Source organism: Rhineura floridana, chromosome 8, assembly GCF_030035675.1.
Source record: "Rhineura floridana isolate rRhiFlo1 chromosome 8, rRhiFlo1.hap2, whole genome shotgun sequence".
In the NCBI taxonomy this organism is placed as follows: domain Eukaryota; kingdom Metazoa; phylum Chordata; class Lepidosauria; order Squamata; family Rhineuridae; genus Rhineura; species Rhineura floridana.
The window spans coordinates 111,977,721-112,554,436 of record NC_084487.1 but is presented as its reverse complement, the minus strand read 5'-3'; the positions used below and the strand labels follow the sequence as shown (position 1 = coordinate 112,554,436).

General features: G+C 41.2%; 7 protein-coding genes and 1 non-coding gene across 18 annotated transcripts; 4 read left to right on the top strand and 4 right to left on the bottom strand.

Annotated features, from left to right (window-relative positions):
• Positions 1 to 6,739: 6,739 nt before the first annotated feature.
• PTPN12 (protein tyrosine phosphatase non-receptor type 12) lies at positions 6,740 to 120,425 on the bottom strand. Of its 3 annotated transcripts, none has more exons than XM_061582104.1 (19): positions 120,234 to 120,425; positions 119,972 to 120,086; positions 68,377 to 68,485; positions 60,671 to 60,747; positions 56,434 to 56,529; positions 54,473 to 54,511; positions 53,917 to 53,988; positions 50,880 to 50,939; positions 48,128 to 48,270; positions 37,074 to 37,140; positions 36,694 to 36,771; positions 36,473 to 36,571; positions 32,264 to 32,349; positions 26,807 to 27,786; positions 16,355 to 16,435; positions 15,705 to 15,796; positions 13,546 to 13,576; positions 8,657 to 8,773; positions 6,740 to 7,959 (listed from the first exon to the last, which is right to left on the bottom strand). In XM_061582104.1, exons 2-19 carry the CDS (start codon positions 120,068 to 120,070, stop codon positions 7,898 to 7,900), a joined length of 2,388 nt encoding a protein of 795 aa, XP_061438088.1. In that variant the 5' UTR covers positions 120,071 to 120,086; positions 120,234 to 120,425; the 3' UTR covers positions 6,740 to 7,897. The 3 variants fall into 3 exon arrangements, with proteins under 3 accessions (XP_061438088.1, XP_061438089.1, XP_061438090.1); XM_061582105.1 differs by lacking the exon at positions 120,234 to 120,425 and adding an exon at positions 107,215 to 107,321 and having other exon boundaries at positions 119,972 to 120,048; XM_061582106.1 differs by lacking the exons at positions 119,972 to 120,086; positions 120,234 to 120,425 and adding an exon at positions 80,259 to 80,381.
• A 31,898-nt stretch (positions 120,426 to 152,323) lies between these two features.
• On the top strand, positions 152,324 to 222,812 carry GSAP (gamma-secretase activating protein). 3 transcript variants are annotated; one of them, XM_061582103.1, is made up of 31 exons: positions 152,324 to 152,622; positions 159,739 to 159,815; positions 163,033 to 163,089; positions 165,620 to 165,689; positions 166,939 to 166,992; positions 167,084 to 167,172; positions 167,724 to 167,793; positions 169,094 to 169,140; positions 171,017 to 171,121; positions 173,699 to 173,758; positions 174,759 to 174,802; positions 177,198 to 177,283; positions 187,826 to 187,903; positions 189,086 to 189,163; positions 189,906 to 189,998; positions 191,594 to 191,811; positions 192,461 to 192,530; positions 193,780 to 193,862; positions 194,366 to 194,419; positions 196,197 to 196,322; positions 198,660 to 198,712; positions 202,345 to 202,376; positions 203,636 to 203,697; positions 204,859 to 204,954; positions 205,696 to 205,766; positions 207,800 to 207,894; positions 210,745 to 210,864; positions 213,962 to 214,023; positions 220,937 to 221,041; positions 221,358 to 221,446; positions 222,199 to 222,287. In XM_061582103.1, exons 1-30 carry the CDS (start codon positions 152,523 to 152,525, stop codon positions 221,406 to 221,408), a joined length of 2,406 nt encoding a protein of 801 aa, XP_061438087.1. In that variant the 5' UTR covers positions 152,324 to 152,522; the 3' UTR covers positions 221,409 to 221,446; positions 222,199 to 222,287. The 3 variants fall into 3 exon arrangements, with proteins under 3 accessions (XP_061438087.1, XP_061438086.1, XP_061438085.1); XM_061582102.1 differs by having other exon boundaries at positions 152,325 to 152,622; positions 189,116 to 189,163; positions 221,353 to 221,446; positions 222,199 to 222,812; XM_061582101.1 differs by having other exon boundaries at positions 152,325 to 152,622; positions 221,353 to 221,446; positions 222,199 to 222,812.
• On the bottom strand, positions 220,788 to 333,047 carry CCDC146 (coiled-coil domain containing 146). Its single transcript, XM_061582099.1, has 19 exons — positions 332,905 to 333,047; positions 322,784 to 322,977; positions 272,101 to 272,183; positions 270,688 to 270,897; positions 268,187 to 268,244; positions 262,957 to 263,133; positions 262,612 to 262,685; positions 259,968 to 260,195; positions 257,550 to 257,736; positions 248,136 to 248,231; positions 246,721 to 246,891; positions 242,642 to 242,730; positions 242,371 to 242,535; positions 241,485 to 241,709; positions 239,544 to 239,772; positions 234,387 to 234,515; positions 229,673 to 229,810; positions 226,971 to 227,219; positions 220,788 to 225,490 (listed from the first exon to the last, which is right to left on the bottom strand). Exons 2-19 carry the CDS (start codon positions 322,958 to 322,960, stop codon positions 225,287 to 225,289), a joined length of 2,889 nt encoding a protein of 962 aa, XP_061438083.1. The 5' UTR covers positions 322,961 to 322,977; positions 332,905 to 333,047; the 3' UTR covers positions 220,788 to 225,286.
• On the bottom strand, positions 282,295 to 282,413 carry LOC133363441 (5S ribosomal RNA). Its single transcript, XR_009757675.1, has one exon. It is a non-coding gene; the product is annotated as a 5S ribosomal RNA (ribosomal RNA).
• FGL2 (fibrinogen like 2) lies at positions 284,866 to 292,936 on the top strand. The gene is made up of 2 exons (XM_061582098.1): positions 284,866 to 285,530; positions 288,993 to 292,936. Exons 1-2 carry the CDS (start codon positions 284,924 to 284,926, stop codon positions 289,691 to 289,693), a joined length of 1,308 nt encoding a protein of 435 aa, XP_061438082.1. The 5' UTR covers positions 284,866 to 284,923; the 3' UTR covers positions 289,694 to 292,936.
• Positions 333,048 to 333,246: 199 nt separating the features above from the next.
• FAM185A (family with sequence similarity 185 member A) lies at positions 333,247 to 437,909 on the top strand. 6 transcript variants are annotated; one of them, XM_061582089.1, is made up of 9 exons: positions 333,247 to 334,045; positions 334,996 to 335,105; positions 336,466 to 336,558; positions 343,923 to 344,061; positions 353,130 to 353,171; positions 368,247 to 368,345; positions 370,166 to 370,300; positions 436,466 to 436,522; positions 437,153 to 437,909. In XM_061582089.1, the coding sequence occupies exons 1-9, from the start codon at positions 333,571 to 333,573 to the stop codon at positions 437,329 to 437,331; spliced, it is 1,329 nt and encodes a 442-aa protein (XP_061438073.1). In that variant the 5' UTR covers positions 333,247 to 333,570; the 3' UTR covers positions 437,332 to 437,909. The 6 variants fall into 6 exon arrangements, with proteins under 6 accessions (XP_061438073.1, XP_061438076.1, XP_061438078.1 ...); XM_061582092.1 differs by lacking the exons at positions 436,466 to 436,522; positions 437,153 to 437,909 and adding exons at positions 395,815 to 395,934; positions 397,448 to 399,458; XM_061582094.1 differs by lacking the exons at positions 436,466 to 436,522; positions 437,153 to 437,909 and adding an exon at positions 434,910 to 435,013.
• FBXL13 (F-box and leucine rich repeat protein 13) lies at positions 398,290 to 576,160 on the bottom strand. Of its 2 annotated transcripts, XM_061582083.1 has the most exons (21): positions 575,966 to 576,160; positions 564,956 to 565,059; positions 559,398 to 559,491; positions 553,120 to 553,187; positions 550,916 to 551,070; positions 542,502 to 542,611; positions 517,491 to 517,682; positions 513,075 to 513,170; positions 504,279 to 504,414; positions 458,693 to 458,745; positions 450,909 to 451,009; positions 437,550 to 437,679; positions 429,282 to 429,380; positions 427,998 to 428,115; positions 427,660 to 427,822; positions 420,005 to 420,124; positions 418,872 to 418,998; positions 410,855 to 410,938; positions 402,348 to 402,482; positions 400,022 to 400,185; positions 398,290 to 398,756 (listed from the first exon to the last, which is right to left on the bottom strand). In XM_061582083.1, exons 1-21 carry the CDS (start codon positions 576,038 to 576,040, stop codon positions 398,501 to 398,503), a joined length of 2,580 nt encoding a protein of 859 aa, XP_061438067.1. In that variant the 5' UTR covers positions 576,041 to 576,160; the 3' UTR covers positions 398,290 to 398,500. The 2 variants fall into 2 exon arrangements, with proteins under 2 accessions (XP_061438067.1, XP_061438068.1); XM_061582084.1 differs by lacking the exons at positions 559,398 to 559,491; positions 575,966 to 576,160 and having other exon boundaries at positions 564,956 to 564,985.
• On the top strand, positions 464,677 to 475,819 carry LRRC17 (leucine rich repeat containing 17). The gene is made up of 3 exons (XM_061582096.1): positions 464,677 to 465,442; positions 472,577 to 472,732; positions 475,299 to 475,819. The coding sequence occupies exons 1-3, from the start codon at positions 464,677 to 464,679 to the stop codon at positions 475,700 to 475,702; spliced, it is 1,326 nt and encodes a 441-aa protein (XP_061438080.1). The 3' UTR covers positions 475,703 to 475,819.
• Positions 576,161 to 576,716: the final 556 nt, after the last annotated feature.

Below are 576,716 nucleotides of genomic sequence, written 5' to 3'. Positions count from 1 at the left end.
CTTTGTTTATACTGTGATGTCACCAAGTTTGGAGTATTAACCCAATTGTTGCTGAAATAAGAAGTGGTTTTCCTATATTTTTCTTTTAAAATGGCAATTAAGAAAGTGGCTGAGAAGCTGGAAATAACTATGTTTCAGAAAATAATGGATGAGATTGAGATAACGAAACAAAACCTGCGACAGGGTTGTAAGGAGCTGAAAGTTGAATTGAGTAAAATGAAGCAGGAGATTAAAGATATAGGGGTCCCTGTGAGAGAGGTGACCCTGGAAGGGGTCCCTGTGAGAGAGGAGACCCCGGAGATTGGAACAAACGTGGAACAGGAAAAAGATTTGGAGTCTATGGACTTTAGAAACAAAATCTATTGTTTGGAGACACAGGAGATTAAAGACATAGGGGTCCTTGTGAGAGAGGAGACCCTGGAGACTGGAACAGGGGTCCCTGTGAGAGAGGAGACCCTGGAGACTGGAACAGGGGTCCCTGTGAGAGAGGAGATCCCGGAGATTGGAACAAACGTGGAACAGGAACAAGATTTGGAGTCTATGGACTTTAGAAATAAAATTTATTGTTTGGAACTCAATGTTATCTCTGAAGAAATTAATGAAGATTCTAGAGATAAAGTTATTAATGGCATGGATAATCTCCTGGACTGGAATGATGTGATGGAGCCCAATATAGAGAAAATCTATGGAATTAACTGCAGCCATGTGACAATGGAAAAACTTTCAAGAGATGACCCAGTGTATTTTGAAAAAAAGAACAGAGATATGATTTTACAGCTGTATTTCAGCAACCTATTCAGAATGGATGGCAAGAAAATATTTGGGATAGAGGTAATTCCCATTAGACTCTTACTATATGACTATGGCTTTGACAGCAAGATTATTATGGAATACTGATAATGGAAGATTGGATACTGAAATTACTGGACTTAACAAGACTACTGAAGATGGAAGATGGAAAATGGAACTAATAGGGATAATAGAACAATGGCTACTGAAATTACTGAACCTAACAGATTCTGATGTGATGGATTAATTGAAATGTTTATTTTGACTATGGTTATGACAATAAGATTATCATAATTAGTAATGAGATGGATTAATCGATATGCTTATCTGGAAAAAAAAATTGATAGATATATTTCTTAAAGAATTGAAACCTCTCTTTGACTTTTTGTGGAAAGAATAAAGTAATGTTTATGAGATTTGATGATTAAGTAAGATAACTACTGGAGGAAAGTGATTTTATAATATGACTTAAGAGACAGGATTGTTATATATTATAGACTTATAACTGATTTGATCTTTGACAAATGGGAAGTCAATATTTTACTCTTTATTTTTTATTTTTGTTTTTTTTTTCTTTTTTTCTTTTTGTTTAACTATTTTTGATTTTGTTTTTTGTCTTTGAATGTTTCATGATTTTGTCTTGTATGTTTTATGAAAATTTGAATAAAAATTATTGAAAAAAAAAAAAAAAGTATTACAAAAACTAGGCACTAAAGAACCTTCTTACATAAACAGAGTTTTGAAATAAGTTGTTTTCATAAGAATGCCTGGATATTTTGTTGAATTATTTTGACAGATTACTATAGAACTTTTTGACTTTTTTAATCCATGCTGATTTAGAGGGATCTTTGTAGGTGGTATTGAGATGATATATTGTCTTAACTCCAATACTTTAAGGAAATGTTTTTGTAATACTATTTTGTTTTTTCTTTGGTTAACTTCGTACTTTACTACATTTCCTTGCATGAATGACTGAATTGTTACTCCATATTAACCTGCCAGTAGAACTATAATTAAACTGAGATAAGGAGACATTCCCAAAATGAAAGTTAGTGCCAATTCAAAGGATGAGCAGCGACATGTAGTACAGTCCTTCTTGCACTGTATCTTTTCAGATTGCAGGTGGGAGAGCATACAGATGAATATTTGACATATATAGTAAGACTGCTGTTCCTGAATGGTAGAATCAAACATTGCACTGAAACCTTTTAGATTAATCAATTCAATTCGTTAGATACTCTTGATTTTAGGGAATATTAAGTTTCCCTAAACTCAGCATTTAATACAGAAAAAAGGCAGATAGAACAGATAACTTAGCACCTGGTTACTTCAGGACTACCTCCTGTATGTGAATCTGCCAGTGTGTAAAGATCCTCTGCAGATCTTTCTGTAGACGCTCATCTTACATTGATCACGCAGTCATGCACCAATGTTACAGGCTGTAAACCTGTATTTACTGAAGCCTTTACTGGCTGATGCCAGCCAATTGTCATATAACATTTTTAGTTACATTTTGTACATGTTAATGTTGCTGGATTGATGTTATTGTTGAATTTTAATTATTTTATTGTAAACTGTCATAATAGGCAGTATATAAATATTTTTAACAAATCTTGGAAGCCATTTTCTGGGTCCCATTGTTAGAGGTGAGCAGGCCCCCCAGCTTTGGAACTCTCTACCCAGCAACAACTGTCTGGAAAAAGTGTTACCCAAGCCTTTAACTTGCATTTTATCAAGGCAACCTGTTAATGTTTTGTGAATTATTAATTTTTCCAAAACATTTTTATATTTTGTATTGGAAGCAGTTCTGGACACTTTTATTGAAGATACGATATGTGCCCCAATTAAAAACAAAAAACTTGACTCCTACTGCAATTTGACCATTTGTATTCATAGCAAATCTGTCCTTTGTGCCTAGCACAGAAACCCACACTACTACAGTACTGTACACTACTAAGTAACTATTGTGACTAGCTTGTGTGAAAGCAAACTATACTATATGCATAAGGAATGAAGTTTGCAGTCATGAGAGCAACTCGTTCAGTCCATTTGAAAATATCTCCCCTCTGAAATGAACAAACTGCCCTTTTAAGTGGGCACTTGGATAAAATGGTGAGAAGCAACTATTTAGATTGAGTTTTAAAATCAGGTGTATTTACTCTATTTTAAAGTCTATACAATCAATCACATCTTCAGATTTGTTGCTGTTTATATATTGTGGCAGCAGCATGTATGCAATGAATGAATGGATAGCTACAGTAATTCTGTATTTCAAATTTGGAGTTCTATGAAGATTCGGAGTGTTTACTGCACAAGGTGGAACTGGAGAATTTGAATAAATTTAATAGAAGCAAGGGAGATTACTTACTTCATTATGCTCATATAAATAACCCTTTCCTTATCCTTTATGGAATTCAGGATAAAGGAAGTACCACAACTGGATCAGCAAGAACCAGGGTTGATAAAAATCAATGATTTTTTAAAAAATCAATGGATTTTTAAAATTTAAATTGGATTTCAAAATTTTCTTAACAATTAGTTTTAAAAAAGAGCCCACGTCAAAGATATTATCATGAATACTAATTATACATCTTCTAATTATATTCTATGAATATGTTAACAGCAGTTTATGGGTATAGGAGATAACTTGATCAAGCCTATTCTGCAGGTGATGTACGTTAAGTGCATTCTCTCTCTCTCTCTCGGCCTTGCCTCTCTTAAGTGCAAAGACAGAGACAGTCAGTGAATAGGGAATTTGGGGTGATGGAATAGATCTAAAAGAGGAGACCGCTGAAGTGGTAATCCAGCTCTTAAGAGCAGTAGCATCTTCTGCAAGTGTAAAGAGATTTTTTCTTCTTTTAGACTAATTCATTCTAAATTGAAAAATACTGAAAAAGCAGGAAAGTGTGTATTTCTTTTCAAGACTATGAAAAAGGAAGACAAAAGGTGAAGAAAACTGAGTTAACTGTACCACCCAATATTTTACGTTTCTCATGTTGACTTGGATGAAATTGCCCAAATTTTATTTTTTAAAGAACTTTACATTTATCTAAAAACTGAGTTAACCATTCAAAAATCCATGTGCATGTTTTGTTAATGTTGTTTGTTGAAGAAGAAAATTAACCAGAAGAATAAACAACCTTAATAGGACAATTTAAAAGCCCATTTGGTGGTGGCAATTCTTGTACCATGACAAAAATATGATTAATTGAATGGTTGGAGCTGGTTTATCTACTGAACTACTTCACAAGTTCATTCTCCTTTAATACTAGAATGACCAAATTATCCCATTTTTGATGAAAATCTGAAAAAAATTCAGAATTGTTTAATGTGTATCTATTTTCTAAGGAAACCTACATCTCTGAATGTTTTAAGGTTATATTAAACAATAATGTACTTCTAGAAAATGGTGATTGAATAGAATCTTTGTCACTAGTGATTTAAATCATTAAAATTGAGTCCTTTGGAGACGTGATTTAAATCACAATTTAAATCAAATCAACCCTGGGCAAGAACAGTTCTTAAAAGCCTCTTTTTTCCACTACCCTGACATCAGATAATGGATGTGGCATTGCCCATGATTCCAAACCTTTAGCATTAGAAATCTATAACAAAGTGAAATATTAATTTTGTCCAGGCAAGTTTTGCCAAAGAGCACCATTCTGCTTCCATTTTGAGTCCCCACACTCACCTTACCTCAAAATACTATTTTGGCTAGAAAGGTTAACAGGCAAAGTGTTAACTAAAATGAGTTAGGACACAATGCATATGCATTTCCAGATTAGATATTGCAATCTCCCCCACCCTGGTGCCCTCCAGATGTTTTGGACTACAACTTGCATCATCCCTGACCATTGGTTATGCTGGCTAAAGCCGATGGTTTTGTAGTCCAAAGTATCTAAAGAACATCAGTTTGAAAAAGGTTGCTCGATGGAAAAGGGAAGACCCAGCCCTCTAGCAAACCTGCCTTGAGAACTTTGGCTTACTAAAACCTAGCCTCCACTTCCCAATTCAGTCAAGACACTTATTACCGGTTGGCTATTAAGGCCCAAGTTCTTGTCTGACCCTCCAATTGGTACTGCAGCATACCCACCTTAGTCAAGCCTTTTGTCAAGGATAGTCAATCATACTTCTAGTTGTTCACTGGTCTTTTATTTGCCCGTCATGATTGCCTTAGACTCCCTGAACAGGGAAGAACTCCACCCAACTGGTTCCTGAAGTGCTCAGCTGTGGGAGCCCGAGGCTATGCCTGTGATGTTCCATAATGCTTTATAAATGGTTGATACTGTGTTATAACAATATTTATGGTAAGTTATGTTTAACAGGTTGTCATGGTAAGTGGAGAGTGTTGAGGACGGAATGAGCGAGTGCAATGTTGGTGTATTTTGCTTGTGATTGGCTGGGTGAATGTGGGATGACTGGTTTATATTTGAAGCTTTGTCAATTCACAGACAGGGATTTGACTTGGTAGAGAGAGGGCTGGGATTTGCAGGGAGAGTGTGGGTGTGCGTTGGGTTGTAGTGGGATTGGGTAGGCAGCCTGATATTGGTAACTGAGTAAGATATAATATGAACTATAAGTAAAGAACATACAACTGAAACCACATGCTTAAATACCTAAAAAAAGTATTTTTGCTGAAGTAAAATAATTCATTTTTAAAAAAACAAACCTGGTTCTTGGCCAGCTACTAAGGGGCCTAAACAAGAGTGTGGTATAAGGTATCAAATGGTGGCAGCAAAAAGTACCCCTGAGTAACAGCCACTGAAGGAAGCAAACCCATAGCTGTGACCTTAGGGAAAATACAAAAGATTGCACGGGTGGGGTGGTGAGGCTTGCCTGGAAGCCTGGTGGTTATAGTAATGGCTGGGGCAACAGAGCAGCTTTGCTATCCATACAGGCATACTTAGGAAGTACAAATAATGCACTCCCCCTCATCTGCTATTACTGGAGAAGTGGTGGTGGGTGGTGCAACAGTACCCACTCAAGTGATCCTTGCCCAGTAAAGTCTTGTTGTGATAAAGAAAAGCTTTCTTTTGAAAGAATCCTTATTCTCACTCCATTTGACATAGTTCTCGGACAAACCATAAAGAAAGAAAAGTATAACTGGCATCCCCCTCACCAGCTTTCCGGTTTGCAATTAATCTCCTTCCCAATGATGAAGTATCTCAATTTAGCTTCCTTTGACTCATCCGTCTCACAACTCATCCCCCTCTATTCTGCACTTTTATGGAACAACCTTCAATAGTTAAATTGTGAACATTTTGTTTCACATTCTCAATAAAACTCCTTCCCTTCTTTTTATTTCCTCTAAGAGCCACTCTGCTTCTCAAGTTATACATCGTGTATTTTAGTGAATGTAATGTTTGGTCAGCCTTTCTGACAACAGTTTGTTTCCCCCACTTGCGTGGGGAGGAGGAGTATATTGATACCACACTGCATTGTGTAGGTGCTCCAAGCATCACCAAAGCACTATTGAAAGTCAGGGACAATTCCCCCTCCAACCTCATGAGGACAAGAGTGCATGCTGTAGCAGGCACATTTACAGACTGATTCATTATTCATATCCTTTGACATTTGTTAGCAAACACTGTCCAAAGAGTAAACTCCGGGCTAGATGGATCATTGGTCTAGCCACAAGTAGTGCATCTACGGCTCAAGATGAAGTTCTTACTATCTTAGAGTTTGACTGTAGCTTATTACCAACCCAAGAACTGATGGAAAAGACCAATAACACTTTTAATCCTAAAGCTCTTATATGGTATCAAGTGCCTTAATGAAGCTTGGTCTCTTTGTTCATTTATATAAGGTGTTATACAGTTGGGCAGAGTTTTAAACTGAAAATACGAAAGCATATACTCTTTTTACACCATATCCATCATCAGAGCTATAGAAGAGAATCATTAAGTCCCCCTCAACTGTTACCTTCTGTATTATACATGGGAAACACCACTAAAGAAACAGAGTTCTCTCTTTAATTTAAAGATTCTCTATTACAAAAACTAAAGCATATTATGTAATGAGAATTATCTTTACTCTGGATATTGCAAAGATACAAAATTGCTGTAAGGGCTTTGAGAACCTTCAGGACTTACATACACATTACCTGAACTGGGGATGGGGGGGGAAGGACTATCACTAGCACAATGAATTTGTCTGTGTTCCCTTTACCAGAGTGGCCCTGAAAGGCTTGCACAAATACACACAATCTGTATACTGTAACATTCGGCCTGATGTCGTTTAAATGCTTTCTTTTTAGACGATTCTTCTAAAAAAAATTAAATACATTACAAAGGATAATTAGAGTGAGTTAAAGTGTTCTTTTTTTACTGGCAGTTCAACATGTTGATATGCTAATCTCAATCAGTGAACATATTCATGCTAAAAATCTGATATTTCAAGGCACTTATGGACTCTTCAAGACTAGATGAAAACCAGGACAAATTGAACTGACAGTTAAACAGTATATAATATAAAAATAACTTTTTGCTTACAATTTACAAAATGTATTACAATCTTCATCTCTACTATTCTATAATTGTGAATGTGCGCCCAACCTTTTTTTAAAAAACCAAAAACAATTTACTAAAACAATAGGGCAAATAATTTACAAGGTACACAAAAAGAATTAAGTCATGCAGAGATTTCTTACACCTTCTGTTAATACTTTGATTGCAGCTTTATCAAATTATATACCTGCTTGCCCTGTACATATACAAAATAAAGTGTACATGGTAATCAAACATTAGCAAAAAAGTTGTCCATAAACTTAATTTCACCATATTAACATGTCTATAAACAGTGTGTAACAGGGTTAAAAGACATTAAGGCAATAATACTTGAAGTAACAAAATAAACCATATGTAATACTTTCTACTAAGTGTAATAAGGCAGATTGATGGCCCCAGCAAAGTTAGATTACAATACTAAAATCCACTCTTGTGAATGCTTAAAGTTTGTGTGGATGTATAGAAGAGTGTACCATTGTGTAGTAGTATGTACACTGTGTTAGTCTCCACTCCCCTCCAAAAATTGGAATACTATTTATTGATCTAGTTCAGTGGCACTTGAATATTCCAGTATAATTTTAAAATGTCCATTTGTTATTGCATCATGTCCATTCTGAAGGTGGTTCTCTTGGTCCTCTTGGTTTTCCACAGCGATTACCAAAACCTAAAAGGGTAAAAGTCCATTGATGTGTGTTATGATTTGAAAAAGCAAATGCAGAGAACATTCAGAAATATTGTTGATTAAAAGGCTACACAGCAACCCATCTAACATATAGGACTTGGAGAAAGGAGTACCATTTTCAAACAGCAAAAGTGCTATTGTTTAGTGTCCACTATGCCTCAAGTACCTCACCCAAAAAAGCAAAAGAAATGGAAGGCGAGGCCCCAAAGAAGCCTACATGTTCATAAAGCTGCCATCACCGTTCATGTGAGAAGCCTCTCGCACAACCTACTGTCTACATTTAATGTTACATTTCTTGCTGAACTTCATTCAGATGAATGTTGCTAAACTATGCCCATGCATCTTAGAGCTTGTGTAGCATTTATGTCACTAACTTAACAAAGTTTTATCCTAATGTAGTTATCAGGCATCCCAACTCTCTCCTGCAATTTCCACAAGGATCTTACAATGAACTAATCTCTAGCTGTGGCAAGAGATATTTTGTTGCTATCAAGAAATACATTGTTTCCTCCTGGTATCTTAATCATCTGGTAAAATAATGTACATTGTATATTTTTATAAGCCACCTTACAAGAATTACATACAATTAATATCCACATATTGACACCAATACACAAGCTGAGTACTTTGCAAGAATCAAATGCTAGAAAACAGGTAGTGTAACAAAAGCATTGTTTACCAATATCTGTAGTCTCAACTGGAAATTCTGATGTTGGACTTCTTTTAACAGTGGGACAAGAAAGAAGAAGCTGAGGTATAGTATCAACCTGTGATTTGTCTCCTATCTCAGGATGATCTGAGGAGGAAAAAGACTCACTGAAGCAGAACTGAATTTTTGCAAATCTTAAGTTCTCCACTTAACAAAACAAAATGTAATTAATGCCCAGATTTGTCCTAAGCAGTTTGTTTTAGAGTGTTTCCTAAGACCTCACATTATAAACACAACTTTGTTTTCAGTACTAAGCTGAGATAACACAACCTTGTGTTGCCAAATCATGCCATGCATCCTGTTTCTTAATTAATAGCTTCTATTTTAAAAAAGGACATTTGTGGCCTCATGACTAGCAATACCTTTGTCAGAGCATGTCATTCTCACATTGGAAGGCAAATAAAAGAATACCCTGAGCTGTGAGCAAGTTAAGACATCCCAGGATACTACAGCTAGTGCAGAATTTAGTGGCCAGATTTACTGAGTCCAAAAACTCTGGTCATATCACACCAGGGGTCACCAACCCAGCACCCACAGGGACCATGGTGCACACAGTGGCCTTCAGTGGAGTCCTCAGCAGGTGGTCCAGTCTGAGCTTTCATTTTTTAAAAAGCCTCTAGCTCTTGTATAAAAAGTTACGGAGCAAGATGTACAGATACCCTTCTAAGCTCCTGCTTTCAGTGTATTTGAGTGAAGCCAGAGCTGTGATTGAGAAGTGAGTTTTGTACACCAGGCAATAGGAATCCCTGGGGTTCTAAAGAGCTGCTGTTTTCTAGTCCCTTTTAGTGCACTTTTCCTGCTTCTATCTTCCCCCCATGCCCTAGTCCTTGGAATCTCCATAGTTTGCCTTTCCTTTTTACCTTCCAACAAGGATGTGTCTTTCCTGTGGTGGGTTTGCCTGATATCAGGTAATGCCTAGAAGTTGTCTTCTGCAAATACTGCTACACAACAAACGGTGAATGTTAAAAAAAATCCTCCCCCTCCCCCCAAAAAAGGTAAATGTGAAAACTTTACGAAGAGACTTTAGCATGTCTCCTGATTTGCAGGCGCTAAAGACCAGGGACTCATTAACTGTATACTTAACTTACAGTACAGTGGTTTACACATCAACTTACAAGTAAATCTCTTTAATGGGGCTTACTTCTAAGTACAAGATAGCAGTCTAGGCTGTGGGTTAGGGTTGGCATTTGGGAAAAACAGGGTTCTTGTGCCTTTAACAGCAATTTCTCCGTATTCTGTCCTTGCAGTAGCCTCTTGTCCAGAGTATAGGTTGTGATCACAACAATCAGATGCTGTGGCACCTCATTACTTTTAAAGCATTCCATAGTTTTTCATGATCTACATAATCAAAGGCTTTGCTGTAAATCTATAAAACACAGGATGATTTTCTTCTGAAATTCCTTGGTCCATTCCATTATCCAACATATGTTTGCAATATGATCTCTGGTGCCTCTTCCTTTTCTAAGTCTAGCTTGGACCTCTGGCATTTCTTGCTCCATATGTGGTAAGAGCCTTTGTTGTAGAATATTGAGCATTACTTTACTTGCATGGGATATTAAGGCTATAGTTTGATAATTACTGCATTCCCTGAGATTCCCTTTCTTTGGAACTGGGATATATATTGAATGCTTCAAGTCTGTGGGCCATTGTTTAGTTTTCCATATTTGTTGACAAAAGTTTGTCAAAATTTGGACAGATTCAGTCTCAGTAACTTGTAGCAACTCTATTGGTATGCTATCTGTTCCTGGTGATTTGTTTCTTCCAAGTATTTTAAGAGCAGCTTTCACCTCATTCTAAAAGTTCTGGTTCTTCATCATATGGTTCCTTCAGGAATGAATCTGTCATCCTTGCATCTCTTATATACAGGCATACCCCGCTTAAAAGTAGCTTCAGTTAAAGTAGCCTCACTATAAAGTACATGCTCCATACTCCTCCATACCCCGCTTAAAGTATGCGCGCTTCACAATAACAGACACTTTATTGGCATGACGCCGCTGCCATCTAGTGGTGATTGCATGCTTGTAGCAACTCTATTGGTATGCTGTCTATTCCTGGTGATTTGTTTCTTCCAAGAATTTTAAGAGCAGCTTTCACCTCGCATTCCAAAATTTCTGGTTCTTCATACGGCTCTTCATCATACGGTTCCTCCGTAAATGAATCTGTCATCCTGGCATCTCTTTTATAGAGTTCTTCAATGTGTTGCTTCCATCATCCTTTTATTTCATCTCGGTAAGTCAGTGTGCTCCCCAGTTGATTATTCAACATCCCTACTCTTGGTTTGAATTTCCCTTTAATTTCTCTAATCTTTTGGAATTGGGCTCTTGTTCCACCTTTTTTGCTGTCCTCTTCTATTTCTATATAACTATTGTAATAGTTCTTTGTGTCTACATACTAGTTGCTGTGTTGCATTTAGGGTTCTGACTGTTTCTACTTTTGCTTTTGCTTTCCTTCTTTCTTTAATCATTTTAAGACCTTCATCAGTCATCTGCTGAGGTGTTTCTCTCTGTTTAACTAGAGGTATTGTCTTTTTGCATTCTTCTGATAATGTCGCTGACTTCACTCCATAGTTCTCTATCAGCTAAGTTTAAAGCCTCAAATCTGTTCCTTATTTGATCTTTATATTCTTCTGGGATGTTATTTAAATTGTATTTTGGCATTATGATTGCTTTGTTCTTCTTTAGCTTTACTCTGATTTTCTGTATTACCAGTTCATTATCAGTACCACAGTCTGCTCCTGGTCTTGTTTTCACAGAAAGTATGGAACTTCTCCATCTTCTGCTACCAATTATATAATCTATTTGATTCCTATATTGACCATTTGGTGATGTCCACGTGTACAGTCATCTTTTTGGTTGCTCAAAAACTGTGTTTACGAGAAACAAATTACTAGGCTTCACAGAATTCAATAAGTCTTTCTCCTGCTTTATTTCTATCTCCTAAGCCTCATTTCCCCACAATTTCTAGTTCTTCTCTGTTCCCTACTTTTGCATTCCAGTCCCCCATGATTATCAGAACATCTTGCTTTGGTGTGTGATCAATTTCTTCCTGTACTTCTGCGTAAAATCTCTCCAATTCCTCTTCTTCTGCATTTGCTGTTGCAGCATAGACTTGGTTGATGGTTATATTAATAGGTTCCCTGTTTAATCTCATTAATATCACTCACTCAAGCCTTGCAGTATAGCTCCTAATTGCTTTTGCTACATCATTTCTCACTATTAAAGCAACCCCATTTCTTCTTAATTTCTCATTTCCTGCATAAAATATTTTGTAGTTGCCTGATTGAAAATGTCCCATTCCCATCCATTTTAATTCACTCACAACAAGTATTGTAATGTTGATGTGTTCTACTTCTTGTTTGACAATGTCTAACTTTCCCTGGTTCATGCTTTTCACATTCCATGTTCCTATTGTGTACGTCGTACAACTCCAGACTCTCCTTTCACATCTGTGCGCATCAGTCTCTGGGCTTCCTTTTACCTTTAACCCAGCTGTGTCATTAGTCACAGCGCTACTCGTACTTGTCCTTTGTTCTTCCCCAGTAGCTTAGTGAGTGCCTTCTGACCTGGGGGGGGGGTTTGTCTCATCTTCCAGCACTATCTCATGTTGCATTTTGGATACTCTGTTCATAGGGTTTTCGTGGTAAGATATATTCAGAGGTGTTTTACCAGTGCCTTCCTCTGACTTTGGATGCATCTTAGTCTGGTGTCTCAGCTTTGACCATTCTGCCTTGGGTGACCCTGCTAGGACTGTAGCCCTTTGGTCTAGACTCCCGATGGCATTGCTCTCAGCTTCTTTGACACTCTCAAACCCCTTCACCATGTTAAGGTGTGCATCCTTGATGAGGCCTCAAGGAGTGCCTCTCCCCATATGAACAGCCTGAACCCTGCAATCTTCATCAGAGACTCTTTTCCCTGTGCTCCACCCAAGTGAGATGTGGAGAGTAGCCACACAAGAATGGGCCTTTTCAGTGGTGCCCCCACCCATCTGTACAATGCTGTCCCTACGGAAATGTTCCTCGCAACATCCTTGTCACTATTTAGACACCAGGCAAGGTCTTTACGTTTATGCATGCCTGTTGTTGCCTCCTATGATGGTGCTTTTCACGGTGTGGGTAAGACCTACATATGTTGCTAGATAAGCATTTTATGTATTTTGTTTTGTTGTTTAATCTTTTTCTGTGTTGATTTTGTCATGTTGCTTTGAGGTTTTTTAATGTATAAAGCAACTGTAAATTATCTATTTCCTGCAACTTCAAAATCATTATGCATAGATGGAGTTACCAATATTGTAGTTGCTTGCACAAGAAGCCTCTGGATCAAGGCATCCATCTGTAGAAGCCTCACCTCTTGAACAGCAAAATTTAGTTTGAATTTCAGAATACTGGTATCCTAGTTCTGCAACTTTAATGTTTGGTGAGAAACCATTCTTCCATATTCTGACCCCTAGAAGATCCATCTCTCCTCTGCCACATTACTCACAGCATTCCAAGCTGGGCTAGACACCTTTCACACAGTCATCTGCTATCTATGAACAATAATATTGGCCAAGAAGTAAACATACATAGGTAGCTGCTCACAGAAAATTGTTTTAACACCCCCCCTTCAAGTAGCAGTCACCGCCCACATTTCCCCCTTCAGGCAGTCTCACAGCAGTACCTCATAAGAACTACGGGACTGCTATTAGAATACTATTTTGTCCTCCTCATTCAGAAGCGCTTTCCACATGCACCTGGGATGGGAGGCTTTCACCTACTGTAGCTAAGGCCATTTTAACTCCCAGCATATTTAAAGTAAGCTTGGCATCTCATTTGACTAACAAAATCTTTAGGCTCTTTTAAAATAAAAAAATGAGTTGCTTACCAAGCTGTGCGGTCCCAGCCGTTTTCAATCCCTGTGAACATAAAATATTTTTTAAAGTTGATTCAAAGTATTTTTTATTGAATGAAGTAAGAATTGTCACCTGACCTAAGTAACAGTACTACATTTTCCTGCTGATTTTCTGTCAAGTGACAGACTAGTCCATATACAAAATCAAAAGCTGTGAAAGGACACAGATCAATAGCTGCTTTAGAAATATGGAAAGCACAAGGGCTTACAGATAATGTATTCGGTTTGTATCTCTTCCATTAATTGATAACTGTTTTCTTTATTTCCTGTAAATAATGTCTTTGGAACTCCTGCAAGGGGGATGTTTGTTTGCTTTTTTGGTTGCTATTAAACAATAAATTATTATTTTTCAAAGCCATGAAAATGATTCTTTAATATTTCCACTCCTACATAGGGTGACTAGATGAAAAAAGAGAACAGGGCTCTTGCAACTTTACTAGTCACATAAAAGACAGAATTCCTTCTTTTATGCCAATATTAGAGGTTCAGGTTTCCCATCCTTTTTTTCACCTGGCCATGCTATTAACACACTGGATGCTGCATCCATTGGGAAACAGCAGCTTTTCAGAAATGTTTATGCACTCTAAAATCATGTAAAAATAAGTTTTGATTCTTCCTTTAGCATTTCTGCCACTGTATTTCACAATTCTTTGTAACCATAACATCTAGGCACTTTTAACACAATGTGAGATTCTTCAGATGCCAATCAACCCATATATCACACAAAGTAACTTGAGCTACAATAGAAGTTGTTGGGAGTACAACTATCATCAGCCCCAGCCAACATGTCCAATAGTCAGGGATGACAGGACCTGGAGTTCAACAACATCGGAGGGGCACAGGATCCTCACCCTTGGGCTATAAATTAATCAGATATAAGGGATATGTGTTTGTGTGTGTATACATGTACACACTCTTACACTGACACTGAATTAATACCTCATTATTCATAAGTATTTGTCCAGATTTTAAAGTAAAAAACAAAACAGCAAATAATTATGCCATAATTCACCCACCCATATTCATCATGTCTTGCCTTTTCATTCAACAAACTGAAAGCACCTAAATTCATATTTCAATATAGTGTAACTTCATGGAAAACAATGTACTCATAATTTAATGTACTGCAGGATGTCTTCTGCTAAAAATAAAACAGGGCAACCATTGTCTGTCTGCTAAAGTGTGTACACACACAGATTCAAATGCTGTCCAACAAGGGGTTGAAGTGCTTATAGAAAATATGCCATGTTGGGCTTAAGTGAGGCTCCCTCATTAGCAGATTCGCAATACAAAAGACAACAAACAAGAATGCTATACCCATCCCTCCCACTTCCCATGTTAATCTTCCTTCATGAATAATAACCCCCGCCAAAGCTCTAGAGCTGATTTACTGGGACACATTAGACCCACATGGGGAACAGCTACTCCTTCAGTGTGCAAAGCTTAAGCAAGCACAAGCAATTTGGATTCAGTTCAGAAGTCAAGTGATACTCGGAGAACCCTGCCCATACATACACAGAAAAGAATGACAAGCAAGTAATTATTTTGCACTCAAAGGGTGTATATCAAGGATGGGGAACTGCTTTTGGCTGGAGGGCCAGATCCAACGGGATAGCCAACCCTCTATGGGGCACATTGATGTCAGATGTGGGAAAGGAAAAACTGGGAACGTACAGCCTAGAGTGTGCTCAAATGTTACTTTGTAGCTGCACCCTGCGTTCAGTGTTGTTTAAATTTGCTGCCAAATGCAAGCTGTGCTGCTTTCAGATGGGATCAGATCACTCTGGAGCTCCTAACTGTTCTTTCAAAGCTGCAGTTTATCTGTCCCATGCTTGATGACAGGTGGGTGTGGTCTGCCCAAGACAATCTCATGGGCCTAATCAGGCCTGCAGACCAGTGGTTCCCCACTGCTGGTGTACATTTGTAAGGCATATTCGTAAGAATGTAAGCCTGCAAGCAGGAACTGTCTTGTTTTTTTCAGCCACTTTTTTTGTAAGCCACTGTAAGCTTTTTCAGCTGAAAAGTGGAGTCAAGATGCTTAAATAAAATAAAATATTCCCAGAGGACATTAAAATATATTTTATTAATATGCCATGAATGTTACTCCCACCTTTGAACTCTCCCATACTTACTGCACATTTTGGTTGTTCAGAAGTTTTCTGGTCTTGTGACAAACTCCACTCAGCAGACCGTGGAAGGATAATAGCTTTGGGCTCAGTTTGGTCTATGACCGTAAATAAAAATAAGTCAATCAATAGCTTTGTGCAATGTTGTGACTAGGAAAACCAGTTTTAAAATTAAATATTAGACATAGTGCTGTACCAAGCTCAACAAAACAATCAAAAAATTTTCAAAGTGTCATTTAGAGAACACTGGTAGTTACAATATTTTAAAAATACAATATAGAGTTTAAATTTACAATTCAGAAACTATATTTTGGGGCTCTGTTTTCCGGTCTAGCCTGATTATAGTCTCTCTATTATTAAAAGGAAGAACAACACAACTGTATTTAGGAGCACAGTGCAACATGGTGGGTGTATGCATGATTCTATCCAACGCAGCAACTAGAAGCGTTTTGCCATAGGTAACAAGGATAATTAGAAGCTTGATATATAAAAGCAACACAATAATGCAGTAGGCTAAATAAACAAACTTCTAAATGTATGCCACTACATGCATTATCCAGCTCTGATTATCTCATCTATCCCTATTTGGCCAAAATACCCCTTTAATACACAAGTCTGATTCATGATTTTTGTGAAACCAGAACAATGAAACTCACTCTGCTCGCTTGCAAGCACAAGAGATTCTGGAGTTCTTTCTGGTAGAGGAGGAGAAGAAAAGTCTTCAGTAACAGCAGCATCTAAAGTCATGAAAAATTATAAATGATGTTTATCATTAAACAGGGAGGAAAGGCGGGATATAAATTTAACAAATAAATAAATAACCACTCTGAATACTAAATAGTAATATTAAATAAATAATAAAAATATTTCAGTATACTTCATACTTAAACAGCAAAGCATTGTATAGAAGAATGCCTAGAACAAAATAACAGTTAAACAATTTGTAGTACAGGTTTAACTGAATATTCTTTTCAGTCAGGCATAAACATGCTGGCATTGTACAAGGGTGTTTTGCACGATAATCACAAAATGGCTGGCCACCCGCAATGTATTTAGATCCCTTGTTTGATGTATTAATTCACTTGACAAGATGCCTACAGCTGGCGGGAGCTGTGGAACTACAGCAACAGATTTAAGATGACAGTATGCAGACCTTTAACCAAGCTAACCATTAGATTAAAATGGATCCAACATTTTTTAAGGAAGACTGCTTTTCCAGGAAAGCCATGTAAGTAATAGCAACTAAAATTCTTTTAGGCTACAATGCGATACACACTTCTACCTAGGAGTATATCCCATTGAACTCACTACCTGGGCATGCTCCGCTGAACTCAGTGTGACTTACTTCAAAGGAGTGGTATGTATAGAACTGTGCTGTCAAAGTATTAAAACAAGCAGTTTCCGGAGCTTTACTGTCAATGTCTAATTCCGATGTTAGTCCAGGACCATAGTACCAGGTAGGATAAATATATTCTGCTTCTGGCTTCAAGCTACAAGTTGCAGGTGCAAATTGTATGAACAGTTACAAAAAAACACAAGGTAGAATAGGTAAGACCCACTCAAGTTAACAGGACTACTAAAGAGTAAATTTGCATAGCAGTGACTTTATGATGAAAGACAAACTTAGGATGTTCAACCATCTTTCCAAAACATTTTTGCTGAGCAAACTAGACATCCCATTGCCATAGTGGTATTTCACAGGCATATGTCATTATAGACATTTCTTTCAAATATGACACAGCCTCTCAGCTTTAATCATCAGTGTCTTAGGATGAGCACGAGAAGTTATTTCAGATGTGGTATTGTCTTCGAATCTAAGCATTTTGAGCCAATCATGAACAAGTTTGACAAGGTGTGATAATCTGAAAGTAGAAGCTGTGGGACTGTGCATCTACATCACCTGCAGGAGATAACCAACTCACTGAGAACTGATGCATAAGCAGTTGAAGAAGAGCTGTTTTCCATAACTGATGTTCATTCACACTTCTCACCTGTTAAGAATTCCACCTGTTAAGATCTATAGAATATAGCTTAGTATGAAGTTTGTCAACTTCAAATGTTATGTTTAGACCAATACCTTGCAGCACCGATACACAAACTTGCAAACTTTTTCCTTGTTGTATCCCAACAGAAAACAGATTTGGAGAGAAAATCAGCCACACAATTTGTCTCAGGCCTCCACAAAGATAAAAACAGAGGCGTCTACAATGCCTATGAAAGTAATTGCAAAAGTGATGAGAACTGTCTAGCAGCCCATGCATTCCTCTTTGGAAAGAGTTGTTTTGAATATTCTAAGTACTATGGGCCTTACCATAAAGAGGTAAAGCTGCAAGTTTATTCATGGATAGTACCCACTGACCTTAGTGGGACTCAAAACTTTCAGCTGGGCTGCTAGAGGGTTTGTGTCCGCTGGGTGATTTGCAGCCTTCCCCCTGAAATGTACAGCTATATATCAGAAGTGGTTTTCATTTTTTTCCACTAAGCTCCTCCACTACATACAAAACTAGTTCTCTCATTAAAGCTTGATTGTCTGTTAAAGCTACCAGTTCAATCTAGGTAAGAAACTTATTTGCTTTAAGTGGAAATTAGGGCTGTGCTCCATATTGGGAAAAAGCCCAAAGAATGGACCAAATCAGGCTTCTTCTGCATTGATTTTTGACTAAACAGATTGGGCTAAGTCAGTCTTTGCCTCATACGGGCCAGAGAACGTATTTCCAGTTATTCTTTAATAAAGTTTATTCTGAGTTTTAAAAAGCAAGTGTTCCATGTGGCTGGGTGCAGTACATCCAATCCACATACACAACACTGAGGCAACAGTAGCAGGAGGGGGAAACGCTGCATTTTATTGACAGCTCTTTCTGCCGTTAATGTCTGCCAGACCCACTTGCCATGGCACCGAGTCTCCTCGTTCCCTTACTCAGTGTTTACATCCAGAGCTGGAGAAGGAGCTGGAGACTTGGCGCCTGGGAAAGGCGATGCCAGCTGTGCCCCCACTGCTCCACCGCTTGGGGAAGCCACCTGTCCTCGAGCTGCAGGGAGTGTGATGAAGACCTGGTTTTGCCTAATAAAATTGTACTGTGGCAATGTATTGTTAAGAAAACACCTTGCCTGGATTAGGGACTCTAGTAGGTGCGAGACATTAGTTTTCACTGGATGATTGCTGGATGATTGGCTGAGCGTTTGAATGGCTGGGAGTATAAATGGAAGAATGACAGTTGAATCTGGGTGGATGTTGGGAGTGTGGAGAAAGAGGTGTTTGAGGGTGGAGGTCAGGAGTGTGGAGAAAGAGGCAGTTGGAATTCTGATTAATAATAAGTCAAGTACAAAACAGGAATAGATGAAACCATACGCTTGTGAAACATTCTAAAACTAATCTTGTTATTTCTGATATTTAATAAATACTTATTTGGTTTACCAAAGGCCTGATCCTTGGCTGGGGTTTTCACAGACCAGAAGGGAGGGCAAGGTAATTACCAAGGCTGAACAGAAACAGTATCTAATGGTGGCAGCGGTGAAGGGAGGAATAATAACAATTCAAGTATCCAGAGCAACCCAGAGTTGTATGCGTTATCTATAAAGATACAAGGTGGTTGGGAACAGCATAAGCATGCAGTCACAAAAGTAACCAGCTAGAGAGAGACTCAGGCAAAGTCTCTGGGAGTATTGGTTATAGGACGTGACTGGTGGTGCTGCCTAGCAGGGGGATCTAGTGAGATCTGTGCTAGAGCGGAGTGAGAAACCATATAAAGGATGGTCCGGACTGGTGGTATCCCTGGTGGTGCCTAGTGAAAGGCAGCAGCCACAAGCAGGTGGGAACCTGACAGGGAGAACCAGGGAAGGACGTCACAATGACCCATCTTCGTAATGCTATTCAGGTCATACATCTCTGGGGAGATGTGGAACTATGGCGTTATTCTGTTTTTCTACACTGTGTGAGTATTAGAATAGGTTAGACAGACTTTGTTATTTTAGGCTGTGATCTGATCTCTCTGTATTTTGTATTCTTCCTAACCCCTTGGGTGTTTTGTTTAAGGGATTATTATGTTGCTATGTTTTTGGCTCTTACATTTTTATTTTAAATACCATTGTGTGTTCATTGCAGGGAAAGTTTGGCTCTGAATCCAGCACCTTGGCCACTCAGCAAAAGCAACCATATTGGGTCTTTTTTGCCTTAGGCTCCAAGGACAGGGAATGCAGTTTGGCTCTTGTCCCTTGGAACCTCTGGCAGGTGTAATTTTCCTGGCACCAGGTGCAGAGCCAGCACCTACTGCTTCAGAGAACATGACATAGTCCATAATAGAACACAAAGACCACATTAACCTGTCACAAGACGCTATGGTTGCTGGCTTTTTGTGGTTCATCACAGGGATGGGGAGCCTTTAGCCTGCAAGTCTAATTAGGCCCACCAGGCCTTGAAAGTTGGCCTGCCACACCACTTGGGGCAAACCAAACCCACCTTTATATGATACCAGGAAACCTCAAGCTGCACCTAAAAAGAACTGGGAGTGCACTTCCTCTGAATCAAAAAGTCAGTGCTTTCTGAATTTGGCACCTCTTTCTGTCATCCTGCATGAGAACAGAAAAAGGTGCAAAATTCAAAAAGTGCTGACTTTTTTATGAGAAGAAAGAATTAGGAACATACTTAAGAACATGCTAACTGATTATTCCTTTGAATTATCAGTTGAATTCAACCTTGCAATGCAAAGGTCTTCCTCTCCAGCCATGCCTGTAAAGGAAAAATGTTTCTTTGGGTCGTCCAACATCATTGTGATGTCAAAATTGTCTGCAGGGTGGAGGGAACTCTTGTGTATCAGGAGCAAGCAGCATACTGGTGCACTTTGCTGGACTGCTCCTGGTTTGCTATTTCCTTGGCACAAGTGAGAGAAAACAAGTCAGGAAGTCCCATGACATATGAACCTGAGATCCTAGCTCCCTAACAAAGAGGATCACAAGTCAATGACCAACAATGGTTGGTTGTTGGCTTAGATATCCTGTCATGTTAGTAATCAACAAACCAGGATACCAAGTTTTGATGTCATGTAAAGTCAAGTTTAATTGTGGCTTTCTGATTTGCTTCTTCTCGTCATGCAATGCCATCAATGGAGGCTTTATCACCTCCTTGGGACAGATCCTGAGTATGATGGGCAGTGTGAGCCATGACAGAATCACACACCACCAGAGATACCAATGTAAAAAAAAACCTGCCTGCAATTAGGGAAACAAGCAGAGCAGGAGATCACAACAGTAAAGATGCCGCCGCTCCCTAGCCTGGCACCTGCCCACACATGGCAAGGAGTGGCACCAACAGGTGAACCAGAAACAAGAGAAGGTACAGTGGCTAGCGACACAGCAGGGCACAGAAGACCAGCTAGTGTCAAGGCCAGACAGATCATATAGACCAATGTCCCCTCATCCCAGCAGCACAAGCAGCAGCAGTAGCAGAGGGCTTTACCCTATGCCTTACTGCCTGCCCAGCAGCTACACCAGTTCACAGAGGAGAATGTTGTCATATATGGGTTGTTCTGAGGTAAAACTATGATATACCTCTGCCAGTTCAGCTTTTATTAAACCTGTATAATGCACAAAGTCACATCTGAATACATTCTAACCTTGAGCTGCTTTTCAAAAATTGACAGAAATATTTCTGAGTCATTGCCTGGTACATAAGCTACAAAATCTCGGTGAGATATTTGAGGGGTTTCAAGACTCTCTGCCTTAACCCTCTCCAGTTGTTTTTCTTGCCAAAACTTCTCAACTTTCAATTTTTCCATTTTGTCTCAATTTTTGTCTCAACATCACATTGCCTTCCTCTTTCCTCCATTGCCTTCCTCCACCTATCAGCCCGTCTCTCTTTCTCCTCAGCATCCCTTCTCATTCCTTCCGTTTCTAGATCATGCTTTAATCTTAATTTTTCAGCCTCTATTTTCAATCTCTCAGCATCTCTCTGACAGAAAAAATCTATCTGTTTTTCCTCCTCGGCCTCCCTTTTTAATTTTTTCAGCCTCCATTTGGCACTCTTTCCCCTTCTCCTCAGCCTCCGTTTGACGCTGTCTTTTCCCTCCAATTCCAAAGCTCTAATCCTGTTCTGTTCTCTTAGAATTTCTAAACATGCAGGGTCTGTGGTTTTTAATTCAGAGTTTTTTTCTGTCCCTACCTCACTAGGGACTACAGCTTGATGCTGAAACAACATCAACACTTTCCCCCTCATGCTTAAGGTTCAGCATTTTATACTTCTCAACAAGCACCTCTTTCTTCAAGGACAAAATCTCTGCCATTTTTCCTCACACCTTATTTATGCCCTTCACACACTTTTGCTTCATATCCCATCACATGCCGCACCCCTGCTCCTTCACCAACGCACTTCAGTTAGCAGAAAAGGTCACTGATTTTGATTTACTCTTCACACTGCCCAATATAGCAATGCTATTCAGGGATTTCCTTCCATATTCCCTTAGCATTTTTGCTATATGGCTCAGGTATAAAGGCAAGCCTCCGCTCCTCTGTGTTTAAGATTCATAGCTATGAGTTTGGCCTCTGTAACTTGATACAAAACTCTCCAAGGATTTCCTGCCACCACAGATACTAAGTATCTGACTCAACCTCTAGCATAGCCAATGAAGAGATGCGTGTGTGGAAATAAACTGTTTATTTTAAAACAGATGTATCTGAAAAGAAGCAGGTTCACTTGTTTCATAACTATGTGGTTTCATAAATTGTCTCAAGGTCTTAAACTGAAGTTACTGTATGCTCTTTAAACACTTTACAGCCCAACCTGGTCTACCCCTCTAATTTTCCTACACAAGCTCCATCCTCTCACCAACTAATCCAAAAATAATAAATAATGCTGACCCTGCACTCTTACACTAAACAGTCCATCCAACCCTTCTCACAATCCCTAACTGTGAAAAGTCACACACTCAAATATAAACCTCTCACTCTCAGTCAGCCAATCACTATCCAGCACATTTCAACATTCTACTCACTCATTTCCCCCTCCCAACACTCACCATTTACCTTAAATATTCTAATATAAACCACTTACCCTGAATAATATAATACACAAGCATGAAACATTAACACAGAAGTACGGAACATCACAAACATCAGTAAAACTCCTTGGAGGAAAGCCAGTAAATGAAAACCAATATAGGGTGGGGTAAGTTGAATTTCTAGAGTGTAGGAAGAAAGCGTGTTTTTCTTTCCTACTCCTCTGAAGTGTCAGTACAGTGCTGGCAGAGAAATTCTTAACTTCATGGTTCACTCCCCCAACCCTTCATGATTCCATAAGGTATTAGGGGTTCAAGCTAGCCAATTCAATTCCCCTACCACAATCCCGCCCCCACTGCTGCCACCCTCCAGTGACATTCTCAGCATTCTGTGGTCAGCTGTTGTCAACATCCATAAGCCTTGAAAGGTACCTAAGAATAGGACCTATGGTGCAGCATTTTTAACCTTAAAAAAAAGTTTACAAACCAGTTTACTTCTGCATACGTCCAGATCCAAATCAGAGCATTTTCGTGTAAGTGAAATTTTCCAATCAGGGAGGAGAGTGCTTTGTCCCCTTTCCCTCTTCCTGAACACCCACTCCCCAGCACTTAGTACCACAAGGCTCCTAATCCAGACTGGCTAGATTCTTGAAAAGGAGCACCTTTTAGAGGCTGGGGAGACATTGCAACAATTCCCTCTACTACTAAACCTGGGCAATTCCACACCTGTCCATGTGGAACTAAAAACAGTCCAAAAATGACTTGCCAGCTTTCAGGATCTTCAAAACGTTAAAGGAAAGGGGCAGGGAAGTGGCTTGTTTAAAGCCCTAGCATTTATAGTAAGCACATATCCCAGAGGTGGGCATAAAGGTTGGAGTGTGTGTGCGCACACAAAAAAAGAGAGGTAAAGTACATTGCTTGCCAAACCCACCTCCCCTGTACCCCTCACCAATCCCCCACACTACTCCCCCTACACCAACCTCTTAGACCAGGGTTTCCACCCCACAGACCAACTTGGCAGGTGAATGGGGCAACTACCTGCCAAAATCTCAGTTTTGAAAAGGGGGGTGCAGGAAGGTTTGCAAAGTCTAACCTGTGCTGATCTTTTCAACTTTTTGTGATCCTCCACCCACTTCTCTTTGCACTCCCTCCATGCCAGAGGTGCAAAGGATAAGGGCAGGGAAGATCATAAAGCCCGTGGCAATCCTCCCCCCATTTCTCTTTCCCCCATGTTGACCTCAGTGGCAGAAGTTGAAGAAGGAAGCAGCTGATGGTAGCGGCAAAGCAGACTGTTGCTGGGAAGCTGCCTCCCCCCATTTTCCTCCTCCATGCCCCCCGATGCTGCTGACATTGATATGGCCTCATCAATGTGAAGTGGGCAGTGATGGTGGCAGCACACTGTCCTTCTCCTGACTGTTCCTCAGCAGCTCACCTGAGCTGCCTGCTTCCATCTTTGTCTCCCTCCTCCACTTCCCTCCAACACAGTTGCAATGACCCAGCAGCATTCAGAACTCTGTTGTCACACTGTAGTTCACAGTGCCATCTGTTGGTGGCCAACCAAACTGCAGCATGTCAACAGTTACACTAATATAGCTATAGGAAGACTGATGTTGTTACAGGCGGGCTTATATGGCAGGTTCCGTTCCAGACCCCCGCTGTAAAGCAGAAATCGCCGTAAAGCAGAACCCCATTGAGTATAATGGGGTGTGTCGCGCAAAAATGACGCAAAAGTGCAAAATCAGCTTTAAAACGGGGATGAAAGCTGCCGCATTAGCAGAACCCCTGGAAGTGAAGCGCCAGGAAGCAGGGCCCTACTGTATATGCCTTCAAGTCAATTCTGACTTATGGCAACCCTATGAATCCTTTTTTTGGTTGTATTCATAGGGTTTTCCTGGTAAGAGGTATTTAGGGAAGATTTACCACTGCCTTCCTCTGAGGCTAGTCCTCTCCAGCCGGCTAGGGCCTGCTCAGCTTGCCACAGCTGCACAAGCCAGCCCCTTCATTGTCCGCAACTGAAAGCTGGGGGGGCAACTAGGAGGACAACTGAGGAAACTCTATCCAAGTATCTAGAAAGCTACTGGAGAATACAACTGAACCCTAAATGAAAATATGACAAAAATGTATTAGGTTTGATGTTGTACTGTGTGCTTCTAACACACAAACTACTGACTTTGGGTGCACATAAATAGGAAAGACCCACACTGTTGCCTCATTTACATGCAGCCCCCAGCCACATAGCATCAGGTCACTGATAAGCAGCTCCCACATGGCAGTGGCAGCATCTGAAAGACACCTACCTGTGTGGAGACACTAAGGGCAACAGTAGATGGCTTGTTACTTCCCAGGCAAACGGAACAAAAAGCCTGTTTCATTTTCCACAAAGAGCATGCACTACTGAAACTAAAGAGCACATTCCGTCAGAAACACAAGGGAGAAAGACTTCTATTCTAATCTAAATCAGCAGCGTTACTGCTTTTCTGGATTCTGAGCTTTCACACACAAAAGGTTTGAAACAGTTCGATTTTGTAAGTGCCTCATAACTAGAGGAGTGACAGAGATGCACACCATGAGGTCCTCTCCCTGCTGCATGTGGGAAAGTAAGGTTTCAGGAGAAGGACAGCTTTTTCCTTTCCCACTCTCCAGAACACAATACAGAGAAATCATGGAAAGGGAATTATGTTGGGGTGGTTACAAACTCTTCTCCCCCATGCTATCTGGAGAGGTTTCAGGAACATGAAGAAGAAAGGAATCCTTGAAGGCTCCACCCTCCCAAACAGTAAAGCAAGGCTCCAAGAAGGCAGACAAGGTATCCTTTCCCCCATTCTCCCCCTCAAGACTCTCCCTGCTTTGCAGGCCTTAAACAATTCTATAAAACATGTTCTATGCTAGCTTACAACTGGAAAAGGAACACTATTAGATGCTGTGGAAATGTTGCAACATTTTATTACAGTTGCCTGTCTGCCTCTTCTAATGAGTATTTTGAGCGGATAGATGTCTTTCAGCATGGCAAACACAGCTACCAAAAATTAGTTAGTGGTTTCTACTTGGGGGAATTTACAATGTACTCACAAGTCGATTAAACTGTATTTTTTTTAAAAAAAAATCAGCGCAACAAGGACTGAGGATGCATCAAGATCCACAGCTTGTTACCCACGCAGGAGAGATTATTGTTAAAGTTGTCAGAATTTTCTTCATCCTTGGAAGTTGTGACTAGTACTCACTACCCCTCCCCCACTAAAGAGTCTCTGAACTATAGTAGCTGACCCCTTGCTCCAAGGTTGGGGTATGAAGGCCAACCTGAACAAATGAATGACCAGTCCTATTCCACTTTATCCACCTAGGCATATTGGCTCTTGTTTATTATTTATTAAATGTATTTCCATATCACCTTTCATGTACACATTACAAGGCAATGTACAAAAATACATCGGGTGACATTCAGTGATGTCAACCTGCTTGCACAATGGGGCCAGCTTTTTTTATCCCCCTCTAGCCCCCCATGCCACCCCACAATCTGCATCAGAGCAGATTTTGGGGACCAAAGGGGAGAGGAGAGGAAAGAAAAGCCCTGTTGCACAAGCAGATGCTTCCTTGCACTACATTGGCTTTCACCCACTAAAGTTACATTAAAACCTACTACCAGAATAAATTAAATAGCAACCAATGTTGGGGCACAACAGACATATTAAGTTATTACAGTCAACCTGTATCAAAGTACTGCAAAGGCCTGAGAGAATAAATACATTTTTAGCAGATACCAAAACACCATCAGTGCTGGTGCCTGCCTTAGTTCATTTATTATGTTTACAATATACACAATCCCTGAATTCTCTAAATTAGATCCAAATTAGATATCTCTCTCTCTCTCACTCACACACTCACTCACTCACACACACACACAAAAAAACCCAGTAAGCTACTCTGGACGGTTGGGAGAAAAATCAAGTTGTGCAAGTCAAAATGTTCTTGCGCAAGGCACCTCCGTCCAATTCTGCCTCCTATACCACAGTCCATATTGCTCAGAGATGGGAAATACATAAGCAACTTTTCACTTGCACAACCTTTGAATTCAACCCTATGCATTTAGTTTTTCTAACGTAGGTAAAATCTAGTACAGCTTACCTTTATCAGCTCTAGAATGCATTATGATTGGAGCATCCTGTCTTGCAATGGACATTGGCAATACTTTTCTAGCAGAAACATTTTCTATACTGGTAGCCACAGAGAAAGTGGCACTTGCAGTTGAAACATTAGACATGTTTGGTATCATGGACCCATCAGAGTCTCTTTCATCTGTATCAGAATCATCAGAATGCAGAGGATTTGTAAAACAAAGGGGTGCTCTAACTGGAAGCATGCCACTGTGATAATTATCTACTGAATCATCAGAAGAGGCATCCATTTGAGATGGTGAGTTTGATACTACAGACAGATTTTTGACCCCATGACATAAAACAGCTGAAGACGTATCCTCTGGTGCTGATGTTGGCTGTACATTTTTTGTCCCTTGTAATGACCACATGGCATGTCCCTTCTCTTTGAGAGGCAAACAGTCTGGTCTTTGCAGAGGATCAGAACCTACTGGACACTGATGTTCCTCTGGTGAAGATATGATAGGTTTATTAAGTGGCTGCATATTGCATTCTATACAAGAGTTTTGGAAGGTATCTGTAGGAGCATCTCCTGAGCCTTGCTCCTGTGGTTTAGATGTTTTATCCACTGCACAAGATGAGCCAGGCTTAATTTTAATTGCATGTCCCCTATTCAAGAGGGTGTTCCCATCAAAGCTCCTTGGCCCCTCCTGAAGAGGTACTTTTTTAATTTCAAAACTCAAGTTGCGCTCAAGCTTTTTCTCTACACGTTCAGAAGCTTCATTCTTCCCTGGATGCTCCCTTGACTTATTGTAATTTTCATTGAGGTCTGTTGGATGTTCTGAAGAAACCATGTGCAAAACAGGCTTTGGATGGTATCTATCGTTGTCCTGCCAAACAGTTGTAACAGTTGGATAGGCTGAAGGAGGTGACGGTGTTAAAATGGGTGGTACTGGATGAGGCTCTGGAGGCTGCAGAATTTCTTCTTTAACATCTCCTTCTACAAGGCAGCTAAAGAGAATCACTGTGTAAGCATTCCATAATTAAAGATTATATATGTTTATCATACAAGTAACTTATTTAGAATAGGAACGGAAAAAGAATTCCTATAAATTACTTTAACAATTAAAAACAGGCACATTTTATCCATAACAATTGCAACTTCAAGATCCACAGTAATGTAATAAATATTAACCAAATATTTAAAATATTAGTAAACAAGGAATTGTATTCAACTAAGTCCTACTGAAGTAGATCCACTGAAATTAATGCATTTAAGTCATCCCAGGAACTGTAACATCCTTCAAACATTCTCAACTTTTACACCAAATATTTGAACAAATCACAAACACATTAAGTACCAGTAAAGCATTTAACATATGAAGATACTGTTATTGCCTCTGGGCAACCACCAGAACCCATTACTTCCTGCTTAAAATCTACAGTGAAACCTATTATTACAAGCAGTCAACAGGAAAGCCATGCCCCCTTGTGGCAAAATTTGAAAAAAAATATTGCAGGACGAGGGGGTGTGTCAAGTTGACAGCAGCAAACAAAGACTGCACCAGCTTCTACTAAGTTTTAGGAAACATTTGAATGCCATCCTGATACAAGTTCTTTTGAGAGGGACAGGCAGCATTTACATTCTTGGAAGTCTGAATATCTGAAGATTTGACAAGTGACTTTAACAACATCTCAGCATATTACTTTTCAGTAATACCTCAGTTAATAAATCCTCCAGTAACAAATCTCCTTTTAATGAAGGTGAAACTAATTAGCTTTGCTGTGCTATGGATAAGCTTTCAGACCTGTGCCTTTGCTTTAAAGTGAAACTGTCCATCCTACGTCTGCTTTGCTATCAATGGTAAGCCTGTGCCTTTGCCTTGCTAGGGTGAAACTGACAAGCCTGTGTGTTTGCTTTGCATTAAAGAGATCTCTTGTTTTCTTCAGGAACTGGGGAGGGAAGGACTTTTTATTATTATTATTTAATTTATATCCCACTTCTTCTCCAAAGAGCTCAAAGTGGCGTACATGGTTCTTTCCCTCCTAATTTAATCCCCACAACAACCTTGTGAGGTAGGTTAGGCTGAGAGGCAGTGACTGGCCCAAGGCCACCCAGTGTGCTACATAGCTGAATGGGGATTTGAACCCTGGTCTCCCAGGTCCTAGTCCAATGCTCTAACCATTACACCACACTGATCCAATACAATTCAGAAGAGGGGGGGTTCCATGTAGGCACCTTTTAAAGCCTCTATTGCAGATGCCCCCACCATCTAGGAGGGGTATAGGAACCTATCCCTATTCTTTCCATGTTATTCCTACATCTGGTACCAAAGTTTCTGTTATAGAAGTAGTGCCCAGGAACACATCAACTCTGTTAACTGAGGTATTACTGTATAAGCATTCTGCAGTGTTTTTTCATTGGGTCATAACAGACATAAACTTTTAATGAAAACAAGAAAACTAAATATAGCAGAACTGCAAACTAGAAATTGTATTCAGCTAAGTCCTACTCAGGGTACACCCACTAAAATTAATTAATTAATGTTTATTCAGTCAGTCTATGCGGAGTAGGACTAACACTGAATACTACCTATGATCTACAAACAAAATGGTTTATTTAAAACACCTGTGAAGATTATATAAAGCCTGTACTTTCAAAGTTTCACTGTAAATAAACAAGATGTTAAGCTGTGGTTTATATGCTGCACAACACCTAATCATGATAAAGTTATATGGAAAGTAAATATACAGTGGCATATCCAACAGTTGTTATAATCAGCGTAGAGCCACTGAAATCAATAAAGTAGCTTGTCTATTTATTTCAATGAGTTGATTCTGAATAGGACTACCACTAGATCACCCCATGTACGAACTGGTACCTGAAATTACTTATCTTCTTTTTTTCCCCTCCCATTTTCATTTCACACATATTTATTTGATTATATGGCATTCTTTTAAACTTTCTTGAGTGCATTAGCAGAAATGCAGTATATGTAAGTGCAATAATAAAAAATGAAGTAGCCTAGGTTCCATATTAGTCCTCTCTAAATAAAACAAAAATCCCTGCAAGATGAGATGAATATACACAGAGGCCAAGAGACTTGCACACAGCGGTCATAGGCAAGGTCTCCCCCAATTAAAGTTTCACATAATCCACAAGAAACCACATAATTAATGCAAGGTGGCAAAAATAGTTACCACTACCTAATATTTTTAATTGCTTGTAGCAAAACATGAAATTATTTACATTTCAAGTTTTTTGCACTTGTGGAATTTGATAACGAACAAGAAATATATAGCATAGCTTGAAGAGAGGATTGCCAATGTTCAGTTTAAAACCCACCACAATCCATGACTATTGTTACAAGGTGTAATAGTTAGGCTCAAGGTTTGGCTATACAACCAAGGGAATCAAAGCAAGATCTGTATTCTCCCAAATCGTTAATACAGTAGTACAGTTATCTAATAGATTGAAGTTTAATGCCACATTATTCTATTCTGTATCAAAACTTTTTCAACTATGTATGAGAGAAGGCTATTATTTTATGAGCTCATTAGAAGCAGTATCTATAAACAAGCGGAAGATTATCATAAATTAGTACTGCTCTTCTAAGCACTTTTATACTGAATCTAGCAGAACTTCTAAGTCAACATGCTTATGAACCAGCTTTAAGTATTTTAAAATTGTGTCTTTTTTCTAGTCAAATGAATTCACAACTGCTGCCAGTATGCATATTTAAGCATCATTTTGAGTAGGAGCTGATCCAATATTTAACTGGAAACAGAAAAATCATGGGAACATTTTTGTTTCATCTGACCCATTAATCTTCCTGCATCCTCAAAATCAACACATTACTTCTTCTCAATAAAAATGTATGGTGAAATATAGGGAGACTTCAACTAAGTTTCAAATTGTACCTTGATGGCAGTCCTGGGTATGATGGAGGATGGTATGCACACATCCCACCCTCTACTATACATATAATATGGGACCCAGGCAGTCTGTGGGGAAGCCTATACTTGGAATAAGTGCCTGATTCACATGGCTGTTCCTTTCAGGGGGGGTGTCTTTCTAATCATGCAAATCAGGCTTTTGCACACACAGTAAGTCTGTTTTGATGAGAACAGGGCATGCATCCTCCCCCACACAAGGACTGCAGCAGTCTGAATTAGGCTATAATTTAATTTTCCAGTTTATTGCATATAGACATACAAGGCATTGTTTATTAAAGGTTCATTAGCAAGGACAGTCATAATCCTGACATTCACCTAGTTGTTTAAATTGAGGAGTGCATCACTAGCCTGGCTGCGTAGAATCAAGCAAACCCATCTGTAATATCTCTCCTCATTCTCTCTCTTGTTGTCAAAGGTTACAAGCCTACATATAGGAAAGGAGTGATGATTTCAGAATAGATACCCATGTGGATCAAAACTGCCATTATAAGGAAATTACAATCGGGGACCTGCACCACTGTTGATTCAGTCTAGACCACCCAAGAGAAAGCATGATTTGTTATTATTTACTGACTTATCTGCTTTAAGATTAAGATAGTACTTACCAAGGTAGATTTTATTTAACTTTTTTTTAAAAAAAAATGCAGTGTTTCCAACAAGTATCAAGTGTCCTGCAGTTACATTTAGAATGAATATAAGGACAGTAATGTCAAATATGAAATGGGATGAAAATAGAACAGATGGCACAGAGATAGTAACCAAATTTTATAGAAGGGCACTCCTAGGAAAACATGAAGCAACAGCACATGGCTGACATGACAAAACTGTACATCTAGCCAGATGTGATGAACAGTAGTCTTTGCAGCTAAAATAATGGCTGCTTCAGGTAACCTGTTAGGAACCAACTGGCAGAGCAAGTCTCAGCAGTGATGTTTTCCCAACACTGACATAGGAAATTAAGACTATAATGCAACATGCAATGTTTTTTTTTTATTTATTTATATACCGCCCCATAGCCGAAGCTCTCTGGGCGGTTTACAGTTATTTTGTTATACTGTAACTGAGTAAATGAATTCATTGGAATGACATGGCTTGGAATTTTTTCCCTAACCTAAAAGCAATTGCCAAAAAAAAAAGCATTCTTAAACATCTGACATCCAATCAAACCAGAGTCTGATCAGAGTCTCATCAAAGTAATATTACCTACAGCATCCTATGAAATGTTACCAGCATGAAAGTGAAATAATATACATTCCTTAGTATCACATTAGGGGGGCAGGAAACGTGTGCTTCTCCTGATGTTGTCAGACTACAACTCCCCTTAGCCCCAGCCAGCAATGGTAAAAAATGATGAGAGTAGTAGTGCAGTAACATCTGGAGGGAAACAGGTTCTCCATTCCTGCCTTACACCAATACACTACATTTGTTCTTAGAGATACGTTCAGCTGACTAGATGCTGGTGGAAATCAAGTGGATCCATAATAAATAGTTTCCTATGAGTAATTAAGATAGTTCCATAGTTCAGGAATACCTGCGAGTTCGTGGTGGTTTTGGTGGAGGAGAATCCTGTTTCTCAAGGTCTCCAGAACTGACAATATTCTCTGTACCAACTTCATTCTGTCAAGGAAATTAAATCCCATATGGTTTTATTCAAAGAATAAAAGACCCATCCACAGAAGAGTTGTAGAAACAGAATGAGGATGCAAAACATATATTGCAAAATAAATATTTTTATATAACATAACCACTAACTTGAGCTTACGCTGCATATTATGTTAAACATGAGTGCAAAGAAATGTTTTTAACATGGACAGTATAATTTCAAATAACTCAATTTTAGTAGGAACTTTTTTCTAGCACGATTATAGGCAGGAATCAAAATTAAAACTTACAACACATTTGTGCTTCATATTCTTATTTGAATATGGATGGGATCCAGAGACATGCCAGCAGCTGAAATTCTAGCAGTGGCACTGTTCTGCAAATTGTTCCACAGGAGCTAGTAGAAGGCTTTGCACAACATGGACTTTGTACTAGTATACATTGTGCAGCAATAATTTCCTTGTTTTTATTAAAGGAGGAAGATGTTTGAAGGCAGAAAACTGAGAGTTTGGGAGAAAGATACAAGGGAACTGAAAGCAAATCAGCTTGTGTAGAACAAGGAGGGTTAAGGGACAAACAGAGCTGAAGGCAGACTGCTAGAGATCTATGAATATTAAAGCCAGGCACTTAAATCATTAAATAAGATTAAAAGCAGTATCTATCAAACTAGTCAAATGCACCATATACACCCATCCAATACAACTTATTGCCTTAGTGTACAAACACTTTGTTGCCATTACAAAACATTAACAGAATTGCACTTAAGAAGGCTGGTGATTTTGTTTAACTGCTCGAGGATGAAGATTTACTCATGCTCCCTGCACCATCAGCTATATTCTCCTTTCCATTATAACATCATTGAGCAGCCCAATCAATTTCATGTCATGTACCAAATGTTATGGCTACTGAACACATGGATTAAGACATTAGCTTATGGCAATAAATAACCCCAAGAATTTATAATACATGTTGTGAAGATGAGCTCATCTACTACAGGAAAGAACAGATGGTGGGTTTACAAGGGAAAACATTTGCCTCTTTAAATCACATTTTTAGCTTATTGCCTATTTAGTCTAGGCCAATTTTATTCTACTATATTTCAGTAGATACATTTAAGAAATAATTTGCTTTTATGCAAAAGATTATGTAGCCCACCAGAGCTTGGTCTAGTAATTTTTAAAAACAGATTATGTGTTTATGAACCAGAGTATGGCTTATAAAAAAAGAACTGGGCCATTGGCACTGTTGTGTGAAGCCTAGCTCTACACTTTGATGTCTAGGCTTTAAACAGGGGGGGGGAACACAACACAGAGTCAAGGTTTTGTCCATACATATTCTGTGATGGAGCAGCCACTCTGGAACTTGGAAAGGAATTAGAATTATTTTCTGCCAACAAAGATAGATTTGGCACAGCAGCAACACTTACTTGATCTCCTATGTCATAACATACATTTAGATTTACTGGTAGCCATGTTTTAAGGTTGTCTATAAACATCCAAAAATTGGCTATCATGTTAAAGAATTCCTGTTGGGATATAAAAATGTAAATGTACTGCCTTCAAGTCAATTCTGACTTATGGCGACCCTATGAATAGGGTTTTCATGAGGCTGAGAGGCAATGACTGGCCCAAGGTCACCCAGTGAGCTTCATGGCTATGTGGGGATTCAAACCCTGGTCTTCCAGGTCACAGTCCAACACCTTAACCACTACACCACACCGGCTATAATCTATGAAATAAATGATCCCAGGAGGGGGGACACAGATGGTGATCTAAGCTGTCAAAAATTCCCTTCAGAAAATGTACAACTTACACTTGCACAAAATATTTAGCCAACAAAAAATGTGAGGGTTTCATTTGTATACTAAAAGGGGTAACCCATGCTTATTTTGGTTAATGAAAGAGAGGCTCCTCCAGACTGTTACTACAATTTCATCTTACCTTCCCTGCATGGGTGCGGATGAGGTTTTTGCTTACTACCCTGGACTGTCAGTTAAGGTAATTATGTAAGAAATCCCAAACCAAGGGCATGTCTGAATAATTTCATCAGATAATAAGGATATGGTTGAGAAGTAGACTCAACCCTGTTCTTCAGTTTTTAAGTAAAAAGTAATTAACAGAAAATGCTACTGTTATCACCGTAAGCCCCTTCCTCCCCACGAACTACAAAGAATGAGAAGGAGGGAAGTGGGGGTCTGTTCCCATCCTTGCTGGCTTTGCAGAAGACAAATGGAGCACAAAAGTCTCCTATTGCTGCCACTACTTTGTCAAGAAGAGACCCCCTGTTCCATAGTCCTAAAGCACATGCAGAGGATTTGAGGAAGAGTCTTCTTTCACCTGTAGGGTTGTGGAGAAAGCAGCAGCAGCAAGTCCCTTTAGCCACATTTCCCTTTCCCAGTGCCTTTCTCCAGAACTCCACAGGTGAAATCCCTGTTGTTCCGTCACATACTCTACACGCACTGAGAGACTATTGTTGCAAGTGCAACTTGTTTCTGTTCTAGTAGGCAAAGGCAGAACATAAGAATATAGGAAGAGCCCTGCTGGATCAGACCAAATACCCATCTAGCATACTATTCTTACAGTGGCCAACCATATGGCTATAGAAAGCCCACAAGCATGACATGTGTGCAAAAGCACTCTTCCCAATATGAGTCTCTTGCACTGCTTCTGTAAGCTCCACATAGTAAGACCACATTCTCTGCAATTCCTAGAGGTCTTGGATGAAGGCCTTCAGCCACTGGCAAGTTAGTGAGGGTGACTTTTAAGGTTCTAGAATTAAATTGCATCTACTGGCTTCAACCTGGCCTCAACATGCCCAATGATGACTAATGCAGAAGAATATTCTTTGTCCCAAGCTTTTAATGTTTCCCTCACTGATTGAGAGTCAGAGAAGGCTGTAGGAGACTTTTAATGTGGGTAACTATAAGCCAAATAGTTTCAAAAGGAAGATTAATGCTTTGTCTGTGCACGGTTACTTCGCCTAGATTAGTCAGTCATTTAAAAAGTGTATTGTGCAACATCCTTTTAAGTTGTTGCTGTCTAGAAATAAAATATACTCAGGAAATTTGAGGAAACACTGGTAGAACAGGGTGCACAAGAACGTTTCAATCTTCCATGGACTGCTACAACTTGTTTTTTTTTAAAAAAGAGTTTCCAGTTGAAAATTAGAATCCAGTTATAAAAATCTAGTATTCTGCTTTAATCAACTCAACACTAGGATGCAAACTGAAGACACAGTCCTAAAGAGTAATTTCTGTTTAAACTATACACAATATCAAGGCTTGTTTCTACTGATACACCATATAACTGACAGGTTTGCTCTAGAACAAACCTACTAAAAATCACTAAGTTGTATGGTTCAAATGCTTCAAATTTTATCTATTGTAAGTCATGCTAATACCAAAACTTTAATTTGTCGGAGGAGTCCCTTGTGCTATATTACACTAATTGTCATGGGCCAAGATCCAAAGGGCCATGCTCTCAACACTGAACACACACCAGGCCTTTCTCCCTCCACTTCCTATTCAGCTCCCCACAGTAAATCTGACCTCTGTTTTTACTGTATTTAATAGTTTTCACTGTATGGGTTTTTTTTAACTGTTGTAAAAAGCTTTGATGTTTTAAAATGAAATAGTGGCATACAAATATATTGATGAACAAACATCTGGAACCTGCCAAAGTGGAATTCATCAAGGGATGAGGGAATACAGCCAGTCAAGGGATGAGAGAATACAGCCAGAAGTGAAAAATCTCCATCACTAGCCCTTAACTTTCGGTGCATCCTGGCCATGGAACCAATGCTGAAATCATAACAAAAGCAATAATCGTTTCCAAAGAAACCGAGGCTCTAGATCAGCCCTTCCCAACCAGTGTGCCTCCAGATGTTGTTGGACCACAACTCCCATTATTCCTGACCACTGGCAATGCTGGCTGAGGCTGATGGGAGTTGTGGTCCAACAACATCTGGAGGCACACTGGTTGGGAAGGGCTGATCTAGATTCTACTGAAAAAGAGTTCAACTGGCAACAAACACATACAAACAAGCATAAATTTTAATATCTTATCACTGCAAACAAAAAGCTAAGATGAACAAAGGAAATGTTACTTTTTAAAAATATCTTAGAGATGGCAACACCTACCACTCCATCTGCAATTTTCCAGTTTGTGCAACTTTCATATTTTTCTAGTTGCTTTTCAAACAACTGTGCTATGGCTCGATGAACAAGTTCATACTGTTCCTGTGTGTGATTGATAAAAAACAAGATTAGCATACAGACATAAACATTTCTTAAAGAGGCAATTTCACAAACCAATCATGCCGTATCCATATACGGAAGTCCAATACTGAAAGCAATATTACCTTAGTCTGTACTGCAGAATGTCTTTGTGTCCTCATTTCTTGTATTAAATTAAACACACTGAACTCCTCTGGTATTTTCTGCAGTGGAAAGAATCGAAAAGTTGTCCATGGAAGTATTTTGTTTCAAATATTACCTTAAAAGCCACAAAATGTTTCACTTCTTAATATTTCTATTTTAACTGTATACTTCAACAATTAGAAATATCCTAAAACTCAGTGTTGCCATAGGAAAATGTACTGGATGACTTAAAGCTTATTTTCAAATTATTTGCAATTTTGCACATGGAGAACAACTTCACTACTCCCCTATAAAACTGCTTTAATCACCTGCATAAGATGGCCTAGTTTTACAGCATTAGATTGCTATAAATCCTCCTTACCCCAGCTTTCAACAAATTCCATGTATAATCTATGGCACAGATGGCTCCTGTTCTTCCACACCCAGCACTATAGTGAAAAAAGATGAACACCATCACTGAAAACTAGATTTAAAACTTCACATTTCTGTTCCTATATATCAAACACTTAACAGGAAGCATTATCCTTGAAAATATATTTTACAGTAGACATTTAAACTATTCTGAATTACTATCAATAGAATATGTGTAAATAAATTCATGTTTAATAAGTAGAGGTTTATGTTTTCATATCGAAAGCATAAATCTGTAACATTGTTTACTGACATAGCCAAGGTTAATTCTATCATACATATAAATCTGTGCACAAAAAAGGTCCCCTTTCAACAAACACAACACCTCAATACATACCATATTGTACTCACAAACGTAACGTGGTACATGCAATTGTAACAGAGAGGCATACTGGCATTTTCTACATACAGTACATCAAAATGAATCCCAATTCATCCATTTACTTAGCAACTGGTGACTGTTTGCCCAACATGAAGAGTAGTTGAAAAAATCATTTGTGAGAAGCAGTTTCAAGATACAGGCCCAGTTTACACATCATATTAAACCACTGTTAAAAACCAACAATGGTTGAATATGACCACACACTATGCTAGTGCACGTTCTTGAAATTGTTTTCTTCACTCCTCCTTGGAAACCAACCCAGAGTCTGGCTTATCATGACATCCAAATACAGGCTTATGGTTTCTCTCTTTACACAAACCATGAATGATAACCAAGGTTTGTTCTTGGTGTAGTTATTTGTAAGGGAAAACAATGTATATGGGTTTAGATATCACAACAAGTCAGACTCTGGCTTGTTTACCAGTGGCACAGCAGAAGTGGAGTGAAAATGGACCATTGGTCTCACTTGAAGGGTGATTTTCATAGGAGGACTGCCATCAAGCGGGTTATAGCTCCACCTATCGTCCGAAGGCAAGAATGTTTTTGAAGTCAAGACTAGGGGCGTCAGGCCCCTCCCACTCTCCAGTTCATTCGCAGCGAGTCCAAAGAGATATCTAAAGATGCAGGAGAAAAGGCCAACGGGCCTACCAGCAAGAACATAACATAATAGCAACATTGATAATAATATGACTCTAACATAGCGAAATAACATTAATAGCAGTCTTGACTTCACTAGGAAATCAACATATAATAGCGTAACAGGAATATATAAAAACCCCAGAAAAATATCTAAATATCCTCCAACTGGGAGGGTCGTGATAGCAGTCCTCCTATGAAAATCACCCTTCAGGTGAGACCAATGGTCCATTTTCCATAGGAGGACTGCCATCAAGCGGGATGTACCAAAGCAGCCCATAACAGGGAGGGACCACCCACATCCTAATCATCATTAAGAACCTGTTGCAATACGCGTCTGCCAAAAGAGGCATCAGCAGAGGCATAATCATCTATTTTGTAATGCCTTATAAACGAATGTGGGGTAGACCAAACAGCAGCTCTACAAATATCAGCAACAGGAGCGTTAGTAGCAAAAGCAGCCGTAGTGGCCGCTGACCTAGTGGAATGAGCTGTTATACTAGCTGGAACTGGAAGCTTAAGGGACTCATAAGCTAAGGTAATACATGCCTGCAACCAGCGAGATAAGGTAGAATTAGCAACTTTATGCCCCATAGAACGTGGATGAAAGGATACAAACAAAGACTCAGTCCATCGTATATCCTGGGTCCTGCTCAGGTAAGTCTTGAGAGCCCTCCGAACACCCAATGAATGCCAAGCCTTCTCTAGAGGATGGGTAGGATTCGGGCAAAATGAAGGAAGCACAATGTCCTGATTGCAATGGAAAACTGAATTGACCTTGGGACGGAAGGCAGGATAAGTTTTCAGCACAACACAGTCCTTGTGAAAAACACAGAGATGGCGGGCAGAAGACAGTGCGCCCAGTTCCGAAACTCGTCTCGCGGAGGTGATCGTGATCAGGAACAGAACCTTAAATGACAACAGACGTAAAGGCACAGTCCGAAGGGGCTCAAACAGAGGGCATTGTAAAGCCTGTAGGACCTTCGACAGACTCCATGAGGGAAAACGGTGGACTACAGCCGGTGAGCGTAACGTGGTTCCCTTCAGAAAACATTTGATGAACGGGTGCGAGGCAATAGGAGCACCAGGGGAGGACACTGAAAGGATGGACGACAGAGTGGACACATGTCTACGTAAGGTGTTGGGTCTAAGTCCCATCAGGAGGCCCCTATGAAGGAATTGTAGTATCTGTTGTATTGTGGCCTGAGAAGGATCAAGGTGTTCGGACTGACACCACCTGGAGAATGCCACCCAAGTATGTTGATATATACGAGCAGTGGATGGACATCTCGAGGCCAAGATAATGTCAGTAACAGCATCAGAGAGGCCAGCAGCCCTTAAATGTCCCCGTTCAAAAGCCACGCTATTAGCTTGAGCCAATTGGGATCCTGATGCAAGATTGGGCCCTGGGATAAAAGGTCTGGCCTGACCGGGAGCGGCCAAGGGTCCGTCACTGACATGGCAAGGAGCTCCGAGAACCACGGGCGACGGGGCCAATATGGAGCTATCAGAACCAACAGTGCCCTCTCGCGTCGCTCCTTCCTCAAGGTTCTGGCTAACAGTGGTATTGGAGGGAAGGCGTACAATAGGCCATCCGGCCACGGTAGCGACAGGGCATCCACCGCTTCCGCTGTCATGTCCAGGTATTGAGCGAAGTACCTGGGTAGTTGGCAATTGCGACTGGAGGCAAATAGGCCGACTGAGAAGGCGCCGAACCGACACTGGAGAAGATGGAAAACGGTCAGATGAAGTTTCCATTCTCCCGGAAAGACCTGTTGTCTGCTGAGCCAGTCTGCTGTCACATTCCAAATTCCTCTGAGATGTTCTGCTTTCAAGGATTGCAGATGTTGCTCTGCCCAGTCGAATATGAGGGAAGACAGGTTCTGCAGAGGACGGGACCTGGTCCCCCCTTGTCTGTTTAAATGAGATTTGGCACACGTGTTGTCCGTTCGAATGAGAACATGGTCCAAGTGGAACAGAGATTGAAAATGGAGCAGAGCTAAGTGGACAGCCTTTAATTCCAGCCAATTGATGCTCTGAGTCTGCTCTGCTGTGGTCCAAACCCCCTGAACGAACTGGGAGTTGTAGTGGGCTCCCCAGCCGAGGAGACTGGCATCTGTGGTGATGACAGTCCTGCGGGGTTCTCTGAATGGAGTGCCCTGGGTGAGGTGTTGAACTCTCGTCCACCAGCGGAATGACAGATGCAGTGATGAGCTCAGAGGGATCACTCGATGGTTTGAGTTGGCGATGTCCTGCTGAAATGGTAACAAAGCCCACTGGAGTGGACGCGTGTGAGCTCGAGCCCATGGCACAATATGGATGGTGGACACCAACATTCCGAGGGCCCTGGCTAAAAGCATGACGTCTGCGGTTGTGTGGCGCATCAGAGACCGAGCAATGTCTGTGATGGCAATTATGTGGTCTGGAGACAGGGACACCATCACCTGCAGTGTGTCCAACATCGCCCCTAGATGTTGTAGACGTTGGGTTGGTTGGAGATGGCTTTTGTCGAAATCGACTAGCCAGCCGTAGACCTGCAAAACATGGAGCGTGAGCGTTAGATGGCGATGAGCCAGCTCCCTGGAACTCGCCCGTATTAAAAGATCATCCAAATAGGGGTAGATATGGACCCCTTGAAGCCGGAGGTAAGCCACTAGTATGAGTAGCACCTTGGTAAATACTCTCGGGGCAGAAGAGAGGCTGAATGGCATAGCTCGATATTGAAAATGCTGGGAGCCGAAGGCAAATCGAAGGAATTTTCTGTGGGCTATGCAGATAGGTACATGGAGATACGCTTCCTTTAGGTCGATAGAAGCCAGGAAGTCTCCTTCTTGAAGGCTTTCTATAATGGAGTGGAGGGATTCCATTTTGAACCTTCGATACTTTACGAAACAGTTAATGAACTTGAGGTCCAATATCGCCCTCCATGACAGATCTCGTTTGGGCACAGCAAAAAGGACGGAGTACACCCCTTCCGACCTCTCTGTTGTAGGGACTGGCTCTATCGCCGCTATGTCCAAGAAGTGATGTATGACTGTCTGCATGATGCAATGCCTGGCTGATGCCTAGGACAAGGAGAAGGATGAAATCTGTCTGGAGGAGTCATCCAAAACTCCAGTGCATAGCCATAACAAAAAAGATCTCTGATCCAAAGGATCTGAGTCAGACACAGCCAATGGTCTCCAAACAGAAGCAGTCTGCCCCCAACCAGTATCGTGCCAGTACTGTCTGTGCTGGCGAGAGCCTCCCCCATATGAGGACGTTGAGGTACCTCTGCGCCCTTGGTACTGACCTCTGCCTGGGAAACGTCTGTTCCAGGTGCCCCTGGAGGGACGAAAATCATAGTTTCAGAAATCGCGGCCTCATCCCCCGGGCCGCGTTCCTCAAAAGGGCTGTGTCGGGTGGTATGAGGGGAAACGCCTGAAAGGCCTGTGATCAACGTTCTTAACAGTAGCCAGAACAGGCTTTCGAGCATCCTTGGGGTCAACAAGCACTGCCTTTAGGGCTTCCTCGCCGAACAGTAAAGATTCGGAATAAGGTGCCCTTGATAAATTAACTCTGGCTGTAGAGTCAGCTTGCCAATGATGGAGCCATAGGGTCCATCGAGCGACTACCTGAGCTCCCATAGCTCGTGCTCCCAGTTGATTTGCATCCAAGGTGGCATCAGCTACAAACGCCGCTGTCTTGCGCAATTTTATCAGCGACCTCCTCAGAGATACAGGATCGGGATTAGCATCCTCTAAAAGGTCATCCAACCACATCATCGCTGCCCTGGCGAAGATGGAAGCTGATGCAGAGGCTCGCATGGAGAAGGCGGTGGCTTCATGATTCTTGCGTAAGGCAAAGTCCAGCCTCCGCTCAGTGGCGTCCTTTAGATGGGAATCTCCTTCCCTCGGCAAAAGGGATCTAGAGACTAGACTGGAGATCGGCTCATCTATGCCAGGAACGGCCAGTCTGCTGGTAAAGTCCAGAGCCAGAGAATAAAGTCTGTCCGCAAGGGTGTTGAAGTGGCGAGTTTGTAATGGATGAGACCATTAGTTGTTGGCCAGTTTAGCAATGGGATCTGGCACCGGAAGGTAGTGCTCTGCTGGTGCGAGCGATTTCTTTTTTTTTTTTTTTTTTTTTTTTTTCAATAATTTTTATTCAGATTTTCATAAAACATACAAGACGAAATCATAAAACATTCAAAGACAAAAAACAAAATCAAAAATAGTTAAACAAAAGAAAAAAGAAAAAAAAAACAAAAATAAAAAATAAAGAATAAAATATTGACTTCCCATTTGTCAAAGATCAAATCAGTTATAAGTCTATAATATATAACAATCCTGTCTCTTAAGTCATATTATAAAATCACTTTCCTCCAGTAGTTATCTTACTTAATCATCAAATCTCATAAACATTACTTTATTCTTTCCACAAAAAGTCAAAGAGAGGTTTCAATTCTTTAAGAAATATATCTATCAATTTTTTTTTCCAGATAAGCATATCGATTAATCCATCTCATTACTAATTATGATAATCTTATTGTCATAACCATAGTCAAAATAAACATTTCAATTAATCCATCACATCAGAATCTGTTAGGTTCAGTAATTTCAGTAGCCATTGTTCTATTATCCCTATTAGTTCCATTTTCCATCTTCCATCTTCAGTAGTCTTGTTAAGTCCAGTAATTTCAATATCCAATCTTCCATTATCAGTATTCCATAATAATCTTGCTGTCAAAGCCATAGTCATATAGTAAGAGTCTGATGGGAATTACCTCTATCCCAAATATTTTCTTGCCATCCATTCTGAATAGGTTGCTGAAATACTGCTGTAAAATCATATCTCTGTTCTTTTTTTCAAAATACACTGGGTCATCTCTTAAAAGTTTTTCCATTGTCACATGGCTGCAGTTAATTCCATAAATTTTCTCTATATTGGGCTCCATCACATCATTCCAGTCCAGAAGATTATCCATGCCATTGATAACTTTATCTCTAGAATCTTCATTAATTTCTTCAGAGATAACATTGAGTTCCAAACAATAGATTTTATTTCTAAAGTCCATAGACTCCAAATCTTGTTCCTGTTCCACGTTTGTTCCAATCTCCGGGATCTCCTCTCTCACAGGGACCCCTGTTCCAGTCTCCAGGGTCTCCTCTCTCACAGGGACCCCTGTTCCAGTCTCCAGGGTCTCCTCTCTCACAAGGACCCCTATGTCTTTAATCTCCTGTGTCTCCAAACAATAGATTTTGTTTCTAAAGTCCATAGACTCCAAATCTTTTTCCTGTTCCACGTTTGTTCCAATCTCCGGGGTCTCCTCTCTCACAGGGACCCCTTCCAGGGTCACCTCTCTCACAGGGACCCCTATATCTTTAATCTCCTGCTTCATTTTACTCAATTCAATTTTCAGCTCCTTACAACCCTGTCGCAGGTTTTGTTTCGTTATCTCAATCTCATCCATTATTTTCTGAAACATAGTTATTTCCAGATTCTCAGCCACTTTCTTAATTGCCATTTTAAAAGAAAAATATAGGAAAACCACTTCTTATTTCAGCAACAATTGGGTTAATACTCCAAACTTGGTGACATCACAGTATAAACAGAGCAGACAGCCTTATCTCTCCATGCTTAAGTAAACAAAATGCAGTTCCCAGGATCGAAACAATTAATGGCGGTCGTCAGGAAACAGATTCGTCAAAATAAAATAGACCAAAAAGAGAGTAGTCTCAGACAATATAATATTCTTCAAAATAAAAATCTGGAATAGAAATCCCTCTTCTGTGTATATCTTTAGAATGCAAATCCAGGACAGCTTTTTGCAACAAAAACAGAGATAAGCTATTAATTAGTGAGTAGCAGAGAGAAGTTATGGCTCCCCAGTGAGATGTCAAAAACCGATCAATCTGGCAAATCTCTTTTAAACAGCAACAATTTAAGTCAAGTAAAAGAAAAATATAGAAAGAAGGGTGCTTGCCTGTTAGTGCGTTCTCTCTTAGAAGATAAGATGAACGTTCGCTTTATCAGATAGAGCTTGTTGTTGAAAATCCGTCCCACCTTCGTCGGCTGGACCTCGTCCCATAAATTAATGAGATCTGGTCGTCCCAACAAAAATAGGCTTTGAGGTTAATCTCTTCGTTTCTCCCTACCCGGGAGAAGTTTAATCAGTCAAAAAAAAAAAAAACCTGACTGATATATCTGAATAAGCTTCTTTTGAGGCAGGAGCCCGTCTCAAAAGCAGGCACAGGCTAAGTCACCCTTCCCGGAAGTCGGTGCGAGCGATTTCAAGACCCTGGCCCCTTTAATAGTGGGAGCGGGAGCTGCCGGTTGTGTAGCTTGGAGACCAAGGGTGTGCAATACTCTGCGAGCAAGAGACTGATAATCTGAGGCATCAAACAGGTGATAAGATGTATCCTCCTCATGTTCTGAATGATCACTCCATTCGTCTCCTTCGGCTTGTACAGCAAAGGGTGACTCTTCTCCACAAGAAACGTCATCAATAAATCTGCCTCTGGCGATGTCAAAAGGATTCGGGGAGCACGATGGATCTGCCTCATTACATACATAGTGGTCCATACTGTGCTGAGGTATGGCAGAGACTTGTGGCGGTGACTGTGTTTGAGTAAAAAATGACAGCATGCCTTGTAGTTGTGATAGGAACTCATGAGACAGCTGCAGCCCCGGTGAAGTGGATGGTTGCGCTTGTAGAGGCGGCCCAGCAGGCTGTGACGATGGATAAGCCCTGGGCGGTAATATGGGAGGTGGCTGGCTGGTAGTTGGCTGTTCAGGAAACCCAGCGAAGTCCTCCTCGGAGGAGGAAGCAGTGGGAGAGTGAAATAGATTCGTTAACTGTTCCTGGGCTGCTCCATCAGAAGCCGGAACAGACACATAGCGTGGGCACTTGGTTTTGCTGTGGCTGGAAAGATGTTTTGTTTTGGCAACCGCTTTGGTGTGCTTATGCTTGGCCGCCTTAGATGGTTTCGGCTTGGCTATCTGAGTAGTCGCTGGCTGTTCCGCCATCTTATATTTTCTATGGGTTTCAGTACACGGCCACTGATGGGGCAGAATGCACAGACCCCAACAGGCACAGTACACGACCACGGATGGGGTAGAATGCACTGGCAGATGGCTAAGTACACGGCCACGGATGGGGCAGAATGTACAATGTTAATAGCGTTGGTACACGGCCTCGGATGGGGCAGAATGCACAGTATCAACAGCCTTGGTACACGGCCTCGGATGGGGCAGAATGCACAGTATCAACAGCCTTGGTACACGGTCACGGATGGGGCAGAATGTACAGTTTAGACAGTCCTGGTACATGGCCACGGATGGGGCAGAATGTACAGTTCAAACAGCTTGTGCACAATATCAACAGTCTTGGTACACGGCCACGAATGGGGCAGAATGTACAGTTCAAACAGCCTGGTGCACAGCCACAGCCTTGCTGATACAGTCACAAAAGTACAGGTTCAAATAGTTGCAGTGATCAGATAGTTGCAAGAAGAAGCAGCAGTAGTCGTGTGGAAGAGGAGTCCGTGTAGAACTATAGGATCCTATCTGCAGCACACATACAAGGAGCCCTTGCCAGCTAAACCCCCCTTTGTTTAGTACTGAATAAACTGAACAGAAAGGGCGGGAAAAAAGGGACAAACAAAATGGCGCCCGTAAAATGAGCAGGAAAATTTTTAATCGAAAATGGCGGAATATGAAGAAGGAGCAATGGCAGATACTGAGGAGCACCAGCGAACTGAAAACAGGGTGCCGAGCACAGCCTCAAATAAGTGCTGCGGCTGCGGGGCTGATAAACGAAATCGCGGCTCTAAAAGCCAGGCAGGAGAGACTCTGTCAGGGAAACAGGACGGCCGGTGAAAAGCCGAAGCAGCTGAGGCAGTAGCAGAGGCACGAGCCGCAGCCGCCAGCTGCAGAGACCATCACGGCAAGATTGTTAAAGCCGCAGAATGAGTCCGGGAAGTCAGGGCAGCCCAAGGATAAGAGCCGCTAAGAGGTAAGGTAGGAGAGCCGCAGCCGCAGGCTCCTGGAGGGAGAGTTTTAAAGGGACCGCCGCGAAGAAAAAAGCCGCGGTCGTACCAGGAAGGCAGCAACCCAAACGGCCAGGGACTAAAAACGAAGGGAGCCGCCAGAGCAGGCTCCTGTGGGAGTCGTGAATCAGTAAGGGCACGAAACAAGCGGCGGATAAAGCAGGGAGCTGCAGCCGCAAGCTCCCGCCTGAGAAAAGAGAGAACTTCAGCCGCAGTCTCTCTCTAAGAGCCGTTAGGCTAAAACCTGGGGGGGAAAAACGGTCCGGGCAAGGGAGAACCCCCCCCCAAGGAATTCCCCAGGAATAATGAAACAAAATGATGTTAAATACAAGACAGAGGGAAGGAAAGAACGTGGAATACACAGACAACAAAACCTCCACACCCTGTCAGACAAATACATAGACTTAGCTATAAGCTAAACTATCAGCAATATCAAACTTGTTCGGTACGAAGGCAAGAATGAACTGGAGAGTGGGAGGGGCCTGACGCCCCTAGTCTTCACTTCAAAAACATTCTTGCCTTCGGACGATAGGTGGAGCTATAACCCGCTTGATGGCAGTCCTCCTATGGAAAACTTTTGAGCACATGCACCAGCTCATACACATTAAACTGTAGTTCATTTTTAACTATGGTATTTAATATGATGTGACTGAGCTGTATTTCAAATGCTTTCAAAGACATTACAGAGGTCTGTAGTTAACAAATATAAAGCTGGTTCAAGCCTGACTTCACTAATGTGGTCCCCCTTCCCCTGCCAAGAACTCTAGGTAATATATTTTTGAGAGCGCTGCTAAATGTTAAGAAATCCCTATCATATTCATAGAATAATTATCAATACGGGTGAGGGTGAAAAGGTATGCTTTCTACTAACACTCTAAAGTACAATTAGAAGCAGCAAGGCATTTCCAGAGACAATGAGATTGATATCACACACAATGGCAACTTTATTTGAATTTCAATCTCACCACATCCCAAGACCTCTGGAAGGGATAGCAACAGTTTTGAATGACTGTGTTACACTCTCACTTCTATGAGTTTTAGAAGCAGAAATATCTTTACAATGAAGATGCACTTTCAATATTTCATTTGTCTCTCACAGCTAACAGTTACATGTGTTACATGCTTCCTCCGTGTGTGTGTGTGCGCACGCACACACGCACGCACACTTTCCTTCTTCCAAATTAGCAAGCTGGATTTGGTTCTCTCTTTTTCCACTCAGTATTTACAGTTTTTATACACTGCACAATAATGTAGGTTCCCAGTAAAATGCTGCTTGGTACGATAGCATCCATCCATACCTCCAAAATTTGATGCAATGTGCCAAAAGACAGAAAAGCAGACAGGTACCCAAAAGAAGATGATAAAGTACTTATTCTAGAAGCCACTAGCCAATTCTAATTCACAGATTCACAACAAATTTGTGTCATTGTAAAACAGAATCTCCAATAGTGGAGTGGGGATGGTACAATTGATAGAAAAATGGGATACCAGGAGACATAAACCCAAACTAGTTGCAGGAAGTTTTGTGTCTCTAATTAAGTTTCAGTTTTTGCACTAGATACCTCTCATGGGACACTTCATAGTGACAAATTACATGAGCATTTGTTCCTTGGGTACTTCCTGTTGCAACAATGTTCACATAATTTAGCAATACAATGTATTCAAGTATGTGCATATTACTGTACAGCAATAGTGGTACAGCAATGAAAATGTCAAACAGATCCATTGGCCATAAATTTTATGAATGTTTATGTATTCATGTTAATACAATATGCTGCTGCTTTACCTTCAAGATTGAGGTTTAGGACTTCTGAAGCTCACCTGCACTGCATGTTGCAATGTTATTTAAGCAAAGACAGCACACAGAAGCCATCAACTTCCAAGTTGGGGGGCGGGTAGCCAAGTAAATACTTTCTAGGGTCCCACATTTAAAACCCTGGATGAAATTTTAATTTGTACCTGCAGTGTATACAAAGAGGAACATCTTCATGCTCCTGGTATTCTCTCATTAAGCTGATCATGTCCAGAATAGAATCAAACGATGAAGGAACATCGTGGTCAGGCCAATTCACATAATGAAACTGATATACCCTACGTGTTTCCTAGAAGAAGAAGAGGTAAGGTTACATATTTGAAAATTAGCATCTTAAAAATTGTCCATTTAGTGAACCAATCAGTTACACATAGAAAGGAAGAATACAAGTGCTGTAAAATACCTCCATTAAGGAATATATAGAAAAAAATGAAATAACTAAAACATTGTAGGAGCTGCTTCATACAAATGGCTCACCATAAGACCTATCCTCGTGATTACAATTCAAGTGGTAACCACAGGACAGTACCTCCTAGTCTGTAATTCTTTTCCTACACAACTAACAATAATATACTTTTAATAAATTAAAACAAGGCCAAAGATAACATGCAGTGTCACTGAAATAGCACAAGTTCAAAATTTATTTCACTTAAAACTTGACATGCAGATTGGGTCAAAGGCCATGTCCTACAAATATTAATCTAATTGGAGACACACGGACACAGAGAGACACACACACATCCCTCTTTGAGCCTTTACAGGCATACCCCAGTTCATGCATTCCACCCTAGACTTTTACACAAGATAAGCAAGAACAAAATAATCATAACAAATTGTAGATTAATATTTGTAAGACCAGATTCTGTCAAGTTAGAAGTTACAATCTGGTGCAAAATTCAGCTTCCCAAGAATCACAGTTTCAATTTTAAAACGGCTAGAAACATTTTTGCAAAGCTACACAAGATGAAGCAACAAAACCAGCATAAATTCAGCACAGATACCAAGGTATATCACACTCAATTTATTAAAAGCTGAAGAAAACTGAAGCCACTTGGAAAATAGCATTAGAGCGCCCCAAAGTATACCAAGCACCATTTAAGTCTCACAGATTTTGTAATTAAATGAATGTCATCTCAAGGACAAGATTAATCAGTAGCAGCAGCAGTCAGATGGCTGAGAAAGGCCATTTGTGCCTTTTGGATGCCAAATATTTCATGAAGGTTGACCGTTGTAGACATCATCCTAGTATTGTAAACGACTATATAATGAATGCCTACCGAATGGCTTCCTCACTATTGCCTCATTGTCTTTCTGCCTCAATGCTGTAACAGCTACCCACATTTTTGCTTCCACTTTTAACATGACAGACAGACACCATAGTTCTTCTATTCCTTTTACTGAGTAAGAATAGTTATATAGGACTATCCTAGCTACCAATCCTTGGGTTAACTATACAGGCAGGTGCAACCACCCACCTACTGCTGCTATTTCCAGTCACAGGAAATAAAAGGCACAGAGCACTGATGCAGTGACTACATTCAAGTGGCACAATAAGCAATGGTTTATCACAATGGGAGCAATTTAAAATAATTTTTTCCAAAAAAAATCCTGGGGGGAGGTGAAGCACCACTCTGGGAAGGGGTGTGCCCATTCTCCCCCACTGTGCTACAGGGCTGATGTGAGCTCAAGGCTTGCTGCGGCTTGCTCCCATCACAGTAAGCCAGCAATGGGGAACCTCCAGTCCACAGGCCTAATTAGGCCCAGCAAGGGTCCTTCTTTGGCCCACAAGGCCATTTTTCGCAAGCCACACCGTTCTGCCCTGCAGCTGATGTCAACTGATTGGCAGTGCCAGCAAACCCCTATAATTTTGCCTACATGGTTTGATTTCAAATTGTGTAGGCAAAGGAAGTGGGATTTGCAGTTGTGTGCTTTTGACTTCATCGTTTAATTTCATTTATCATTATGTCCAAACATATCCATCTCCTTGGCAGTCAAGAGTAGCACAAGATTATCCTTTACCTGAAAAGGGAAACGCATAGGGCAAAAAACAAAGAGAATGTGGGTTGTTCTACAAATTCAGATCGCTGGAGGTCATGTGGTCATATTGGAATTTATTTACATATGTGGTGGTTTTGCACTTTAATACAAAATTTTGGGTGGCTGTATTTGCTGAAATCATTCTCATTATGGGTCAACCCATTACTATGTCACTGGTGCCACTACTGTTAAACATGTTCTAATCAAGATGCGTTGCATAAAGAATTAATCTTAATACTACTGGTGGTGGCACGCCTCAAAATCACTCATAAATGGCGTGCATTGGAGGGACTCTCCTTAGACTTGTGGTATGGCCAAATATGGACAATTGCATTGGCTGAGACATTTACTGCACAGATCAGAAAAACACAAGGTAAGCCAAGAAAGGCTATTTTGATCTTATAGTTTCCCTTCATTCAGTTTATTAATGCTCATGATCTACAGTGTGGCTGGCCATTTACAGAGGTCCACTTTGGAATGATGATTTACGTTTGTTTATTACTAGATTTGCTTCTTTCATATTTCCCATCTGTTGTTTTTATTTCTTTAAGTTATATAAAATGTTAATAAAAATATTTCAAAAACTAAAAAAAGAGAATCTGGTTAGTTGAGTAGATGGAAGGATAAGGTACAATATACTAATTGGCTACTTGCCAGGGGACAATTGCTATATTTTTCTTGTTATCGCAAGCTAAATAGCTTCATGAATTTAAAAACAGACATCTGCCAGTTATCACATGTTGGAAGCCATTTCTGTGCCCCATTAACGTCCCAAAAGGGCAAGGTGATTTAGTACACAGAAATCAAGAGTAACAATACTATGTTTAGCTTATCCAGAAGATAGAGCTTTTATCTACTTACGTTCTGAAATGTAAATAGCAGAGTCCTAATATAGTAGTCTGTTCTGACTTGCTCAGCTTCCTAAATAAAAAGGAAGTATTTGTGAATAGATGAAAACTTCACAAAATTCTAGGTTAGTACTGACAGTGGTACTATATTCATTCAATTCTAATTTAGTCTTAATAGCAATAGTATATTCACTCAGGTTAATGTTTTTTTTAAAAACCTGCAGAATTCAGAATCACACCATTCATAGGAATATGGGGGATGAATTTAGATTTCATAGAATCATAGAGTTGGAAGGGGCCATTGAGTCCAACCCCCTGCTCAATGCAGGAATCCAAATTACAGTAGGGCCCCACTTACTGGCGCTCCGCTTCCTGGCGTTCTGCTAATGCGGCAGCTTTCCTCCCCTCTTTGCCGCTTTTGCAGCATTTTCACGTCATTTTCACACGACGTGCCCCAATAAAGTCAATGGGGTTCCACCTTACAGCGATTTCCACTTTATGACGGGGGTCCAGAACAGAACCCGCCATATAAGCGGGGCCCTACTGTAAAGCATACCAGACAGGTGACTGTCCAGCTGCCTCTTGAAAGCCTGCAGTGTTAGACAGCCCACCACCTCCCTAGGTAATTGATTTCATTACCATACTGTCCTAACAGTTAGGAAGTTTTTCCTGATGTTCAGTCGAAATCCGGTTTCCTCCAACTTGAGCCCATTATTCCGTGTGTCCTGTACTCTAGGATGATCAAGAAAAGATCCTGGCCTTTCTCTGTGTGGCAACCTTTCAAGTACTTGAAGAGTTCTATCATATCTCCCTTCAATCTTCTCTTCTCAAGGCTAAATATGCCCGGTTCTCTCAGTCTCTCCTCATAGGGCTTTGTTTCTAGTCCCCTGACCAGCCTTGTCGCCCTCCCCTAAACCTGTTCCAGTTTGTCTGCATTCTTCTTAAAGTGCAGTGTCCAGAACTGGACGCAGTACTCAAGATAAGGCCTAACCAGTGCCAAATAGAGGGGAACCAATATTTCATACAATTGGGAAACTATACTTCTGTTAATGCAGCCTAAAATAGCATTTGTCTTTTTTGCTGCCACACCACACTGTTGGCTCATATTCAGCTTGTGATCAACAATTCCTTCTAGCATGGAGTATTGCTGAGCCAACTATCCCCCATCTTGTAACTATGCATTTGGTTTCTTTTTCCTAGCTGTAGAACTATGTACTTATTCTAGTTAAATTTCATTTTGTTGTTTTCAGTATAATGCTTCAACCATTAAAAATCCCTTTGAATTTTGTTTCTGTCTTCCAGGGCATAAGCTATCCCTCCCAATTTTGTATCATCTGCAAATCTGATAAACATTCCCTGCACCTCCTCACTCAAGTCATTAATAAAAAGGTTGAAGAGCACTGGTCCCAGGACCGAGCCCTGTGGTACCCCACTTGTTACCTCCCCATAGTTTGAGAAGGAACCATACATAAGCACTCTTTGAGGATGATTCTGTAGCCAACTGTGGATCCACCTGATAGCCATGCCATCCAGCCCACACTTAGCTAGCTTGCTAATCAGAATATCATGGGGCATTTTGTCAAAAGCTTTGCTGATTTGCTTCACTTGTTTTAAGAAAAACAAATGGAATTGAGGCTCTGTGCTAATGTAACATTAACCATGGCTTAGACTGTGCTGAACTAAGATAGAATGGTCCTCCCTTGTGGGCTATAGTCTCTTTAACGGGCTAGCTCCAAGCAACCATGAGTGGCAGAAAGTAACTGCTAATGTTGTTAGCAGATGTTGGAAGCAGTGTAAAAAGTGCCATAATAGGTAGATTCTTTATGTATTTCCGATTGTTAAAGTAGTGCAAGCTCTTGTGCAAGCAGTATGACTATTAGACAGCATTGCATGAGAAGTGAAACTAAATCTAAAAAAAGCACAAGAAATCCTTCCTGTAAGTGAAAAACATCATCTGCATCCAACCAAGAATTTCCTGTTGCAACACTGAGTCTTTCAGGTATTTTCTTCCTGCACACTTATGCTCAACTTCCCCAACTTTTCCCCCTAATTAGTTTCTTCATTCCTCTGCCACTATTCCTATTTCAGCAGTTTCTTATAATAAACTAAACAAAATCAAGTCCACAGAATAAAAGACCAGCTTTGTTGTACGGCAATAGGCTAATTTATTCATGTTTTGCTACTTATGTCCGACCATGACTTTCTTAAAATTCTTCCTTATCTATAGGCTTCTGTACAGCATATGCCCTCACTTTCCAAAATCTGCCATTAAGGACCCAAAGAAAGTAGCTATGAGTCTTAGTTCATAGATTTCACAATATTGAGAGCATATTGCTACCAATATGGCTGCTCTTCTCCCTTTTGTCCAATGAATTACTATCATTTTTCAGTAACTTTTCTGTAAATATTCGATATTGATACTTTAATTATACACTGGCATTGTTTGGACATTAGCACCAAACTATGTTTTAGTATTACATGAGTGGGTCTGGCAAACACTGGGCTTATTCCCGCCCTCTCAAGCATGGCTGAAAGGAGTTCGGAAGCTTTGGTCTGAAGCTGCCAATCTGAAATTTCAGTAAATGACAGTAAGGACTAGACACTGTCTGGGTTCTGACATAATGCTAAACTGCAGTTATTTAAAATGAAAGCAAAAGCTTCTGATCTCCTCCTTGTAGCCATGACAAAGAGGTGAGGAGGAGTACAAGTAGCCAAGATAAGTCCAGGCTCATTCACATAATGGTAAGCCACAGTTCAGCATTATTCCCAAACAAGGCCAATGTATGTTTTGCTTTGCTTTGCTTTAAAATGATTAGCTTCTCAAATAAGAACTGCTACTGTAATCAATTATTTAAAATTATTTCATATAGAAAAATATCAATGTAGCATCATTGTGCCTTACTAGCCAACATTTCCTCAAAACTTCAGCAATTCAACTTACTGCAGTGAGTTAATATGTACACTTGTTTAAGATGAAATTTAAAAGATTGTTCTGTTGCTGTATTTAAAAGCACCAATTACAACTGTGCTGCCATTTGTAAAATACTTACACAAGAAATATGGAATGGTCCAAAAGAAATGCCTTCTTCACCATACAGAGGCCAGTAACGTTCACACTTTTTCTGTTACCAAAGAAATACTCAGTTTTAAAATCTATACACACATACCCAGAGGATTGGATTTTAAAAGGGCAAGGATCATCCTTGCTAATACTCTTAAATTTTTAGTTACCAGTTTACTACCTCTGAAGCTCATCATTCTCCTCTTGGGGTTTTATTTGCTTTCTTTTTAGGACCATGTAGCCCCATAGCAAATATTTCTATTTGCCCTTACTGTGCAATTCTGTTCCAAAACCATTCCCTTCTTCAAAACACCTCCTTGCATAATGCTTTATGAAAGTGGTGGAAGAAAGCATGCAATTTTTCATTAAGGAACAAGTACAATTTTATTTAACATAATAAGGAGACTTGAGATTTCCATAGGAATTCCTTCAGCAAACTTACAAAGATTTGCTTAACTAAAAAATCTAAAGTCTACATTTAACTGCACTGTCACCATAACATATTTGGCAAAGATCATAAACAAGCTAGTACTATTAATACATACCCTTCCCATTTCAAACTCTCGACAAGCCATTACAATAATCTGGAAAAAAGAAATGTAACTGTACAAAATTTCCAAATCCTTGAGCTATAAAATCTTTGCACATGCACATTCATATACTGACTGGCCACTACTATGCAATACACTGTCCCAAGGACACATTTTCTATCTGCCTGCCTGCGTTTGACCTTTTTTGGCCTAATGACAACATTCACCCTTGTCCAGTCTCCTGGGACCATATCAACATCCCAACTACATACAATATAACAGGTATAGGGAACCTCCAGCCCACAGACCAATCTTGGCCTGCCAGAGGTCATTTTCCACAAACCATGCCCACTTCTCAATGAGCTGACTTCACTCATGATGGGTAGGAGGGAGAAGCTCTATTCTGCCTTAGCTACACACCCCTGTTCCCTTGTGGGAACAGGCTTTTGTAGCCAAAACAGGATTGAACATCCCATTCTTCAGCTGATGAGTCGGGGTTAAATGCTGCTCAGTTTGAGTGTGTGCACCTGTTCCCTCCTGGGACCAGGATCTGCAGCCAAGGCAAACAGCCCCAATTTTTGCAGGCCTCAGCTGCAAGAGGGACATCCCCCATGCAGAGCCAATGCTTGCAAAATACAGTCAGGTGATGGGTAAGAGTGAATGAAGCATTTTGCAAGCCCTGTGCCTGCAGCTTCTCAAGGCCTCCTGCTGCACTGTGGTTCCCTAGTGGGAGACAGCCAGCTGGCTGTCGGACACTGGAGACCCCATGCAAGCGATTCTGAGAAGCGGATGGGACAACTGCCAAAGTGGATAAAGCAGATAAAGCTCTGGCCCCCAGAGCCAAAAAGGTTCCCCTACCCTGCTCTGTACTATGTTTAACATCCTATATCAAAAAATTAAAGCCTATATGGACTCAAAATTATATGGACTCAAAAAAATTAAAGCCTATATGGCTTGGACTCAAAGATGACATTGTGTGAGTGGAAAACCCTTCCACTTATGCAATGGGAGTTTCCTAATTTTTGCCAACTGCATCCTTCCTGCTATATGCCTTAGCACCCCATCCCATGCCATCCAGGAGGGTCCCCTGTAATGAGGGGGGCACAGAGGGCTGCAGCAGGAAGGCAGAAGCGGGAAATTTCCATTCCATGAATGGATCTCTGCTTATGGAAGTTGCAATCCAAGACATGGAAATGATTATTGTTCAATATGCTTTGTAAAATCAGTAAGTAAAAACCAAGCATTAAACAACAAAGTTACATGAACCAATTACGAGTTAAGCAAACATGTATTGTGAGAATCATATGGTTTCAAATGTGACAAACTGCTGTCAGCGTAATCATTGAGGTTGGATTGTTTATATGGATAACAGTACAAGAGGCTTGCAGAAGTGAGGCATGGATGCATCACCACGCACTGAAGTCAGCTTGTTTCTTAATCCCTCCTTCCACTGTGAATTTAACAGCCAGATAATCTTACAGTTCTAGCTGCTCCTCTTTCTCCCAGACACTAGCTCAGGGATGGAGAATGTGTGCCCCTCCAGATGTTGTTAGACTATAACTCCCATAATCCCTAACCATCAGCCATGCTGCCTGGGGCTGATGGGAGCTGGAGCCGAACAGTATCTGGAGAGCCAAAGGTTCCCCATCCCTCAGCTAGACAAATGTATACTTGCACAAGAGACAGAGTTTGCTGTGCTCATCCAACACCTGGAATTTCAGGATAGGCCATACTAGCCAAACAAAACTTGACACTAAGGCCACTCTCACCCAAGGAGCAGGGTACTGTCCCTGACCTCATTCCACATCTCAAACGTAGCACAAGATCAAGGGGAAAGCTTCTCTTTCCAGCTCTAAATATGTATTTTAGAGTGGGACAGAAAACAAAGTGTGGTTCCAAACTACAGAGAGGCAGAGGTAGGGGCAGAGGTTTCCTCACACTACAGAATGAAATATATACTGAGGTAAGATACTTACTGCAACATTGTACTCCCATATCATCCTCCAGAAATCTATTACTGTGTTTGCTAGTGGTCCTTGGGTAGCAACATATGCTTTTGGCCCATATACTCCCTAAAATTGCAACATACAGACTGAATGTAAAAGCATGTTATGTACAGGCATGTTATGAGAGTATCCTTAGACATGAATCTCCAAGGCTGGTTCTTCTGTTTATGTGTTTGTACACGCCTGCACTTTCAAAATACATATTCAAAATGACAACATGCTAATCTTTTCAAAACAAGGACAAATTAATGGAAGAATACTGCTCAATTTGCAAACTGGTAACACTCAAGATAAACCCTACAGGATGTATGCCAATTTTACTCCATATTAGATAAGTAAACAGTAAATCCCAATATAAAAGTTCACTGCTAAGGCCTAGTAACTGAATAACCAATAAGCATTCTGAATCCTCCTATGCATTTGGAATACAAAATGTGTGAAGTTTCCCCTTAACTGTGTTATCCCATACTCCTTATATCTTCCTACAGTAACTGTGTCAACAGTTTCATTTTTTCAAATGCTCCACCACATTTCTCCTGTTTAATTTGAGAATTTTGCTCAAAGGTAGACTTCAGTTAAGGTGACTGGTGGGGAAAAGGGGAAAGAGACACTGGACTTGCAAGGTTTAGGGAGCTTAAATAACTGAAAACCCAATAGCTGTTTTATAAAGATACAGCAAAGAGAGGATAAATTCTTCGTATAGAGAAAGAGTAAAGGAGTGTTACAAACATAGTACTGGTTTTTATTCACACTACCATGATTTTTTTTAAGTCAAAGAAGATTACAAGTATGTAAGACCCAGAATATAAACTAACATCAGGTAATTATAGACCTCAGGTATCATATATGAATAATGGCATATTCTTTTGTTGTATCTTTAACATTAAACTGGCAACAAAATCAAATACATATATTCTTTTAAATTTATTTGGAGTCTGACCCCAGATGCAGAAAGTGCTTTTCCCAAGCGCCAGAGGGTTAGAAGTAGCATCATCTAGGGCTTTTCAAGATGAAGACTTTCACAAATAAAGGGACCACCACACAGTATATAAAAAATCCCTGTGGGCTACTACACCCCTAATTACAGTCATACAGAAAGCATAATGAAAGAAAGGGCTCTATCCAATGAAGTGTGAGCCAAGTGAATTCACTGGCCAGCACTGCTCCATGAACTGCTGAGCAAATACCAGTAAAAAGACCTTGCACAACATCGTATCCAAAGCTTCATCACAGTATATCAATGGACTGTGCAACTCCCTGTCTGAACATAGAATCATATAGTTCCCCATTGCAAAGCAAGAAAGAGGAAAGAGGAACACAACTGCTACAATTGCTCTGCAATGGGGAACTGCAAACACCCAGGACATGTTCATGCATAAGGAATTTAACTATATACAGTTAAAACTATGCAATTCAGAAAAAGAATAATGAATTATTTTGTCCAAGTGGTTGCACAAGCATTTGTTCAAACTGAAGAACATCTCTTCTGCCGAATCAGAAACGCTGCTTCCATATGCGAATCTTTTGATCCAAGACACTGTATCAGGATCATGCAGATAGATAGAATCCAGAAACTTTGAAGATAGAATCCAGAAACTTTGAAGATAGAATCCAGAAACTTTGAAGATAGAATCCAGAAACTTTGAACATAGAATCCAGAAACTTTTAATTGTGATCCTTGCACTGTCAAGCACTGCACAAGACTCCCAATTATTTTAATGGCTTGAACAAAAGCATCTCTGATCTCTGTGGTAACGTCTCTCCTCCTCTCGCTGGGTAACTAATTCAACAGCCCATATCAGCAAATCATCAATAATATCATGAAGCCAAGTGGACATGTATGCATTACTGGACGTATAAAGGACATAGTCCAGGCCTGGTGTCAGCAAATGGCATGGGGCCCCAGGGGTCAAACCACAGCTGATGCAAGCATTTCCCTATATATTTAGGGTACCAATTCAAGAAGAGCCAGGTCAGGCGGCTACAGCTTCAATACCCCCAATGCCTCTAGGTCACCAATGTAACATCCCTCTATGATGCTATGTTATGGCCCAAAGGCATTTTGGGGGAAATGAAGATGGCAGCACCTGCAGCTACCTAGTCCAGTTCTTCTCTTATTGGTGCTTTGGCCTGGAGTACCAAGGACCTGGAGTTGTTGCTCCTTTCAGAGCCACCAATCCCCATGTCACTGTCCACCACCTCCCATTCCTGTCACTGCCCACTGCCACCTCAGCTACTGGAGGGTGCTTTGGAGGCTGTACAGAACACCTTGCTCACAATCCCTCAAACTTGATGCCAACCCTGATACAGACTCACCGGGTATATCAGAGACCTGTGGAAATTACTATTTCTGTCAATGAGTCTTTGACATATACATTGATGAACTATATTTGGCTGTATCAGATTAAGACTATTACAAATGATTGGCTTCAGTTATCCATGCTCTGATAACCTCCAAATTAGACTATTGTAATGTATTGTAAGAGGGGCTGCTTTTGAAGATGTTTTGGAAGCCACAATTAGTTCAAAATACAACTGCGAGGCTGCTAATTGGGACCAAGTGCTGGAAACTAAAAATCACAGCTGCCTAGACAGCTGCATTGGCTCCACATGTCTGGGCCTAATTCTATTTAGAAAAACAGAGCAAAGAGGCTTGGATTCTTCTGCTTTAGGGCTGAAATTTTTGGCAACATTTTTAAGTCATAATTTTGGTGAACGTGTTCAAGCAGGGGAGAAAAGAATTAAAAAGCAATTTTGGATAATGATTTTTGAATGGGGTGGGAAGGAAAAGAATAGGCAGTTAAATGGTGGGAGGAGGGGGGTTATCAATTAGGGTTCATACAAGCTCTAAAGTACAATGGTCCTGATACTTCACAGATGTGTATGTGTGCCCAATGCCAGCTAACCACATGCTGGGCTCAGGTGGCAGTGTGCTGGCAGTGTAATTTACTTTGCTTGGGAGTCAAGCTCAGCTCCCATCCATGGTACAACCAGCCTCCACCCCCTTGCCTCCCCTGGGCTGAGAAAGGGCCATAGGTGACCTTCTTAGAACCAGGCATTCTGGGAGAGGTGGTGTGAAAAATGTGGTTTCCTGCAACAGCTAGAAAAGCGGGGAGGGGGGAAGGGAAGGCAGCACTGCCACTGCAAAGAGGTTTGGTGGGGAGCATCAGCTAGATCATGTTGCTGGCCCCCTGACACCTGTGTATTATATGGATATTCAAACATGTAGAACATTTTGCAGATTGGTTGCAGAGCTGAAACTATTAGGAATATTAAAAGACATTTGTACAGAGAAATTTTAGAAGTTAATTATTCTAAACCACAGTTGGGGGAAAATGTAAATAAGAAAAGTTTGCCAAGGAGGCAATTAAAAGAACTGAGCTAGCCAATATAGTATTTTAAACATAATAAAATTACATATAACTGAATGTAGATTGTGGGGTGTCTGATGGAGATTTTATCATCAGGTTTATAATCTTCAAGGAGAGAAACTTTGGTTACCAGAGGCAAGGCAAACTTGAGTAAGGCTGAAGTGCCCAAAACTTGCAGAACTGGAATCACACTAAAACAATCAACCAAATATTTTGTACAGAACTGTCCAGAAGCAGAAGAAATTTGGGCACATGTGACAAGAGCTTTGGAGTGGGCAGCTTTGTGCACATAGAACTGGGAAACCTATAAAACGGTCAAGAAAGAAAAAGAAACACAACCACAATACAATGAACTGTAACACAGTATTGGAATAACCCATAGTCTACAGCTAGGCTAGCCAATTTATTTATAGAGTAGTTGTGTGTGTACAGTCAATTCAGTAAAAACCTTAAGCGACTTCTCTACAGTGTGGTTAACTATGTATCCTTATTTACTGTGAGCTCCCCTCCCTTATTTCCATTCATAGGATACATTATGTCAATCAAAACATTGTTATTTATTTTATATTACAGTAATTAGAAGTTATTATCTTCTATACTCCTGTGTCTCCAATGTATTCATCTGGTGATTATTGGTTATTCATGCACTAGTCGCTAATGATTAGTGGTTTAAGGAATCACTCTTCCTTCTCCCGCCACTTTTCTTTGGGGGGACACATTCAGGTTAAACATAGCCACAACACAATCACATATAATACTGTGGCATCAGTTTGGTTTTCTAACAATAAAAATGTGATAAAAGGTTTATTATGGAATACATTTTTGTGAATACATACCTTAATAAAATTTGCGTTGATGTAGTCTGAGTCTTGCGGGGGAGTTTTTAAAGTCAGTTTAACTCTGCTGTGGTCAACTAAAAGATAGCAATTTTAGGAAGAATTATTTTGCATGTTAACAGGTATTCTACATAAAGTTTATTTATTAATTTATTATTGCATTTATATCCCACCTTTCCTTCAAGGACCTCAAGGTGAGGTACATGATAAAGTTGCATAATTCTCTAAACCAATTACTGATTAATTGTTGTTCAAGGTGCTTCTGTCTGATTTTCAACAACTGCACCTCTCACTGCAAATTCACCTTCATCCCCCTCATGCCATTCCAAAGGGTCCCTGACCCTCAAGAGTAGCTTTTCAGGGACACAAAGGAAGGAAGAATTGTAGCAGTAACTATCCACTGTGCACCTTGATCAATGGGATTGCTCTAGTGGGACTTTTAGTAGCTTGAAAGTGTTGTTTTTGAGGTTGTTTCGAAATACATCATATATTGTTTTAAATTATGTGTTTTAAATTTAGATGTTCTATAGCTGCCCTTGGCTCCTTTGGAAGGAAGGGCAGGAAAAAAATTTAATAAATAATTGTTAATAATTAATGTAACAATAGGTATGTTTAAGGCTGCAGCTTTTGCAGGGTAAAATCTATTGATACAATGAGAAATTTGGAAGATAAAGCCAAAAGGAAAGAATTTTAAATGATAAAGAATCATATGAAAAGGTGGTATAAATAAGGACATAAGTTATCTTAGGATCCAAGCCTAAGAAACGTTTCCTGTCCTCTCCTCTCTTCTGCAGCTCTAAAGCACCTTTCTGGAGGATTGGAGATTCCTCCTGAATAATATTGGAAGGGGCTTGGGGGGCTGGGTTAAAATAAGCCATAAAACCAGGAAGATGCCTTTAAAGATGTAAAACTTCAAGAATTTTTGAAGTAATGGAAGGAAAGATTTTTTTCCATGGTGTAATGGACATTTAGGGGAAACTGAAATATAAGCAATACTTACCATCTTTTCAAACCTAAACTTATTGTACAGCTTTAAAAACATACAATGCATATTGGAGCATATAGAATTGCACTAATGGCATATCTATGACATTTTCACAGCAATCCTATGCATGTTTACTCAGAAGTAAAACTAAATAAACTACAAGGATTGCAGCCTCAACCAAACAAGTGCCTTAGTTTACTCAGAAGTAAAACTGAGCAAAACTGCAAGTGTACATAGGATTGTAGCCTTAACCATACAAGTGCCTTAACTTTGACAAAGGAAAAATTATGAATATGCCCAATACTAGGAAAAGCTGAAAACTGCAGCACCCTATGCTATCATGCATCTTAGTACTTGCCATCTGAGAAGTAGGGAAAAAAACAGAAGTTGAAGATACCACATTAGTGGTTCCCAAACATTTCCCCCCATAAACCAGTTGAAAATTGCTGAAGGCCTTTGTGGACCACTTTATGATTTTTCTGCCTGTTGTAGCAATTGTAATGCGCTATGCTAGATGCTGTATGATTTTAATTGTATTTTATTGCTTCTTTTGTTTATGTTTATTACAATTTGAATTCTAAAATCCCTTAAAGCCTGTCACCTTCTCCTCCTTCACCCTTTTCCTCCCAAACATAATCAGTCTTGTCTCTTTTTCTCCCCAAACGTCATCATGCCGCTGACCCCATGCATATTTACTCAGAGGTAATCCTCACCAAGCTCAGTGGTAGACTACAACCTTAGATGCCTGATCCCATGCACCTTTAATCAAAACGAAGTCTGTGTTCATACGGCCCTTACTTCCAAGCCTGAACATCCTTACTGGTTTTACTCCTCCTTACCTCATGTCTCTCAACAACGCCACTCATATGTCCAGGCTGTTGAGGAGGAAAGGAAACTTGTGTTTGGGCATTAAAGGGGGCTACAAAATGGGGGGAGGGGGAAAGGAAACATGGAGGGTGTAAGAGGGGAAGGACAGCACTTGCTAAAAGAAGCTAAAAGCACTGTTTGTCAAGCTCTCACTTGTCTGACTTACTCCATTCCCAGAGAGACCCTTTGCGCACACACACAAACAGTAAAAGAAAAAAAGCAGGAAGGGGCACCAGACCTGACATCAGTCCTGACAAAACCTTCAACTACTGCACCTAGGGCAGAGCAAACAGGAAAAGAGGCAAGGGGGATTCTAATTGCTTTGCTAGCTGCAGGGAAATCAACATACAGTTCAAAGCAGAGGCTGCTGCTGTTCTTCAAAGACACACTGTGAACCACTGGAATGAAGCTCAGTTTGGGAACCTCTGTATTAGATTAAAGGTCACCAGAAGAAGGCTAGCAGCAATCCACAAGCAATGAAGGCCCTATATGCTCCTCTTGTGAAAATAAAAGCATTTTAGATACAGAAATGAATCTTGGATGTATTATATATGGCTACAGTATATACAGAAATTCTTTCCTTAATCCTGATTTCCATGTAAAACAGTAATTATAATACACATTTTGAGTAAAACTTGTGTTAAAATGTATTCCACTCATTACAAAAGAAAATACTTGATAGGAGAGTGTTTTTTCCAGTGTTTCTCCAAATTTCCAATTTTGCCATTGGAAAAATTGAAAAAAAAGTTATGGGGCGGGGGAGAATGCACAGTATTGGAAAAATACTGGGCCTTTACTTCTCTAGACACCATAAGATGTTATGCCATTTTCAAATGCCTACAATAGAGTAGACATGACCTTTGTATGTCTAGCTAGCAGATTTAACTTTCAGACATACATCCATAGAACACCAAGAACAGATTCCTACCTAATAATCTCTTCTAGGGCAGGGGTCACCGCCATAGCTCCAACGAAGGCCTCCAGTGACACACCCAGAAGGTAGCCCAGAATCTGAGCCTTCATTTCTTTTCTTTTTTTAAAAAAAATAAGGCTCTAGCCCTCCTTGAAAGACCGTCATGGAACAAAATCTGCAGGTACCCTTCTAAGCAATTTCTGTGAAATGAGCCAGCCTGGTTGCTCCTGCCTATCAGTGTTATTAGCCTACATGTGGTCAGAATGATTCATAAGTGAGTTGTCTGAACACCAGGCAACAGCTATTCCTGGGTTCTAAAGAGCTACTATCTTCCCTTCCCTTTTAGTGAAATTTTCCTGCTTCTTTTTTTTTATTTTAGTCCTTGGAATTTCCAAAGGTTGCCCTTCCTTTTTTCATAGCAACCAGGATTTTCTGCAAATACTGGGGAAAAATGAAATGGACTGCCTTCAAGTTGATTCCAACTTATGATGACCCTATGAATAGGGTTTTCATAGTAAGCAGTATTCAAAGGTGGTTTTCCATTGCCTTCCTCTGAGGCTGAGAGGCAGTGACTAGCCCAAGATCACCCAGTGAGCTTCATGGCTGTATGGGGATTCAAACCCTGGTTCCCCAGGTCGTAGTCCAACATACACAGTAAATGTAGGTAAATATTAAAGAACCCCACTTCTTCCAAAAGGCAAATGCGAAAGCTGTGCAAAAAGGCTAAGGCATGTTTTCTGGTTTGCAGGAGCCAAAGACCAGGGCCTCATTAATAATTCACTCTAATTGACTTACAGTCCAATGGTATACATGTCTACTCAGACATAAGCCTCTTTATATTTAATGGGGCTTCCTTCCAGATAACTGGGTAAAAAATGGCAGCCTAGGCTTTTGTCTAGGGTTAGTATTGGCGAAAAACAGGATTTCTGTGCCTTTAACAGCTGTGCGTAGACAGAAATTCAACAGGTGAAGCCTTTTCTCATATGGAAATAAAATTATGAGGAAAGCTTAACCATAACTGCTCTCTAATTTTGTGTTATGCCAAGCCCCATGGCACCCATGCTGTGTCATGCTATTACTCCCATGGCAGCCACTTTGTGACTGGTGACCCCAGCACTCTCTCAAAATTTGAAATGCGCCCTCTAGTCCAAAAAGGTGGGCGACCCCTGATGCTGGCACTACTGTAGTCCACCCTAAGAGAATTATTCACTCATTTTTATGACTGCTCACTATTCTTCATATTTCTATTTATTTCACAGCAATCCTCTTATGCATCATCTCCTTTATTAAAGTATTTATGAACCTCTGGATAGAGAGCCAGTGTGGTGTAGTGGTTAGGTGTTGGACTAGGACCTGGGAGACCAGTGTTTGAATCCCCACACAGCCATGAAGCTCACTGGGTGACCTTGGGCCAGTCACTCACTCTCAGCCTCAGAGGAAGGCAATGATAAACCACCTCTGAATACCACTTACCATGAAAACCCTATTCGTAGGGTCACAATAAGTAGGGATAGACTTGAAGGCAGTCCATCCATGAACCTCTGGATAGAATCTGTGTAGGTTGATAGAGTTGTATGATGCAGTAACAACTATTTTGCCACTATGGGGCCATTTTAAAGCAGCTTTCTTCCATTTCTAGCTATCTAGGAATTAAATTAAACCAGTTTCTAGGCTAGTCAATTCCCTGAAAGCCCAAATCAAAATCTTCCAAAACAGATTAACATTAGAAACAAAGTAAGTTCACATAAATGAGAATGAGAAACATTAACCCAAGACATCTTCCCTATCCAGGGGCTCACGAGTAACTTCAAATATACAAACACAATTATTTTGGGCTGACAAAAGAAGGCACCCACAGCAGAGTATGTACATTGATCATTCAAAAGTGTAAAAAAAATATTTTTAAAAAGCAATGACAATGATTATTAACTGCTAATGTGTTCCTCTGCACAATCTCTTAATCATAAATGTTAGCACATTTAGTTTTTCTAGAAGCACTTTATAAATAATCGATTACTTGGTGTTCAATGTTTAAATTTAAAGCTACGTGTTGAAGGCAATCCAAAACTCCATTGCCAATTATTATATTATGTAAGGCTGATAAATCATCTGCCAAACTCTGTTTACTGTTTCTTAGAAACAATTCCAATTTCATGAACAAGGCTAACAATCTATATTTTGAAGATTCAAGATTGCCTTGTAGAAAGTCTTTGGCAATACTTCTTTCAAGATACTGTAATATTGGCCTAATATCCCTATTCTTCCTGTATAGAAATATGCTGGTTGCAGAAGACGCTTTCTGCAATACACAGTATCAAAGTGATAGATATTCCAATTAAGCCCAGATGACAGCCAAGACCTTGACAAAGATATTTGTCAAAAAACCTCTCTATGCCCAACACAACAAAAACATGCAGCCCCACTGACACAGAGACCTCATTTGCAAGTAATACTAAGCTAAACCATGGCTAAGCATGAATGAACAAGCATGCAGATGCACAATTAGAAAAACATGGCTGCTTCGCTCCTTCCCTGTTGCTGCTGCGCTACCATGACCTAAGCTATGGTTTGGCTTAGTGTTATGTGCAGACCTCAGCTTGCAATTTGTTCTCGAAACAAACCATGAAGGTATGTTCTTGACTTACTGGTTATGGCTCTTTTGGGGAAGGGAAATGTGAGCTTGGATTCACATGAAATGATAACTCAAACCATGGCTTAGCTCTCAGTACCGCAGCAGCAGCAGGAACAAAGCAAAGCAGCCATGACTTTCTTGCTCGTTCATGGTAAGCCACAGACTGGAACAAACCAGACCAGACCATTTAGAAGATCTGGCAATAAAGGCTACATTTGGCAAGAAAGGTTATACCACTCTACTGCTTAACTAGTAATTATATTTGGGGCATTTTTCTGACACCTGTTAACTTTGGTGCTGTTGTTCATAGTTCTATGACCAGTTTCCACTTATGGGCAAGCTGAACCTGGGATGTAGATGCTCATCCAAAGCTAAAGGGGAATCAGAAGTTCAGACTTCCTTAGCCAAAAAAATTCAGTCTATGGACAGAATTTAAAAAGGAATAAATTGTTCAGTATTTTAATAATGGCCAACTTTTCCCCACAAAAAATATCAATTAAAAACACACCATATATTCAGGATTTATATCTGAGCTGCTACTGGGAGGAAGAGCGGGATACAAGTCAAATGGGGGAGGAGGTTTCAGACCCTTGGCCTCTCAATTGTGGTGTGCCACAGGGCTCTATCCTCTCTCCCATGCTATTTAATATCTATATGAAGCCGCTGGGGACAATCATTAGGAGATTTGGGCTGCAGTGTCACCAATATGCGGATGACACTCAGCTCTATCTCTCGTTTAAATCTTCGCCAGAGTTGGCTGTGGAGACCATGTCCAAGTACCTGGAATCCGTGAGTGGATGGATGGGAAGGAACAGGTTGAAGTTGAATTCCAATAAGACTGAGGTGCTGCTTGTGGGAGACAAGGGAAGGTTGGGAGATGTTGACCTCATGTTCAATGGGGTAAGATTGCCCCTAAAGGACCAGGTCCGCAGCCTTGGGGTTGTTCTTGATTCCAGGCTGTCCATGGAGGCTCAGATTTCGGCAGTGAGCCGGGCAGCCTGGTATCAATTACACCTCATTCGTAGGCTGCAACCCTACCTCCCTGCTCATTTATTTATTTATTTTTATTTATTTGTTTCATTTTTAGACCACCCATAGCTAGTAGCTCCCACTGGCAGTAATCCCTGGTCACCTCTCGTTTAGACTACTGCAATGCGCTCTACGTTGGGTTACCCTTGAAAACGGTCCGGAAATTACAACTTATACAAAATGCTGCGGCTCGACTACTTACAAATTGTCGCCGCCGGGAACACATCACTCCAGTGTTATTCGATCTACACTGGCTTCCAGTTATTTTCCGGGCTCAATTCAAGGTGTTGGTACTAACCTTTAAATCCCTACACGGTTTCAGACCAGTTTACCTGATGGAGCGCCTCCAGCGTCACCAATTATGCCGCCCGACAAGATCAGCCACTCAGGGCCTTCTCTCAGTCCCACCAACTAAAACAGCTAGGTTGGTGGGGACTAGAGAGAGGGCATTTTCAGTGGCGGCCCCCACTCTCTGGAACTCCCTCCCGTACGATCTTCGGCATGCCCCTTCCCTGAATGTATTCCACAAAGCCTTGAAGACCTGGCTTTTCAGACAGGCCTTCGGGACTTCCGGGGAGGGTTAATTTTCAGGACTAATTGCCTATTACTCTGAACTGTTATCATTCCTATTTATAGTTTCCTTATTATATTGTATTTTATGTGTATTTTATTGTGCTGCATTTACTGCAACTGATTTGTACGTCGCCTAGAGTGGCCATTGGCCAGATAGGCGACACATAAATTAAATTATTATTATTATTATTATTATTATTAAATAATTAATAAATAAATAATATGTGAATTTATTGTTTTATAATATTGGAGTAAAACTACTAGGGAGTCTCCAAATTCTCTATGTATTATAAGGGTTTTAGTTTCACACAAGAAGATGTTCTCAGCACTTCATATAAAGACAAAATCAGTCTGTCTTCATTCTAGGTGTTTTTCCACTAAGATTCAGACTAACAGATTTTTTAAGAAAAATTGCATTCTAAATAATTGTGTATATTTGGTGAGTTAGAGAAGCTTTTTCTACATTGGTTGGAAGGTTAAAGTCATTAACAGATTTTTAGCCTTAGCAATAGTTCTTAAATAGAAACTGGGAGGTTGACGCACATACAAAGAAACATTCACTTAGGCAAATGAAGCATCTTAAAAATACCCCTTTCGGCAAATAATTACCATCTAATTTACCTATTCAAGAGACCTTAAATGTTAACAGGCAAGATATCTTAATAAATGTTATTAAAGTGTCCGTTGAAATGAAGAATCGGGCTTACATGGCAATATGTCCTTGTATCTGTTCTTTTTCACATTTTCTTCTTTTTCTCCAGTGACTGTTGGGTAGATCTTTTCTGTTCTATACTTCGTTGATAGCCTCCTCAGTCTCTGTAATTAAAATGTTCTGTTTTCAGTTACTTTTTTTAGCTGTTCTGTATACTTTTCAGCAAAGTTCTTTATAGATAAAAAGTTTAACTAGTCCTCCTACTACCATTATTCTGCACAACTATCCTTACCTGAATTCCATGCCAAACAATGGAACTGGTCACATTATGGAAATATCATCCACAACATGGAAAATATAGCACACTTGAGGGCATCATGCACCATGCATTTCCTACATTGATGACAAGTTACTGCAGCAAAGAAACATTTGAAATGGGGAGAAATGCCCTGCACTGTCTACTTGACAACACAGGGTATTACAGTACAAACAGTTCTGCTAGAATTACTGTAACAGCTATAGGAGGGCTGCTAGTATGACAAGAAAATGAAGGTACAGCATTTTGTTTTAGCCAAATTAGAGTTTAAGACTAAAAATTCCCTTCTTGCCTTGTTTGCTGTTTAATTCCAAAGAAGAACAAAATGTAGCACCTTACAGAGCAATCATAACTTTCTGCTGTCACCACCAGGGCTATGTGGAACGGCAAATGTGGCAGAAGTAGAAATGTGAAGGCCCAGAAAAAAACTGGAAAAATTGAAGGGGAAAAACTGCATTTTTTCCAAAAAATTGGAAAAATTGGAAAAAATGAAGAAAAAATGGATTATGGAATGTTTTATTTTAGCATGATGAATAAAATGTTTCACTGAATCTTGGTCCCCCCCTTTTCTCAGTTCTTTTTATGGGAAAGGATGCTTCATGTCTGCTTGACACTGGAAGACTAGCAGAGACATAAATATTTTTCTTTGATATTAATGTTGATGGTTTCCTCTGGTTTTTTTGCCTGCTCCTCATAAACTGGCAAAATGAGGTTTCTTACTGTTCAGGTGTTCCTTACAGTTTGTTACCAAAAAAAGTAAAAATTTAAATAAGTAAATTCAATGTGTAATAATTGTCTGAATAAAATGTACTTTTAATATACCAAATGTGATAATTTTATGCCTAACCAACTTCTACATAATTACATTTGATGTTTCTGAAGTAACAAAGTGACTTTCAATCTGTAAAAAGTGCTAACATTGCATTTTTTTTCAATTTTTCCAAAAATGTCAATTTTTTTGGAAAAATTGGGAAATTTTGGTTTTTTTCCATGGCTTCAAAATTTCCGGAAATTTTACATCTCTAGGCAGAAGGTGAGGGGGCAGGCAGAATGGGTCTAATGCCAGCCAATGTTAGCTGTGAGACCAGTCAGGATCCACTGGATCCTGAGCTGGTTCAGCCCCACTCCCCTCCCCACCCCACCCCCATTTTAGAGCTTTCCACTGGGCTCTGCTAGCATGGATGCCAAGAGTGGATCTGCCAGCTGAGCCAACAGAAGTGAGTGAAGGGACGCCTCCGCTCAATTCAACCCACACACAGTGCAGCATGAAAAGAGTTTGGATTGAAGCCTTAATCAACCGGATAATGGAATATACACATTTCATCAGATGAGATCCACAAAAGCATACACATTATTTGTTATTTTAACATGTCACAGGACTCTTATTCTTAAATTTAGGGCACTAGTTGTCATTATCCTACCAGAAAGATAAAAATAGAACTACAAAAAAATAAAGAACAAAACCAGAAACTATTACATATTGTGAAATCGTTTTTATGGAATAGACTATATCAGAATAAATGAAGGTAATTTGACCTACAAATGTTCAAGAAATAGGAAGTGTACCTTCGCAGAAGTGAAGAAGGTTTTCTCACCCTAGATTGCATTCCCTCATAGCTAGCTAACATGCTGGGGGCTGCATACAGGCAGTGGGCAATGCAACTGCATTTTTGCCAATGCAAAAAGTGAGCGACACCACCCAACACATACACCTTCTCTTTCACATACACAGATATACATGAATATAATACCCACCCATATCTACTTTCACGCGTAACACACCCACTCTCATTCTCTCTCACACACAGAGGGGGGGGGAGAGAGAGAGCATTTTTCAAGCCAAATAGCCATGCAGGGGTAGGGCAAGGTGGAGAGGTCCCATGGATCACATGTGGCCCATAGGCAGACACTTCCCACCCCTGGTGTAGTGAGATACTGATTCCATTTCCCAATGCAAAACTTTTAGGCAAACGATAAAAATTAGATTATCACCTTAAAAACTTGCATGCTGGTAATCAGGAGATCCAGTGAGGATTCATGCATACCATTCCAAATTCTGGCCTATGCATCAAATCGTACTGGACCCTTCAATCCTGGCATAGAATGCATGATCCCTAATTGGATCTCCTGATTAACACATACCACGTCTTTTTCAGATTTGAGAGCTAGGCTATCCATGTAGCTTCTATTTATTTATGGTTATGGTTAGTTTTTTTAAAAAATTAATAACTCAGCATCTCATATCTGCTTATTTCTATTACTACAAGTTGTTTGAAAGAGAGAAACTGTTGCCACATATGGCAACAAAGATATTTTTAAACAGGAACAATATACTTCCTGGTCTCAGAGTTGTCAGACAGCAATGTTATCAGTCACTGGAATTCCACTACTCTGCATAATGCAAGCAGCATCAAAATGTATGAGCCTACAGACAAGCTGGAGAGGAGAAAGTATACCTTTAGGAGTTTCCTAATACAGTTCTGCACTACACAACAGCAGATGAAATTAAAACCATTGGCTATCACAAATTCGACACCTTATAAAACAGAGTGCATACACTAGGGCCCCACTCATACAGCAGGTTATGTTCCGGACCCCCGCTGTAAAGCGAAAACCGCTGTAAAGTGGAATGCATTGAAGATAATGGTGCACATCCTGCGAAAATGGCGCACAACAAGCAAAAAGCACCGTAAATGCGGAACAAGCACCGTAGGAGCAGGGCCTTTCTGCAATTGACAACCGCTGTATTAGCGGAACGCTGTAAAGCAGGGCCCTACTGTAATACATTTTCACATCCACAGCTGACACCCTCCCTTACAAAATACAAGATCAGACTGTAGAAACTTATAATTTTGTTGGCCGCAACTGCATACAATGGTGTTCCAAATATAACAAATCTTTCCAAAGTCATTTCCAGCCAAAATTACACTTAATTCTGGACAGGAACATAGATGCTCATCTATTGGGATATTTAAATTGTTTCATCTGAGATGTCACCTGCCCTCAACCTAAGTACGAGAAGGGAAGAATGGCCAGAGTTCACAGGGGCCAAATAGTGGATTTCCTGATTAACAGATTTTTGGACTAGATTACCTTTAGGATCACTTTCAGCTCTAGGGTCGTATCAGAGGAGGACATTTAGGCTAAACTGTAGATCAAGTGTAAGGATCACCACACTTGAGTGTGTTTATGCAAACATACTTCCCTGCATTTTCATGGACTGTCCAGATCTTGTAAAATTTCCTGGAACCAATCAGAAACAGAGTTAGAATGGTCTCAGACAAAGCCCTCTTTTGGAACAGATAAAGAGAGTGGTTGTACAGGAAATCCAAGTACTTGTATTCCGATACATATTGGCTTCATTCAGATGTAATGTTCAACCAAGGTGCTAAACCATGGTTTAGCAGTACAAGAATGATCCTAGCCTGCCTCCCACCCCAGATCAAAACACTTTCCTCCTCCATAAAAAGCTCAGTAGCTTCTGCTTTAGTTTTGGATTAACCACAGCTTCTGTGTTGTCCAAACCCTAAATACTGTTTAATCTTAACTATGATTAGTTAAAACAAGCCAGCTTCATAAATTTTGGTTTTAAGTTGGCTTGTTTCGACTAACCATAGTCAAGATTAACCACATCGCAAGCTGTGGTTAATGTAACATGAACTCAGATTATGAAAGCTTCTGAACTTCTCTTTGTTAGCCATGCTGGAGCAGTAATGTGAGAGTCTTTGAAAAGGCTAGGTTTGTCTTCAAACTGCATCCAAAACAACCTAGTGAGAAATATGCCATCTTATGAAATATACTCTCCCAGAAACTTAGAATGCTAGAGTTCCTGCTGGCATTCTCTGTGTACAGTCAGATAGTAACAACAGGGTGTGGCAGCAGGAGAATAAGTACCTAAATAGATACACTGAGATACCAGGGACAGTGACAGTCATTGCTGCTAATAGGCATACAAACCCTCCACTTGCCAGAATACATGGAAGAACTGAGACTAGACCCCAGGAAAATAGTCCAGTGTCTAAATAGCATTTGTCAATAAATCCATGTATAAATATACTTACATGCCATACTGCACCTATAAGTGTGTATTAGCCAGAAATGTAAAGAGCTAAAATAAAGGAAACTAAAAGAAGTGAAAGGACTCCAATCAATCCTCTAACTTTTGAAACAGAAAAGGGGAAAGAGAGGCATGGGAGGACAAAGGAGAACAAGGACCATGTTACAAGTCTGCACCAGGTCCAGAGATGTTATGCTTGGACACTAGCTGAGGACATGGTTTAGAAGCAAAGGGCAGTGAAGCCTTTATTCAGGGAAAAGAATGTTAGACCTTACATGCAGGTAAGGCTGCAAAGCATGGCCAACTTAAGAAAACAGTGCCATTAACAGAACTGCATGTCATGAAAGTACTCCACATCTAATGATCCATCAGCTTCTATTATTTTTTCACTGCACCAGCACGCAAATCAGCTCAACAGGCAATCCATAGTGCTTACTAACTTTTCTATCTAAATATTCCTCTGAGTACCTCTTATTCCAGATAACACTTCTTTGGTAATCCAACTTTCCCCATCTGTCGCATGTTGACACAAGCAATTATTGCTGTGTGTGTATTTATTTCAAAGTTTTACAAAGAAATTCCTTCTTTCACTATGAACACTGCTGGTTTACTAGTAGTAAAGCTAATTGTAATCCCAAAAGTTTATCATTAGCATACATTCAGGTAATTAGGACCACAAATTTCAGCACCACATAGATCTTCCTTTAAAATGTTTTTTAAAATCAAGGCTACTAGATTACCTCTGCTGGCCCTCTCATACATGAAATTCAGATTGCTCCAGTGGTTTGTAAAGTCATTTCTATAAAGGGTTTGTTCCAGGGCTTATTTGTTAACTTTTATCCCCCCAATTGAGGGGGCAATAAAAATCCCTGTCCCACTCCTTTTTCTAATTTCCATGCTTGCACCCAAAAGTCAATGAGTCAATAGTTGTCTTCATGTTCTTCAACCTAAGCAAGCAAAGGGAAACCTCTGTCCAAGAAGAGGTCCTAATTCAGCTCACAAAGCCATCTTTCCCAAGCTTTGCCCACCACCTGGCATTATCTACATGTGCCTTTGCCCGCAGTTTGATTTCAAACTGCATGGTCAAAAGAAGTGGAGCTTGCAGGCTCCGCCAACAGGCTGATAATCAATGCCTGCATATCTGAGCTTTTACCTGTACAGTTTGACTTCAGACCACACAGGCAAAGAAAAATGCTAAGCCTGGTGGCATGGCAGCGGACAGGTGGGCAGCCTCAGATGGTCCATGGGGATTGGAGGAGGTCAGGATCCAGTTCCCCACCTCTTGCCTAGCCCCTCAATCTAGTTAGAAAATGGTTATAAATATAGTTTAGAAAAATGTTAAATAAATTAATTATCTGACAGCTGTTGATGGCTGGGGGTGGGGTTAGGGTGGCATGTAAGTTTTTACCCATCAATCTCAATCAGCGGAAATGAATATTAATAGTGGAGGAATTCCACCTAATCAGAGGCTCAAAGCTTTGCCCAGCGAGCAGGTAGGCTGCCACCACGAGCAGATCATAGAAACCTTGAAAAATGAAACTTTCTGATGTGGGAAAATTATGGCTTTGGATCTCTCATGTCTCTCATGCAGACATGAGAGGGGTGCCCTTGGTAAAAACATGCCAAATTAGAGACAAGCATGTCCAGGGGGTTTTGCGCTAGGCATCTATTAAAGTTGGGGGGGGGGAGAATCGGTCAGCTGCAAGTTGGCACATTGATTTTAAAAAACTACTCCCCACACATTCTACCCTGGTCAGAATAAGCCAGTGGACACTCCGCCCAGGCCCCGGGTTTGGATTGCTCTATGAATTGAAACTACAACAGTGAATTCTAAGTCCATCAGAAATTTGCTTTGCTTTTAGTCAGAAATCTCTAGATGCTATCAGTTCATGGTTAAAAATGCATCACTCAAATACAGGCATTTATTCAGAATGAGCATTTTTCTTTACCCATTGTTTTGTCTTTTTCCTGACCCTCCCTCAGTAGAGGAAGCTCACAGTACATGCCAGCACAAACGCCACAAGCCATTACTTCCAAGAGCCTAATCCACAATACAAACCTACAGGAAGTTTCCCTGATGTTTCCCCAAAAGGTATATATATTCTTATACTGTAACAGTGTTGAAACAGACAATGCAGCAGAGATCCTTTCCTTGATCCCCCACCCAACTTGTGACTCTTTGTCCCTCTCAACATCAATTTCCTCAATGTGGTGCATTCCAGATGATCTGTACAACAACTCCCATCAGCTCCAGCCAGATTTGGTTCTGAACCCAAACTGGCAATTTAAAAAAATGGACAGCCTTGGCCCAAGGCACTTTGTAGGCTGCCTGATTTGTTTCAGAGCTAATCCAAGTCATTTCCCTACTCCATTCACTATTGGGAAATTAAAAAATGGCTACAACTTTTACCCCTTTTGGCAGAAACAGATGTAATTTGCAGGCATAGCAGCCCCTCCCTCCAGAGTGGATAAAGCTTCCAGAATAGATTCAGGGGCTTTTCTGCTCGGCAACTTCACATTTTGATTTTTTTTTTTGTCTCATAAAAAGAGAAACATCTATAACTTTTTTTATTTTGGGAAGAATTAGATGAAATTTGTAGGCAAGGCTGCCCCTTCTGAGGGAATAAATTTTACCTGCCACATATCAGAAGGATACTGCACTGGTTTTCCTGCAAGGACAGCTGTTACAGTTTAAGTAAGTTTACCTACAGTTTTGGAGCAGGTAAAAAAGAAATAACTTAATCTGCCCTGGTGTTTGTGGGAAACTGATCTGAAAGTTGCAGGAGTGAGAGAGGTGCCCTGGGTAAGCACATGCCAAATTGCAGACAACTAGGTCCAGGGGCTTTTGAATTAGACACCTTTTAATGTTCTGGGGGGTGGGGAAAACTAAAAGGGAATCACTTTTCAAATAAATTCACAATGGAACTTTCTTCCACCTTCTCTTCATTCTTGTGTTTGCTCTCCCTTTCCTCATCATCTCACTCTGGCATTATTCCCTGAGGCTTATATGGTAAATTTGGAGACATTATTTCTGCTTTTAGCAGACACTTGTCTGCAGGATTTTATTTTTTTTATAATCTGGATTGCCCAGTTGCCAAAAAGTGCTCCATAGGTCTTCCATTCATTCCATTTCATATAGTTCTCACTCTGACTCTGACAAGCCCACTTTAGCTTGGAATGTGTCCAAATCTGATGCACATCCCTAGTTAATAACTCTCACCCTCTTAACTTCAACTACTCCCTTGTCTCTTGCCATTCATGAAGCCACAGGGAGGAAATATCTGGAAAAAATGGGATGAAACTTTCTTCTCTCGACCCCCCCAATGGAAAAACTGGAAATCTGAGGGGAAATTGGGGAGGGGAACTTTCAGAATGATAAGTAAAATTATTTTTAAGACAAAGTTTTAAATACTGTTTTAGTTGCTCTTTACTCCTTCAAAATGATTCCTAATAACTATGCAACATGGACATAACAGACATGGACAACTCTCAACTCATCTTGCCTGCTTCAAACTCTTCCATCTTATGCACCATGGGAAATAAACTGATCTATGTTTGGAAATATACTAAATCAAATAAGTGAAAGGAGTAGGAAACCTCATTTTAATCCATGCAAATCTTCAAATCTCTAAAGCTCCTGAAAATATAAATAAAAAGTCAGAATCTGAAGCTACAGGTCTTTCAGAGAAAGAAATCTTTTCAAGAATGTATTTTGTATAAATGATATTAGTTTCATATAGTTGATATTGGTTTTCAGTTACTATGACACCTACTGGGCTACTTTGGACTCAAATCAACCATGATATATTAAGTCAGGAACAAGTGTTGTGTCCATGTGCCCCCCACTTTCATTTATGAAATCTAGAGGGGTAACTATTATGGCCTGTTGTATGAAACAAAGTCCTGTGGCACCATGAAAACAAATTTATTGTGGCAATACTGTGGATCACCAATTACTATTACATAAATATGAGTAACCTATGAAAGCTTATGCCACGATACATTTGTCTTTAAGGTACTACAGACTCCTTTTCAATTATGAAAGTTGCCCTAGTATGAAAGTGTTCTGCAAAAGAAATGTAAAGCTATTTGATGAAGTTACCACTTTTATAGCTTGCCCTTCCTCCAAAAAACTCCAGGAGGAAATGCATAGGATAAAATGGTGGAAATGTGAGGAAGAACCTAACTGTCCACAGAATAAGTTAGGCTCAGAGTGCAACTAACCCAAATCACCCAGTGAGTTTCATAGCTGAGTAAGAGTTCAACACTATCCAATATACAAGCAATCAAATATGATTACAATTCAATTAACTTCCTGAGCATGGTCTATGATTTCTCCACAACACATCAACTGAAATTACTCTGCAAGGCACTCTACTTAAGTGTGGGTTGGGGTCAGAGCTTGGAAGATTACTTTTAAAAAGTAATAAATTACAGTTACTGTTACATGGCCCCAAAAAGTAATAAATTACCATTGCAATTACCCTGAAAGAAACTGTACTTTACTGTTACTCAAAAGTAATCACTACAATTACACTTAGGTTATTTTTTTTTAAAAAAATGGGGGTGCCTACAAGATTCTGGCCTTGACTGCTGCACATCTAAGTAGACTAAAACAACATTAAAAATAAACACACACACACACACACACACACACACACACACACAGAGTATAATAATTTTTTTATCCAAAAGATTAACAGAATGGCATAACAGAATCTCACATCCACCCCCACCCCAGCAATGGTGATACCTCAACACATGTATAGTTTTTCACTCAAAAACAAATGTTAGACTTGAAATGCTGCTTTTACAATACATTTCTGTTATGTCTCATCTTTGCTCAAAGAGCACGTCAGACAAGGAATGTCTTTTTACAGTCATTAAGCTGCCATCAGTACTGAATAGGCATTCTATTGTGGCGCTTGAGGGCATGCCCATGTTGTGCTGCGAAAAACACTGCAGCACCCCTTTCAACTAAAACACATTTTGATCAATATGGCAATCACTTATCAAAGAAAAATGGAAACTTTAGTACTTTACTAGTTGCCTTTGTAATTGTTTTTGTCAACAGTATAACTTAGAGGTAACTTAATCCTGTACATACTTTCCAGGAAGTAAGTCCCACTGAACTCCTTGGGTAGACATGTATGCACAACTGAATTGTCAGAAGCGGAACTTAAGAGACATAATGTAGGTAAACAGAAAATGCACATATCAAAAGTAATCCACCAGCATAAATGTTATCCCTTCTCCAGCAATTAAAAATGTAGTCTAGCACAGCATATAATGAAACTATGGAATTTGCTACCACAAGAAGCATTGATGGGCACCAGCTTGGATGGCTTTAAAAGAGGATTAGACAAATTCATGGAGGATAAAGCTATCAGCGGCACCTAGCAATGCCAGAGACAGTATGCTTCTGAATATCAGTTGCTGAGAATACAAGTGAAGAAAGTGCTGCTTGTGCAGTCAGGTCCTGCTTGTGGGCTTCCCTTTAGGGCATCTGATTGGCCGCTGTGCGAACAGGATGCTGGACTAGATGGGCCAGTGGTTGGATCCAGCAGGCTGTTCTTATGTTCTTGCATGTAGTGCAACAAATAATGAAAGTTACTTGTGGGGCCTCTAGACCAGGAATAGCCAACCATGGTGCCCTCCAGATGTTGTAGGACTACAATTTCCACCATCCATGATAATTGGTTTTGTTGTCTGAGACTGATAGGAGTTGTAGTCCAACAACATCTGGAGTGCAGTATGTTGATAATCGAATTAGATTAACACAACTCCCTCCCCACCTACCCACTTGTTTCAAACACTTCCAGAAAAGTACGTCTCTTAAGTTCTGTCTGACAGCGTGTGCCTTTCAGAGGTAAAAATTAATCTGCAATCCTATATACTTGTCCATTTTACTCAATGAGGTTTAATTCAGAGTAGACATATATAGGACCAGACTCCACCAAAATACATTTCAGCATTTCAACAGTATTAATGCTGTACCAGCTACAACTACCAACTGTTGCTTACGGACATATATTGTCTCAGCCTAAGCTACCTCACAGGTTTGTTGCAAAGAAACAGGGGGAAGGAATGGTAATGGTCATGGCATTCACAAATCAAAAGCAACTCTGGAGGGGGGGCACACACAAGTAATAAGATGTCTGACAGACAGAATGTTAACAGGTGAATCTTTCCCCATAATTGCATTCCCATAGTAGAAAAGGCTTACCCCATTTAATTTCTACCTGCCCCACAGCTGTTAAATGCACAAGAGCCTGACCCCCTACAATGCCAACCCTAAACCATGGAAAGAACTCAAGTTAAAACAAAACACCACAGAATTTGGGCTATTTTTTTAAAACAAAGAACATCTGTAACTATGAAATACAACATTCTCAGGCAAAAAGAAGTTATGAGACAGTAGACTTAAAAAAAAACACAAAGCCTTGACAAACAGCAACAAAAATACTCTGAGCATGAGCATTTTCACATTTTAAATTTTTACTCATCATTGGTTTTGCTTATTTACTGCCTTGGGCCAGTCCCTAACTCTCTGCCTAACCTATCTCACATGGCTGTTGTGAAGATACAGAAGGCATAATTAAAATGGCTGCAAAAGGAAACTAAGGCTGCAATCCAATACATGTCTACTCAGAAGTAAACTCTACTGGGTTCCATGGGACTTACTCTCAAGTAAGGGTGTACTCCAATATACACTTGCCTGGGAGTAAGTCCCATTAAACCCAATGGAACTTACGTCTGAGTAGACATGTACTGAATTGCAGGTTAGTCCTTGTGTTTTAGGCATCAAATTTTACTTGCCTTAACCAGATTGATGCATCTTTGTACTATTAATATTTTTTTCTCCTCTCCCCCCCCCCCAATTAGTACAGCTTCAAGGCTTCAACCAGTCCTTATTAATGCAATCCTATAACCAATTTGATTTACCTGGAGAGACTTACTTCTGAGTAGACCTGTATAGATTGTACTGTAAGTTAACTATATAATGATTTTTAACAAGTGCCTCTTTGGAACTCTTTGCATTTGCCACGGGGAGAGGGATTTTTTTAATTTGCACAAAAGAACTTCCAGGGAACACCTTCCTCAGAAGACAAAGATGCATCCTGGTTGTTAGGAAGAAAGGATGGCCAGGAAAGAAAACTGGAACAGCAGCTCTTTAGGATCCTGGCTCCTTGCTGCTGAAACTTCTACCTGGCCCTTCCTCACCCCAAAGCCGCAGCTGTGAGGAGGCTTTTGGCTCTGTTCCTTGCTCTCTCAGCAGCCTTGCTACTTCTAGACAGCTAGCTAGCAGCAGTGGTCACTCGTTTCTCTGCTGGTAAGAGAGGGGAGGTAGGGAGGGAGGCAGAGGCCATCACTCAGAGCTTTGCACTCCAAACTACGTGCAACCCACCCACCCACTCTCAGCCAGCAAGCATAGTCTCTCTCACTCAACCACCTCCCGGACCCTGCCCTGCCACAAAGCAAGCATTTTCCCTTGGGGTGCAAAAAAGTTAAAACACTGCAAATGGAGCAAAGTAGCTACTCCCTCGCACACACGTTCTCTCACCTCCATGCTTCTTCATGTCCATTCTGCTGCTGCCTCCTTGCCCTCCAGCTCCTTTCTCACTCCATTCCATTCTTCACCACCGTCCATTTTTTTAACAATTTTTCTCCACTCCACCTCCTCCCTTGTCGCCTCCTAAACACCCACAGAGCACGAGGGAAGAGCAATGCTACGCAGAAGCATGTGATTTTTATCAACGAATCAGGAGCAGGATGTTTTCCCTGCTCCCCCTCAAGTAACACCCAAAAGTAACACTGGAAACATTACAATTACAGGTCAAAAGTAATGAAATTACTCCTCATTCTATTACAATCAAAATGTAAAGAAATTACCCACTCGTTCCTCAAAAAGTAATGAACTATAAGTAATTTGTTTTTCCTAACGAATTACTTCCAAGCTCTGGTTGGAGCAGTAGTTAAGGCCTCACTCAGCAATTTAAACAGATGCCATCTAATGACCTTAAAGCTGACAAACATTTCAGAGCAGTGTCATATGCCAACATATAGGCTCTTCAAGAAGCCAGCTGTTAAAACTAGAAATTACTATCATCTGCAACAATCATAGTAATAAATATGCAACTATACTGATAGTTCTTTACAATTTAAAGTTTATTTGAAAGTAAATAAATTGCCACACGCTCCAGAAACACCTAATCACAAAACTTCTTACAAAACCACCTAATTTCTTTTAGCATCTGTGTGCATGTTCATTCTTTTGCTTTTCTAGAACACAGAAATGTGAAAGGCTTTCTTTAACCAACTTAAAATGACTGGAAACAAGAAGCTTGAATTAATTTACTTACTTTGTTAATTGTTACATTATAAAAAGTTTTCCTTTGGATTACATTTGAGAAAACTGTTACTAACTGCAAACCCTAGCTGACAAAAAACACAATCATGACTGAATATTACATGTAATCTACTGCAATTTGTTTGAGTGGACAGTGTCTAAAAAAAAGCATTAGGCCTGTAACATTCTGCCAGCAGAGTGGAGATTGTTCTAAAAGAAGCAGATGTCTCAAGGGAAAAAGATATATATATATATATGGAAAGCACTCTGGTTCATTTTTTCCGCATTCTTCTTTTTTCCTAGTATGGGAGTTTGCATGTTAGATAAAAAAACCCAGTTCAAAGATTAAATATTTTTAAATGGTACAGGGTTGAAAAGTTAAAACAAAATAGAAAATACAGCGAAGGATCTCTGTTTATGTCTCAGGAGTTTTACCAGTACTCAAATTGAACTACTTGGAGATGCAGAAGAATAAAGTTTACAATCAAGCTAGCTTCAAAAACTCTGTTCTTAGCACTTCTGTATAGAACATATTATACTAATAAAATAATCTGCCTATCAAGACAATGGGGCATCCAAAAGAGAAGGCTTATACCTTCTAACACTAGGGAATAAATTGCATCTGCAGAAGTGCAGTGTGAATCCCCCATGGGATCTCTGCCATTTGATGATGAACCACTCACTGGCTGGATGCAGCCCATAAGGCCTCCTTATCCAGCCCACAGCATCCCCCCCCTGAAAAAAAAGTGCAATCAGATTTGGAAAAAAATCATACTGGCTTCAACAGAAGGCTTTTTTCAAGCCAAATTGTGATTTTGAAGGGTTGTAAATGGGACAGGAAGGGTTACCCCTCCTGTGTGTTGTGACTACTGCCAAAAATATCTCTCCTGCATGGTAAATAGGCTTGAAAATAGCCTTCTACTGTTGCCAATAGAAGACTTTTTTTCAAGTCTAATTGCTGTACAGTGGGTGGGTGGGTGAGTGGCTTTGTGGAGAGTGTTACTAGGGAAAGACTTAACTCTACCTTCCCTAGCTACAATCCCCAAGCAGATACCCCATCCCACAAACAATTAGGCATGAAAAAAATCTAGAATGATTTTTTCCCCAAGCCTAATTGCTGGGCGGCGGAGGGGAGGGAGGACAGAAAAAATGACAGAAAGTGAGTAAAAATACTTTGAGATGCATGTAAAAGGGAGTGAAAACAAAATAAAAAGCCCTTCCTATGGACTAGCAGATTCTTTCTAAAACTGGGAGGCTGAATCATGATACTTCCAGAGCCAATTTCTGTACTAAGCTTGAAGAAAGCTGAACTATGAAACTCCCTGCCACAAGGAAATTGCTGGGGCATTAAGCAGTTTACAAAGAGGGATTCTTCTTTCCTCTCCTCTGTACCTTTAAAGGAAAAAAACACCGTGCCTGCAAGTCTTAGTAAGTAAGGACTTCTCTGCTAAGGTCATTGACATTTTTAGGAAGGAGGCTGTTACCACCAGTCCATTGGATGGCACTTGGGGAAAGAAGATATACCTGTCCCAGCTTCAGCAAAACTCTACAACCATCAAATCCAGTAGATATTGGAAAAGATGGAGGCCATTTCCAGACATTTTCCTATTCAGGGAAATCATCATATTCCCAAACTACCTTGATAGGGCACTTCTCTCAAATGTTGGGTTTGGCTTTCTTTATTTTACAGTAGCAATAATTACGGTAATGCCCATTATGGAAAGTCCATCTATTTCTTTTAGAGCTGAAAGCTTCTGTTTTGATCTCCAAACAGAATTGGCATCCAGTTGAAACTTATATACAGTTGGTTTGAGTAGAGAAGCCTAGAATTAGATATTCCAAATGTGAACCATTACAGTATGACATTCTAGCTGTGAGGGTTATTAAAGTTGAAGTCTCAGAACAAGTTTTTTTATTTGACTACTTGTTCAATAACTATTGAGCTGTATCACAAACAGCCCTTTTGTAGAAAGTACATTCCTTAGCTGGTAGCAATAGGCTAAACAGGAAGGGTGAACATTTCTACCCTGTTTTATCCAGTTAAGAGAGATGTTGGTTTTTGAAATGGTTTTTAGCAGCTCATGCACTGAAATCAAGTTATTATCTCAAGAACAGCTTATTGCACTGATGTATTTAGTCTTACAGTACAAACAAAATTTATTATGTTGCTAGATAAAATGATGTTAGATTACAATCCCACCATTGACTATGCGAGCTGTAGCAGACAGAAGCTGTAATCCAACAACATTTGCCACCCTAGGTTCCTACTGGGAGAAAGGGTGGGATATAAATCTAATAAATAAACAAACAAACAAAGATTTGGAGGGCCCCAGGTTGGGAAAAGCCTCCATAGGGGATGACTGAACAAGACAGTAAGAGGACCATTAATATAAGCAATTATATTTGTTTCATAATGACTTGTACATATTTTTAATTTGTTGTATTGGAACACTGCATTATTCTGACTAGTCTTGGTGTTTTGACCTGGCATGCACCCTATACTAAAGGAGTGGGAAACCTTTGGCCCTCCAGATGTTGCTGGCCTACAGCTTCCATTATCTCTGACCATTGACCATGCTGGCTGTGGCTGATGGGAGATGGAATCCAACAACGTAAGGAGAGCCACTAGTTTAAAGCACGTTATTGCAAATTGTATAGATTCTTAGTCTACAAGATCCCCTCTTCAAATTAGGCTAAAAATCTTGGGCAACAGGCAACTAAAGCCAGGAATATAGCATCCAGAAAAGCCTGTTCTGTTGCGCCCACTTTCATTTCTTTGTTGCTAAATAAATCATCCTGCTTTCATTTCAGCTTCTTTTAGTTTTTAGGGGTTATACCCTGTTCTCTCCCCACCCCCATGGCCAGACATAAAAAACAGTATGGAGGGTCAGATGTCCTTTCCTGCTGGTCCTTAAGATGCAAGATGTGGTAGGGGAAGGACTAGTTGAAAGAGCCTGAACATCCTTGGTTTTCAACCAAGACTGCAGGCTTTTTTAAAAAATGCTGAAGACTTAGATAAAGGCATTACACGGGAAATGCTGGGGGTTTTAGATATGTAACTTTTAGATATTAAGTTTAGATATTAAACTTTTAATGTGTTTTTATATTGCTACACATTTATTGTATTTTTGATGTTTCTTGTCTTGTGAACCGCCCAGAGAGCTTCGGCTATGGGGCGGTCTATAAGTTTAATGAAATAAATAAATAAATAAAAACAACATTGCACTAATTAATAATTAAATTTATAAACTGCCCTTCCTCCCAGAAGAAGCCCAGAGTGGCACCAGAAGGTACCAGCATCGCTCAAAATACTGCTTTGCTCTGGTTCCCCTTTTGATAGGTCTCCTGGCTGCTCTATAGCTTTCCTACAGTATGTCCTCAGACTGTGCAACTTTCTACAGCTTAAACAGCTGATCAGTCACCTAGGAGCTGTTAACACTTAAATGTCCGTTGTTTCTCCTAAATGGCAATTATTCAAACCATGTTGCCTCACGGTTGATCCAGAATGAATTCTGCTCAAGCATGTTACCATAACTTATTGTGCTTGACAGGTCATGCTAGAACAGAGATTCTCAAAATTTCCATTTCCAGAGCCCACTTGAGATTGCTGAGAATTACTGAGGCCCATTAGTTGCAAAATGGTGGTACAGAGGCAGAGCCAGTCAAAACTGGGCAGCAAAAGACGACAGAATTTGGCATAATCAACTTTCAGTTAGGAAATGTATCAGATCCTCTACCTTCAGGCATCCAACTGGGCAACATCTAGCCACACCATGATGTGCCCCAAAGCATCCCTTCACCTCCATCAGTTGCAAGGAGTTTGATCTGCATTAGCCAGAAGCCACCTCAACTCTTGAGTGTGACTAAGAGATAAATATGGAGGCACCTTTATAGGAATGGGAGTAAAACCTTTGAATATTGTATTCACTTAGCCACAAGTGCCATTGTGGTCTAGAGACCTCCTCTTAGGCTCTGTCACAGCCTTCCATAATCAAATAGGCTAGCGAAAAGCCCAGCATAGAGATAAGTGAACACATCATAGCTCCCTACTATCCCTCCCCATGTAGTCATAAGCCAAAAGAACCAGAGGTGAGACCAGCTGGAAGACCATCTTAAGCTAAAAAAAAAAATGGCCATTCTCTGGGTCAGCATTCCCACTGAGTGACAAGCTGTCTCTGATTGAACCTTAGAGGTAGATCTAGGCACCCCCAACACAACGGATAGGAACTTATGCTGTATTGATTCCAATCCTGCAATATCCGAATGAACTCACATGGATGCTTCTTATGGCATCTGAGGAAGTAGTTTACTGTCGCGTCCCAGGTCCCAGACCTACAATCCTTCCTGCTCCTTCACACTCCAAAGACGCTTGCCTCAGCTTTGGCCAGTTAGCTACTGCACCACAAACCTCAGCAATCCCACCTCCTCCCTGGAAGTGGCTAATGGGATGAATGTGGCTTATACTGTGGTTTTATATGTAGTTATTAGTGCTTAGAACCCTGTTTGGTAGCGAAGTAAAGACCAAGCATGCATGTGTATTTTAAATAAACAAACAAGCGTTTATTATAATTACAGCATAAATTATAGATGTTATATTTGATACAGTCCTAAACCTAACCTGCCTACCTACCCACACTAAACCCAACCGCCACACTGACTAACACATATACTTAGCCCTAACTCCAACAACCACTCTCCCCCAACTGTAACTTCTTTCCCTTTTCAAACCTTTCACTCACTCATTCCTCCCTCTCTTGCAAATACTCCAGCCAATCATACTCAATGTCCTATTAACCTTAACCTACCTGAACATTGTGCTTTTGTCACATTTATCCTTAAAGTTCTATCAAAGATGCCACCATCTTCCAACCAAAAAACAAAGAGTGACATTAGCAGTTGTATCAGCTATCACAGATCTATCTTTCAAGTTTGTGGCCAAGACCCTGAGCTTTTAAATGTCACAACCAAGTATTTATACATATCAACTTGTTCAAGCAGCTGATTATCCATTTGCCATCAATATTTCTTCTTCCTCTTCCCAAAACCTATGATTTTTGTTTTGGCACAATTAGCCTGTAGAGATTATCAGGGCTGTGGAGTCAGAGTCGGAGTCTTGGAGTCGGAAGCAATTTTGGGTGGAGTCGGAGTCGGTAGAAATGTACCAACTCCGACTCCTTCATAAATGGCAAATGTATAGTAACTAGTAATAACAAATTTACTGTAGTAAAATGGTAGCACAAGGCATTTCATCACCACCACGTGAATCCAGAGCTTGGAAAAGTTACTTTTTTAAACTACAACTCCCATGAGCCCAATCCCTGGGGCTGATGGGAGTTGTAGTTTAAAAAAGTAACTTTTCCAAGCTCTGGATTCACATGGTGGTGATGAAATGCCTTGTGCTACCATTTTACTACAGTAAATTTGTTATTACTAGTTAATATACATTTGCCATTTATGAAGGAGTTGGAGTCGGAGAGTAGAAAAATAGAGGAGTCGGAGTCGAAGGTCTGGCATACCAACTCCACAGCCCTGGAGATTATCTGGCACAGTAAGAAGCTAAAGCCCTTACAAGCCTTCACATCTCCACCCGAGTATGTGAGAGAAGAATGGCATTATCTGCATACAGCACCACAGAGATACTCCTTAAATGCATGGGGAGAAACTCCATACGGGAGAGGGATGAAACTATGTCATTGAGAAACCAGTTAAATAAAAAAGGAGTTAACACCCCTGGTATACTCCTTATTTTCATTAATAGAATTTGAGATAGCTCAACATCCGAGGTAGCTCTCATATGTAAAGTTCTCTCATACAGTCCCCAGATTCTCCTTAGCAGCTTAAACCTATGCTCAGAAGAGTCAGTTTATGCCAAAGGTGAGGCCAGGATACAGAATTGAGAGCTGATCAAAGGTCTACAAAAACCACAAAAAGTGACAGGGGGGATGTATATTTCCCCAACAGGCAATAGAAAGCAGCGGTTAACTGTAGATCTACCACATCTGAATCCTGCTTGTTCCTCAGCCAAGAGCTTATCCAAAAGTTGTCTTGCATACAATTCACTAACATCATCCAAAAGGCTTATACGATGATTTCGAGGACCTTTCTTGTATACAGGCACTGCAATGGCCACTGCCCAGTCAGATGGGAATTTCCCAGTTCCATCAACAGATGTAAATAAAACAGCTACTATCATGATCACCAATGAGGGTGATCAATAAAAAAAAATCAGGTGGAATGCCATTCCTTCCAGGGGCCTTTCGGCTCTTTAACTTCCTTATTAGCATTGCCTCTCCTCACAGTGATATATGCAATGCACTGTGAAACGGGTTTTTTTTTAAGAAAAACAAAGATCCTAAAAGAAGATCTCAAACTATTTCTAGAGAAAAAATAAGATAATAGTAGCATGTTTCCACACTGAAAATCCAGGTCCCAAACCTAGAATCTCTGTTCTGGAGAAAGTCCTGGGCCAGCAACAACTGTGTTTAGAATAATGCATATTCGATATGCTGTAACACAATTTCTATTTGACTCCAGTAAACCTCAAAGTTCTGGAGACCAGGCAGAAACAGGTTTACAAGAATATCCTTATGCACGATCTTCTACCTTTTAGTTTCAGTTTTTCTCCTCATAGTAATGGTTTACAGCAGTCCAATTGCTAGTTCTCCTAGGCCAGGGGAGGGGAACTGTATCCAGGCTGCGAGCCAGATCCTTACCTGCCCCACTCCCCATGGGCCAACTATGGGAGATGAAGACCACCTACAGATTAATCGCCTACCATCATAATGACATCAGGCAACCCACTTTCCTTTGCCCATGTAGTTTGAAATCAAATCATGCAGGCAAAGGCACAGGGCTTTACAGGCACCAATGATAAGCTGATAGGCAATGCCTACAAACCCCACTTTTAGCAGTGAACCATGTTTTTACCTGCCATGATATCAGGCACAGAGCAGCAGAGCATAGTTTTGGCAAAATGGCCTGGCAAGCTTAATTAGGCCCACAGGCCAGACATTCCTCACCAGTGTGTTAGGCCCTGGTCAAGTGTACAGATTACTCCTCTCCCCTTGGCTTTTGCTCTGCCAAACAGTCCCAAGCCTTCCTTCTTATCCAAGCAGAGCCAAGAGTAAGATCTGCACAGCAGTTTGCCATCTATCCTTTTTATTTCCACTTTAAAGCCAACCATAGGCAGGGGAACCCAACAGCCCATTTGTCATCATCAATATGCCGAGTAGATTGGAAGCATATTTCCACGCTCATGTGTGAGAGGGGGCATACAACTATGATCTGAACACATGCCCATGGCACCCTCTATCTCCAAGGCTCTCTCTCATATGCTAGAATTGGAGCTTAACTGGAATATTAAAACAGACAGGAGTGATAAAGGCCACACTTCTCCTCGAACACAGAATCAAGTATGATAGCATGCAAGCCTACTAACCCAAGTCAAGACTATTCTTAAGTTCAATGAGACGTTAAGCGTAAAGCAGGCCTGGGGGGACCTGTGGCTCTCTATACATTGTTGATCTCCAATTCCAGTGAGCTCCGGATGGCACAGCCAAGTTACGGATGAAGGGAGTTGTGGTCCTCCAGATACTACTGGGCTACATGTACCCCACCTTTGGTGTAAAGAAAGTATACTGCAATATTTAAGTGTTCTTAGTATCACTGTAAAGGAGAAGGGTGAGGCCAAACCAGAATTAGGTGTATCCCCCTACCATTGGCCAGTATGCCCTCCACCCTAGCAGGTCCAATGAGCATAGCTATCACCAATGGAACACACTTTTTTTAAAAATAGACTCAGCCATTCTTTCTGCAGCTGTTCAAAGAAATCAAGGGAGGGGAGAATGCAAAGGACTATTTCTCTCTAAACTGACTACTTTAATTTAAGATCTATTTGCCATGCTGCCAGGAGAAGCTGCTTCCAAAATACCCATCTACTCTGAACTACGTCAGTGCCTTTCTGCTTCCAGGCATTGCAGGGCTCCTCCCCCTCCCCCTCCCCCTCTGAAATTAGCCCCAAAAGCAGCATTCTATTGCAGCCAACAAAATAGGATGTAGTGTGTACTTGGTTGCTGTGTGTGGTGCCCAAACAGTTTCTCCAGTTTGCAAGTATACTCCCAGGGCCAAAAAGGTTGGCAACCCTTGGATTAGATTCTCCTTTGAGAGGTCCTGTCCTTCTGTTTGTTTTTATTGTACCTTGCAAGAGAGACAAAGATTGCATTATGTGTTTTGTATTTTGAATTTTGTACAGAAACCACCTGGGGAAGAGAGTTAACCTAAAATGGTGTTTATAAATCTTTTAAATAATTTCTGCATTACAAGCAATCAAGCAGCAGCCAAAACCATTAAATATACTACAAGAGTACCTATTTTAACCACTTAAGTGTAACACTGCATACTAACTGCCACTTTCTTCCTGTATTCCTCTTTCAACAGCTGGAACACCTTACTCACCCTGAAATGGCTTTTTGAAATGCAGCGCAGTTGGAACTTTGGTGGGAGTTAGGGGAAGCTGCTAAAAAGGGAAAACCGAAAATCTATTTTTCCCACAATCAATATTCACTCCAGCAGGTTGCAATCAATGGCTGGTATAAGGAACACTACCAGTTGCACCACTTTGCTGTGCAGATGCTCTTTGGTGCTCCATTCCTGCCTTTGGTGTTTAGTCACACTTTGTTTTTAAAGTTAGGAAACAAAACCACACACAGTCTAGCAAAGTTTTCCAGAAATAAATATAGCAGCAGGGTTCTAATCCTCTGCCACTTCCATTTCTACTTGTCAGGCCCAGGATGAGACTCAGGAACCAGACCAGAGGTTGTAAGTAATTTGTGTTTTATTAGGGTAATGTCCAAACAAAGACTGCGTCTTCTCATGAATCAATACAGGGCTACAGGTCCTGCGGCACTGGGAGAAAGTTGACAGAGCAAGGGACTGCTTCCCGCCTGTTCTTTAAGAAGGGGCCAAACGGGCACGTAACCTTTCGCTCCTCCTTAACTGCCCCTCAGGTACTGCCCGTCTTCCCCCCCTTCTCTCCTGTCTTTTCAGCTGTCTGCGTGTGCGCGGTGAGGGGGGAAGCATCACCCCCTCCTCTTCTGAAGTTTCCGATTCCATTATGGGGGATAGGGGAGGAGCTGATGGTAAACTGTCTCTCCGCTTTTCTGCTGTGATCAGCCCTCCCTCTTGCTCTGAGCTGCTGAGAAGGGGAGGCGTGGGAATGTCCAGGGAGGACTCTGAAACTCCAGAGCTCTCAGGCTCCCCATTGCTAGGCGACCCTATCACTGGCATTTCCTCTGTTTCGTCTTCACTCCAAAGGGGGGAAGTTCCTCCCCCTTCCCTCTGCCATCCATCTGAATCCCCTTCTGTCAACTCCCCGAGCCCCTCGGGACCCCAGCTCTGCCTCTCGACACCATCCCCCCTCCCAAGCTGTGCCTCCCTCCCCCTGTCTGGCTTGGGACAGTGGGGAAAACGTTGATGGAAAAGTTTCACCAAATCTGGAGCATGCACATCAGCTGCATCTTCCCATGATCTGTCAGCCACTCCATAGCCTTTCCAGTGAATTAAGTACTGCAGCTTGTGGCGTCTGATCCTGGAATCTAAGATCTCCCCAACTTCAAACTCAAGCTGCTCATTTACCAGGAGTGGAGCTCCGGGAGGCTCCTCCGGCCGCAACTCACTGGGAGGGGCAGCTTTCGTTAAGAGGGATTGATGAAACACAGGATGTATTTTAAACGTGTCGGGTAGCTTCAGTCGGTACGCCACGGGATTAATTTGAGTTTCTATTTTGAAAGGACCCACCCTCTTGTCTTGTAATTTTCTACATTTGCCCGGCATCTGGAGGAAGCGGGTGGACAGCCATACCTGGTCTCCCAGTTGAAAGGGGGGGGCTCCTTCCTGTGCAGGTCAGCAACTCGCTTGTACTCCGTTTTGGCTTCATTTAACTGCTGTTTCAGTGTCTGTTGCGCCGCTTGCAATTCTTTAAGGAAGTCCTCAGCTGCCGGTACCAGCATTCCTTCTGAGCTACTTGGGAAGACTTTAGGATGGAATCCATAATTAGCGAAGAACGGGGTTTGTTGAGTGCTGGAGTGCAGAGAATTGTTGTAGGCGAACTCTGCAAAATGCAAATATGATACCCAGTCAGTCTGTTGATAGGACACATAACTTCGTAAATATCTTTCCAAAACGGCGTTCAAGCGTTCCGTCTGCCCATCTGTCTGGGGGTGATGGGCGGAGGAGAGTTTTAATTCCGTCTGCAACTGTTTCCACATTGCTCTCCAAAATTTGGCTGTGAACTGAGTTCCTTGGTCTGAGACTACGCTGTTTGGCAATCCATGCAGCCGGTAGACTTCTTTGATGAATAACTTGGCCGTTTCCTTAGCCTCTAAGGCCCCTGCACAAGGAAGAAAATGAGCCATTTTGGTAAGTAGATCTACCACTACTAAGATGGCTGTCATTCCTTGGGATTTGGGTAGATCAGTTATAAAATCCATGGAGAGATCCTTCCAGGGTTCGTGTGGGACAGGTAACGGTTGTAACAGTCCTGCTGGTTTTCCTGTTTGTGTTTTTGTCCGCAGACAGACAGGGCAGGACTTTACATAGCTTTCAATATCCTGACGCATTTTAGGCCACCAGAAGTCCTTGGCCACGTTCTGAATGGTCTTGTAAATCCCAAAGTGTCCCGCTGTGATGGAATCATGGCACTGGCGTAGGATTCTGAGCCTTAATTCCCCTTCTGGCACATATCTGGCTGTTTTGAACCATAATAGTCCATTTCTCCAGTGAAAGGTTACTTCTGAGTCTTGACCTTGTCCCGTCTCCTGACGATATTTTAGCATGTCTGTATCTTCTTGTTGTGCCTTTTTGAGTTCCTCTTCCCATGAAGGCTGGCAGGATCCCAACATTAATTTCTCTGGCGGGATCACGTACTGAGGTTGGTCCTCGGATTCACTTTCTTTGTATTGTGACTGTCTGGATAAGGCATCCGCTCTCTGGTTTTTGGCTTGGGCATGGTAAGTAATCTTGAAGTTAAACCTAGTGAAGAACTGGGACCATCTTATCTGTCTCTGGTTCAGTTTTCTGGCTGTTTGGAGGCTTTCAAGATTCTTGTGGTCGGAGCGCACTTCGATCTGATGAGAGGCCCCCTCTAGGTATTGTCTCCAGTTTTCAAAAGAATCCTTGATGGCCAGCAGCTCCTTCTCCCATATTGTGTAGTTCTTCTCTGCAGGCTTTAACTTCCAAGAGAAGTACGCGCAGGGGTGCAGCTCCTTCCCTTCTTGGTCTAATTGCAGAAGGACCCCCCCCCGATGGCAAAATCAGAAGCATCTGCTTCCACGACGAAAGGGCGGGTCGGGTCAGCAAAGCACAGAATGGGCTCGGAAGCGAACCTTCTCTTCAGCTCCTCAAAGGCCTTGGTGGCATTCTCTGTCCATTGGAACTTCTTCTTTCCCCTTAAGCAGTCAGTCAGAGGAGCTGTTAATTTGAAAAACCCTGGAATGAACTTTCTGTAATAGTTGGCAAACCCTAGAAACCGTTGTACATCCTTCTTGGTATTAGGCAGGCCCCAGTCCAATATACAACTTACTTTCCCTGGGTCCATCTCCACTCCTTCCGCTGAGATTCGGTACCCCAGGAAGTCCAAAGACTGGAGGTCAAATCCACATTTCTCTAACTTGGCATACAAGTGATTCTCTCTCAGTCTCTTCAGCACTGTTTTCACATGCTGATCATGGTCTTCCTGGTTGTTTGAGAACACCAGGATATCATCTAAGTAACAGATTACATACGTGTCCAACAGGTCTCTAAACACGTCGTTCATGAACTTTTGAAAAACTCCTGGGCTTCCACAAAGTCCGAACTGCATGACTAGGTACTCAAACTGCCCATAAGCGGTCAAGAATCCCGTTTTCCATTCGTCTCCCTCCTTCATTCTGATCAGATTGTACGCCCCCCTCAAATCCAGCTTTGTGAAGATTCTTGCGGAGCGCAGTCGATCCAGCAACTCTGAGATCAGGGGCAGCGGGTAGCTGTTAGGGATGGTGATCTGGTTCAATGCGCGATAGTCATTACAGGGTCTGAGTTCCCCCCCCTTTTTCTTCACAAACAACAGTGGTGCTCCAGCAGGGGACTGTGAGGGGCGTATGAATCCTCGCCTCAGGTTTTTATCCAGGAATTCCTTCAGGGCCTCTCTCTCAATCTCTGTGAGAGAGTAGATTCTCCCCGATGGGATGCTGGCTCCTGGCACGAGATCAATCGCACAGTCGTAAGGGCGGTGGGGGGGTAAAGTCTCTGCCTCTTTTTCATCAAATACATCTTTGAATTCTTCATACTTCGGCGGCAGGGTCACTTGCTCGATCTCTTGCACTGCCCCCGCTAAGGTGTTCTTGATTCCTTCAGGTTGACAGTTCTCCTGGCAATACTGTGAGGTGAACCACACCACCGCCTCCTTCCAACTTATTTTGGGTTCATGCTTTGCTAGCCAGGGCATTCCCAGAATCACCTCAAAGTTCGAAAGATCTGACATGTATAGCGAAATGAACTCATCATGCCCAGGGATTTGAAGTTTCACTTCCTCTGTGGCTTGTGTCACTGTGATGTTCCTATATATTAGTGTATATATGGTAAGTGCTGGTTGTTTAGAGTATACATGGTAAGTAGTGAAAGAGGAGGGGGAGTGAATGGGTAATAGAATGCTTGATGATTGGCTGAATGTTTAAAATGGCTGACAGTATAAATGAAAGGATGACAGGTAAATCTGGGTGAATGTGAGGTGGTGAATTGTGGAATCTGGGGGGAGAGGAGAAAGCGTGGATTGCTTGGTGGGGTTTAGAGAGTTGTTTACCAGGAGGGAGGTGGAGTTCGGATTAGTATTGAGTAAAACCATATGCTTATGTGCCTTAAGAAGAAATCTTGTTAATCTTGTTAGCTTTGTTATCTTTAATAAATACTTAATTTGGTTTACCAAAGGCCTGATCCTTGGCTGGAGTTTCACAGACCAGAAGGGAGGGTAAGGTAATGACCAAGGCTGAAGGGGAACTGTAACAAATGGTGGCAGCGGTGAAGAGAATAACAATACCAGTATTCAGAGTCTCTGGGAATACTAGTATTGGGACGTTACTGGTGGTTGCCTAGCAGGGGGATCTGTTGAGATCTGTGCTAGAGCGGATAGGTAAACCATAAGAGAGTGCGGTCCGGACTGGTGGAGTCCCTGGTGGTGCCTAGAGACAGGCAGTAACCACAAGCAGGTAGGAACCTGACAGGGAGAGCCAGGGAAGGACGCATCACAGTCACCCCTCCTGACTTCAGGGGTCTTCCATCGATAGTCTCCACGGCTAGGGGAGCGTCCAGTTTCCACCGGGAAATTCCATGACGCTTGGCTAGTTTTGCATCAATAAAATTTGTGGAGGCTCCACTGTCAATTAAGGCCGTGGAATTGACACCACTCCTCTGGAAGTTGTAATCCGAATAGGCAAGACCAACACACCTTTTGAGGGAGGTTGGATCGTTGGGGGGCCTTTATACAACGCTGCCCCCAGTCCACCGGCCTGCACGTGGACTGGGTATTCTAGTTTCCCGACGGCTCAACTTTCCCCCCTTTCAGTCCACAGTCTCTGGCCACATGGCCCGGCTTTGAACAATAAAAGCATAAACGTTCCCGGCGGCATCTTTCCTTTTCCTCTTCCGACAGTCTTGGCCTAGCCCCTCCCTGTCCCTCAGTTGCATTACCTGCCATCCCTGCAGTGGGAAGGGTCTTGCTGCGGGATGCCGAGGCTAAGTATCTCGGGACCTCCTGCTTCCTTTCCAGGCGCCTTCCTTCCATCCGGTGATCTATCTGTAGGCATAGCCGGATGAGCCCTGGTAGGTCAGCGGGGGGGGAGGTCCTGGCCAGCTCATCCAGGATTTCAGCATTTAATCCACTCCGGTACATAAACATCAGGGCGGCTTCATTGTAACCAGTTTCTTTTTTTTTTTTTTTTTTTTCAATAATTTTTATTCAGATTTTCATAAAACATACAAGACAAAATCATAAAACATTCAAAGACAAAAAACAAAATCAAAAATAGTTAAACAAAAAGAAAAAAAGAAAAAAAAACAAAAATAAAAAATAAAGAGTAAAATATTGACTTCCCATTTGTCAAAGATCAAATCAGTTATAAGTCTATAATATATAACAATCCTGTCTCTTAAGTCATATTATAAAATCACTTTCCTCCAGTAGTTATCTTACTTAATCATCAAATCTCATAAACATTACTTTATTCTTTCCACAAAAAGTCAAAGAGAGGTTTCAATTCTTTAAGAAATATATCTATCAATTTTTTTTTCCAGATAAGCATATCGATTAATCCATCTCATTACTAATTATGATAATCTTATTGTCATAACCATAGTCAAAATAAACATTTCAATTAATCCATCACATCAGAATCTGTTAGGTTCAGTAATTTCAGTAGCCATTGTTCTATTATCCCTATTAGTTCCATTTTCCATCTTCCATCTTCAGTAGTCTTGTTAAGTCCAGTAATTTCAGTATCCAATCTTCCATTATCAGTATTCCATAATAATCTTGCTGTCAAAGCCATAGTCATATAGTAAGAGTCTGATGGGAATTACCTCTATCCCAAATATTTTCTTGCCATCCATTCTGAATAGGTTGCTGAAATACAGCTGTAAAATCATATCTCTGTTCTTTTTTTCAAAATACACTGGGTCATCTCTTGAAAGTTTTTCCATTGTCACATGGCTGCAGTTAATTCCATAGATTTTCTCTATATTGGGCTCCATCACATCATTCCAGTCCAGAAGATTATCCATGCCATTGATAACTTTATCTCTAGAATCTTCATTAATTTCTTCAGAGATAACATTGAGTTCCAAACAATAGATTTTATTTCTAAAGTCCATAGACTCCAAATCTTGTTCCTGTTCCACGTTTGTTCCAATCTCCGGGATCTCCTCTCTCACAGGGACCCCTGTTCCAGTCTCCAGGGTCTCCTCTCTCACAGGGACCCCTGTTCCAGTCTCCAGGGTCTCCTCTCTCACAAGGACCCCTATGTCTTTAATCTCCTGTGTCTCCAAACAATAGATTTTGTTTCTAAAGTCCATAGACTCCAAATCTTTTTCCTGTTCCACGTTTGTTCCAATCTCCGGGGTCTCCTCTCTCACAGGGACCCCTTCCAGCGTCACATCTCTCACAGGGACCCCTATATCTTTAATCTCCTGCTTCATTTTACTCAATTCAACTTTCAGCTCCTTACAACCCTGTCGCAGGTTTTGTTTCGTTATCTCAATCTCATCCATTATTTTCTGAAACATAGTTATTTCCAGATTCTCAGCCACTTTCTTAATTGCCATTTTAAAAGAAAAATATAGGAAAACCACTTCTTATTTCAGCAACAATTGGGTTAATACTCCAAACTTGGTGACATCACAGTATAAACAGAGCAGACAGCCTTATCTCTCCATGCTTAAGTAAACAAAATGCAGTTCCCAGGATCGAAACAATTAATGGCGGTCGTCAGGAAACAGATTCGTCAAAATAAAATAGACCAAAAAGAGAGTAGTCTCAGACAATATAATATTCTTCAAAATAAAAATCTGGAATAGAAATCCCTCTTCTGTGTATATCTTTAGAATGCAAATCCAGGACAGCTTTTTGCAACAAAAACAGAGATAAGCTATTAATTAGTGAGTAGCAGAGAGAAGTTATGGCTCCCCAGTGAGATGTCAAAAACCGATCAATCTGGCAAATCTCTTTTAAACAGCAACAATTTAAGTCAAGTAAAAGAAAAATATAGAAAGAAGGGTGCTTGCCTGTTAGTGCGTTCTCTCTTAGAAGATAAGATGAACGTTCGCTTTATCAGATAGAGCTTGTTGTTGAAAATCCGTCCCACCTTCGTCGGCTGGACCTCGTCCCATAAATTAATGAGATCTGGTCGTCCCAACAAAAATAGGCTTTGAGGTTAATCTCTTCGTTTCTCCCTACCCGGGAGAAGTTTAATCAGTCAAAAAAAAAAAAATCTGACTGATATATCTGAATAAGCTTCTTTTGAGGCAGGAGCCCGTCTCAAAAGCAGGCACAGGCTAAGTCACCCTTCCCGGAAGTCCCATTGTAACCAGTTTCCTGGGACAGGATTTTAAAAGCGTTAGTGTACTCGGAAACAGTCCCTTTAGCTTGCTTCAGAGCGCCTAGCTGCCGCGCTACTGTTTCAGCTCTTTGCGGGTCTTGGAACATCTCGGTCATCTCCTGTATAAATCCTCTGTACCTTCTCAAGACAGTATCCTTTCTCACGAGATACGGAGTCACCCATTTTGCAGCTTCCCCCTCCAGGAGGCTAATCACGAAGGCTACTTTAGCCCCATCGTCTGGAAATTCCGTGTGCCTGACATCCAGATATAACTCACATTGAGCCACGAAAGTTGCCAACTGATCACTTTGTCCCGCGTATTTTGGGGGCAGTCCAATGGGGACCTTTACTGCGGCAGCTGGAGGGGCTGTTCGCATCTGGTCTATCGTGGCCTTCAAGGTTTGATTATCCGTCTTCAGTGCCTGGACTGCTGCTAGCAGGGCTTGAACATCCGTCTGCAAATCAGCTACCTTAGTCCTCAAGAGTTTCACTTCTTCCGTCTCAGAAGTGGGGTTCGTTCCCCCCGCTGCTCCCTTTGACATATTGTCCCAGTCAAGTGAAGAGAGTGTTGAGGGTGATTTAGGTGGCTCTGTCAAGCTGTCAGGCCCAGGATGAGACTCAGGAACCAGACCAGAGGTTGTAAGTAATTCGTGTTTTATTAGGGTAATGTCCAAACAAAGACTGCGTCTTCTCATGAATCAATACAGGGCTACAGGTCCTGCGGCATTGGGAGAAAGTTGACAGAGCAAGGGACTGCTTCCCGCCTGTTCTTTAAGAAGGGGCCAAACGGGAACGCAACCTTTCGCTCCTCCTTAACTGCCCCTCAGGTACTGCCCGTCTTCCCCCCCTTCTCTCCTGTCTTTTCAGCTGTCTGCGTGTGCGCGGTGAGGGGGGAAGCATCACCCCCTCCTCTTCTGAAGTTTCCGATTCCATTATGGGGGATGGGGAGGGGCTGATGGTAAACTGTCTCTCCGCTTTTCTGCTGTGATCAGCCCTCCCTCTTGCTCTGAGCTGCTGAGAAGGGGGGGCGTGGGAATGTCCAGGGAGGATTCTGAAACTCCAGAGCTCTCAGGCTCCCCATTGCTAGGCGACCCTATCACTGGCATTTCCTCTGTTTCGTCTTCACTCCAAAGGGGGGAAGTTCCTCCCCCTTCCCTCTGCCATCCATCTGAATCCCCTTCTGTCAACTCCCCGAGCCCCTCGGGACCCCAGCTCTGCCTCTCGACACTACTACATAGATATCTAGCCATTTTAGCGTACCCAGACTATTTGCAACTATGCCACGCACATTTCGCCACTCAACATAAGAAGTATCTGACTAATGTACATCAGCTCTCAGCCACAGACAGTGAGAACATCAGGGCTTTTGAAGACTCATGGTATCCTAAGCTTTTTAGAATCCTATTTTTGCATGAATGCACAGGTACACTCCCTTACAGTCTATTGCAATGCACTCTAAATGGGGCTATCAGATACTCCACAAGCTGTAGGCAGGACAAAATGTGTCAGTTTTATTTGTTAAGAGGAGCTTGCCACTGGAAGCATATTAGTCCCAATATGTGCTAGAGCCAATGTTATGACCTTTAGAGTCCTAAATGGCCTGTGCCCACCACTATCTCATGGTACATCTCCTTCTAAAGAGCCTCTCCATCCTTCAGTCTTCCAGAGACCAGGGTTCCTTTTCTGCATGAGTAAAATCTAGTGGGGCTTAAGGGCACCCTCCATAGTGGCCCCACCACTTTGTAATCAGCCTCTTAAACAGACTACTGCGTTGCTTGTCTTTTGGTGAAAAGTTAATAGCTTCAGTTTCTACAGTTACCATTTTTATTGATAGTTTCATTGCCCAATGACAGTTTTGCTGTCATATTTGACATATTTATCGGCTTTCCAAAAAGGTCAAAGCAGCTCAGAAAAATACTATATGTAGATAAATGTCAAGATAAAACATTTAAACACAGTTACTTAAAATAGTAACAGCAAACACAAAAGATAAACACAAAAGAACAGCAGTAAAATCCCATCAGCCAAAGTTTACTAAAATCACTAACAACTGAAGGCTCTCTTAAAAAAGAAGGTCTTAATATTGCAGCAGAAGACCAACTGGGAAGAGGCAAGGTGGATCTCTCCAAGAAGGAATTTGTGTCTGAATGCAACCACTGAGCAGGCTCTCTCTGGTCCCTATCAACTATGATTTTAGAATACATACGAGGTTCAGTTGTTGATCTTTACAGGTAGGGTCATTTTGGAGAAAGTGGTCCTTCAAGTACCCAGGCCCAAACTGCATAGTTGTCTTGACTGTTACTCGGCTAAAAAAAATTGTACCCAAAAGGAATCCAAATTTCACACAGTGGAATGAGTCAGTAACATGGAATTCTGTTTAGTACACTGGTTCTAGAAAAAAACTGGCTGCTTTCTCTTCCTAGAGTTTAACATTGGTGTGAAAATAAATCAAGTAGAATAGTCATATAGTAGACAGCTGGTATAGCACAGTGGGGAGGAGAGCCTGGCTGGGAGTCCAGAGTCTGAGTTCAAATCCCCGCTCGTGTCTCCTGGGTGTCAAGGGCCAGCTAAAGATCACCCCCACAGTGAGTGGCTTAGGGGTTACGTGCCCTGCCACCTGTGCAGCCATGGGCAAGCTGCATAGTCCCAAGGAGCCCAGTTGCCCCCCAGCTGGCAGTTGCAGACAAGGAAGGGGCTGGCTTGTGCAGCTGTGGCAAGCTGAGCAGGCCCTAGCCAGCTGGGGAGGATTAGCCTCAGAGGGAGGCAATAGTAAACCCCCTCTGAATACCACTTACCATGAAAACCCTATTCATAGGGTAGCCATAAGTTGGTATCAACTTGAAGGCAGGCCATTTCCATTTCAGCAGAAGATACATAAAACAGCAACAGTACACTGGAATTCCTTTAACTTCTTTAATAAACTATTAATCCATAGTGCTGTTTTATTTTTAAAAAAGGCTTTCAAAATTATGTCACTATTTTAACACTAATTAACTAACTTACATCTTGCAAGAAAAAGTTGTTTATGAAAATGTTCTAAAGAATGTACAACTCCGACACACGTAGGGCTGTCCACAGTGTCTGTGCAGACAATACCAAACAAACTGAGGATTGAAATCCTATGAGGGAAAAAGTATTATACATTTGCAACACAGTAAGCTATGCTAGTATAAATACACTTACATAAATTTGAGAACTATATGATGCCTTTAACATACAAAATGGAAAAAAAATCCCTCTTCAGTATACTGTGGCTAACAAAAATAAGACCCCATTCTTTTAATGGGATGACTGATTTGCAATCATAGTGCTTTCTCCATAATCACTAAGTTTTCACTACTAAAGAATGATACAGACACAGAAATGCCTCTAGTTAAGCCAAAAGGGGGGGAAAGCATTATATACATTCATTTTATTTAGCCCACCTATCATCATATGATCCCAGGGCAGGATACACTACACAAAAACAAAACAGTAAAATAATACCAATTCAACTCAACTTACAAAAGGAGAAAAATATATAGTGTCAATAAGAACACCCATGGGGCCATAACTTGAGTTGCTCACTTTTCACAGTGCTGAAGACGTCACTAATATTCCCTTCTTCAAAAAGGTGCTTGAGAGAGTGGTGCTAGCTCAGCTGCAGGCATACTAAGAAGCAGGTTATCTGAGCCCTTTTCAATCCAGAATAGCCTTGGTCATCCAGCCTGATTACCTTTGTTGTGAGAGGTCAGAAGGAATGAAAATTACAATTCTCCTTGACTTCTCAGCAGTCTGATACTGTTGACCACAGTATCCTCCCTGAGTAACTCTGCAGGTTGGGAGCAGGGGGAATATGCTCCTTCCTTCACAGCTATTTCCAGAGGGTTGCAATGGCAGACTATAACTGAACACCATGGGAATCAACTTATGGTATCCCGCATGCTACTTAACATCTATATGAAGTTATTGGGGGATGTTGATCCAACCTTTTTGCTTGAAACTCAGGTGGCTAGGAGTGCCTGTTTCCAGCTGGTTCACCTGCTACAGCCCTTCCTGGACAAAGATAGCTTGGATGCAGTGTCCCATTCTCTGGTGCTCTCCAGACTGGACTACTGTAACACACTATGTGGGGCTTCCACTTAAGACTATTCAGAAGCTGCAACTGATGCAGAATGCAGCAGCCAGTGTGCTGGTGGGTACATATTACATCAGTTCTTAAAGGTCTGTACTGGTTGTCTATATGAATATGAATCAAATTCAAAGTGTTTACATTGATCTATAAAACCCCAATTAACTTGGGCCCCAAATATCCACAGCAGAGTCCCTTCTGGAAGCTCCATCTCCCTATGAAGTATAGGAGATAGCACTGGGTGAGAGGACCTTCTATGGCAATCCCCCAGGTTATTAAATGCCCCTGCCCTCTGAGGTGTGCCTGGCCCTGTCATTCCATACGTTTTGTCAAAGGGCCAAGACACAGATTTCTGCACAGGTCTGGGGGGTGGAGAATGAGTGCAGAGTATTACTCCTTTGCAGGGATGCTGCTGTTTTTGCTGTTTTATGTGGTCTAATTGATGGTTACACACTACATGGCTTCTGTGTTTTATGCCGTATGCAACCTACCTTGAAAATACATGGTGAAGGATGGACTATACAAATATATGATAAAATTCTTTTAATAACCCCAAATAGCCCAGGCAAACAGATGAGTTGTCACTGGCACCAAAGTTAAAAAAGTGTCAGAGCCAGTCATGACTAGGAGGAAGGCATTCCATAGAGTTACAGTGCTTACAAGTTTACTCATGTGCCACAAAGCATGGATATTACAAATTATGGCACCCAGTCCTTATGTCAGCACCATCTACACAGGAAGCACGTTCAACAGTCTTGTATATGTGCACTTACCTCCTCCCTGTAATGATACAAACAGCCCCAAATGTTTATCTGCTGTGTGTCTTGTGTCCTTTCCATACCTTCCATCTTTCAACCTCCCCAACCCCATACAGGTGTCAGTACTAACATATACCATTCAAACGTAATTTCTTAATTTCACATATACACTCATGGGGTCTGAACTGCCAATGAATGACCAGCAACGAGACCTTGGGGTTGTAGTGGATAGCTCAATGAAGATGATAACTCAGTGTGTGGCAGCTGCGAAAAAAGCAAATTCCATGCTAGAGATCATTAGGAAACAAATGGTATCATAATGCCATTATACAAATCTATGGTGCAGCTGCCTTTGGAATACTTTGTACAGTTCTAGTCACCTCACCTCAAAATGCAAATTATAGAACTTGAAGAGGTTCAGATAAAGGCAACCAAAATGATCAAGAGGATGGAGCAACTCCCCTATAATGAAATTTTGCAGCATTTAGGGCTTTTTAGTTTAGATAAAAGGTGAATAAAAGGTGACATGATAGAAGTGTATACAATTATGCATGGCATGGAGAAAGTGGACAGAGAAATGTTCTTCTCCCTCTCTCATAACACTAGAACTCATGGATGTCCAATGGACATCCAGACAACAGAAAGTACTTTATGCATCCAACTTGGATGGCTTTAAAAGAGGATTACACAAATTCATGAAGGCTTAGGCTATCAATGGCTACTAGCCATGATGGCCATGCTCTGCTTCCATCGTCAGAGGCAGTATGCTCCCAAATACCAGTTATTAGAAACCGCAGGAGGGGAAAGTGCTCTTGCACTCAGGTCCTGCTTGCAGACTTCCCACACAACTAGTTGGCCACTTGTGAGAACAGGATGCTGGACTAGATGGCCTAGCCCAGCAGGCTCTTCTTATGATATGATTTACTAAATGAAAGTGTGTAGTGAAAGCAGGATCAGTGAGCAGCTGGGCAGCAACTAACTTCAGCCTCCTGATCTTCAGTGTTGTTTCAGAGAAAGAGGACTAAGGTTGAAAGTCTAGGGGAAAGTGGACCTCATGGAGGCCAAGTAATAAATAAGCACATTCAGACTACAGAATGTGCTTATTGTTTACACGACGCAGAATTTAAGTTTGGGTGCCTTAAGTTGAAATTTGCAGACTTTTGGTGGATGACTAGATCTGTAGGACCTTAACTCTCCTCTTAAAACGTAACAATTTTTAATCCCCATTTCTCTTTGTCCAGCACTGAGGAAAACCAAAATTACAAGTAGGGGCCCACAATAAAATGTTGCCATATATTCCCAACCTGCAATAGGAATGTTCCTATTCTGAGCTCTAGTCAGTCTACAAGAGTTTTGTAGCATGTTTTGGGGCTTATGGAGAAGACTACTTTTCTTTCTCACTCTCCTTAAACTTTCCTTGGCTATACTACTTAGTGCTCCCTTTATGTACACAGCTCACAATTTCCAACCCCTTTCAGGAACGACATGTCTGTTTTCTAAGAGTTGTCACCCAGCTTACAATGTTGTAGTCTTTAGTTTTGCTTTCACTTGTAAAACACCTCTTCCTTTAACTGTCCTTCAAGCTTCATCTGTTTTTCATCTTAAACCCTAGACGTTAATCACAGCTTAAGCAGTGTAAGCACTCCAAACAGCTGATTCCCGCCCCAGCTTGCCTGACCAAGCTCTAGGAAACTCCATCCCAAACGATCCCATTGTGTTGCATTTTAAGCATTGGGAAAAGGGTACCTGAGGGCTGAGCATTTGACTAGTCAAACAGTGAAGACTAATTAGAACAAAAAACCCTTAGTAGTTAAAAGGCCTTATAATTACAAAAAATTGTTAGCGTTTATTAGGGAATAGACTGGTTCACACATACTGTTAAACTTTAAAAATAAACAATGACTTAGTATGAATAAGCAGCATATTGTTGCAGGCTATTAAACATCATATCCACCCCATTCCTCCCTGGAAGCCAAGGTTCATTCTTTACTTCTGCTTGCAGTTCAAACAGAACCAAATCACAAGCACTGGTGTGCATGCATTGCTAAGCCAGCCTCTGGTTTGTTTCTTCTAGGTTTTGGAAAGGGAAGAGCACACTGCTTGCGTGCATGAAACCATCGTTTATTTCTAACTATGGTTTAATGTTAATGTGTGAACCAGATCAATGAAGTTAACTTTAAAAAACTGTAATGAATTATAACTTAAAGGTAAGAGTTTCTACAAAATGCGAACAATTCTTCTCCAGTTTTTATCCTGGAAATGCAGGTCTAGCTTATAGAAGCATCTTGGGAGTTTTACTTCAACAAGTACCTTCAGTTCTTTCAACTACTGCTTCTAGGATCATGACTAATCTTACAGATAAAGTGGACAATGAGATCAGACACGGGATGTTCCATGGCTCCTTTATCAAGCAAGATAAGACATGGGGAGACTTGGGCATTCACCTTTACCACTGATTATGACTTCTTTTTCTCTGACAACTAACAAAAGACATCATAATGAAATAAAGGTAAGCTGCCACTTACCCAGTGGCATTCTTGGCCTCACAGAATATTTGACAATAGCCAATTTGTGGCAATCCAAACTACATAAAACTGACAGAATAAATAAAAAAGCATAGTTACTGTAAGTAAAACCCAAAGTAAGAACAGTAGAAGGGATATATGCAAGCAGCTCATGAGTTAGTTAATGGTCATGCAGAACACAAGCACTGTAAAGGATTAAACGAAGTGCACAGCATTACACAACTTCAAGCAAGCTAAATTTATGTCCTATACCTATACATTATGCCATGAAATAATACAGACCTGAACACTGCTAAACTCAGTCACCCATTCTACAGTCATCAGTTTAAGAAAATCTTTTGATGAAGTGTTCATAAGTGCCATTAGTTCAAGCTCTTGGAAAAATTACCAATATGGAAGCAATAGGTTATTTTTTCCTCTCTACAGAGGACCTCAGGTTTTTCTGTTCCCACTTAGAAGAATAATGCTTGAACTATTAAAATACAGGATGCTTTATTTAATGTAAGCTGTATATTGTATATCAGCACACCACACTGATTCCCTACATAGGTCATAGTGAAACTCACACATGGTTCATCTGTAATGTCATAAGGACTCAATATGAGCAATATACTATAAATCAATTGTGAGGGAATATATGAGCTAAAGGAAATAAATTAACTCAGTAAAATACAACATCTTCCAGCTGGGCATTTCTGTTCAATATATCCATTTCAATTATATTCTGCCTTTCTTCCAAGGAGCTCAAGGCTGTACACAAGATTCCCCAACCCCTTCCATTTTATCCTCACAAAAACCCTATGAGGTAGGTTAAGACTGGTAAGACAGAGTGCTTGCTCAAGGTTATTCAGCGAGTTTGCCAAGGTTACAATGTGGCAGCACCTGCCTTGTGGAATTCCCTCCCTTTGAATATTAGGCAGGCACCATCTCTATGCTATCTTCTCGGTGCCTTTTGAAGACTTTCCTCTTTCAACAAGCCTTTTAGGTTGAGACCTATCCCAGTCTGCGTCTGTGTTAGAATTGTTTAATATGTTTTTTAATAATGTTTTTAACCCTTTTTTAGTTTTTTTTAATGTTTTTAACGCTGTTTCGTTTTAATGTATTTTAAGATCTGTTTTTATGATGTTTTAAAGTGTTTTTAGCGCTTTGTTTGCCACCCTGGACTCCTGCTAGGAGGAAGGGCAGGATACAAATTAAATAATAATAATAATAATAATAATAATAATAATAATAATAATAATAATAATAATAATAATAATAATTTGAACCCAGGTCCTAATCCGGCTAGGTCCATAGTACCTCCAATGGGAAAGATAATATTACTTTCCATACTGTCTGGTATCCACTATCCCAATGCACTTTTTTCCAGAAGTACCACCATTATTTTAATAGTATTAATAGGAATTACTGCCATTAAACAGCCTGAATACAGTTCTCATTCCCATTTCAGATACTATACAGTGCTGCACCCTTTCACGTTTACCATTCTACAAGCAATTCCATTTAGACTGTTCCACTCTGTCTAGTTTGGATGCTAGGATTCTCTATGTGTAATCAGATTTCTTCACTTCTTGTACTGCTGTTTATTACTATAAATACCCAACTATTTTTTTTAAATGCTGTAACTAGTTCTAGCACTAAACACAGAGCTATTTAGCAGATGTAAAACATATGTTTTGTATCTACAGACATACACTTCAGCAGATTTTCATCTGAAGCTTGGAGGACACAGAAGGGAAGGGATGTCTGACAAAAGCTAGTCTACATTATAGTAGCCCCAATGTAGCATCAGCTACTTCGAAGCAAGAAGCTCCAAACACACTATGTAAGGTTTCATACTTGCTGCAGGATGTCCTCAGTCAATCTTCATACAGGTTGACAATCGCTACAGTTCTTGCTGGCAGCACGAACTGCATCAACAATGCTACAGTCTCCCACTCAAGTATGCAGCAAGGAACTTTTGCTAGGCATATTTCTCATCTAAATGTGTCTAGCTGTAATACCCAATTACATTAAACAGTAAGCCTCTCAGTTTTAAAATTGGTCTTGATTACACCCTTGGGCTGCAATCCTTCTCAAAATTAAGACCATTCACATCCAAATGAAGTCAGCGATACTTGCATGAATATAGCAACGCATCTTAGCAGTCACATTTTGTCAAATCCTTAACACATCTTCATATACCATGACCAGGTACATGCCAAGAGAACCAGCAGTAACCGTTAAATTATGCTAAATTATGCGTATAATTTTATTTTGATTGATTTATTCTGCTTACACTAAAGATTAGTATTTATACCATGCCTGTTAAAGTAATCAATGTATTTCTCAGGTACTCTCAATACTTACACAGTTGTTGGAAGCTATGCTTACTGATCTCCACATTGCAAATAGACTGGGGGGGATGTAGCTGACAATAGTAGTTTTTCCCCGAATGCTCAGTGAGTCAAGACTTTAGGCAAAATTTAAATATGCTTTAGTCTTAATTCACTTATGGAAGCAGAGAGGTGGTGAGAGAGAAAGCAGTGCAAGTGAGGCCCTCTGTCAAACTACCACAAATTAGGGCTACAGATTCCAATCGATGTAAAATCTTGATTAATTTAAGTGCCCCCAAGTTACATCGGGCAGACTTTTTAGAAGGTGTTAAGTACTTACAAAAATCACAGGGGCAGGTGCCATCTTAGAAGACGCATTCCCCCTTCCTCTCACCCAGGAGAGAATGCATCTGAGATTATGCCTGCTGTGGCACATGGGTGTATCATCTAAAAAACAAAGCAAGAATGCTGTTTTCTTCAGAGCCACTGTTTTATCTGTATGCAAATTCAGTCTGTCAGTAATACACTGTTTGATCTATTGTGATACCTTTTCAACCGTCCTTTACTAGAAATCCTGGTTTAGCTTTGGAAATTCCACCCCGCAAAAAAAAAAAAAAAACAACCTCAAGACACACTCATTTTCAATGTCTCTTTATGGCTAGAAGTGCTAGCAACTTAAATTAATGTTGAATTATGTCTCCAAATGCTAGGCCCTAAGTTTTCTGTGGTTATATTGAACAATCTATCTTGACCATCGATTCACCTCTTTGTGTCACTTAACACAGTTTTTTTAGAGAATTTCTAACCCACTCTTCATGTAACCACTTCCCAACCAGAGTACTTGTGGTAACATGACACAATTCAACATTGACCAGTGTATCCAGCTTTCCTAGACAGAATTTTTTTCATGATGAAAAAGTGTTCTATGGTCTTGTAATGGAGGCACTAGAACCAAGGCAACTATTAATTTTTGCTTCTTATATGAAAAACTTTGTGCAATCTAGGTCACCAGCTGAAGTTCTCTTTCCAATAGATAACCATTATACAACAACACTCTGCATTTTATTACAGGCTTGCAAATAACCACTTGCTTGGCTACTTGATACAAATATAAATTACTTCATGACAACCAGGTCCACTACCAAGTCCTTTTGTGAAGCTTCACTCCAGCATGCAACTTGCCAAGGCAAAGGGTCTTTTATATACTGTCAATCCATGAGCTTTTCTGTGCCTGTGCAGGAATAGCTCTCTGGTACTTCTTACACCACAAACATTCCAGGGCACAATCTGGGATGCTGTAGATGCCTTTTTGTCCCCTTACCACCTAAATGAGACTTCCGTTATTGCTCCATTATCTGTACATGTTTAGTAGGTGTGAATTTGTCTTCCCTTTACCTTTCTCCTGAATGACATCAAGCAGAGTAATTTGGAATTCATTGGAACTGTGAATTCCTCTCCTGTATATTAAACTGTTTTCAAGATTAACAATCAAGCAGGGATCAGTATATTCAATAGGAGGGGCTCCTATTCAGGGCTCCAGCCTGAACCAGGAGCCTTGCAGCACAGTTAAGATTTGAAATGGGAAGGAAGAGCCCCCTTCTTCTCTTTCCCTTCCCATATTATAAAGCACTGGAGGGTTAAGTTTTAGTGCAGACTGCAAGCCTTTATCTTCAGTGTTTTATCTCAATACATGGGGCGGTTTTGGAGTTCTGAGGAAAGGAAAAGCTGTTTTTCCATTCTCCCCCTCCTGAAACATTCCCAATAGTGTAGGGAGGGACATTTAATCTCATGGTGTGCATTTCACTCCTTCCATTCTGAGGTAGTACCAAGTTCTGGAACATTTAGTTCAGAATTCATGGGTCTGCCGAAGAGCAATACCACCCAGCTTCAAATCTCAAGAACATATTTTCTGTACATACTTTCCTGATGGAACATGCCATTTAGCTTCAATAGCACATGCCCTTGATGGAAAATGGACACTGAAATTCACAACAAAAGATATGTGGAAATAGGTAAACCCATTTTCATTTGTCAGTCTAGAATTCTGAGTGGTGTCAAACTTACAGATCTATTTCAGCTACCCTCACATGCCATTTGCTCCTACCACACAAGCCTGTGTTTTTGTGCACTCTATTAAAACCAATTTGTTATCAGTAAAAATACAGCTGTGGCCACTATCACTACAGTCACAAGAAGCCCATACAAGGAGTGCAAACAGTCTTAAAGTGGCAGTTTATTCCATTCTTCTCCAGGTCTACCATTAGTCAGCATATAATCATGTTGGACATTAATTTCTATTCTTCCTAGTGACAAGAACTCTCTAGCCTTCCAGTTAAGGATGAGTGTGTGAATTCTACAGTTCACTGTTCTGCAACAACACTATGAAATATTTTGAATGTGAATGTATTTTAGAACCACATATCCAAAACGACACCAAGGACAATCCATCGTGACTCCTACACACAACTGCATCCCAAGTTGCCAGAGGCAGCCACGCTGCAATACATCTCAGCTATCTCCAATAAGAAGTCTATTCAGATCTTCCAGAGATCCAATTAATCTACTCTTCTCCAGGGCCCAATCACATAGGTTGCGAGGATCACACATATTACCTCCATAAGAATTGTTTATCAGTAAGCTAAAAAGCATGCATTTTGGTGAAGTTTTGACCTGAATATTAATTAGTTCTAGTGTAAGCATTTTCAGTTTCTAGCCTGAAGACTCCAGTATAAGGCTAGCCAAACAATTTGCTTTCTAATGTTAAGAAACCATTAAAAATTCAGATTAATAATAATTTGGGAATCTAAAGACCAGCCTTTTATCTTAAACTGTGCTATATCACAATAAAAAAAATAAAGTTTAACAATACAATAGAAGCATAATACAACAAACTGCAGAAAAAAGCTGTGCCAATGTCTACCATTGTGACAGTAAATGAACACTGTGCAAAGAGATCAAAATGCAAATCCAGAGAGTAAATTATCTAAACCATTTGCTCTTTAGCTGGTGAGTAAGGATCCACTACTGGATCGCAGTCTAACACTAGCACTACAACCATGCAAATATATGAGGGAGATTAAAAGTGGGTCCCCAAATGTGTGTTTGGACTAAAGTGCCTTCTAGGTCTCAAACGGTTGAAGATTATTGATGTACTGTGATAACAATCAGGTATATATTTTGCCCATACAATAAAAGTAGAACTGGCTCTGTAATATAACATTTTTTGAACTTCATCCAGGGTTATGGGTTTTGAAAGGCTCTAAAATCTAAGTAGTTAAACCTGATTGCAGGAACCCAAACACAGCTCTTGTTACAGTAATTTACTATTAGGACAAGCAAAGTTTTTGCTATAGCATAAGAGACAGCAGGCCAATTTAGATGTAAAATGAAATCATGGTTCCCTCCTATGTGAACAAACTGCAGTGAACCTTTTCATATACGCACTCTCCTCTTTCATGTACCAGATAGAGTCAGCGGGATCTGATTTCTCCTTTAAAACTAAGTGCAATTCATCATGACATCTGAACTTGGAACTGTGGTTTGTTTCAACTGTGGTTTCAGAGCAAGGATGGATAAGAAGCCATGACCTGATCCTAGCTTGTTTTCACTAACCACAGTTTAAACAAATCACAGTTCAAAGCCTGGATATCATGGGGAAGCATAATTTGTTTAAAACTGAAAGCTTTGACCATAGGCATGAAACAGAAAGAAAGAGGGGGGGGGAGAGCTTAAGGCTTTGTTCATGTAGCATTAAACCTAGCAGGATTTTTGGCTTTTTAAAACAAGCAGAAATGTCACTGCAAGCTGCTTTTTGAAAATCAAGCAGGATACTTCTACTGTTGTCAAACAAAACACAAGAACAATGGGGGAAATATCTGTGGTTCTCTGCCTGAAGTATTGAATCCTTCCTGTTATTTGGCTCTACTTTTACTTTGACCTAGAAAAGAGAGATTTTTTCCACTAACTTGTCTTAGAAAAAATACTCAGTCTATTTACATATTCCATGTGCCTTTTGTGACCATCTGGACACAACTGCTCCATCTGGTGGCTACACCTCATGACACCAACCATCCTTTGCTCTCATTTCCCAATCCTTCTCTCTCATTTCCATTCTACTTGCCTTCATACCTTTTGGCAATGTTTCCAAAATTATTAAACCTACCCTAATGCACTTTCTCTCAACCACACATTTGCTGCCTTGCTCTCTCATAGAAAGCAGTCCTACTCCACAATCTACCTCTTCCCTCCAACTCCTAATCCTCACAAACTCCCCAGCACTGTTGCCCTCTCACCCTTATGACTACCTTCGCATTTTTCTGGAAAAAACATACCAGTCCCAACCCAATTGCTCCTCCATCATAACTTCAACCTTCCAAGTTTCTGTTGTACATTTTTATTCCCATCTACAGCTCAGTGTTCTTATGGTATATCATCCCCAGACACCATCACCCCATTGTAGCTTTCTTCTCTAACACGCTTGGAAGAAGTAGATTATCTGCATCCATTTCAATCAGACTCCAGGCCTAGTTTCAGCACAGATGGCCTTAGTTCCCCTAGCTGATTTGTCAAGACAATGACTAAAGGAGCACTGTCCTATTCATTTTCCTTGATCTCTTGGTAGCTTCACACCATCCTGGATCAGCTTTACAATTTGGGAGTGGAAGACACAATGAACTGGTGGTCCCACTACTACCTGCAGGTCCATTTTCAGAGAGTGGTATTGGGGACTTCTGCTCAACTCTGTGGCAGTTGTGCTGCAAGGTCCTGAATAGTTCCATCTTGTTCCCCATGCTTGTTGGCATCTATATGAATCCACTGGAAGGAGTCAGGCTATTTGCAGCATGGCATTAAAATATGTGGGCAAAAACACAGTTCTAATTCTTCATGTCATCTGAATCGTGTGTGTGAAGCTGTGCAGGTGCTGGAATGAAGCCTAAAGCAGTAATGAGCCAGATGAGGACCAATAAACTGAGGGTGAATCCCGACAAGACAGAGGGGTTATGGGCTGGTGGTTCTCAGGTCTGCAAATAGGGTACACAGTCTGTTCTTCTTCCAACATGTGTGTAACATGGGGGTACTACTGGTCACTGGAGGCCCAAAGTGGCATCAGTGGCATGGAATGTCTACTTCCAGCTCTGGTTGGTTTGCCAATTACAGCTGTTCCTTAATAAAGAAAGCCTTGCCATGGTAATTCATGCCTGGATAACTTCCTGCTTGGGCTCCTTCTGGAAAGAAGGGCAGAATATAAATTTAATAAATAAGTACTGTAATGTACTCTATGTGGGGATGCCCCTAAAGGCTGTTTGGATGCTGCAGCTAGTGCACAATGCAGCTACCTGTCCTGCCCAAAATCAAGGAACGGAGGCTCACTCAGTTCTGTGAGTTTTTTTCTTTTTATTAAAGTAACAGTTATATGAAAAGCTTTACGATTTATCCTCCTAACTATGCTTTCTAGGAACTTTGCCCTGACTAACTCTGACTAAGCATGATTCTGCAGCACTCCAATGGTGACGCAGCAAAGAAACACACACTCTGTGCCTCCCTAAGAAGCCTGGGTTTTCATGTGAAATCGTTGGCTCCTCCTTAACGACACTTGAATTTCCCTCTTCTGCCATTGGCATGAACGGGACAAAGGGGGCTGACTCTCAACTTCTCCCTCTGAGAGAATCTCACTTCTGTGATCTACAGTGGTTCTCTGAAACCTTGCCCCTCTAACCCACTTTCCTTATTCTGCCTCAGATTCTAGAGTTTCTACTTTTAACGCTGTTGCATCCTCAACTCTTGTTTGCTTCATTGTTTCACCAAACCATTCCCTCCATTTATTCTGAGCCCTGGGTTATTCCCTCCATTTGTTCTCTGCTCATAGTCTGTGGCTACTGAACCATTTTAGAAGACATCAAAAGACCTGGCTAATTTTTGCTCACTTAATTTAATGATCTCTTTTACTGCTATTTATCAGGCCAAATATTACTATACCATCCTGATATGCATGCATTACCAACAATCCTCAAGAGCCTTAATGCTTAATTAAGGCCAGCCCTTCTCCCCACATTTATTTATTTATATCCTGCCCTTCCTCCCAGTAGGAGCCCAGGGTGGGGGCTCATTCCACCAAGAACCTTGCTTTTTCCTATTGTAAGTCTGAAGCTCTCTCCCTCTTCTGGCGGTTCTCTTAGATCCATTTCTGGCACTAGCATCTCAGGTAGCCTCAGTGGCTAGGAGTGCTTTTCACCAACTATGGCTATTCTTGGACAGGGATAGACTGGCCATAGTGATTCATGCATTGGTAACGTCAAGACTTGATAACTGAAGTATGCTCTATGTGGGGCTATCCTTGCACATGGCCTGGAAGCTCCAGCTGGTGCAAAATACTGTGGCTAGACTGTTAATGGGGGCAAACTACTGCCAGCTTCTATCTCTGGTACTTATAAGCTTGGACTGGCTGACCATACTGTTACCGGGCCAGATTCAAGATTCTTATATTACTTTACAAGGCTCCTAACAATTTGGGTCTAGGATACTTTAAGCATCACCTAATCCCTTTTTGACTGACTGAGATGAAATAAAAGGAAGATGGAAGCAATACACTAAAGAACACTATAAAAGAGATGCGAGAATGACAGATTCATTCATGGAGGAACCGTATGATGAATAACCAGAAATTTTAGAATGTGAGGTGAAAGCTGCTCTTAAAATACTTGGAAGAAACAAATCACCAGGAATAGATGGCATACCAATAGAGTTGCTACAAGCTACTGAGACTGAATCTGTCCAAATTGAAAAAAAGTTGTCAACAAATATGGAAAATTAAACAATGGCCCACAGACTGGAAGCATTCAATATACATACCAATTCCAAAGAAACGGAATCCCAGGGATTGCAGTAATTACTGAACTATTGCCTTAATATCCCATGCAAGTAAAATAATGCTCAAAATTCTACAACAAAGGCTCTTACCATATATGGAGCAAGAAATGTCAGACGTCCAAGCTGGATTTAGAAAAGGAAGAGGCACCAGAGATCACGTCACAAACATATATTGGATAATGGAACGGACCAAGGAATTTCAGAAGAATATCACCCTGTGCTTTATAGAGTACAGCAAATCCTTTGACTGTGTAGATCATGAAAAACTATGGAATGCTTTAAAAGAAATGGGGGTGCCACCGCATCTGGTTCCCCATCAGAAAGGGTGTGAGACGGGTGTATTTTATCACCCTACAACATATACAGAAAGTGGGACTGGACCAAGATGAAAGAGGTGTGAAAATTGGAGGGAGAAATATCAATAATTTAAGATATGCAGACAATATCATACTACTAGCAGAAACCAGTAATGATTTGAAACTAATGTTGATGGAAGTTAAAGAGAAAAGCACAAAAGCAGGACTACAGCTGAATGTCAAAAAGACTAAAGTAATGACAACAGAAGATTTATGTAACTTTAAAGTTGACGAGGACACTGAATTTATCAAGGATTATATCAATACCTTGGCACAGTCATAAACCAAAATGGAGACAACAGTCGAGAAATCAGAAGAAGACTAGGACTAGGGAGGGCAACCTCCTCAAATGCAAAGATGTATCACTGAACATTAAGTCAGGATCACTCAGACCATGGTATTCCCGATCTCTACATATGGATGTGAGAGTTGGACGGTGAAAAAAGCGGATAAGACAAAAATCAACTCCTTTGATATGTGGTGTTGGAGGAGAGCTTTGCGCATACCATGGACTGTGAAAAAGACAAATAATTGGGTGTTAGAACAAATTAAACCAGAACTATCACTAGAAGCTAAAATGATGTAACTGAGGTTATCGTACTTTGGACACATAATGAGACAATATGGTTCACTAGAAAAGACAATAATGCTGGGAAAAACAGAAGGGAGTAGAAAAAGAGGAAGGCCAAACAAGAGATGGATTGATTGCACAAAGGAAACCACAGACCTGAAATTACAAGATCTGAACAGGGTGGTTCACAACAGATGCTATTGGAGGTCGCCGATTCAAAGGGTCGCCATAAGTCGTAATTGATTTGAAGGCACATAACAACAATCCCTTTTATCCCTGCCCAATCACCAAGATCTTTGGAGGAGTCTGTTAGTGGTCTGAATCATGGTTCAGAGGCATGTCTAGTAACTAGCAAAAGCTGTACATTCAAGATTGTGGGGCCAATTCTGTGGAACTCCCTTCTGATTGAGATTAGACAGGCCTCCTCCCTACTGAACTTCAGGCACTTGACAAACACTTTCCTATTTCAGCAGGGATTTTAAGGTAGTTTCCTGTTTGTATGATGAATTTTAATTGTTCTTATTCTTTGTATAGTTTTTTAAAACATTTTAACACTGCTTAGAAATTCTGATTACATGGTATATAAATACCTAAATTAAAATAATTGTCTCAACACAATGAAATGACCACTGCCATCCACACATACTCCCTTCCAATCACTGTATTTTCCACTATTACCCCCACGCGTTTGCTCAACTTCCATCCTTTCACTAACATATTCCTCTCTTCAGGCTTCATCCACACCAAGTTCAAACATGCTGCCATATGCGCCATTTTCAAGAACTACCCCTTGACCCCTCATCTTCTAATCTTGGCTAATCTCATCTGTTCCTTTTACCGTCTAACTCCTGAATTCTACATCCCAGCTGAGATAATCATTCCAGTTGTTGTCGCTAGAGTACAGCAAAAGCTGAAACTGCTCTGTGAACTGATGGTGAGGACGCTCTTGGTCTGCTCATCCTAGCTTTCTGAACCTGGAGTTGGTAACCATAGAAGAATTAAGAGAAATGTATAGACTTTTTGGCATTTATGTTGGCAAGTTTGAAGTGGCTTGTAAGAACAAAGGGCTGTATCCAACGTTTTCTATCTGCGAATGCAACAGCAAGCTTTAATGCTGCACAATAGAGGAATCCAACCAGCAGTTGTGCTATGAGAAACTTGTTGCACAACGGACTGCGCAATCTATTGTGCAACCAATTTACCAGTAAAATGCTTGTGTATTCTCATACACAGCAGCGTACCACTGGCACAAATCATTTCTCTAGTACAGTGGTTCTTAACCTTTTCCACTGCCAGCACCCCTTGGATTTCCAAAATATGCTCTCGCACCCCCTGAAAAAATACCAATCATTTTATTTTATTGTAATGTGTGTTTTAGCCTAACTTAGGTAAGATAAATGAGAGTTTTTAAAATCTCTTGAACAATGCCTCACACCCCTAGAAAAAGTATTGCGCACCCCAGGTTAAGAACCACTGCTCTAGTGGAACAAGCATATTGCTAAGTGACTTTAACTTAGTGCTATGTTGGCTATGACCCAAAGTTGTACTGCTACTTTTTAATAATGTTATTACCTTATTGTTTTTTGTAAATTGTACTGTTTTTATTAATATGTATTTCTATATTTGTGTTTATTTTTTGTAAACCGCCTTGAGGGCCTTTTGGCCAAAAGGCAGCATAGAAATGAACCATAATAATAATAAAAATAAAAAGTGTGCTGTTCACTTCTACCATCTTAACTCTCTCCTTCAACCACAAAGTCTGGCTTCTGGCATTTTCACTCCACTGTTTGTAGTTTGTATTCCAGTGAAACCAACCTTTTGCTTATACCGTTCTCACTCCTAAAAGCAAAGATCTTTCCCACCGTAACTTTTTCTAAAATCTTTTACAACCTTTTCCTCGCTGGCTTTCTTCTGGTACCTCAGTCCTTCAACCTCTTTAAAAAAAATTACATACAGATGAAAATACCCATTAAGATGAAGGAAAGGCAGCACACAGTAGGTTAACTTGCACCAAGCAGAAAAAGCATGGTGTGTAAAGGAAGCCAATGAAGAAATCATGATTATAAGCTTCAGTTTGATGTCATATTAAGCAAGGAGCCAATGATAGCCCAAGCAGAAATAACTAAGCAACTGCCTTGGTACAAAAAATCCTGGGTCACCTGCCTCAGCTATGTATATATCTTGGAAAGAGCCATTACCTGCATTCATCATGGAGGAGGTGCACAGAAGCAAATTAACAGCTTGTTGCCTGAATGATACCCCCTGGATTCCAGAGGCAATATCGGGAACCTTTTGATATATACTTGCTGCCCAGGAGACAGAGTTGTACAGGGGAAGCAGTAAAGTGAGACATTAAAAATTAAGTTGAGAAAAGTATCTCACTCAGCCCTTGACTATGTAATGCACTATTGTTAGGCTGCTCAGTGCAAGATATGCAGCAAGGTTTTAATTCATCCATGGCATAAAAGTCATGAGCCAGCCCTGTAGGAAACAGGAGTGGGATGATACCAACAGCAGAAAGAGACAACTTTACCAAAGGTATTCTGAACTGACCACAGTGAGGAGCTATAGTAAGGGTACAGTAATCTAAAACAAAAACATGAACAAAACTTGAAATTGCTCTTGGAGATGTTGAAAAAGACAAAACCAAGGTTTATTAACTACATGACAGTATAGAATACTAGTAAGTCAGCGCCAATATTTCATGCCTCAGATGAGACATAAACAGCCAAAATAGTTTCAGGAGAGTTGGGGAGATGACTTGGGTCAAAGCTTTTGTGGATTAAGGATTCTACCTTTCCCATTTTCAGTTTCAAATGACGATGTTACATTCAGGGAGAGATGTTAGCAAACCAATCTGAGGTATAGGTTTGGACATCAGAAGCTGGGATAGAAAAGAAGCTGTAAAAATTAACAAGCTTCTCTTTATTTACAAGGTCAGAGAAATGAGGGACCAGGGAACTTTCCTTCTGGAGCCTCCGCAGCAAAGCTGGCTAACCTCTGGTCCTCCAGATGTTGCTGAATCACGATTGCCATATTCCCTGACAACTGGCTATGCTGGCTGGGGCTGATGGGAGATTCAATGCAACAACATCTGGAGGGCCACAGTTAGCCATCCCTACCCAAAAGGAAGTAGGAAAGATGAAAGAATCGTCTTAAGGGAAGAGTAAAATAGAAGTCAGAAAGCACAGCGTTTTGTAAACCTTTAGAGAAAAACGATTAAATGAGGAATGTTTGGACAAGAGTGTCACAGGCAGCACATGGGGAAGGAGAATTAGAATTGAAGAGATTAGATTTGGTCGAAGGAAACCTATACTAGCTTGGAAAATGCAATCCTATGTACAGCCCATATACTATTACCAAAGCTATTTTGTTGTGAACAACATCCTGGAAATAAACTGACTGAAAGGTAGTATACAAATAATTTGCCCTCCATCTCCACATCTCAATCCAGAAGTTGTTTTGGTGTAATTTGAAAGTAGTGTTATTTTATTCCAGTGGCAGATCACTTAAAAGGAAGAGTCTTGTTTTGGAAAAATCCATAATATTAACTACTTTAAAGCATTTTTTTACTACAGTACATTTCTAGTACTAAAGCAAGCATCAGATCTGTAACCAAATTCTCCTCCCTCCCCTTTTTTAGCACTTTCATTTCTTGTTGCTGTATAAATTCAGGAAAGAGACAGTAGCAGCAGTCCAAGTCCTCTTTTTCAATATCATGCACTTAACTAGTAAGCACAAAGTTAAGATCTAGACCAATGTCTATGTATTCCAGTAACAGATTTGATAAGTTCTTTATAAGACCACTACTGCTCTGTTAACTGGATGCAATCTCTAATCTCATTTATTTGGCATTTCAGAGCAAATTTTAATATTTACACATTTTGTGTTCAATACAAAAAATACAAGAACTGTGACTGAACACGTATTTACACTCAGCTTTAAGCAACAGATATCCCCAAATAGTGAAGTTTAACACCTTGCAGAATGTACTTCAAGTTGAGTAAAACACACAGGGTTTCACCTCTTTTCAAATCCTTTTCTATTTACCTCAGGAACAATAGAACCCTTTCAGCCAGAAGAGCCATTCCTCTTTCCTTTGCCTCCCCATCCGGGAAGAGGAAACAGCTTCCTAAAGTCCACTTCCTCTTCCATGCCTCAGACCTGAAACAACTTTCAACAGCCCCTTGGTCTTTCGCAATATCCTGTAGCCACCTCCCTGTATTTCAGGCAACCCCTTATTTGTCACTTGCATCAGAATTTTTTTTTTCTCTTAAGCCATCAACTCAGCCAGAGCTGAAACAGAAGCTTTTACCCTAAGCCAACAGAACAATATGAACTGAAGGAGCACACTGATATTTCTAGTTAGAATTACAAGGAAGGAAGAGCATTTGGGTCAACTATGTAAAATGGTTATATTAATCTTTATAAGAAGCTGCATTTCTTTAAAAATTGTTAACCAGCAGCAGCCAGCCAGATAAGTGACATAAAATGAAGAGAGATATGTAATGAGACATTTGGATAAATATGGTTATAGGCCATATCTATGCACAGAGATAAACCTACAATACATGGCTGTAAGTGTTGTGGAAGGATAAAAGAATGAGGATACTACTAAATGTTATGATGGGGGGGAGACAGCAGAACTGATGTTGGCAAGAGGACTGAGTCCAAGAAAAGCACCCAAAGGTTTTGCAGTTCAGGAACTGAAAACCCAATGCTTAAGTAGACATTACAATCCAACTACAGATAGAAAGAAAATTATTCGGTACTGTATTTTACACACATGCTGTTCTATCTGGAGTAGAACTGTAAAAGAACTGACGAGAGAAGGGGGAAAGGATTAAGAAATACCCCTTTAGGGTTAGCCGCTACTATCCTGAAGAGATAGGAATCCTCGGGCTACTTACATTTTTATTTTCGGAAGAGAAAAGGGGAAATCCTAAACACAAGAGCAGTCACACTTTACACGCAACGAACATCACTGAATCTTCACTACCACATGCACACACCCATAGAAAAGCAGAGGGAGACATTCATGCTAGGAAGTATGCTTGAGAGGAAAAGAGAAAGGATGCAGCCCTTCCTTTCACACACACACACCGCTTCCTCCACTCAGACCTGATGGCGAAGGAGGGGGCGCATCTAGATTCCAGGAGACACCGACTGTGGGGGTTCAACAGCATCGCCTGACAAGGGACCTTTCTAACTACCGCTCAGCCCCGCCTTATCCTCCTCCCTCCAAAAAATCCAAAGGACAGAATTCAACAGACTTTACAAACAACCCCCAAGCCAAAGCATACCATGAAGTCGGTGGCGAAGTTATCCTCCCCATTGTGGTCGGTGTCCTTCATGGCCTGGACTCGCTGGATGAATTTCTTCAGGATCTCCTCTTGCTCCATCCTCCTCCCCGCTTCCCTGTGTAAAGCCGGAGAGACCCAGCCTGAGGAGCCGCCCCGCAAGCCGGCTTTCTTGCCGCCGCCGCTGCTGCCGCCGCCGCCCCGGCCCTCCTTCTTCAACCGCCTCCTCAGACAGCCCCCCGAACACAACACTTCCCCACAGCACCTCAGCGCCGCCCGGCCGTCCGCTCCATTCTTCTCCTCTTTCCTCCCTCACAGCCGCCTGCCCCTCCCTCTCTAACGCAGCAGCAGCAGCAGCCGCCGCTGCCGCCAACACCGAACACTGGACGACAACGACGACGACGACTCGACTTTCCCACTCCACACCCCGCCCTTCTTCAGCGCAGGCGTACACACAGTGACATCCACTCCCTCCCCCTCCTTTCAACGTGTTGATCTGCCGCTCCCGAGCATACTACCCCGCTATTGGCTTCTCACATCAAAACCCCGCCATGATTGGTCTTGCTCCTTGTCAATCCGTCGTCTCTCTCCTACCTCTGGAGAAACTTCCTTTTCCCACCTCTAATATTAGTGGATAAGATCTTCCCTATGCTTGACAAATTGGGATATACCAATGTCTTAGGGAGGAAAGGGGAGGAAAGATCTACTGAGCTTGCCTGCTGAGACAAAAACGATCCGGGCTTCAGCTTCCAGAATGTAGTGTTTCGTCTTGTGCCCGGGACGCAGCAGGACTCCCGCGTAGAGACTACCTGCCCCCCCCCAAATGGGACATTTAGTAATCTTATTTAGAGCACCTAAACACCTTTAATCAGAAGCAAGTCTTTTTGATGTTAATAAGCTTTCTCCCAAATAGGTTTGCTTTGGGTGCTCCAAGAATCTTAACTCTAGGTTTACAGTGTACAAAAACATGCGCTCATCTCTCTCCTTTTTTTTAACAAAAAGGAAAGTTCATATGTTTGCCATGATGTGTAGCTCATGGTTTTAATTTAAACACTATCTGAACAGGCAATTGAATACGGTATAATGTGAGTTTTATTCCTCAGTTTTCACTCATTAAACTTCCATACACAAAAATACACTACTACATGAAGTATCTTAAGTTGCTTTTTATAATGTATTTCAGTTATGCTTTTATAAAGTAGTCAGGACTGGAATCTGGCATCTTGAAACAACTCTAGAGCCCCAGTTCTTAAGAAGTTGTTTCACAAGTTATAATGGGTATATGCTACAGATTTGTAACCTTCTGCCTTGTACCATAAAGTTACAAGCTGAAAACAAAGTTTATTATTTCACTCTGGCTGTGCAGGGAGCAAACAGCAGAAGCCAATCATAATAAAATGAACATGTGTTTACACATTATAGAGTACAAGGGGCTATACTCTGAATCTGTACCATATATTCACTAATAACTGTTAACATATGACAGTTCTCTCTATGGCTGCAAACCTACCCAACTTTACTTGTAAGGCTTGGTTTACACACCTGTTTATCAAGAGACAATGACCTGCATTTTATCATTACACCTATAATACAATGGATAGTATTTCATATTTCCTCACATCACCCAAGTAAAAGGCTTTTCAACTGAGTCAGTTCACAGTCATCAGGCATTTGATATCCATGGTATCAAAAGCGTGAATAGGCCAGTGGAAACCCCAGAGTTGCTGTCATCATAGAAAAAACCCTGCACACACAAGAATAGCCACCTTCAGACGGATGACAATCATACTGACCGAAGGAAGTGGTTAGCATTAAGAGGGTGAGGCTACTGCTGGCCATTTCAAGCCTTCAGTATTATACTGTTTTAACATTTTGCTGTTTGCCACCCTTGGCTCCTTTGGGAGGGAGGGCAGGATACAAATTTAATAGTCACCTGAGTGCTCAAACGTACACTAATCAAGTGTCAAGAAATCAGTTGTTTAATCCATGTGTCTTGGCCTTGCCTTGACCCCATTGAAATCTGCAACACTTGCTTTCAAGCAAATATACATAAGATCAGCCTGCATATTTTGGATTTTCCAATAGTTAACAGGTATAACAACTGCTTGTAGTTAATTACCTCTCACTGACTCTCTTGAACTTTGTTTATCTGTTTGTTTTTAGCCTCTCTTCCTCCTTCTCAGACTACATTTCTCCTTTGTTATCCATCCATGTGAATCCTGAGCTCCCACTCAGAGAGATGACTTTGCAAACTAGAAGTAAATGAACCCTTAACTTTCTTTCTCACCTTTACCAGTGGTCTTAACAGACTGGTTTGATGCAACTGCTGTGTAACTCAACTGACTTCCAGTAGTATGAACTAGCACATCAACTTCATTCTAACTTTTAATAGCAATTGCACAGACTTAAATACTCTGAGGAAAATGATGGCAGTCTTACCAATAAATGGTTGTGCTGCAAAGGTCTTAAACCAGTTGTAACATTTGACCTACCCCACCCACCATTTCAGTGGGCGTTTATTAGAAAAAGGTTGCTTACTCTCATGATTGGAAAGCAAGTTTTAAAAATATGCCTGTTACTACCTAGTTCCCTGACCTGCAGGCCCTAACACCCAATTTGTAAAAAAAAACTATCATAGCTCCTCCATCATGGGCTCCACCTACTCTGAGAACAAAGAAAATACAATGAAAAAGTGCTGTATCAGTCAACCAATCATTTGATTTTTCTCATCTGTGTCCTCTCAGAGTGGAGGAAAGAGGGTACAGAAAGAACCATACAACCAATGATGCCATCTGCGTTAAGACTTTGGAGCAGAACTCCAGATCCCAATAAGCAGGAGACCTCACAAATGCAGCAGGGCTGATACCCCATATTTTTAAGTGAAGGAATGCATGTTACCATCTAAGGAGGGAGGCTGTAAGACTCCATTAAGTCCAGTCTTAAACCGTCTAAATGCACACAAGATTTCTTCCTCTGCCATGAGCAAACTTGTCAGCTGCCCTAACTCAGGCAGGTTTGTCACTCTAAGGGCTCATCCAGACGACTGCAAAATGTGTGACACACCCACTATGTGTGTTCATTATTTTTCGGTCGTCCAAATGACGTCTCGCACTGTTACGCATTTTCGTGGGTTAAATCCGCTCCTTGCAATATCGGCAAAAATGCGATTTGCTGTTTAAAATCGGGAATCATCCGCTGTGCCTTCAGGAGTTAGGATGCAATACCACGGACTTTACAGCTGATGGGCGGTTCTTGGGCGTTTCCCCTTGTCCCTTCTCCTCATTCCAGCCAATCACGTATCTGCACTTTTGCGCATGTGCGAGAATAAGCCCGGGAAAATTAAACCAATCATCGCAATGGTGGGGTGTTGGGGGGTCTGCAACTACTGCGCAGATGCATTTTATTTTTTGCCAGCCTGCAAACTGGGCAACCACTCTGGGTGAGATCTGCAATGCACAGCAAGTGAGAAAGGGGGATGGTTGGTTTCAGCCTGTCTCCCCAAAAGCTATGTCAATTTCATTGTATTTGCTGGGGGTTTTGCTTCAAATCAGAAAAGCATACATTCCTTTAAGTGTAATATGGCAAATACAAACAAGAGAAGGGCTTCTGGTAGGTTTCAAGCCTGCTCTGGAAAGCTTCGTCAATTTCATTCTGGTGGGAAGGAAAGGGAGAAGGAGGGGGATGACACATTTCTTGCTTTTTTGGAGAAATAAGTGCAATTGCCAGCGTGTGTATCTCCTTAAATATCAATAAAGGCAGAAAAGCATACATTTTCCTGCCGAGGCAAGAACTCCTTTACAGCCATATTGTGCTTGTTGCAAAGGGGGAGAGGAGCATACCTAATTTTTTTGCTGACCAATTGGTTGATAGGGGGAGGTTTTGGAGGCGGAGCTTGGAAAAAGCAAAAAGAATGTAGGGGTCTTACTGCTGCGGGTGCGGGTGCAAAAAAGCATTTTTTTTTAATTGGGAAAGAGTGAACTAAAAGGCAAAGTGAGGACTATCAGATGACAAACCGAATATGGAAACCATGGATTATCCCGCTCCGTTTGGATAAGCCCTAAGAGAGCCATTAAGAACATAAGAAGAGCCTGTTGAATCAGACCAGTGGCCCATCTAGTCCAGCATCCTGTTCTCACAGTGGTCAACCAGGTAACTACGGAAAGACCACAAGCAGGAGCTGAGCGCAAGAGCACTCTCTTCCGTCCTGCAGTTTCCAGCAATTGGTATTCAGAAGCATACTACTCTGACTGTGAAGGCAGAGCATAGCCATCATGGCTAGTAGTCACTAATAATCTTACCTTCCATGAATTTGTCTAATCCATTTTTAAAGCCATCTAAGTTGGTAGCCATCACTGCCTCTTGTGTGAGTGAATTCCATAGTTTAACTACAGGCTGCATAAAGAAGTACTTCATTTTCTGTCCTCAATCTTCCAGCATTCAGCTTCATTGGATGTCCACAGGTTCTAGTGTTAAGAGAAAGGAATAAAAACTTAACTATCCACATTCTCCATGCCATGCATAATTTTATAACCTTTTATCATGTCACCTCTTACTCACCTTTGTCTCAAATGCTGCAACCTTTCCTCACAGGGGAGTTACTCCATCCCCTTAATAATTTTGGTTGCCCTTTTCTGAACCTTTTCCAAGTCTACAATATCGTTTTTGAGTTGAGGTGACCAGAATTGTACACAGTACTCCAAATGCAGTCACACCATAGATTTCTATACTTGCTGGTCTATGACCAAAATAAATAATTCATTCATTCATAGATTTGTATAATGGCATTATGATATCAGCAATTTTATTCTCAGTTCCTTTCCTAATCATCCCTAGCATGGAGTTTGCCTTTTTCACTGCTGCCACACAATGGGTCAACATATTTATTGAGTTAGTCACAATGAACCCAAGTCCTCATTCTTGGTCAGTCACCACCAGTTCAGACCCCATGAGTGGATATGTGAAATTAAGATTTTTTGCCACAACATGAATCACTTTGCATTTGTTTACACTGAAAGGCATTTCACTCAGTTCACCCATTCACTCAATTTGGATCCTTTTTGAATTTTTTGTAATCCCTTTTTCTTTTAATGACCCTGAACAATTTAATATCAGGAAACTTGGCCAGCTCACTGCTCACTTCTAAGTCTACATCATTTATGAACAAGTTAGAAAGTACAGGTCCCACAACCAGTCCTTCGGGGACTCCACTTTCCACATCCCTCCACTGGGAGAACTGTCCATTGATTCCTGTCCTCTGCTTTCTGTTTCCTAGCCAGTTCCTGATCCATAAGAAAACCTCTCCTCTCCTAATCTTACTCAGGAGTCATTGATGAAGTTCCTTGTCGAAAGCTTTTTGAAACTCCAAGTACACTATGTCAACTCCTATAGCAGTGAAGCAGCTTGGACTGAGAGTTTATATAGGAGCTTGAGGCTCCACCCCTTCCTGGCTCTCAGCAAGCCTCCAATCTGGGCAGTTGCTTACACGTGCTTTCCCCACCTCCCAAGAAGCCCTATGTACAGCTAGCCAGGCACTTTGCTGGCAGCCCTGAAGTTGCTGCCTGGCTCAGTATCTCCTTGCTCCTACAGCAGTGGGGGTGATGGGCATCTGAGAACCAACCAGAAATCTAGGCAACTGGTATGTAGGCCTCTGGTCCTGGGGTGGGGATGTCTGGATTCAACAGCTCCCCATGATTACTGGTGCTACTGGAGGGTTCCTGCTCCCACTCTGAGGAGACCCCACATTTCAGGTCTAGACAGGGCGGAACCCAGACACAACTTCATTGCACACTGCACAGGGTTATATTTTTTTTTCTCAGCCCATCTCACTCTTAGGTGCCAGACTGCAACACCTTTTAAATCTTAATGTAGGGGGAAGATTTTGCTGTTGTTTTCCATTAGTGGAATATACCAAACACAAAAATACTAGCCAAAATTCCTAGCAGGCTCACAGCTCAAACTCTTAACTGCCACACTACACAACTCACCTATACATTCCAGCCAGGTTGGCAAGATTTGAAACAATCTCTAGGTAGATCAGGAGATAGGAAGAGATAAAAACAGGTGTTTTTTTAAACTGAAGCCACATGAACATTAAAGTTCACCAACTACTACTATACATATATTTCTGTACAAATGCAATCACATTATGTATAAAGTATATTATGTGTGTCATTTCATATTGCTTGTATCTCAAACCCAGAAGTTTTAATTCCTAGATATAGATATTCTTTTCAAGGTTTGGGGCATGTACTGCCCCACTGCTTCTTGATCCTGGCCATGTTGACTTATTTGGAAGAATTCAGTTGAATTCAGTGTGTAATTTCCAGATATGCATATAGGATTGCAAACATAGTGTCTTATCGAACATAAATGTACAGTACACAGCTCTATTAAGGTTTGTCCTTACGATCTGTTTCTAAGACCTTGCTCATAGACCTGCCAGCTCCCAGTGAGGTCAAAAGATGAAGGGCCTATTTGTTAGAGACCCCACACTTAATGGAGCTCCTCCCAAGTGCAGTGCATATTTCCATCAATACAGCTTTAAACATTCTGTAGACCCTTTTATTTTTAGTTGCTTTCGTGAAAAGGTTCTATGGGCCTGCTGATTTTTAATTTCTTTATGTGTTTTGCCAATTCACAATGTATGATGCTAGCCTTACTGGATTGTACTGCTGTTTTAAATTGTTATTTTATGTTAATTATGACACTGTATTTTATGACTATGTATAATTGTATTTTTATGTTTTATGTAAGCTGCCTTGTCAGCTTTGCCCTAAAAATACTAAAATAAATGAAATAATTTATTGATTAGTATTTAACTGGAAAATAAATGGATGTGAGCCCCTAGTAGTTTCTACTGTCTACAACCTTTTGCTACACTTCAGATTAAATAACACTACAACAAGCAAATGGGTATCTAGATTTCTTTCTCTGCAATACAATAGCTCAGCTGTGTCACAATGACTATTTGAGGAGAGGAAGGAAATACACCCTGACTTCCAAAGAAGCCAGGTGACATGATGGGGATGATGCAAAACTGTTTGATGTAAACAGGAAATGGAACCAGGATATAAACTGAACAACTTTCCTATCCAGAATTTTCATTTAAAAATAAACATATTGCCTAAAAAGTTGGGAGAGATGATGACTGCACAAGAATAAGGTAATGTATTACAGTATTATTGTGCACAAATGCAAGACATAAAAACAATTAAAAGGAGTATGACTGTAGTCCAAAGGCTACATACAGCAAGATTAGAACTTTATATTTTAGAGTGAAATCCTATACAGGCTTTGCCAACCTAGTGCCCTCATATATTTTGAACTACACTTCCCAGCAATCTGGCTGCTCTAGTTAGGGCTGATGAGAATTGTAGTCCAAAATGTCTGGAGGGCACCAGGTTGGCAAAGGCTGCTTCAGGATTTGGAGGGAACCCATCTTTGCTGGCAGAAAGCCAGATACTCTGCCACCATGACAAATATACCGTCATAACAGCCAAAATGGAGGGTGGCACACTGATGCTCTATCTTGTACTCCTTCAATCCACAGCAACTGTGCACTAGCCCTAGACCTAGTACAAGGAATTTCTCTTTAACTGACTTCAGTAGAGAACAATTGTTTTTTTAAAATGTCCTGTATCAGCCAGGCTGCTATACACATGATAGAGCAAAGAATATGAAGCATCTTGGCACACCATCACAGCAAGCTACAACCAATATGTAACCCCCAAACAGGGAGACCACAACTCATATAAGGCAAGTGCCACAGAGTATGGAACTATATTTCCCTAGCCTCATACCAAACAAAAGCTCACAAGAGGAAACTATGGAAAAGGTACTTGGTACAAAAATAGCATCTCTCCAGAACACTAGCTAGGGCAGCCTTTCCCAACCAGTGTGCCTCCAGATGTTGTTGGACCACAACTCCCATCATCCTCAGCCAGCATTGTCAATGGTCAGGAAAGATGGGAGCTGTGGTCCAACAACATCTGGAGGCACACTGGTTGGGAAAGGCTGAGCTAGAGACTTAAGCATGTTACTATCATGCTCTGCCTAGAACCCTAAGGGGCAACCTGTCTTAGGACTTCAGACACAAACTTCCAATACCCAACCCAACTCCAACAACTGGGGCTGCCAGGACAGAGCACCACATATGCTGTGATATAGAACTGTTGTGTCTGTCTTCCATCTCTTCCCTCATCCTGTCATATGTGAATTCCGTGTCTCATCTAAACTGTAATCCAATAACCCTTCTCCTACAGACATAGGCACATACCAGAAGCAGGGAGCAGTATCCCTCACACACAGGGGAACCACTATTCTTCACACACAGGTAATCACCCCTCCATTCCAACAACTGGAGATGCCAGGACAGAGCCCCCCACTCAGGTAAGCATGGAACAGGGAAAATGGTTTCTGCAAAGTGTAAGTGCGATGACTATATTTCATGCCTCTCACCTCTTTGCCATTCTTGAATATTGTATGTTGCCCAACACTCTTTCCTCAGCATGAAATGGGAACCATAAGGGACACCACACCAGTTGTCAAGCAACTTCCAAGGCACAGGAGCCCTGTGGCAGCAAATGTTTGAAAACCCAGACATCTGTCTTTGCCTTTCCAGATCCCCCCCCAATCCTGGATGCTGTGCTGTAAACACAATCACCATACTACATGTGGTGTTACTTTGCCTTTCCCACAACCATGGGCAAGCAAGCTCTAGTCAGGCAGTGCGTAAACAGCAGGTACATGTCTGGCCCAGTAGGTACAGGACTGCTCTGCCCATCACATAAAAGGGATGCTCTTCAATTAAGTGCATCACAAAAGCAGAGCAAAATTAAGAAATAAGTTACACTTGTGAGTCTGTCCTGGGGGTGTAGCATTTTGAATGCCCAGTGATCCAGGGGGGATATGCTTAAATAAGAGCCCCAGCTGAAGAGAAAACAGTGCAGTAACTCCAGTTTTATTGGGCTTTGGCCCCCAGTCTCACACTCCCTTCCCTAGGCAATGCAGTCCCAACTCCCACATGCTCTCAAAGCAACAGCAACTCCTTCTTAGTGAGTTCTACCTTGCCTTTTTCTGTGCCGAGTGCATGGGCCCTCTCCAGTGACAACAGCTGTAGACATCAGAAGTTCAGCCTGGCCCCACTAAGCTTGGTCCATCTATGATAGGAATGATCTCCTGAGTTTATACAGCCCAATAGCTGCTTTTTTACTGGCCTTGGTAGTAGCATCTACACCTTGCCCCACCCTTTTCTTGGCTGGGCTGACTGAGTTGTAGCAGCCCTGGTTCCTTTAGAGGCAGATTGGGGCCTTCTTAAAAGAGCAGCCGGAGGTTCTCCCCTGCAGATCTTCACAACACTGCATGAATATAACGCTCATGAGATTAATACCTTCTCCAGGTAGGTCCAAATGTAGAAGTATTTCTGACCAGTTCTTAACTATGATAAAGAACTCAAGATTCTCTCTCTCTCTCAAACACACACACACAAACAGTGGTATTATCACTGGTGTTATAAACCCCAGTTGCAGTGGCTTTTTGACCGTGTACCTCTGACCACACTTGTTTATCAGTACTCAGAAATGTAGCTCACTGTACAGATGTGAGTGAGGTACTCTCCTTATTCATTGCAAATGAAATGCCGCCCTGGGCTCCTACTGGGTGGAACGGCAGTACATAAACCTAATAATAAATAAAATAAATAGATAAAAATTAAAGCCCTGCCATCAGAGTAACTAGGAGCACAGTAGAGCAACATCTTAGAGTGGGAGGGAGTCTTGTGAGCCATCTAGTCCATGTGTCCTACTCAATGCATAAAATACAGAACTCAAATATCTCCCAGTAGATGTCTGTCCAGCCTCTGCTTTAAATACTTCCGGTAAAGAAGAGCCCACCACTCCTCCAGGTAATTTGTTCCATTGTCTTACCATTCAGTTTCTCCCAACTTTCAACCCAAATCTACCCTCCTGTAACTTAAGCCCATTAGATCTATCACATCCACACCATATATTTAAAGCACGTGGCTTCCCCTAAAGAATCCTGGCAACTTCAGTTTACCCCTCACAGAGCTACCATTCCCAACACTCTTAAACTACATTACCCAGGATTCTTTGGGGGAAGCCATAGCGCTAAATGTGCTTTAACCTCTCTGGAGCAGAAAGTTTTTTCCCTTTTCCATGTGATGGTTCTCCAGGAATCTGAAGAGAGTGCTATCATGTTTCTCTCAGTCTTCTCTTCTCTTGTCTAAGGCTATAGATACAGAGTTCTTTTAACCTTATAGGACTTGTTTTCTATAACACTGCCCATCTTTGTCAAGTTCCTCTAAACCTGTTCTAATGTGTCTCCAACCTTCATAAAGTGCAGCACCCAGAACTGGACACAGCACTCCAGAGGAGGTATGAATAGTGCAAAATAAAGTGGAGCTGTCGCTTTGTGAATAAAGTTAGGAATACCTCTCCAACGTGCTTGTTATAGGCTGGGTGTGTATTGCATTCCCAGTGCAACTTATCAGTTGCTCAGTATGTTAGGGTGCTAAAATCACTCGCTAGTTGATTAATGCCTGGGGCATTCCTAATCTCTTCTATCAAATGGTCAAAATCTGCCCATTTAGTGTATAGAAAATTATCTCAGTACATTACAAAATGCATCAAAGGAAGAAAATGTCATGGTTCACGTGAAAATGTCTCCATATACAGATGGGAAGGAGGAACAGAGAGCACATTACACCCCTGTAGTGAACATTGCACAGACATGAGTTTTATGCCAGGCAACTGTAAGAGTAGCAGGGAGGCAAGGAACCCATGTTTCCATATTAAGCTTCATGCACAAGAACAAGTTAACTGGACAGATGACATCTATTGGTATAAATAACAGCTATTTGGCTCATCATAGCTCTTAACAATGTTATACCATCATTGAACATTACGGCATTTATGTACAAAACAGCAGTGGGCGTTATTAAAAATATTGGTCAGAAGTGTTCTTTCTGATAAGACCATGTGGTAAAACATCACTTTACAATACAGTTGTTAATCAGTATTCAGACCTTCTGTGAATCTTCTGCTTAGGAAGTGATTGCTGAATAGTTACTATAAGAATGCATTTCTCAGACTAATCAATACTTCTCACTTACTTCTCAGGCCCATACTTCTCACTTAACAGACCTGTGCACATTTACTCAAAAATAAATCCCATGGGATTCCAGTGTGTGCTGAGGACTGAACCCCACAAGTGACAAAAGTTCCAGATGTTCCTGCTTTTAGGGAACTTTGCAGCATTCATCATGCCAACAGTCAAAACTGGCACTTATCACTATGATCCTAAGTTCTGATAATTTTTCCTCTTGTAATTTGATATTGAGTTACTGTTATGAAAGGGTTGTGAGGCGGAACGTTGCAGGATTGGGGCTAGGATATTCCTTACTGTTTAGCTTAGCAGGAGATATAATTAGAAGGCTTTGAATCATGTCACTACTGAAGACACGAGAAGACAAATGTAGTCTTGAACAGGTTGGAGATTACATGGTCATGGAAGAACTGTTATGATGGAACAGCTTGTTTCAAGGTCAGTTTTTACATAGCCCATTGTTGTGTGAAAAACAGGAGTACAAGCAGAATGCCAGATATCTCCTTTAAATGTATATGTATATTCAAATGTGTTATATACTATCGCTAATCAAGTGGTTTTATTTATTATTATTAATTGCATTTTTAGCCTTATTTTTCTCCAAGGAGCTTCCACCACCACCATTTTATCCTAACAACCCTGTGATGTAGGCAAGGCTAGGTGACTGGCCCAAAGTCACACAGGTTAAACCAAGGTCTCCACAGTCATAGTCCAACATTCTAACTGCTGCTCTACACTGGCACTCTGCTAAATATAAGCTCTGAATTTCCAGGTTTCTTGACCATTCTGAAATATTCTACAGCTGAAGTGGCCACATGGAGTACTCATGACATTGAAGCTGCATGGGCATATTTCTGATTAATCTTGCTCTGAATCTGTGAAGATTTGTACATTTGGGCACAGGAATGTGTACATTGGAGCACAAATAATCAAGTTAAAGTCACATTTATTTTGCTATGTCACAACTAGGTTTCTGATATTTGACAAAGCTCATCAGAGTGACAGAAACTAAATCATACACTGTAAATTCACCAGGACTCATTTTTAACTTTGGAACTAAGCCATAGGTCATATGAAATGGCAATAAAGGGGAAAAAGTTCCTTTGCATACATGCAGAGTACAATTCCCTCACCAGTGAGTAGCCACAGCCAGCCCCAAACCACCAAGACTGTAAGCAGGATAGGGCAGATAAGGAGACTGAGGCTTCCAGGAAAAATCACATCCCACTAGTGGCCATTTTATAACTATTTACAGCCAGGGCCAGCCCAAGACATATTGCTGCCTGAGGGAGGCAAAGTTTAAGGCAGAACTTCTCAGCCCCCATTCCATGTACAGAAGCTGACTGGACTGGCAGTTGAATCTTGCTTCAACACTGGCAATAGGATGTAATCCTTCCCCACATTTGAGGGCAGTGGACTAACTAAGGGGGCACAGGGCAGGTCATGTAGCGCTCGTATTGCAAATGGCTCCCCACATATGATGTTGAACCTCAGTTTGAATAGTAATTGTAAACAAATTTAAATCAATAAATAAGATACTGAAAACAAAACAAATTGTTCCCTGTCCCCACTCCTTAGCATGCTGCCTCACTGTGCTTAATGGTAGCGCCGGCCCTCCTCTGAGCCCATCAAGTCACCCACAATTATATTCCAACCCCACATAAGATACAAGAACCAGAGACCACAAGGAAACCAAAGGAAACATTGTGACAATGAAAGAGCAAGATATGAAGTTAAGCTGGGGGGGGGAATTCCAAGAGGAAACCAGCATGTGGAGGGAAAGACCCACTGTCTCTTCCATGGCAATCAACTCCTCCCAATGCCATGTCCAAAAAGCAATGGGCAACCAGGGATTGGAAATGCAGCTCAGCTTGATATCATGCAGATCTCCCAAAGTATATTTTCACTCAGCTAAACATACCAAGTCATCTGAATCTCTCAGTGGCTTTCACTAACATTGACCATGGTATCCTTTTGAAGAGACTCTCCAAATTGGGAGTGGGTGGTACCGCCCTCCAGTTGTTCTCAGTCATTTTCAGAAGGTGGTGCTGGGGGATTTCTGCTCAACCCCATGGGAATTGTTCCACAGGGTTTCATCTTAACCCCACCACCACTACCACTGCTATTCAGCATCTATAGTAAATCAGAGTTAAGGTCATCTGGAGTTTTGGAGTATGCTAACGGCACAATTCTATTTCTCTTTTCCCTCGATGACAGGATGCAGTAATGGTCTGGATTAGGGTCAATAAACTGAAGTTCATTCCAGATAATATCCTGTTCAGTGAGTGCTCAAAGTTCATGTGGTCAGCAGTATCCCACTGAGAAGCCAAGGCAGCCATTCAAGGCATCCAGAGCACCTGAATTACCTTGGAGAGCAGCTATGGCCCCACTGAGGTAGCTTTAGAACAGGGGTGGGAATGTTTGGGCCTCAATATGTTGTAGAACCTCAACTCCCATCAGCCCCAGCCAGCATGGTCAATAGTCAAGGCTGATGGGAGTTGTAGTCCAACATCATCTGGGGGGGCCAAAGATTTCTCAACCCTGCTATAGAAGTACCTAGATCCAACTGAAACCTTACATATGTTGACTGGACCTGTATTGTAATAAGCTCCCCACCTTCCCAGAGGAGCTGGCTGGTTGCTAGAGGGCCTCTCCTTATTTTGCAGCCTATGCCTCCTGTGGGACTGGGGAGACAGAAGGACTGTGGGAGACTGTTGCACTGAATCAAAGGAGAGCTGTAGTCTTCCTGCTAGGATGGTCCAGAAGGTGTCCTGGCAGTTCTTCCCCCAAGGACTGATCCAGAGCTTCATCCTCCCCAAGTCCCCCATCACATAGTGCATGGTCTCTGGGTCATGGCAGGTAAAACAGTCTTTCCAGGTAAATTATGTTCAACGTGTTCTGAAGGGGGTTGCACTCTCTCTAAAGGATTATCTTCATCATTTGGAGGTGATTGTTGTCATTAAAAGCTAAGGCTTAAAGTGCCTTAACAACATAGGAAGAGTTCTGCTGGATCCAATCAAAGGTCCATCCATTCTAGTATCTCGCTCTCACAATGGCCAACCAGAATTTGCCTTATTCACATATACTGTGTGCTGGGTTGACATTTGCATTTAACTACCCCATTGAGCTATCTGCCATTTAATGCCCCTTCACCCAGTTTGGAGAGATCTTTTTGGAGCTCCTCACAATTCCTTTTTGTTTTTACCATCCCAACACTTTGATGTCATCAGCAAACTTGGCCACCTCATTGCTCATCCCTAACTCTAGATAATTCATGAACAAGTTTAAAAGCACAGGTCCCAAAATGATCTTTGTGGGACTATTCTTCTTACATTCTTGTGAGGCCTATAAATTTCTTCCTACTCTCTGCTATCTATTCTTTAAGCAGCTACTGATCAACAATAGGACCTTTCCTCTTATCCCATGACTGTTAAGCTTACTCAGGAGTCTTTGGCAAGTAACATTGTCAAAAGCTTTTTGAAGCCCAAGTCCAAGTACAACAAGTATATAGATAGAGGTAGTCCAACTGATCATCTCTACACTTGTTGACACTCTCAAATAACTCTAATAGCTTAGCAAGACAGGAGATTTATTTATGTATTTGTTGAATTTATTAGTTGCCCATCTGGCTGGCTGTCCAGCCACTCTGGGCGACATACAACATAGGCATACAATACATAGGCATTAAAAATCTAAAAACAATGAAGATAAAATCTAACCCACGCCAAAAGCCTGCCTGAACAGTCAGGTCTTCAAGGCCCGGCGGAAGCTCATCATAGAAGGGGCATGGCGGAGATCATTTGGGAGGGAGTTCCACAGGGTGGGGGCCACAATTGAAAAAGCCCTCTCTCTAGTCCTCACCACTTTGGCTGTTTTGACTGATGGAATGGAGAGGTCTTTTGAGGCTGATCTTGTTGGGCGGCATAGCTGATGATGCTGGAGGCACTCCTTTAAATAGACTGGGCTAAAATCATATAGGGATTTAAAGGTCAAAACCAACACCTTGAATTGGGCCCGGTAAGCAACTGGTAACCAGTGCAACTCTTTTAGCGCTGGAGTAATATGATCTCGCCAGCGGCTGCCTTTAATCAGGCGTGCTGCCGCGTTCTGTACCAGTTGCAGCTTCCGGACCATTTTCAAGGGTAGCCCCGTGTAGAGCGCATTACAGTAGTCTAGGCGAGAGGAGACCAGGGCATGTACCACCGATAGGAGCAGATGATTGGGAAGGTAGGGGTGTAGCCTCTGTATCAGATAGAGTTGATACGGCGCTGCCTGGCTCACAGCCGAAACCTGAGCTTCCATGGACAGTTGGGAGTCAAGAATGACCCCAAGGCTACGGCAATTGTACCCCATTGAGCACCAGGTCTAAATCCCCTAACCTTTCCTTGTCTCCCATGAACAGTACCTCGGTTTTGTCAGGGTTCAGCTTCAGCTTGTTCCTTTGTGGAAGCCATACTGGTTCGCCTTCAACAAAACTTGTTCTTCTGTATGCTTGGTAATGCCATCTTTAATCATGCTTTCTACCAGTTTTTCTAGAAGATATGTCACCATCCTGTCATTTTATATATCTCTTTTTTAAAAAAATTATTAGTCACTTTCTAGTTCTCAGGCATGGAAGCTGATCTTAGGGATATTTTTGCTAGAAAAGCAATTTCACATGTGAGTTCTTCTGGGTGGGTGGCATCTTCACCCAGTGAATTGTTCATTTTTAATTTGTCAATAAGGCCTAGAACTTTGTCTTTTGTGACCATTATTTACCTCAGTTCCTCAGACTCCCTTCCTTAGAAAATTAGTTCAGGCACAGAAATCTCTCCTACATCTTCTGCAGGGAAGACAGATACAAAGAGTTAATTCAGCTTCTCTGTAAACGCCTTTAGCCTTTAGCACATCTTTCATGTCCTTGTTATCTGAAGGCCCAACTACCTCCCTAGGTGTTTTTTTCCTTCGAATATATTTACATTTTTATTGTTTGTCCTTATTTTTTGCATCTTATTGACAGCTATTATTTTTTGCATCTCTTATTGACAGCTTGCATTTCTTTTGCCAAAATTCATGTGTCTTTTTGTTCCCTTCATTTGGACAAGACTTCTGTTTTCGGGGGGGGGGGGAAGCCTTCTTGCCTCTAACAGCTTCTTTGACTCGGCTTGTTAACCACCCAGAAATCCTCTTGGTTCTGATGGTACCTTTCTTGATCTGTGATATACATTCCAGCTGAGCTTTGATTATTGTAGTTGTGAATAAATGCCAACCATTCTAGAGCAATGTTATCCTCTTCACACTTCTTTTCAATTTCCTTTTTAACCAATCTCCTCATTTTTTAGACATTTCCTCTTTTGAAGTAAAGTATGACTATTTTGGACTTTCTTGGCAATTGTCCACTTACACAGATATATATCCTACATGCTATGGACAGCAGTACCACAATGGAGCTCCAAAAAAGACAAATCTGTGTTGCTTATCAGTGGGCTTTCAGGTCATGCATTATCTATAATTCTGCTACAACTGTGGAATAGGATATGCCATCAAAACAAACATAAAGCAACCCTTCACAGCATCTCATTAGCTTACATTTCACTGAAATGGTATGGACAACATGAGTTTTAGGCTGCCATCCTCCATAAAATAAATAATTTTATCTATTATTGGTCACAAATGATTGTATATGGAATTATATTTAATTAATGCATCATATTTTCATGTGTTTTGCAGGAATAAATTTGCATGATGCACTATCAGATGCATGATCAATAAGGATCTCTCTTTTTATACATCTGTCATCCAGTTAAAGAACCAAAATGGCAACTCCATCAGTCAATGCCATCTGGATACTTGATATTCTCCAGAGAGGTTTTTGCTTATAGATCAATGAACCATTTTTTTTCATCCATAAACATAGCTCATTATCCATGGCTGAGTATACAGACAGTATTTCATCTCATCCATAAGCACAGCACAAGTCAACAGAGAAAGCACAGTGGCATATTCATTTTATTTTACTATTTCAGTAGACTGCTGTTGAGATGACCTAAATGAAAAGGGAATTATTCATGCAAAAGGAGACAGAGATAGGCTGCAGCACATTGGTACAAGTTATGTCTCTCAAGGGGGCTGGAAACTATGTAGCATGCTGTTCAGGGTGCTTTTTTTAAAAAGCAAGTAATGTGACCCCAGATGAATTATGTGTTTTGCTACACTTGACATCACATGAAACAAAATGTTGTTTTCTTAATTGGAAAAAATATTGAAATATGTATTAGCAAATTATACAGCCAGAATGACCTTTGTATATGTTCAAGATCAGTTATTAAATTGGTATCCAAAGTAGGGGACTGGAGGGGAGAACTGAGTAAAATTCAGAACCAAAAGATACAGTCAGGCAATCACTTCTGTTACAGCAAAAAAATCCTCTCTTTAAAGATTTGGATTACTTTTAAATTTGTTTTTTAAAAATAACCTCAATAAGCGGTCATTAAACCACAACTAGAAAACTATTAACTGCCCTGGATATAATGGCTTGGACCCAAAAGAGTGAGAATGAAAAGTACTTCCGCTCATACCAGCCGCAGTGGTGGTGGTGGCGGCTTTCTGCTGCAGTCTCCAATGCTGTGTGCCATTCTTTCACAGATGATCCCCCAAAACTCATGAGTAAAATTTCAAGTAGTGCAGGGGGCTGCAGAGGGAAAGGGGAGAAGGAACACTCTATTCAGTTTACGGAACACAAATTAGGACCCAAGACTACGTGTTCATGTTACATATTGACACCTGATATTCAGAAATGCAGGACCCATTTTATAACATTAATGCACCAGTCATTAGTGCTTTAAGATTTCTCAAACATCCAACAGAGGATCCCCTTTTCTGTGCTCCTTCCTAGTATTCCCTATTGTTTGCTTGGGCAGTAACTGATGTGGGCCAGTTTTTTCCACTGCCCACTTGCTAGTCCTACAAATCTCAATTTCTTTCCCTTCATCATCCCCAAGTTTATTGTTACCACTCTCCTCCAACACTGACATCACAACTGACACCACAAAACAAAAAGTATTCCTCGCTCTGGCACATCATCAAGAGCCTAGCCTAGTTCTTGTAGTCTGACTTCAAACTAAACTCATTGTTAAATAACTATGCAGTATATTTGTTGTTGTTATGTGCCTTCAAGTCGATCACGACTTATGGTGACCCTATGAAACAGCGACCTCCAATAGCATCTGTCATGAACAACCCTGTTCAGATCTTGTAAGTTCAGGTCTGTGGCTTCCTTTATGGAATCAATCCATCTCTTGTTTGATCTTCCTCTTTTTCTACTCCCTGCTGTTTTCCCCAGCATTATTGTCTTTTCTAGTGAATCATGTCTTCTCATTACGTGTCCAAAGTATGATAACCTCAGTTTCATCATTTTAGCTTCTAGTGATAGTTCTGGTTTAATTTGTTCTAACACCCAATTATTTGTCTTTTTCACAGTCCATGGTATGCGCAAAGCTGTCCTCCAACACCACATTTCAAATGAGTGGATTTTTCTCTCATCGCTTTTTTCACTGTCCAACTTTCATATCCATACCTAGAGATCTGGAATACCATGGTCTGAATGATCCTGACTTTAGTGCTCAGTGATGCATCTTTGCATTTGAGGACCTTTTCTAGTTCTCTCATAGCTGCCCTCCCCAATCCCAGTCTTCTTCTGATTTCTTGACTATTGTCTCCATTTTCGTTAATGACTGTGCCAAGGTATTGATAATCCTTGACAAATTCAATGTCCTCGTTATATATAGTTATTTAATAATGTAGTACCACAGGCACAAACTGTTGCATTAATGCACACTTTATTTTTTATTTCTGTCTGGCTATATGCAAAGGCAGTCTGGAAAATAATCACACTCAGATACTCTGCAAACCTATCCTACATACTGACCTACTAGTGACCTCAGCTGCTGCTCTCAGGGACCACCCTTTGGATGTTCAGAAGTAATTCATTGTCTCTGTTAGCCTTTTCTAAGCATCTCCTGAGTATAAACCATAAATCATGACAAATTATGCTAGCCCTTGATTGCTTCCTAAGTTGCTGGATGTCCATTTCTGCCCATTAGAAGGCAATCTATTCTACTCTCTTCTGAATTCTCTGAATTAGCACTGAATAAGAAATAAACCTGATACCAGCTTTCAAAGGTCAGAGTGTCTGTAGAAACATATTTGACATGTATTTCATCAATCTATTTCAGAATAAAAAACACTAGAAATCTATTTCTATTATCCAAAGAGCAACTGGTAATCAAGTCATACGTGATCACCAGAAGCATGGTTTGAAATTTGAAAACTGAACACACTTTACTTATTGGTACATGCAAACAGTAACAGCTTGTGTGCCATAATGCAGAACATTACATCACTAATATTTATGATTGATAAATATATATATACTTTTATAAATATATACAATATAATAAGAAATATTCAGCACATTATAAAAAATAATCTTCGAATGAATGATTCTGCTGAATTTAAATTTATTTGAACAGCACATGCAGCCTGATCATCCATGTTCATGGAGAAGGGCTTTAGCTCAGCAGTATAGCATCTGCTTTGCATGCTGAAGGCCCCAGGTTCAATCCCCTGCATTGCCAGATAAGGCTGGGAATGTCCTTTGTCTGTAGCCCTGGAGAGCCATAGCCAGTCAGTGGAGACAATACTGAGCTAGATAGACCAATGGTTGGACTTTTCATAAGGCAACTTCGTATGTTTACTTAGATGTCAGTCTCAATGGTTTCAACAGGACTTTCCAAGATAGGGTAGAATAGGAGGGATATATTTGTTTTGTTTGAATTGTTATATTTTATTGAAGTTTTTTTTAATGTTATACAAAAAACTATTCCCTAGTCCCCCCTTCCTCCAAATTTCTTCCCTCCTATTGGGACTGGAGGCTAACAGTAGGTGAAGCCAGAGCCAGTGATAGGCAGAGTCAGTTAATACTAGTTTTGCCCCCATCCTTCTCCTGGGTCATGTAAATTCTTCCAATGGCAATACTGACACTAAAGAGGAGGAAGCTGAGACCCAGTGCCGCTCCCTGGGCTGGAAATAAGAAAAAAGACAAGCAGGCAAGGGCTAGCTGAAATTGGCGGGGAGTGCCCCATTCACCCTAGTGGGCCAACTTCTATGGATAGGAACATAGGAAGCTGCCTTAATCCAAGTCTGACCATTGGTCCATCTAGCTCAGTACTGTCTGCACTGACTGGTAGCGGCTCTCCAGGACTTCAGACAGGATTCTGTCCAGGCCTACATTAAACCTGTAATCTTGGGCACATAAAGCATGTGCTCTACCACTGAGCTACAGTCTTTTGACTCTTAACAATTAAATACAAACTATGCGACACATACATTGTGGTAATTGACTATCATAATGGGGGGGAATTCAGTTGCAGCAAACGTTGTGGTGCTCTCATGAACTATCTCCCTCCATCCCCACATTCAACCAGCACCGTATTAAGGGGGGAGGGAAGGAAAGGAGGAACATAAAAGGAAATGGGGGGGGAAGAGAATAAAAAAAGCGGATTGCTAAGAATTACCTTGGCCACCTAAATCCTGCATAATCAAGGGTCTACTTGTATGATCAGTGTTTCTCTAAGTACAGCCTGGAAGGCAAGTAAATTGTGTCTATCTCCTGAAATTCACCACATATATCCTTATATTTAACTAGTTCCCCCATCCCACAAAGTTCAAATATTCCATCGCTAGCTGCTCTAACATCTCCCAACACTTATGTCTCATGGTGTGCTGAAAGTTTGCTTTTCCAGTGGTGCAGAATTATGCATCTGGCAAGCATGAATGGATGCAAATGTTAGGTCTTTCAGTTGTTTGGGAGGTTTAAAATCATTGGATTTCTCATGTGGCACATTATTTGGGTTTACAAGAAGAAGAAATTTGTTCTATTTCAATTCTGTTAGCTACTATACAGGCAACAGGATTATTATTTTTTTAGGTGATCCTTGATGGAAAGATTGTCTTGCGGCACCTTAAAGGGTAAAAAAAAACCCCAGTATTATGCTTTAAATTGTCATGGATTGCAGTCTACTTCAATAGATGTATTAAGAGTGCAATCCTACGCATAGCTATTTAGAAATAAGTCCTACTGTACTCAATGGGGCATACCCTCAGGAGTATGTGCACAGGATTTTGCATCCTAAAATTTAGGGGGTGAAAGTAAATTATTTTCTGGCCCTAATAAAGCCCAGACAAAGCAATTAACATAAGATAACATATTAAAAAAAAAACCTTAAACACTTTATTCTGTTGAAATCTGTTTAAATTTTCTGTTGCATTCCAATTTTGAAAAGCTCATCTTCCTAGCTTTTATTGCCCTTCTCATTTGCTAACTTTAACATGCGTCCTTCCTCAGTTCTTCTGCTGTGGTTTAAGCGTGGGCGTGGAATGCAAAAAGCTATCTTTAAGACCTGATTACAGTGTTCAAAATGAGCACCACAGAATATAACTCACAGCAACTTGGACCATGTCCTTATGGCACAGCAGGATTTTAAATATATCCCCTGCATCTGGTACAATATAAAAGCTCTAAACTAACAGCGTTACTTGAATGTTGGCATTATCCTAAACAGATGATCTGGCATCATGGAGTGACATCCTGGGCCTTGTGCATGGTGATATCTTTTTTGTTTCCAAATCATGCTTCAAAGAGAATCTATTTCAAGGGGGAGAAATAACACAAACACACCTCAGCCTATATTTATTCATGTACACTAATTTAGCTTCTATTCCATGAAGCATCCTTAGCCTTACTAACTGATGTCCCCCCCCCTGCTCTTTTGGTCAGTTTGCTTTTTAAGAAAGAGGGTAGGCTAGTCCAACTTGTCAAAGTTCTCTGGCAGCAGTCACAGGAAATAGGAAGCTACCTTACCCCAAGTCAGATCACTGGCCCATCTAACTCCGATTGATTGAAGGGCCTTCTGTGAGCATAGGATACACATTGGCATCTGTTTAAGCACTTCAGCTTTCCTTTTTAAGCACTGGATGCAGATTTATCTGAAACTGAGAGTGAAAAATTTGAGACACTTGAGCTAGAAGGGGAGAGAATCTGCAACCACTTTTTTCAGATGCCCCCAGAGAATAGATCTCTACACTGACTGGCAGCAAATCTCCAGATGTTCAAGCAGTTCTTCTCTGACCCATCAGGGAGTGAATCAGGGACCTCTTGCTTGCAAAGCACATGCTACAACACTGAACTATGGTCCTTCTATCTGGTTAAATTCTGAGTGACATTTTAACAGCCTACTTCGTTCTCTTCATGTCCGGAAGCCATGTTTAATCTATCTAGCCCAGCATAGTTTACTCCAACTGGTAGCATCCCTCCAATGCCTCAAGCATCAAGGGGAAAAAAAGATATATACTGAAGGAACACAAGACGAGCAAAATCCCATCTCTCAGATTAAATCCTGCAAGGTAACCACTGGCCTAGCAGTTCTAGCCTCTAGTGTTCTCCGGAAGCATCTGAGAAAAGTTTTTGCAGATCCTCTTTCCCTCTGGCTTAATAGCCTGAAATTAGTTGCTCCAAGTTTCAAATAAATCCGTATCTAATGCTTAAGAAGGAAAGCTGGAGGTCCCACTTGTTTGACTCATTTTTAATCTCTATATTAGATAATTAAAATTATGTGCCTAAATTGATGCCAGTACTAATCCTGTCCTCACAGTAGGCCCTTCAATCATTCCCCCACAAATTAAATATGAGATAAGAAACTAAACGTTCAGTTAAGTCCCATATTTATTCACCAGTTATTAGAAATCTCTAAAATAACATTGTGCCATTTTGTGAGTATCAGAAGCATTTTCCTCAATTAAATTGATAAAAATTTGCAGGCAAAGCCAAGGAAAGAACCATTGAATTCCTCAAGTTCTGAAGCATGCTGACTAGGCTTAATAAGGCTGCTTCTAAGGAAAAGTAAACCTTAAGCATCTCCTTAAGCGGCTATTTAGTCAGTAGCTATTCAAAAAGCTTTGATCAAGCCCAGCAGGAGCTAGCCTGTGAAAAGAACAAAGAGTTCTAAGAGATGGGAAAAATAAAAATAAAATCCTCTCTCTAAGGGTTTTTACTTCTGCTTCCATCTTATTTAAGAATCTAGGAGTCACTTTCTTATAAGCATATCCCACTCAATAGAAAACACTCCAAAATAAATAATTTTGTGGTCTTTGACAAGCCCAACCTAGAAAAGACAATTATACCTCATCCTTCAATCAAATTATATGTTTTTCCAAATTAAAAGTTAGGATACTAAGATTTCAATGTGGTGACATATTTATTCACATTATTTGCTATCTTAAAAAAAAGTTTTCTGAGTACCAAAAGCATTTGCCTCAGTGTGAGCAACTTTAAAGGGACCAGAGAACTATCCATACATGTTCCTCATCTTTTCTACTTTGCCCCTCAAACCCAAACTACCCATTACCCACAAATGCACAAAGTAGTAGCCCAACTACTCTTTGAAATGATGAAAACTGAGTTCTGATGGGAGAGCTAGTCGGAAGCGGTACACTTAGCCCTTTGTATAAAACCCTAAATAGCTTAGGGCCAGGATATCTGAAAGACCACCCATGGGAACCTGTTTGTAGATTGATATCATATTGGAGACCCTCTTCTACATCCAATCAAAAGAAAGTGTAGTTGATGGGAACATGAGATGGGGCCTTTTAGTTGCACCACCCTGGTGGTGGAATTTACTCCCAAAGGAGGCCCTGGTGGCATTTAGATGAGCAACAAAAACAATCTTGTTCTGCATGGCTTTTAATCTATGATTAAGGCTTTAACTCTGTTGCTTTTAAGGTTTCAGTTTTAAATGTGATGTATGGTGCTCTTAAATGTATACATGCACATACACTGCTTAAGGAGTTCTTATTAGGACTGAAAAAGCAGTAAAAATTTATATATAAATAAAAATAACTGGCTTAGTTATGATAACCTATATGGCTGCTTAGGGAGAGCAGTGTCCGCACAAACACACAAATATAGAGAATAAAATGGTGGGAAAAGGTAGTACCATCCTCTGCACACCTCTTATAAGCAACAATCACCATTGCATGGTAGAATAGCCAGCATGTATCCTCTTCTCCTGGGAAAGTGGTAGCAATTATCAGAGTCTGCTCAGCTTACTTACTGTGCATGCACGTGACATGCACATATACAAGTGGAGGCCCTGGTAGCTGTGGAGCTTTCAGGATGGATATGGGTTCTACTTTACCAAGGACAACCTCTGTTTGAAAGGCTGTGTAATTAGAAAAACCTTTAAAGTATATACAAAAAAGGGATACACTAGAGGTTTTCTATCAATAGTGAGCACCTGAGCAGCATCCTGAGCAGGCAGGCAAACAGATCACCTTGTCACGGTCCTCCCCATTATGGCAAGAGGTGTCACACTCCAGCAGGCACCTTTGGGGGCTAGGACCCTAATTAGCCTCCTATCCAAATCACTCACCAAGGAGACCTGAGATGACAGTACAATAGCACCCGCAAAAAAACAAGATCAAGCACAGAGAATAGGGCCAGGTCCAAAATGTAATCAAAACACAAAGTCAGGCAACAGTCCAAGGTCAATACCAAAGGGAATCCGGGCAAGATATAGTAGAGGAAGGGAGAGTAGTTTTGGGTTTAAGGTGCTAGAGACTGTGTTGGTTTTAGCAACTAGATGGCTCAACAGGTAGGCCTGATATTCTCTAGGCTCCTAGACTACATCCCAACCACATCTGCTGGTGATGGAATTTCAGGGACTGGTTGCTCTCAATTAGACCCCTGAATTTTGAGACCCCTGTTTTTGAGTCATATGCGGACTCTGGGTCTGTAGATGCATACAATGTCATTCCTCTGTGGCCTAGACTCAGACCTTGTGGTGCTGGCATTCCTGAGGGCTCGGGATGTGTGGCTCCACTTCCTCCTCTGACTGTTGAGCAAATCTAGAGTCTTGTTATGTTTCTGAGAGACTCTACAAGCATGTTGAGCATGAGTCATTTTTTGAAATCTACAGGGCAACAAGGGTTAACATGCTGATGGAGGTCACAGGTGAATGAAGAAGGAAGCAGTGATCGAAATCTTGGTATATACCCACACACAACCTCATTGGGCAGGTGTGGATACACACACCATTATCTACATCTGTTTTCAAATGAAAATACTGTGGGTTAATATAGAATAAATCTGCAATAAGCTTTTATTTTCAGAATGAAACCAGCTTCTCAAGAAGGGGCAAAAATATGCAATAGATCTAGATTGTGCAGACTATGTAGAAAAACAAGTATAGTCTCCACTGATTGTAGAATAAAATGTCACATGTATGCAACTTTATTTGGTAATGCATATGTGACACACACCCCTTTGCAGGCTTTTTAATATCCTCCTGTTCTGGGACAATTAAATCCTGACTAGTTGAGAATCCTATCCATCACACCAATTCCTTTCTCATAATGCTCTTCCACAAAACTATTTTCTGCAACCTTTTTGTTTTGCTACTTTTTTGTCTACCTGCTGTGCTATCCATGCTCTTTTTTGTGCTTCCCTGAGAACCTATGGAAGAAGGCTGGCATCTAAATTTCTTAATAAATAAAATGTCTTCTTGCTAAAGGCATGCTTTGGTATATTTGAAAAATATTAAATACTAGGTACTTCTTATGGTGAACTAGTTTACAGTACAATTCTAGCTATGTCTACTTGGAAACAAGTCCTATTGAATGAGGCTTACTCCCAGGTTAGTGGGGTTAAGACTGCAGCCTAAGACTACAGCCCCTATACTCATGTAGCCAGGAGTAAGCTCTATTGAACTCAGTGGGGCTCACTTCTGAGTAGACATTAGTAGGATTGCTCTGTAAACCTCTACCTTGGACCACAGTGACTTATCTTCTTCTCTGTTGTGATCAGCCACTATCTTACCAATTAATTGTGTTCAATTTTAGAGGAGCTCAATTTGACCACCAGACCCCCTTAGTAGTAGCTTTTTTATAATAGCACATTCAGCCTGGATCCTCTGTTGAAACAATATTGCAGTTATACACAATTATTTTGGAACATACCTTTCCCATTATGAATTCAATACTGAAGGTTTTCTGAAAACAGTAATTTCATCTGCTACTGATAAGAACTTTATCTGAACAAGGGTCACAGGTGAGGACACTATATTCACATTATGAAAAAAATACTCTAATTGTTACACTGCCTTGGCTTCCTGGAAATTATATCGTTTACCACTTCTTTTTAACATGATAGCCTATTAGGCTCAGCGATAACACAACACACAGAGACATGTCTGCTGGTTTTTCAGAGTTTAAAATAGAATAGAAGTATTTAAATCAGGGGGAATATTTTCTGAAGAGTGAAATTCAGAACGTTATCTCCATAGTTTATGTATTAGAAAGCAGCTCATTCATCATTCATGTTCTTTCCCTTAAAGTTGCTTGTTACCATCGCTGCAAATGATTCAGAACCAAATATAGGCATAAACATGTTTCTTCCTCTTATTCAGGACCTTCAGTCCAGACAGTCATGACTAGTCATTATGAGTTAATACTTGACACGTGCATCTCATTTAAATTTAGTAAGGGGCTTGAGAAAATGTGATTGTTGTTACCCAGGCTGCTTGAAAATTAGTTTTCCAGTTGCTGATTCTGAACCATAAGTATTTCTCTAAGGGCTTTGCTGAACATATGGAGCTGCTTTGTGATTGATCTGTCTAGTCCATTATTGTCTATTCTGTGTAACAATGCTTTTCTCAGATCTCAGGCATTTCCTAACTAGCTAGAGGTCCCAGGGATTGCACATAAGATTTTACACATGCAAAACATGTGGTCTGCTATGGAACTCTGCCAGCAGTTTCTTGGTATCACCAGAACTACTTGAGAGTAAGTAATTTTGATAGTGCAGCCTGTGTAATGGTTAGAATTCTCTGAGCACAGAGGGCATTGTTGAAGTATAACTGGTTACTTATATAGCACAGAAATAACAGAGACACAGGAGAATAATATGGACTTGCTCGTAAAGGAATCAAAGAAAACATTGCTTTCTTTTCCACATGATGATCATGTACTCAGGCACCTATCCATATAATTAACACTGATGCATATACTCCAGTGATGCAAAGATAGGTGCAGCCATTTCCAGTTGTGGAGTCTAGTGCATTTGTGCAACCGTGGCTCGCTCACCAGCGCTTTTCCATGCAGTTGTGTGACTGATGAATAAATAACTATGGGGAGAAAATAAGCACTGCATGTTTGTGAACCTCCCAAGGACACAGCTTTCCACAACCTATATTCTCAGGTTACAAGAGCCATATATATGTGTTGAAGTTGTATTCAAAGAGTAACTGTAGAAATCTGATGATATAGTTCAAATAGTCCCTTTAAATATGTTTGATTTACTTTGCAATTTTAGTTAAGCCTGCCCTTCCTCCCCCATCCCCCCCCCCCCCCGATCAGTTTCACCTATCCTAAGCCATGACTGTCTAAAGTGAAATAAAGATCTGGTGTAGGCTTGGCCACCTGAAACAGGTGTGAGTCTGGCTTTTAGAACACTGATGGTTCTTACTGAGCATGCTCAGCGGTATAATACTTCAATATTAAATTTCTTAAATTAATTAAAAATCAGCCAGGCATTTTTTGACTTTTAAACTGTAGAAGATGAAGGTCAGAATATGGGGCAAGGTCAGTAATAGGATTACAGGTACTCTGTGAACATGGCTGATCTTTCAACAAATTATGAGACCACTGACAGAAAAAGTCCAACAAGGGTCTGGATTTTTTTCTCTTGTTTTACACTTTGTACTCTCAATTCTTTCTGACTGTTTTGTGTATCGCCATGAAAATTTAAAGGGTTGTTAAGCAAGTGTTTCTGAGTTCAGGACTATAAGTTTTGTAAGGTTTTGTTCTGAAATGAGCTTATGGGAAGCAGCAGAATGGCATGGGGGGTATTTTCAATTTAACATTGCAGAATGTTAAAAATCCATGCTGGCTATAGTATACAGCCACTCTTGTGGCTATATTATAAAACCCCAAACAGCACAGTAGGGATTGAGCATGCTCAGTAGCCCCCAAAAGGTGAACGTCAGGGGTGGGTGGGGGGAATAGAATGGAGAATTCTGAAAGAAGTAGCTGGAATGCTAAACAGGAGAATTCCACATTTTGTTGCAGGTCCCACTTGTTGGTAGCACCTGTATATAAAAAATGTCTTTATGTAGGGTTCCATGTACAGTAGTTAATTTCTTTATATTAGTTGAGTTGAAGGAACACTCAGCAGAAGGTGATTCCGCACAGTCTGAGTAATTGGTTTGCTTTTATTGCAGTCAATTATGGGAGTCCTAATTTGCATAATATATGATATTGCAAGCAGGATTTAAAATTTCACAACTCTACTTACAGTTTTGGACGCCTCTCAGCTGCCCAAAACCTATGCACAAGGCCCTATACCTTCTTACCAGTCTGTAAGTCCTATTAACTCAATGGGACTTATTTCTGAGTAGATAAACTATATATGGGATTGTACTGTAGTAGACTAAGATACCAAACCAGCAACAATAACCCATTACACATTTTCCTCACCTATTTCTTTTTTTATCCTATCAAAAAATATTTTTAGCCCCACTAGGACTCAAGAGGAAGGCTTGTGTTGTAGCTGCCACTCAAAATGAACCATTGCCTCATTGCTCTCAAAGCTGACAGCTCCCCTTTTTCTGGAAAATCAGAAAGTTCTGAGAGCAGGGGTTTTGCCCAGCTGCTGGTCAGAAATTCTTAGCCTATGCCCAGTTAAGTTGGGGGATCAGCCATAACTATTTCTTTGTCCCAGCTGGTATTGGTACAACCTGAAGTCAAGTCTGTACAGCTCCTCTCCTGCATGCTATCTTAAGACTTCTACGTTGCTTTTGTGGTGTGTAACTTTTAAGCTATGTTGTAAGCTTCTTCTGTTGGATTGTTATGTAAAATAAAAATTAATGATAAAGTAAAATAAAAAAGATTTCTACATACTGCAGACTTTGAGGTTTTAACGCTGTGCCCTTGATTTTTCCCCTCCCCCATTTTGGTTTAACATCCAATCTGAAAAAGAATTCTAAGGAACTCAATAACTTGCTCATGACTTTCTGACATTTTTGTTTGGTTCCAATATATGCACTGTGGCTTGGCTTTTAGACTCAGCAGGAAGGATGCTTTTCAGTATGAACTTTTGTGAGAAGTCTAGTTTACTTCTCAGGAAAAATAAATGTCCTGGCACACGCACACATTTTTTCCTTGTGATTCCCATCCTTCCCCACCCCTAAAATATATATATCTTCCATGAGACTCTCTTGGAAGGTCACTCAAAACGGATTGGTTGAGAATCGCTATTTTTATGTACGGGGGGAACCCGTGGCTCTTCAAATGTGGTTGGACTCTAAGCTTTCATCAGCCCCAGCCTGCCTGGCCAATTGTTCGGATTTATTTATTTTTTTATTAAATTGATACCCAGCCCTTTCTTCCCAAGGGGGAGCCCAGGGCAGCAAACAACGAGTAATGAAACATCTTTTAAAACATCTTACAAACATTATGAGAGTCCAGCAACATCTGGAGCACCACAAGTCTCTTCTATAGGCAGAAACCTTACATAGAACACCCTTGCCTGATGTTACTTCCCTGATCTGCAAATCCTCTCCGAGTACAGTATTTTGCACTGGAAATACTTCTTAGTCCTGCACATATCTATTTCTAGAACATTAGACCTGTGTAGAAAGTAAAGAGCTGTCATTAGGGCCACCTTCACACCATACAGTTAATTCTACTGCAGTTCTCAGAGTTCTCTGGGAAGAGACTGTTAAAACCACTGGGGGAATTGCAGCTCTGAGGGTGGTATAGAGATCCCCTAACAATTCTCAGCACCCTTCACAAACTACACTTCCCAGGATTTTGGGGGGGAAGCCATGACTCTTTAAAGTGGAATAATAGTGGTATATATGTATGGTATGAATGTAGCCTAGGTATTAACTAACGTTCCCCTTGAAATGTTTTTGCATGTAATCAGTGACAGTTCTGAAGCCCCAGTCCGTTCTGTCACTTAGGCGGAACACGGTAAACTACAACTAGAGCACTACCTTGCCTTCACATAACAGCTGATTGCTTTTTGGGAAATATAAAACTGCGCTTCTCTGCATTCAGAGTGGTTAGAAGAGGGAAATTGTGCAGAACTTTACTTGGAAGCTCAATTGAGTTCAATGGGGTATACTCCAGTCCAGAATAAGCATGCACAGGATCACAGAGACACACCAAAATTCATATGTAAAGAGAAGGATTACCAGCTACAGGGTTAGAACTGAAATACACTGAACACTGCTTAGTAGAGCACTAAGCAAACGCCCACCAAGATACTCAGGGAAACACTTTCAATGTATTTAAATGCTAATGGGGCACCCATGCACCACAATCACTGCATGAAGGAGTACAGTACATGGAAAATTTGATTTTACATCGCTACACCAACCTTGAACAGCAACCTTCATGTTGCGGGTCAAGCTACAGAGGGCAAGGAAGTGGAAACAGACTGTCATTGCTACCCCACATTCTGACCAGATGCATAAAAGCAGTCCCTGGGGTGGATCCGATCCATTTACTTTCAATTTAGCCTTTTATAATGACAATTTAAGATCTTCTGGCCCATCATCAGAACTCTGCCTTTTGTATAACCCTGTACCAATCCATGTGACCGTTCTTGCCTGAATCCGAACAAAGCCAACATCATTTTCCCACTGTGCAAGGGTGTTTGAAAACACGGAGTTATGTGACGACGCTGAAGTTGGTTCTTAGTTCCCAGTTCCTTATTTGCTTGAAAGTTCAAAACACTAAAAAAGAATAAAAGTCGACAGCTACAGCAACTTTCAGGCGGGACACAGTGGCATCTCATAGAGGACGCCCTCCCCTTTCCTGGGGTATATGATTTGTCCTGGCCCAGAGCAGAGTTTGAGGTGGGCACCCCCAGTTACTTATTTTTTCCTGTATGTTTTTGTCTGCTTTGGTTTTGCATAGATGCCCTCCTCCATGCCCTGCGCCCAACAGAAGCTCTGGGCCAGGCGGGACACAGTGGCATCTCATAGAGGACACCCTCCCCTTTCATGGGGTATATGATTTGTCCTGGCCCAGAGCAGATTTTGGGGTGGGCACCCCCAGTTACTTATTTTTTTTCTGCACGTTTTTGTCTGCTTTGATTTTGCATAGATGCTTTCCTCCATGCCCTGCGCCCAGCAGAAGCTCTGGGCCAGGCAGGATGCAGTGGCATCTCATAGAGGACACCCTCCCCTTTCGTGGGGTATATGATTTGTCTTGGCCCAGAGCAGAGTTTGAGGTGGGCACCCCCAGTTACTTATTTTTTCCTGTATGTTTTTGTCTGCTTTGGGTTTGCATAGATGCCCTCCTCCATGCCCTGCGCCCAACAGAAGCTCTGGGCCAGGTGGGACGCAGTGGCATATCATAGAGGACACCCTCCCCTTTCCTGGGGTATATGATTTGTCTTGGCCCAGAGCAGAGTTTGAGGTGGGCACCCCCAGTTACTTATTTTTTCCTGTATGTTTTTGTCTGCTTTGGTTTTACATAGATGCCCTCCTCCATGCCCTGCGCCCAACAGAAGCTCTGGGCCAGGTGGGACACAGTGGCATCTCATAGAGGACACCCTCCCTTTTCATGGGGTGTATGATTTGTCCTGGCCCAGAGCAGAGTTTGGGGTGGGCACCTCCAGTTACTTATTTTTTATGATTGTATGACATCATTATGTGTTTATGAAAATATCAGAAGCCTGATGATTTTGATTGCATAAATGTGTTGTTATTCTTGACGGGGAGAGTCCCCCAATCACAGTGATATATCATACAGGGTACCCCAACATATATTTTGGGGTTCAGAGACATGTTAAGTTTGGCTTGAAGTTCCTGTAGCTGTCAACTTTTCTTCTTTTTTAGTGTTTTGAACTTTCAAGCAAATAAGGAACTGGGAACTGGGAACCAGGAACCAACTTCAGCGTCGTGAGTATTTGAGCCTCGGGTGTGTACGCTGGTTGTGCAACGTGAGGCTTTCCCAAGTTCATACATATACACAGACTTTGCGTAAAACGCAAGCCCCCTCCAAAGTTTGTCTGGCAGGGTACCTGGCCACTCCATGTGGCGCAAACATGAGTGACACTCAGCGCGTCCAATAGGCAACAGTTTCTCCGCCTACTTTGGGTGATTCCAATCATAATAGACGAGCCTGGCTCAAAAGTGAAAGCGGCTTTTGGGGCGTGTACTACCTGTGGGGCCCCAGTCCCTATAAGGCAGACGAGTGCCTTAGTCAGCGTTGCACGGGCGTGGAATTGCTTCGAGGAGGCTTCCTCAACGGTCTGCAGGGCTTCTGTTTCCTAGCTCCTTCTCGGCAGACGGCGGGGGCTGGTGGCAGACCAAAAGCAGAAGGGGAGATGCTGCTCCAGCTGAATGCCCAATTTGATCTTCAGAGAGATGTGGTGCCCTGGCTTTCGAAGCAAAGTGTGAGAGCTCCGCTGGAAGACTCCAGTGCTGGTGAGCATTGTTGTTATTATTTGGTAGAGTTGCGTATGGCTAAAAAAACCCAACTCTGGTCACCTGCCAAAGTGCTCTTGCCCCAGAGACAAAAAGGTAAAGGCAAATAGTTACTCAGACAGGTGAGTGAGTTCAGTACCTGTGAGCGAGAAAGGCCCACCTAATTAGGGATGGAAAGATCTAATTTCAGTTCTCTCTGTTTCTCAGTTTTTCAATCTTAAATTCAGCTCTCTGTATTTTTGCAGCAATTTGTGATTTGTTAAAAAAAATCCTCATGAAGATTCTCCAGCATTTTAGTGCAAATTTCTCCTAATAAGCACATTTTTGTAGACAGTTTTGACTAACGTACACATTTTTGCAACCAATTTCTTGTCATATAATGTAGTTTTGTGTGCTATTTTCACTCATATATTCATTTTTATGTACACTTTCCCCTAACATATGCATTTTTTTTTGTTTGGTTGGCAATTGGAAAATTCCAGTAAGTGTGAATTTCGAAGGATGGCTGCGTTTTGATTCTCATATTGTTTTGGAAAGTGCAAATTTGATAGATTCAGCCTGAAATGCCAACTGAATCTAATTTATCACCCATCCTTACACCTATTCGAATTGGCTGCAGCAGAAGATGGGGGAAGTAGGTAGCGGTATAAAAATAAAGGCAGTATTACGAGGCAGCCCACAAGGGGAGCCTCCACTGGCAAAGCTCCAGAGAGAGAAAATGTAGGGGGCTCCTAGCGGGGCAAGGGATTTGATGATTGGAAACACAGAGAGACTGTGACAAGTATGTAGATTGATGACTTGCCTGCCTGGCAGGAAAGTACCAGGGTGTCATGCTGGTGCACCTAATGGCCATGGTGCATGGCAACACCAGAAATGTTGGAAATGTAGCTGTGCAGTCTTGGAAGCAAAATTTCAGAAGCCCAGCATCCACAAAAGGGGCAGGCTCCCCTTGCACCGAAACGGAACCAGATTGCTGCCACTTAACAGCACAAAGGCTGAAGAGTATCTTTTAAGCTGAGGCATGGGGGGAAGTTTATAGGAGCTGGGGAGCATCCAGTTCAGAATGAATCATCCCTAGGAGATGATGGTGAAAATGTTTCTGATACCCAAATGTGGATGGGTTAGAAAAAGGCAACTATGTGCACAACAGGGCATGATATCCAGTCACAGAGGCCAAAGGGCATTATTATTACTATTATTGTTATTAAATTTATATCCTGCACTTCCTCCCAAAACAAGCCCAGGGTGGCAAACAAGAAGTCATAAAAGCATCTGAAAAATAAAACATACTGAAGACAGATTCAATACAGATCAGATGCAGACTGGGATAAAAGGCTTGTTGGAAGAGGAAGGTCTTCAGTAGGCACCAAAAGACAATAGAGGGCAGGGAATTTCAAAAGGTTGGTGCCACAACACTAAAGGCTTGATTTTTATATTGTGTTGAACAGACCTCCTGATAAGATGGTAGCTGCAGGTGGCCCTCACCTGCAGAGAGCAGTGATCAACTGGGTATGCAAGGAGTGAGACAATCTTTCAGGTATCCTAGACCCAAGCTACATAGGGCTTTATATACCAAAATCAGTACCTTGAAATTAGCCTGGTAGTTTTTTATTCAGTGCCACCTTGTTGGGGGAAGGGGGATTGTTTGGAGTGTGGACGGCTACTTTAAAATTGATAATTAAATAATGAATGACTTACCTGTGATTCAGAAATTTGAGATATATGTATAAATCAGAAAGATTGATACTTTTGTTGTTTGATCATTGCTTTATGTATTTTTATTCAGAAAAATCAAGAAAATATATTTACAAAGAAAAGAAATTAGCTTGGTAGCTAATTTGCAGCCACTGCAATTATTTCAGCAGGGGGGTAGCATGTTGGTGATATCCTGTCCCAGTGAGCAGTCAAGCTGTAGCATTATGCACCAGCTGCAGCTTCCGGACCAATCTCAAGGGCAGCTCTGCATAGAGTGCATTGCAGTAGTCCAGCCTGGAGGTTACCAGTTCATGAACATCAGGGGTCAGGCTGTCCTGGTCTAGAAACAGCCACATCTGTCTTACCAGTCAAAGCTGGTAAAAGGCACTCCTAGCCACTGAGGTCATCTCGCAACAAAGATGGATCCAGGAGTACCCCTAGGCTACAAACCTGCTCTTTCAGAAGGAATACTACCCCATCTAAAGTAAGCAACTGACCAGTTATCTGAACTCAGGAACCACCCACCCACAGCATCTCTGGGCTCATCCAGACGACTGCAAAATGTGTGACACGCCTGCTATGTGTGTTCATTATTTTTCGGTCGTCCAAATGACGTTTTGCGCTGTTACGCATTTTTGCGGGTTAAATCCGCTCCTTGCAATAACGGCAAAAATGCGATTTGCTGTTTAAAATCGGGAATCATCCGCTGTGCCTTCAGGAGTTAGGATGCAATACTGCGGACTTTACAGCTGATGGGTGGTTCTTGGGCGTTTCCCCTTGCCCCTTCTCCTCATTCCAGCCAATCATGTATCTGCACTTTTGCGCATGTGCGAGAATAAGCCCAGGAAAATTGAACCAATCATTGCAATGGTGGGGTGTTGGGGGGGGGTCTGCAACTACTGCGCAGATGCATTTTATTTTTTGCCAGCCTGCAAACTGGGCAGCCGCTCTGGGTGAGATCTGCAATGCACAGCAAGCGAGACAGGGGCTGCTGTCTGTTTCAGCCTGCCTCAGAAAGCTTTGTCCATTTCATTGTACTTGCTGGGTTTTTTGCTTCAAATCAGAAAAGCATACATTAGTTTAAGTGTAATATCTCAAATACAAGTAGAAAAGGGCTTCTGGTTAGTTTCAAGCCTGCTCCCCAAAGCTTTGTCAATGTCATTCTCCATGGGAAGGAAAGGGAGAAGAAGGGTATGTGTGACACGGTTCTTGCTTTTTTGGAGAAATAAGCGCAATTGCCAGCATGTGTATCTCCTTAAATATCAATAAAGGCAGAAAAGCATACATTCATTTAAGCATAATATCGCAAATACAAACAAGGTAGGCGTGAAACTGACCAGCAGCCTTTCTTTCGGAGGCGAGAACTCGTTTACAACCATATTGTGCTTCGTTGCAAAGGGGGAGAGGAGCATACGTAATTTTTTTGCTGACCAATTGGTTGATAGGGGGAAGTTTTGGAGGCGGAGCTTGGAAAAAGCAAAAAGAATGTAGGGGTCTTACCGCTGCATGTGCGGGTGCAAAAAAGCATTTTTTTTTAATTGGGAAAGAGTGAACTAAAAGGCAAAATGAGGACTATCAGATGACAAACCGAATATGGAAACGGTGGATTTCCCCACTCCGTCTTGCCATGATTCAGAGTCAATTTGTTTCGCCCTCATCCAGCCTACCAGTGAGTCTAAGCACCAGTTTACAGCTTGCAAGCTGATTCAGATGTTAGAGAGAAATGGAGCAGGTATCATCAGCATACTGCTGATACCTCACCCCAAATCAACCAATTATCACTCCCAATAGCTTCATATAGTGTCCTGCCTGAACTAGAAGAACTCAGACTTGGAGATCGCTATGTTTTTTTCTTTTTTTTGTAGTAAGAGACAGCTTCAATTCAGTGTACTTCATTAACCTACCTACGGCTTACTCAGAACTCAGCATCTCTCTAGGACTAACTAGGCACAACTCCACAGTGCTAAGATGTTAACCCAGCAAGTACTTCCCCCCGCCCTCACTTGGCTTCAGTTAAGGCTGGGCAGGCACCCTGCTTGCATGTGCTAACTGTCACTGTTGGGAGTGCACGCACAGACAAAGACTCCACCTCAACTGTGTCTGTTGGATCTCCTGCCGAATTCATCTCCTGGTTTGAGGTGAAGGGGGAGTCTCCATCTTCCCCCTCCAATGGAGGGGGGCTGCCTACTGGTGATGCAGGCGCAGGGAGAGGGGAAGCGTCAGGCTGGGAAACAACTGGGTGGTCAGGCTGACTCTCTACAGGGGTATCTGGAGCTACTGGGGTTGAACTGTCCAAGTCCAAAGCTGGAGTGTCTTCTGGGTCCCACTCCCCGCTTGGCCTTTCACCGGCTCGAACATCCCACTCTAAGTCCTCTTCCTCAGCTTTGTTCTCATCTGTCCACCCCCTCCCAGGAGGACTCATGACATATAGCTGTTAAACAGCATTGGGGACAAGATGGTACCCTGCGGAACCCACAGCATGACTGCCAGGGGGCCAATGACAGTCACCCAATGCTCTTATCTCAAACCGACCCAGAAGATAGGACTGGAACTAATGTTAAAAAGTGTCTCTGATACCCATCTTGCTAAGTCAGCTCAAAAGGATACCATGGTCAGTAGTATCAAAAGCTGCTGAAAGATCAAGTAAGAACAACAAGGTAATACTCCCCCGTCCTTCTCCCAATCAATGTCATCCATCAGGGCAGCCAAGGTTGATTCAGTCCCATAACCAGGTCTGAACCAGACTGAAATGGGTCAAGATAATCTCTGTTTCACCCAAGAGTGCTTGCAATTATTCTGGCACAACCTTCTCAATCATCTTACCTAAAAAGAGGGTATCTGCAACTGAGTGGTAGTTGTCACAAACCAACGGGTCCAGAGGAGGCTTTTTCAGGAGTGGTCAGATCACCATCTCTTTCAGGGCAGCCAGGACCATCCCCTTCTACAAAGATGCATTGACTGCACCCTGGATCCACTTGGCCATACCCCCTTAACAATAATAATAATAATAATATTTAATTTGTGTGTCGCCTATCTGGCAAGTAGCCACTCTAGGCGACGTACATTACAAGCTTTACTAAGCCACAAGGGGCAAGGAGATGCATTGCTGGCCACATCATTGCAAGCACCTTTTCTACGTCATCTAGCAATATCAAATAAAATTGATCCTAGAAAACTTCAGTGGATGTTGCACTAGACATCTCACTGGAGACTGCAGTGAATGTGGATATGGCATCAAGACTGCTACAGAGGCGAACAACTTTGCTCTTGAAGTGCCATGTAAGCAATTCACAGTGGGCTTCTGAAGGATCTAAAACTCCATTTCCTGGAGTGTTAACAGACCTTGGACAATACAAAAAAGTTCCACTGGATGATGATACAATGGAGGCAAAGAAGTAGCAAGGCACACATGCCAGAGACACTTGGAGAGGGGCATTATCTTGTATAGGTGTTTTTATGCTAATTCGATAAATATCTGAGCCAAGATGTGAAAACCATAATACTTGATTTTAAAGGAGAACATAGATATTGTCAGGGTGATCAAGTGGAATGGAGAGGACCAGTTGGATATGATTGTCTCCATATGCAAACTCTTTAGGAAGGGCAGGAAAGGGCATGGGGGACATTGTATGTCAGAGGGTATAGTCAAACAAACTAAACATCTCAAATGAGGCAGAATCCTGCACAGAATTCCTTATCCTTCAGCCAAAATGTTCAGGGTGATCTTGAGATGGAGAATGAAATTGGGGAGGCATCTTAAGGAGCAAGCTGTGTCATGTTATGGTTTATATACCATGTTGTGGTATATATACCAAAGGCCTTCAAAGCAGTGAACAGCGTATTAATATAAAGAAAGATACAATAAAAGTACATAAATTCAGTAAATCAATAATTAAAACAATATAAAATAGCAAAAACAAAATACCAGATAGTGGCCTACCTACACAGTGATGAGTAAGGGCCAAAATATAATGATGATTGATGAATGTAATGACTAATGGTAATTGACTAGTGTTGTTGTAATGGATAACTTCAGTTAGCTTTACACAGACATGGTGAATGTGTCTTTGAGTCATGACGAAGAGGTAGACTGTCTAGATACCTTCAACAACTGAATACTTGGACTTTCAGTACTTAACTTTTGGCTGGATCTTCCCCAAAATTACTGTAAAGAGTTGCATAATCAGTATGAATGACAGGTTCTTTGTGTATACCTGCATATCTAATTGAAGTACAATATCAAATGCGGCCTTGAAAGCTCTGAACACAACAGTGTACATAAAGTGTAGAGTATTTTTTAATTATTATTAAACTTCCTTGAAATGTGACCTAGGTTTACCTTTAGCATAATAATGTCAGTGTTTCACTGGCTCAAGAATGGCTAGAAGTGAAACATGAGAGAGCAGGAAATCCTAGGGTAGATTCAGCTTCCTACCAACAGTCTATCATGTGTACCAGTTTTCCTTTTGTGTGTCACCATTTATCTTGCTTCCATTTTTCTCATGTCAAAAATGTGGCTAGAACATTTATAGCACACCACTTGCTTGTCTTTAAACTCTAAATGTGTTACAAAGAAATACTAATTAAACATAAAATGATTTATCGGATCACAGGTTAGGGCACTTTGCCTGGATAAGGCAAAACAATAAATAAGGGCTGTGACCCAGTTTAAGAAACTATGCAATGCTGTATACACTTATGTGGGAGTAAGTCACGTTGATCTTGGTGGGACTTACTTTTGAGTAGATGTGTATAGGATTGCACTGTGAATTGATTAATCCTCAATTAATTTTAGCAAATTAATCTAGCAACTAAATTTGCTTATGGATAAAAATAGTTCTGAAACATGCTAGCCTTGTTTGTAGCTCATTCGTACATGTCATAGTAGACATCATAGAAGAGATTCCTGGACAAGAGAGGAGGAAGGGATGCCTCCTTTAAAATAGTGGCCTCCATTAGCAAGTTTTAGAAGTATTAAGCCATTTCTTTTTCTTTTCTTTTTTAAAAAGTACTCAGTTTATGGGGGGCACCTTTTTAGCTCGCTAATGTTAACAGATTAAATGTTGCAGGCCTACAAAAAATAGTGCCATTGGGGGCTGCTTGAGATAAGTTAGTGTGATTGAGAAGTTCCTTCTTGTAGATGAAAATGAATCTCGTGTTTTGTTTTCCCAGGAGCTAACAATATCCATGTGATATTGTATCATATTATAATAGTGGAATTCAAAACAATTTCCCCATTTAGGCTGAGAGAGATGCACTCCTAATAAAGCCACAGAACAATAGTTTAAAAATACCAATGATTGTTATCACATTACTAGTTATTTCATGATGATGTATGTTTCTTTGGCAATCCTTTGAAAATATATTCTTGGGTTTAAATTGGCCTGAGGCAGTTTATGATATATTGATTTATTATTTCAGATATTTTGGGGAATAATTTGGAGACACTGCAAACAGTAAATGTTGAAAGAAATGGAAATATTATTTATACCTGGAAGGTAAGCCCAATTTTTCTTTTATTTATGTATTTGATTTATATGCTGCCCTTCCTCCCAATAGGAGCCCTAATCTCTTTTGCTTGAGATATGGTCTGCATGATGTTATGTGTGCTTTACTAGAATTAACTCCCATTGCAGTGGGTCTTACTCTCAAGTAAGATCCCATGTGTTACATAACAAACAGTAAGTATGCTCACCCCTTAACCTAAATTTGGACTAAAAACGGGAGATCTTATTTATTACAAATTTGGGGATTTATAATTTTGTACTTAAGCTTAATTTTCAAAGCTGATTTCATTTCCTCCATTCACAATCAGTGAAATACTTCTATTAACATATTTTGGACTGTAGTCCTATGTGTTTTTCCTGGGAGTAGGCCCCTTTGAACACAGTGGGATTTAATTATAATAAACGTGCAGAGGATAAACTTGCACAATGTGTATCAGATGCTTTCACAGAGATACTGGATCGTCTCTAACCCTTCCTAAAACTCAGTCCTTTGTATTTAACAATTTTTTTTGCTTTAGCATTGGAATTAGTTTCGATTTCACCATACAACAATCTAAAACTATAAAAAACCACAAAAATTAAACAAACTGCTTAAATGAAAAGAAAAAAACCAGCAGCAGCATGTAATAGAATGTCAACCTATGAAAATGCCTTTCAGAATAGTTTTTGACATGACACAAGGCTTAAAAAAAAAAAAGCCAAATGTGCTTTAGTAGTACAAAGCATCCTGGATTGTGGCCGCAGCTGGCCTTGCACCCTCACAGTCCTTGCCTAAGGAAAAGATGGGACATGATGGTGCAATGCCTCACCTCTGGATCTTGGGGAATGGGGAAGAACATATGGTTATGTAGGCCCCAGGCTGTTTAGACTGCTAATGGTCATTGCCACCACTTTGAACTGGACTTAGAAGCTAACAGGCAACCAGCATAGCTGAGCTGGAATAGTAACAATATGCTGCCTAGTGTTTATTCCTGACCCAAGGCAAACTGCAGCAGTCTGCACTAGCTGCAGCTTCAGAACAGCCCCATGTGGTGTACTATGCAATAGTCCACACAAGAGATTACCAAAATGTGGATAACTGAGGCCAAATCTCTGAGAAAAGCAGCCAGTTTGTTAACCTAAGCTGGTGAAAAGTGCCACTGCAGCCACTGGAGAATCAAGCAGCAAGGTGAGATCCAGAACTACCCATAAGATGTGAACCTTTTCCTTCAGGGGAGTGTCTCCTCATCTAGGATAAGTAACACACAATCCCTCCACTCCTGGGTGTGATCTATCATCAACTCCAGCTTGTGTTGCCAAACTTGTTATTCTTACTGGTTCTGTAACCATATTCACGAATTTGTTTTAGGAACTAAGTCACTGGTCCTGGACTAGATGGAAAGGAAAAATAGAGCTGGTTGTCACTGGGCCAAACGTGCAACACCCTTAGGCAGCTGCTGGTATTCCAGAGCTCACCTCTGACACCTAGTCTGAGCTCCGCCTTTAAAACCAGCACTCTGTTCAATGTCGGGCAGCTGCCATTTTAATTTCCCACAACTCCCTGATGTAACTGCACTCCCAAGCATTGTGGAAAATTAATAAGATAGCAGCCACCTAGAGGGCTGCCACTTCTACCCACTGTCGGGTAAGCTTGCCAGGACTCACTTGCATAGGAGTGGGTCCACCAGACAGCACTTTACTAAGGACCTCCTTCAAATCGGGGAAGGGCTGTTAAAGAAGCAGCAGCAACATCTTTCAATAATACAATAACAATAAGCACTTTCCTAATGTTTTGCCGATGTCTGCTAGTTCTTGCATCAATGCGTTGGCAACCAAGCGTGGTGCCACTGGGGTGTCCTGCTGGCACTGCACCTGCCAGTCCTGGTGCAGGAAAGGGAACAGGAGCAACCCCGGCATTTTGCCAGCATAGATGGTGTCCACGGCAAAAGAGTGCTTCAGCTTGGTCACGGGGATGAAGCAATTGATGTTCCGGCCCACAATCTCCTTGCCCTGGCTGGCCAGGCTGCCCCCATGGACCACCGCAAAGGTGGAGACGACGAGCTGGGAGAATAAATGCATGTATATAGAATAAATACATGTGATTGTTGTCTTTAACTAGGGCTCTGATGTGCTGATAGCGATTGAATGTGTCTATTAGATGCATGGTGATAGTGGACAGGCTATGGTGGGTCCCCCAACAGTCTGTGCAATAGGGTTACCAACTTTTTATTGGCCCTGTTCCTGTGCTTTAACAGTGGCCTGATACAGAACAATCGAGCATCTGTTTATCCCCATACCAATAAAAACATTGCCTGCTCAATTTCTCTTTGTTGGGTTGCTCTTACAGACGTAGAAACAGGGTCAGTAAAATAAAGTTGGCAGCCTTAAATGGCAGAGCTGCAACCAGGAGGATGGTCTCGCTACACTGCAGAATGAAGAGAAGGTAAAATTACAAGGTGCAAGACAAGTTTGTTTAGATGGGTTTCCAGTTTACCAACATGTTTTGATCACTAGTTTTTTTCCCCTTGGGAGAAACTGATAACTAAAGAATTAATAAAATCATACAAAATGTATTCACAAGGTGCTAGAATACAGATCATACCCCTCATACTTGTATCCTTTCTCTCTTTACCATGACATTTAGTTTAGGAAAGAGGGTGACTGAGAAAAGGTATGACAGAAGTTGGGTTGTCGTCTCTTTTTATTGGCCTGCTTCCTGAGTCTCTTAACATCAGCCCAGCATCTAGAAATTAAGCAGATGAGGCGTTCTTATCACTTTATCTCAGGGTGGGCAACCTGTGGCCCTAGGACAACAAGCAGCCCTTAGCCTAACATCAGATGCCCTCTGCAGGTGATCAGCTCAGGCTTTTGACAAGAGTGACCTCTCTCTCTCCCCCCTCCCCCCAGCACTCTGCTGGGTGGAGAGAGTGTGAGAGAACTTCTGGCTCCAGCCCTGCTCATGACTGGCTCCTGCCCCACCCATCACTGATACGCAGCCCTCAACATTACCCCCAAGGAAATGTGGCCCTTGAAAGGAAAAAGGGGTTTGTTCCAGCTTTACTTCCATGGGGGGGGAATAATCTGCTAAATTTCTCTGTTAAAGATGAAGAAACAGGGCCAGTAAAATGTTGGCAATTGTAGATAGATGGTTATATTATGAGAGGTGGTGCTGAGGGAATAAATGTCTTTAAAATGTTACATTCTCATGGCTAAATCGTTTCCCTCGCAGGGGACTCAGGGGCACACCTATATTGGATTGTATGATCCCAATAGTCAAAAGAACCAGGTAAGTGTAACTCACCATATACATATTGAACAGGGTGTGAGAAGAGCGTGGCTATCAAGCTTTTTTAAAAAAAGAAAAAAGCTTTGACAGTTTTTACAGAGTAAATTCACTGTTAACTCACTTTGCCTCATGTACTCAAGTTTGGTGGAAAAGTGAAAACTACACAATAAAATCAACAAGCATAAAATCCACAACTGAAATCATCCTTCATAAACCTGAATGTACATTCATAAAATTATCAGTATTGATATATCAATATAAAGCAGCAGTGTTAACCTCTCCAGATGCCTCATGGAACACAAAGGTCTTAGTCCAGGTCATGACACTTAAAAGGGAAGTTGTCTAGCAGCTCTGCTAGGTGGGGTAAGATTTTAAATTTGCAATGCCACCATGGATAAAATTCTCCTGTATCTAGCACCCGCAGAATGAACCTCCTTGGGGGCTGACCTGGCTGGATGATCTTAATTGACACAGTGATATTCATATGGGAGAAGGCATTCCCCCAATGAATGGGGGTTCCGGTTTGGTTCAGGTTTGGCAGTGAGTTATGTTATACATGTCTCTGGGAACTCGTGTGTATGCACACTTCACACATGACCCTTGACCATGCTTGCAAAAAGGGGGAATCTTTTACATGGGTTGACCATGTGCCACCCTAGGCATGTGTCTAAGGGAGTTCGGGATACAGGAATTCTCACCACACCAAGATCTCCAGCTGAATGCCGAATCACCAGCTTATTAAAGTGGGGTAGGGAAGGGAAACTCCCATGACACATTAAACGATGTGGTACAGTATACAGAACACAAATCCACTTGTGCCTCTTACCTAGTACCCTACTGCATTCACAACACTAAAGGGGAGAATAAATTCTTGGGTGGGGGAGAAGACCTCTGCTAAAAACAGTAGAGGAAAAGAAAGGAGAGCATGCCATTTTGTCATAGGACTGTGGAAGACAGGGAAGGGGTTAATAATTTACCTATCCAGTGCACAGTTGTAAGTAGGTAGTGACGGTGGGTGTGGATGTCAGCACTAGGTTCCTGGGTCAGGTATTCTTTGCCTCTAGTTCTCCTGTGATTTCAGCTGCTGGGACTCACGAGCCCTGATGTTCAGTTGCTCTGAGTAAGACTATGGTGAGAGGGAGAGTCAGGGAATAGGATACTGCTACCTTGGAGCTTCCTAGTCCGGTGTCAAGATGCTCCTTATAGAGAAGATGGCATGTGGTGTGTGTGTGAAGAATATGGAACCTTGTACCAAAGTCTGCCCCTTTTTCTAGGAGTTCAGTCTCATATGAATTCATGAAAGAGAGGATTAGGGTGGACTTTCTCCACCCTGATCTGTTAAAATTCCTTTGACGTTTTGGACATGGAATTACTATCATGCCTCAGGTGGGGTGTTTGTTTGCTGGTGCCTGGTTTTCCAGGAGGGTGGTTTTTTTTGGGGGGGGGGATTATCTTATTTGCCTAGGTATGTTGTATCTTGAGAGCTGGTGTCCATCTTGATCATATTATAAGTTCCTGTATTTGGCAAGAGGAAATTCCACTTCCTGTGGTTGATTGGATTTACCTTCTGAGTCAACCTTTCGTTTACCAATTCTGTCAACATACCAAAGTGGAGACCCAGGCTGCCTGGCCCTGAACTCATGTCAATCTTTAGGCGGGGGCAGTGATTCCCAGCATACACACTTGGTCTCCCCACTTTCCCAATCCAGTGTCTGGTGATTTAGAGTGGCATGCTCTGGCTTCCATCAACGTAAAGGGCTTCATATTCTGTAGAACCTACAATGTTGTATCATTTTCAGGGGTAGGTCCATGTAGATTATATTGCAGAAGACAGTGTCAGAGATTCCAAGTCACTTGGTCTCCAGGAGAGACTCATTTGGCAACTTAGATGTAATGGAGAAAGATATTCCCGAGCACCATTGTCCCCTTGGCATGCAGGAGCAACAAACACTGAATCCAGGAGAACTACCACATCACAAACCAGTCCCATGGGGAAGGATATGTGGTTCTCTAATGTAGCTAAACTCATCTCCCTTAGTTTAAGTAGATGGCCATAATTACTTGTGCCATCATGTCAGTCTTGAATGGTTTTTAGCCATCCTGTTACTATAGACATAGTGATTCATAGTCCAGATATGATCTGGTGCAAATGAGGGAGAAAGCTGGGTAAAACTGGCATCAATTATAACTTTGAGAGCTTCAGAATAAATAACCCAAAGTGCAACCAGTAGATAATATGTGCAGCTGTAGATTGGTCTACCATAGTAAGATAGCTCTCTACTCTATACTACTATAGCATAAAAATATTTGGTTTTGAGGCTATGAACTTCAAGGAAGCTAGTTTGAAAGGAGACGGGTTAGTTCTCATTACTTTAATCAATTGTCTGGAAGCTAAAGTTTGTGAATATAAAGAACAAGGAGGAAGAACTAAATGTAGTTAAGATTCCTTTTTACTTGCTCATAAAATGTCCACAATATTTTTAAGTGCTGAAAACAATATGTGTTAACCATTTCCCCCCCCCCCCAATAGCACTTGTATACTTTTGAAAAAGATCTGCACGTGATCAGCTGCTCAGTCAACAAGGAAAAGACACTGCTGGGTAAACTCTCTCTTGTTACTTTCTCATTAAAGTTCTCTTCTGTATGAAGACTCATTGGATCTTGATAAATTGCACCATTCATCCTAGAGGTGTTGCAGTATTTCCAAATTGTGTCATTTTGAGTGCAGACATTGGCCATGTTTGTATGTTGTGTTTAAAGCCAGATTGAACAACTTTTTAAGTGCCCAAGGGCTGTATGTTCTGGTGGTTTGGGCCCACATACTGGCAATGGGCACTCCTCCCCACTCTTTTTTTATTTTATTTTTATATGTTCATATATATCATCCAGCAACAAAAATAAAGTAGTTCTTAAATATTTTATGTTTATTTTACACATACATCACACACATACACAACCTTCTCACCCATCTTAATGTACTGGATGGGAAGGTTTAAACTTCACTTCCTGGCGCATTGAGACCCAATTGCACCTCCCCCACTTTCCAACTGATTGGTGCTGGAAACAGCTGAGGCATGCTTATTGGTGAACTCCTCCGCTGTTTTCAGTGCCAATCAGCTGGGGAGTGGGTCAGAAATCTGTCATTAATCAAAGCAAAAATGAAAGCTTCTGAATTTCTTCTAGCTCTGCAGCAGAAGAGGGGGAGGGGGGAAACACTCGAGCCCAAGGTTTGTTGCATCTTGTTTCTGCATATCTTGCTAAATTATGTTTTCAGCATAATGTGCAAATGTGGCTGTGCATTGTTAAAACTTGAACTGACGACTGTCATACATTTTTATAATAGTATTACTTTAAAGTAATACAATGTTTGAATAATATAGCAGTACAGGGGTGGGGAATCTTGTTCAGGCTGAGGGCAGCATTCCCTTATGGGCAACCTTCTGGGGAATGCTTGCCTGTGGTGGCGGAGCCAGAAGCAAAAGTGGTAAACCAATGGCTGTGGCTCATGCCTTTCTACAGTAAGGTACATTCCAGCCACATGAAAGTCAGAGGTTTACACTCGCAATCACAATCTAGGCAAGCAAGAAGCATTATCATGGTTCAAGGACATGTTCCAGCCAGGCAAGAGCACTTGACCAAGCAAAACAGGGTGTGACCTTGGGAGAGGGCATGATCTTGGGAGAGTTTTGAGGGCCAAATAAAGAATCTTGATGGGTTGCATTCAGCCACTTGACCTGAGGTTCCCCAGTCTTGTAATAGTGTTACTTAAGTCTTGTTAATTTTCTCCAAGCAAGACTTCTGGAATTCAATAGGTAACCCTTACCATTTCAATATGCTTTTTATTATTAGCAGTCAGTTTTCTTCAGTCAACAACAGAAGAAAGATTAAACCTGTTTCACCCAGGTACTTAAAACATTGATACACTTTTATATGGATGTTGGATATAATTTACCAACAGCAGACCAATATTGTCTTAATTATGCTTTTTTCCTAGTGTCTAAATGTCTGACTTTGCTAACTGAAATTCACCCAGTAAATAACGTGAAAGTTTTAAAGGCCGTGGATAGCTGTATCAGAGTGCAGGTAAGTGATCCCAGTGAACTTTTTCATAATTTTGTATGTAGTAATAGCTGTTAGGTTTATTTTTTTGTGACAAAGGGACATAAAGCCTGCTTTCTATCTTAAGTATAATTTGGCTTAACAATAACAAAACCATTCTGTTGATTAAACTATAGAGTACTCGATATTAGTCAGCTATCTAGCTTCAGTATAACAAGCTTTAAGGTAAAGGTGTCCCCGCACTTATAGTGCAAGTCGTTTCCGACTCTTAGGGTGACGTCTTGTGACGTTTACTAGGCAGACCATATATATGGGGTGGGATTGCCAGTTCCTTCCCCGGCCTTTCTTTACCCCCCAGCATATGCCGGGTACTCATTTTACCGACCATGGATGGATGGAAGGCTGAGTGGACCTCGACCTCTTTTACCAGAGATTCAACTTCCTCCTTCCGTTGGAATTGAACTCCGGCCGTGAGCAGAGCTTCGGCTGCGTTACCGCCGCTTACCACTCTGCGCCACGGAGGATCTTAACAAGCTTTAGTTCGCCTATTATCTCTTAACAATTTCCTTTTACAGTTTCTATATCCAGTTGCAGAAACAAATGCTGTCCCAGAAAGCTATCTCTTACTCATTTCAGAAGATAAATGTAAGTATTTTTAAAGCATTTCGATTAAATGTACATTCTGATTGTAAGCTGATTGGACGTTCTGTAGTGACTTTTGTTTTGAATGTAATTATGGAGACAATTTGTGAAATGCCTATTTTTCTTTTCTAAATCCTGCCTTAGGAAGGATTGAAAGAAGAAAAAAGTTGAAGTGGTAGTGTTTATGGGTGGTATTCTAGTGGTGTATTTATAAACAACCATTTCTGGTGTAGCGGTGGGGATCCTACAATTACCCTGTGGTTATGAGAACTCATTGTTCTGTTCTTCCCAGAATTTCAATTGAAGGAGCATTGAGTTTTATAGATGAAATGTAGAAATGGTTTCACGCAGACTTATAGCCACAAGAAAGGACAGTGTGGCTAGAAGCATTGTTTTTTGTCAATGCATAATGATTTTCAGATCTCTTTCTTTACAAAGAACAACCCTCAGTTTGCCCTGATTCCCCCCAGTTGTTGTTCTGCCCTAAATACTATTTGTAAAAAGCTAGAACTAAAGGGTTACTTGCTAATGAAATAAACATCTTATGCAGTCACTTCTGTGTGTGGTGATTAAGGTATGATAGTTCTGTGCCCATGAGCATGTGTACACAGAATTCAATTAAATCAAATAGCTGTAAGATAGTTGCAAGTTCCCATCAAAATGCCAAAATTATGCAAGTGGCAAGTTGTCTTCTTAAACTGCTTTTTTTTAAAGCTCCTGAGTTTGTGATGTGGTGGTTGTAGAGGCTGCCAGCAAAGGGGGGGAATTAAGGCTGTTTGGCATGGGCAAACCCTTCTATAATAATATTTATGAAATGTCTACAACATATTCAGGTTTTTAAGGAACATAAATGGAAAAAGGCCAGGCTGTGGGCTTGTAAATTAAAGGCCAGATCTAATGTGTTTTGTCTAAAAACAATTTTATTACTGAAAGTTTTTATTTCCATAAACTGTTTCCAAAATATCACTTATATTAATATGTTGAACATTTTGCAGCAGCACGCAGAAGCTTAGAATGTTGCATTAAGACTGCAATGGTATGCTTGCTTTCCTGGGAGTAAGTAATATCGAACTTACTTCAGAGTAAACATGCAAAGGATTGCTCTAAATCCATACCAGTACACTTTCAAAATCTCAATATTACACCAGCATTGTATCACTTCATAACTGTCTCATGTGCAAACATGCTAGTACAAATGTGTGGAACTGAAGTGGTAATCACTTAGAAGCAAAATAAACTGTTGGATGGCTTGTGTGTGTGTGCTGGGTAAGTCACAAAATGACATTGTTTTTTTAATTTTAAGATATTGAAAAAATTGACATCAGAGTTGTCAAAGAAGGAGACAATGTGGTAAGAAGTTTAAATTTTCTTTTCATTAATGTTTTTGTCCAGTTGGGGTTGGTTAGGGTCAGGGATCAAGGCCATTCTTGATAATGTTCTATCCTCTCTCCCATGCTATTTAACATCTATGTAAAACTGCTGGGAGCTATCATCAGGAGTTTTGGGCTGCGATGTCACCAATATGCTGATGACACGCAGCTCTATCTCTCCTTTAAATCTTCACCGGAGTTGGCTGCAGAGACCTTGTCCAAGTGCCTGGAATCCGTGAGTGGGTGGATGGGAAGAAACAGGCTGAAGCTCAATCCTGATAAGACCGAGGTGCTACTTGTGGGTGACAGGGGAAAGTTGGGTGTTGCTGACCTGAATCTTAATGGGGTAAGATTACCCCTGGGGGATCAGGTCCGCAGCCTCTGGGTTGTTCTTGATTCCAAGCTGTCCATGGAGGCTCAGATTTCGGCAGTGAACCGGGCAGCTTGGTATCAACTACACGTCATACGGAGGTTGCAACCCTACCTCCCTATTCATCAGCTCCCACTGGTGGTACATGCCCTGGTCACCTCTCGATTAGACTACTGCAATGCGCTCTACGTGGGGTTACCCTTGAAAACGGTCCGGAAACTACAACTGGTGCAGAATGCGGCGGCACGCCTGCTTACAAACAGCCGCCGCCGTGATCACATCACGCCGGTGTTAATTCATCTACATTGGCTTCCAGTTGTTTTCCGGGCCCAATTCAAGGTGTTGGTCTTAACCTTTAGATCCCTATACGGTCTCGGCCCAGTTTACCTGAAGGAGCACCTCCAGTACCACCAACTAAGCCGCCCGACCAGATCAGCCACACAGGGCCTTCTCTCCGTCCCACCAACAAAAACAGCTAGGTTGGTGGGGAATAGAGAGAGGGCATTCTCAGTGGTGGCCCCCACTCTCTGGAACTCCCTCCCGTTCGATCTTCGCCATGCCCCTTCCCTAGATACATTTCGCCGAGCCTTGAAAACATGGCTCTTTGGACAGGCCTTTGGGATCCCCGGGGTGGGCTAATTTCTTTATATTGTTTTAAAACTGTCTATTGATGGCCCTAAACTGTTCTGTACTGCTGCTTTTAAAATGATTATTGTTGACTGCACTGTATTTTATTATGCATTTATATTGTATTTGAACTTTAATGTTGTACGTCGCTAGAGTGGTTTCAGCCAGATAGGCGACACAAAAATTAAATTTATTATTATTATTATTATGTTATAAAATGATAAGCCCTAAGAACATGTGTGAGAATAAAGTGTGGAGGGATGAGGGGCTATATGTGCCAATTCCATCCTCAGCGTCCCTATCAGCTCTATTCCCAACCATGCATTGACTGGAAAGGACTGAAGGGGGATTCTTCACATGTTCAGCTAAACATACTTAAGTAGGAGCCCTGCACAATCAAGGTTTCATCATGGGGAGGATTCTTAAGTGCATTCAGTTGAATTTGCATAGAATCTCCTTTCAGACTTTCCCACTCAGTGTGAGAAGGCTGGTGCTGGCGTGTGTTCAACCCTTTAATCCCACACTTGTTATTTGAACACTTGAATAGGGCTATGATACTTTTATGGATGGTTACAATGTAATGTACATTAGATTGCTAGCAATCTGGTTTGAGAGGTTAGGAGGCTTGGGTATCCTCTTAAACCAGCTACAGGATTATCTAGATCAGGTATTTTCTCTGTGTTCTGGGAGTGGTTGGAAAAGAAGCATATGAACCCAAGACTGCACCTAATCTAACTGCATGCATAGAGGTTTTGGGAGTGAGTTATCTGAACAGGTCTCTAGTTACTGGAGTGCATTTGATTTGACGTGCATTGTCCCACTTTTTTTCTAATTACTGGTCATTTTCTGTCCCTTCTAGATGATTGAAAATGCAAGCCAGCTTTCAAGGCAGAGGATTGCTGATGATCTCATTTGGACCCAGTGGGATATGATGGAACAAACATTATTTTACATTGTTTCAAAGGTTGAAAATACTATTTTGTTCCTTAGATTATATTAACATGCTATTTATTCATTGAAAATGTTAAAATAATGCAGTGTTCCTAATAATAAAGGACAGAGGAAATATGCATTTTAAAAAACATCAAAATTAGATTTTTCATGCCATCTGACCTTTATACCTTGGTACTCATTCCTAGTTGGTGAGATGATTAAAGGTGTGATTACTTACTGGTGATGAAACAGGATTCTGTATTACTGAGTTGCATGTTGCTGTGTTACTGGTATTGAGAATAGATTCTTGAGTGAGCCCTGGGAAAAATTAAGTGTTGATTTTGCAAAATTCAACTGAAGTGTCTACATCTCCATGTGTCAGGATAACTGTGTACAGGATGAACACATGTTGAGTCTCTAGATCAGGAAGAAGGTGTGCTCTGGGACAAACTACATTTAATACCAGAAGGAATAAGCAATCAACAGGCCAAAGCTTGGCATAATTGATTACAAAAGAGAGATGGATTAATATGCAGTCTGTGATGAAAATAAAATATTGTTTACAGAGTCGGTGTTCAAATTGGACTGGCAGCTATGGGGTGAAATCTAAGAGGTGGTAGAGGTAGGGCAGATTCAATGCCAAGAATAGGAAGGGCAGCAGGCTTGATCAGGTTGGAGAGGAACATTGGAATATCTACGTAGGAGCAGCATGACTTGGTGGACGAACAAGAGAGGCAGAGAGACAGAAATAAGGTAGGAAAGAGAGAACCACAATGCAAATAGTACCCTTTCCTAGAGTAAAGGGGAAAGAGAAGAGAAGCTTCCTTTCTTTAGGGGAAGAGGTTTATAATTCCTTCTAGGTGTCAAGCCAGTGGGGCTGCTTGGAAGGTCTGAGATGGGGAACTGGGGGCCAGTGGAATCCTGCAGATCTCTGTAACCTGATGTGATACAAGGTTTCCATGAATAGAGAGAGGGGTTTGTAATGGGAGACATCAGGTTGTGCATTCTGTTCAGTCCTTAATTAAATGGAATACAAAATGACAAAAGATGGAAGGGTGGGAGTACTGGGAGAGGAGCCATCCCATGAAGACTGAACACTGATGTTCTTGGGAGATAACTCTTTACGGGATGAAGAGTGAAAAGAATCTAGAGATTAGTGAAAACATTAAAATTTCCCAACACAGGTGATGAGTGCAAAAGTATGTGATCTACGAATAGAGTACTGTGTGCCTATATGCTTAAGGGTTCTTCATTAAGTCATGCTAATGAATGCTAATGTGCCTACCCTGTGGTAGCCAGATCTCGGGCATGATGGCTCCTGCATCGGCGCTCTAAGTATGTTGGATTATGATGTGCCAGTGAGGACTTAATAAGGTTATAGATCAAGTAGAAAGAGAGGTATTTGTATGTTCAGGAGGTCTGTGTGTGTATGTGTGTAAAATATACACGTATATATAAAACTAGTCAGCAAGAGTACCCCATAAACTGAGGATAGCAAATACAAACTCCAGTATCTCCTTGGGAGTCTACTGCATCTTCATATTAGCAGTTAGAAACATCATGGAGATTTCTGGTTAAGGTGCTTGATAAGAAGCTGATGAAAAGGTTATTTTCCAAAAAGAAAAGAAACCAGAAGTATACCCACTGCTACCATCCTTTCAGTACTTGAAGACTGACAGGATTAGGGTGCTCAGATATCACAACCTGGCATCTGTTTTAAAATAATGTGGAGCCACTGATCTAGTGCTGATGCCGTGTTTAAGAAGGATGTCTGGAGAAATATACTTTTGCTCTGATCTTTGCTCTTATTGTTAATAGACTTGCTAGTCCCAATTGTTAAAAACTGCAGGACAAAACTACTTAACCCTATTGAAATATTGTTGCAAAATGAAGAACTTACTAGAAGACTGTAACTTAAAGCAAAAAACACAAACAGCTATAAGTTTTCGAGAGTCCCTCTGAACTAAGAATAATGTTCACAGTTTATCTAAGATGTCTGTTCCAAGAGGCAACGGGAAACAGCTTTGACACCCACAAAAGGTTTCCTTTTATGAAACCGCAAACAATGTTTTATGGTAAGCAAAACCATAAGCATTTACAGACAGAAGGCAGACAGTCTGGAGGAGGCAGGAAGGAAATATCAAAGCTGTGTTGTGGTGAGTTTTTGTACTTGCTTTTGTCTGAATTACTTCAGGGCACATATGTTCAAAGAAGGGTCAAACCTTTTAATGATGGAAAGCTTCTAAGGACAGAATTAGATGCTACAAGGGCAAACACAGCCCTGATGCTAATTCAAGGGAAGTAGGTGGCATTTGCAGGGGAGAATTGGTGCATGAGAGGGAGTGCTTCCCACTGATTCTTCCCTGTAAATGCTTCCCATTGAGCTCTAAAAACAGCAACAGCTTGGCTGTAAGGAAAACTGGTGTTGGGAAGTGCATTTGCAGAGGAGAACTGTGGATGCAAGAGCAGTGGACACAATTATCCTCCCTATCTGTGCATTCCTACTGACTTAGTCAACATGGGGTTCGGACTTTCATGTTGCCAAGATAATGTGTAGTCCTACCCCAATGATTTAAATGTATGCTAATAAATTCTCTTTTTGTTGTAGGAATCAAGGGACACATTATATTGCATCCAGTTTTATCCTGATACAAATTTTAAACTAATAGTAAGTTCTTTTATTTGTTCCATTCAAAATATAAACATTTTGAAGATTTAGGCTGCAGTCCTAGCTTCACTTACCTGGAAGTAAGCCCCTTAAAACCAATTGGACTTACTTCTGAGTGGACATGGTTAGGATTACACTGTTAGGCCTGAAATGAGCACAGAGCTACATAAACCTTTAGACCCAAAACAACATTCAGTTCACACATGCATTTCTGCCACTTGATTACTTTGACTTGCAGTTGAATTGGCTACATTGAAAAATACTGCATTTGAAAGAAGCAAGAGTGTGTATGGATTTCTCTGAAATCTGAAACGGACAGGATCAAAGGATGAAACTGAACCAGCAAAGATACTAATAGCTTAGAAATGGAAATGGAAAGATCTGACCAGTTCAGCAATGGTTAAATAAGTTCTGGTTGATAATAGTTTTACTAAACTTTGTAAAGTAGAGAGATCTAATTGTGTATTTTATGTTCAAAAACAGTTGTGGAAAGAATCAGTTTAGTTAGTCATTCATTCATCCCTTCCATTAATTAATTAGACATTTATTCACATCTGTCTTCTTTCTAGTTATAATTATGTTGAGGAATGCTATAAAAAAATTTAAGCGGTGTGATTGCGATAGGGTGTAAATGGCCCTTAATGGATCAATTGCTGCACCAAATTGTAAAACGGGCTTAGTGCTGTCAAGTCATGTAAATCCCTCATTATGCATGTGGTGGACAGGAGTGGTCCTAGGCAGGTAGGAGAGTTCACCAAGGGGAAGGGATTCATTGAAGAAGGATAAAAAATAAAAAAGGAAGAAAAAACACCACAAACCTTCTGTTGTTTATATAGAAATAATTTACTGGTGGTTAAAATTTTACAAGGATTATCCTGTTTTAATTTCTGTGTCAATAACTAGTTACAGGTGCTGGAAGCAGAATGACCATCTGATTCTGTCTGCCAGGCCTTGGCAGTAACACACAGCTGTATTGTGCCTTTTTTTTTTTTTTTGACAGCTTGAAGCACCTTTGGACATCTCCTTGGGTAACATAGGATTAAAGTGAGTTTTGGCAGCTTTCTAGCTATTTTTGCCCACAGATGTTTAAAATCAGATTAAGCAATATGTTGACTTAATGTGCTACTAAATAAATGTATATCTTTAAGTTCCAACACAACCGTAAAATGTCCGTGCTCGATGATTGATTAAGCTCTATAAGTTGTGTAAAAAGCTGGGCGTGACCCATCATGTAATTTTTGAGGGGATTGAGTGTGTGGAGGCACGCTTCTGCTACTCAGATAAAGAACTCCCCTTCCTTTGAGTTTATATTTTTTTCTATAGCTTGCCTCTAACCATGGCAAATCCCTTCATGTGTTATTTGTTTTCCAGTTTTTTCCAAAAGTCTTTCCTGTGTTACTTTTTGCTTCTGCACTCTTGTAGTCACGAGAGAAGAAAACTCAAGCCCCCTTCATGATGCCTGGAGGCATGCCATTGGCTCCATCCCCTACAGGGGGGAAGTCTAAGCCTGAGTTATGGTTCACAGATAGACTTCCTTCTTGTAGACCTCCATGCCAATGATTGCTGACTCTGCGACTGGGCTGCTGCTGGCCCATGACATTTTGCTATCTGAGGAAAAAGCCAAGATGGTGTGCTCCCCCACACCCCTGTTCTGTTCCATTCCACATAACAGAAACCGGCTGGAAAGGTTGAATCTGATTTCAACATTGGCAATGGGGCTGCATATTACACCCGAGGGCAACAGGCTGGCTTAAGTGGCACAGCACAGTGGCACAGCAGGCCGTATTGTATGCTGTTATTGTATCTTTTCTTCAACACCTTATCGCTGCTTCCTGCCCCTCAGTATTTGCTGCCTGAGGCAACTGCCAAATGGTGAGGCCAGCTCTGGGCAAGGCCATCAGCATGGCCCTGGTTATTGCATTTGTTTATTACATTCATCACGTTCCTTTACTCCAGGGAACTAAAGGCAGCATAGATGGTTATCTGCCACTCCCTCATCTTTATCCTTTAGCAATTATGTGAGGTAAGCTAGGTGTAGAGGCAGAGACTGGCTTCCCAGTGAGCTTTATGGCTGAGTGGTATTTGAACCTGGTTCTCCCTGCTCCTAGTCCAATATTACATCACAGTGTCTCCTTTCATACCGTTATGAGATGTGGAGGTTGCTGATTCATAGGGTCGCCATAAGTCGTAATCAACTTGAAGACACATAACAACAATTAAGAGTTTTCTCATGATATTCTTGAACTTAATCCTGGATTCTTACAGATGTATTATCCCTGTGTCATTTCAGTGCTTTTCCACATGGAAATCCCTCTCTCTGAGGTGCATTGGTGTTCCATGCTGGCCACACTCTGTTATTGATTTCAGATCCAGTTTTAGGATTTTTTTAAATAGACCACAGGTTTGCCTTCCAGTTGGAATTGTCCTTCTTTCTTATCCTCCCATTTTATTGGCAATAGCCTTCTTAGGATGAGTGAGTTGAAGCCAAAATGGCTGCCTGTTGAACAATGGCAGGAACTGAAACATCAAAGTTCTGATGTGTTCTACTCCAAATAAAGAAGTGGTAAATGTGGGAGACAGAAGTTGTGAAATCTGCTGTTTTTCATCTCCATTTCCTGCCAGGAGGACCCACAGGTGGAAAGTTTAATTCTACAGGAGAGTTTGTGGAATGCTCTTTTTGTGCTTTGGTGGCACACTACAAAGTATTATTCATGCTTGTGTTCTTTATCTGCTGCTGCTACTATTTGATCACCCTTAATTGCCCCTTTCATAGCATCATTCTTTGCCAAGCAGACAGTGATCGCAGATTAATTCTGTGTATCAGTATCCCATTTCTTTTGTGATTTGGTTTTCTAATCAACAATACCACAAGCAGTCATTGATTGTTCCATGCTTTCCCAGATACAGGAACAACATGGTTTTGTTTGAATTTTCCTGGATATATACAAAGATGCATGAATTGATGAAGACTCAGTACAGACATAATAATGCCATTATGAGGGGGAGCCACAGTGAGCATTACGTTCATGTGATTAATAATTTCCACTTCTGATTTGTGCCAAATCGTAGGTTGCCATTTTGTCCAAACACAGCAAGCTATAGCTTGTGCAAACTGTGGTTTGTCATCACACCATGGTTCTAAACAATCCTCAAATTGTATTTAGAATCCTAATTTGATGGTAAACCATGATTTGCACAAGCCATAGTTTGTCACATTCAGACAAAACAAGAAAACGTTTGCAGTTTTTGCTGCAAAACTAGATGTAGAACCTTCCAGTCTGTGTACCAACTGGAGGAGGGCTCCCTGCAGCTCAGTCTCGTAATGACAAATGTGTCTGAGTGCTGCCAATGTCTATCTTAGCTTGTGCACTAGTCCTGATGTGACTTCAAAGATGTCCCTGTTTTGACTAGAGAAGTAACTTAACTTTTCTGTTCCTAGATTTGTGAATTTGGATTATAACTATTCTCAAGATCAAGAGATGATATCTAAACCTTTGAATGTACAGGTTTTTACCAGTGAAACAGGTAATGCATACGTGAGAAACTGCCTTATGAACCTAGTTTACTGAAACCTTTGTTTGCAGCTTAACTACTTCTGTCCTTGCACCATCTCATAGCTGACTGATCCTCTTTAGGCTTGTCGTATCTGAACACAAATACCAGAAAACAGCATACTTGCAGCTTGTGTTAGTTGTGAATAGCATACATGTTTAAATTGCTGTTCTGTACTGAAGTGGAGGGAAGCATGTTCCTTATTGCTTCTTCCATTTAAGTATTTGAGAAGAGCAGTTGTTTAAATGCATGTCATGTGAGGCAAAAATATGTTCATGTTATCAGCTGCTGAATTCAAAAGAACAACTCTTGTATTTAAAAAGTAATATAGTATGTGTCTGTTGTTGATTTGCCTCTTGATTTGATACATAAAAGTTGTTTGATTACTGTGTTCTAACTTGATACAGGCTCTACAGCTGTAATCATTCTGTCTCTCGGTTGAATGTAATCCACCTCTACTACTGACAGCAGATTTTACTAGGACTCCCAAAATACTATACTGATGCTCCAGCTTTTAGGATGAAATTATTTGATGGCATTCCAGTGTCACTACTGTGCTAAATAGTACAGTGTGGATTAGCCCTAATCTGTATCAGCAATGGTGGAAAACCAAGACACAGTAGGGCCCCGCTTACCAGCGCTTCGCATTCCGGCATTCCGCTAATGCGGCGGCAGGAAATTCCCCTTTTTAAAGCCAATTTTGTGATTTTGTGACATTTTCGCTTCATTTTCGCGCGACAGCCCCATTATAGTCTATGGGTTCCGCTTTACGGCGATTTCCGCTTTACGGCGGGGGCCTGGTCCCTAACCCGGGGCCCTACTGTACCTTACTTGTTTTGTTTTAATTCATTTTTTCCTTTATAAACTGTGCTGATGTCTTTAAAAAAAGTTTTGGTTTGCATTCTATAAAATTACAATTGCTTATTACATAAGATATGACAGGGGAGGGCATACATCCTCTTATATTTCCATCAGTATACTCGCGCAATGTAAGTCAGTTTTCTTTTTCAGCTAGAACACTTAAGAAATTGTAAAAATTCACTGAAGGTAAAGTCTTGCTTGCTGGGGACCTTAATGCTATTTATAGTAAGACACTGGATAGACATTTGGCTTCCTCTTCCAAACATTATTCAGGTAATAAAAATATGTTCCCACTCTTGGAAAAATACCATCAGGTGGATACATATGAACCAGGAAGTCAGAGATTATGTGTATTTTTTGTTCAGATACCAATCCTACTTGCAGATCAACTATGCCCTAATCTCTGACTCACTGCTTCCAGGGCTCAGGGATAATTTAGTAGACCCAGTATCAGATCACACATCCGAGCTGATTCTATCAGATCATTACATCTGAGGTTCTATTAGATTACACATCCAAGATCACACATCCATTAGTGAAAAGCATGACTGCCACTAATCCCATATGGCAATTGGATCCCTCATTGCTAACTTGCCAGACATTGATGGAAGCTTTAAAAACTGCAATTGCTGCATATTTTGAATTTAGTATAACCCCTGAAGTTCAGCCAGGAATAATCTGGGATGCCATGAAAGCCATTGTTCATGGTCAATGTGTAGCTGAACAGGTGAAGCATAAGAAACTTACAGCTATGGAAACCCAGGAATTATTGCAGGACATTGAAATTTTGGGGGCTAAATCAAACCTTCTGGCTCCCAAAAGGTTTATATGAAATTATTAGCAAAACTAACTAAACTTAGACTCTCAAAAAATAGCTGAGCTGCTGTTATATGTCAGGCAAAGATATTATAAATTGGAAAACAGGAATTCGAGATTCCTTGCCAATGCTCGGAAGAAAAAAATGGGATAAAAATAGAAGTAATTTACTTAAATTGTTTTGTTTTAATATGTTTTAAAGTATTTTATTTTTAAGATGCTTTATAGTGTAGGAGGAAGGGCGGGATATAAATTTAATAAATAAAAATAGTAAACAAATAAATAAATTGGACAATGGCAATCTGACCCAAAACTCTAAATTTATCATGGAATTATTGTTCTAAATTGTATGTATCCTCCAGGTCCTGTAAAATATCCTACAATATCTAGCAAAATTAGGTTTTTGACCTATTAGAAAAGCTAACAAAACTACACAATAAACCAATATCTGAAGAGGAGGTTATGGAAGCTATTCAAAGACATGAAAACAACAGAGCCCCAGAGCCAGACGGTTTGGAGTTCTTTTTACAAAAAGAGCCAGTGTGGCATAGTGGTTAGAATGTTGGACTGCGACCAGGGAGACCAGAGTTCGAATCTCCACACAGCCGTGAAGCTCACTGGGTGACCTTGGGCCAGTCACTGCCTCTCAGCCTCAGAGGAAGGCAATGGTAAACCACCTCTGAATACCACTTACAGGAAACCCTATGAAATACAGCCACGAGATATGACAGCCAGCGTGGATTTTTCACATTCTGCCATACTGAATTGAAAATACCCCCCATGCCATTCTGGTGCTTCCCATAAGCTCATTTCAAAACAAAACCTTACAAAACTTACAGTCCTGAACTCAGAAACGCTTGCTTAACAACCCTTTAAATTTTCATGGCGATACACAAAACAGTCAGAGAGAACAGAGAGTTCAAAGTCTAAAAAGAGAGTGGAAAAACCCAGAGCCCTTTTTTGACTTTTTTCTGTCAGAGTTCTCATAATCTGTTGAAATTCATTAAAATCAGCCATGTTCACAGAGTACCTGTAATCCTATTACTGACCTTGCCCCATACTCTGACCTTCATCTGCTGCAGTTTAAAAGTTTTAAAAAATGCCTGGCTGATTTTTAATATATTTAATATATTTTGCCTTGAACTCAAGATTCATGTCAGGCATGCTCAGTAAGAACCAACTGTCAGTGTTCTAAAAGCCAGACTCACAGTTGCTGGGCTTGGCTAATCAGGGGGCCCCACCCACACCAGACTTTGATTTCACATGAGACAGTCATGACGTCCCCCAAAGAATCCTGGGAAGTGTGGTTTGTGAAGGGTGCTGAGAGGAGACTCCTATTCCACTGATGGAGCTCCAGTGACCAGACTCATTTAACAGTCAGTCACTCTGATTGAAGGTCTGTGAGGGTAACAGGGCATCTCCTAGCAACTCTGACCACCCTTCACTATCTACACTTCCCAGGATTCTTTGAGAGAAGCCATGACTGTCCAAAGTGAAATAAAGGCCTGCTGTAGATGTGGCCAGGGACAGCTTTGGGTTAAATTTGGGTGGGAGGCTACATGTGCCTGCTGTAGAATAAAAAGATAGGGGAAACGCTGAAAAGCAATGATACTGTTCACAATGTTTTCCTTTTGGAAAGGAAAAGGGCTACCCCTCTGCCCAGTGCCCACCCACCCAATCTCCTCCCCTCCCTGCCCCTCCTCCAGGTCAGTGTTGGACTACGACGTGGGAGACATGGGTTCGAATCTTCACACAGCCATGAAGCTCACTGGGTGACCTTGGGCCAGTCACTGCCTCTCAGCCTCAGAGGTAGGCAATGGTAAACCACCTCTGAATACTGCTTACCATGAAAACCCTATTCATAGGGTTGCCATAAATTGGAATCAACTTGAAGGCAGTCCATTTCCATTTCCCAACATGATTGCACAGAAATGAATCCCATTCAACTAAAAAAGTATGCAACTGATCAAACCCACCCTCCCTCCTCCTCCTATCCCCTCTCTCTTGCCCCTTCCCTCCCCCTTCCTTTGCCCCCCTTCCCCATCCCCTTCCTTTGCCCCCCTTCCCCATCCCCTTCCAATCCCCTCCTTCCTCTTGCTCAGAGGCACATGTTATCAAATTCTTCCAAGCTACACAGGAAGTGGATTAGACTGTGAAAGACCAACCCAAATTGTCTTTGCATTTTTACAAATGTGTAGGGCAGTCCAATATCTCAGAGAGGAGGTCAGGTCTCCTGCTTCCCTGGTGCATTCACTATAGCTGCCCAATTTTCCTGCTTTTTAAAGTTCAATAGAAATATCTGGACTATATGTACATTCTTAAACTGCAAGGTTTTTTTGCCTGTTAGTGAATATTCATAGGGTCACCATAAGTCAGAATTGACTTGAAGGCAGTACATTTACATTTTTACAAAAAAATCAAAGACCTTTTGGTTCCCTATCTACCATATAACATTAAGAAGATGGGCTAATTGGGTACCCCACTGCATACATGGTTAGGGTTGCCATATTCCAGTTCCACAAATCCGGGCAGGTTATTTTGCATATTATGCAAATTATTTGCATATTAATATTTGGATTGTCCAGTTGTTTTGTTTTTGTGCCTAGGAATTACCACCCAAAACTGGGAAAAGATGTGAGAAATCTTTTTTTTAAAAGCAACATTTTCAGCCTTAAATGCCTAGACTCTAGTTTCCAACACTATGGAGTATTGATTGATTGATTAAGAGAATTTATATCCTGCCCTTTTGCTGTTAAAAACAGAGCTCAGCACAGCTTACAAATATAATAAAAACAATAAAAATACACAATCAATATAAAAACATAATAAAAACACAAAATAGCAACAAACATAAAGTAAGTCAGGGCAGCAGCACGGTTAACCATTACATATACAATATATTTCAGAGATGTGGTGGGTGGAGAAAAACAAGCCAAAATGTTAGGAAAAGGAGTCTTTCACACCACATGCTCAGTTCTAAATACTGTTGCAGCAAGTTTTACAAGTTCCTCCAGTATTCCACTGGTGCAGGCACTCAGACATTCAAAGTATCTGTATGTTTCTTAGGTTTTATAAAAGCAGAGCTTTGCTTAACTCAAAATTTCTCAACCACATCTACACAGGTTCCACCTCCATACTCAAAATGAAACTGGGCCTGGAAGTGTGCAACAACCCCACACATACCTTGCTAATTAGATTACCAATGCCAGGATGTCTGTCTTATCGACTACTCTCCTGCTCTCTCTCCCCCCCCCCCACCGGGCATCATGAAAGACCCAGTCCTGGGCTCAGAAAGAAAATAAATATCTGGTCCTCTTCAAAGTACGCATAAGCCTCTTGTTTCAATTAAAATAATAATTATAAATTCTTGCTCTTATCACTAATGGGAGTTAATTATCTTGCATATGCTGCTGTTGCTTCTATGGCTGTAACGGAGTGAGGTTAAAGATAAGTGAAATGCAAATAGGAAAAAACAACACAAAAGGCAGTAACACTTTCCTAAATGTAATACCATACCAACCACAACAAGATTCCTATGAGTAAGGCAAAAAACTTAGCATCTCACAACCAGTCAGGATTCCTAACCAAAAACCAAAAATATGATAAATGAAGAAATATGTATATAAGCATGACTATCAAATATATTTATTATTTACACAAACTGTAAAAATATTTATAGTGCAATCCTAAGTTTATTTATTCAGAAGCAAGTCCCAGTGTATTCAGTGGGGCTTACTCAAACAGGGACAGAACTGCAACCTCAAGTGATAAGCAACTTCATTCACACAACCCAAAATTCCGAATCATGCCACTTTACGCTGTTTTGCAACTGTTTATACTTGTTTTATGGTTATTGGATTTTAAATGGCTTTATTTCTTGTTGTGAGCTGCCTTGGTTTCCAACCCTCCCTCACAGGGTTATTGGAAAGACTCCATACACGCACACGCACACACTGCAGATGTATAAATACATACAACCCATATAATAGTTTATTGTCAAACCAGTTGGTCATTGCAGAAAAATCAGTATTAGTTTTTAAAAAATCAGTATTACTTTCCTACAGAATAAAAACTGTAATACCTAAGTAAGCCCTGCCTACTTGCTTTAAAATAGGACTGGAGACAGAAAGAGTTAGAACACAAACATAATTCTTTTTTACATTCACTCCAAAGTCCCATTGATTTTCGGCACATTCATAACCATGTCTACTCAAAAGTAAGTCCTATTGAATTAAATGGGATTTACTTTGGGCATATGGGATTAGCATTGCTTTTACAAAAAGCAAGTATTGGGAAGGTTTTCAAAACACTGCCCAAGCTCTGACTCCTGCACACAAGAGGAAAAAAAACTGAAATGTATATACTTACCCAATTTATGAGATTTTCATAAATGGTGAAACCACCATTTTGTTTTTAGACACTGCCTCAGGTGAATGAAACTGAAACACAATCCCTGATTAGCTGCAATGCTGAACAGGCGGGGTTAAAGCTACAAAGTGCTATAGTACAGTACTGTTTAAAGAAAGATTTAAAAGTCGAGGGGGGTAGCTGATGTTTTTATGTATATCTCGAGAACCGGCCCACCTAGAAACTTTTTTTTTTAATTAAAGCTGAGAATCCGGGCCACGTAAGGGGCTAGCCGGGCGCCGGGTGGCATGCATAGAATCCGGGTAAAACACGGCTATCCGGGCAATATGGCAACCCTATACATGGTATGCCTCTACTGCTGCTGTTATTCCCAAACTGGGCAGGGATAGCAGGATTGTAGGCTCTTATAGGCCCATCACCCTGCTAAACCAAGACGAAAACCTATTCACATCTATCCTTGCAGCCCATCTAAATTTAATTTCTCTCTCAGTAGTGAAACTGGATCAAACAGGCTTCATTCCCAGTAGGAGTATTGGGGACCCAATCTGTCTGCTACTCAATGTCATATATTCAGTCAAGTCTCTTAAATCTCCACTAGCTATTTTATTGTTGGATGCATATAAAACCATTGACTGTTTAGAATGGAATTACTTGATGGAAGCGTGGAGGCCTATGATCTATGTGAAAAACTTATAGGTGCAGTATCTAAACTGTATGCCTAAATTTTTGCAGTAATCTGCACCAATAATCTGGATGCCACACCAATCTCTCTACACCAAGATACCAAACAGGAGTGTCCTTTATCCCTGCTGCTCTTTGCCCTCTCCCTGGAACCTTTAGCAGAAGCTTTGCAGAAACATCCATTTATCAAGGGTTACCGGGGAACGGATGAAGAGTACTTGAGAAATCTATACTGACAACATTGTCCTAATATTATCTGATCCTGTTTTGGTCATTCTGTCCTTGCAAACTAAATTGTGTTGCGTTGAAGAGGTCGTAGGAGTTCATATCAATTTAGATAAATCACATATAACATTTTTAAACATTAAGCCCGTGGACCAGTTTGATATTTATTTATTTATTTATTTGATTTATATCCTGCCATTCCTCCCGGTAGAAGCCCAGGGTGGCAAACAAAAGCACTAAAAACACTTCAAAACATCATAAAAACAGACTTGAAAATACATTTTAAAAAATATCTTTAAAAACATTAAAAAAACTTTAAAAACATCTTTAATTTTTTTAAAAAAAACTCATTTTTTTAAAAAAGGTCTAAAACATATTAAAAAGCAATTCCAACACAGACATAGACTGGGATAGGGTCTCAACTTAAAAGGCTTGTGGAAAGAAAGAGGTCTTCAGTAGGCGCCAACAAATTAACAGATGGCGCCTGTCTAATATTTAAGGGGAGGGAATTCCAAAGGGTAGGTGCCACTACACTAAAGGTCAGTTTCCTATGTTGTGCAGAATGGACCTCCTGATAAGATGGTCTCTGCAGGAGATCCTTGCCTGCAGAGGGCAGTGATCGACTGGGTATATAAGAGATAAGATAGTCTTTCAGGTATCCTGGTGCCAAGCTGTATAGGCCTTTGTACACCAAAACTAGAACCTTGAACTTTGCCCAGTAGCAAATGGGCAGCCAGTGCAGTTCTTTCAGCAGCAGAGTGACATGTTGGCAATACCCTGCCCCAGTGAGCAGTCTCGCTGCTGCATTTTGCACCAGCTACAGCTTCCAGACCAACCTCAAGGGTAATCCCACGTAGAGCGCATTACAGTAATCCAGCCTTACGTGATCTGAGGCTATCTTCTTGAATATGGGCTCCTCCAGTAAGGTATGGTAGTGGAGCTATAGAAAGAATTAATTCACATTACTATGTGGCCCATGACTAACCTATGGGTCTTTTGGAACAGGATATTGCTATAAAACTAGACGATGCAAATGGTTGAATTTGTGGCTAAAGAAGCCTGTGCAAGTTGTCTCAGCACATACCAGAGAAACCACTCTTTAGGATATGCCAAGGTGTAGAACCCTAATACAGATCTCATGGATGGTAGCTGGTACTGCTCCAGACTGCTGGTGAGAATGTGGCAACTGGGGTACTTATTTCCACTTATGATGGGATTGTCCCCCACTGAAACCTTTTTGGGTTGAGATGTTTGATGCAATTTCCCATATTATTAATACCCCAATTCAGGCAGTGTCACAATTGGCTCTACCCTCAATCTTTCATAATAATAACCAGAACATTTTGCTTAAGGATTTGGTAATTTCTTTGTTAGTTGCTGCATGTTTGTCAATTGCTCAGAAATGGAAACTCTTGCAAGGTTTAATCTCTCATTGTTGTACAAAAACATTTGGGATACTGTTATTCTTGAGAAACTTACACTTCACCTTCACACACTTCAAGGATGGACTAAACCAGATGCTTTTTATGCTATCTGGTGGAACTTTATTGTTTATATTACTCAACTTCACTTGCATGAACGGCTTTCCCTAGCTTCCCAAGACATCTGGAACTCCCAATGTATGGCTTTCTGATATTATGGAACTCTGCACCATCCTCTTCCCTTTATAGTGTGTCCTTTATTTTCTGAAAATTCAATAAAAATAATAAAAACAACAAATGTGACAGGGGAAGGTGGGTGTTTTTAAACAACAAAACATGTATGTTTGGGGGCTCTGATTGGGCCACAGTTCCACAGCATGTAGACGTGGGTGTTTTAGGAGACACATCTGATGGCCACGCCTTGAGTGTGCAGTATCACATGTATCTGCAGCAAATCTGATTACTATAAAAAGTGTGGATTCACTTTCTATCATGACAGCTCTTCAAAATCTAGACAAGAATTGAGGCCAAATTAGCTCCCATGAAGTGTTAGATTTGAAAGATGTCTGCAACAAATTTTGGAAGTACAGGAAGATCTCGTGTATGTGTGTTCTGTGTCTGAGCTGTTCTTTCATAGTGGGTGGCTCAAAAAGTGAAATGTAATATCCTCTGCAGCTTCCTGTGCAATAAAGCTGTAAGTGACTTAAGTGTTTAATGAAGTTGCTTCTTTCAGAGCAGCTTAGAAAAGGGACAGCTGTTCCTCCTAGGAATTTTGGATATTACTAGAGCATACAACAAAATGCAGAGTTCAGGGAGGAGTAGTTAAGAGAGGAAAGATTACATGTACCATATTTTTGAGCAGAAGGAGTAAATCTGTTCAGGGTATGTTTCAGATTTTCCTCCTTTCTTCAAAAGGCAGAGACTAGTTTCCATACCGGAAAAAGGGCTTTTCTAATTGCTGTATAGTTTTCTACCTCCCATGAAAGTTGCAGATCCCATTTTAAAAAATCTCTTGATTTCAGGTAAAAGTATAGAAAAGGTTGTTGTCTGACACTAAAGCAACTTCAATACATACAGTATTTATCCTACTTCTATCTCACCTTTTGGCCCCAGTGAAGGCCCTCACAGTGGCACACAATTAATACTCATACAACGAATACAATAGAGTTAAATTTAAATTGATCTTGTCCCTCAACATCTTCTAAAATTAGGATTAGAAAGACAAATGAATTGGAAAGAGAAATGGACTACACAAACTCATGATAAGCACTTAAGGATGGAAAAAGAGAAAAGGAAGGGCTCTCTTAAGGTCAGTTAAGGAATGGTGTTCTATGGTAACAGCATGCTCTTTACCAAACTAGTTTTTTATTAAGTGACAAATTTAAGAGAGAGAGAGAAAAATTAAGAGGGAGTAAAACTATGAATACATATTGTCAGCTCAAATTGAAAATACAACAGCATCAGTACTTTTGTCTGTTAATTAAACTTATAAATCAATATAAGCCATCCAGGTTTCCAAACAGGTATCCACACAAAATGGATGCTCATAAAAAAAAATAGATACAAATGCAGCAAGGGCAGTGAGGTCCTCAGACCATTGCATAACAGGTGGTGGGTGTTTATCCTTCCAGATCTGAAGTATAAGTCTCTTGGCAGCTCCAAGGGCTCACATTGTCTGCTTTTGTTGTTCTGCCATTAATCCTTATACTATAGGATTATGATTTAAAAGTACATGAACATCTGCAAATGTCAAAGATTTTGCTAGTACAAAGTTGATATAGAGAACTTCAGACCAAAAAATATATTACTCGACATTACCACAAACTAGTTGTTTTTTAAAGAGTGATCAAATGCCAACTTGTAGAATTGAAATAATTCAAGGAACTAAAGAAATGAATCCAGCTCCAGGCCCAAATTTTGATTGATGTGTGTGCCCATGCAGCACTATTCTGTTTACTTGCCTCTGCAGATTTACAAGAAGTTCATATTAACTAAACCACTACAGAGAGATTACTTGACCCTACATATGTGCATGTTGAAGGGGAAGTAGCATTCCTCACTAGGCTTTAATCACTTTTCTAATATTAAACTGAAGATTTTATAGTTGCAATTTCTTGTATAACACATTTTTTTCTTCTTCTAGGAAGTCTGTGCGTATGTTATAACCTTGTTCCTGTTAGTCCTGAAGAAGTGACATACTCTGTATCCTTCCTACATAAAGGTATATCCATAGTGCACTCCTGTGTGTGTCTACACTATAGTAAGTCCCACTGAGTTCAGAGGGGCTTATTCCCAGGTAAGTATGGAAAGGAATACAGACTAACATGACTTGCCCAAATGTTGCTATATGTATTCCAGAAAGCGTCATTCCATTATAGGATTTGTATGTATTTTAATCTCAAGCCTCCTTATCTTTTGACACTTGCTTCAGTTTTGAAATTCTAACTTTCAAAAAGCAAATATCTGTAATTTCAGTTTAATTTTGTAAAGGGTAAAGCACTAAAGGGAAGACTTGTTTCATAAAACATGGTTGAAAAATTCCTGAATTTGTTAGTTCGTGTTGACTTAATTTTTAGGAATTCAGATCCAGAACTGTTGGGCTATTTGTCCATCCATGTATGTAATTTGCCCATCTTATTTTACATTGCCAAAATAATTTAAGTTGTATTTTTAGTGTGATGCTAATATTATGTACTTTGGAAACTGCCTGCTTGAGGCTTATTGTACTTAATTATTCAAATGTTTTTGCTTAGTAAACTTTATTCAGGGCCGCTGTTGAATTCCTTACTTCATTAATAATAGGGAATAATACAAGTACTGTATTATTCTGTTTTGCTACTTCTCTGCAGAACAATGTCTGTGCGTTACAGTCCAATAATAAATGGAAACCACATTCCCACTGGACACAATTACATAAAAATCTACACTTTGAAGGAATGAATCAGAGGGTTGTATCCAACGCTGCACATACAGAGTTCCGCTTGCACAATGGGACTTCCCATTCCTCTCTTTGGGCACCCTGAAAATCTGCTCATGAGATCCCCCAACACTCTAGAGCAGATTTTGAGGGTGCGCAGGGAGCTGGGGAGGATGGGAAAATTCCATTGTGCAAGCGGAAATCTGTTGTGTGAGCAGAATGGCAACATTCAATACAACCCAAGGGGATTCAGTTATGGTGTCCACTTACTAAGGTTATTGAATTATATCATTTTTCTTCCCCAGCACACACACACAAACACCAGTCATATGTGCAACATTGGGAAGCAAGTTTCAGACTTAAGGTGAAAGCTCAGACGGAGCTCTCTGATTTCCACTTTTTGTATTGCATTTTCAGAAATAGTTCTTTAAAGCTGGTTTTGTGTTTGTTTTATACCAAAACATATCTCTCTCACAACCCTTGCAGGTTATAGTAAAACATATACTATTACTTTAGACAGAGTGGAGTCCTCAGAAGTGAAGGATCTGGCTTTTTTTAATCTTGGTAAGCTGATAACGGAAGCTTCTCCTTCTCCTTTACTACTTTCTTGATAACATACACTTATAATCCACCACTCCTGAATGGTACTTCTATTGTGAAACGTGGAAATGTACATATTTTCCTTTCTTTGCCTCATGTTAGTTTGCCATGTTTTTCCAGGATGATTGCTAAATAAGCAAATATTTCTAAGCTGACTTGCATTCTGTTTATTTATTTATTATTGAATGAATGAATGAATGTTTATTTATTATTTGATTTATATCCCGCCCTTCCTCCCAGCAGGAGCCCAGGGCGGCAAACAGAAATGCTAAAAACACTTTAAAACATCATAAAAAGACCTTAAAATACATTAAAACAAAACAACGTTAAAAACATTTTAGTGTAACAAGTAGCTGTACTCATGAGACCACTGCATGCTTCTTGGGAAAACTGGAATAGCCAGGCTGCTTATTTCCTGTGGCATTGCCTGCAATAATGTTGTTGTCTTGTGTTTTGTGCCTCTGAGGTACAGAGGTGTGTTTTCTGGCAAAGGGAACTGGGTTGGGGGTCATGAAGTTGGCACTTATATGGGCTACAGATATTCTCAATTTAACAAGATTATTCATGCATGGAATATTTCAAATAGTACAGCTACAAATAACTCATCTCTCAGTTTCAAATAAGCCTGGCTCTAAGGATAAGCAAGTACTCAAAATTGACAAGTCTCTCCTGCTTTTCAAAAAAATTATTGTGAAAACAACAACAGATTATTATGTGGCTGTCTACGTACCTGGACACTTCCTGCATCTTCTCAATACTCGGCATCCTGACCTGATGTGCTATAACTTCTTTCTAACAGGTATAGTAGACTCTTAACAGTCAGTTCTGTAGCAGCTGCGCTTAATAGAAATTCATTCAGTGCCCTTCAGATGTCTCTTTCAAAATAAATTTCAAAATACTGATGTTTATTGCTTGGGTAATCCCAAAAGTGTGCAATAGGTTGATGTGAGTGCTAACATGTATTTGCATTGGTAAGTACCGGGCACCAAATTGTATATTCTTAGCAGAATTTTTCCTATCTGTACAGTGAGTTTTTGTCTGAAGTTTGCACAATGCTTTTAAATGTTAAACAGCATCTTCACATTTGAATTAATTAGAACAGGGGTGGGGAACTGGATCTGGCTAGTGAGCCAGATCACGACCTCTCAAACCCCACAGGCCATTTTTGACAGATGGAGCTGCTCATCTATCAAATCACCTGATGTCACCATGATGCCAGGTGAAGAATTTTCCTTTGTCCACATGGTTTGAAATCTAACTGTGCGGGCAAAGGGACAGGGCTTTGCAGGTACCGCTGATCGGCAGTGCCTACAGACCCCACTTCTGGCACAGAGCTACATCTTTATCTGCCCCACACCCGATGCTCTATGATATTTGGGGTACAGCAGGTGGCCGTGGCTAGGGGAAAATTGGCTCACAGGCCAAATTAGGACCCCTGCTGGTCTAATTGGTTTGTGGACCAGAGGTTTCCTGTTGCTGACTTGCAACATACTGTTAGATAATCGGCACTGTAGAATTCTCTATGCATACCTGCAGCAGTGCCACTTCACCTTTGCAGCAAGTGGACTACTGGAGAGAAGGGGATGATCACCTCCCTTCTGCCCTTGGCCTAGAGCTATGCTTCAAGCTCAGTTTGAATGGTCTTTCAGACTTGAGGTGGTGCACTGCTGAGGAAGAAGCTATGAGGAAGACAGTGCTGGGACTTAGGAGTGGGAGAGCCTTCCACTGGGAAGTTAACTTAAGAAAAACCCTGCTGGACCAGACCAGAAATCTATCTAGGGCAGTATCCTGTTTCCCACAGTGACCAATCAGAAGCCTCTGGGAAGCTCAAAAGCAGAACATGAGGGCAAAAGCCCTGCTGTTGTTCCCTAGCAACTGTTGTTCAGATGCATGCTGCTTTTGATCCTGGAGGTAGTGTATACTACTAAGCCTTGTAGTTTGTATGTTGGAGGGAGTGAACGTTCCACTCAGCATTCTCCATTACCCACCTTTCCGATCTGGTGACCACTTCATTAACTGAATGGAATTATTGTCCACATATGTCTAATGAGTGTCATCTTGCTGTGATCAAGTAACATAGATGACACCCTTCAAAAGCATTTTAAATAAAGAAAAAAAATGAGATATGGTTGCTTTTGCTGCCTGATGCATGTTTTTCAGTCATTTATAGGCAGAAGTGTTGCAGCCCTTCTAATAAATACATTGACTTTACTCTCCTAAAAAAATACAATAGATAGCAGGTTTTAGTAACGCCTTGAAGCATTTAGAAGGAAGGACAAAAGGAATTGGTGTTCATCCTTGAAATGTCCTTGGGGCACAAGGGCTGTTATATTTTTTGATGCATAATAAATGGCTCGTATGTAAACTACTTCTCTGCAACCCTGTGCTATTCAGGTGGGAATGCAAAAATTAACAGATTGCACACTAGTGCCATCCTTTCCCCTCTCAACTCAATGGTCTTGGATCGCAGCACAGGAAGCATATTTACTGTTGTGATGAACAAGCAGGCCTTGTTGCAATTTCTGTGGAACAGCAAAATGGATAGTGACAGACTGGCAGCACTTCACTGTTTACTTCTTCATATGGGAAGTACTAAGGAATTAGAAACCCAGGTAGGAAAAGAATTCCTTTCTTTATGCAGCACAAAGTGGGTGCCAAATGATCTTGCATGTAAAATAGAGAAGCATAGTTCCTTTTATTAAAGAAATAGTTGATAAAGCAATGTATCCCAACTTATTCTGGGCATCAAAAATTATGCTGAAATCTGAAAGTGGTAGCCCATTCCAAATGTATGTAGGAATTTCACCCCAGGTCATATAAAAGTTTAGCTTCAGAAAGAGCTTTATTGAGTTCTGTTATTTTTTTTGTTTGTGTCCCACTAGAATAAATTAAAACAAAGTCACAATTCTGGTTGGGGTGGGTACATAGTTAGAAAACTGGGAAAAATAGAACCTATTCCAGAGATAATCTGTACTCCTTGTACAAGTGGTATCAAGGAATTAACTCAGATTAACTGAGAATTCACTCAGATGATACAGGGAGCCTTAATGCTCTCTGAAATCTAGTCACATCCACCACTAGCCAGTCAGAACTATGGAAGGAAAATGTTTTGTTTGCAAGTTCTGTGGTAGATACCAGCATACGTTTAGTCTTAACCTGAGAAAGCAAATTACAGAAATTTAAAGTCTTTCTGCTTATATTTTTATAGTAAATCTTCAGACCTCAAGCTATACTGACCATTTTATTTTCTTACTTTAATAGATTATCCAGTGGATTACTGAGAACACATCAACTTGTTTTACATTTGACCCTATACAGGAATTTATCACTGGTATGTATGTCTAGGACTAGTGTCAGACTGGAAATAAGGAGAGCATAGTGATTTGGACTTGAGTTTGTTTGCCTAAAAATTCAGAGGCATGTCAACACGATGCTATGTCTGTATTCACATCATGCATCTTGAAATGGGAAGCCCATTGAGAGGTGAACTGAAATGAATCTGTTAGCTTCCTCTGTATGTGAATAGCTGTTACCAATAAACAGAGTGGTGCTGTCTCACTTTCCTATGCCACATTATCCCTGTTTCTCAACCAGCATACATTTTAATTTAAGCTGCAATCTTTTACCAAGTTTACTGGGAATAAGCCCTATTAAACTTAAGTAGGTTAGACTTACTTTTGAGTAATGTTAAAATGTGTGCCTTTGATATGAACCTTTATGCAAGTGTTAACAGAGCTTGGAAAAGTTACTTTTTTGAACTACAATTCCCATCAGCCCAATCCAGTGGCCATGCTGGCTGGGGCTGATGGGAGTTGTAGTTTAAAAAAGTAACTTTTCCAAGCTCTGAGTGTAGAGTCCTGGTGTGCCACTGCTTTGCACACCAGTTACATGTGTGTGGGGGGGGGCTAGCAAGATAACAATGACTCCAATTGCAGGTGCAAAACCTGGTTTGAAATTTCTTACAAAAATAGAGAGACATTTAGTAGATACAATATCTGTTGGTATAAAGACTTCACAAACCTCCACCTGGACCAACAGGTTAACTTGGTAGTTCTGTGGAGAGGAGGCGAGAGAAACGGAGGAAGCCAGGGAACATTACTGTTGATTTATAAAGAGACTGGAGGTGGGGTGCTAGGGGTCTGGCAGGATGCAATGGAGGCCTATGTACAATGGGGCAACTTCAAATGTAAATGACACAGGTATGGGCCATTTGAGGGTAGAAAGGACAGTAAATTCCAGGAAATAGACTTCTAGATGATGAGATGCATTCATGCTTCTCCCCCTCTCCTTTTTATCCATGCAACAACTCTGTGAGGTAGTTTAGGCTGAGAGATGTTGACTGGCCCAAGGTTGCCCAGAGAACTTAATGGCTGAATGGGAATTTGAACCCTGGTCTCCCGGGACCTAGTTCAATCGCTGCACCACTCCTTCTGAGGAACATAAGGGAAGTCATGCTGATACTTCATATTTGATATATTTTTCTGGTATTTTCTGGAATAATAACAGAAAAGATGTTTGTACTGTTTAACTTGACGTAATCAAAAGCCTTCATAGAGTGTTCTGTCTTTCTATGCTCTCAGCTTCTTTGTACTGGAGAATGTGTCTGAAAGCCATCAAACTGGATAAAGTTTTACCATATACATCACTCTTGTACTGGAATGAGGTAAGATGCATTCAGACTTGAAGTTAGTTCCCTTCAATAAGCCTCAAAGCTAGGATTTCATTTATGAGCCCACAAGCCCCCCCCCTTTTTGATGTGGCCTCTTAACTGGAACCAATGTCACTAGTTCTGGTTGGGAGTCAATCACATATCAGCATATTTACTTTGTGCAGTTAAAGTGATCTGTTGGGCACTCTTGCACAACAACTCCACTTCCTCCTCCAAAAGGGACCTTTTGCAATAAAGAAAGTTAATGGGAAAATGCACTGGAAAATGCAGGATAACAATTGGTTGTCACAAAGTTGTCTAACCTCCATTCAAACTTTGTACAAACAAATCAGGATGAATGCTCAATAAACAAGTCTGGAAGTAACCTTGAGTGTAGAAGAGAAGATTATTCCTCCTGTTGTGTGTAGCCTGCTATCCAAGTTATAGTTTCCAGGGAAAAGTGGTGCCACACCCCTATTCTAGGTTAAGATCTAAAGTTCATACTCTCCTATTTTTAGGATATCCCTGGAATCATATGCAGAACCCACATTATCTTATTACCTTTGTTAAAGGTAAGTCTGTATAAGAGGCGCCTGCTAGCAGAACGGTGAATTGCATGTTTGTAATTTATTTTTTTCTTTACAAAAATGGTTTTAATACAGTTGCATACACCCCAATCTCCAAATGGTGCTAGACTTCTAGGGGTTCCTGCGCTTACCCAGGGTTGGATTTGCTTGGAATGAAGGTCAGTGGAGATTGCAGTGTCTTTAGGATATGTGGTTTTATTTGCACATATATTCAACCTGAACATAAGACGGAGAGGCTCACAGCATTAATGCTGCAACAGATCTTTCTTCCCCATTAGGTTTCTTGGGGAGTTCCCAGAGCCAAAGCTTTGGATTCAGCACAGAGAGTGAGGCAAGCCTCTCTGTGTCTTTCTAGCTTTCCAGACTAACACAAAATGTACCTCCTGGCACAACCAGGTGAGGGGGGAGGGCTACCCTCATTCTTGTGGCTACAAGACTGCTCTGGAGGACATATTTGGGCATGTAGGTCAGCCACTCAACAGTTCCATTAACTCTCAAAGAAACTGGCTTGGCCAGAACTGTTAATTTGTTAAAGAGATTGGTTTGACCACTTGAGCAGGTCTCTCTAATACAAACCGGATCCCTACAGATAACAAAATCACAGGCTGAAAGGAACAACAGACATCATCCAGACCAACCCCCAGTTCCTGTAACACTGCTTATGTTTATATGTAGAAAAGTTTAAAGAAAGAGGGCCAATTTATCAATTAGTTTCAATAGTTACTCTGCTGCTTGTACAATTCTGTTGATTAAATACTAATTCTGTGATCTCTGCCTATTTGCCTTTTGCAAACTGTTTTGGGAGTCAGGACTGCCTCATTCTTTGGCCTAGATTCCCACCTTCTGTGGTTTCCACAAGTCATAGTTTAATCCTAAACCAAAAGTGAAAGTTCAGTTCAGATTCTGAATGTGGCCCCATCACTCCTCGCTCCTTCCACCTCCTAATCTAGTTTGATCCTTAGTAAAATGACAACTTTAACTAGCCACCTGCTAGATTTTTTTAGTCTCAATAGTCTACAAAGTTGCCACTAGAGGTCGCTACTATTCTACATTGGTACTCAACAATTATACCAAGTAGTATACTTGTTGCAAGAGACAAGATGTACAATTTCTGAAACTGAATGGTGCATGAAATGACTTGAGCATTTAGATTTAGGAACAATTCCAGCATTTAGTGTTTTCCACAGAGTAATACCAGAATGCCACACCCTCATGGATTTTATATGGAAAATTTCTAAAGCATGAGCAGGCAGGAATTTAGGACGGTTGCTTGACTTGCTCTTTCAAAATCTATGTGGATGTTTCATTCAACACAATGGTTTTAAAGCTACCTGGTCAAAGGTGATCTTCAATAGAGTTGGGGTAAATGTGTACTTATGTAAAACCTTCAACATGTGTTACGGTGACAAACTAGGTCACTGTCAAAAAGTTCTACATACAGCAGAATTGTTGAAGTTAATTTCTGAAGATACTTGATGTAGTTTAACCAAGCCTACTCCCAGGGTTCCCTGTCCCCAGGAGAAAAATGACAATTGCATATATTTTATTTGTGTTTATAGACATTTAAACTTGTCAGTTTTGAGGCTGCACTGAAGGCTAATGTTTGGGTGATGCAAAATCTCACCCTCCCATTTTTTAAACAAAACTATCATACCACTCCTAGACTTGCATGTGTCATTATCTTGTTCAGTATAACTTTCATATATAGGAAATAACTTGCATGAGAGTATACAAAACATCTCTTCTCTCCCCCCTTCTCAAGATACAGAATTGCAAAGGCTTCTGGGAAAAGCTAAGTTCAAGTCTGGAACGCTCTAAGTGTGCTGAGCCACATGTGCGTTTTAACAGCAGGGTGCTTAGGAAAGAATGGAATAAACTTTCAGATCAGGTAAATGAATCTCAGTAATGAATGTTGTGATACAGCTCCTCTTTTTTTGTCATAGCCAAATTATTTTTATACAGCATTTCCCACAAATATGATGTGTGCAAAACAGTTCATAGGATATAGACAATTTAAATACAACAACCATAATTATAATACATTGAAATATAACATTATCAATTCAACAATTGCAGTTGATTTTAAAATATACCAACGTTTTGAATATAAGACATACTGTTAAGCTAGTTCAAGGTGCTGTTTTTGGTTTATAAATCCCTCTATAGCTTGGGACCAAATATCTGAAAGATCATCTTATCTGTTGTATACCAAATCGATCACTGCGTTCTGCAGGCAAGGGAATCCTGCAGATACCATCTTATCCAGAGGTCCATTCCATACAATATAGGCATCAGGCCTTTAGTATTGTGGCATATACCCTCCCATTAAATATTAGGCGCCATCTCTGTTGTCTTTTGGGCACCTACTGAAGACCTTCCTCTTCCAAAAAATCTTTTAAGTAGATATCTTTCCCAGTTTGTATTTCTATTGAAATTGTTTTTAAGGTGTTCTTACCATTTTATCACTTGTTGTTTGCCTTCCTGGGCTTTTTGGGGAGAAAAGGGGGGGATATAACTTTAATAAGTAAATGAAACTATCGAATACCAAGGTAATATACACACTAAGCAGTTCATTCAATAGTTCATAATGAAGATACCCCAACCACATCAGAAAAAGAGGAAAAGAGACCACGTGTGTAGACACATTTGCAGATTGATTAAACTACACAGTTATGTTTACATGACTCTATTGCTGGAGGTCCCAGCAATATTTTTTTTTAAAAAAGAGGAGCTAAACCATATATTGCAGAAGTAGTCTTGCATTATATGATTCCCATATTAAAGAAACAATAATTTATCAACTAAAAGAAAGATTTTGAAAGCATGACTATGGGCATCATTTTAATTGGTAGGCTGGTTCTGTATAAGAGAAGAAAGGCTTGCCCACCTTACTAGGGCCATAGCCAACTAGTGGCATAAGAAAATCTGGCAATTGGCCATTGAGGAAAAAATTACCTACAAATTAAGAGTATTATGGGGTCAAGCAAAAAATGACTGTTTTATAGGGAATTGTATGATTTTATCTGTTTTGTAAATGATGAAACTAATAATATGGTGCAGTATGTACAGATACGGAACATCTGACATGTACTGTAAAAATTTTGAACTAATCCCTAAGAGGATCACATATATTCAAGGCATAAGACAGCTCTCCATTATATAATATACTATATGCTACAACGGTGTTACCACCACCACTTACCTGAATATTTATGAGAAAAACCTACTATTGTTTTTATGGTTTTTTATTCGTCATTATATGAGGATACCAGGGAGGGATTTGGATTTTGAAATCTGAACAAGAAATATAATTTTCTTTGAATCCTTACCTGTATGTGATATATTAAATAGGAGTGTTCAGAGTCTGTTCAGTGCTCCTTTGGTGTTATTTTATATTTTCTTTCTGAAAAAAATGTTATTTTTTAAAAAAAGAAAGGCTTGCCCTGCGGTAGCATTACCTTGCTCTGGATTCATATGTACATTGATAACTTTAAATGTTAATTTAGACATTGCTTATTTTGGGGCTAGGAATTCCAGTTCAGTATTCCTTTTATCTTTAATCCAGACACGTGGTGTGATTCAGCCTAGGGAGACCAGTGCAGGCTGTGTATTTTGCACATGTACCTTCTCATAGTCAGTGCAAGGGTTAATGAGAAACCATGGTTTCCCACTCTATGAATGAGCACACATGAGCATCAGGATCATGCACTTGTCACATTCCTCCTGTTGTGCAGCCACAAAGAGGAGATCAGAACATCCTCTTCTAAATAAACAATAGTTCTCCATTGTGTCCAAACCTGGGGAACTGTGGGTAGTTAAACTGTGGGTTGTTGAAACAAGACAGAATCAAACCATGGTTTCAGATCCTAGCTTGTTCTGAAACAACAGTTTGAAGAAGAGGAGAGGTGGGAAGTGGAGAGGCCTATGCAGGCTCATTTGCATCCCAGGAAACCATGGCTTCCTGTAACATCTGAACCAGCCCAAGTGTATTATGGGAAGCAGAGAATGCACTTTTTCTGGGTCATTTCCCTATATCCTAGTTATTTGACATTGAACTAGGAACTTCTGAAGCTGTTGCTTGGACAATGAGGTTATATAGTTGAACAATGTAGGGTTTGTGCGGGTTTTTTCTTGTATTTTGACTTAAAATTCCTATTAGACATTGATATAATATTGACAGAGTCTCATTATGTTCTCAATTCAAATAATTTACATTTTGATTTAGAGAACTGAAGAGAGAACAGTGTATACAAAAAGTGCACTTGAAAATGCAAAAAGGTAAGTTGATGTTCTTTCCAGTTTTGATTGAATGAAAAACTGCATTTTAAAAGATCTGTCTGTTTTTACTGCATTGTGAAATTTAGGTGTCCTTAAATGCCTAGATAGTTTACTTTATTTATTTTATTTATTTATAGTTCCCAGCTCTTAGGAATCCATTCTTGGATTATATCCCCACTGTGGCTGCAGTATTTTTCAGAAATAATTTATAAGTCTCTTCTGCTGAATATCTCCTCCCCAAGTCAATAAACTATTTGCATCTAAGGCTGGAGAACACGTGTCGGATGCCTCTAAAATTGTCTTGCTTCTTCAAGGCAAATGATCCTTTACTCATCAGTAACTTATAAAACTTCTCATGTTGAGCACCCACACCTCTTCTTCACCATTGCCAGCAACTAACAGTGGTGCCAAGGTTCGCAATGTGATGGTAGAGGTCCACATGACAACCAGTTCTGTACATTCTGACTGAGGCAGGCATGTAAAGGTCACAATAACATTCCCCTGGTCGCTGAAACATGTGCTCTGGTCCCACAACACAATGGCATGTCTTGCAGTACCGGCACATTGGTGGAAGAATGTTTTTAAGGTTCTTTAAAGGCATAATTTCATGGTGGCAAAGTAAGGGTGTGGCTCTGTTGTTAAAAAAAAAGTAAATCATGATAGCAGTGTATTTCTAATTAAAATGCACAGTGATAGAATGAGGGGTGGTTATAATTTGGGTGTGCAATAAACCGACATAATAGCCAGCTGGTGGTGACTTTTTTCCATTCTGAGGTCTAAATTCTATTTTAGGAACTTGCAGAACCAATCTTAAATTCTGTGGTTCAGTTTCCTGTGCCTAAAAGTTCCACATACTGTGTCTGTTATATGCAGGTTGTGTAGATTTTGTATGCTAGACATTGTGTCATAGAAATGCTCCAGTTTTGTGTTACTAGTAATCAGTTTGTTATCTAGATCTGGTGTATGATATCACTCAGACTTTTTCCTGCTTTGCTTTGCCATTTTGCAAGCCTCTGCTTATTGTTTTGCAAGTGAAACCGGCAAGGCCTTCCCTCTTGTGAATGCACAGAACTGAGGGTTCTTGCTTTCTCCCCCTACCTGTATCTACTGAGAGTGCTTATAGTTGGAGACCCCACCCAAGGTTTCTTGGGTCTTGGGAGGTATCAGGAAATTAAATGGGGAGTCAGGGAGCAGAATATTCTTATAATATGCTATTTATTCATATACTGCACACTACAGCTATTAAATGCACTCTAGCCATCTCATCAGAAACAGAAAATTAAAAATACAAAATCATCGTGAAGTAGGTTGCTGTATATACTCATTTAACAATGAAGTATAAAACCTCAAAGATACAAAAGCTCTTAGGTTACAATGTATGAATGGACAAAGTCCAGACTCAAAATCTTGCTACAGAGCCAAAGTTACAACGTAGCTGGCAATAAATACAATAATACTTCTCACCATCAGATGTCATGGATGGAATACATCACAACTGCAGTTCTTTGGCCACATCTCCAGAAAGACACTGGTCCAGTATCTCAAATGGCATGGCTTTTTTATGTTTTCTTATCAGAGGGTATGCATTCTCGTGAACTTGGTTCCTCCATCTAGTTTTTCAATTTAGTGTCTCAACCTGATTGCTCCATTCAGTTTTCTCAGATATCTAAAGGGATCCTTAATCCACTATCCTGCATCCCAAAAACAACAATCCATTGCCTTATAAGAAATTCCATCCACTGCCTGGACTATATGTTGTCTTATGTTTACAGAACAATGTGTGAGCGCTGGCTGCTTGCCCAGACATGTTATCTCTATGTATTCAGTCAACTGAATCTAAGGAAAGAGTCACTACTTACATGGGAGGGGAAGAGACTGCTCTCTGAAGCAAGTGAATATAACAAAAATGACAGGCTCTTATGTGAGCGATAATAGCAATATAAAGTAGATAAAAGACAAGATAGGGCCTGGTCCATAACCTAAGTCTCTGCCTTTTGAAATCTGTTCCCAATAGTATCTAGGACACCATTTTGCTCTGAAATTTTAGCTTAAGGGTAGGATCTAATTTGGAACTTCTCTTTCATGTTTGCAGTGATGGGGTTATTACTTGGTTTTCTGGGTAAAATGTGCTTGGTGGAAATTGGTTGCCTTCCATGCCATGAGACACAACTAAATTCTTTTTGTTTTTGTTTTGTTTTTAAATAACTTTATCTAATAATCATAACAGAATAATTGTTGCAAAGTTTCAATATGTCCATGTCATAATTACAATGATAAACATAAAGGAGAGGAAAAAGAAAGCTCATGCTTCAGTAAAATGAAGAAAATCTGGGTATCCACACCAGTCACAATATGACAGAATATATTGCTTTTTCAGACACACATAAGTGATGACTCGTAATTCTAAGAATCCTATACCAGTATGTATGTGCACCATCATTTCCACCGCCACAAATGCCCCTGAGAATGAGGCTACATCATGACATAGGCCCAGTTCACTACCGTTTACCATGAACAAGCAAATATGTGAGTTCCAGGAGTAAAGATTACAGCCGCAGTGCTCCTCCCCCTGTCCTGTTGTGGCTGAGCTACCTAGGGGAAAGCCATGGTTTCACTTAGCATTATGTCTGAACCCAGACTCATGGGGTTGTATTCAACTAAGTCCTAATCACAGTAGGTCCATTAAAATTAGTGAGCCTGTTAATCATGTCCATTAACTTCAATGGCTCTAGTTTGAGTAGGGCTAGCAATGAATAGCAGCCTTAGTTTTTCTTTCCCAGTTAAATTGTAAGCAACACATCACGAACAGACCTTGGTTTGTCTGGAGCGAGATAAACCTGGGTTTGGATGTAATGGAAAGCCAAATCATAATTTAGCTCTGGGTATGCGGCAGCAGCAGGACCAGGGGAGGAGCGCTGTGGCCATACTCTTCACTCCAGGAACTCAAACGTTTGCTTGTTCTCAATAAGCCATAGTTTGGCTTAGCGTTACTTGTGGAGCAGATCAATGTCATTCCAGAAGGCATTGTGTCACAAATTAGAGACGGAACTCCACTGGCCGCTGAGGGCATCCAAGCAGCTGCTTGAAGGAGCAGCAAAGTTTTTTTCCAATTTCAAACAAAAAATGGGGGGGGGGAGTACTCTATCATCTTGTTTTTAAAGGTAAGCCCATCCTACCTGAACGTTCATAGATTTTGCTCCCTCCCCTCCGCCCCAGGATTAATCCAGTACTGAGAGATTTTTTTCTCCTGAAATGCAAATAAATAAATAAATAAAAAGTTTGGGCTGAATACTTAGGCCCAGCATTACTTACACATTTAAGGCATATGCTCTACTGCTGAGCTATGACCGTTCCCTGTGGATCCGGGAAAAGCCACCACCTCTCCCAGGAACACACTGTGTCTCTAAGAGGCCTGCCTCTCAAATGTTTGCTCTGATGACGATGAATGCAAGTTGAATAAAATGAAACACATTCCATTTCCCCCTAATTCCTGCTAGTCAATGTTTTCTGTTTCTATTGTGCTTTCGTTTTGGAAATTAATGATAGCAGTGTAGGTTGTTGCTATGTGTGGTATAAGTTTGAGTAATTCTCCTTTTGAAGCACTTTAGTAATGTTTTGTTCTTTTAACCTAGGGTGTTCTCCATCTTGAATGCATGGAACACAGGTAAGATGAGCATTCACTGATGCTGAATGGCTACAAGTAGTGGTCTTTACATTCTTTTCCAGTGTTCGCGATAGACTGAAATTTTTTGTCATAGTGTGACTCATGCAGGATTGCTGAAGCGTAAGACTGAAGGTGTGTGAGGGGGAGAGATAAACTTTCATTTAAAATGCAGGAATGCCACTCTGGACTTCTTGTGAGTGGCAATTGGATGAAAAGATTGCTGTGGAGAATAAGTTGTAGGCAAACATATTTGCTTTGTTCCTGCTTAAAATGGCTTTAGATCAGTGGCAATGAGACTGCACCTTCTCTTTATTTTCCTTGGTACTGGAGACGTAAGTATCTGAGCATTGGCAGGGTTTTGAGCTGGTGGGGACTCAGATTCTAAATGTGTTTTATCATGGAACTTTCAATGAAGTGTGTCGAGGTTCAGGGTGCCAGCAGTCACAGCAGAACTAACGGGGTACCATTTGGAAGCACCAAAGTCCTATCTCAATACAGTCTGTAGGTTAATTCAAGTTAAACTCAATGGCTTGAAACATGGGCTGGACTGCTCATTGTGTTTAAGTACAAGTTTAAGTGGCAAGTTAGAAGTTTTGATTCTAGGATGCCATCCTACACAGCATAATAGTTTGTTCTTTTCAAGGGGTTTGTACATGCTGTGAATTATAAATGTCAAGTTCAGAACAAAGAGTGTTTGGTATTGCGTCCATGAGTTCTGTGGACCTGCTGGCTCTAAAGGGCTTGTGGTAGTGAGAGGGGTGTCGTGGATACTATCCATCTGTTCCTATGTTAGGTTTGTCAGAACTTATGCTTGGCTGTTTCAGGCTTGGTGGGAAGGCAACCCTCACCTGAGCTTGTCTTGCACAGCCATGCATGATTTGTGTTTTTTGGTTTAATTAAAAAAAAGAGGCTATATGAAATTTCTGAGCCTTGTTACAGTGTTTATGGGAAAGGGCCATAGCTCAGTGGTAGAGAACATACTTCGCATGCTAAGGGACCCAACTTCAATCTCTAGCATTTCCTGGTAGGGCTGGAGAAGATTCCTCTCCTGAAATCTGTCACCATGCACAAGCTACAGATGGACCAATGATCTGACTCCACATAAGGCAGCTTCTATATCCCCTGGTCATCAAAATGCAGGCGACATGTTGAAATGTTATACTATGCCAGAAGCTATTCAAAGTTGGGTCTTGTTTCCCAGAAGGATCTTATAGCACAGTCCCATAATAATAAATGGCCTCTCTCTTGTTTAATTTCAGAAGAACATATAGTTCCTCTCTTCCAAGAAGAAGATTACCAGCAGCAGTTGCTAACAGGACTGGTACGTGTTAGTAGGGTTGCTTTCTGCAGGAGGTGGAAATAAGACCCTTAAGAAGGGATATAATGCAACTGTTGTAGTCTAATTTCTTCATGAAGATCAGTTTCCTTTGATCAGCAAAACTACTATGCAGAAGTGGTAATAATTTGCCACAGGTGGAAAATTCCTGCTCTTGCACATGTCAATGGCTGTCAGATAATCCCCTGATACTGAACATCTACTTCTGGATTGCTAAGAAAATATAATGGAATCTTCCCTCACTAGCAACTTCCTGCTAAGATCCTCTCTTTATGGAGAGTTCTAGACCCCAATTTCTGTTTCTGTGGAATTGATATTTTCATTTATATAATCGGTGAGAACCGGGGCAGCCCCTTATCCTTTGCCTGCTGTGCAGAAAATATCTTGATTCACTTATTGTTTCCAGGTCACAGGAATCCGTGGTGGTCACAGGAATACATGGGAATCAGAAACCACACAAACCTATGTTTTCCTATACTTTCAGGCATAAGATCATGCATGCTATGCGGGAGGTGGGAAACACATGAATGGAACGAATGAAAATTCATACACCATGCTATTATAAGTGCTACATCTGAATTCACCACAGATATCCTCATCTTAGTGTGGTCCTACTGGCCTTAAATTTGTGGGGGGGGGTTTGTCCCAAATTTCTTCTAGTACTGCATCTGAAAATGAATACCAATAAATTTAGTAATTATCTTATTCCATATATACTGTTGTTGTATTTAAATGTATTGGCTTTGTTTGTTTTTCATGTTATTCTGCAAAAGCTACACTTACTGTAGTCATTGCAATCGAAGCATAATGTTAATCTGCTAAACAAATTAGATTCTTAGATTTACATTTTCTGAATGCCAGGCCTAAGATGCAATCCTGTGCACACTAACCTGAGAGGAAGACCAATTGAACAAACACAGTTGGGCTTACCACTGAGTAAGTATACATAGGATTGCACTGTTCTTGTGTTTGGCAATTATTTCTAAAGCTAGGCTAGCCAGCGGGATTGAACTCCCCTGCCCATCAGTTGATGGGCGGGGGGTTCAATCCTGCTTAATGTTAACTATCTTCTGCTGATAAAGGCACTAATGATTATTTGTTATTTTCTTTAATATTAGAATTTTAGTTATTGGTTTATTTTTACAGATCGTTGCACAGTTGAAAGATCATCTCACAAGACATCTACAGTATGCTGGCAAAAAAAAGATTGACCAAATAGCTGTGGATTATGTTTCAAAATTGGTTAGTGCTTTATATATCTGTTTCTATAAATAAAAGTGAAACATTGCTGGTGTCTTTATGGCAGATCTCTTTAGAGAAGTGTGTGTGTTGCTGCCAGGCCTTCCTCTTTGTTCCGTGAGGCTGTTTTCCCTAAACCACATCCACCTGCCCCACACCTGACATCATATATATGATGTCAGGTGTGGGGCAGGTACAGATGTAGTTAGATTTGCTGCTTGTACAGCCAGTCCCTACAGAAAGCAGGATCGAGCTTCTGATGAATCAACTAATGGGCAGGGGAGTTCAATCCTGCTTGGTTCAGGTGTGCCAGCAAGCTCTTTGACCAAGTTAAGTGACGTGGCTGCTAAGGCTATGATACCACTCTACTCAAAAAGCTATTTCACATAAGGCTGATGTTAGTGAAATTACAATGTAGTCCTATGAATGTTTATTTGGGAATTCAAAAGTAAGCTCCATTTGAGTTCAGTAGAACTCACTTACTCCAAAGCAAGTGTTTATAGGACTAGTCCCCTGCAGAGTAAACGTAAGCAAGTTTACTCAGTTCTGAGTACACTGTTAATGATCATGGCTTTTAATTCCCAGTAAATGTGTTTAGTATTGCAGCCTTGAAATCTGCTTAATTATACTGATAGGGTGATTGGTGAGTTGAGCATTGTTGCATACATGACACACTTCTGAGAATGAATTGGAAAATCTGAAGGTTTTCCACATAAGAATGCAAATATACTTTTTTCCTTCTAGCTGGATCTGATATGCCAGATAATGGAGAATGTTTGGAAGAAGCATAGTCTTGATACTTGGGTCTTCTCATGGTAAGCAGTTATTTTCCATCAAGCCACAATGAGTTTAATTTTGGGGGGGAAAACACACCGCAGAACAGGATAAAAGAAAAGAGTGCTTTGTTTTTTCTTTGTGGTGGTGAAAGTCTGTCATAATTACTTGGCTCCACACGTGATGAACTTGTTAAGAAGTGAATGTTTATCAGAGTTTTACATGTTTCTAAGGTATATTTAATATTCTGTTATATGTGAATTAGACAAATTCACTCATTCAATACTCACCAATAATACAGTGTTCTGCTAATGAAACTCAGTAAAATGTGCTATAGTGGTGGCTTGTAGTCATCATTGGCTTGCATTATATTGTTCCATGTGTACATTCCAGTTTAAGAAGCATCATCCGCCTGAAAACTTAATGGCCAGTACCTGAAGAACTGCTCAAGCAGTTCTGTAAACCAAAGGAAGCTCTGAGTTTTAGTTTCTTGAATGCCAGCCCCAGCCCCCTGCCATATAGGGAATCATGTTTGAAACTGAGTGGACATCTCAAAGCAGTTAATGATATGACATGGGGAGGCCAAAGAAAAATGTTAAAAATTCTACCAGGTGTGTTCAAGCTGTTGGATCTGCCTCTTTGGATCCTGACCAAAGAGAACTTGGCCTTCAACTATGTGTCTCATGCAGGCATATGTACCAGGCAGCTGAGATTGTATGTTTGATGGCCAATGTGTGGCCTCTGCCTAATGTATCCCTCTTATTCTGTTGCTGGTTGTCCAGTGGTGTCATATTTCCAGGCTGTACTTCCAAGTCCTTAAATACATGTTTCTTATTTCCAGTAAGATCTCCAGCTTTAATAAGGCACCCAAATAATGGAACTTTATCTTTTTCTTTTCCTTGGGACCCATCTTCCTATACTATTCCTGACTTGGATGTGATCTCTCTCTCCACCCCACCCTGAATTCTTTGGGTAGCGCTGCCTCCATATGAGTGGGATGCCATGACTGCACTGCTGTAGCTAGTCTCTGTAGTTTGGATTTACTGATATAAGTTGTTGATTTTGAGGAATTCCTAGGCAATTAATTGTCCAGTCAGTTTCTGCTTGCTGTTTTGAACCTTAAGCATTCAAACATTATATTTACCTCAGTGTGGACTTCCACTAACTGGCTACACGTGAGGCCATCATGTAGAGGGAGCTTTGTGTAGATGCCTAGCACACAATTGCCTTTAAATAAATGTGAGGGTAGCACTGTGTTAATAGCAGCGGATTGGTGCAAAAATTGGTGAGACAGGACTTTCCCTTGCAGAAGCCATGCTGGCTCTGCTTCAGCAAGGCTTGTCCTTCTTTGTGCTTAGTTAATCTAGCTTTAATAATACTTTCTACCAGTTTTCCAGGGACAGAAGTTAAGCTAACTGGCCTGTAATTTCCGGGATCCCCTCTGGATCCCTTTTTGAATATTGGCGTTACATTTGCCACTTTCCAGTCCTCAGGCACAGAGGAGGACCCGAGGGACAAGTTACATACTTTAGTTAGCAGATCAGCAATTTCACATTTGAGTTCTTTGAGAACTCTCAGGTGGATGCCATCCATTTCTGGCTAGATGTCAGAAACAAGTATCAAGCTTTGTCTTGTATTGCAGGATATGGAGGCTCTTTATATTGTTTTGTTATACTCCACCCTGAGATTGCTTGTTAATGAAGAGCAGGCTAAAAATACTTTAAATGTATAAACAAGTCTGCATATTTCCTCAACCTTTTTTTCTTTCTCTTGCATACTGGCTTTGGCATGAAGATTCAGGCTTAATGCCCTGCTTTGTAAACTGCTACTAAATTAAACCAGAGTTCCCTATTTTTGGACAAAACAGGGAACTCTGATTAAACAAAACAGGACCTCCACATTAAAGCCAGCTCATGAAAGGAGGAGTGAGTAAAGAGTGTGCAGACCTGACACTTGCTCCTGGCTATATAAAACATGCTTTATGAAGCTGGGCTGTCAATAACGAAGTATGCTGAATTGCTTAGCAATATATTGTTCTTGTATTCCATGCTGTTCTTGTTTGTCTTTTCTGCAGTAGACAGCAAGGAAGATCAGATGTGAATGTCGTGTTCCATGTCATGTGTTGGATTCTACAGGCCACCAATGGAATGTGTGTGCCCTTGCCTCCTGGTAAGCCTTCCAGGAGAAAAGCTGTAGGTTTCGTTAATTTAGGCAAGGAGGCCTTGTGTGCTCTAGCAATTAGGTTGTTGGCCTGGAGACATGAGTTTAGGTGAACTTTGGGCCAGTCTTTATCCCTGAGCCTAACCTACCTCATAGGGTAGTTGTGAGAATATAATTTTGTGAGGGCCAATCTCAGTTCCTTGGAGGAAAGTGTGGAATATAAATGTAATAAATGGTACCTTTTTGCAGAGGCTAGCTTTCTTCTAAGTAAGTAGTAATAAAACAAAGCTAAATAAGCTTTGGTTCAGTCCCCAAGGGGGGTTGTATATAAGGGAACCTGAAAGCTTGTATTTTATTATTTATTACAGTTATTGATTTCCTGCCTTTCAGATCCTACCCAAGGCAGTTACAAGTGGCATGAGAATACAAAATAGCAATACCAACACATTGGTGGCAGGTGACCTTGTGTGGCAGGGGGCAGTCCAACTGGAGCTAGAGGAGAAGCTTGGTGGTATCTTTGCTTGTGTCTGTGCCACCTCCTCTCTCTCTTCATGTTGTCAAAATAATACTTTCTTATCTAGCAGTATTAAAAATCAGACTAACAGATGAACCTCAGTTTGAACTCATTATATGCCATCATCCACACACCATTATAACGAATATTCTTGGTGTTCAAATATGTTGGCAAATTACTGGTCCTGGCTGAGACAGCTAGAACAGAATGCTGTTTCCATAACCAATTAACCTTCATGAGCCGCTAGACTAATCTTACACTGAATGAGTGGTACTTGGCCCAAAGGAGGATTCAGAAGGGCCATCCATGAAAAGGGTAATTGTCCTTACGATGTTGACCACGCTATTAACAGCAGGCAGCTTTCTAAGGAGCAGCTTTGGAGACATTTCTTAACACCAACCCTGTATCTCCACGTTGCTGCACAATTTGCCAACGCGGCAAAGGATTTCTCATTGGACCCAATAGACTTGGCCTGGTTTTTAATCCAATTAAGAATGTTCTTGCCAGAGAACTTGGCTAATCATCTTCTCACTTGTGAGACCATGATGAGTGGTTGCACAACGACATGCTGGGGGAATAAGCTCACTTTGGTCTGACTAGCAGTATTAAATTCTCGACTTCTTCATTGCTGTTTTTGGGGATGCTTGATGGCAGATGAATGTGCCAGTGCAGGATGTGTTTTGTGAAGTTATTTTTTCTTTTAAAAATAAGAGGGTTTTAATAGCAAAGAATCTTATTTTATGTCTCAGTGAGATGCCAGAGAATTGTCTGCTGCTACTTCTTAACTGATTTAAAATATTTGTTGTTTCACACTTATTGGTATGCTAGAGTAAAACATACAAGGATTTAAAGCTGGCTTTGAATCCCGGTTCAAAAGAGAATCTTAGCCAGCCTTAATATGGGAAACATTTGTGCTGACCTAACTTAAAGGGCAGGAGAGGGGAACCCCCCCTTGGTTCCATAGCCATTCATGATCTCTTAATCATGGTTAATAGCACAGCTGCCCCTACCCAACTGCTTCAAGCATGCTGTCTTATTCCCAACTGGGGGAGGTTGTGGTGGAAGATGTATATATTATTTATTTATCTATTTATTATTTTATGTATATCCTGCTCGTCCTCCTGAAGGGGGCTAGGGCAGCAAGCATGCCATTAACAGAGTACAAGAAAAACTTCTAAAAACAGTTAAGACGGTTCTGCTTGATTATGGTATTGAAATGATCGTACTATCTTGTCCTCTCCCATCTTGCCACCTCTGCCACCCTGCACAGTGGCAGAATTAACCAGACTTAAGCCATCCAAGGCAGATGCTTTTACAGTTTTTCCTCAGAAATATCCATTGACGAAGATTTTGCCAGCTTCCTGGATATTCTTTCAGTTAGGGAACTTTCCTCAGTATCTGGTTAAAGTTTGTACTGATGAACTGAAACCCATTTGCTGTTGGACTTGTCTTCTGTGGCCAGCAGGGAGCATCTTGTTTTCCCTCTGCCTTTAAGTCTTCCAGCACAGATTATCCCTCCTGCCCCCCTCCAGACACACACACTTCAAATATGTGAAAATGGAAATGGACTGCCTTCAAGTCGATCCCGTCTTATGGTGACCCTATGAATAGGGTTTTCATGGTAAGCAGTAGTCACGGGGTTTACCATTGCCTCCCTCTGAGGCTAGTCCTCCCCAGCTGGCTAGGGCCTGCTCTGCTTGCCACAGCTGCACAAGCCAGCCCCTTCCTTGTCCGCAACAACCAGCTGGGAGGCAACTGGGCTCCTTGGGACTATGCAGCTTGCCCACGGCTGCACAGGTGGCAGGGCACGTAACTCCTGAGCCACTCACTGTGGGGGTGATCTTTAGCTGGCCCTTGACACCCAGGAGACAAGAGCGGGGATTTGAACTCTCAGACTCCAAACTCCCAGCCAGGCTCTCCTCCCCACTGTGCTATACCAGCTATATGTGAAATATATAGTAGCAACATATACAGCCGGTATACATTTTTACTACTACGCTGGTCTGAACAGCTTTTAATATTTAAGATCACTGGCTCCAAATCTATCCCCCAAAATGGGACCTATCGCATTGTTAAAAAATATAATTACTTAGATTCTCAAATGCGTATGTGTTTGATGAGAAGGTAATGTTATGTTTTGACATGCTTTCCAGAAATGTGTATCGTACCAACAGAATTATTTCATATTCAGAACTGTTAAACATCATAATGATATTTAGAGGCAATTTTCACAACAAATCATTTACTGCTCTCATTGGTGTCTGATGAGGTGTTCCCCAACCACTGGAATATTCATACAGCTTCTGATAAGATTTCCCCCCTGAACAATCTCTCTCAAAATGTAGGATTTCATACTCTGCATATGGACCTGGGCGTGCGATGTCTCCCTTTGCATACGCTCTTGCATTACATTGACCATGGTGTGCTACATCTGACAGAGAAGTGGGTAATGAAGCTTTTGAAAGGTAAGGTGAATTTTGTAGCAATGCTGAATAGAAGATGACCCAAGTAACAACTTTAATATGGAAATCGAATGTCCCTGTCCTATGTGAAGGTGACTTGGGCTTGTTTCACACTATGCCCTTGGTATATAGGTTATATATGTGATAGGATGCAGGAGAACGCCTTGGGTCTCCATTGTCACACATATAGCAGGAAGTTCAATATAAATGAAGCCTGCATGTATATGATTATTATGATTATTTAAATTTATATCCTGCCCTTCATCCCAGAAGGAGCCCTGTGTGTGTGTGTGTAATATATGCTCATGTGATTGAACTGCTAAGAAAAAAAGTTTGTTACAAAAGATTTTGTAGGTTTTGGTTCAGAGTAAACATTCTATGACATGACATAAGGCTAAGATTCACACCAGCATCTCACTGTTCTTCAAACCCTTGGAGCTTGGAAAAGTTACCTTTTCAAACTACAACTCCCATCAGCCCCAGCCAGCATGGCCACTGGATTGGGCTGATGGGAGATGTAGTTCAAAAAAGTAACTTTTCTAAACTCTGCTTATAGTATTGGTCAAGAGAGGGAGTTGACCATTAGTTTTAGAAATTTTGTGAAGGGTAGCTGTGTTAGTCTGCTATAGCAAAAGCATCAAGTCTTGTGGCACCTTTCATAGACACTGCTCCACAAAAGCTTATACCATAATTCATTACACTTTAAGATGCCACAAGACTCTTTTCCATATACATATTATATTATCTATTTAATATTACTTTCAACTCGAACATTATAAGTGCAGCAAAGAACATGGTAAAGTGTAGAAAATTGCAAAAATATCTGATTTAATGGAATTTATGTAAATACAGAAGGTCAGGGGGGAAAGGAAAAAATGTTGTATTAAGGTGCTTTTATTTCTGTAAACAGTGGCGTAATCTAGATCTAAAATTAATATACATTGCAGTAATTTGATGTAAACCTTTTGCATGTATGTTCTGATCATACAGTGTTTGGGCTGTTTGTCACTGACTATGTTCAAGTAATGCTTGTGCTGATGAAGTTGTAATGTGTTTATCTTGGACATGGAAGTACTGGGAAAGGGCTTCATTTCCACCAGAGCACTGTATGGCTTTATGATAACATGACCACAGTATTTCCTTAGAAGCTCATTTTGTATTGCAGATCTCCTCTATGGTGCTTTTGCTTTATGTAGCTCAGTTCAGCTTGATTAGGGGAATAGGCGGCCTCCGGCAACTATAAAACATCTAACTTGACTGAACTAATCATCTGATCAGTCTCGGTTTCCAAACTGTGAAACAGGCTGCAGAGACTGGTGTTTTGGTTCTTCATTGGGATTTTGTTGTTTTGTATAACAAGATTAATTCTCCTCGGTTAATGTTTGTGTTTTGTGGTGATAAGAGATGTTATGATTCAGAGAATATTCTTAATCTCTACTTAAAAGGCTTGTTGAAAGAGGAAGGTCTTCAGTAGGCACCAAAAAAAATAAAAATAACACAGATGGTGCTTGTCTAATATTTAAGGGGAGGGAATTCCAAAGTGTTGGTGCTACAACACTAAAGGTCTGCTTCCTATGTTGATAAGATGGTATCTACAGGAGGCCCTCTCCTGCAGAACACAGTGATCCCCTGGGTATATAAGGAATAAGATGATTTTTCAGATATCCTAGTCCCAAGCTGCATAGGGTTTTATACACCAATATTAGGCCCAGAATGCTGTCTTCAGTTAGGCCTGCCCAAGAGTGAACTTATCCGGGATCGCATGGGGTTATAGACCCCTTACTTTGTGGGGAACAGGGTCCCAGCCAGGTCCCTATGTATGAGCCAATCATCATGAAAGGGGAGCATGATAGCCACTGAGGAGAGCTCTTGTCCTTTCTCCTGACTGGAGCCAGTCAGAGTGAAAGAAGGTGAGTCAGCCACTGAGAAGACTAACACAGCCTACCCTTTCATGATGATTGGTTCTTAGGAATGTCTCTTGTAGTGGAGTATGGACTTGGAGACAGTAAGGAGAGCAAGGGACTTGAGGGAAAGTGTTGCTGTGACGGGGCGTGGCTGTGACAGTTATGAAAGGACCCTGCACTTCTGAATTTGCCACTGCACTACTGGGCCTGCCTGATGCCATTACTGTTTTTGGCACCATATTAAAACTTTCCTCTCCTCTCAGGCATTTGATGTGAGAGCAGCATGTGATGAGCTGTTTTTACTGGTCATTAGTTTTGTTTTGTGGCTACTTGTATATTCAGTGAGTTTTGATTTTGTTAATTTTATGTGGTATGTTTTTGTTATTATATGGATTCATTATTTTTTTGATTTAGTTTTAAACTTTGTATTTTATGTTTGGTTTTGTGTATTTTTATACTTCTGCAAGTTGCCTTGGGTCATTTCTGAGCAAAACGAAGAAATTTAATAAATAACAATTACTGCAATCAGTGGGATTTACTTCTATTGATAGGATTGGGTGCAGTTAAAATTATAACCATCGTTACTGGGAAGTAAATGACACTCAAATTTACAGGAGTTATTTTCAAGCAGATACGTTGGGTTACAGAGCTAGAAGTTGCCTTCTATTTTTATTGCATAGCCTGTGATACCTATTATAAATAGCCAAATGTTGAGAGAGTCTAAAATCTAATTGTTGAATGTGTTTCTTCTACCTAGATAATATTGGTTGGTTAATTTTCTTTGATTTTTTTTCAAGATAAATGGATCCTATGTCGTATTCTTGTTCGTATGTGCAATATTTAATCCTCTTTTCATTCCCAAAGTCCCATTCAGTGATAAATGTTTTTGTGTGGATGCATGGGCAGATCCACGCCACACGTTTAAAACACATGGCTTCTTCCCCCAAATAATCATGGGAATTGCAGTTTGTTAAGGGTGCTGGAAATTGTAGTTCTGTGAAGAAAAAATTACAGTTCCCAGGATTATTTGAGGGAAGTAATGTAATAAAATGTGCCTTGAAAGTATGGCATGGATCTGTCCTATGTGCATAATACTGTATAAGACATATTCTTTCTACTTGTTTACAATTGCTGTAATTACTATAGGTTTGAGCTGATAGAATTAATATTTTTCTTTTTGTCATATTTTGTTTTAGAGCTGGACAACACTGAAAAGAATGAAAAGCTCAAACTAAGTATCCTCACAAGGCTCCCTGAGGTAACTGTGATTTATTTGTTTTGTCTTGGATCTGTTTGCAGTGCACATACAGTATGTGCTATTGATAAAGTCAGCCATAGCTTTTAATTCCATTAAAAGACCCACGCAAATTCTAGAAATTTGGCTTATGGGGGCGTATAGCTGTTTTGGGTAACTGTAAATGGCCATTCATAACGTCTAAGCCTTATGTTGCTTTGAGTTTGCCTTTCTGGGGGGAAAAGCAAATAATAAATAGTAATAGTAATGATGATGATGTATGTTGAAAACACATCATAGTTTGGGTTGGAGTCTTATTGCTATAAGTTAGTGGGAAAACTACCTAGACGCCTGGTTTGTAATTAGCTATTGACAAGGGACAGCACAGGCTGAAAAGCCAACACGATTGGCTCTTGCCACTGATTCACTCCTGCAGAGGTAGTGAGACAGAATCCTCATTTGCACATAACACTAATTCAAGCAACGGTTTAGTGTGAACTCCTGGGATTGTGGCCACTTTGCTTCTCCCCAGTTTTGCTGTTCTCAGCTTAGCCATGATTTGGCTTACTATGTTATTTGAACCTGGGCTTGTGGTTTATGAGAACGTTGCTGATGTGGTTGCCGCTCTGGTGGAGTGAGCCACTATCCTGGCTGGCTGCGTGAGCCACAGTGAAGCATATACCAAGGTGATGCATGCTTTGATCCACCTAGCTAGTGTAGAGGTGGAAAACGTGTTCCCTAATGAAGCTGGGTGAAATGACACAAATAAACTATCTATCTTGTGAATAGGTTTAGTTTTGGAAATGTATACTTTTAAGGCCCTTCTTACTCCAAGGGAGTGCCACCCCTTTTTTGTGGGGTGAATAGGATTTGGACAGAAGGAAGGTAGCACTAGCTCTTGTTGACAGTGAAAGGCAGATAATATTTTAGGATGAAAGGAAGGGTCAGTACGGAGTACTACCCTATCCTTATGAAAAACAGAAATTCTTATCCACAGAAAGAGCATTCAACTCAGACACTCTACAGGCCAAAGTAATGTCCACAAGGAACAGGACCTTAAAGGATAGCAGGCGAAGAGAGACTTGACTTAAGGGTTCAAAAGGAGGCTTTCGTAGAGCCGTTAACACTTTGTGCAGGTCCCAAATCTGGTAACAATGGACTGTAGGTGGCACAGATATAGTTGCCCCTCGAAGGAAACGCTTCAGGAATGGGTGAGAGCCCAGCGGTTTTTCTGGAGAATTAGATAGAATTGATGACAATGTCGAAGCCTGGCGTCTCAGGGTGTTTGGTCGAAGACCCAATGCTAAGCCCACTTGTAGGAATGAATCTCTTTAATACCTGCTTTGCTTGGAGTTATACCTTTTTTCTGTGCCCAAGACAAGAAGGCCTTCCATGTAGCGTCATATATTCTAACAGTAGAAGGTCATCTGGAGGCCATCATTGTCTCCACCACTTGGATCAGAATGCCTCTCTTCAAGAGACGTTGCCACTCAATCTCCAGACATGAAGTGCCAACCAACCGGGATCTGGATGGAGAACCTGTCCCTGTGACAATAGATCTTCCCTGAGGGGGATTTGCCATGACAGGTAGAGGAGTTCCGGAAACCAAGGTCTCCTTGGCCACCAAGGAGCTACCAGCAGAATTGTTGCCCTTTCGGCTCGGATTTTCTAAATTACTTTGGGGAGGATCGGCAGTGGCGGAAAGGCATACAACTGACCTGGAAGCCATTGAGACGTCAGAGCATCTGTTCCCTCTGCTTCTGGTGTCGTGTACCTGGCGAAGAACCTTTGTACTTGGCAGTTGAGACGGGTGGCAAAGAGGTCTACTTTGACTCTGCCGAATCATGTCACTATCTCCTGAAAGGCCTTTGGGTGTAGTTTCCATTCCCCCTGATGTACTTTCTCGTGACTCAACCAGTCTGCCTGTTGTCCTCCCCTCTGAGGTATTCTGCCTGGACTGAATCCAGATTTTCTTCTGCCCAGTGAAAGATGAGGAAAGCTTCCTGCTGGAGGAGGGGAGAGTGCGTGTCCCCCTGATGGTTCAAATGAGATTTGGCAGACACGTGTTTTCTGACAAGTACTGCCCCCAACCGTCTGGACCATGTGGAATGCCTCAGGGCCAGGTGAATTGCCTGAAGTTCCAGGAGATTGATTGGAAGCATGGATTCCTGCAGTGTCCATGTTCCTTGCACCATCTGGCTGTCGCAAATGGCTCCCCAGCCCACTAGGCTGGCATCTGAAGTGATCAATGTACATGGGGGATCCTGGAATGGCACCCCCTTTAACAAATTGGGCTTGTGTGTCCACCACATCAAGGACTGACAGACCGCTGGTGACAGTACTACTCTCTAGTGTTGCCGGGTTGCTATCTCACTCTGGAAAGGCTGCAATGCCCACTGTACGGGGTGAGAGTGATGACGCGACCATGGAGTCATGACCATCAACCCCAGAACAGAAGCCAGCTCCATCAGGTCTGCTGATGGTGAAGCAGCTGATGGTGAAGATATGACACTGTAGCACGTATCTTGTTGCCCGTGTCCTGTGTCCTGTGTCCTGCTATGAGCCTGTAGTGGCCCCAGATGCACAATGCGAAGGGAGGAGAATAACTGGCTGTTGGTTTGGTTAATTAGGAAGCCATGATCCTTCAGGCAGGCCAAGGTGACGTGCAGATCTTCCCAGGCCTTGGTTAGGAATGGGGAAGGAATCAGGAAGTCATCTAGGTAGGGAAATACATTGACTTCCTGCTTCCTGAGGTGTGCCACCAAAGCAACCATGATCTTCGTGAATACCCTGGGGGTAGATGACAGGCCGGAGGGCATGGTCCTGTACTGGAAATAGTCGTTCCATACTGCAAACCTGAGGTAGCATCTGTGATGAGGAAAAATAAGGACGTGGAGGTAGGCCTCCTTTGATTGAGGTGAGGAAGTCTCCCTTTCTCAGCACCTCCTTGATTGAAAGTAAGGTGTCCATGCGAAACTTGCAGTATTTTATGTATTAGTTCAGGTTCTTCAGCTCGAGTACCACCCTGAATAAACCATCTTTTTTCGCAACAGTAAAGAATATTGAGTAATTTCCCCCAAAACTCTCCCGTCGGGACAGGTTCTATTGCTGTGATTTGAAGAAGATGGGAAATCGCTTGAAGGGTCCTTGAGATGCCAAGAGGAGAGATGGGACAAGATGGGGGGATGTGAATTCCAACCTCAAGCCGTACTGGAGGGGGTGTAACACCCATTGGTCTGATGATATGTCCCTCCACCACTAAGCAAAGCGTTGGAGGTGTCCTCCCACTGGAGGGATGTTGGCATCAGAATTGATGCTTATTCCCTCGCACCTGGGGTCCAAATCCCAGTCTGTTGGGGAAGTGTGGTTGGCCTTTTGTCTGGGTATGTTTTCTATTCCAGAAAGGGCGACTAGTTCAGGTGTCCCTTGTCTTTCCTGATGCCCTAGAGCCCCGAAAGGACTGTGATGGTGGATATAGGTGAAAGGCTCTTCGAAAGGGCCTTCTATCATCTCTCTTCCTAGTGGAAGGCATAGACTTTTTCTTTCCTTAGATTCCAAGACGCCTGCTATGACTTCATCGCCAAACAACTTACCTCCCACGTAGGGTTCTGAAGCGAGATTAGAGCAGGCTGTGGTATCTGCTTCCTAGTGGCGCAATCACAGGGTCCTACAAGTGAAGACGCCTGCTGCTAATGACCTTGAAGAAAATTGCATGGCATCCATGGAGGCATCTGCCATAAAGGTTACCACCCAAGAAATTTTTAATAGGGACTTGTGGGTTTTGGCAAGGTCCTGTTGCGGACCATCTAGAAGGTCTTCCAACTATAGAAGATAAGCTCTTGTGAAGATCAAAGAGGCTGCTGCTGCCCGGATGGAAAGCGCACTAGCCTCATGGACCCTTCTGAGGCCCTTGTCAAATTTATGTTCTGTTGCATCCTTGAGGTGAGCATCCGAGTCTTTAAGGTTCAAGGATGGATTTAGTAAATTGACTAAGGTAGCGTCTACCAGCAGGACTTTCAGCTGGTCCATGATATGTTGTTCCAGTTTATAGTATTTGTTAGTGGTCGGCACCGACTTCTTGAACTGCAATGGCAAACTCAGATTTGATCACTTTAGGCAGAAGTGAAGGAAGTTTGAACACCCTAGTCTTGGGTTTTGGGCCTGGGAACACCTCTGAAACCCTAGACACTGAAGGAGCCAGAGGGTCTTCTGGGGAGTTTAAACTGAGGGTCTCCATTGCCTTGCATAGGAGGCAGAGGAAATGAGCCTCTTGAAAAATCCTGTTGGTTGAAACCTCTTCCGAGTCTGATTCCCCACCCCACTCTTCTTCGTGTACGACAATCAGCTAATTGTCTGGGTCAACAGGTGTCTCCTTTGTAGGTTGAGGATGTCTACCTTGGGTGGCAGTGTAAGGATTAATTGAAGTGTGGGTCGGAGGAGGCCACAGGTTTGACAATGAGCGGGCTGTGGATGAGCCTTGTGCCACTTGCATCCCAGATGTGTCCTGTGGGGAGTGCTGTATTGAAGTTGAAGGGGCAGAGGAATCCCTGGCTTAAGAGAGAATCCCTGAGTTGCTCCTTTAATTGTTGCAGCATGTGAGCAGACAGTTGCAACTGAGGAGGCTGGGCATGCAAACAACAGGGTTGGTGCACCCCCCTTGCAATTGATGTGCGTGGGGAGGAGGGGGGGAGTTGGGATCTTTCTCCCCCCAGTACCCTGGAGGACTCTGTGGGATGTAGATGCCTCAAAAAACCCCATGAATTCCTCAGGAGAGGATCTGGCAGAGAAAATAGAATCCAAATCAGCATGAGGTTGAATGCCTTCTTCCTCAGATAATTATTCTTGGTTCCTTTGACTCCTGTAAGCGGCGCTGTTGGTCTTAAGTGCCACACCCTCTGAAGCCACCCTGCCTGCCAAACTACGTGCCTCAGCCACCTCCTGCCTGCTGGTAGAGAGGCAGGCCATGGCTGCCTCAGCCTGAACTTCCATCATGAATGAAGGCCTTAAGGCCTGCCTGGGTAATGGTGGTGGTGCTATGCTTAATTTGGGCAAAGGCGGGAGCAGTTTGGGCCTCTTCGCTGGTTTTTACGACTTGTGGGTTGCCTTCCCCATGGGGGCAACTGCTCTGCGGGACTTATGGGGGCTGGAAGCTGCGACAGTGGCTATGCCTCCATGCGAGTGTTGCTGGTGGGAGGGAGGGTAAGAAGTGACCTCAATGAGGCTGGTGTGCCTTGTAGCAGCCCTCCGCGGGCCAGAAAGCGAACTCTGATGGTGGCAGAAGGAAGATCGATCCTCCTGAGTGTTGCGCTGTTGCTGCTGCTGTGGAGATGGGGCGTTGAGGTAGATAGAATGCTGCCGCTAGTTCCCAGTAGCCGAAGGTAGTGAGGCTGGCGGGGGGGCATTAACTCACAAGTAGCGTTAGTGAGCTGATTCTGATGGAAGCGAGGGTGGCGTGCCCCTGTCCTGAATGGCTTCGTGCCGTGGTGGGGTTCTGGTGGAAGGGGGAGTGGTGCACCCCTGCCTTGGATGGCTTTGTGCCGCTGCGAGGTACTCCAGCAGTGGGGAAAGACCCCCCCTTTTTTTAAAGAAGAGAGACAGTAAAAAACAAGAATAGATGTAGAAGGTGAAAAACAGAACAACTGGGGAAGAAAACGAACACAAACACAAACTATACAGGCCTGAATCACAGAGCAGAGAGAGCGATCAACTGTTCGTGGTGAAGGCAGAAGAGAACTGACCTGGGAATCATGAAGAGCAGGAAGTCTCTGCAAAATTCAACAGTGCTCTTATTTATTTATTTTATTTATTTATTTGATTTTTATACCGCCCGACTAGCATAGCTCTCTGGGCGGTGTACAACAAAGTGCAAAAATATACAAAAATTCCATAGTAAAATAATACAACAATGTAAAAGAATAAGAAAACTAAAAGCAATTACAACACATATTAAAACTAAATTAAGTTAGATTAAAATGCCTTAGAAAAGAGGAAAAGAAGGTTTTGACTTGGCACCGGAAAGACAGTAACGTTGGCGCCAAGCGCACCTCTTCTGCCTTCAACGGCAAGGTTGAGCTAGCTACCCACCTGATATCTTTTCCATGCACAGGAGAAACAAAGCTGATTCTACCTTTGCTACATTTTGTTTTAGGGAGTGGAAGTAGTCAACCAAATGGCATTTCTTCAAGGGTTGCAGTATTGCATCTTAAGTCATTTTAAGCCTTAGGGTCAGGATTCTTCAATTACATTTTAATTTAGGTTTAGAGCCAGAACTAATATTATTTTTACTCCTTTCATTGTATGTAGTTTATTAAGAACGTTAACCTCGTATTCCTTTTTACCCATTGTCTCTTGCTGCAATGGGGAAGATATTGTCCTGATGCTTTCATTGTTGAGTTGGGAGGAAAGAAGTCATACAAAAGTAACAAGAACAGGATGCAAGTACCTGGCACTCAGTAGGGTAGAGCTTTGTATGTTGGATGAAGAGAGCCTAGTGAGCAGTGCTATAGTCTATTGCAGACCTCTGCTAGGCTACATTTGACCTTTTGGGTACTAACTGAAGAATGCTGGAGTCTAAAGACTGCTGTTGGGTAAGGTGGCCACATTGCTTAAGCAGAATTTTTGCTATGGCAGGGGAAAGCCCTCCATTTACTATTAGAGCTCCATCCTCCATTGTTGGCATGTCCACATAAAGCCTATATCTGAAATTGTAGTTTATGCTATTATAGTTTGTTATTTAATTATTATTTGGGCAGACTAAGGCTGCAATCCTAACCCTAGTTACTTGAATGTAAACACAATTGAGCTCAGTGGGAGTTTCTTCTGAGAAGACATGGTTAGGATTGCAATGTAAGCTGATTGTCGTCTGGAAAGGAACAGATCCAATATCAGTGTTGCATTGCACTTTGAATGTCTAACCTTATTTTATTTTGTCATATAGGCAATTGGTCATAAGGTTAGTCAATTGTGGGATGATCCTGTAAGCACCAACACTATTGCAAGGAACTATGTTAAACTCTTGCTTGAGAAACTGAGGAATAAACGGGTAAGAGCCTGAGTATGATCACATCTTGAGATTAAACCCCAACCTGTAGTCATGATGATTTCTGACCATATGGGTACCTGCAAACATCCGTTTACTTGAATGACACTGGAACACCAGATCAAAATTCTGGAGAACAGGAATGCAGTTTTCAGAGTTAAAATGGTGTAGCAAAAAAGGGGGAAGTATACATAGTGAAAAGGGGCAGGAGGATCTGAACAAATCGGGCCTTAGATGTAAAATGGCTCTACTATCACTCATAGCAGAATATTTTTAATCCAATACATTAGCCTAAAATACATTTTCCTTCACAGTACAGTATGCTAGTTGTGGACCGTTTGTCACCCCGAACAGAGTTTCTTCCACTTAACTACCTGGTCAATATGCTGGCAGAGATGGAACGTCAAGGTAACTATACACCTGCCCTTTTCTACTTAATTCCTTGTTGGTTTAAAAACACCTCTCATCTTGCTAATATCCTGTCCTTTTTGGGGTTCACATGGCCCGAATTGGAATATAGAATTAGTAAAGTAGCAGAGTAAAGCCTAAGTACCATTTTCCTTAATATTTCTTAGTGACAAAACACTTGTGGAATGCTGGTTAAACATGTGTTACTAAATACATCAGTGCCTGATCCACTTCACGTATTTTAGCTGAAGCATGGTAGCTGCTGAGAAGTTGCTTCCACATCACACTGGTTACATATGGAAGGTCCCCTACCTCCTTTGCATCTGCTGCTGCTGTGAGAGGTAATTACTGTGATCAGTTTGTTGCATGTGATGGGAGGTTCCCATATGCCACCAATATGATGTGGGTGGTTTTTCAGCAATGCTGATGCGTTCATCTGCTCCCTAACTAGGCTAAGCCTGTGGACTGTTGTAGCTACACTGATGAATGCATCATCCACTTTGTAAATGGGAAGGGCGGAGGGAAACTAAGAAAAACCAGGAAGCTAACATTAAAGGTTTCTACACTGTTTTGTTTTAGTGCACAAGCTTACTGCTGTTAGGACATGTTTGTATAGATTTTTTTTTACATCTACAGACTATTATGTGAATAATAAATGAATTCAAACAATACAAGCGAAGATTGGCAACTTTAGCATCCAACAATATTAACATTGAGTCTGTCATATTAATGCTCTCTATGATCCTTCCTAGGATGGATGACTTCTGTGGAACAAGATAACATGAATGCAAGATCTGTTGAAGAGTTGGCACTGAAACATACTACAATGCTGTTAGGCCTTTAGTATAGTTTGCTGTGATTAAAAGTATTACCTCAGCAGCACCCCAGCTTTGCTATGCCTATTAATATCTAAATGTCAGAGATAAGATAATTGTTTGGTTTAGAAAACTGGTGTGATTATTATAATAATATTCAGGAGAAATACTGGAACTTCTTGCTGCTTAGAGAGAGGTCAGTGTAATGATTCTCTCACTGTTAGCACTTTTTATTATTAATGGGATACACACTGAAGTTGCTGTGCCGAAAACATTCACTTTCGGGTAACTACAAACAATTACCAAATTATGATCAGCTTGTCTGCTACTCAAGTTCAAATTCTTACATATAAAATGAGAGAAGAAAGGAGCACAGTTAATAATAAGAAACTGACAGTTGTTGTATAATGATGTATAAGGGCATCCATTTATCCTCAATGGCAAATAAAATAGCTGTCTGTAAATAATGGGAATAAATGTATAGTTTTGAAGCTTGATACTTAACATTTCACAAAGTCCTTGTTTCAATAAAGATACCTGTCTTCTGTGTATTTTGCTGTAATCCCATGTAACTTCTGCAAGGGAGCTAAACTTCAACTGGGGCATATTTATTTCAGTATTCTGCCTTGATAACAACCAATAGGTATAAATTTAGTTTTTTGTTAAGCATTATTAAATCTCGTTGATATTGATTGAGAGGTAGGCATTTAACAATTTAAACAATCAGTTTATACTGTTGTGCCTGTTAGATGCAGATATATAGATGAAATGCCAATGTGAAAAAGTAGTAACTGTTATTTAAAAAGCAACCATGTTTCTTGCCTTGTTTCTTGCCTATGTTTATAGGCTTCCCTGTTTGTTTTCTTAGCTGTGTTGTGTAACAACAACAGAAAAACTGGATTCCATTCAGGAACATTTTTAGATTCCTACAAGATAGCATACCATTAAACTGATGTACTTTTACTTGCAGCTACAAAAAATTATTCAAGTGCTTGACATATAGTAAGCAAAGGCTTTCCCCCCATTTTTAAGTCAGATACTGGATATTTGAGTGTCCTATTCCAACAGAACTGAACTATAATTAATTGTGCAGGACTGCAGCTAAAATCTATTCTTTCAGGATGGTGTGTAGTAGGACCTTTTTAATCCGAGCATTATTTCAAACAGAGGACTGTTTTGACATATAAACATAATGGGTGGCATCCAATGAAGTCATGGGTAGAGTAGACCCACTGAAATAAATGGGCTTAAGGTTGTCATGATTACCTTAAGTCTGTTGATTTCAGTAGGACTTTTGGGAGTATATTAGTCCAATACCAGTCAATAGTATCAATAGAATTAATCAGATACCACTCAATAGAACTGAAATTTGTTTGAATTCAAATCAGTAGAGGTATGCAAAAATTTGTATGAATAACAAAGCCAAGGCAGGGTACTGCAGAGTAATTTTGAGCCTCTATAAGGTGTGCCAGGCTGTCTACAAGGTGGGCACAGGTCAAAGCCAATACTCGCAAAGTGTTGCATCTGCCTCAGAAATCCAGACATTAAAAAAAGTGCAGACAGTTGTATGTAAAAGTGAAACAACCTTTCTAAGCGTAATCATGATGGGGGAAGAGGAGCAACTTTGCAAAATTGAAACTTGGTTTGGGGAAGGAGGTTTGCAAGACCAAAAGAAAACGTGTCTCTTCTAAGCTTAAGGAAGATATCAGGATGGTGAGAAGGCAGGAGAGCTGTATTGTGACTGACAGTTGATGCTTCTAAGTGCTTTGACTTACAATTTAGCAGGTTTCTTATATGGAGGCACCACTCTCCTGTCTGCAATTTTCAGACTAATAGCCCACAAACTAAGAGAGATTAAACGACCAGTTTTAACCACCTCAAAAATGAAAAGACTGCCCTTACCGTTATTCTTCTGAAATTTGGCAGAACTCAAGCCATCAGAAAGAATGACCTTGCCCCTCCAATTCTGCCCGCAGTTAAATGTTTGAAAAGATCCCATTTTCATTTTAGAGGAGTCTAGTACAAAAGCCCCTGGACCTCTTTGCCTAAAATATGGCAGGCTTTATCCACTCTGGAGGGGCTAGTATGCCTGCAGATTTCATCTATTCTGTCAAAAGGGGAAAATATTATAGCTGTGCCACCAGCCCTAATAGTGAAGGGGGAGGACTCAGGTGGACCAATCAAACTGGGAAACAGATAAAGCACCTCTAAGACAATCTGTTCTACAAAGTGCTGAATCTCAGTCCAAACCAAATATTGTGATTGGTGCACATTACTACAAGAAAAGGTGCCAAGTTATGTTTATCTATATCTAGGTGCAGGAATTTTATTATTTGCTCTTTTTTTATGGTAATGCTTTCTCATCTCTCTAATATAGATCTCAAGTGTTCCCAGACTGTCTTCTCTGCTTTTTAAGAGGGAGGAACACAATCACTATTTTAAATACGTATGACCACCTCATTTTACTTCACAGTTCCTTTTATTTGTGCATTGAAAGACAGCTTCATACATCTGTACGTAACAAGAAGCCACAGGTGTCTAATGTTAATAAATGACTATGAAGTGTCGGACATATAATGATTAAACTACCTGGATAATTGTGTAATACTCTGCAAATGTTTCAAAATATTGCCTTAAATGTTTGGACACTAAATGCATAAAAGGAAAAAGGATGGTATTGATGACTACCTAGGTGTACTTTACTACTTACGATTCTTTACGATATCGGGGGATTTTTGGCAATACAAACATCTGGGAAAAACTGCTTTATAGATTTTTTTTAACCTCTATCGTTTAAGGGCTACAATTCATCATCTCCTACTGTACAACACTGTTCATTTCATTAGCAGTTGTGTGAAATTAGGGAGTATTGGGAAACAACAACATTGGTATATTATGCCAAAGCTGTAATATAGCCCCATTAATAAAATCTGGGGGAGTTCTGATACTAACACTGAAAGCAGAGTTGGCCCTGAATTATCAGTGTGGTATATTCTTAAGTCAACCACTGCAAGGTTCAACTGTCTTAGATTTCAATTGGTTTTACAATTGGTTTCCTTATGTGCCTCATATTTGCACTAGGCTCGCCTGGTTTGAAAGGAGCCAGTGCTCCATAGGGACGGGGCAGAGGGAGAACATTTTCATCATCTGGGATGTAGGCATTGGGGCGTTGCTCAGCTGTGGTGAATACAGTAGTTGGCAAGGAATATTGTTCCTCTTCTGTGGCACGCTGTAAAAACAGAATTTTGCATCAGGTTAAATGCAGGTCATTAAAATGGTTGTTGAGTGCTTTCACATACACACACTCATTGCAATAGGAGTCAGAATAGTTGATACATGGAATTATCATCACCACGAGCATACATAGATATCATGTAGGCTATTGAGCAGGTTGTCCTATGGTGTGTGTTATGTTTTGCCCATTGTGTGAGGCTCCTCATTTGAATGGGGAAGGAATGTTTAACCCTTTTCCCCAACCTGATGTGCTCCCTTCCCCAAAGCTGCTGTTAGTGCTGCAGAGAAAAAAAAGATGATCAGTGCAGTACCTGTCCTGATCAAAGATCTCTCACGCCATGTCTAGCTTGGCCCCAAGTTTCAATAAGGAGGTTTAGTGCCATGGCTCCGATATCTGATTTTAGTAATGATGATGAGTATCAAGACTAATAGGTTAAGTTCTATTATCAGTCTTCACCAATCTGATGCCCTTCATGGCCGTGCTAGCTGGGGCTTATGGTAGTAATAGTCCAAAACATCTGGCGGGTGCCAGGTAGGTGAAGGCTGCTCTACCGCCTTGACCAAGTGCCAAGACATTCAGTTGTAGTCTCACTCCACAACTCATGATTCAGCTCCTTTGAGCTGCCACTTTTGACAGCACTTGGGAACTTTATTTCTCTGTCATTACTGAGATAAGAATTTTAGCTGCTACAACCATTCCTCTAAAAGACAAAACTGAGCTACAGCAACATCAACTGGTCACTTAGGTGTCTTGACTGAAGGGAGCAGCACGCCTGGGCATCATCAGGATTGATTCACATATATAGGTCCATCACTTGATGCCTTGTAGTGGAATGTCTGAATTGCCTCAACTCAAAAGTGTGTCTGTTTTAGAGGCAATATGAATTCTGTGGTGTTTAGTCCCTGGCTATTGGTTTTGTACATCAAGTGATGACTTGCATGTGTGTATGAAGATATTCATGTGTAAATCAGCAGTTGCAGTGCAAGTTCTTGTAAACATACAAGCATATCAGTGAAACTTGCCTCAAGGATCTTGCAAGTTCCTGCAGCTGCTAACTTCCAGTTTACATGTTATGTTTTACTTTATCTATTGTTAAGTCTGTACTTATAATGCATGTCATAACTAATAAGCTTTAGTTAACTGACATTCTGTGAGACTGCTCTTCTTTTAAGCTACTATGAATTTCAAGGAAGATGCAGGTATAGGCCTTCCTCACAGATAAGCATAATTCTTGGGCGTTTCCTTTGATGAGTACTACAAGGCAATTAACTATGTCTATGGGCTGAAGAGCTGCCTGTCACCAAGGCTCTGAAGGGCTACCAGATATAGCTAAGTAGTGATGCTGTCAAAATGATGCTACTGACATTCAAGGGCCATTGACTACCACCTAGAATTCCATGTCAACTTGAGAGTCGCCCCACTGGATAAAATGCAAAGTGATCTTGCTAACAGTGGTGTCCCAGTAGAAACTCACTTTTGCTTTGGCTTCAGTTGCTGCTTTATATGCTTCTTCGTCACGCAACACCTTTAACCACTCTGTCTCTACATCCTTAGGTGGTGGAAGACCTTTCTCTAGCCTGGAGGAGATGCACATTAAAAACTGTTCCTTGTCCCTCATTTCTTGTTGCAATTTAATGGCATAGGCTTGTTTCATAGACAACTCTGCAATAAGAGCCATCATCTTTTGGGTTGTACTTTTTATTTTTTCTTGTAGTCCATTCATCTGAAATTAACAAGAATAGCACAGTGATACCAAGTTCTCCATTCTGCCCTACCATATATGAACAAAAATCCTGTCACGTGGCACCTCACTATTTCAGCACTGTACAACTAATGATACAACTAACTTCATCTGGAGGTGGAGTATACCACAGAGAGGTATACCAAAGTGTTTTCCACATTCTATATTTGTAAAAGTTTGTGTAAAAAGTACTTGTTCATGTAAATCCTTTAGAACTGAGAGTTTTTCATTAGTCAAAACAATAAATAGAAAATGTTTCATACACTGAAAGAGAAATCCTAAACTCTCAGGTGTGGCAACTTGCCTCTCCATGGGTGTAGGTCTCCTCACTCACATGCCAGAAAGCTCTGCTGCTGTCCCATCTGCAGAGCACCTGAAAATGGGGTATGCTGGGGGCATGTCAGAGGCATCCTTGGAGGTGCAGGAACCAACACCCTCTCATTACCCCAACCTGCCCCCAGGAAGGGCAAAAAGGTACACCTGCCCTGGGATTGCATACTTTCCTCTCCCATTAATAATGCCAATTGAAGGAAGCGGGGGGAAAACAACACTGGCTGATCAGTGGAGGGACCTGGAAAATATGTCACCCCCAACTAGTGATGGACTCCCGTTTCAGCAGTAATCAGATTTACCACCAGATTACCAATTTCTAATATATCTTTGCGGAGAGGATTTAGAAGTCGCAACTCTCCACGGCTGTTTTCTGATTTAAAAAAACAAAACCGCTTTGAAATCATCAATAGTGTGAGCGTTAATGTTTATCGGTCTTAACTTTCTATGTCAGCTCTTGAAATGTGCATTCCCTTTTACTTATGTCAATGAGTGTATTGGGCAGGCAGAGAGGGCTGTTGTAATCTGTTAAATGACATTTGTCGAGTCTGCAGTGGGACAGATGGGGAATGGGGGGGGGAGAGATTCCCAAAGATCTCAGCATTGTTCCAGAGTGATAGGGCTAGAAGGGATTCCAGCTACTAACTGAAACTAACATGCTATTTGCTTTCTCTGGGTGGGGGGTGGATCAAATATGATTCTGAGAGGAGGCAGGGGATGCTGGTTTGAGAAAAGGAAAATAGTTTTTCAGCCTGACCTCACAGGTTGCAACTCTTGGAACCCTCTCTCTCTCTCTGCTGAGTGGGGGAAAGGGGCATAGATCAATCATTTTATTTTGGACTGGAGTGTGCAGTGCATTTAATTGCTTTATGTCCAGAGATAGGTGGGAGAAAGGAAGGGGAAGAAGGGGGAGGAAGGAAGGAATACAGGAAATACTGTTTGGGTATAAAGGAGGGAGAGAGGGACAAAGAGGATTTCCACTTAGAGATTAACTTGAGGGTCTCCTTATCTCTGTCTCCCGCTCTCTCTGCATGTGTATTTGTGTGCATGCATAAAAGCTCCATCAAACTGATCATGGCAGCTGTTTTTCTTCCAGCAGAGCATTTGCTTTTACATCCCTTCTCCAAAATACACTGTAGTGTGCTGGGGGAGGTGCAGAAAGGGCATAGGAGGAGGAGAAATTGATGAGCCTTGTTTCTGCTTTGCTATGGTGAAACTGACCAGGCAGATAGGCATACAATTTCTTGTTTTCCATGGCTGGGGGTGGGTGGGGAGAGATGTTTCAGGTAAGGAAGAGAAGGAAGTGGTGAAGGGGCAGGAATGGGAGGGTGGCACTGGCCACCATAGAGAAAGCCTCCCCGCTCCCTTTGTCAGAAATAACAATCTAAATATTGATATTTCTCAGGAGGGGGAAAAAGGGGATGGTAAAAGTAAACTAGTGTGGAAAGCAAACTGAAGTGGAAAGAAATCACCTTTCAGTCTGACAGAAATGCAGTGGGATCGACTGCAACATGATCCCATCCCTACCCACCAAACTTCTGCTCTGGCTGGAGAAAGCCCGCAGAGATATGGATGAAGCAGATGCTCCACCCCAGATTTCACCCTCCTGAGTATGTTAACAAAAAGCTTTGTAAACCTTTCTGCATAATTTATAACAGAATGTACCCCTGTAATGGGGGGGGGAGGAATAACGGGCCATAATTCTCCCAACTGCATGCTAGAACTCATTTACAACTGTAGGTATTTATGCAAAGCTAGCTGTATAAATCAAAATGTGACTAAGGATGCAGATTTGAATTGTGCTCAAATGGGTGGCATTACAATTGGATGCACATTATTGCTACAATTTCTGTTTCAGAAACAAATACCCATTGGTCCATCAATATATGTAGGTCACAATTCTATCTTCACAGAATTCCTTAGGAACAAGATGGAAGTCACTGGAAGTTAATTGATCATTTGATACCTTGGAACTTTTTAACAAGAAAACCATTTCCATTTCAGCAAGTGACGTATGCACGTGAAAACCTGCTTACATGTGTGGTTATCGTTATCTGGACTGGATTGTAGATGGCTTATGTGATGGAATCAAAACACAGCTTTACCTTTTTTGCCAATATTAACGTATCCTGCTTGCCGTTTTCAGCTTTAGCATGTATTTTGCCTGTCAGACGAGAAACTTGCTCGTAGACAAAGTCCTTCTCAAGCAGTTTCTCTTCTTTCTGGGTCAACTGTATTTCCAACTATAGTGAAAACAAATTCACAAATATACACAACTGATGATCAGGAACAAAGGCTACAAAATATCCATGTTTTAAAAAACTTTTTGTTTTTCAGAATACGCAATTCACAGTTTTGTCTAGGTTTGTTGGTGCTGGTTCAGGACAACTTCACAGGTTTGAAATATCTGAATTAAACGTTAAATTAGCTCTTCTGTCCCAAATACATGCTTTGAAAACTGTCATGTCTTGAAGTCCCAGCCAGGATGACAGCTACCTTGTGAAATAATGGATCCAATACTAGCATTATACAATATAGGTTAAATCTCATGTGACGTTTTCCTCCCAAGAAGGTGCACACTGGACACTAATCCCATAGAGGATTATATATGTTGTCAAGAATTTCAGCTAAAAGTGTTCTCTCATTGACTTTTCAAGGAAATAACAAGATTACATACTGGGGGCATTCCCAGACTGTTGCTGTTTTGGGTGGGATTCAAGCACGTACTGACAAATTAAACTTGTGCCATTAAAGTTGAGTTGGTGCTCCTGTGCAACAAACCTACTCTTCCCCCTACTCCCAGCAGACTTTTTGTGATGAGGAAGGTGATGGGAAAATGCATTGGAAAACGTGGGATAAAAATTGCTTGGCCCACTGTTGTATCTCAGTGACTGAGGGGAGGTTAGGCATGGTAGAGAGAGATGTTGGAGGGATGATGAAAGGTGCTTGTAGTGGTGCATCCACTTCTTGAAAAGCCCACTTTAGACCCAATGGAGTGTAATAACTTTAGACCCTTCGCCAACACCCCTTTCTTGGCGAGGGTGGTTATGGCATAACTGCAGGCATTCCTGGATGATACTGATTAGCTAGATCCGGGTTCTACAATCCGGGTTCAGACCTGGTTTTGGTACTGAATCAGCCTTGGTCACCCTGATGGATGACCTTTATCATGACAGAGATGGGCCGTGCAACCCGGTTACTTCTGCTGAATCAGCAGTTTTTGATACCATTGACCATGGTATCCTCCTGAACTGACTCAGTGGGATGGATATCAGAGGCACCATATTACGATGGTTCTGTTCTTACCTTCAGGGCCGTGTTCAGACAGTTGCACAGGATGAGGACCCCTCAGCCTGGAGGCACTTGTGCTACGGGGTTTCACAGAGGACTACCCTTTCCCCAGTGCTATTTAACATTTTATGAAGCCGTCAGGAACAGTCATTAGGAATTTTGGAGCAAGGTATTATCAGTGTGTTGCTGACACATGGCTCTATTTCTCCATGACATCTGAATCAGGAGAGACTGTAACAGCTCTGGATCAGTGTCTGAATGCACTGGTGGACTGAATGAGGGACAAACTGTGCTTGAATCCTGGAAAGATGGAGGTTCTTTGGGTGGGGTGGTTCCCACGTACAGGAGATAGGCAAGTTACCCATTCTGGATAGGGTAGCATTTCCTCTCGAGCAAATGTGTAGTTTGGGGATGCCAGTGTCCTCTGTGGCTAGGAGTACCTTTTACCAGCTCTGTTTCACCAGCTACAGCTGTTCTTTGACAGGGATAGCCTGATCGCTGTAGTCCATACATTGGTAATCTTGAGTTTTGATTACTGCAACACGCTCTATGTGGGGCTGCCCCTGGGGCCTGGTTCAGAAGCTCCAGCTAGTGCAAAATGCAGCAGCCAGACTGCTAATGGGGGCACTTGGCCAACAACATAAGACACTATTGTTAAAACATCTGTACAGGATGTCCATCTACTACCAAGCCAGGTTCAAACTCCTTGTATTAATTTACAAAGCGCTGAACACCTTAAGGTACTTCAGGGACTGCCTGAACCGTTATATCCCAGCTTGATCACTGAGATTTGCAGGAGCATCGTTTGTTGTTCCCCAAGTTGGTGAAGCTCATTTGAAAGCAACAAGAAATCAAGCTTTTAGTATCATTGGTCCAGTCCTATGGAATGCTATGCCAGTATAGATTCACCAGGCACTTTCTGTTTTAACCTTTAAACATCTGCTAAAACCTTTTCTATGCTGCCAAGCTTATTGCAGGCAAATAAAATATTGTTATGAGCATGGGGTTTGGGATGGATGATTCCTGTGGGTCACCTTTCCAGCCTCTGATTTGGAATCCTGTGCCTTGGAATGAGGAACTCTCTGCTGGTCAAATGAGTCTTTTGTTAACCAAATAGATTGGCCAGGTGAGATAATGGGCCGATCAGTTGCCTAGCAATGGTGAATGGGCCAGGGAGATCCTTTTGTTGTTGAGGCTCTTCGGGAGAGCCTCCTCCCCCCCCCTCCTGGAGCCCAGGATAGTTTTGTGTTTTTAGTGTGTCTAGAGAATTGCTGGGAACTGGAAGGCAGGGCAGAGAGAGACTAGCTCTCTGCACCATGGCCTTTGGGGTGCCTTCTGCAACCCAGATGGAAAAGCTGGATATTGGACTGCTGATGCATTGAACCCCCTCCATCCTTGAGCTCAGGTTGGAATGTGTGTAAATAAATGAACCATATTTCATAAAGACACTGCAGTCTCCGCTGACCTTCTTCCCCAAAGGAAAGCAAACCCTGGAGAAGCGCAGGTACCCCTGAAATCTCACTGCTCGGAGACTGGGGGAGGCGTGCAACAATATCTTTTTGTTCGCCACCCTGGGCTCCTTCTGGGAGGAAGGGCGAGATAGACATTTAATAACTAACTAATTAAATAATAAATCTTTCTGTAATAGTTAGTCAATGGCCCCTGATTTTAAATTTTAACATGGTTTTTATCGTATATATGTATTATTGTTGCAAACCGCTTTGATATTTTTTATGAATAGCAGTACACATATATTTGTAAATAAATAAATAACCTCCCCCCAAACAAATTGGAATGAATGCTCAATAAACAGATGACATCATCTAATCTCCCCAGAAACTTTGTGCAAACAAATCAGGCTGAATGCTCAATAAACAGATCATCTGGAAATGATCTGGGTTAGATCCAAAGGTTTCCTTCCTCCAACAGAAGTAGCCTTCCTCCAATAGAAAAACTACTTCCATTAGAGGAAGCACAGCATTGGATGTACCCACTGAAATTGCAATACTCACTTCAAATGGTGTGAAACTTGATTCACTGGTTTACATAAAAGCAAACCAGTTAATAAGTGGTTGATAGCCTAATTCAAGATCCCCTCCATTTCTCTTTTTGTTCCTTACTTTGATTTTCAGTGGGCTCAAGGATGTCTAACTCTGCCAATGGTAATTATGTTTTTATATATTGATGGTGCAATCATACGCATGTCTACTCAGAAGTAAGTCCCACTGAGTTAAACAGAGCTTACACCCAGATGTGTGTATAAGATTGCAGTCTGGCAGAGCAGTCCAACTTGGGAAGCTGGAGTAAGTTGTGCTGCAGCAAGAGAAGCTGGCATAAAGTTCTGCCCCGTGCAATTGCCATTCAGGAGCCTCTGGGTTGATTGAACGTTGGCTCAGCCGGAAGCTGCATGCATGGACCAGAAAGTAAAGGCCTGCTCTCCCAAATATCCCTACCAGGGAGTAAGCCCTCTCTATCGATTTCTATTGCAGTTATTTTCTTAGACCAACCTTTTTTCTGACGTATCTTTTGCCTAGATTGGGACCTGCAGGAGCACTTTGAACACAAGTTGGATATGGCTTATGTCCCCTCACCTTGGCCAATCCCCTAACACGCCTCTTTTTCAGGCCTTATGCAGCTCCACTTGCACCAGTCTGAGCTCAGTTGGACTGGCTGGGCTGAGGGACTTATGCCAGCGTAACTGGGAGCCAACTGCCTCAGCTGGAGATCTGCCGCATCCAACTCCCCTCAGTCCAGCATAAACCCAAGTTGGATTGCACTCTTACATCAGTGTAATCTTGTCATGTGTGAGGCTTTAGATGAGCAAAAACATGCAGGAAAAATCTCCATCTAAGAAAACAGCAAAAAACCCTACAGTTAAAGGTCAGCAGTATCGAAGGCCCATGATCAGTGTTTATAGGACATAGAAAACGGCAATGATAAAGTGCAATCTTAAGAGAAGAACTAGTTGCTATGAAAGACATAGTACCACCACTTAAAACAGCAGCCTCATATGAATTCTTCTCCACAATATGTAGTACAGTAGGGCCCCGCTTACCGGTGCTTTGCATTCCGGCGATCTGCTAATGCGGTGGCAGGAAATTCCCCATTTTAAAGCCGTTTTTGCGGCATTTTGGCAGCATTTTTGTGCAACGCACCCCATTATAATAAATGGGGTTCTGCTTTACGGCAATTTCTGTTTTACGGCGGGGGCCTGGTCCCTAACCCGCCGTATAAGCGGGGCCCTACTGTACAACTTATTCCATGTCTTGATATTGTACCATCTGCACTCAACATCACTGGGTACTGAGGTGGGGTAATACACATGTGATGATGTCAGGGTGCAGGATGAGTATTTTATTACACAACAGGCAGGAGGAAAAATGCAACCTTGGGATGCAGTTTTCAACAGAAGTCTCCTGTTTTTCATATTGTCTAGCTCTGCCTAAAGATACTGTTTCTCAATCAACTTGAAGTTACACATGGCCACTTATCATGACAATTTCCTGGAGATATGAAGTATGTTATTACCTCCTCTATCTTTTTGTACAGCTCTGCTTGAGAGAGGTCCTTTCCTGGCAGTGCTCTTGTTCTGTTTTGTCCATTAGGGTCTGTAAACACTTTCTCCAGGCTTTTAATCTTGTCCTTGCATTGTGAGAACTATCCAAAAAAAGTGACAAATAGGTCATAAATATTTGGCTTGGTAACTTAATGAGCATTTCCCCCTCTATAATTGTAAGGGGTGGGGGAAAGGAATTCCAGGGAAATAATTCAGACTTCGGGAACAAACTCAGGGCTTGTTCACACAGCAACTTACTGTGAGATTGGTGCTACTTACATCCCCGTTTAATTCGCATGGTTCATGTGACATTGCAGGCAAGCCAAAGCTATGATGCAGTTTTCCCCTTTAAATCTGTATTAACCCAATCTGCTGATAATGCGAAAAGTGAAGGAAAAAACATCTCCACTTCGCTGCATTTCTCCATGTAGGTGCTTTGCTCCGATGTTTTTTGCTGCTCGGGTGAATTGTCACTTTCAGATACTCCCCTTTCTCCACCCACTAAATGCTCCATGAATTCTATTTTGTTTCCAGTGGCTTAACCAGCCACTTCTGACTTGCTCTGTCCTCTCCCATTTGCTATAGCCTTCCTTTGCCCCCTTCCCCCCATTAAGTTCCTTCCCTCGCTCCTTGAAATCAGTGATGTGCTCTGTTTCTACGTAATTTAACGATGCAGTCCGTTTCCACAGTATTTAGAATTCCTCTCAACATTCTTTCTGACATACCATTCTCTTTGCTGAGAGAACACTTCAGTCCCTCTCCGCACCTGTATCCCATTTTATCACACACACACACAGTCTACCACTCAGATATAAATATTGCATTTCATACTGTCTTTAAAAAAAAGGTTATACTATAAATAAGTCAGGAGGAAATGAAACTTACAGAAAAAAGGAGAGTTGAATGCCTACTTTGCCTTTCACTCACTTCATATATAGCTTCGTGTCAGTTGCACCCCCACACTCTCCTGGCTTCAGTATTCAATTTGCCAAGAAACAATGAAACTGATAAAAAAAACACTCCTCCCCTTCTCTATTAGCAATATCAATACTCTGGTGGGAGTAAACATGTAAAATTGGGGGTGGGGCCAAAAGGAAACAGCAATACTAAACCTTTCCAGAGGAATGCTGACTAGTGTGAATGGAAAACAGCGGATTGGAAGGTAGGAAGTGTGAACCTTGCAAATCTATCACGATGGCAAAGCTGCTTCTTTAATACAAAGTTTAGCTCCCATGTGAATGAGCCCTGAGTGCCTTTACACTTGCATTTCTGGGAATTACAATCAGCAAGTGATTCACTCTGGCGTTTTTTTCTTGGAAAGTTGAACCTTCCAGTCCTTCTTGTTCTCAGAAGTCAAATCACAGCAAAAAGGAAGTTAAAAAAAATCCACACCAAAAGTACTTTTGAAAGGGGAGATTTTGATGTAAGAAGAATATCATAAAACTGCTGCTCCTTCCAATTACACATTGGCTTAAAACTTGAGTTAAATTGTGAAGGTTCAGGAAATGGAGAAATTGCTTCTGATAACCCAGACTAGCACAACAGCACAGCATGTGTTCCGAAATGGAAAGATAATAAGCCACATACCTCACAAATAACAGGACGTGGGTACAGGTGCAGTGAACACTTGTAGGTAGTTCAGTCTCCTACAGAATATACCCTTTTGTGCAATCCCCCATTAGTCACTACAATGGAAGTGTCATTCAAATGAATGGAAAGACACATCAAGAAAGCACTCATAGATCTACTCACTCTTAAAAAAACAGAAGAAGAATGCTCCTCCCACTCCTATCCATCATCTGGTGTTTCCTTACCACTAACTAATTTACCACTGGTCTTGGCCTATGTGTGAACAAGCTATTGGGTTTTTATTTATGACATTACTCTGGGGATGCAGTGTGGAGCCCACAACATGCACACCCCAACACAGATGTCAAAGCCTGGGCTTGTGGGAGGCCTTTGGCAGAAAACTTATACAAGACAAGAATAAAAAGGGGGGGAACCCCAAGATGCTGGAAAATGTGTTTATTTTCAAAAAAAGCCCGAAGCATCTCGGCCACTGTCTGCAATATTCTTTTCTAGCAAGAGTGCTTGAAATGATAGACGACCACCATGCTAAAAAAGAATATGGCAGACCAGTCCATCCCCTGACGAAGGCCAAACAATATAGTTATTGAAATGCATTGGGCTTTTTTTGAAAATCTGCACTGGAGATTGGTACTATATACAAAATAGTAGGCTTTAGTATAAAGACACAAAAAGACTCCCTCCACCCCTTTGTGCTTAATGAAGAGTGAAACTCATCAGTTTCCCAACAAACCATATTGCACTCCAGGAAAACCACAATATATCATGCAATGACTTTATCAAAATGCCATCTAACCCTGAAGTTGTTTTTCACTATCAGTAACAACCATATTTTTGTACTGAGTTTGAAAATACATTTTGCATATTTTCAATGTGTTCAATGTGGCCTACTTTCTAGTAAGTGTATTTACTCTGTCATTATAAATATAGCTAGAAACTGCAGCCAAATACTCAGATTGAATCAACATGTGGAATCCAGCCATTCACCCTTCTCACCAACACCACACAACCTCTCCTAACCCTAGGCCATGTGAGAGATTTGTCCCCATCTGTCTTCTGCCTCTCTGCTAATATTTTTATTTACTTATTAAATTAATTTATTTAATTATTAAATATCCAGCCCTTCCTCCTAAAGCTCAGGATGTGAAACAATAAAAGAGAAAAACAAGACTAACGTGGCCCTTCAGCTACCTGCCTCCCAAAACACTATGTAGCTGACCCTGATCCTGCAAGTTCCACTGCCTTTACAGCAGCTCCCTCAATTCCATGACTAAGGCTACGTGGGCAAACTTGCATTTACAGTGGTTTCACTGCATCTTCACCTCTGTGTTGTGAATCTGGGGACACACTATGTCAGTCAAACTCCACCCATTTTTACTCAAAACCTGCCATTTTTGAGATTGGATGTGTTTTCCCTGTTTTGTTGATTAACTCATTGCAACTTGGAGGTGTGTCCAATGGAAACACTTTGCTGTGGGCAGTCCTAAAAGGTCTGACATCAGCAGTGGGGCTGGGTGTATTCCAATCAAACAATAAAGAAGTGTACAGCTTGGTGCAGATTTGTTTCAAACCACAAGCAGACAAAATGGTCTCGCTGCTTTTTAAGGAACTGGCACACGCAGACAGACCTTCCCCAGTAAAGCAAATGTTCTGTCAGTTACCCTACCTAGCTTGTATGTATATGTACATCTAGTTATCCAAATTGGAGAATAAAATTCTTTCCTCTCCCACTGGCCTTCCCATTTAGTAACATGCTACAGAACCCACATTTAAAATATTTTTTTTTTGGTTCAGATTTCTGGCAATCCATATTGTTTACACATTCCTCAGGGGATCTGGAGAAACTCTGGTTCATACATAATTTCTCAAAATGTGTAGAGGTATAACCCAGAGCTCCAACTCAGCAATCCAGGGTTACTGTATTATGGAAATAACAGGAGTCCTGATATGTCAAAAGTCAGAATTTATATACAGGAATGAACAGAAACTGTCAAGAGAAAAAATGTGTTTTGATGATAACATCAAAAGCAAATAAACCTTTTCAAAAAGGAAAGGAAAGCATTTCCTGAACAGTATTAAACTCCATCATTTTTCCTGTCTAGAGATGTGAAGGCCTGGGAGGAAAAAAATGGAAACATTCGGGGGAGGGGGTGTTCCACATTTTTCCAGGGTTTTTTTCCTGAGCCTTCATATCTTTATTCCTGTCACTTTGTGAGAAGAACTGTACATCTCCCATTTGTTAGCTCAGGCTTATAATCACATGTGAGTGTCTTTGGGCAGGAGTGATGGGTAAGCAGCATGTATAAATGTGCTCATGGCATACCCAGGCAGAGGCTTCCCTGTTCGTTTCAATATACTCACATGCTACTATTTCCAACACTGAACTTAATAAACTAGCAAGCCTCTGACTGTGCATACTGAGGCCCCAGAGAAATGTTAATTCAGAAACCTATTTTTAAGTGAGATTAAACAGTCTAAAACGTAACAGTGCCAATAATGCAAAAGAGTTTTGCAACTCTCTCCTTTGTATGTGTGTGTGTGTGTGTTTCAAATAACTATAGTGAGCTATAACAGAGCTAAGGGAGGACGAGAGCCAACCTTGCCTGTGAAGGCTTTAGCGATGCCAAAAGAGGGAGCACGCCCTTCCCTCGCTCTCTCGGGTGCTCTTTGGCTTGTCCTCCTTCATCTCCAGGTGGCAGGAAAGCAGGTGGGGAAGTTGGGAGGGTTGCTGAGCAAACAAAAGCGAGCCTGACATCAAGAGACACATTGTGATGCACAAAACAAGAAAGGGTGACATGTCTTCCAGCAGTGAGTTAATTTTTCTTGCCTAGGCACTTTGCCTGGTTGCTTGCTTCCCGTGCTGGAGAGGAGACTGGATGGTTCAAAGAGCTCCTGATTGAGTATAAGTTAACTGAAGGGGAAACAATTTGAGGTGATCTGTGGGTGGGTTTCAAACTAATTGAAGAAGTTTTGGGAGGTGATTATTTGGATGGGTAATTAATTGTGACATTTAAATTCTAGTAATTAAATTTGCACCTATACTAGCATGTACACATTTTATGCAATTTTGTGTCCTCTTATGTTATCTTTTTTAGTTATGCATGTCCTCTCTTTTGGCAATGCTTAAGTGGCCACCATATTTACTAGTAGAAATGTTGAATTTTCAACTGATAATAACTTATCCATGCCTGTGGTATAGCACTAAATAATCCAATTCTGCACATTGGCCTGGGCATAGCTGTCATCATACACCATCCTTCCAGGTGTGTCAAATCTTATCGCCAACTGCCTGATTCTGCCTCTCAGCATACTACTATCGTATCCTAAGACATTCTTTAGTAGGCCCAGGAGCCACAGCAGCTGGTACAGCCCTGCATGGGATTTAATAGTAACAAGGAGTATTGCACAATGGATAGCTTTCCATTATTTGTCAACTAGAATGCCTGCAGCAACCTCACACTTCCATAGTCCTGGTTTTCTTTTGTTTGTCTCCTTAAAATAAAAATCCAATTAGAGAAAGATAATGTTTTAATTGCACCTACCTGAATTTGAAGGACTACCAAATCAGCATCTAGACCTCTTTTCAAGGGCAACGTTCTCAGTGATAACTCAATCTGCCTTTTTTTCTCAGTCAGCTTCAGTTGCAGAAAGCGGATCTTTTCATCCATCACGTTAATCTCAGTATCACCGTTTCGACTCATCATCTCCTGAATATTTATTTTTTCATAAAAAATGCATACTTCTTCTTCACGCTCTATGAGTTGAACTCCGCTACAATGAACCCATGAAGACTTAATAGGCAGGTTGTAAAATATATAAATTATTCACCTATTCCATGCAGGCAGTGTATTTTTCCTGCTACCATTCGAGAAAGACACATTTCATGGATTTGTTGGGCCTTCCTTGTTAGCATTCCTTTGACGAGGAAACAAACTCTAGGCAGGGCTGGCCTTGCCATTAGGGAGAGTGAGGCAGTTGCTTCAGGTGGCAGTCCCCTCACCATCTTCCTGCTCTGCACCTCCTAAGTAAAGTTAGCCTGCTGCCCTTAGATATGGTGGACAATATTACACCCTTGCCAGTGTTGAAATAAGAATCAAGTGCTAGGCAAGTTGGATTCGGCATGTTGAATGGGGTAGTGGTGCCTGCCCCTAGATCCACTAGGATTTCAAATCACACTTAAGCGTTTCTGTTGATCATTTTACTTGAGGGCTCTAATTTTTTAATGACTAAGCAAGTTGCAAAATTTTGAAACAATGAGCTGATTTGCATGTAACAATGAGACAAACCATGGCTTAGTGTGAATGCGTGGGCTCCCAGAGAGATCATGGCTGCTTTGTTCCTTCTTTGGTCCTGCTGCTGCTGTTCTGCTGTGAGCTAAGCCATGATTTGGCTTTACATGTCCTCTGAATCCAGGCTTGTGGTTGGTCTCACTTCAGACAGACCATGAATAGTTAACCAAAGAATAATCTTGGTTACAGCTGGTGGTCTGTTTGGAGAAAGACAAACCATGAGCCTTTGGATGACATGCTAAGCCAAGCCCAATGAAGCATAGCAGCAGGAGGACCAGGGGAAGAGTGCAGTGGCTACAATCTCCTCTTTGGGAACTCTCACATTTGGTTTAACCATCGTTTATCTTAGCATTATGTGCAAATCAGTTCTATCTGGTATTGCTTTTTAATTTATTTCTTTTTTAAAGATATTTTTTTCACCTAAGGCTAACTCTCTGGAGGCCACATGCCAGTGGTGGGTGTGGCCACCCTACACACTTACTTGTATGTGCGCACGCGCGCACGCGCGCACACACACGCACACACACACACACACACAGCACTTCCTCAACTGATCTACGCAGATTAGAAGGGTTTGCAATTTGCATTCCCTTCAGGATGCTAGGCTGGGCAGAGAAGTTTAAATTCTCTGCCCGCCCAAGTGCTATGTCTACTTAATTTATATTTGCCTCTGCTGACAAAATTGGTGAGTTTCTGGAGGCCAGATTAGGCCCCAGACTGGAGGTTAGCCACCCTTTAAGGTACCTCAAGAACTATTACAATAAATTAACCTTAATTACATCATACTGAGGACAAACTATCCATATGAAGTAGTGACTCTAACAGCGCAATTCTATGTGTGTTTACTTGGAAGTAATTCCTGTTGTGTTCAGTGGAGCTTAAGTTCAGGACTGCAGTCTAAACATGATAGTAGGACGTGTAAGGAGGAAACTCATTTCAGATTATTTTTTCCTGAGTATCGCTTGTGGCTTATGAACTCCATAATGCCTATCTAAGTAGTTTTAGCAATATGCTTATAGGACACTATAGCATTTTATCCCTACCAGCAAAATATATCAACAGTATAAGAAGGTAACCTACATGAAGATAGAAGATTAAGATATGAAAAAATTACTTGCACCAACATGGAGGTTACCATTCAAATGAAATACTAAAGAACAAAGAAAGTGCTTTGTAGATCACCCTTCTTCCTACCTCTCATTTCGGAGCTGAACAGCCCTTTCATATTTTTTACGCAACTGAACCATTTCGTCCTCAATACGTGTAAGCAAGTTGGTGAGTCTTTCAACATCCATCAGCTGCTGCTCTCGCTTTTCTTTCATTTCCTGGAGCATTTGATGAACCTTGCAGACATCACACTGGATGCTGTCTTTGATTGCAATGTTATTCGCATGCTTCAGCTGGTATTTTTGCAATTTTCTAAATAAAATGAAAATAAATGAAGATAAAACAAAGAATAAAACAAAGTTACTTTTTTTCGATGGCTTTAGACAAGGCACTGTCACTGCAGATGGACTGCATCCTTACACAAATGCACATTAGGATGTCCATTCAAATGTGTGTTGGTTCATGCCAGCAGCTTTTAATCTAGCAAGTGACACATGTACATGAAAATGGAAATGGACTGCCTTCAAGTCGATCCCGACTTATGGCGACCCTATGAATAGGGTTGTCATGGTAAGTGGTATTCAGAGGGGGTTTACCATTGCCTTCCTCTGAGGCTGAGAGGGAGTGACTGGCCCAAGGTCACCCAGTGAGCTTCATGGCTGTGTGGGGATTCGAACCCTAGTCTCCCAGGTCGTAGTCCAGCACCTTAACCACACTGGCTCTCATTTGCTACCTTATTTCATTTTTATACACATTTAAAAGAATCTGCTTATATAAACACATGCACACAAGCCTCTTTATATAAGCAGATTCTTTTAATTGCATTAAGGTGAATGTGCATAAAAATGAAATAAGGTAGCAAATGTAAAAAGAGAAGGGATAAGATTTGCTACACAATGAGAAAATAAAACCTAGTTTAAGAATACAACAAGGAAGATTGTTGTTCAGAGGAATTATTTATTTGGATGCTCACCTCTCTTTAATCACAGCATTGGTCCTTAAGATTTCCTTTTCATTATCTAGCATTTTGACCCTCTCTTTAATTTCATTTGTTTTTTGGCGAGCACAATGCACAAGGTTTACAAGTTTGTTTCTTTCATGTCTCACAATGTCATACATTTTAGCATATTCATTCATTCTGCAAACCAAAAATATTAAAGGGAAAGAAGTTAATCATTTTATTGCATCAACATTCTCCTGCTATTGAAGGTAATTTATCAAAGCCATTGTCAAAGTTTCCTTACTGTCTCTGAATTTCTCTTTGCTTCTTCTTATGTTCTCTTATTTCGAAGTCTTTTGTTTTTATTTCTGCAATAATATTATTCAGCCGTACCTGCAATAGAAATAGGAATGAACATATTAGTAATTGGAAGAGCTGCAAAGAGATTTCTAAAAAACAGGTCGACAAAGTCTACTTGTAAACAAGTCATTTTTTTCAAAATGGAGACACAATGGTGTAGATAAAGGAATGTTGTGCTAATTGTCCTAGGAACAAAAGTGGAACAGTTTGCTTGTCTTTATCTGTAGGACTATCCATCTGCTGAAACATCTGCTGCTTCTGCTTTTTGTACCACTAGCACAGGAAAGTGATTAAGAGCAACAGAAGAGGCAAAAATATTGTTTTGAAATGATGGATACAAGGATAAAGCAGTGAGCTGTCTGTGCCTATCTGTGTATACCCAGCCTCTTCTGTCAGATAAGCTAATTGTGTCAGATTGATCAGAAACCAATCCCTTGTTCAAAGAACAGGGCTTTGAATTCAGCCTCTCTACTGCCAGCTCAAAACAGGTGATAAGCCAACAGTGCTGACCATCTGTTTGACAATGCCTATACAGCCCCATGCAGCTGTAGGGCCAAAAAAGTAGCCCCAATAATGAGATGTGGAGAATCAGCTGCAAACACTGAACAATGTGTAGCATGAGTTTGTGGTCACAGTTCTAAATCTACTCTCACAAAAGGATTTGCTTTGTTTATCAATATCGGATGAAGAACAGTTGAAAAAAGAGAAACAATGGAAAATGTTCATTGCAAGATAATAATAATAATAATAATAATAATTTATTTGTATGCCACCTTTCCACAGCTGAGCCGTGCTCAAGGCGGCTTACAACGTCAAAAAATTACATGATTCATTCTAACAGTTACAAAAATAAAACAAAATATAGTCAAACCACAGTCATAAGCAATAAACTAATGAAAACATCTCTATAAATATACAATAAAATTAAGCAATATCCACATACTTCATAATAATGTCTAACAATAAAAATACAAAGCTATACTCCCTAAAACATTCATCTCATTCATACAGTATATTTGGCCCAATGCTTGTCTAGAAGACAAGATGAGAGAGAACTTAAGAAATAATAATGTTAAAGAAGTGGAGAAAGTCACATTTCCCATAGAAATTATTATTATTTATTAATTTAAATATCACTTATATACTGTATCAAAATGGCTTCTAAGCAGTTTATGATTATAAAAGCAATTATAAAATCCATACATAATGGAATCACACTGTAACAGTTCCATCACAGCATCAAACATCCTTAACTAAAATATACAATAAAAGCCAGTTAAAAAGCATGACAAATAATCCAGTTTTTATTTTAAAAAAACAGTTAAAATGATCAGAAGTACAGGGAAATACTTTCTTCAACAAGTGTGTCTTCAGGAGCCATCTGAATCCCAATTCTGATGGGACCTCTCATATTTCAGCAGAGAGGGCAGTCCACAGCACTAGTGCCACCATTGAAAAAACCACAAGCTGATAATCGTCAAGCTGAGGCAAAACTAACCAGGTTTCATTTGCTAATTGTACTGCTCTTACTGGGCAATGAGTGGAAGATGGTCTGTCATGTAACCTTGTCCAGAGTTATGTAAGGCTTTGTATATAAGTAGCAGGGCCTTAAAACTGGCTTGGTGGCTAATAGGCAGCCAATGCCTGCCCCTCAACATTGGCATGATATGTGCCTAATAAGGAGCACTAGCCACCACCCATGCTGCGACATCCTGCACCAGATGCAAGGGAAACCCTACATACAGCACATTACAATACTCTAGACATGAGGTTAGCAATGGATGTGTCACAATGGCCAAATTATCCCTGTCCAAGAAAGGGTATAGTTGACGCATCTGCTGAAGTTGGTGATAGGTGCTCTTTGCCACAAAAGCCACCTCAGCCTCCATGGACAAAAGCATTTCCAAGAGCACTCCTACACTGTGCACCTCTTCCTTCAGAGGAAGTGCAACCCCATCTAGAATAGGCAGACTCTGCAATTCTTGGGCCTGGGAACCACTTATCCACAGTGTCTCTGTTTTAGCGGGATTCAGCTTTGGTTTATTGACCCTCATCCGCTGCATCCAGGCACTGGTTCAGTTTATGCATGACCTCTCTGGACTCACATGTAATAGAAAAGAGAGAGAGCAAGAGACAGCCCTTGGTTAGCTCAGGACAGCAGCAACGAAAGAGGGGTGGGGCAAGGCGGGTAGCGTGGGTCAGTCTCATCATCATAATGTTTTCCGCACAAGAGATTCAGAATGCTCTGAGGTATCTTGTTTGAAAAACATGACATTGCAGGATGATTTGACAATTAACACTGAAGACATATATAGCCATTTTTTGCATTATATTGCGATAATAATGACTTTTTTTGTAATATACAATGGACAAATGGAAATCTTGTGGTTGGCACAACTTTTTAATCATGAAAAAATTACATAGAGTAGGGGGAGGATTTCAGGGGAAAAAATCTTGCTGATTGTAGTCACAGCCGCAAAATCCGTGCCGGTTACAGCTGCAGCCTGCCGCAAAAGATCAGTGCTGCTCCAAAGGGATAGCAAACTAGCGAATTCAGTCCAGATCTGGTACCAGGTTTTATTTTGTCGTATATTCTCCCCCATCCCTACTTGCGGCACACTGCAACTAAGCTGCCAAGATGCAGACATGTAGTCCCCCATTACTATCTTCTGATATCGGTCATGCAGGTAGGAGGGGAACGATCGTAAAACAATGCCTTCAACTCCCAACCCATAGAGACAATCCAGGAGGATACATGGTCAGTGGTATAAAAAGTCACTGAGAGATCCAAGAGCAACTGTAGGTTTGCACTCCCCCTATCTCTCCCTCCAAGGAGATAATCTGTCAGGGTGACCAGGGTGTACAGAGAATCACAGTTGCAGATCATTTGCTCCAGTGTCAGTTCTTACATTTGGTTTTTCACATCATAACATAAAATATCATGCTTAGGCCCTCCATTATACTGTTTGGTCTTTGTATCATTATGGTTAAAGCAACAAATATATATCTATATGTTATTTGCACTTAATATTTAATGCAATAGTATTTTCTGCTCTTTTCATTCTAATATTTACAGCTGTTTAGATCAACACAAAATTGAGAACACTGTAAACTTCAAGAGGTCTTGCAATGCACAAAGTGTAAAGTTTTTCCTCTGGTCTTGTTGCATTGTTTTTGTTGCATTGTATTTTTACTGTATATTTTTTACTGGTTATTTCTTATGTAATTTTTTTGGTAATATGTTTTATGTTTTGTTCACCACTTTAGGGGCCTTTTGGGCAAAAAGTGGAATATAAATAAACTATAATAATAATAAAAATAATAATTAATAAGCAACACCCATTAAACTAACATCTTGGTTGTAACAGGCACCGAAAGAAAAATAAACTTACCCAGCTTCACAAAATGGAAATGAACTGCCTTCAAGTCAATCCCGACTTATGGCTACCCTACGAATAGGGTTTTCATGGTAAGTGGTATTCAGAGGGGGTTTACCATTGCCTCCCTCTGAGGCTAGTCTTCCCCAACTGGCTAGGGCCTGCTCAGCTTGCCACAGCTGCACAAGCCAGCCCCTTCCTTGTCCACAACTGCCAGCTGGGGGGCAACTGGCTCCTTGGGACTATGCAGCTTGCCCATGGCTGCACAGGTGGCAGGGCACGTAACCCCTGAGCCACTCACTGTGGGGGTGATCTTTAGCTGGCCCTTGATACCTAGGAGACATGAGCGGTGATTTAAACTCCCAGACTCTGGACTCCTAGCCAGGCTCTCCTCCACACTGTGCTGCAGTCCTAATTCTTGCGACTTCCCATGGGATGTGGGTGCAGGACGGGAAGAAGAACAATTGTATCACAGGTAAATAAAGACTTGCCTGTGGTTTGAAACTAGATTCTGTGCCATTTTCCAAATATCAAAGTATTAAGGACAGAAGCTACAGATAAGGTTGACATTTACAAGCACCTCGCAAGTCCAGGTAAGTAATAATATCTAATGTATCAAACTAGTCATCTGATGGATTCTTCTTACCTGGGCTTTTAAAAAATCCTTTGATTTTTGTTCCCTCTCATCAGCCTTGACCTGAATCATATGTATCAAGTTAGCTACTTCATCTCTGTAATGTTCGTGAGCCTTAAAAAGTTGGTCTTCTTCAGCAATACATTGTTCAAGCATTCGTGCTTCAACATCTGTTGATGTTTTCTAGATCAAAAACATCAGAGGCCACTTTAATATTTTGGGGTGGGGGGTGGGACACCACAGAATGCAGTCCTACTTTAGACATCTCTTTTTCTTAAACCTCCATACCTAATGAGGTTATTATTCTAAAATGGAATGTTCCTCTTCAGACCAATAAGATCATAATTCTAAAATAGAACGGTCCTAATTTTGCCACTATTTAACATCCAGTTGGTGTTCAAAGTGCTGTACAGAGCACAGATATGGCACTGTCCTTGCCCAGAAGACTTCCAGTCCATAGGAGGCAGGGGAGGAGAGAGAGGTCAGAGACTGACAAATTATAGGAATAAACTCAAGAAGAATCAGATGCAAACCAAAAATTTGAACAGCACATTATCGGCCTATAATAAATAAAATTAATAGTGGGTTAAAGTGGTGATTAAAATTAAATATATTATTCATTATAGGCCAAACAGCTGTGATTAAAATGACCATGTTGCCGAAGTTGACCTTTATATCTCAGTTCTACCAATCAGGATTTCTTATGAGCAATTGAACCACTGGCAGAAAAAATCACAATCCCCTTTTTATTTGATGCCGAGCCATTAATTGCATCATTAATACATCATACATCATCGCATTGAGAGCACTGTAGGTTTGAAGATAAAATGAGCTGGAAAAATAAGTGGATTCTGCTCTCATCCAAACTCGATAGTGCACAGATTTTATGTTCCAGTTCAACCCACAACAGCCCACAGGTTGGAAGCAGAGCGGATGTGGGGCAAACACAGTAGAATTAGTAAAGGTTGCTTGACAAGATTCCCAATGCCTGCAAGGAGATTTAACGAAATAAAAAGTATTTGTTCATTTCAACAGGCTCTTCCTCTATATCTAGTTCACTCAAGAGATGCCAAAAAGAGATTGTTGGATGCTTTCATGTAGCTGAAAGAAGAAAAAGTCTGATATGCTGCCAGATCTACAACTATGTGTAATGGTATGGCACACACAAAGACTGCCCACACAACATTTCCTTGATGATCACACATTGGGTGTAATATGACCTCAGCAAACTCTGCGCTAAAACTCTCCTATCTGTTTCAAGGATGAACTACTAACAGTATTTTAAGAGGGGGGATTTTAAAAAAAGTTATGCCAACTTTCCAAGGATTATTTAAAAAAAAAATCTGCTCTGTGCTTCAGTATCTTGAATCTTCTAGACTGAGAATTAACTAGAAAAACATCAAATATAAAAAATGTTAATTACTTACCTCCTGGTTCAGATTCCTCTTAATCATTTCAACTTCCCTCTGGAGCTCCCTTCGCCTTTCTAACAGTGTCCCATCATCTTTAGGAACAGCATCTATCTAGAAAAGGGAAACCCGGCACAGGTGACATATGCAAAATAAGGAAATTATCGTATTTTAATATAGGCAGTACTTAGTGTCTTCCTTAAATGTTTAGTGAATTAAATACTAAGATTTAGGAATTTAGATACACATTCTAACTGCAGAAAAGTTTTCTAAGTTTGTTCAATGGCTTGTTAAATAATCATACTAGAAAAACAACTGTTGCAGTAGTGGATTTAGGTATTACAGCTGCAACCTGAAACCATGTAGTTCTGTTAAGCTCAATGGGATTCTATGGGCCATTAATATCGATACACACACAAACCAAGAACAACCTGATCCATAATAGCCAGAGCTCACATATGATCTATAATGATGTTTGGCTGCAATTGCCAGCAAGTCTAGTTATGCAGATGTGTGTTCTCACAGGTGGTACTCTGGTGGCTGAAATGCCTTTTGATATGGGTTGCATATCCACCAATCTCTGTATTGTACATCAGTTTTGTGTGCTGCTGCCAGACTAGCATTTGCTGAGGGCAACTATCCCATAATTAAGCCAACTTGTCCACTTCCATCAGAATGGCTTCCTGGATGTGCCTTGAATACCACAGAGAGTGATGCTATGCCACCAGGGTGGTCATTGCATTCCATCACTTAAGATACATTTTTTTTATTGTAAGGCACTACCCTAATATGGATTTTGGAACTTTTTAACCTGTGAATGCCCATCAGTTTGCATACCATAGAAAACTTTTGGATGGCTTTAAAAGAGGATTAGACAAATTCATGGAAGATACTAGCCATGATTGGCTATGCTCTGCCTGCATAGTCTGAGGCAGTATGCTTCCAAATACCAGTTGCTGCAAACCGCAGAAGAGGAGAGTGCTCTTTGCACTCTGGTCATCCTTGCGGGCTTCCCATGGGCAACCGGTTGGCCACTGTGAGAACAGGATGCTGGACTGGATGGGCCACTGGCCTGATACAGCAGGGTCTTCTTATGTTATTTTCAAATGGACAATTTTCTTAATAAATTATTTCAGAGACACTTAAGCAAAGATTTTAGGACATAATTTTAAAATGTGTGGCAGCTCCTGAGCTACTTTACACAGCTGAGGAGAAGGCAAGGGAAGAGAAAATATGGAGGTCTTTGAAAGAGCTACTTTCAAAGCTACTATATCAACAGGTAGGAAAGCACCAGTCTTTCCGCACTCCTCCATTCTTACACATTTACTGATAATGCTGCAGTTGGTTCTTTTGGCTTAATTGCAGGAAGATCAAATAGTCTAAATGGAATTGACCCCCAGAATAGACTTTAGCACGGTTGCCCTATCTGTGTTGCACTGACAATTAGCTGGAAAAAGGCACAACTGCACTGTAAGCAGTTTCATAAGAGAATTTGGCATCCGGAGGAAATGCATCGGCCATGAGCTGTTTCCTGATTCTGTGAATGCTTATTTGTAGAGTATTTCCTACGTAATTTCATGTAATTTTGCTGCAGGGTGAGAGTGTGCTGGGACCATTAAGGGGCAAGCTTGTCCATGACACTGCTTTGCCCCCTCACTCCTGCTCTTAGTAACATTTTTCTGGGGACTGTCCTTTATCAGGAAGATGAGTGCTTTTGGTTTTCAGCTGTTGTTGCTTTTTAGAAAGGCTAGGATTTTGTTGGCTTGATTTTTTGTAGGCTTGATTTTTTGTAAATTGTATTGTTTGTATTTGTGTTTTTCTATTTGTGTGTAAGCTGCCTTGGGCGCCTTTTTGCCCAAAAGGCAGCCTAGAAATAACACAACATAACATAACATAATTCAGTAGAACTGTGAAATGACATTACCACAACATCATTTCCAGAATAAGCATTTTTGTATGCTTGGTTAGAATATTACATTAAACAAACATAATGACATTATTGTGACATTATTGGTTTCTGTGTTAAAATTACATTTTGGGAAGTAGCCAGTAAAGCTGTTAGCCCTGTACATATTTTCCTGTTGGTTACTCACGCAATAAGGCCTGGCTCTTCCCCATCTGCATCCTGCCCAGTTAATGGCTACTCAGTCCTTCCAGGCCTAACAAGTGCAGCCTAAAATAGCATTTGCCTTTTTTGCAGCCACATTGCATTGTTGGCTCATATTCAGCTTGTGATCCACAACAACCCCAAGATCATTCTCACATGTAGTATTGCTGAGCCAAGTATCCCCCATCTTATAACTGTGAATTTGGTTTCTTTTTCCTAGGTGTAGTTGCACTTATCCCTGTTAAATCTCATTTTCTTGTTTTCAGCCCAATGCTCCAGCCATTCATGATCCCTTTGAATTTTGTTTCTGTCTTCCAGAGTATTAGCTATCCTTTCCAATTTTGTATCATCTGCAGATTTGATAAGCATTCCGTGTACCTCCTCATCCAAGTCATTAATAAAAATGTTGAAGAGCACTGGGCCCAGGACTGAGCCCTATGATACCCCGCTCATTACCTCCCCACAGTTTGAGAAGGAACCACTGATAATCACTCTTTGAGTATGATTCTGGAGCCAATTGTGGATCCACCTGATAGTTGTTCAATCCAGCCCACATTTAGCTAGCTTGTTAATCAAAATATCATGGGGCACTTTGACAAAAGCTTTGCAGAAGTCAAGATATATTATGTCCACAGCATTCCCACAGTCTACTAGGAAGGTTACCCAATCAAAAAGTGAGATTAGTCGAAGGATTTATTCTTGATAAATCCATGTTGGCTTTTAGTAATCATTGCATGCTTATGCAAGGTGCTTATAGACTGACAGCTTTATAATCTGCTCCAGAATTTTCCCAGGGATTGATGTCAGGCTGACTGATCTGTAGTTCCCAGGTTCCTGCCTTTTGCCCTTTTTGAAGATAGGAACAAGATTAGCCCTCCTCCAGTCGTCCGGCACTTCACTCATCCTCCATGATTTTGCAAAGATAATAGACAGTGGTTCAGAGAGTTCTTCAGCCAGTTCCTTCTACGATGATACCTCTAGGATCCCTCTAGTATGCAGTTCATCAGGCCCTGGAGATTTGAACTTGTTCAAAGTGATTAGGTATTCCTTGACCATTTGTCTATCAATTTCAAGCTGCAATCCTCCCCTTCAACTTCATGTTTCTTAGGAGGGTCATAGACTCTCTTTTGGAAGAAGACTGAGCCAAAGTAGGAATTGAGCATTTCTGCCTTTTCTTTGTCATCTGTTATCATTTTGCCATCCTCATTGAATAACTGTGCCACCATTTGTTTTCTCTTTTACTATGGCTGTACCTGAAGAAAGCTTTTTTGTTGCTTTTGGCATCTCTCACTAACAGCTCATTCTCAGCTTTAGCCTTCCTGATGCCATCCCTGCAATTCCATGCTATCTGTTTGTACTCTTCCTTTTGTGGCCTGGCCTTCCTTCCACTTCCTGTATGTGTCCTTTTTTGTTTTCAGGTCATCTCTAAGCTTTTTGTGAAGCCACATTGGCTTCTTCTGAAGTCTTCCCCTTTTTTTCTTAATGAAATTGTTTGCCATTGTGCCTTTAGAATTTCCTTTTTTATAAACTCCCACCCATCTTGGATTCCTTTTCTCATTAGGGTTGCTTGCCATGGAACCTTACTTACCATTGCTCTGAGTTTATTAAAATTGGCTTTCCTAAAGTCCAAAGTACATGTATGGCTATTCTCAACATTTGCTTCCTTTAAAATCAAGAACTCAAGTATAGCATGGTCACTTTGCCCCAGAGTTCCTGTAACTGCCACTTCATCCACCATGTCTTCTCTATCGGTTAGAATCAAGTGTAGGATAGCTGATCCTCTAGTTGTTTCCTCCATTTTCTATAGGTGAAAGTTATCTTCAACACAAATCAGGAATTTCTTGGAGGGGCTGTTTGACAGAATTTGTTTCCCTACAAATATTGGGGTAATTAAAGTCCCCCATTACTACTACATCATGCCTCCTCAAAACATTGGCAATTTGCTTTTTAAAAGTTTCATCCCCATCTTCTTCTTGATTGGGTGGTCGGTAGTAGATTCCAACCACCATGTTCCTTTTATTCCTTGCCCCATTTATTTTAATCCAGATACTCTCAGTGGAGCTACCAAGGTTGTCCTCCTGTATTTCTGTGCAGGGATATATATTTTTAACATATAGCATGAATCTGCCTCCCTTTATATTCCTTCTATTCTTTTTGAACAAGTTATATTCTTCAGTTACTGTATTCCTGTCATGGGAAGCAACCCACCAAGTTTCAGTTATACCTATCAAGTCATATTTATTCTCCTGCATTAAGAGTTCAAGTTAGTCCTGTTTGTTTCCCATACTCTGGACATTGGTATACAGACATCGAAGACCATGTGATTTATGGCCTCGCTTCCTTCCTACATTTTTATGAAGACTATTACTGAGCCCCATTAGAGCCATTCTCTCAGTTCCTCTTACTGTGCACAAGCCTTTGTTAGTCGTTACCATGAAGTTTACATCTCCCTCCCCCTTAGGATTCAGTTTAAAGCTCTCCTGATTAATTTCGCCATGCTGTGGCCAAGCACATTCTTCCCAGTCCCCGTGAGGTGCAATCCATTACTTGTCAGCAGTCTATCTTCCAGGAAGCCATGGTCCCAGAATTCAAATTTTTCATGTCGGCACCACGTTCATAGCCAGTTATTCACCCAAAGTATTTTTCTTTTCCTTTCTACTCCTTCTCTAAATACCAGAAAGATGGATGAGAAAACTATCTGGGTCCAAAGTCCTTGAGTTTCCTTCCCAGAGCATCAAAGTCTGATGTATTTCTTTATAGTTCCAATTGGCAGTATCATTCGTTCCCAAATGAATGAGAAGGGATATCTATCAGTAGGATTTATGAGTGATGGCAACCCTTTTGTCACATCTCTAATCCATCCTACAAGGAGACATCATACCTCACGAGTCTATGGATCTTGTCGGCATACTTGGTTTTCAATCCCATGCAGTAGGAAGTCTCCCACTACTATTACTCTTCTCTTCTTCTTGTCATGGGGCATGATTTCATTGCCTCTGCTTGACTGAGCTTCAGCTTCTCACTTGCTGTAGCATGGGGTCTCCTGTAATTCTTCCCCTGCAGGCTATCCTCCAATCTCATCCTCAAGTACCTGAAAGCGGTTCCATAGTTCTACCGGTGAAGTCTGTCTTCTAGCTTTTCTGCTCCTGGCACCCTTTTCCATGGAGTTTCTTCCACTTCATTGTTGCTCTCCACAACAATCTCCTCTTTTGATTCAAAAGCTGTTGTTCTTCCACCTCCTATGTTTCTCTTTGCTGTTGCTGTTCCAACATTCTATCTAAGAGCTCTTTATCTTCTCTTATACTCTTCTATGTGGCCACTGAAGCAACCAGCTTGCACTTGTTGCACGTGTACGCCATGTTGTTCTCAGGGAACATTGCACACACCTTGCAGATCACAACCACTGGAGTGTCCTTCCTGTTCATAGTCTCTACTGCCTTTTGCTTCTTTCTTTCTACTTGTATTGGAATGACCTGTGCTTTGTCTTGTCCTCCTTTAGGGTAAACAGGAGAGTCTCACTGGTATGTGGTGCGCTGTATAAGAAAAAAAAAATTAGGGACCTTCCCTTTGACCTCCCCCACCAAATTCCTCGGCCAAACTCCTGTTAGCTTTCCTTGTTCACTTGCTCTTTGAGAGTTAGCTTGTTGGTATATCCTCTGGACTAGCCAAAACAGCTCTGGTCAGTTAGGAGTCAGGAAACAGAATGAAACTCCCAGCACACATAGCTGCTCCTAGTTGCACTTAGCAGCTGTCAGGGCATGCCCCTTCCAATCAAGCTGCTATGGAGCCCTTCAGAGCACACAGTCAGAACACACGGCTTCAGATAATACACTGTGTGTGTGGACTTCCGGGAAGGGTGACTTCGCTTGTGCCTGCTTTTGGGACGGGCTCCCGCCTCAAAAGAAGCTTATTCAGATATAAATCAGTCAGAACGTTTTTTTTTTTGACTGATGAAATTTCTCCCGGGCAGGGAGAAACGTAGAGATCAACCTCAAAAGCCTGTTTTTGTTGGGAGGACTGGATTTCATTAATTTATGAGATAAGGTCCAGCCAACAATGCCGGACAGACTTTCGAACAAGCTCTATCTGCTTAAGCGATACGTTTATCTTTTCTTTAAAGAGAGAACGGACTAACAGGCAAGCACCCTTCTTTCTATTATTTTTTTTACTTGGTTTAAATTGTTGCAGCAAAAGGAGATTTGTCAGATTGATCGGCTTTGGACAGCTTCTGGGTGAGCTATAACTCTTCTCTGTTATCCACGAAATTAACAGCTTATCTCTGTTTCTGTCGCAAAAAGCTGTCCTGGAAGTGCATTCTAAAGATATACACAGAAGAGGGATTTCTATTCCTGATTTCTATTCCAAGGAATATTATATTGTCTGGGACTATTCTCTTTTTGGTCTATTTTATTTTGACGAATCTGCTTCTTCACGACGCCACTAACTGTTTTGATGCTGGGAACTAAATTTGTTTTGCATTCTTGAACATAGAGAGATAAGGCAGGTTGCTCTGTTTATACTGTGATGTCATCAAGCCTGGAATATTAACCCAATTGTTGCTGAAATAAGAAGTGGTTTTTCTTTATTTTTGTTTTGCTTTGTTTTCGTGGTTTTAAAAATGGCAATCAAGAAAGTGGCTGAGAATCTGGAAGTAACTATGTTTCAGAAAATAATGGATGAGATTGAGATAACGAAACAAACCCTGCGACAGGGTAGTAAGGAGCTGAAAATTGAACTGAGCAAAATGACGCAGGAGTTTAAAGAAATAGGGGATCCTGTGAGAGAGGAGAATGAGATCAGAGATGAGAAAAGAAAAAATAAAGGGAAGATACAAGCCCTGGAGATTGGAACAAATGTGGAATTGGAAAAAGATCTGGAGTTTATGGATTTTAGAAATAAAATCTACTGTTTGGAATTTAACGTTATCTCTGAAGAAATTAATGAAGATATTAGAGATAAAGTTATCAATGGCTTGGATAATCTTCTGGACTGGAATGATGTGATGGAGCTTGATATAGAGAAAATCTATGGAATTAACTGCAGCCATGTGACAATGGAAAAACTCTTAAGAGATGAGCCAGTGCATTTTGTAAAAAAGAAGAACACAGATATGACTTTACAACAGTATTTCAGCAACTTATTCAGAATGGATGGCAAGAAAATATTTGGGATAGAGGAAATTCCCATCAGACTCTTATTATATGACTATGGCTACAACAGCAAGATTATTATGGACTACTGATAATGGAAGATTGGACACTGAAATTACTGGACTTAACAGGACTATTGAAGATGGAAGATGGAACTAATAGGGATAATGGAATAATGGCTATTGAAATTATTGGACCTAACAGATTCTGATGAGATGGATTAATCGAAATGTTTATTTGGACTATGGTTATGACAATAAGATTATTATAATTATTAACGAGATGGATTAATTGACATGTTTATTTGGAGAAAAATTGATAGATATATTTCTTAAAGAATTGAAACCTCTCTTTGACTTTTTGTGGAAAGAATAAAGTAATGTTTATGAGATTTGATGATTAATTAAGATAACTACTGGAGGAAAGTGATTTTATAATATGATTTAAGAGACAGGATTGTTATATATTGTAGACCTATAACTGATTTGATATGTGACAAATGGGAAGTCAACATTTTATTTTTTTTGTTTAATCATTTTTGTTTTGTTTTGTTTTTTGTCTTTGAATGTTTTATGATTTTGTTTTCTATGTTTTATGAAAATTTGAATAAAAATTATTGTAAAAAAAAAAGATAATACACTGTGTGTGTGCGTGCACATAGGTGCATGTGCATCTGCGTGAAGTGAAATTTTACTACTACATTGGCAAAATGGTTGCTATATCAATAGGAGGGAAGTTTCTTCTCCCAGGTCCAGGACTGGTGTAACGTTCTGCTATTGACAGTGGCACCGTTGTTGTCTGGAGGTGTACAGAACATGGTGTGTGTGCTCCTCCTTTATATTATCTCCCATCCCACAAACACAACTCCACCCTGTTTTAGCCTTTCTGCCAGCATCTCTTTGCTGACACACCAATGGAGCATTCCACTGGCAGATCTGGGATGTTCTGCTGGTACATCTTTTGTGCTAGCAGTGTATCTTGTTTTTGGCCGGCAGACCAAGTCTTCTGCTGTATCCTATGGCCCCTCAGCCAGCTTAACTCAAGTACAGGACTGATCTTTAATTCTGTATTTTAAAAACTATTTGGGCTAATTTGCCTCTGGATTTGAATCTGCACTCACTTTTGTTGTACTATACACGACAGAATTGTTTGTTTTCTGGGAGAAACCAGGGCACCTCCAAGTGCTTAGATCAATTTTAAATATTGCTAAGAATTCATTTTGAGTAGCGGCAGCTGAATATTACCTCTTTGTAAGTTTTTGACTATGAATCAGAGAAATTCTGTAGGCACAAGGTCAATGGGCAAGGCATATTTTATGGTGCCTATGGTGGAAAAAAAGATGTGCTCTGATTTTTGGTTCCCTTTACTATCTGCTTTTCTTTGATACACATATATATCAGTTCCACCTCCCTCAAGAATTTTAACTCCTTGTCTGCAGTACCCATGGTCTTACACGCATCAGACTTTAGGAATTTACACTGCTGCACATCCAGAGTGAAGCATCAAACCAAAGTACAGTGTAGGTTTGGTGTAATGTTGGCAGTCTGATGCAGTGAAAAGCAGAATCTACATAGAATTATCATGTGATGTCTTATTTCCCTTGAAAAGAAACATGTTCTTTTGCAAAAAACAGAGTTCAGTAACCTTCAATATAAACATAGCTAGATTCTCAGTTACCCTGGTTTTAGTTATCCCTGCCATAGCTTGCCGATATAAATCTTTTCCCTTTTTTTGGTCTCCTGTTGTTGGCTGTTACTCTTACGAATGCAAGCCATTTATTTATTTATTTATCATGGTGGTACCCCATTCTTCAGCCAAAAAGGCTCCCAGAGTAGCTTTCACGTGATCAATTAATTCAGGTGTCCCTGTCCACAGGCTTACAATCTAAAAAACACCACACACAAGGTGAAAGGGGCAGGAAGGAAAGAGGAAAAAAGCAAACTCAGGCACCCATTCTTAAACAGCAGTTGTTACAAACACCGACTGTCATGGGAAACAGTTCAGGTGGTCTTTGTTGTTGGGGCTGTCTTCATTCTGGAGACCACAACACTTGAAAAGCATTTTTGTATGGGCATGCATGAACACACACACGATCCTGTGTGTAGAAACATTTTCAAGCTAATTTTAGCTTGATCACCAGAAACAAGATATCTAACCAAACTTATTCATACAAACCTCTAATTGGATTCTCTCATGATGTGATCTAATTTGTTCCAAGCTCTCCTGGGCTATTTTCAATTGCATCTCTATCTTTTTAAAATTTCTGAAATCTCTCTCTCTCTCTCTTTGCATTCGACTCAAAGTATCTTGCAGTTTTTGCTTTGCCACAATACAGTTGCGGAAACCGATTTCTAAAATACCCCTACAGAAGTGTACAGAAAGGAAAAAAGGGTAAAAAAGAAAAGAAAAGAAAACTTGGATGAGGGATAAGTATAAACAAAGATCACCTGTCCTGTTGTTTTTAATGTTGTGATTTGTTTTGTAATTTTATTGTAAAGTATTTGAAATTATTGTGAGCTGCCTTAAGTACATCGTGACATAAAATATATAGGAATAAAGAAAAACACAAGAATAGAGAGGGTAAAAACTATGGCTGAGCAGCAATCAAAATAGGAAACTTGCAGTGAAAGTTTGGCCATTGCTTTCAAGGACAATGATTCAACTCTGCCAGCATTACAGTGTTTTCTGTACCACAAAGATACAATAGCTGTATCAATCTGTTGCAACAAAACCTAAAGTCCTATGGCACCAAGACTAATGTTTGTGGCTACAGCAACAGTTTTCTAACTATGTCACATAAACCTTTGGGGTTCCTAAGGGGCTTACCACTGGTTCCTCAATTAGAAGTTCAGTAATGGCAGACTACCTGAAAGGCAGCATCCCCACCACTGCCAAACCTTCTCTGCAATGTACAGCTGCACAGACAGATTGGATGCATTCTAGAGCATATTCCCAGTTCTCTTAAAATAAGAGTTAGGCTCTCCCAGGCCTGGTCACTGCTCTGTATGAACTGTGAGCTCATACTCCCAGAAGCAGTCTTGAAATTCTCTGCAATACAGAAGGATTCTACAAAAGATCTTCAGGGGAAAAGTGTTTCCTGAAGGGAAGATGTTTGAAAATCACCGAGCTAGAGCCCACTTCACCAGATCTACAGAGTGATCTAGAAAATTGGCAGATTTGTCTCATCCATGTTCATATATTTACCAACTCGCTAGACCACTTTATCATCTGACAAGGTAGCTTCTGCTGATCTTCTAACTGAAGAGCCCTTGGGAGGCTTCTGAAGAACCACAAGGTTCCCTATACAGTTTGAAAATCATTGCAGCAATAAGCTGGGCCAACTGCACTGGCTTCCTAATTGTTTTCATGTCTAGTGCAAGGACATGATCTTTAAAACTCTATACAATTTAGGACCATGATATCTGAACAACAGTCTTCTCCCATATGAGTGTGCATTCAGAACATCCACAGAGGCCTTCCTGTTGGTTCCAAACTCATGTCATTTATAGTAAGACAAGAATAAGGGCTTTTTCCACTGTCTCATGTAGAATACAAAATTCCCTATATAGGGAGTGCCATCTTGCCCCCTCCTTGTTGGTCTTCCACTGCAGTATCAAGATCTTCCTATTCCTATGTCTGCACTGCTTGGCATTATTAGATTTTATATATAACTCTTCTGGTAGAGTGAATCACTCACAGGGACTTCTTTTATGCTGCTGTTTTAAATTGCTTTTACCTGTCAGGTCATTATTCTTGTTTATTTTCTAATTGTTTCTTTTTTAAAAATTATATTTCATTATTATTTTAGCCAACTTGGGTCATACAAGGTAGGATGGGACTGAAATATTTTAAAACAAACAAAATAATAATAACAAATTAATCTCAGAAGAAATAACATCTGGGCTATATGGATTATTGCAACGTACTCTATGTGGGCTGCCTTTGAAAATCATCTGGAAGCTTCAATTGATTCAATACACAGCTGCCCATCTGTTGTTCAGTGTGAAACATTTTAGTCACATCATCCCACTGCTACAACTATTTGCTTCCGGACTAAATTTAAAAGTGCTGGTCTTAACCTTTAAAGCCCTAAATAGCCCACATCCCTTATATTTTAAGGGCTGCCTCCTTCTGCATGCACCTGCTTTAGTGCTCAGTTCAACCAATGAGATTTTCACTGCGTCTATCACATCTAAAATTTAGCAGGTGGGGCCCAGGATGTAGGGCTGTATCCAACCAAGTCATACTCTGGGCAGAACCAGTGAAATCAGTGGACTTAAGTTAGTCAAGTCCATTGAGTTCCATGGGTCTACTCTGAGTATGACTTAGTCAGATACAACCCAGAGTTTTTTCTAGACTGTGGAATGCCCCACATTTAAAACAGCTATAAAAATGAATTTAATCTGCTGCACCTGAAATTTTTCCTTAAGCTGTCTTAAATGCTCTCTTGTGACTGATTTATATTGTTAATATCATCAATTATTTTAAAATGTTATATTGTAAGCCACTTTAAGGAGCTTTCTAATAGAAAAGCAGGATATTCATGTTTTATAATATAGATGAATAAATATGGGCTATAAATGCAAAACTTACCTTTCTGCTATGGCACTTCCTTCATTCTCTTTGTTGATTTCATGCATCTTGGTAAAAGTGATAAATTCTCGCTCTTTGCTTTCCAGCAAAGCTTTTTTTCCATCCACCTCTTTCATCACATCTTCCTTCTCTTCCCATGCCTCTTCATTTTTAGCCTCTATTTTTTGAAAGGATTCAAGTACTTCTTGCACTTCTTCCTGCATTCCTTTTTTCTTTTTCTCTGTCTCTCTGAAAACAATTGCAGATTTTTATACAAGTAAAATTGGGTCTCTGCTCACATCCTGTTTCTTATTTGTACCTTTAGTACTCTGGCAAAAACCCAATGAAAATTTAAGACTTAGACCCAAATTTCTATTTTGAAATCATGACATGAAAGACCCGCAGTACATTTTTCACTTTCATGGCCATTCACAGGACTTTTTCCTATGTGGCAGGAGCGGGGAGTAAATATTCCAAATAAATACACATACAGACTAGGAAAACTGGTCTGGTGGCTCTGGTGACAGAGCAGTGATGATATTTAGACAATCCTGGTCTGTGAGAATCCAGACTTCTAAGTCTATCCCTCTGTAGATCTGCTGTTCATCTGCAGATAGACCTGACATCCAGACACATCTTTGGTTGAAAACCTCAATTTTTTTCCTGGCCTCTTGTAAGCTTTATTAATTGCACTGCTACTACAATCAGCTTAACAGCTACCACTATCACTACCACCACACACTGCATTCCCCTGGGAACACAGGAAGTTGCCTTATACTGAGTCAGATCACTGGTTCCAGAGCTAGGAAAAGTTACTTTTTTTGAACTACAACTCCCATCAGCCCCAGCCAGCATGGCCACTGGATTGGGCTGATGGGAGTTGTTGTTCAAAAAGGTAACTTTTCCAAGCTCTGGTTCATCCAGCCCTGTACTGTCTACTCTGATTAGCAGCAGCTTTCCAGAGTTTCAGGCAGGAGCTTTTCCTACCTGGACACTTCAGGGATTGAACCTGGGACCTTCTGCATGCACCTTAGCTATGGTCCTCCCCCCCATCCACCAGGATAGACAACACTGGACTATACTTCAGGGTTGGCATAGATTACTCTAACTCCTCCCTTCCCGCAGCAAAATGGATATAACACTGGGTTACTTTGCAGAGCTGGCATAACCACATCTCTCAGCAACAGCCAAAGCCCCTGGAATACAAGTATAATAATTGTGGACTTTTTCTGGATTGGCATTGGCAGGGTAACTATTTTTTACAAAAGGGTGTCACTTTTTGTATATGTATTAAAAGTTAGAAAGATCATGGAGAGTGGCCATAATTCCCACAGTTAAAGATTGATATGATAAAATATGGGAGTAAGCATTGATGGTAAAATTAAGTTATTATATTAAGATTTAGAGAATACAATTATATGGAAAATGTGTTTTTGGTTAGGTGGCAGACACTTCTTGATTATTGTATCTATGAGATACTTCCAAATACTATGATTTTTCTGTGTTTTGATTTGTTGTATTTAGTGTCTTCATAACTGTACAATAAGCTTGAACTGGAACTGAGTGAATGGGCAGAAAAATGGCAAATGCAATTCAATATAAATAAGTGTAAAATTATGCATATTGGAGCAAAAAATCTTAATTTCACATATACGCTCATGGGGTCTGAACTGGCAGTGACCGACCAGGAGAGAGACCTCAGGGTTGTAGTGGACAGCACGATGAAAATGTTGACCCAGTGTGCGGCAGCTGTGAAAAAGGCAAATTCCATGCTAGCAACAATTAGGAAAGGTATTGAAAATAAAACAGCCGATATCATAATGCCGTTGTATAAATCTATGGTGCGGCCGCATTTGGAATACTGTGCACAGTTCTGGTCGCCTCATCTCAAAAAGAATATTATAGAGTTGGAAAAGGTTCAGAAGAGGGCAACCAGAATGATCAAGGGGATGGAGCGACTCCCTTACGAGGAAAGGTTGCAGCATTTGGGGCTTTTTAGTTTAGAGAAAAGACGGGTCAGAGGAGACATGATAGAAGTGTATAAAATTATGCATGGCATTGAGAAAGTGGATAGAGAAAAGTTCTTCTCCCTCTCTCATAATACTAGAACTCGTGGACATTCAAAGAAGCTGAATGTTGAAAGATTCAGGACAGACAAAAGGAAGTACTTCTTTACTCAGCGCATAGTGAAACTATGGAATTTGCTCCCACAAGATGCAGTAATGGCCACCAGCTTGGATGGCTTTAAAAGAAGCTTAGACAAATTCATGGAGGACAGGGCTATCAATGGCTACTAGCCATGATGGCTGTGCTCTGCCACCCTAGTCCGAGGCAGCATGCTTCTGAAAACCAGTTGCCGGAAGCCTCAGGAGGGGAGAGTGTTCTTGCACTCGGGTCCTGCTTGCGGGCTTCCCCAGGCACCTGGTTGGCCACTGTGAGAACAGGATGCTGGACTAGATGGGCCACTGGCCTGATCCAGCAGGCTCTTCTTATGTTCTTATGAACATAAACAGACATTTAAAAAAGAAGTCCCACCTTTGCTGCTACCTTTTGTATGTTTTTGATAACTTTTGCCTAGTAACAGCTACACTAAACTCGGATACCTTTTAAAGTACAATTAAAAGTGGTTCACCATCTTGGGAAAACAAAAACAAAAGCAACATACTGCATTCTGCGGTTCACTCTCTCCATATCCTTTCCGAGCTGAATAGGAATGGCTTGGAGACGAACTAGCTCATCCTAGTGATAAAAATATAAACATTAGTCTACACGGATTTAAGTTTTATGGAAGGCTACAGAATTAAAGATCAAGTGATATCACTGTAACAACTGGGGGTGGCTGGGTGGGGAAATGTAAGAGTTTGTTTTCTCTAAACAGAAAACGGCTGTTTTTGTTGTCTTTCTGGCTTATTTTCTACACACATATTTAAAAATGTGAGCAGCAATACATAATATTGGAGTACATAGAGATGCAGAGTTACATGCAATATTGCATTAATTCTTGCATTACTTTTAATTCTTCTTGTGTCCGAAGTAGTTCTTCAAGTTCTTTCTGATCCTTAGCAAGATGCCTTTGCCTTGAGGACAGATCTTCTTTCAGGGCTCTGATTTCTTGCCGCCTATGCGTCGTTTCTTTACGAAGCTCTTCACAGCTTTCCCTCAAGGCCTTAATTCTCTTCTCTGCGTCCTTTAAAAAATGTAGTTCAGTTACCTCTTGCTTGGATCAATTGAAAGGTGGAATGCATTGACTAGGAAAACATTAAAATATGGTCACTTTTGCATGTATGTTAAAACAATATTTTATGGACATGAATTTTATTGGATCTTCAATATTACTGCCCATTTAGCTTGCTAGTATGCAGGCTGGGCTCCAGCAGTGGCCCAGGTGGGGCACTGGCTGATGGCCCAGGAATGCAAAGGGGCCCCTCAGTGGCCTCAGCGGGATGCGACCTGCTGCTTGTTGCTGATCCTATCCTATTCCAATGGACAGGAAGTGTTCCCCCCCCCGCTAGCTTCTCTTTTTATCTGATTCACAAGAGTGGAGGGGAAATTGACAGGTTAATACCATGGAGTTGAAAAGCTGAGCCCAGAGGGTCTCTTCAACTTGGCAACCTTCTCATTCAGTGCTGATGTTGGGATGGTCTAGGCTAGTTGCCTCCTAATTTATGTAGTATTAACCCCTTAAAAGCCCTCCAGCAGAAGGGCAGATCAGTGGCAGCAGTTCCAAGCCAGGCTGGATCATGAAGGAGCAAAGGAGGAAGAGGAGGCTTCCTGGCATGGTGTGCTCTGCTGCAGGGCAAGCAGCAGGGACTCTGGAGCCATGGCAGGAATGCCCCCAATGAACTTACAGAGGTTTGGCATTCCTTCTCTCTCTCTCCTGTCGGATTCCTCTGTCACCCCAGTCTTTCTGTTCAGGTTTTGTTTTACTTTAAAAGAGTGAGGCCAAGAGGGAGGAGGAGTGTGGTTTGAGGAGGAAAGCAAGAGGGCATGGGCCCCCCTGATAGCCTTTGCCCATGGGCCCCCAGAAACCTGGAGCCAGCCCTGCTAGTACGTTACCAAATCTCACAACAGCGTATATTTCTTTTGTGGCAGTCTCTCCTTAAGCCCACAAATAAAAGGGGAGGAACAAAATGGATGGGAATGGTAGATCTCCATCCATGCGTTTCTAGGGATATGATATAGGTTGAGCGACACATGAAGTAGGTCTCTTGAGGGTCAAAGTTTAAGCAACAATGAAGAAGCCAGAGACTGCTGCTATTGTAGGTATTGTTTTTTTTTTTTTTTTACAATATATGATCTGGAACTCTTCACAAATGATAACTTTAGTAGTGTTTGGCTTGATTATTCGAAGATCAGAAATACTTTTACTCTTGCAGCTTACCTTTGCAATTTGCTTTCAAAAGAGTTCATAATGCCATGCCTTATTTTACACTGAAAAAGCCAGATGCAAATGAAGACAAGCAATGTAGACTACCATAGGGCTGCTCCACTTGATATTTTTCCCAACAAGGAGGTTTAATTTACATTTGGTCTGGTTGGCTTAATTTAGTGGGGCATGGCAGCAGAAAGGACCAGGGAGGAGCAAAGCAGCTAAGAGCTCTCTCCAGTAGCCTGCAGGTTTATGCGGCCTGCAGGTTTATGCAGTAGCCTGCAGGTTTAGCATGTCATGTGAACCAGCTCTGTGCAATCTACAAAGTTCAGTGAAAATATGCAAACACTGTGTTCAAATCCTGATTAATTTTAAATGCCGGTTAACACTGGTGCACATTTAAAGCTAAACATGGTTAAGAATTTTATATCTTGAAATAGTAAGAAATCAATATCTGGGAAAGTGGGAAGTAGAGCTATTAAAATATTCCAGACAACCATAAATGAACATGTACCAATCTTTCCTTATGTATGAACTTAACATATTTTCTCAAAATTACTAGCAAGATGGTAAAAAAGGTAAAGGTGTCCCCGCACTCATAGTGTGAGTCGTTTCCGACTCTAAGGGTGATGTCTTGCGACGTTTACTAGGCAGACCATTTTATAAGGGGTGGGATTGCCAGTTCCTTCCCTGGCCTTTCTTTACCCCCCAGCACATGCCGGGTACTCATTTTACTGACCACGGATGGATGGAAGGCTGAGTGGACCTCGACCCCTTTTACCAGAGATTCGACTTCCTCCTTCCGTTGGAATCGAACTCCGGCCATGAGCAGAGCTTCAGCTGCGTTACCACTGCTTACCTCTCTGCGCCACGGAGGGCCTTAGCAAGATGGTGTCTAACGGTGTCTAATGCCAAAAAGCAAAATAAACGCTAATTTAAACAGTAAGTGTTGGAGGTGTAAATCATGGAGGACCGGTGAAGTGCCGGATGATTGGAGGAGAGCTTATGTTGTCCCTATCTTCAAAAAGGGCAAGAAGGAGGAACCGGGGAACTACAGACCAGTCAGCCTAACATCAATCCCTGGGAAAATTCTGGAGCAGATTATAAAGCAGTCAATCTGTAAGCACCTTGAAAGCAATGCAGTGATTACTAGGAGCCAACATGGATTTATGAAGAACTGCCAAACTAATCTCATCTCATTTTTTGATCGGGTAACCTCCCTTGTAGACTGTGGGAACGCTGTGGACATAATATATCTCGACTTCAGCAAAGCTTTTGACAAAGTGCCCCATGATATTCTGATTAGCAAGCTAGCTAAATGTGGATGGAACAACTATTAGATGGATCCACAGTTGGCTCCAAAATCGTACTCAAAGAGTGCTTATCAATGGTTCCTTCTCAAACTGGGCAGAAGTAACCACAGGGCTTGGTCCTGGGCCCAGTGCTCTTTAACATTTTTATTAACGACTTGGATGAGGACATACAAAACATGCTTATAAAATTTGCAGATGATACAAAATTGGGTGGCATAGCTAATACCGTGGCAGTCAGAAACAAAATTCAAAGGGACCTTGATAGGCTGGAACACTGGGCTGAAAACAACAGAATGAAATTCAACAGGGATAAATGCAAAGTTCTACACTTAGGAAAAAGAAACCAAATGCACCATTATAAGATAGGAGATACTTGGCTCAGCAGTACGACATGTGAGAAGGATCTTGGAATTGTCGTTGATCACAAGCTGAATATGAGCCAACAGTGTGATGTGGCTGCAAAAAAGGCAAATGCTATATTAGGCTGCATTAACAGAAGTATAGTTTCCAAATCATGTGAAGTACTAGTTCCCTTCTATTCATCACTGGTTAGGCCTCATCTTGAATACTGCATCCAGTTCTGGTCTCCGCACTCCAAGAAGGATGCAGACAAACTGGAACGGGTTCAGAGGAGGGCAACAAAGATGATCAGGGGACTGGAAACAAAGCCCTATGAGGATAGACTGAAAGAACTGGGCATGTTTAGCCTGGAGAAGAGAAGACTGAGGGGAGATATGATAGCACTCTTCAAGTACAAGAAAGATTGTCACATAGAGGAGGGCCGGGATCTCTTCTCGACCGCCCCAGAGTGCAGGACACGGAATAATGGGCTCAAGTTGCAGGAAGCCAGATTTCGACTGGACACCAGAAAAAACTTCCTAACTGTTAGAGCCATACGGCAATGGAACCAATTACCTAGAGAGGTAGTGGGCTTTCCAACACTGGAGGCGTTCAAGAGGCAGCTGGACAGCCATCTGTCAGGAATGCTTTGATTTGGATTCCTGCATTGAGCAGGGGGTTGGACTCGATGGCCTCGTAGGCCCCTTCCAACTCTACTATTCTATGATTCTTCAGGAGCTGATATTTTTAATCTCTTTTGGACATGTGCCCAAATCAAAATATTCTAGGATGAAGTATTAATGGAAATAAGGAAAATAAAAGGATATGAATTGCCAAGATACTCTTTAATAATACCATTTAATATTAATAATAATATTAAACATTTAATAATACCATCAAGGAAATGATATCTCAAGAAGTTCAAGAAATTATTGTCCATCTTTTAACAGCAGCTCACATGAAATTATGTGAAGCATAGAAAAAATCAGAACCACTTGAACTGGAAACCTGGCTGATTAAAGTTTGGAATATACAGATGAAAAAACTTACTAATATTATTAGGGTCAGAGAAGGTAGGAAGCGAGATAACTGTTTCATTGAACATTTATCAGAATGACAGAATGCAAGTTGCCTTGAATCCTTATGTGTTATTGGGGGAGAAAGAAAACAAAACAGTTTTACAGAAGCTTTCTTATGTCAGAAAAATCATTATTTTGTTGGGAACTTTTTAACTGTAAATTTAATTAACAAAACATTTATGTTTAAATGAGTAGAATGAATTTTAAGAAACAGTTTGTATTTATATACACATCCTGATATTTTCTAAACAATGATATGATATATGATAAATTTGATTATGTTCTATGTATACTTACTTTTAATTCAGTTTCATTTATTTGTGTATTTATAAGCTCATGGACTAGAGTCTACCTTATCAGATGCATGAAGTGTAATCCTCTGTTCATACATACTGCTTTTTTGGTAAAACAATTAGGTGCTGCTATTCATATCTTGATAAATGTGCTGTAAGTGACAAAATGGTTGCCATGGGCAGCAAAAAAAAGAGGTACTACTACTTTCTACTGTTGAATACCATCACACACACAACAGAACTGTATATGAGGGATGGAAGGACCTGTCAACTTCAGTTCTCGTTTTCCATTTTTCCAATCTTAAATTCAGTTCACATTTCCGAAGCAATTTGCAGGGCTTTTTTAATCATGAACATTCTTCAGCATTTTAGAGCGAATTTCTTGTAATAAATACATTAGTATATGCAGTTTGGACTAATGTATACATTTTTGCAAGCAATTTCTCCTAATATTTGTGTATGTTATTTTCACTAATATATAGTAATTTTTATGCACACTATCCCCAAATATATGCATTTCTGTAAACATTCTTTGGTTGGAGAACTGCAAAATTCGGATGTTAGAATTTTGAAATATGGCTGTGTTTTGGTTCACATATTGTTTTGGAAAGTACAGATTTGATAGATTTGGCTTTAAATGCGAATTGAAAAGAATTTCTCTCCCATTCCTACTGTACATTTTTTTTTCAACTGATTATACTTCATGCCTCTGATGAAGTGGACTCTACTCCATGAAAGCTTATGCCATAATAAATTTGTAATCTTTTAGATGACAACTCTTTGTTGTTTTTATCCAGTCAAATGGCACCAAACGAAACCTCTCAGGTAACATGAACATCTTACTTACAGAAGCTTTGGGGATTCTCTGATATTCCCTTTCAATGAGATTCTTATCTTCTAGTAAACTAAAGAAAAATAATGTAAACAAAATCAATTCATAATGTCAGTCAGGCGATTATCAAGTATTTCCAGGCACACACCCTTTAAACGATTAAATATGCAGCTAAGTGGGCCCAAACAAAAGGCTAAGGATTTATTTTATTAAAATAAAATAATATAATAATTCTGAAGTGTCATAATTTGGTGTCTACTCACCCACAATATCCATATCTATAACTAGTTTACAATATTTTGTCATACTCCAGTGCAGGGATGGAAAACATGTGGCCCTCCAGATGTTGTTGTTGATGTTGCCAGCCACCAATGACCAATGATGGTGTGTGTTGTAGTCCAGCAAGATCTGCAAGGCCACAGGTTACCCAACCCTGCACTAGGATGACCAACAAACACAATCCAGAGTTTGGCTATGTGGATAAAGGAGTGGGGCTATGCAAACAGAAACAAGCTTAATTTTCAATGCCTGGAGTTTCCAGGGTCAGAAAATATATTTAGCCTCCCTCTCAACAGTATCCCTGACTGCAACCCCTTAGTTTCTGCTATATATTGTCAGGGATACCAATGATTTCTAAAGGGAAAAGTGTAGCACTGTACATATCCATCCCTCACCAATAGGAACAAAGCTGCATTATATTTTCCAGGGATTCTTTTAATCAGCAAGTCCTCCTTCCACAAACATTTCACCCATCATACAGAAGTGCATTTTGCTGGTATATTTATGAAGATAGTAGCAGGAATGTTAATTCCTGTCATTTCAGTCTTAGTTTTTTTTCAATGTTAGGGTTGTTGATTCTTAACATTTTAAAAAAATTGTTTTATAATTGTGTGTTTGTGACATACATCCCCTCACACAAAAAATGAATGACCCACAAAGAAGACGTAACACACTTCAGCTTTATGTTACCATGAACAACAAAAACTGCAGATTGCTGATGTCACCCACGCATGTAATCATCACCATCCATTGGTGATTGTCAATGTTCAGCAGAAAATTTATAAAAACAATGTGATCAATCTTCATTTTCTGACATTCACAGTAATATCCACATAATTCATCAAGAATAGCATGTATATGTGCATGCATGTGTGTGTATATCAGCAACCGGAGGCCAGGAAACAAAATCTGGTCTCCTAAATGATGCCATTATGTTGCACAGTCACTTCCCCATAAAAAATCACTCTCTGCATGGCTGCAAGGCTTACAAAAAGCTCCCATTGATGTGGGGGGGGGCAATATGGAAGAGAGGGGCTGGGGAGGGGAAGGATAAACTTCTCCTCCCTAGCATACTATGTAACAATTGCCTCATCTCTGTAATTAATTAATTAAGGAAAAACACGGGTGAGGAGCATCGGTGGGACGGCTTGGGACCCCAGTACCTGACGGAATGCCTCTCCCGATATGAACCTACCTGTACGCGACGCTCAACATCGAAGGCCCCCCTCCGGGTGCCCACTCCGAGGGAAGCTGGGAGGCTGGCAACAAGGGAGAGGGCCTTCTCAGTGGTGGCCCCCAAATTATGGAATGATCTTTTTGACGAGGTGCACCTGGCACCAACACTGTTATCTTTTCGGCACCAGGTCAAGACTTTCCTCTTCTCCCAGGCGTTTTAGCATGTGTCTTTAAATGGCCTTTTCAAAATATGTTTTTTAAAAATTTGTATATTTGTTTTTAATTGTTGTAAACCACCCAGAGAGCTTCGGCTATGGGGCGGTATACAAATGCAATGAATAAATAAAAATAAATAAAAAATAGATGCTACACATTAAGTGTAACACGCAGTTTGGTCCTAAATCTGGCTCACTGCATTGTCTGACACAGCCATTCTTTGGGCTCCCAGTAGACAGCTAAAGGTTCAGAAGCTACAGCAGCCCCACTTACCTGCCTTCAGAGCTTGGAAAAGTTACTTTTTTGAACTACAACTCCCATCAGCCCCAGCCAGCGCCATGCTGGCTGGGGCTGATGGGAGTTGTAGTTTAAAAAAGTAACTTTTCCAAGCTGGCCTGCACAGCCCAGGGTTCCCCATCCATGAATCAGCTAGACAAGTGAAAGCCATTACTCACTGGTAAATAGGGTTGCCAGGTCCATGGCCTGAGACTGATCCTGTATCTTTAGGAGAAGAGAAGGTCAGCCAAGTGCAGGTGTTCTTGCAACTCTGTAATGGGAAAAACCACAAGGTGGAATTCTCCCTCCTTCCTCCACAACTTTTAAAGATACAGAAGACCTTTTGGAGGCCGGGCCTGGCAACCAAGAGGTCTTCTGTATCTTTAAAAGTTGTGCAGGGGAAGGGAGAATTCCACCTTGTGGTTTTTCCCTTTACACTGTTGCAAGAACACCTGCACTTGGCTGACTTTCTCTTCTCCTAAAGATACAGGATCAGTCTCAGGCCAAGAACCTGGCAACCCTACTGGTAAATAGTTTGTGATACAGATATTGATTGAAGCATTGTCTACCTGTTCAACTTGTACTGTATTTCATACTCTCTTTCTTGGATAGCATTGTATTCGTTAAAGTATCTCAGGTACTGCTGTCTCAGTTTGGACAACTCTGAAGCAGATCCCTCTGGAAACTGTTCAGTTTTTTCTAGTATCTGCTGCTGCTGTTCTATTTCAACAGTGAAACGTTTGGCATCTTGTAACAGCTGAATCTCTGATTCCTGTAGGCTGAAGTAAAACAATAATATTGGGAACCACATATGTATGAAGAAACAGAAAAAATAACAAATATTATTAAACAGTGTCTTCATAACACCATATAGCTAATAGGGATGGGAGAGAATTTTGATTCAGTTTGCATTTCAAGCAGAATTTATCAAATTATCAATTTCCGAAACAATATGAGAACCAAAACACAACCATCCTTCGAAATTCATATTTATTCAAATTTTGGGATGTAGTTCGCCAACTCAACAACATTTATAAAAATGCATATATTAGGGGAAAGTGTCCATAAAAATGAATACATGAGTGAAAATAACATGCAAAAAGGCATGAAATAATGAGAAATGGCTTGCAAAAATGTGTTTATTTGGAGAAATTCGCACTAAAATGGTGGAGAATTTTCATGAGGGTTAGGTTTTTTTTAAAAATAAATCGCAGATCGCTGAAGAAATGTAGAGAACTGGATTTAACGTTGGAAAAATGAGAAACGGAGAGAACCGAAACAGACAGATCTTTCCATCCCTAATAGCTAAGTAACAAAAGCAAAGAAGGCAGGGACCTGCCCTGGTCAGCTGAGAATGGCAATTTTGACAATGAGGAGAGACAACCAATAGGGAGAGAAAGAAAGCATAGATGTTTGTATTATTTACTCCATGACAAAAAAGGGGAATAAAATGTTCAGATAAATGTTTGCTCTTTATTCTGTGTGTACATTCAGTTATTTCCATGCTTACAATATTAATAATTTAATTATATGTCTAGAAGCAGGAGAATGTTGTCTGTCTTTCTTTAAGAATCTTGGAACACTTAACCTTGGAGTCAATAATACAATGACATTAATGCTCAGGTGAAAAAGATAATTTTTCCATGTTGCTAAAATAGTTATGTAAACATGTATATGTAGCATTTCTGTAAGAATTTGACACTCACTCAGAAGAGTTTAATAACTGGGCACAACCACTACACACAAAGCATCTGTCCCCTTTTCCAGAAGCCCTAAATGTTAAATGATATAGAACATATAAACACACTCTTTGTATGTTATACAAATCAAAGATGCATCCCCTGTTCAATTTAATTTTCCACATTATTCTCCCATCTTTTAATTTGAAAAATCAGCTGAAATAATGTATCTAGCACAAATGTTTAATCACTGGAAATAAGCATTGACATTACCTACAGAAAGGCCTACAAAACAAACCCTACCTTACTAGTGTATCATGCAGAATAGTATACTTTGCCTTCAGTTCAGCCATCCTAGTTCCAGGGATATTTCCAGCATAAAACAACTATAAAATGGCAAGAGAGACAATTATGGATGTACAAGTTTATCCATTATGAAAACGTTTGGCAACCTTTTATTCAATGTGAAAATAAATGGAAACCTTTTGCTATATTTGGCATTACTCAGATAAAATTACATCCCTGAAGCAATTTATTTCGCAACTATAAAACTAAATAAAAAATTAAGTTCTCATTACTGAGACCTCAATACTGAGCTAATTTGAAATGAGAATATGTAAAATTGTGGACAGATCAATGATTTTTATAAATACCAAGTAACATTTGCAATGCTCTAGTACTATTAGGTGTAACCCATCAAGACCTGCTGATTTGTCAGTTTTCATTTTGTCAATAAGGCCTAGAACTTCATCTTGTGTCACCGCTATTAGCTTCAGTTCCTCAGACTCCCTTCCTATAAACAACTCCCAAGCTTTTTGGAGAGATTTGACCCTCTTAACTCTTCCTTTCAACTTCCTTTTTATCAATTTCCTAATTTTGGGGATCTTTTCTCTTTTGAAGTCAAATGCGGTTGTGTTGGATTTTTTTGGCAATTGTCCATTTACATATATATTGAATTTGATAGCACTGTGGTTACTGTTCCATCTGGGCACCACTTAAGACTGAATTCAGGGTCACTGCCCCTCTGGTCAGTTCCATAACAAACTGTTCTAGGGCATAGTCAGAGTCTCTAGAAATGTTACTTTGTTTTGACTGGGATATGCATGTACCCAGTCTATATGAGGGTAATTCACATCACCTGTTACTACAGCATTTCCTCTTTTGGATATGCCTCCTTTGATTTAATTCTCAAAATCATCCTGAGCATTTGGTCAGGGGGTGGAATAGGATATCCCCAGTACTAAATTACTCTAAGGGCCTGGTACCACCACTCACTATTATTCTGTGGTGGAGTCTGCCCTTTTGGGGATTTCTAGCTTGTTGGACTCTGTCCTCTTTTGCTTACTGAGCAACACCACCTCCAGTACACATTTCCCCAGAGCTTGGAAGATTACTTTTAAAAAGTAATAAATTACAGTTACAATTACTTGGCCCAAAAAAGTAGTAATTACTGTTACAATTACAATTGCTCTGAAAGTAACTGATTACTTTACTTTTCCTCAAAAGTAATCACTACAATTACATTTCAGTTACTTTTTTTTAAAAACTCCTACAAGGTGCTGGCCTTGGCTGCTGCACATCTAAGAAGCCTAAAACAATATTAAAAATAAACACACACACACAGGGGGTAGTAGAATAAAAAAATTTATCCATAAGATTAACATAATGGCATAACAGAATCTCACATCCCCCCAAGCAATGAAGATACCCCAACTCTTGAAATCAAATTTTACACTTGAAATGCTTTTATAATATGTTTCTGTTATGTCTCAAAAGAACAAGATGCTCAAAGAGCATGTCAGACAAGGAATGTCTTTTTACAGTCATTACGTTGCCACCAGTACTGAACAGGCGTTCTACTGCGGCGCTTGAAGGCATGCCTGTGTTGTGCTGCAAAAAACACCGCAGCGCACGTGGAAAGCCATGGAGTGATGACACTTCCCTGCTGGGAGACCTCAGGTACCTCACCAGTTCCTCCTCAGCAGTGTCCACTGCTGACTTCTTGCCCTGGGGCAGAAAGTTAAAGAAGTCATCTTCTAAGTCATCTCCTTCCTGCTCTTTATCTGAAGACTGATCACTGTCCTCATTAAGTACACCCATCTTTATTTCAGCTTTCAACAAGGCTTCCATTGTGTATCTAAGAAAGAGAGAGGATATGTTAATACATATATGTTAGGAAACCATCATCTGCTCTTCATTTCCTGATGCTTGTCATGTCCCCTGGTTCAGGGTCCAGCCTGAGCCTGTGGATGATGACATGGAAGGTAGGAAGGTGACCAAGTCACCACACTCATGGGGCAGCACAGCAGACCCTTAAGGATTACCTGCAGCAACCCAAGGTTGTGATGAGGAGCCCCAGGAAGAAAAGGCCCAGCCCCTGCCTACCACCTTAAGCCCTCTGATGTCTCCCTTGAGACAGCATTTCCCTTGGAGTAATCCACCCAAAGGGCTTCCCTAATGTTCTTACTTGTTGGTATGGGTGGTGGCCTGACACGATTCCAGCCAATCTAGTTTGAAGCAAGGGTGTAGGCAGGCTGCCAGAAGAAGCCTCTTGTCCTCCCAGATAGCTGCAAACCGCTTTCTTAGGGCTTCGCGCACACCTCTCAGCAGCTGAAAACAGTATACCTCTCAGGTTTGTTTTCCAGTCCTTCTAACTTGCGGTCCAGATTGCAGAGCGTTGGTAGCAAATACCCCATGAACATGCTGTTCTCCCACTGCAGGATATCTAGGGACTGGGCTAGTGGCTCCATAATCTCTGTGTATTCCTGTACCACTTCAATCTCAGCAGCTGTGATCCTGGAGCAGCGGTCCATTATGGCATGCATTTTTAGTGGCACAGTTGACAGGAGCTCATGTAGTTGCTTCAATGCATCAAAGGTGGAATTCCACCTGGTCTTATTCGGTACCTTCAGATACACACCACATTGCGCATGGATATACTCAGCAATCTGGGCTGACTGGTTCTGCTTGGACCACAACTTGCTGCACTTTCCCATCAAGGAACGAAACTGTTTCTTGAAAGGACCAAGAAGACTATTTTTGGAGGAGTCAGAAAGCATGGCCTCTATGTCTTGTGTTGCCACAAGGTTGAGGGTGTGGCTAGCACATCTCTGGTGTGGTGGTAAAACAAAATCCTCTCCTGAGTCTGCAGCTTCTTCCTCTGCCTCAGGTCCTGTGTCCAGGATCTCACAGATAGGCACAAACTCCACCTCAGCCTCCTCCTCCTCCTGGTTATCACCATCATCGTCACTGGTGCCTGCAGCTTCCACTGGTTCTTTGGCCATGAAAACTCTGAACGCTTTCACAAAGTTGGAGCCATTGTCTGTAGTAGTGCACATAACTTTGTTGTGGATCCTGTACTGCACATGTACATCATGCAGTGCTTTTGAAAGGACATCGTATGTATGGCGCCCCTTCAGACGCTTACAAGCCAAGGCCCCGACCTCACGTTTCAGGGTAGTTGGGTTGATCCAGTGGGGTGTTACCCCAAAGTAACTCTTCTTGCCATTGGTCCAACAATCTGCAGTGGTTGCTATATATGCCACAGCACCCATTCGGTTTGCAAGAGTTTCTCTCATGTGGCATGCTCTCTTCTCAATTCTGTCTCTCAGAGTCTTGGCACATATGATGGTGAGATCTTTGGGGAGTCCAATGCGAACCAGATTAATGAATGATGGTTTGTCCACAGTCTGAAGTGGTAATGTCTCCTCTACAATGAAATCAATGATTCTCCTGTTGAGATTGCTCTGGGTGACAGGCTCCCTGCCAGATCCCCACCTCTCAAGGGTTGTCTGCTGCTGCTTCAGCATTTTGGGAGGAGGGGTGTCATGCATTGGTTCAGGAAGGCCACGTCTCCTTGCCTTTATTGCTTCTTCAATTGCTCTCAGCTTCTCAGGGTGTGCCCTCTGAGGAAGAAGAACAAAGCATGAATCCAAGAAAAAATGGAAGAGGAACTTCACAATTTAAACATAAATAGACAATGGACACTCTTTGAGGACCAGCATGACAAAGGCTTACCTCAAAATGTTTCTTCACATTGGATGAGGAGGAAACAGCTGATCTCAGATTTTTGATCCTTGGAAGGCAGTAATTGCATCGTACAACAACATTTTTCCCACTCTGGCTCACAAATGTACAAGCTTTCTCAAAGCCAAACCATGGTACTTGCTGTTCTGCAGATGTGGCTGTGGGCAACTGGCACTGCTTCATGCCCTCCTCCTCCTCGTGCACAGGGCCTCCTTTCTGAACCTCACTTTCTAGTTTTGCCTCCTCAGGATCAACAAGCTGTGACTCAAGTGGCCGCACTAACTGACTGCTGCTCTCAGCAGCAAAACCTGCAACAGGCGTCTCTGTAATAAACAAGAGATAATGCTCCTATATGGGTGAACTTCAGCTGTGATGTGCCCCCATCTCCTCCCCATGCTGCAAGATCCCCCAGTCAGAGTGGAAGTAAGCAGGTCGATAGCACAATTAAAAGAGATCCTATTTGCATCATTTTTGCTCACTGAATAACCCTGCCTGGGCCAGCCTAACCTACTATCTCACAGGGTTGTTGTGAGAACAAAATGAGACTAGGGTTCAAATCCCCACATAGCCATGAAGCTCACTGGGTGACCTTGGGCCAGTCACTGCCTCTCAGCCTCATGAAAACCCTATTCATAGGGTCACCATAAGTTGGAATCAACTTGAAGGCGGTACATATATATTTTATTTTGAATATGATGATTATGATAATAAATATGCAGCATTTCAAATTAATTCTGTATGAGAAGCATTCCATGCCAAACTTGGAAAACCAAGGATGAGGTATAAAATGTAGACAAAAATACTTTTGACAAAATGCCATTTATCTTTTATATCTATATCTATAATTAGCAATACAGCTGAATGATGTATGTAAAGTATTTTTTCTTTCCCTTTTCTTTTTTATTAATATTTTAGTACTACTGCTAAAGTTCTGATGAAAGAATAAAGCATTCATTAGCCAAATTCAAATGATTAGAACACATCACATAAATTCCACTGAAGTTGGAGTTTTTGCCATAGAAAATGAAAAAAACATATAACCTATGATAGCCCAATAGACAATCAGAACTAATATAAAACCCTATTGCTTCTCATTTGCAAATCTTGCAAGATCTAAGGTAACTCTAGATCATGTGAGTTCAGGTGATGCATGTTATGTACATTTGTATAGATATTAGCAGAGATTGTCAACAGTCTATCTCTCTCTGGGACTGGGAATCTCTCTTTCTCACAGAACATGAGTTTGAGAGCTGGGGGACTGAGAGGAGGAGCTGCAAGGACCCTACTTCTCACCTCATCTCTGCCAAGAACAAAAAAATCAGCCTTAAGACATTTATTATACGCCTAATGATTATTATTATTATTATTATTATTATTATCATTATTATTATTATTACTGAGACAGTTTTTGTCCCACATACAATTCAGTCTTGTGATTAAACAGGACAAAAATACAAATAAAAAGAAAGATGGAGTTCAAATAAATATACAATAAAAAGCTAGCTGGCATTTTAAAAGGCAGGAGTGCTCTGTCTGGATAAATACAGCACACAGGTATGCATGGGAAGGGAACAAGGGGGAGAGTTCAAAAAGGGGGGGAAGGAAGAGAAGTAGGCCAGAGCTTGGAAAAGTTACTTTTTTGAACTACAGCTCCCATCAGCCTAATCCAGTGGCCATGTTGCCTAGGGCTGATGGGAGTTGTAGTTCAAAAAAGTAACTTTTCCAAGCTCTGAGTAGGCCGAAGAATTGGAAGTGCCTTGTGATTGATGGAGGGGGCGGCAGAGGCAAGGAGAGGCAGTGGGGGTCAGAACGGTGCCGCAGGGGGGTGGGGTGGGCAGAATGGTGCCGCAGGGGGGGCACACACACACACACACAAATCATCGTCACTCACCTCCACAGCTCTTTGCCATTCTGCTGCTGCCTTCTCCTCCGTTGTCCTTGCCCTGGCTTTTTCCTCCGGCGTCCATTTTGTCCTCTCAGACGCTAGCAGGCCCTGTCTATTCACCTCTTCCCTCGTGCATCCTAACACAGATCACGAGGGAAGAGAGAGAGTGCGCAGAGGTCCAATCAGTGTGAGGCACATGTCTTGTGTTAACCAATCACAGCCAGGAGCTGTCTTCCCCTTGTTCCCGCCCCCAAGTAACGTGCAACCTAACGTGGAAACGTTAAAGTTGCAGCTGAAAAGTAGGGAAATTACTAGTCGTTCCATTACTTGCCAAATGTAATGGAATTACCCACTTGTTATTTAAAATTGTAACGAATTACAAGTAACTCGTTAAAAATAACGAGTTACTTCCAAGCTCTGCATTTCCCTATCCTTACTATAGAGCACTGTTCTTCAACCTTGGGTCTCCAGATGCTGTTGGAGTACAACTCTCATCAACCCCAGCCAGCTTAGCCAATGGCCAAAGGTAATGGGAGCTGCAGTCCCACAACATCTGGGGACCCAAGGTTGAAGAACAGTGCAGAGTCTGTATTCAGCGATAACCATATCCCACTGAAATGCTTCCTTCTTATAAATAAAAATCATTTGAATTAGTGATGGTCATTTGTTCTGTATTTTATGATTTTATAATTTTATGATGTTTTAATGATTTTGTCCACCATCATGATCTTTTTTTTTTAATGTGTTGGCAGTTCACACTTTTATAAATAAAATAAATACATTCTGTCAGGTTTCTGTTATGCGCATTACATCTATGCTCTCTTCTAAGACCAAGCCCTCCAGCTCACCCATTTTGCCTTGGAGGCTTCCAGTGTTAGCATATAAACTTCAAGTACTAGCATATGGCTTCAAGTGTTAGCATATAAATTAAATATGGTGCCCCTCTCTCCAAATGTTTCAGCCCATGATGCTTTGGCCTGTCTGAATTGCTATCCCTGCACTCTCAGAGCTTGGTTCTACCCATCCTCCATTTGAATGCTCTTAATAATTTCCCCCCTCATCCCTGATTCGTTGGAACCAGATGCTCCTTAGCTCCTGTTGGCTTATGCCCTGTCAGAGAGAGCTGGGAAGTTTAGGATTAAATTGTAGAAAATGTATAAAACAGCCTTTCCCAACCTTTGGGTTCCCAGATGTTGCTGGACTACAGTTCCCATAATTCCTGACCATTGGCCATGCTAGCTGGGGCTGATGGAAGCTGTAGTCCAACACCATTGGGGACCTAAAGGATGGGAAAGGCTGGTTTAAAATGTTTGACCTTTTATTGCACCCTGACCTCAATATTCCTTCCTGCCTTCTGTCCTCTTCCTTCCTTCTAAAGGGAGTCTTAACAACATATACTATTTCACTTCATGTCCTTGCCTTCAGCCTCTTAGCCAAGTTACAGCAGAGTCCTGCTCAGTAGGTGTTGCCAGCTAACAATCCATTGGACGATTATATTGTGGGTTTAATCCCAATGATAAAGGTGGTACACTTAGATGCCCAGGTAAATTGGTCTTTCTAGTGATCCCCAGGGGGTGTTAGGATAGAAAAAGTCATAGGAACTCTCTTAAGGATCCCTGGGTACATCACACCCCTGCAATCAGTTTAAAAACTGTTCTGCCACTTTTTAAAATTTTAAGCATCAACAGTCTGGTTCCATCCTGGTTCAGGTAGAGCCCATCCCTTCTGAACAGGCCTGCCTTGCCCCAAAACGTGCCTAACAAACCCCAAACCTTCCTCCTGATATACCTTCTCATTTACACATTGAGACTACATAGCTGTACCTGTCTAGCTGGCCCTGAGTGTGGAACTGATAACATTTCAATGCAAACTACCTTGAAGGTCTCACCTTTCACCCTCCTAACTTGACCCGAGGTCCAGGGAAGCAAAACCGCATCACTGAACTCAGTCAGCACATACCCATGACTTCTGTCCAGCAGGCAAATAGTCTTACATGTGACATTCTGTGCAATACACTTGAAAGTGAACCCCATCCCTGCTGGTTTTCCACTTACATCTCTATTTTATTCCCCCACCAACATAGCGACTGATTAAACATAGTCATAGGAAATTTGAAAGTGGCACCAGACCTTAGCCAGGAGTTTTAATACAGATTAATGGTTCTGCAATTCTTGTGCATTCCCATCCAAACTAAGGACAAATAGATCCTGTATTACTGTGATATATGTACACATTTTGTACACATTTGGAGTCATTATTGTACAAATATAAATTACTACATAAGGGTACATGGCAACAGGAACCATTACAATGATGATCAATTCTTGCTTATGTAAGAAATGCAGAATGTGGCCTTTAGTCAGGAATGTATAGTTATGCAATACAAAAGTGTTAAAACATGCATTGCAACACTACACACCAGGGACATAAGTCACTGGCACACGATATCCAAAGCTTGTAATGTGCCACTTTCCAAAATGTGCACCATCTGACCAGCAGCATTGGGACATCTCCCCCAATCTGAATCTGACTCACCGTGTTTTCATTTTAAGAAAACTGGACCAAAGTGCTATTTCCCACATAGGGTTAGTTCGGTAGTTACTCAAACTAAATGCAGTGGAAATAGGGTTTTACAACATTCTGCGGTAGTACCTATTCAGAAATTGGACTGCACTGCGTCAAATGGATTCTGGAACTGTCATTACGCAGAACTGATGTGAGGTGAAAATTAATCTTAGGAGAATGTCATGTAGTTGCAAAAAGATAACAAACATTATTAGTTTTGACTCTATTCTCTTCACAAATGCACTAAATCTCTGAGTCATATTTAGCCATTTTGATAAAATGGTGTTACATAGAGGGAACTGCAGTTCAGACATTTTATTTAAAAGTACTTCACAACATGATGCATATTTTCCCACATCCTCTGGATGAAATCTTGGTATTTATACATTATTTGGATACAGCCAGAGTCCTCTTTGCACCTAACCAGCCTTCTGCACGTGAGAAATGCTGATGAGAAATGATATACACACCCATTTTGCAATGCTCATCTGAGCTTTGTTGAAGTGGTTATGTTTTGTTTTACAAACATCTTTATCCACATTTTCAGAAATACACGAAAGTGAGATAAGAAACAGAAATACGTATTGAGACAAAAATGATACACTCGCAACTGATAATTCACATACAGCCATTACCAGAGAGTGAAACGAGGAAATTTTACATACTGAAAATTACAAAATAGCTTATCAATAAGTACTGATTATCACATTCTCAAGAATGATCAACTGTGGCATAGATCTGAGGCCCCTGCACTTTTAGGATTGTATTCAACTAAGTCCTACTGAGAGCAGAGTAATAGACTTATGTCATGTCTATTAACTTCAATGGATCTACTCTGAGTAGGACTTAGCACTGAATTCCACCACATTGATGGGGATGAATATTCATATCCAGAACCACAATTTCTTACCTGTGCATAGCTGCCCACAATTACAGGTGTATCAGGGCCATTTGAAGATACAAATAAAGCCATATTAGACTTCTTTATTTTAAAATATTTATAAAGCTTTATTCCCAACCTCTTTTAATCAATTTATTTTTATATACTTTAAGATAAGGTAGGAAACCACTCAAATTCCTGCCAGTGTTCACCACCACTCAATTTTCATAACTTCCAAAGTTTAACAAATGAAAAACAGGAATAATTCTCTTGCACTCCATGCCTAGTCCTGTAAATTTTGGCTAAACCTCCTGGCTTTCCTTTAACAGTCTGCCAGATTTTTTCTCATTCTCTGTCCCCGGCTTTCTTGTTGTCTCCAGGGGCAGTCCTCCATGCAGCACCGAGGGTGGGGAGGGGGTAATGGATTAAGATATCTGAACAGTGCAGCAAGATTTGTAAGAATAAATGACTCTGGTGATGGGGCACTATTTGAACTCCACTTCTGGCAGAAAATTGTCTTGGGCTGACACTTTACATAGTTCTTTCCCTCCTCATTTTATGCTCACAACAACACTGTGAGGTAGGTTAGGCTGGGAGATATCTGGCCCCACCTTTTATGAAAAGCATACATTTTACAGTATACAGTATACATATACTCTGACTTGCAGTAGCTCTCACATGGTCTCAGGTAGAGTTTCTTTCATGGCCCCAACTATGGGCGACCTTGGGGTCAACCATCATTCCTCAGATGGTTATTACTCAAATAAAAAAAAATGGTAGGAAATGATAGCTACATTTATAAAATCTCAGTAGTAGTCTAGGAGAATGAAAGAAAACTAACCAATAGAAAAACATCTACTTTTTATTTAGCACTGGGGCCTTGGAGGTGAAACTTTGGGGGATGGTGGTGAAAAAGAAACAACTGTTGAACTTAAAACACATTTTATTCCAGTTCTTTGCTTTCCTCAGTGAAAAATATAATTATGTAAGCAACAATAATAGCTTTTGTCATCATCATGTTGTTGTTGTCATATGCCTTCAAGTCGATTACGACTTATGGCGACCCTATGAATCTTATTTATTTATATATTCATAGGGTTTTCATGGTAAGAGGTATTCAGAGATGGTTTACCATCCTCTAAGCCTACAGCACCCAGTATTCCCAGGTGGTCTCCCATCCAAGTACTAACTAGGCCTGATCCTCCTTAGCTTCCGAGATCAGATGAGATCCGGCACGTTCAGGATAGTATGGCCATAGGCATCATCACCACAAGGTAAGGTAAAGAATATTAAGAATACAGAGGTTTATATAAAACTTTCACAGTCATTATAATGCCTAGTCCCAGGGCTTCAGTTTAGGCTGCAATTCTGTGCACATTTAACTGTAAGTAAGCCCCAACAAACACAATATGACTTATTTCTGAGGAAATATGCATGGGATTACACTGTCAATTAACGTGTATGTTAGTTAATACTGGAAGTTAAAAATAAACCAAACATGGCACACTATTTTTATGATTCCGCAATAGTATTATGGCAAAACTCCTTATCAACAATAAAAATACAAGAAGCAGGTATCGGGGTAAGGCTATGGTGAAGTTCTATTGATCACACCTTTCTGCCTTACATTGTTCATTGTTTCTAACCTTGTATATAACTCTTAATAAATCTTGATTGATTCAGCACAGGTTTTTTTAAAAGCATTGGAAAGAGTTAGCAAACTAACATTGAACTAAGGGGGAGGAAACAGAATTTTTTTTTAAAAGAGAATAAATTAAGAATCCTAATCTCCCAAATCATGGGGAAACAATTGAGTGTAGTCCCTTCTGTACTTTTCAGGTCTGAATTTAATTGTTACATTTTCTTTTTATGATTGAATGAGCAATAGATCCAGAGATCCATGATGGAATTCTATTTTTGCCCTTCCGTAAGGAAAGTGTATCTAGGGAAACCTGAAGGAGGAAGATCCTTAACCAAAGATTACAGGAAGAACTTAGTAAATAGTCAACTCCCATTCTAGATCGTCATTCAGAGGCCAATAACGTTTTCACCGGGAGACTGTTTCCTCTTTGTGAACAGCACATGCTATAGGAACATTCTAGAATAATTGCCATTTTTGAAGAAACAGTCTTAAGGTAGGAAGATTCATAAAATAAAAGTAATTGCATTGGATGAATGTTCTCCAAGAGAACTGGTGAAATAAAAATTCCGGTTACCCTTGTCTAGGAATAGGCATGGAGGGTGTGTGGAGACAGCCACAGTGTAACATTTTCACATGGGAAAGTGAATAATGTTCACAACGATGGGGTAGTAGCACCGTGGTGGTGGCTTCAACAAATTCTCAGAGGATAAAGCGATTCATGGCTACTCCCCTTCAAGAGCAGAGGCAGTATGCCTCTGAATACCAGTGGCTGGAACAACAGTGGGAGAGGGGCAAGGCCCTTGTCGATTTCCCATAGGCATCTGTTGGGCACTGTGGGAAACAGGATGCTGAAGCAGAGAAGCCTTTTGTCTGATCCAACAGAACTCCAGCTCCCAGCAGTCTCAGCCAGCATGGCCAATGGTCAGGGATTATATGTTTCTATGAGGCTCATGAGTCTTGGAAGTGGTGGTGCATTTTGCATAGGACAAGCTTACTCTTGTCCTATACCAGCCTTTCCCAACTAGTGGGCCACCAGATGTTGTTGGACCACAATTTCCATCTTTCCTGACAATTGGCAATGCTGCCTGAGGCTGATGGGAGTTGTGGTCCAAAAACATCTGGTGGCCCACTAGTTGGGAAAGGCTGTCCTATACACTCTTTAAGAAACATGGTACCAGTGGTAGAATACCAACCGCTATAGCAATGATGTTGGGTTCCATGATCCTAAAGCTCCTTCAGAATAGCACTGATCATGTTAAATATATATAACAAAAAGGGTGCTCAAATAATCTGCATACCTTCTTTTCGACAGCCTAATGTGACAGTTTTCAAAATGTTCTATGCTCAAGGAAGCTTTTCTACATCACGTTATCTACTAGGAATCCTTTGCACATTTCTCCCAGAATTCCTGCAGAGGAGTACATAGAGTGTTCCAGAATGCACAGTTGGTTCATGTGGAGTGTTTGGCAAGGCTTCATGAGCTCACATGAACTGGAATGCCTCAAAGAACACACCAACACATACATAGCTGCATGCGGCAGGAAAAGCTGCAAGCTGCAATCCAGGAAAGTTCATATGCCATTCCAATTTTTTTTACTGAGGAACCTCTGATGAGCTTCCAAGAAAGCCTAAGGTTCACACAACACAGTTTGAAACTGCTGACTCAATAGGTTATCCTATTGCTGCTTATATATTAACAACAAACAGATATTTTCAGCGCTGATTTTAAATGAAAAGCATAATTAAGCAAAGACAAGCATGCTTTAAAATTGTACACTCATTTTTTAAATCTGTATTTGTTATGTTGTGTATATATTTGTTATTATTTTTCTGAAATCCATAAACAACTTTTAAAAAAATCACATGTATGTATCTCTATAAAGTTTGCTTAATCAGACAGGTGCTGAAGATAACATTTAATAATGTGTAAGACTGGGTAAGTTCCCTCAAGCTACCTACTTCACTCTGCTATTAATATCATTGCAACTTATGATGCAACAAACTCCCTCCCTTTTCCGAGAACAGTGCAGGCAGCCCGTCTGATAAGTCACAAGCAGCAGCTGGCTGCCCTTTATAAAAGTTGCTGAAGCTTTGCATACTTCCTCAGTGGGCTAGCTTCTCAGAAAAGATGAAGCTCATTTACATGATTTTGCTTAAGACAGCTGTGTTGCTTTTTACAAATGCCTCTACAGTGATGGATGATAGTACAGAGAGCATCAGAGAAGAAAAACTGATTGATTCTTGTCCTATAAAGCTCAAAACCAATCGGCAATGTGATGGAGAGGAATGCCCATATCAGATAAGCTTGCCTCCAATGACTATCCAGCTACCCAAGCAGTTCCAACTGATTGAGAAAACTCTCAGAGAAGTGCAGAACCTCAAGGAAGTTGTAAACAAGATGAAGACCTGCCAAGACTGCAAGCTACAGGCAGATGACAATCTAGAAAAAGACAGCAATGAATTCCTGCCACCTGGCACAAATGGTCCAACCGATGATAGCAAAATACAAGATAACAAAGTTAAAGAATTGCAGAACAAAGTATCCAGGCTGTCAGCCAGTCTAAAGAATGCAGAGAACCATATAAATTCTTTACAAGGTCAACTGGAGCAGATAAAGCTCATAAACATGGGCAATGTGGAAAGCTACGTTGACAGAAAAATAGCCAACCTGACAATTGCTGTGAACAGTCTCGATCACAAATGCGTTTCAAGCCCTGCCTTACAACCAAATTCAGGTAGGTCAGCTTTTACTATTTTACTGAAAGTATCGGAAAAGCACTGTATTAGGTACAGTTAACCATATTACAGGCAAGTTTTGCTACCTTCAGAAAATAAAAATATACCAGGAGTTAACTGATCCACATGACTTTAGAACTAAGGATCTTTGGATACTGGGGGGAAATCAGTAGATAACTAGGATTCCATGCATTTATAGAGAAATGGGAACAACACAAATATCAGCATCTCTCTTTTGGCCAAGAAGCCATTAGCTCAGCTGAGAGGGAAGCTATTGAAATGGATGAGAAACTAGCATCACTGAACTTAGTTTGGGGCTTTCTTCTGAAGCTAACAAGACTTTGAACACTCCCACCACAACTCTCTCCCAATTTTTGTAGGCATTTGAAGCAACAGTTAGCGACAGACAGATTCATAAGTTTCTTTTCTGAGTACAAGAAGAAAGCTTATGGGAAGCAGACGGTATATCTGAGTATTTCATATATGTAACTGGTGGGGATGCACATGACTGTCCACACTGCAATGTTCATCTACACCTCACTGGATTGGTTGGCGGCATCATTTGATCCACATGGGTATCTGGCAGTACCAGTTGTTTGCTAGTGCATAGACCTGAACTGAAGCCAGAATGCTTAAGGACTTGGCCTGTCAAAGTACCAAAAAAGTAGAATGTAAAAAGGCATGCTCCATTTTTACACTTAGGTAGCTGTCCAAACTCAGTAAAGCTTGCCCTGATGAAATAATGACACCCTTATACATCTATCATTTCAGTTCAGAAAGAAGGGATTAAAGATGTACAGGAGTAAAAGAGTAATGGTTATATCTACTTTTTTATGAATTCCAACCATTTACATGGGAGTATGGACATCCAAACAATGTTTTGTCTACATTTTGTCACTGCTGTGTGTTTAGTTTTCTTCAAACCACTTCATAATGGAAATATTAACTGCCTCTGTTTTATATTGGTGTGATTAAAGCTCAGAGCCACCTAAACTTTAATAACAAAAACTAAGAAAGAAACTAAAAAATCCTTCTTGGAACATTATTTTAATTAAAACTAGAAAATGTTCTAATTTGAACTAGATGGAATTTGAACTAGAAAATGCTAATAAATAACTTGTCATGTTATATACATTTGGGAATACAGAGAAAGGTGTAGACTTATAGATGGATGACACAAAGGATTATATTTTACAGCTCCACATGTGTGAATCTCTAAGCATCATTAATACATCCCAAATGGATGGCATGTAATATACCAAGAGTGCAATCTTGGCAAAATTTCATATATAAACAACGTTACATGAAATATCATTTTGGCTATTATCTCCCTCAAATCATCTACTTTTAGTGGTTGCACTTAAAAGATCATTATTCTGTCACAATAACAAAAAATAATTTTGTAAGCGATGGCTCTTGCCAGAAAAAGATTATCAGTCGTTTTCACGGATCTTTTTAAAGGATGTTTAATAGCTACAATATTATGTGTTCTAAATAGATTAGAATAAAGCAGCAACTCTGATATACATGGAAATTTCTGAAAATTACCTAACAGGAGAATACTCCTCAGAACAGATTTGGGGCATGGGGGGCACACAGGGAGAGCAGAGGGAAAGGAAGTCGGGGTGCGTAGACAGATGTTCTTACACTAACAGGAAAACATTTTTGGATGCAGTCCAGTGTTCCCAGTGGGTCACCCATATTCACTACTGAATCTGCTATTATCCTTCCTTGCACCCACAATAGGTGGGCCTGGATTATGAGTTCATGTGAAAGTAATCAGTGATATAATTCACTGCATTATAATATTCAGCATAATTAAAACCTTTAACTACCTGACATACAAGCTTCCCATTTCTAGTCTAATTGCCTTGGGAAAGCAATTAAACAGCATATGTATTAGACAGTACAATGAATTACATGATGCTGTATCTATTAGATGTAACAGAATTGTATATTAGACACTTTCATAAAATAAAAGAGCTGTTGAGAGGATCTGTGCATCTCTCAAACCTGAGCCCACCCCTTCCCAACTATGAAATGCTGCATCAGTGCCAAAAAATCAGTGCTTGTGCCTGTTTATCAGAACTTCAAACCCTCCCAATAGCATCCTTTTTCTCCCTGCTTCCCTCCAAATATAAAGTTTTTAATTTACCATGAGAATCATAAAAACTCAAAAACAATCTATTTCCTTGTTCCCAATGATATTAGTTGAATGTTGCTATGATAATCCTGATGTAGAAAAAATAATCTAAGAATATTTGCAAAGCTTCTAATGCTGCTATTTCAACTAGCCAAGGAAATAAAATGGGTTTCTAATCTTCAGGAAACACCTGGAAGACTTTTTTGTATACAATAAACTGTCATATTCCTGCTTAGTATACTGTCCAAATTAATTCCACTCTAAAATCCAGAGGTTATATAATATTACTTTTACAGGAAACCACTGTCAAACAATGTATTTCAGAGTGGCAGAGTGTCAATTGTACATGATAACTTGTGAAAATTAGGTAAAAACAATAGGCAAGTATAGCTCTTTTGGCCAATCTTTCAGAAAATAAAATTGTCCTGCTTTCTTGGAAGCGTAAGCGTAAAAGGACAGCAGTTAATGCAAAAGTTAACAAATGTCAAGTGGAGACTTGACATTTGAACCTGGTCAAATTGACAGCTGACTTACGCTAACTGTGATTCAAAAATCTCATGGATACTACTATGGCAGTTCTACACAAAGGAATCAATATAAATGTTTGGTGGAAAAATCAAAAGTTGTTACACAAAGAAATACTATAAAAATGCCTCTGAGGGTCTTTTATGCATATTTTAATGGCTCTAAGATATTTTATTAAATAGAATAAGTAATGGCGTTTTTTCTGGTTGGAGTCCGCCTATTGGTGCCACCTTTTCACCTGGACAGGCTGGGTGCCACCACCCTAGTGAATCCATAAGGATCAAAGGTGTATTTGATATGTGACAGTAGGTCTTTGTGGGAACAAACAACAACAACAACCAAGCACATTTTGGGGAACAGTAGAAGACACAACATACCTTTGCCAAGAAGAAGTTACTATCCCCAGTCGTCCCTCCCCCAAAAAGAGAAGGTGCAGGCAGCAATTTACCTCTATAGAAAGCAGCCATGAAGTTGCAAAAGTTTTCAAGAGCCATCAAATTCAGCTTTCTGCTGTTACAGCCCCAACAGGTGCTTACCCAATTTTCTTCCAGGGCCATTTCGCACATTACTGATTTCTTTTACTGCAGTGCCTTCCAGAAACACAGAAAACAGCAGTTCTGCAACTTGTTTCATTTGTTCTGCACCCTAACCCATAATACAAATCACAAAGCTGACTAAAAAATGTACATTGTATTATGGATTCAGATTGCTTTCTTTTATATTGTTATATGTTAAAAATTGGTTGTGAATTGTGATTAATACTGCCATCTTTCCCAACCCCCTCTCTGTCCAGTTATACAGCTTCCACAGGGAGACTGTTCCAATTACTTTGCAGCTGGCGCACGGCATGATGGAATCTACAAAATTACCCCTGACCCCCAAAATGAGAGCTTCGATGTTTACTGTGACATGGAATCTATGGGAGGTGGCTGGACAGTGTTCCAAACACGCCAGGATGGCAGCACTAACTTCAACAGAACATGGAATGAATACAAGAATGGCTTTGGAAACCTCAGTAGGGAGTTCTGGCTAGGGAATGACAAAATTAACCTTCTGACCAAAAGCAAGGTGATGGAGTTGAGGATTGAACTTGAGGATTTCAACGGAGTCAGAAAATTTGCAAAATATGGGCAATTTTACGTGGCCAATGAACGTCTCAAATACCGCTTAAGTATTGGCAGCTACAGCGGTACAGCTGGGGATGCTCTGAACAAAAAACGTCACAACCATGACCAAAGGTTCTTTACTACCCCCGATATAGACAACGACAGGTATATATTAGGGAATTGTGGAGCGTACTACAGCTCTGGATGGTGGTTTGATGCATGTTTTGCTGCTAACCTAAATGGCAAATATTATCACAAAAAATACCAAGGTATTCACAATGGGATTTACTGGGACTCTTGGCCTGGAGTTTCTGATAATTTAATTGGTTACAGACAATCTTTTAAAAAGGTTAAAATGATGATGAGACCCAAAGGCTTTGTGCAATGAATTAGTAATTCCCCAGTACTGACACCTTCCCCCAGTACTTGAGTCCAATTTAAAATACTCTACTAAATCTCATGTCTATCTTTTCCTTGAAAAAACTTCTCTTCCAAAAGTACACTGATGTCTCTTTCTGGATAAATTCTAAATATGCAGGGAACAATTCAAATTTTTGTAGTAAACAATGTGTTAGCCTGATCCATTAACTTCTGTCAGGTCAGAACTTGGGTTTAGGCTTATTTTGCTAAGTTGACTTCAAAGACATTCTACTTTTGCAGGATCATAAACAGTTTCTGTGCCTCCTACAGGCCAAAAACAGGTTTGTAGAGTTGAAGAGCAACAGACAATTTCAGTCCCTTATATGTACTGTTCCCTCATCAGATTCCAGAAATATATCCACAGGATTGTCAACCTGCTTCAAAACCAATGAGCCAAAACTGCCTTGAATTCAATTACTGCAGACGACTGATTGGGCTTAATCTGGTTATTACACATTTTTTCTATATGTATAAAAGAGGTGATATTTTGTAGATAGTTAATTATTCATTGCCACTGACAACTATCTGTTTTCTTTATCACAAACAGTGTCAGAACAAAAATACAATATTCTAATCTAAAGGGTACTAAATGTGTTAAGAAACATTTCTAACGTACTTGCTATTTTTATATGTGAAATTGAACTTTTTTATACTTAATCTCTAAAAAATGTTAATGAACATAATATGCTGGATCATTTATGCGCAACTAATTTTGTTTGGATTCAGCCCATTATTTTCAGCCCCCGTAGAAAATGCTGCCTGTACTCAATAGATTAATAACTGAAACAAAAACATGAAAATACTTCAAGGGTACAGAGGGAACACTGAGTCTTATAATACAATCTTGTGGTCCACTTATGCTATCAGCCACTACATCAGAGCAACATCTGGTGTAGCATGGCCATAGTCCTATGCACTCCTATCAGCAAGGCTGACAGCATATGAATAGCTATAGAAACAAGAGACAACATAGCAACATCAACAGACACACCTACAACATCTCTAGCAACTATGCTAGCACACACGTATTACAACACACTGTGTACACCACTGTTATTCCCACATTAGCAATGCATGGAAGGCTTTTATCAATATGTGGTGATGACACCAATGTCACCCATCCGAGTCCATATCTTCTTCCACACATAAGACACAAGCAAAATTGTCAGGAAGAGTCCACAGTGTTTCCTTGTTAGTTACCTCCATTGCCCAGTGGGTAGGTAGGGCCCTTCTAGGATTTGAACCCCCTGACAATCTAAAATTGTAAAGGGCAGCAGCCACCTGCAAACAACCCTCGTGCCTGGTAAAACAGATGATAGCTTCTGCTGGTAGCACAAAGGGGCTACACCAGCATCTCCTTGGGTCTGCCAAGGACACAGAGGAGTGATCCTATCTGAGCCCAGAAGATGCAACTTGGGGATAGGATAGGATTGCATTATTTGTCAGAGATCAGGCGACCACTAGAGCTACGAAGGTGCCCAACCAATTCAAGGGTTGCTATAAACTGCAGATTAGAACCTAAAAGATGGGTCTTCCCGTTTGATATTTTTGTACTTCTAAGCATTTCTTCCACCCTCTCATATGGGTGAAGATTAAGATTGGCAGGAATAAGTCACATGATGTGGACAGATATCCAATTGAATTTTATTATTTTTACCTTTTTGTCCATGGACACAAAGCAACTAACAAGATTAAAAACAAACAATAAGATATGAGAACATCACTGATGTGATGGGGAAGCCTTAAGTCATAGAACCTGTGCAGTTTCTGACTACTGCCTCATGGATCAAGATTGCAAATTTTCACACTGTAGTTTGAGAGTCCTCCTTCTTTTGATGTTGAGACCCCACTGCTCTCCTGCTCTGGAGAACACTTCATCCACTATGCCACAACTACTCATTTTGAAATGTTGTGGGGAAAGGTGACGTTTGCCATATGTTTTATTCCTGGTATTTTGTTGTTGTTGTTAAAGAAATTAGGCAATTTTGATCTAAGTGATCTGGCTTCTTCAGTAGGGATTTCCAAAGATGAAGGCCAATATATGTGTATGTGTATATATCTGTTTATGCACTTTTATTTTCTTCATAGAAAATCACTAGAATGAATTTATAGCACAGGTCTACCTACAGTGCCATATAAGTGCGAACAGTAAAGAGAGAAATTATACACTGAGAATGTAAGATTAATATTAAAAGCACCAACATGTTCTTCAAATACCCAAATATATTTAGAATTTTCATTGCATATTGTTGCCAGTGACCAAAAGTATAATGATGTACAGGTATATATGTATTTTAAATGGCATTTGCTAGATGCAATTATGCTTTATTGTGCCATGCAATTTGAGGATTTTCCCCACTGTTAATGTTTTTTAACTGGGGAGGGAAACAAATTCTAATATTGAGAAATTGTATAAACTGTGCTTCAGAATTTTTTCTGATGTCACACATCATTATTGGAGATCACTTCTAGTTAGTATTCTAAATAAGAAAATCCTTAAGTTATACAGTTGAATCCAGCATGTCCATTCTGTAAATGGAAGGGCTCCTTCTGTTCACTAAAGGGAGGAGAGTCAATTTTACCAATTCCTGCTTCCCCTAGCAGCTCCTCAGGCCCACCTCTCACACTATTACAGAGGGTCCCCCATCTGACTGAAGTAGTTTTACTGAGAGCTGGAGAGGGAAGGGGAGAAATTGTCAAAACCTAATTCCCTTTACCTCCAAGGGAGCATCCTGTGAGTGGTGTTCCAACTCTGGATTCAACCCAAAATGTAGAATTGAACGTAATCATTTGCTATAATGTGCACTAAAAGACTTCCTCCAAATCATGCTGAAGTTGATGGAAGATAAGTATCTACTGTAACTTGGATTGTTTTCTGCTACTGCACTTGCATATATACAGTGCTTAAACATCTACTGGCTACCTATTTGTTTCTGGGCCCAGTACTAATTGCTGTTTTTTTACCACTCAAATGGTCTGGGATGAAGGTATGTGAAGAACAGCTTGTTGGAGAATAGCTTGTGTGTGTGTAAAGTTCCTTGGTTGAGGCCCTGCTCCCAATGTTCCCTTTGAGATGTGGTGGGTGGCTTCTGGGGACCCTTCTTTTTATGTGGTGGCACCTAGACTTACTACACCCTTCCCAAGCACATTCATTGGATGCCTACATTGCTATCTTTTAGGCAACAATTAAAACGTTTGTTATTCACCCAAATGTCTGGCAGTGACTGATTTGTGATCATTATATCCACAATTCATTTGCTCATTTATTAGTTACTTCTGTTTTATTGTTACATGCTGGGGTGGGGAACATTTTAAGCCACATTCCTCATGGGGGACTGTGTTGATCCTCCATTAGTGTATATATGGTAAGTGCTGTTTGTCTAGGAGATACAGGGTAAGTGGAATGAAAGAGGAAGGGGGAGTGAATGTGCAGTAGAATGCTGTATGATTGGCTGAATGTTTAAAATGGCTGAGAGTATAAATGGAAGGTGGACAGTTGAATCTGGGGAGTTGAATCTGAGTGGACGGTGGATGTGAGGTGGACGTGTGGGGTTTTTCTGAGAGTTGTTTGAGAAGTGTTTGGTGGTGTTTGTCAGGAGAGGGAAAGAGAAGGAGGGAGGTGGAGTTCGGAATAGTAATAGATGAAACCATAAGCTTATGCGCCTTTATAAAGTAATCTTGTTATCTTGTTATCCTTGTTATCTGTGTTATTTAATAAATACTTAATTTGGTTTACCAAAGGCCTGATCCTTGGCTGGGGTTTCACAGACCAGAAGGGAGGGTGAGGTAAATAACCAAGGCTGAAGGGAAACAGTAGCAAATGGTGGCAGCGGGTGAAGGGAAGAATTAATACCACAAGTATTCAGAGCAAACCAGAATTATAAGCAGTCTAACCTAATTGAGGGAGACTCAGGCAGAGTCTCTGGGGATACTGGTTATAGGACGTGGCTGGTGGTGCTGCCTAGCAGGGGGATCTGTTGAGATCTGTGCTAGAGCGGGGAGAGAAACTATAAAAAAGGACAGTCCGGACTGGTGGAGTCCCTGGTGGTGCCTAGTGACAGGCAGTAGCCACGAGCAGGTAGGAACCTGACAGGGAGAGCCAGGGAAGGGCGTCACACGTGGTGGCTGTAGCGGTGGGATACGAACCAAAGAGAGTCCCAAACACAGGTGTTGGCTGTAGCAGTAAGATATGAATACTGGAGAATCCCTAACAGTGGTGTGGCAAACAGAAATAACAAAACAAGATTACTTGTGAGAGTGACTGGCAAAGAGTGTGTGGCAAAGAGTGAGTGAACTCAAACACCATGGCTGAATATATAAAAATGAAAAGAGAGGAGCTGGTGGAGAAGTGCATAACATTCAATTTACCTCACGAGGGTAAAGGGGTAGATGAATTGAGGGTAGCACTAATAGGATTTGCAACTGCCCAGCAAAAACAACCTGTCAGAGAAGAGACCCCAGAAGGATACTCAACCAATCCCGCTTATATAGAGTATTTGAGAGAGAAGTTAAGATGGGAGGTCGAGAAAAAAGACAAGCAGAGGGAGTTGGAAACTGAGAAGTTGAGGATGGAAACTGAGAGATTGAGGATGGAAGCTGATGGGAAAGACAAGCAGAGGGAGTTGGAAATTGAGAGATTGAGGATGGAAACTGAGAGAATGAGAGTGGATGCGGAGATACAAGGGGAAAGATTAAAATTGGATAGAGAGAAATTTCACTCTGAGGAGACAAGGAAAGACAGAGATGGAGCAAAAATAAAAATTACTCCAAAGGACTTTGCTGTCTATGAGCCTGGACAAGATCCTCAAATTTATCTCACAACCTTTGAAAAGGCAGCTCAGTTGTGGGGGCTACCTGAAGATAAATACATGCAGTATTTATCAAATCTGATCAAAGGGGAATTGGCAGAGGTATACCAATATTTCCCCTCAGACAGGCCCGTCACCTATGCTGAGTTTAAAGAGGCAGTCTACAAAAGATTCAGACTGGGGCCTGATTATTTTAGAAAGCTTTTCAGAAACTGCCAGATACAGACAGGGAGGTCTTTCGTGGGCAAAACTGATGGACATATTTGGGAAATGGCTGACAAGTGCAAAAGCTCAGTCTGTGGAGGAGGTGAAAAACCTCATGATACTGGATCAATTATACCATCAGTTGCCACCAGAAATAAGGCTCCTTGTCAAAGACCGTTCCCCTACATCGGTGCAGGAGGCCGCAGAGATGGCGGATCACTTTGCCTCCAATAGAACTGGCTGGGTGGGGAAAACATCAAGAGAGTTTAAACCCAGACCATATAATGCTGGCAGAAGGGATGTGGTACCACAGCGAGTGAGTCCTCTAGTAAAATCTGAAGGGCACAGGACATCCCAGAGTGGATCTGTGTACCCTAAAAGTGAGGAGAAATTATGCTACAAATGTGGTAGACCGGGGCACCTACGTTTTCAATGTGAGGTTGCCAACCCCATTAGTAATCCTGCTCAGACAAGGGCAGTGAAAACAGAGCCCAAGGCTTTAGAAACAGCGAAAAAGGTTCAGTTCTGTCAGATAAACTGGACAGAAGTAACAGACTTGGATTCGAGTCTAAGAGAGGAAGTGTGTGTTCAAGGGGCAAATTATTGGGCATTGCTTGATACTGGTGCCGCTCAGACATTACTGAGGCCAGATTTAATAAAATCTGAGGAAATATTACCTCAGGAAACTGTGACTATCCAAGGAGCGAGGGGACAACCAGAAAGCTTGCCTATGGCCCTAGTGAAAATGGAGTGGAGATGAAAAGGGGGAGAATATAAAGTCGGTATTAATGCCCGACAACAAGAACCAGTGATACTGGGAAGAGATGTTATGGGGGCACAAGGAAAAATATATGTGGTGACCAGACAGCAGCTGGGCAAAGAACCAGAAGCCATGTTAACACAGGCTGAAAAGAACAGGGTGGAATCTGTTAGCCAGCCTCAGGTCACCATAGCAACCCCTAGCAGGCCTGCTGAAGGAGACAAACTGTATCAAGTGGTCTCTGATAATAAAGAAGCAGAGCAATTCAGGGAAGAGCTGCATAAAGATATAAGTTTGAACCAAATAAAGGAACAAGCCCTGACCCAACAGATTCCTTTCACTGACAAACTGAGGAATCAAGTTGTGTGTGAGAATGGGATTTTATATAGATTGTGGATGCCTGCTGAGAGAAAGGATGAATGTGAACCAGTGAAGCAATTGATAGTACCTAGCAAATACAGAACCAGATTGCTAGAGGTAGCCCACGATGTCCCATGTGCAGGACAACTGGGAATAAAAAAAACCAAGAGGAGATTGGCTGCACACTATTATTGGCCAAACATCTCCAAAAATGTAAAACAACATTGTCTATCTTGTGGTATATGCCAAAAGGTGGGAAAAAGTGGAGTAAAGACTAAGGCACCCTTAAAGCCCCTTCCTATAATTGGACAACCCTTTTATAGAGTGGGAATAGATTTGGTGGGCCCTTTTTCCAAACCCACAAAGCATGGCAAGAAATATCTATTGGTGGTGGTGGATTTTGCCACCAGGTACCCAGACGCGGAAGCATTAAGATCCGTAGAAGCCCCTGTAGTGGCAGAGGCTTTGTTAAAAATCTTTATGAGGCTGGGTTACCCTCATGAAGTGCTGACAGATCAAGGCAGTGTATTCATGGGAGACGTGATGCAATGTATGTGGAAGTGTTGTGGTTTAAAACATTCCATTGATACTGGAGATCATGCCCCAATCAGATCTGTTCCGTACCGTGTGAATGGGAAAGTTTTGAGTGAGATTAAAAAGGAGGTCGAAGATATGCTGGAACTAGGAGTGATCAGGGAATCCATCAGTCCCTGGGCCTCAAGTATTGTCCTGGTTCCGAAAAAAGATGGAACGACAAGATTTTGCATTGATTATCGGCTAATCAATAAAATTACTGTCCCAGATGCGTATCCTATGCCTAGGGTGGACGCAATGTTAGAGTTGTTGGGGGCAGCAACCATTATCTCTACGTTAGACCTCTGTAAAGGATTTTGGCAAATGGAACTAGACGAGCAATCCAGAGCCAAAACTGCCTTCAGTACACCAGATGGGTTATATGAGTTTGTGACCTTACCCATGGGACTAAGGAACTCACCAAGTTCGTTTCAGAGGCTAATTAATACTGTGTTGCGAGGCATGTCAGATTTTGCAGTGGCCTATATCGATGACGTGGCCATTTTTAGCAAGTCGGTGCCTGAGCATGTCCAACACCTGACCACAGTATTAGAGGCATTAAAGAAGGCAGGCCTCACAATAAAAGCGAAGAAATGCCAGTTTGGGTTGAAGGAGGTGGTCTATTTAGGACATAAGGTGGGGAGTGGGAAAATCACCCCCTTATGGAGCAAGGTGGAGGCAATACAAGCGTGGCCGATCCCCTTAACCAAAAAGCAAGTTAGGGCATTTCTAGGTATGGCTGGTTTTTATAGGAAGTTTGTGAAAAATTTTGGGGAAATCGCAACCCCCTTGCATGAGTTGACAAAGAAAAAGTGTTCTGAGCGTGTGGTATGGACGGATGAATGTCAGAAGGCTTTTGATCTGCTGAAGCAAGCCTTGTGCCAAGGACCCATATTAATAGCACCAGACTATGAGCAACCATTCATCGTGGCCACAGATGCGTCGGACCTCGCGCTAGGAGTCGTCTTGCTGCAGGAGAGAGAAGGCACCAGACATCCAGTGGCGTATCTGAGTCGCAAGCTGACGCCGAGGGAGAAAAACTATTCGTCGGTCCAAAAGGAGTGCCTAGCGGTCGTGTGGGGACTGAACAAGTTGCGCCCATACGTGTGAGGACAAAGATTTACGGTGACGACGGATCATCGGGCCTTGTTATGGTTGCAGACTATGAAAAACCATAACACTATGCTGCAGAGGTGGTCCTGGGCTCTACAGGACTATCAAGTGGACTTCCAGTTCATAAAAGGCAAGGACAATGTATTGGCCGATGGACTGTCAAGGCAGGTGGCTGGGACTGCAGTGACGTGACCAGACGGAGGAACAAAGAAAGACACTTTCCCCAGAGAGACTTGTTTTAATTGTTAACGCGGCGTATGAATCCTAGAGCAGGAATAATACTCTGCCGTTATTTTTAAGGGGGGGGGAAATGTGATGATCCTCTATTAGTGTATATATGGTAAGTGCTGTTTGTCTAGGAGATACAGGGTAAGTGGAATGAAAGAGGAGGGGGGAGTGAATGGGCAGTAGAATGCTGTATGATTGGCTGAATGTTTAAAATGGCTGAGAGTATAAATGGAAGGTGGACAGTTGAATCTGGGGAGTTGAATCTGAGTGGACGGTGGATGTGAGGTGGATGGTGGATGTGAGGTGGACGTGTGGGGGTTTTCTGAGAGTTGTTTGAGAAGTGTTTGGTGGTGTTTGTCAGGAGAGGGAAAGAGAAGGAGGGAGGTGGAGTTCGGAATAGTAATAGATGAAACCATAAGCTTATGTGCCTTTATAAAGTTATCTTGTTATCTTGTTATCCTTGTTATCTGTGTTATTTAATAAATACTTAATTTGGTTTACCAAAGGCCTGATCCTTGGCTGGGGTTTCACAGACCAGAAGGGAGGGTGAGGTAAATAACCAAGGCTGAAGGGAAACAGTAGCAAATGGTGGCAGCGGGTGAAGGGAAGAATTAATACCACAAGTATTCAGAGCAAACCAGAATTATAAGCAGTCTGAGTAAATCAAAGGGATTGGGACAGCTTGAGCGCACAGTCACAGAGGTAACCTAATTGAGGGAGACTCAGGCAGAGTCTCTGGGGATACTGGTTATAGGACGTGGCTGGTGGTGCTGCCTAGCAGGGGGATCTGTTGAGATCTGTGCTAGAGCGGGGAGAGAAACTATAAAAAAGGACAGTCCGGACTGGTGGAGTCCCTGGTGGTGCCTAGTGACAGGCAGTAGCCACGAGCAGGTAGGAACCTGACAGGGAGAGCCAGGGAAGGGCGTCACAGGGACCTTCCAAGTGCCACATGTCAGAGTTGGGTGGGGCAAAGGCAAGTGAATTGAGCAAGAGATATGATTTTTACCTTTGTACACAAAAGTCAGAAGTCTCTACAAAAAACCATATATATAACTCTCCATGCAGGCAAGCAAGAGGCATCATCATCATTCAGAGACACATCCCAGCCAAACAAAAGCACTCACAGAGGATGTGGAGCAGGGCTGGTGAGGGGTGTGGCCTGGGAAGGGGCGAACAGCCTTTCCCAACTAGTGGGCCACCAGATGTTGTTGGACCACAACTCCCATCAGCCTCAGCCAGCATTGCCAATGGTCAGGAAAGATGGGAATTGTGGTCCAACAACATCTGGTGGCCCACTAGTTGGGAAAGGCTGGCCTAGGATGAGTCCTAAGGGCGTGAAAGAGTCCCATTCAGCTGCTAGGCCTGAGGTGTCCCCCCCATTAAACTGTCTTTTTAACTGTTTGTGCCCTCCTCCGTGGTGGAAAGGCAGATGTAAATGTTAAAATGCATAAAATAAAATAGAATAAAAATAGACTAGATAGAATGGTTTTTGGTCCTAAAGTTCAATATTCTTCAAGAATATACAGAAAAATATAAATATATCAAAATTAAAAACCAAAACGATTATTTTGGGCAAATCCAGGTGTGTTTTGGCAAGGGAATGCCTCAGGATGCAGTCTGTTACTTTTTTTGCAGACGGCCCCCTCCTGGCGTCGCTCTGTCTCTACAGCCAACCAAGTTGCGCAATTACCAAGTGCCAAACACACATTTCCTGGTTGTCTTGGGAAAGAAGAAAGAGTCTCAAGAACCTGAGAGATGGAAGTTTACATACACAGGAGGGTAGACAGCCAATCTCAGGTACTTACTTTCTTATGATCATTGCAAATTCAGGCTGCCTGTCAGCAGCTTGGGGAGAGTGATTGGGACTTGCTTTTTAAAAATGTTGTGATGGGAAGTATAGAGCAGTATATGGATCCCTGCATGGTAAAGATGCTGTTGTCTGCCAGCAAGTGCTTCCTTTCCTTTGCCCCTGGGAGGATTTTTCTGAAGGGGGGGTGGTTCAAGGAGAGAGAGAGATTTTGTTCAAGGCGGACTTACTCCTAGTAAACATGCCTTGGATGGCAGCCTTACAGCCCATTTCTATGAATGCTTACTCAGAAGTAAGTCCCACTGCATTCAGTGCAGCTTACTACCAGGTAAGTGTGTATCTCAGTAATACTGTAGGAAGATCATCAGAAAACTCTGACAATGCAAATGAAATCCCATGCAACTGATTTTGTGTGTGCGTCTGTGTCTGTGAACTCCACTCTAAAGCAGTAACTAAAAACCTTCTCGGATTGGTACCTTACTATTTTGGAGCAGAGAGAAAGTGTACTGCTAACTCTCTCTAATTTTTTTTAAAGCCACAAAAGATGCGGGATGTGTGATTTGTTCCAGCCCAAAGCCAAGAGTTAGGGAGGGAAAGAGAAAAAAATAAGTTGGGAGAGGGGCATGTGTGTGCAGATCCATATAACTGGGTATGAGTCTGTTGGGGAGATGGAATTACATTACTGTAGGTCTTTCACCTGCTGATCATAGGTTGGTAATGCTACATACAGTGCACAATCAGATGCTGTATTTCAGATGGAAGGGGTTTTAAAATGATTTAAGATTTACAGCAATTCTGTTCAGATGCTCATGCTGGGATAAACTCAAGATTTAAATAGTTAAAAGTCAAGCATTGATTCATTTGTTGTGGTTATTTTTTAATACTTCACAATAACTAGAGATTTTTTCTTCTTCATTTTTGAGCAAAAAGGATTTGTAATCCCCACTCATCCATGAAGCTCATTTAATGCTCTTGGGCCCAACCTATCTCGCAGTCTTGTAAATATATATTAGGAGATGTAAGTTAAAATGATGAAACTGAGGTTATCATACTTCGGACACATAATGAGAAGACATGATTCACTAGAAAAGACAACAATGCTAGGAAAAACATAAGGGAGTAGAAAAAGAGGAAGGCCAAACAAGAGGTGGATTGATTCCATAAAGAAAGCCAGAGACCTGAACTTACAAGATCTGAACAGGGTGGTTCAGGACAGATGCTCTTGGAGGTCACTGATTCATAGGGTCGCCATAAGTCATAATTGACTTGAAGGCACATAATAACAACAAAAAATAGCTGCAAAGGGGCACTTAGGCTGCAATCCAATACATCCTTACCTGGAAGCAAGCCCAACTGAACCCCATGGAGCTTAGTTCTGAGTAGACATATACTGGATTACAGCCTTAATGCTTGTATCATATGCATCAAACTTTGTTTCCCTTGAGCAAAATGTTTTTGTCTCTAGCCCCTACCCCCCTTAATACACCTCCAGGTTTCAACCAATCTGGCGTGTTGTGTGTTTGTTGTTGTTATGTGCCTTCGAGTTGATTATGACTTATGGCGACCCTATGAATCAGTGACCTCCAAGAGCATCTGTCAGGAAGGGGGAGGGAAGGGACAAAATGGAGGCAATGGGAGGGAGGACGACAGGAGGGCAGATTTGATCATTTGCATCCTTATTGAGTTCAATGGGATTTACTCCTGTGTAATCATGCTTAAAAATGAAATGGACTGTGTTCAAGTCGATTCCAACTTATGGCGACCCTATGAATAGGGTTTTCATGGTAAGCGGTATTCAGAGGGGGTTTACCATTGCCTTCTTCTGAGGCTGAGAGGCAGTGACTGGCCCAAGGTCACCCAGTGAGCTTCATGGCTGTGTGGGGATTCGAACCCTGGTCTCCCAGGTCATAGTCCTAGAATAGGTAAAACTGACCATGGGGGAGGAGGAGGGGGAGGGGGGAGGGGATGGAGGAGGGGGGAGGAGGGGATTGGAAGGGGATGGAGGAGGGGAAGGGAGGGGTGAAGGAAGGGAGAGGGAAGGGGAAAGAGGGAGGGGATAGGAGGGATGTGCAATTATGCTTAGGATAGGTGAAACTGACCTAGGAGAGGGGAGGGAGGCAGAGGAGGGCAGGGGGAGGGCAGGAAGGGGGAGAAGAGGGGCAGTGGATGAGATTGGATGGGTGGGCACTGGGCAGAGGGGAAGGCCCTTTCCAAAAGGAAAACATTATGAACAGTATCATTGCTTTTCAGCATTTCTCCCACCTTTTTATTCTACAGCAGGCACATGTAGCCTCCCACCCAAATGTAAACCAAAGCTGTCCCTGGCCACATCCACATGAGACCTTTATTTCACTGTAGACAGTCATGGCTTCTCTCAAAGAATCCTGGGAAGTGTAGTTAGTGAAGGGTGCTGAGAGTTGCTAGGAGATGCCCTGTTCCCCTCACAGACCTTCAATCAGAGTGGCTGACAGTTAGATCAGTCTGGTCACTGGAGCTCTGTCAGTCTCCTCTCAGCACTCTTCACAAACTACACTTCCCAGGATTCTCTGGGACAAGCCATGACTATCCCATGTGAAATCAAAGTCTGGTGTGGGTGTGGCCCCTGATTAGGCAAGCCCAGCAGCTGTGAGTCTGGCTTTTAGAACACTGACAGTTGGTTCTTACTGAGCAGGCCAGACATTATCACTGAGTTCAAGCCAAAAATTCTTAAATTAATTAAATATCAGCTAGGCATTTTTTAAACTTTTAAACTGCAGAAGATGAAGGTCAGAGTATGGGGCCAGGTCTGTAATAGGATGACAGATACTCTGTGAACATGGCTGATTTTTAATGAATTTCAACAGATTATGAAAACTTTGACAGAAAAAAGTCCAGAAGGGGTCTGGGTTTCCCCCCTCTTTTTACACTTTGAACTCTCAATTCTCTCTGTTTTGTGTATTGCCATGAACATTTAGAGGGTTGTTAAGCAAGCGTTTCTGAGTTCAGGACTATAAGTTTTGTAAGGTTTAGTTTTGAAATGAGTTTATGGGAAGCATCAGAATGGCATGGGGAGTATTTTCAATTTAACATTGCGGAATGCAAAAAATCCATGCTGACTATAGTATACAGCCACTCTTGTGCCTGTATAATACCTCTGAAACATCACAGTTTTTGCGATGAAAGGCTTTTTTTTTCCTGGCTGAGGCTATTTATACCTTGCAATATAAGACTGGATCATAGATCTGCATTTGTTGCGGTTCCCACTTTTAGACCAAAAACAATTCTGGCTGTGAAACTACCAGCTTTATTTTATTACTTGAAATCCCTTGCTATAAATAAATAAATATTGCCCTAGCCTAGATGGCAGACATCAGGCTTTGAAGCAATTATTAATACTGCTCTGCTGTTATTCGCTAAATACTTATACAAATGTGGAAACATCATATATTCTTTCCACAAAGGCAGGTTAAATGTATCTTTCAAGTAACAAATACATTTCTCTCCTGGTTTGCAGAAAGTTTATAAAGTAAGAATGACTTCATCACATTCCTGCAAAATTCAAAGTGCTCATCCAAGCACACTTTGATCTCTTGGCATGAGTTGAACACACCCACCCTTGAAAACTGCTACAAAGCAAACCTCGGAGCCCTAGTGGCCCACTGCTTGACCTGCAGGGCTCCTGCCTGACAGCTGTCAGTCAGGATTAGCTAGCACTGGATTAGATGGACCAATAATCTGTCTCTGTCTCCAGTTCAGAATGTCTCAAAAGGGCTGTAATGAACATGGGGGTAGGGAGGAGAGAGACTCAATAGCAGGCTCCACCTCCTCCTGTGCATGTTAATTAGAATAAAAAGAGAGCTTCTGCACATATATTGGTACATGCAGAGGGATCTCTCCACACTATTAGGAGCCCCACCTTTCTAGGATTGTTGATTACATGTAGAGAGTCCTCTTTACATGGAGAGGCTCTCTCCAGACACTCTATTCATTGCATGTAGATAACAGAAAGAGTCTGTCACATTCCATGTATATTAATTGTCCCTAGTTTTGGACTTTTTGATAAGGGATTGAATAAGGCAGCTTCAGGTGGTCATATCATGTTCAAAACATTGTATTCTGGCAGGGAGAGTTTTGTTCAATATGGATGCTATAATCAAAGAAGCTGGGGCCTCTTATAATTCCATAAGAACTTCCCTTAAGATGCAAAGGATTTCCTTCTATTAGAAGGCAGCTACTTCTGATATATAAAGAATCACTACATTCATCTGCCACAGTGCAAAGGAAGTTAAGATGAGATAAAATTATTTGCAGTACAGCCACACCTAAAACAACATGTTTTGGATTAATGGCTACAAATCCTTCTTTTCATAAAATTATTAGGGTGTGTCTGATAAATATTATAGTAGTGAAATATCTAGGTCTATAAGAGAAACATGTAAAAAAACCCAGCAAATAGTAAGCTTAAAATTTTAAAATCACAGATATTCAAAAATAGGTTAAAAAGGAGAAACTATAGGTCATAGATATGAAGAAACAGAACAGATCAAAGTGGGATATTCTACCCCTAAAAGGCTGAGAGAACATGGAATACGGGATGGTGATTTGGAGGATATTGTAGCTGTGAATTGCTCCTGCTGCTCGAGAAATCTTCCTGAAAGTTTATGGATGAGAAATATTTTTTTTTAAAGCATGGGCTGCAAAACAGGGGATCTAGGCGAATATCAGAGATAGAGGTGGTGTCTGGAGTCAAGCAAGAAGAGTTCTAGGTGGCCCAATATCTCTGTAAAGTTCTTAGCAAAAGGACATTTCAGAACATTTGCAACAGAGAGCTTTGCATAAACAGTTAGTACAGTGTGATGTCCAGAATATGGAAAGAATTCCACTGCATCAACAATGTTTTGTATTTAACTGGTGATTTTACAAGCCTGCCAAATTTTGAAATCCTAGAGGATTAACTATATACCTTCCCCTGACCCTGAAACCTCATACCTTATTCTCTCTATTGGACCCATGATTTAAAGGAAAGAAAGAAAATAAGGATAGTTATTGTAACATCTAAAATCATTCCAATCATATTCTTAAATGCAGAAACATTGATATGCTTTCTATTGCCACAGTTTAATACTGAAGGTTTGTCTGTTATAGAGTTGATAAAACTTCACAAAACTAAGTGTCACATTTAGTATTCCCCTATGCCAAAATGTATAGGGCCATACCAAATGCAACACTTAGTTGCGTTAAGTTTTTTTGTGAGGGGTGTTGGGGGAGAGGTTTTTGCAAAAATGCTTCTGTGGAGGCTGCAATCTGCTTTGAAAGACTATGGAGATTGGGGGGGGAGAGATGGTTTTTAACCCTTTCCCCTCTGGAGGTATTTCTGCTGACAGTTGCCACTGCCAGTGCCCCCCCTGCAGATTTTCTGGGGCAGACTGCAGGCTCCACAACTGCAGTTTTTCTAAAAAAGAAAAAGCTACCACAGGGAAAAATAAAAAAGAATGGTTTGGCCCTTAAACAACTTCCAAAATGTCTGCTTGCAAAACCTTAGATCTGAACTATATAACATGTCAAATACAGCAAAAGGTTATCTTCCAACAACGTGTCACATATTTATAATGAAACATTCTGTACATTGAGCATTCTGAGATACAGAGAAAATGGTGGCTTCTAAGCATGTGAAGAGCATCAGAGTGAGATGCCCTAAGTAATCTCTGCTTTATGTTCAAATCTGTACTTTGCATATTCGTACCGTAACCAAAATACAAAGTCCTCTTTCCAAATGGCCTTGAGGGTATCTAGAATATTTAAGATCAGTAGATGGGGTGTTGCATTTTGGCCTAGGAGACTCAGGTTCACATTCACAACTCTCAAACATAGCACCTTGCTGGACTGTTGCAAAGATAAATGAGATAAGAATGCTAAGTGGTGTGACTCCAGGTTTCAGGAGGCCATTTTGCAAGGCACCCCCAACGGACCCCTGCCTTAGAAAGTTGACCTCCTCAATGCCATTGCTGGCAGCAGCTGCCTGTCTGCTTCACTATCGCTACCACCTACAAGCTTGCCAGGCAGAGTCAATCAGTAAGAGGGTAGTGGAAGCTACTATTACTCCTTCTCACAATCGTTGCTGTTTGTTTGCTCATCCCCTTTGGGCCAAAGCAAGAGGCAGATGAACAAGCAGGTTGTAATGGTGCGCTCTCAGCTGGGATGTAGTGGCTCTTGGCAAGTACCCAGCCATGACAACACTTGACATCAGCTCTGGCCTAAGCATACTGAAATAACTAAGAGCAACAATGGTAATGTAAATAGATTTGCTAGTTACAAAGAACTCTTGATATGAAATAGCGTGTACAACAGTCACATTGTTTTAAATTTGGATAGCTTAACTTTCAAGAGTTATTTTTTTTGGTATTCCTTCTTGACCTTTATACATCATCTTAATTGTGAAGATGTGAGGGCTGCAAACCATTTGCCATCTTTTTCATGATGGTGTTCCTCGCATATATATATCAAAGGTACATGACTTCTGCACTTCCAACCATAGCTATAAAAAAGTTCACCCAACAACAGTTTTGAAAACACTTACAAGCATTGGCTTATCCACATACAATACATTCTAAATCTTACATGCTAGAAAGGCTTTTGGAAGAACATTAAAGCCCTATAATTACATTGGCATAAAAGGAAAGACAGATGTTGCCTTCACCTCTCCCCAAAAGTATCTTAACAGCAATTAGGCAGGCACTTTCTATCCTGTCACGTGATCACTGGGGAAATCAATACAGTGGTGATAATGTGACTATCATTGTGGATGCCAATGTTTATTACAGAGCCTGCTAATAGCATGTGAAATCAGCAATAAAATGAAGGTATGTCTGCCAAGATGAACATGAACATAATCTAATCCAGGAAAAAAATATAGTACATATCCAAAACGTTCTGAATCTGTTAAAATACATGCTGACAGCTTCTAATGATGCCAACAACAGAGCAAAAACTTTATTTTTGTGCATGATAAGACACACAGATCTAATGTGCATGATGGAGACTTCAACAAAAACAAACCTCCCAAAGCTACATTAAACATACTGCTTATCAAGACAACATGTCTTGAGTAGATGACATCTTCAGATATTATTTAGTCTTGAATACAGGCATACCCCGCTTTAATGTTCACAATGGGACCGAAGAGTATACTTTAAGTGAAAATCTACTTTAAGTGAAGCAATTGTCTTCACTTGTACTGCACGCAATCACCACTAGATGGCAGCGGCGTCATGCCAATAAAATGTACATTATTGCGAAGCGCGCGAATGTTAAGCAGGGTATGGGGACGTATGGAGCATGTACGTTATAGCAAGGCAACGTTAAGTGAAGCAACGTTAAGCGGGGTATGCCTGTATAAATGTAGTATTTTGAACTCTAGCAAAAATATGTCCAATAAAGGGTAGTCCACCTGCATATTATTTGAGACAGTACTAATGGAAGAGGCACCAACTGAAGACTTTACTCCTAACATGCTGGCTTAGGAATTGCCATCTCAGCCGACATCTTCCTGAAAGCCTTTGCTCTGTTCTATTGCTCAGAAGATATTGAGTGTTTCAACTCTGAAAGTCAAAACCTTTTATGGCATTCCTACAGTGAAGTAACAGTCAACATGAGACGAAGGCCCTCCAAATGTCCAGAATTTATTTTTTAATTATCAGAATTCCATAACCAAAGAGCTTGAATTTTGAAAAAAAACTTTGGATATTTTTTAATACAGCTTCTAGAATAGGACAGTCAATAGGACAGTCTTCATACCAAGGAACATAAGGTCTATTATTAAATTTATATAATCAGATTCATAAATATTTGCAATACTTACAGAAACCAATATTAAGCAACAAAATGGTTATATCAGTTTCACAATATTGTCCTCTCAAGCCTGGGAAGCTGGGCGATTTATATTAATCTTACGTTTCACATCTTATTTCTCTGCACCATAATTTTGTATTTAATATGCAAATTGATTCAGGGAACTCTAAATCAATTAGCGCAGTTAACATTTCCCAAGCATTAACATGAGCTTTTTTGGGACAGGGGTGATCATGGTGCAAAGTACTCAATATATGTATACAAGTGCTTTGCAGGTTTACTAGGTCTCACCCAGCTTTCTCTTTTGACTTCTTGCTAGGGATCTGTCTGTTTCGATTTCTCTCAGTTTCTCAGTTTCCCAGTCTTAAATTCCATTTTCCACATTTCCACATCAGTTTGCAATTTTTTAAAAACAAAAGTCCCGATATAAATTCATCAGCATTTTTGTGCAAATTTCTCCTAATATAATATTTTTGTATGCAATTTTGCCAAATAGACAACATTTTTTGCAAAGCAAGTTTCCCCAGTATAATGCATTTTTATAGGTTATTTTCACTAATACACACTTTAGGCTAGTATATGCATTTTTGTACACATTATTTGGCTGAAGAACTGCACTGCAAAATTCAAAGTAATTCAAATTCCAAAGGATGGTTATGTTTCAGTGTATTGTTTTGGAAAGTGTGAATTAAGTAAGTTTGCCTTCAAATGTGAAGTGGATCAAATTTCTCCTCCATCCCTACTTCTTACACCATAGTTCAAGCCACTCTGCAGAGTCCTTTCTGGTTTTGGGGGGGAACAAGGACTTTGAGAGCCTGGTAGATACAGAGAAACTCTCTATGTGACTCTTTGGATCCCTTACCCAATGTCTATGAACATAATCCAAAGAAAACAAATGACCTATGAATGGAGGTTGTGTTTGACATACAAGAAATGGACTCAGAGAAAAATGTTCAGAGCAAAGCCAATCACACACAATTTCTCTTGAGTATCATACTAACTCTACTTCAAATGAACTGACAAACTTTTCCCTGTGCTGTCTTTATGCCATAAAGGTTACAAGCCAAAATGAAGGCAGAATAAATTGCTCCTCTGGTGGAAGAAAAGTCTATCTTCACAGACCTCAAAAAATAACCCTCCACTTTGTGGATTAATGATAATTATTGATTTATTTTGTATTTGTAATCATTATTTGTTACAAATAAATTTGTAATTTATTTTGTATTTCAACAAGCTTTTCCCCCTCTAATTGCCTTTTGGATAACTGATGTACAGAGAGAGTATACAAGAGTCATACATTGCACTTTCACTATCTTAGTAATCAATACAAACGTGTTATATTGTAGTTTCATCTCACACCTTGAGTCTCCCAACACAAACTTTGTTACACTTTCCTCCTAATATTTATTTGCTTATATCATGGAATCTGTACTTAGTCACATGCAAAACAAAATGTGGAAGAACTGGAACAGAACTACATGTTTTGCATTAATGATTACACTGTTGACAGCTTTACAGCAGTTAGGAAAGCGACATCTTGCAAAATTACCTTTGTCAGAATTCCAGCATGTCTGTGACATCAAAACAAAAGAAAACATACAAAGAAGGATTAGCTTCTGAAAAACAAGTTAACCATCCAATATTGTGCTGAAGTTGCATCCGCTGAGGAGGTATACGATTGCTTGCACAGATGGAGCCGACTACAGACAGAACCTTTATGACAAAGAAATCCCAGGCAATCTTGCAGTATCTGAGCCAGCAGGGAACATGGCGTAATAAAAGAGGTGCAGCAATACAGCTGCCATAAGGCGAAAGATGAATCTTTTACTCTTCTGTCTGATAGTCAGCTCTTTCAAGCTCAAGGGCCCTTTGAGAATAAAAAGGCAGCAACCCTATTCCACTGTGATGCTGTTGGAATTCAGTCCACCACAGAGAGTGTACAAAAAATTTGGGATCAGCATTCCATTTCTTATGATAACTTAGCAGCATGGGCATCCACAGGATCTTTTTCTGGGGTGGGGGAAGAATAACACTTCAAACAAACAATAACCAAATAGACATAAATAGCATCAGATAACAGGTCTACCATATGTGGTGAGTAGACCCGCTAACTATCTACAGATAGTCTTGGCTAGGGATAGGCAAGAAATTCAATTCAGTTCATATTTCAAGATGAATCTATCAAATTTGCACTTCCCAAAACAAGAGAACCAAAACAGCCATCTTTTGACATGTGCACTTATTCAAATTTTGCAATGCAGTTTGCTAATCAGTGTTTAAAAAAATGCATATGTTGGAGAAAGTGTGCATAAAAATGAATATATGAGTGAAAATAACATAGAAAAATGCACTATATGACAAGAAATTGCTTGCAAAAATGTGTACATTAGTAAAAACTGCCTAGAAAAATGTGCTTATTAGGAGAACGTTCCACTAAAATGCCGGAGAATTTTCATGAGGATTTTTAAAATAAAAAATACAAATTGCTGCAGAAATATGGAGAACTGAATTTAAGATTGGAAAAATGAAACTGAGAGATCTGAAACTGACAGAACTTTCCATCCCTACCCTTAGCATCCAGACATCTTTCCACTTATCACTTTCTACTCTCAGTTCTTTTCCTAGCTCCCTTATAGAATCATAGAATACTAGAGTTGGAAGGGGCCTATAAGGCCATCAAGTCCAACCCCCTGCTCAATGCAGGAATCTAAATCAAAGCATTCCCAACAGGTGGCTGTCCCGCTGCCTCTTGAATGCCTCCAGTGTTGGAGAGCCTACCACCTCCCAAGGTCATTGGTTCCATTGTCATATCTCTCTAGTTAGGACGTTTTTCCTGATGTTCAGTTGAAATCTGGCTTCCTGCAACTTGAGCCCATTATTTTGTGTCCTGCACTCTGCGACGATCGAGAAGAGATCCCGACCCTCCTCTATGTGGCAATCTTTCATGTACCTGAAGAGTGTTATCATATCTCCCCTCAGTCTTCTCTTCTCAAGGCTAAACATGCCCAGTTCTTTCAGTCTCTCCTCACAGGGCTTTGTTTACAGTCCCCTGATCATCCTTGTTGCCCTCCTCTGAACCTGTTCCAGTTTGTCTGCATCCTTCTTGAAGTGCGGAGAACAGAACTGGACGCAGTATTCAAGATGAGGCCTAACCAGTGCTGAATAGAGGGGAACAACTTCACGCAATTTGGAAACTATACTTCTGTTAATGCAGCCTAATACAGCATTTGCCTTTTTTTAAGCCACATCACACTGTTGGCTCATACTCTGCTTGTGATCAACGACAATTCCAAGATCCTTCTCACATGTCGTATTGCTGAGCCACGTATCCCCCTCATAACACAGAATGGGAAGGGGATCAGTGTATTCACTGCCACAACAACTAATTAGAGCTGAGGGTCTGCATCTTGTCCATGGCCTTGCCGTTGAAACACTAGAACTGGTAAAAGGGAGGAGGCATCAGAAACTCAATGTCATTGTGAACCAAACTGTTAGGCTGCATGAACTGAATTGTGGAAATGTACAGATAGCAAAGTGCGCTAGGAACCTAATGCAGCAGACACTAGCAATCAACATCATGAGCATGAGGAAGACACTAGCCACATTCACACTATACATTTATTCCACTATTATTCCATTTTAAACAGCAATGGCTTCCCCCAAAGCAGGCTGGAAAAGCACAAATGGATTAAGACACTGATATGAACGAGACATATGCGAGTCACTTTGATTACTTTGATTAGCTATCATACTTTGCTCTCAGCTGGATATATATGACACTGTACAGCCCCTTCTCATGGTAGTCTGTGGCCAGGGGCCAAACTTCAGAGCTCTTCAATGTGCTGTTCCACTGAGCTAGAGTTTCACAGTGGCCCCCTTCAATACAGAACTCCAAGGAGCCCTTCCTTGGATGAGGCTGGGATAGGAAAGGAAGAGGTTAGGTCCCTGAGAGGCTACAAGGACTTAGTTATGAGGCTTTCTTCTGTCTATTCTCTTGATTGTATGGTTAAGATGCTACTATCTTCTGTGAGAGTCCTAGGCTTTCTCCCTTTTCCAATACAACTTTATTTCTGCAGAGACCCAGAAAGGTAGGCTTTGCCACAAGCAAACCGCATTTATATCTCCCTAGTGCTAGGACTCAAAAGTTCCTGTCTCCTAACAAACTGATCTCTCTCATCAGAAAGGTCACAGGTTGTATACTGTAAGCTTGTTATAGTGAGCATTCTTGGCCTATGTGGTTGTACCCCTTTCCCCTGCAAAATATTTGTCCCCTTCCCAATACAAAACATGCTGCATGCAACGTTCACATGTGGAGGCTTTGGTCCTACAGCAGCTATCAAGCCATTCTAATGGAAAACAAGTGACCTATAGATTCTACTGGCTTGTCTCCTACCCGAACTAGGGGAGCAGCTGCCTATTCTAAGTGGAGCAGTAGCCCTTCCTTTCTAATCTGGCCCTGGAGGTTTCCTTGGCCAGCGGGTTAGTGTGTTTGAACTGCCAGAGGATTCAGGCCTCTGCCTGAAGGAAGTCCTAGAGCTTGTGACAGTAGGGCAGCCATCCATTGTTGCCCTCCACACCACAAGGCCATAGGAGATACTATAGGTGTCTCAGCCCACTTGTGAATTGTGTGGGAATCTAGACTAGGTAGGTCATATCATCTTGGCAATCCCACTGTCACTACATGTTGATTATCAGTGTCCAAAATCATGATTCTTCCTAGGCTGCAAAGTTGCCAGGAATGCTATGGGAGTGGTTAAGAGTGCTGTTACGTCAGCACTTGGTTCTATACCTGTTCTTGTGCCATCACCCTCACTGCTGAGACTGCACAAGATCATAGGTTTTGTAATGTTGGTTGCTAACCCTGAGCAACATAGCTATAGAGAGACCATAGGACCAGTCTGTCGAGCACTTAAGCAATGCTGTTTAAGCAATATTTATGAATTAATGACAAACTATCTGTTTTAGCCATCTGTGGAAATCCAATGGACAATAGATTATGCCTTGGGTTCCCAACCCCTCACTCACGGACACTATAGTACCTGCAATGGCCTTCAGTGGTGCCTTCTGCAGGTACTCCAGAATCTGAGCTTCTATTTTTTTTTTAAGTAAGGCTCTAGCCCTCCTAGAAAGAAAGTTAAGGAGCAAAATGTGTAGGTACCCTTCTAAGTGATTTATGTGAAATGAATGCATCTAGCTGCTCCTGCCTGTCAGTGTTATTAGCCAATAAGTGAAGTCAGAGCTGTGACTGATAAGGGAGTTGGTTGGACACCAGGCAATAGGAACCCTGGGTCCCAAAGAGCTGCTGTTTTGCTCTCCCTTTAAGTACACTTTTCCTGCTTCTGTCTTTTCCCCCCTGTACTAGGTTTGCTTGACATCAGGTAATCCCTAGAAATATTTTCTACAAATATGATACACAATAAGTGAGGGTGAATGTTGTAGAACTCCTCTCCCTCCCCAAATGGCAAATGTGAAAACTTTGCAAAGAGGCTAAGGCATGTCTCCTGCTTTGTAGGAACTAAAGACCAAGGTCTTATTAAGAATTCATTACAGTACAATGGTATACACGTCTACTCAAAAGTATGTCTCTATGTTTAATGGGGCTTACTTCGAGGTAAGTGGGTACTGGATGGCAGCCTAGGTTTTGGTTTAGCGTTGGCTTTGAGGAAAAATAGGATTTGTGTGCCTTTAACTGCTATATGACAGGCAGAAATTCAACAGGTCAAGTCTCCTCTAGTATGGAAATACAATTATGGAAAAAGCTTCACCATGACTACTCTCTAATTTTGTACTAGGCCACATCCCCACGGCAACCATTTTATTTCATGCCACGCTCCCATGGCAGCATTTTGTGACTGGTGCCCCCAGTACTCTCTCAAAATTGGAAATGTACCCTATGATCCATAAAGGTTGGTGACCCCTGGATTATGCCAATACATGCTGACCCATAGTGTTATTGACAAATCAACATACCATAGAATTACACTGTTTCTGGTACTGCAGCAACTGCCAGGATGGTGAGGCTTAGCACACTGACTCATGGTCCATGAGTCTGCAGAGGACAAGGGAGGACTTTGCACCTTCCCTGACAATTATCAGTGCATCCTCCAAGGATTTCCCACTTTTAGAATTAGATCTTTACATGGAGATAAACTGTGGCATGGCATGAAATGGTTTAATTGCGAAATAACTTGGTGAAATTATACACTTTCTCTAAACAATATTTTTCATGAAGAACTCACAGAATACTGTTGTAAGCCTGAAGTTCATTGTCTGTAATCACTTTATAGCTGTATCACAACAAATAATGAGCTGTTATTCATGTGTTGTATGGAATCCAGATATCTTCTCACCATAGTACTCCTGTTGTAACTATGACAGATTTCCAGCAGCATTCAAACCACAATATTTTGCAGCATGGAAAATATCTTCCCTCCCTCAATTAGTACTTGCATTGCTGTTCTGAGCGGTGCAAGAAATATGGTTGACAATGGGTATGATATCTCAATAGATCAGTAAGAACTGTCTCTGTCCTTCACTCTCTATGTAATTTGGGGAATATTTGTTTTTCTTATTTGAACCTTAACTTGTAAAAAATTGTCAGTGGTTGTCTAGCACCCAAATATCCTACAGCAGTGCAGTAGCACTCATCTAATCCTAGTTTGTGTGTGTGTGTGTGTTTAAAGGTCAAAGTGGTACAAGGTTATGCTCTCCAACCAGAATTATCTCATGTCCTTGGTCCACTAGCCAGAGACAATGCTGAAGCATTCATGTAGCTCAGATGGAAAGATACAAACTGCAGCATGTCTCTACCCCATCTATAACAGTACTCTCTCTCATCAATAACATAGGCTAAGATAGTGGAATGCTAGACCTGGATTAGTTCTAACATAATGCTATCAGTAAAATATTGTCTGGAATAGTTCTAAGAAGTCATACTGACCACACTGGAGACAATCAGGAGGCTAGTTACAAAAATATAGTTGCCTATTTCAAATCTGATTAATAAAAACCATGATAATTAAACAGCTTACTGAAGAAGACCATTTTACTCCAATTAAGCAATGAAATTCATGAAACGGCCTGTTATACATTGTTAAAATGACATGGAAATGTTTAGCCAAATTGAGGTCATAATGGAAATAATGACATACTGAAAAGGGACAGGACTAAGTGATCCTTATTCATTCTTTCTACCAGTTTTTAAAATTCCTAGCTGTTCCCAATAATGCTACATTGTGTTAGAAAAATAAGACACTTTGTGTAAGAGATTAGCTGTGTCTATTATTTTCTTGCAAAAAGTCAGAAGGAGCTGAACGATGACTTATCAAACGAACATATTCCACGTAAAAATGTTAACTACTACTATACATTCTTAACAATATGGAATTAACTACTGGTACAACACAACATGTAATGAAATAGGTTTCTAACTGAAAACGTTAATACTCTTAGAAACAGAAATGTATAATTGGATAATTTTAATTTAATGTAATGACTCCTTATTGTACATCTTATGTTCTATTTTGTGTACAATATTGGGCAGTGATTTGAAAAGGTGGCATATAAACAGAATAAATACATCAAGACAATACTGTTCACCCATTGTGACAACTGTGTAGAATGAGCACATGGTGGGAAAGTAGGAATGGCAGCAGCTCACGGCCATTAACTGGAAAGAGAATATGATGTTGCTTACGTGCAAAGGGTCAGATGTGCGGAGTTCTGATCACCTATGATTGTAAACTAGCAAAATTGAGGAAAGGGCAAAAAACACAGGTTCTTAGGCTATAAACAGTTACATAGTGCATTTGAGAAAGGGTTGAATCTAGCTTCCCCTCCCCCCCCCGGTGCCCTAAAAAGATCTCCTGAGGGTCATGGAAACCTGCTGAATGTGGCACAGCAGAAACAAGGGGGAATCCCTGAAAATCAAGCAGAGGCACTTTGACAAGCAGAATTCTCACTCATGAAAAGTGCCTCCACCTGTACAAGAATGTAAGAAGAAATTAAAAGAGTTCTTTGAATATAATTTATATAAAGGAACAAGTGAAAATATTGTTTGGGATACAAGTAAGGCATTTATGAGGGGATACTTTATTAAATGTAACTCTGAATTAAAAAAAAAGAAACAACAGAAAATGCAATTAATTTTGGAAGAAATAAAACAAAAAGAGGAAGAATTGAAAAAGAATCCAGCTAAAGTTTCTATTGTAAATCAAATTAAAATGTTACAGAAGCAAGTATCAATGTTGACAGTCAGAGAAATTGAAAGGAAATTAAATTTTGCTAAACAAAGGACTTTTGAATTTGCAAATAAACCTGGGAAATGGTTAGCATACAAGTTAAGAAAAGAACGTCAAAAAAACATTATTTTAAAGATACAAGAAGGAGACGAGATGCTCACAGATAATGTAAAAATTAAAAAGATTTTCCATCAATATTACTCAACATTATACAAGTGTCAAGAAATTCCATCTGAAAAAATAGAAGAGTACTTATCCAAACAGAATTTGCCTAAAATTACAGATTTTCAGAGACAAGTTATTAATGGCCCTATTACGTCAAGAGAGATATCTGAAGCTATAAATAAAATTAAATTAGGAAAGGCACCAGGACCAGATGGGTTATCTGCAATGTATTATAAATGTTTGGAGGAAGAACTCTTGTTACCCCTACAGTCTACAATGAATTCTATTTTGCAAGAGGGAAAGATACCCGATAGTTGGAAAAATGCTAATATAACATTAATACCTAAAGAGGACCAAGATTTAACTAAAACAAAAAATTATCGGCCAATATCTCTATTGAACAATGACTATAAAATTTTTACAATGATCTTGGCTGAAAGATTGAAAATAATATTGCAACAATTTATTCAGGAAGATCAATCAGGGTTTCTACCTAAAAGACAATTACGTGACAACGTCAGGAATGTTTTGAATGTGTTGGAATATTTAGAACAACGAAATGATAAACAAGCAGCTTTGATTTTTTTAGATGCTGAAAAAGCGTTTGATAATTTGAATTGGAAATTTATGTTCCAGGTTTTGGAGCAAATGGATTTTGGAGACAACTTTATAAAATGGATTAGATCGATTTATACATCACAGAAGGCCCAGATAATTGTTAATGGAGACTTAACGGATTCATGTGAAATACAAAAGGGTACAAGACAGGGATGTCCATTATCTCCCCTTTTATTTATTTTGGTTTTAGAAGTGCTGCTTAGAGATATAAGGCAAGATAAAAGGATTTCGGGTTTGAAAATAAAAAAAGAAGAATATAAATTGAGAGCATTTGCTGATGATTTGATAATTGTATTAGAAAACCCTTTGGAAGGAATTCATATATTGATGGATAAATTAAAAGAATTTGGACCGTTAGCAGGATTTAAGATCAACAATCAAAAAACAAAGATGTTGGTGAAAAATTTAACTTTAAGTGAACAGAAAGAGTTAATGGACAAGACAGATTTTACAATAGAAAAAAAGTTGAAGTATCTAGGTATTATTATGACAAATAAAAACTCAAAGTTGTTCCATAACAACTATGAAAAATTATGGACAGAGATTAAGAAAGACTTGCTAAGATGGGATAAATTACAACTGTCATTAATGGGTAGAATATCTGTGATAAAAATGAATGTATTACCGAGAATGATGTTTTTGTTCCAAACAATACCTGTAATATCCTCTGATTTACCTTTTAAACAATGGCAAAAAGATATTTCTAAATTTGTATGGCAAGGAAAAAAACCAAGAGTTAAATTTAAATTACTTCAAGATGCTAAAGAAAGAGGAGGACTGGGATTACCAAATTTGAGACTTTATTTTGCTGCCTGCTGTTTAGTCTGGATAAAGGAATGGATTTTATTGAGGAATAAAAGACTATTGGATTTGGAAGGCCATAACTTGAAGTGGGGATGGCACGGATATCTATGGTATGACAAAGTAAAAGTAAACGTAGACTTTAACAATCATTTTATAAGACGTCCTCTGTTGAAAATATGGAATAGATATAAACCAAGGTTTTTTTCGAAAATACCATTATGTGTCTCAAGTCAAGAAGCGTTTTATAGAAGAGAAATGACTGGAAAAGAGAAATGGTTAACTTATCAAGATCTATTAGAAAATGTACATGGAGAATACACAATGAAAGAGAGAGAACAACTGATAAAGGAAGGATATAGTTTTCATTGGTTTGCTTATTTACAATTGTTAGAAAGATATAAAATGGATAAGAAAATGTATGGGTTTGAAATAAGTAAATCTGATTTTGAAATAGGTTTGTGTACAAATGATGAAAACATAATTGCGAAAATGTATAAACTTTTACTGAAAATGGATATGGAGGAAGAACAAGTAAAAGAGTGCATGGTAAAGTGGGCAAAAAATTTTGGTTATAACATACAAATGGATCAATGGGAAAATATGTGGAAAAAAGGCTTGAAATTTACATTATGTTATAATCTTAAAGAAAATTTTTATAAAATGATGTACCGTTGGTACATGACTCCAGAAAAGCTGTCAAAAATGTATAGTAATGTCTCTAATGTTTGTTGGAAATGTAATCAACAAGAAGGATCTTTTTATCATATGTGGTGGTCATGTAAAAAGGCAAAATTATTCTGGGCACAGATAGGCAGGAAGATGCAAAAAATTTTAAAAATAAATATTCAGTCAAAACCAGAATTTTTTTTATTGGGCTTTATGGATAAACAAATAGAAAAGAAATATGGAAGAATAATATTATATATGATTACGGCAGCAAGATTATTATATGCACAAAAGTGGAAAATGGAATCAATACCAACAATGGAAGAATGGCTATTGAAATTAATGGACTTAGTAGAAATGGATAAATTGACGTGTTTACTTAGAGAAAAATCGACAGATACATTCCTTAAGGATTGGAAGCCTCTCTTAGACTTTTTGTCAAAAGATCAAAATAAAATGATGATACTGGGATTTGATGATTAATTAAGACAGCTTATGGAGAAAAGGGACTATGTATGTATATATATTAAGGGACAGGTTTGATGTATATTATATACTTATAGCTGATTTGTGACAAATCGGAAGTCAACCATTTTATTTTCATTTTTTGTTGTAATATTGTTATGTTTTTTCTTACTTTGTTTTGTTTGTTTTTGGAAAAATTTGAATAAAAATTATATAAAAAAAAAATGAAAAGTGCCTCCACCTGATTTTTAGGGACCCCCCCTTTCCCCTCAGTCCTCACACCACCACACCCCATTCAGCAGGGCTCCTTGACCCTCAGGAGAAGCTTCTTGCTATGCTCAGGAGGCTGCTGACAGGAAGAGGGGACCATGCAAAGGGTGAATACAGTCCTGATGCCCCATCAGGCTTTCATTCTGTACAGTTTGGCCAATGTGTATGCAATGTACAGGAAGAAAGAACTTACACATATTTCCAGGAACTCCTGGTATGTGGGGCAACAACACATGCCACTTCAGGATGGCCTATCTAATCAACATAATCTAGGGCTACTTTACTCTTAAGACACACAAAAATAAAGGGGATACAAGCTTGCCTAGGTTTGTGCCGATTTGTGATCACAGGCTATTGCCATGCCAGGGGCTCTGTATAGCATGAATGGGTCTCACAATCTCCCTCCCTTTCTTTTTCCCCAGCTGCATGGGGATTAGTTGGAGCTGTGCATTTATTCAATCAGCAACAGCTGTAAAAAGGATAAGGAATGCCCTAACCACTCTGGAGGGCCAGCTCCAGAGGTAACAAGGGCGCAACTGGCATCATCTATTTCCAAGGCGTTGCTGAAAAGAGAGATCTCAGCTGCTGGGAGCCAGTAAGTGTGTTGTGTTGCTGTTTCTAAGAGGACCCAGGACAGGCAACAGTGGTGGTGAACCTTGTCATGGCACTGGGGCCTTGGCAGCTGCCCAAGGATGTCAGGTGCTGATGTTAGGCATGCTGCCTTAGTAATATCTACAGTAGAGGAAGTCAGTTATACAGTGTTTGGGGCTGGTTTACATCAATCTTGTTATCCACATTCTAGATACTGATTGCCATCATTGCCAAAAAGTTCATATGGTTGTTCTACTGAATTTATAAAAGTTTTGCATTAACTAATTCCAGTAACAGAGACAAGAATGTAGAACATTTACTATGCATTTCAGCATGCAAGACATCTTCCCATGGAAGTGTACATGGCAAGCCTCACCATAGATTTCTGTTAGACATTTTATTCCACCCTCATGCTTATTCTTTAGTCACTGTGTGTTTTAAAAACCACATGTGATATCCAGTGCTCTTAGTACAAGAGCACAGCACACTATTTTGTGTGTGTGTAGGTAGTGGTTTGTTGAGATTTGTTGTAAATGTATCAACAAACAAGTAAAACAATAATCAAAGTACAATAAAATGTCGCTCTATATAAAACAGAAAAAGAGTACAGTCAGCAACAGAAGCTTTATATATAAAATAGAAAGAATACCAGAAAGCAGAACAATAGAATTAAAAAGCAGGTTACACATCCCACCAAAAAGAAGTTAATGATGAGAGTGGTCTCACTTCTGCCCCATCTTTGATAGCATAATATAAAAAGGGGTATTATATTGGAGTAAATTTATCAGAGGATGTCTCCCCCCAAGCTATTTTTCACTCTTGAGTTAATTTTTCATCTAGTGAAAGTTGCCAAAGCCTGGTAAACCATTTTTTTTATTGATAAATGTTCATCCCTTCCAATATTTGGCTATTTCAAGCCTCGCTGTAAGTAGGAATCTGGATAGGAGAAACATCTGAGTTTTAGGAACAATGGAACCCCCTTTAAGGAAAAGAAGTGCAAAGGCCGGGTCCAGGATAATTCCAGCTTTAAGAACTTTACTAACAATTTGAAAAACATCACTCCAGAATTGTCTCGCTTTATTACAGTCCCACCATAATTGTAGGAAACAGCCATGGATCGGGCATCCTCTCCAGCACAGAGGGGAGAGGGAGGAGCTGATGTAGTTCAGTTTGACCAGAGTGAGGTGCCACCAATGTAATTTTCAAAGCATTTTCTTTGATGAGGGCTGAGGCAGCTCTTGAGTGTGGGCCTATCCATATATCACTCCATTCCTCTTCTGAGTACAGCACACTGTCACATCTTTTCTTTTTTTACAAAATGTTAATAGTTAATTTAAGGCACTGTGCCTGTTTTATAGAATGGGTTTATTGCTAAAACCAAAAGGCATGCCCCTGGTTCATGAAACTGAATGAAATGAGAATTTGATAGAAGTGCCTGAGAATGCTGGCATGGCTGAAATTTCCCACTGTGTTTTGGGAGTACAACCAGTCATGAGCACAGGCCTCCAGACTCTCATTCCAACACTGTAGTTTAGTTTGTAATACACAGTGCTTTACTTTCGTGTCTGTAGCCTGCTAGTTTTGATATGAAGCCGATAGGATTTTATATTATAGTGTCTTGTGTTTTAATTTCATGCCAGTCTCAATCACAGCAATCCATTGAAAGGTAACTATGTTTCATTGTCAGTTCAGTTTCAACCTTTTCTAGCTAGTGGTCAATATCTTTATTTGGCTACACTTTCCAGTATTTGAACAGAAAAATGGCTCATAAATTTTATAAAAAGAAAGAATTTAAGAACTTACTAATTTTGCTTCCTGTTAGACAAAGTTAAAGACCCAGAAACAAAAAACCCTGCACAAACCGAAAGAAGAAACAGAAGAATATCCAAAAGGTTGCTGAAAAAACAAGGGCTTAGAAAAAAAAAGGCTAAAGCATTTGACCTTGCCACTCTCTCTCAAGGCTGTTCTCTTTTCCCCCCCTTCAGGACAAACAAGTTCACTTTATAAATTAAAGTCACTAAGCAAACCTTTTAATGAGTCCTTCAAAACAATGAATATCTGCCAGAGTACTTTGACAATGATCCTTGAGACTGGCATGTTTTGTGTATATTACTGGCCAATCCTCAAAGGGATTTAACACATAACTTGAGGAAAGCAGCAGCCAATACAATGGCCAGGGAATAACACTGGTTAGTTTTTCAGGAATGGCACTGGTTGTATGGCATTGGTTGTCCTTGTGTGGTAGGAGCATGTTGCGCCCCCTTTAGCAACGGGAATATCACAGCCAGACACAGGTTTATGGGTGACATAGGGCCACAAATTTATTGAGTAGAGCAAGTAAAGAGGGGTTGGCATGGCAGTAGGGCAAGGATCCGCTTCATTCCAGCAGCCCATGCTGGAGGAATGCTGAATCAACCAACTACCCTTGGGAGTTGGCCCACTTTAGACCCAAGTGGGGTGTGAACCCAAGGCACCTGTGGTCCCACTGACCAACCAGTAGGAGGGGTTGTGAGCTGGATGAGGTGGCGCCCCTCCGAAGCTAGGGGCATGGCAATCGTGTACCCCACTGGACTCCTTAGGAGAGTCCCTCTTATGATTGATCCTGCCCAATGCCATTTCCACCTAAAGTTGTGACAGAGGTGGATGAATGCCTAACAACCACTGAGGGATAGGCGAACCACTGAGGGATAGGCAAAAAAACCCTGCTCAACCATGGGGCCAGATTCGTTGAGAGGAAAAATTCCTATCCAACCCTGTCAACCAGCAACCCAGTTAAACACAGTGATGCCCTAAGACCGAGGGAGGGTGGGTAAGCTGGCACATGAAGAAAAAGGCCAGCTCCCAGGAGATTGGGGCCTTTAAAGGCCCGGGTCTGGCTCCACCCCTTGGCTGCTCTTGTGAGACTGGCCAGGATTGTGTGTGATCTCATGAGAGCTGGGCCATGGATGAGAGGATTCTAACTCCTCCCTCCCGTCGCTGCCTGGGGCGTGCTCCACCCCACAATTAGCACCCTGTGTGGAGGCTCAAGGCTTGGCTTCCAGTGAGCAAAACGTTCATTTGATTCCTTCTCACTTCCCCATTCCCAAAATTACATCCACAGCTTCTCCTTTGAATAGACTAATAAAAATGCCAATTACGTCAGATCTGGGAAAGTGACACATTTTTACACTGAGACGTGCTCTGTGACATTGTTTGGATTCTAGCTGTTTATTATGTAAAAACCTTGAAAGGGAGTCTTAGGAATTCTGTTTAAAATATTTGTGAGAACAAGATAATGGAAAAAATCTAAAATTCCATGAACATCAAGAATATAACACCAATAATATACAGTAATGTGCTTAGATAACTATGCAAGAGTTTTCTCATTAGCTTTATTTCAGTTTGCATGCTCTTTGACAAAATGATTTCCTACATCTTATGTTAGGTTGCAGTTGTGATAGATCAATGCAATTTTCACAATAGGTACTTAAAGTTGTTTTGTTTTCAATTTCCTATAACTGTGAATCAACTGAAAATGATATCCACCATGCTGACAGAAAGGAAAGTAAGAGTACATTACCTCATCCAGGCACTGAAATGCAGGACATGTATGCACTTCAATGGAACCTTCATCCTGAATATTAATTGTTGGTGCAATGGCATAAATAGGATCCTCAGGACTCTCTGGTTCCAATTCAGGTTCAGATTTTGGTTCTGACTCAGTGGAAATTAAACTCTCTTCTTCAGAATCACTCATTTTACCTTTCCAAAATTCTGCAAAAGAGCAAAAATCCACACGTAAATTGTGATTGTTTGATAATTTATGCAAAATAAATTAGAAATTGAGAATTAGGATAAATCATGCAATAAGATTATATATAACAATAATAGGAAGCATCTGGAAAAAGGTGAGAGGAACGTGCAAGGGATAATTATATATATTCAATATTTGTGCATGGCTGGAAAAAAATTTTGTTAATGAATGAACAATTGAAATACTTTAACCATGCACTACTAAAACTAGAAAAACAAGGGATTACTGTACCAAGTGCCTGTCTCTAAATGCAGGGGGGAAAGTTGCGAGCAATATCAATGACTGCCATAGTTAAGTCACAAATCAATCTCAAAACTAACCTACTTCCCTATCCCAGCAGTGCAGCTGGAAACTATCCTTAGAAATATCATATGGAATGCCAGTGCTGACCCTATTCCAGAAATCAATGCAGATTTTAAACTTGCAGGACCTTCCAGTTGTCAGGAATCAGGACAAAGTTAAGTTTTGTTGAATAATTCCTCAGATACTGAAGAATTTGTGTTGACCAATAACCAGGGCTTAGTAATTACTATGTTTCAGGGTTAATTTTTTCTGCTTGTCCCTCACTGGGATTGTGGAGTTCCAAACTGATCTGAAATTAAATCAATGAATTTACCATTAAACTTTTCCAAGTATACTTAAATAGGAATGCAGATCAATCACAGCAGCATAAATTAGTTTATTTACAGAGCATACCACACCAATTTAAGATAAGGATGTAATATAGGTACATCTGTGTGTATTTTTCTTTTTAAAAGAATGCCATGGTCTATGGGTCAGCAAAATCTTTGAAGGCTACAAGTGTAAGCTGGCCTCTAGTACTATTTGGAGTTTCTTCAAGGACATTCTGCTTTATAGAGAGCTTTCAGCAGCTGCAATTGCTTATGAATTCAAAAAAGCAAAACAAAAACTAACCCTGATGATGCCTCCTACAGAAATCAAAACATTATGTACAGTAATCAGCTGCAAGCAGCGTAAAGGTTATACATTACATAAACATGTGCATATGGTAATAAAAAGAACATTTAAATCCATATAGTATTATTTAAAGTTACTATATATTTATTTCAATAGCACCTGTATTGACATTTTGATAATTTCAGAGGCTCGGGAAAAGGTTTGTATCCAAAACACACCTCTCTCATCACAAATGCTGTTCTATGTACATGCAAAGCAAGTACAATCTTTGGATTGCCTACTAAGTATTTGGGGTGGTATCCAATTAAGTAGTTCTATTAGTGCAAGGATTTCTGTTTGTGCAATGGCACTTCCCCTCTCTCTTCTCTTCCCACATGCCCTCCTCAAATCTGCTCAGTAGGGTTGCAGGAACTTCCAGAACAGATTTAGGGGATCCACACGGCAAGGACAGGAAGAAGTTCCACTGAGCAGCCAGAAGTCCTTGAACTAACAGAGCTACTTCAGTAGATACCCCCCCTTTGATGTCCAATCTGTGGCTTGGATACTATGCATGACAGAGGCAGCAGAGGACTGGGGCATGACTGGAGAAGAGGAGATGGTCCATGGCCTTGTTCATCTCTCTTGCCTCACATTGCTACCTTTTCCATGGCCAGTTGACTAAGGAAGAAAACTACAAGCTATTGGTTGTGATAACTGCTCAAGACCAGAAGATGATAGGCTATATGCAACACGTCATTTTATATGCTAATTGCCAAGTAAGGGCATATCCATAGCCAAGTGTTTTTATAGTCATCCCATCTCCCTGGAAATTCTCAGAACTGTAGTTCTGTGATGGGAGCATGGGCTTTGTAACAGAAATATAGACTCTTTACCTAACTACAAATCTACAATTCCTTTTTATGTCTGTTCAGAAGTCCCACTGTATGTCCCACTGAACTCACTAGGATTTGCTCCTGTCCCAACTAAAGTTGTAGTTGCATACATACTTACCTGGAAGCAAGTTTCATTGAACTCATGGGACTTGCTTCTGAGTAGACATGCATAGGATTGAGCTATTAAAGTAGCAAATAAAAGCTTGACAAGTATTATTGTATATATTTCAATTTTTCTGAAAAAAATCTGGGGGCTGTTAAATCTCTGTATTTGAACGTTAACTGTTAATAAATAGTTGACTTTATTAGTATATCGTTTCCCCTGATCAGCAATAGTAATTTGTGAATAAAAAAGGATTTTGCTAGGGTTGCCAGGTTCAGGGCCTGAGACTGATTCTGTATCTTTAGGAGAAGAGAAAGTCAGCCAAGTGCAGGTGTTCTTGCAACCCCGTAATGAGGAAAAACCACAAGGTGGAATTCTCCCTTCCCCCTCCACAACTTTTAAAGATACAGAAGACCTCTTGGTGGTCTTCTGTATCTTTAAAAGTTGTGCAGGGGGAAGGGAGAATTCCACCTTGTGGTTTTTCCCATTACAGTGTTCCAAGAACACCTGCACTTGGCTGACTTTCTCTTCTCCTAAAGATACAGGATCAGGATCAGGCCCTGAGCCTGGCAACCCTAGATTTTGCACATGCTACGTGGAGGAAAAGCTCTGAGTTTAGTACCTGGAATTAGATTTTTTATAAAACCCAAACCATCCTACATGCAAATAGTGCATGCAATGATTTGACAGTGTTGCTCACTTAAAGGAGTCAAATTATTCCCCATTCCCCTGTATACACACCCATATACCCACCCTTACACACGTTACCAAGAAATCTAGAAATGGACAGTGGAGGTGACTGTTGAACTTTATAGACCCTGTGTTAAATCTTTAAGCTTTATGTTTAGAAACTCAAATACAGAAAAATGCAAGTGGAGTATATAACACTTTTCCATACTAATAGAAAGCACTTATGCCATTTTTTAAAAAACAAATCGAGACTTGTAGGTCGTCATGTTTGGCATGACTTTGTTTTAAAAGCCTCATAAAACTCTTTAAGGTTGGTCTTTTTTGAAATGGTTGTCAAAGAGAGTAAAAAACACCTCAAGTTCCTCTAAATATTTAATGCAACATCACTCTCATACTGAAAGGAAAAGAATGTTAGATTCCAAACAATGTAGTATATTAAATAAAGATGTTCTTTTCTTTTTCAGGAACTTAAGCCTGAATTAGAAACACGTCTCCACATTATTTAGACATGAAAAGAAAGGGCAGGTTGGAGGACCCTAAATCATACTTCACTCTTAAGGTTTCTAATTTGATTTTAATTTGAAAACAAAACTTTAAGTAATCATGCAATAACTATTCAGGACCATGAACGTGAAAATCACAAAAACCTAAGAGGAACTTAGGTTGAACAAAAGTGTAGACTGCCAAGTTCACCATTCCGTTGCCAACAATACCTCCCCCCTGTTAATTGGCCCCAATATTTTCCAATCTTCATAGGTATACTACCCATGACCATGGAGGTTCCATTTAGCTATAATGACTAATACAGACGCATCACTTCCCTGCTCCTGTTCCAAGATTCTGGAACATACAAGAACTTATTATGCCTGCGGGATTGAAGAACGCACAGCACATCTGCCTGGCTGGTGTGCTGGCGGACAATAAAGGAAAATTAGGAAGAAACAGCAACATTTCTTGGTAGCAATTAAAGTATGTTTACATTTCCTGGTAGCAACCAAAGTGTGCTTCCTAAGAAAATGGAAACTGGACACAAATACTTCAGTGAAACAATAGTTCAAACAAATAAGGAAGTGTGCAGTATAATCCTCTGCATGATTACTCAGAAGTAAGCCCCACTGTACTCACTGGGACTTACTCCATGGTGCATGTGCACAGAATTGCAGCCTACATATGACAATGCAAAAGCTCAACTACCAGTATTGGAAAGCAAGGAGAATAAGATTAACACTGTATTTGCAACCTGAGATACCATTATTTCTGACTTGGACAACACTACATATAAATAGAGTGTGCTAATTAGGATGACCAGATGAAAAAGCAGTTTTAGATAGATTAGACAGATTAGACAGATTAGAAAGAAAGAAAGAAAGAAAGAAAGAAAGAAAGAAAGAAAGAAAGAAAGAAAGAAAGAAAGAAAGAAAGAAAGAGGACAAGGTTCCTGCACCTTTAATAATTGTGTAGAAGAAGGCATTTAAGTGGGTATCTTGTCTTTTTTTCCATCTGGCCACCCAAGTGCCAATGGAGCTTTTGAGAAACAAATTATTAAGCTATTCAGGCAAAGAGACAAAAATAATGCTGTCCTCTTGGCTCCAAGATATAGTTCAAAATATCAGACTGTATGTTATGTTTTGTAGCAGTCCTGAACAGATATAATTAACAGAATGATCCCTTTAAATTTTCTTCTTCTCTCAAAGCAATAACAAAGATAGGTGGGTTGGCTTAAGAGGAAAGAAAGGAGACTGGGCTATGTCTGGCAAAGCAAGAGTCACTGGCCGGACAGTCCTGAGATGTCTACTCAGAAGTAGAAATCTACTGAATTCAGTAGGACTTACTCCCAGGTAATTGGAGTTAGGATTGTGGCCTTAGCCTTGCAAAAGTAGTTCTGCTTATCTAACCGCTCTTGCCACTCTAGGAAGCTTTATGAGCACCTGGGGTGGGGTGCTGAAACAAACCAAGGTTAAGCAAGGATGCTGGGTTTGGACATAATGCAAATCCCATTTAAAAATAAGATTTGTAAGCCAACAGCAAATCACATAGTCAAACTGTGTTTCCTCACCCCCAAAATAAACCATGGTTAGTTGCCCAGAGCACTTTCAGACATTCAAACAAGCTACGCTTGGGTTAAACAAACCATGGTCTAGTGTTACATGGCTAACATGTCTGGAAAAGAGGGAGAATTTGTATGAAAGTAACTTTGTAAAATATGAAAGATTTTCAAATTATGTATCACTCACTACCTGTCTATGGAGTAAATTTGCATTGTGGAATTTGAAATATTAGTGAGGTATTTGTTTACATCTGTCAGTCCACAGAAGACAAGAAGAAGCTTATACAAGTCTGTTACCCATATTTCTACAGTTTTATATAGGTTTTGGTACAGAAATTAATGTTTGCAATGATAGCTGGATGTTGGACTAGACAAAGAGTCTGACCATCAACCTATCATTTTAGCCATTTCTTGTCTGAAGGTCATCTGCCTCCCTGTCTCTTTTGAGCTACGTGCACATTAATAACTCAGTTACATCACCATCCTAGTCAGAGATAAGCACTTGATTTTCCACATAAGACCTCAAATGCATGTGCAATAATGTGTAACTACCTTACAAGGGAGACCATAATCTACCCTAGCCTGCTTTATTTTCCATTTTGCTTCCATATATACACATGCATACACATATATAAACACACACACGTATACTTGTATACCACAATTTGATAAAAAAATCAGTGCGGTTTACAACAATCATATCTATACAATAAAAAACTCGTAAATATTTTTAAATCACAGATAATCTTTTGCAAAATATGTTTTCTTAATTGTCAGCATAGCAGCATAGATGTTACAAGGGAAGTGGGTGGTTGAAGGAAATAATAAAAGAGCCAATCCATACAATAATCTTGCAACTACTTTCGCATGCTAAAGCCAGTCAGCTTCACTATGTGTTAAATACAGTTATATTCAAAAGCAAGCACATACAACTAGACATGCCTGTCTTAGATTCCAAGGCTTATTCTGACACATGGAGGAATCGCTTTTAACCAACACAAGTACTGTCAAGGAATATGCTCCCACCAAGGGAAATCATGTTCTACATTAGTAGAAGGACTGGCTAGCTTTTTATTATTTTATAATTAGCTTTTGGTGTCACACCGACAGTCTGATGATGCATCATATCTCTACCCAGAACAAACCTGTCCAGTGTGTGTTTCTAGGCGGAGAAACCAGGTCTTCTTTGGTTTTCTATCCAATGCTTGACTAGTGATGTCTTTATTTTATTTATTTATCTTTTATATATACTGCCTTTCTTCTGCCATGGATCCCAGGCAGTCACCTATCCAGCCCCAGACATGCTTAGCTTCAGCAAGGTGGTGACCTCGTGTCTTCAGACCAAAACCTAGGAATAAATACCCCTTTACTGTGTATTTGTTCACTGTATTACTTATGAACTATTCTATTTTTAAATGTTTAAATGGACCCATGGGATATGTCAGGCTGGTGGCTTGGGAAATCTTGGAACCAGGCATTATGGACTGCTTGGATAAATTACGTACTGCCCAGAACAGGACAACAAAAAGGAGATTATTTTGAGGGTTTGTACAGCATTAATTATTTTTTTGCCATCTACTTCTAGAAGCCATTTTGTATTGTTTTTTGGGGGGGAGAGGGGTATGTAGTGGAACCTGGCACTCTAGGCTGTTTGTGCTGTTAAAATAGGGTCTGGGAAAAGGATAATAAAAAGCTATAAGCCCCATTGTTCCACTTCTTACTCCTACTTTATTGATCATCTCCTACAAACCACACTGTGTTTGTGCAGTCAGTTACATTATACGTTTTCTTTTGCTTCCCAGTTCTTTAAGATTCACATTCTCCACAGGAGATATGAGCTGATCCACAAAAAAACCCTTAGTACCTTGTGAAGCGTAATTGTCCTCAAGAGTCTAATGAGTCAGGCCAAGGTTTATTCCACAAGTAGGCTATTCCCTACAGGATAGCGGTGGCCAACCTTCAGGTGGTTACAGGACTACAACTGTAATCATCCCTGACCATTAGCCATAACGGCTGGAAGGGGAATTGGAGACCAACAATATTTGGATGACCACTGGTTGGCCACCCCTGCAGTAGGGGAATAATGTCTGGTCTGACAGTCTTTACTGGACTATCAACTGCCATTTTTTAAAACCAGCTGAGTACCTGCTCATGTGGTCAACTGTCACTTGATGCAATACTAAGTATTAAGGCTGCAGTTCAGCACAATTACTTTTATTCCAGTGTGTTGGTTCCAAGCAGAGCCAGTGTGATGTAGGAGTTACTTAGGGTGTCAAACTATAACTGGGGAGCTTCAGGATCAAATCCCCACCATCAAACCTCACCAGATGACTTGGACTTCCGGGAAGGGTGACTTAGCCTGTGCCTGCTTTTGAGACGGGCTCCTGCCTCAAAAGAAGCTTATTCAGATATATCAGTCAGATTTTTTTTTTTTTTTGACTGATTAAACTTCTCCCGGGTAGGGAGAAACGAAGAGATTAACCTCAAAGCCTATTTTTGTTGGGACGACCAGATCTCATTAATTTATGGGACGAGGTCCAGCCGACGAAGGTGGGACGGATTTTCAACAACAAGCTCTATCTGATAAAGCGAACGTTCATCTTATCTTCTAAGAGAGAACGCACTAACAGGCAAGCACCCTTCTTTCTATATTTTTCTTTTACTTGACTTAAATTGTTGCTGTTTAAAAGAGATTTGCCAGATTGATCGGTTTTTGACATCTCACTGGGGAGCCATAACTTCTCTCTGCTACTCACTAATTAATAGCTTATCTCTGTTTTTGTTGCAAAAAGCTGTCCTGGATTTGCATTCTAAAGATATACACAGAAGAGGGATTTCTATTCCAGATTTTTATTTTGAAGAATATTATATTGTCTGAGACTACTCTCTTTTTGGTCTATTTTATTTTGACGAATCTGTTTCCTGACGACCGCCATTAATTGTTTCGATCCTGGGAACTGCATTTTGTTTACTTAAGCATGGAGAGATAAGGCTGTCTGCTCTGTTTATACTGTGATGTCACCAAGTTTGGAGTATTAACCCAATTGTTGCTGAAATAAGAAGTGGTTTTCCTATATTTTTCTTTTAAAATGGCAATTAAGAAAGTGGCTGAGAATCTGGAAATAACTATGTTTCAGAAAATAATGGATGAGATTGAGATAACGAAACAAAACCTGCGACAGGGTTGTAAGGAGCTGAAAATTGAATTGAGTAAAATGAAGCAGGAGATTAAAGATATAGGGGTCCCTGTGAGAGAGGTGACCCTGGAAGGGGTCCCTGTGAGAGAGGAGACCCCGGAGATTGGAACAAACGTGGAACAGGAAAAAGATTTGGAGTCTATGGACTTTAGAAACAAAATCTATTGTTTGGAGACACAGGAGATTAAAGACATAGGGGTCCTTGTGAGAGAGGAGACCCTGGAGACTGGAACAGGGGTCCCTGTGAGAGAGGAGACCCTGGAGACTGGAACAGGGGTCCCTGTGAGAGAGGAGATCCCGGAGATTGGAACAAACGTGGAACAGGAACAAGATTTGGAGTCTATGGACTTTAGAAATAAAATCTATTGTTTGGAACTCAATGTTATCTCTGAAGAAATTAATGAAGATTCTAGAGATAAAGTTATCAATGGCATGGATAATCTTCTGGACTGGAATGATGTGATGGAGCCCAATATAGAGAAAATCTATGGAATTAACTGCAGCCATGTGACAATGGAAAAACTTTCAAGAGATGACCCAGTGTATTTTGAAAAAAAGAACAGAGATATGATTTTACAGCAGTATTTCAGCAACCTATTCAGAATGGATGGCAAGAAAATATTTGGGATAGAGGTAATTCCCATCAGACTCTTACTATATGACTATGGCTTTGACAGCAAGATTATTATGGAATACTGATAATGGAAGATTGGATACTGAAATTACTGGACTTAACAAGACTACTGAAGATGGAAGATGGAAAATGGAACTAATAGGGATAATAGAACAATGGCTACTGAAATTACTGAACCTAACAGATTCTGATGTGATGGATTAATTGAAATGTTTATTTTGACTATGGTTATGACAATAAGATTATCATAATTAGTAATGAAATGGATTAATCGATATGCTTATCTGGAAAAAAAAATTGATAGATATATTTCTTAAAGAATTGAAACCTCTCTTTGACTTTTTGTGGAAAGAATAAAGTAATGTTTATGAGATTTGATGATTAAGTAAGATAACTACTGGAGGAAAGTGATTTTATAATATGACTTAAGAGACAGGATTGTTATATATTATAGACTTATAACTGATTTGATCTTTGACAAATGGGAAGTCAATATTTTACTCTTTATTTTTTATTTTTGTTTTTTTTTTCTTTTTTTTTTTTGTTTAACTATTTTTGATTTTGTTTTTTGTCTTTGAATGTTTTATGATTTCGTTTTGTATGTTTTATGAAAATCTGAATAAAAATTATTGAAAAAAAAAAAAAAAAAAAAAAAAAAAAAAAACCTCACCAGATGACTTCAGACCAGTCACTTTCTCTCAGCCTAATCTACCCCACTGGGCTGTTGTGAAGATAAAGGGGGAAGGAAAATAACATATACATCTCCCCAAGACTCTTGGAAGAAAGGCCAGATTAAAAGTTAACGGAAACAGTATGCTGCTGTAGTGCTGGTGTCAGGGATGTCGCTTAATGAGAAGAAAAATATTTAGCATTTAAACCATAATTTACAAATCCTTTGGGTGGCAATGAACGCTAGCCCTCCTCAGAGTAGACCATTTGAAATTAATGGGCATGGTTAACTTGGGTTCATTAATTTCAATAGGTTTACTCTAAGGAGGACTTCGATGAATACAGTCTATAGTGTGTACTCAAAAGGAAGTCCAACTGGACTTACTCCCAGGTAAGTGGGGATAGGACAGCAGTCCAAAGCATTCAGCGTGTTTCACATGTAATTTTTACAACCCTCTGTACAGTATTTAGGTTAGCATTGTTAGACCCTCTATTATAAATAAGGAGGCTGAGAAAGCATGCCTTGTTGGAAACCGCCTAGCCAGTTAGCATCCAAGACCGAATTTGAACTTCCACAGTGGCTTCCTGGGTGAGGGTTTTCTTTTTTGGATTCTGAAAGTTTTCCTCCTAATCTCTAATGCCCAGAGAAGACTTTCCTCCATTTATGTTGGCACTTTTTTTAACCAGTGCATTTTTCGGTTGCAAAATCTACCTTTGCAATGGTTGCGCTATTCCAGCCTGACCCACTTCATCTTACCCGCGTTACTATGTTGCTCTCCAGCGACACTTCTTACTCCCTCCCGGGACCTCTCGACGCTGCCTAGCTGCCTCGAGTTGCATATTAACCAAACCTCCCGTCAGCGTCTTGCGTTCCCATAGAGACCAACTCTCCTTTTTAGGGTCCCACCCTCCTCTCTTTCGATTGGACAACACAAAGTTCCATCCCATCCTGTACTTCAAGAAAACATCCTCCTTCCCCAGCCGCTCATTGGCCAAGTCTCATATGACGCTCAGTTTCCTGGGACTTGCAGTTTGAACTTCAGACTTGTTCTGTGTGTCGACGTTTATAGAAAACCTCAGTTCCCAGCAGCCCTCTCGGCGAGACTGCCATGCTCAGGCGGTGCTACTGAAACTACCAATCGTTGTTAGTACAGCTCACTGGGTCCATGTTTGTGTAGTTTTCCTCGTTTTTTTGAAACGTGCAGGATAGGTTTGTAAAGCGGGGGTTCCCGGGTCTCTAATACAGCGAACTCTGCCCCAGAGAATCTTAGGGAGGATGGTCCCATGACCAGTCTTGACCCTGACGCGTGACGTCTCTCCTTGTTGCCCATTTTTGCGGGTGTCTCCTGGCAGAGTACCCCCGATCAGTGTCCATAGAAGGACGCAGAAGTAGCCTCAGGTGGTGTAGCCAAAGCTGAGCAAGATGTTATGTCTGTTATCAAGAAGGTGGTGCATGGCAGCAAAGATAGCGGCAGGGAATTGGCATAGGTTGTTGAAGGGTGGTGGCATCGCTGGGCAAAAGTCATATGGGAGCTGCCAGCAGGTTCGCTTGTTTGTGACCAGCTCTTGTAGTTGCAGCAGGCATCCAACGGAGCCTGAAGCAAGCATGCAGAAGAGCAAGAAATCTCTCAAAGAGTGGACCCTGATTGTCAGCCCCTTTGGCCTACTGAAGGTGCGGCTCCCTTGCCACGTCTCTGTGTGTCCCCTGGACCCGCACAAGTACCCTGATGCTGACAGGGTATTTGTTGCAGTGCGTGGGATGAACACCAAGCCTGCTCAGGGGGCAGATTTGGATAATTTGCATGTGAAATATGACGAGGTGCTAAAGAAGATTACGATAATCTCAGATGACATCAGCAGTGCAGCCTCTGTGGATGTGAGGACCCCTGTGAAATTTGGTATGTCCAGTAACTGGTCAGAGAGATGTAACATGTTACTGAGGCAGTGTTGTCATATCTAGCTAAAGTGTTCCCATGCTCTGTGGTGAGCAGTTAGGATGGCTCTTTTCAGCCTTGAGCTTTTCTTTTAATTTGGCACACAGTAGATAATGAGGCTAGACAAGGTGCTGCTTTTGAATTTTTGCAGCCTTTTGTTGATAGTTAGATACTAAGAGAGCCAATCTATTGAACTGCTGATATTGACAGCAGGCGTGAAGTGCACCACTGCAGCTCAAAAGCATTAGCTGTGATGCCTAAGTGTCTGCAGCTCCCATTTTCAGCTGAGATTCAGGAAGATAGCTTGGCAAAATTAGAATCCTAGCACTTTAGCCAGCTCAGCTTCTCTCTCACTTGTTACAGCCACCAGGCCAAACCCAGGAAGCAGCTTCTCCTTTCTTTGACAACATGTAGTTTTTATGGTGTAGTCACTGTAGTGGATAGAATGTAGGATTGTGGAGACCTGGATTCCAGTCCTGCTCAGTCACAAAACTCAACACATAACTTTGGGCCAGTCATAGTCTTATCAGTATAGCCTTGCTTACAGGGTTGTAATAAAGAAAATAATTGGATAATCCCCTCTATGTGTTGTCGTCATCTCCTTGGAGGAAGGGTGCCATACAGATGTCATAACAATAATAATAATTGGTAATAATTTGGCTCACTAACCTGAGCCATCTGTGTATGTTTTAAATATATTTCTTATCTTACACACATCTGTGATATGTCTTTTTTTAACACTTCTGATATTGACATGTGATATTTCCAGTTTGTTTAGAGAAATCAGGCCAAGTTTTGAAAGTGAGATGTTTCTTTTTTCATCCTTAGTTTTGTTGAGTGAATGAAATCAAACTTTAGATTGTCTTGGATTGCATTTATTTCTGTTAATCTCCACTGTTTAAAATTGATTTTAGACTTGGATATCAAGACATCAGGGAATGGCTGTGTGAAGATTGAGAAAATCGAATGTGATAGCTGCAGAATAGAAACTGAGAAGGGAACTAGCATCTTGCAGTCAGTCAAGGTACCAATATGGAGAAATTTCCCACTCACTACATCTAAAAAAAGAAGTACACATCATTAACTCCAATTTCATAGGTGGCCTTTATGACTCTGAATATGTTTTTGCACATGCAGTAGCTGATGCTTTAAAATCAAACATATTGATTACAGCATGTATGTTGATAAATCAATTTGGCTAGAGTTGCTTAGAAATCCATTCTATTTACAGTGGTGGCTGAAAAACTATATTTTGTCAGGGGAATGGACAACTACTTTTTGATGTGATTAGAAAATAATTATTCTTAAATGCTTGGATATGCACACAAAACATTATCCTTCAAAGCATATTTATAGAAGCCACAAATCCTAGTTTCTGCAGGATGCTCTGATGTCTTGTAGAGGGTTTTTGTATCTGTTGCCATTGACTGGAATTATGCCAATGAAGTATTGCTTTGCTAGATCTTCATTTCTTGCAAGTCCTCTTCAGGCCTACCTTATTTCCTATTTTTCTGTTGTGTTGAAGATATAGAAAGCTGTCTTAAGCCATGTCAGAGCATTGGACCATCTAGCCCAGCATTGTCTGCACCAGGAATGTGGGCCTGTAGATGTAATGAGGACTATCAGGCCTGTTTTGGCCAAGCCACAGCTACATGCCCTACACCTGACATTATATATGATGTCAGGTTGTGGCAGATAAAAATACTGTTGGACCAAAGGGGCTTTACTGATCAGTGCTTGAAAGCTCTATGTACCGTGCAAGGACTGACAATCAGGTGACTGGGATTTGTATAGCACTGTGAATGGAAGTTCTGATCGTGTTGGTAAGCTACAGTGCTATGCAAAATCTACAGTGCTATGCAAAAACAGGTCACCTGCCTTCGTGATGTCAGGTGACTAACAGGTGGGCAACCCTGCTACACTTGGCCCACAGGGGATGAGGGAAATGAGAATCTGGCCCATTGGATATGCACACAAAACATTATCCCATTGGCCATATCCAGTTACCCTCCTTTGCGGTACACTGATTGATAATAGTTTTCCAGGTTTCAGATAGGAGCTTTTTCCAACCCTAACTGCAGATACTAGGTCTTCGGGGAATTCCAGCACCTAGTTGATTTTTCTGTACTCTCAAATATTTGGTTTGCCAGTCTTTTCCTTTGACCTTTCCGGCAGCTGCATAACAAGCAGAAATTCAGGTGTGGAACTCTTGGCTATGCAGGGACCTGCTGGATTTCTGCCTTATAATTGACATACCACTTTCCAGAATGGCAACTGAGAGATGCAACTGAAATTCCTATGTTAGGAGCCATCATAGCTGAGAAACATATCTTTGAAAAATAAGAAATTGAACTATTTTTAACATGTATACAATTGTGTTACAGGGTCAAAAAATTGACATTCAAGCTAAAGGAGGGAAAGTTATCTGCCTAGGAACTCTTCAGGGAAATGCTGATATTCATGTGTCACAAGAAAGTGTAAGCATTTTTTTAATAAAATGTATGGACTACAATAATGTGGCACTAGCTATAAACTGCACTGAAGAATTACATTACAAAAATAAATGTGTGGGTGTTAAAAAATCTATGTGAGAATATTTGTCTTCACTTCTAAGTTTTCACATGGCTGAGGTTGTTAGCATTTTTCCTCTGTGCTCTTGAGAGCTGCATGGCAGGAAAAATCCAGCAAGTGCAAGGCTCCATTCATTGCTTCTCTGGGCTAGGAAAACTCACCTGTTTGCATTTTTTTTGCTTGTCTCACATTTATTAAAGATATAAACCCTTTGTTTGGGGGGGCAAGGAAAATCTGTCTGGAGAAACCTATAATGCATATAGTAATGCATGCTACGGTGAAATAAAGTTAAGATTCATTACATTTTGCATTGGGGCTGGCCCTACCGTGAAGCAGTCGCCTCAGGTAGCAGACACTGAAGGGCGGGAAGTTGTGCCTTGTAGCCTGCTCTGCACCCCTGAAACTATCCTGCTGCCCTCAGGTGCCATGGACAATGCTATCCCATTGCCAGTGTTGAAGTTAGCTTTAACTGCTAGTCTAGTCAGCTTTGTGTGTGTGCGTGTGCTGGGCGTCATGTCGGCCTTTGCATTAGGCAGCAAAATGGCCTGGGCCAGTCCTCGTTAGCAAGGGCAAGTTAACTCTTGTGAGAAGTGATTGGGATTCTAGCAACTGAATTTGAGCTGAACACATCTCTGAAAATAGAAGCATACATTGTGCTATTGCTGCATAGCTAAACACAATTTTCCTTTAAAGATATCCATTTACTGTTCAATGGATCCAATGAATACCGATCCATTGCCATCCGTATATGGCAAGCAGAAATTAAACTCTGCAGCGGTGAATCAACTTTTTAAAGTTTCTTAAATTTGGATTTAGGCAAGCTAATCTCACAATGTTGCACCGTAATTTTTAATGTGAGTACTTGGCCAAGATGGCACCATCTGATTTTCCTAAGGCAGCAATATTGTAAATGCCATTGGAATTCATGTCTTTTGTGGAAATGGGGATAAGCTGTGTGAATTTTAGTTAACCAGTTTAAAATTAAAGTACCGGTTATCTTCCAGAAGATGGCGTCTTTGGCTTGTTTGCTTTGTCTTTGGGAAGTGAAAATTTCTTGTAGATAACTGTTGCATGACCCTGACTTGAGCAGCACCAAGGGGTAGTAAATATCTTGTAGGTAGACAGCAGAGAATTTTCCTATCCATTCAAGACCTATAAGAGGAGAGCAATATGACAAGCATGCTTAGTTTATTGCTGGCAGGAATACCGTTCCAGCGAGTTCCTTGGGAATAATTTAAGGTGAAATTGGAACATGGAGATGATTTGTAACCTCCTTTGCCAGAGAGACACAGGCTGCAATCCAGTACACACTTACCTGGGTGTAGGGATGGAAAGATCTCAGTTCTCTCAGTTTCTCATTTTTCCAATCTTAAATTCAGTTCTCCCCATTTCTGTAGCAATCTAATTTTTTTAAAAAAAATCGCCATGAAAATTCTCCAACGTTTTAGTGTGAATTTCTCCTAATAAACACATTTTTGTAGGCAGTTTTAACAAAGGTACACATTTTTGCAAGCCATTTCTCATGATCTAATCAATGCATGTTTGCATATTATTTTCACTCATATATTCGTTTTTATGCATGCTTTCTCCTAACATATGCATTTTTGTAAATATTGTATTGTTGGCAAACTGCATCACAGAATTCTAATAAATGCTAATTTCTAAGGATGGCTGTGTTTTGGTTCACATACATTCGGAAAGTGCGAATTTGATCAATTCTGCTTAAAATGCAAACTGTGTCAAAATTCTCACCCATCCCTGCCTGGGAGTAAGTACCATTTAACCGGATGGAGCTTATGCCTGAGTAGACACATGCGAGTAGACTTGTGTGCATGTAAGCTCCAAGGAATTCAGTAGGACTTACTTCAGGGTAGACATGTTTATAGGATTGCGCTGTAAGTACTTTTCCTTCATCTTAATGGGTGGTATCCAATGCTAGCTCTACTCAGAGTAGACCCATTAAAGTTAGTGAACATGACTAACTTAGGTTTATTAATTTCACTGGGTCTGCTCAAAGTAGGACTTAGTTGTAGAATATACTGGAAGAGTTCACTGCTGTGCAACGTACGTATGTTTTAAAACAAGTAAGGTAGTAAAGCTGTATTTCAAAGCTATAATTTTGCCTCTGATAAAATGAGAAAATTCAGAGGTACAATAAGTGGTGTTATTGTGGTCACTGTAAGAATCTTAGCTGATTGTATAGGAAAATACACAACTCTAGTTCTGGCTGTGCAGCTGACAGACACTAAAGCCAAGTATCATTTCCACCGTTGAGTGTAGAGAGAAACATTTTACGTGTTGGAATGGGAACTTATAAAAATGGAAACTTATCTGTGGATAATTGCAACCTGAAACTGCAATTCTCTGCATGCCTACTAGGGATATGCTAAAATTCCTTCAATTCGGATTTGGTACTGAATTTTCCATTAATTCGCTTATTCTCAGTTGCTGAGAATCAGATTTTGTAGCGAATTTCCATGGCTATTTTTGAAAACAGACTTTTTTAAAAAAAAAATCTGCCTCTAAAACATTGATAATTTATATATCAAATGATAATTTATCAATATGTCCTTTTAAAGTATTTATAGTTCCTTCAAAATATCTATAGTAATATCAATTTTTTCCAAGCAAAAAAACCACCACAGATTGGTAAGCAGATATAGAACGAGCTCTAATCAATGCCAGCCTGTTATGTCGCTGGAATGCTTTTGAACCAGCACCAGCCAACAGATGCCATCCCTAATGCCTAGGGAGTAACAGTGAAATCCTGTAAAACTTTGGCTTATAATTAAGCTGTATTGAGTTCAGTTACTTTATGTAATAGCAACCTTCTCCAACCTGGTGCCTTCCAGATATTTTGCACTACAACTTCTATCAATCAACCCTTACTTTTGGTCAAGCTGACTGGACTGATGGGAGTTGTAGTTCAAAACTTCTGAAGGGCACCAGGCTGGAAAAGGTGTATAGGATTGCTGCCTAAGTCCCTTTGAACTGAGTGGGACTTAATTCTAGTAAACCTGCTTAGGTGCATGCTGCATAAATACATTTTAGCATATGAAATAGTTCTAGCAATGTTTGCAGTAGGGCGGTGTGAGGAACTTCAGAGCCGTGTCAGGCTGGGTCAAGTCTTGGGACTAAATAGGTTTGGATATTTCGAGCTGATTTCTCTCATCCTACTAATCACTTCAGTCACCATCTGCGTTGTGTCAGCACTTTGTGGTCTCACTGTTGTCACGCTTTGAGCAGCGGTGCATGCACAATACAGTTCTCCTGTCCAAGATTATGACAGTATAAAGTAGTGAAAGAATAGATACAAAAGGCATTGGGGCAGCAGGCAGGGCAATTAAATTAAGGGAGTAGCTCTGCACAGGAGCAACTTTGGCTTGCTTGTGCTTTGATGTCCAGGTATCACAGCACCTGAAGCTCAAATGCAAATGGTACATCCACAGATAGTAGTCTAGGAGTGGAACTAGACTAGCCGTCACCAATGTGGTGGCCTCCGGTTGCCTTGGACTACAGTACAGCGCTCATCATCCCAAGCCAAGCATAACCAATGGTCAGGAATGATGGGTGCTGTGGTCAAAAACAACTGGACAGAACCAGGCTGGGGAAAGCTGAACTTGACATGCGGCTGCTGACTAACATTTGTCCCCAGAGCATTTAGGCTTGTGGGGCGCATGTGAGGAAATGTCCAACATGATGACAATATAGGTAAACAGTGCCTTAATGTTATAGGAGGAAGAAATTGACACTGGATTGCATTTTTGGCAGTAACCCCTCATTGGGTGTAGTTTCACCCTTTGTTTACAGACCTGCTTTGTATGGTAGTGATTAACTTCAGATGTCCTTTTGAAGAACAAAAACCCTAGATGAACAATGTGGAATTTATAATAACTTATCCTGCAGTGACCACAAAAGGTTCTCTCTCTCTCTCTCTCTCTGTGTGTATACCCTACATATAACTTAAAATCAGTAAAGTCACAGCTGTAGAATTAAGCATCCAACCTGATGTATTTATCACTTATCTTCCAAGCACAATACAGCAGAGCAGCCAACTTTTGGGAAGTTAGAAGTTTGGCTTGTTTTCTCAAAGAACCATTTCTGTTAGCAATCAGCTTGCATGATATCTGCCATGTGGGCTTTTATGACAGTTTTGTTCCATCAGCTACAATCATCATTATGTAGCTAGGGCTCTGTCAGCGTTTCCAGCGTAAACCAAGAATGTCAGAGGTTTATAGCTCTACATTATAATTCCCCTGCACTGAAACTGGACACTTTTTACTTCAGTCACTAGGGCAAATTTCTAAAAAAAAATGAGAGACAGTGTGTAAGAGAGGATGGGATGAGCTGCAGATTCAATCAGATATTTTGTTTTTAAATTTAACAAACAAAATGGGATGAACCCAAGTACCAGGCAGCCACTAGCAGCAGTTGTTCCCTGAGGCTGCCTCTCTCCATAAGTAGATGCTAACCTAAAATGCCACTAGTGGTGGTGATGTGGTTCCCCACCCAGTTCTTCTGATCACTTTGTGCAAACTGGTGTGTGTATGCAACTGACCAAGTGATGAAAGGGCTAAACTGCCTTTTAGACAAACGGCGGTGGTCACTGCTAGTCCTATTCATAGTGGGCCTATTGAAGTTAATAGACATGACTAACTTAGACATTAATTTCAGTGGGTCTACCTTGAGTAGGAGTAGCACTGAATATCACCCACAGTAATTACATAGTTTTTCAGGGTTGATATCTAAACCCATTTATCTGGTATACATAAGCATGCTGAGAATAATGCATTCAAAATTTATTTATTTATTATTTTATTTATACCCCACCCTTCCTTCCAGCAGGAGCCCAGGGCGGCCAACAGAAACACTAAAAACACTTTAAAACATCATAAAAAGACCTTAAAATTCATTAAACCAAAACAACGTTAAAAACATTTAAAAAACCACTTTAAAAACATCTTTTTTAAAAAAGGTTGAAGATACTAAAAGACATATTAATGGTTCCAGACAGAGCCTTGCCTAACCATGATTGAACGGACAGAATATTTGTTTGTTTGTTTGTTTTTATCCCGCCCTTCCTTCCAGTACAAGCCCAATATTGTGTTCCATAGAGAGATGTGAAGTTTTGATGAGCATCTGGCAGAGTCCTATTTGTTTCTGAGGAATCGGCAGCAGCTTGACTATATCGTGACGTTCTTTGTTTTATAAGGCAATGACAGATAGTGCTGAAATGCTGGATCAGATTTTAAGATGAGTTAATGTAAAGCTGTAAATCAGTTAGGCATGGTGGGTCGCAACCTTGCACATGAAAAAGGATTGAGTTGGAAAATTAAAAGCATACTGAATGTTTTATTACAGCATAACTCAAACTGAGCCTAACTGAACATGGTCAAATTTGATATCAGCATCTATTACAGTCTTTGTGTTTAAATGGTTCCAAGGTATTGTAGAAACTATTCATTTGGTAGAACATCTATAGACTTTTATTATCCTGGCTCTTGCTCTGTCTGCCTGCTGTGTTCTTCTTCACCTCTCTTAAAAAAGAAGAATTTATAAACTGATTCCACACACATTTGTGTTGAGCCACCATTTGAATCTATCAGGTTTTAATCTACTGCCTCCCTTTGCCATTATTGGCAGCCTTCTACACAGCATCAGTTAGGGAAAACCTAACTGTGTGAGTCAGAAATCATATGGTCATGATTTCAGACGTTCCGTAGATGTCCTCCTTCCTTTGCTTTATCACACTTTTGCAACAGTCAGGCATAATACATATCCAGGTGTCATTGGCAGAACTCGACTATGGGCCAGAGCCAAATCAAATCCACATGGTGTTTCCAGGCACATCCAACAGCCTTGCAGAATGATGTTTTACCTACCAAAGGTCCTTGGGAGAAGCCAACGCCAGACAGTTTCTTGTGTATGGTCCTTTCTCTCCAGGACAGGCAAACAAATTGGGCAGAAGACAAAGCAGGTCAGGAAGACAAGCCAGGTTTTAGCAATGGTTTCAATGCAATTCACTTGGTGCTACAGGAGTAGCAAAGCCCCTTGCACTGCAGTTCCCAAGTAGCTGGCTGTTGGGAGCTCTGGAAGTGCAGTGCAACAGACTTTGACAGATGGCGGGACAACCTACCAGTTGCTGCTTTACCTGCTTAATGTCTAGTTTGGACTTTTGTTTATCCATTTTTAATATTTTAACCATGTTGCCCTACCACATACCATCTAGCTTGGTTCTCCTTTGCAGAGGTTATCATTGGCCACAACCACAAAACCGGTCATTTGTCCCACTATCAAGGGAGTTCTTCAACCTCTAATCTTAATTGAGTGTTATAAAACTTCACTGATAGTCATTTTGCAAATCAATACACCCGATTTCTGGTGCATAACTTCTAGTTGCAGACTGCATCTTTCTTTGTGGCCCATATGAGGAGAAGCATAGGACTCAAGTTTCCACATGAACAAGTCACATGGGGCTGGTACAGGTGTAACAGCCATGGCTAAGAGGTTGGGAGCTGGCCACAGAATCTCACACCCACCCCTCATTTTTGGGTGCAAGTTCCAGCTCTCCCCTGTGTGTTTGGGAATATTTCATTGGCATTGACATTAACAGTGATTTACTTGTATGTTGTAATATTTTATATTTACTGGCAGGGCTTTTTGCAGTTTTGTGATGAAAAAGTGACTGAATAACCTACTTTTGTTCCCCTCAGCAGTTTTGCTGCTTAGATAATATTTTCAATCTTTTATGGTTAATGTGTTTTGTTGGCTCCTCCAGGTGATCAATTTACTGAGCATTCATCCTGATTTGCTTGCACAAAGCTTTATTGAGCATTTGTTTTGATTTGTTTGTGGGGCCGTTATAAGAGAATGAGCATTCATCCTGCATTTGTGTTGATTTGCTTGCAGGGTGTTTATATGTCTTCCTGTTATTCATTTATTCTACGCTTCTCTATTCATTTCCCCAGCACTTCCCATCCCGCAAAAAGTCTAAATCTTTTTTAAAGTGGATTTGTTGCGCTAGGGTTATAGAGTGCTTTCATCCACTTTAATTGTGCAATCCTAAATGTGTGGCATGCACCTGAATCACTCCCGCAAAATAATGACTGTCTGTATTATTTTCAGTTTCTTCTGAAGCTTTCAGCTGGTGTTCTGTGAACATGTGTGTCTGAAAGTTGTAGGTTAATGTACAGTTAAGACAAACTGATGTTTCTCTACTGCCTGGCCATTATGCTGTTATACTAATTTATTGATTTTCCCCTTTTTACAGAGTGTGAATATAGAAAAGCTACAAGGGTCATCCATTAACATTTCTACCAAAAATGGTTTATTAAAAGCCAAATATCTTTATGCAGAATCTTCGTTTCTTTCTTCAGCAGCTGGTGACATTCTACTGGGGAATGTTCATGGTAAGATAGCAAGAGACTTTTGGTCTCCAATTAGAGCTACATTTATTTAACAGATGCCTTTTTAAGGAAAAATATTGTTTAGTATGCATAGTGGAGTGCCTGCTTGTATTTATAAATCTGAATGTAAGATAGCCATCTGTTTAATTCCTAGAAAAGCATCCAAATCAAATCAAATTTTAAAAATAACAATTTCTATTAATAGTGACTTTTGTCATTAGGTCTCTTCTTGGTGCCCTTAAGTGGGCTAGAGCAACTGGTAGTTCAACAGGGTGACCGAGGCTCGAATTCTGCACACACTTACCTGGAAGCAAGATCCACCAAACACAGTGAAGTTTGCTTCTGAGCAAACATGCCCAGGCTTGCGCTGGGTGAACGGTAGCACAGTGTATTACCTAGCTAGTAAATATAGCTCATACTTCTGTAATTTGAATGCCCATGCAAAATACTCATTCAGAGTTTCAGATTAGTCTGGTTAGAAATTATAATTGTTATCATTAATTCAATTTATCGGTTACTTTATACAAAGCAAGTGTCTGAAAGCAACTTTACAAAAGTAAAATACACCACATAAAACCAATCTTAATTTAATTTAACTTAATTAAAACAACTAGAGAGTTAGCTAGTCATCACCATATAGATATTGGAGGGGGGCACTCTGGGACGAAGACCCCATTACTTTTTTTGCAGGTGGCCCCCTCCAGGCATCCCTCAGTCTGTCTCTACAGCCAATCAAGCTGCTGCATGTTTGCTTTTAAAAGCTAGGCCCTTTCCTCTTGCCTTAGGAGAGACAGGGAGAATCCAGCAAGGTCAGCAGTCTCTACACCCAATTAGCAGTCAGTGTGAAGGGAAGGAGAGAAACATGAAGAGGGATAGTGTCAGCAGGAGTTAAGAGAGGGAAGTTTACAGATAAGAGGAGAGACAGCCAAGGCTGATTTGAGAGGGGGTTGCATCAGAAACTTACTAAAATGAAGGGCTTTCAAACGGTCGCATGCAAACTAATAGCAGCGAAAGTGGAGGATGGGTGAAGAGAGCCCCACTTGGGGGGGGGGAAGCACAGGGCTAAGAGTGAGGCAAAGCAGCGGTTTCTCTTAGAGAAGGGGGACAAAGGAGGGCAGGCTGAAAGAAAGAAGACTGTATTTTATAAATACAAGGTGCTTTGCTTGTAAAGCATTTTCCCCCGCAGTGGAGCTTTTTGCAGATTGTTTGTGAGAAAGGGGGGGAGGCAAAGGGCTAATAAGAGTGGGAATGTTTTACAGACATCACTGCATGTGAGACAACTCCTTCTCACAGCTGATCTACAAAAAGCAGGTTTCTTCCCCTTGTATAATACAGGCAGCCTCACTCTTCGCCCGCTTTCTTAACCCTTTGCTCTTTATCTTCCCCCACCCTCTGTGACTCTCTCCCCCCTCCTTTCTCATATACAATCTGCAAAAAGCACAACTGAGGGAAAAGGAACTGCTTTACAAGCAATTCCCCTTGTATTTTACAGGCAGCCTTCCTTCTCCCTTTCTTCAGCCTTCTTTCCTTTACTCCCTTCTATGTGAGGATATGCCACCTCACCTCACTCTTCTTAGCCCTTTTCTCATTCCTTCTCTGCCCGTGCACCCTCTGTGATAGCTGCAGGGAATCTGTGCAAGGAGAAAGAACTGCTTGTCAAGCAATGCTCCTTGTATTTTGCAGGCATCATGTGCAAGAAAGAAATCTTTCTCTCAGCTGCTACGCAAAACGCAGGGGAAAGACCTCTTGCACGCAGTGATACCTGTAAAATACCAGCTTCTTTGCCCTCACCCCCCATGGGGCAGGGAGAAAGAACCACTTTGCTGTCCCTATGTTTGGTCCTTTGGGAAGCGCCGAGCACAGGGCTAGCAAAGCCGCATGTGCAGTGATTTCCAAGCACCTGATTGCCAGCAGGCTGTTATGGCTTGGGGACCCCTTGCAAGGGGTTTTGATAGGTGGGTTGGAGAGCCCACCTATCAGTCATTTGACACCATAATCATATGTGACAGGTGGTTAGCACCACCCATCAAATTTAGCCTGTGAGACTGATCCTCATGATTCATGAAGGGACCCTGCACTTCTGAATTTGCTGCTACACTACTTTCTCAGATGTGGAGGAGGGATCTCCACAAAAGTTGCATGTGAAATGAGAGGCAGGCTGAAATGAAGCAAGCATCTAAACCGCAATATTTATTTTATTTTCATTTATTTACTTACATTTACATCCCACCCTTCCTTCCACCATGAAACCCAAGGCTGTAGTCACCTATCCAGACAAGAGCAGGAAAGACAGATATCTAGGACTAGCAAAATGTCTGTGGCAGCAGCTGCAGAAGATCTGGCATACAGCTCTGCACAAATGGCCTCATGAGGTTCTCCACCCTATTTGTGGGCAGAGAAATTAGGAGAATCAGATTTCTCCGGGGAAGAGAAATTCTCCAACAGTTCACTGGGGAAAGGCTCACAATTAGCAGCAGCAGGCTAACATACTAATTTACTGTGCAGTCCTGTACAAATCTACGCAGAAGGAAGCCCTATTGAGTTCAGTGGAACTTACTCCCAGCTAAGTGTGTGTAGGATTGCAGCTGTAGCCAATTCCAGGCAGGGCAGCAGGGGAAACCATGCTCAAAAATATACACTGTTAAACTGGCAGTCACAAGTTATAGTTGCCATATATGAGGCAAATAAATTTGTTCTTTTCTTGGCTGTAAAAAAAAAAAAGCAATATAGAAAGTTTTTCTGCCCCATTTGGTCCCATTTTTGGTACCATTAACATATTTTATAGATAAGTTGATATCACAAGAGGAGAATGCTATGATCCCACTATGACTATTAATCAACGATAGGTGGAAATCCCAATAAGTAGGAGAAATGCCAGTGGTGTAACAGTCTTTTCTTTTTAAACAAGGTCCATGTTACCGTGATGCTGTGAATGCTGCTTCATTCAGTGTGGCCATTCTAGTACCAACAGGCAGTGGAAACATGTGGGTGAGGCAAATGACATGGTTGTTTCCTGTGCCAGTGTTGCCTGTCCCAGGGGCCATGTATTGCTGGCATGGGAAGGAATTTGGATCTCTCTGATGAACTGGACCTAAACCTTTGCAGAAATCAGTGGGATTAACATCTCCTGGTATAAATTGGTGTTTTGATGACTTGTGGTTGTACGGATTTACTGGCAACCATTCTCTGGTGGTTTGGGCTGGCATGGTGCACTCCAGCCAATTCACTGCCAGTTTCTGTACCATTCATGATCAAACATCCTATATGTTGATCCAGTGGTTCTCATCTAGTTTGGGGCGGATGACTCATCTGTGTACCCTTTATGCTAGTTATGTTGGTGGTTGGAGTGTGGGTGTTCAGTCCCTCTAGCCATAATTCACGAGACTCCTGGTGTGCAGACTTTCCATGTGCTTGAGGTATTCAGTCATGGCGATTCAGAGCAGAAGTTTGTACTGAATTTGAAAACTACCCATCTTGACAAACCCACAGAAGTTCAGCACAATGGCACCAGGACAATGAGGTGTCATTTTCCAACAAGTGTGTAGCTTGCTTCAGAAGTCCTTATGTCTTTCTCCCACCCTGCTGGTCCCTAAATATAATCTCTCTCTTATTCTTTTGTAGTGAAATGAGTGCTAACTAAAACTCCTGGCTGTCATCCCAGCCTTTAGAATAGAGCCAGACTGACTGGGCACACACAGTCTTGAACAAATAAATACCATTTTACTTTAAAAATTATGAAAGTGTGAGCTATAATTAGCAGCTATGTAGCACACTGATGCAAATTTGCCAGCATCTAATTCAAAGTTTCTAACTAATAGATTCTGAATGTGGATAATGATGTGTTTTATATACATTTGTTCATAAATGCTTATTTTGTATGTTTTAAACTTAGTTCACAATTGTTCTTGATGTATTTTAGGCTGTTTTCACAACACCCCCTATAAAAACATATTTATTTTTCCTACCAGGCTGCAGTAAAAAGTCAAATAGAGTTGCATCCAGTTTAAACAAGATAACTTGAATATTACTTCATGCTTATTTTCAGAATACTGTTAATGAAATTAATTGGAACATTCTGTTATTTTTTACAAGTGTTCTTTCTCTAAAATGTTTTTTTAGAAACATCAGGAATAAAATATACATCTGAGAGTACAATCCTGTACATGTCTACTCTGCAAGAAGTTCCATTGACCATACAATCGTATACATATATCACTTTGCAATAAGTTCCATATTCACTAAGACTTAATACAGAGTAAATGTGCATAGGAATGCACTGTGAATGTATTTATTGCACTGAATTAATATTTTTTGGCAAATTAAGACTATGTAGAAAGAGCAAATAGAAAATGAATGGCTCTTGCGATGTGGTAATTCCTTCCAACTGGTGTTATGGGGCCTGCTAATGGGCCACCTAAAGCCTTCTGGAAGAATCAGTAGGTTTAGACTTTTTTCATACAATTGCTTACTTTTTATTTATTTATTAATTAAATTTATATCCTGCCCTTCCTGCAAAAGGAGCCAAAAAACCCACCATCCTTTTTATAAAACCTTCTTGTAAAACCATATTTAGAAATTGTTGGGCATGTAATTAAAGACGTTAGTCGTGAACTGTCCTGTTCATCTGGGTTGGGGAAGTCAGAAAATCCAGGTTATGTGCCTTCCACTTCAATTTTAAATATTTCTGTGCAGAAGGACATCCCACTGGTTTCAGTAGGACTTTCTCCATGTAGTAACACAAGGCTTGTTCCCCATTGGATTGTTTTAAGCTAGCCTAAGCTAGTTGATCAGCAGTTTTTACACAGGCTGAGTAATTATCAGAAATTCAGTGCAGAAGATTGCATAATAGCGTCGTTTTTATTGTTTTAACAGGTTACTGAAATATTTCAAGAAAGTACTGCTCTAGACCAGGCTGACACCCATATGTAAAGATAGCTTTTCCCTGTTTCAAATATCCTATGGTATAAAAAAACAAAACAAAACAAAACTGTGTTTATAGTACTACTCTATTGAATAGCTCCAGTTCTAATCTCTAGTCTTGCTGCAGATGTAATTCCCATACATAGAAGATTCCCACAAGACATAATGGAGCCCTGTCCATTCCATCCTCCCCTCCTCTGTATGTGTGCATGTATAAGATGCATGCCAGGCTGTTAGAGAGAATGAGAGGTCTGTGTTTGCCTCCTACACCCCTATCCAGCCCTCCCCTCTCTGCTTGGTCGAGGAATGTAAACTCAGTGGGAGCTGGATGGGGATATAGGAGGCACAAAAAGCCCCTTTTGCACACACAAGGAACAAGACTGACAAGCTCAGTGGCATCTCTCCATGCAATGCTTAAAACAGAACTGGACTGAGCCCTAAGTAGATATCTCAGTTCTTGCTCATTAATTTATCTTTGGCTTCTCACATTAGGTCTAAAAACAAAATGGATTACTGATTTTGTGTCTTAGAGCTTTCCTCGCTGCACTTAATCATGCTTCTGGTGATGATCCTGAGTCAGAAATTCCAAGGATATAGCACAGCAGACACAGGGTCATGAAATTCCTGGACCAAGATGGCCTCAATTTGATTTTGTAGCTTAAACTTGTATTTTACTATCTATAGATAAACAAAATTTAAACATGAAAAAAAGGGTTCCAATTCCTGCACACGAAGAACAGAAAATGAGGAAAGATGCATTACTGTTGCTCAACTCTGTAATTCCTGGATGTCAGCACTAGTGCAGAATAAACAATTTAACTAGAATTAAACTCTCCCCCTCCCCAGAGTATCTAGATTTAAGGATTGGTTAGCATAAAAATTATAGGCTTCATTAAGCACTAGTATTGGTGGAACAATTATATGACCACACAATTCTTGGAGACGCTCATCTTTCCAGAGCAACATACTGAACTTGCTTCAGCTAATTTGATTTGGGGGAACTTTGTTGATCTCAAAATGCTTATCATTCCTTAACGATATCTTTAGAAAGTCATAAACCAAATGAGGTAGTAAATCTTATTAGAGAAGATCTGAAAAGTATTTACGTAAAAATGTATCCTTAAAAGTGAATAAGGGAATATATGCCATTCTGAAAGACTGTCTGCAGGGTCTAAGCTATAGGCATTAGCCTGAGGTGAGCTAGGAGAGAACTGGAACTGAAGAGCATGCCAGGAATCAAGAGACTAGGAATTAGCAGGAGCCAGCATTGAGTAGTCAGGATTTGGAGCTGTAGGACGAAGCCAGAAGTCAGGACCGCAGTGTGTGTTTGGAATGAGGGACAAACTTGTGGGCAGGTCCAACAAGCAATCCAGGAGTCAGAATCAAAAGGTAACTGAAGGATACACAGGAATGCACCAGAGCTCTTGGAAAAGGCTTGACTGAAACAGGAAGCCCATCTTGTGCAGGAGAGACTAATAGCCAGCCTAGATGGACAGGACCATTCCAGGGCTTGAGGATGTTCATTGTTTTGGCAGATGCTGCAACCTATAGTTCTGTGGGCACATGGGGCAGCTGCACACATCTGAAGGCCCCCTTATTTGAGCCCCAGCTGCTCCTGACAAGCACACAGTCTGGATTTGAATTATACACTGAATCTGAAATCTGCATACAGGCTTAAGATTAGAAACTGAACTAAAGGATCAGAGGGCAAGTCAGATATTCCAGACTACTCAAAACACTTCTATGAGATGATTGTCCATAAAGAGATTGTCAGATCTAATATCTTTTTTGGGGATGAAAGGCCCTGATTAGAGAGCATCTCCATACAAGTGCCAGTGCCTGCCAGTAATGGGTGAGGCTGATGTATAGACTCCCCGTATGATCAGGAACACGTGCCATAGCTCTGGCTTCAAGCAGTGGCCAGGGCGTGGGTTTGGAAGGAGATTCCCAAAAGTCCTGGGGAGTGGGTCTGGTGGTACAGAAGTATTGGGTAAAGACCGATCTAATCACCTACGCTTCTGAGACAACTCTCTCCTGTAAGATGGAACCCCTCCCCTTTCCAATAAGTGACTACCATTAACTCCAAGGACCTCATAATTTCCATGCCATAAATATGGATGGCTAGATTTAGCAAAGCAGTGACAAAGTGAGAGGCTCTAGGTCTGCTTCTTTAAATCTTTCCATCTATCCAGATAGGGCAGAGCCTGGGATAAATAGCCAGGTCAGGGGAGGATTTAAGGCAGGTGTAACTAATGTGGTGTCCTCCAGATGTTGCTGCACTACACCTTCCATCATACCTGACCATTGACCTTGCTGGTTGGGGCTTATGTGAAATGAAATCCAATAACATCCAGAGTTCACTAAGTTTGCTACCCTTGATATAAGGCTTTAGTTGGGCTCTACACCTTGTTGGGTCAAGTTGTTAGCTTAGGGATGTCCGGCTCCAGCCCAATCCTACCAGCTACTCTTTCTGCTGACTCAGGGTGATCATTCTTTTCCATGTCTAAGGCTGCATTTGTCCTTCAGATTAAGACATCCAGGAATTCTCCAGAAGGGAGGGTTTTGTGCTTTAAATTATGAAGCTTAGCTGGAGGCTGGAATAGATCGCTGTGTAATAATATAGCAAGAAAATTTAGCAATAAGGTGGGATCATAAATCAAGGAAGTAGGAGTGGAACTAGAATCCATTTCAACATTAATAGGGTCATTGGTCCCATCCAGAATCTGGCACGAGTGCAGCACTTCATTTTCTGGCTATAACAGGTACATTTCTTCTAAAGGTTCTCGCCCTTTTTTTTATTTACAAGACATCTTTGCAAGCGTGGAGCTTCATTTGTGGACTGGGTGTATATGTTCAGTGAAAAATCTGTATCCTGTTTCCCAAGAATCCCTTTGTGTCCCAGAGCAGCTGTCACACAACAGTTTGTACCATTAAAGCAGAACACAGATTTGGCCAGTTCCGTGCTACAAACCCATTAGCTCAGCTCCTGGTAAGACAAGACTCTGGACAGAATTGCAGATGAGCTAGTTACATTCCAAACAATGGCATTTTTCAGCTTTGCTTGTTTTTGTTGCTTACTGTTGTGAAATATGAAATCTTGCTGGATGATAAAAATTAATGATTCACAGCTGTCTCATCCAATGTTTGACACTTTGTAAGAACTAGTCTTTATTTGGCATGCATTAGCATTGGACAATTAATAGGTATCATACAAAACACAAGCAAGCAAATTGTTCAAGAGCACAATTGTGACCTACTAGGTTGGGTCTAGGCCGCAGGTCTAATCCTGTTCTACCATTGTTTTATTCTAGGCTAATTTAATTCTAGATGGCATAATTTCTTTTTAGGCTACTTGACCTAGTCAGATTTTCTACAACATACGAAACATCTGTAGCATACTATAGTGGCACCACTGTGGGCAAGGATGAACTCCTTCACTTCTTCCTATCCATAGTTGAGATTTCTGGAAGAAATTCTACTCAACATCTGCTGAGCAAGTCACAGAACTGTGATCACTCTTGAGGCAGAAAATTATGCAAAAAGCAGTTCTGTAGCGAACAATGAAGGGTCACGGTATTTACAGTCTGGACAACTTATTCTAGCAGTAATTGAAAAATGCATTTCTTGTAAATTGCTTGTAATCTGTTGTGGTGACACATGCTGTTAGAGATCATCCATAAAGCATGACATGCCTCAAGTTGCTACAATCACTCTTTTTTCCTAATGTAAAATCATTGTTATTTTCCTGTCCAAAATAAAATGAAAGTGATCCAGTTATTAGTTCTTCCCCACAGGATGGCTTTGGATTTATTTTGTGGGAATTTATGGTCATGAAGCTTTTTATACAACTTGTTTCCTATACAACTTGTATAGGAAATACAAGTTGTATATACAACTTGTTTCCTTTATGTTGGAGAACATTATTATTTGTTCGTTTATTTTCATATGTGCTATCTTTGTAAATGTTAAGCAATATAGAACACAGATGGCATTTAATTCTGCCTGTGCATGTCAGCGCAGTGCAAATAAGATAAGAACCTCTAAATCAATTTACAGTTAGCTTCAGGACCACTCAGCATCTTGTTAGTTCACTATAAGAAATAACACTGTCATATGCTAAAGTGCGAACAACTCTTTTAATTTCCTCACAGGAGATACAACTCTTCATACAAAAACAGGAGACATCACAGTAGGTAAGTTAAAGGGTGTTTGTTTTACTTGTGCAGATGTCAAGTATGGGCAGTTTCTTCTTCATCTACTGGACAACTTTTAATCATGTAGGTGGTGAACCTCTGGCTGGTGGGCCTAATGAGGCTTGTCAGGCCTCTCTGTTGGGCCCATGTGGCTCGTTTAGTCAAGCCATGCATATCTGCCCCACACCTGACATCATGTATGACATTAGGTGTGGGGCAGGCAAAAACCTAGCTCAGCCAAAAAGGTGTTTGCAGGTACTGCCAATCAGTAGTGCCTGCAAAGACCATTTCAAAGCACTGTGCTTTGAAATGAGCTTTTGAAGACCCTGTGGGCAAAATTGTGTTATCAGGTGATTGACAGGTGGCCAGCTCCAGCCGCTTGTCAAACAAGGGGTGAGGGAGATAACAATCTGGCCTTTTGAGCTAAAAGGGTTCCCCATCCCTGAGGTTGAACTAGGCAGTAGCCTTTGTCTACAGTGTTTTTACTTTTGTAATTCTGTACCGTGTTATACCAACCTTGCTCAGAGGCACATGTTACCAAATTCTTCCAAGTTACACAGGAAGTGGATTGGACTGTGAAAGACCAACCCAAATTGTGTTTGCATTTTGACAAATTTGTAGGGCAGTCCAATATCTCAGAGAGGAGGTCAGGTCTCCTGCTCCCCTGGTGCATTCACTATAGCTGCCCAATTCCCCTGCTTTTTAAAGTTTGATAGAAATATCTGTGGGCTATAGTTACATTCTTAAACCGCAAAGGTTTTTTTTTGTCTATTAGTGAATTTCTCTGCTTTTTAATCCGGGAGGTAAGATGCTTGTTGGTTTCCCATGTGCAACCGGGTGGCTGCCATGAGAACAGGATGCTGGACTAGATGAGCCATTGGCCTGATCCAGCAGGCTCTTCTTATGTTCTTATCCCTCTCCCTCATAACATATCCATGTTTAGGTTCCATAGATTTCAGCATGACTGATTCCTGCTATATTTTGCCCATTAGTTGGTTCTTTGAAACTGTTTTGGAACAGTAGTTAAGTTTATGTATTCATGAGGAAATAGATAGAGCATAGAAATAAAATAGCTACCAAAATCCAGGAAATTCTAGGTCTGCTTGCCTCACAAGAGGAGATGTCTTTAAAGCCTAAGAACACACATTTGTCTCAGGATGCAGCAACTCTATGCACATGTAAACAATGCAATCAGCAGTTGCTATTGGTACATACAATGAGAAGAAAAGCACACATGGATTTTTAATAAGAAGACAAAGCACTGCAACTCAGATTCAACAAATGAAAAACGATCCTTGCGTCATATACATTCCAGACATCTGATGTATAACAAGACACTCAACAATAATTCTGTCAAGATTGTTAACCTCATACAGGCAATACTTTCCATTCAGTTAGGCTATCAAAATGAATTTGTAATGTTTTTCCAGTCTCTTGATAGCATTCAGTGTCGATGTCTACTGTTTTTGTCAGGGGCACCTAATGAATAGGAACCCTGAATTCAAGTTTCCTGTGTACCAACAAAATGTATATGCTGCTCTGAGAAGATTTACCCTAAAGTTAGATTTCACTAATCTATAAAACCTTTAAGGTAATCTCACTGAATAAACTAGGGAGTCTAGAATTCCATAATCTTGATTATCTTAATTCCAAAACTTTTTTTGTAAGTAATACCTGTTTCATACCTAGTGATAATTCAATATATATTGGCAAACAAACCTATAATGCTGAGGGAAGTCTGGCAAAATTCACTATATAGATACAGTCTAGGGCAGGTAGTACCGCTGCCAGACTCCTCAGAGCCATCTGTTGAATTGCTGAGTGGAAAGTTGGCCCGCTCAGAATTGTTAGCTAATATTGCTGGGGTAATGTCCTGCTTGAACTCGAAGAACTCGGACTCAGACAGGGCTGTTTTTTTCTTTTTTTGTAGTAAGAGACAGTTTCAGTTCAGTGCGCTTCATGAATCTACCTACAGCTTACTCAGAACTCAGTATCTCTCTAGGACTAACTAGGCACAACTTCGCGGCACTAAGACATTATTGACTCAGCAACTACTCCCCTCCCCCTCAACTTAAGTAAGGCTGGGCGGGCACCCTGCTTGCGTGTGCCAGCTGTCACTGCTGGGAGCCACATTCACCTTCTGATGCGAGGTGAAGGCGGAGCGTCCATCACCATCCCATCTTCCTCCTCTGAGGGTGGGGGGCTGCCTGCTGGTGACGCAGGCGCAGGAAGAGGGGAAACATCAAGCTGGGAAACAACTGGCTGACGAGGTTGATTGTCCACACAGGTATCTGGAGCTGCTAGGATTGAACTGTCAAAGTCCAGAGCTGGGGCGCCTTCGGAGTCCCCACTCAGCCCCTCACTGGCTCAAACATGCCACTCTGTCCTCCTCCACTTCGTTCTTGTCCGTCCATCCCCCCCCCCTCAAGCAGGGCCCATGACAGGCAATGTCTTCCATCTGCTGCAATCTCAGACTGTGTCCATATCATTTTCAGCTTTGGATGAATGGGGGAACATCGCAACATACATAATCTGAGTGGTGGAACCACTGTGGAAGCTCATTCATTTTGTCCAAATATACAATATTTCCCCAACAATCAAGCTAGGGGAGGGAGTTCTGATTGCAGCAGAAGCTGGCTGTACAATGCACTGATTAGCTGGTGGTTGTGACATAACAAAGAAAACATTCCTCTATAACCAGTTTTTTCCAGCTCTTTAGAAATTGTGGGTGTATGCCTGAAGCATTAGGGGGAGGTAAAAGATAGAAGACCCCATCCCTGATAAAGACCCAATATCTGTTGAAGCGTTATAAAGGGAGGCAGAAGCTGGGCTTGCTCAGGGAGAGGAGCACCCCTCCCATACACAGTGTGTCATCTTTTCAAGGAACGTGTGCATATCCTTAATTGTTGTTTGTGTTATTTCCCACTTGTATCTGCTTCTTGTATTTATTGAGGACTATATGTCTCATTACTCTATAAGTCAATTGCAACTCTTAGCAGAGAGATTATATCTTCAGTAGCAGGGAGCAGCCATCTTCTTTGGACACATAATTGGTGTAGGGGTTTAGAAAGAGGGAGTAGTATCGGAGTGCACTGGGAATAATGCTTTTAATTGATCCATTCTGTACAATTTTGCGCTGACCACTCAAAGCAATAATATTTTATGCTTTGGCATTTTCTCCTCTACCAAGTTAATATTTTGCATTCCATTGCATTTACTTCAATTCCCATAGGAGCTTTGGTTGTGAATATCAGAAATCAGATGGGACTCTTGGAAAAGCTAGAGAACTCCCCCTCCCCACACAATTGTAAATACTCTGTTTTAAAAGCCAAACACAACTACTTGCAATACTTTCATGGTAGAAATGGTGAATCTGGAAAATTATTGATTGTCAAGACTGTATATTCCCTCCTGAGATGGCACATGTTCTAAACATTCATACAGAGTTTCAGTCTGCTGACTCCATTGCTGTGGTTTATATTCTGTTCTTGTATCAGTTTCCCAGATTTTGTGAGATTCATATGGCTCATTGCTCTATAGAATATTTGCCAAGTTTGAAATAATGTGATCCAGAAGCACGCTCATGCTAGATTGGCTTTTCCCCCCACTTTCAGTAACTTTCCTTCCAGCTTGTGAACCCTACGCTGCTTTTCAAAATCCCCCAAGTTCACCAAACAGATCAGGGGGTTGTCTTGGCAGTGGCTGAAAGGGAGACCCTTGGTAGAAAAACAGTGCTAAGAAGAAAGCCCGAAGCGTGTTCTGTGTTCCTTATTTATGAGTTATATGTGGATCCTGCTGCCTATAGCAGACTTTTTTGATGATACATACACAACCGAATGAGTGAGCAGTTAGGGGTGAGTAATAAGATAGCCACGTTGGGTGGTGATATGAAATTTTTTCAGTGTGGTAAGAACAAAAAGGGATTGCAAGGCGCTCCAAAAATAAAAAAAACCTTGGTGAATGGGCATTAAAAATGTGATTCAGTGTAAGTAAGTGTAAAGTGATGCACATTGGGGCAAAAAAATCCTAAATTCACATATATGCTAATAGGGTCTGAACTGCCAGCAAATGACCAGGAAAGAGATCTTGGGATTGTGGTGGCTAGCTTGAAGAAGATGTTGACCCAGTGTGTGGTAGCTACGAAAAGGGCAAATTTCATGTCAGGGATCATTAAGAAAGGGATTGAAAATGAAACTACTGATATCATAAAGGCAATATGCAAATCTATAGTGTGACTACACTTGGAATACAGTGTATAGTTCAGTTTGCCACACCTCAAAAAAGAAATTTTAAGGCTGGAAAGGTTTCAGAAAACAGCAAGCAAAATGATCATGGGACTGGGAACAACCCATCTATGAGGAAACATTACATCATTGGGGCTTTTTCATTTAGAAAAAAGCATGTAAAAGGAGATGTAATAGAGGTGTATATGATGATACATGGTGTGGAGAAAGTGGACAGAGAGAACCTTTCCTCCCTCTCTCACCACCTGGCTTCATCAGTTAATGAAACTGAGTGCTGGAAGATTCAGGACAGGCAAAAGGACGTACTTCACACAGTTCATCATTAAATTATGCAATTTGCTCACACAAGAAGCAATGATGACCACCAATGTGGATGGCTTTAAAAGAGGATTAGACAAATTCATGGAAGATAAGGCTATCAATGGCTACTAACCCCAATGACTGTGTTCTTTGTCCACTGTTGGAGGCAGTAAAGCAATCATTGGAAACCACAGGAGGGCAGAGTGCTGTTGGGCTAAGGTCCTGCTTGAAGGTTTGCCATAGGCCAAGGGTTCCCAAACTGTGGTCTGCAAACTTTATTCAGGTGGTCCAGGTCATGTCTGTCAAAATACAAATAAAAATCATACAGCAGCTAGCACAGTGCTTTGCTATTGCTACAAGAAGCAGAAAAAATATTAAGTGGTCTGCCAAGACCCTCAGCAATTTTCAAATAGTCCATGGGGGAAAAAGTTTGATGACCACTGGCATAGGCGTCTGGGCCTTTGGCCTGATCTAGCGGGGTTCATCTTCTATTCTAAAACCTATCATCTTGCTGGATTACTAAATGTGGAGGACTTGAAAGCATGGACATAAGAGGTAGTGTGGTGTAGTGTGTTTCAGAGGCTTGGACCTGAGAAGCCCAGATTCAGTTCTCCGCCCAGTTTGGAGGCTTGCTGGATACCCTTGGCCAAATCACTATCTCGTTACCTAATGTATCTCTTAGGACTGTTGCAAGGCTAAAATATATGTATGTATTTATTTTAAAGTATTTACAAACTGCTTAATGTTTAAAAAACTCTAAACAGCGTACAATATAAAGACAGTAAATAATATCATTAAAACAAAAGCTTGACCTAAAACCAGTAAGCAGTAGTATAAAAGTATACAAAAACAGGCTATTGGAGACTTATACAGACAAAAACAGGGTTTGATTTTATGGGTCAGGGAAGGCCTGGGGAAAAATATATGTCTTTTCAAGATGTCTGACACAACTGATGGTTACTGCTTCATGTATGGCATGGGGAAGGGCATTCCATAGTAAACAAGTAATAGTGGAAAATGCCCGCTAGGTTATAGGCACCATGAGTAGAATTTCCCCTGATAATTTAAGTCATCTTACAGGTCTACACAGGCAGGCGGTATAGACAGGGGCAAGCAAAATGCCACTCTGAGCTTCTTGGAGGAAGATCTGGATTCAAAAGTAACTCCTAGATGAGAGAGAGAGAGAGATGGGGTTTTTTCAGAGTAGCAACAGGTTTTTAGTTCCTAGAACCTGGAACTTATATCTTTGTAACCTCACATTGTAATTCAGTAAATCCCACTGCTGTTTATGACCACTAATGTGCCCAATTACCAGCATTTTTATTTTTTCTTCCATCTGAATCGGATCAACAGCTGTGGCTGTTAAGAAAAAGAACCTCTCCTCTCTCGCCAACAATTTGCTTGATCATGCTGAGAAACTCTGGTCATGTTAAACTAATTTGCTACACTTGATCTTCTCTTAATTCAGTGGCTTTCAGTTTTTTGCTACACCTGCTGTGTCTCACCAGTGCAAATGGAAAGCAGGGAAAAACAGATTTATTATAATACGTATATTTACAGTTGGGGAGGGAGTCCTTTTTCCCATTATTGAAAATGGTTATATTAAGATTGCCCAACTCTCTTTAACACTCTCTTTTGACAGTAGCCGTAGTTCATATTTAATTAACTTTGCTTTTGCATGTTGGTTTTTCTCTTTTTTGCATATTTTGCCCTAATTAGCTCTATTATAGAATCCTAAGCTTCCTCATTGACTTTAATTTAAGCCATTTTAAAACTGTTGTGGTATAAATAACCCAAACCCAACTTCTGCAAGTGGTCTGCAAATTGTTTCTGCTTTTCCTCTATATGTGTTAGCTTCCTTGATTACAAGTTATGAAGCTGAACAAAACTGGGCTTCTCATCAGTTGTCTTTAGCCAAGAAATCTGTCTTTCATAAACTGAAACAAAAGTATCAGAACTGTTTCTTCCACTTCATCTTCTGTGCTAGTCAAAACCAAGTTTGCTGAAATCTCTCAAGAGCACTACATCATTTATCATAGCCATCAGTACCTTTTTGTTTCAAAATGTTTTCTCTCTTTACATTCCCATTCTTCTCACATTTGTCCTAAAAGTGGTTGAATTTAATATCGTCTAATTTTATTCAAAATGGACACAATCCAACTAAGGTTAGTTGTGAGTTAGTTGTGAGTCAGACCCATGGACAAGAACACCCAATTATTTGTCTTTTTTGCAGTCCATGGTATCCGCAAAGCTCTTCTCCAACACCACATTTCAAATGAGTTGATTTTTTTCTTATCTGCTTTTTTCACTGTTCAACTTTCACATCCATACATAGAGATCGGAAATACATGGTCTGAATGATCCTGACTTTAGTGTTCAGTGATACATCTTTGCATTTGAGGACCTTTTCTAGTTCTCTCATAGCTGCCCTCCCCAGTCCTACCCTTCTTCTCATTTCTTGACTATTGTCTCCATTTTGGTTAATGACTGTGCCAAGGTATTGATAATCCTTGACAAGTTCAGTGTCCTCATTGTCAACTTTAAAGTTACATAAATCTTCTGTTGTCATCACTTTAGACTTTTTGATGTTCAGCTGTAGTGCTTTCCCTTTAACTTTCATCAGCATTCATTTCAAATCATTACTGGTTTCTGCTAGTACTGTGGTATCGTCTGCATATCTTAAATTATTAATATTTCTCCCTCCAATTTTCACACCTCCTTCATCTTGGTCCAATCCTGCTTTCTGTATGATCTGTTCTGCATATAGATTAAATAAATAGGGTGATAAAATGCACCCCTGTCTCACACCCTTTCCTGTTGGGAACCAATCAGTTTCTCCATATTCTGTCCTTACAGTAGCCTCTTGTCCAGAGTTGCGCATCAGGACAATCAAATGCTTTAGCACCCCCATTTCTTTAAAGCATTCCATAGTTTTTCATGATCTACACAGTCAAAGGCTTTGCTGTAGTCTATAAAGCACAGGGTGATTTTCTTCTGAAATTCCTTGGTCCGTTCCATTATCCAACGTATGTTTGCGATATGATCTCTGGTGCCTCTTCCCTTTCTAAATCCAGCTTGGACGTCTGGCATTTCTTGCTCCATATATGGCAAGAGCCTTTGTTGTAGGATCTTGAGCATTACTTTACTCGTATGGGATATTAAGGCAATAGTTCGATAATTACTGCATTCCCTGGGATCCCCTTTCCTTGGAATTGGGATGTATATGGAACACTTTCAGTTTGTGGGCCATTGTTTAGTTTTCCATATTTCTTGACAGATTTTTGTAAAAATCTGGACAGATTCAGTGTCAGTAGCTTGTAGCAACTCTATTGGTATGCTATCTATTCCTGGTTATTTGTTTCTTCCAAGTATTTTAAGAGCAGCTTTCACCTAGCATTCTAAAATTTCTGGTTCTTCATCATACGATTCCTCCATGAATGAATCTGTCATCCTGGCATCTCTTTTATAGAGTTCTTCAGTGCATTGCTTCCATCTTCCTTTTATTTCATCTCGGTCAGTCAGTGTGTTCCCCTGTTGATTATTCAACATCCCTACTCGTGGTTTAAATTTCCCTTTCATTTCTCTAATCTTTTGGAATAGGGCTCTTGTTCTACCCTTTTTGTTGTCCTATTTGTATACAGTAACTATTGTAATAGTTCTCTTTGTCCCTACATACTAGTTGCTGTATTGTTGCGTTTAGGGTTCTGACCGTGTTTCTATCTCCTCTTGCTTTTGCTTTCCTTCTCTCTTTAACCATTTTAAGTGTGTCTTCAGCCATCCATTGAGGTCTTTCTTTTTAACTAGAGGTATTGTCTTTTGGCATTCTTCCCCGATAACGTCTCTGACTTCATGCCATAGTTCTTCTGGTTCTCTGTCAACTAAGTTTAAAGCCTCAAACCTGTTCCTTATTTGATCTTTATATTCTTCTGGGATGTCATTTAAATTGTATTTTGGCATTATGATTGCTTTGTTCTTCTTCTTTAGCTTTACTCTGATTTTCGATAGGACCAGTTCATGATCTCTACCGCAGTCTGCTCCTGGTCTTGTTTTTGCAAAAAGTATGGAACTTCTTCATCTTCTGCTACCAATTATGTAATCAATTTGATTCCTATATTGACCATTTGGTGATGTCCATGTGTACAGTCGTCTTTTCGGTTGCTCAAAAAATGTGTTTGCAAGAAACAAATCACTGGCTTCACAGAATTCAGTAAGTCTCCTGCTTCATTTCTGTCTCCTAAGCCCCATTTCCTCCCAATTCCTAGTTCTTCTCTGTTCCCTACTTTTGCATTCCAATTTCCCATGATTATCAGAACATCTTGTTTTGGTGTGTGATCAATTTCCTCCTGTACTTCTGCATAAAATCTCTCCAATTCCTCTTCTTCTGCGTTTGCCGTTGGAGCATAGACTTGGATGAAGGTTATGTTGATAGGTTTCCCGTTTAATCTCATTGATATAACTCACTCAGACCTTGCATTGTAGCTCCTAATTGCTCTTGCTACATCACTTCTCACTATTAAAGCCCATTTCTTCTTAATTTCTCATTTCCTGCATAAATATTTTGTAGTTGCCTGATTGAAAATGTCCCATTCCCATCCATTTTAGTTCGCTCACACCAAGTGTTGTAATGTTGATGCGTTCCATTTCTTGCTTGACAATTTCTAATTTTCCCTGGTTCATGCTTCTCACTTTCCATGTTCCTATTGTGTGCGTCGTACAATTCTGGACTTTCCTTTCGCATCTGTGCGCATCAGCCTCTGGGCTTCCTTTCGGCTTTGACCCAGCTGCGTCATTAGTCACAGCGCTACTTGTACTTGTCCTTTGTTCTTCCCCAGTAGCTCGGTGAGTGCCTTCTGACCTGGGGGTCTCATCTTCCAGCACTATCTCGTGTTGCATTTTGGACACACTGTTCATAGGGTTTTCATGGTAAGAGATATTCAGAGGTGGTTTACCATTGCCTTCCTCTGAGTTTGAATGCATCTTAGTCTGGTGTCTCAGCTTTGACCATTTCACCTTGGGTGACCCTGCTAGGAGTCTAGCCTCTTGGTCTAGGCTCCTGACGGCATTGCTCTCAGCTTCTTCAACACTCTCAAACCCCCTCACCACGTTAAGGTGTGCATCCTAGAGGGGGCCTCTGTGCCTACAAAGAAGAAAAAGAAATCCAGGAAGCTTATTTCCCATTCCCCTTTTATCCTGGATTCTCTGATAGCACCTGTAAGAAGCTGTATATCCCAAATGCTGAATTTATAAATTTATTCTAATTTAAATTTCTATTCTGGAAATGTTCCTGGGAGCCTTACAAAAAGCTCCCAATAGAGATTTTTCCTAAGAAATTGTGGCATTGTAGATTGAAAACGCCTATTAATTTGAAGACTGGGAACACATAAGTTATTTACTAAGTCATCATTTATAGTGGCCTGCAGATATTTCAAAGTATTGTCCAGCAACAGTCTTCTTCAGTAATCTGGCTACTTAATTAGTGGTCATTCTATATTTTCTACAGATGCTGACTAAAGAAACAAACAACCCCAAATCTCTTTTGTATCAAAATCCTTTTTGGATTGGATGGGAGGAAGCCAGGTTTGAAGCTGTTTTTTCATCATTTTTTGGTAGTTTAACATTTTTGAAAGCCAAATGATGCCGTCACTTCTCCAGATGACATGAGCTGGCAGCTCTGCTTTTCTTTGCAGGAAGAGATTGAGTTGCCTTATTACACTAGAATTCCTTGCCATATAATCCAGCTGTGTTGTCATGTATCTCTGGAACTGAAGGCAAATGAAATTGTTGGAGCCTTTTCCAATGCATCATTTAAGAACAGGATGTGGTTATGAAGTGTGCAGTTTGCATGCAAGCCTGCAATTCTCATATGCAACCCTGACACCCTTTTTAGGATCTTTTGGCATTGAAACCTGAACACACTGCAGAATTTGGCACCCCAAGGGCTAATAAGAGCAACAAAGATAAATCAAAAGTAATGTTATTATACCAAAAGGGAATGAGCATACATATTAAACATATGTGAACTAGAGATGGAAGGATCTGTTAATTTAGGTTCCCTGTTTCCAATTTTTCCAGTTTTAAATTCAATTTTCCATATTTCAGCAGCAATTTTTGATTTTTTAAAAATCCTCATGAAAATTCTTCAGCATTTTAGTGCAAATTTCTCCTAATCACATTTTTAATGCAGTTTTGACTAATTTACATATTTGTAAATATAGCCATGGGGAGGTGGTGAATTACCATAGAAGACGAGGGCAAGGCTATCTGCGCATTGTTCCTTGCTGCCACTCCTCTCATGGATGGGTTCCTTGTTGCTCATCTGCTATGTCCACTGGCCTGTGTGTGTTTTGTTTAACGCTAGATCGGTACACAATAAGACCACTCTCATCCATGATTTAATTGTGGATGAAGGTGCCAATTTGGTGTGCATTACCGAGATCCAGGTGGGTGAGCTTGGAGAAGTTGATCTGACCCAGCTTTGCCCACCTGGATACTCGGTGCAACACCAGAACAGGCTACAGGGACGAGGGGAAGGAGTTGCTGTGGTCTACAGAACTTCCATCTCTGTCACCAGGAAACCACTCTGTCTTAGAGCTGGCTGTGACCCTGTTGAAGCTCTTGTCACGCTGTTGAACAGGGAGGCGCATTGGGCTCTCGAGACGGTTTCCCCCGAGCTCCCTCTCCGGCATTGTGGAGCCCAGTTTGCACCTTGGTACACCAGTGAGCTAAGGGCAATGAAACAGGCTGGATGACGGCTAGAGCGCAAGTGGCAAAAGATGTGCTGTGAGGCTGATCGAGCACCAGTAAAACATCATAACCATGCCTACTATGTGGCAGTGAGGGTGGCAAAGAAAGCGCACTTCTCTGCCTCTATTGCATCCTCAAGTAGCCGTCCAGTGGAGTTGTTGACATCAACTCCAGGAAATGGAGTTTTAGACCCTTCGGAGGCCCACTGTGAATTGTTTGCAAGGCACTCTGAAGGTAAACTTGCTTGCCTCTGTAGCAGTCCTGATGCCCCCTCCACATCTACTGTACTCCCCAATGAGGTGTCCAGTGCAATGTCTGCTGCAACTTCTTGGGAACGATTTCAGTTCAACGGCCTGATGACGTAGACAAGGTGCTTGCGATAATGCGGGAGGGAATGGTTCCAGCTGCCTTGAAAGGTGATCTGACACTCCTGAAAAAGCCCACCATTGGTTTGTGAGAACTGCCGACCGGTTGTAAATACCCCCTTTTTAGGGAAGGTGATTGAGAGGGTTGTGGTGCAGCAATTGCAAGTACTCTTGGATGAAACAGATTATCTTGACCAATCCCAGTCTGGGTTCAGGTCTGGTTATGGGATTGAATCATTCTTGGTCACCCTGATGGATGACCTTTATTGGGAGAAGGACAGGGGGAGTGCGACCCTGTTACTCTTACTTGATCTCTCAGCGGCTTTTGATACCATTGACCATGGTATCCTTCTGGACCAACTTGGTGAGATGGGTATTGGAGGCACTGTTTTACAGTAGTTCCGATCCTATCTTCAAGATCAATCTCAGGAGGTCCGTTCTGCAAAACATAGGAAACTGACCTTTAGTGTGGCGGCACCTACCCTGTGGATTTCCCTCTCCTTAAATATTAGGCAGGCGCCATCTCTGTTATCTTTTCAGCGCCTATTGAAAACTTTTCTCTTTCAACAAGCCTTTTAAGTTGAGATCTGTCCCAGTCTGCGTCTGTTGGAATTGCTTTTTAATATGTTTTTTTAAAAACCTTTCCCCTCCTGAACAATGTTTTTTAACCTTTTTTTAAGATGTCTTTAAAGCTTTTTTAAAAAATGTTTTTAAAGTTGTTTTGTTTTAATGTATTTTAAGGTCTGTTTTTATGATGTTTTGAAGTGTTCTTAGTGCTTTTGTTTGCCTCCCTGGACTCCTACTGGGAGGAAGGTCGGGATATAAATCAAATAAATAAATAAATAAATGTGTACAATCAATTTGTCCTAATATAATTCATTATTGTGTGTTATTTTCACAAATATGTTCATTTTTATGCACACTTTCTCCTTACATTTTGGTAGACTGCTTGGTTGGAGAACTGTATCACAAAATTCAGATTAGTGCAAATTTGAAAGGATGGCTCTGTTTTGCTCCTTGTATTATTTTCGAAGGTGCAAATTTGATAAATCCAGCTTTAAATTAGACCTGGTTAGAATTCCTCCCTCATCCCTAATGTGACAGATGTTAATTGACATAGACCTTCATACACCACAGTGTAACAATAGGCCAAGTTTGTTAGTGCTTAAATAGAATAAAAGAATAAAAACTAATTATATAAGCTATCAGTTCTTAAGCATGACCACAAACACACAGAAAACCTAGGGTGCAATATTACTGGGCAGGGAAATGACAGAGAGGGAAGGATGTTAGCTGAAAGGGTAAAGATGGTATTAGAATGAGAATGGATGCTGACTAAGCCACTTGTTTAGAAAGGGGAGAAGGGGAGATTGGCTTATGATGTTGTAGGGCTTTGGGGAAGTTTTTAGGTAAGACTTAGAAGAAAGGTGGGAGACTTTGGGGCAATGGACTTGAGAGTAACAGTTCAGGTTTTGCTGTGGGTGGCTGTAGGTAGTGAAGGAAGGAGAATATGACATTTTGGGTCAAGAAAGTCAAAAAAGTCAGCATGAAAGAGAGTGTGTTAGCCACTGAGAAGAATCTTCTCGCTTGGCTAGCAACATGCTTCCTCGTCCTTTCATGCTGATTGGAGCCAATCACAGTAAAAGAAGGGGAATCAAATCACTGAAAAGACTCTTCTCTGTAGCCTCCCCTTTCATGTTGATTGGCTCCTAGGATAAAAAAGAAGTGAGTTTAGTCTCCTAAATCCTAATTCCTTACTTGGCTTCATTTCAGAATTTTTAAAATCAAAACATTTCTGGCAACATTTGGCCCGCAGAAAGCAAGATTGGGGGGAAGCCTATGCACACATCAGTTTTATTTTGGTTGTATAATTCTGTAATTGCAGAAGAGATGGAGAATCCTGGGGGTGTTGCTATGAGAGAGGCAAATACAGACTATAATATCTTCTTTTTACTCTTTTTTCTGGGAGGGGGATCAGTCACATCTGTGGCCTGAGAGCTTTATTAAAAAGAAAATTGTGAATGAGATCTGTGTCATTATTACTGCTATACCACAAACTGGAAACCTGAGAAGCATTCTGCTGGAATCTTAACGTTTGGTTACTACTCCTTAAGAACAGTCTCCTACGAATAATTCTTTCTTTGTCCAGTTGATCTCTGAGAAGTAGCTTTCAGACTGTCATACAACTTTTCCTGTTCCTTGTTAATACATCCTTTGGATAAAACAAATGCACATTGGGGAAAATTACTGGCAATTCAGCCACAATCTACAAGGAATTTTAGTGCATTTCCTGTTTAGCTTCTGGGTTTAGTTTCTGGGTTTTGAATCTCCTGTAATATCACTGTGTTTGGGTTAAGAATTTTTAAAGAACATAAACATATTTTGTTGCCTAGTGTTTGTGCAAATTAACTTTTGAACAACCTTTGAATATAGCCTTTTCTTTTAGGTGTGTATGTAGGGGGAAATTATTTAAAGCCAGAATAGCATGCAGAGATGGTTAGAGAATAACATTAAGTCCATTATCTTTATATCCTTTGAAAACATACTCCTTTTAGAATCCTTATTTTTCTTTTTCTTTTTGGCTGCCCCTTCTTCCTGTTTTCCCAGAAGGAGAAAAATGAAAATAACTGAAGAAAATTGTCTGCTTGGTTATCACAGAACGTTTTGAGAAGAACTAAGCTATGTAACCATCTAATAGCTGAACAACTGCAGATGTTCTTTCTATGTAGATGTTCAGTGAGTCTTAAACTATCCATTAAAGTGTAAATATAGAGAGAACATTCTGTCCCTCTTTCTGCTCTTTCCCCACCAAAATTCAATGGTGCTGTTGCATTTCCATCAAGTATATATATAGCCTTCATCAGCTGCTAACGTACAAATGCTATTACCAAGGTGGCAGTTATAGAGCTTTGAGGATGGAATACTCAGAGGAGCTTCATTTGCAAAAGCTAAGTAGTGGTGGTATTGTCCTCCAGGTTCAGGCCATGTGGTGCCAATGTGTCCAGGGAGTAAATCCAGAAGTTCTCCCTTTTAGTCAATGCTGCTGGATCTGCTGGCATCTCTATCGCTGTAATGGAAAAGTCCAACAGGCTGTGACCCTCGATGTTAAAATGCTTTGCAACTGGTTGCTCCACTTTTTTTGTCAAAATTGCCAACTTGTGGTTCCTGAAGCACGTGCGTAGGTCAGTTGTGGTCTTTCCTACGTATTGGATATTGCTTCATTTGCAGCAGCTAAGTAGTGGTGGTACTGTCCTCCAGGTTAAGGTCATGTGGTGCCAATGTGTCCAGAGAATATATCCAAAAGTTCTCCCTCTCAGTCTGTACTGCTGGATAAGTTTATATTTTTATATAATGTTTATATAGTTTTCTATTTATATTTTCCATTGGGACCTACTAAATATTTTTATTCTTTTGTTTTTCAGATTCCTCAGAAGGATTCCTAAAAGCTTCTACATATCAAGGGGAGATAGATGTTTACATTATCAATCCAAAGGGGGAAGTGGATCTGAAATCTCAGGAAGGTTGGTCAATAAGAATTTTGTATATGAAGCTTTTACAGTCTAAGCACGTTTACTTGACAGCAGGTTCTTCTGGTTTCAGTGGGACTCAAGGGCAGACTCAACGTGACAATGCATGTAAACAATCAATATGCACAGTTCTTGAAATTTAAATAGCCACAGCAGGAGATAGATGAGTAGGATGAGTAGGATGAAGACCTTGGTACACAGGGGTGGAGGATAACCCTCCCTCCCACTGCAGTCTCATATAATTCTGTCTATGTAACGTTTTAAGAAATCACATCTAAGTTAGTACTTATTCTCTAGTAAGTGTTTGTTTAGGATTCCATCCTTCAATATCAGTGCAAAAACACATGGTAAAAATCTATGCTGACTTCAGTTTATATGAAATGATTGTTACTTCATTGTTTTCTCATATTTTTATGAAACCCAAATCCTAGGTGGCTAAAGAAACACTGTGTCATATTCAACACTAGTCCCACTAAGAGGAGACTCATTGACGTTAATGGCATGGTTAACTTAGGTTCATTAATTTCATTAATTTTCTTCTCTGAGTAGGACTTAGTTGAATACAACCCATTGTCCTTATTGAGCACAATGATGCATTACATCTTCCCAAGCACTGTGAACTACAGATTTGAACTCATCTGATTCATAGTCTTGGTAAAGGCCGTAAGAGCCATGTTAGAGGAGAACTTGTCTTTCTTCCTGATAAATAAGATGGTAGAACATCTGTTTTCTACTGAATACTTTCAATAACTGAGGCTCCACACAAGAATGGAGAAGACTTAACAGGTTAATCAATGGAGGCTTTTACAAAACTTCCTTGGCTGGATTGCCTTGGCTTAACTGCAGCAATTTGTCAGAGCCAGAACCAGGGAGATTGGAATGAAGCCAAGAGATTGGACTTTACTTAGAAAAGAGTGCACAGTCAATTATTTGTGCATGGATGCAAGACAGATATGCTTTAATAAGTGAATATATATGAGGTGGGGATGGGCAATGGAAGATAAATCAATTAATTGGCAAGACTGTAAAAAAGAGGGAGAGAGAACTTTTTGTATCGCTGTTCATTTTTATTCGGCTATTCCCTTCCTGGGGATCCCCAAACTAAGAAGTAGAGCCTAACTACTGAATTGATTTAGCTTTTTTCAATAGTCAGTAGGGGATCAGCTCTTAGTGTCAGCCACATAGGGAGCCCCACATCAAAGGAAAGCACTTAAACATTGCAGCTCCAGCAGAGGATACAACTTTTCCTCTTATTTTTTTACTTTAGTGCTGAGCGAGTCACTGAAATGGCAGAAATGAAGTTAACCTTCCTCCCAAACTGTACAGCTAAATTCAAGGCTTCCTGATAGAGTGTGGAGAGAGATTCCCTCTTCCACAAAACAAGCAAAGGTGGCATGAGGAGCATCATCCTAGTGACTTTTTAGTCAAGTGTTCATTGCAACATTCTGACTTTGTACCCATGAAGCAATACGCAGTCATAAACTGTTGTCCCTCTTGGCGTAAAGAAAGCAGCCAGCATGCTGTTGTGGAGAAGGGGTAGCCAATGTGGTGCAGACTCCAACTCCCATCATCCCTGACCATTGACCATGCTTGCTGGTGCTGATGGGCCTTGGAGTCCAAAACAGCTGGAGGGTGTCACATTGTCTACTGCTGCTTTGGAAAGCCTTGGGGTCAAAACAGCAGGCCCATTTCCCCACATTTATTGTGGAGCTCTACTTAATTGGGGGGTGGGATGTGTCTGAAAGAAAGTGGCGTATGCCTGTCACCCTGTACTGTCTATTTGACACAAATCTCTTTATTTTTATGTATAACAGGCTCTGTTACTGTTAAGGTGCCTGCTACTCTTAAAGCGTATCTGCAGTTATCTGGAAGCAAGGTTGAGGTGAGCCCAGAGATCCAGTTGCAGAGTGCCCAGAATGCATCCAGGGAGGGTCATATAACAGTTACAGGTGAGGCTTGTTATGAATGGACCTTGGACTTCAATTTCTGGAAAAGACTATTGCCTGGAATCCTGGAGAGCCAATGCGTGTGTGTTTTCTCTCTGTCAGTTATTACTCACTGGAATTGGATTGGCTGTTAAAGTGAGTTTATAGCAGCCCACAAGATAGACAGAAAAGGGTAGAGAATCTTTTTACTCTTATGCATTTCTCAGACCTCTTTCGGAAGGGTAGGGTCAAATCTGTAAAGAAGCTTGGAGCATCCATGTTGAAAGGTACAGGCAGGGCACTGCAGACAGGGTTGCCAACCCAGCTTGGATATGGATATCTTTGCAGAGGATCCCTAGTCAAGCTTTACCAACAGGACAATCCAAACCATATTCACTAATAGGCAAAAAACCTTGCGGTTTAAGAACGTATCTATAGCCCACAGATATTTCTATCAAACTTTAAACAGCAGGGAAATTGGGCAGCTATAGTGAATGCACCAGGGGAGCAGGAGACCTGACCTCCTCTCTGAGATATTGTACTGCCCTACAAATGTGTCAAAATGCAAACACCATTTGGGTTGGTCTTTCACAGTCCAATCCACTTCCTGTGTAGCTTGGAAGAATTTGGAGTGGGAAGGCGAGGAGGAAGGAGGAAGAGGGGAGGGGAGGAAGAAGGGAAGAGGAAGGGAGAGGAGAGGTGAAGGAGGGAAAAGGCAACTCTGAACATATACATGCTTATTGGGTTCAATGGGATTTACTCCCATGCAATAATGGTTAGGATATGTAAAACTGATCATGAGGGGAGGGGAGAGGAGAGGAAAGAAGGAAGGGAGGGGAGAGGGAGCGGGAGGGGAAAGGAGGGGATTGGGAAAGGGACAGGTGAAGGAAGGAGGAGGGGAGGGGCAAAAGGGAGGTGATGGGAGGGATGAGGAGGGGAGGGCACATTTGATAATTTGCATGCTTATGGGATTTATTCCCATGCAATCATGCTTAAGGTGGGTAAAGGTGACCATGGAGGAGGAGGGGGAGGGGAGAAGGGAGGAGGAGGAGGAGGAATGAGGAGATTGGAAGGGTGTAGGGGAGGGGAGGGAGGGTCAAAGGAAGAGGGAGGGGATAGGTGTGAGGAGGAGGGAAGGGTACATTTTATCATTTGCATGCTTTTTGAGTTGAGTGGGATTTACTCCTGTGCAATCATGCTTAAGATAGGTGAAAGTGACCTGGGGAAGGGGCAAGGAGGGAAGAGGAGGGCAGGAAGGGGAGAGGGAGGGGAGGTCTTCTACCCAAATTTAAACCAAAGCTGTTACTGGCCACATCCACACCAAACCTTTATTTAACTTTAGACAGCCATAAGTTGCTAGGAGACGCCCTGTTCCCCTCAAACACCTTCAATCGGAGCAGCTAACTGTTAAACCACTCTGGCCAGTGGAGCTCTGTCAGGGGAATAGGAGTCTCCTCTCAGCACCCTTCACAAACTACACTTCCCAGGATACTTTGGGGAATGCCATGACTGTCTAAAGTGAAATAAAGGTTTGGCGTGGTTGTGGCTCCCTGATTAGCCAAGCCAAGCAACTGTGAGTCTGGCTTTTAGAACACTGACAGTTGGTTCTTACTGAGCATGCCTGGGCTTATCATTGACTTTAATGTTAAATTTCTTAATTAAAAACCAGCTAGGCATTTTTTAACTTTTAAACTGCAGAAGATGAAGGTCAGAGTATGGGGCATGGTCAGTAATAGGATTACAGGTACTCTGTGAACATGGCTGATTTTTAATTAATTTCAACAAATTATGAGAACTCTGACAGAAAAAAGTCCAACAGGGGTCTGTTTTTTTCTCTCTGTTTTTACGGCTTGAACTCTCGATTCTCTCTGACTGTTTTGTGTATCGCCATGAAAACGTTAAGCAAGCATTTCTGAGTTCAGGACTATAAGTTTTGTAAGGTTTTGTTTTGAAATGAGTTTATGGGAAGCATCAGAATGGCATGGGGGGTATTTTCAATTTAACCTTGCGGAATGCAAAAAATCCATGCTGGCTATAGTATACAGCCACTCTTGTGGCTGTATAATAATCTGCTCCATAATTTTCCAAGGGATCGATGTCAGGTTGACCAGTCTTTAGTTCACAGGTTCCTCCTTTTTGCCCTTTTTGAGGATAGAGACAACATTACCCTTTCTCCTGTCATTCGGCACGTCACCCATCCTCCACAATTTTGCAAAGATAATAGACAGTGGTTCCGACAGTTCTTCAGCCAGTTCCTTCAGTACTCTAGGATGCAGTTCATCCGGCCCTGGAGATTTGAACTCGTTCAAAATGATTAGGTATTCCTTGTCAATTTGTCGATGAATTTCAAGCTGCAATCCTGCCCAACTTCACATTTCTCAAGAGGTTCATAGACCCCCTTTTGGGAGAAGTCTGAGCCAAAGTAGGAATTAAGCATTTCTGCCTTTTTTTTGCCATCCTCATTGAGTAGCTGTACCACCATTTCTTTTCTCTGTCTTTTACTATAGATGTACCTGAAGAAAGCTTTTTTGTTGCTTTTGGCATCTCTCACTAACCTCAGATCGTTCTCAGCTTTAGCCTTTCCTGACACCACCCCTGCAATTCTGTACTACCTTTCTGTACTCTTCCTTCGTGGTCTGGCCTTCCTTGCACTTTCTGTATTTGCCTTTTTTGGTTTTCAGGTCATCTCTAAGCTTTCTGTGGAGCTGTCTTCTCCCTTTTTTCCTTGATGGAATGGTTTGCCATTGTGCCTTTAGAATTTCCTCTTTTAGAAACTCCCATCCATCTTGGACTCCTTTTCTCATTAGGATCGCTTGCCATGAAGCCTTACTACCATTGGTCGGAGTTAATTAAAATCGGCTTTCCTGAACTCCATGGTACGCGTATGGCTACTCCAAGTTTTGCTTCCTTTAAAATCAAGAAATCTAGTATAGTGTGGTCACTTTCCCCCAGAGTTCCTGTAATTGCCACTTCATCTACCATGTCATCTCTGTTGGTTAGAATCAAGTCAAGGTTAGCTGATCTTCTAGTTCAGCCTTTCCCAACCAGTGTGCATCCAGATGTTGTTGGACCACAACTCCCATCTTTCCTGACCATTGGCAATGCTGGCTGAGGCTGATGGGAGTTGTGGTCCAACAACATCTGGAGGCACACTGGTTGAGAAAGGCTGCTCTAGTTGTTTCCTCCACTTGCTGTTATCTCCAACACAACTCAGGAATTTGTTGGAGGGGCTGTGTTTGGCAGAATTTGTCTCCCAACATATATCAGGTAATTGAAGTCCCCCATTATTACTACATCATGCCTCCTTGAACCATTGGCAATGTGCTTTGCAAAAGTTTCATCCTCATCTTGTCCTTGATTGGGTGGTCGGTAATAGACTCCAACTGCCATGTTCCTTTTATTCCTTGCCCCATTTATTTTCATCCAGATACTCTTGATGGAGCTACCAACCTCATCCTACTGTATTTCTGTGCATGGATATATATTTTTAACATATAGTGTGACTCCCCCTCCCTTTCTATTTCTTTTAGTTTTTTTGAACAAATTATATCCTCCCATTGGTATATTCCAGTCATCGGAGTCATCCCACCAAGTTTCAGTTATACCTATCAAGTTGTATTTACCCTCCTATATTAATAGTTCAAGTTCATCCTGTTTGTTTCCCATACTCTGGGCATTAGTATACAGACATCAAAGACCATGTGAATTATGGCCTGGCTTCCTTCCTACATTTTTATGAAGACTATTACTGGACCCCAATAGAGCCATTTCCTCGGTTCCTCTTACTGTGCACAAATCTTTGTTAGTTGTTACCACAAGTTTACGTCTGCTTCCCTTTTAGGATTCAGTTGAAAGCTCTTCTGATGAATTTCTCCATGCTGTGGCCAAACATATTCTTCCCAGTCCCTGTGTGGTGCAACCCGTCACTTGCCAGCAGTCCATCTTCCAGGAAGCGTAGCCTGTGGTCCCAGAATCCAAATCCCTTGCATTAGCATCACCTTTGTAGCCAGTCATTCACCCAGAGTATTTTTCTTTCCCTTTCCATTCCTCTTCTAAGTACTGGAAGGATGGACAAGAAAACTCTCTGGGCCCCAAAGTCCTTGAGTTTCCTTCCCAGAGCTTCAAAGTCTGATGTGATTTCTTCATAGCTCTGCTTGACAGTATAATTTGTCCCCACATGGATGAGAAGAAAGGGATATCTGTCAGTGGGGATTATGAGCGATGGCAACCCTTCTGTCACATCTCTCATCCGTTCTCCAGGGAGGCAGCATACCTGGCAAGTACATGGATCTCCTTGGCATACTTGAATTTCAGTCCTACGCAGTTGGGAGTCTCCCACCATTACTCTTCTTTTTGTTGTGGGGCATGGTTTCATTGCCTCTGCTTGACTGAGCTTCAGCCTCTCGGTCGCTGATGCATGGGGTCTCTTGTAAATCTTCCCCTACAGGTTGTCCTCTAGTCTCATCCTCAAGTACCTGAAAGCAGTTCTGTAGTTCCACCGGAGATGGAAGTCTTCTAGCTCTTCTGCTCCTGTCACCCTTTTCCACTTCGTTTCCTCCACTTCGTTGTTGCTGTCCACAACAGTCTCCTCTGCTGCTTCAACATGCTGTTGTTCTTCCACCTCCTGTACTTGTCTTTGCTGCTGTTGTTCCAGTGTTCTAAGAACTTGTCATCTTCTCTTATGCTCTTCAGTGTGGCCACCCACCACTCCAAGCCCCACTTTTTCTTCCACCAGCGCCACCAGCTTGCAGTTGTTGCACGTGTGTGCTATGTTCTCAGGCAAGAAAACAAACATTGCAGGTCGCCACCACTGGAGTGTCCTTCCCACCCATAGTCTCTACTGCCTTTTGTTTCTTTCTTTCTACTTGTATTGGACTGGCCTGTGCTTTGTCCTGTCCTCTTTCAGAGTAAATAGGAGAGTCCTGCTGGTATGTGGTGCACCATGCAAGGGAAAAACTTTTTTTAGGATCCTCTCCTTCGACCTCCCCTGCTGAACTCCTCTGCCAAACTCCTGTTCACTCTCTGAGAGCTGGCTCGCTTGTATCTCCTTTGGACCAGCTGACAGCTCCCTCTGCTCTGCTCAGTTAGGAGTCAGGAAACGTTTACTAAATGGAAAATTCCCACGAAGGGCTGCATGATTTAGCTATTTTAGTCTTCTATGTTAGTCTTCCGAATTAAGAAGTTAGTTCACAAATAATCAGCTCTTTGGAAAATGGCTAAAATGATGCATCTCTTGGGAGTGATCAATTTTCTCTGATGAGAAGAAAGAATTAGATTATATTCTAGTTTAAACTTGGCTAATGTAATCTACTGTGTTTCTTGATCCTCCTTCCTGATAAAGCACTACAGAAACAAAAGAAGTCCTAGCATAAATCCAAGGTTTGCCTTGTTTGCTATAAGGGAAGAACACATAGGAAACAGAAAGTTGCTTTGATTCTATAAACCTCAGTTTTCCAAGGAGTCAAACACAATAAAATAATATTAGACATACTGTTTGAAGTACAACTTTCAAGTCTAGAGCCAAACATCCCTTTGATACTCTGGTTTTTTTTAAACTGCTAGTGTAGATTATTTCCTTTTGTTAACAGTCTAATAACTTGTTCCCTGGCACAGAGGAAAAGAGTGATTTGTTACCTTTGAGTCAGGAATGCTGGTTTGGGTTTTGCTCCATCTTATCCATGTACCACATCAAGGGTCTGGAACCTCATTCTTCATATACCCAAGGGTTGGCATAGATTTTGCTTGGAGAGGCAAAGCATGACAGAGAAGGCTTTTGCAAACTATGCATTTGCAACAATACACTTGCATTTTGTTCTACTAATTTAAACAGGCTTTGATGACACAAATGTTTACTGTCACAGCCCAATACACAATTATCTAAGCCCAGGGAAAGTCATAAGAGACAGAAAGGCTAGCTGACAAAGAATCGATTCTAAGGAAGCTCTCCTGGCCTGGCTCCCTTACCTCAGGTATCTGAACCGGCCAAACTGAAAAAACAGACAGCAAGACAACATCTTACAAAAAAGGTCCATGCACTTAGAAAGGAAAGGCATAAGGGACTGTACTCAGAACAACTAAACATGAGAAAGTCTTTGGGAAGCAAATTGGATCAAGCTAATGAGAGATTAGCAGAACCCAAGCTCTTTCATGAGTGCCACAAGAGTAAGTCTTTACTTGACAACAGCTTTATAAGCAGATGCTTTTCTTCAAGGCATATCTTCGAAATGGTCCAGCTGGGAAATCTTGGCATCCATTTAGCAATAGACTTCTTAGCCTCGGAGGGGGATTCATAAGCCAAACAAAGTGAATTATGCTCAAAAACCAGATTGTAAACTTACCTGGTCAAAAGATATTTATAAATCACCCTTCCTCTAAAAGAGCTTAGAGTGATATAAAGCAAATATAAACTTCATAACACAAACAGGACAGCTTGTTCAGAATGGACACACATGCCACAAGGCTGCAGAAGTGAAAGAAAAGCTAGAAGCAATAAAGTTAAAGCTATCCACAGTTGCCAGTGTGCATGACTGCAGTAAGCAGAAAGTGATCCTGAAGGACAGTGGTCCACCCTATACAACGGACCACGATATCAGAACTGCAACAGGTTCTGCAGAACCTACTAAATGAGCAAGTTTAGTGCTACTCACTGGGCTGCTGCAGCTGCCAGGATGGCAGCTCAAATGTGTCATATTGAGATTCTTCCACACATCAGTTACTAACCACTGCAAGGCACCAGTGCAGTCGCTGCTTCTGTTGTCAACAGCCATGCTCCAAACATTTCTGCAAAGCAGACCTCCTAGCAGGCCAAGGGCATTATGGGAATGTAAAGAAAATGAATCATTCAACTTTTTCAATATTTTCAAGTATATTGTTTGTCAGTATGGATATTTTCCATTAATCTGGACGTAGGAAATGAAACGAATTTGTGAAATTTCTTACCTTGAGGTAAAAAGCGGCTTTCTAAGTATATGTAGTTTAAATGTAAATATAACGGAAAATCAATATGTAGTTATTGCTTAATGGTGGTATACCCCATGAAGGATCAAAGGGAGGTTTCGTTTATTTGAAAGGAAGTATTGCAGGTATGATTCCCAAATAGAGATTATAAATATGTTTAGTCCGTATTGGCAATGAATATTAAGATGGATTACAATTGTCATTGTGGCAAACACAGCTGAACCAGCTTGTTTTTGCATCACACAGACCAAGGATATGGAAAAAATTATTGTATCGCCCCTTAAAACAAGGGATGTGGGGGATACCAAATTTGTTGCTCTATTTTGAAGCATGTCAGCTTTGGCACGTTGTTTCCTTTGGTAATGATGACCTTCCAGATCTGTGGGTTAATCTGGAACTGATAATGGTGCATAAGGGCCTGCTGCAAAAAAAATAAAAAATTCTTAAGCATAAGTTCAGATTGTTAGCATGGATCCAGAATGGTTTTATCTATGTTTAAGATTTGGACGAAATGAGTGGCTCTGCTGACTCCTTAGGTTTTCCTCCTTTTCCCCTTATCATTTCACCCTGCTTTCCAAGATTAATGATTATGATGTTAGTACATGGAGACAAAGGAATCTTTATGGAATCTTTATCACAAGAATAAAACTTTAGCTATGGCAGAAATTATGGCCCCTGGGACAGGCCATCCTGTGGTTATTTAGCCACCAGTTGGGTTCCCTTCTTGCCGGGTTCGTCATCCATGAAAAATTGCTATTGGATGACTTTATGGACTCCAGAGGACTGATTTCATTATTGTACCAAATTTTACTAGAGGCTGATAATGGCAATAACACCTCTCTATGGGTTTGGTGGGAAAGGAACGTCCAGTTGCAGATAGAGGAACATGAATGGCTGTCAATATGGGATAAGGTGCCTTTTAAATCGATCTCTGCCTGCACCAGGGAAATGTCACTAAAACTCATTGGTATTGGTTAACATCTTTGATGCGGCCTGGTAGCTCCCCCATGCTCTGGAAGGGCTGTCATGTTAACAGCACGTAGACCAGATAGAGGGGAACCCTCAAAGTGCCAAAACAAAACAAAATGCAGTGTTGAAAAAGTGGATGGGTCAGGACGTCTGGATGAGAGTATTTCAAGAAATCTCTAGAATCATTCACCAGTCCATGTGGCTGGACCCAGGGTTAGCATTACTGAACGTGTTCTCAGGTCCTCAGAAGGACAACATCTAAGGAACTTATCTCCCATCTGTTATGTGCAACCTGGTTTGTTATTGCTTAACTGTGGAAGGATTTTAATAGCTCTGATTTGGGTCACTGGCAAATTGCTGTACTGTAAAAGCTGATACACGTCAGAGTAATGAGAGGGTAAATGAAGCGAGATGGTTTTTTCTTGATTTAACTTTATTGATTTTATTAATAATCTGGAGGCTGATGTCAGGATTCCCCAGGTGTTTTCCTCAGTTTGGTACAATTAGATAGAAGGGCTGAGTTATCTGTGGAAACTAATGTTCATGGCTCTTCAGTTTTTCAGGGACTGCACCTGTAAGGGAAGAACAGAAAATATGTTAGGTTGAACAGACCCCATTATTATGAACTGAACCCCAGTAGGCATCAATGGAGTGACAGACCCATTGCTGCATCTGAAGCCCTGCTGCTTGTAACACTCAGCGCAGAAGGCTACTTATTTATTTGTTTGATATAATATCACCTCTCCAGTCTTGTTTTCCATTGAAAAAAGTTGACCCTACTCTTCTGCAGTGCCTCATTTACCTGTGGATTTTTTTTCTTTTGGTTGTATCTGATTTCTCCTCTGTCATATTTTAAACCTAATAAAAAATATTTTTTAAAAAAGTATGTTGGATTGACTGTCAAATTGTGTGTCTAGTAAGTCCTGAAGTAATCCTTCTGTGTGTGAGACAAAATTAAGAGAGAATACTTAAAATTACTCTTGTATTTATTGGCAGCAGCCAAACACTAGAAACAAACATGCAAAGGAATCCTACATGCTGCTGGAGGGGATTAGGATGTGGTGCAGGTGTTTCTCTACTAGTGGGGGGGGGCGCCAGTAAGCTGCTGCTCTGCCTGTCAATGAAACAGGCTGTTGACAGACTACCGCTGGCAGTAGCTAGCATAAGGTCCCAAACAGGGCAAAACAGGTTGGGAGTAGCCAAGGTTATGCTGGATCCTAAGTCAATCTAGTTGCCGACGCTATACCTTCTGCGCTGGCTGTTACAAGTAGCAGGGCTTTAGATGCCGCAGTGGGTCTGCCACTCCATTGAAGCCTATTGCTCTCTGACCAGGAGTTAGGATTGCTTTCTCAGTCACTACATATATAACTGTGACTTATAAAATATAGAATATATGGAATATATAATGAAACTGACAAATGTTTCATTTTTGAGAAGGTGTTTATGGTAATATTGATATAATAAGACACAAGATTGGTTCAGACACAGTGCTAATGGTTTAGCATTACATGCACAAGCTGCTGAAAGCCTTGGGCTTGCATGCAACCCTTTCCTCTCTTATCCTCATTTGATGTGTTAGAGAAGAAGACTGAAAGAATCTGCTTCTCCTTTTGAGCTAGTCTGAGTTCCCCTATGTCAAAACTCAGATAAGTCTAACTATGGTTAGTGAACAGGTAAATTTAATTATTGTTAGCGAACAATCCATGAGTATAAACCACGGTTGATCCTAGTTCCTTTGAGCTAATCACAGTTTAAGCTAGCCAGTATTCCCTGACTTCAAATGTCCCAGGGAACTTTGGTTAATTTAAAACCGAAAGCTGTCGCATTCAATCTCCTCCTTGGCGTAAGAAAGGGGAGGGGAGTGTGGGAGCCTGTGGTTGCTGCAGATTGTCCATATAACATTGAACTATGGCTTAGGGTCGCATCTAAACTAGTCCAGTTCTTGGGAGAGAACGTTGTTGTTGGCAGTGCTGAAATCAACCTAATTGTATTGTTACCTTATTCCGTCAAACAGTTGATCACTTTAATATATTTATGTAATAGAATAAAAATTAAAGCATACTATGGTCAAGGCAGGTATTAAGTAGTTATGTGAGTCAGCTATTTCCCACTACCCTTTAACTTCTATACTGTACATACTATTTTTTCCAGCCAAGTAATTTTGTTTCCATATTAACAAAAGGCTCCTGTGGGGTTTCCTCCACAATTTCATTTGAAGATCACGGATTGAGTTCTCCACCTTTTGTGTTTCTAATTAAACACATCACATTTGGACAAGTTGTGATGATTAAAATATCTTGACCCTTCATGTCACTGAAAAGGAATGTGCCTGTTAAGAACAAGAGAGCAACTTGGCCTTCTCTTGTTTTTATAAGGATGGCCCTGTAGTGCAGCTGAGTATTCTGGGGCCTTCATATCAACAAAGAAAAATACATTGTAGAGAACTTTGTTTTGGAAAATGAATGTAGGAAACGTAAAAATAAACTGGCAGCAGTAGAGGATCTTTTTGACGATTTAGCAACGAGGCTTGCCAGATGCAAGTGCAAGAAGCTAGCCAGGCATGCTGCATTCTTTTCTCCAAAAGATCCAGGGCAAAGATACTGTATATCTTAGACTCCCTATATTAATTCAGAGTCAGGCTGTGTAAATTACATGCTTGGCAGCTACATTTGGAGCTGACAGAAAGAGCAAGGGAGCAATTTAAACATTATTCTGCTTTATAAATCTCAGTGCCATAGCAACTGCTAATTAAAAAATGGATTCTCCCGTCTATATTTAGTATCCTGCTCATATATTCCAGAGAAAATAGGAGGTTAGCCAAGACAGTTTCAAATGTGGTGAGTCTAGCCAGTGTATCATCAAAACCAACAAGCATGCATATACCAGTCATATTGTTATACTAATTGTTTTGCAAAATGACTCACATTTTAGTTATGATATAAATGGACTACTGCACCCCACCATTTATATAAACATCTTATAGTATAATTTACTGTACCTGTTTCAGGCATTTCACAGGCCCACGAATTCAAGTGGCAATGTTTTCCAACCCTGGATTTGCTTGGTGATCAATATTGATCAAAGCATAGTGAGTCTGTTTTTCATGCCATGTATTCCAATGCATGCTAAAACTGGGGAACTTATCAAGTTGTAAGGCTTCTCCGCATGAGCCACTTGGTGAAATGTTCATTTGCATTAGCAATCCATGGCAGGTAACATCAGATGCGGAAGGTACATCCCTGATTTACAGTGTTGTGGCTAGTGTTGCCTTTAAATTAACAGGTTATCTTCTTGCTTTTACTTAATGGGTTATTTTAAATTTATGATTTTTATGTATATATTTTGAAAGATGTAATTGTTTGCTGTTTTGTGAGCAATTAACACCATGGTGGTCGATTACTATGGTGTGCTTGAGGATTTCTTATTATTGAGAAAATTTAGCCATATATCTGAAGTTACAGTTTTCTGCGATTAGAGGACTGGGTATGGGTATGTGTGTATGAAATGACACACAATAGTGGCTTCAGAGACTTTTCCAAACAACCAGAATTTTTTCCTAAGAAAGAGAGAATAACTTCAAAGAAAGGGGGGAAAGTTTTATTGCTCTCTTTGAAACAATGCCATTATCAGTATGAATGAACATAAGACGATGAGAACAGATGAATCATCTACTTCTCTAAATGGCAGAAGGCAGTGATAAAACACCAGCAATGTATTGAGGGATAGGTCTTTACTCAAAAACAACATAAGTCAATAACTAACTAGGGATGAAGCAGCAACAACTTTAGACCAAGACAAAGGCAGCCGCAGCTGTCTGTGTTGATACACTTCACCACACTTTAGCATACAGTTAAAAAGCAGGCCAACTTCCACACATTAACCACTTTGCAAGCTGGTTGTCTGTATTCACCCATTATATGGCTGATGCTGGTCTTGGTGCAGATCTATTACGAAATCTGGCACTATGTGAAATGAAGATCTGAACTATTGCAGCTGTTTGCTTCTAGCATGGATGACTGACAAGAATTTAGAACAGCCTTTCCCAACCTTTGGATCCCCAGATGTTGCTGGACTACAGTTCCCATAATTCTTGACCATTGGCCTTGCTGACTGGGGCTGATAGGAGTTGTAGTCCAGCAATATTTGGGGATCCAAAGGTTGGGAAAGGCTTATTTGGAAGACTGGATGTGCGGGCCAGATTTTTTTTTGGCATTATCTAGATTCTAGTGTCAATAAATGGCATTGGCACTTGCACATCCATTACTATTACATAAACATCATATCATACAGAATGTGATATGTGTATGTAATAGTAGCCCAAATTGTTTTTCAGAAGTGTACTAGATGTGTTTACATACTTATAATCCATCATAGCATGAGTGCTGCACCACCCCACAGTGGGATGGGCATTAAAGCTCGGTAGACACCTGCTTCCTCCTTCCCAAGTGTACCACAGCAGGTCTCTGTGTTTTCTCTCTTTTCTATCTTCACCCAGCCCTCCTCCCTGCCCAAGTGCAAATTATTGGAATTCTGAATTGTGAACCCACCACAGAAAGTGTGGTGGTATTAATTTAAGAGAAACAAAAGTCAATAATATGTGGCCACTTTAGAAAGGTTTTGGTCTTCACCAGAGTCTATTGTCTTCTCTCTCGTTGACTAAATTCTTGGAACAATTCCAAAGAGCATGTCTGGGTTTTTTATTTTATTTTTAAAAACATAGAATTCTAATAACTCAAGTGTAGGTGCTCAACTGCTACAGCTGAGATATGATTCCTCAGAAGGCCTCTCTAGATAGCTATGCATTTTTCATTCACTATGTGTTTTGGATGGAGAGAGCTGTAAAATGAACAGACATGAGTTTGATAAGTGTTCTGTACACTATGAATCTCTGGCACCTGGCTTATATAGCAGCAGAGCAAATCTTAAATCTATAAGGAAGAAGATCAGTATTATTTTAAACATAGTAGGTGTTGTTACACTGTCTCTGGTTTTACATTTTGTGAATTTGAAAAAATTGTTTTAGCTATTATAGTTCACGCTCATGGGATATGAGTAATTTCAACCATAAAGTCCCGGGGAAGGAAAGATGCCTGAACTAAATGCTTTCCTCATAAATCATTTGAGTTCAAGCAAAGGCACTAAACTATTTTATGAACATAATATCTTTCCAACTTAGCTCCTCATTTGTACTCATTTACTAGAGTCTTAAAATGGTAACCTCTGGAATAGTTTTGCTTTGCTTTACCTTTGTGTTCTAAATCCAGATGCTGAAAATAGATTTTGGAGGATAGCTTAGAAGCTAAGATGAAAATATAAAAGTCCTTGGATTCCAGTTTGTATAGCGACCTGCCATTTTATTTCAGGAAACATGTTCAAGTTGTTGTCTAACTCTTAACTGCTAGAGTGGTTTTGAAATTCAAGCTGGTGGGGGGAATGGCTCAACATGTTAGGTCATAAAACATTAACAAAATGTCAGTATTCTGGAGAAATAAGTAAAAAATAAATAAGTTGTGGTACAGCTATATAAATCCCTGGAGTATATGGATCCTGCAGAGATATGGGGAAAGTAGGGCAAATGGCAATAGCTATTTGAGTTCATAGTTATTTGAGACATGAAGTGGGTTGTCTGAGGGAAGGCTGAGAATTAAGAGTAGAAAAGGAATGGATAAATCAACCTGTTTCTGCTCTAGCTGGACTGTTCCCTCCCCAACCACAGGCCCACCTGGCCTGTGGTATTGAAGGAGAGAGAACAAGGTAGGTAAATTTAGCATCAGACCCCTCTTCCTGTTGAGGTAGGTTTTCCCCCTCTTTGTTTTGTGTGATGTGTGTTTTCATAGACCATTGCATTTTGTAAATGTTATCTACTTTGAGGACTACAGTAAAAAAAGTGGGATATAAATCAACTAAGCAAGTAATGGAAGTATATAAAATAGTTGGAAGAATTAAAGGAGGACATTGGGCTTGATAAGTGGTTTATTTGACTTACAGTATGAAAAATAGGATGTATACATGTTTCTTAGTTCATCCTAGTGTAAGTGTATTCAAAAGAAAGCAGAACACTGCACCCCTGCATGGTCACCACTACCTGTGTGAAAAAAGTTCCTGTCCAGCAGCTACATCTGTGGGCTCATCCCCATTCACCTCTTGATGCTCACTTGGATTATACTGAACTGCCAAGATGCAGATTTTGATTCAGGGGAGGGAGGATGCACATCTCCATATGGAACTGCTAATTATTATGCAGAACTAGTGTACATGTCAAGAGAGGCCAAGAACTTTAAACTAAATGCTATTAACATTTGCATGGATGCTGAATATGAGCACTTGTGTTTTTGTCCTGTTGTTATTCTTAGAGAATAATTAAGCCCCAAAGAATCATAGAATCAGAAGGGGCCTATAAGGCCATCGAGTCCAATTCCCTGCTCAATCCAGGAATCAGAGTTAAAGCATTCCCCACAGATGGCTGTCCAGCTACCTCTTGAATGCCTCCAGTGTTGGAGAGCCTACCACCTCCCCAGGTAATTGGTTCCATTGTCGTATTGCTCTAACAGGAAGTTTTTCCTGATGTTCAGTCGAAATCTGGCTTCCTGCAACTTGAGCCCATTATTCCATGTCCTGCACTCTGGGATGATTGAGAAGAGATCCTGGCCCTCCTCTGCGTGGCAACCTTTCAAGTACTTGAATAGTGCTATCATCTCCCCCCTCAGTCTTCTCTTCTCAAGGCTAAACATGCCCAGTTCTTTCAGTCTCTTCTCATAGGGCTTTGTGTCCAGTCCCCTGATCATCCTCATTGCCCTCCTCTGAACCCGTTCCAGTTTGTCTGCATCCTTCTTAAAGTGTGGTGTCCAGAACTGGACGCAGTATTCAAGATGAGGCCTAACCGGTGCCAAATAGAGGGGAACCAATACTTCACATAATTTGGATACTATACTTCTGTTAATGCAGCCTAAAATAGCATTTGCCTTTTTTTCAGCCACATCACGCTGTTGGCTCATGTTCAGCTTGTGATCAACAAGAATCCCAAGATCCTTTTTGCATGTAGTATTGCTGAGCCAAGTATTCCCCATCTTATAACTGTGTATTTGGTTTCTTTTTCCTAGGTATAGAACTCTGCACTTGTTCCTGTTAAATTTCATTCTGTTGTTTTCAGCCCAGTGCTCCAGCCTATCAAGAGAACTTTGAATTTTGTTTCTGTCTTCCAAGGTATCAGCTATCCCTCCCAATTTTGTATCATCTGCAGATTTGATAAGCATTCCCTGCACCTCCTCATCCAAGTCATTAATGAAAATGTTGACGAGCACTGGGCCCAGGACTGAGCCCTGTGGTACCTCTTTCGTTACCTTCTCCCAGTTTGAGAAGGAACCATTGATAAGCCCTCTTTGAGTATGATTCTGTAGCCAACTGTGGATCCACTGGATAGAGGTTCCATCCAGCCCACATTTAGCTAGCTTGCTAATCAAAATATCATGGTGCATTTTGTCAAAAACTTTGCTGAAGTCAAGATTCCCACTGTTTAAGAACATAAGAACATAAGAAGAGCCTGCTGGATCAGGCCAGTGGCCCATCTAGTCCAGCATCCTGTTCTCACAGTGGCCAACCAGGTGCCTGGGGGAAGCCCGCAAGCAGGACCCGAGTGCAAGAACACTCTCCCCTCCTGAGGCTTCCGGCAACTGGTTTTCAGAAGCATGCTGCCTCTGACTAGGGTGGCAGAGCACAGCCATCATGGCTAGTAGCCATTGATAGCCCTGTCCTCCATGAATTTGTCTAATCTTCTTTTAAAGCCGTCCAAGCTGGTGGCCATTACTGCATCTTGTGGGAGCAAATTCCATAGCTTAACTATGCGCTGAGTAAAGAAGTACTTCCTTTTGTCTGTCCTGAATCTTCCAACATTCAGCTTCTTTGAATGTCCACGAGTTCTAGTATTATGAGAGAGGGAGAAGAACTTTTCTCTATCCACTTTCTCAATGCCATGCATAATTTTATACACTTCTATCATGTCTCCTCTGACCCGCCTTTTCTCTAAACTAAAAAGCCCCAAATGCTGCAACCTTTCCTTGTAAGGGAGTCGCTCCATCCCCATGATCATTCTGGTTGCCCTCTTCTGAACCTTTTCCAACTCTATAATATCCTTTTTGAGATGAGGCGACCAGAACTGTACACAGTATTCCAAATGCGGCCGCACCATAGATTTATACAACGGCATTATGATATCGACTGTTTTATTTTCAATACCTTTCCTAATTATCGCTAGCATGGAATTTGCCTTTTTCACAGCTGCCGCACACTGGGTCGACATTTTCATCGTGCTGTCCACTACAACCCCGAGGTCTCTCTCCTGGTCGGTCACCGCCAGTTCAGACCCCATGAGCGTATATGTGAAATTCAGATTTTTTGCTCCAATATGCATAACTTTACACTTGTTTATATTGAATTGCATTTGCCATTTTTCCGCCCATTCACTCAGTTTGGAGAGGTCTTTTTGGAGCTCTTCGCAATCCCTTTTTGTTTTAACAACCCTGAACAATTTAGTGTCGTCAGCAAACTTGGCCACTTCACTGCTCACTCCTAATTCTAGGTCATTAATGAACAAGTTGAAAAGTACAGGTCCCAATACCGATCCTTGAGGGACTCCACTTTCTACAGCCCTCCATTGGGAGAACTGTCCGTTGATTCCTACTCTCTGCTTTCTGCTTCTTAACCAATTCCTTATCCACAAGAGGACCTCTCCTCTTATTCCATGACTGCTAAGCTTCCTCAGAAGCCTTTGGTGAGGTACCTTGTCAAACGCTTTTTGAAAGTCTAAGTACACTATGTCCACTGGATCACCTCTATCTATATGCTTGTTGACACTCTCAAAGAATTCTGATAGGTTACTGAGACAGGACTTTTCCCTTGCAGAAGCCATGCTGGCTCTGCTTCAGCAAGGCTTGTTCTTCTATGTGCTTAGTTAATCTAGCTTTAATAATACTTTCTACCAGTTTTCCAGGGACAGAAGTTAAGCTAACTGGCCTGTAATTTCCGGGATCCCCTCTGGATCCCTTTTTGAAGATTGGCGTTACATTTGCCACTTTCCAGTCCTCAGGCAAGGAGGAGGACCCAAGGGACAAGTTACATATTTTAGTTAGCAGATCAGCAATTTCACCTTTGAGTTCTTTGAGAACTCTCGGGTGGATGCCATCCGGGCCCGGTGATTTGTCAGTTTTTATATTGTCCATTAAGCTTAGAACTTCCTCTCTCGTTACCTATTTGTCTCAGTTCCTCAGAATCCCTTCCTGCAAATGTTAGTTCAGGTTCAGGGATCTGCCCTATATCTTCCACTGTGAAGACAGATGCAAAGAATTCATTTAGCTTCTCTGCAATCTCCTTATCGTTCTTTATCGTTTACCAGGGAGGTTACCCGATCAAAAAATGAGATAAGAGTAGTCTCGGATTTCTCCTTGACAAATCCATGTTAGCTTCTAGTAAGCACTGCATTGTTTTCAAGATGTTACAGATTGGCTGCTTTATAATCTGCTCCATAATTTTCTTAGGGATCAATGTCAGGCTGACTGATCTGTAGTTCCCAGGTTCCTCCTTTTGGTCCTTTTTGAAGATAGAAACATTAGCCCTCCTCCAATTGTCTGGCACTTCACCCATCCTCCACGATTTCGCAAAGATAATAGACAGTGGTTCCGAGAGTACTTCAGCCAGTTTCTTCAATACTCTAGGATGCAGTTCATCGAGCCCTGGAGATTGAGCTCGTTCAAAGTGATTAGGTATTCCTTGACCATTTGTCTATCAATCTGAAACTGCATCCTGCCCTTTCAACTTCATGTTTCCCAGCAGGGTCATAGACCCTCTTTTCGGAGAAGACTGAGCCAAAGTAGGAATTGAGCACTTCTGCTTTTTCTTTGTCATCTATTATCATTTTCCATCCTCATTGAGTAGCTGTGCCACCGTTTCTTTTCTCTGTCTTTTACTATGGATGTACCTGAAGAAAGCTTTTTTGTTGCTTTTGGCATCTCTTGCTAACCTCAACTCATTCTCAGCTTTAGCCTTCTTGATGCCATCCCTGCAATTCCGTGCTACCTTTCTGTACTCTTTCTTTGGGGTCTGGCCTTCCTTGCACTTTCTGTGTTTGTCTTTTTTTGTTTTCAGGTTATCTCTAAGCTTTCTATGAAGACACATTGCCTTCTTCTGCTGTCTTCCCCCTTTTTTCCTTGATGGAATTGTTGTCCATTGTGCCTTTAGAATTTCCTCTTTTAGAAACTCCCATCCATCTTGGACTCCTCATTAGGGTCGCTTGCCACGGAACCTTACCATTGTTCTCAGTTTATTAAAATCGGCTTTCATGAAGTCAAGGGTATGCATATGGCTACCCTCAGCTTTTGCTTCCTTTAAAATCAAGAAATCTAGTATAGTGTGGTCACTATCCCCCAGAGTTCCCATAACTGCCCCTTCATCTGCCAAGTCATCTATGTTGGTTAGAATCAAGTCAAGGACAGACAGTCCTCTAGTTGCTTCTTCCACTTTCTGTAGGAGAAAGTTATCAGCCACACAAGTCAGAAATTTCTTGGAGGGGCCGTGTTTGGCAGAATTTGTCTCCCATCATATATCTGGTAATTGAAGTCCCCCATTACTACTACATCATGCTTCCTCGAAACATTGGCAGTTTGCTTTGCAAAGGTTTCATCTTCATCTTTCCCTTGGTTTGGTGGTCAGTAGTAGACTCCAACTACCATGTTCCTTTTATTCCTTGCCCCATTTATTTTTATCCATATACTCTCAATGGAGCTATCAAGCTCATCTTCCTGTATTTCTGTACAGGGATATATATATTTAACACAGAGCGCAACTCTGCCTCCCTTTCTATTCTTTCTGTTCTTTTTGAACAGGTTATATCCTTCATGCACTGTGTTCCAGTCATGGGAGTCATCCCACCAAGTTTCAGTTACACCTATCAAGTTGTGTTTACTCTCCTGTATTAAGAGTAGTTCGTCCTATTTATTTCCCATACTCTGGGCACTAGTATACAGACATCAAAGATCATGTGATTTATGGCCTGGCTTCCTTCCTACATTTTTATGAAGACTATTACTGGGCCCCATTAGAGCCCTCAGTTCCTCTTACTGTGCACAAGCCTTTATTAGTTGTTACCATCAAGTTTACATCTCCCTTCCCCTTAGGATTCAGTTTAAAGCTCTCCTGATGAAGTTCTCCATGCTGTGGCGAAACACATTGTTCTCAGTTCTTGTGAGGTGTAACCCATCAGTTGCCAGCACTCCATCTTCCAGGAAGCGTAGCCTGTGGTCCCAGAATTCAAATCTCTTGCGTTGGCACCACCTTCGTAGCCAGTCATTCACCTGGAGTATTTTTCTTTCCCTTCCCAAAATTGAAATAATATTTAATTCATAAAAGTTTAATAATTCTCATTTAACACAGTTTCAGCAACAGAGGATGGGTTATATAACACAATGACATACATCTGTGGTAATCAGAAGTTAACAGACTATATAACTCCTTTGTAACTGGATAAAGAAATAAACTGCTCTTTGCTTGGGACATTGAAAATTGAAGGAGTTTTGTTCCTTTGGCTTTAAGAATGACAATTAAGAAGATTATGGATGTACAAGAAGGGACTTTATCTTTAGACATATTTCAGAAAATAATGAATGGGATTAAGTCAATAAAACAAGAACTGAGAAATAATAGTCAAGCGTTGAGAATTGAATTTGACGAAATGAGACAGGAGCTGAAAGAAATTCAGGATTCTGTGAGAAAGGAGAATAAAGATAGATCTGGAAAACCAAAAAAGGATGAAAGAGAAATTAAAGGCAAGGTTCAAACTATGGAGATTGGATTAAATATGGACATGGAAAAAGATTTGGATTTCCTGGCTGTGATGGATCCTGGAGACAAATATTACGGTTTGGAACTCAGCGCTGTCCCTGAAGGAATTGAAGAGATTGGAGATAAAGATATTATCGGTTCAAAAAAGTTCCTGGACTGGAAGGATTTGATGGAACTTGAAATGGAGAAAGTTAACAGAATTAATCCCTGTTTTGTGTCAATGGAAAAATCTTCAAGAGATGTGCTAGTGTATCATGTAAAAAAGAGGAACAGAGATGCGGCTTTGCAACGATACTTCAGTGATACGTTCGGAATTGATGGCAAGAAAATATCTGTGATAAAGGAAATTCCTATCAGACTCTTATTATATGACTATGACAGCAAGATTATTGGGTGCGTAAAGATGGAAGATGGAAGATGGAACCAATACGGATAATGGAAGAAGAGCGATTTGAAATTACTGGACTTAGTAGACTTGATGAGTTGGATTAATTGACATGTTTATCTAGAAAAAAAATTGATGGACATATATCTCAAGGATTGGAAACTTCTCTTTGACTTTTTGTGGAAGAATAAAATGATATGATGTTAATGAGATTTGAAGCCAATTAAGATAACCGCTGGAGGAAGGTGATTTTATAATCTATTAAGAGACAGGCTTGTTATATATTATAGATTTATAGCTGAACTACGACAAATCGGAAGTCAATATTTTTTTTCTTTTTTTATTGTATTAGTTATTGATTTGTGTTTTTTCTTTTTTGTATTGTTTTGGTTTTGAAAATTTGAATAAAAATTAATTGAAAAAAAAAGTTAACAGACTATATGACAGGTTGTTGAAAATGCAGTGCATGTCTGGGGGGGGGTTATGCTGGCCTCCCCTCTCACAAACACACTTTTGGAACCAAATGCTTGGAAAATTTGGAATGAATAATTGTTGGCAAGGAAACAACTAAGCACCCCCTGCCCCACATCATTCTCCACCCTTTCCAAAACTACCTTTAAAATAAAAAAAGGCTATTGCCACAACATTGCACACATCTGTTCATACCATTTAGTTCATTCCTTTCCTGGCCATTGGCAAGAAAATGATTCAGCCTGCTACAGCTGTGCCATGCTAACAGCCAACTACAGAGACTACTTGAGTCCCAAGCTAGGAATGGCAACTACATAAACTTGAGATCTAGTTTTCTGCTTCCACAGGGTTTGCATTGGGAAAAGTCCATGTGTCTATAATCACAGAATTTCAGTAGCTTTTATTAAAAATCAACATACGACATATTATTCTTCCCAAAATCTGTTCTGCTGGCACTTTATTTTATTTTATTTATTTATTTATTTAATTTAATTTATATACCGCCCTAAGCCCGAAGGCTCTCTGCGCGGTGTACAAAAAGATAAAAAACAAGCAATATATAAATACAATAAATACAATAAATCAATAAATCAAGAAAACAAAACAAACAAACAATAAAAGAACCAAACAACATCCAAAAATACAAATAATGATGAAAATACCATTAAAGCACACTTTAAAATGCCTGGGAGTATAAAAAGGTTTTCACCTGGCGCCGAAAAGATAGTAGCGTCGGCGCCAGGCGCACCTCATCAGGAAGGCTGTTCCACAGTTCGGGGATAGCACTCGGAGGAGGGCCTTGGATGTTGAGCGCAGTGTCCGGGTAGGTTCATATTGGGAGAGGCGGTCCACCAGGTATTGCGGTCCCATGCTGTGTAGGGCTTTATAGGTCAAAACCAGCACTTTGAATCTAGCCCGGAAACAAACAGGAAACCAGTGCAGACGGGCCAGAACAGGTGTTATATGAGCGGACCTTCTGGTCCGCGTCAGCAATCTGGCCGCTGCATTCTGGACTAGTTGTAGTTTCCGAACAGTCTTCAAGGACAGCCCAATGTAGAGCACATTGCAGTAGTCCAGTCTAGAAGTTACCAGAGCATGAACAACTGAGGCGAGGTCGTCACTGTCCAGATAGGGACGTAGCTGGGCTACCAGGCGAAGATGGTAGAAAGCATTCCGTGCCACCGAGGCCACCTGGGCCTCAAGTGACAAGGAAGGATCAAAAAGAACCCCCAAGCTACGCACCTGTTCCTTCAAGGGGAGTGTAACCCCATCAAGAACAGGATGAACATCCTCCATCTGGGCAGAGAAGGCACTCACCAACAGCGTCTCGGTCTTGTCTGGATTGAGCTTCAGTCTGTTAGCTCCCATCCAGTCCATTATCGCGGCCAGGCAGCGGTTTAGCACGTTAACAGCCTCACCTGAAGAGGATGAAAAGGAGAAATAGAGCTGCGTGTCATCAGCGTACTGATGGCAACGCACCCCAAAACTCCTGATGACCGCACCCAGCGGCTTCATGTAGATGTTGAAAAGCATGGGGGACAGTACCGATCCCTGCGGGACTCCACAATGGAGAGTCCAGGGCATCGAGCAGTGTTCCCCAAGCACTACCTTCTGGTGGCGACCCACCAAGTAGGAGCGGAGCCACTGCCAAGCAGTACCCCAACTCCCAACTCCATGAGTCTTCCCAGAAGGATACCATGGTTGATGGTATCAAAAGCAGCTGAGAGATCAAGGAGAATCAACAGAGTCACACTCCCCCTGTCCCTCTCCCGACAAAGGTCATCATACAGGGCGACCAAGGCTGTTTCGGTGCCAAAACCGGGCCTGAAACCGGATTGAAATGGATCAAGATAATCAGTGTCATCCAAGAGCCCCTGGAGCTGGCCGGCAACCACCCGTTCTAGCACCTTGCCCAGGAACGGAACATTCGCCACAGGTCTATAATTGTTCAGGTTATCTGGGTCCAAAGAGGGTTTCTTCAGGAGCGGTCTCACAACCGCCTCTTTTAGGCAGTCAGGGACCACTCCCTCTCTCAGAGAGGCATTTATTATCTCCTTGGCCCAGCCAGCGGTTCCGGTCCTGCCAGCTTTCACCAGCCAAGAGGGGCAAGGGTCCAGCACAGATGTGGTCGCCCGCACCAGTCCAAGGATCTTGTCAACATCCTCAAGCTGTACAGACTGAAACTCATCGAATAAACAAGGACAAGACCGTGTTCTGGATGCTTCATTAGATCCCACTGCCATAATATTGGAGTCTAAGTCCCGGCGAATGCATGTGATCTTATCCTGGAAGTGCCTCGCGAACTCATCACAGCGGGCTACAGATGAATCTATGATGTCCCGAGGGCCAGAATGTAAAAGCCCTCGTACGATTTTAAAGAGCTCCGCCGGGCGGGAGAGAGATGCCTTAATTGTGGCAGCAAAATATCTCTTCTTTGCTGCCCTCACCGCTACTATATACCGCTTAGAAGAGGCACTCACCAAGGCATAATTGCATTCATCAGGAGTTCGCCTCCATCTGCACTCAAGCCTCCTCCTTTCTTGCTTCATCACTCTCAGCTCCACGGTATACCATGGAGCTGTATGAGCTCTACATAGGAGGGGGCGCATGGGAGCGATCGTGTCAACCGCCCGGGTCATCTCCATATTCCACAATCCGACCAGGGCTTCAACAGGAGCACCAGTCTTCTCAGTCGGGAAATCCCCCAGAGCCCTTTGGAAACCCTCAGGATCCATTAGTCTCCGGGGGCGGACCAATTTAATAGATCCCCCACCCTTGCAGAGGGAAAGGGTAGCTGTGAGCCTAAACTTCAGCAAGCGGTGATCTGTCCATGACAATGGTGTAGATGAAAAAACCCCAACCACCAGATCACCATCTCCATGTCCAGTGGCGAAGATCAAATCAAGAGTATGTCCCGACACATGCGTTGGGCCAGTAACAACCTGAGACAGCCCCATGGTTGTCATGGAGGCCATGAAGTCCTGAGCCGCCCCAGATAGAGCAGTCTCGGCATGGATGTTGAAGTCCCCCAGTACCAATAGTCTAGGGGACCGCAACAATACCTCCGAGACTACCTCTGTCAGCTCATTTAGGGAATTTGTTGGGCAGCAGGGTGGGCGGTACACCAACAAAATTCCCAGTCTGTCTCTCTGGCCCAGCACAAGGTGGAGACACTCCAAACCAGTCGACACCTGGACAGGGTGCTTGGTGAGTGAGAAAGAACTCCTATAGACCACAGCAACCCCACCTCCCCGTCCTTCGGTTCTACCATGATGCTGAACCGTATACCCAGGTGGGCAGAGCTGGGAAAGAGCAACTCCTCCCTGATCGCCCACCCAGGTTTCAGTTATGCACACCAGGTCGGCCGCCTCCTCCAAAATTAGATCATGAACAAGGGAGACCTTATGGTGAACCGACCTGGCATTTAACAACAGCACATGGAGATCCGAAGGCTGACTGATAGGACAACCAGCAGTCCTGGGGATGTGAGGAGAACCGGAACAGGTCACAGACACTACTTGTCTGGGACGAGTTCCCCTTATCTGGCACGTTCTCCTCACAACGCCGTACCTCCCATTACCCGTCACTACGCTAATTGGGCCCCCCGAAAGTCTCCCCGGTCGATGTATAATACTCTCTCCCAGGCACATATTAAAACCAAGAAAACACACAATACACACTCACCAAATCACAGTCACCCACACAATGCACATTCACACCAATACACACTAAAATTCACACACAGACACACCCACACTAAATCAATCACGCACTACAATAAACATACATATAATACAATCAAACAATATTAAAATAACTACAAAACTTCCAAATAAAAACTCACATACATCACAACTCAGTCATTCACACATAATACACATGCAACCATATTAGTTGCCTCCAGGTGGCAGCAATGAGACAAGATGTTACAATCTCAGAGGCTAAGCTATAATAGCAACAGAGCCACACTTAAAGGAGCCGCAGCAACAGCAGCAATGATGGCCAAACGACGATGAAACAAAGGGACAGAGTCACACAGCATCCCAGAGCAGCAAATGTAGCATTCACGCCCCCAAAGACAGATGACGACCCGCTCCACCTCCAATGACAATGATGGCGAAAATGGTGGAGACAGCGATGGCAAAAGGAACGTTCACACAACCAGTGAGAGCAGCGACGGCCGACAACGCAGCAAGGCGGGAGCAGAACAAGCAGAACGAGCAGGGCAGCGACAGGGCAAAAACCCAAGCGGCAACAGCACACACGACGACAGCGGCCCAAGAACAGCCGCGCCACAGCGGCCAGAAGCCAGAGGACCAGAGAAGGAGCAGCGACGACGGCGGCAAAGACGCCCCGCAGTAGCCGCAAGCGGCAAAAAGCAGCAAGCGGCAACGACGGCAGCACCCAGACCGCTCGAATGCAGCACAACAGCCCGGTCCACGACCCAACGGCAGCAAAGGCAAGGCAACCCAAAGCCACGGCACCCCAACGGTGAAGGCCGGAAAAATGGTAAGCCACGCTGCACCGCTCTCGACCACACTCAGCCGCCCCGTAACCTTCTGCCACAGTGACTGTTCAGGCGGACCCGAGTCTATTTTGTATCCTGGGGTAGCAGGCGAGCCTTGACGGCCCGTTCGCAGGTACCGTGAGGCGTTGCTAAAACAGCCCGCGTCCCCTCCTTGCCAGACATGGCCCGGGCAGGAAGAGCGGCGAAGGCGCCTTGGTATCCCCGGCCCAGCAACTAATTCTCTCTATTGAGATGAGTCATGGCATGATGTCAAGGAAGAAATCACAAAGTAGGATATCTCTTTTTAAAAATGTCCTGATTTCCTCCAATAAACATTTTCATTGGGTAAAAATATATTGACATAGAAAAAAGGCCAGAATCAATTTGTGAAATTAACTACTTTAATTTTTTTCCCTTCAGGCCATATGAATGAAAAGGATGAAAAAGGAAAACATATTAAAGCAGAGACAGAAAATGGCACAGTTCATCTCAAAAGTCAAACCTGGTTTCAGTCTGTGAAATTGAAGGCTTCATGATGGTGTAATAATCTTTACTTACATTAATCAAGAAACTGCGAACAAAAATTACTGTAAAGTTATGTAGAAACTACTGTGGAGTGAGTGTATAGAATCTTACCCATTGTTTGTATATAAAATGCACTGATGCATATTTTAGTGTTTCTGGTGTCTTTTACTTTGGCTTCAGATGGTCAGGAATCATGAAAAACAGGACTTTGTTCCTTACCTGAAATAAATTTCTCCTGGACGATAGTCCATCAAGTGGGTTTTGTGGACTGCCAGGCATCCACAGGCAGGAATTGCAGTTAATTTCTGAGGGTAGGTCGCCTTGGTCACCTAACTCCTCAGTTCATGTTATGACAAGTCAAGAAGAAGTATGATAAAAACTCATAGAAAAAAAATCAGAGAATAACTTTCAACCCACAAGAGAACACAGACCTACTCCCCCCAAAAAACACATATGCAAATTGTAGATACACAGAAAGTATAATGTGCAATACAGGGAAATATGAAAATACATACACGGCTTGGGACCACAATACCTGATGGAATGCCTCTCCCGATACAAACCCACCCGTACACTATGTTCAAGATCAAAGGCCCTCCGCCGGGTGCCTACTCCAAGGGAAGCTCGGAGGATGGCAACAAGGGAGAGGGCCTTCTCAGTGGTGGCCCCCAAATTATGGAATGATCTTGTTGACAAGGTGCACCTGGCGCCAACACTGTTATCTTTTCGGCGCCAGGTCAAGACTTTCCTCTTCTCCCAGGCATTTTAGCATACGTTTTAAATTGTTTTAAATTTTTAAATTGTGTTTTAAATTGTTTTTAAAAGATGTGTTTTTAAATGTGTATATTTGTTTTAATGTTTTTAGTTACTGTAAACCACCCAGAGAGCTTCGGCTATGGGGCAGTATATAAGTACAGTAAATAAATAAATAAAATAAGTGTTGTCTTTGGAACTACATAACTTTTCTGTTTCCAATGAATATTGAGATCCATAGAAGATAAGAAGAAGATACCTAAATGCCACATTAGCATGGTAAATTCAGCCAAGCCACTCCCAAAGATATAAGAGAGGACCTTGATGGACTATCATCCAGGAGAAATTTCTTTCAGGTAAGGGCCAAAGTCCTCTTCTCCCTGGATGATTGGTGCAAAGACCAATTACTGGTGGCAATTCCTCTTCATATTTCCAGCCCTGAAATCTTAGGGACTAGGGTCCAGGAATGGGGCTATTGACTTTTGTGTAGTGTAAATACTGCAAAATTAATATAATTATATTGAAATCCTGTACAGGGCTCAATAAGTCTTGCTCCCAAGGAAGTGTGTATAGAATTGCAGCTTTATGGTTGGAACAGTGTTTCCTCCCAGATCAGAGTGAGCAGTGATCCTGGCAGATTTTTGTTATCTTGTAGTGTATATAACTAATTGGCTTATTTACTTACATTAGCTGAAGCTATTTGCTGTACAGAAACTTTGAAATGGCCACAGTGCTTGCTCCTTGTTCTCTAATTGTGACACATTGTTCTCTACAGGTGAAACCCAATCTCAGAAGTCTGTTTGCTTACCAGGGCTTCCCCTTTTTCTCCTTCCTTGTGCACCCCTCCAAAAAACTTGCATTGGAGAGTCCCCCAGTCACTCATCTGGAGCAGATTTTTGAGGCACACAAGCATGTGTGGAGGAGATAGTCTGTTCCAGTCATGCATGGACAGTATTGTATGCAACCCTCTATTATTCATTCATTTAACATGTTAATAACTCATTTTGTAGCCCCAAGAGACTCTCAAAGTAGCTTACAAAAGATTTGTACAATACAATCACATCAATTGTAGTATCAGGAACAGTAAAGAATGACTATCATTTCAAAGTTGCAGAGCATAGTGTGAAGGCACATGATGCAACTAAGCAGGTCTGCCCTTAATATAGTCAGTGCCTGGATGGGAAACGCTGCATACAGCATGTCATCTTGAGTTCCATTATTGAAGAAAGGCAGAATACATATGTAATAAGTAAGAAAAAAGAATATTATTTGGGGGAGGGAAGTGTGTTTCACTTGTACTTTATAGATAGTGGGTGGGAAAAACTGGTTGTCATACAAATGACTATTTCAATGCAAGACGCACCTTATTTAACTGCATGCGTAAGTGTTGTGGTGTATCTAGAAACACATTTTGTCTTGTTAAGGCCTAATTCTTTGGATTCAGTGACATCTGGGAAATTCTGACCATACTAAGGGAAAGAATGCTGTAATAATGTTTTAACAAGAAAGACATCAACTTAATTTTCTTAAACATACATAGCAGACAAATATACACACCATTGTATACACAAATCATGTTAACTGCTGGTAGACAAAAACAAGTTATTTGTTGGCTGATATCTGAAAAAAGAATTGAACAAAGGTATAACATTTCATTGAGTATTCTGTAATTAGGAAAGAAGGAAACATTGTACAATATGACTTGTAGTAGCTATCAAACTAAGAACAACCGGTAAGATAATGTACCATTGTCTTCTTAAAACAAAACAAAAATGATTTTCCATTTTTAGTCTTTATCCTTAAGGAAATTAAACATATTATGTGGTATTTAGTTTTCTGCTGGAGGGTCTACTGTGGAAGGCCTACTAGATTCCACACTTTTTTCTGGTGGAGGGTCTACTGTGGAAGGCATGCTGGATTCCATGCTTTTTTCTCCTGGAGATTGTACAATGCTATGCCGAGTTTTTTTCTGTTTCTTCAGAGTGAGTGACTCACTATTAGTATCATAACCAAACCACGGAGGAGGTTCATCATCATTGTATTCATATTTCTGGAGCCTTGAGGCAAATTTTAAAGCTGCTTGTCTGAAATTAAAAAATAAAAACTCATAAGAAATGCTACTAATGCATAAGCCGATCCTATGAAGGGGATCTCTTGTATGAAATACAAGCACTATAGCAAATACATGGAAAAGCCTAAAACTAGCTGTCTGTCTCCAGTCTGTCTGAGGTTCTGACCCACACTCACTGCTGTACTATCAATGTAATTGTACATAATGACTCTTATTTTTGAAAAATGGTATAACTTCTGAGTGCAAAACTTAACTTTGGTATTGATTGCATGAATGCAATATAACATATATTAATATTTGTTAACCGCTTCCCAGGCAGTATGCCTCTCAAAGCATACAGTCAAATGAAAGTGCAATACAAATTTACCCTGAAAGACAAAACTGAAATTAAGTGGAGTGAGCGTATCTAATTCTGTTCTTCAGAACATTATGGCCAAGTCAAGGAACAGATCTTAGCTACCACATTCCCTTCCTTGTGCTCAGTTCCCCGATTTAGTGGTTGTAATTTCTGACTGTCTTTCTAGTTCATGGTCTGTGATATCACCAGTCTCTTGTTATTTCTGAAACACCAGTAGATATGTATCTGATCTAGCTGATATTTCCTTCAGAAATAAAACATAAACTGGATCCATTCCCACTTAAGAATTTCCATACATTTAAGTCTGGAAATGAAGTAGAAACAATAATCTATGTCTCAGGGAAATTTTAAAGATTTTTTAAAAGAGGTATTTTTCAAATATGAACCTATATGAGAAATTTAAAACTAAGGAATGAAAATCTAAATAAAGTTCTTGTTTTTGCAATGAGAAAAGCACAACTGAAGAATGAAGCACTGGATTACACACTCTTTTTGATAAAGTAATATTTTGAATTCATATGCCTTCGCATTCTGATCTCTGCTTATACAATTATTGCTCAAAAGATACCTTTCTTTTGTTAATTGCATTGTGCCGGCATTGATATATCATCTTTAAAAATACAAAGAAAAGTTGATCACTTGACAGTTTGTCATGATATTTCAAAGTAATATCATTCATTGCTGCATTTGAGTGCATAAAAAGCTTGTTTTGATTTCTTTCTAGTAAATATATTCTACAAGCAAATCTGGCATAGCACACTCTCCTGTTTTCTGCTTCTGTTACAGGTGGATCATTAGGACCATTTAGTTATTGGTCCTAATTGGTTATTGAGAATGTTGTCTTGATGGCTCTTCTATTATATGATGTATAGGTAGCTTATATGATGATCTAAAAACTGGACTTCTAGAGGACATCTTACTTGGTAATATTTGTGCAGTACAGCATCTTAAGAATTCGGAGTTGCAGACATCCTTTCCACAGACACTTAAGTGCTTTGTCAGTAATATATATGCAGCCTGAGATATCCAAGTAGTGAAGATAACTGCAACATGCAGCCACAAACTGAATACCAACATCTGTTATCTGTAAATTAAGCAAAATAGACTATGAAAAACTAATCATAACAGACTTTCAACAGAAGCAAAGTTTTAGTAAGTTTATAAATATTTAAAGTGATACTTCAAAAGTGAGAATTGTGTAATTAATATAGACTTTAGAAAAAAGTTACATCTTTATTTTTCATGTTGGAATCACTTTGGTGAGATATAATACTAATACATGCTGTGTCAAATGTGTTCTCTGACCTTTAGCAAAAAAAAAGTTAATGACTAAAGTTTTGATTGCAGATGTTTTACACCCCATCCTGCAGGATCCATTCTCCAAATCACTTGTAAGAGTTTTGCATTTTCTAGGAATATCTTGGTTACTGGCAGCATGATTGATTCTTCTATTGGGAAATAAATTTCCAACAATTCATGTGCTTTTTGAAAAGGTCTTTGTTTATTGAGGTCGTTTACACCTAGCAAGCATTTTACTCTAATTGACAATGATATTAATGTACTGCTTTGTTAACAGGAGATTAGATCTAGATTGTTTTGGATAGTTTTAAACAGTTGAGTTGACAGATTTTCCACTTGCAGTGTGTCACTATCAAGAAAACAGTTCTTGGGGAAAAATAACCCTCTTTAGGGCTTGACAATTCTTCTGATTTTATTCACATAGAGGCCATATTGCTGAAAGTTTTTTAAATTATTGAAATAGACAGATAATACTAAATACACTGGTACTAATACAGAAACTCTAGCACTTATCATGATTTCACCCACATGCCTTGAGACAGAAGCAAGGATTGTGCTGTAGAATATTGACACATCCACAAATTCCAATAGTTCCTCGAACACTGATAACATGTTCTGACATTAGGGCCACACCCTTGCTCTACATCAAACTTGAGGTAAATCTGAAATCCATCCCAGTCTAAAGTTACTCCTGAGCAATCCTTGGACCAACTATACTCCCTGACGTAACCCTCCACAGCTTGTTGCATAAGTCTGTGAACTGCATTTGACAGCAAACAGGTGCTTAGGATATGGTGTAGCTTCTATCATGCAAGCACCACATCACAAAACCATTACTCTGGTTTTGTTGACAAATATGCTGGCATTAATCTTCATTCAAGGATGAAGACGTTGCTTAGGGTATCTGAAAACACAACAGATGCAGTCCCTTTTAGTCAGTTCCACTTCTAATAATTTCATTGTAGCATCCAGTTATGACAAGATATTCAGCTGGATGAATTGTGGCTCTGGCCCATTGGTATTATTAATGAAATGTTACTACTGTCGCAGAGATGAATGGCAAACTTGTAAAATATGGGTATTTTAATTAGTATCAAGAAGCTGTTTGATACAATATTTGTAAATGATTACAAACAGAAAAGTAGAGTTATAACTTCAAATGAGGCAAACTCCTTTATATAAGGAAAATTGGGTTTTCAGCTTATCAAATACAACCCATATTAATAACATTGCCTGATCTTCATTAAAGAACAAGGACTAATAGTGATAACTGGAATTTGATTAAGCCCATCAGGCTAATGCTAATATAAAAGCACTGCTTTGCAAATAGGTATTAAAATGATCACAGCTTGCTTAAGGTTTAAAGTCATAACAAGACAAAGCCAATAATCTGCATTAGATCAGTTTCTAGTGCTAAAACAGAATACAAGCCTTTCATCTCAGGTGGTTTTATTTGTTTATCTCAGTAATATCCCACCCTTTGCTTTAAAAAAATCCAATATGGATAGCCACAAAAAATATGTATCTTCGCCATCCATAAAGAGAGAAAAAAGTAGAATGAGGAGACATAAACCTAATTTAGATACAAAGCTAAACACTTTTCTTTTGAGTAAACAAGCTGTGAAGGCCTTAAGTTTGATAGGAGCTGCATCTTATTAAGTGTGCTTAAGAACTGCACATACTAATTCTCTAGCTGAAATAAATGAGACTTAAATATGCACAGTTTTGCATATTGCGCCAAAATCATTAGAAACAAAAATATTTCAGTCACTGCAGATGGATAGGCTAGACAGAATCCTGGAACAATTTACTCCCGAATAAATAAGTTCAGTGTTACACATTACCACTGAGACTTTAACATGCATGAAAGCAACACTGAAAATGATTTTAATAGAACAAATGCCATACAGAATTCCTGGTACTAGGTGTCTTTGCTTTCATACATACCTTGGGACAACCAGCCATACTTATGGATGTAAGTCTGTGACAACCGAATGCCAAATGTTTTAATGAATGATTTGATAGCTGCTGGCTGTAAGAGAAATCAATGTAGTCTAGTCTTCTCAAATCAACACAGAATTTCTGAAATACAAGTCACAAAGACCCAAATAAATCTCAAATTACACAGGTAACTTAGATGTAAAGTTTCACAATGTATTCATAAAATACATATGTTGATATTCTCCAAACACTAAAGATATGAAATTTACTTTTTCTCTTCTTAAATAGATGGGAAATGATTATAGGAACATAGAAAGCTGCTTTATACTGAGCCAGATAACAGGCCTATCTATCCCAGTATGGTTGATAGTGATGAGTAGTGGCTCCCTAGGCTTTTAGACAGGGTTTTTTCCAGCCGTACCCAAAGATGCCAGGGATTGAACCTGGAACCTTCTGCATGCAAATTATATGCTCTAGAACTGAGCTGCAGCCCTTCCCCAATAAGTGAAGTTATTATTTCCTGGCTGCAATCCAGAAAAGCTAATTTGCAGCATCTGTACATGCTTCTGTGTCCCTCGAAAGGTGCCCTCCCCAAACCTTCCAAACTACTCCTTAGGAAGCTCACTGCATTTCTCCGAGTGCTGCCGCTTGGCTTTGGGTCAGTTTAAGTTAGGAGTTTTTAATTTGTTTTGTCGCTTTGAGTCAGCTGCAGGGATTGGCAAGAAATTTGATTCAGTTTGCATTTTAAGCCAAATCTATCAAATTCTCACTTTCTGAAACACTATGAAGACTGAAACATAGCCATCCTTCAAAATTTGCATTTTTTTGAATTTTGCAATGCAGTTCGCCAACCAACTAATGTTTACAAAAAGGCATATGTTAGGGGAAGGTATATAAAAACAAATGGATGAATTTAACATACAAGAATGCATTGTGATGAGAAATTGCTTGCAAAAATGTGTACGTTAGTCAAAACTGCCTGCAAAAATGTTATTAGGATAAATTTGCACTCAAATGCTGGATAAAGTTTCATGAGGATTTTTTAAAAAATCACAAATTGCAGCAGAAATGTGAAAAACTGAATTTAAGATTGGGAAAATGAGAAATTGAGAGAACCAAAACTGTGTCATAATTATTGGCTCACATGCCCCTTTTTTCGCAGCCTGCTAGCAGATGGATCTAAAATCGCATCATATACACTATATATAAGAAAGTGATTAAAGTCACTGTACCAAGCAAAGAAGGGATGTATCTTGGACATTTTGATTAGCTTTAGGGAATTGACTTTGTGGAAGGGAAAGTGTTAATCCCATGTAATGAAATAAAATTTCTCTAAATGCTTTTCCTGATGTCTGTACGAAAGCCCACATGATTGCATAATGGCTTTCCATAAATTAGACAGGATATCTGTATTCTAACACTGTTGCACTTTAAATCACAGCAAGCTAAACAAGAAGGCACATAGGAAACACCATTCATAACTATTCTCCAAGGAATATTTTGTCAAATGTGTGCTTGTACATTATCACATGTACACAGGGCAGCAAACTTCAAACCAGCTTTGTGGGGCTATAGGCAATGAATGAGACTCATGTATATGACTGTGGAGTGATGGATGCTGTGATTTTATAATGGAAAGGAATTAATTCATATGATGGCATAGTCAGTTCTCCTCTTAGTGAAATTTTTCTGCTTCTGGGGTCCAGTGTGATGACCACTGCGACTTTTTGCATTTTTGTGCAAGATTTCTGGTATTTCTCAGAATATAGATTATAGCATACGGCAGCTATATAATTGTGTTGTGAAACCATTTTATTTCTAATGCAAGATTTTGCTAGATTAATTCATTGAAGAGCCACTTTATCTACTTAAGGCACTGTGGAACTTCTTTTTTCTTGGCTACTAGCATTATGAGTGTTTAAGATTTCCTTCTGTTCTGAAATAGTAATTTCATTCCTTGTTGATGGCTTTCAGCTTCCTTCTGCATTACTGTTGAGTTTACCCCAGGAATCAGTCCTCAGTCCTCAGTCCTGTCTCTCTCTTTTTAACATACAACAGACTCAGATGGTAGGACAACATTTCTATTGCAAAGCAGAAATTCACTATGCACAATCTGTTTTCTGTCTCAGCCATCTTGTCAGAATCCCATTGGGTGTGCAGCCCCTGCCAAAAACATATCCTGTTCTAAATAAATTCTCCTAAAAGCAAGGGCAAAACTGCCATTAGCTGCAGTGTAGAGACATTTTTCACTTCCTAAAATGTTCTCGTTAGATCTAGCTTCAGGGGGAGAATACTGTATCAGCTCTTCCCACATTTCAAACCTCACAGTGACTGCAGCTTCATTTGCCAACAATTGCATCCATAGACCTCAACAGTTTGAAGCTGGAGTAGCATATTTGTTACAGTCTGAGCTAAGAAACTGAAACCTCTAATTCAAATTTCAACTCATCCTTAAATTTCCTGGAAGACTCTACACAAGCCACTGTTTATTTATTTTAGGGGTGGCTTTACCACCCTTCAATTATATTTCCAGGGCAGTTTACAAAAAGAATAAAGCAATTAAAATGTAAATACAAATATTGTAAGCTAAAAACTATAAAAATCATTAAAGCAGCATAATATAATCAGCAGCATAAAAGGGATTGTTGAATAAAAAAGTTTCTGCCTGAAGCTGAAAGAACAATAAGGTGAGATATCAGACATGACTCTCTGGGGGAGAGCACCATCACCACAAAAGCCTCTCTGGTCATCTTCTAATTCCCTTCTGTTGGCAGGAGCACCTGCAAAAGGCTGAAAATCTTGTTTTCTGAAAATCTTATTGGGTAGGCATGTGCATATGGAGGCAGACAGTCCTTCAAATACCCTTTCCCTAAGCCATGAAGGGCTCTAAAGGTCAAGACAAATGTTTGGAAACAGACTGGAAACCAGCACAGGCATAATACGGTCATAAAGTTCAGTCCCAGATAATAATTTATCAGCTGCATTCTGCATGAACTGTAGTTTCCAAGCAGCATTCAAAAGTAGCCCCATGTATGCTAGTCTGAGCTGGAGTTACCAGAGTTTAGATAACTGCACTGTCTCTCAGGCTTAGTATCCTCCCCACACCAATCTGTAATATGGCAATAATAATGTTTACAGGGCTGTTATGGGTTACTGAGCACAGGTATGTAATGTGATTTGAGCATTAAGGAAACATGTTATATGAATGTGAAATACTTACATTACAAACTCAGTTTTATACCAGTGTCATGCCTCTCTCAAATAATACTGAGGATAGTATTTCAGTGAGTTTGCATATAGTCTCTTTTACATATCCATAACCTCCACCAGAATTAATTCCCATAGAGGAGGGAATGATACTTAATATACTGGTGCAGCTAGGTAATTTTAGACCCTGGACTTAAAGGTTGGGGGGAGGGGGTTAGATGGCTCTGTGTAGTATTCTCTTCTCTCCATCCCACTGTCGTCATGCTTTACAACTTCTACACTCCCGATACAGAACAAAAAAAGTTTGCCAATCCTGATTTTAAATTCTCTGCTCAAGTGTTGATTTGCATGTTAAAGTCACTTAAATCATATCATTATCATGACTACAGGAATAAAATGGAATTGGCTTCTGTGGCCCTAATGCTAAACACATTTATTTGGGAATATACACCATTTTGTTGTAGCAAAAGATATACAAATAATAAAATGAGGAACTGTAAGGGTTACCAGGTCTCCGGTATTTGCCCAGAGACTCTGGATTTTTTAAATTCCTCTCTGGGTCTCTGCATGAGTCACCTCAATCTCCAGACTTTCAGTTTTCATTTTTTAAAAAAATTTCTAGGTAGTCTGGTTCATGAGATATACACCAAAATATCAGAAGCTGCCCCCACAACTTCTGTTAAATTAGCTCGTAGCTGGCTGCTCTAAACCCACTCTTTTAGGTTTGTCGTCAATAAGTGAAGTCAGGGTTGTGATTGACAAGGGATTTGTTGACCTCCAGACAAGGTCAGAAATCTGTTTTTTCCTGCTTTTTCGTGCTTGTCTGAAAATCTCAGTAAGTTTATAGCTTACTATTATTGTTATTATTATTATTATTGAAAAAATGGACTGCCTTCAAGTTGATCCTGACTTATGGTGACCCTACGAATAGGGTTTTCATGGTAAGCGGTATTCAGTGGTGGTTTACCATTGCCTTCCTCTGAGGCTGAGAGGCAGTGACTGGCCCAAAGTCACCCAGTGACCTTCATGGCCATGTGGGGATTTGAACCCTGGTCTCCCAGGTCGCAGTCCAACACTCTAATCACTACGTCACACTGGCTATTATTATTATTATTATTACTATTCAATAGCAAAGGTTTTTCTCTTGTGTGCAGGGAATCTTGATGCGATTGCAATGTGTTATGCTTTTCTAATTATGAGGGGTCAAAGAAGTTTAAATTTTCCTGGGCTGTTGGGCAGTCTTTGGAAAACCTTCCCAATATAAAGCTTTAATCCTATGTTTGTTTTTTGGAGTAAAGCTACAATGCTAACCCCACATTCCAGGAGTAAACACCACTGAATCCAATAGGACTTAACTTTTGAGTAGACATGATTAGGATTGTGCTGTAAATCAATGGGACTTTTGAGTGAACATAGCAAAGGATTGTGTTTGTGTTGTAAATCTTTCTCAACCTCTTCAATCCTATTTTTTTAGGCAGGGATTACTTAGGTGTAGCTGCTTTTATTACGTAGGAACCTAATACTGATTTTATTTTATTTTTTAAAAGTTCTGTAATGACCAACTGGTTTGGACAATAAACTATTATATAGGGTGTATGTATTTTACATCTCCATTGTGTGTGTATATGGAGTCTTTCCAACATCCCTGTGAGGTAGGGTTGCCGATTGGAAACCAAGGCAGCTCACAACAAGAAATAAATCCCTTTAAAACCCAATAACCATAAAAGCAAGTATAAAACAGCTGCAAAACAGCTTAAAGTGGCATGATTCTGAATTTTGGGTTGGGTGAGGTTGCAGTTCTGTGCATGCTTCCCTGTTTGAGAAAGTCCCATTGAATACATTGGGACTTGCTTCTGAGTAAACATGCATAAGATTGCACTATCAATATCTTTACAGGCTGTGTAAATAATAAACATCTTTGATAGTTATACCAGAGCTTGGAAAAGTTACTTTTTGGAACCACAACTCCCATCAGCCCAATCCAGTGACCATACTGGCTGGGGCTGATGGGAGTTGTAGTTCAAAAAAAGAAACTTTTCCAAGCTCTGAGTTACACTTACATAAATATTTATTCATACTATGTCCTGATAGGTCTCTGATTTCACACTAAGGCTGTACATTATTTCCCCTACATTTTAAGTGTGCCCTTCTTCCTTGAATGGTCATGGTTTCCCTCTGTTATTTTCATCCTGAAGGGCAGATTAGGCTAAGAGATGGTGAGTAGCCCATGGTCACCCAGTAAACTTTGTAGCTCATTTCCATTTTAAAACATTAATTAAAATGATTTACATGCAGGCAAAGTTTATGAAGTTAACCCACACAATACATTTAAAGTGCATCCAACTCGCATTTCAAACATATGACTTCCCCCAAAGAATCCTGGGAAATGTAGTTTCCCCCTCAGTTATAGTTCCCGCCACCCTTAACAAACTACAGTCCCCAGGATTCTGTGGTGGGATTCACATGCTTCAAATGTGTGTTGAATGTGCTTTAAATGAATGGTGGGGATCTGCCACAGGTATGCTGTGCATTCATTTGGGAATTGAAAAGAACAATTTTAAAAGACACTTTTTAAAAATGGGAATGGCTGTAGCTCAGTGATAGGGCACATGCTTTGCATGCAAAGGTCCAGAATTCAATCTCTGGAAAAGGCTATTGCCTGGAATCCTGGAGAGCCAATGCTAGTCCATGTCATCTGTACTGAGCTAGATGGTACCAACTGGCCTGTGTTGGTATAAGGCAGTTTCCTTTATTCCTAAAAGTTGAAAGAGACCCAAGGGCTACATTCAAAATTTATTTATGTATTTTATTTACAACATTTATATACTGCTTTATTGTAAAAAACCTCAAACCAGTTTACAGAAGGAATTAAAACAATAAAATTATTGGCAAAAACAGTTAAAGACAGGTATTTAAAAACATTCAAAATAATAAAACCAACAATGAGTTAAAAACAGAATAAAAAACATAATAGCTTTGAAATGCCTGAGTAAGCTTGCCTAAACAAAAATGTTTTTAGCAGGTGCCGAAAATAATACAATGAAGGCATCAGCCTCATGTCAATAGTCAGGGAGTACCAAAGCACAGGTGCTACCACATTAAAATATTGACTTCTTACAAGAGCAGAACAATTAGTGTGTGGCCCCTGTAACATGGAAAGCACACCTTCAACTTGGCCTGGTAGCAAATCAGCAACCACTGCAGATTTCAGAGCAGAGGTATTATGTGCTGATAGGGTCTCACTCATGTCAGCAATTGTGCCACAGCACAGAGTTGGCAACCCTACCTGTAACTATGTATATGCCCAGATGGCTTCCCTCTGATTATAAAATATTTTTCAAAATAAGAAGAAAGAATTCTGCAGGTACTGGTCCAAGGCTTGTTTACCATTGCCCCCATCATTTACCCATCTCTGGGTGGTCATTTTTGGGGGTCTGGGCTGTGGGGCCCTGATTTTCAACTCTGAGGTCCAATCTTACTAGCAGCACTAGTAATATAATTCTTTAGAGAAGAAACAACTAAATAATGTGACAACTCTTTTCATTATAAGGCTGTGAACACACTAGTCACCTACAGCAAAGCGTGTCCATTAGCCATACCTGGAGGGTGAATGGGTTGATCTGCCAATCAGTTACTAAATCTCTTTGAAGCTGATTAAGAAAAAAAAAACACCCTCAAACTGATCCCACCAAGTTTTACAGTAAAAATGGGCAGGGTTTGACTAGTGTCATGTGCCCCCGTTTTCAGAAGAGAGAGGTGGAGACATCCTGGAACTGGCAGAACAGTGAGTGTATTTCTACCCTAAATCTTGCAAGGCTAGAAGACATCCCACATTCAAATAACTGTGGGATCTCGTAGGTCAGGCATTCATTTTTTCTCATTGTTCAAAGGATAGGAGAGTAGTGGGGAAGTGAGTTTGTGAGACTGAGACCCATTTCTTAGTTTTGCCACAAAGAGCAATTAGGGTGGCAGGATATATCATACAAACAGGCCCTGAGTCTGTTGCCTTTGTAAGATCCATCTTCCTTGACATTAGATATATTTTCTGTCTAGATGCACAAAAGCATACTATGAATCATCCAATTTGTGTTTTTGTTCCATAAAGCATCATTAATAGCATTATATAAATACAAATTATGAAAACAGCTTTAATTAAATGAAATTATTATGATTATAAATCATAATATTCATTTCAATTATAGTTTCTCATGAAAACCTGTAATTAACCCCCCCCTTTGTAGAACATAAGCTGTCTGAATAAGGGTCAATTAAGAGGGAATTCATCACTAATCCCTGGCAGAGCTGAATGGAAAGGATTAATACAGACTAAACCTGCAAAGAGGAAGCTTTTGAATAAAGTCACAGTAGTCCTTTAAAACTTCAGTGGCAATTTACCTATCAACACTAGACTGTTTGGTGCTGCAACTGTTTTTATTGCATTTTTTAACGCCAAAACAGATTGGGGGAGAGAATTGGAGGACAACACAGAAAGCATTGGAATTCAACTATGTTATCTCTCTGTTGAAAGTGAGCGAACTAAGGGCACAATCCAACTTGTATTTGCACTGGGCTGGACGCAGTTGGATGCGGCGGACTCCAGCGCTGCCGGCAGAAGCCCCTTGTCCCGGCTGAGCCGTGGCACCGCCAGGACACTACCAACTCAGCCGGGGGTCCCCTGGGGATAGCCAGCCCGACAGACAGAGAGCTGGTGGAAGCCAGCAGTAGGCTCTAAAATGGGGTTTCCAGGGACATGGTGGAGGAGCTGAGGGGGGGACTTACATGTCATCCTCCTTATGTTCAAAGTGTTCCCATGGGTCCAGATCCAGGTTAAATTTCCATGGTGGTCAATGGGGATCACTTACTCCTCAGTAGGGGTATTCACGTGAGCTGGCTATTGCTTTTCCAGCCCCCACACATGGCTTCCAACTGAGCCAGCGTTCAGCTGACTCGGCAGCTTCTGAATGGAGAGTGGATGCCACAGCTTTCTGCCGACTCCTCCTCCCCTGCTCCCCCTTCTGTTGGCTTCCCATGATTTGGACTGCTCTGCCTGAGAGTGAATAAAGGTTTACAATTCCAGAGAAAAGGACTTGTGTAGAAGTGACCTTACTAAAGCCACAATCCTAAATGAATTATTGATGAGAAAATAGAGTCGATATCATTGAAATTTACTAATGAGTAAGCACGTCAAGGAAAACAGCCATGGCCTGAATAAATATTCATAATGGCAATATGTTTTGACTCAGAAAGAAACTTCAACACTATTTCATTAATCAGAGAGAGTTAGTGACAGTAGGATCTTATTTTACCTTAATTCCTGAATCAGAAATAAGCTTGCATTCCGATATAGTAATCTCCTTAAGTCTCCACTGTTTGCCAAGGGTATCCAAAGCCTATAAAAGTTTTAGACAAATAATAGTTTATTAGGTTGCACACTGACGTGGTGACCATGGATGCACTAGTGCCATTGAGGTCTTCCCCTGGTGCCCACAAAGGCTCTGAGTCTTCCCTCTGCTCACTGCCCCTTTAGCAATGAGGTGCTAGCGGTGATTACTTTTTTCTCCATGGAAAAGTAAACAGAGCTGAAGGAGGAAGTTGAAAGTATAACATTATTTCCTACTTCCTCTTTCAACTCTGTGCTTTTCAACACTCAGATTAATTCTACTGGATCCAACTTTTACCCAAATCCCCTGGAAAAGTTTATGTGCACACTTTCTTTTGGGGGGAAGGGGCTGAGCTGAGGAAGAGAAGTTACCAGAGGCTGTGGTGCCTATCACACTCAAAAATCCAAATGTTCCCATGGGTCTAAAAAGGTTAGCAACTCCTACTCTAGAAGTTTCCATGGTGGTGTTCTGCACAGAGAGATGTAGATTCCGTATTTGTGCCTGCACAGAGACTACAAAGAAGGACCACCGTTTGCTTAAATTGGATGTCACAGCAAACCACAGAAGGCAAGGTGGATCTGCACACAAAAGGGGGAGGAGGGAGTGCTTGAGCCCATGACATATTCCTGATTATCTTTACCATGGTTTGCACAACTGGGAACACGATTCATATGATACAATTTTATACCTCAAAATAACAAAGCTGAGATAATTTTCCTATCACAGAGGTAGCTGTCTCCAATTCCTGTGCCTGCAGATTAGTTTGACTGTAGCTTCAGAGGCTACTCTAGAGGAAGTTGATGGAAGGATGAAAGAAAGCATCTGTAACAACCCAGGTCCCCTCTCAAATGACTGAATGGGAATTATATCATTTTGTCTTGTATTCTTATCTTCAACAGAGAGGAAACCAATGCATTATCAGTTAGTTAAATTGTGAGTTCCAAGTATCATATCTGTAAACACCCACTCACATCTGTAAATAAGCAAGTATATTGTTTGAATACTAATTCCTTGAATTCAGCCAAGAGAGAAAAGTTGCTGTGAGGTCTTTCAAGAAATAATTAGTTAAAATAACAAAATGTAATATATGTTAATAACATTACTACGTATATGTACATTTTCATGGTAAGTACCAAAATTTACTGTATAATAAAGGGAAATGCTAGAGCAAGGTCTTTTCACAAACTAAATGGCTTTTCATGTTTGAAGAAAAGAAAAAGAAAGGTGAATGAGGAAAGGAAAAAGGAGAAACAAAAGGGAAGTGCCTATTTTCATTAATCAATCCATATATATGCATTTAAACAATGGATAAGGGCTCAGAGGTGTCCACTTATTACCCACTTCTGGGTACTTATTACCCACTTCTAAATCCTTTGAGATCAATAGCCTTATGTCCAAAGGAATACTGGGACTTTCAGTTATGGCAGATTTCAGCATTTGGGAATGGAGAGAGAACCGAATTTATGTATTTACTAAAAAGGCCAGCACCAAATCTGTACTGGTATATTGTATGATTGAGATAAACATACCTTCAATGTATCACAAACAAAATTAGGGACATACTTATAACACATCTCTTCTTATACTAATAATTATCCCCCCCGCATTACACATTGCTGAAGGTCCCACTCTGTTTTACATGCTTTTCATTGACTGCAATAGCCTGTCATCTGGTGATTTAAAATCCAATATGGTGTTTGTTCTTTAACCAAAATAACAAGCATGGTCTTGGCTTTACATTACAATTGAAAAGCTATTAAGTTCAAAGCATACTTCAGCATCTGCACTGTGTGAAATGGCAGGCTGTGCACTGCATGGCACCTTAGTGCTCATATGTCTTTATATGCATATGTGCGCTAGAGACAAAGTTTATTCACCACCATTACCACCATACTTGGAAAAAGGAGAGACCCTGGGGAAGGAGAAGAACCTTGAAGAATGACAAATCTCATAACTCACAGTAAGAAAAATGTAACAAGACATCATAAAAAAAGACAACAATAGACACAGAAAAGGGACAGTTGACAAAAAAAGAGAGAGGATTGCCCCTAGTAAATGGGGACACTGGAGATAAATGGGTAAGTGAAAATACATCTTCAGTATTACCTTATTAATACAATTATTTTACATTTAAATAATTGTTTTATCCAGGCTGTAAGTAACAAGCTTCTTATTTACTGAAACTATTTCCATTTGTAACCAAAAGAAGAACTGAATGGAAGATGTCACCAAAAAAGTCTAGGTTTTAGTTCTAAAATGTTCTGAAGATGTTCTGTGCAGGCTTTTCTACTATGTATGTATTTGCATGGAGACTACAAAGAACCCTTTAGTATGGCTACATACTCAGAGTCCCATCTTTAATCATTTAAGTACAGTTTTATATGAACTTAATAATATCTATAACAATTCTAAAACATTTTAAACTCACAGCCCTAACAATTGCCAGCAACTTTTCAGTCACCTATTATTTTACTGCATATTTTCTTTATTTATTACACAATTGTTTCACTTCTATCATTATTTATCATATGTATACCCAAATCCTTCTCCAGTTAATTCACTATGATTTGCAAAATGGTTCTCAAGTCAAATGTTCCCCTTCCCACTCAGCTTACAACGCCAACCTTGCTTAGCTTCAGTTGTTCTCTTTGTTACAAAAACAATTTACCTTTAAATCATGCAGAAAGTCTGAAAAATGACAACCTGGTGTTGTAAGCACTGATGAACAAACCCTAACCTGCTAGATGAGTTTTGTTGCTGATATTACATTTCTTTACATTTTGACCTTGGGCATCTATCAGTCTCCGAATTTTATTCAGATTTTACTAAATTTTACTAAAGTTAGTGGCTTAGTTTTTCACAGGAAATTAAACCAAAGGCAAGCTTAGGGGCTCAGCACATCTGGAAACCAATCCAAAAGTTTAGTTACATCAGTACAAATGTAGAGGCCTAAAGCTAGGGCATTCAAATTAAAAATACTGACCACTACTCAGAAAGGAAATTAAAAGCACAGTTAGGAAGAAAATGTGTATTTCCAATTTTTAATAATATGGCTTAGATAACAAAATGTTGTGTTTTATTTGGTGCCACTGGAGGCTTTCCTCCCACTGCAAACGGGGCTGATTTTCATTGGGACTATAGCAAGGGAAAGACAACTTTAAAAGCCAAATTCCCAGAGGATAAGGCCACCAATGGTAACTAACTCTAGGATCAGAGGCATCCCACGTCTGAATACTAGTTGTTTGGTCACAGTGAGAGAGGGCTATTGTCCTTGTGTCCTGCTTCCTATAGAGATCTGGTTGGCTACTGTGACAAATAGGGTGCTGAGCCAGATAAGCCTGATCCAACAGGGCTCTTCATATGTTTTTATGATTTGAACTTTGGTTTCAAGGAGGACCACTTTGAGAAGTAGCCAAAAACTTGGTGCTATCAAAGGATGAACTAGCCGGTCTAGCTTATGTACATGTGTCCTAAGAAATGATTTATAAACTCATCAAACCAAGAAGGCCTAATCAGGCCTAGCCAAAGCCTTTGCTTGTGTCTCTACTAGAAATCAGAAGCCTGAAATATTAAGATGCAGCTTAGCACTGCCTAAAAGCAAAAGTAATCTGGAAACACTCTAAGAAACAGAATAGGGAAGTTGTGGTTACAGAAAGATTTCACATCAGGAGTCAGTTTAAGTAAACAAGTACGATACCCATCCATGGATAGCAGCTTTGAAACTGGTGCTTTCCTTTCTGGCACATGGATGGGCAGGGCGAAAATGTGTAAAAGTGACCACCCAGAATGTGTAACATATTGCTATACATGGTTGTAAGGTATGCTTTTTGACTATGACGTATGTATGACGTGTAACCCATTTATAAAGCTCTGCTTGGCATATTTTAGGCAGAGAAGGTCTTGATGGCCCCTCTCCCAGTGATCTTTGGAGCACAATCTAATGATTGGAGAGTTCCACAAACATCCTGGTTTCTCACAAATGTTCTCACAACTATATTAGCCACTACTGCCCTGGATTCCAGCTGTTCAGGATCAAAGAAAGAATTTACCAGCAACATTGTTGTAATCTTTCTGAGACCATCTTATATTGTTTCCCACTGCTCTGGCAAAGCTAGAATTGGTGACCAAGGTATGGAAAGCAGCAGTAGAATCCTGAAAATGTCAGGGGTGCAGTTGTCCAGGGTCTCAGGGGTCTTAGACCCCTTACTTTTTGGGAGCCAGGTCCCAGAAGGTCCCTATGTGTCCAGCTTTCTGTGAGTCAATCAACATGAATGGGGAGTGTGCTGGCCACTGAGAAAAGTATTCTAACATGCTTCCTTGTCCTTTCATGCTGATTCAAGCCAATAGAGTAAAAGCAGACTCTTCTGAGTGGCTAACACACTCCCCTTTCATGATGATTGGCTCCTAGGGATATCTGTTGTTATGGGATTTCATTCTCAATCCAGCAGCAAAAAAGGGGGGAGGGGGAGATGTGTGATTTTGTTCCAGCCAGGGGTTTACATTTCATACAATATAAAAGCCACTTCTGGAAATCTAGCAGAATATAGTAGAAGTTTAGAACTCATTTCCATGTTAATTGCTTCCAGAAAAAAATCCATTTGCCAACCCATTAACCCAGAAAATTGTGGGAGTAAAGTGATGAAATTTGGGGCAGTATACTGGCATACAGATTTCCTGTAATTTACATGGGGGAATCATGGGGGACAGAATTGTGCATGTGTGGAAAGGGTGGGAGAGTAGCAACATGTCCAGTGACGTTCATTGCTGTGTCACACCATGCCCACTGGCGTGAAGGAAATTTTGAGTGACATGGCAGTATATTGATTAAAAAGCCACAGCTCCATAATGCAACCAGTACTACAGTGTGAAAGGAATGTTAGAAACTGGGACAGAAATGCTACCACTATAATCAGTAACACTAACGTAATAAATCCCATGTCTGAATGCAGCCTAGATATCCCATGTGTGTTTTTTTCTGTTTTATTTTTCTTTGTATTTTTGGCTTAAGATACATGCTTACAATTATTTCGAGAAGTGTTGTGGAGATGTTAGATGGGAACACTCAGGAGTAAAGACGGATGCCCCTGAAGGCTGCAATTCTAAACACACTTACTAAGGGTAATGATTTCTTAAATGTAATACCATACCAACCACAACAAGATTCTTATGAGTAAGGCAGAAAACTCTGCATCCCTCAACCAGTCAGAATTCCTAACCAAAAGCCAACACTAAAAAAATCCTGGCATCCAGTCAGCCAAGGCCACAGAAATCCCCATGCAGCACAACCTGATCCGGGGGCTGCAGTTAGCGCAGAATGCTGTGGCACAATTGGTGATATCAGTGAGACCCTATGAGCACATAATACCTCTGCTCTGAAATCTGCAGTAGTTGCTGATTTGCTACCAGGCCAAGTTGAAGGTGTGCTTTCCATGTTACAGGTGCCACATAGTACTTGTTCTGCTCTTGTAAGTAGTCAATATTTTAATGCGACAGCACCTGTGCTTTGGAACTCCCTGACTATTGACATGAGGCTGATGCCTTCATTGTATTATTTTCAGCACCTGCTAAAAACATTTTTGTTTAGGCCAGCCTGCGCAGGCATGGAGAAGCTATTATGTTTTTTATCTGTTTTTAACTCATTGTTGGTTTTATTATTTTGAATGTTTTTAAATACCTGTCTTTAACTGTTTTTGCCAATAGTTGTATTGTTTTAATTCCTTCTGTAACCAACTTTGAGATTTTTTACAATAAAGTAATATATAAATGTAAATAAAATACCTAAATAAATTTTGGAGTCATTGTGGCCCTTGGGTCTTTCCACTTTTAGGAACAAAGGAATCTACCTTATACTGACTCAGGCCATTTGATACCATCTAGCTCAATACTGATCACATGGACTAGCATTGGCTCTCCAGGATTCCAGATAATAGCCTTTTCCTGGAAATGGAATTTTGAACTTTTGCATGCAAAGCATATGCCCAGCCACTGAGCTACGGCCCTGTTTTAAAAAAGTATCTTTTAAAATTGTTCTTGGCAATTCACTCTTGAACGCACATCATACCTAGGGCAGATCCACACCATTCATTTAAAGCACATTCAACACCCATTTGAAGCACATGAATCCCACCACAGAATCATGGGAACTGCAGTTTGTTAAGAGTGGTGGGTACTATAACTGTGAGTGGAAACTACATTTCCCAGTATTCGTTAGAGGAAGTCACACGCCTTAAATGCGAGCTGGACGTCCTTTAAATATATTGTATGGATCTACTTAATAAACTTTGCCTGCATGTAAATTCTTTTAATTAATTTTTTTAAAATGGAAATGAGCTATAAAGTTTACTGGGTGACCATGGGCTACTCATCATCTCTCAGCCTAATCTGCCCCTCAGGATGTAAACAACAGAGGGGGACCATGACCACTCCAAGGAAGAAGAGCACACTTAAAATGTAAAGGAAGTAATATTGTACAACCATAGCATGAAATCAGATATTTATCGGGAGATAGTATGAGAAATATATATATATGCATGACTGTCAAAGATGTTTATTATTTACACAGCCTGTAAAGATATTTGTAGTGCAATCCTATGATTGTTTACTCAGAAGCAAGTCCCAATGTATTCAATGGGGCTTACTCAAACAGGGAAGCGTGGACAGAACTGCAGCCTCAATAGATAAAGAACTTCACTCACCCAACCCAAAATTCAGAATCATGCCACTTTAAGCTGTTTTGCAACTGTTTATACTTGTTTTTATGGTTATTGGATTTTAAAGGGATTTATTTCTTGTTGTGAGCTGCCTTGGTTTCCAATCCCTACCTCTACCTCACAGGGTTGTTTGGAAGACTCCACATACATGCACACACTGGAGATGTAAAAATGCATAGACCCCATATAATAGATAATTGTCAAAATCAGTTGGTCATTGCAGAACATTTTTTAAAGATAAAAATCTGTATTAGTTTCCTAAATAACAAAAGCAGTGATACCTATGTAAGCCCTGCCTAATTGCTTTAAAAATAGGATTGAGGAGGAGGAGAAAGATTTACAACACAAAGACAATTCTTTGCTATGTTCACTCAAATGTCCCATTAATTTACAGCACAATCCTAATGATGTCTACTCAAAAGTAAGTCCTATTGAATTCAATGCGGTTTACTGCGGGTATGTGGGATTAGCATTGCAGCTTTGCTCCCAGAAAATCAAGTATTGGATTAAAGCTTAATATGGGGGAGGTTTTCAAAACGCTGCCATCCTCAACAGCCCAGGAAAATTTAAACTTGTTTGACTCCTGCACACAAGAGAAAAAAAAGACTGAAATCTGTATATTTACTCAATTTATGAACTTTTCAGATAAAGAGAAAAAAACAACAGTTTCTATCTTTGCAATGGGTTCTAGGTACTGCTGGGAGGCCAAGAAATCCCTTGTCAATCACAACCCTGACTTCACTTATTGGCTACAAACCTAAAAGGGAGGGGTTAGAGCAGCCAGCTAAGATATCATTTCACAGAAGTTGCAGGGCAGCGGCTGACGTTTTGGTGTATATCATGTGAACCAGACCACCTAGAAACTTAATTTTTTTTTAAATCAAAGCTGAGAGTCCAGAGATTAAGGTGACCCACCCAGAGACCCAGAGAGGACTCCAAAAATCTGTAGTCTCCGGGTGAAAACTGGATACCTGACAACCCTATTAGAGTTCATTCTATTTAACTCTTGCTATTATCTTGCTGTAAATTCTTGTTATTTAAATGCTGCTCTCCTTCTTCCAGTGTGTTGCAGTAACCAAAGGATAAAGAGAATGGTAAAATGGATTAGGAAAGCAAACAGAAATCATTCAGAAACTATATCTGTGGCCCATAGAAATCCACAAAACACTTGAATCTTGAATTCTGTGAGCATACAGAAACACACTGCCACGCCTTTGTGTTTTTATTTTCACCTGGTCTGTGACATTAATTCCGGAAATATTAATATAAGCCAATGAAGACATCAGTATTAAAGTCTCAATTCCAGCATCAGTCACAGCTTGGCAATAACGGAGATTTAGATAAATCAGGTTTGGGCACCTAAAAAACCAACAACAATAAATTTTGTTATTTCTCTTCTTATTATGCCATACTTGTGCAACGTTTGGCTTAGGACACCTCCAAAATCACAACTAATTAAACTGAACTAGAAGTATCAGACAATCTGAAATGGAGCATCATTCATTTGCTCTCTGTATAATTTTGATAATCCTTGAAATATTAAAAAAATGACTTATTGGGCATTTCAGCATAAAGTTATATGGTAGCCCGACTCACTGTTCCTCTTCTGAATTTTAAAAAACAGCATGTAAAATATTTTTTCAATCTTTTTTCATTTCCTCTTTTGACGTTTTTGTACATATCAGGCATTCTCAGCATCTAAATAAAATATGGGACATTTGCATCAGCAAATTAACTTAAGGAGACCAGTAAGCACATCTTTTTTTGACAAATGGAAATTATATATTGTTCAGAACGCACATATATTGATTATGAAAAGCTACTTCAAGTGTTTCCAAGAGCTTGCTTGTACCCAGTGGAATTTTTACTTTCCCCCTTTTAATAGGAACCCCCTCCCCATGTCATTTTAACTGTTTGGGGATGTTCCCACATTTTCACAAGTGGTTTGTCATGTGTATCCAAGGAACACAAGCACAAACCCTAACTGGTACATGGAATCTGTGCAGTTCTTTCTATCCTAGCCCAAACGATACCATGGTACTTTGACTTTTACAGTTATCTGTACAAGAATATAGATACACGCACACATCCATCCATCTGATAACCATCAATAAATAATCTATAGCTATTATAGAGGAAAATAATTTTAAAATAATTTTCTAAATAATTTCAGACTATCAGGAATTCTGTACATTGAACCCAATAGTCACAACTTAGTCACAATTAGTATGTGCTGTATTATGCTCAGAAAAGTAAACTGTGCTTGATATGGGCAACAGGACTAGTTTAATGAGAATTTCAAAGCAACATTCTGTTAAGCTTCTGTTATGTATTAAGAAACAAATAATATATTGTAGTATGGTACCTTTGTGCTATTTTTATGAGAGCACTGTCAGTAACATAGGAACAATTAGCCAAGATGAGTTCTCGTATCTTTGAGCCTGAAGCACCGTCAACAAAAGATTTTATTCCTGCATCACTAATTCTAAAACACAAATAGAAAATAATTTCTCTGATATGTCTTAATCCCAATAACATACTAAAAACTAGCATCTGAATGCAAGATCATAGATAACTAAAATATGTCGCAGCCAATATTCATTCATGTATCTCTTTCTAAAATGGATGCTACCATGCCAGTTTTCATGAAAGTTTTCAGGCCTACAAACTAAAACTGAGATTAGTTGGAAACCAGCTTCCATCGAGTAACTAGATTGTACCAGCCTGATGTAACCATGTTTGTTGAGAAGTATGTCCTATTAAAATGAAATGGACCTAATTCCAAGGAACTGTGTTTAGGATTGCAGCAAAAAAACAGTGGATGAGATCCAAGGCAGTGCAAACAGGCATCTGCTAATTCAACAGGGCTTCTCTCTCCTCTCCTCCCCCCTGCAGTCCCCTACATTCCTCCAAATCTGATCCAGATGGTTAGAGGCATGTGGGAAGTTGAAAGGGAGAGAAGAGAAACCAGAAGTTCCATTGTGCAAGTGGATTTCCATTAGGGTTGCCAGGTCAGAAGCATCCCAAACCCTGAGATTTGAGGGGCGGGCCCTAGTGATGTCACAGAGGCGGGCTCGAGTGATGTCATGGAGGTGGGCCTGAGTGATGTCATTAAGCATGATACATTAAGCATCAATCACAGTTGCTTGGAGCATACAATTAAAAAAAATCTGATTGGAAACTAAAATAGAAATCTTAGCTAAAAGATGGAGCCTGGGTAGGGAACATTTAATCTAGCCTACTTGCTTTCAGCAAGAAGGATTTAAGTGCCTTCAGGCCAGGCCAGTCACCAGAAGGCCACTGTAGGGACAAAGGAGCCTAGTGTTGTGGACATGTTAGATGGGAGCATTGGGGAGTAAAGATGGATGCTCCTGAAGGCTACAATTCTAAACATACTTACTAACGGATTAAGCCCCATAGAATTTAACAGGACTGACTTCTGAGTAGATATAGTTCGGATTGTGCTGTTGGTAAACCTTGACTAGGAATCCTCTGCAAAGACATCCATCTCCAAGCAGGGTTGGCAACCCCCTGCCTGGAATGCCTTGCCCTTATCTTTTAACGTGGCTGCTCCAAACATCTTTACAGATTTAAAAGGTCTGAGAAATGAGTAAGAGTAAGAAGTATATTTTAAAATTGTTCTTTTCAATTCACTCTTGAACGCACATCATACCTAGGGCAGATCCACACCATTCATTTAAAGCACATTCAACACCCATTTGAAGCACATGAATCCCTCCACAGAATCATGGGAACTGCAGTTTGTTAAGAGTAGTGAGAACTATAACTGTGAGGGGGAAACAACACTTCCCAGGATTCTTTAGGGGAAGTCGTGCGCTTTAAATGCGAGTTGGATGTGCTTTACACATATTGTGTGAATCCACTTAATAAATTTTGCCTGCATGTAAATTGTTTTAATTAATTTTTCAAAATGGAAATGAGCTATAAACTGTAGTGGGTGACCATGGGCTACTCACCATCTCTCAGCTTATCTGCCCCTCAGGACGAAAACAATGGAGAACCATGACCACCCCAAGGCATACTTAAAATGTAGAGGAAGTATTGTACAACCATCGTGTGAAATCGGATACTTAGTGGGACACAGTATGACAAAATATTTATATAAGTATGACTATCAAATATGTTCATTATTTACACAACCTGTAAATATATTTATAGTGCAATCCTATGTTTGCTTACTCAGAAGCAAGTCCCAATGTATTCAATGGGGTTTACTCACCCAGGAAAAACTGTACCCTCAAGTGATAAGGAACTTGTTCTTTTAACAAACCTTTTAAGGTGAGACTTTATCCCAGTCTGTGTCTGTGTTGGAATTGCTTTTTAATATGTTTTTAAACCTTTTCTTTTTTAAAAAAAAGTTTTTAAAGCTTTTAAAAATGTTTTTAAAGATGTTTTGTTTTAATATATTTTAAAGTCTGTTTTTATGATTTTTAAAGTGTTTTTAGCGCTTTTGTTTGCCGCCCTGGGCTCCTACTGGGAGGAAGGGCGGGATATAAATCAAATAATAAATAAAAATAAATAAATAAACGTTATTCACAGAACCCAAAATTTGGAATCATGCCACTTTAAGCTGTTTTGCAACTGTTTATACTTGTTTTATGGTATTGGTTTTTAAAGGGATTTATTTCTTATTGTGAGCTGCCTTGGTTTCCAATCGCCAACCCTACCTCACAGGGTTGTTGGAAAGGCTCCACACACACACACACATACATTTGCAGGTGTAAAAATACACCCCATATAATAGTTTATTGTCAAACCAGTTGGTCATTGAGGAACATTTTTTTAAAAAATCAGTATTAGTTTCCTACATAATAAAAACTGTGATACCTAGGTAAACCCTGCCTAATTGCTTTAAAAATAGGATTGGGCGGAGAGAGATTTACAACACAAACACAAGTCTGTGCTATGTTTACTCAAAAGTCCCATTAATTTACAGCACAGTCCTAACCATGTCTACTCAAAAGTAAGTCCTAATGGAGTTCAATGGGGTTTACTCCAGGTACACGGAAAGCAAGTATTGGATTAAATACTTTCATATTTCATAGCCCAGGATCTGACTCTTACACACAAGAGGGAAAAAAAACTTTAAGCCGTATTACTTATGTAAACTGCAAAATCTCAAAGCCACCATTTTCTGATGTTAAAATTAAGCCTAGGCATGCCTGGATCAACAAGACACAACCCTGGCTTCATTTATTGGCTACAATCCTGAAAGGGCGGGGTTAGAGCCAGAGCTTGGAAAAGTTACTTTTTTAAACTACAACTCCCATCAGCCCTGTCATGAAATTGCAACATTGGTTCAAACTGGTTTAGAATGAATTGTGTAAAATGGCTCAGATGCAGAGAATTGTGGGGATTTCATCTGGGAGGAGATGGGCCTCCGTGGAAAACTTTTAGGTTTTGTTTCTCAGCTGCAACTAATTAGGAGGCCTGAATAGCAGCACCTGGTTATCTGTTATCTGGTGAGAGCCTGGTACTCAAGGTCACACGGGCCTAAGAAGGTTAAGATCAGGGAGGCAGGGAGGCAGCCAAGGCATGAAAAGTGAAGAAGCTTCAGGAATATTACTTCATTGGTAAGCCCCCTGATTGGCTGAATCATTATGAACTGTTGCTGGGTTTTTTTCCTTAAGTATAGGGGATGAGACCTATAGCTGTTGTTCCTCTGGATGTTCCTCTGGATGTTCCTCTGGATGTTCCTCTGGATGTTCCTCTGGATGTTCCCTTGGATACCATGTGGGGTTCCACTGCTTTTTACTATCCTGATGTTATCTCTTTGAGGAGAGATGGGATTTGCAACAACTACCTCTTCAGTAAGTAGAATAGGCTGGTTAGTTTGTTATTTTTCTGTTGTGTCTGAACTCTCTTATGTTTGACCTGAACTCCTGGCTGGGTGTGGTTTTGAGGAATTGTTTTGCTGCTGTTAATTTTGCACTTATATTTTATTAATAAAGCTACTTCTTATTACCTTTGTGTGTTCATTGAGTGAGACCAATTTGGTTCTGAATCCAGCACCTTGACCACTGACCAAATTACCACTAGTGTGTGTTTTGGTTTTACCAGAGGCTTCTGGACAAGGAGTGCCTGTCTGGCTCTTGTCTTTAGGAATCCTTGGTTAACCTATATCTGGGCTCTGGGTTTCCCCTAACTCAGAGTAGAACCAGTTGAAGGGGTGGTGGTAGCCTATCATCTACCTTGCAGAGTTGGTGTTTGTTTGCACAGCCTTGGCAAGGAGGGATATTGGGTTCCAGATCAATTGCCCAGGGTGGGGAATTGGGTCTGAAGCATGTACTTGACCCCCCAGCCAGCATGGCCACTGGATTGGGCTGATGGGAGTTGTAGTTAGAGCTGTTATAAAGAGCTGTAAAACAGATTTAACAGTCGTGCGGGGGGTTGACGTTTTGGTGTATATCTTGGGAATCAGACCAGCTAGAAACTTAATTTTTTTTTAAATTGAAGCTGAGAGTCTGGAGATTAAGGGATGCTAGCCAGAGTACCGAAGGGGACCCCCAAAAACCAAAGACTCTGCCCAAAAACTGGAGACCTGGTAACCTTAATTTCCATTGTGCACACAAGCAGACATTACTGGATGTCACCCAGTAATATTAAAATAATAAACTAAAATGTAATTAAATAATAGTTTCAAACATTTGAATTGAATCTTGAAATCATTTATTGAACAGTATTCCACTAACTTCAGTAGGACTACAGATGAATAAGTGGTTCAAGAGTTAGGCCTGCATTTACCTATACTTTCTCACTCAATGGTTTTATAAGGGCTTTACTAGAGTGGCCCTGTAATGCATGTAAGTGGTAGATCCCCAGTCTAGCTGCCTCTGCCATGTCCCATCTAGGGTTGCCAGGTCTCTGTTTTTTGCCTAGAGACTCCAGTTTGTGGGGGGTCCTCTCCAGGTCTCCGGCTGTGTCACAATCTTTGGACTCTTAGCTTTCTTTTTTTAAAAAAAGTTTCTAGGTGGTATGGTTCAAAAGATATAAACCAAAATATCAGCCACCGCCCCCCTGCAACTTCAGTTAGTACTGGCTGCTCTAACCCCTGCCGTTTCAGTTTTTTAGCCAATAAGTGAAGTCAGGGTAAAGATGACAAAAATTTGTTGACCCCCAGGCAATAGCTAAACCCACAGTTTCCTTTTCCTGCTTGTCTCACATCAGGAATTCAGTAAATATATAGCTTTCAGCACCATAAAGAGTACTTTCTCTGTACAGGACTGGGACTTTCTTCTGAGTAAACATGCATAGGATTGCTCTACAACAGAAGATCACAGCAGGATCTTGGTAGACATAAAAATGTACATGCAGGGTTTTTTTAATTACTTGCAAAAATGGCATATTATACGTTTAATCTTTCAAATCAGTTTTGAACCAAAGTTGTAAAAAGTGTACATGCTGCAGTATTATACTTCTCTAATTAAGGAGTCAAAAAAGTTTAAATTTGACTGGACTGTTGAAGAGGGCAGTTTGTCGTATTCATAACCTGTTTTGAAAACCTTCTCAGTATGAAGCTTTTCTGGGAGTAAAGCTGCAATGCTAATTCCACATACCTGGGAGTTAACCCCATTCAATTCAGTAGGACTTACTTTTGAGTAGACATGTTTAGGATTGTGCTGAAAATCAGTGAGACTTTTGAGTGAACATAGAAAAGGGTTGTGTTTAGGGTTGCCAGGTTCTTGGCCTGAGACTGATCCTGTATCTTTAGGAGAAGAGAAAGTCAGCCAAGTTCAGGTGTTCTTGCAACTCTATAATGGGAAAAACCACAAGGTGGAATTCTCCCTTCCCCCTGCACAACTTTTAAAGATACAGAAGACCTTTTGGTTGCCAGGCTCAGCCTCCAAGAGGTCTTCTGTATCTTTAAAAGTTTGAAAGAGGAAAGACGCAAGGGCCACAGTGATTCCAAAATTTATGTACTTTATTTAAAACATCCATATACCAGTTTATTGTAAAAAAAACCCTCAAAGCGGCTTATAGAAGGAATTAAAACAATAAAATTATTGACAAAAACAGTTAAACACAGGTATTTAAAAACATTCAAAATAATAAACCCAACAATGAGTAAAAAAAAAATGGATAAAAAACATAATAGCTTCTCCTTGTCTGGGTAGACTTGCCTAAACAAAAATGTTTTTAACAGGTGCCAAAATGAGTACAATGAAAGCACCTGCCTAATGTAAATAGGTAGGGAGTTCCAAAGCGTAGGTACTGCCACACTAAAGGATTGATTTCTTCCAAGAGCAGAACAAATACTATGTGGAACCCGTAACATGAAAAGCACACCCTGAACTTGGCTTGGTAGCAAATTGGCAACCAGTGCAAATTTCAGAGCAGAAGTATTATGTGCTGATAGGGTCTCACTCATGTCAGCAATTGTGCCACAGCAAGTGCCGTAGCATTCTGCACTAATTGCAGTCCCTGGGTCAGGTGGTGCTGCATGGGATTTCTGTGGCCTTGGTTGACCGCTGCCAGGACTTTTTTAGTTTTGGTTAGGAACCCTGATTGGTTGTGGGATGCTGAGTTTTCTGTATTACTCACAGGAATCTTGTTGTGGTTGGTATGGTATTGCATTTAGGAAATCATCACTGTCTTTTTCTTTTTCTATTTGCATTTCATTTACCTTTAACCTGGGCTTCCTGCTGGGAGGAAGGGCAGGATATAAATCAAATAATAAATAAATAATATAAACCTCATTCCCTTACATCCATAGAAGCAACAACAATGGTTCCATGTGCTCAGCTCAACCCCCTTAAACCCACTGATGATGCACTTTGTTATTTGCATGATGGTTTGTTTCTTGCCCAATGGTGGTAAAAGAGAATTCATATATTATTTATTATTTATTGGGAAGTGTGGCTTCAGTTGCTGTTGTTCCCAATCTACTGCCTGTGAAGATAGACCATACCATATGTGTTTTCTGTCAATTATTACTCAATGGAATTGGGTTGGCTGTCAAATTGAGTTTATAGCAGCCCACAGAGTAGGCAGGAAAGAGGAGAGAATCTTCTTAACTGTTACTCATTTCTCAGACCTCTCTCTGCAGTAAAGGGTGAAGTCTGTAAAGAAGTTTGGAGCAGCCACATTAAAAGGCAGACAGGGCATTCCAGGCAGGGGACTGCCAACCCTGCTTTGATCTGGATATCGTTGTAAAGGATCCCTAGTCAAGCCTTACCAACAGCACAATATCTACTCAGATACGTTGGTCCTGTTGAGTTTTATGGGTCTTAGTCGCTCAGTAAGTGTGTTTAGAATTGCAGTCTTCAGGGGCATCCACCTTTACTCTTGAGTGCTCCCATCTAACATCTCCACAACACTAGGCTTTCTTCTTACAACGGCCCTCTGGTGACTGGGCTGGCCTGAAGGCTCTTAAACCCTTCTTGCCAGAAGCAAGTAGGCTAGATTAAATGTTCCTTAACCAGCTAAGCAGGTGAGAAGGAATGATCCCTTCACCTCAGCTGGACCTGGAAACACCCTCATTTAGCTAAGATTTCTGTCTTAATTTCCAATCAGAGAATTTTTTTGTTTGAGTAGTAGGCTCCAAGCAACTGTGGTTGATGCTTAATGTATCATGCTTAATGACATCACTATATCACTAGGGCCCGCCCACCCCTATGATATCACTAGGGCACACCCCCATGATATCACTAGGGCACGCTCCTGAAATCTCAGGGTTTGGGATGCTTCTGACCTGGCAACCCTAGTTCCATCTCAATTTACATTTTATCACTCAGAATTGCTGCACTACATCTTATGAAGGAAGATGTTGATATTCCCCATTCCACTAATACAATATGCTGGTTGGTCTGGCATATTGTAATGTTACATTGGTGCAGAGTCCTTTTGTTTGTTCTGTATGCTTACTTGCAGCAATGGCGGTCATATATTTATGTTGTAAGAGTATCTTATTTGCTTGGTGGCTATAAGACTTATAAACTTACGATACTAATAATTATGTTAAAATGAATAGTCCACAGTAATTTGAATGTAACTGAGTACCTCATGCAGTCTGATAAATTCAGTACAACAATATCATTCAGTGGTGCAATCATCTTGAGACTCGCATCTGTTATCTTCTGGCAGTCAGCCACACAGATACGTTTCATATGAGGCCAGAATGTACTCATCAATTTGAAACTTAGGTCAGTAATCCGATTACTCCCTATAGAAACAACAAACAATAATTGGGTTACATTAGGCCAGAAGTCAATAATTGTTTAAGTCACCAAACACTGTTAACTGCTACTTATGTCCAAGAACTAACACTATATGTTACAAAGGTAGTTTATTTGAGTATTTTGCAGGAAATACTATAACAACAACACACCACCACTAACCTTCTATCTTCATCTTTGCAAGTTTACATTCAGCAAGTGCTTTCAAAGCCGTATCAGAAACATGTGGAGACTCATTAAATTCAACAGACACAATCTGATGGCATTTTTCAGCTAAAGCCTTTAAGAGAAAATAAATAAAACTTTCAAATGCATTGTACTTTATATGAAAAAAATACAATTTACAATAGTAAATGCTGGATTTTCTATCTTCACATATCCAATTGAACACTAATAACTTGAAGTATAACGAGTGCACATCAATTCCTATATTATTAGTAGCTAGTGTTAGTCTGTTGCAGCAAAACTAAAAATCCCTCTGTAGAAACATAATAAATATTTGATAAAAATGACACACAGCTTAGACTTTTTGTTCTTATACAGCATTACAGAGAGCTTAACAATCTAATTAAAATGCATAGGATTATAGACAAATTCCACTGAACTCAGCTTTTAAGCAAAGATGTACAGGGTTATTAGCTGTGACTAGAGACGAGGGAGAAATTATGTTCATGTTTAAAGCTGAAGCTATAAAATTTGCACTTTTCAAAATAAGGTGAGAACTAAAACAAAGCTATCCTTCAAAATTTGTACTTTTTTGAATTTTGCGATGGAGCTGTCCTTTACAATAATGCGCATGTTAGGAGAAAGTATGCATAAAAATGAATATATTACTGAAAATAACATACAGAAGTACATTATATAATGCTTGCATAAATGTGTATATTAATCAAAACTTCATACAGTGCAGCCTTATCTCTTCTCAGACATCCTGTTTAAAGTGGAGCACTTTTTTACATCTGGTCCCCAGCTAGATGCAATAGGGGTGGGTCAGAGATTTCAGAGAGTAAACCTCTATGCCCCTTCCCATTCATGGCATCTACTGCTTGGCAAAAAAGAAGGGAATGGTGCAACTTCTCTCTGAGAAGGAAAATTGGTCTCTATCCGTCTTCACTGCACAGCACATTGTATTGGAAGGAGGAGGGACCTTTCCCCCTGATGCTTCTTTTCTTTGCACATGGTGGATGCAGAGCCTTTATGGGCCTGCCCATTCAAGAATGACTAGTGCTATTCCACCAGTAAGAAGCCATCATGGCTTGCAATATTTTTAAAAAAATCTGCTTGGCAACAAAACCAAGTTGGTACATTTTTTTCCCTGGAATATATTTTGTTTTGCTATAGAGTACTATAAATTAATACCATATTTTTTTGTATCTGGAGATCAGCAGAAGATATTTTCTATGGAACAAATTTCTTATATATGAAAATTTGGGGTCACTTTCTTACTTGAATACATCTGTCTGTTAGAGTGGGCATTTCATTAATTGCCAGGTGCTGGATACCACTGCAGCTGTCTGCAATATTCCTGAAGCCTTCCACAGAGATCTGATTTTTAAAAACAAAATACTTTTGTAGAAAACATGAGTTGTATTTCAATATTGCTAATAAAGATTAACATCTCAATTATGAGAGAATTATATGTTAATTTCAAACTAGTAAAAGAAAATTACAAAATATATTATATTGAATAAAATATTTGTTTCAAGTGAGTCTATGAGAAAACTGTCTTTCTAAAAAGTCTGACTTCAGTTTCACAAATATTTCTCACCCATACATAAATATTGGGTGTGTCTGCACATGTCAAATACGTTTTTCCATATAAATATTAATTTTGGAAAGTTAATCCTATATACAGCAGTGCCTTAATGAATGCATGCTATTTCTGGTTATGAAGCCAAGGAAAATTAATAAAAATGTAATGTTCAAATGAAGCCTATATTACATAAGCAGCTGCTATAGATAATATCCTTCTATGTTCTCTGCTAAGGGCTGGTTCAGATACAACAGAAAACTATGGTTTGGAGTTAATGTAAGTGGATCTTGGGACTGCATGGTCCTTTCCCTCATGCTCCCTGCCTTCCAATTTCATGGCAAGGCATAGTTTGCAGTTAACTGGGGAATGTTTGGTCATCCAGATGCTGCTGGATTACAACTCCAATCATCCATTGACCATGTTGGCTGGGGCTGACGGAATTGGAGTCCAATAATATCTGGAAGTCCACAGGTTTCCCATCCCTCATTTACATAAATCATAGTTTGTCTAGAAAGAAAGAAATCACTGGAAACAACAGTTTGGCTATGATGTGGGGCAAATTATGGTTTGGCATGAAACCCGAAGGCAGGGTGGGTTTGAGGGGAGACAGAAGCACATAAGTCTAAAGCTCATTCTTGGATATCTGAACCTAGGTTATTTCTGACCCAAGCATGGCTAGGAAATCTTACATGTTGGGACTCCCACTGTGGAGGCAGCACCAAGCTTGGTCATTGTGCCTCCAAAATCAAAAAGAGGGTACATTGTTCTTATGCAGTGCTGGTTTAGCACCATCATCATCATCATCTTCATCTTCATCATCATATCCTGTCCTTCCTCCCTAAAGGAACCCAGGGAGGCAACACAAAAACTAAAAACACTCTAAAGCATCTTAAGACTTTAAAGCACATAAAAACAAATCATCTTTAATAACATCTTTAAAAAAAAAAAACTTTAAAACATCTAAAAAAGTAATTCCAACACAGACACAGACTGGGATAAGGTCTCTACTTAAATGGTTTGTTGAAAGAGGAAAGTCTTCAGTAGGCACTGAAAAGATAACAGAGATGGTGCCTGTCTAATATTAAAGGGGAGGGAATTCCAAAGTGCAGGTGCCACAACACTAAAGGTCATCTTCCAATGTTGTGTGCATGGACCTCCTGATAAGATGGTATCTGCAGGAGGCCCTCACCTGCAGAACACAGTCATTGACCTATGTCCCTGCTTTCTAAGACTGTGGTTTCTTCCAAGCCAACCATAAGCAGTAAACCAAGAACAAATCTTGGCTTCTGCTCATGTTTTTTGGAGAGAAACAAACCATGAGCTCCAGTTTCAATGTAATGCTAAGCCAATGTTCTGGTCTGTTTCTTTCCCACTAAGGAAAAGGAGGAGCAGGGGTGGGCACAATTGAGCAGCATGCACTAGCATGCTGCTCATTTGTGGTAATTCATAGTTTATTTTTAACTATGGCTTACAGTGACATGTGAACCAAGCCACTATCTCAAAATAGACTATCAACAAACAACAACACCATTACCAATTTCTCTATAATAGACTTCAGATTCTCTATATCAGCCTTTCCCCACCAGTGGGCCTCCAGATGTTGTTGGACCACAACTCCCATCAGCCTCAGCCAGCATTGCCAATGGTCAGGAAAGATGGGAATTGTGGTCCAACAACATCTGGAGGCACACTGGTTGGGAAAGGCTGCTCTATATAGTAAGTAGTTTGTGATTATCTGGCTAGTTCCAAAACTAGCTCTACTGATCAAATAAAACAGCATGTAAGTCTTGGGGAAAGGTTGTGGCTCACTGCTCACGAGTCCTCTTTGAGAACTGTGGGATTCTGCTGTCATAAGAGATGCCAGAAGAATGTATAGTCATCATAGTCAAAAAAGATCCTTAATGCTATCATTGTGATATTATTGATGCAACTTATAGAAACTGTAGTTTCACCTTGTAAAAGTTTATTTTCTTATCATGGTTATGGTTTCTGGATTTAATTAATATCTACAACTCATTTTTGCAAGGAAGGGGGTTTCTGGGGGGGAGGGGCAGCTGAATGTTCTCTCTGCTTCCACCCACCTAGTTATTCATGAATAATAAAGCATGGCATAGCATATTCATCTTATTATTTCACTAATAATTTGTGGTTTTTAATTGTGCAGTATCACAAAAGCTTCCATATCATTTTGCTTTATTGTGCTGAATTCACATTGCATATAAAATGTCTTAGAAACACAAATTTGCGCTTTATGGACTATTAACAATAAGCTAGTCTGCTTCCATAAAAAGTTTGCCTTAGGTAACACATTCTCTCTTAGCTCTGCTCTCTCTGGGTTGCCTGAGTGATGCAAATTTACTGGAATTTAAGAACCACTGCCAAACTGAGAATTTATGAAATAAAGATAATGGATAATCTTTCATATGGTACAAGAGTTGGAAGCCAGTTCTTATGCCATTTTCTATCTTGGTACACAAGCTGTTCACAAGAGAACAGAAGGTCATGTGTACAGTTCTCAAGTGATGAACGCTCCTTGAGAAAGTACATTCAGATGGTATTAATTTAAACACTCTCTAGGCATTTCTAATTCATGCTGGGAAAAGATAACCAATCACTAAAGAAAAAGTCTTGAGAACTGCAACAAGTTCCTCAAACTATCAGTTCCCAATCTTTTTTTGTGATGCGAGATTAGAAATTCATTGGGGATTGGGGAAATCTGGAGCCATGTTTCTGATTTTATTCATCTTCACTTTTAAACTTCAACCATTTCCAGGAAGTTGACAAGAAAGTAGTTGAAAACACGATGATGATTTTCTGATAATTTGTACATTGTAATTATTACTTTTTTCCTGGCACAGAAAAAAAAGACCACTGTTCTAATCCGGAGATAAAGTCTTAATGGGTTACTTTTTTCATGACTAGAGACTGGGATATAGCTGTCAGCTAAAGAGAGAACTGGATTGGTCAAAATATTTACAAGCTTTCAACCAAGAGAGACCTTCATTTGCATATTTGCATAAGAGTCACCTTTAATACCAGAGGCCTTTGGATTCAGTTTTTCCTGGGTCCTAAGGAGAAAGCATTGGAGGGTTCTGTCAAATCCTACTTTCTCTCAAGCTCTCTGGGGATGCTACAAAAGCAATTTTGGTCAGCTAACATAACACTGCAAACTTCATTTCAAATATGTAATATAGCAGATGGAATTTGGCAGTTTGATTACCCTCTATAGCTAGAAAGGAAATGCTCAAAGCTCCTGGGACTTCCCAACCTATCCTGTTATTTTAGAAGGCACTGTCCTGATATTTACTGTTAACAACCACCCTTTAATTATTGTTCTTTGAGAATTGACAATATACTTACCTTATGTTATACATTTCTGTAGTTTTTTCTAAAGTAAACAAAATTAGCAGGCTATATCAACTCCCTGCCATGCATTTTATATCTTTCTAAAATCTGATCCAGAAGGTTGGGGGATCCCTTAGAATGGGAGGTTCAGGGGAAGGCAGAAATCCTTGCTCTGATGGAACATTCATGTACATTGGATGCAACCCAATATAACTGACACTTTCAATTTTTGTTTTTTCAACAGTAGATTCCTCTATTTTTCAAACTACTTTGAAGGAAAAAACGTCTTCACCCTATATCTCTAGTACTTGCAGACACTGTGCTCCAATGCCTTTGGGTGGGTGTGTTAATCGTTCCCCTCTCCACACCAACTCCCTCCTCCTCTCTTCTTTCATTTCATTTCCTGTGGGCTGAAGAGCAACTTATGGCTGCTCTGTCCTGTTCTGCAAGCCTTTTTTATGTTGCTGCAAACAGTGCCTCTATTTTCTCCCCGCACCCCAACTTGTGTGCAAAAGCATAACATTGCTCAAAGATTTGTATTTCAGCTCTATTGACCAGTGAAAATACAAATAATTGCACTTCCAGGTTGTTGTTTTAAATGAAACTAACTGGTAGAGCAAACTGAGCATGCTTGATTGATTGCCAGGTAACCAGAGGGAGTGGAAATGCTCAATTAGAGGGTGTGGTCATTAGGAAACTGCATGATTGATCCTTCCCCTCAGTTTGAATAAAAAACACAGTGTTTGCAGCCAGCATTGAGCCCTTACTGTGGATGGTGCAAATAGAAAACGGAGGTAAAAATAGTGTGTTTAGTATGAAGTAATGCCCCCATGTGGATAAGTCTTCAGATTAAGAACTCCTGCAAACCCTTTTGGCAGTGTTTCTCAACCGGTGTGCCTCCAGATGTTGTTGGACCACAATTCCCATCTTTCCTGACCATTGGCAATGCTGGCTGAGGCTGATGGGAGTTGTGGTCCAACAACATCTGGAGGCACACTGGTTGAGAAACACTGGGTTAGAGGCTTGGGGGAAAGGTTCAGAAAAGGGCAGCCAAAATGATTAAAGGGTTGGAGCAATTCCCCTAAGAGGCTTTGAGGCTTTTTAGTTTAGAAAAAAGGCAAATAAGGGGAGACATGATAGATGGAAAGATAGGGGCCTTGTGAGTGGGTGGTTCCCATGTCCTGGAGATAGGTCAGTTGCCTGTTGAAGTCCCTCTGAAGGAGCAGTATGGGGGTACTCCTTGATCCATCTCTGTCACTAGAGGCCCAAATGACCTTTGTGGCCAAGAATGCTTTTTCCCAGCTTCAGCTGGTACACCAGCTGAGATAGTTCCTGGACAGCCTGATCACAGTGGGCCATGCAATAGTAATATCAAGGCTTGATTACTGTAAAGCATTTTATGTGGGGCTGTGGTTGTTTCTGGCCTGGAAGTTTCAATTAGTGCAAAATGCACTAGCCAGACTGACCACAGAAGCAGATTACTGGCAATATGTTAATCTGCTGCTGAGAGAGCTGTACTGGTTGTCGATTTGCTACTGGGCCAGATTCAAGGTGTTTGCATTAATTCATAAACCCCTACACAACTTGGGCCCAAAGAACCTTAAGGACCGTCTGATTCCTTATGCTGTACCTCAGTAACTGAGATTCTCTGATAGGGTACTTCTGGTGGTTTCCCATGACAAGACCGAGCCTTTAGGGTGGCAGGCCCTGCCACGCGGAACTGCCCACCAGTAGAGGTTCAGTGGAAACCATACCTCCCTTCTTTCAGATGTCTTTTGAAAACTATATTTTTAGACAAGCCTTTGCAACATGAATTTTCTCTTTTTAACCAACCTGTATTTATTGATGTTTTATGGATGGTTTTTGCTGATTTTATTTTTATACATTGTATACCACCTTGATATGTTTGTATGATAGTGTGGATTATAAATATGTAAAGTAAACACATAAATAAATGTTAAATCATTCCTTCCTAGTTACCTAATCTGGGCATTTCATCACCCTGCTGCCTGGCTGGCTGAGTATCCTGCCAGCAATGAGACTGTCAGCAACAAATGCATGTTCCCTGACTTCTTTATATCAACATGTTTATGTTCTCAGTTCAATGAAGTTGTGTTTACAATCAGCAATGAGTATTATCCTGTTATTCTACCCCCTGGTTCACTGCAGGCCAATTAAGTTTGTTATACTAATAATGAGAGCCAGTGTGGCATAGTGGTTAGAGTGTTGGACTACGACCTGGGAGACCAGGGTTTGAATCCCCACACAGCCATGGAGCTCACTGGGTGACCTTGGGCCAGTCACTGCCTCTCAGCCTCAGAGGAAGGCAATGGTAAACCCCCTCTGAATACCGCTTACTATGAAAACCCTATTCATAGGGTCACCGCAAGTTGGGATCGACTTGAAGGCAGCCCACACACATACTAATAATATATATGGACCACTGTAGCCAAGCTATCCCTGTTCAAGAACAGACAGAGAGGGTAAAAACTGTTTATTCTGCTTCCAGTGCTAGCAGTAAAATACTTTCGATGACATAATATGTACATGCTTTTCCTATGTAGAGATTACCTCTATGGAGAAAAAGGACAAATATTAACTAGCCTTGAACTTCTGATGTGAATCTAGAGACACTGATTCAAGGGATCCCCATGTGGTGGCAGCTGTAAGAGGGAGAATACAATTACAGTGGGATGGACAGAATGGGTCTATACAAGGAGTATAGAGCTTAAACCTCTGTGAGGGCCATTGTTTCTTAGTTGATAAGAACTGTATTTCAGCTGCATTCATATGATGTACATTTTAATTTTACAACTATTATGATGGAATTATTCTCATTATAAGACAAATTAAAAGCCTGTGAAATTTCACAGAGGTTTGTATATGGTTCTGAAACAAGGGAAGCTTCTAGCCCTTCCCTCTACCATTACCATTACCTTTCCTCTATTTCCCTCACTTCAACCTTTCATCCAGCCTGCTCCTCCACTGCCTAACTTCTCCCACTCAACACTCCCCATTTCTCCCCCTTCCCATTTCACCAAATCTTCTGCATCCTGGTGACTATAACAGCTCTCTTTTAAGTTTTGTTTAGATTTGTTCTATTTGTATTTTGTTGGTTTACGGCAGCCTTTCCCAACTAGTGGGCCACCAGATGTTGTTGGACCACAATTCCCATCTTTCCTGACCATTGGCAATGCTGGCTGAGGCTGATGGGAGTTGTGGTCCAACAACATCTGGTGGCCCACTAGTTGGGAAAGGCTGGTTTATGGTATCTTGTTTCAGGGTAGAATAGAAATATGAACTAATAAATAAGAGGTACAGGCCCACTGTAAAAGCCTCAGGTGTAGACAGGAGACTAAGGAGTTCCAGATCCTACTCTCATCTCCCTTCTGTTCCAGAAATCTCTGAGGCCATTGCTTCAGACTCAACACAAATGCAAATTCTTCTTCCTCTCTCTGTGTGTGGAGAGGAAAGTGTTTGTTGTGCAAATTTCCATCCCAAGCCTCACATGACCTCAATCTTGTCCCTGCAGGGAAATGGAAAGGAATAACCTGCCACTGCTGGTGGGACAGAGGAGAAAAAAAGAATGGTATGGAATAAGTCCCTTTGTCCTAAACAGGGTGGTTGGAAGTTGGGAAAGAAAGTCAGAAGTTGGGCAACCCTCTGTCTTCTGCAGGAAATTCACCTACTTCCGTTCCTTGATTTACATCTTCTGGATGCTTATGTGGTAGTGGTGATAGTGGGAAGGGGTTGAATAAAGGGATGCCCAATCTCTGCAGTATCTCTTGCAGTTCTTTGCCAGTTACTTCTATATTTCAACCCCATGTTTGCAATGGTGGGAATAAAGGAAGACTTAAGGTGTGCCCTAGCAGCATCTGTAGGACCCCTCTATGGTTTCCAGTTACTGTTTTATGAATGAGAAGTTCTGTTTTAGTCATATATAGAATATAGCATACACCCCATTGTACATATTCTTACACATACTTCAGTGAGCTGCCTATATGTAGCAATGTGAAAGAATATCTGTATGCAAGCCTGCCAAATAATGACTGGTGGCAGCTGGGGGCCAAGGGCGGGGAAGAGAGATACACTCTCTCACACACTCACATACACATGGAAACTCCTAGTGAAAGAGTGGTAGTGTGTTACTGTGCTACATTCATAGAAAAGAAGGAAAATGATATTAGAAAGCTCAATGACAATCTGATTTCCTTTTCAGGAAATCCTGTCCCCCCGCCAAGGAACTTTATTTGTTGTTTGCTCAGCAGAGGACACTTGAGTATTGTTAAGACCTGGAGATGTGGAATTTCAAATTGTGTATATGGAAGTAACACAGCACAAAACAATCATGTTTTAAGTCTACCTCCAAAAGTAATGCATGCTTTCATTATGCAATAAGGACTCGTTGTTTATAGTTAAGACACCCACTGGAAAAAAGCCAAAAGCCTATAGTGCTATTCCTCAGGAAAATTTAAGCAGCTGTGGTGTAATTTAAAACCTCCCAAAAGTTTGCTGCAGTGCTTGTACTACTTTATTATACCATGAGAGCTGAGTGCCGCCAGTTCTCCAAAGAAATCACTTCACTACAGAATGAAAAAGAAAATTGAAATGCAAACCTGGAGGCAGCCTGAAATATCCAAATAGATGAGTTTGTGACATCCTCTTCCAGAGCTGAGGTACTGTAAGCCTTTGTCTGTGAATTTTCTGCAATAAGCTAGACTTAAACATTGTAAATTAGGGAAGCCCCTTTACCAGATTAAAAAAAGAGAGAGGAAAAATCAGTTACTAAAACGTAGTGTACAGATTTCTGATGCAATTTGATACTGTAGCTAAAAAACTTTCCAGTAACATGGGTGGATACTGGAGTTTGTATCCTTTTGCCTGAATACAAAAGATGTTGTGCTTTGCTTTTTTTGTTGTGTGTACTTTGTATTGTTGAATAAGATAGTACAATAAACATGGCTCTTTAAATAAAACTTGGTTTGGAAATGATTTTGCTTGGTCATAAACCCAAACATTTATATACTAAATTAGAAATATATAACTCTCAACAATCCTAAGGACAAAGTTATAACATTTTCACATTGATCTTATATGCTTTGAGTTCAAAATGAAAACCAGAACTCTGTCAAAGGACGTTAAAAGCATAAAAGAATTAAACATAATGTTAAACCATCCCTGCTCATGTAATTGTTTCCAATAGGGTTTGAATCAACTATTCTAACAAAACCAAAAATACGCACATAACAATCTAAAGTTCCAATACCATGCTACACCTGGAAGCAAGGCTTATTGAGCATGACGATACTTCTAAGTAAACATGCACAATATTGTATTGCATTACCTATCAATGTGAAAATGTTATTATCTATATCCAATGACAGACAAAGGAAGTGGGATATACAAGGTACATGAATACTATGAAACTTTACATCTGCTTGCATCTATTCTTATAATACATATTTAGGCATTATCATACTAGACTATTCATTTTATGCAATTATACTGTAGCTGAAATAAAATAGGTAATGCAAGGCCACAATTACCAGAAATGAAAGCTTGCAGAAGGAAAATTATAACCTATCATTAGGAGTAGACATCATGTTCTGCAACAGATTTTTTAGGAAATCATTTTAAGGCAATTTCACAAGTCAGCAAAATATAAGCATTTGAAGAGCTAGGAACACCCACAATGGTGAAAAGTATGGCATCATGGCCTCTACTTGTAAGACTTGTGTTCTTAATGAATAATAGAGAAAACAATTAAGGTTAAATTTAAAGAATAATGTGGAAAGTAATATAAAAAGTAAACATTTGCTTTTTTTAAAGACAAAAATGCAGATAAAACATGCAAACAAACTTCTGTGAGAAGATAACATCTAAGATTTTCTATTGCTATCCCATTCAGTTTTAGAGGTACAAGCTGTGGTTCATATTCTCAATATGTACATGATTATTCTCCATAAGGAGCAGGTGCATAATTTGGGGGTACTCCTGGATCCAGCTTTGTCATTGACGGAGCTTGGAAGTAATTCATTACTTTCTTGAGGAACGAGTGGGTAATTCCTTTACATTTTGATTGTAATAGAACTAGGAGTAATTTTATTACTTTTGTGGGGTAATTGTAATGTTTCCAGCATTACGTTTGGGCATTACTGGGGGGGGAAGCAGAGGAAGTCTTCTGCTCCTCTGATTTGTGGATGAAAATCACGTGTCTCAAACTGGGCTTCTGTGCAGCATCGCTCTTCCCTCATGCTCTGTGGGTGGGTAGGAGGTGACGAGGGACGAGGTGGAGAGCGAGAAGGGGTGGAGTGCAGAAAACAATTGTTTTAAAAAATGGATGGTAGTATTGAAGAATGGAGTGGAGAGAAAAAGGAGTCGGAGGGCAAGAACATGGATAAAGGAGAAGGAGGCAACAGCAGAATGAAGATAAAGAACTGTGGAGGTGAAAGATGACAACGCGTGTTTGTGTGTGTGTGTGTGAATACTGTGTTTGCACTTGGCACACAAAGTGGCCTCCCCCACCCTCTCTGGCTACTGTGCTGCATTTGCAGTACTTTAACTTTTTTGCATCTCAGGAGAAAATGTTTGCTTGGGTGAGTGTCAATTGGTGGCAGGGAAGGGTCTGGGAGGTGGTTAAGTGAGAGAGATTATGCTTGCTGGCTGTGGGTGATTGCACTTGGTTTGATATACAAAGATCTGAGTAGTGGCCTCTGACTCCTTCCCCACCTCCCTTACCGGCAGAGAGACCACCATTGCTATCTTATGGATAAAAAGAATTATTCTACTACCTCTGTATATGTGTGTTTATATTTAATGTTGTTTTAGGCTACTTAGATGTGCAGCAGCCAAGGCCAGCACCTTGTAGGCTTTTTTAAAAAAAATAACTGAAATGTAATTGTAGTGATTACCTTTGAGAAAAAGTAAAGTAATCAGTTACTTTCAGAGCAATTGTAATGGTAATTACTACTTGTTTGGGCCATGTAATTTTAACTATAATTTATTACTTTTTAAGCTCTTCCAAGCTCTGGTCATTGTGTCCTCAGTGGCTAGAAGCTTTGGCTGGTAAGACAGATATGGCCATTCCTGGATCCAGATAGCTTGACCACTGTTGTTCATGCACTGGTAACCTTAAGACTGGATGACTGCAATATGCTCTATGCAGGGTTACTCTTGAGGTTGGTCCAGACAATGCAGCTGGTTGCTTGGGGGGCAAACTACCGCCAGCAGATAATACCTTGCTTGCAGGATTTGCACTGGCTGCCAGTCTGCTAATGAGCCAAGTTCAAGGTTTTGATACTACCACACAAGGCCATATGCAGCACAGGGCCATGTTACCTGAGATATCACCTTAGCTCTTATATACTCAGTAGGTCACTGTGGTCTGCAGGAGACCTTCAAATTCAACTTCGAAAGATCTCAGAAGCCTGCTTCACAGTAACTCAGAGCAGGGCTTTTAGTGTGGCTGCCCCTGTCCTGTGGAACAGCACCCCCTATTGGACTTTCCAGAAACGAAGTCTTCCTAGCTGGTTGAATATGTCTTTGCCATGAGTGTATATTTTTTAATCTGCTGCTATTTTCTGTGTTTTAGTTGTTTTTATTCCATTTTGTACTTTGCCTTGAGACATGTGTGGTGGGCAATTAGTAAATAATAATAATAACAATAACAGATAACATCAAATGGTAACAGGCTCCACTGCCATTAGGAGATGGGAAACTTTCTCATAGAAGTTCAAATGCTTTGGCTTGTATTAGACAAAATCTAATATTCTTAAGGACAGGAATGGAAGTCTATGGTCTCAGAGATGTTGTTGGATTCCCAGCTCCCATCAGCCCTAGCCAGCATGGCCAATGGTCAAGGATTATGGGAGTTGTAGTCCAACAATTTGTGGTCATTTTTTTTCTTGGAGGGATGCTGCAATAGTATGTTATATCCATATATGGCATACAGTCAGGCAACCTGCACCCCCTACACTTGGCATTCATGTGGCAGTGTTTCATGGTGAGGGTATTAAGGAAGTGCCACCTTCACTTTGAATGAGCTTTGTTTGCCTTTTGCAACATTGTAACATAACAATTTAAAAAACATAACATGTTGTAACAGTTGCAGCTGACTGGGGCTGCCAATAGCAGTAAAGTGTTGCAAAAATTAAGAGTTTTTTTTGGGGGGGGAGGTGTGGCTTAAAGGCAACTTTTCAGCCTGAGCTGTTTGCTTGTTTTTTGAGTGTGTGGTTACGCAAAGATAATGCAGTTCAGACAACATAGCTTGGCAAGCAATACAATTATTACAAAGTTTAAATAGTAATACTACAAGAAGTCAAATGTTATGTTATGATGAAGAAAAAAGGTAGTTCACTCATACTGATCCAAACACATTATAGCTACGATTGAGAAGCTAAAGATGATATAGCTATATTAAATGGTATATTATTTTTGTGGAGGCAAATGCCAATATTTGATAATATACTGGCGATGGCCAGAGAAAAAAGTCTGTGTGAACTTGAGGAGTTATTTGAAAAGGCCACAAAAACAATCTTACTGAACACAAAAAAATGGCATGATGGTATAAACTGTACAGATCAGACATTTTTTGATAATGTCATGTTAGAACTTACAGCAAGAATCACTCCAGCTCCCTTTTCTGATGTACATGCAGATGCATGGACACAGAAAACAATAAGCTACATATTTTAGCAACTATCTATATGACATTCTGCATTTGGGTCAATCAAATCATGAGCCAGGCTGGTCCTAGGAAAAAATAGTGCCCTGGGCGAGGAGTGCCTTCCCACTCCCATGGGCAGCAGAGGGTTTATGGGCTTGGTGCAGGTGTGATGTTGGGGGCCCTGCTGCTGTCCCCCACAAGCCGGGTGCCACATGTGAGAATTATTCCATGCATGAACTACACATGAGAATTCTCACTTGCAGCTCCTCCTTGCTCTGGGATCAAGCAGAGTGATACACCTGCTTCAATTTTTCTTATATGGGATAAGAGAATAGGGATCGGGTTGTGTTTCTTCTGACGACCTCCTCCAAATTCTCCCTTCTGGTACAGACTTTCTTTCTTTCTACATTTTATTGCATTTCAAAGATTGTTATACACTTGTAGTAGAAACACCATCAAAGAGCAGTCTACGTGGGCTTATGTTTAAATTTAGTCAACAATGGACAGAATGGTTTTACACAATCAAAACAGAATAAACCAACAAAGCCAATATCCCCCATGGGGTTAAGGATCATTAGCATGGCAATAGGAAACAAAAACTCAAGTCCATCAACAGCATCACTTACAAAAAGAATAGAAACATGGCTGTGTGTAAGTATATGAAAAAAGACAAATGAAACCATGGCAGTTCAAGCATTCCATATTCTGGCATATTTGGGAGGGATTCTGATTGTTCTCCCTTTGACTGACATACACAATGAACGGGTCAAAATTATCAGTTTTTGAAATGCCATGCCGAACTCTGCATTTATGGTTAACTTTTCCATAAAAACAATGTACCAAACTTTGTGGTACCAGTACCTCATGTCACACTGTGCAGATCTTTCCAATGTGGCATGATGGTGAGCCTGGCAGCCATAAGCAAATAGCCCACCAGGCGTTTAATATTCCCATCCATTTTCTTTTTTTTTTTCCAATAATTTTTATTCAGATTTTCATAAAACATACAAGACAAAATCATAAAACATTCAAAGACAAAAAACAAAATCAAAAATAGTTAAACAAAAAGAAAAAAAGAAAAAAAAAACAAAAATAAAAAATAAAGAGTAAAATATTGACTTCCCATTTGTCAAAGATCAAATCAGTTATAAGTCTATAATATATAACAATCCTGTCTCTTAAGTCATATTATAAAATCACTTTCCTCCAGTAGTTATCTTACTTAATCATCAAATCTCATAAACATTACTTTATTCTTTCCACAAAAAGTCAAAGAGAGGTTTCAATTCTTTAAGAAATATATCTATCAATTTTTTTTTCCAGATAAGCATATCGATTAATCCATCTCATTACTAATTATGATAATCTTATTGTCATAACCATAGTCAAAATAAACATTTCAATTAATCCATCACATCAGAATCTGTTAGGTTCAATAATTTCAGTAGCCATTGTTCTATTATCTCTATTAGTTCCATTTTCCATCTTCCATCTTCAGTAGTCTTGTTAAGTCCAGTAATTTCAATATCCAATCTTCCATTATCAGTATTCCATAATAATCTTGCTGTCAAAGCCATAGTCATATAGTAAGAGTCTGATGGGGATTACCTCTATCCCAAATATTTTCTTGCCATCCATTCTGAATAGGTTGCTGAAATACTGCTGTAAAATCATATCTCTGTTCTTTTTTTCAAAATACACTGGGTCATCTCTTAAAAGTTTTTCCATTGTCACATGGCTGCAGTTAATTCCATAGATTTTCTCTATATTGGGCTCCATCACATCATTCCAGTCCAGAAGATTATCCATGCCATTGATAACTTTATCTCTAGAATCTTCATTCATTTCTTCAGAGATAACATTGAGTTCCAAACAATAGATTTTATTTCTAAAGTCCATAGACTCCAAATCTTGTTCCTGTTCCACGTTGGTTCCAATCTCCGGGATCTCCTCTCTCACAGGGACCCCTATTCCAGTCTCCAGGGTCACCTCTCTCACAGGGACCCCTGTTCCAATCTCCGGGATCTCCTCTCTCACAGGGACCCCTTCCAGGGTCACCTCTCTCACAGGGACCCTTATATCTTTAATCTCCTGCTTCATTTTACTCAATTCAATTTTCATTATCTCAATCTCATCCATTATTTTCTGAAACATAGTTATTTCCAGATTTTCAGCCACTTTCTTAATTGCCATTTTAAAAGAAAAATATAGGAAAACCACTTCTTATTTCAGCAACAATTGGGTTAATACTCCAAACTTGGTGACATCACAGTATAAACAGAGCAGACAGCCTTATCTCTCCAATAGTTAAGTAAACAAAATGCAGTTCCCAGGATCGAAACAATTAATGGCAATCGTCAAGAAACAGATTCGTCAAAATAAAATAGACCAAAAAGAGAGTAGTCTCAAAACAGTATAATATTTTTCAAAATAAAAATCTGGAATAGAAATCCCTCTTCTGTGTATATCTTTAGCATGCAAATCCAGGACAGCTTTTTGCAACAAAAACAGAGATAAGCTATTAATTAGTGCGTAGCAGAGAGAAGTTATGGCTCCCCAGTGAGATGTCAAAAACTGATCAATCTGGCAAATCTCTTTTAAACAGCAACAATTTAAGTCAAGTAAAAGAAAAATATAGAAAGAAGGGTGCTTGCCTGTTAGTGCGTTCTCTCTTAGAAGATAAGGTGAACGTTCGCTTTATCAGATAGAGCTTGCTGTTAAAAATCCGTCCCACCTTCGTCGGCTGGACCTCGTCCCATAAATTAATGAGATCTGGTCGTCCCAACAAAAATAGGCTTTGAGGTTAATCTCTTCGTTTCTCCCTACCCGGGAGAAGTTTAATCAGTCAAAAAAAAAGAAAAAACTGACTGATATATCTGAATAAGCTTCTTTTGAGGCAGGAGCCCGTCTCAAAAGCAGGCACAGGCTAAGTCACCCTTCCCGGAAGTCAATATTCCCATCCATTTTCATATTAACAACAAAAAAAAGTTAAGCAATGCCAAATGAGGGGACCTGTCCACGGACTGAGACACAATTTTCTGGATCTCCTGAAAGACCTCAGTCCAAAAAGCTTCAGTCCGCAGACAGGACCACCACATGTGGTAATATGTACCAAGCTTGCCACAACTCCACCAACATCTGGGTGAGGCTGTGCAGCACATCCGTGCCAATCTCACCGGAGTAATATACCACCTGTGGGTTCCTTGATCATAGTTTCACACATTTGAGTGGATGCTGTATAAATTATGGGGTGATTCCAAAAGAGCCTCCAGTCTGCCTCATTGATTTCATTCTCCCAATCCTCTTCCCATTGCTTTTTGAGATCACTCATCCTTTCCCCATCAAAATCCAGAAACATGGAGCATAACTTAGATACAATACCCCTCTCCCCATTCCTCATTGCAAGAAGAATATGTTCAAAAATAGAAGTTATAGCTGGGAGAGACTGACTCCTCCCTGCTCACCCACCCAGGTCTTGGTTATACATGCCAGATCAGCTGCCTCATCCACAATTAAATCATGAATGAGGGAGATCTTATTATGCACCGATGTGGCGTTTAGGGGCAGCATCTGGAGGTCTGAGAGCTGGCTGATAGGGCAACCAACAAAACTGCGGGTAAGTCCTCCTCACAACGCCATATCTCCCTCTACTGTCACTACACTAATTGGGGGGCCCTCAAGTCTCTCCACTTGGCTTGGAGTCCTCTCTCCCAGGCACATAACTCAAGATCCGCAAGTCCCACAAAAAGCCAGGGAATCTACAAGCAGGAGCCACCTCAGCCAGCCAGCTTATGTATCCCCTCCACGGAAGGGACAGGTGGACAAAATCAGCAACAGCTGGCTGAGTACCTGGAGGCCTGGTCCTGCAAGGTGTGACAACCTGCAGCACAGAAGTCCAACAGGGAGAGGGTGGTGGTGCAGCCGAGCAGCAGCAGCAAGCAAGCAATATCTTTATAATATTTTAAAAATTAATTTATAAACCTGTCTGGTCTGGGTGATTTATTAGTTTTTAAGGCACTGATAGCTTCCTTCAATTCCTCCTCTGAAACATCTCTATTCAAATCACCTCTCTCTTAACTGCCCTACCTGGATTGTATTCAGGTACTCATGTACTGTTACAGGATCCACTGGTCTTTGTGAATATAACATCCCCCAAAATGTCACAAAAGTAGTGTTAATTTCTTTGGCGTCCCAGGTATACCATCCCTCACCCGCTATGAACTACCTGTGTGCATCTCTTCTGTTTATTCTATTGGCTAGTAATCTGGAGCCCTTATTGCCAAACTTGTACCAGTGAAAATACAAATAACTGCACTTCCAGGTTGATGTTTTTTAATGAAACTTATTGGTAGAACAAACTGAGCATGCTCGGTTGCCAGGTAACCAGAGGGTGTGGAAATGTTCAATTAGAGGGTGTGGTGTTTAGGAAACTGCATGATTGATGTTTCCCCTCAAGTGTGAATAGAAAACACTGTGTTTGCAGCCAGCATTGAGCCCTTACTGTGGATGGTGCAAACACAAAATGGAAGTAAAAACAGGGTCTTTAGCATGAAGTTATGTTCCCATGTGTATAAGCCCTGAGATTTGCTTCCTTGCAGGAAAGATAAAGAAAGAGAGAGAGATGCTTGCTTGCTTGCAAGAAAGAGAAGAGAGATGCTTGCTTGCTTGCTTGCTAGCACTCCATGAGCAAAGCCTTTTCCTCCACCAGCTAGCAGCATTGACTTGGCTGCACCTTGGATTTCAGTCATGGGGGCTAGTTCAGTGTTGCTTGGATAGTGCCTTTCTCCTTTTTCTCTATTAAAGCCCTTTTGAAAACTCATTTTGTTCAGAACTCTCTTGCTTTCCAGGCTCCCCTTAACTCCCTGCAAGCGACCTAAGATGCTGGCATTCCCCATCTCTCTCCTCACTCCTCCAACTCTGCTTCCCTGCAAGTAAGTTAGCTCTAGAATGACAATAGGTCATAAATTTCTCTTGCTGTTTTTCACTAGGGCTCTTGAAGCCTTTCAACCCCAGCATTCCTCCTGAGCTACTCTTAATTTGCATTGGATGTAATGTCATCCAATTGGTTACAGGAGAATGGGGATGGAAGTACAGTAGGGCGACACACAAAACAGTCAGAGAGAATAGAGAGTTCAAAGTCTAAAAAGAGAGAAAAAACCCAGACCCCTTTTGGACCTTTTTCTCATAATCTGTTGAAATTCATTAAAATCAGCCATGTTCACGGAGTACCTGTAATGCTAATACTGACCTTGCCCCATACTCTGACCTTCATCTGCTGCAGTTTAAAAGTTAAAAAATGCCTGGCTGATTTTTAATTAAGAACTATTGGCTTGAACCCAATTAAAACATCAGGCATGCTCAGTAAGAACCAACTGTCAGTGTTCTAAAAGCCAGACTCACAGCTGCTTGGCTTGCCTAACCAGGGGGCCACAGCCACACCAGACTTTGATTTCACTTGAGACAGTCATGGCTTCCCTCAAAGAATCCTGGGAAGTGTAGTTTGTGAAGGGTGCTGAGAGGAGATTCCTATTCCACTGGCAGAGCCTCACTGGCCAGACTGGTTTAACAGTCAGCCACTCTGACTGTAGGTGTGTGAGGGGAACAGGGCGTCTCATAGCAACTCTCAGCACCCTTCAGTAACTACACTTCCCAGGATTCTTTGAGAGAAGCCATGACTGTCCAAAATGAAATAAAGGTCTGGTGTGGATGTGGCCAGGGACAGCTTTGGTTTACATTTGGGTGGGAGGCTACATGTGCCTGATGTAGAATAAAAAGGTGGGAGAAATGCTGAAAAGCAATGATACTGTTCATAATGTTTTCCTTTTGGAAAGGAAAGGGGCTTCCCCTCTGCCCAGGGCCCACCCATTCAATCTCCTCCCCCTCCCTCTCCTCCTCCCTGCCCTTCCCCCAGGTCAGTGTTGAACTATGACCTGAGAGACCAGCGTTCAAATTCCCACACAGCCATGAAGCTCACTGGGTGACCTTGGGCCAGTCACTGCCTCTCAGCCTCAGAGGAAGGCAATGGTAAAACCACCTCTGAACACCATTTATCATGAATTCCTTTTTCAGGGTATTCAAAGGGTCACCATAAGTCTGGTTGACATGAAGGCAGTCCATTTCCATTTTCAAACATGATTGCACAGAAATAAATCCCACTGAACTCAAAAAGTATGCAAATGATCAAACCCACCCTCCTATCCCCTCCCTCTTGCCCCTTCCTTCCCCCTTCCTTTGCCCCTCCCCTTCCCTCCTTCCCCCTCCCCCCTCCCCTTCCTCCTCCCCTATGGTCAGTTTTTCCTATTCTAACCATGATTGCATAGGAGGAAATCCCATTGAACTCAATAAGCATGCAAATGATCAGACCTGCTTTCCCCCTCCTTCCCCTCTCCTCTCCCTTCCTCCTCCCCTCCCCTGCCCACTCCAGCCCTCCCTCCCCCTCCCCCCTGGTCAGTTTTACCTATCCTAAGCATGACTGCATGGGAGTAAATTGCACTGAACTCAATAAACATGCAAATGATCAAACCTGTCCTTCTCCTCCCCCCCTCCTGTCTGCTCCCATCCCAGTCATCCCCTTTGCTTTTCCTCCCCTCCCTCCTCCTCCTCCTCCCCTTCCCATCCTCTGTGGTCAGTTTCACCTATCCTAAGCATGATTGCAGGGGAGTAAATCCCACTGAACTCAATAAGCATGCAAATGATCAATCCATTCTCAGCAAACTTGCACAGGATCCCATTTCTTACCTCCCGGATTAAAAAGCAGGAAAATTCACTAATAGGCAAAAAACCTTGCGGTTTAAGAATGTACCTATAGCCCACAGATATTTCTATCAAACTTTAAAAAGCAGGGAAATTGGGCAGCTATAGTGAATGCACCAGGGGAGCAGGAGACCTGACCTCCTCTCTGAGATATTGTACTGCCTTACAAATTTGTCAAAATGCAAACACCATTTGGTGTTTCACAGTCCAATCCACTAGCTGTGTAGCTTGGAAGAATTTGGTACAATGTGCCTCTGAGCATATGGTGAGTGGTGGCTACACCTGCAATCAGCCCAAATAATAGAAAGAAGACGTGCTGTGCTGATCTTGTTTTAGCAGGGAGGAAGCAACATTAACACAGTCGATATAGTTCAGATGGTCACTGAACAGATATAGTTGCATAGATTTTGTGTGTGAGTGGTTTTCACTCTCCTCAGTCAGGCTCCAAGTCTTTGGAACACTGGAGCACAGATGTACAAAGCTCGTTTTGTTTATCCCAACAATCATCCACCAGAGGTGGCACTTTTTCGATCCTGATGTAGTTTATGTTCCATGGCAAACAGTAATGCTTGTCCTGTTTTTCCATTATGCCAGAATTTAAAGTTATTATTAATGTCACCATGTTCAACATGAATAAGTTCTTATGTTAACTATGTACATTTTCCTAAGTGATTGAGTAATGCTGGCTCTTCTGCATCTTGAAGTAACCTTCAAGAGTGGGTAATGCATATACAGTATGGTGTACTTTAGGGATAGATGAATCAGTATATTTCTGTTCTGTGTCAATTTCACATATGTCTATTAGTAAGCCTATTCCATCCTGCTTCCACCTTAATCTGTTTTTTTTAATGTATGAAATATAGATACCACACCAATGTTATATCATGGTTAGAGATAGGAGTGGTGCACTCAGTGGAGTGGAATCACAGCAATAACCTCCCTGCAGCAAGGTCACTGCTACTTGACTATTTCTACCACTAGATTAAAAAAAAAAAAACATTGGAAAGACAGCAGAGACACTTTTATTTCTTGTCTAGGCAGTGCTCCCTGAAACAGCCTAAGATACAGGATTATTTGACCTTTGATCAGATCTAGCAAGGCAATTCTCATCTGTACATATTCTAGGGCATCACACCTTTAAAATGTCTCAAGACAAATGTTGTCACTCACAAATTCTTTATAATTTATGTTTCTCAAATATATCTAGTATTGTGAAATTACCAATTATATGCTATACATACAAGTGTGTTCCATTTCTTCTCCACTCCTGAAATGTCAAATTATAATCAGGTACATTTTCATTGACTGATTTATTATTTGATTGATATCCCGCCTTTCCTCCCGGCAGTAGCCCAGGGCGGCAAACAAAAGCACTAAAAACTTTAAAACATCATAAAAGCACACTTTAAAACACATTAAAACAAAACATCTTTAAAAATGTTTCTTAAAGAAGCTTTCAAAACATCTTTGACGATTAAAAACCTTTTTAAAAAGAAGGTTTAAGAACATATTAAAAAGCAATTCCAACACAGACGTAGACTGGGATAGGTCTCAACTTAAAAGGCTTGTTGAAAGAGGAATGTCTTCAATAGGCACCAAAAAGATAACAGAGATGGCGCCTGTCTAATATTTAAGGGGAGGGAATCCCACAGGGTAGGTGCTGGAACACTAATGGTCCATTTCCTATGTTGTGCAGAATGGACCTCCTGATAAGATGGTATCTATTTTTGTAAACAGTTGAATATTAACAGTTGAATATTTTGTAAACAGTTGAATAACAGTCACAGCAGCTTTTAACAATTTTGTTTACAAAGCAAGAAACTATCAGATGGAATTGGACAGTGGAAGGAGCTTGGAAATGGAACATATAGGTAGGTGGACTGGAAGTGGAGATTTAGGCTCTACTACTTTGTGGGGGAGCACAAGCCACCACTACTTAGTCAAGAATTCATTGGATTGTCTTGGGTAAATCATTTGGAGCCTAACCTCCGCATTGTAAAATGGGGTATCATTGATTATTAGTTACATGCTAAACAGAGTTGTAGGAATATATGAACTATGTAAGGTACTCCTGGAGTTCCACACATGGTGTCCATGGGCACCACAGCATCCTCAGATACCACTCTTGGTGTCTACCAAGGCCATCTGCCCCTCCCAAATTTTAATTTTTAAAAAATTGGGTTGCTAAGAGAGGGTGCCTTTTGCAGGGGGGAGGTGCTTCCTGTTTCTTTGCATCTTTTGGGGGGGTTATTGTGGTTTCCCTGTTTGGGGGGATGGGGTTCTGAGCACCAATAGCTTTTCTTCTGTGATTTTTTGTATGGTGTTCACAACAGTTCCTTAGATTTCCAGATGTGTCCCTTGGTCCAAAATGTTTCGGGATGCTTGATGTACTCTATAGAGCAAAAAGTAATACTTGTTTCCATATAATAGTTATGTATGTTGGCTAATCTTTATAAAGGTGGAATCCAGAGGAATTTTTCAAACATGGATATACCACAAGTCTGTCTCCTACTCTTACACTAAAATTCAAAATTTATTATAAATGAACATGTTTTACCTTGACAGAAGTCTTAGTGTTCCATTTGTAATATCTGTGTGAGATAAATTTAAGTAAAGGAGAGCAGGGCAACCTTCTGTTACAAGCCTCATTAGTTCATCCTGTTCAATAAAGAGAAACATAAATGAAATTTGTTTCATTTTTCAAAAAGTAGATAATATGGCTCTATATCAGAAGCATTTTTTCAGTTCATACTATACTTCAACATCTAGAAATCTGGTAATCCCAAATATCATTATTACATGCCAAATTTATTATAACCACATTCTGGGCATAATACAACATATAAGATAACTGGAATCTTTTTGGTGGAATAAATAGCTTCTTGGTTTTCAAAATGGACTCTTTAAATTGCGGTTGTCACCCTGCAATTAGCCACATTGTTCTGGAATACATATATAAATAACTGAAGAATGTAATGATCTCCTGCCCATTGATCTTCATGCATAACAGAGGACTGCATGTGTTTACCTATCAGCTTTTATAGTGTTCATGACTGGGGAGAGGGGCCTTCAGTTATTTCCTTTCCATTCCTAAATAACTGACTAGTGCAATCAACATCAGAAAGTCACTTGCAAAGCATTACCTGCGCCCTGCAGAATCAAGGGGGTAATTCTGCAGGGTGGAGGTGATACTCTGCAAGTGGCTTTCCTTTAGGAAACCCATTTGCGGAGTATCACCTGTACAGATCAACTCCTCTGCTCAACAGCTGTTCAATGAAGGGCTTGATTCTGCAGGGTGCTGCAGTGCCTCCTCCCAATCAATGCCTCCGCTGGGCAGGCATTGTAGCACCTTGCAGAACTGACCCCCAACTCGGTTGGGTGGGGAGAAGGAGACACAAGGTCTCCTTCTCCTGCCTCTCTCCCAGCGATATGTTTAATTAGAGTTTTAAAACCCTAATTAAAAATTCGTACCACCTTCTGAACTTATTTAGCACCAGATCTGGGGAAAGAGTGATGGTCCCCAGGTCAGCCCAAAGCGGGTCAGCCTGATGTCTCCCCTGATTAAGGGGGGGCTATACACAGTTCTAATAATTTCAATTCATAATTATGCTCTCAAAGAATGTATTTTCCAATTCATATAAACGTGAAATGATACTGATTTCACTATATATAAAGCTGATTATGAACATTCCATTTATTTCTCTCTAATAGCAAAGATGGTAAGTAAGTTACAAACTGCCTTCAGCTGGATAGTTTGCAAAATACATGAAGATCATGAATTCTATCCTATATACAAAAAGGTTACAGAGCAATCTTATGCATGTTTACTCAAATGTAAGTCCCATTACATTCAGTGGGGCTCATTCTCAGGTACATGTGTATAGGACTGCAGTGTTAATGAGCTAACAGCAGTTAAGCAGTTATAAGCAAAATGTTTGTCCACATGCTTATTTTTCCCAGTGAATTCAAAAGACCTGCTTAAAACTATGGGTCATCAAAATATAAAACAGGGGAGATAGATATAATACAACAAACATGGTGAAAAATATTACAAAATTTAGAATAAATTAATAAAAAGCAACTTTATTAATTTGGGGGTTAATTTTTCCATTTGTGGTGTTTTAGAAAAGTTATTGCTTATGTAAGAAATAAGAAATGTAAGAAGGGAAGTGCCTGCCAGTTATATGGGCTGCCTTGAATTGGACAATCTGTGCCTGCCCACTTCCCCTGCCCCATCCCTGAACTGCAGTAGTGGAAAAATTACAGCTGATAAATGGGTATTGCTACATAAGATAATTGATATAACTTCATGTTTGGTATTCATTCTGTCTCATTAAGTTGATTGTATGGCAATTGATTATAATAAGACAACTGCCAGTAACATATCTTCTTGAGAATGTACACAAGAATACATAGTCTTGGATTATAACTTGATTTTCTGTTCACACAAAGGGAAGGGGAGATTTCTGTGAAGTTCCCCTCTATCTACACATTCCAACATCACATCCCACACCATTCCCAAGGGCCCATCAACTTTCAGGACCAGATTTTCAGGGAGTGTAGGGGCTCCAGACAGAAGGGGTTGGGTGAGCAGGAAAGCCTGACTCAATTAGCATGACCTCTGTTCTGTTCATGCAAAGGTAGTTAGGATCTAAGCCATAGATCATTTTCTGGCAACTTGATTTCTTAATTCAATACATTAGTGAGCTTTTTGTAATTTGCTCTTATCACACTTTCCGGAGACAGTTTTTTTTAAAAATAATGTAATTCCATTTACAACACGCAAGTGCACAGATAGTAAGAAGAAAATAAGAGGGCAGGGTATATTCCACCTGCCCTTTCCTTGATCCAATGAGACCGGTTTAGCAAAATTAAACAAATCACTCTTGGTGTCTCTCAAATTGACAATATAGCAACTCATCCTAATTTGAAGGTGGAGTGCAATTTCCTCTTAATGCTGGTATATCTCATAAACCTAGGAGTGCATGGTGGAGACATAGCCGGACCCCTGTTGGACTGATTTCTTTTCTGTAGTGCATGTGTCTGTTGCCTGTCATCCCAGGGAGTAGTAATATCCCACAGATCTTCCACATCTAATTCTTCTTTGCCCCAAGGGATAGACAGGTTCAGGTGGGTAAGGATATGCGCCATATACTTCTTCGTGGAAGCTTTGCATACCATGCCATCCACTTCAGTTATTAGAGTGAATGAGAAACCCCATTTGTATTTGGTGTTTGCCTCCCTCAGTAAATCAGTCACAAGTTTAAACATCTTATGCCAGCAAAGCATTTCAGCGCTCAAATCTTGAAGAAATAAGATAGGACCAAAGGCGCAATAGAATATGAGGGGAAACCTAAGGGCTTTGGGTCAGAGCATCTTTAATTGCAAAATTGTGAAAGATGATTACAATACCCAGCATGGTGCTTCTCATTTGGGCAAGGGCCCAAGCTTCTTTGTGCCTGCTCTATGTCCAATTTGGGCATCTCAATCTCTGGGACTAGTTCCTTCCACCAATCAATTAAGCAAGCTATCCTCTCCCATGGATTTGGATATACTTGTGGCACCCATGGTTCTCCTGATTGTCCAGCCAACTCTTTATGACCATGGGCCAATTGCCTGATGTAAGCATCATGGCGCAGTCTGAGGTCCATCACTTTAGTAGCTGTTTTTTTGGTAACTACCATTCTCTGTATAAGACTATTAGTCCTGTCTTCCAGAGTTTTGAAGCTAGCCTCCCTTTTCTTCACTAATTCATCATGTAGATTAGTAATTTGTGCTGTTACTGCACTGATAAGATTCAGAGAGGGCAGAATTGCCCCATTGTTCCCACTTTTTGTTGTCTTGGTGGGGTATTTTTCATCTACTCCATTGTCATGGACAGATCACCGCTTGCTGAGTTTTAGACTCACGACAGCCCTTTCCCTCTGCAGAGGTGGGGGACCTATTAAGTTGGTCTGCTCCCGGAGGCTTATGGATCCTACAACTTTCCAGAGGGCTCTGGGAGTTTTTCCGGCTGATAGTACTGGCGCTCCTGTCGAGGCCTTGGTCGACCTGTGGAATACGGAGATGACCCGGGCCATTGACACGATCGCTCCCGTGCGCCCCCTTCAGTGCAGAACTCATACAGCACCGTGGTATACCCCGGAGCTGAGAGTGATGAAGCAAGAGAGAAGGAGGCTAGAGTGCAGGTGGAGGCGAACTCCTGACAGATGTAGTCATGCTTTGGTAAGTGCTTCCACTAAGTTGTATGTAAAGGCGGTTAGGGCGGCAAAAAAGTCTTACTTTGCTGCCACCATTAGATCATCTCTTTGCCGCCCAGCGGAGCTTTTTAGGGTGGTACGTGGACTTTTACATTCCGGCCCTCATGATACTAAAGAGACATCTGAAGCCTGCTGCAACGAGTTTGCGGAGCACTTCCAGGACAAGATTGCATGCATCCGTCGGGACTTAGACTTCCATGTTATGACAGATGAATCCATTGAAGTGTCCAGAACACAGCCTTGTCCTTTGTTATTGGATGAGTTTCAGTTGGTGCAGCTCGAGGAAGTGGACAAGGTGCTTGGAATGGTGCGGGCGACCACATCTGCTCTGGACCCTTGCCCATCTTGGCTGGTGAAGGCTGGCAGGGCTGAAACCACCGGCTGGGCCAAAGAGGTGATAAATGCCTCCTTGAAGGAGGGAGTAGTCCCTGTTAGTCTCAAGGAGGCAGTAGTGAGACCTCTTTTAAAGAAACCTTCTTTGGACCCAGATGTTTTGAACAACTATAGACCGGTGGCAAATGTCCCTTTCTTGGGCAAGGTTTTGGAGTGGGTGGTCGCTGGCCAGCTCCAGGCACTTTTGGATTAAACCGATTATCTGGATCCGTTTCAATCCGGTTTTAGGTCCGGTTTTGGCACTGAAACAGCCTTGGTCACCCTGTATGATGACCTTTGTCGGGAGAGGGACAGGGGGAGTGTGACCCTGTTGATTCTCCTTGATCTCTCAGCGGCGTTTGATACCATCAACCATGGTATCCTTCTGGGGAGGCTTGCGGAGTTGGGAGTTGGGGGCACTGCTTGGCAGTGGCTCCGCTCCTACTTAGCGGATCGTCGCCAGAAGGTAGTGCTTGGGGAACACTGCTCGACACCCTGGACTCTCCATTGTGGAGTCCCTCAGGGGTCGGTTCTGTCCCCCATGCTCTTTAACATCTACATGCAGCCTCTGGGTGCGGTCATCAGGAGTTTTGGAGTGCGTTGCCATCAGTACGCTGATGACACGCAGCTCTACTTCTCCTTTTCACCTTCTTCAGGTGAGGCTGTTGATGTGCTGAACCATTGCCTGACCGCGATAATGGACTGGATGAGAGCTAATAAACTGAAACTCAATCCAGACAAGACCGAGACACTGTTCGTGAGCTCTTTCCCTGCCCAGATGATAGATGCTTGTCCTGTTCCAGATGGGGTTACACTCCCCTTGAAGGAACAGGTTCGTAGTTTGGGGGTCCTTTTTGACCCTTCCTTGTCGCTTGAGGCTCAAGTAGCCTCGGTGGCACGGAATGCGTTTTACCATCTTCGTTTAGTAGCCCAACTACGCTCTTATCTGGACAGTGATGATCTCGCTTCAGTTGTTCATGCTCTGGTAACTTCTAGACTGGATTACTGTAATGTGCTCTACGTAGGGCTGCCCTTGAAGACAGTCCGGAAACTTCAGCTAGTGCAAAACGCGGCAGCCAGGTTGTTGACGGGGACCGATCGGTCCGCGCATATAACACCTGTCCTGGCCCGTTTGCACTGGCTACCTATCTGTTTCCGAGCCAGATTCAAGGTGCTGGTGTTGACCTATAAAGCCTTACACGGCGTGGGACTGCAATATCTTGTGGAACGCCTCTCCCGCTACGAACCTACCAGTGCGCTTCGTTCAGTATCTAAGGCCCTCCTCCGGGTACCAACCCATCTAGATGCCCGGAGGACTGTTACTAGATCTAGGGCCTTTTCTGTAGTGGCCCCCGAATTGTGGAACAGCCTACCTGAAGAGATCCGCCTGGCGCCTACAGTACTTTCCTTTAGGCGCCAGGTTAAGACCTGGCTATGCTCCCAGGCATTTTAATGTTTTAATGTTTATGTTTAATGTTTTAGCTAAAATTTGCTGATACTCGTTATAGATTTTATTGTAACATTGTATTTTAACCTTGTTGTACACCGCCCAGAGAGCTATTAGCTATGGGCGGTTTATAAATGAAATGAAATAAATAAAATAATAAATAAATAAATATTGGAAGGTCGGGCGTGTCCTGCAGGATGTTCCAAGCAGTTATCATCTTTAAAAAGCAAATTAGATCACAGTTTCCATTCCCAGTGGTGCTAGATAGCATAGCCACCTAACACCTACCAAGAAATGAAAAATATTTTGACCTGGCAAGGTTGCAATATTTGTTTAAGGATCAGGGAGGGACAGAGCAACTGTTTCACCCTGCTAGAGGTATAATTGCATGCATGCGCCCCCATGTAATACCATTTATAAAAACAAAGTTATTTCAAGACTTTCATGTCCATATCTTATGTTCCAATATTTAAAAATTGGTTCCATCTTTCAGCAAAATTAACAAAATTATCACTCTTGCTGTTACATTTTATTTTCAACCAAAATAATGTATTCTATATTCTCATTATCATTAGAAGTCTCTGACATAGCTGTTTATAGATCTTATTTATTATTATTTTTAATTCTCCAGACATCCTACAAAGGTGGAGGCATCCACTCCCTTTCCTACAATCTCTGTCAGGTATGTTGCTGCTGCTACCACAAGATAAACTCTCTCCTCACCATTGGGACTGAAGGAATGCTAGAGCAGGGCCCCTGTCAGTCATAACACTGCAGCAACCTTTGCTGGGCAAGCAAAGGACAGGGAAAGGTCTCTACTTCTTACTTACCCTGGGCTTGTGGCAGCATCACAGCTGACAGGAACCTCATGTTTGTTTGCTGTGTAGCAATCCAGACAGATTATTTAGACTAGAAGATTTTTCTTATACCACCTTATATGAAGAACATTCTAACAGTTAAGAAAATAAATCTTCATATTTTGGTGCACTACAAATGTATAATCCTTGCTGCTGATCTTCTGTGGCATAGCTATTTATTAAAACCACTGTTAGAATAGACCAGGGTGGGAAACCTTTTTAACCCAGCAGCCCAGATTGTTATCTGTCCCTGCTTCCATGGACCAACTTCATTAAGTAGGCAGGACAACCCACCTGTCAATCATCTATCATCCCACCCATCTGTCAAAGTCCCTTCAGCAGTGCTTCCCAACCTGGTTACTGGGCACTTGAGAACCATAGCGAAAGGGGGTTTGCCAGCAGACTTGATCTCACCAACCAACCATCAGCTGATGGGCAGTGAGTTCTAGCCTGCCTTCTACACGGGTTGGCTGCACGATGGAATTCTCCACAAGTGGTTCAGTTGCACAGCTGATCCAGTAGGCTTGACCCAGTAGTTCAAGCCTGCTTTCTGCAGAGATTGGTAGCACAAAGTGTTTTACACTGAAATCACTGTTAAAACATAGGGGGAAAGCTCCATGTAGTTTCAATACCAACAACTTTGTGTAATTGGAGAAACATATGCTCCAGCAAAGGAACAATTGGGTGTTCCCTTTAAGCTTCTTGATTGCAGTCACGTTGGTACTTGCCCCACACCTGATGTCACATATGAAAGCAGTTGTGGGGCAGATGAGCATAGTCTCTTAGTGTCATGGGCCCACAGTCCAGAGGTTGCCCATCCCTGGTGTAGAGTGAAACTACATCTATAAAACTCTTCCTTGATTGCAAACTAGGAAGCCAGGAGAGTTTCACATTAGGGTTGCCAGGCTCAGGGCCTGGGATTGATCCTGTATCTTTAGGAGAAGAGAAAGACAGCCAAGTGGAGGTGTTCTTGCAACACTGTAATGGGAAAAACCACAAGGTGGAATTCTCCCTTCCCCCTGCACAACTTTTAAAGATACAGAAGACCTCTTGGTTGCCAGGCCCAGCCTCCAAGAGGTCTTCTGTATCTTTAAAAGTTGTGCAGGGGCAAGGGAGAATTCCACCTTGTGGTTTTTCCCATTACAGTGTTGTAAGAACACCTGCACTTGGCTGACTTTCTCTTCTCCTGAAGATACAGGATCAGTCTCAGGCCCTGAACCTGGCAACCCTATTTCACATTCAAACTTCTTAATATATGTACTGTAGCCATATTATGTTGGATAAATTGATCACAGATTCCCTTTTTTAGAATGTTGTGTCTTCTCTAGAAATCAAAATTACAAGTTAAATTTACTATATTTAATTGCTATTGAAACTATTTCACATTTGTTATATTAATACTTACATTTAACCCTTGACATTCAGAGACATTTAAGTCTTGCAGATTCTTACAGTGACCTAAAATAAATATAACAACAAATTAGTATCTTGAATTACTTCAAAACATCAGTTAATATCTAGTAGTTTTCAGCAGCATCAAACCAAAATTGGCAATGCAATGGGATATTATACAGCCACAACAGTGGCTGTATACTATAGTCAGCATGGATTTTTCACATTCTGCAATGGTAAATTGAAAATACCCCGACATGCCATTCTGATCCTTCCCATAAGCTCATTTCAAAACAAAACCTTACAATACTTATAGTCCTGAACACAGAAATGCTTGCTTAACAACCCTCTAAATTGTCACGGCGATACACAAAACCACAAGTGAGAATCGAGAGTTCAAAGTGTAAAAAGAGGGGGGGAAACCAGACCCCTTTTGGACTTTTTTCTGACAGAGTTCTCATAATTTGTTGAAATTAATTAAAAATCAGCCATGTTCACAGACGACCTGTATTACTGACCTTGGCCCATACTCTGACTGTAATGTGAGTAGGAACTCAAGTGAATTAGAAGTAATTGTATGGGGGAATCAGTTGGGGGTGGGACCAGTAGGAAAACGAAAGCAGAACTCTTGGTTATGCTGCAACACACTGTGACGTAAAGTTTGTTCCTTCTAACCAGCATTTGTGGTTCATTTCAAATCTTGCAAATATTACATGGTGTCAGAAGACTACCTAAAAACATAAGGCAGTGAAAAATAGACCAGTTGAAGCCTCCAGGAAAGTTGGTATTTGAAGGAAACGCAGCAGAGAACTGGAGAAGATGGAAGCAAGGGTTTGAATTGTACTGCATTGCAAGTGGAGCAGATAAGAAAGATAAGAGACTCCAGTCAGCATTATTTCTGCATGTGGCAGGTGAAGAAGAGAGGTATTTAATACTTTCCAGTTTGATGATGATGCAGATAAAAATAAAATTCAAGTTTTGATGAATAAATTTGAAGCATATTGTGTGCCCAGAAGAAATGTTACTTATGAAAGGCACAGGTTCTTCACTAGAATAAAGAGTGAAGGAGAAAGGATAGACCAATATGTGACTGATTTGAAGCTTTTGGCTCAGACCTGTGAATTTGGGGAGCTGTGTGATTCTCTTATTAAGGATCGCATAGTGTGTGGCATTCAGAAACAGATTGAGAGCCAAGTTACTGAGAGAGAGTGATTTAATCCTTGAGTGTGCAGTGAATATATGCAGGGCAGAAGAAGTGACTGCAAAACAGATGAAAGATTTTGGGGCAACAGAAAAACAAATGGATGTCTTACAGGGCAAAAGTACCTTTGAAAAGCCAAAAGTAAGCCAGCCTCAGAGCAAATGGAGCTTTGGCACCACTACCAGCCCCCAAGAAAAGGAAATGCCACAGAGGCCTGTAGTAGCAGCAAAGGCCTGATACAAGTGTGGTATCAGTCATCATGACATAAATGCTTGTCCTGCATATGGGAAGGAATGCAGAAGATGTGGCAAACTTAATCATTTTGCTAAAAGGTGTAAAACTAGAGCTAGAAAACTTCAAGGCAGACAAATGTTCTCAGTAGCAGATACAACTAAAAATGCTCATGATTTCTTCATTGGCACATTGAATTCTACAGCTCAGAAAGATGAATGGTGTGTGGATCTTCTCATAAATGATCACAAGTATGTGACCTTTAAGATTGACACAGGAGCACAGGCTAATGCAATGTCTTTAAAAACATACAAAGCCTTGCAAGCTGAACCACTTCAGCATTCAAATGCCAGCTTAATAACCTACTCTGGAGAAAGACTACATGTGTCTGGTAAATGTAACCTGGATTGCAAATATAAAGATCAAAGAGCTGAGTTGGAATTTCACATAGTAGACTTTGATGCACAAGCTGTACTCGGTCTTGGGCTGTGACTAATTTAAATTTGGTGCAAAGAGTTAATTTAATGAAAAGAGTTCCAGTAGATCAATGGGATGTTGCAGTTGAGTACAAAGACATATTTGAAGGCTTAGGTTGCTTACCAGAGAAATACGCCATCAAAATCAACCCACAGGTTCCACCTGTAATTCATGCACCTCGGAAGGTTCCAGTGGCACTAAGGGATAAAGTCCAAAAGGAACTGACTCGTATGGAGCAATTAAAAGTCATAGTTAAGGTAAAAGAACCTACAGAGTGGGTGAATTCAATTGTGGTTGTAGACAAGCCTGGCCGGGACCAGATAAGAATATGTTTAGATCCAAGAGATATGAACAGAGCAATTTTAAGAGAACATTTTCAATTGCCTACTGTAGAAGAAATTACCAGTAAGCTAGCAGAAGCAGAATTGTTTACGGTTCTTGATGCCAGTAGTGGATTCTGGCAAATTCAGCTAGATGACAACAGTTCCAGGCTATGCACATTTAATACACCTTTTGGAAGGTACCGATTTACAAGAATGCCATTTGGTAGCTCCTGAGGTCTATCAGAAGATGATCCAACAGACATTTGAGGGTATTGATGGGGTCACATGCTACATAGATGATATCCTGGTTTGGGGGAAGACCAAACAGGAACATGATGAGAAATTGAAGAGAGTTCTGGACAGGTGCCGAGAGAGGAATCTGAAACTGAACAAAGTGAAATGCAAATTTGCCATGACTGAAATAAAATATCTAGGACACATCTTAACCAAAGAAGGACTAAAACCTGATTCATTTAAAATAGAGGCCATCACTGATATGCCCAATCCAAGTAACAAAGCTGATCTTCAAAGATTTCTAGGAATGGTGACTTAACTAGTAAAGTTTATCCCAAATTTGGCAACAGTAACAACCCCTTTAAGACAGCTGTTGGCCCAAGATGTTGAATTTTGCTGGATGTCAGTTCATGAAACAGCATTCACACAGTAGCAAGAACTATTAACAAAAACTCCTGTTTTGAAATATTATAATGTGAAAGAACCTGTAACTCTGTCAGTGGACGCTAGTTCTACAGGCTTAGGTGCTGTACTGTTGCAAAGAGGTGCACCTGTTGCATATGCTTCTAAAGCAATGACTGCGACCCAACAGAACTATGCTTAAATAGAAAAGGAAATGTTGGCAATAGTGTTTGGATGCACAAGATTCCATCAATTTCTATATGGCAAAAAAGTGACTGTGGAAACAGACCACAAACCATTGGAGGCAATTTTCAGAAAATTGTTGCATAATGCACCTCCAAGAATCCAAAGACAGCAGTTAACACTGCAGAAATATCAATTACAAGTGCACTATACACCAGGCAAAGAATTAATCATTGCTGATACCCTGTCCGGGACATATCTTGAACAGGGTGAAGGAATAAGTTCTGATGAAGCTGAGGTTGCTGTTAACCTCATGTTATCTTATTTACCAATCTCCAAATCAAAACTGAAAGAATTTCAGGTGGCTACTGAAAATGATAGCATTTTGCAAATCCTGAAAAATGCCATTTTGCAGGGGTGGCCAGATAGAAGAGTAGAAGTTCCAGAGTGTATACGTGTTTATTGGAAATACAGAGAGGAATTAAGTGTTCATGATGGACTCATTTTTAAAAGTGACAGAATCGTAGTACCACAAGATTTGAAGAAAGAGATATTGAATATTATACATGAGAGTCATCTGGGTATTGAATTATGTAAAAAGCGGGCACGAGAAGCTGTATATTGGCCAGGTATGTGTGCCCAAATTGAAGTATTGGTACTGTCATGTACCACATGTCACACCTTCAGAAATAAAAACCAAAAAGAACCAATGTTATCTCATGAAATTCCAAGAAGACCTTGGCAGAAGCTAGGAATGGACTTGTTTGTATTTGAAAGAAAGGACTGTCTACTTTTGGTTGATTATTATTCAAAATATGTCAAAATATGTTTGCTTGAAGACACTACAAGTAGATCAGTAATTTTACACTGCAAACCTATATTTGCAAGACATGGTATACCTGAAGAGGTTGTCAGTGATAATGGCCCTCAGTTTTGCTCTAGAGACTTTAAAATGTTTGCCAAAGTTTGGGACTTTGTTCACACAACATCCAGTCCACTATTTCCTCAATCAAATGGAATGGCAGAAAGAGAAATCCAAACAGTAAAGAGGATTCTTAAGAAATCTAGTCTGAATAACACAAATCCTTATCTTAGTTTATTGGATTACAGAAATACGCCTACAGTAGATACAGCCTCACCTGCACAACTTTTAATGGGGAGACATTTAAGAACCAGGTTGCCTACCTCAGCACCGTTGTTACTACCTCAGCAGGTAAAAGGTGACATACAGACACATCTGAAGAGAAGACAAGAAAAACAGAAGCTTTACTTTGACAAAGGTTCAAAGCCTTTACCACCTTTGCAGGTTGGTGTTTCTGTTAATGTTCGGCAAGATGGAGTGTGGAAACCAGCAAGAGTGACTGGACAAAACATGACTCCAAGTTCATATTTGGTTCAGACTGATGATTTAGCTGTCTACAGACGGAACAGAAGAGATCTTCAAAGCACTCCAAGTTGTGAACCAAAAATAGATGAGACTACTGAGACTGCAACTGCACCTCCATCAGAGGTAGACCTATCAGAGTCTCAAGACAACAAAAGTGGAACAGCTGTAGCACAAAGTGCCAGTGATATACCAGAAAAGATTTTGGACTCTGAGTTACCTGTTACTACATCAAGAGGCAGAGTGATCAGAAAACCAATTTGATATAGACAGTAGTTTCTATTCTTTTTCTTTTTTTAAAAAAAGGGAGATGCAATGTGAGTAGGAACTCAAGTGAATTAGAAGTAATTGTATGGGGGAATCAGTTGGGGGTGGGACCAGTAGGAAAACAAAAGCAGAACTGTTGGTTATGCTGCAACACACTGTGAAGTAAAGTTTGTTCCTTCTAACCAGCATTTGTGGTTCATTTCAAATCTTGCAATTATTACACTGACCATCTTCTGCAGTTTAAAAGTTTTAAAAATGCCTGGCAAAATTTTAATTAATTTAAGAAATTTAGCATTGAAGTTAATGATAAGTCCGGGCATGCTCAGTAAGAACCAACTGTCATGGTTCTAAGAGCCACACTCACAGCTGCTTGGCTTGCCTAATCAGGAGGCCCCACCCACACCATACTTTTATTTCACTTTAGACAATCATGGCTTCCCCCAAAGAATCCTGGGAAATGTAGTTTGTGAAGGGTGCTGAGAAGAGACTCCTATTCCCCTGAGAGAGTTCCAGTGGCCAGAGTGGTTTAACAGTCAACCACCTGATTGAAGCTCTGTGAGGGGAACAGGGTGTAACAGGGTGTCTCATAGCAACTTTGATGTTGAACAAATTCATCCACTGAGATCCCTGTATTTATTTGTTTGTTTATTTATTATTTGATTTATATCCCGCCATTCCTCCCAGCAGGAGCCCAGGTCAATATATCAGGTCAATGTGGGGACATTTATGTGACATCATCATTATTTGATAATAAATAAATAAATAAATAACTTACCTATCCCCTTAAGAGGGGAGCACACCATTGGTGACTACATTATATGGTTTTATTATTTTAAATTGTCTGCTGTTTTTAACGTATGTTTCATGGTTTTAATTTTTCTCAAAGTTTAATTCTATTTTTAATTGTATACTTTGTATGTTTTCATGGTGTGGTGTTTTTAGTTGTAAGCCGCTCTGAGTCCTATTAGAAAAAGGGCGGGTAGAAATAAAGTTTATTATTATTATTATTATTATTATTATTATTACCACAGCCAAAATTATTTTCAAGATGTGATGTGCTGATAATATTATAATGGAAATTATGTTGATATACCACCAGTTTTAATTAATCTTCTAGAGTAATAATACCTTACTAATATTCTGCTTTTCTTCCAACACAGAGATTCAACATACCCTAGCTGTGCCTCCTTCATTCAGAACCACGCCAGTTTAAGACTTCCAAACTCAGATTTCAAAGGAATACTCAGACTGTTCCAGCTGTTGTACAAAATAATTGGGGCCAGCTGGATGTCAGGATGCAAGTGGTTACAATTATAACACTACTTTTCTTTTGTAAAGCAGCTGACTTTAGGAAGACAAGAAATGGAAGTTCAAGAAACAAAGCTAATAATGGAAAGGCAAATGGTCTGAGAAAAGCATCCAGCACTGTTAAGCGCTATACTCCAGAACTCCCATGTGATGTATACACCTACCTTCATGAAAAATACTTAGATTGCCAAGAAAGAAAACTGACATTTGCACTGTCTGATTGGCCAGAAGATTTAAAACATATGCTCCTAGCAAGAAACAAGATTCGTAAGCTGAAGAACAATATGTTTTCCAAGTATACAAAATTAAAAAGTCTAGATTTACAACAGAATGAGATATCAAAAATTGAGGATGAAGCATTTTTTGGTTTAAACAAACTAACTACACTTTTACTCCAGCACAACCAGCTTAAGATCTTATCTGAAGAGGTGTTTATTTACATGCCTCTTTTAAGTTACTTACGCCTGTATGATAATCCTTGGCACTGCAACTGTCAGATGGAAACTCTTATAACAATGCTGCAGCTTCCGAGAAACAGAAACTTGGGAAATTATGCTAAATGTGTACATCCAACAGAACTAAAAGGTCAAAAGCTCAGGCAGATAAAAGCTGAACAGCTGTGTAGTGAAGAAGACAGACTGGATCCTCACAGACCAGTAATACCAAAACCTAAAGCCACCAGACCTGAATTCGACTCTTCTCTCTGCCACATTTACGTGTTTCCTGTACAGACACTGGACTGCAGAAAAAAAGGTTTGTATAAGCCAACTGGCTGTGAGGGCCTGCACCTGGTGTTGGGCCAAGGAGACAGTAAACTAGGGTTGCTGCTGGTGTATCGTCCACCCTGCTGCCCGGCAGCTTCTCTGACCGAGCTGGTAGAGGCCATCTCGGCTGTGGTGTTGGAGGAGCCCAGAACAATAGTGCTGGGGGATTTCAATGTCCATGCTGAGGCTGCCTCTAGTGTTTCGGCTTGGGACTTCATGGCCTCTATGACAACCATGGGGCTGTCTCAAGTTGTCACTGGCCCAACACATAGGGCAGGGCACACCCTCAACTTGGTTTTTGCTCCAGATGGAGGAAGGGGTGGTCTGGAGATGGGGGGGTGGATGTCACCCCATCGTCATGGTTAGATCACTTCCTGGTCAAGTTTAGACTTATGGCTCCAATCCTTCCCTGCAGGGGTGGTGGACAGAGTAAGGTGGTCTGCCCCCAGAGACTAATGGAATCCACAGGATTCCTGAATGCCCCGGGGGAGTTCCCAGTAGATCGAGCAGGTGACCCTGTTGAAGCCCTTGTCACGCTGTGGAACAGCGAGGCGCATCGGGCTCTTGACACGGTTGCCCCTGGGCATCCTCTCTGGCACTGTGGAGCCCGGCTTGCACCTTGGTACACCAGTGAGCTAAGGGAAATGAAACAGGTTGGATGACGGCTACAGCACAAGTGGCGAAAGACATGCTATGAGGCTGATTGGGTACGAGTAAAACATCATAACCATGCCTACTGTGTGGCGGTGAGAGCGGCAAAGAAGGCCCACTTCTCTGCCTCCATTGCATCCTCAAGTAGCCGTCCCATGAAGCTTTTCCGTATTGTCAGGGGTCTGTTGACATCAACTCCAGGAAATAGAGTTTTAGATCCTTCGGACGCCTACTGTGAATTGTTTGCAAGGCACTTTGAGGGTAAAGTTGCTCACCTCCATAGCAGTCCTGATGCCCTTTCCACATCTACTGTAGTCCCCAATGTGGTGTCGTCCAGTGCAATGTCTGCTGCAACTTCTTGGGAACGGTTTCAGTTGATGCGGCCTGATGCAAGGTGCTTGCGATGATGTGGCCAGCAACGTGTCCTCTTGACCCTTGCCCTTCTTGGCTTATTAAAGCTTGCCAAGGGGGTCTGGCCGAGTGGATCCAGGGTGTGGTCAATGCATCATTGCGGCGGGGGGGGGTTCCAGCCGCCTTGAAAGAGGCAATGATCCAACCACTCCTGAAAAAGCCCACTCTGGACCCATTGGTTTGTGACAACTACCGATCAGTTGCAAATACCCCCTTCTTAGGGAACATGATTGAGACGGTTGTGGCGCAGCAACTGCAAGTACTCTTGGATGAAAGATTATCTTGACCCATTCCAGTCTGGGTTCAGGCCTGGTTATGGGACTGAATCAGCCTTGGTCACGCTGATGGATGACCTTTATCAGGAGGACAGGGGAGTGTGACCCTGTTACTTGATTTCTCAGCGGCTTTTGATACCATTGACCATGGTATCCTTCTGGGCCGACTTGGTGAGATGGGTATTGGAGGCACTGTTTTACAGTGGTTCTGATCATATCTCAAGGGTCGCTCTCAGAGAATAGCCTTGGGTGACTGTCTTTCGGCCCCCTGGCAGTTGTGCTGTGGGGTGCCGCAGGGTACTATCTTGTGCCCCATGCTGTTTAACATCTATATGAAGCCCTTGGAAGCACTCATCAGGAGATTTGAGGCAAGGTGTCAGCAGTATGCTCTATTTCTCCGTAACATCTGAATCAGGAGAGGCTGTGCAAACCCTGGACCGCTGCCTGGACTCAGTGGTGGGCTGGATGAGGGCCAATAAACTGAGTCTGAATCCTAGCAAGATGGAAGCACTGTGGGTTGGTGGTTCCCGAGTTTGGATAATTGGTCAGTTGCCTGCTTTGGATGGGGTCATACTCCCTCTGAAAGAGCAGGTCCGTAGTCTGGGGGTGCTCCTGGATTCATCTTTGTCACTGGAGGCCCAGGTGGCCTCCGTCGCTAGGAGTGCATTTTACCAGCTTTGGCTGGTAAGACAGCTGCAGCCATTTCTGGACCGGGATAGCATGACCACTGTTGTCCACGCACTGGTAACCCCCAGGCTGGATTCCTGTAATGCGCTCTATGTGGGGCTGCCCTTGAGGTTGGTCCAGAAGTTGCAGCTGGTGCAAAATGCGGTGGCGAGACTGCTCACTGGGGCAGGGTATCACCAACATGTCACCCTGCTGCTGAAAGAATTGCACTGTCTGCCCATTTGCTACAGGGCCAAGTTCAAGGTTCTAGTTTTGGTGTACAAAGCCCTATACAGCTTGGGTCCAAGATACCTGAAGGACCGTCTTACCCCTTATATACCCAGTTGATCACTGCACTCTGCAGGTGAGGGCCTCCTACAGATACCATCTTATCAAGAGATTTGTTCTGCACAACATAGGAAACAGACCTTTAGTGTGGCGGCACCTATCCTGTAGAATTCCCTCCCCTTGAATATCAGGCAGGCGCCATCTCTGCTATCTTTTCGTTGCCTTTGGAAGACTTTCCTCTTTCAACAAGCCTTTTAAGTTGAGACCTATCCCAGTCTGTGTTAGAATTGCTTGTTAATGTTTTTTTTAATAATGTTTTTAACTCTTTTTTAAAAGATGTTTTTAAAGCTTTTTTAAAAAATGGTTTTAATGTTGTTTTGTTTAAATGTATTTTAAGGTCTGTTTTTATGATGTTTTAAAGTGTTTTTAGAGCTTCTGTTTGCCGCCCTGGGCTCCTGCTGAGAGGAAGGGCGGGATAGAAATGAAATAAGAAATAAGAAATAAACTATGTATTTTATCTTTTAGCTGTGCATTAATGACCACATGAAAAAGTTAAACTTACAAAATAGTATTGGAAGGGTAAGATATATTTCTTAAAAAATATTTTAGGCTGCAAACCTATCCATGAGTAAGCCCTATTGAACTAAATGGTTCACTTCTCAGTAGACATGCATAAGATTACACTGTTAGCAGTTATCAAGTACAATGGTGCAACTTTTCACTACCTATCGATTAACCATAATAATCAATATACAATGATACAAATTTAACTTATCCTACTTACAAAATGAAGAAAGTGAGCAAATGTGGCTTAAGTGTACCAGATATGAGGAGTCTGGGAGTAAGATGAGCTTGTAGCCAAGAATACATTTAATATAAGACATGCTGGTAATTTAATCAAACAGCTGTGACATCTTATAGGTGAAGTCTCCTCCTACCCACCACTACAGCTACAAGAAAATCTAATGTAGGGCAAGATATCTTTCAAACAAGGAAATCAGTGGCAGCCTGGGTATAATATAAAAATTGTTCATTAAATACACCTCTATGCCCCCTGCACCATTTTTCAACTAGAGGAGTTCAACGAATTCCAGTGTTCTTCCCTATGCTGCATTCTAGATTATACTGCTGACACCATCTCAAAGGGTGTATCTGAAAAATATGCCAATTTTGTCTGTCTCAGAATAAAAAGAGGAAATCCCCAGTCTGCAGACCATGAGCATATACTACACTTCGTAAGTATGACTGTTTTAGTTCTGAAACAAGCAATCAGATTCTGAAAGCATATCTACTACAACTTTTTCAAAGCTGTTATAAAAAAGACAATAATTTGGGCTACAATCCTATGTACCCTTACTTAGGATAAATCCAGTTGAATTCAATAGGATTTACTTCTTAGGAGGCATGTATAGGATTGTACTGCCAAGAGCCAATTCCCATGTGCATTCTCAAATGCTACATGGAATAAAGAATCATATTGACTTGTTTCTGAAAGAAGAAAGGTAGATAAACAGGCCCCCCGGGGGGGAAGCATTGTACAGCTCTGGAACCACCGTAGAGAAAGCCCTGCTCTTGGATGATGGTAATCTAATAGCCAAAAAGATAGTACCTGGACTAGGACTTCACTGGTATGTTGGTGGAGGATCATAAAGAAGAAAGTGCTCTCTCAGAGTTTTAGAACTTGGAGCATTTAGGTCTTGAATTTGATCTGATGAAATAATCAGATGCTTTCAGCATCAAGGGCAGAGACAAAGGGCCAAACCATATATAATAGTGGTAGATATGTTTGTTTTCACATGTCCACCCAATTCATATATAAAATAGGAAGCATCTTTAACAATAAAAGTTATACGTGGGCGAGAGCACTGAACTCCTCAGTGCTTTACCTTCCCACAGTCTGTTGCTCCAGACACCTTTCTCCATTCCCAGTTTATTTTTAGTATTGAGATAGGAAGGCAGAAAACTAGCTAGCACAATGGACTGAGCAGAGTTAAGATGTGAGAGGTTCATCTGGAACGTTGCAGAAATCAGTGGAAAGTGGGTCTCCTTCTGTCCACCTGTTTGACTCCCATCACAGCACAGACTCTTGCTAAGAATTCTTTTAGCCTTAGTTCTCTACCATGTTTTTAAACATGTGAACACTATATGTCAATAAATAGATTGCTATGCACTGTAATTATTTACATATGCACGGATGTATAATTCCTGCTGTCCCAACAGGTGCCTCACTTTCTTTTTTCTGAAGTGTTGTATGTTGAGGCAGCCTATATGCACTAAGGTTGCAATCCTGAGTAGACCAATGTCTACTCAGAAGTAAGTCCCAGTAAATTCAATGGGGCTTACTCCCAGGTAAGGGGGGTTAGGATTACTACTTTAATCTGTTTCTACTGTGAATCTTGATGTTTTAGAGTGTTTTAGTGTTTTTGTTTACTGCCCAGGGCTCCTACTGGTAGGAAGGGCAGGATATAAATTTAAATCATCATCATCTTAAAAACCAATGGAGCGCATCATTCATTACTGTTCTTTTCACATGGAAAAAAGTGATCATCTTGGTTACCTGTAGTCTTTATCTGTGCTCCTCAGTTATATTCCAAGGGTCTGTCAGAATGGGGAGAACCGCCCAGATATGTCTGCTCATTTTTACCATCCATCCATCCACCCCCTAAGACTTTGTGAATGAGTAATTCATACAATTCAGGACACAAAGAGCCAAATATCAACAGGGTGCTAAACTGTGCCTCCCTGATGCCTGAGTGAAGGAAATGAGACTGGATGACAAGTTAATACTGAACTGTGAAATATAAGCTAGTGAGGTGGGCTGCAATTCTAACCCCATTTACCTGGGGATAAGCTAGCAATGGGCTCCATTCTGCAATAATCAGATTTCCATTAGATTAATTATTATTTCTGATATTCTCTATCTTTGCAGAGAAAATTTTGAAATAGCAACTCACCACACCTGGTTTCCGATTCTTCTTTTTTTCTGATCCTTTTTTTAAAAATTCACTTTGAAATCAATAGTGTGAGTGATACTTTTATCGATCTATTTTCTATGTGAGCTCTTCAAATGTGTATTCCCTTTCACTGAAGTCAATGAAGTGTTGATTGTAACTGACAGACAGAAAGCAGCAAGGGCGAATGTGGTGTTGATTGTAAGCAGCAGGGGAAGACAATGACTTGATTATCTGCCTTAATCTGCTCTGCAATGCACTTGAAAAGAAATGTAAACAGGCAATAATTACAGAGTTCAGAATAAAGATCAACACCAGTGGAGACTTGTGAATAAATAATGATGATAATATCAATAATTCTCTGCATATCTATATCTATATCTATATCAGAGGAGATCGGAAAAATGAGAAGGTATCAGAGGAAAAAGGAATTATATCATTAACAACCACTAGGGGGCCACACTTAAAAACAAAACATAAAAAGGAGAGGATTCCATCCCTAGTGTAAGCCCAATTGAGTTCAATGGGACTTACTTCGAAGAAGACATGGTTAGGTTTGCAGCCATAGATGGCTTTGTAGTGGGCCATTAAGCTAATTAATTTCCTTTATCTTTAACGTGCCACAAGACTCTTGGTTGTTTTTGCTGAAAAATACAGAGCTGTCCTTGTAGAAATTCATTAACTTTGAAAGGGAGCACACAGGGAAGGTAGTTTTGTAAATATTTGTTGATGGCTAAGATACAAGTGTCTATTTTGTGCTACAATGCATTAAAATCATTTAAATTATGTATATTACTGCATTAGTGGATTATGAAACCAAAAAAAGACTTGTGCAAAACAAACCAATGGCAGAATAAAAAATGCCAGATGAAAGTGCAAATGAATTTTGGAACAGATTTAGGCATGTCTGTATATCCTTAGGTTCAGCACCCTTCTTTTGCATGCACATTTGTTAATGTAAGACCTCTCACTCGCCCTGCCATGTTTTCTATGGAAATGGGAAAAACACAGGAATGATAGCACAGCCGTATCTATTGTGGCCATGAAAGTGGATATAATATAGCGAAACACACAAAGAAAGCACTAAATGCAGCTTACAGCAGAAGAACAATAATTTAAGTAGCACTAGGAGCTGACAGTCTAGAAGCCACTTTTTACTGGAGCTTCCTGGGCTTTGAGTATGGAATATGAGTAAATGAGAGAATAACAGACCTGGAAGGCACCAAAAGATTGTCCATATCCAAATCCTTGCCCAAACAACCATTCATCCACTGATATGTCAAACAGTAACCCCCACACGAGAGCAGCTTCACCACACAAATTATCTTCAGACTAAATAGCACCAGATGAGTTCAAAAATAGTGAGCCAAGCCATAAAGTGCAGAGGAAGACAAATGCCCTATTGTTTTGAGAGAAAAAGGGCAGTGTGTTAATGATGAGATAATAGCAATGCCCTTTATAAAAAGTAACTCAATAAGGAAATAATCCAGAAAAAAATGCTCTAAAATATAAAAAGGTCCACTTTCTGACACAAATCTGTACTACTTCTATATTTTTAAGATGGTTTCTTTACTAACTCCGTCAATTTGCTTTGTTTCAAACTGTCTGTGTTTACATTGATTCTCTCCAAGCTGGTGACGTGTGGTCAGTGCATGGGAGGGAGACCACCTTGGAACCACATGTATGCCACCTGGGACTCCATGATAGAAGAAAGGTGGGATATAAATATAAGAAAATAATTTTTAAAATCAATCTTCAAAACTACAAACACCTAACAATGCACATGAATAATCTATATTAGTATATGGATAAATGGAAAACTATGTTGGGGTGGAGGTTATGACTGTCTATAATGTATATCTTTCTTGTTTCTCTCTCAAGAGTTAAACAAAGTTCCTGTTAACATCCCTCCAGATGTAGTTAAACTTGATCTATCTAACAATAAAATCAAGCAGCTACAGTCTAAGGAGTTTGAAGATATTAATGAACTGAAAGTATTAAACCTCAGTAGTAATGGAATAGTTCACATAGACCCAGGTAAGCAAACTTTATTGTGAGAAAGACCATAACATCTCAGACTATAATCAGTTTTTATAAATGTTTTCATGATACAAAAGGTGGTCCTATTCCTCAAAGTGTTTTTAATTATGTGATAGTCACAAATACAAATTGCATAACTGCCAACTCTATTGCTTCCTATACGGGAATTCTACATACGGGAAGCAGAAACAGTCACTGACTAATCAGATTGTACTGTAAAACAATCTTATACATGTCTGCTCAGAAGTAAGCCCTGCTGAGTTCAATGGGACTTACTCCCAGGAAATGTGTACAAGATTACACTGTTAATCTCTATTTGGGTTCTACTACAGAGGCCTCGCAACAGTGTTCAGAACAATATGATTTGTGGCTGCTTGTTGCCTGCACTGATACTGGAATTTGCACTTCCCAAACCAATACATGAACCAAAATGCAGTTATCCTTCGAAATTCATACTTTGCTGAATTTTCTCCAGCCAAGGGAAAAGTGCATTAGTAACATATGCAAAAATGCATATGTTAGTGAAAATAAAGTACAAAATGCATTATATATTAGTGGAAAATATGTATATTAGGCAAAATTACATTAAAATATGTATAAGGGGAGAAATGTGCAAACTGATGCAGAAATGGGGCAAACTGAATTTAAGACTGGAAAAATGAGAAATCAGAACTGCAAGATTTGTCCATCCCTATTCTAAATAAATGGGAAAAACAGCAGGGAGTAGAAAAAGAGGAAGGCCAAACAAGAGATGGATTGATTCCATAAAGGAAGCCACGGACCTGAACTTACAAGATCTGAACAGGGTGGTTTATAACAGATGCTATTGGAGGTCGCTGATTCATAGGGTCGCCATAACTCATATCGACTTGAAGGTACATAACAACAACATTCTAAATTCAGTGGTCAGGATCCAAAGAGCTAGTTTAGTCTTGCCCATACCTGTTATATTGATCAGGATGAGACTGAGAATAAAATAGAGTTTCTTTATTTCATAATTCTTAAACAGTAAAACATCTGACCTTGTTCTGTGCTAGACCTCACCCAGCACACACAACACTGACTAACTAACTTCAGTAACTGAATCAGTCTAGCTCCCCCTAGGGTGTGTAATACCCTCTAGAGAAAGTTAACTCTTTCTTTGCTGTGCATCTAACCTAAAGACAAATTTCACTACAATACCCAGGAGGATTTTTGCTACTTTTCTTCAAATACCCCCCATATACTTTGCATTGTGAATTCCTTTTGAAACTTTATTCATTTTCAAGTTACATTTGAAGCAACTTTGGTGTGGAGAGATGTTGCTTGAAAAACTCAAGTCCAAGGCCTTGCTAGGCGAATAGAACTTGTCCTGATTCTTTGTGTCCTGGACTATGTGAAATTCGGCACAACTGGCAACTTTATCATTCTCCCCCATCAGGGTGGCAATGTTTGCTTATTTTTAAATATTAGAATTATGCTAAAGAAGCAATTTCTAAATGCACTGAAGTATGATTCTTCTATAAAACCTTAAACTGTGAAAACAGCTTTTGAAATTCCCCTTTTGTCAAGTTCTCATTCCCTTTTAAAGTATTCAGCTTAAAAAGAAGATTTTTTCTGTCCATTTCTATGTAATTGTGTTATTGAATTTGTCAAGTTTGGTTTTGCTTCCCCCTTCTTACTACTACCACTGCAACGATAAAGCCTCTATTTGCTTGGATTTGCTATATAGATAACATATTTTTATGCAGTTTTTCAAAATAACCCCACATTTTAGTCTCAAGGAAAAGTAAGCCTGAAGAGTCAGTTTGAATGAACTTTTTAATTCAGTTGAATCACATTTTGGATTATTAAACCAAGATATGCATGAGCTTTTTGCCTGAGCATGCAGTCCCTTTGTGGAAACTGGTATTAAACCAAGAACCCTCAAATTAACCATAGCTTCCCATTTTGTCTGAACTGGGAAAATGTTTGCGGGCAAGGATGCATGCCAGGATATTAACCACAGTTTAAGTTGCATACTATCCTGACTTGTTCCAAAGCTTCCTGGTTTGAACAAGAGAGGAAACTATTGTTAACTAGCAGCCTTGAACCAAGTGTTCCTCAGAAATTCTCAGAAACCAAAGAAAAAGAAAAATGTGCAGTTTTCAAATCCATGGTTAAAATCAGTGCAGTTTTGAAAGGTACATCCAATTGTATCCAAACATAGACAAAAACTTGCTCTTTGATCTCAGGAACCATCATGCTAAATTTGGTTACTATATCTTAAGAAGTATTTAAATTCATAGCAAACAAACAACTTTCCAAAATATATAGTGAATTAAATACTTGCTGGTTTGATTGCTGTGAAGAGAGGAAAGAAGGGACTGTGTGAGAGCAGGCAAAATGTTCATGCATACCTTGCTTTATTATGCCAAGACAGAACTGTCTGAAAATGGCCTTTATTGTACCTCTCCCTCTCTTTTTAAATCGCTCAACCACAGTTAATATTAGCTAATGTGTAATGGCACCAACAAACATCTATAAGCTTTTATAAGCAGTAGATACATATTCAGCATTCCCAGTATTTTTTTTTCTTCAATAGCTGCTTTTGTAGGACTCAACAATCTGGAGGAATTAGATTTATCAAACAACTCCTTGCAGAATTTTGAATATGGAGTACTGGAAGACTTGTACTTTTTGAAAATACTGTGGCTTAGAGGAAACCCTTGGAAATGTGACTACAACATTCATTATCTTTTCTACTGGTTGAAGCACCACTACAGTGTTCACTACAATGGTTTAGAATGTAAAAAACCTGAGGAATACAAAGGCTGGTTTGTTGGAAAGTATATCAGAAGCTATTATGAAGAGTGTCCCAAAGGTAAGCTCTCTGTTTACCCAGAAACATTTGAACAGGATACAGAAGATGAAGAATGGGAAAGGCATAAAGAACACCCAGTTCAAACGGCAAAGAAACATGGAGTAATTGTCACTGTAATAGGTTAATTTGTTCACTGCTACATTCAAACGTTTGATATTTTTGTAAAAAAAGGCAGTTTATATTTTTGTTACGTGTGGTGTTTGTTCATAAGGGAATATCTGCTAAAATATTTTTCAGTACTAATCACATGATGACATTTCTTATTTCTTTATAAATTTACTATTTTTAATCTGTTTTGCTTCTTTTTTGCCTTATTGGTAATCATTTGCATTATTTTAACACAAAGGGATATGATTTATTGCAGTGCAACAAACTAAATCTCTTTATAGAGTTAGGGTTGCCAGGTCAGAAGTATCCCAAACCCTGAGATTTCAGCGGCGGGCCCTAGTGATCTCAGGGAGGTGGGCCCTAGTGATGTCATTAAGCATGATACATTAAGCATCACTCACAGTTGCTTGGAGCATACAATTCAAACAAAAACATTTCTCTGATTGGAAATTAAGATAGAAACCTTAACTAAATGATGGAGCCTGCATAGGGAACTTTTAATCTGGCCTACTTGCTTTCGGCAAGAAGGGTTTAAGTGCCGTCAGCACAGGACAGTCACCAGAAGGCCATTGTAGGAAGAAAGGAGCCTAGTGTTGTAGAGATGTTAGATGGGAGCACTCGGGAGTTAACATGGATGCCCCTGAAGGCTGCAATTCTAAACCCACTTACCAAGGGACTAACCTACATAGAACTCAAAAGAACTTACTTCTGAGTAGATATAGTTTGGGTTGTGTTGTTGGTAACATTTGACTAGCAGGGCCTGCTCCCTAGGTGGGGCCCTGGTCGAGGGCCCCTTGGGCTACAAGGGCACATGAGGGGGCCCCTCCAATCCCCTTCCATGATTTGCGAAGCTTCTGACCCACCCACCATTCCCTCGCTCCATCTACCTTTCCCTGCTGACTTCTTTTGCAGCTGTGTGCAGTGCACGCACAGTGCTACCATGAAGCAAGATGGCGGCAGAGGTTTTCATAAGGTGCTTATGCCCGACACCAGCTTGGTTAACAACAGAAATGTGCGCACATAGCACGCATGAGTGGCATCAACTAAGATGGTGGCAGAGGATTCAGCCCCTTAGGGAAACCTTGGCTGCCATCTTGGTTAATGGTAGTGCCGTGCACGCAGCCCACATAGCCACAAAAGACAGGAGACAGATAGGTGGGGCGCGCACACACATGACAGGGCCTGACGCAAGCTAGTGCCCAAGGGTCCCGGCATGCCTGGGGCCGGCCTTGTGGACTAGAGATCCTCTGCAAAGACATCCATATCCAAGCAGGGTTGGCAACCCCCTGCCTGAAATGCCCTGCCCCTATCTTTTAACATAGCTGCTCCAAACTTCTTTACAGATTTGACCCTTAACTTCAGAAAGAGGTCTGAGAAATGAGTAAGAGTAAGAAGATTCTCTAACTCTAACTCTGTCTATCTTGTGAGCTGCTATAAACTCACTTTGGCACCACAATTCCAGTGAGGAATAACTGATAGAGAGAAAACACACATGGTTTGGTCTACCTTCACTGGCTGCAGCTTGGGAACAACAATTGCAGCCACACTTCCAAATATGTGAATTCTCTTTTACCGCTATTGGGCAAGAAACATACTGTCATGCAACCAACAAGGTACATCATCAACGGGTTTAAGGGAGTTGAGCTCAGCACATGAAACCACTGTTGTTGCTTCCATGGATGTAAGGGAGTGAGGTTAAAGATAAGTGAAATGCAAATAGAAAAAAAACAAAAGACAGTGATGCTTTCCTAAATGCAATACCATACCAACTACAACAAGATTCCTATGAGTAAGGCAGACAACTCAGCATCCCACAGCCAGTCAGGATTCATAACCAAAACCCAAAACTAATAAAATCCTGGCAGCCAATCAGCAAAGGTCACAAAAATCCCCATGCAGCACAACCTGACCCAGGGGCTGCAGTTAATGCAGAATGCTGCAGCACAATTGTTGACATGACTGAGATCCTATCAGCACATATTACCTGTACTCTAAAATCTGCACTGGTTCCTGATTTGCTACCAGGCCAAGTTGAAGGTGTGCTTTCTGTGTCATGGGTACCACATAGTACTTGTTCTGTTATTGTAAAAAATCAGTCCTTTAATGTGGTAGCACCCATGCTTTGTAACTCCTTGCCTATTTACATTAGGCAGACACTTCTTCTCAGCACCTGCTAAAATCATTTTTGTTTAGGCAAGCCTATCCAGACATGAAGAAGCTATTGTGTTTTTAAATCTGTTTTTAACTCATTGTTGGTTTTATTATTTTGAATGTTTCTAAATACCTGTCTTTAACTGTTTTTGCCAATAATTTTATTCTTTTAATTCCTTCTGTAAACCACTTTGAGATTTTTTTACAATAAAACGGTATATAAATGTTGTAAATAAAATACATAAATAAATTTTGGAGTCACTATGGCCTTTGAGTCTCTTCCCACTTTTAGGAAAATGGAATCTGCCTTATACTGACTCAGGCCATTTGGTACTGATGACATGGACTAGCATTGGCTCTCCAGGATCCAGGCCATAGTCTTTTCCAGAAATTGAATTTTGGACCTTGCATGCAAAGCATATGCCCTATCAATGAGCTACAACCTTCCTGTTCAAAAAAGTATCTTTTAAAATTGTTCTTTTCAATTCACTCTTGAATGCACACCATACCTAGGGCAGATCCCCATCATTCATTTAAAGCACATTCAACACCCATTTGAAGCACATGAATCCCACCACAGAATCATGGGAAGTGTAGTTTGTTAAAGGTGGTGAGAACTATAACTGTGAGGGAGAAACTACACTTCCCAGGATTCTGTAGGGAAAGTCATTTGCTTTAAATGTGAATTGGATGTGCTTTAAATGTATTGTGTGGATCTACTTAATAAACTTTGTCTGTATGTAAATAATTTTAATCAATTTTTCAAAATGGAAATGAGCTATAAAGTGTACTGGGTGACCATGGGCTACTCATAATCTCTCAGCCTATCTGCCCCTCAGGATGAACCATGACCACCCCAAGAAAGAAGGGCACACTTAAAATATAGAGGAAATAATCTACAACCATAGTGTGAAATCAAATACTTATTGGGACACAGTATGAAGAAATATTTACATAAGCATGACTATCAAATATGTTTATTATTTACACAACCTGTAAAGATATTTATAGTGCAATCCTATGTTTGTTTACTCAGAAACAAGTCCCAATGTATTCAATGGGCCTTACTCAAACAGGGAAGCGTGGACAGAACTGAAGCCTCAATAGATAAAGAACTTCACCCAACCCAAAATTCAGAATCATGCCACTTTAAGCTGTTTTGCAACTGTTTATACTTGTTTTTACGGTTATTGGATTTTAAAGGGATTTATTTCTTGTTGTGAGCTGCCTTGGTTTCCAATCACCAACCCTACCTCACAGGGTTGTTGGGAAGACTCCATATACACGCACACACTGGAGATGTAATATAATAGTTTATTGTCAAACCAGTTGGTCATTGCAGTACATTTTTTAAAAATCAGTATTAATTTCCTAAATAATAAAAACTGTGATACCTAAGCAAGCCCTGCCTAATTGCTTTAAAACATAGGATTGGAGGGGGAGAGAAAGATTTACAACACAAACACAATTCTTTACTATGTTCACACAAAAGTATCATTAATTTACAGCACAATCCTAACTACATCTACTTAAAAGTAAGTCCTACTGAATTCAGTGGGGTTTAGTCTGGATATGTGGGGTTAGCATTGCAGCTTTACTCCCAGAAAAGTGAGTATTGGATTAAAGCTTCATATTGGAAAGGTTGTCAAAACACTGCTCTCTTCAATAGCCCAGGGTTTGACTCCTGTACACAAGAGAAAAAACCCTGAAAGATATATACTTACTCAATTTATGAGATTTTCAGATAAAGAGGGGGGGACTGTTTTTTGGTGTTGCAATGAGGTCTAGGCACTGCCCGGAGATCATCAAATCACTACCCTGACTTCACTTATTGGCTACAATCCTGAAAGGAGAAGTAAATCTCACTATGTTAAGTGGGGGCCTACTCCTAGGTAAGTGTGCACAGAACTGCAGGCATGCAGAAGAATCCTATGCATATTGAAACTGTAACAGAAGGTGCATACTCCAGCTGTCCAGGCTATGAAGTGTACATCATGTTAATTACTCAGGAGTAATGCTGCTACCACAGTCTCCTTTAAAACTGCCTAGATGTGGATGAGGAAGAAATCCTAGACTTGTGGCAAGTTATCTAGGAGAGGTAGCCTACTTCATAAACACCAGTTCCTTCTCTTATAGCACAGATGAAGGGTTAAAGCAGGTGAATGGGACATGATCCTGTCTAGGTAGAATAGTATTCAATGTCAGGTTTTGTCCCGTCCAGAGCCGAAAGAATGAGGCTGGAGTGTGTGTGCAAATAAATCTCATTTTATTAGAGTAATCGATACATCAAAGGCATTGCGCTTCATAGGAAACCCTACGCTAACTCACTAGAGTCCCTAACTATACTCTAGACATGCTCTGCAGCGTGTGAAGGAAGTTGACTCAACGACACCCCCCACTGGGAGCGGCAGGCTTATATAGGAAATGTTTTCGAACGTAATCTCTGACTCCTTCGTAATTCCTGTCTCTGCCCTGTCCGTTTCTCACAGCAACGGGAACGAGGAGACAGGGGACGCGCATCCAACAGCTCATCTGAAGACACCTGCTCCTGAGCAATGGGCTTGAGGTCAGGGGGCGGTGCCACACTGGAATCCTCCTGGGAACTGCTTGGTAAAGGAGGAGCTGGCACTGACTCTGAAGCTTCCTCCCACAAGTCCTCTGCATCAACTGGGGGCGGTGCGCTCGGCTCCTTGGAAAGGGCGTTACTCGTTGGAACTGGCTGGAGAGCAGGCTGCCCCCCTCCCGCACGATCCTGCTCAGACACAACAATCCCCAATTCTGCTTCTTCTGGCTGCGGAGGTGCCTGAAACTCATGCCTCCCCCCTTCCTGTCCCTTCTGAGCTGGCTGCAGCGCAACATCATCCCCCCCTCCATGCTTTAACCCTTCCCACCCCTGAGGTCTAGGTTTCTCTGGATAAGCCTCATGGAATTCTCTCACCAAAGTCGGAGCATGCACATTCTCCTCTGTTTCCCAGGAACATTCAGTTGGATCGTACCCCTTCCAATGAATCAGGTACTGAAGACGCTCTCAGCGTTTTCGCGAGTCCAAAATCTGTTCTACTTCGTATTCCTCCTCCCCCTCTACCAACAACGGCGGTGCGGGCTCCACTCGCGGACGGTGAGGGTCGGGGGCAGCGTCCTTGGTCAACAATGCCCTTTGGAAGACTGGGTGCATCTTGAAGGTGGGCGGCAATTTTAGTCTGTAAGCCACGGGGTTAATCTGAGCCTCCACCTCAAAGGGCCCTACACGCCGATCCTGCAGTTTATGACACCGGCCAGGCATAGCTAGGAAACATGTAGAGATCCAGACCTGGTCTCCCACTCGTATGAGGTCCCCCTATCTCCGATGCTGGTCAGCTGCGTGTTTGTAATCCGCTTTGGCCTGTTCTAGTTGCTCTTGGAGTAGCTGTTGCACAGCGTGAAGTTCCTGCAAGTAATCCTCAGCGGCTGGGACTGAGAGACTGTCTTTTGGGGCAGAGAAGGCTCAGGGGTGGTAGCCAAAATTGGCGAAGAAAGGAGTCTGTTGCGTGTGCAAACGACGTAGTACCCTCACTCGCAGTTCTCCGGGGTGCACATAAACAGCTTCCTGATGGTGCAGTATGCCATCCTTCCATATAAGGTCCTTCTGTTCTGCCTGGGGTGACACGCCCTCTTCGACCCGCTGCTCCTGCATGAAAGGGTACTGTTGTTGCGCTTCATGCACTTCAGCTTCCCAAGAATCTTGGCAGGCCCCTACTACTCCTCGCTCGGGAGGGATTATGTACTGTAACGGTCTTGGGGAGGGATCCCTCAGAAATTCTGGCTTCCTTGAGAGGGCATCAGCCCGCTTATTCTGTGCTTGGGAGATATAATGAATTTTGAAATGGAACCATGTGAAGAACTGAGCCCAGCGCACTTGCCTCTGATTGAGTTTACGGGTGGTATGAAGACTCTCTAGATTACGACAGTCCGTGCGCACCTCAATTTCATGCTGCGCCCCTTCCAGATGGTGTCTCCAGGCTTCAAAGGCATCTCTAATGGCTAATAGCTCCTTTTCCCACACAGTGTAGTTTTGTTCAGAGTCGGTTAATTTTCTGGAAAAGTAGGCACAAGGCATCAGTTCTCCCCCTTTCTGGGCCGGTTGCAAAAGAACTCCTCCGATCACGACGACCGACGCATCCGTCTCTACCACAAAAGGGAGCGCCGGGTCGGCATGCTGTAGTATGGGTTCGGTAGCAAACCTTCACTTCAGGCTCTCGAAAGCCTCTTGTGCAGCTTCTGTCCATTGGAAAGGTCCTGAGCCCTTCAGGCAATCCGTGAGCGGTGCGGTCTGATGGGAGTGGTTGGCTATGAAATGATGGTAGTAATTCGCAAAGCCCAAGAAGCGTTGCAAATCCTTCTTGGTCTTCGGGGGTTGCCACGTGAGTACACAACGAACTTTTTCTGGGTCCATTTCTACTCCTGCTGGAGAGATCCAATACCCCAGAAAGTCCAACGTGGTTAGGTCAAACCCACACTTTTCCAGCTTCGCGTAAAGACAGTCTTCCCGTAACTTCTGCAGCACTGCACGCACATGCGAGTCGTGTTCCTCGGGAGTATTCGAATAAATCAGGATATCATCCAAATACACTATCATAAAGCGGTCCACAAAGTCCCGAAAGATGTCATTCATAAAATTTTGGAAGATTCCAGGTGCTCCCGACAACCCGTATGGCATCACCAAATACTCAAACTGACCGTAACGGGTCTTAAACGCAGTCTTCCATTCATGACCTGCCTTAATCCTCACCAAGTTGTAAGCTCCTCTCAAGTCCAGTTTTGTGAAAATTTTGGCGGATTGCAACCTCTCCAACATTTCCCTAATGAGCGGCAGCGGGTAACTATTGGGGATAGTGAGCTGGTTTAGGACTCGATCATCATTACAGGAACGGAGCTCCCCCCCTTTTTTCTTCACAAACAGCAGGGGTGCACCAGCTGGGGACTGTGAAGGGCGAATGAAGCCTTTCTTCAAATTGGCGTCCTTAACGCTGCCAACTCTGGTTCAGATAGAGAGTAGATCCGCCCGGCAGGGATGTGTGCCCCAGGCACCAAATCAATGGCACAATCATAGGGCCGGTGAGGAGGGAGTTGCTCCGCTTCCTTTTTATTGAAGACGTCCCGAAAACTCCCATACTTGGTGGGCAAAGTTATCTCCCTTGGGGGAGACGCCCCTGCCAACACCTGTGGCTCCACTTCAGGCTGGCAATGTTTATGGCAGTACTTGGAGGTAAAAACCACCACAGCTTCATCCCAAAAGATTGTGGGGTTGTGCCTAACCAGCCAAGGCATACCCAACACCACCGGGAAATGCGGCAAGGACGCCACATAGAACGACAGGTCTTCCTGATGCCCAGGGACCTTCACTTCCACGGACTCAGTCACCCGAGTCACCCCCCCAGACTTCAGAGGCCGGCCATCTATAGTTTCCACTGCCAACGGCTGACTCAGTTCTCTTGTGGGAATAGCGTGGTGTAGCGCCAACTCTCGGTCTATGAAACAAGAGGATGCTCCGCTGTCGATCATAGCCTTGGCTGAGAAGTTCTCGCCTGAGGATAGGGTGATGCGAATGGGCAACAGAAGGGCCCCTTGGGAGGGAAGGGGTCGTAACGGAGGCTCAGTGTCTGTAGCACCCCCCAACTCTCTAGCCTCTACGAGAGCTGGGATGTGAAGTTTTCCAGTGGCTGGGATCTTCCGGTTTTGGCTGCACAATTTCTGGCGAGGTGTCCAGACTTTCCGCAATAGTGACACAGTCCTTCCCTCCGGTGTCTTTCCCTCTCCTCCTCTGTCAATCGCAGTCTAGCCCCCCCAATCTGCATGGGCTCATCTCCCGAGACAGTAGGGATGCCAGGATTGGTCACGGGGCGCGCACGGGGCAGCAGAGCAGCAACCTGACTCCGTGAAGGCTCCATTCTTCACTCCAACTTTCTTCCTTCTAAGCGGCTGTCTATCTGCAAACTCAGTTGAATCAAACCCCTCAGTGAGTCAGGGTGTGTGGAGCGCGCCAGTTCATCCAACACTTCTGGACTCAGTCCATTTCTGTAGAAGTACATCAAGGCTGGGTCATTGTACTCCGTCTCCTGAGACAAAACACGAAAAGCATTCGTGTATTGCCCTAAAGACCCCCTTCCCTGTCTCAGGGTCCCTAACTGGCGGGCAACCGTCTCCTTCCTCTGGGGGTCTCAGAACATGTCCCCCATTGCATTCTTGAAGGCATCAAACTGGCGCAATATCTGGTCGTTGCGAATCAAATACAGGGTGGCCCATTTGGCCGCTTCCCCTTCCAATAAACTGATGATGCGTCATCAGTTGGGAACTCAGCTCTGCGCACTTGAATGTACAACTCACATTGGGCTAGAAACATGGCAAACTGTTCACTCTGGCCCCCGTATCGCACAGGGAGCCCCACTGGAGACTTCACAGGGGCTGCCGCCCTGGGAGGCGCAGCCTGGACTTAGGCGACCAAGGCATGGAGATTCTGGTTATCCACTTGCAAGGCTTGCGTTGCGGCTCTGAGGTTTTGGTTCTCAGCTTGTAGGGCTTGCGTAGTCACTTGGAGGTTCTGGATCTCGGCTTACAAAGCTTCCATGGTGATAGGTACTCCCTCTCTTGTTCCGTTCTGGTCCATGTCATCCGCCATGGAAACATGTTTGAGTAGGGATGGTGGTTGAGTCAATCTGTCCCATCCAGAGCCGAAAGAATGAGGCTGGAGTGTGTGTGCAAGTAAATCTCATTTTATTAGAGTAATGGATACATCAAAGGCATTGTGCTTCATAGGAAACCCTACGCTAACTCACTAGAGTCCCTAACTATACTCTAGACATGCTCTGCAGCGTGTGAAGGAAGTTGACTCAACGACCCCCCACTGGGAGCGGCAGGCTTATATAGGAAATGTTTTCGAACGTAATCTCTGACTCCTTCGTAATTCCTGTCTTTGCCCTGTCCATTTCTCGCAGCAACGGGCACGAGGAGACAGGGGACGCGCATCCAACAGCTCATCTGAAGACACCTGCTCCTGAGCAATGGGCTCGAGGTCAGGGGGCGGTGCCACACTGGAATCCTCCTGGGAACTGCTTGGTAAAGGAGGAGCTGGCACTGACTCTGAAGCTTCCCCCCACAAGTCCTCTGCATCAACTGGGGGCGGTGCACTCGGCTTCTCGGAAAGGGCGTTACTCGTGGGAACTGGCTGGAGAGCAGGCTGCCCCCCTCCCGCACGATCCTGCTCAGACACAACAATCCCCAACTCTGCTTCTTCTGGCTGCGGAGGTGTGAAACTCATGCCTCCCCCCTTCCTGTCCCTTCTGAGTTGGCTGCAGCGCAACAGGTTTCTGGCTTTCAGAATGTTTATTAAATATTCAGTTCAGTAAAGAAAAAGCAATTACATAAAAAGAAATAAATATGTGACTGTCCACCTAGGGCCTAGGAGACATAATATGCAAGCTACAGTCACAAATGGAGTATTTTCAGCTTACATGCACCTAACATAGGACATGTCTTGGCAGGGAGTGACAGAGCTTCTCTGCGTATCTCAAAACCATCCTGTTTTATGTGGGATGTAGGCAGGGGGAAATCCAGAGGCAATATATGGATCTTTAGGCTCCTGCAAGTGTGCTATATTCCAGGAGCTGGAAGCTCATTACTGGTTATCTATGGGAGTTAAGGAAGGAGAGGTGTGCATTTGGGAAGGATGTCCTTTTGGATCCCTATCAGACAAGAGAAAACCCTTATGTACGTCTACTCCAAAGTATATCCAGTTGAGTTCACTCTCTCTGATAAGTATATATAGGATCACAATCGTAGTTTAATTTACACAGGGCTGGGAAACTTTCCCAGCCTGGTTCAATATATGCTTTTTTTCTTTTTATACATTCCTCAAGTTGTTTATATTGGAAATAGAATGTTATTTGCATGTCTTATTTCTATAATAATAATAATAATATTAAAATAATGTATATTTATTTATTAAATTTATATCCCGTCCTTCCTCCCAGAAGGAGCCCAGGTCTCTCCTTAAAAAGCTTGTTGAAAAAGGAAAGTCTTCAGTAGGAGCTGAAAAGATAACAGAAATGGTGCCTGTCAAGGGGAGGAAATTCCAAAGTGTAGATGCCACAACGCTAAAGGTCTGCTTCCTACGTTGTGTGGAACAGACCTCCTGATAAGATGGTATCTGTAGGAGGCCCTCACCTGAAGAGCGCAGTGATCAACCTTTCGAGGTTTCAAGATGACCTTTCAGGTACCTGGTTCCAAACAATATAGGGTTTTGTACACTTGGCCCGATAGCTAATGGGCAACCAGTCCAATTCTTTCAGCAGTGGGGTGGCATGTTGGTGATACCCTGCCCCAGTCAGTAGTCATGCTGCCGCATTTTGCACCAGCTGCAGCTTCCAGACCAACCCCAAGGGTAGCCCCACATAGAGTGCCTTAAAGTAATCTAGCCTGGAGGTTACCAGCACATGGACAACAGTGCAGCCGCAGTTGTCTTACCAGCCAAAGCTGATAAAAGGCATTCCTAACCACTGAGGTCACCTGGGCCTTTAGCAACAAAGATGGATCCAGGACCATTCCCAGACTATGAACCTGCTCTTTCAGAGGAAGTACAACCCCATCCAAACCAGGTGACCAATTATCCAAACTCAGGAACCACAGGGCCTCCGTCTTCCTAGGATTCAGACTCAGTTTACTGACCCTCATCCAGCCTACCACTGAGTCCAGGCACCGGTCCAGGGCTTGCACTGCCCCTCCTGATGCAGATGTTACAGAGAAATAGAGCTGGGTATCATCAGCGTATTGCTGGCACCTCGCCCTAAATCTCCTGATGAGTGCTCCCAAGGTCTTCAGATAGATATTTTCCCCAACAGCACTGGGGACAATATGGTACCCTGCAGCACCCCACAGCACATCTGCCAGGGGCCAAAAGACAATCACCCGATGCTATTCTCTGAGAGTGACAGTGGAGATAGGAGCAGAACGACTGTAATACAGTACCTCCGATACCCCTCTAACCAAGTCGGTTCAGAAGGATACCATGGTCAATGGTATCAAAAGCCACCGAGGGATCAAGTAAGAATAACAAAGTTGCACTCCCCCTGTCTTTTTCCTGATAAAGGTCATCCATCAGGGTGACCAAGGCCGATTCAATCCCATAACCAGGCCTGAACCCAGATTGGAATGGGACAAGATAATCTGTTTCATCCAAGAGACTTGCAATTGTTGCACCACAACCCTTTCAATCACCTTCCCTAAGAAGGGTGTATTTGTGATGAGGCGGTAGTTGTCACAAACCAATGGGTCCAGGGTGGGCTTTATTTATTTATTAAATATATATCCCACCTTTCCTCCCAGTAGGAGCCCAGGGTGGCAAACAAAAACACTAAAAACATCATAAAAACAGACATTAAAATATATTAAAACAAAATATCTTTAAAAACATATTTTTTAAAAAAGCTTTAAAAACATATTAAAAAGCAATTCCAACACAGATGCAGACTGGGATAAAGTCTATACTTAAAAGGCTTGTTGAAAGAGGAAGGTCTTCAATAGGTGCCGAAAAGATAACAGAGATGGCGGTCAGATCACAGCCTTTTTCAGGGCGGCTGGGACCACTCCCTCTTGCAAAGACATGCTGACTGCATCCTGGATCCACTCAGTCATATCCCCTTGCAAGCTTCAATAACCCAAGAAGGACAAGGGTCAAGAGGATATGTTGCCTTTCATTTTGAGAAGAAAGATGGTTCACAGAGAAATAAAAGCCAACCAGAACATTTTATCAGAATATTTACTGGAATGACTCTGTTAGTACCATTTAGCATAGCTAAATTTGGTTCACTTGGTAGCTAAATGCAAGTCTATTAGTAACAGTACATTACTGGGATGTACACTTTACATTCTTATGGAACAAATGAAAATAAAAGGATAGTAAATTGTTGTACAGAAATTATCTCTCACAATACACCGTGTTGTAAGTAACAGAGAAATAATCTTATGAGGTTCCTAACCAAATGGGTTATATGTGCACATTCCTCACCAATTTGTTCTTTCACAGTACGTATGGCTGTCTGCCCTCATTAACATGTGCTGTAGGACAACAGTAGGTTTTACTATGCTACATAATAAAATTACAATAACTGTACAATTTAATTGTGCACAACAAAGTAATAGTAATAAAAGCTTTCACTAGGCTTTAATAATTACATGACATCCAAAAGTTCCGCAGGTGCAGACTGCTCTATTAGTGAATCTCCAAGCCAGATAAAGCTTCATTGGTTGAATTTTTGCCTGCCATGCAGCTATTAGAGCCATAGAGCTGTTGAAGCTGCAACTACAGCTTCTGTATGGAGGAAATAAAACATTAGCATTAGCTTTCAACTTATGTTAACAAGACTTTCCTTGAAATTAAGATGTGCATCATTCATTATTATTAATTATTAAATTTGTTAGCTGCCTTATATTTATTTATTTATTTATTATTTCAATTTATATACCGCCCTTAGCAGAATAGCTCTCAGGGCGGTGAACAAACAAGATAAAATACAATATATCATAGTAAAAAATCACAAAAACATGTACAAACAAACAACAGAAAGCACAACAAAAACGAAATACAACACAAATTAAGAAGGATACATGTTAAAAGTAGAAAGATTAAGAAAATTAAAAGATTAAAATGCCTGGGAGCATAAAAAGGTCTTTACCTGGCGCTGGAAAGATAGAAGTGTAGGCGCCAGGTGTACCTCTTCGGGGAGGCTGTTCCACAACTCAGGGGCCACCACAGAAAAGGCCCTAGATCTGGTAATCACCCTCCAGGCTTCCCGATGAGCTGGTACCCGGAGGAGGGCCTTAGATTCTGAACGAAGTGAACGGGTAGGTTCATAGCGAGAGAGGCGTTCCACAAGGTATTGAGGTCCCACGCCGTGTAAGGCTTTATAGGTCAAAACCAGCACCTTGAATCTCGCCCGGAAGCAAATAGGGAGCCAGTGCAGACGCGCCAGAATAGGTGTTATATGCGAAGACCGACTGGTCCTCGTCAATAGTCTGGCAGCCGCGTTCTGCACCAGCTGAAGCTTCCGAACTGTCTTCAAGGGCAGCCCTACGTAGACCGCATTACAGTAATCCAATCTTGAAGTTACCAGAGCATGAACAACGGAGGCAAGGTCGTCCCTGTCCAGATAGGGGCGTAGTTGGGCTACCAGAAGAAGATGGTAAAATGCATTCCGTGCCACCGAGGCCACTTGGGCCTCGAGAGACAAGGAAGAATCGAAAAGAACCCCCAAACTACGAACCTGTTCTTTCAGAGGGAGTGTAACCCCATCCAGAACAGGGTGAACATCCACCATCTGAGCAGGGAAGGCGTTCACCAGCAGCGTCTCGGTCTTGTCTGGATTGAGTCTCAGTTTATTAGCTCTCATCCAGTCCATTATCGCGGTCAGGCAACGGTTCAGCAGATCAACAGACTCACCTGAAGAAGATGAAAAGGAGAAATAGAGCTGCGTGTCATCAGCATATTGATGGCAACGCACTCCAAAACTCCTGATGACCGCACCCAGCGGCTGCATGTAGATGTTGAAAAGCATGGGGGACAAGACCGACCCCTGAGGGACTCCACAATGGAGAGTCCATGGTGTCGAGTGATGTTCCCTAAGCACTACCTTCTGGTGACGGTCCGCGAAGTAGGAGCGGAACCACTGCCAAGCAGTGCCCCCAATACCCAACTCCGCGAGTCTCCCCAGAAGGATACCATGGTCGATGGTATCAAACGCCGCTGAGAGATCAAGGAGAATCAACAGAGTCACACTCCCCCTGTCCCTCTCCCGACAAAGGTCATCATACAGGGCGACCAAGGCTGTTTCGGTGCCAAAACCGGCCCTAAAACCGGATTGAAACGGATCTAGATAATTGGTTTCATCCAAGAGCGCCTGGAGCTGGCCAGCAACCACCCGTTCCAAAACCTTGCCCAAAAAAGGGACATTCGCCACCGGTCTATAGTTGTTCAAGTTATCTGGGTCCAAGGAGGGTTTCTTTAAAAGAGGTCTCACTACTGCCTCCTTGAGGCTACCAGGGACTACTCCCTCCCTCAAGGAGGCATTAACCACTTCCTTGGCCCAACCGGTGGTCCCAGCCCTGCTAGCTTTCACTAGCCAAGATGGGCAAGGATCCAGAACAGACGTGGTTGCCCGAACCATTCCAAGCACCTTGTCCACTTCCTCGAGCTGCACCAACTGAAACTCATCCAATAATGAAGGACAAGGCCGTGCTCCGGACACTTCAATGGATTCATCTGTCGCAACATCGGAGTCAAGATCCCTGTGGATACATGCGATCTTATCTTGAAAGTGTCCAGCAATTTCTTTGCAGCGGGTTTCCGATGTTTCCGTAGTATCATGGGGGCCAGAGTGTAAGAGCCCACGCACGACTTTAAAAAGCTCCGCTGGGCGGCATAGGGATGATCTAATAGAGGCAGCAAAATAAAGCTTCTTTGCTGTCCTTACCGCTTTTGTATACAACTTATTGGTGGCACTTACCAAGGCATGATTGTATCCACTGGGAGTTTTCCTCCATCTGCACTCCAGCCTCCTCCTCTCATGTTTCATCGCTCTCAGCTCCGGGGTATACTACGGAGCTGTATGAGCTCTACAGCGGAGGGGGCGCGCGGGAGCGATCGTGTCAATAGCCCGGGTCATTTCCGTATTCCACAGTGCAACCAGGGCCTCGACAGGAGCACCAGTCCTATCAGCCGGAAAATCTCCCAGAGCCCTCTGAAAACCTGCAGGATCCATCCGGCTCCGGGAGCGGATCAACTTAATAGATCCTCCACCTTTGCAGAGGGAAAGAGCCGCTGTAAGTCTAAATCTCAGCAAGCAGTGATCTGTCCATGACAATGGAGTAGATGAAAAACACCCCACCGCCAGATCACCATCACCATGTCCAGTGGCGAAGATCAAATCAAGAGTATGTCCCGACACATGCGTTGGGCCGGTAGAAAATTGAGACAGCCCCATTGTTGTCATGGAGGCAATGAAGTCCTGAGCTGCGCCAGATAAGACGTTGAAATCCCCCAGTACCAAAAGTCTAGGGGATCTCACGAGCACCTCCGAGACTATCTCTGTCAGCTCAGCTAAGGAAGCTGTTGGGCAGCAAGGTGGACGGTACACCAACAGTATTCCTAGTCTGTCTCCCTGGCCCAATACAAGGTGGAGACATTCCAGACCAGTCGCCGTCTGGACAGGGTGCTTGGGGAGAGGGAAAGAACTCCTATAGACCACAGCGACCCCCCCTCCCCGGCCCTCAGATCTACCACAGTGCTGAACCAAATACCCGGGTGGACAAAGCTGGGAAAGAGCAACTCTTCCCTGATCAGCCACCCAGGTTTCGGTTATACATGCCAGGTCGGCACCCTCCTCCAGAATTAAATCATGGACAAGTGAGGTTTTATTATGTACCGACCTGGCATTCAAAAGCAGCACTTGGAGATCCGAGAGCTGGCTGATAGGACAACCAACAAACCTGTGGGTATGAGGAGAACCGGAACAAGGCACAGACACAATTTGTCTGGGATGAGTTCCCCTTACCTGGCCTGTTCTCCTCCTAACGCCATACCTCCCATTACCCGTCACTACGTTAATTGGGGCCCCCGAAAGCCCCCCCACGAAGGATGGAATCTTTTCTCCCAGGCACATGTTAAAAATACACAAACGCACACAGACAAGCAATCATACAATCATTCACCCAACAGTAATGCACACACACACCGAACAAACAACGTTAAAATTAATTAATTGGCAGTCTCGGGCCCCCCAGCCAAAAACGAGCCGCCAGCGATGGCACCAGGACAGCAACACAGCCCCAAGCAGCGACAACAGCGCCCACACACGAGCAGAGAAGCGGCGAAGGCAGCGGAGCCGCAGTGGTAATATCCTGGGCAGCGGCATGGTCCTCGGCGACGATGAAAACGCCCGCAACCAGCGGCGGCGATGGCGGCAACACGAGCCGCAGCGACGAAGTCCCCGGCAGCAACACAGTCCCAGCAGCGGCGAAAACGCCCCGCGCGCAAGCGGGCAAGCAGCGACAACGATGGCACGGGCCGCGGCGCAGAGTCCCCCGCAGCGGCACGCCCCATGGCAGCAGCGACAACGCCCGCATGCAAGCGGGCCGACAGCGGCAACGGCGGCGGTGCAGGCCGTGGCGACAATCCCCGACAGCGGCACGCCCCCCGGCAGCAGCGACAACGTCCGTATGCAATAGATGGTATCTCTCCTCATAGATGTTCTTGTAGGCTTCTAAAACTGCCGGATGGTCTTCTACTTCTTCCAGCTTCTGCCAGATTTAGTTTAAGATGTAACGGGCACCTGTAGATGGTATATCTCTCCTCATAGATGTTCTTGTAATCTATAGGTGTCCGTCACTCCCAGGGCCCAGATCTGCAACAGTCAATGAGCATCCGCCAAAGCAGGAAAGTGCAGATACCCCACAGAGTGTCACAGATGCAACTCAGCTAAACACTAGCCGCCACAACACCACAACGTTATTCAATATCAGCTCTCCTGTTGGGCTATATTCAATCAGCATCCTCCTCCACTCAAGACTGCTGAAACATAGATAACAAAGCATGGCCTACAGAGGCCTCTCACAAACATTCATCAGCAGTATTCACCCAACAGGGTGGAACCAGCTCAACAGTCAAAGTAGATGATAAACTTAAAATATCTTTTTGTCTTTTTCTTCTTAGTACCACAGTGATTTAGTTATAGTGTGGGTTAACTCCTATGATGTTCCTTTCTGAGTTGTTTTTGGTTGCTCTCAATAGCAACCCCGGCTCTGAGCTGCTCTAAGCTGCTGTAGACGACCAACAGATAGTACGCCACTCCCCAGCTGCAATCTTATCTTCAAGGCCACTCAGTGGCGTTTTATAATCTCATCCAAGACAGAGTGTAATTAAATAAAAACTCTTAACTTACACTCTCCTCGGGCAATGTTCCTTTATACATGGCAGTTAAGACATACAAAAAAATAACACATAGCAACCATCAATAATTAAATATCAAAACAATGTAAAAATAGTGCAATTCTCAAAAATGATTCAAAAGTGTCACCACAGTGACCTGGTTTGCACATAACGCAAAGCCTTAGTTTATAAACTGTGGTTTAATAAACCATGGTTAAACTTGATGGTTCAAACCTCACCCAGTGGTTTAACTACAAACAAACCACACTCGTAAGCCATGGTTTCTTGTTAGTTTATATAAACCTTGGTTAACATTAACCATGGCTTAGTGTTATGTGAGAGCCTGGCCAATGTCATGGTTTCACAGTGTCATGTAGTTTGCTGCCAGTTGAATACAACCTTAGGACTCTACATACTGCTCCTGGAGAAATTAAAAATCACCCATTGTTACTCTTTAGCCACACTGATTGTATAGCAAAACCATGCTGAACAGCTAAGATGCAAACTAGTCTGTAGTAAATAATCTTGAGAATACCTCCTAAATGTAATAATTTGATGAATTCAGTTTTGTGAATAGGCCAATTTATTACCTAATTATGAGAGCCAACTTAGTGGTTAGAGTGCTGAACTGGGCCTAGGAGACCAGGGTTCAAATCCCCACTTAGCTGTGAAGCACTCTGGGTGACCTTGGAACAGTCACTGTCTCTCAGCCTAAACTACCTCATAGGGTTGTTGTGAAGGATTGTTCGGAAGGGGGAGAACCATGTATGCCACCTTGTGGTCCTTGGAGAAAAGGAGGGACATAAGTGTAATAATAAACAAACAATATTACTGATTTGTATAAAGAAAGTAAAGATTGCAACTCTTGTGTTCTCTGCAGAAGAAAAAATTACATCAGTACTGTTCCGTCATGTCTTTTCTTCAACGCTATGAAACTGGTTACTGACAAACTAATGACCAAATTCAGATTAAGATAAAACACAGCTTCTCATAACTGAAAATACTCCTCCAAGAACCCTAAAGTTCACATATGTTATTTGGTTTGAAAATAATATTCAATCTAGAAGAATCCAAAGTCCCTACATGAAATAGAAAGCCTTTCCACTCAAAGGAGCCAGTTTTTTTCTTTCTGACTATAGCCCCTGGAATACTGCTCTGGAAGATCCTCAGCCCTCCAAGAATAGCTTTGGAGTGGGACACAAACTTACAAAATTCCTCACTGAAAAAAAAATCTCATGATTTTTTTTCTAAACTGCCTAGTTATTCACAGTATAGGAAAAAAGGAAAGAGTGATAAGGCAGATAATGGACTCAGAACACAGCTGCTGCTGGAATGAAAAGCTCTGGAGAGAAAACAAATAGTTGGATTTACAGGCTGCTTGGAGCCAGCTGTTGCAGAAGAGAGTTTGCAGCACTACAGAATAAAAAAATGGAAACAACTAAGGCTTTAAATTTGAAGCCATAGCCCACAAACCATGCTAGTGGCAGGGGAATAAAGTGTTACTTCAATGGCTAATAAAAACTCAAACTGTTGAACCAGAAAAATGGGTGAATGGCCCAAAGATGACCATCAAAACACTCCACAGAATTGCTAGAATGGAAAATGGGAGCCTAAACCAGACAAAATCAATGCTTAAAAGCAGCAGTAGAATTTTGATTTATTAGAAAGACTCATGTCATGTCCAAATAGGAAAACAATTCCTCTTCCTAACAGGCCAAAGAAAAGTCAAGAAATCATAATTTAGCATGAGAAATAGCTTTGAAAAGACAACTAGCACTATAAATAACCTTCCTAAACTAGCATTTTATGGATGAATCATTAAATAAAATATGCCCAGGAAAGTGGGAACATCAAGGATGTGGGGAACTATGGTAATGATGTGGAGGAGGAGGAAGAGGATGACATCTCAAGATGAAATCTACTAAATTGCTTAAAACAGGGAAATGCTTTTCTTTGTTACCCCCAAAATTAAAGAAAAATACTAAATTGATCCATGATACAATTTATTGACACAAAAACCTCATCAGGGGAAAGAAGACGATGCCCTATATGGAGAACAAAATTATTTACATTTGCAAATATTTTTAAACTTTTCAGACACATAGTTGCCCACTCATGTTTTTAACTTGAGACATATATTACATCGTACTCACCTTCATTGCACTCTTCAATGTAAGTATAATTATTTGTAATATTATAATATTACTGTTATTATTATCATATTGTTGCATGCACACCAATCTCTGAGCGGTGAGAGATTTCCAGGGATTCTAGTGCTTACCCAGGGTTCAATGTCCTTGGAATGAAGGTGACTGGAGACTGTGGTGTCTTTCTGATATATGGTTTTATTTACACATATATACAACCTAAGCATAAGATGGACGGGGCTCACAGCGTTAACACTCCAACAGATCTTGTTTCCCCATTAGGTTTTTAGGGAGGCTCCCCAAAGCCATAGCTGCCTTGGATTTAGCACAGAGAGTGAGACTCTCTCTCTCTCTTTCCAGCTCCCAGATCAGACCAAAAGCAACCTCCTGACCCTAGCCAGAGGGTGTGTGTGCAGAAGGAGTATCACTGGCCCTATCTCAATAGATCTACTCTTGTAATGGGGCACTTGACAGACTTGGCCGCACTCATTAACAACAAAGAAGCTGGCTTGACCAGTGGAGTAGGTTCCTTCCAGATTCATAATTACAGGTTTGTAAAGTACCCACAGACATCATCCAAAGCAACCCCCATCCTATAACAATACTATAGAGCCTTAATTTTAAAATGTATGCCTTCCAGAACAGAACAATAACAAAAAGACTATAGTCTTCACTGCTTTTCTGTGAACTTGAAATGAAGACTGATTAACTTGAAAGCTTCCAAGAGTTTAAAAGAACCATTGGTTCCCTACCTGAAGGGTAGTTCTGGGTTGCTGGACAGAAACTCATCAGCTTGGGTTATAGCTCCACTTTGTGGTCACAGGCAGGAAGGACAAGTTGAAGGAAGTAGGTCACTCCCAGCATTCCTCAGTTCATGTCTTTGCCAAGCTTGAATACGTCAAAGGAATAAACAATCATGCAATAGTGGAGGACAAGAACCTACTTCCCTTAATTTAGGATTACATGAGAACCCTAGATAAACAGGCAAACAAGGGAGGACATCCACAAGGGTGGGGCTGATGAGTTTCTGTCCAGCAACACAGAACTACCCTTCTGGTAGAGAACCAGTGGTTCTTTCTCGTATTGCTGGTGAAACTCATCAGCTTGGAATGTTCTAAAGCGTCCCATGTAGGGAGGGCCATATGTAAACGGCTATCCATCAAGCAGATAGAACCTTCTGTAGAACTCTTTGGCCAAAGCAGCATACATGTTAATTTTATAGTGTTTGGTGAATGAGCAAGGTGATGCCCAAGTGGCCACTCTACAGATCTCCTCCAAAGGACCACTGGCTCACAGCGCTGCAAAGGTGGCAGCAGCTCTCATAGAATGGGTGGTAATTCTAGTTGGGGCTGGCAATTTCTGTGTCTCATAGGTGAGTGCTATACATGCCCTAATCCACGTTGAGAGTGTAGGGGAGATGACCCCCAAGGAGGCTGGGTGGAAGGAGATAAAGAGAGAGTCCATTTATCTAAGGGCTTTTGTTCTAGCAATGCATACTTTGAGGGGGGCCCTAATGTCAAATGAATGCCATACTCTTTCGAGGAGGTGGGACGAATTAGGGCAAAAGGTGGGAAGGATTAACTCTTCCTGTCTATGGAATCTAGTAAGTACTTTAGGGAGGAAAGAGGGGTCCGTATGTTGGACAACTCTGAATGAAGTATACAGAGGTGCTTAAGTACTGATAGACCACTTAATTCTGTAATTCTACGGGCAGATGTTATCACCACAAGAAAAAGGATTTTCAGCGATAAAAGTCTAAGGGAAACCTTACTGAGGGCTCAAAGGATGATTTCTGTAAGGCCCTGAGCATATTATGGAGATCCCAAGATTGGTATCTATGCACCATAGGCAGACATTTAAGGGTTGCCCCCCTAAGGAATCTCTTCAATAGAGGGTGATGGGATACGGGAGATACTGTGGACAGGGAAGCTAGAGAAGATACAGCAGCAACCTGCCTCTTCAGGGTGTTGGGCCGGAGGCCCTTTGTGAGTCCAGCCTGGAGTAAGGCTAGAACAGTAGACATTTTTGGGTTGTGTGCGGAAAAATCTTCAAAAGAGCACCAGGATGCAAAGGTCTTCCATGCAGATGAGTAAATGTGGATTGTGGAAGGATGCCTGGATGCTAAGAGGGTGTCAATCACATCTGTGTTGAGGCCAAGTGTTAAACATCTCCGTTCAAGAGCCAGGCTATCAGCTGGAGCCAACTGGGATCTGGATGATGTAGAGGGCCTTGTGATATCAGGTCTGAATGTTGTGGCAGCCTCCACAAAGGGGACACCACCATGTCCAGAATGTCCAATATCCAAGGGTGCCGAGGCCAGAATGGTGCCACCAGAATCACTGTGGCCTTTTCCTCCTTGTTCTTGCAAAGCATTCAAGGAAGAATTGGGATTGGAGGGAAAGCATATAGCAATCCTGCAGACCAAGGAGTCGATACAGCATCCATTGCTTCTGCTTTGGGAGAGTTAAACCTTGAGAACAACTTTTTGAGTTGATGATTCTCCTGAGAGGTAAAGAGATCTACTGGGGTCGCCCTAGGTGAGATCTGATTTGATGAAATACTGTGCGGTTCAGCATCCATTCTCCTGGGTCTATTGTTTTGCGACTCAGTCAGCTTCGATGTTTGAGGAGCCACTGATGTATTCAGCAGCTAGGGAAGGGGGATGGTGTTCAGCCCAGTTCAGGAGGAGGCAAGTCTCCACCTGCAGCTCCACTGACCTCATCCCCCTCCTGTTGATGTGTGCTTTCACAGTATTCTTGCCAGTTCTGATAAGAACATGGGAGAGGTAGAGTTGAGGTACGAAGAACTGCAGGGCAAGATGTGCTGCCATGAGCTTGAGAAAGGTGATACTCTTCCTCCATCCAGCCAGAGACCAGTGACCTTGGACGAAGTGGTCTTGACAATGGGCACCCCACCCTAGGAGACTGGAGTCTGTGGTGATGGGAACCCATGTCGGACCTCGGAAAGGATGGCCTTTCTGTAGATGTTGGAGGCTGGTCCACCAGGTCATTGCTTTTGGGAGGTCTGGAGAAATATGGATCTGGATATGTCGCTCGGCAGCAATGGCATCCTGAAAGGGAAGTAGGGCCCACTGTAACTTGTGAGAATGGTGCTTGACCCATGGCATCACTTGTGAGGCTGATACCAGAAGGCCCAACTCCCTTGCCAGAAACATGAGATCTGCGTGTTTGGAGTGTGAGGAGTCAGGTTGCTATTCTGATGCTTTTAATTCTATCATGAGACAGCGAAATTGTGCCCTCGGTGGTGTCTAGATAGGCCCCCAGATGAGTCAGAGTTTGAGTTGGATGTAAGAGACTTCTTTGAAAATTCACTAGGAAGCTGTGGTCTTGTAGGCAATCCAGTGTAATTTGTAGATCTCAAAAAGCTCTCTGTCTGGATGGAGAGCAAATTAGTAAATTGTCCAGATGGGGTAAATATGGATGCCCTGGAGGCGGAGATGCGCCACCAGGACAACCATGATCTTTGTAATCTTTCAGGGTGATGTCAACCCAAAGGGAAAAGCCTGAAACTGAAAGTGTTGGCCATTGTAGAAAAACTGAGAAACTTCTGATGCTCTGGATAAATGGGTACATGAAGATAAGCCTCCCTCAGGTCTATTGAAGTAAGGAAGTCTTGAGGATGTAGAGCCTCCATGATGGAGGCCAGTGTTTCCATCCTGAACCTCCTGTACACAACCTATTGGTTCAGGAATTTGAGGTTGAGGACAGCCCTCCAGGCCTTTCAGTCCTTCTTCGGGAAGATGGAGAATATCAAGTAGACGCTGAAGGAGGACTCATCTGGAGGCACAAGCTTGATGGCCACCATGGATAGCAAATGAAGGATAGCCTTCTGAACAATGTCCTCCTTTTCCTCAAAGATGGAAGCTGGAGAAGTAAGAAATCAGGAGAGCGGCCAGGCATAGTAATCCAGTTTGTAGCCCTGAAGGATGGTGTTTAGAACCCATTTGTAGGTGGTTGAAGACTCCCATGTTAGGAAAAAGTGCTGCAGTCTGCCCTGAACTTCTTGGACTGTGGCGTCATTGCGATTGCTGATTTCGTCCACCTGTAGTGGAGGTGGAAGGCTTGGAATTCTGCTGAAGACATGGGGAAGAGTGGGGTCTGTTCCAGTTGCCTCTGCTTAGTCTGGTATCCTTATATCTTGATGGTGGATGGGAGCCACGAAAGGAATTACTTGACTGTTACAAAGAGGACAACGCCTGTCATCTCTGTGCGAGGAGACCAAAACCTTTTGCTTATCCCACGATTCCACCAGAACAACTTTCAGTGCCTCTTCACTGAAGAACTTTCCTCCTGTATAAGGAGGTGTGGAAAGGTTGAGTCTTGGGGTAATGTCTACGTCCGAATGCATCAGTCCTCCTTGTCACCACATCTGCTACAAGGCACCAAGCTACAAACTGGGTGGCATCTAGAGTTGCATCTGCTGCATAGGCCACCCTATAAATTTTCAGCAGGGTCTTGCGTAAGCGATCCGGATCCTGGTTGGGATTTTCAATTAATTCATTAAGCCAAACTTAAGCTGCACAAGTGAAGACAGAAGCAGCACAGGATGCACACACGGTCAAAGCTGCAGTTTCATGCACTCTCCATATGGAATAATCTAGGCACCTCTCATTAGGATCTTTGAGGTGAGCATCCCCATCTATTGGCAGGACATTTTTGGCCACAAGAGCCAAAACAGGGTGGTCAATGGCTGGAGTTTTAAGTAAGTCTGTAAACTCAGAGTCCAAATTATAAAGTTTATTAGCTAAAGAAATATATTTTTTATACTGAAGGGGGGTATCCTATTCAGCTTTAGTAATAGCCTTAAAGGAGTTAGGTACTGGAATACATTTGCCTGAGGCTTTAGGTTCAGGTAGCACCGGCTTGCCTTTAGACAGGCTGGAGGTGAGTCAGTAGGAGGAACATTAAGTTCTAGTGGTCAGTACTCTGTGCAGCAAAATATGAGTCATGGAACAGGTGATGGGGCATGTGTTCTTCCTCCATGGAGACCTCACTCCATTCCCCTCCCTCTGACTCGGGATCTACAAAAGGGTAAAGAGGATATGCATTCATAGAAAGGGTGACCTGGTCATTCCTAAGGGAGGTGACCCTGGATGTACCCCTATCCAAAACAAAGGGGTTAGGAGAATTAGAGGTAGAGGCATGTTCTGTGGAAGTATGGGCTTGCCTATGGTTAAAGCAATTAAGTGTGTGCCTAAAATTGTCTAGGAGGCCTGGCATGCAATGAGAAAGGCGCATCAGGGTCTGCAGAACCATGAGGCACATTGTGCTGTGGTTCACAAGCAGCAGGAGGGGGAGGGACGGCCCTTAACTCTGCTGATAATTCCCCCATTAAGGCTTCTTTAATTTGCCTTAGTAAGTTGGCACTAAGGAGGAACTCTTGGCCAGCATCATCAGAGCCCTGAGTATGTGATGGAGGCTGTCTGACTTCGGATAAGGCTGGAGGGATGTGTTGAACTAGTTGGAGAGACTCCAGAAAATCTTCCTCTCCTGAGGTATGAGGAGATGGATCCCACTGCTGATAAACTTGATCCCCTATATCACCATGGTGATGGGAAAGGCAGCCCTCCCTTTTTGTGCTTCGCAGCTGCGAGGAGTGGGAAAATACTTGCTGTTCATGGTGCGAGGCAGACAGCTCCATGGTACACTGCTCTTTTGCCCCCAGGGCTTCATTTTGGCCATGGGGGGGGGCTCCAAATGTCTGTGTGTCTGCTTCGCCTTGCAGGCTGCAGGGAGCGCTGGAGCTGTAGATCCCTCTGGTAAATGACTGCTGGATGCCATTCCCACAGTCCTGGCTGAGGTAAAAGAGCCAAGTGGAGTGCAACACACGAAGGAGTGGTGGACTCAGGCAGAAAGAATTTGTTGTATGTGAAGGGGAGATATTATGGTTTCGTTCTCCTCCCCCCTCCGCCAAAAGGGTTAAGATAGGAGCAGTTAACATAGAAAGGAAAAGGACGGGAAAGATAGAGAACTTTTTTTTTTAAGGAAAAACAGTCACTAGAACAGTATAGCAGGAGAAAGGCTTTAGAAAGAGACAATGATAATAATAATAAAAAACCTGAGGGAAAATGGGAGCAAATGGGAGCATGCGATCAGTTCGGTGTAGGCAGGAAAGGGAACTGAGGAATGCTGGGAGTGACCTATTTTCTTCAACTTGTCTTTCCTGCCTGCAACCACTATGTGGGGCTATAACCATACTGTAAGATTTTCAGTGACCCCAAAAGAGAAGACTGCATGGGGGAAGCTGGTTTCTGCTTCAACTAGAACAAATGTTTGCAATATAAGAGAAACCAAGAAGAAAATAAAATACTTGGATTCAAGATAGACTAGATGGAAGACTAGATATAAACTGGTACAGAATGCGGCGGCACGCTTGATTAAGCATAGCCGCCGCCGGGATCACATCACTCCGGTGTTGTTAGATCTACACTGGTTACCAGTGGCCTACTGAGCCCAATTCAAGGTGTTGGTGTTGACCTTTAAAACCCTATACAGTTCCGGTCCAGTTTATCTGAAGGACCGCCTCCAGTATCACCAAATGGGCCACCTTACAAGATCAGCCACGCAGGATTTTCTCTTGGTCCCACCAGTCAAAACTGGCTGGTGTGGACCAGAGAGAGAGCGTTCTCGGTGGTGGCCCCCACCCTCTGGAATTCTCTCCCCTACGATCTCCGACATGCCTCCTCCCTGTTGAGTTTTCGCCGAGCCTTAAAGACCTGGCTATTCAGGCAGGCCTATAAGAATGTTGGGGTGGAGTAGTTTTTTTGTATTTATAAATTGCTGTTTTTATGATGTTAGATTGATTGATGAATATGTTGTTTTATATTGCATTTTAAAATGTTATGTAAGTCGCCTAGAGTGTTCATTCGGTCGAACAGATAGGCGACTAACAAATAAAATTTATTATTATTATTATTATTAACATGAATGTAAGAATTGTATGGCAATAACAGAAAACTACATAAGAAAGAAAATAATAGATGATCAGTAAAAACAGGACAAGTCAGAGGGAAAAATCCATCACTGACAAACCACATTCGCAAATCATGCCCTTTGTTTTAAATTCCCCTTTTCCTTATTCCACAAACCCTGATTCTAATATCCTTCTGCAGACAGTGCAAATAACAAACTATTCCAACTACAGTATTCCGTTTACATTTTTTTAAAAAAATCTTCCTTGTAATGATGAAGAGGCTGGAGAACTTGTTACCACTATATTGCTGCCAGCATTGAGAAAAAAGAGGAACTTGGGAAGAAAGTAAAGTAGAGCATCAGGTCAATAACAAAGGAACAAGGAAGAAGCAAGAAAAAGGGAGGAGAAAGCAAAGGGGCACCTCATCAACATTAACTACCACTGTTGAGGCACCTACTGCTCACTTGGACCAGCAACTTTGCCAGTTACATTTAAAAGGGGATTAAGAAAACAGTTCTGAACTTTATATTTCTCTTTTCTATGAAACAAGAAAAATGCATACCTGCAGGCCTTTAGCAGGAGTGCAAATACCTGGGAATTGGTGGACTGATGTGGATACCCCATGATATGCTCAGCTGCTGGCATTAAATACTAGATTCCTTATTTGGAAATCCTTTCAACTGGAGATAACTCAATCCATAGCTTGGTACGTTTCACGATATGACATGTTTTGTACGCACTGAACTACCTTCTCCATCTATATAGCAATTCTTTCATTAAGGCATTTTTCCTCTTGGTTGGCACTCAAAGTTTGTGGTCTCCCTAACAGATGTTGATCTACCACCAAACAACCTGTGTTAACAACTGAGGGACATAAACTACTTTATTTTAACGTATTAGACAAGGGCGCAAGTTCCCAAAGCAGAGACAGTAATAAATTTAATAGTGAGAAAATAAAAGGTTTATAATGCAATGGAAAATTGAAAACAAAGGAGCAATATAGTCTTAAGAACAGTTCACTGCACTTTGGCAGGGACACATTTGTACCTAGTGACATGTATGCATGGAATGGGATGAAGTGACTTAAGAAGCCTGGAGGCCAGCTGCATCACGGGCTGAGGAAGCCACAACCGTTGGTGATCAGCTCAGTTGCTGAGTGCCTCAGATGCAAAGCAACCAGGATGGGCCAGTGTAGAGACCACACTTCCAGTCCTATATGTGATACTTGTTATATCTTCCCCTGCCCCTGTCCAGCCTCTTCTGCAATATAAGCACAAGGAGAGGGGTGGCAGCATGCACCTGGCCTCCCAACACTGACATCATTGCAGCTTACTGGGAACGAAAAAAAGGAGGGACAATATGGCAGGGAGGTCAGCACTGTGCAGATGCACCGGCAGAGTCAATCTGGTACTCCCACCGGTGCATTGACAAAACACTGACCTCATTGCCACCTTACCTCTCCCCTCCCGGTAAGCAGCAGTGGCACCAGTGCCAAGAGGCCAGTGTGGACAAGACCCAAGTTGGAACAGGATACACAAGACTGGGCTGAAAAAGGAAACATTCAGTTTATTATTATACGGTCACAGACCAAAAAGGAAACATTGCTTGTAACTTCCATACATTTATCATTACATGGACAATGAAGCACTTTGATGTTGCTAACAGTCTGTCTAATGGTAGCCTGCTTGTATTCTTAGAGGAAGTAGATAATGTGACTTAAAGCACCTGCCATAACTAACCTGGGAGTGCAGCTGGCTGCCAGTCCCTATCGTGAACACATGAACAAGCCTGTGAGCCCATATACCCAAGGTCTCTTAAGAAAGTCCCATGGAATTTTGCTGAAAGTCCACCTCTGCTTACTCCTAACTAGGGTCTCTGATGGCCAACTCAGTTATGAGACTGAAAACGCAAGAATAACCCCCATGAAAAACCACTGTGTACAAGAAGAATCATTTGCAGTAATGAAGGCAACCCCTGAAGGCTAGACAAAACTGTCAGGCAGGCAGAAGGGAAGAGGAAACAAGCACTGATTCTTACCTTGGGTTATATAATCTAGCTGCAGACCAGAGAAGTCTCCACTCTTCTTCATCTTTGTTGTCCACTTTCCAGGCCTACCAGCACTGAATGGTTGGCTGAAGCATCTGCAGTTGACAGTGTGGCTGGCTCACAAGCCTCAAGCTGAAAGGTCGCCACTTGTAATGATCTTCAGCTACTTTTGTTCCCTCTCATTACCCCTTGCCAGTTACAAATGGACAACACCCTCTGGGAACTTTATTTGATGATTCATAGTATGTGACTTTACATAGTTATAAACCCATTATACATTTCTCTGAATTTTTCAAAAAGATAGACACATAAAGAGCAAGAAAAATAAATAAAAAGAAAAGAGAAATTTAATAAAATACTTACCAATACTTTTAAAAGTAAGCCAGTGAAGTGTAGCACAACCACGAAGATTCAAATGCCCCACATTAGTATGCCACTTCAGCAAAATATGTCCTGCTACAGTGTCTTTAACCTTGTCTTTTACAGCAGAAAAATTAATCTAAAACAGAAAATATATTCTTATATAAATAACAAAAAAGACTTCTATATTTTCCATACGTCAGAGCTTTGTTAAATCTAACTGTCTTATCCTAAAAATAGAAATAAATGCTTCACTTCTGGAAGATAAGTAGTTCAAGAGAATTAAATGAAAATATATTGAAGTATCATGACAACAGGAGATGGATAGAGAATTACAGGATAATATTTATGCTAAAGCAAGGAATCTCCCAATATAGAAACAGAAATTATGTGCTTCGCAGCCCACCATATTTTGGCCCATGGGGTGGTGGTGGAAGATTGATGGAAGTCACAGTACATGGGGGAGGGTCTTATCTTCTGATGAAATTCCTATTCCTCCTCCTCTTCCTCAAAGAAAGCTAAGCTACCACTCCATGTGGTAGTTTAGTTGCACTTGGTGTCACTTCTAGGGGGCATTCTGGCCCTCATTTCCAAAGCCCTTGGCAGTACAGCTACTGAGTACAGCCAAGCTTCCACTTGAAGCAACAGCTTAGCCTTGTTTACATTTTAAGAAAGAAATTTTCCTACACCCACCTTTATGGACAATGAAGGTCTAGGAAAGGGGAAGGGGTTATGCCCAATCCTACAAATGTTCATTGCTGGGAACCATTCACATTTTCCTTATTTATCATTAATAAATTATTCACCAGTCTTTCACTATTTTTCTTATCAATTTAATTTTCTTATAACCATCTGCTGGTGGTTAGTGATGGTTAAAAATACAGAATATACTATGTTTACATTACTGAGAATATTAGTTTAATTAAGTCAATAAAATTACGTCTGTCACTTGTTTTGTGTGTATCCCATTGATTAAATTTTGTGCTCCCTTTATGCTTCTAATATTGATACTAATATATGATTATGCTTCTAATATTGCTAAACTAAAACAAAGCACTAGAGAAAACAGATGAAACATTCAGCCCTCTGTGCAATCAGCAACATACACACATATATACAAACTCTCAGAGTTCTAGTGCAGATGTAAGTTTGCAAATTTCTTAAATCAGGAGTGAGCTAAGTGCTCATGTGCTTCCTCTCATTGGCAGACTTGCCCCTCCTTTCTCTTGTAGTACTCTGTTATGATGTCTTCTATTCTGTTTTACATCTGCTCCTTGTGTGTTCCCATTATATAGGGGTTAGGGATAATACATAAGATGTCCTGGAGGCAAGACTACAGTAGATACTAATTTTCCTGTCCCTCAGACCTGTGGTGAGTTTCCTATGCAGGTGTACTGGTATAATATTTCTGTCCTCCTTTTCGCATGCATCAGGAAGTACTGAATGGAGTTTGCCCTATTATACTATTCTATGTCCCCATGGCACCACTGGGATTATCTGTCCTCATAGAAATGTAGGAAGTTGCCTTATACCAAATCAGACCATTAGTTCATTCAGCTCAGTATTTTCTGCTCTGTGTGGCAGTGGTTCTTCAATGTTTTAAGACAGTAGACATTTCCCAGTCCTACATGGAGATGCTGGGGTTGACCTGGGACCTTCTGCAAGCAAAGCAGATGCTCTACTGTTGGTCCTTCCCCATCAATGAAACACACTTTCCTTGAAAATATTCTCATACTGCCCTTCTTCATTTACATTTCAAAGCAATATACAGCAAAAAATCAATAGAAAAAAACAAAAACAAGAAATCAGCAGACAAAATCTTAAAACAGACTTGGTTAAATCAGTAACATCTCATTGAAATGCCTCAATAAATAAAAAAGTTTTTCCTTCTGTCTAAATTATACCAGTGTAGGTGCCTACCAAACCTCTTTAGGAGGGTATTCACAATTGGGGTGCTACTTCTAAGAAATTCCTTTCCATTATAAACAATCTTCATACTTATGATAGAGAAAAGTACATGAAGAAGGGCCTCAGCAGATGATCTTAGAGAACAGGCATGTTGATATGGAGGTAGGTGCTTCTTGAGGTATTTGAATCCCAAGCTGTTAATAACTTTAAAAGCACCTTGAATTGGGCCTGGACGTGATCAGGCAGCCAATGAAGCTCCTTTCAAATTGGTATAATATGGTGAACTGGGCCACTCCAGTCAAAATTCTGGCAATTCTGTATTAACCAAAACCTTCTGAACAGTCTTGAAGGGGAGCATTGCAGTAATCAAACTGAGAGATTACAAGAGCATTAGCTGTAAAACGATATACTTGTAAAGCAGTACAATAGATCAGTAAATAAGGCAAAGATGCTTCTCCTCCATATATTTTTCAATATATCTTGGCTACATTAAACCTGGCTAGTTTTCATGCTGTGTAAGGTCCTAGCAGGCTAAAAATTGAGAATTTGGCAGCAGGACTCAAGTACCTTACTCTGCACAAGGACAGCTTACAGGACTGACTGGCCTGAGTCTTGCTGCTCAACAAAGCCCCTCCGCCTCTGATGGAAGGGAAAGTGCAGCAAATCAGCTCAGAAGAATCAGATGATCTGTGGAGTCAAAAGGAGCCCTGCTGGCATGTTATAAGAATTCTCCTGGGTATGGCTTGTCTGTGAGAGAAGGTGTTAGAAAGATACCTATTGAGTTAAGAACCTGACCACTAGCCTGTTTTATACCACATTGTTTGTCTCCGGCCGTTTTGATCCTACTCTGCTTGTTGTGGATTCTTACTACAGACTGCTTGAACTGCACTGATGTCTGACTGCTTGGACTGCTGTCTCATGCCCTTCCCACGATGCTTCACTCTTTAGAAGGACTCTTTCCATTACTTCATTTTGTCATTAGCCAGGAGTGGGTGAGCAGGCAGGAGGGGTGAGCAGGGAGAAGGGCAGGGAGAGGGGGCTGCCAATGGGTTGGTAAGCAGGTGGAAAGGAGGAGGCAGCAACAGCAGCAGTGGGCAGGAGGGAGCAGCAGCAGCATTGGCCAACCAGTTACAGCATTTTGCTGGCCCTGCAAGCAGTGGATGGGGTGCATGATCTGCTCCCCCCACCCATGGTCCTGAGCTACATGACTCAACAGGGGTCATGGGAGGGCCAGTCCTGACTAGAGATGTGAAGGCCCAGGAAAAAAACCTAAAAAATTCAAGGGAGAATTGTTAAACAACATAAGAACATAAGAAGAGCCTGCTGGATCAGGCCAGTGGCCCATCTAGTCCAGCATCCTGTTCTCACAGTGGCCAACCAGGTGCCTGGGGGAAGCCCGCAAACAGGACCCGAGTGCAAGAACACTCTCCCCTCCTGAGGCTTCCGGCAACTGGTTTTCAGAAGCATGCTGCCTCTGACTAGGGTGGCAGAGCACAGCCATCATAGCTAGTAGCCATTGATAGCCCTGTCCTCCATGAATTTGTCTAATCTTCTTTTAAAGCCGTCCAAGCTGGTGGCCATTACTGCATCTTGTGGGAGCAAATTCCATAGTTTAACTATGTGCTGAGTAAAGAAGTACTCCCTTTTGTCTGTCCTGAATCTTCCAACATTCAGCTTCTTTGAATGTAAACAAGTTCTAGTATTATGAGAGAGGGAGAAAAACTTTTCTCTATCCACTTTCTCAATGCCATGCATAATTTTATACACTTCTATCATGTCTCCTCTGACCCGCCTTTTCTCTAAACTAAAAAGCCCCAAATGCTGCAACCTTTCCTCGTAAGGAAGTCGCTCCATCCCCTTGATCATTCTGGTTGCCCTCTTCTGAACCTTTTCCAATTCTATAATATCCTTTTTGAGATGAGGCGACCAGAACTGTACACAGTATTCCAAATGCAGCCGCACCATAGATTTATACAACGGCATTATGATATCGGCTGTTTTATTTTCAATACCTTTCCTAATTATTCCTAGCATGGAATTTGCCTTTTTCACAGCTGCCGCACACTGGGTCAACATTTTCATCGTGCTGTCCACTACAACTCCGAGGTCTCTTTCCTGGTCGGTCACCGCCAGTTCAGACCCCATGAGCATATATGTGAAATTCAGATTTTTTGCTCCAATATGCATAACTTTACACTTGTTTATATTGAATTGCATTTGCCATTTTTCCACGCATTCACTCAGTTTGGAGAGGTCTTTTTGGAGCTCTTCGCAATCCCTTTTTGTTTTAACAACCCTGAACAATTTAGTGTCGTCAACAAACTTGGCCACTTCACTGCTCACTCCTAATTCTAGGTCATTAATGAACAAGTTGAAAAGTACAGGTCCCAATACCGATCCTTGAGGGACTCCACTTTCTACAGCCCTCCATTGGGAGAACTGTCCGTTTATTCTTACTCTCTGCTTTCTGCTTCTTAACCAATTCCTTATCCACAAGAGGACCTCTCCTCTTATTCCATGACTGCTAAGCTTCCTCAGAAGTCTTTGGTGAGGTACCTTGTCAAACGCTTTTTGAAAGTCTAAGTACACTACATCCACTGGATCACCTCTATCTATATGCTTGTTGACACTCTCAAAGAATTCTAATAGGTTACTGAGACAGGACTTTCCCTTGCAGAAGCCATGCTGGCTCTGCTTCAGCAAGGCTTGTTCTTCTACGTGCTTAGTTAATCTAGCTCTAATAATTCTTTCTACCAGTTTTCCAGGGAGAGAAGTTAAGCTAACTGGCCTGTAATTTCCGGGATCCCCCCTGGATCCCTTTTTGAAGATTGGCGTTACATTTGCCACTTTCCAGTCCTCAGGCACGGAGGAGGACCTGAGGGACAAGTTACATATTTTAGTTAGCAGATCAGCACTTTCACCTTTGAGTTCTTTGAGAACTCTCGGGTGGATGCCATCCGGGCCTGGTGATCTGTCAGTTTTTATATTGTCCATTAAGCCTAGAACTTCCTCTCTCGTTACCACTATTTGTCTCAGTTCCTCAGAATCCCTTCCTGCAAATGTTAGTTCAGGTTCAGGGATCTGCCCTATATCTTCCACTGTGAAGACAGATGCAAAGAATTCATTTAGCTTCTCTGCAATCTCCTTAATGTTCTTTAGTACACCTTTGACTCCCTTATCATCCAAGGGTCCAATTGCCTCCCTAGATGGTCTCCTGCTTTGAATGTATTTATAGAATTTTTTGTTGTTGGTTTTTATGTTCTTAGCAATGTGCTCCTCAAATTTTTTTTTAGCATCCCTTATTGTCTTCTTGCATTTCTTTTGCCAGAGTTTGTGTTCCTTTTTATTTTCTTCATTCGGACAAAACTTCCATTTTCTGAAGGAAGACTTTTTGCCTCTAAGAGCTTCCTTGACTTTGCTCGTTAACCATGCTGGCATCTTCTTGGCCCTGGCGGTACCTTTTCTGATCTGCAGTATGCACTCCAGTTGAGCTTCTAATATAGTGTTTTTAAACAACTTCCAAGCATTTTCAAGTGATGTGACCCTCTGGACTTTGTTTTTCAGCTTTCTTTTTACCAATCCCCTCATTTTTATGAAGTTTCCTCTTTTGAAGTGAAATGTGACCGTGTTGGATTTTCTTGACAATTGGCCATTTACATGTATGTTTAATAGCACTGCTCCCAATCGGTTCAACAACACTTACATCTCTCATCAGGTCCCGGTCCCCACTGAGGATTAAGTCCAGGGTTGCTGTCCCTCTGGTCGGTTCCATGACCAACTGGTCTAGGGCATAGTCATTTAGAATATCTAGAAATTTTGCTTCTTTGTCATGACTGGAACACATATGCGGCCAGTTTTTTCCCTCCAGGCTTTCACATCTCTCATCCTATTATGTTATGACAACTCCATCCAGTTTACACCAGACCTCTACATCAATAACAAAGGCAGTCCTTTACATTCTTTATACTGTATGTCTTGAATGTTGTTGACAGTAAATGCAGAGTTGTTTCACCTGCTAGGTGAGCAGGAAAGAAAGCTGTCTCCATCTGAGAGCTCATCCACACGACGATTTACGGTGTGTCTGGTGCTACTTGCATCCCCTTTTAATGTGCATGGTTCACATGATGTTGAGGCAAGCAGAAGCTATCATGCAGTTTTCCCCATTAAATCTGTATTAACCCAATCTGCTGATAATGCAAAAAGGGAAGGAAACACTGTCTCAGCTGCACTGCACTCCTCCTTGTAGCCACTTTGCTTCAATGTTTTTAGTGGGCAGATGAATCCTTACTTCAGCAGTTTCCAACTGCTGCAGCCACTGCCTACTTTTACTCAGGCTTGGTCAATGGAGAAGGGGGGATCTAGTCAGTTCCATTGTTTCTTGTCAACTGCACACCAAGGTGCTATCCCGGCCTGTCATGGGGATTACAACTGAGGGAATTGTTGCCTTCCATAAAATATCAATACTCTGGAGGAAGTAAACATGTAAAATTGGGGGCAGGGCCACAAGGAAACAGCAACACTAATCCTTCCCAGAGGAACACCTACTTGTGTGAATGGCAAACAGCGGATTGGAAGCTACTATTGAGTAAGAAATGTGGACCCTGAAAACCTATTACAATGGTAAAAGTAGCATCTTTAGTATGACTAAAGACTCCTGCATGGATAAGCCCTCAATCTTACTGTGGTAATACAAAAAAATTGCTGACCCATTTGTATTCCTTACTGTTTACTGTAACCAAAACATCCTTGAAACACATGTAAATGATGGTTGGAAAAATAAGTGATAATGATGAGTAAAAAATCCTAGCTTCTGTCACTGAAATGACAAAATAGTAAATTTATCTTGCCTGCATTTTTAAAAATTAAGAACTCTAGTGAAAAGTATAGAGAACTGCCTTATCCTCAGTCACTCCACTGCTTCACACAGTAACCTTGCTATGCCTTTAATTTCAGCTTCAACTATTGATCAATTAATTATGAGAGAGAATTCACTATACTGTATTTGGAGAGAGTGGAGCTTGACTGATTTAGGTTACTATCTTATTAACTCAATGGGGCTGACTTCTGAATAAATTTGCATAGGATTATGCTTCAAAGCAGTTGCTCTCATGACTGACATCTCCTTTGCCAACACACCTGAAGCAAGCAAGGCATTAACAGTTGATTTCTTCCCTTTGCTCCCAAGTAAATCATCTCATGAGTGAGGTATTATAGATGAGGGACTTTTGAAAAGGTGATGCTCCTGTGGGAAGGAGGCAGCAAAAACCTCAAATACCCCCTTCATCTAGGGGAAGAGCAGAGATAAATGGAGTGTGTGGTGGAAGAGAGGCTCCCAGAACTCCTTCAGACCTCACTGTACCAATTCTCCTCTTGAGGAAACAGTTAAAGGATCAGGTTACAGGATAGACTGGTGTGTGCCTGAAGTTTTTTTTGAGCAAGGATAGAATTGAACCATCCAGTAGTGCAAAAAGCAAGCCCCCTTTCCTCTTTGATCCTCCTTAGAACTCCTTGCCTCCCTCCTTCAGAAGACAGGAAAAGTAAACTGCAAAAGAGGAGCTGCATTGTGGGGCAGGATGAGTAAATGCATACTTGAGGCTCTTTTTGCAGCAGTGGCTTAGTTGACATCATTTGATGGAGGGAGTCCAGAAGGGAACAGCAAAAGGTGTTCCCACACACATCCGTTTGCCTAGAAACAAGCCCTGTTGGGCCCAGTGAGGCTTACTACCAACTCTCCCAAGTAAAGAGGTGGCTGTGCGCTGCCATGTGGGCCTTTTCCTGGCCTTTCACTCATATCTCTTCAGCTGAGTAGAGATGCAGCTGCATGCTGCCATGTGGGCCCTTTCCTGACTGCCCATTTCCTCCTTCCGCCCCCATTCTCAAGTAAAGAGGTGAAGTCATTGCAGCCATATGGTGGCCTTTTCCGGCCTCTCATCCCTTCTGGCAACTGCAAGGCCTCACTATTAATGGCTAACAAAGTCCTCCTCCTTTCCACGTTTTCTCCAAGCAACACATGTAAGCACTGCTGCAAGTAAAAACTCCCCCTTGCTTACTCCTTTCACACTTTCAACCTGCCACCTCTCCTCTATCTGGAATTGAAGTTAGCATGTATGCAATGCGCCAGTCCCAATGCTCTCTGCCTCCTAGTGCTCCTCCCCTGCCTCACAGCTAATAAGTAGCTTTGAGGTTTGCTTGCACAGTAGCTGCATACTCCTCTCCCCACTCTTACACTGCTGATGATTGCTGTGTTTCTACCCAGCAATCTTTGCCTGCAGCCCTGGCTAGCACAGCTGACTCAGCGGCAGCAATGGTGTCTATCCCCTCACTGAGACTTGGGGCTCCGCACAAAAGATTTCAGGCTCAGACGCCATGCCTTCCCCCTGGCATCCTTCTCCGAACAGCCTAGAAAGTAGCATTTGAGGATGGATGGGGAAGAGAAAATTGGTAAAAAACTCCTCTCTGACTTTATCCTCTGCTGGATCAAAGCTCTTTCCATGGAGCAAAGGGATTCTTGGGATCCAAACTTTTGTCATCAGTTTCATTAACCTTAATCCCTCAGATATATTGGAAATATAAATTTCAATGAATTGCAGTAAGAATATTAGAGAGCCAAGCCTAAATTAGTTTATATCTTGTTTAATAGTACTTTTGAGAGTTTCTGTATATGTCCAAATTACATGTTTGAATCCAGAGGCTATAGAAAAGTATTTGGGGGCAACATATTCTAACCAAAGCATTCATTATCATTCGATACACAATTGTTCTCTAACAGTATTATTAAATTTGAAGAACAATGAGTTAATTTAACAAGGGAAATCATAATTACTTTCTTTTTCTTAAATTCATTTTTTAAAAAATTGGTGTTAAATCTTGGTTTCAAACACCTGTACTTACATTACTCCATACTGAACCCATTTGGGTCATTGCCTTCCAGGTTCGGCTAACTTGAGCACATCTTGCCAAGTCAATTAAAGTTAAATAATAGAATATCTAAGTTCAAAACACAGAAACACATTAACACAAAAAGCATTAGTTATGCAGTAAAATTTGTCCATAGTCAGGTTTTAGATTTCTCTTGGTTAAAAAGCATAGCCTTCCCACACCAATGATTCTTTTGTACCTTACTTTGCAACATACTATTAGACAGCTATGCAAGCATGCTATAGAAATATCAGCCTAAGCAGTATAAGAAACTAGCCCAGTGTTGTTGGACTTTATTTTGTTTTCCTTGCTGATTCTATATAATGAATACCTTCTTAAATGTAATGATGTCTTTGACTGTATTTGAAATGTTATATTCTTACCAACAAGCGCACTGCTTGCTAAAGCTGTAGATTTCAGGAGTAAAGCTAGAGGGGAATATGCTTTTTACTCAAAAGTCTAATACAATAACATAAGCTGAAATATTGCAATTCAGAGAGCAAAAGCTAATACATGAGTTAAAATATCTCTCCAATAGCCTTTTTAATTCTGGAACTGTCTCCTCCAGGTTGTTCAAGTACATCATAATATTGTCTGATGGTGTGTGTGTAGGGGGACCCCATTCACTTCCATTCCTTTGATTTGTTGGATTATCATGACAGCTAGGGCTCATCTACACAGAGGTTTTGTGTGTGTTTGGTGCTCCTTTCATCCCCTTTTAATTTGCATGGTTCCCATGACATTACTGGCAAACAGAAGCTATCACACAGTTTTCCCCTTGTAAATCTGTATTAACCCAATCCTCTGATAATACGAAAAGGGAACAAAAAAAGTCCTCACTCCATATCTCTAGTGCTTGCAGATGCTTTGCTCCAATGCTTTTAGATGGGTGTGTCAATCATTCCCCTCTCCATGCCCACTTCCTCCTTCTCCCTTCTTTCATTTCATTTCCTGTGGGCTGACAAATAACTTTCAGCTGCTCTGTCCCATTCTGCAAGCCTTTTTTAAGTTGCTGTAAACAATGCCCAGACAAAGATTTGTATTTCAGCTGTATTGTACCAGTAAAAATACAAATAACCACACTTCCGGGTTGTTGTTGTTTTTAATGAAGCTAACTGGTAGAACAAGCTGAGCATGCCGGAGGGAGCCGAAATGTTAAATTAAAGAGTGTGGTCATCAGAAAGCTGCATGATTGATCCTCCCCTTCAGTCTAAATAGAAAACACTGTGTTTGCGGCTGGCATTGAGCCCTCATTGTGGATGGTGCAAATAGAAAACAAGAGGTAAAAACTGTGTCTTTAGTACAAAGTAATGCTCCCATGTGGATAAGCCCCTAGTGTCTCTCTTATCACCACAAATAATAGAGGGGCTAGAGAGCAGCCCTGTCTGGTGTCTCTGTTTAGCTGAGACTTCTTCGAATCCAGCCCATTTGTGTAGATGAGTGCCTTTGTAGACATGTAGAGTTGCAATATTACATCCCATAGATGAGAGCAGCCAACTTGTGAGTGCTTTCAGAGCCCCAATCCTCCATCTTTCTTTCAGACATGTTTTGGTGAGACCATGGCTCCTAGCATAGGAGGATTGGGTCTCTTGTTATCATCAAAGTCTCCTTGGGGTTACTGTGCAATTTCCCCCCCCTTCCCTCCACCCGCAATACCTGTTTCTATAAGGTGTTTACTTCCTTGGCTTGCTGCTGGGCTGTAGTAACCCAGAAACCATTCCCTAACAGTTCCTGCTACCTCTCCCAAGCTGAGGCAATACTTCTATTTCTAAGTATTCTTTCCATTCAAATATATGATATGATACTTCTGTGACTGCCCTCTCCTCCCCAACTTCTCTCCTTTTTAATAGTAGTATGCTGAGAAGGAGAAGCATATTCCACAAAGTATGAGGCTTCATGGAGGCAAGGTGCAGTTGCACCAAGCCTCTGACATGCCCAAGATGTAGCCACCCTCTTGTAAGCATTTTTTCTCAAAGCCTAATTTGGAGAGGAGTGCCTCAATGAAATGCCATTCTACCCCATCAAATGCTTTGTAAACATCCAGGGACTACCTGGACTGTTAGTAATGCTACAAATGTTGTACAATATTCAGAATTTCCCATGCACAGGATCAGTCAGTGGGTGACTCAGAATGTAAGCCTATACTAGGTGCTCAAGCCAGTGCTGAACTCACCTCTTTACTAAAATCACCACTCCCATCCAATCTGCTGTGTATTACCTCAATGAAGTCCAATATTATCACTCCTGCCTAGAAGGACTCTAGCTTTGACAGTGCTTGCTCCAGAAACACTTACTGTACCATATTAGGACAATAGTCTGAGCTGATTTCATTAGAGCACCCCACACTTTACTCTTTATGAAACCTTTACTACATTCCTTACTACAAATAGACATTATCTGCAATTATGATAGCCATTCCCCAGAATAATGGAGAGCCTGCTGCTTCATAGCGCTTTGCAATCCATGCAGGTGGCCCCTGCTGTCATAGCCCTACTCAATTTTGCCTTCAGGTTTCCCCCTTTTGCCATTGTTGACACATCTGAGCCTTCAGGGGAATTTGAATTGTCAGAAAACCATGAGACTCCAAAATCGAGGGATGAATGGATACCCTGATACTCTCCAGTTCAGCTGATTTGTATGTAAAGCTCTTGATTTAAGCTGTTACACAGACAGTTTTAGTAAACCAGGTCAGACACAGCTCAATCAGCTTGAACTACCATTGTCTTCGGTGGCAAGCAACACTCTCATTATGATTCATTTTTCAACTATTCAGTTCTAAGGTAAGGGATCAGACCTCAAAGTAGGATCAGAACTGCTGCAGAACAATACCTCTTAAACCCATCCCAGACAGGCAGTCCAGAAGACTATGATCAGTTGGGTGAAAGCCACTAAAAGGTGCCCAGAGCTAATAAGGGCAGAGTGCCTGTCCAGTTCCCTGAAAAGGCATACACCAGGGTGACTAAGTCTGTTTCAAAGGATCAAGATTACCAGCAACTTCCAGGAAAACCTGTTGGAAGGAGTCTTGGGGGTCACCTAGACCAGCCCCCTGCTTAGCACAGAATCTGCAATGCAGGAAGCAACTACAGCATCCCTGACAATGGCTATCCAGCACTTTGCTTAAAAACCTCCTGTGTAGGAGAGCTCACCATCTCCTAAGGCAGTCTGTTCCACTGTCATACAGCTCTCCTAATAGTTAGCTGAAATCTGCCTTCCTGTAATTTCCACCCATTGGTTCCAGACCTGCCCTCTAGAGCAACAGAGAACAAGTTTGCTTCATCTTTTTTGCAACAGCCCTTCAGTTATTTGAACACCATTATCATGTCGTCCCCCCTTAATCTTCTCTTCTCCACGCTAAACATGATTTCCAGAACCCCTCCACCATCTTTGTCATCTACATCTGGATACATGTTAGTTTGTCAATTACTTTCATAAACTGTGGCACCCAAAACTGGGCACAATATTCTAGATGCTGCCACACCAGTAGAGCAGAGTTGAATTATTGCTCCTTCCTTGAGTTGACCGATTGATCTGGACACTGCTTTTTTTATACAGCCTAAGCTTCATCAGCTTTTTAAGTATCCATACGATACTGCTAGCTCATGTTCAGTTTATGATCCATGGTTCAAACAATCCTAACTCCCTATCTGCTGTGCTAGATGAGTTTATGATGCAGTGGAGGTATCCCTTCAAAAGTGTGGGTGGATGGAGATAGCCAGCACAAGCCCCTGAACTGAGGTGTTTTGGGAATGGGGAGGGGATGGGCTGGACTGGACAAGGATCCACCGGAACCTAAGATGGTCCAGCTACTGCTGATGGGCCCAATCTGGGACTTTCTGCAGTGCCAGCCTGCAGCTGGTGTGGCAAAAAATTGTATTTTTACTGTCCTCCTCCCTCCTTGCAAGCAGCTAAACTTTGCGTATGACTGTGGCTCTGCTGCTCCCAGCCAGGAGTTATGATTATAGCATAAGATAACCTCAGCATTTTAACATGTACTGCTGTCAAACCAAGTCTTCCCTATTCTGTACTTGTGATTTTGATTCTTTTTATCTAAATGCAGGACTTTACATTTCAATTTCATATTGGTGGTTTTGGCCCAGCATTCCAGCCTGTCAAGTTCACTTTGAATCTTGATTCTGTCTCCTATGGTGTTAGCTACCCCTCCATCTTCGTGACATCTACAGATTAAATAAGCATCCCCTTATCCCAAACAACCTCTGGAAGGTTCACCATCCCTGCACTACATGATAACCTAGCATTTGCACCATAGGCATTGTGTGGAAAAAAGATGATTGCTTGCCCCCATGGGCACATTAATGGTAACATTATCAGTGGGCACTCAGCTGAGTGACATGGCTTTACTTCTAAATTTAAATTTAAACATTTACTAACCTGGGCTAGTGCTCTTTCTGGCAGTTTTACAAAATGATCTTTGCCTGGTTTTAGGAGCAACGTTGGCACATAATCTTCATGTGAATGCCTTACAGAGTAATGTTTATCTTTATCAGAAGGATGTCTTTCATGTCCTTCAGCATGATGTCCTTCAACAACAATAAATTCCTCAGTCTCTTCTTCTGTATGCTGCTAAGGATACACATAAAGTACAACAAAGGTAACATTTTCTTTATTTTCTTTATTCAAACTACAGTCTGCTTTTGACAAATCGAATAAAGACCAAAGTACATGAGACTTTAAATGAATCTTTGCATATTTATGTGGATTTTTAAAAAATGCAAATTGCATCAGTTGAAGGAGGTGATAATGGACTCAGAGCAGGCCTGGAGAGGACATTTAACAATTTCCCCCCCTTCTGTGGTCCTTAGGAAAATCCATTTTCTGAAGGTGCCCCCGCACTGCTGCTTTGATCCCATTAGTAGTCACCCCCACTCCCAGCTGATGCAATTTACATTTTTGAAAACTTTCCAAACTATAGAATGCCAATGCAACTTACATTGGTTTAAGTTACATCCATTTAAATCCTTCTTATCCTAATGCTGTTCAGGAGCCTCTGGGAGGGGTTACAATCAGCTGAGCCAGGCCAAGTCCAGCAGAGGGAATCTCAGATCCCTTCTGTACATGTTTGTTTGCAGTAGCTGTTGTGTAAATTGTATAAATGTTAGCAGAGAATGGCAACGGTTTGAAATGCATATGTGCCAGTGTGTGCATTTACCTAAATAGCAGGCTTTTACCCTGCGTTGAGATCACTGAGACTTAAGACTTAGTAAAATAAGAAAAGCTACTTTATTTATAGAAATACATAGTAGATAGAAAGGCATACCTAGTTCTAACTAACTAACTAAGGGCTTATCCAAACGCAGCGGGATAATCCACGGTTTCCATATTCGGTTTGTCATCTGATAGTCCTCACTTTGCCTTTTAGTTCGCTCTTTCCCAATTTAAAAAAACACTTTTTTGCACCCGCACATGCAGTGGTAAGACCCCTACATTCTTTTTGCTTTTTCCAAGCTCCGCCTCTAAAACCTCCCCCTATCAACTTATTGGTCAGCAAAAAAATTACGTATGCTCCTCTCCCCCTTTGCAACGAAGCACAATATGGCTGTAAAGGAGTTCTCACCTCGGAAAGAAAGGCTGCTGGTCGGTTTCACGCCTGCCTTGTTTGTATTTGCGATATTATGCTTAAATGAATGTATGTTTTTCTGCCTTTATTGATATTTAAGGAGATACACACGCTGGCAATTGCACTTATTTCTCCAAAAAAGCAAGAAACGTGTCACCCCCCCTTCTCCCTTTCCTTCCCACAGAGAATGAAATTGACAAAGCTTTCCGGAGCAGGCGTGAAACCGACCAGCAGCTCTTTTCTTGTTTGTATTTGCGATATTACACTTAAACAAATGTATGCTTTTCTGATTTGAAGCAAAAACCCCAGCAAGTAGAATGAAATTGACAAAGCTTTCCAGAGGCAGGCTGAAACTGACCACCACCCTTTTCTCGCTTGCTGTGCATTGCAGACCTCACCCAGAGTGGCCGCCCAGTTTGCAGGCTGGCAAAAAATAAAATGCATCTCCGCAGTAGTTGCAGACCCCCCCAACACCCCACCATTGCAATGATTGGTTCAATTTTCCCGGGCTTATTCTCGCACATGCACAAAAGTGCAGATATGTGATTGGCTGGAATGAGGAGAAGGGGCAAGCGGAAACACCCAAGAACCGCCCATCAGCTGTAAAGTCCGCGGTATTGCATCCTAACTCCTGAAGGCACAGCGGATGATTCCCGATTTTAAACAGCAAATCGCATTTTTGCCGGTATTGCAAGGAGCAGACTTAACCCGCGAAAATGCGTAGCAGCGCGAGACGTCATTTGGATGACTGAAAAATAATGAACACACATAGTGGGCGTGTCACACATTTTGCAGTCATCTGAATGAGCCCTAAGTTGGAGGCGCAATGTCCAGGCTTGGGAGTTGCCCTCATGGCTCAGGAGAGAGAGAGCAGAGAGAAAGGTGTCTCCTCTCTCTCGGACAATCGAAGAAGAGAAGAAACAAAAAGGGTGGAAGGAGGAGGAACAGATAAGCTTCCCTAAGATGTATCAGTCTAACCACGGAAGGAAGTCAGAGCAGCACAGGTAAAGGTAATCAAGCCTATCCATCTGGGGGACCCTAACTCTATCTCCCTTCTGGAACATAAACAAAAGAACAAAACAGGAGTTGCTCCTGCTCCACTTCCAACAGTAGCAGCTGTACACCATTGGGACTGAAGAGGGAGGAGAGACAAACAGGGAAGGCTGCTGCTGCTGCTGCTGCTGCTGCTGCTGCTGCTGCTGCTGCTGCTGCTGCTGCTGCTGCTGCTGCTGCTGCTGCTGCTGCTGCTGCTGCTGCTGCTGCTGCTGCTGCTGCTGCTGCTGCTGCTGCTGCTGCTGCTGCTGCTGCTGCTGCTGCTGCTGCTGCTGCTGCTGCTGCTGCTGCTGCTGCTGCTGCTGCTGCTGCTGCTGCTGCTGCTGCTGCTGCTGCTGCTGCTGCTGCTGCTGCTGCTGCTGCTGCTGCTCCTCCTCCTCCTCCTCCTCCTCCTCCTCCCCCAACCCTAAAAAAGTACACAAGCCAAAATATTATTCCCAACAGCAAATCTATTGGGAATAAGCTTTGGGCTTGTGAACTCCTTTTCTTTCTTAAAGTCTCCAATTCTTCCTGCATCTCCCTTGTTTGTTTCCTCTCATCACTCTCCTCCACCTTCCAGCAATCAGTGAAAGGGCAGTCCTGGAGAGGATGCAGGAAATAATGGAAAGTTAATGGAGAGCAAGAAGATGCATCAGATGACACTGTGGGGTGGAAGCAGCTGGGAAGGTCTAGGAGATGCCAGGGGGCATGGGGAGCTTCATAGAAGAGGGCTAAGGACTTATAATGACCTGGAAGAGGGATTTCATATTTAGCCCTTCATGTCTCAGGATATAAGAGCTGAGGCAGTCAGATGGCAAAGGGAACTATCTACATGAGGTGAGTTTGGAGCCATGATGTGTTGGGTACTAAGCAGATTAGATTTGTTGCCTAGTAACCAACCTGCATTATTATATTTCCTATATGCCTGGCTGGTGCAGATTCCTCCTGCATATCTTTGTGGCAGAGAGCAGCTGAAACTCATGGAGAATGTAACTTTGGACCTACCACGAAGGTTCATTTTCTGCAGGGGATGGAAAGGATATTCAGATGGGTTCATTCCTAGTTGCTCCACTAGTCAGGATTATGCAAATTAATGGACTCTTACCTCAGTATGTGGGAGGATGATCCCTCTAGTTCAAGAGTAGCCAAGCTTAATTTACAAGAAAAAACCATACACAAAACATATGCTTAAGTCAGAGACAAAAAAAAGTTTAAAAGACAAAATACACTAGGACAACTTGGTCAAGAATAACAAATATGTATTCACGGAGAGAACAATAAAAAACCTAGACAGAGAGGTGAGTTATGTGGCTTCTACAAGAGAAAAAAATGACTGCCTCATGTCCTTGACCCCCCTGCTGGAAGGAACAAGACTTGATTGGTGGATTATCTAGATAATGGAATATATAGGCCTGCTGCAGCCGAAGGTGAGCAACCACTGCCACCATCAGTTTGGTAAAGATTCAAAGAGGTGGAGGGAGGTCAAATGGAAGGATTTGATATTGGAAGTGCTGGCCCTGATAGCAGAAGTGGAGATGTTGCAGATGAAAGGGATGAATTAGCATGTGGAAATATGTTTTGATCAGACCAGACAGGCAAGGAAATTCCCTACCCCCAGACGCTCCAAGATTGTACAAGGAGTCTCCATTCTGAACCTGTGCCTCCTGAGGTGCCAATTCACGCTCTTAAGTCCAAATGCCCTCCAGTCCCCCTTCTTTCTCTTGGGCACAATAAACAATATGGAGTAACTGCGGCAGCAATGCTGATTCAATGAACTGGTTTCACAACACTGATGTTCACAAGATGCTGGATGGCTATCAGAACTATATGATACTTTCTATCCTTCTTTGACCAGGAAACAGAGCTTGGAAGATTACTTTTAAAAAGTAGTAAATTACAGTTACAATTACATGGCCCAAAAAAGTAGTAATTACCCTTACAATTACAATTGCTCTGAAAGTAACTGAATACTTTACTTTTTCTCAAAAGTAATCACTACAATTACATTTTGGTTACTTTTTTAAAAAAAGCCTACAAGGTGCTGGCCTTGGCTGCTGCACATCTACGTAGCCTAAAACAACATTAAAAGTAAACACACACATACAGAAGTAGTAGAATAATTCTTTTTATCCATAAGATAGCAATGGTGGTCTCTCTGCTGGTAAGGGAGGGAGGGAGGGAGGGAGGCAGAGGCCACTACTCAGATCTTTGCACTTCAAACCAAGTGCAACCCCCCCACTCAACCAGCAAGCATAATCTCTCTCACTTAACCACCTCCCAGACCCTGCCCTGCCAACAACTAAGGGACACTCACCCAAGCAAATATTTTCCCCTGAGATGCAAAAAAGTTAAAATACTGCAAATGCAGCACTGTAGCCAGAGAGGGTGCTGGAGGCCACTTTGTGTGCCAAGTGCAAACACAGTATTCACGCACACACACAACACAAACGTTGTCATCTTTCACCTCCACAGTTCTTTATCTCCATTCTGCTGTTGCCTCCTTCTCCTCCTTTATCCATGTTCTTGCCCTCCGGCTCCTTTTTCCCTCCACTCCATTCTTCTCCACCACCGTCCATTTTTTTAAACAATTCCTTTCTCCACTCCACCCCGTCTCACTCTCCACCTCCTCCCTCATCGCCTCCTACCCACCCACAGAGCACGAGGGAAGAGCAATGCTGCACAGAAGCCCAAATTGAAGCACATTATTTTCATCCACAAATCAGAGGAGCAGAAGATTTCCCCTGTTTCCCCCCCCCAGTAATGCCCAAAAGTAATGCTGGAAACATTACAATTATTCCACAAAAGTAATAAAATTACTCCTAGTTCTATTACAATCAAAATGTAAAGGAATTACCCGCTCGTTCCTCAAAAAAGTAATGAATTACAAGTAATTCGTTACTTATAATGAATTACTTCCAAGCTCTGCCAGGGACAAATTACAAAGAGTTTCCATTAGGCCACACCTGGAGGGGGAATGGTTGATCTGCCGATCAGTTGCGAAATCTCTTTGAAGCTGAATTTTTTAAAAATGCACTCAAGCTGCTCCCACCAGGTTTTACAGTAAAAAGGGGTGGGACTTGACTAGTGTTGTGTGTTGCCATTTTATTTATTTAGTTATAAAAATATTTGTATAAATAATGGGGAATTTTATATATCCACACATATATAATCATAGATATTAAGAAGGCATTTGGTTTAGGATAATAAGGAATGAAGGCTTGAAGGCCTGTTGAGAACAGGCTCACAGAGAATCCTAAAATCTATAGAAAAAGCAGGAAAAGTGAACTTAGATTGAACTCTTGGGTTCTTGCCAAATCGGCCAGTGCATGACTGACAGAGATTAATTACCCTATTGTTTGGAATCAAAGAGCGTTTAACCTGTGACAAGCTATGATTTATAGAGATATTGTTATTCCTGGGAAACTGAATTTTAGTGATTCTTGGTTTCGTATGCTGTAAAGCCATAGTCCCATCTAGAGGAAAAAGCTTTACAGCATAATCAAAGGGTTTAATGAAGAGAAACAGTGAGATTTTACGATTTTAAAACAATCCAGTGTGTTATATTTACAACTTTATAAGTGTGTTTTTATAAAGAAAATGCTCTCTGGGGTGTGGCCTGCCTCCTCTATATCCCTGAGGCTGAAAGATACTAGTTAGCCAGAGTCACCAAGTCTGTTCCTTAGACTGTGTGGCTTCAAAATTAAGCTCAAGTGTTTAAATAATCCCCTCTCTTGAGTTATGTATTTTATAAGTAAGGAAAGGGGATTTCTGAGGACGTATAAGGACATAAGAACTCCTATGGCATAGGAGCAGAACTGGGGGGTGCTCATACATTCCCAAACTCCTGAGTTGAGACAAACTTAACTCAGGGAACTTGTCCAAAATATCTCCAGGTGTACCTGGGTCAGCCTGACTGATCAGGAACAATGACATATGGAATGTACTGGGTATGCTTGAAAGCATATTCACAATAGTAACTGTTCCAACTAGCCCCAAAATTCATTAGTCTTGAAGGACAGTAGGACAATGGGGATATTAACTAGATGGACAGAATTTTGGATTCAGCATGGAGTTACCTAATGCTTTCTGATTGGTTTGGAAACGATTGTAGAGAGGAGGAACTGTGATGTAGGGTGGGCAGGAACTCTTGAGATTGGTGAATCACTGTCACATGCTGTAACTGTACTCTATAAAAGAGCTTGCACACAGTGCCTCAGTGCAGTCCCTCCTGGATGTTCTTGGGAGGCTGACCCTGCATATGCTTGTAAGAATAAAGGCCTACCTTTTTGCTCCAAGCCTGTGTCTTCCAATTTATTCAAGGACCCCCAGCAAAAGATCCCAAGGAGAACATTTCTCCATCATACCACTATTTCGTTAAAAACATCAAAGCACTTTACAACACGTTACAACCAACCATAAAATAAAAAACATTAACAATACAATAAAAACAAAGGTCAACTGTTGCAAAAAATCATCTTCTTAATTGCCTGCATAAGCCTGGCAGAGCAGAGAGGTTTTCAGCAGGTGCTTAAAAATTAAAAACAGAAGGCGCCTGCTGAATCTCTGTTAGCAGAGGCATTGCAGAGAACTGAGCTGATGACACTGAAGGCTCAATTTCATGTTGATGTTAAATGAGCCTCACCAACTCGGGGGACAACAAAAGCCACTCCTGCAGATGATCTTAGTGATTCAACTGAGATATAAAGGTTTAGGTGGTCTCTAAGATATCCTGGACCTAAGCTGTTCAGGGCTTTGTAAATTAATACAAGGACCTTGAACCTGGCTCAGTAGAGGATGGGCAGTCAGTGCAGATGTTTTAAAAGTAGTGTCACATGTTATCAGAAAAAAGAGGTAGAAACACACTGGAACCAGCAGAACAGTGAGTATGTTTCTACCCTAAGTCCTAATGATCTGTAGTCGATTCCCACCATTAGGGAAAAATTCTGCCGGACTCTCTCTACTAGTCCTAGAACTGTAAAAACAATCTACTAAATACTGTAATTTTTGTATTACACTGTACTGGCTATATTGTTTATTGTATTTTATCATGTTTTATTGTAAGCCGCCTAGAGTGGCCATTGGCTAGATAGGCGGCCTATAAATTAAAGTATTATTATTATTATTATTATTACTGGTAAATCCTGTGATAACAGAGGCAGGATTGAGATTGATGGTTGCCTCCTCACTGCTGTTGGCCTGAGACTCAAGAAGAGGAGGAAAACTGTGCCTGCTGTTGCATGGGCTGGAACACCCCCCCTAAACTGGTATATCTTACCTCTGTTGTCTCTGGACCCATAAACTGTTTGGTTTAAATGAAATAGGAACAGTTTGTAGTCCTATTTCTTAGCAAAGTATATATGCAACAGCGGAATTAAGAATAACCAGTCCCACCTTCCTCTCTCATGCACTCTAGTTAAATTGAAATAAACCACAGTCTTCTTGGGTAAAAAGTATAAAGAATGTTTACTGTCCAGTTTTGAGCGGGATCCATGAGACGGAGATGCGGGTGCAATTAAATCGTGTTTTATTAAAGTAATGGATACATTAAAAGCAGTGCGCTTCATAGAAACCCCTAAGCTATTTCAATAGAATTTCCTAACTGCACTCTAGGCATGCTCTGCAGCGTTGAAAGAAAGTTGACTCAGCAGCTCCAACCCGAAAGTGGCAGGCTTAAATAGGCAGGGTCTTGGAGCGTACTCTCTGGCTCTTGCGCAATTCTTGCCTTTGGCCTGTCCGTTTCTCCCTGAATCGAGAGCATGGTGAAGGTGGGCGTGTTTCCAACACCTCGTCCGAAGGAACCTGCTCCTTAGCCAGAGATTCAAGGTCAGGTGGCAGCGACGTGTTGGACTCATCCCGTGAGCCACTGGGTAAAGGGGGAGTTAATGCCCGCTCTGGCTCATCGTCCAGCTGCTCCTCTGACATGTCTGGGGGTGGGGCGCTCCCCAGCTGGGACAGTGCCGTCTGTGGGAACTGGCCTGAAATCCTCCTTCCTCGTTCAAGATCTTGCGGAGGCTCAACAACTCCTGGGCCATCCTCGCCCTCTGACAGCTGAGAAGCCTGAAACTCATACCCCTCTCTCCAGGCCCTCGCAAGAGGGTTGGGGCTCAACATTTACTCACAACCTTTCATATGTTCAGGAAACATAGGCTCTAGCTTGGATAGAAAAATAGAAGTCTTAGTCCATAGTGAGGATCACATTGGAAGAGAAGCTTGTGTATGCTTCTCACTCCCTCAAGCTTAATGGAGAATATGCAAAGAGATCAATAATCCCTTGACAAAAGAAAGAGGAAGAGAAGCAGGTAACCTACCCTTTAGGAAGTTATATCATGGTAAACAAGCATAGAGATGTCCTCCAATTCTATCAAAGGGGGCAGCATGCAAGCTTGCTTAAACCCAACACTTCTCCTCAAGTAAGAACTCAAGAGTCCCATCTTGACCCAAAGTCTCTTGAAACAGTCTCTTGGCAATGGTTTCATCAAGATGTCCGCTGTCATCTCTGTAGTTGGACAGTAGTTCATCTTGATGAATCCTTTTTCTGTCAGTTCATGCACTATACAGTACTTGATCCCTATATGCTTAGTGCGTGGTGTGATTCTCTCAGTCTGAGAAAGTCTAATACAACTCTGGTTGTCTTCAATCATCTGAATTGGCCTTTGTCCTCTTATTCCAAAGTCTTTTAGTAATCTGTTAAACCAAGTGGCTCTTTGTATGCTTCTGCAGCAGCTATGTATTCAGATTCTGCAGAAGAAAATGCTATTATATCTTGCTTGTGACTAGCCCAGGAGCCCAGGTTCATCTCTGTAGTCCATGGCGCGTTCATGTAATCGTTGCAATGCATATGTATGGCTATTTTTATGTATACTTGCCTTTAAGATGTTAAGATTTGCAAATGAAAGCTTATAATGTTGTTTTTCTCAACTTTGAGCACCTGCAAGAAGTTCAGCTTGTTAGAGATTGGGGTCAAGTAACGGTAAACAATCTACACCCAGCTGTGTCTTATCTAGAAGGCTAATGGATTGGGGAAAGAACCATTTCATGTACCCTCAAGGATAGTAGCCTTGAAGCTGGTCTAGATAGCTCTAATGAGCTGCACATGTTAAGGAACAGTAGCACACATAGAGAGGAGCATAAAGAGGTCAAGATGGCCTGTTTACACCAGAACAGTGTCCTCTCATGTAGACAGGGCAATCCATCAAGTGCCTTGACACCCTAGATCAAGAGACTGTGATACTTCAAAGATAGTAAGATGGTAGCATAAACTCTATTAATCATAGAATGGCTTTGATGCTTAGGTTGATATAGCATAATTAATCATGTATTCTGTCAAGATGTGATGATTTGATGTAAGATACAGCTAATGATACATTATAGAATCATAGAATCATAGAGTTGGAAGGGGACTTGTAGGCCATCAAGTCCAACCTGCTCACAGCAGGAAATCCACAGCTAAAGCATCTCCCGCAGATAGCTGTCCAGCCTCTGCTTGAAGACATCCAGCGAAGGGGATCCCACCACCTCCCTAGGCAATCGGTTCCATTGCCAAACTGCCCTTACTGTCAAAAAGTTCCTTCTAATGTCCAATCTGAATCTACACTCCTGCAACTTAAAACCATTAGACCTAGTCCTACCCTCTGGGGCAGCAGAGAACAAATCTGTACCCTCCTCTATGTGACAGCCCTTCAGGTACTTAAAGAGTGCAATCATGTCACCCCTCAGCCTTCTCTTCACCAGACTGAACATGCCAAGTTCCTTCAACCTTTCCTCATAAGACTTGTTCTCCATACCGGCTATCATCCTCGTCGCCCTCTTCTGAACCCGCTCTAACTTGTCTATATCTTTCTTAAAACGAGGCGCCCAGAACTGAACGCAGTATTCCAGATGAGGCCTGACTAATGCAGAATATAGTGGGACTATTACTTCCCTCGACCTGGAAACTATAGCTCTGTTTATGCAGCCCAAAACCGCGTTTGCCTTTTTTGCCGCAGCATCACACTGCTGGGTCATGTTCAACTTGCGATCCACTACAATTCCAAGGTCCTTCTCACACGCACTACTGCTAAGCCGGGTATTTCCCATCCTGTACCCGTGCATTTTGTTTTTGTGGCCTAAATGCAGAATCTTGCATTTGTCTTTATTGAATTTCATTTTATTAATTTCAGCCCAATTTTCTAGTCTATCCAGGTCCCTTTGGATTTTATTCCTGTCTTCCATTGTGTTAGCTATCCCTGCCAGTTTCGTATCATCCGCAAACTTCATAAGGCTTCCCTCCACCCCATCATCTAAGTCATTGATAAAAATGTTGAAGAGTATCGGCCCCAGGACAGAACCCTGTGGCACTCCACTCGAAACCTCCTTCCAGTCCAAAGCAGAGCCACCGACGACCACTTTTTGAGTACGGTTTTCCAACCAGTTGTGAATCCACCTGACAGTATTTCCATCTAGTCCGCATTTGACCAGTTTGCTAATCAAAAGGTCGTGGGGGACTTTGTCAAACGCTTTGCTGAAATCTAGATAGATGACATCTACAGCATTTCCACCATCTACTAAGCTAGTGACCCGATCAAAAAAAGAGATGAGATTAGTTTGACAGGATTTTTTCTTGACAAACCCATGCTGGCTCCTACTAATCACAGCATTGTCATCTAGATAGTTGCCAATGGACTCCTTTATTATCTGTTCTAATATCTTTCCCGGTATTGAAGTCAGACTGACCGGTCTGTAATTCCCCGGATCTTCTTTTTTACCCTTTTTAAAGAACGGGACCACGTTTGCCCATCTCCAATGCTCCGGCACCTCTCCCGTTCTCCAGGATTTCTCAAAGATGATGGCAAGAGGTTCCGAGAGTACATCAGCAAGTTCCTTCAATACTCTGGGATGCAGTTCATCAGGCCCTGGAGATTTGAACTCATTTAGGTTAACTAGGTATTTCCTGACTATCTCCTTATCAATCTTGAACTGCAATCCCGACCCCTTACTGAGATTGCTACCGATGCAAGGTTGCACACTGTTCCGTTTTTGGGAGAAAACGGAGGCAAAATAGGCATTGAGCAGTTCTGCTTTTTCCTTGTTATCTGTCAACATTTTGCCATCCTCACTGAGCAGCAGTCCCACCGTTTCCTTGGTCTTTCTCTTGCTTCGAACATATCTGAAAAACCCCTTTTTGTTGTTCCTTGCTTCCCTTGCCAGCCTCAGCTCATTCTGGGTTTTAGCTTTCCTTACGCTATTCCTGCAAGCCCGAGCCGCTTGTCGGTACTCTTCCTTGGTGATGCGTCCTTCCTTCCATTCTTTATACATGCTCTTTTTTATTTTTACCTCCTCCACCAGTCTTCCGTGTAGCCACACTGGCTTTTTCCGATGTCTTCCGTTTTTCTTCCTCTTTGGAATTGTTTGCGATTGCGCTTTTTGTAATACCTTCTTCATGAACTCCCATGCTTCTTGGGCTCCTTTTTTCTTTAGTCTGTCTAGCCACGGGATCCTACCCATCATTTCCCTGAGCTTGCTAAAATCGGCTTTCCTGAAATCCAAGGTCCATATTCTGTCACCACTGTGCCTTGCCAAGATTTTCCCTATAAAAGGCACCCGTGTAGCCCAGCTCGGGGTTCAGACTTCAACGTCTCTGCGAGGGACCTTGACAGTCTGATCCACCAGGTAGGCATGCCTGTTATATACCCAATAAACGTCTCCTTTGTGAGTAAACTTTGAATCTGTCTCATTGATTCCTTGGTACCAAACTTAAATTTGAAACAGCCCAGCGCCCGGGCAATACAATCTAAATACGTAAACAGGAAGCCACTAGTTGATTTGGAGTCTGAAGTGTCTCCAGCCCAGTCTGCATCAGTGTAACATACAAGTTTGGGATCACTATTAGCTGGCAATCTCAGCTTAAAGTCCATAGTCCCTTTCAAGTATCTAGCCACCCTTTTGACAGCAGTCCAGTCCTTTTGTGTGGGTGTGCTAGTTTTCCTACATAAAATCCCTACTGTACTTGCTATGTCAGGCCTAGTGTTGGTGGTTAAGTACAGAAGCTTCCCTATTGCTGTTCTGTACTGGTTGTTATTTAGTAAAGGTTCACCTACATCATTGTCTTTAAGAAAGTCTGTCGCCATGGGCGTTGCTACAGGATAGGCATCTTTGAGTTCGAGAGTCTCAAAAAGATCAACAGCCTTTTGCCTTTGGTTGAGAAGGTAGGAGCCATTTCTTTCCCTTTCAACTGGAATGCCTAGGTAGTATGTTGCAGTGCCTAATTCTTTAATCTCAACTTCCTTGTTTAAATGATGTACAATTTCTGTGTAGTCTTGATCTCATTGAGTTGCCACAATCAAGTCATCAACATAAATCAGGATATTAGTCAAATGTCCATCTTTGCTTCTGGTGTACAGGCATTGATCTACCTCACCTTGCTTGAAGTCTTGCTCCTTGAGCATTTTATCCAGTTTCTCATTCCAGGCTCTTGCAGCTTCTTTGAGTCCATTCAAGCCCTTTTTAAGTTTACATACAAGATGTGCTTGCTTCTGGTTCACGAAACCTGGGGGTTGCTGTTATTTCTCCATGCAGAAAGGCAGTCTTCACATTGAGGTGTCTGACGTGCATCTGTTTGGAGGCTGCCACGCTTAGTAGCATTCTTATTGAGCTGTGTTTGACAACAGGAGCAAAAATAGCATCATAGTCCTCTCTGTATTTCTGCAGGAAACCTTTGGCAACTAGTCTTGCCTTGTAGAGTTCAATTTCTTCTCCAGCATCTTGCTTCACTTTGAACACCCATCTGCACCCTATGGCTTTCTTGCTTGGCAGAAGCTCTGTCAGGGTCCACGTCTTATTCTTGTGCAGTGCATCCATCTCCACTGAGCGGCCTCAGATGCTGATATCTGCTTAATCTCCTTCCAAGTTGATGGTTCAATAGGTAGCACCGGCTGTGCGAGGTAGGACAGGCGTGAAGGTGGTACACCCTTGCTGGTTCGTGATGGGCATCTAGGAGACTGTTCTGGGATCTGGTCTGGTTCTGCAGCATATTCCAGCTCAGTCATCTCGACATCCTCATCTGCGTCTGTACTGCTCTCAGCCTCAGCCTCATTTTCTACAGTCTCTACCTCTTCCTCTTGCTCAAGGCTTGGGTCAGGTTGTGCAAATGTCTGTGGTATCACTGGTGTCCCATATGTGGGTACTAATAATAATAATAATAATAATAATAATAATAATTTAATTTTTTAGGCCGCCTATCTGGCCGAAGCCACTCTAGGCGGCGTACATATTAAATTCAATAAAATACAAAATACAGTAAATACAATAAATGCAATAAAATACAAATAATCAACAGTGACAGAATAGCAGCAATTGTAATACCTAGCAACGGGCATTGAGTATATAATTAGCCCATCCCGATAGTACCAAAGGCCTGACCAAACAGCCAAGTTTTTAATGCTCGGCGGAAGGTATCCAGGGAAGGGGCATGTCGAAGATCAAACGGGAGGGAATTCCAGAGAGTGGGGGCTGCCACCGAAAAAGCCCTCTCTCTAGTCCCCACCAACCTAGCCACTTTTGTTGGTGGGATTGAGAGAAGGCCCTGCGTGGCGGATCTTGTCGGGCAGCATAGTTGGTGACGCTGGAAGTGCTCCTTCAGATAAACCGGGCCGAAACCGTATAGGGATTTAAAGGTTAACACCAACACCTTGAATTGGGCCCGGAAAACTACTGGAAGCCAGTGTAGATTAAATAATACTGGTGTAATATGATCACGGCGACGGCTGTTTGTAAGTAAACGAGCCGCCGCATTCTGTACCAGTTGAAGTTTCCGGACCGTTTTCAAGGGGAACCCCACGTAGAGCGTGGCATATCTATGAGGGATTGGACGTGGTGTCCTTGCTGTTCTGAGAAATCTAGCACAGTCCCTCTTTTGTCAGCTCTGCGTTGCTCATCAAAGTAGACAACATGTCTCATGCTGACTTCACCGGTTCTCAGGTTCATAACTCTGTAGCCTTTGCTACCAGGAACATAGCCAATTAAAACAGTCTGTTCTGTCCTGGCATCTAGCTTCTGCCTCTTTTGTTTTGCTATGTAAGTAAAAGTGATGCTTCCAAACACTTGAATATGTCCCAGGTTTGGAATTATGCCATGCCATAACTGAAATGGTGTGTGTGTGGTGCCCTTGGTTGACAATCTGTTCTGGATATACGTTGCAGTAACTATTGCATCACTCCAAAGTCTACTGGGTAGATCAGAGTCAGCCAGCATGCATTTAGTCATTTCCAGAAGAGATCTAAATTTCCTTACAGAAATCCCATTCTGCTCTGGAATATGACTGACAGTCCTCTTGTGCAAAATTGCCTTGTTCCTCCAGGAAATTCTGTGTTTGGTGCGATATAAACTCACCACCATTATCTGTTTGTAGAGCTTTTGGTTTTCTATCAAACTTCATGCTCACCATTGAGATGTATTTCTTTAGCATCTCATGTGTTTCGTTCTTCTCCTTTAGTAGATAGGTGACACAGTACCTTGAAAAATCATCCACAAAGATTAGAACATATCTATTCTTCCCAAGTGAGGGTACATTAAATGGTCCACAGAGGTCACTGTGTATAAGATCTAGCACCTTGGTGGTTCTCTTTTCTGTTTTGGGGGGAAATGAAGGCCTAATTGCCTTTTCTTCAATACAGTTTACACACCTTTTTGTGCTATCATGGTGCTCTTGGTTTACCTTGATACCTGTTGCAAGGTTCTTTTTTTGTAGTTGCAGGATTGCCTTTGGATTGTGATGTCCCAGCTGCTGGTGCCACAGCTCCAAGCTGGTCTCATCCTTATTCACTATGGCTGCATTTGCTTGTTCAGCTGAAAGACTCGGTTCATAAACACCATCATTTTCAACAGCTTGTGCAAACAAAATATTATCTTTGGTTACTGTATACTTTCCATCCTGGAAATGTATTGAAAATCCTTTCTTATCTAATGCAGAAACACTTAGCATGTTGCAACTCAATTCAGGTGCAAATAAAACATGATCTGCTATGTTTCCCATGGTTTTATGAGGTAATTTGTATTTTAGAACAACACTGCCAGCTCCATGAATCTCCATGTGTTGGCTATTAGCAGTCTGAATTTTTCCTTGAATATTTCTGTTTATTTCATCAAATAAAGCTTCATCAAATGTACTGTGATTGCTACAACCACTGTCAATTAACCGTTTGATTTTGGCTTATATTTATTTACCATAAGACCCTTACGCACTAAAAGGAAATTGCTTTCTTTGGGTCCTGCTGTCTGAGGTCTTTTGTTGTTCTCAGGAAAAACATGCTGTCTTTGTTCTCTGTGTTTGAAATTTGGAGAGCTACCATTGGCTGATGAGCTCATGGGTGAGTCACAGTGTTTAGCCAGGTGACCACACCTCCCACAGGTAAAGCAGCATTGTGATTAGTTCTTGGGAGGGCCTTTCCCCTTCCCTTTGTCCTTCCCACTGGCCAGGTAATTTGAGCCACTTGTAGAAGAACTCTGATCAATGCATTCCTCTCTTAGCCTTGCAATGGCTTGTTCAAACTTAATCTCATGTTTGTCATTTAAAAGAGAAATAAATGGTTCAAATTTCTCTCCTAATTCTCTCCTAAGGAAACCCAACTTCTGTTGGTCATTAAGTCCAGTTACTTCAACTTGGCAAATATAGTAATCAAAGAAGTTATATGTTTTTCACAGTCTTTCTTTGAATCAAGTCTGAGCTTTAATTTCTTAAATTAGCATGGTTTGAGACTTAAAGCATGTAAAGCCAAATGAGGTTTGAAGATTATCCAGCATTTCCTTAGCTGTGTTACATTCTGTAACATGGATCAGCTGATCATCTTCAAGGGAATCCCGTTCCGTGCCCGGTACCTGCCGGGCAAAGGGGCGTGTTTGCGGCTGCTGCCGAAGCCAGGCCGCCATCAAGGGTGTGTCCGTGCGCACGTGGCGCGCCAGCGCGCCGTCGTGACGCACAGTAAGGAGGCGGGGCAGCTGAAGGCCATTTAAGGCCACTCCACCAGCCTCCCGCCCTCCTTTGAATTTTGGCGGCGGAGGCCTTGTGGCGGCGGCTGCTGCGCGCCGCGGGGAGCCTTCCGGCCGCGGCGGGCCCTTTGGCCTCCCGCCCTCCTTTGAATTTTGGCGGCGGAGGCCTTGTGGCGGCGGCTGCTGCGCGCCGCGGGGAGCCTTCCGGCCGCGGCGGGCCCTTTGGTGCGCTGGCCTAGCGGGGGCAGCGGCGGCAGCGGGACGCGAGGGGCCTTCGGGCCGCGGCGAGGCTCGGGAGGCCTTTCAGCCGCGGTGAGGCCTCTGATGGGCCGGCCTTGCGGCTGCGACGAGACGCGTGAGGACTTTCAGCCGCAGCGGGGCACGGGTGGCTTTCCAGTTACAGTTTCAGTTTCAGTTACCCCTGAGGAAGAATCTTTAATTCAGAACATGTCAGGCCTAAACAAACTGCACTGCTATGGGGCCACCTTTGATGCTCTTCTGCTCTCTCCTGTTTCTTTCCTTCAAACTATCACCTTCTGATTCCATCATTTATCATAGAAATAATGTTTGGGATTAAGGGAAACACAACAACCTACTTCTAGTTAAATAGTACCCTAGACTTTCTATCATAAACCTGGAATATGTGGAGTAGGGGGAGAGACAATGTTTAAAATTTAATTCTATGCTGATAGTAAAAGAGAGATTGAAAGGCCAAATATGTCTTGCAACCCAGGGCATGTGTGTCTGTGTTTTAAGTATGCAGAGAGAAATGTTTACTTTAGCTGAAGGTGAATCACAGTCAGCATTTTTATGGATTAAATATAATTTGAAAAGAACAGTAGGGGAAAAGGTTATTTTAAGGATTTTCTATTTAAACTAAACAAAATATTTATGCAGGCAGGCTTCTGTGCAGAACATAGAGGCAAGTATTCAGGGAGAGCTCCTGTCTGTTTCTCTAAGCATAGTAATGCAGCAGGTAAAGGGATGATGCATAGACGAAGAGCTGTCTCTCTACTCTTCTATGTATTTAGGTCCAGTTCCACACTTTATGTGGCAATTGACATTGCCGCTTGCTCACTACATGTCTCTCACAATGCTGTAATGGGTGGCAAACCTCCAGTTAGGGCCAGGAGATACTTCTATTGGGGTCCCCTTCCCATTACAGAAAGCAAAATAGGAATAGACTCCTTTTCTTGATACTGAAGTGTATTTTTAGTTTAAACTAAATGTTACTTTTCAGTTACCAATTACCTAGAGAGGTAGTGGGCTATCTGACACTGGGGGCATTCCAGGGGCAGCTGGAGAGGGGATGCTTTTATTAAGGGATGTACTGAGAAGGCCATCCCACTTCCTCACTGTTTTGCAAACCAGGAAAGTTCAGAGAAGGGGTTAGTCAATTAGGGAGAACTTGAGATGAGAGGGCCCCCCCAAAAATTGCCTGCACTCCCACACCCTCCTGCTGCCTGTGGCCGCCACTTCTTTTGCAGAATAACCTAGAAAGATGCTCTGTCATAACGTAGCGGCCATTTGGATTGGAGCAATGCAATGTAATTACAAAGAGCAGAGGCTTTTTGATGAGGGTGGGGGGCAGCTGGAGACAGAAAGGAGGCTGCAGGAGCCAGTAGGGACCCCCAGTTAGTGCTGCAACCTCACCTCCAAAACTACTTCAACTCCAAATGCAAAGGGAACTCATCCCCCCCTTTTTTCACTGTCAAGCTTCTCCCCCCCCCAAATACGTTCTTCAAAACCCAGGTAAAAATATATGAACCTTTCCATCAGTTAAGTCCCATAAACCTCTGTCCTAAGACCCATTTAATCTGTGGTATTCTGAGTAAACACACATAGGATTCTGCTGTATGTGTGCAATCACATGCCCCCTTCCGGGGGAAGAAGTAACGATACACTCGGGGATTTTCTCATAAGTAAGTATGCATAGAATTGGTCCAATTCATATTTCTCTGAGTAAATTATTTAAACATAATGGAATTAATCACGTGCAGGCTGCACATTTGCTTGCATCTTCTCTTTAGCTAGTTTACAAACTGGTCTGTAGATAAGGTGCCCACCTTTTTTACAGGCCTCTAGTCCTGTGCTTTTAAGAGTCATTTGATCTGCAGACATTAGAAGATGACATTGCTTAACTCCATGCCATCTAATAACTGCTGAATACGAACCTGCTATTAAAGGCACAACAACAAGCCAGAAGGATATGTGGGGCCAGGGCCCCCCAAAGGAGTGGGAAGCAGCCCCCAGCAGAGGCTGCTTGAGAAAAGTGTCCCTTCCCAGCTACGCTCGAGGGCTATGGACCTTGCTTGCAGACTGCCCAGTTATGGGGAGACTCATTTTATGATGTGGTTTTTCTTTATTATGCGGTTTTCCGGATCCTATGGACGCACTGGTCCAGGGGACAATTGATGAAGACATACAGTTGGGCAGGGTTATTGGCCCCTTCCCATCATCCCCTACCTCTGCTCTCTCAGTGCCCCCCCCCCCGTATAGTGCCCAAAGTGGCAGTGGGCAAAGTCTACCTGATTCACCATCCGTCATACAAGTGGGGTCAGTCAGTGATGGCTTCATACCAGATAGTCTATGCACAGTGCACTACACTTCATTCAATATAGTGCGCACCTGTGGCAGAGATGCCTTATGGGCAAGTGTGGCAGCTAATCTGCCTGCGTTGCCAGCTGTTACACATGGTGGATTTTGAGCTGCTGAGTTTTGCTTTTTAGGTCAACTATGCAGCAGAGCATTACCTATGGGCTGCTGTATTCTTGCATGGAGCACTTCAGCCCCTTCTTGGAAGGGACAGCCAGGAGACGAGAGGCCCCAGAAGCGGTGGGGCACTATTTTCATGATGTCCAGTTCTCGGGTAGGGCAGACTTTGGGTGCATGTTAGCGCTTGATGGCACAGTTTATAGCGTAGCTATGAACTGGGGAGTTCTTTTGGCAGCTGGGGAAGTGGAGGATCCTGCCCCAGTGTTCACCTTCCAGGGTATTAAAATCGACTTTTGGACCCAGGGCTGTAGGCTGCCTGGGAAAAGCTTGAATTGTTGCAGATCAAGATCCTGAAGTTTTCAGGGGCTGGGAAAGTGTTTGCTTTCTGCCCTTCAGGTATTGGGGGCCTTCTGCGGTGGGGTTTATAGTGCCATAACAGGGATTTCACAGCCTTACCACAGGTTCAGGGTTTTGGCTGCCTTATGCGCCAACCTGCGGTGTGGCCCCCTCCGTTCCTGCAGTGCGTCAATGGTGTTTCAGTTAGAGGAAGGACCGACTCTGCTAGTCCCATACCGCATACTGGGAGATGGAGGAGGGGAGTCAGAGATGGTCAGGGCAGGAGGGGATTCCTGGGAGTTGGGGGATGGCAGGGGCTATGCAAAGCGTGGCCTATTCCTAGGAATCACGTCCTGGAATTCATCACAGATGGTAGGAGTAAAGCTTGTCTGCCAGTGTGTCGCAAGGTAGGCTTGCAGGGGGCCTTTAGGACCATTCACATGTCTTGGGATATGTCATGTGCTGGCCAGCTGGCCCATGCACACCCCCATACCCCTTATCCTCACCCTCCATGTTCACCTGACCCGCCAGGGATTGTTGATCAGGGAGGTGCCCTGTGACCATCATGCTTCAAAGCTCAGCGGTTACATGTAGCACCCCTCACACTTAATTTTGGAGCCTTCCGGATGGGGGGTGGGGGTGTTTGGGGCCAGGTCAGACTTCCCTTCGAGCCATCCTGGGGTCCAAGGTTTGTTTCCAGGCAGACCAGGGGTACAAGAGTCATTCCACATTATTTTACCCTCCCCTGGACTGGACACTTCCCCATGACGGCGACATAGTGTTTTTGGCCGGAAGCTATAGGCCTGGTTGCCTGATATTCAGGGGGAGCGATCTTCCCTCATAAAGTTTCGGTCTAGTGTCGCGATGCCTGGGAGCGGACCCATGGGGGTTTGAGGGCCATGCCCCTCCGGAATTGGGGTTGCCTACCTGGCAGTGGAATTGCCTACCTGGGACGGTCTATTTGGTTTTGTATATGCAGGTGCAGGCCGTTAGGAGGTGGAAGTAGGGGGCGCATGGAATACATTCACCGCAGGGGCGAGTCTGAAGGTCTGGGACCCAACTGTTCACGATTGTTTCTGTTTTTGGCAGGTTGCTGGACGGGGATGGAGCAGACGCGCAGTCTACTCTGCAGCCATGGCATGAGCTCATAGGCTGGCCTTGGGGCCGCAAACGCACATTGGTTCACAGCTGGGCCTCTGATGGTGGGCCATGGTTTGGTGACTGGGTCGACAGAGTATGCGCTGGAATGGTCTCCTACCCATGTCGTTCCAGCAGGTTCTGGGCAGAAGGTTACTGAAGGGCAAGACATGTGAGAACATGCAGTTGAGGCCACAATAGCCTCTGGTCGTCTGCTATGGTCAGACAGGAAGGGCAAGGCCCTCAGTGGCAGGCATGTGAGGACATGCAGCTGAGGCCTTGGTAGCCTCGGGTCGTCTGCTGTGGTCAGACATGGAGGGCAAGGCCCTCAGTGGCAGGCATGTGAGGACATGCAGTTGAGGCCACGGTAGCCTTGGGTCGTCTGCTGTGGTCAGACATGGAGGGCAAGGCCCTCAGTGGCAGGCATGTGAGGACATGCAGTCGAGGCCTCGGTAGCCTTGGGTTGTCTGCTGTGGTCGGACATGGAGGGCAAGGCACTCAGTGGCAGACATGCTTGGACATGCAGTTCGGGAGGCAACGATGCCATCCTCCTGAGGGACCTGCAGAGGGGTCTGCATGAGATTCTTATCGGGTGTGGGGTAAAGGGAGACTAAGCAGAGGCTTGTCCCCCTTTTGTGGCAAAGAAGTGCGGGAAAAGGTTTAAAGGGAAAGGGCAGCTAGGTGACACCTTTAGGCACCTTTGGGGGCGATTGGCGGTCCGGGGGCCTGCAGCTCAGGGCTATACGGCCCGGGGGGCAGAACACGGGCCGCCTTTGGGGCCAACGTGCCTCATCCGCTCGGAGTTTCACGGCTCCGGGGGGCGGTGATGCGGGTTGGACCCCCTACACATCTTCTGGGTGTGGCCTGAGCTGGGGGTCTGGCACAGGGCAGCCCCGGGCTCAGGCAAGGTTTGATCGCCCTATGGCTGCAAGCAGGCTTTGCCTGGATCATCAGAATGCTCCCGCACTTGATTTCCCCTCTGCAGGTTCATTATTCCAATTGATTCCGTTTAATAAAGTGGCCCATGATTTAACCCAATGAATGGTGTTTGTGTTTTATTTCGGCAATAGGCCGCAATCCCGTTCCGTGCCCGGTACCTGCCGGGCAAAGGGGCGTGTTTGCGGCTGCTGCCGAAGCCAGGCCGCCATCAAGGGTGTGTCCGTGCGCACGTGGCACGCCAGCGCGCCGTCGTGACGCACAGTAAGGAGGCGGGGCAGCTGAAGGCCATTTAAGGCCACTCCACCAGCCTCCCGCCCTCCTTTGAATTTTGGCGGCGACCGCCCGACCCTCCCTCTACTGCAGTGTGATTCATTTGGTCGCTACGGGGCCGACTAGGAATTTTTGGCCTGCCTGCCTCGCTTTGCTGGCAGGTTTCTTTTGCCTACTCCACACTGTGGTTGGGGGGACGGGTCAAGGGTTAGCACGGGTGCCTTTGGGGTTAATAGGCTGATTGGTGTGTTTTTAGCTTCAATATGTCAACGGTCACTTGTGGCAAAGAAGTGCGGGAAAAGGTTTAAAGGGAAAGGGCAGCTAGGTGACACCTTTAGGCACCTTTGGGGGCGATTGGCGGTCCGGGGGCCTGCAGCTCAGGGCTATACGGCCCGGGGGGCAGAACACGGGCCGCCTTTGGGGCCAACGTGCCTCATCCGCTCGGAGTTTCACGGCTCCGGGGGGCGGTGATGCGGGTTGGACCCCCTACACATCTTCTGGGTGTGGCCTGAGCTGGGGGTCTGGCACAGGGCAGCCCCGGGCTCAGGCAAGGTTTGATCGCCCTATGGCTGCAAGCAGGCTTTGCCTGGATCATCAGAATGCTCCCGCACTTGATTTCCCCTCTGCAGGTTCATTATTCCAATTGATTCCGTTTAATAAAGTGGCCCATGATTTAACCCAATGAATGGTGTTTGTGTTTTATTTCGGCAATAGGCCGCAATCAAAAATAATGGCTTTTGCAATTGCATTTTTCTTTTTCCAGTCCCTTATCTTCGGGGCATCTTCCTGTGGCTCTGGTTTTTCAACACAGGAAAAACTTTGTCTACTTCTAGAGCAATCCTCACTCTACTTCTCCATTGTTGATAGTTAAGGGCACTTAATTTTGGCAGCCTTCTGGTAAAGGCTTTATTGTCTTGCAAATACATTCTTCCTTGCTGGTCTGAGAAGAGCTTTGGTTTGCAAATTAACTCAGAAAAACAGCAGCCAAAAATCTCTTTTTAAAACTAGTGTCATACAGAGCAAAGGGGGAAACAAGCAAGCCAAAAATACACAAAATAAAAACACCAAAACTCTGGTTTAATTCCCAGCTTACTCTGGGCCACATGACCTGTTTGGTTTAAATGAAATAGGAACAGTTTGTAGTCTTACTTCATAGCAAAGTATATATACAACAGTGGAACTGAGAATAACCAGTCCTACCTTCCTTTCTCATGCACACTAGTTAAATTGAAATAAACAACAGTCTTCTTAGGTAAAAAGTATAAAGAATTACACACGACCTTTCATATGTTCAGGAAACATAGGCTCTAGTTTGGATATAAAAATAGAAGTCTTAGTCCACAGTAAGGATCATCTTGGAAGAGAAGCATATGTATGCTTCTCACTCCCTCAACCCACCCATTGGTCTCCACTGCAGGAAAATATGGATTAAGGTGTCAAAAAGAAGTACAGCCCTCATTCTGTATGTCATATATTCTCTAATCTCCTGCGACGTGTGGACAAAGAAAGCACCGCTTAGGTATAGAGGACTCCTTTCCCCTTTCCCCCCGCTCTCTTTCATTTTGGAATGATGGAGGTAAATAATGAAGGGAAATGAAAACTGAAATAACATATCTTGAAGAGTAGTTATGAAATGTTTTAGAAGCTCAAGAGAGAACTGTACTGTTCAGACAGATGCTGACGAAGAACTAAGCAAAGAGTCTTGGCCCCACACTTGAGACATAGAGTGATATAGGGTTTCCCCAGCCAGTGCCAGAAAGTTTTTTTTTTTGCTCTAAAGGATTCCAAAATGCTGCTCTGTGGGCACAACTCTCATATGTGTGACTGCACAGAGAATATGAAGAACATGTAGTATATTCAAAAATCATGACAATAAAAAAAATATATCATGGGCATGGTATGAAAGTACATGAAGCCGTTACTTTGCTGAAGTTTGGGTTAGTGCCTAAATGGGTGACCACCTGGAAATGACATGTATGCTGCCTTGAAAACCATGACATAAGAAAGGTAGGTTATAAATGTAAGAAAATAAAATTATAGAATAGTAGAGTTTGAAGGGGCCCATAAGGCCATTGAGTCCAACCCTCTGCTCAATGCAGCAATGAAACTTAAAGCATACCCAACAGGAGGCTTTCCAGCTGCCTCTTGAATGCCTCCAGTGTTGGAGAGCCCACCACCTCCCCAGGTAATTGGTTTCATTGTCATACCACTCTAACAGTTAGGATGTTTTTCCTGATGTTCTGGGGAAATCTGCTTCCCATAACTTGAGCTCATTATTCCGTGTCCTGCACTCTAAACAACTGAGAAGAGATCTTGGTCCTCCTGTGTATGACAAACCTTCAAGTACTTGAACAGAGCTATCATATTTTCCCTCAGTCTTCTCTTCTCAAGGCTAAACATGCCCAGTTCTTTCAGTCTTTCCTCATAGGGCTTTCTTTCCAGTCCCCTATCATCCTTGTTGCCCACCTCTGAACCTGTTCCAGTTTGTCTGCATCCTTCCAGAACTGGATGCAATTCTCAAGATGAGACCTAACCAGCGCTGGAGAGAGGGAAGCTTGTACTTCACACCATTCAGAAACTATACTTCTTTTTATGTAGCTTAAAATAGCATTTGCCTTTTTTTAAGCCACATTGCACTAAATAAAAACTGTAATAAATTGTTACACAGTAAAAACTGTAACAAACTGTTGAAACAAATGTACTGCCTTCAAGTCAATTCTGACTTATGGCAGCCCTATGAATAGGATTTTCATGAGGCTGAGAGGTAGTGACTGGCCCAGGGTCACCCAGTGAGCTTCATGGCTATGTGGGGATTTGAACCCTGGTCCCCCAGGTCCCTGGTTTAAGTTCTACTGAAAAGTATGGGGTAAGCACAAGGAAGACACTTTAGGGACATTATTTGAGAACTTCAACATATGTAATTCTACTCACAGTCTTAGGAACAGTAATTATATGCAACTTTGAAACTGTGATGGGTTAGGGACTAAACAACAATTTAAGCCAACATTAAATTTTCCATGCTTCCAGTTTTATATGATAGCACAGAAGCAGAAGAGTAGTAACCACTGCTGCATAGTTTTATAGCAAAACAGGATACACTTAGTGGTCCCAGAATGAGGTTTTCTGATGGCCAGATTTTTTCCTCTGTAAACTGCCACATCTGTGATGAATCTGCCATTCTTCTAATCTATCATATGGACTACTAGACAGTTATGAGACATGTATGCCATTTGATTTGCATGGAACTGAATTATTATATGCTCACCTGTATTTTTAATTATATACTTTACAATGTGCATGCTTACTCACAGCAGCAGCAGCTGACAAAAGGTAGTAATCATGTAGATCTAAGGAATGTGGGTTTAAAAATGAATTTACACCAAAGAATCTGTTGGAGAAGCACAGAACTAATTAAAACATTATAGATAACATACCTCCATGTATCTTTTAGCCTTTCTATTAAAATAAGTCTCTTTTTTCCAAGCGTTTAAGATAATCTTCTGTAATGTACAATCAAAGACTTTTCCTAGCCTCTTCGCTGCCCCTGGATAAACAACATAAATTGAAAAGCAAGGACCTTATTAACAAGTAATAATTACCATTAATTACCATTTGGCTCAGGCAAAGAAGCTGGTTTAATAAGAAGTCTATGCTGGTTGAACTGAAATGATTCTCAAGGCTGGTTCACACAGTGATCTAAAGCAGGGGTCTCCAATCTTTTTGGGTCTGTGGGCACATTTGGAAAACTCAGAAACCATTGTAGGAACCATAAAATATCCATTTCACACACATTCAAAAACAAATAAAACACATACAAAATAGCATGTCACACCTCCCCCAAAAAAGGCAACCAAAAAACAAACAAGCCACCAAATAAACCTAATGAAAAAAATTAGAAAGAGCAGGGGCCCTTGGCAGCCCCCAAGAGGGATGTCTGAGGGCACCCCCACAGGCATATTAGGAACCCCAGATCTAAGCTATGGTTTAGATTATCATGAGTCAGTGACCTTGGGCTCATGATCTCCCTCCCTTTCATGCCTTTGTGTGAGAAGAGAGTGAAAGTTTCCACTTTGGACTAAATCAGTTTCATGTTGCATACGAAACTAGGAACTGTGATTTATTCTAACACTAGTTAGCTAACAAATCAGGATTATAAAAAAACAGTTTGGTTCTGTTTTGTTTTAATTAACTAGCATGGTTAATTTGATCATCTGAACAAGGCCTCAAAGTATGTTGATGAAAAAATGGATGAGAATAATTGGATATTCTTTCCATTTTTAACAAAATGAATTTGGATTTATAGCAATGTACCTACTATGTTAATACCCATGAATGTAAAAAAAGTTCTTCAAGGGTATATATCTGTGGTATCTCACTCCATGTATGTTTTATCTTATTTACTATAACTGCAGATACTTGTTGGGGAGATGTTCTGCTTTACATACTGATAGTTTGTATATATTTTTTGAATATTCGTATTATTCAGCTGTTCTGGAGAGATATACTTTGATTTATATATGGCACCACCGAAGTGGAGGCAGGTGGCCAACCTTTTGGCCTCAGGGCTCCATTCATCCTTGGCCAACCCTCCAGGGTCCACATGCCAGCAATGGATATGGCCACTCTGAACTCCATATGCACATTGCATATTTTTGTAGGCACACCTCATACACACAGGATACACATGCACACTTACAGAACATACACACACACAACCACACAGCACCCCTTCTCAGCTGATCCATGCAGATCAGCTAAAGAAGTTTAGTGCCTTCTGCTCTTCAGATGATTGATCTGATGAGTGGGGGCAATTTTCATCCCCATGCTGGTCTAAATGGAAAGGTTTATACCCCTATGCTGAGACCACCCTGACTGAGATGAAGATTACCAGAGCTTGGAAAAGTTACTTTTTTGAACTACAACTCCCATCAGCCCCAGCCAGCATGGCCACTGGATTGGGCTGATGGGAGTTGTAGTTCAAAAAAGTAACTTCTCCAAACTCTGAAGATTACCCTCCCCAATCAGATGAACAATCTAATAAATTAGGAGGCAGTGGTTTGTATTCCCCTTATGGCACTAGGTTTAAACCCTTCCACCCAGCCCAGCACCCAGATGGGGATGAAAACTGCCTCTTCAAATAAAGAGTATAAAGTACTCTGGAAGGGAAAAGTGGCCACACAAACAACATGGAGATGTGGCTGCAGTCACTGTAAAGACTCTCCCTGATATTGCAGCCTTATTAAAAATGGTGCTGAGGCTTGGACCTCCATTCAACTCTACAGAGTCTCAGTGTTGTTCTTGCCAGCAGCTCACCACCACTGTTTTAGGCCCTTGTTTTGCTATGTTGAAAATGATATTGACAAAGTACAGGGGATGGATACTTTTTGACCCAGTGGGCCAGATTGTTATCTGTCGCCACACCTGCAGACTAATTTTGATAGATGGGAGAGGCAAACCACCTGTCAATCACCTGGCATCATTATGTCATAATATGATTGACAGGTGGGTTGTACTCTCTACATGTCAAAATCTCTTGCACAATGCTTAAGAACATAAGAACATAAGAAGAGCCTGCTGGATCAGGCCAGTGGCCCATCTAGTCCAGCATCCTGTTCTTACAGTGGCCAACCAGGTGCCTGGGGGAAGCCCGCAAGCAGGACCCGAGTGCAAGAACACTCTCCCCTCCTGAGGCTTCCGGCAACTGGTTTTCAGAAGCATGCTGCCTCTGACTAGGGTGGCAGAGCACAGCCATCATGGCTAGTAGCCATTGATAGCCCTGTCCTCCATGAATTTGTCTAATCTTCTTTTAAAGCCATCCAAGCTGGTGGCCATTACTGCATCTTGTGGGAGCAAATTCCATAGTCTAACTATGCGCTGAGTAAAGAAGTACTTCCTTTTGTCTGTCCTGAATCTTCCAACATTCAGCTTCTTTGAATGTCCATGAGTTCTAGTATTATGAGAGAGGGAGAAGAACTTTTCTCTATCCACTTTCTCAATGCCATGCATAATTTTATACACTTCTATCATGTCTCCTCTGACCCGCCTTTTCTCTAAACTAAAAAGCCCCAAATGCTGCAACTTTTCCTCATAAGGGAGTTGCTCCATCCCCTTGATCATCATGGTTACCCTCTTCTGAACCTTTTCCAACTCTATAATATCCTTTTTGAGATGAGGCGACCAGAACTGTACACAGTATTCCAAATGCAGCCGCACCATAGATTTATACAACGGCATTATGATATCGGCTGTTTTATTTTCAATACCTTTCCTAATTATCCCTAGCATGGAATTTGCCTTTTTCACAGCTGCCGCACACTGGGTCGACATTTTCATCGTGCTGTCCACTACAACCCCGAGGTCTCTCTCCTGGTTGGTCACCGCCAGTTCAGACCCCATGAGCGTATATGTGAAATTCAGATTTTTTTGCTCCAATATGCATAATTTTACACTTGTTTATATTGAATTGCATTTGCCATTTTTCCGCCCATTCACTCAGTTTGGAGAGGTCTTTTTGGAGCTCTTTGCAATCCCTTTTTGTTTTAACAACCCTGAACAATTTAGTGTCGTCAACAAACTTGGCCACTTCACTGCTCACTCCTAATTCTAGGTCATTAATGAACAAGTTGAAAAGTACAGGTCCCAATACCGATCCTTGAGGGACTCCACTTTCTACAGCCCTCCATTGGGAGAACTGTCCGTTGATTCCTACTCTCTGCTTTCTGCTTCTTAACCAATTCCTTATCCACAAGAGGACCTCTCCTCTTATTCCATGACTGCTAAGCTTCCTCAGAAGCCTTTGGTGAGGTACCTTGTCAAACGCTTTTTGAAAGTCTAAGTACACTATGTCCACTGGATCACCTCTATCTATATGCTTGTTGACACTCTCAAAGAATTCTAATAGGTTACTGAGACAGGACTTTCCCTTGCAGAAGCCATGCTGGCTCTGCTTCAGCAAGGCTTGTTCTTCTATGTGCTTAGTTAATCTAGCTTTAATAATACTTTCTACCAGTTTTCCAGGGACAGAAGTTAAGCTAACTGGCCTGTAATTTCCGGGATCCCCTCTGGATCCCTTTTTGAAGATTGGCGTTACATTTGCCACTTTCCAGTCCTCAGGCACGGAGGAGGACCCAAGGGACAAGTTACATATTTTAGTTAGCAGATCAGCAATTTCACCTTTGAGTTCTTTGAGAACTCTCGGGTGGATGCCATCCGGGCCCGGTGATTTGTCAGTTTTTATATTGTCCATTAAGCTTAGAACTTCCTCTCTCGTTACCACTATTTGTCTCAGTTCCTCAGAATCCCTTCCTGCAAATGTTAGTTCAGGTTCAGGGATCTGCCCTATATCTTCCACTGTGAAGACAGATGCAAAGAATTCATTTAGCTTCTCTGCAATCTCCTTATCGTTCTTTAGGACACCTTTGACTCCCTTATCATCCAAGGGTCCAATTGTCTCCCTAGATGGTCTCCTGCTTTGAATGTATTTATAGAATTTTTTGTCGTTGGTTTTTATGTTCTTAGCAATGTGCTCCTCAAATTCTTTTTTAGCATCCCTTATTGTCTTCTTGCATTTCTTTTGCCAGAGTTTGTGTTCTTTTTTATTTTCTTCATTCGGACAAGACTTCCATTTTCTGAAGGAAGACTTTTTGCCTCTAAGAGCTTCCTTGACTTTGCTCGTTAACCATGCTGGCATCTTCTTGGCCCTGGCGGTACCTTTTCTGATCTGCGGTATGCACTCCAGTTGAGCTTCTAATATAGTGTTTTTAAACAACTTCCAAGCATTTTCGAGTGATGTGACCCTCTGGACTTTGTTTTTCAGCTTTCTTTTTACCAATCCCCTCATTTTTGTGAAGTTTCCTCTTTTGAAGTCAAATGTGACCGTGTTGGATTTTCTTGGCAATTGGCCAGTTACATGTATGTTTAATTTAATAGCACTGTGGTCACTGCTCCCAATCGGTTCAACAACACTTACATCTCGCATCAGGTCCCGGTCCCCACTGAGGATTAAGTCCAGGGTTGCCATCCCTCTGGTCGGTTCCATGACCAACTGGTCTAGGGAATAGTCATTTAGAATATCTAGAAACTTTGCTTCTTTGTCATGACTTCTTTGTCATGACTGGAACACATATGCAGCCAGTCTATGTCCGGGTAGTTGAAGTCACCCATTCTTCTCAGGTGCCAGACAGCCAGCTGGTTGGTAAAGACTTTGTGAACTTCAGGGCAAGAAGGTTTGGAATCCCTGCTACATCAAAGGTTCCCCACCTGATATAGTAGATTTAGACCTGATGCTAGTCTTATTGACTGCTGCCAAAGATTTACATTGACATTAGGGAGTGGGGGGAAGCACCATCACAAACAATGGTTTAGGAAGATTTGGGATGTAGCATTGATTACTATACTTATATACACTTAACTTGAGAGTCCCTACTGAACACAATTGAGCTCACTTCTGAGTGGGCATGTATAGGATTGCATGGTTATTTCTTTAAAAGTTATTTTAAAAATCAGAATTACAGATTTATTACCATATACTGCAACTAACAAATTCTGAGACAACATATAATGGTGTGTTGATTTTTCTCTATTGTAAATATTTCTTTATTTTAAAAATTAATTTTAAAAACACAGGAAGAAATTTATTAAGTTATAAGATTACCCACCATGAAGTCCCAGTGAGGGTTACAACAAAGAAAATACAGGTTTTGGAGGGCAGAGCTTGACTGCTTGTAAGACGGCATAAAATGGGAACTCCTTGGCCTGACTGCAAAATTTTCCCCAGAAAACATAGCGGACGATCAGATACAAAAACTAAAAACTACCTCTCCAGATGGGGTATGCTGCCAGGGATATGGGAAAACAAAAGGCTAGCCCAACCTGCTATTTTAAGCCTCAGGGGAAGGAGATAAACTCAAGGCCTGGGCAGCAAGTTAATACAACCCAGATGGCACTGGCACCTTCTAAAAATAACAGAGGGGAGCATATGGCAACACAATAGTAACAACCATGTGACTAATACAACTGCTATAATGTATAGAAAATGCCATTTTCAAATAGAAAAAAACACTACAATTTAAAAAGATGTAACACCATTCTGGAGAGCCAGTGTGGTGTAGTGGTTAAGGTGCAGTCCTATGCATGTCAATTCAGAAGTCCTACTGAGTTCAATGGGACTTGCTCTCAAGTGAGTACACAGAGCATAGCCTGAACTTGTCCAACCATCCAAATAAAGACTATATTCTGGTCTTCAATCAGAATGGATAGCAGAATACACATATAAGTAAGTAGCAGGAGTGGCCAGACATGCATTCACCCAGCTCATACTTATATGCCATCTGTGGTCCTGGCTGTAGTGGCAGGACCTGCCTTGGTCATCCATGCTCTAGTTACCTCCAAACTACTGCAATACACATTATGTAGAGCTACCTCTTAAGACAGCTTGGCAACTTCAATTGGTGCAAAATGCTGCAAGAATGCTAATGGAGGCCAGAAGATCTGAACATGTGATGCCACTTTTGCTCCAGGGGCACTAGCTGTCAGTGCATTTCCAAGCTCAGTTGAAAGTGCTGGTACTAACCTTTACGGCTCTCGGTGGTTTGGGGCTGGAAACCCTGCCTGTAATCTAAGATCTGCATCTTGAGGTTCTACTTGTGTGCTTGCCAGTGAAATCAATTAGATTGGTGAGCACCCAAGACAGGGTCTTCTTGGCAGTGGCCCCACAGTTGTGGAACTTTATTCCAGTTAACATTCATTTGTTCTCTTTAATTCTGGCATTCAATAAGGCCTTAAAAACTTATTTTGGTGATCTAATTCAATATATCTTATGTGCTTATTTGTCTGTATCCACTCAGAGCTTCATATTCTGCCTGAGGTTCTACAGATTTTATTTCTCTCTGTATATTACTTTGTGAGAGCCTAGCCTTGAAAAGTGAATGATAAATAACTTGAAGAAATGAATAAATAAATAATAGTTTGTTAAGATTTCTTATTTTAGTCAACAGGCATATCTGGATAACTATTTTGCATGGGGGGGCAGGAGGATCAAACTGCAAATTTAAGTATATTTATTTATGCATTAGATTCAATAGAATAAACAAACTGACTATAATCAGGCTCTTGATTTAAACAAAGACCCTTAGCTTGTTTGGGGGCTCATAAAAACTCTTAACAACTGAGTATTTATACAGATAACTCAATAAGACTCATATATATATATATATATGAGCCATGTTTAGTTCAACAGATAACCATTAAACAAATTCTAATGTTGATATTTAAAACAGACCCATAAAGTAATGGGGCATACAAATAAATTTGTCATGTTGCTCACTAAACCAAGCACTTGTGTTTTTTAAAGAAGCATATTCTTTTTCTGTTAAGAAACTCAGTATGTCATTTTGCCTTTTAAAAGTAAAGATAATAGGTTGGATCTGGCTTGTGCTCAGTGGAGTTCTGCTCTCACTAGAGGAAGGGGAGAGAAAATGGTCATTTTTGTCAATTCCTTTTTCTTCCTGCAATTCCCTGAAAAGCTGCTCAGGAAGGTTAGGGGAATCTCCTGAACAGCATAGGACATGGTGCCAGGGGCTGCAGAGGGAAGAGGGAATCTGTGAAAATTGCCACATAGACATACTCTTTCCATTGCAGGGATCTTTCACCAGATTCTGGTTCCCTGTGCAAATAGAAAACCCTCCATTCATAGATAGGCAAATCAGGATAAAACACAATGGCCATGTTCAGACATAAATTTAAACCATGGTTTACTACTACATGAGCAAACCTAGCCTCTTCCAGCTTTACATAATCAACCCTCCCATTATCTCCTACAATGTAGCAGGGAGGAGAAGTTTGGAAGGTTTTACTTTTACTTAACTGTAGCTTCTAATTTTACTAAACTGGCAAACTGTGGTGAACACTAGCTATTGTTTGTTTTGAAACAAATCACTTTCAAAGCTGGCTTATTGAAACTAACCATAGTTAGCGTAAACCATGGTTTGTTGGTTTAGACAAAAAATAAGCACAATAAAGCAAAAGAAAAAACCAGCGGCGTCACTAGCAGGAGTGCGGGGGGGTGCGGACCTCAGGTGCGCACCCTCCCAGGGGCATGGATGAGGTGACCGGGCTTGAGTGCATGCACGCGGGCACTTGAGGCCAGCCACCCCGTCCATGCCCCTGGGAGGGCACGCATCGGAGGGGCCCCCAGCCGGAGAAGGCCTGGGAATGCCAGCACGCCTCCCTCGCCCCGCAGACGCTGCTCCCAGTCTCGCCCGCCTGCCCACCTCCGAGGAGGAGTTGGAGCAGCCTTGCCGGGCAATGGCGTGGGGTGGCTCTGGGTGTCACCCCCCTCATGGTGACACCTGGGTGCGGGCCGCACCCTCCGCACCCCGGTAGTGACGCCCCTGGAAAAAACTTCCAAATTCCTCCTTCCAGCAGTGCACGAGGACAAGAGGGGAGAACACAAGCCCAGGAAAACGCTATGATTGTTCATTTAGTCCTAAATTATAGTTTAGCACTACATTCAAATACAGCCACTAAACTCCATCAGACTGAGCTCTGAACAGCTATTAGTTAAGTTCAAAAATTAAGTGCTTTAGCAAAGATCAAACACTGTCTAATATAAAAAACTGACAATGTTGCTTGATACAAGTCCCATCTTCAGTCTTGGTTTGATGTTGAGCGTAGGTCAATGATTTTGGGACCTTCTAGTGTAGGGACTTGAGCAAATAAAACCAGCTATAGAGGGACAAATTCCAATGTCAAAATGGTCTCACATTTTGCAAATGTTTAATGGTACTCTTTAAGACATCCAAGCAGCGCCTGTTACCAAATTGGCCATGTCAGCAATAAAAAGACTTACGTTCATGTTGTTTTTTGCGAAGCTGCACCCAAGTCTTCCACTTGTTTAATATTAATTTTAATATTTTGTTTTCATGGAAGTGTCTTGCAAAAGACAACTTTTTCTGTAGGAGTTCCCTAGCAATTTTCTTCATAGAACAATACTCTATCCAGGCACTGCAATTATTAAACCACAAAAAACAATATATTAATGAAGTTTTTACCAGAATGAAAGAAAATGGGGGGAAATAATTTCATAGGAAGTATATGGAAAAGCTATTCATCAATATATGTATTCTTTCAAATAAAATGCATTTATTACTTTGCCAAGAAGATGTATTTTTCTTTCTGCCACTTTATCTTACAATATCATGACTAGCCAGTATGTGACTATTATCTTTCACAAAATGCTCCTTGCCCAGGCTGAGCCACAGCACCATTGGGATCCTGATGGCTCAGCCAGGGGTCTGCCGGGGAAGCCCAGCCCAGTGGATGGAGAGCCAGAGGAAGATGGCAGAAGGATGAAAAAGGGGTATTCCAGGGGTATGGCAGAGGTGGAGCCAAGGGGAGAGGACCTCCGCTATATCCAGCTCCCCTTCAGAGCGCACCCATGGGTTCTGAACTGACCAAAGTTTCCATTGGCAGAAAGGTTGGTGTAGGTGAATAATTGCAATGGGGGTCAATGGGGAGTGCTTACTCCCTGGTAGGAGTATTCATTGGAGCCCGCTTTTACCTCCCAGTCCCCTTGTGCAGCTCCTGACTGAGCCGGCATTCATCCAGCCCAGCAGCTCCTGAAAGGCAAGTGGATGCCATGAAGCTTCCTGCCAGCTCCTTTGATGCCACTTCCCTCCCTCCCACTGGCTTTCCATAACTTGGATTTCTCTGTTAGTCAAAAATGCATTGTTAATAACTTGTAGCACATTTATTAAATACTAAACTGTTCTTTCTTTGACTGAATAGAATAAATATTATAGAAGAACACTTGATTTTTCAAAACACCCATGAAGGGAAGTAAAATTTAATTTATTTGAATATAAAAAGCAGCTATTGTAAACACCTGGTGTACCATACTGACTAAGAACATAAGCTTTAGCTGGACATTATATAATCCTCAGAAAAAAAGAATAATCAAGAAAATGAATTGTACATGGAAACATGTATTCTAAATGTTCTTCCATTTTTTTTTACTCAATATACCCTCCAGAGCTCTTCCTAACCTCTTCTAAAATACCAAGAATAAGTTCCATTACAGTTCATGGTTTATTCGATTTGTATCCTCCCCTTCCTCCAAGAAATTGTGGCATTTTAGCCTCATAACAACTCATTGAAGTAAATTAGTCTGAGATGACATGCCCAAAGCCACCCAGTAAGCTTCATGTTTGAACCCGTATTTTCCATACCCAACCCCAGGCCCAGGGCTAACAGGTGGACAGGTCAGGCACTGGCCAAGGGCCCTGTGGCTGGGAGGATGGAGCTCCTGCTCCACAATCCCCACCAGTGACCAGACAGTGGCATGGATCATGGAGCGGGAGCTCCACTCTCCCAGAAGACATCACTAGTGTGCGTTTAAATAAGCCTGGTCATGCCACCTCTTGCATCACCATATCAGCATGCTGCATGTGGGCAAGATGGCAATGCAAGGCATGACCAGGCATATTTAAGTGCAAATGTGCATGCGCATATGCGCAGGCAGGAGGTAGGGGCCCATGTCAGGCTGGTGCCCAAGAGCCTATGGCAGGCTGGTGCCCCAGTACTTGATTTGCTCAACCCCAGTACTTGATTTGCCACACCACACATGGCCCACAGTAGGATCACCAATGAAAATGCAGCCTAATTTCCACACAATATGCATGCATAATAATATATTGAATTGAACTAACTCTATTATAACAGCCTAATATGTAAAGGGTGTAGTCTCAATAATGGTCATTGTGCCAGCATGAGGACTGGGTGTGGGCTTCAGTCTGGGTACAAAGACACAGACTGTGTTCTTCAGCGTATATCATTATCTTCATGCCTGTGCTTGTTACATCAGTGCAAGTGCTCATAGAACTGAACTTTAATTCTGTCACTACAGCATGGCATAAGGCACAGTAAATCGCTCCTATTTCAAGTACTGTAATGTTTTTATGTGCTACAGTTAACCAAATAGCACTGCCCTGGGCTCCTGCTGGGAGGAAGGGTGGGATATAAATTAAATAAATAAATAAATAAATAAACACTTACTCAAAGCACATTCTCTTTATTTTAGTGCTATAAAGGTCCCAGGCTTTATCACATAACTCTGTAGTCATCTAAAATATAATTGCACAAATGAAACTGCATCAAAATTGGGGCCATATGCATAGTTAATTACAAATAAATAATTCATTGTAACATTTAATTGTACTTTTAAGAGTTGCATGAAGAGACTTAACACCAGATTTTTTTTCTCCTGTGAACTATAACTTCACTTCCATTATCAGTTATGATATTCTGACTCAATGGAATCAGTCAAACAACAATGAAATTGATGCACATTGATGCAAGGAGTGGAGCAAAACCAGCTCCTTGGTGTAGTGAAAGCGGGGAGCCCCTCCCCGTCTGCTCTCACTGTCCTAGGAGTCAATCCCCAGCCTTGGGCAATTGATCCCAGCAAATCCTGGTTTGCCAAGGTTGTGCACGTCAACACCAACCCTGCAAGGTAGTACTGCCACCACCCTTCAACTGGTTAGCTACTCTGGGGCGAAGGGAACCCCAGAGCCCACTTAAACACCTGAGCCTCTCAGGACCAGAGTCTAGATACACTCCTGGCCCCTTCTGAAGTCCTAGGTAAAAACGTTTCTCTGTTACACGGTAGTTGTGGTCAAATGGCAAGGACTGAATTTAGGAACTGACCCCTTTCTCTGGAATAAACACACGTTGGTTTAAAGTAACTAAAGTTTATTAAAAAGAAAATAAGAAAAGCATAAAAAGTTTACAAAAAGCAAAAAGGTACACACAAATAATTTGTAGCAGCAAATTGAATCCTAAAACCATACACCCAAACGGGCAAAGTATTTAGTAGAAAAGTTAAAGGAAAGTTTCTTGGCACAAATCAAAATAACAAAGCTGTTTGCCTAGCTATACTTACAAGAGCATAGGATCCCTCAATGAATAGCCTTCTCCCCCTCAGGGAGTTGCAAGTGTTAGGGTGACTTGTAGCACCTGCAAAGCAGTGTAAAGCTCACCTCAATACCCCAGGTGTAAGTGCGGGCGGAGGAGAGCCAGATGGGCCCCTGCGCTTTCTGCCAGATATCAAGTAAGACACACACACACAGCTCTTGATCAAAAGCGACCTCAGTCCTACACAGGCACACCAGCCAGGCAAGAGTGAAGGCCCCCTTTATTGTAAGCAGAATCAATATATAGGTTTCAGGAGTAAAAGAGCAATAAACAAAATGTAACGTAACATTATTGACAACGTCAGAGACAAAGAACAGATCTTTGCTACAATTCAAAAGCCAGGACGTTCCTCCCTTGAATCTCTGTAGCCCTTGAGTAATACATTGTGAGATAAGAATAGGGATGAGGAGGGTAACTGACACTTCTAGTGGTCATAAACATGGGAACATATATACAAGAAAACACATATGGCCCTGAGAAGCCCGCAAATTAATGAAACTACGAGGTTTTGTTACTAAACCTCCGAAGGAGTATATAGAAGGAATTTGTGAAGAAATACAAAGCCTTAATTATAAAGGAAGATACATGGGAGTAAATACACATCAAGTGTTGTGAGAATAAAACACTCAAGGACAGCTTCAGTTTATTATCTTCTGAAAACATTGTTGTCAACTAACAGGCACCTCTGAGGCCAGATTCCCATGGACAGAAACGATATTTAGAGTATTTGCTTTCCCCCTCCCGTTGGTGTTCCAGCATGCTTTGCAACTTTGGTTCAGTTTCAGCAAAAGATGTTTAGGCTCAGGGTTTTCTACCTAACACAAGTCAAGATGTAAATGGAGCCACAACAGACCATCACCATAGGCAAGGTGGTGCTCTGAAGTGGGACACAAACCCAGAGTTCTGAGCCTCCTCTTATGGAGGAAAATTCCCTCCCAGCCGGAGACAATTAACCAATTAACATTTTCATCAAAGGGATGAAAAAACGATGTTCCCACAGCACCTGGCGCCTCCTCTTGGTTTCCCATAACAAAGCAAGGAGTTTTACGGCCTTGAGGGAACCAGGCCCCTTCCACTGATAAGAAGGTGCAAAATTACTGTAAGCTGGTACAGCTGTATTATAAAAATTACCAAGTCACAGTGATGAAAGAACATCAAAGATTTAACTGCCTGCTAGCAAGCTAACAAGGAGGACATCAAGGGAAAGAATTCCCCATAAGGCTTTGGGAGTTAGCCATTTAAACTGCAGGCCAGGGTAAGGCTGGCAAGCTGGCATGACACTTGGTTTACCAGGGAGCTGGCGGTGATGAAACGAATAAGACGGGGACTAGAGCAACGTTGGCAGAAGACTCGGAATGAGTCTGACCGAACACAGGCTAGAGCCTATTTGAAGGCCTACTCCATGGCAGTGCGGGTAAAGAAGAAACTTTTCTTTTCTGCCACCATTGCGTCTGCCAGGAGCCGTCCAGCGGAGCTGTTTCGAGTGGTCAGGGGTCTTTTACATTCAGGCCCCCGAGAGGGTAATATAGACCACTCAACAGCCCACTGTCAAGAATTTGCACGGCACTTTGCAGATAAAGTCACTCAGGTTCGGACGCTAAAATTGACAGTCTCAAGGGATGTAACTTTGGCTCCTGCTTGTCCAATAACAATGGATTCTTTTCAATTTGTACAGCCCGAGGATGTGGACAAGATCCTTGGAGAGGCGAGAGCCACCACATGTTTGCTAGACCCTTCCCCTTCCTGGCTCATTAAGAGTGCCAGAGGGGGACTGGCCGACTGGGTGAGGGGAGTGGTAAATGCCTCTTTACAACAAGGCAGAATTCCAATGTGCCTAAAAGAGGCAGTTGTAAGACCTTTGTTGAAAAAGCCGTCCCTGGATCCCTCTATAATGGGCAGAGCTTGGAAGATTACTTTTAAAAAGTAATAAATTATAGTTACAGTTACATGGCCCCCCAAAAGTAGTAATTACCGTTACAATTGCAGTTGCTCTGAAAGTAACTGATTACTTTACTTTTACTCAAAAGTAATTGCTACTATTACATTTTAGTTACTTTTTTAAAAAAATGCCTACAAGGTGCTGGCCTTGGCTGCTGCACATCTAAGTAGCCTAAAACAACATTAAAAATAAGCGCACACACAGAGAGGGTAGTAGTATATATATATTTTATCCACAAGATTAACAGAATGGCATAACAGAATCTCACATCCCCTCACCCCACCCCCAGCAATGATACCCAACACACATATTTTTGTATATATATTGCCTCCAGCTCTTTTCTCCTTCCACTCCTGTCAATTTTTAAACAATTGTTTTCTCCATGCCGTCTTGCTATCCACCTCCTCCCTTGTAGCCTCCTAAGCACCCATAGAGCATGAAGGAAGAACAACGCTGCACAGAAGCCCAGTTTGACATGATTTTTATTCACAAATCAGAGGAGCAGAAGACTTCCTCTGCTCCCCCCCAAGTAATGTGCAAAAGTAATGCTGGAAACATTACAATTACTCCTCAAAAGTAATGAAATTACTACTCGTTCTATTACCAGCAAAATGTAATGAAGTTACCCACTTGTTACTCAAAAAAGTAATAAATTACAAGTAATCCGTTACTTGTAACTAGTTACTTCCAAGCTCTGATAATGGGTAATTATCGGCCAGTCTCCAACATTCCATTTCTGGGCAAGGTAATAGAGCGTGTGGTGGCTGCTCAACTCCAGAGATTCTTGGATGAAACGGATTATCTTGACCCATTTCAGTCTGGTTTCAGGCCCGGCTACGGGACAGAGACGGCTTTAGTCGCCTTAGTGGATGACCTACGCAGAGAGCTGGAGAGGGGGAGTGTGTCCCTGTTGGTTCTACTGGACCTCTCAGCGGCTTTCGATACCATCGACCATGGTATCCTTCTGGGCCGCCTTGCCAGGATGGGACTTGGGGGCACTGTGTTGCAGTGGCTCGGCTCCTTCCTGGAGGGACAAACCCAGAAGGTGGTGCTGGAGGATTCCTGTTCGACTCCTTGGCCTTTGACATATGGGGTCTCTCAGGGCTCAGTTTTGTCCCCCATGTTATTTAACATCTACATGAAACCGCTGGGTGAGGTTGTCTGGGGGTTTGGGGTTCGGTGTCATCAGTATGCGGATGACACTCAACTCTGTTTTTCCTTTCCACCTAAAGCCAAGGAAGCTGTCCTGGTCCTGAACCGGTGCCTGGCATCAGTGATGGACTGGATGAGGGCGAACAAATTGAGGCTCAATCCAGACAAGACAGAGGTGCTCCTGGTTAGTCGAAAGGCAAATCAGGGAATAGGGATTCAGCCTGTGCTGGATGGGGTTACACTCCCCCTGAAGACACAGGTTCGCAGTTTGGGTGTGCTCCTGGACTCAGCTTTGAACATGGAGGCCCAGGTCTCTGCAGTGGCCAGGAGTGCTTTTGCCCAGCTAAGACTGGTGCGCCAGCTGCGCCCGTTCCTGGAGACGCCTGCTTTGACTACAGTGATGCATGCCTTAGTTACATCCCATTTAGATTACTGTAACGCGCTCTACGTGGGGCTGCCTTTGAAGACTTTTCGGAAACTTAAACTGGTACAAAGAGCTGCAGCCAGAGTGCTAACTGGAGCTTGTTACAGGGACCATACAACCCCCTTGTTGCGACAGCTCCACCGGCTGCCAGTTTGTTTCCGGTCACAATTCAAAGTGCTGGTTTTGACCTATAAAGCTCTATACGGCCTAGGTCCAGGCTATTTGTCAGACCGTATCTCCCCATATGAGCGTTGAGATCCTCAGGAGAGGCCCTTCTCTCAGTCCCAACACCTTCGCAAGGGCAATTGGTGGGGACATGAGATAGGGCCTTCTCGGTGGCTGCCCCCAGGTTCTGGAACTCTCTTCCTAGGGAAGCACGAATGGCCCCTTCCTTGCTATCCTTCCGTCAGCAGGCAAAGACTTTTTTATTCCAACAGGCTTTTGGACTAGAACATGTTTAAGATAGGGCCTCATAAGGTCTGTGTATTGTTCTATGGTCCTATTCTTAATGTTTTAAATTGTCTTAGTATCTTAAGTGTCTGTTTCATGGTTTTAATGTTATGAATAGTTTAATTCTATTTTAATTGTATATTTTTGTATGTTTTTTACCTATGTGTAGTTTTTATTTGTAAGCCGCCCTGAGTTCCAGTTTTGGAAAGAGGGCGGGGTAAAAATAAAGAGTAGTAATAATAATAATAATAATAAAATAGTCTAGATTGTGGATTGAAAGGAAATTGATGTTCACTGATGTTCAGTGTTGGAGAAAGTAATTACAATGGGCTCAAATAAGAAACAGGAATGAAAATGAGTTTCCTCCTATTGTAGTGTTGCTTTATAATTTTTTATGTTGTAATTTTAATTTGCTGTAGTTTTTATTAAGTATGCACTTGTTTTATTTCTGAATGCCAAGCTGTGATTGTAAAGTGAAGGTTGGTATAGAAATAGAAATAAATAAATAAGTACTCTACATACATTTTAGAAAATGAAGGATAACACTCTTGACCCTGTACATCTGTAGTACTGCAGCAGTAACAGCAGAAGGTTGAGCAGCTCCAGTTACTACTTGATCTTTTACATCAGTTGTGGGAAGAAGGTAGATTGGGATCTACTGATAGATCTCTTGAGTAATATGCAGTAGATCAGCAAGGATTCTATCTCCAAAATGTTTAACAATAGCAACAACAACAATAAAAGAAACAGTACATCCCACAAGTCTGCCCACTGCTGTTCCACAAAAACAAAAAATAAAAGCCATCTCCTTCTATTCCCTTTGGGGCACACCTCCAATCATTCCAATTTTCTACTTTTAGTTGAGACTTTGAAAGGGTTGGACCAAGCTCTGCAATGCTGATGGTTCCAAAAGATCCATACAAGGCATCAAAAGAAGGCCAAAGGGACCTGACTGCCCCATTGTTGGTGGCACATGGCATTTTTGCACATGGAGGGAGGGAGATTGTTCCAATTTCACAATTCATTTCCAGAACCTAGCATCTAAAGGATGCCAACTGTTTGGAGGACCAACTGCAGGATTTCATATAAAAAGTTATTTATTTATTTCCTCGTGCCATATTTTCTTGCAGCACAATCTTAAACAAATTTACCCAGAAGTCCCCCTGAGTTCAATGGGACTTAAGTAAACTATAGAATAAGTTATTCTATAGTGACAGTGTTTAGGACTGCAGTCTTATATTATGAGGACTTTAGGATTAGGAACCTTTTTTCTCAGATTTGGGACAAAGCAGACTATGAATCCAAAGTAAGTATAATTGCTTGTACAATACATTTCAGGACAGCATAAGTTCTTATTCTACTCGAAGTTTGCAGAAAAGTTTCAATAATAATTACCAGCTGATCATCATCAAGTCCCAAAAGGGTGTGTAAATATGTTTCTGAAATCACCTTTAGTCTTAGACTTAGGCCTGGATCAATACACATATTCCTGGGGGGAAATGTAAAAGAATATTACTTTTTTTAGCTACATAATTACATAACAGTTTACATTTTCTGAAAATGCTAATAGAGCCACTATTGAAATTATATTAGTGAACTTTAAAGGTTGCTTCCAGACAACCAGTTTATTACACTTTATTCTGATTTGTTTGCAGAGAGACTAGATGACGTTGGCTGTTTGCTGAGTATTCATTCTGATTTATTTGCAGAGGTTAGATGACGTTGCATCAAGCAAATGTTATCTCACACTTTCTAGTGCATTTCCCTTATTGCTAAAAGTCCAATTTTGGGGGGAAGTGGGTTTGTTGCGCAAGAGTGCCAAATCAACATTGTGCAATCTGAATTTCCCAGTATGCAACTGAATCCCACTAAAAATAGCAACATTCTGGAAGTGCCCAAAATAATTTTTGAAGTAGCCTATGCTTATTCCTGTGCTCAGAGACACTGGCCATGTTTGTATATAATTATAAACCAGAGTTTCTGACTCATGGTTTATCAGGAATAGGGATGGATGAATCTGTCAGTTTCCATTTTTCTCATTCTTCCAAGCTTAAGTTCAGTTCTATGTGTCAGTTTGCGGTTGAAAAAAAGTCCTCATGAAAATTCATCAGCATTTTTATATACACATTTGTAAGCAATTTTTCATAAAAGAAAACATTTTTGCAAAGCAAAATTTCCCCTAGTATAATGCATTTTTTTTGTATTTTCACTAATACGTGTATCTTTATGCACACTTTACTGCAGTAAATGTATTTTTGTACACATTACTTGTCTGGAGACCAGCGCTGCAAAATATGGAAAACTTTGAATGTAACTTTTCTTCGTATCTGAAAGGTACTCATTGGTAAGGGGAGCTCATCTGCTTGGAAAATGGCTCCATCTTGTGATCAAAGGCAGAAAAGGCATTCTGATAGAAGTGGGCAGCTTTCCCAGAATCCAGTTTGCATCCAACTTTGAACAGGACCTAATAATGTTTGGAAAAAATAGGGAGTGGCCATGATGACCCTCAATTAGCAATGAAGAAATACCTTTCAGATAAGAACAGCTCCTTTTCCCATTGGTATTGAAGGTCATCAGGCTGGGATAAAACTCTATGGCAGCTCATTATGATGGTAGGGCCTGCTGTAACACTCTCCCACAGAAAGCTGCCTCAGCTGATGCATACTGGTAAATTCTATAATGTTTTGTGAAAGTACTGAGTGATGCCTATGTTGTGCTGCATGTGATACCTCAATATTTGGTGCATTAGTAGTAAATGCTGCCATGGTAACTGCTGTCCTAGTAGAATGTGCCCCAGTGGCAGTTCCTATTCCCAAATCTTTTCAAAAGGCCTGGTCTGCAAAATTAATTTTTTTCATTTATTTAACAAAATTTATATACCACTTGATTGTAGAAAATCTGTAAGTGGTTTGTTTACATGGACTATACCAGCCAAGCATAAGCTTATTTATAAGCTGGCTAGTATCACTTGTCTGATAACTCCATGGAGCTGCTTCAGATTCCCATGATAGATTTGCCCATTGCAGTTTTATCTTCTTCGGGTGTCATTCCCATTGAAAGGGAGGGAGGGGGTAGAGAGATGTTTGTGATAAGAGGGTGGATGCCACCTTTCACAAGGGCTTTAAGGCTTCAGCTGCTGCCTTCCTAGAATCTGCTGTTAACTGTATCCCCTTGAACAGTGTTTAAGTGGGTGGAGGAGTTCTTTGTCATTGATCAGGTCCCTAAACAAGGTGCAGGATAGTTTTTAAAAGATTTCACCGTCTGCAGCTTTTTTGGGAAATTCTGCATTTGATGCATTCCAATTTGAGGACTGGAGCAGGATCAGATCGCTTGTCAGTCTCATGTTCAGATTCCAGTTCCAGCCTGGTTGAAGAAGGATCTGGGTTGGTGGTTGCATGCAGGTTGTCTGGAGGTTGGAGCATCTCTACCTCCTCCCACATGGAAAGTCATCACTTCTGATGACAGCTTATTCAGCTGCGGAGCTCACCTGAACTCTCAGGTGGCTCAGGGCATGTGGTCAGATCAGGACAGGATCAGGAACATCAACTAGCTGAAGCTCAAGACAGTTCATATAGCCCTCCTGGCTTTAGCTGCTCGGGTTGCTCATTGTTATGTTCTCATCAAGACAATATGTCAGCAAAGGCTTATCTCAAAAAGCAGGGGAAGAGGTCAGCATCCCTAGACAGGTTATCCAAGTCCATTCTCCAACACAATGGGGGATTAATTGAGCAGGATGTTAATAATGGAAGCCAAGTGGGAGCTGCATTCTCAGTATTCAGGATGGTAGTAAACAGCTTCAGCGTTCCCATTGTGGACCCCTTCACCACTCCAAAAAACACCAAAGTAAGCCCCTTCATTGCTCAGTTCCCCTGTTTGGAGGCTCTAGGCAGAGACACACTGGCTGCGAAGCCGCAAGATAGGCTGTATGCCTTTTGACCACTTTCTCACCTGTTGAAGTTCCTGCACAAGGTTTAGAAGACAGAGAACATAAGAACATAAGAAGAGCCTGCTGGATCAGGCCAGTGGCCCATCTAGTCCAGCATCCTGTTCTCACAGTGGCCAACCAGGTGCCCAGGGGAAGCCCGCAAGCAGGACCCGAGTGCAAGAACACTCTCCCCTCCTGAGGCTTCCGGCAACTGGTTTTCAGAAGCATGCTGCCTCTGACTAGGGTGGCAGAGCACAGCCATCACGGCTAGTAGCCATTGATAGCCCTGTCCTCCATGAATTTGTCTAATCTTCTTTTAAAGCCATCCAAGCTGGTGGCCATTACTGCATCTTGTGGGAGCAAATTCCATAGTTTAACTATGCGCTGAGTAAAGAAGTACTTCCTTTTGTCTGTCCTGAATTTTCCAACATTCAGCTTCTTTGAATGTCCACGAGTTCTAGTATTATGAGAGAGGGAGAAGAACTTTTCTCTATCCACTTTCTCAATGCCATGCATAATTTTATACACTTCTATCATGTCTCCTCTGACCCGTCTTTTCTCTAAACTAAAAAGCCCCAAATGCTGCAACCTTTCCTCATAAGGGAGTCGCTCCATCCCCTTGATCATTCTGGTTGCCCTCTTCTGAACCTTTTCCAACTCTATAATATCCTTTTTGAGATGAGGCGACCAGAACTGTACACAGTATTCCAAATGCGGTTGCACCACAGATTTATACAACGGCATGATGATATCAAGACATTGGTTGTAGCTCCCTTTTGGTTACAGGGACTTCATTTGTTGACCTGGTGTGGATGCCAATTTCTAAAGCATAGCAGCTGCCAGTGCAGCCAGGCCTTCTTTATCAGAATGCAATAAATACATTAAATGCAATAAATTAAATGACATAGTAATCTCATACTCTGTGAATAATTCATAAAATAAAAACAGGAAGTCAGGGAAAACGTCTGCTTATTTAGTTCAAAAAGTCACCATTAATCCTGCTAAGGTTTAGTATACGCTATTATTTTTTGAGGGCAGATGTTATTACTGTGAAGGTAAAGTTTATTGTAGGGTAAAACCAGCAGTCCAGCTAGAAGAGTATCTTGTCTCTGGACATGATCAGTACTAAAGACACCAAATGAAGTTGAGGAATTCCATTGCTAGTCATCTACTGCTGCACTCATTTTCTTAATTAAATTTTAATTTTACAAAAGCACAAAGAAGCAAATAGAACATACATAAAACGTACAGACGCATAAAGTCAATAATAATATCAATTACAATACACCAGTGCAAATCTAACCCTTTCTTAACCATCCACTAACCATAATTAACAGATCGGGCCATGAAATCATACACTACATTTCTTCTCTTTGGATGCAACTTCCACATATACCCCAGCCCCTTGCTAGGTTAATAATTCCTGGTTAACAGCAAACCCTGGTTGGCATCTTCCATGGTTAAAGTTGGTGTCAACATTGTTCTAAACCATTTGTAAAACCCAAGGGACAATTTGCATGCAAAAAGGAAGCAGCTAGAGGAAGGAATTGAGTAATTCTGTGGCCCAGTCCAAATTCCTTAATCGTGGTTAAAGGATTTGAAATGTACCGACACAGTAGTAGCTGGTCAGAGAATTTATCCAAATCCAGTTGATGATTGTTCAAGAATATATTTTCTGTGTTTCTTATTATTGCAAGCCATAGAGATAACATCAGTTAAGCAACTAACATTTATCTTCTATAAGTGGTAATTTATATATAAACTATAGAAATAAAAAAATAAGGAACGCAGTTCTTTCTATAGTCCTATACATCACCAATTTTACTTAGTTACTTTCTCTCTCTCTCTTAGTTTTTAGAGATACTTTTAAACTCTTTGTAGTATACTTTGGCCTCCACTACCTGAAATAATTTTATAATACCTGCAGATTTCACTCTCTCAAGTAGCACAACATTAGCTATTTGTTGTTGTTCTTGTTATGCGCCTTCACGTCAATTACGACTTATGGCGACCCTGTGAATCAGTGATTTCCAATAGTATCTGTCATGAACCACCCTGTTCAGATCTTGTAAGTTCAGGTCTGTGCCTTCCTTTATGGAATCAATCCATCCTGATTTGCTTGTGGAGAGATTAAACAATAGTGCATCAAGCAAGTGATATCCCATTCTTTCCAGCGCATTTTCCCATCACTTTCCTTATAGCAAAAAAGCTGATATTTTGTTTTATAAGAACTTCAAATCAGCATTAATTGAGCAATCTGAATTTGCTGGGATGTGATTGGATCCCACTCAAATACCGTGACAGTTTGTAAGTGCCCTCAGTATCCAAATAGCTTTCAAGACTGATTACTAGCATGCAAATAAATACAGATTAGTACAGATTCTTCATATTGCCTGCTAATCAGATGTCACTCCATAATCTTTGTCATTCCCATTTTTAAATAAATTGTTGAATTTTTCTACCCCATTATTTATTTAAAAATTATTTGTTCTGACCTTTATAAAAAGTTTTCAGTGTCAAAGTACCTTATAACAGCAAAGGGTACATCCTATGGACCCACAGAGGGCATCCCAGGGGCCACAGGATATATTGGATCTACCTCTCTGATGTCAGAGACAGAGCTCCAACAGCAGAGAGGCAGATCCGATGTCAGATCCTCCTTCCCTGCTACCACCAGATACTCCGAAGATCTAGTCTAACCGATGTTACATCTCCAACACTGATAGGGCTGAAAAAGAGCTCATCAGGAAGTGGCTTGAAGTCCTGGTCCCCCTCCATGCCTCCAAATCAGAGGGAAATTTAAACATACTTGTGAGTGTGTTTCCAATGGGAAGGAAAACAAGAACACAGAGAGAGGAACAGACGAGCATTCCTCCTCCCCCCTCACTTCTTCTCTGCAGGGGCGCAGAAGAAGGCTGAAGAATGATATTTGTACTCCCCCCTCATAATTGATTGTAAATGATATTTCAGTATTTTACACCTTATCACAATATTTATACCCCCCCGGCACAAGAAATCTTATACATACCATAAAATACTATATAGACCCTTGTCCATTATTTCTTTGATCTTTTCTTCTAAAAACCTGAGTGGATCATCTGGACACATAATTAATAGACCACATAACAGGGCCTGCAATGAAAAATCCACATTTGGAATTCTGATAAAAATATCAAATATACTTGCATAAAAGTATAAAACTAACTTTTAAATGATATTACCTTTAGACCTTCTGATATAAGCATTATATTTTGTTCTTATTTTATTTCCGTTGTTAATGTTATCATTTTGTTTGTCAATCAGTTTATACAGTATTTTATATCTTGAATAGACAATATTTTTCCAATTTCATTGTAGATTTTGGGAAAGAAATGGAAAACTTTGTAATTGTATAGTTGCTTTCTCTAGAACAGTTCTATTATCCAGCTCCTCTCATCTAAACTACCTTATAAATTAAACCATTTACACAATGATAGATACTCATTTCCTGTATTTAAACTATGCAACTCCATGATCCTCAGATCCCTGCTTTGTTAATCTATAAAAACCAATCCGTAAATTGTGTTCTTTAATCATATATTGATATTTATGGGCATATCCTTTACATATTTCCTTTCTTGCACGCTGAACATTTCAGTCCCCAGATAAAGGTTACATATATTGTTGTGTGGCATTTCCGAGAAGTGAGAGATCTCCAGGGGTCCCTGAGCTTACCCTGGTTTGGTTTCCTTGGAAAGAAGGTCAGTGGACTATGGTGCCTTTATGAAATATGTTTTTTATTTACACACATTCCAACCTGAGCTTAAGATGGAGGGGTTCAAAGCATCAGCAGTCCAATAGATCTTTCTTTTCCATCAGGGTTACAGGAGGCATCCTAAAGCAGAGGTACAGGGAGTCAGCCTCTCTGTGTGTCTCTGGCTCCCAGCCTTTCCTCCAACCCAACTAAAAAGCACAATCCTCTCTTAGGCCCCAGGAGGGAGGAGTTCTCCTGAAGAGTTTCAATAACAATAGGATCTCCCTGGCCCATTCATCGTTAGTCCACCTGGCTACTCGATTAGATTAACAAAACCAGCAGGGCAGGTTTCTCACCTCCAGGTGCATGGTTCCAAATCAGAGGCTGGAAGGGGACTCACAGAAATCATCTATCTCAACCCCAAACCCATAACACTATATTTTAATTTCATGAAATTTTAATTTGTGTTCTTAAATTTGATGCCAGTATGAGAAACGCAATGAAAAATCACATGAGGTTGTAAAGCAAGGAAAGGCTACAATAATGATGGGATTTTAAATGTTAAGAAATTGTTCTCTTTTTGGAGAGATGTCTGTTATCTAATCATGTAAGATGAGTTCAAATATTTTAACAGGTTTGCTTTATTCCTTATTATCACTGATGCTGGAATAATAATCTTATCAGAAGATTACTCTTTTCTTTGTTCTAAGTGTTCGGTCCTTTACTTTCTACAAATCAGCACCATCCTCATACATCCTTTGATTGTACCCCTTTGGGGAACATTATTTCTGCCTTTATTTGCCTGTCCTCAAAAATTATATACAGTCTCAGCCTAGCTAGCCAGCTTTTCCAAATTTTTACGGTAATTTTCTATTTCATTCTTCCTTCCTTCCTTTCTCATTACCAACCAATATGGTAAAAAATGTTCTAAAAGATATTACATTACTTTGTATTCCATTGTACCAAATATGGACATGTCCCATAAATTCATTTAATCCAGAACTATGACAAGGATTATCATTTTATTGGTTTATTTGTCACTATATTCATCTTCTCAATGCTTTTTTCTCTTTTAGCTTGCAAACTCTCTGAGAAAAAGATATTTTCATTTCCCAGCCTCACTCACTAGAGAAATTATTACAACTAAGTAGTCAATAATTCATCACTGTAAAAACAAATAATCCCAATTAGGTAGGACAGTAAAAGCACAATCCAGCCAAAGGTAAGCATTTTAAAATCCCATTGATTTTAGCAGGAAGGAGTAAAGCATCAGTTCAAATCTCCCTTTGAAATAAATTGGGACTAAGGCTGAAATCCAATACACACTTACCTGGGAGTGAGTCCCATTGAACCCAATGGAGCTTACTCTTTAGTAAACATGTAATGGAGCTTATTTTTTAGTAGATTTGTATGGGATTATAGTTTATTGTAGTTAGATTGTACACTAACAATGAGGCAAGTGGAGTGAAATTCACAATTATGCACATTTCTCAAAACTTAATTTAAAATAAAAACTGATACTTCAAGATTGTTCTAGCCTGCACCAGAACTTGCTTTTTTAAAAAAAATTATCCATCTATTCTACAACCGATTTTAACCCTTTTTTTAAAAAAATCACTTTTCCTCCAAGTAAAAAATTAGCTATATGATTGCACAAGTAAAAATAGAATCTCTGGTGCAATTTAAATGTAATGCGAAACCATAGTTTTGCACTATGTGTACAAATCTTATGTTTGTGTGCTCCTCTCCTAGATTAGCATAGCTGTGAGAAGATTAAGAGCATCTGCTTTCTCATTTAAACTAATCAAAAATTTCTTGTTGTGTCTGAAAAGGCAAAACTGAAAACTTTAAACTATGATTTCTTGACATCTGCCTGAATCAAACCCTGGATTATGGACCTGGCTTTTAAATACATAATAGTTTAAGCTAGTCACAGTTCCTAGTTTGGACATAATAAGAAACTCTAGCTAGTTTAAACTAGGAAGCTAATGCTTCCAGTCTCCTCCTTATGCAGGGATGTAGACATCTGGGGTCACAGGGGGCCACACATCTTACTTTTTTGGGAGCAGGGGTCCAGCCAGGTCTCTATGTATGGGCCAGTCACCATGAAAGACGAGTGTCTTAGGCACTGAGAAGAGTTCTTGTCCTTTCGTGCTGACTGGAGCCACTCAGAGTGAAAGGAGATGAGTCAGCCACTGAGAACACTCTTTTCAGTAGCTACCGCACAGCCTGCCCTTTCATGCTGACTGGCTTCTAGGGGTGTCTGTTGTAGTGGAGTGTGGACTTTGAGACAACACAGAGAGGAAGGGAGATGAGGGAAAGTGGAAAAAGAGGCATGGCTATGAGCGAGCATGGCATGGCTATCATGAAGAGACCCTGTACTTCTGAATTTGTCACTACACTACTATCCTTGTGGTTATGCCAGAGGAGAAGGGAAGCACATGGATCTGAGGCACACTACTATTTGTTCATGTAATATTAAGTCATAGTTTAGCATTATATCCAAACTGGACAACCATCTTATTTAGTGTCTAGTGGCATATAATGTCCTTGATTAGGTGTGTGAAAAGGAGTGATCGAGAAACAGGACAATGAATTAACAGTGCCTAGAAGTGAGTTTCAAACTTTGCTTTAAGCTAACTAACGCTACAATCCAACACACATTTACCTGGAAGTAAGTCCCACGGAACCCAATGGAGCTTACTTCTGAGTAGAAATGTATGGATTGCAACCTAAGTGATCAACACAGTGCAGATATAACACTCAGGATTTGCCCTGCCATTAGGGAGAATGGCAACTGTCTCAAGCAGCTGATCTGGGTTGTTATAAAAGGTGGAAAATTGTTATTTAATTTATTAATTATTATTGAATTTTTATTGCCAAGAAGGAAGAGAGAGGGTTATGGAATTTTTCTGCCTCAGGTGCCAAAATAATTTTGACAGAGTACGGATACTGTGCATCTTGACTTGTTGGGGGAGATGCTATTTGCTTCTCCATCTCAGGAAGCAAAATATCTTGGGCCAGTCCTGGAAACACTCATAGTTAGCAGGAAAGAGAAGGAATTCAAGTGGAACAAGGGCACAAAACACAATGAGAGGAACATAAACTTGAAGAGCGCTTCTTATCTCATATAATTAAGAGAGCAGGAAATCTTATCAGTGAAGACTGGTCCATAAGGGCAAGTGGGGCACTGCCCCACCAAGCTTAGTCTGCCCTCTGCCAGCCCCCATTTACCTGCCTTCTTGTGTACAACCAATCCAGGGGTGGCATTGTCTGTAAGCTTCCTCCCTCCTAGTCTCAATGTTGCCTTTATAGTATTCAATAGGGAAGAGGATGGGGAAAAAACTATTAGTAGTTGGCTCTGTCTGTCGTTGGCTCTGGGGCCATTTACTGTTGGCTTCCCTGCCTTTTTCCCTTCCAGTCCCAGTGGGCACCAGCCTCCACTGAATCAAACCTAACGGACACATTCTGACTCTAACAGACAAGGGCCAGTATCCAAATAACAGAGCAACAAGCTCTGCAAGGGAACGTTGGGCTTGTGTTTACTGAATAGCAGCTCTCTATGCCATATATAAAACAGGTTTGGAAATAGAGGTATGTTTCAAAGGTAGGGTTGTCATAGTCCAGTTCCACAAATCCAGGCAGGCTAATTTGCATATTATGCATATTATTTGCATATTATGCAAATTATTTGCATGTTGATATTTGGATTGTCCAGTTGTTTTGTTTTTGTGCCTAGGAATTACCACGAAAAACTGGGGAAAGATGTGAGAAATCTTTTTTTTAAAAGCAACATTTTCAGCCTTAAATGCCTAGACTCTAGTTTCCAACACTATGGAATATTTATTTATTGATTAAGAGGATTTATATCCTGCCCTTCTGCTGTTAAAAACAGAGCTCAGCACAGTTTACAAATATAATAAAAACAATAAAAATACACAATCAATATAAAAACATAATAAAAACACAAAATAGCAACAAACATAAAGTAAGTAAGGGCAGCAGTATGGTTAACCTTTGCTGGTCACTGACCAAAATAAACTTATTTACATTTTTTAGTATGGTTAACCATTACATATATGATATATTTCAGAGATGTGGTGGGTGGAGAAAAACAAGCCAAAATGTTAGGAAAAGGAGTCTTTCACACCACATGCTCAGTTCTAAATACTGTTGCAGCAAGTTTTACAAGTTCCTCCAGTATTCCACTGGTGCAAGCACTCAGACATTTAAAGTATCTGTATGTTTCTTAGGTTTTATAAAAGCAGAGCTTTGCTTAACTCAAAATTTCTTCTCCCTTTGATCAACCACATCTACACAGGTTCCACCTCCATACTCAAAATGAAACTGGGCCTGGAAGTGTGCAACAACCCCACACATACCTTGCTAATTAGATTACCAATGCCAGGATGTCTGTCTGATCGTCTACTCTCCTGCTCCCCCCCTTCCCCCGGGCATCATGAAAGACCCAGTCCTGGGCTCAGAAAGAAAATAAATATCTGGTCCTCTTCAAACTACTCATAAGCCTCTTGTTTTAATTAAAATAATAATTATAAATTCTTGCTCTTATCACTAATGGGAGTTAATTACCTTGCATGTGCTGCTGTTGCTTCTATGGTTGTAACGGAGTGAGGTTAAAGATAAGTGAAATGCAAATAGGAAAAGAACAACACAAAAGGCAGTAACAATTTCCTAAATGTAATACTATACCAACCACAACAAGATTCCTATGAGTAAGGCAGAAAACTCAGCATCCCACAACCAGTCAGGATTCATAACCAAACCTGGCATTGCAATGAGGTTTTCTAGACACTGCCTCAGGTCAACCAAATGCAACCCTGGCTTCACTGGTTGGCTGCAATCCTGAACGGGCGGGTTAAAGCTACGAAGTGCTATGCAGTATTGTTTAAAGAAAGATTTAACAGTCAGGGGGGCAGCTGACGTTTTTATGTATATCTCGAGAACCGGACCACCTAGAAACTTACTTTTTTTCAAAATTAAAGCTGAGAATCCGGGCCACCTAAAGGGGCTAAACGGGCACCAGGTGGCATCCAAAGAATCTGGGTAAAACCTGGCTAACCGGGCAATATGGCAACCCTATTCAAAGGAAGGTTATGGTATGGCATATAGATACCATATGACCAGGCCCTTTGGCATACCTAAACTAGTTCTTTGAATCCTGCTTACTTCCAGTATTAAACATGTAAAGTGTACTTCAGGATTGTAATTAATCTCTTGCCTGACTATTTGTAGGGTTTTTGCTTCTGCAAGCTGAAGCAATGGCAACTGTTTTGGCATCCTGTCTGCCATTTTGCATCCCCTACAATGGCCTATATCTACTTTCTGAGGCATTGTGGAGAAAAAAATGGCGACTACCACAAAAATGGTGGAGAATTGTCAAATAATATTCTGCAAAATTGTTTGCTTTTAGGGGGCAAGGGAAGAACATGCTTCTGTGAAATTTTGACTCAACTTTATTGTGCACACAACTGCCATAGTATTGACCTGTTCACACAGACTGCTCTGTAACTGTCATGACTTACTAATTCTGAGCTGGATTGGGTGGAATATCCATTAAGGAAAAGGAGATACCAGAGTTTTACCCAGAGAGAAGATCCCTACTTCATGCCATGTTAAACACTAGGAACAGTTTACCCATCCTGGCTGCATGGATTTTTAGCGGTTTTCCTCACCCATTTTTGTAAGCAGGAATGCTCACCAATGAGTTTGAACTGCCACGTGAACAGACAGCCATGCTTGTACAGATATTCCATCTAGTGATTTTATTTGGAAGTCTGAACTAGAAAAATTCTTTGTATTGTGTTGGAATATATCTTTATAACAAAGAGGAATGTTAACTTTGACTTTGCAGTATATCAAAGCAAAATTAATAGCCAGCAATTATTTTTAGAAACAGAGTAAATTTGCTGTTAGAGTTATTACATTTGGTGAAGAGAAAGTGTACTGTTACCATGGAAATCCTGGAAACAATTACTGCTGGATGGATCTTTTTGGCAGTTTATAAATACAGAAAGTGCCTTTTATACGATAACTGTCTCAAGCTGGAAAATGAAATATGAATTTTTAATAGAGTAATAACCCTTTATTGACATTACAAACTTTTAAAAGGTCATTTATATTTTTCCATAAAACAATATTTAGCACTTAAATGTATTCGTCCTTTCCTCAACTTCAATATTTTCTGACTTTGAGGCGGCCAAACAATTAAATTATGGGCTACTTTGTGTTCAATAGACTGCAAACCACCAAGGGGAGGGGGGAGGAGCATAGCACCTAAGATTCTGAATCATACAATTCTATATCTCTTATGATCCAGAATATTTGGTTATAGGATCTGCATTTCTTTGCGAATTATAAGACGATTTGCCACTGAAACTGCATTTTAAGGAACAGACAGGGATAGTGGGCATGTTATGCCATTGAAAATGAAGTTGGATAGTTGCTGGATTTAAGGGAGTGGTAATTTATAAAAGGAGCAGGTGAAAGATCTACTAGAAATCTACAGTAGGTGACTTGTAATAAATCTGCAAAGGTTTCTTACTCCCAATTATTAAACAATGGTAACAACAAAAAGGATTTCCCCTCCCCAAATGATGTTGCTGAAATGAAGAAAGCTTGGAGGAACACCAGTAATGGGTTTTTGTATGAAAGAATGGCAAGCTCAATTCATTTAATGGGGAAAAATCTTGGTCAGAGCAATATGTTCAGAGCCACCTTGTTCTTCAGTTTAGGATGTGTATCTGCTTCTCTACGGGTGTTTGCACCTGGGTCCAGGGGTTGGTAAGGAGGGGGGAAAGTAGATCCTGTAAGCCTGAAGTCTGTGCGCCATTGATTTATAGCTTACTACTGCTATTATTAATCCTAATAATTTTTATCAGTACCCTGGGAGAGAAACTTCAGACCTAAGCCTTCGAGATTCTCCCGGGGCCACACCTCCCACCAGTTCTGCTCTGCATCCTCCTCAAGTGCTTGCCTGTCTGGAATGTGTCCTTAAAATGTGATAATGCCTCTTGCTTGCTGAGACTAAGGATGGAGAGAGATGTGGGTAGAAACTTGTGCTGTGCATGGCTTGAGTATAGCCTTCTGTACAAAGGTAAGAGACACACTCATTGCTCTACCCGTTTTTTTGCCTCTGGCCAAACACTTTTGCCTGTGGTCCCACCCACCACCAGCATGGAGCTCACAAAAGGTTGCCCATGAGGGAATGTGTCCCTTGGGCTAAAAAAGATCCCCCACTTCTGATCTTTACCCATTGCCAGAGGCACAGCATAAAGCTAATTAATTACAATAATTTCTTGTATTAATTGACAAGGTCCTTAGTACAAGATATCTTAAGGACTGCCTGATCCCTTATATTCTGGCCCAATCACTGAGATCTTTGGGGGAATCTCTGTTGGTGTTCCTCCATGGTTCATATGCATGGCTCATGACTACTAGAAGCCATTCATTCAGTGTTGTGGGTCTAAGCCTGTGGAATTTCTTCCCAACTGAGATTAGGCACCCTTTTTACTGAACTTCAGGGTATATGACCGAGACTTTCTTGTTCCAGCAGGCATTTTAAGGTAGTGTTTGGTTTGATGATGAATTGTTACTGTTTATTTTCTTTGTTGTTGTTATATGCCTTCAAGTTTATTTTCTACATGGTTTATTTTTATGTACACCACTTTAAAAATGCTAATGGTTAAGTGGTATATAAATGTCTTAAATAAACTTTCAGTCAAGTGCTTGACTGATTGTGGCCATAATCATGTGAAGATGTTAAACTGAAAGGTGAATAGAAAATATCATGCTTATGTACACCACATCTGTAAGTCATACTTTCAGAAGCCACACAACAAGCTTACAAATTGGCTCTAAACTTCCGTGCTGGTTTGACCACAAAAGAACGGATCCATTCTACTGCTACCATCTGTTGGAAGAGAGCATGTGTAGAGACACACTTGCAGTTTCACTGGCTGCAGTGCATCTCCACCTCCATTTTCTAAACATGGAGACACACAACGCTAGTAAAACTCTGCCCGCTTTTACTCCAAAACCTTGCAAGTTGCAGCTCCAGCATATTTCACCTTTAAATCAGCTTCACATACACTTCAAAACTGATTGGCCATTAACCTGTTGCCACTCCGGGTGTGTCTAATGAAAATGCTTTAAAGTAGGCTCAGGCAGACACAGTGGTTGGCCCAGCGCTTTGCTGTGGGCGGTCCTAATCAAGAGTGGGATAGAAAGATGTGTGCAGCCAGAGAAAATGGCCTGGCTGCTTTTCAAGCAATTAGTATGTCTGTAGTCCATATCTTCTTCTATAAGAAGACATAATTTTACTGTTTTTATTTCTTTAGTTATACTTTCCATTTTCTAGTCTAGCCATCTTTAAATTCTGTTCTGGCACAGAAGTGATATCATAAGTGCCACCTACTGCCTATATACTTCATTGCACTCCCTTTTCAATAGTGGCCCCCACCCTGTGGAACTCTCTCCCAAATGATCTCCGCCATGCCCCTTCTATGATAAGCTTCCGCCGGGCCTTGAAGACCTGGCTCTTCAGGCAGGCTTTTGGGGTGGGTTAGGTTTTTACTGTTATGGTTTTAAATTTTAATGTTTTAATGTATTGTTTTATCTTGTACGTCGCCCAGAGTGGCTGGACAACCAGCCAGATGGGCGACTAATAAATTTAATAAATAATAATAATAATATTCTCTCCTAGCTATCCCTGCTGAGCCCAGTCCCAAAAATGATGCTAGGTGGGTATCACATAAGATTTTTCATTGGTACTTGAACTGGTAGTCCAAATTACCATAACTAATCTCAATCTGTTACCATCTCAAGAGAACATTTTTTTTCAGAATGGTTTAGGAAAGGTTTTTAATGTTCAGATTTCATTAGGACAGCATGATTTGATACCCTTCATGTCAGGAGATCAAAGACTGATTTAAGAATTCAGAAATGGAAGAACTTCTTCTAGCCGAACCTAAATCTTCTTTCTTTTAGCCTGAATATCAGAAATGCACCCAAATCTCTCCTTTTGTAGGGACCTACACATATAAAATGCTCCCAATCTCAAATGTTCCAAAGAAGCAGCACTGAAATGCAAAGCATTTATTAACAAACATCTACCATAGTTCCCCATCTTCTCTTCAGATTCTATTTTCTCCAGGCATTTTCATTATTATTTTGTATCCTGGATGTTGTTTGGTTTCTTTATTATTTGTTTGTTTTGTTTTTTGATTTATTGTATTTATACATTGCTTGTTTTTATCTTTTTGTACACCGCCCAGAGAGCCTTCGGGCTTAGGGCAGTATATAAATAAAATAAAATAAATTATGGAACGTTCATCCTTATGTTGAATTTTGAGTGGAAAGGCAATTGAGAAACAGAGAAGAGGAAATATATATTAAAAAGTTGAGGCTCAGGGAAAAGCCATTACAAAAGTGTTTTAAGACAAAGAATAAGCATTTTCTAAAAAGTAACTTACAGGGCAGTCCTAATCATGTTTGCTCAGAAGTAAGTCCTATTGAATTAAATGGGGCTCACTCCTCAGTGAGGTTAGGACTGCAGCCTTAATATCAGAGGATGACATCCACCCTATTTAAGTCCATTGTTTTTCACTGGTTCCATTTCAAGTACAGCTAACAACATTGAATATTACCGAGAGGCGTCATCCTTTAGGCAAAACATTGAAATGTGGAATATATATTGAGTTGATTTTCAGGCATGCCCTCCTTTTGTCTCCTTTTCAGTGTAATCCTGTGTAAGGTTACCCAAAAGTAAAACCCAGAGGCGCTTACTCCCTAATAACTATATTTAGGTGCGTTCCCTTTATCTCTAAAGCTTTTTATATTAAGATTTCATTCCCCTGGTTACAAGAGGGTCTGGGCTGAGTTAACCTTTTACTTCTCCTGATTGCAGTTCAGATGATGCCCATCTGATGTCCTATGCGAAAGGCGAATGAAAATATTCTGAAAAAGTATTGCCTGCTTTAAAACTCAATTCGCTGTCTATTGAAAAATCTATTCCGCCAGGCTTTGAAGCAAATTGCAACGAAAGTATGTTCACGATACGGATTAGTTCATCCTAGCATTGCTAAGTCCCCCCATCCCTGGGTCCCTAGAAGACCAAAAGGCAGGTACGCCCTGAAAATTAAATAAATAGATCAAACACTGCCACTTGTGTTTAATGAGTGAATAATTTACAAGAGAACAAAGAAAGAGGAACTTCCCCTGCTCATCAATCCTACTCACTGCAACTCCAGCCAACCCCCCAACCCCCTATACAGGCGGCTTTTTTACCTCATAGGTGTCGGGTATGGAATGTTTCTTGAAATAGGCCCTGAGGGAAGGATCCACTTGTTGAAACGCGGCCATGGTCTGGCCAAAGAAAGAGACCTATCTGACGGGCCACTTGCTCTTTTTCTCTCACTCAAACCGCTGCTTCCAGACCCCTGCAGTGACCGCTGCTTGGTTGCCTAGCGACCGGGCTACAACTGCCCTCAAGCCCGCCCGTTGCGTGGTCAACGGGCGCTTTGGTCAGCCGCTGCCTCTGGAATGCAGAGCTTGGAAAAGTTACTTTTTTGAACTACAACTCCCATCAGCCCCAGCCAGCATGGCCACTGGACTGGGCTGATGGGAGTTGTAGTTCAAAAAAGTAACTTTTCCAAGCTCTGCTGGAATGTTAGAATGCGAATGAGGGAGCTTTGTAAATTGCCAGCCAGAAAACGGCAAATGCCACCGGTTGAAACAAACCCTGCCTTCGATTGACGGGTGCGCACGGTTCATATTCATGCTGCACCAAGTCTCAGAGAGATGTCCGCCTGTCGCCCCCCGGAGCAGAGCATCCGCCGTTGCTTCTATTAACTTCTGGTCGATGGCAGACAAAAAATAACGAGCCGGTTGTGCCCGCTGAGTTCCTGCCTGCCGCGCAGCCTTGACCTGACAGGTGACAACCAGGTTTCCGCTTTGGCTGTGCACGGTATCCCCCGCTGATAGGGAGCTCGCGCCCCTTTGTGGGTGGAGCTTTGAGTAGCTCGCTGCGTGGAAATGT

Bases quoted from the DNA above. Each gene is read 5' to 3' on its own strand.
- CCDC146 (XM_061582099.1), bottom strand. From the start codon at position 322,960: ATGAGTGATTCTGAAGAAGAGAGTTTAATTTCCACTGAGTCAGAACCA. The intron at 242,731-246,720 runs GTAAGAAGAATC...TTTCTATTGCAG, and splicing joins AGGATTTTTTAAAAGCCCAG to GTACGGCTGAATAATATTAT. The intron at 229,811-234,386 runs GTAATAACATAC...TTTTCACTATAG, and splicing joins TGTACAAAAAGATAGAGGAG to TTGGAAATACAGTTGACCCA.
- FAM185A (XM_061582089.1), top strand. From the start codon at position 333,571: ATGTTATGTCTGTTATCAAGAAGGTGGTGCATGGCAGCAAAGATAGCG. The intron at 335,106-336,465 runs GTACCAATATGG...ATTGTGTTACAG, and splicing joins GCATCTTGCAGTCAGTCAAG to GGTCAAAAAATTGACATTCA. The intron at 370,301-436,465 runs GTGAGGCTTGTT...TTGTCCCTGCAG, and splicing joins GGGTCATATAACAGTTACAG to GGAAATGGAAAGGAATAACC.
- FGL2 (XM_061582098.1), top strand. From the start codon at position 284,924: ATGAAGCTCATTTACATGATTTTGCTTAAGACAGCTGTGTTGCTTTTT. The intron at 285,531-288,992 runs GTAGGTCAGCTT...CTCTCTGTCCAG, and splicing joins TGCCTTACAACCAAATTCAG to TTATACAGCTTCCACAGGGA.
- LRRC17 (XM_061582096.1), top strand. From the start codon at position 464,677: ATGCAAGTGGTTACAATTATAACACTACTTTTCTTTTGTAAAGCAGCT. The intron at 465,443-472,576 runs GTTTGTATAAGC...TTCTCTCTCAAG, and splicing joins ACTGGACTGCAGAAAAAAAG to AGTTAAACAAAGTTCCTGTT. The intron at 472,733-475,298 runs GTAAGCAAACTT...TTTCTTCAATAG, and splicing joins AATAGTTCACATAGACCCAG to CTGCTTTTGTAGGACTCAAC.
- PTPN12 (XM_061582104.1), bottom strand. From the start codon at position 120,070: ATGGAGCAAGAGGAGATCCTGAAGAAATTCATCCAGCGAGTCCAGGCC. The intron at 8,774-13,545 runs GTAAGCAACTCA...TTTCCTCCTCAG, and splicing joins GGCTGGGACCGCACAGCTTG to ATCATCCTGAGATAGGAGAC. The intron at 7,960-8,656 runs GTAAACAATGCT...TTACCCTTTTAG, and splicing joins AGTTGAGACTACAGATATTG to GTTTTGGTAATCGCTGTGGA.
- GSAP (XM_061582101.1), top strand. From the start codon at position 152,523: ATGCTGCTCCAGCTGAATGCCCAATTTGATCTTCAGAGAGATGTGGTG. The intron at 165,690-166,938 runs GTAAACTCTCTC...TTTTATTATTAG, and splicing joins CAAGGAAAAGACACTGCTGG to CAGTCAGTTTTCTTCAGTCA. The intron at 221,042-221,352 runs GTAAGAGCCTGA...TTTCCTTCACAG, and splicing joins AGAAACTGAGGAATAAACGG to TACAGTATGCTAGTTGTGGA.
- FBXL13 (XM_061582083.1), bottom strand. From the start codon at position 576,040: ATGGCCGCGTTTCAACAAGTGGATCCTTCCCTCAGGGCCTATTTCAAG. The intron at 565,060-575,965 runs GTAAAAAAGCCG...TTTTCATTGCAG, and splicing joins CCATACCCGACACCTATGAG to GCCCTGTTATGTGGTCTATT. The intron at 420,125-427,659 runs GTACTCAGTTAC...TTTGTGTTTTAG, and splicing joins AATTTATCAGACTGCATGAG to AATTAGTGATGCAGGAATAA.